At 43.9% G+C, this 545296-nt stretch overlaps 5 protein-coding genes across 24 annotated transcripts; 2 read left to right on the forward strand and 3 right to left on the reverse strand.

Moving 5' to 3' along the window:
• Positions 1-189984: 189984 nt before the first annotated feature.
• On the reverse strand, positions 189985-390040 carry XYLB (xylulokinase). Of its 16 annotated transcripts, none has more exons than XM_030550019.1 (20): positions 347137-347210; positions 345450-345724; positions 343294-343376; positions 340196-340265; positions 338710-338790; positions 337139-337225; positions 334235-334363; positions 332344-332409; positions 330053-330125; positions 321885-322003; positions 320451-320532; positions 318696-318736; positions 318148-318263; positions 316575-316690; positions 313227-313300; positions 283490-283586; positions 216359-216417; positions 209363-209450; positions 206989-207083; positions 189985-191074 (listed from the first exon to the last, which is right to left on the reverse strand). In XM_030550019.1, exons 2-20 carry the CDS (start codon positions 345480-345482, stop codon positions 190991-190993), a joined length of 1593 nt encoding a protein of 530 aa, XP_030405879.1. In that variant the 5' UTR covers positions 345483-345724; positions 347137-347210; the 3' UTR covers positions 189985-190990. The 16 variants fall into 16 exon arrangements, with proteins under 16 accessions (XP_030405879.1, XP_030405878.1, XP_030405887.1 ...); XM_030550018.1 differs by having other exon boundaries at positions 345450-345763; positions 347137-347185; XM_030550027.1 differs by lacking the exons at positions 345450-345724; positions 347137-347210 and adding an exon at positions 389914-390040.
• On the forward strand, positions 374292-381927 carry C2H9orf152 (chromosome 2 C9orf152 homolog). The gene is made up of 2 exons (XM_030550033.1): positions 374292-374717; positions 381118-381927. Exons 1-2 carry the CDS (start codon positions 374414-374416, stop codon positions 381693-381695), a joined length of 882 nt encoding a protein of 293 aa, XP_030405893.1. The 5' UTR covers positions 374292-374413; the 3' UTR covers positions 381696-381927.
• Positions 390041-390188: 148 nt separating the features above from the next.
• NUB1 (negative regulator of ubiquitin like proteins 1) lies at positions 390189-431438 on the forward strand. Of its 2 annotated transcripts, XM_030550014.1 has the most exons (16): positions 390189-390282; positions 392181-392373; positions 398649-398766; positions 398879-399046; positions 402206-402264; positions 407475-407545; positions 410669-410863; positions 414127-414215; positions 415678-415784; positions 416581-416767; positions 419280-419387; positions 419596-419748; positions 421336-421482; positions 423943-424044; positions 424840-425032; positions 430701-431438. In XM_030550014.1, exons 2-16 carry the CDS (start codon positions 392366-392368, stop codon positions 430862-430864), a joined length of 1869 nt encoding a protein of 622 aa, XP_030405874.1. In that variant the 5' UTR covers positions 390189-390282; positions 392181-392365; the 3' UTR covers positions 430865-431438. The 2 variants fall into 2 exon arrangements, with proteins under 2 accessions (XP_030405874.1, XP_030405875.1); XM_030550015.1 differs by lacking the exon at positions 392181-392373 and having other exon boundaries at positions 390190-390282.
• A 3786-nt stretch (positions 431439-435224) lies between these two features.
• WDR86 (WD repeat domain 86) lies at positions 435225-485781 on the reverse strand. 4 transcript variants are annotated; one of them, XM_030550035.1, is made up of 8 exons: positions 485416-485781; positions 485154-485264; positions 483164-483493; positions 475737-475878; positions 472564-472987; positions 455022-455157; positions 439964-440067; positions 435225-439701 (listed from the first exon to the last, which is right to left on the reverse strand). In XM_030550035.1, exons 3-8 carry the CDS (start codon positions 483324-483326, stop codon positions 439483-439485), a joined length of 1188 nt encoding a protein of 395 aa, XP_030405895.1. In that variant the 5' UTR covers positions 483327-483493; positions 485154-485264; positions 485416-485781; the 3' UTR covers positions 435225-439482. The 4 variants fall into 4 exon arrangements, with proteins under 4 accessions (XP_030405895.1, XP_030405896.1, XP_030405894.1 ...); XM_030550036.1 differs by having other exon boundaries at positions 483164-483401; positions 485154-485781; XM_030550034.1 differs by having other exon boundaries at positions 485154-485781.
• A 25997-nt stretch (positions 485782-511778) lies between these two features.
• CRYGN (crystallin gamma N) lies at positions 511779-527836 on the reverse strand. The gene is given in 4 exon segments (XM_030549293.1): positions 511779-512306; positions 523188-523333; positions 527096-527344; positions 527795-527836. Coding segments are annotated over 4 exon segments (552 nt in total). The 5' UTR covers positions 527816-527836; the 3' UTR covers positions 511779-512170.
• Between the last annotated feature and the right edge of the window lie 17460 nt (positions 527837-545296).

Below are 545296 nucleotides of genomic sequence, written 5' to 3' on the forward strand. Positions count from 1 at the left end.
CACCCACTTTTCACAGCAAAAGATAAACCTTGGGTTTGTCTCCTGACCTTGCTTTTTCTACAACTGGTCATCATACTATTGTGCTCACAAAGTGTAAAATTCTTGATCTCCTTGCTCAATCCCAGTATTGGCCATGCCTGATCAGAACAGGCATGCAAATTCCAACTGGTTTCCAGAAACCTTGGAGGAATTTGTAGAAGTCAAGGTGGGATCTGTTCCAATCCAAGTTGGATACTCTTATGGACATAGATTCAGAATCAGACAGACATTCAGAACAACATCAGTGCCATCTACCAAGTTTTCTGCAATAAAAGTTCTGGCCACTAAAAAGATATCCAGGCCTCAGGGATTTTGTCAACAATTCGTTCCTGGATGGTCATTTGATGCAACCAGACTATATCAGGAATTTAAAATCTGCCAAGAATGAACAGAAGGTTTTTGACAAAAATAGAGACCTTATTGACTTTCTAAGTCACACTAGGCCAGAACGATGGAAAGAAACAGGTTCCAAATTGAACTTAATGCATTCCAGTTGCAAAACCTGGCAAGCTATGAAGAGGGTGAGGAAAGATTCTAGCCTTGGCAAGAGGGAATACCCAGTCACAGCAAACTCCATTGCATCCCAGCTTGTGGCCAATAGCAGCACTCCACATCAAGATAAAGTTATCAGCTGTGCAGTTAAATTGTTAAAATGCAGTTAAAATGATGGTTGCTGAGAGATGACAGGCTCCAAGTGTGGACACAAACCTGAAGGTGCCTTCTACTTCTTGATGAAGAGCTCAATCTGGTTATACATCAATTGCAGTTTAACAAGGCTCCTGATCTAGATAACATCCACAAGTTTGTCTCTCACTTTGGGCCAATCACCAAAAGCGGGCTGCTTCACTATCTGAATTGTTATACCCAAGACTGCTGCATCCCAAAGCCTGATGCAGAGCAAAGGTCACAGCTGCTCCCAAGCCAGGGAAACCACTGACAGACCCAAAGAGTTAGTGACTGATCTCTCTGCTATTTGTTACCTACAAGCTGATGGAGAGACTAATCCTAATGCAGATAAATGAGGTAGTCGATGCTCAGCTGCCTTCCATTCATGCTGGATTCAGGATGGGCAATGCACCTGTCATAAACAGATAGTTAAGGGTTAATAGAACAGGAGTACTTCAGGTCTCTTTTGCCTGTAAAGGGTTAACAAGTTCAGTGAGCCTGGCTGTCACCTGACTAGAGGACCAATCAGGGGACAGGATACTTTCAAATCTTGAGGGAGGGAAGTTTTTGTGTGTGCTGTTAGTTTTTGGTTGTTGTTCTCTCTGAGTTCTGAGAGTGACCAGATGTGCAACCAGGTTTCTCTCCAATCTCTCTGATACAGTCTCTTATGTACTCAGAATAGTAAGTACTAGGTAGATAAGGCGAGTTAGGTTTATGTTTGTTTTCTTATTTGCAAATGTGTATTTGGCTGGAAGGAGTTCAAATTTGTATTTTGCTGAAAGGATTTTACTTTGTACTTGTATACTTAGGCTGGGAGGGTGTTCCCAATCTCTATAGCTGAAAGACCCTGTAACATATTCCGTCTTAAATTTACAAAGATAATTTTTACTGTTTTTTCTTTCTTTAATTAAAAGCTTTTCTTATTTAAGAACCTGATTGTTTTTTTTATTCTGGTGAGACCCTAGGGGACTGGGTCTGGATTCACCAGGGAATTGGTGGGGAGAAAGGAGGGAAGGGGGGGAGAGAGGTTAATTTTCTCTCTGTGTTAGGATTACTTTCTCTCTCAGGGAGAGTCTGGGAGGGGGAGAGAGAAGGAGGGGGAAAGGTGGATTTTCCTCTCTGTTTTAAGATTCAAGGAGTTTGAATCACAGTAATCTTCCAGGGTAACCCAGGGTGGGGAAGCCTGGGAGAGGCAACGGTGAGGGAAAGGGTTTACTTTCCTTGTGTTAAGATCCAGAGGGTCTGGGTCTTGGGGGTCCCCGGGCAACGTTTTGGAGGGACCAGAGTGTACCAGGCACTGGAATTCCTGGTTGGTGGCAGCGCTACAGGTTCTAAGATGGTAATTGAGCTTAGAGGAATTCATGCTGGTACCCCATCTTTTGGACGCTAAGGTTCAGAGTGGGGAATTATACCATGATAGCACCCAAGATCAGGTGCTTTGTCTGGCTCAAGACATAACAAATGCATTTGAGTCAGGACAGACAGTTGGTGCAGTCCTTATTGATCTGATGGCAGCCTATTGCACTGTGTGACATTTCGGACTGATTGATATGCTGCTGCAATTTATTCCTTGTAGTCCGATGGTGCGGTTCATCCAAGAAATGATTAGTAACCAAAGCTTCATCCTGCAATTTGGGGAGACAGTCCTTAATTGTTTCTGCGATGACCTTCCACAAGGATCAGTTCTGGCTCCCCTTTTGTTCAAGATATACACATATGAGCTTCCTGAAACACTGGCCAAGAAATATGTATATGCTGATGACATCTGTATTGCTGACACTGGAAACAATTTCCATAGGGCTGAAGGGACTCTCAGTCAACACATGGACATTTTGACTCCTTAGTTGCAGCAGCGAAGACTAATACTTAGTGAAATCAAGATAGTGGCAACTATTTTACATCTAAACAATCATCTTGTCAATCAACCCATCTCGATCCACATATAAGGACAGTTACTGCCATTCCAGCATAGGCGGGAGTAAAATTCAACCATAGCCTGACAATTGGCCATACCTGGAACACCTGAAAATGAAGATCTCTTCCTGTACCACCTTGATAGGAAAACTATTGGGATCCTCCTGGGAGTAGAGCCTTTGGTCCTTCATACATCTGTATTGGCCCTCATGTTGGCTCCAGCTGAATGCAGCTCTGTGGTCTGGAGGTGCAATTGCCACACTCATCTGATCAATTTGGAGCTGAATTTTCCACTCCTATTATTAGTGGCTGCTTGAACAATAAACCAAACTCCAATCTATATGTGCTAGTGCACACAGCTCTCCAGAATCTTCGACAAGATGCCATTACTTTTAAGCATGCCTGGAGAGCTGTGACTGATGAAATTAACTTATTTCAGTTGACTAATGCCCTGTTTTCAGACAGGAAACTACAGGCAGCACCGACCTGAAGGTCTGCGTCTATTCAGGGGAGAAATCCCACAACTGCAGACTGTGTGCGACACTCACAACTGGTTTGTCCACACTCCTTTGCAAGGGCAGCTGACATACTCCTGGACAAGAGCACAACTGGTCCTTTACCATGCACAGATGATCAGTGCCATCAGAAAGCTACGTTCTTATAGCGTCGATGGGAAGGAGAGTCAAAGGGTAAGTTTACATTGTTTTAAAACCTGCAGCAATGATCCTCAGAGCCCAGGTCCACAAACTCTGGCTCACAAGGCTTGTGCTATGGTGCTACAAACAGCTGAGAAGACATTTGGGTTTGGGCTGGAGCTGGGCTCTGAAGCCTGTGAAGGGGAGTGGATTTCAGAGCCCAAGCCCAAAAGTCTACACAGCTGTTTTTAGTACCATAGCGCAGTGGTTTTCAAACTGTGGGTCGTGACCCAGTACTGGGTTGCAGAATGTAAGGCACTGGGTCCCAGCGGCTCTGGTCAGTACTGACCAGGCCGTTAAAACTCTCGTCGACGGGGCTGCCCAGCTAAGGCAGGCTAGTCCCTACCTGTTCTGACACCACACTGCACCCCAGAAGCGGCCAGCAGCAGGTCTGGCTCCTACGTGTGTGTGTGGTGCGGGGGCATGAGGCTCCGTGCATCACCCCCATCCTGAGCACTGGCTCCGCACTCCCATTGGCCGGTTCCTGGCCAATGGGATCCGGGGGAGGGGGACACTGCCTGCAGGTGAGAGCCGCACAGAGCCACTTATACACCTCCACCTAGGAGCCAGACCTGCTGCTGGCCGCTTCCGGGGCGCAGTGCGGTTCATGGCGCCAGGACAGGCAGGAAGCCTGCCTCTGCACCCCGGCTGCACCACTGACCGGGAGCTGCCGCAAGTAAGCCTGCACCCCACACCAGTGCCCCAATGTCCTGTCCCAGCCCTGAGCCCCCCCCCAAACCAAGAGCTCACTCCTGCATCCCAAACCTCACCCTGACTCCACCCCAAAGCCTGCACCCCCAGCCCAGAGCCCCTCCCACACCCCAAACCCCTCATCCTCAGCTCCATTGGGTCGTGCGCATCAACAATTTTCTTCAATTGGATTGCCAGAAAAAAAGTTTGAAAACCACTGCCATAGCGCAAGCCCATGTCTGCAGACTCAGGCTCTGAGACTTTCTGCTGCAGATATTAACATTCAGTAGGGCAGACATATCCTAACACGCTACCTATATACAGGAGTCCATCACTGCACCTGCTTGTCTACTTGATCTTAGATCCTGAACCAGGTTCAACAGGCGACTCAGACTCAGAGCTGTCACAACTATGCACCAGCTTGGCCTGGTTTCCTCTCCATGCTGTGACAGTGGGGCAGCATTGCAGACAACAACTCGTGATGGAATAATGCCCCCCTTGACATCTCAACGACGATTTGCAATGCCTGGTCCCCTTTCATATAGAGGCTATCCTCTGTTTATGCACCCTCAACACTGAAAGCTGGCATCTGAACGAGAAGAGGTGCTGGCTGCTGGTGGGGAGCTGGAAGCTATTCTAGGATTCTCAACTTTTGCAAGATCTGTGCCTACAGGTACATCTAAACTTATGGCGGCATGTAGAATACTGACACTGCACGCCCAGCTAGCCCAAGTATATATAGCAGTGTAGACGGTGAGTAGAGTAACTACCCTACATGGCTTTCTATGCACTTAAGCAATGCCTCCCACACTGCTAAAAGTAGTATAGTGTCCCTCTGCTTCTCCACTGCTGGAGTCTTTCCCCACTGCAGGGAAAGGCTCCAACAGGGAAGAACCAGCAGGGGAAGGCTCTGGCAGCAAGAAAAGGCTCTGACAGGGAGAAGGCAGCGAAGAAATGCTCTGGCGGCAGGAAGGAGGCAGCGAGGAAAGACTGTAGTGAGGGTGATGTAGCGAGGAAAGGCTTTGACAGTGGGGAAAGGCTCCGACAAGGAGGAGGCGTTGGGGAAGGGCTGTAGCAGCTCCCAGCCTCCCCACTTCTGGAGCCTTTTCCTGCTGCATATAGCTACACGCTTCAGTGACAAGTGTGGACGCAGCTGCCTTTCACTGCGGCGTGTAGCTACACGTGTACGGCCTGCACTCAATGCACTGCCGTACGTGTAGACAGGGCCTTCAACCATCAGCTTTTTGGAGCAGGGACTATCTCGCCCTGTGTTTGTATCGTGACCAGCACAATCGGGTCTCTAGGTGCTACTGTAATAAAAAATTGATAGTAACAATAACAGAGGAAACTGCAACGTTGTTTCACACACTTCCAGTTTGGGCCTCTCTATTATTATTATTAGAGTAGCACCCTGAGGCCTGACCAACACCCCCTGAGGCTGTGTGTCGTACACTCACAAAGTGATGGACTGTCCCTGCCCCCAAAGAATTTACAGTCTAAATAGAGAATACAGACAAAGAGCATGAGGAGAAACACACAGAGAGGGGAAGTGACTTGCCCAAGGTCATACAGCTGGCAGAGGTAGGACTGGAACCCACGCCTCCTGAGTCTCACTTGTGTGCCTTATCCAGTAGATCAAACTCTCTCTCTAATAATATTTCTTATTTTTAGCTGTAATGAGATGCCCGCTGACCACAGCTCTTCCGGATATTGTATAGGCTGCAGTTAGCTGGAAATAACTTACTTTCCACAGGATATCCAAGAACTATATTCACTGCAATTTCAGTCAGCAGCATGGAAGCAATAGCCACACTTCTCTGAACTATTGCAACACTGGCAGCCAAACCACGCTAAGTTAATCACTGGTATATCTGTAGACTGCCAAGTATATAATAGCGTGATAATGAATTTGTATAACCAGGCCTATAAAAACTTTGCTTTTTGTACTCAGGCATTTTAATTGACACAGAAATACATTTTAAAAGAGAAAGCAGGCTTGATGAGGTCAGCTTAAATTCCTTGGTATAATTACCAAGTCCATTGAACACAAATCTGAAATCATTTATGTTAAGTTAATAACTTATGCCTTTAGTTTATAAGTGCTGCATTACATTTCAGATAGCTCAGAACTTGGCTTTGCTAAAATGGCCCAGCCTTTAATAAATACCTCCCCACATTTTTTCTGTTTATAGTTCTTTTACAATTGTTGTTTCGAAAAGGTGATGCAGGTATGATATGTTTAAATCACCATAAATTAGAATAATTTTTTTTCTGGCTGTTGCATCCTTGCCATAAGTCACCTGGTTTTCTTTCTCCAAAGAAATGTATTGCATGTAGGGTTCAGAAATGAAAAATACTCCATATGCCATCTCTGAAGAACCCATGCTAGATTCCTCCTGGATCAAGGGCTCTTTCGGAGTCTCCCAAGGCAGGTAATTGAGTTGAATTTTTTTTTTAAGTAATACTTTGTGGGCTTGATCCTCCAAGGTGCTGATTTACAATCTTTGGATTTACAATCTAACTAGATGGACCGACACACTATCTCTAGATATATTATATGGCTCCCATTACACTGGTATCTAAGTGTGACACTTTGGGGTTCACCCAGGCCAGTAAGGGGTTCAGTCAACATCTGCCTTGCAACTCTTGCTGGCTTAAATGCTATGTTGCCATGGTTCACAGCCAGAACACCAACAGCCAGTTTACAAGCCAGAAGGTTTCACCCTTCTTGCCCAGTTACTCTTTGCAGAGGGACCTTAACAACCCTTTCAGTCAACCCAAAAATCTTTCTCTGGAGTGTTCAGCCCTCTCACGGTAGCACACACAAAAACTTCAATTTCACTGCTCCTTTAGAGACTCATAGACTTTAAGGTCAGAAGACACCATTATGATCATCTAGTCTGACCTCCTGCACAACACAGGCCACAGAATCTCACCCATCCACTCCTGTAACAAACCCCTAACCTATGTCTGAGTTACTGAATTCCTCAAATCATGGTTTAAAGACCTCAAGATGCAGAGAATCCTCCAGCAAGTGACCCGTGCCCCATGCTGCAGAGGAAGGAGAATAACCTCCAGGGCCTCTACCAATCTGCCCTGGAGGAAAATTCCTTCCTGACCCCAAATATGGCGATCAGTTAAACCCTGAGCATGTGGGCAAGACTCACCAGCCAGCACGCAGGAAAGAATTTTCTGGGCTTGGCTACACTCGAAACTCCAAAGCGCTGCTGTGGGAGCGCTCCTGTGGCAATGCTTTGAAGTGCGAGTGTGGTCATGTCTCCAGCACTGGAAGAGAGCTCCCCCAGAGCTGCAGGTACTCCACCCAGGGCCAGCTTTCAGCCGATTCGCCCGATTCCCAGGAATCGGGCCCCGCGCCTTAGACACTTTTTTTTTTTTTAAACTTACCCCGGGTCCCTGGCTGCAATCTGCTCAGGGGACTTCCGTGGTCCCGCTCCCTTGAGCGAAGCGCAGGAGGGAGCGCGGCAAGCCCTGCTCTCCTGGCTGGAGCCCTGGCCGGAGCGTGGCAAGCCCCGTGGCACAGCTGGAGCGTGGCAAGCCCTGCGGCCCCGCTCTCCCGGCTGGAGTCCTGGCTGGAGGGCGGCAAGTCCCACTCTCTCGGCTGGAGCTCTGGCTGGAGCGTGGCAAGCCCCGCTCTCCCGGCTGGAGCTCTGGCTGGAACGCGGCAAGCCCCATGGCCCTGCTCTCCCAGCTGGAGCTCCGGGCCTTTAAATAGCCTCCAGAGCCTTGGGGTAGTGAGGTGCTCCAGGGGCTATTTAAAGGGTCAGGGCTCCAGCTGCCTCTGCCACCTCGGTCCTTTAAATAGCCGCCAGAGCCCGGCCACCCCCATGCATTCCCCAGGGCTCCCATGGCTATTTAAAAGGTCCAGGGTGGGGTAGAAGCTGGGGAGCCCCGGGCCCTTTAAATAGCCCCAAAGCCCTGGGATAGCAGGGAGCTTGGGGGCTATTTAAAGGGCTGGGGCTCCAGCTGCCTCTGCTGCACCCCCTGCCCTGCCCACACCAGCCCCGCTCCCTCTGCCTGCAGCCAGCTCTGCACCCCGTGCCCACAGCCAGCCCCTGCCAACCCCCCTGCCCTGTCTCCAGTCAACCCCTGACACAAACCCCTGTGGCCCTGCCCAAAGCCAGCCAGCCCCACACACACTGCTGCCAGCACCAGCCCTGCACACCCCGCCCTGTCTACAGCTAACCCCTGCTGCACCCCCCTGCCTGAAGCCAGCCAGTCTCACGTTCCTCTGCCTCCAGTCTGCTGCATCCCCCCACGGCCCTGCCTGAAGCCAGCCTGCCCCACACACCCCCAATCTCCAACCAGCCCCGCACCCCTTGCCCTGCCTGCAGCCAGACCCTACCTCCAGTCAGCCCCTGCCCTGCCTCCAGCCAGCGCCATGTCCACTTGTGCCCTGCAGTTCCCAGGGCAGTAACCCTGCACAACTGCTTCAATGAGGGGGGCAGGGAGCAGCTGGGACCCACACATGTGAAATGGCGGTCATTAATAACCAGTCAACAGCATATATGATGCAATGTACATAATATATAATTTTATTATTTATATAGTTATGGAAAGTAAATAATATATGAAAGAAATGAAAGGCTTTTTTTTCCACTTTTTTTTTAAGTCATCCCTGCCAGGGCCCTGCCGAAAATGTTCGAATTGGGCCCCGCCACTTCCTAAAGCCGGCCCTGACTCCACCTCCCCGAGGGGATTAGCTTACAGCACTGGGAGCCGCACTCCCAGCGCTGGGGCACTGTTTACACTGGCGCTTTACAGCGCTGGGAGCTGGGGTACTGTTTACACTGGCGCTTTACAGCGCTGAAATTTGCTGCGCTCAGGGGGGTGTTTTTTCACACCCCTGAGTGAGAAAGTTGCAGTGCTGTAAAGCGCCAGTGTACCAAGGCCTCTGTAGTAACTCAGATCCCACCCCATCTAACACTCCATCACAGACCATTGGGCATATTTACCTACTAATTATCAAAGATCAATTGCCAAATTAATTGCCAAAATTAGGCTATCCCATCATATCATCCCCTCCATAAACTTATCAAGCTTAGTCTTGAAGCCAGATATATCTTTTGCCCCCACTACTCTCCTTGGAAGGCTGTTCCATAACTTCACACCTTCGTCTAATTTCAAGTCTAAATTTCCTAGCGTCCAGTTTATATCCATTTGTTCTTGTGTCCACATTGCTACTAAGCTTAAATAATTCCTCTCCCTCCCTAATATTAATCCCTCTGATATATTTATAAAGAGCCATCAAATCCCCCCTCAACCTTCTTTTGGCTAGGCTAAACAAGCCAAGCTCTTCGAGTCTCCTTTCATAAGCCAAATTTTCCATTCCTTGAATCATTCTAATAGCCCGTTTCTGAACCTGTTCCAGTTTGAATTCATCCTTCTTAAACATGGGAGACCAGAACTGCACACAGTATTCCAGATGAGGTCTTACCAGTGCCTTGTATAACAGTACTAACACCTCCTTATCTTTGCTGGAAATACCTCGCCTGATGCATCCCAAAACCCCATTCGCGTTTTTAATGGCCATATCACATTGGCGGCTCATAGTCATCCTGTGATCAACCAATACTCCAAGGTCCTTCTCCTCCTCTGTTACTTCCAACTGATGCGTCCCCAATTTTTAACCAAAATTCTTGTTATTAATCCTTAAATGCATGACCTTGCACTTTTCACTATTAAATTTCATCCTATTACTATTACTCCAGTTTACAAGATCATCCAGATCTTCCTGTATGATATCCCGGTCCTTCTCTGTGTTAGCAATATCTCCCAGCTTTGTGTCATCTGCAAACTTTATTAGCACATTCCCGCTTTTTGTGCCAAGATCAGTACTAAAAAGATTAAATAAGATTGGTCCCAAAACCAATCCTTGAGGAACTCCACTAGTAACCTCCTTCCAGCCTGACAGTTCACCTTTCAGTATGACCCGTTGTAGTCTCCCCTTTAACCAGTTCCTTATCCACCTTTCAATTTTCATATTGATCCCCATCTTTTCCAATTTAACTAATAATTCCCCATGTGGAACCGTATCAAATGCCTTACTGGAATCGAGGTAAATTAGATCCACTGTATTTCCTTTGTCTAAAAAATCTGTTACCTTCTCAAAGAAGATCAGCTTGGTTTGGCACGATCTACCTTTTGTAAAACCATGTTGTATTTTGTTCCAATTACCATTGACCTCAATGTCCTTAACTACTTTCTCCTTCAAAATTTTTTCCAAGACCTTGCATACTACAAATGTCAAACTAACAGGCCTATAGTTACTTGGATCACTTTTTTTTCCTTTCTTAAAAATAGGAACTATGTTAGCAATTCTCCAGTCGTACAGTACAACCTCTGAGTTTACTGATTCATTAAAAATTCTTGCTAATAGGCTTGCAATTTCATGTGCCAGTTCCTTTAATATTCTTGGATGAAGAATATCTGGGCCCTCCAATTTTGTCCCATTAAGCTGTTCGAGTTTGGCTTCTACATAGCAGCCTGCTAGCTTAATTGGGGTTAACACACCCTCCACTTCAATACATACCACTGGGTGGGTTTCTAGTTCAACAAAAGTTATTAACAAAAGAACACAAATTTACGTGATACCAAGTAGAGGGGACAGGCATAGAAATGGTTACAAACCAACAAAAGTAAAAATACGCTTCTAAAACTAACTCAACAAACTAGAGTCTTTTGTTCAAAGGTGTTTTCTCACCACAGTCATTCGCCCAGCATGGCTGGCCAGTCTTTAGCGAGGATCCAACACAGAGCCCAAAGCACTTGCTTTCTTTGTGGTGAAGAATGATAAAATGGCCTTTTGCCATCACTTATATCATCCCAAAGTTCATTGGCCCTGTTTCAGGAGGCAGGAGGCAGGGTTCCTGGGGGTGCAGTCTCCATCCTGCATCTAGATTGTTCTGTGGTCATCTTCCCCCACTTGCCTGCCTGCCTGCCAGCTTTGTTTACCTTACATGTAAATGTGTTTTTCATTGTCTTAGGTCACACCTGGCTTCACTTACACTGGAGACGATGGAGTCAAGCCAGTGAAAAAGCATTCCTTTGTCTAGGATAGGCTGGGCTTAGGCACGGATTGCCAAACACATATGACACATATTTCTAGCATATCTGTTTAGCTTTTTGCATGTTAGCCATACACACATCACACAAGAATATTTCTGATCACTGAGTTACTAGTTTTACAGTTATATAGCACAAGACACCTTTTAAACAAATATAATGACAACAGTGTGTGGGATGCCCTGAGCTGGTCAGGCCAGCTGAGACTCACTGCTACATACCAGGGAGTCCCTTGCCCTCGGGCACCGTGGTGCTCTTAGGGTCACACTACACAATCTTCAGTGTATTTATCCTCACAACACCCCGCGGAGGAAGGGAAGTGCTATTTTCCAGATGGGGAACAGAGGAAGAGGGAAAGTAAGGGTCAGATTTTTAAAAGTATTTAGGCTTCTAGCAGGATTTTCAAAGCATCTGGGTGCTTGGCTGCCATTGACTTCAATGGGTATTAGGTGTCTAAGGGACTATCGAAAATTCCCACTAGGCACACATACCTTTAAATATCTGTCCCTATCCAACTGGTCCAAAGATTACACAGGAAAGTTTGTAGCAGAACAGGGAACTCGGGTCTCCCAAATCCCAGGCTAGCACCATCCTTCCTCTGCAAGACCCGAAGTATCCTTTCCTTCTATACACACCTCTTAACATCTGGCTGGAGGACATCTTTCTAGTACCACACTGCAAGCGCTTTCCCAGCAATCTCTCTTACAAGCTTGTACAAGTGCCTTTGAATTTGTTAATATGAAAACATTCATTCATCAAACAGAATATTTTGGATACTATCCCACCTGGAAAGAGGTCACTGAGAGTGTCCGTGTGCTTCCCATTCAGAGCTGAGGAACAGAAAAGAAATTCCTTTCAGTGTCAAGAGACCAGCCTACTTCTGCTCTGCAGCCTCTTCCCTTCTCCCCTCCCCCAGCCTTTCAACTCTGCTCTCATCTCACACAAATCAATCTTTCCCAAGGATGTCACCAGATCCCCGGGCAGCGTATTAAGATGAGCAGAGAATATTGCCGGGAGGAATGTGCTGAACCAGCTGGTCCTTTGCACCCAGTAGGATGCACAGACCAAAGAGGCATCTGCCACACATGTCACACAGATGAAGCCAACTTTACATTCAACAACGGCATTAGACAAAAGATAAAAGCAGCTTCAACATAATCTATCACTCCACGGGCTCTGGATCCACACACACACCCCCAGCCTCTGTCTCCAGGTTGTTTACCCAAAGCTGACTCTTGTTTCCAATTAAAGGATTTCTAAACAACGTTTTATTATTACTTATCATTATTGCCTAACAACTTTGATTATCACACTGGCTCATTCTCATTCATTAATCCAATCTAAAACTGTAGCACAAACAGTTTCATCCTGTGATATGTTCCTATGATTTCTTTAAACATGTTGCATTTTGACATTATGCGGAGCTATGCTTAGCTTTTGGGGGTATTTTTAAATGACTCCAGATTTGTACCTTAGTTGCTGTCAACCCTCTAGGCAAAATAAGGGAGGAAAATAAATGAAAAAATCACTCCAGTCATGTTTCCTGGAATCTGCTATTGTCAGAGCACTACTAGCATCACAGAAAGAGTCCAGGGAGTACGGTCATGTTTAATATGCACAGTAATACAGTAGCTTCATGTGCTGAGAAACAGAAGTACAGTAATTGCAGCCTCTTGTGGTGGTGGTTAGAAAACTGGCACTTTCCAGGCTGCCAGCCATAATGAATTTCTCTAGAGGATGTACCGTAGAACCCACTTACAATGAAGCCAGATAGAGAGACAGTTTGTTTACAGTGAAACAGGAAAAAAAAGTAGAAAATTGTTTCTATGTAGTACAATGTGAAAATTGAAATTCTATTTTGCTGCGTTCGTACTATTTAGCCAAGATATTTATATAGCATCAGCCACTGTAGTATCTAGCTATTATACACATAGGGGGAGATTTTCAAAACTAACTGCCTACATGCCATTTGTGCCTTTGAAAATCTCAGTCATACTGTATCATATATGTTAAATACACACAAATGCATTTTGCATGTATACAGCCTTTCATGAGAGGATCTCAGATCAGTATACAAACATCAGCTAACAAAGTCTCACAATAGTCCTAGCAGGTTGGGAAAGTATTATTAATAACCAGTTTGGATTACAATAGTTGCCTAAGGGGCCCAATCATGGACCAGGACATGCGAGGGGCCACGGAAATAGAGAGCAAAAGATTCGGGGGAGGGATAGCTCAGTGGTTTGAGCATTGGCCTGCTAAACCACAGAGTTGTGAGTTCAATCTGTCTGGGGACTAGTCCTGCTTTGAGCAGGGGATTGGACTAGATGACCTCCTGTGGTACCTTCCACCCCTGACGTTCTATGTTACCTGGCAAAATAGGTAGAGACAGACAGACATCACAAGACTAACAATGGACAATACTGGTCAACTTGAGGCATTGGTCCCAGTACACCAGCAGTCTCATTTCACGGACTGATAAACTGAGTTGCAGAGATTTTTTAGTGACTTTCACAAGGCTATCCAGCAGAGTCAGTGACAGAGTCAGGAATAGAACCTACTGGTCCTGGCACCAGTCCTGTGCTCTAGCCACTATACGATGCTGCTCCCTGATACAGACATCCAAAGGTTAACAACTCACATGGTGAAGTTTTCACAAGCACCCAAGTGAGTTATGAGCATAAGTCCCATTGAAAATCCCACCAGCAGTCTAAGGGAAGAAACAAACTTACATTGTTCCACCACTGTAAATTGGCCTCATCATCCAAAGCACTTTCCAAATTAGGGGAAGAGGAACTTACACTTGCAATTTTCAAATGCAACATTTTACCTGTGACAGGTTGGATCACAGAAACCCCCTTGGGAGCTGCCAACCGATGTGCTAAGACTACTTCTATCCCTGTTTTCCCTGCCAGCTCAGGACTTCAGCACCCTGTCTTGCTGAGCCAGACACTCTTGTCTACTTCAACAAAGACCCAGAGTCTGAATTACCTGCCCCAAAGCTGCAGGTTTACCTGAAAACAGCTCACAGAAGAGTTCTTGTCTTTAGCACCCAGATGCCCAACTCCCAATGGGGTCTAAACCCAAGTAAATCCATTTTGCCCCACATAAAGCTTATACAGGGCAAACTAATAAATTGTTCACCCTCTATACCACTGATAGAGAGATACACACAGTTGTCTGCTCCCCCAGGTATTAATACATACTCTGAGTTAATTAATAAGTAAAAAGTGATTTTATTAAATACAGAAAGTAGGATTTAAGTGGTTCCAAGTAGTAACAGACAGAACAAAGTAAGTTATCAAGCAAACTAAAACAAAATGCGCAAATCTATGTCTAATCAAACTAAAAACAGATAAGATCCTCACCAGTTCCAGAATGCTCCCTTTTACAGGCTAATCTCCTTTTAGCCTGGGTCCAGCAATCACTCACACCCCCTGTAGTTACTGTCCTTTGTTTCAGTTTCCTTTAAGTATCCTGGAGGAGTGGAGAGGCTCCTTCTTTAGCCAGCTGAAGACAACATGGAGCGGTCTCTCATGGGTTTAAATAGACTTTCTCTTGTGGGTGGAGACCCCCTTCCTCACTCCTATGCAAAGTCCAGCTCCAAGGTGGAGTTCTGGAGTCACCTGGGCAAGTCACATGTGAAGCCAATTTCCAGATGGTATCTTGTATGTCTCCAGGACGACTTCTTATGTGGATTGGAGCCTTCCAAGCTCTTTTGTCTGTTAAGTGCTTCTGGACTGAGCACTTAATTTGCACATTCCTTTCCCAAGAAGTGACCAAATGTTTTAACTAAGGCTACTTAGAAATCAAGCAATTATACAGCCAATGTTCATAACTTTGAACACACAAATGGTACCTGCATACAATTAGGATGAACATAACCAGTAGATCATAACCTTTACATAGATATGTTACATGGCATATGTAGCAAAACCCTATTCCAGTTACATCATACATACATTTATGAGCACCCCCACCCATAAAGCCTTATGGGATACACTGTCACATTACCAACCTCACAATTTTTTCACTCAGGGTATGGCTACACTTGCAGTTGTACAGCGCTGCCGCGGGAGCACTCCCACAGCAGCGCTTTGAAGGGCGAGTGTGGTTGCGGCACCAGCGCTGGGAAAGAGCTCTCCCAGCGCTGCAGGTACTCCACCTCATGTGGGGATTGGCTTACAGCTCTGGGAGCTGGGGCACTGTTTACACTGGCTCTTTACAGCGCTGTAACTTGCTGCGCTCAGGGGGGTGTTTTTTCACACCCCTGAGTGAGAAAGTTGCAGAGCTGTAAAACGCCAGTGTAGCCAAGGCCTCAGATGGGGAATGTCTTGCAGCTTCTAATGATCTATGGTAGATTTGATGAGATATTGAACAATACAAAAAGACTGCCATACTGTTACTAATACTGTTTAAGAATCAGCACAACCACCTCCATTTTGGTGAGTCTTTCCTAAATCAATGTGCTGTGCTCCCTCTGCTGGTTCTGTGGCAGCAGCTAACACCATTCCTAGGGCTGACCTGACTGATAATTCCAGTGCACCGGTAAAAATGCTGTTGAACCCCAGAGAGGCCTTTTCAAAGGCACGCGATAAATTGAGGCTGTGTGTGCTACACAAGCACCAATGTCATTTTCATCTCAGTTCAAAACAATCGGGGGGCGGGGGGATCAATGTTTGTCAAGTGAAAAAAAAGATTATTTCAATAGGAAAAATATTTTCTTGCTTCTAAGAGTGTGAAAAATATTACAAAACTGGAAACGAGATCTTGGAATTCTTCTTTTAAACAAGCGTTCCATTGTGCACAGAAAATTCTATAACTGATGTTAAAACATTTTATCAGGATGGAAACTGCTTTAATCATCACCGAACTATGTCATGTATAGTTTCCTACATGGGGGTCTTGGGTAAAAATATTTTAAAACTCCTAAGTCCCATCTTCAAAGGTGACAGGCACTGATGGCCAGATTTTAAAGGTATTTAGGTGGCTAATGATGCAGATAGGTATCTAGTGGGATTTTCAAAAGTATCTGGGCACCAAATTCCTATGGGCATATAGGCACTTTTAGAAATTCCACATCTGCATCTTTAGGCACCTAAATACCTGGTTCCTAGGGGCCTAAGTCCCAGTGATAGTCAAATAGGCTTCTAAGTACCAGGGATTTAGGCTTCTAAATGCTTATGTCTCTCATGAAAATAGAACTTAGATACCTTTGAAAACTTGGCCTTAGTCACAGACAAAGCCACTTTTCTGAAAGCTGACTATTAGGTAAACAGAAATGGGAACCACCCTAAACCTTAATTTGTCCCTAATTGAAAATGAAGGTGATCCAAACCTTTTCTGTGTTTGAAAAAGGCTGGTAACCTTTGGAAACAATTAGGTTTCATTTCCACATTGCTCTTCTGCGTTCTATCAGAGAGAAGCAGAGAATGGGACTTTTCATTTTGATTTTTTATAAATTTAGTAAAAAAATTTTAAAGTCACAATCAGAATGAAATGTTTTGTGTTTACTGAAATGGAACAGAAAATTTTGAATTGGGAGGGCGGGAGGACGGGGTTATTTTCCCTGATGAGGAATGAAAACAAATGTCAAAATCTCAAGATTTCTGGTGAAACACAAATTCTGATTTCCAAACAGCTCAAGTAACAATATAGCACAAGGTTTTAAAATATCGTGAGCCAGATTCTCAGCATAGCTCCATAAGTCAATGGAGCCACATTGATTTACACCATCCGAGGTCCTAGCCCCTGTTCTAAAACTTTTCCACATGTAAATGTTTAGGGAGGTTATTTGTCAATCTTTTCTACACTGAGGAAGTGTAACATATAGCATTAAAGACAGGTTTCAGAGTAGCAGCCGTGTTAGTCTGTATCTGCAAAGAAAACAGGAGTACTTGTGGCACCTTAGAGACTAACTAATTTATTTCAGCATGAGCTTTCATGAGCTACAGCTCACTTCTTCGGATGCATAGAATGGAACACACAGACAGGAGATATTTATACATACAGAGAACATGAAAAGGTGGAAGTACGTATACCAACAGAAAGAGTCTAATCTAATGCTACCAACGTGATATATGCCATCATGTGCCAGCAATGCCCCTCTGCCACCTTCTATGGGTCATCTTAATTATCACTTCAAAAGTTTTTTTTCTCCTGTTGACGATAGCTCATCTCAATTGATTAGACTCTTCCTGTTGGTATGCATACTTCCACCGTTTCATGTTCTCTGTATGTATAAAAATCTCCTGTCTGTGTGTTCCATTCTGTGCATCCGAAGAAGTGAGCTGTAGCTCACGAAAGCTTATGCTGAAATAAATTTGTTAGTCTCTAAGGTGCCACAAGTACTCCTGTTTTTTTATAGCACTAAAGCACACTTAACAAGGAATTCCCCTGACTGGTGGTTGCTCTCAATCTGTACTGTACATCTATCCTTTGCATTATCATGACCGAGACGCAAACTGGGAACAGTTCATCTAGCTAATGACCTAGGGATTGATCCAAAGCTCACTGAAGTCAATAGATGCCTTTCCATTGACCACAGTGGGCTTTGTTTCAGGGCCTTAGACAGCAGAAGAAGGTATGCTAAGCTTGTCTTAGCTAGAAGCTGCTCTTTGCTTATCTAACGTGGTCTAGCAATGGGGATGTGCAGAAAATTCTGCACGGAATGCAAAAAATTTAAGACACTGAGATTTTTCTCATCATCTCAGATTTCTGAAAAGGCATCAGTTTTATTAACTCTGCCATTTGTCACTGGAAAAATGGATTGGAAAGTGGACTTGTATTCCCTTTGGAAATCATTATTAAGCCAATGACTAAATAAAACCTACACCATTTTTGATGTGTTACATTTCAGAATTCTAAATGCCTTTGGTCTGAAAATTCCTTCACATCAAATACATAAAAAACTTCATATCACATTTGTTTGCGACATGAGCCATTTCCAGGACATCCGGTGGCAAAGGATAGTTGGGAGCTGTATAAAATAGGGAGAAAGAAAATGATCAGAAAAGCAGCTCTTGGAAATTATGGTCACTCTTGAACAGACTTCTTAGCAAGTCTGCCATGGGATTCAGAGCCTGCACCACTCTGAATCAGGAATAACTTCCCTGAAGTCAATGGAGATTCGCCAGCAGAAAGCCAGTAAGTAAAGGAGACCTAAGCAGTCCTTTTTCTGTCAATTCACTGCTGTATTCTGTCCCCAGTGATTAGTATCCCAGGAGATGCACCAGTCTGGAATGTGGCAAACAATAAAGAGAGTAAAGCATGCTGATATTTTCTCAGCTATTAGGTGTAAGTAAACAAACAAAAATACAAAGGACGGAAAATAATCTTGGCACAGATGGGCTTTTTTGCACATTGCTTTCCGCACAGAGCAATTTAATCTTGAGTCAGCATAACAATGACAGGTTGTTACAATTACAAGCTGCTTTGGAAGTATTCCTATTAGTGCCGCTGCTGTTTATGTTTGGTGTTGTTATTGATGCTATTAATACTACTTGGACAAGTGTTTAATGTTACCGTACTGATGTAAATAACATCTGGATTAACAGTTGAGGTAACAACATAATGTGAAACAGTTTGATGGCTGAAGGAGTAGCATTAACTGGGGTCACATTTCAACACTATTGTCCTGTGGGCATTATGGATTCAGACTGGGAGCCAAGAGGAGGTTTTGTGTAAGTAAGGACCCCCAGAATTCCCCTTTAAGAGAGGACACAGATGACATGACTGGAGAGGAAGCAGAAGTCTCCGTTTCCTTTTTTGATGAACAAATTTGCAGAAGATCCCCCAGAAAGTCAGTGGCAGAACCAGGAATATAACCCAGGAGCTCTAAATCGTAGTCCCCTGCACTAATCACTAAGAAACACTATCCAGGAATTCAAAGCAGCCTTCACTCGATGATTATAATGTTATTTAATCCATGGTACTGAGCTGCTTACAGTCTCTGATTTAACATTATACCCTCAAGCCATCTTTTACTCCACTTTGAGGTTATTGTTTGTATCACAGTGGCACCTTGAGGATCCAGCTGCGATCAGGGCCTCATTGTGCTAGGCACATATACAAAGTAATAGTCAGTATCTGCCCCAAAAAACTCACACTCCAAACAGACATAAGCAGCATAATTATTCCTAATTTGTAGATGCAAAGCTGAGGCCCAGCGCAATGAAGTGATTTGCCCAAAGTCATATGTGAAATCTTTGGTAGAGCTAGGAGCTGAACCCAGCTTTTCAGAGTCCACGTCCAATACCTGTGTCAGACCCTGGGTTAACTCTGGGTGCAGTGAAGACAGACCCTTAATGGGAACAAAGCAACTAGTGAAACAGACCAAGAAAGTATCCAGTCAAGTATGTGGTCTCCAACAGCAGCCAGGATCAAGAGATCAGAGAAAAGCACAAACTCTTGAAGTGACCTAAGTCTGCAAGATGTCCTAACTGCACAATATTAAAGCAAGCTGCTGTGCATAGGCAGATCCATCTGTCCAGACTGAACCTCACCAAGTTCTTTAAAATTGGGCATTCTCTTAATATTTAAAAAGACCCTATTAGTTCCCTATAGGATTCCCCATGTTTTCCCAGTTTTCAGATGCTACCTTCTCACTCTGTAAGCTGTTAATTCAGATGAGGCATTCAGATACTATGGGGAAGTTAGTACAGATTTCCACAGGAAAAGGGGTTTGTCGACGTGGAGCAGTTTGCAGGGACAGAACCATAATTTGTTCCTGACCACCAACCAGCAGATACCCTGGAGCCTGAGAACTGATAGCTTTGTAATTTGATCCTGCTGTAACTGCAGATACAACTCCTGTTTATATACATGTAATCCTTTTGCCAAGTGGAGTTGGTGGTAACAAGGCCCAGGTTTGATATCTATGGATTCCTCTTAACAATACAACACAGAACTTGAGCAAGCCCCCACTCAGTAATCTGGGAAAATGTAACACCATCCCTAGACACCTCTAAGAGGCAATACTTCCCCTCTCACAAGCACTGAGCCTGTGTATAACAAATGAGAACTTTTATTAAAAGGGAACTAAGCATTAGTTTGGTAAAATACCCTATCCCACAATCTCCACTGGGATTTGGCATCCTTACCCCCTGCTTAGCTAGTGAGCTTCAGTTTAGGATGACCCCCTCAATCAGGGCAGGCTAAGTACACTTCTGTTGCCCTTTACTCATAGAATAAGGATAACAATATTTCATTACCCTGGCATTCAATACTAACGTGATTTGTAACCTAACACAAGCCAAAAGTGATCATTTTGCCAAAGAAGCTCCCCCATGCTGTGCACCAAGGCAGAGTAGGCATGTCTATGCAAACATAGTCTGCTTCTAAAGTCTTTTCCCCTAGCTCATCACCAGATGTCAAGGGAGAGCTCATTCAGACCCTGCTTACACATATATGCAACTATTTCAGGTACTTCTCAGTCCAGAGAAATAGCATATGATCCCTGTCCTAAAAAGTTTGCAATCAAATTTCACACTCCAGCATAACAAAGGGGCCAATAAAATGGAAGGGAGCAGGAAATCCAGGGTTTAGAGTAACAGGAGTAGGTGGATACACAGCAATGGCCAGTGCATACCAAGGTTGAACCAATTTTACATTATGTACATTAAATATACATACACAAATAAAATAGTCTTTGAGAACTCCCTTCTTGTAGGCATTGGCTGAGCTTTTTTGGGAATTTTTTTGATAATTTTTTTTGTCAAAAATGCCAATTTGTCAAAACCAAAACTTTTCATTGGAAAGGGTCAATTTCAACAAATTTTTTAACTTGAAAAATTTTTTTAGAAAAAAAGTTTAAAAATTGTCAAAACATTCCACATTTTCTAAACAAAAAAGTATTTCACCTTCCCCTGCAGCGTGGGGCATGGGTCACTTGCTGGTGGATTCTCTGCAGCTTGAGGTCTTCAAACCACAATTTGAAGACTTCTATAACTCAGGCATAGGTTAGGGGTTTGTTATAGAAGTGGATGGGTAGGGTTCTGTGGCCTGCTTTGTGCAGGGGGTCGGACTAGATGATCACATTGGTCCCTTCTGACCCTAGAATCTATGAATCTATGAAAATTTTCCATTTTTTCCCAATTCAAAACAACTTTTCATTTCAATATTTAAACTAATTATAGTTCAAAAAAGTTGAATCATAAGATCAAAATCTCAGGGAAATATTTTGATTGATCTGAAATTTTTTTTTTTTTCAGATTTTTGGTTCAGAAATTTTTTTGAGATTGACATTTTGTCCTAATTGGGGAAGGAAAAATGTTTTGATTTTTCAAAAAATGTTGTGGGACAGGAAAACTGTTTCCCACCTTGTTCTAGGTTTTGCGCTAGGAGTGGACTAAAGAGTTGGAAGAGGAGAGGGCACAAACCTTGGAACCTAGTTCAGTTCCATGCTAAGGGGCAGCCTAGATGAAGGCTCTAAAATGATGGTGGAAGAAGCAGCTGAACAGGGCACTGATGTTGCGATTGGGGTGTTAGCACAAGAGATTAGATTGGATAAATTAGTGGGGGCAGAGTTATATATAAGCTCACACCCCTTGCAACCACTTGATCATCAGCAGGGTCAAACTCAGGACCTACAGTGCTAGGAGCACGAACCATCACTGCTTGAGCGATAGGAGTAAACTCCATTACCTTCCACCTGCAGTATAGTCAGCTTCTAATGTAAACTAACGGCTGTAGGAAGGACAACGACTCTCCCTTTGCTCAGATGGTTTGCATATGCAGAACTTTGAAGGTGAGGACAAGTTTGAACTTGGTGTTGTGAAGAAGAGGAACAAAGGAAGGAGTTCAAAGAGAAGGGAGATGTAGTCAGCTTGTTGAGTCAGGAGGACAATTTGAGCAAATAGATTGTGTAAGGAGAAAGCCAGAGAGGAGGAGGATGCAACAGTAGTTAACCTAGGAGGTGGAAACGGCCTAGCAAAGGACTTTTCTAGCAGCTCTGTGAGCTGTTTGCCTTAATAAGATTCTGCTGCAGCGAGATCCACAGCTTAATTATGTGATACGCAAAATACTCTTTTGCAAGTCCACAAGTAACTCTCCCCAGTCTGATGCAACTAAACCGGGTATCTTGGAGCCTGATTTTGATCTCACTTACCCTGGTGTAACTCCACTGACTCCATTAGAGTTACACCTGATTTAAACAGATGTGAGATCAGGGTTTGTACCTTATTTTACAAGTAACTTTCCCACTGGGAGAATTTGGTCAGATGGATAACTATGCTGAGTTATGCATTTCAGGCTGAATGCTTCCCTTGTGCAAGTTTATCTTGAAAACACCAGACACAGGGCAGGAAATCCAAGTAGAAGTAAACCAGGCCTTACTGTTTGGAACAGGACACATTCTTGTTCCAGATGATACACATGCGACTACTCAAAAGACATCATCAATGGATGTCAATTGTTTCCACTTCTTTCTTTATTATAACCACCTGCAGGACAAGGACAAAGGAGGAAGTATGAAAAGGACTACTCCAAATCCTTTATTCCACCTGATTTCCAGCAATAAAGATCTCCCTACATAGCACATTCCATACATAGCACCTCATTTGTTTAACTCCCCTGCCCTACAAAGATTAGAGCACAAAACCTTTGTTTTCTGGTGCTTTGTAGGTAAACCTACAGGTTACGCTTTGATAAATATCCAGCCAGTCAAGGGAACATTAAGGTGTTTTCTCAAGCTGTGAAGTTGATATTTTGTTCAGCATGTCCTATGCTTGTTAGCCATTACTGTGTGTTATAGAGGGGCTTATGTGCTTCCAAGCTTAATTTTGCTATCAGTTTTGGCAGGCTAGGTTAACTAATGTTGATATTTTTGTCAGTTTTAGCCATTCACAACATCATCAAGTCCTTTATAGTTCACAGTTCTGACTCTTCCATATCTTATGGGTGGAGGCAGCAGGGTTTCACACTTATCAGAACAATTGTATCCTTGGGGTTTGACACAAACACACTTTAAAGCAAACAGAAACTCACCAGGAATGGATTTCAGTGCTCTGGAAGAAAGCATTGACTAGATCCCAGTATAACATAAGCAAGTACAGGGCAAATTTCCTAACAGAGCCATGCATATGATACCTGACCTGCTGTAAAACGTACATACTCTTTTAATCCTGAGCACAGGCTAACACTCTTAAGAAGTTCCACCATTGTGCATTGGATTGAGGTTGTGAACCAGCATCCATCATCCAGGCAAATTCCAAAGAAATGTAGCATACTTGCAGATCAAGCACCACCTGGATCAATCTCTAACAACTTAAAGTTGAAAGCCATTATCCACTATGGCCTAAAGTAAGACAATCTTGATGTATGTTTCTTATACTGCCACCAAGTGATCAGGGTGCATAAGGCATAAAATAAACTAATTAGCAAGACGCTACTGTGTCAGTATTGTAGACATTGAAAATGACATAAAATCTATCATTACTGGTAAGGAATGAAAGGGCTGGCACGCTAGGTTTGGTTTGGACAAATTTGAACAAGACACATGAGATGATGGTGAGTAAAGCTAAACCATACGGAGGAATCTGTGGGGGATGTGGCTGTTCTCTCAGTTGAGGGCGTGTCAATAGGTGGGGATTGGGGTCAAAGCCTGGCAGTACCACCCAGTGGCAAGAGTCTGTGGTCATATTGCCTAGTGGGGAGAATCAACAGCCAAGGGTATGGGAACCTGGGCTTTCCCTGCTCCACCAGGTTCCAGTCCAGGGTCCAAGGAAACAATAATTCAAAATGTGCAGCCTAGAGATGGACACCTCTACACCTGCTCCCTGGGCTATTTCCTACTCTGGCTTTGGTTCCTCTATCTGTGTCACTGGTTCGCCTCTGGGTCCATCTTGGAGTCCTCTCTGTCCATGCTCCCAAGGGGTGTCCTCTTGCAGTCACATCTTGGATGGACCTTTGCAATAGAAAGGTCTGGGATGGCTTGGCAGAAGCCTGCAACTCAAAACTGCTCCCCTTCTCCATCCACGCAGACTGAGCTGAGCTGCTCCCTTTTGAGCTCAGCCTCCACTGTGGCCTGGTCTACACTATGTGTTTAAACCGATTTTAGCAGCATTAAGCCGATTTAACACTGTACCCATCCACACTACGAGGCCCTTTATATCGATATAAAAGGATCTTTATATTGGTTTCTGTACTCCTCCCCAACAAGAGGAGTAGCGCTAAAATCGGTATTACCATATCGGATTAGGGTTAGTGTGGCCGCAAATCGACGGTATTGGCCTCCAGGCGGTATCCCACAGTGCACCACTGTGACCGCTCTGGACAGCAATCTCAGCTCGGATGCAGTGGCCAGGTAAACAGGAAAAGCCCCGTGAAATTTTGATTTTCATTTCCTGTTTGCCCAGCCTGGAGCTCTGATCAGCACGGGTGGCAATGCAGTCCCAAATCCAAGAAGAGCTCCAGCATGGACCGTATGGGAGATACTGAATCTGATCGCTGTATGGGGAAACAAATCTGTTCTATCAGAGCTCCATTACAGAAGACGAAATGCCAAAGCATTTGAAAAAAAAATCTACAGGCTATACAGTGCTGCGTGACAAGCGTAACAGGAAGCCAGAGACTCAAACGGACGCTCATGGAGGGAGGGAGGGGGTACTGAGGACTCCAGCTATCCCACAGTCCACAGCAGTCTTCGAAAAGTATTTGCATTTTTGGCTGAGCTCCCAATGCCTGTAGGGTCAAACACATTGTCTGGCTTGGTTCAGGGAATAGCTCAACAATTTACTCCCGCCCCCCCCCCCACGTGAAAGAAAAGGGAAAGAAATCGTTTCTTGACTTTTTTCAATGTCACCCTATGTCTACCTAATGCTGCTGGTAGATGCGATGCTGCAGCAGTGTAGAGCAGTATCTGCTCCTCTCCCCTCCCTGGTGGCAGACAGTACATGCTTGATAACTGCTGAATACCCCTGGCTGGCCTCAGGGGTGCCTGGGTAAAAATAGGAATGATTTCTGGTCATTCCCAGTAGATGGTACAGAACACCTGGTAACCATCTTCATCATAACCACGGGGGGCTGAGCTCCATCAGCCCCCTCCCTTTCTGGTGTAAAGAAAAGATTCTGTACTGTCTGGACTATCATAGCAGCGGGATGCTGGGCTCCTCTCCCCCACACTGCTTAATGTCCTGCCTGGACTGTCATAGCAGCTGGAGGCTGCCTCCCCCTCATTTTATCTCACTAACAAGTCACTGTTTCTTATTCCTGCATTCTTTATAACATCATGACACAAATGGAGGGGACACTGCCACGGTAGCCCAGGAAGGTTGGGGGAGGAGGCAAGCAACGGGTGGGGTTGTTGCAGAGGCACCCCCCATGAATGGCATGTAGCTCATCATTTCTGCAGGATATGACACAGAGCAGCTGTGCTCTCTGATACACTGCTTCTCTAGTACACTTGCCCCAAATTCTAGGCAGGACTGACTCTATTTTTAGAAACCATAAAGAAGGGATTGACTCAGGGAGTCATTCCCAGTTTTGCTTTTGCGCCCCCGGCCGACCTCAGCCAGGGGCACCCATAATAGCAGCAGACAGCACAGAAGGACAGATAACTGTCATCTCATTGCCAAATTACCCTGGCAGCAGGGTACAGAACAACTGGTAACCATCTCTGCTATCATGCAAAAGCAAATGAATGCTGCTGTGTAGCACTGGAGTATCGCCTCTGTCCACGGCATCCAGTACACATATGGTGACTGTAAAAAAAAAAAAGCTAAACGGGCTCCATGGTTGCCATGCTATGGCGTCTGCCAGGACAATCCAGGGAAAGGGTGCAAAATGATTGTCTGCCGTTGCTTTCCTGGAGGAAGGAATGACTGACGACATTTACCCAGAACCACCCGCGACAATGATTTTTGCCCCATCAGCCTCTGGGCTCTGAACCCAGAATTCTAAGGGGCGGGGGAGACTGCGGGAACTATGGGATAGCTAAGGAATAGCTACCCACAGTGCAACGCTCCGGAAGTCGATGCTAGCTCGGACCATGGACACACACCACCGAATTAATGTGCTTAGTGTGGCCACGTGCACTCGACTTTATACAATCTGTTTTATAAAACCGGTTTATGTAAAATCAGAATTATCCCGTAGTGTAGACGTACCCTTTGAGCGTGCCCGGCAGGGTCACTCGGTGGGGCTTTCTGGGTCCAGAGCTGCTCCTTAACTCTTTCCTCAGCAGTGTGGGGCTGATACATGACACCCCATCACAGGGTGTCTGACCTAGGATCTGGCTATTTTTGAAAGCACCTCTCACTCTCTGGGTTTGCATCGAAGAGTCCTGTAGCACCTTATAGACTAACAGACCTGTTGGAGTATGAGCTTCTGTGGGTGAATACCCATTTCGTCAGATGCATTCACCCACGAAAGCTCATGCTCCAATACATCTGTTAGTCTATAAGGTGCCACAGGACTCTTTGCTGCTTTTACAGATCCAGACTAACATGGCTACCCCTCTGATACTCTCTTTGGATTTGTCATTCTTTACTTGTGCCCTAGTTGTCCGAAGATGAAACCCATACCATCTTGTGCTGTTAGCCTGTCAGATTTCACACATGCAGAACTGGCTTGGGGCAATATGTGGATAGAGTGAGAAACACCCAAGGGACAAAGGAAGTGGTGATTCAATAGGTGGTGCTATTCCCTGAAATCACCTATGCTACCTGCCCAGTTTTAAAGGACATTGTGCTGTTATAGGTGCTATATGAGATGTAAAAACAGAGGTCCCGACTACTTGTGGTCATTAAAGGCTCAACGTCAATTGACATAATAGAAATTGTTGTGACCAAATTCCAACCCAGGTCATTACACTTTACCTACCTAATTTGTAATTTCAGTTGGATACAGGATTTTATTTAACTTCCTGTGCAAAAGTTCCTCACTATAAATAGCTGCACTTCAATGGCGGATAACATGATTCTTATCCACCACTAATCTCACTGCGATGTCATGAGGTGTAATTATCATTTGGAAAGCACTTTGAGATCCTCGCTTGATAGCTGGAATGGAAGTGCAAGGGTTTATTCGTATTAACCCAGGGTTCAGGCTACCTCCCTGCTATACAAATGTAACCCTTCTGCCAGATGACACTGGCAGCAACAAGGGCTTGGTTCAATATCTGGGGGTTCCTCTTAACATTAGAAAACAAAACTGGCTCAAGCCCTCACCCAGTAATCTGGGAAAACTAAACACCACCCGTGGGTTCCCCTAAGAGGCAATACTTCCCTTCCCACTTGCAAGCACTGACTCTGTGTATAACAAAAAAAACCCAAACTTTTATGAAGATCTTAAGGAAATATGATATTAATTTGGGAAAACACCACAATAACTCAACAGTAAGTAAACAATAGTAAAATAAGAATAAGTTAAACATCAGAGGGGTAGCCACGTTAGTCTGTATCCACAAAAACAATGAGGAGCCCGGTGGCACCTTAAAGAATAATAGATTTATTTGGGCATAAGCTTTCGTGGGTAAAAAAAACACATTTTTTTTTTGTTGCTGTCCAACATCAGCAATGTCCCAGAGTTAGGGCCGGCTCTAGGCACCAGCAAAGGAAGCAGGTGCTTGAGGCGGCCAATAGAAAGGGGCGGCACGTCCAGGCCTTTGGCAGAAATTTGGCAGCAGGTCACTCAGTCCCTCTCTTCCTCTTTGAGCTGCTGCCAAAGTTCCGCTGCAGAGGAAAAGAGGGAGCGAAGGACCCACCGCCAAATTGCTGCAGCGGTGCAATTGAGCTGCTTCCAAAGTGCCGCCGATCAGCTTTATCTTTTTCTTTTTTTGCTTTGCAGCTTGGGGTGGCAAAGAAGCTGGATCCGGCCCTGCCCAGAGTCAAGGAGTGTGTTTGGGTGAATCCACCTTATGCATCTGGGGGAGAAGAGGTGGTCAAGTAATACCACTGCCTCTCCTAATTCATGGCTGAAAATTTCATTCATGTGGCTTGGACCTCACTCTACAGAAATTGTTTTCTTACTGCAAAAAAAAAAAAAAAAAAAAAAAGCCAAAACATGCCAGTAGATTGTGGTTTCCCTGATCAGTGTTAATCTTTGGGCTATGGGAATCCTATCTCACTTTTCAAAAGCCATTTCCTATTGCTGCTTATGTGCTTGACCCTCGCTTCTGCTGATCAATGGGGCATTTGGTTTCAGGCTCTGATTGAAAATGACTTCTTTGGATTGCCTTTGTTTTCAACGCCAGGAAAGAATTGTGCAGATTTCTGAGGGCCACGTGGCTGTAGGTAAGGTCCTGAGCAGCTCATAGGAGCACTAATTGGATCCAATATCCTGATTGACCTGCCTTGACACTAAGGGTATGTTTTTACTACAAAGTTCACTCTGGTGATCAGCACTCAGGTGTAAGCAATAGGCTGGCCTAGCCTGGATGTGAGGAACCACACTGCAAAGCCCTACCTGAATTTCCATCTCCTCACTGGTGCTGAATGCCCCCATGTATGTCACTAGGGCTTCTGGAGACTTATCCCATGGCACTTAGCCCTGCAGGAAGCTGAGCTGCTCCATGATTCTTTCCCAGTGAATTGTGGGAGAACTTATCTGTCCTCTGGACATGCAGGGAAACTGGGAAGGCACTGGAGGACTATCAATACTAAAGTGGTTCAGCTGGTGTTCAGAGAACAATGTGAGTGGGTTACCAGCCTGCGCGTAAGCAGCACTTGAGCTTTAGTCTACAACCAAGGATGGACCAGCAAGCCTGGGCATAAAGCACCACCACACCTATATGAATAGGAGCGGGGTTAGGGGCAACATCAAGTAAGTACCTGAGTTAACTCTTCAATGAAGACAAGCCCTAGTTGCACAGAACACATTCTGTCATTGCAAGGTGCCAACTGTGCTTCAGATCACAGTTTTCATTGGGTCTGAGAGAAAGACTGACTCTGTAGCCTGGTGGTTCAGCCACTTACCTGGAGCAGGGCAGATGCAAGATCTTTCACCTGGTTTTCCCACATCCCCTTATTACTATTCTCAGGTTTTGCTCTCAGTTTCAAAAGATCTTGGACAACCTGTTTGTAAAACACCAGGAAAGATACCTCAGTCAGTGCATTAAAATTTACCCAGGGCATGGACCACAGAGAGGGCTATTCACTTTAATATTAATACAGAAATCTGGTGAATTGATCTATCTTTTATGAGCATCTCTTACAGCTACAATGAGCTCTATGGTGCAGAGTTCTTGCCAGTTTCTGTCTCCACAAATCAGCTATAAAATGCTCATACTTGTGATTTCACCCAGAGATGGCAAGATACTTAAGAGCTGGCTTTAACTTCTAAGCAAATAAGACTGTGCAGTGAGAGGCCTGTACTGGCTTAGGAGAAAGCCCTTCCCACTTTCTACAGCCACCATGTGGCTCCGCCTCCCCAGTTGCTAATAATGTGAGAAGGGAGAAAAAAAATTAGGAGGAGGAATTGACTTGGGCACTGGAGCATGTTATTAAATTACTGCTTCAGACCTCAAATGACGACCCAGGATAGAATAGTGTATAATATTATCAGTAAACTAAGCTGTACTAAGCCCATGCAATATCTTGTAAGTAATTGTATAATAACAATATCCATAAATCAATCAGCACATGCAACTAGTGCAAAGATTTCTTTTAAAATCATAAACATTCAAATGGTATAAAAGAAACCCAAGGCCCAACTTACAAACTGAGTGTCTAGCAGGCCGGCTCCAGGCACCAGCCCAGCAAGCAGCTGCTTGGGGCAGCCAACAGTGAAGGGCGGCAAGTCTGGGTCTTCGGCGGCAGTTCGGTGGCGGATCCCTCACTGCCTCTGGGAGCGAAGGACCAGCCACTGAATTGCCGCTGAAGACTGAAGTGGCGGCAGTAGAGCTGCAGATCGCGGCTTCTTTTCTTTTTTCTTTTTGCTGCTTGGGGCGGCAAAAACCCTGGAGCCGACCCTGGTGTCTAGTCCCACGTCCAGCCTCCAACAGTGACCACTGCCACTTGCTTCAGAGGAAGGAAGCCTGAATCCAGTTCTGGGACCTCTTGCCCCCAGGGTAAGCTTCCTCTTCTCCCTCAATAGTTGGATGTTGGTTGCAGCTAGGGTAACCAGATGTCCCAATTTTATAGGGACAGTTCCGATTTTTGGGTCTTTTTCTAATATAGGCTCCTATTACCCCCTACTCCTTGTCCTGATTTTTCACATTTGCTGTCTGGTCACCCTAGTTGCAGCCCCAAAGCTGGTGGGTTTACATCCCTTCCCAAATGCTTCTTTGTACACTCTTGATTTGTTATTCTAACAGTTACGCACTGTGATGGGGCAAGGCCAGATGGCTATAGTAAAGTAATGAGGAACAGCTATGTTAGCCCCAGGTTACACAAATCCCTGGTCCCATGGTAACCAAGTGGCAGTTGCTCCAGGTTAATCAAGACACCCGGGGCCAATTAAGATCTTTCTAGAAGGCAGTGGAGATCGCTACATTGATTGGGACACCTGAAGCCAATCAAGAGCTGGTTGGAACTAGTTAAAAGCCTCCCAGTTAGTGAGAGTTGTGTGTGAGGAGCTGGGAGCAAGAGGTGCAAGGAGCTGAGAGTATACTGCTGGAGGATTGAGGAGTACAAGTATTATCAGACACCAGAAGGAAGGTCCTGTGGTGAGGATAAAGAAGGTGTTTGGAGGAGGCCATGGGGAAGTAGCCCAGGGAGTTGTAGCTGTCATGCAGCTGTTACAGGAAGCACTATAGACAGCTGCAATCCACAGGGCCCTGGGATGGAACCCGGAGTAGAAGGTGGGCCTGGGTTCCCTCCAAACCTCCCAACTCCTGATCAGACACAGGAGGAGTTGACCCAGATTGTGGGTTCCACCAGAGGGGAAGATCACTGAGGTGAGCAAATCTGCCAATAAGCGCAGGACCCACCACAGTAGAGGAGGAACTTTGTCTCAGCACCTACATCAAAGGGGCTGATTTTCAGCAGGGTGGAACATGCTGAACCCCAGTTGAGGTCAATGGAACTTGCTGGGATCCCAGTCCTTCTCAAAATCAGCCCTCTTACTTAGATGCCTGACATAGGGTGCCCAGGTGTACAGATTTACTGCCCCTCCCACAAACTGCCTGCATTTTGCCCAACCTAGGATATATGCAGGGTATCAGGCAAACCAGCCATTAAGGTGCAGACTCAGCAAAGTATGTAAAGCTCATCTTGAAGAGCTTTCATGGATTGAGGGCTCAGGATTTACAATTTTCCAAACTTGAAGTATTCATTATTTCCAGATGCAACTGAGACTTCAACCTGGTGGTATTCCTTGAACTGCAGAGACAATCTACCTGCAGAATGTCAGTATTTCATAAAAGATAGAGAACCAGATTGTGGCCAGACCTGTACCGGTGTGCCAGGTTGGGGGAAGAGTCTGAGGAGCATTCTCTGCCCTCGCACTCCTATGAATCAGAGATACAGGTTTACAGAACCCTTATGTACCCAAAACACCGCATCAGGCATGGTCAATCATCGCAGTCTTCCTTTGGCATCAGGTCAGCTGAACCTATGATTTTGTTTACATTGTGTTTCTATAGGGCCAGATCTGGACTCCTCACTAAGCTCGAGTAACCTGAGGAGGAAGGTTTGGTACATACTGTCACTGGTCATATTCTCATCCTCTCAAGGCTCTTCCTCCAAGCAGTGTTCTGTATATGCAGGGAGAGTGGAATCCACTTGGACAACCTTTCCTTGGCCTCACCCTATGTAGCTGATCGATATGGGACCAACAGCCTTCAGGTCTTCCCCAGGATTTGGCTCTTACATTCCATAAAGCTGATGGTCATCATCAAAGTCACTTGCTTTGCAGCGTAAATTGCCAAGTTGGGTTTCAGACTGAAAGGATAACTCTAAAGATATTCCAGTTTATTTTTAGTTTACCTATGCTATGTGAACAGATAGGAGAAAGCTCCATTGGCCAGATTCTGATCTCAGCCATGCCAGTGTAAATCCACTGAAGTCAACTGAGTTCTTCTGCATTTACACCAACCCTAGTCCCAGTCAGACTGGTGGCACAATGGAGTAACTGATATTGGTGCCACATTCCTGATCAAGAACACTCACTCTCTTGCTGATCCCTCTGAGTTAAGTTCGAAGGGGTAAAATGCCCAAGTGATAACCACAGGATACGTGTGCAGCGAATATTCAAATGAACAAAAAGCCATGAGAGAGTATAAATCTGAACTGCAATGCAATCAGAACTCACTTAAAAAAAATAAACCAAGCCAACCTTCCTCATTAAATAGATGCTGAAAGAAGAAACTGAGGAACAATGCAGCTTGGCACCCTTTTAAATAATTAGATCTACCTACTTGGCCCTAATGTTTTTTACCATTAGGAACATCAAGGAGGGTGTCAGCAAGGCTCCTTCTCGTTTCTGCATTGAGGGATTTACAGTCTATTGAGAGGAGTCTGGAATTCTTTAAATTCACCGAAGCCAAAGTAATTCTTTCTGAATGCAGCCCCTGAAGGTGATTGTGCAGCTTAGAATAAGGATGTCAACATGCTGCTTTCATCATTTGATTGCGGAGCTGGTACTGCACACGGAGTTTCTCTTGACCATTTAATTAATGAAGGGACTCACACAGCTGGAATTAACGGGAACTTTCAAAGCATCAAAATGTCCGGCTAAGGAAAAAGCTGATATTTTCATTTATATATTAGCTTATTCTGGGTCATTGTTATGTATTTAATTCACTGGATATAGCAGCCTCTTGTTCACTCCCTTTTACTTGAATATTCCCTTTTATTTCACCTCTCTAGTGCTTCTGCATGAAGGATGCTATCACCAATTAACAGGAACAATGGGAGTTGGAAGGGAATTTTAGCAAGCTCCGCAGGGATTCTTTTCTCCCAAAATCTTTGAGGAAGAGGATTATCCAAAAATGGACGGGATCCATACCAAAGTTTTGCTCTTTCTGATTTCTACTTGCTTTAGCCCTAACTTAAAAAAAAAATCAGAGAATATCAAAGACGCTTTTTCAAAAATATCTGTGTGCTTATTGAACTGATTTGATTCACTCCTAGTAGATCATAAACCCACTATGTTTCCCAGAATTCCATTATATCCTAAAAATTAGATCATGAGTTTAATACTTATTATTACCTTATGCTAGTGGAAATACTACTTTCACTTTTGTTTTTATGCCAAATACTAATGGTTTCAAGAAATGTAATAAAAGAACATTTGATAGTGCATGAGACTATTTATAGATTCAATACTCGCAGCTTAATTCCTACAGCAATCGGTCAAGTTGTGGCTTCTGGATAATGCAATGGACAAGCGCATTGGCTAGATGCTACAGATCAAGACTGGATGCCTTTCTGAAAGATACGCTTTAGCCAAACACCCATAACCCAGACTCAATAAAAGGGGTCATTGGGTAAAAAGTGTTGGCCACTGTTATGCAGGAGGTCAGACTACATGATCTAATGGTCCCTGCTGGCCTTAAAAACTACTACTCTAAATGTAGCAAATACAATAAAATAATTACACATAATTACTTTTAAGAATCATAATTAGGCTTCATAGTGAACACCTCAATACAATGAACTCGGGAAGGTCAAATGTCTTTTGGAGCTACCATTTGAGATTGTGTGATTGCAAACTCAAAAGGACAATAGTACACCTACTTCTAGAGTCAAGGAACCTGACTCAGGCGGCAAAGCTAGTAGAAATATCCTTTAAATATCTGGGGAACACAGCAAAATGTGGAAGAAAATCCTGAGTCCTTAAAATTATTTTATTTTCCTCTGAGCAACTGTGATGACGTGTGTACCCCACACTGGCACTGATAGACACCTTGCACAGGGTGCCCAAATCAGTCCCATTGTTACAGAGCACTGCTCGAGCACAAGAGCTGCTGTCTTGGACACAGCTACTGCCGGAGTGAGAGTGTGAGCTGAAGCAGTGATGTGACCTATACACCATGTGTAGTAGTACCCTGTTTATAAGCAATGGTTTAGGAGACATCATAAGAATTAGGATAAACAGAGGGTTAGAGAAGAGATGTGCATTAATGGGCAAATAATTCAAACCAGGGGACCTAACTCAGTGTCAGTTAAGAGGGAGTTTGGGGCAAGCAGTGTTCTTCTAATGTGTGCTCGCATGAATATGTATCTAAATAAAACACGGGCAGCTATGTGATATCATTAGAAGGAGCACAGGATTGAGAGCCAAGAATTTCAGCTCTGCAATCCCGGCTCTTCCACTGACTTGCTGAGAACCTTGTGGCAAGTTATTTAACCTCTATGTATCTACGAAATGGGGACAATAATAGAAACTCCCCCACACTGTTGTCAGGATTAATTAACAGCTGTAATTAAAATGCTCTGCAACTGCTCAGTTATCACAGTCAAAGTGCATATACTTAAGTGGGTTAAGTGCTTTGGGATCTTTCTGGACAAAAAGCACTTAACATGTTTCCATTCTACAGCTCCATCCTATACCTGGAGCTCAATGCTCATTGCAAGTCTAGATTAAGTATTATGGTAACGGCACTAGTTGCTCCTGAATACAGCTTGACAGATATTCCATATTGGTTGCATGCTTTATGGTTGGAAGAAATCTCAGCCTTGTTGACACTAACTTCACTCAGCTTCAGAGGCTCTCTTAACTCTGCTTTTGGGCTTGTCAACACTCAGCGGATTGAGACACCCTGTCAGTGTGTGGTTCCTTATAGAAAACATGCCTAGAAGCCAAGGAGTCTCCAGGGCATTTCTTTTTAACGTCCTATTGTGTGAGTTACATGCTGGTTAGAAAGGAAAATCTGGGTTATTCCTTCACTGTTTATGTTCAAAGACTTTCCATCCCCACAATGACTACCCCTAATAAAACAACAATAGCATGTCCTCCTACTGCAATTGGTTTCCATTCCATAACATATATCCAAGCCTAAAATTGATGCTGCTGCATAATGAATATACCTGAGGCTTGCTTTACGTGCTAGCTATTTTAGACTGGATAGTTAGGTAAATAACTCTGTAGGGGCATTTTTTAAATGTATGTTACACTGACTGATGAGTGCTGTTTCTGGATTTTGTGATATAGAAAGCTCACAGGTCTCCCCTACCCTGCTGTACACAGAAGCAAAGCACCACCTGTACTTTTACATGGATATCAATATTTAGCTCTGTTTAATCAATACACTGCTGGGGTTTTCAGCTTAGATCACTTTAAAAATACTCCATCACTTTCCAAATAACACAGTCCCTAGGAAACCGCCACCGCACAAATTCCAGATAATTTTTCCCCTTTATTCAAAGGGGAAAAAATAGCTTCAAAGAATGAGTGAACTTTGTTTAATGATTCTTTTGTCAGTACTTGTCAGACCAGAGCCTATTTCTAATATAAGCCTGTTTCATCATAACAGGTTTATGAAGTTCTGACAGAACACACTGCATTAAAGGACTTATTATTTATTTGTATTACATTAGTACCTAGAGACCTCAGTGAAGGTTAGGGCTCCTTTGTGTTAGTCATTATACAAACACAAAGTGAAAGACAGTCCCTGTCCCTAAAGAGTTTTCAGTCAAAATAGACCAGACGGATGAAGAGTAGAAGTGGAAACCACAGTCATAAAGAGGTAAAGTGACTTGCCCAAAGTCACACAGCAAGTTCAGGAATAGAACTCGCATCTCTGGACTCTCATCCAGTGCTTTACCCACTGGACCACACTGTCCTTTAAACAGTGCATTGAAGGCACTCTGACTGCACAGTGCAGGTTGGTTGAAGTTTATGCTGGACATGTGGGATCCTTGCCCTTGTGGTTTTTGTTCACTGGTCTGGATTTATACTCGGTTAGATAACTGGCCCCCTTTGCTTGTGAAAACATAATCAGGAGGTCATGGCTGGGGCGCTGGCATGGGGACACATCACTTCCTGTCAACATTATGGAGTTGAAAAGCAAATTGCGTCCTTCAGCCAGATCAGCTCTGTCTCACCCACGTCTCCCCTTTTGGATTCAATTTAAGGGCTCTGCTCGGACAAGGTGGCTGTCATGTGGGAAAAGACAAATCACCCTTAGGAAGTGGGAATTGAAAAGCTATTTAAAATAAATGACATTGATTAGTATGCCTATCTCAGGTGCAATGGCAAGGGACAAAAGCCTTTTGCACCTACTCACACTTAAAGGGACAGTGACCTCTTTTGTAACTGAAAGGGTAAATCATATTCGCTTCTGTTGCAGAAGGCTATAGAGTTTCATGTCAGTCTGTGCCTAATTTGGACAAATCTGCATCATCCCTGTCAATGCTGGCTGGAAAATGTAAACAATTCTTCAAAACATCTTAAATTTTTGAAGTTATTTTTTCTTTTCACGATTTAAAATGAGTCCATTAAATTTTTCCACTAATTTTTTATATTTATTTTGCCTTTTCCTTTTCTAAGGTCCTCTCTTTTTTTCTCCTCATTAAAATTGGTTTGGAAAATGAGTGCGAGTTTGAAGGAAAGAAAAAGAAAAAGTGAAAAATGAAAACATGCAGAAAAAAGAATTTTGCCCCAAAATTTTAATGGGCAGGTTTTTTTGCAAAAATTTTCTATTTTGAAAAAGGTCATTTTTGACGCTCAGAGTGTTCATCTGAAAAATTTCAATCATCTGTAGTCACTACTGTCATTTCATCTAGTCCTCCTTGTAGTGTATAAATTCTTCCATGGTCCCTCTTAACTACAGTCAGCTGTACTCAGAACTCCTGACTGAGGCAATGACTCACAATCGTCTTGCTTTGACTGTGAGTTTAGGCCATGGCCTTTCTTCTATTTTAGCCCCCAAGGTCAGAAACAGATTTCTTTCTCAGGAGGTGCCAGCAATGGTTGACCTTCACAATCTTAATTCCAGATACCATGGTGATGGGCACAATATAAGTACCTCCACAGATAAGGTTGGCTTAATTAAAATTAATTTGTTAATGGAAAAACCAGAGATAATAAAATAAATGGTAAGTAAATGCTTCCATCTTCTATTGCTAACAATGTTTCTATAGTTATAAGGAAAGAAGGCTTTAAGTTAGAATAGTGATACAATATGATTGCAAAGACATGCAGGGCCAAGAATTTAAACAACGACTAGTGACTAAATTGTCTCAAGTTTGGCATCCAAAAACAGACATGCAAAAATAGTCAATAGTTCCTGTCCCTCGCCTTTAGGTTGGAAAAGGGTCTTGTCCAGGTCCAAGCAAGTTGGATCTTTGCCCTTTGTAAATCCTGGCCACACCTCTCTATCTGATTGGTTAGCATTCAGATGGAGATTCCAGTTAGCAAATGGGGGGTTGCATCAAACCTACCACAGAGACTGATCCTCCAAGGTGTAGAATGTCCTCAATTCCCATTGGCTACAGGAGAAGTGGAGGGAACTCTCTACCTTGTGAGGTTGAGGTGTTAGTGAATAATTGTCTCAGTGAAGACAGTCTCTCCTGCTTGTGAAATACCCAGACACAGACTCAAGTACATTTATTACACAAATTCACTCCATTAATTTTTTCATGATCTTCTTTACTTCTATGGACCTGGCCATTATAGTTCACTGTGAGTCTTCAATATTCAAGCTGTGCAGGTTAGATGCTATTCATCACATGGCATTCTGTCTCCTGATTTGACAATTAACTTTTATGATCAGGGGAAGGGCCTGAAGAGGTCGGTGGAGGTTAGGGAGCAGAAAGAGGCTTAGACAATTGGTGGACTGAAGGTTTAGGGAATGCTGGGCCACACAGGTCTTGCCTGAGGCCTTGTTCTTAGAAAAGTTAAGCTATGGTAGTCTAATTGTACTATATTCTCCATCTTCTTCAGACTAAATTTGCAGGGACAATGATCCATCTAATTTTTAAAAACCATCTGCAACTGAGAAGTACCTAGTTTAAAAACTAGAGTTGTATGAAATAGCATTTATAAATAAGAATTTTTCCAGAGTAAGAAACATAATTGATTATTAATAGTCATAATAATACTTTGCAATTCTATCCAAAGAGATATTATGGCTAGGCAAACAAATACAGGCTAAATCAAATTCGTGCTGTTATTTATTTATTTATTATTTGTACGATAGCATCCAGGAGCCCTAGTCATCGACTGGGATCCCATTGTGCTCAGCACTGTACAAACACATAATAAAAAGATGGCCCCTGCCCCAAAGTGATCAGAGAAGAGGCCTGGGAGTCAAGACTTCCAGCTATGTCACTGATTCATTGTGTCACATTCAACAATTCACTTATGGCCCTGCTTTTCAGAGATGTCAACTACTTGGAGTTACATTTACTTCAGCTGGAGGTGTCGGTGCTCAGAACCTCCAAAATTCAGAGTCTTAACTTCTCTGGGTCTCAGATTAGCCATTTTACCTCCTTGATAGAGGTGTTGAGATTCTATTTGCAAAGCATTTTGAGATCCCTGAATCAGATGCTATAGAAGTGCAAAGTATTGTCATGATCTACCTGGAATCCTAGACCAATCCTTTTAAGGTTATTATGCAAAGAGTATGGTTAGCCAGAAAGCTGAAAGAGTAAATGTGCCCATAGATATGGCGTCAGGCAGCCTAGCAGGTTAGTTTTTAACACAATCAGAAATGTTTTCTTCAGCATTGTTCTACCCAAAAATCAATAAAGGAACCCTTTTAAAATTACACTTAAAGAAATGCAATTGTTTTGTTCTTTCTCTGTGTACCCTCTGCACTATATGCCAGCAGAAGAACAGAGCGTTCTCTCTAAATAGATGACAAACTCAAGCTTCAGAAGATCGATTTGATTTGGGCCACAAAATATCAGCTTTAATGAGTTCTAAAACCAACAGCAAAAAGATCCCAGTGCATTCTGTAGGGCACATTTGGAAAGTATTAGCAATCCAAATGCAAGAATACAGATATCAGAAACTACGTAGAAGGCAGGCCCAATAATTGTGTGAGTCCAGTAGGGAAAAGGGGTTTAAACAAAAGTTTTAGATGATTGCCTTTTATTGGCCTAACAATAAAAATAGAAATAAATTGGGCAAACTCCTGAAAATTCCACTTGTTTAATCAATCTTGGAAAACAGAGTGAGGCAGAGGCACTGAGCTAGTAGCAGGGTGTTAATTCAGGATGCATATTGAACAGCACAGGACAAATAGTTCCTAACAAATCATTTCCTGGGAAAGACTCCTCTTTGCAAATTGACTCCCAACAGCTTACTATTGTCTCAAACTTATTTGCTATTGGATATTATGTAACAGTTCATTTCTGTTGGTCACTCGTGCTCTCTAGCTTGTGGGCAAAGCAGTTCTTTGATAGGAATGGTTGAAATTTGTAATTTTCATTGCAAATTTTAATGAAATTTCAACAAAAATCAAACCTTGTCCAAAAATGTTGTGAGTTGTTTTTTTAACCTGCTCTATTTATTATGAGTATTTGATTTTCAAAATATGAGCTGCGTTGGTTTTGACTGAACACAGATGATAGGCTGTGTGGGATGGATAAATGGTATGACCTAGTGGATACAGCATTAAGTTCTGTTCCCAGTTCTGCCACTGACTTCCTGTGTGACTTTGGGCAAGTCACTTCACCGCTCTGTGCTGTTTATTTAGCTCTGGTCTTCCCACAGTTTTTGTATTGTTATAACTGTGTTGGTTAGAGGTGTGATTTTTTTAAAACTAATATGGTTAAAGTAGGTTTCAGAGTGGTAGCCGTGTTCGTCTGTATCAGCAAAAAGAATGAGGAGTACTTGTGGCACCTTAAATTTGTTACTCTCTATGGTGCCACAAGTACTTCTCGTTCTTTTTATGGTTAAAGTAGTACAACTCTCCGTAGTGTGGACACAGGTATACTAGTATAAAGGTGCTTTATACAGGTATAGCTTATTCCAATCCAGTACAGGAATAGTTATACCAGTATAAAGCACCTTTATAACAATAGAACTGCATCCACACTAGGGGAATTATACCCCATACTAGCTTAGTTAAAGCAATATAACTTTCTATTGCAGACAAGGCCTTAGACTACAAGACAACTCTCACTATGTATTTCTGAAATCAATAGGATGAAATTCAATAAGGACAAATGCAAAGTGCTCTACTTCAGAAGGAACAATCAGTTGCACACATACAAAATGGGAAATAACTGCTTAGGAAGAAGTATCACAGAAAGGGATTGGGGGTCATAGTGGGTCACAAGCTAAATATGAGTCAACAGTGTAACACTGTTGCAAAAAAAGCAAACCTCATTCTGGGAAAAAGAAGAGGAGTACTTGTGGCACTTTAGAGACTAACAAATTTATTTGAGCATAAGCTTTCATGGGCTACAGCCCACTTCATCGGATGCATGGAATGGAACATATATTGAGGAGATATATATACACATAAGGAGAGAAAAGCTTATGCTCAATAAATTTGTTAGTCTCTAAGGTGCCACAAGTACTCCTGTTCTTTTTGTGGATACAGACTAACATGGCTGCCTCTCTGAAACCTGTCATTCTGGGATGTATTAGCGGGAGTATTGTAAGTAAGACATGAGAATTCTTCCACTTTACTCCTTGCTTACTAGGCCTCACTTGGAGTATTGTGTCCAGCTCTGGGCTCAACATTTCAGGAAAGATGTGGACAAATTAGAGAAAGTCCAGAGAATGGCAACAAAAATTATTAAAGGTCTAATAAACATGACCTATGAGAGAAGATTGAAAAAATTGGGTTTGTTTCATCTAGAAAGGAGAAGACTGAGGGGGGACATTATAACAGTTTTCAAGTACATAAAAGGTTGTTACAAGGAGGAGGGGGAAAATTGTTCTCCTTACCCTCTGAAGATAGAAGAAACAATGGGCTTAAATTGCTATGGAATCTCCATTGTTGGAGATTTTTAAGAGCAGGTGAGGCATGCCATGTGTGCAGGAGACTGAACTAGATGATCTCTTGAGGTCTCTTCTAGTCTTATGATTCTATGATTTGTACAGCACCTAGCACAAGGGGGCCCTGATCTTGGCTATAGCTACTGTGATACAAATTAATAATAATAATGCTTCTGTTCCCTGACTGGAAAAGTGTAACTCTTAAAATTAGGTTTCTGCTGGTAATAAAAAAATCACATACTAAATATTCTTCAATATTGGCTTGTTTCACTTCTTTCACCAGTATTCCTGCCCTTTAATTTGTTTGCTAGAATATTCAGAGGAAGCTAAGGGTATGTCTGCATGTAACAGTGTGAGACTCACCGCCATGGTGCCTCCTGATGGTCATCCAGGGAATTAACTTTCCATCCTCCACAGCGCCCTCTGTCAGCCAGTGCCTCGCCTTTTGCTGGCCCCTGTGTGTCCTCCCAGTCCCCAGTGCCCCTTTCTTTTGGGGGCTGCCCCCGGCAGTACTCCCATGGTTTCTGGGTCTTTCCCCCCAGGGGAACTCCCATCCACTATCCTCACCTCACCTCACCTCAGTATAAGGCTATTGCCAGTCACCACCTAGCCCCCATTCACTGGGGCAGACTGCAGTGTACAGCCACTCATCACAGGCAAGGGAGGGTTGGACCTGCTGCCTCTGCCTACTCTTGGGCCGCTCCCTGCAATCCTAGTACCTATTTGGCCTTGCACAAGGCCAGCAGCCTGGGGAGTTGCCAGGCAGGATCTCCTCTCACCTTTCCCCAGCCCTGCTCCACCTCAGCTACCCTGGTATGCTCTCCAGCAGCCGGGTCCGTCTCCCTCCACAGCTAGAGGAGACTCTCTATGAGCCTCTGGCTCACAGCCCTTTTATAAGGGCTAGCGGAGGTCTATTTGGGGCCTGGCCCCCAGCTGTGCCTGCTTCCCCAATCAGCCTGGGAGCTGCTTGCCCCAGCCACAACCCTCTCCAAGGCTGTTTTAAATCCCTCAGGGCAAGAGTGAGGTGACTACCCCGCTACACTCCACTACCCACCGGATCAGCGAGCAGTGATCGATACAGCGGGGATCGATTTATTGCGTCTAGTCTAGACGCAAGAAATTGACCCCCAAGCCCTCTCCCGTCAACTCCTGTACTCCAGTGCTGCAAGAGGTGCAAGCAGAGTTGATGGTGGAGCGGCAGCAGTCGACTTACCGTGGTGAAGACACCATGGTAAGTCGATATAAGTATGTCGACTTCTGCTAAGTTATTAATGTAACTGAAGTTGTGTAACTTAGATCAATCCCCCCACAGTGTAGACCAGGGCTCAGACACAAGGGGCACAGAGACAGGCAAAGCTAAATCATTTAAAAAGTCAACCAAAAATTCACATACAGGTTTTGCACTATTTGCCCAGCTCACTCTTTATAGTTTGAGATACAATAGAGCCAATGAGGAAGTTTGTTTAAACAAAGTCAGATGCACGTATAGCCTGCACTTCCTTTCCTTAATAGTTCTGCTTAGATCAAAAGGGCAAGAAGTTTCTACAATCTGAATCAAAGTGAAAAGTGAAGATATTTCCGTTTCAATGGGTCATATTCAGCCCTGGTGTAAGTGAGCTTAATTCATTGACTTTGATAGGAGTTGCACTTGGGAGACCTGGGTTCATGCTCCTGCTCTGCCAAAGACTTCCTGTGTGGCCTTGAGCAAGTCACTTAGGATATATTTATACAACCCGTGGCCATGAGCACCCTAGCGTGGGCCAATAGACTTGGGCTCCTGCTCTTGCCCCAAAAATTGCTGTGTAGATGTTGTGGCTTGGGCTGGAGCTTGGGCTCTAAAGCCTAAGGAGGGGACGGGATTCAGAACTCAGGATAGGACTTCAGAGTGCTCTCCACATATCTATTTTAACAGTGCTAGCATGAGCCTCACAAGCCCCAGTGTGTCGACCCAGGCTGGGCGGCTCATGCTATGTAGATGTACCCTTTGTCTTTTTGTGCCTCAGCTCCCCATCTGTCAAATGGGGATAACGGCACTTCCCCACCTCTCAGGGGTGTTTTGAGGACAAATAGATAAAGGATGCTAAGCACTTTGCGATCTACTGCATTATGTAAGAGCTAGGTTTTATCATCTGCTTATACCACAGCTGTAGCTGACCCCATAGCTTTACTAGTCTGTACGTGTTACCAAATTGAAATGAAAGCCCAGGTTTTCAAAAGTGACTAATGACTTTGGGTGCCTAACTTGAGACACCTTAATGGGGTCCAACTTTCAGAAGGCAGGTGCTAGGCACTCCCCTCTATAGTTTCAAACTGGGCACCCAAAAACTTAAGTACCCCCAAATCACCAGTCACTGCTGAAAGCCTTAGCTTAAACACCTCCTTACAGGACAGGTTTTAACAGAGGCAAAAGCAAGATGGCTTTATGCAATAACATTAATAAACAGTCCAGACAAAATAGATTAAAATAACTTATTGCACACGGGTTTAGTTTTCGGTGGGTTGCTGGTAGTGCTAAAAGAAACAATGCAGGCATTGTGTGACATTTCTTTATATCGAATAAATAAATAGAACAGATTGAGTTTGACCAACATGGCTACAACAACACTGCAAACAAAAATCCAGGGCAAGTCAGTTATTAAATTACCTATTGGAATTTCAAGGAACAAATGAGAAATGGAAGAATCTCAGTGTGAGGGATGTGAACATATGTTGACAAAAAATGTGTTTTCTGTACAGCCTCAATTAAGTGTGTACATAAATACAAGAAACTAAGCTGGTCTCAACTTATATGTATGTACACACACACACACACACACAAGTTACTCAGAAAGGGCACCCTATTGTGAATATTAACTGGTGTGGCTAGGAAGGCCTGGGGTCTATTATTAGAGTTTAAAACTTGGATGACTAAGAAGCCCTACATAAAACTGTGCAGTGCAACTTAACAGACCCTCTCTTATGCCTAACTAGAAAATCTATTTCAAAGGGGCTCCATGAATTGTAGGGTACAGTCAATTAACTTGAATATTAATTATCTCTAATGAATATACCCTTCTTGAGGGTTTGAGAAGAAGCAAATTATTTGAAGAGGGACTAATTAAGATGATGTAATCTTGACCATGAAGAATAATTCCTTCCTAGTGATAGAAATGATCTAATTGAAGTATCTCGTTAATTAATGTCTCCAGAAACTGACTGATAAAATGCCTCTATGAATGCCATCTGAACTCTGGGCCAGCACAGCACTGGGCCACATACACTCCTGCTCCAGACTTTATTGGTGACAATATAATTAGGCCGTAGAAGCGTGCTGTGTTCAGAAGGATTTATAACTCTGCAATGTGTATAACCTACAAATGCAACATTAAGACAATGCAGTTTTCAAACATCATAAGACCTTTGAGGTCAGTGAAAGAAAATATAACTCATGCAAAAATGCATTGGACTGGAGTGAATCCATTCTCCCCCCACCCCAACCCACATCAAGTCAGTCTGCACTGAGGGACTAATCCTGGGAGGTGCTGACTGTTCCCACCTTTTACTGGTTTCCCAGCTCCAACTCACCTAGTCCACCGCGCTCTGGCCTAGATCCCCACTGGACACAGAGTCAGATGCCAGGGACCTCGTTTTCAGCTTACACCAGGTTAATACTAGCAAATGTCCATACACTTAAATGGAATTGCTCTTTATTTACCTCAGTGTAAATGAGAGGAGAGTCAGGCCACTTCCTATGCCTCTTGTGTTGCCTTTTATGCCCTGGCAAAGAGGGCTGAACTGCCATTCAGACTTTGTAATGTTACACACCTTATCACAGGGTGAGCTGGCCATCTAAAGGAGTTGGCCTGTGTCTAGTTAGGTGCTTCTCACATGATGGGTTTGAAGTCAGGAGTCAGGTGATATTCCTGCAGATCATCTGATCTCCAGATAAAGCTAGGCAAGCAACTCAGTCAGAGGGAGACCTGCATGAGATCCAGGGTCAGGTAAAAGGATTGGGGATGGGGGTTTCACCACAGCAGCTAGGTGGAAGGCTTGGCTGGAGATACCTGCTGTGTGGACAGTGGCTTAAACCTTATCAGGAAAATTTTGAGGCAGGTCAGGCAGCAGGACCTGGCTTGTCTGTTTTGACGGCTGCAGGGCTGGACAGAAAGAGATAGAGATCCCTAATGGGTTTATTTTCAGATTAGTCAAGTGCTAAAATACCAAGGTGATGAGTGTTGTATAAATGCGTAGACAGACAGATGAGGTGGGTCATATAGGAGGCACTCTGCACCTCTTTGATCAGTCCCTAAAACGATCATTTTGAAAATTAGACCCTTAACCCAACTGTGCTTCATATTAATTATCTATAACACAAGGATAACAACACTAACCTATGGCGTAGGCTTGTTGGGATTTTGTTTGCAAAGCATGTTGAGACCCTTAAATAAGGGTCAATATCCTGATCAAAGTTTCTAGATTCCACTGTAATATAATCAATAATCCATAGGATAGTGAAACCTGAATTAGGTCTTGTCTACACAGAGACTGGGTGTGCAGAAAGCCAGGGCGTAAATCTACAGCATACCAGCTTGCCATCCTCTAAGTCTCCATATGGACATGCCCTTAGAATCCCAGAGCTAACAGTGATCAATTACAATGTAGTGCAAACATTCCAGCACTTAACATCACATAAGGAAATCTTGGAAACAGTAAGTAAATTAACAGGAGGAATATGGGCCAGTCCAAGGACACAATTGCAACATTACACCTCATATTCTTCATAGAAATGTTTGATATGAATATGGCATAACTATGATATACTTTGTGCACGGTGGCTCATGTAAAATATAATTGGAAAGCTTATGATTTACTGAATGTGATTATCCAATGTGTATGCCTGTACCATTTCTGTATCTTACGTTAGGAATATTGACTATGTAACAGTTACAACTGTGTGTGTACTTGGGGAAACGCCCACCAGACAGTAAGCAATCAGCCTTAATGGGCCATTAGAAAAAGACAATGAGTCTTTTGTATCAGAGGGATAGCCATGTTAGTCTGTATCCACAAAAACAAAGAGGAGTCTGGTGGCACCTTAAAGACTAACAGATTTATTTGGGCATAAACTTTCGTGGGGTAAAATCCCACTTCTTCATATGCATGGAGTGAAAATTATAGATACAGGCATAAATATATATTGGCACATGATGAGAAGGGAGTTACCTCACAAGTGGAGAACCAATGTTGAAGGCCAATTTAGTCTGGTCCACTCCCAATAATTGATGATGAGTTGTCAATACCAAGAGAGGGAAAATTGCTTTTGCAGTGAGCCAGCCACTCCCAGTCCCTATTCAAGCCCAAACTGATGGTGTTAAGTTTGCAAATGAATTGTAGTTCAGCAGTTTCTCTTCAAAGTCTGTTTTAAAAGTTTTTTTGTTGAAGAATGGCTACTTTTAAATCTGCTATAGAATGTCCAGGGAGATTGAAGTGTTCTCCTACTGGCTTTTGTATGTCTCCATTCCTGTGTCTGATTTGTGTCCACTTATCTTTTTACATAGAGACTGTCCAGTTTGGCCAATGCACATGGCAGAGGGGCATTGCTGGCACATGATGGCATGTATCACATTAGTAGATGTGCTAGTGAATGAGCCTCTGATGGTGTGGCTGGTGTGGTTGGATCCTATGATGGTGTCTCTAGAGTAGATATGGGGACAGAGTAGGCAACGGGGTTTGTTACGAGGATTGGTTCCTGGGTTAGTGTTTCTGTGGTGTGGTGTGTAGTTGCTGGTGAGTATTTCCTTCAGGTTTGGGGGCTGTCTGTAAGCAAGAATTGGCCTGCTTCCCAAGGTCTGTGAGAGTGAAGGGTCATTTTCCAGGATCAAACAGAGGTTTCCCGCTTTAGGTAAATCTTTTTAAAGTTGGGGAGGGGATTAATCTGGACTCTCCTCCATTGCTTACACAAGAAGAAAGACTGCTGAGAGTACCTAACAAGACAAAGGAAGTAACCTGAGGGGAAAGGCAGGGGTGAGTCCAGACTGAGATAGGGGTCCAGTCTGTAAGACGAAATAACCAGAACTCTAAGCTACAGAAATTCTACACCTTGCCTAAAATAACATTTAGGGTCAGAAACTACTTCTTGAAACCAATCTCTTTAAGATCTTAAGCTTAGCATGCATGTTTTGTTTAACTTACTCAATAATCTGCTTTTTTTTGTTTACTATCCCTTATAATCACTTAAAAACTGCCTTTTATAGTTAACAAATTTGTTTTGTTTATTATTAAACCCAGTTTGTGCAATTTCTAACTGGGGGGCAAGAAGCTGTGCATCTCTCTCTTCACATTGAGGGAGAAGGCAAATTTTTATGAACTTGTGCTGTGCAGATCTTTCTATACAGCGCAAGACAGTATTATTTTGGGTTTATTCCCCAAAGGGGGTGTTCACGTGAGTGCTGGGTGAATCCTCTCACAGAGCTGACTTCAGTCTGTATCTGTATCTGTGTGTGTGTGTGTGCATGCGCGCGCGCACTGCAAGAGGATGGAGAGCCTAATTCAGCAAAGCTGGGAGAGAGAATCCAGGCTGGTGGAGCAGTAGGGGCTCAATGAAACCCCAGTACATCAACTGGCATCCCAGAAAGGGGGGGGTCTAACCCAGCACAACAATATCATTATTTGTTTTTGTTTCTTTGTTAACATGACAAATGTCTACAGCTGATAAAAGGTTCTTCTCCAGAACGCCTGGGTATCACATACCATTCCAGCACTAATTACATTTCATAAAGCTACCAGATATACCATAACTAACATTTATTGACCCATGAAATGTTGCTCAGAGTTAATAATTACAGATTTGTGTAGACCATAAAAAGTGGAGCATCAGCCTGAAAGCACGATGGGAGATTTAATGCTTCAGTTGTTAGCGAGAATGGTTCAGTCGCTAAATTTATAAGCTGGGGGCATGTTGCCCCAGAAAATCCCAGAGGAGGAGAAGAAATACACCTTTGGGGAGTTCCCCCCCCCACATCTTTATGTCAGGAGAGCAGCATGCATGTGCTGTAAGTCTGGCCCTGAGCACGCACAGACCCTCCATATCCTTTATGGAGACCCCATTATCCCTCCTTCCCACTCCTGGGCAGAGATTTTCCCTAACCAAAGCTGACTCAGGTTACATCTACACTACAGAGCCTATGCCAGCATAGCCCCTAGCGTAGAGGCAGCCTACACCAAACAGGAGTTCTTCTGTCAGTGTAGGAACACACCTCCCTTCTGTCAACACAGCTGCCCCTACACTGGGGGCTTTGTCGCCATAGTGACATCAGTCAGAGCTGTGTGTTTTTTCATACCCCTGGCTGACACAGCTGTGCCAGCATAAGTTTTAAGCACAGACCAAGCCTCTGGGAGTGTTTCCGCTTCTGCTGTGAATTCAGTGCAGTGGGGGCACCCAACAGGCAGAGAGCCAGCTCTGCCCCGGTCCTATTACATGGGGTAATGCAGGTTAGGTGGCACATCAGGAGCAGGCTGGAGGGGGGTCAGAGTCTATCCGGAGCACATTTGCAATGCTCCCTATGAGCTATCGCTAGAGCACAACAGAGATGCATAGTAGAGCAGATCTCAGGCCTGCCTTAGACTTTTGCAATAGGTTGAACTGGCCCCTAGCAGCTCCATATGGGAATGGGAACTGGAAGCTTCCTTCCTGCTGGTGCTGCACTGGTGCCAGGATGAATGTGTCCCTCAGTCCTTACTCCCAATGGAGTCAATGGTTTATTATTATTCCTGCCCCCCATTAAAATGAGCAGTTAAATCGAGAGGTGAAGAGGGAGAAATCAATCTCCTTTTATGTCATTTGGTTGCCAGTTCATATCTTCTCTCAGGTTGATTCCTATATAGCCAGTTCTAGGTACTGGATTTTTCATCCTATAGCACTTAGAGCTTTATTTGAGCTGGCCGCTCGGGTGCAGATTCCCCCTCGAAGGGTATGTCCAAACTGCAAGAAAACACACAGCTGGCCCACGTCAGCAGACTCAGGCTCATGGGGCTTGGGCTGTGGGCTATAAAACTGCAGTGTAGATGTTTAGCTTTGAGCTGGCATCCAGGCTGAGACCCCTAAGTGACACAGTTATTCCAACCTAACCCTTGCTGTAAAGATGACCCTGCTACCCTCTCTCACAGAGATAGATTAGGGTACTTCAGTCTTCGCTGAAGTGCTACAGCAGTGCAATGTTTTAAGTGTAGGCCTGTCCTTAGTGACCTCCTCAGCAGCACTGTGAGCTCTAAGAATCACCAACCAGAAACAAGAACTCTCAATACATCTAATTAGCTCTGTCTTTAAACCCAGGAAATAAAAAGGTCAACCGGGGGATCTAGAACTCTTCAGGCAGATTCCCCACCAGCAAACAGGAATACTTGCCCCCCACCCACTCTCATCTTCATTGGTATTTGGCACCCTTACCCCCTGCTTTGCAAGTGAGGTTAAGTTTAGGGCATATTAAGCACAGTTCTTCTGCCCTTTACTCGTACAATAAGAATAACAACATTTCATTACCCCGCTAACCCCAAACCACCCAAACTTGATCATTTTGGCAAAGCAGCTCCATCTGCTGCTTACCTAGGCACAGTAGGCACGTCTATGCAAATATGGTCTGATCCTGAAGTCGTTTCTCCTTGCTCATCACCAGATGTCAGGGGAGAGCTCATTCGGACCTTGCTTACAGGTATAAAACCATCACAGAACCTAGAAGCCTCATTCATAGATAGGATCCCATTGTGCTAGGCATTGTACAAACACAAGAAAATGATCTCTGCAAGGATAAAGTGGCATGATGCTCTGCATGGGACTACCTTAAACACTGGATATAGACAAACACTCAAGGTCCAGTCCTGTAGGCCTTACTCAGGCAAAATTCCCACTTCAGTTAATGAGAGTTTTGCCTAAGCAAAGCTAGTGGGATTAAGCCCATGCTGTGAATTCTGAACCACGTGGTTACATTTGATCCAGACAAGCATGCCTTCACGAAAACATTTACAAAAGGAAAGAAATCAAGTTCTATAAATGGTGAGAGAACAGCAGTGGGCATATGTGAAATATACCTTAATTCCACCCACCGATTTTTCTCCACTGTCAACACACTAGGCTATTCTGAGGCAGATTCTTTTAGGCTTGTGCTGATAATATTAAAAGGGGGCTTGAAGTGGGGCTAGGTATAAATAATGGATATAAAATAAAACCACTGCAACGTTATAATTAAAGCTGTGACTGTACCTTTAAACAGTACACGTCAAGGCTGTTATACCACATGTTTACAGAGGGCTCACAGAGACCAAATTTTCTTACCAATTACTACAAATTCTATCACACACAGTGAGGGTTGTCCTCTACGTTAGGGGTCAGCAACCTTTGCCAAGTAGCCCATCAGGGTAATCCACTGGCAGGCTGTGAGACATTTTGTTTGCATTGACCGTCTGCAGGCACTCCCCCCCCCACCCCACTGCAGCTGCCAGTGGTTGTGGTTTGCCGTTCCCAGCCAATGGGAGCTGTGGGGGGCCATGCCTGCGGACTGTCAACACAAACAAAATGTCTCGTGGCCCGCCAGTGGATTACCCTGATGGGCCATGTGCCCAAGGTTGCCAACCCCTGCTCTAGATAGAACAGGGTCCTGGGAGTCAGAACTCCCATATTCACTTCCCAGTTTTGTCCCTTGCTGTATGACCTTGGGCAAGTCATTTAGAGCCCAATTTTCAGAGGTGCTCTGCATCCACAAATCCAATTGAAGTTGATGGGAGCAGCAGCTGCTCTGCACCTTCAAAAAAATAATCAGGCCCTTAAGCTCTGTAACATTCATGTCACCCATCTGTAAAATAAGGATATTTATACCCACTTCAGAGGGCTGTTGTGGGGCTCAGTTAACGATACCCCATATCTCACTCGCCTGGTCTGAAAGAAGAGAATACAGCATTCTATAAGAGCCCAGCCCTAGGACCTGGTACAAAAGTCCTGCCTCTGTAGCATCATTCCTCACTTCTCCCAGCCCACCAAAAGTCTCTCCATGGGGTTCCAGACCCATATGCAAGGAAGGGTCTGGTCTCATTTTAAATGCTAAGTGATGACATTTCTACCACTCCCTTTAGACTATTCTACAGCCTAATATAGCTCACTGTCTAGAAATTTTACCTAATATTCAACCTAAATTTCCCTCTCAGTTTCATCTCTTTTCTCCTAGTTATACCACCTTGTACCAATTGTTGTTCTTCCGTAGAATTTATACCTCATAATGTTTGCAGACCATCACCACATGGCTGATTCTCCTCTCATTTACTATGGTGTAAATCGGGAGTTAGTACATTACACACGAGCATAAGCACAGTTGGGAGCTTAAGATTAGACTTATTTCAATACAACAGCAAAAGTTTAGTAAATACATTGCAAAAATCTTTTAGTTTCCCCATTTGCACTCATATCACAGAGATAATGTGAGCCCAGTTCTTCACTCCAATAACACTAGGGAAGAGAATTAGCTCCTATACGTAACCATGGCACCCAAAATGGCTTATTGGTGTTCGCTTCTTTCAGATCAGCTGCAGCACATTGACCCCCACTGTTTGCAGGTTATTCAGTATCATAGCTGATGAAATGAGATGTCAGACATAGGGGCATATTCTCCTGTGAATGCAAGCACATAACTCCCATGAGAGTTAATGGGAATTATGCACATGCATCGAGTGAAGAACGTATGCCCTGGTCCAGACAGCACACTCAGCATACTTTAGTAATCTGTGGTTGATTTTATTTTTCTCCCCAGAGTTTGAAATGAATGTATGGGGAAACTGGAGTAGAAGGCATTAACATTGAGAAATGGGCAAAAGAGCGCTTGGCGGCCATTATTAGTGCTCATGTTGTGTGAGTTATGGGTGGAGTCCTACGTGAGTTATGGGTGGAGTCCTACGGGGATACTTTGCTCTTAAAGGGCCTGATCCTGATCTCTCTCTCTGCAGTGTAAAACAGGAGTAGGGATTAAGGGGAAGGGAAGCAAAGCTAAAAGCAGAGGAAGAGCTCCCACTTTTCCCCTTACTGCGGTGGTCTGGGGGAGTGCCACTTCCCCCTTGCCCCATTCTCTTATGGTCTGAAGAGAGTCCCTCATGCTGCCCTTCCCCCAACTCATTTTTATTAATGGTTCCCTTGTTCTTTGATTGCTAGCCTCCATTCTGTGCACTGTCAGGAGCTGGGCTCCCTCCCCAGCCCCAGGCCTGGCCTTGCTCTTTGTCAGGGACCTGAAGGGAAGAGCAGGCCCTGGGAGCAGAGATAGCAGAGTATGAGATAATCAAGTAGAGGGAGCTCCAGCCTGAGCAGGAGCAGCAGCAGCTTAAGAGTGGTTAATCCACTCACAGGTGCTTAGATACTAGGCCAAAAGGGGCCATATACGCACCTAGACAACCCATGCTCCTGAGGAGCAGCCGCCACAGGGAGCCCCAGTAGAGGAGCAGTCTCTGCATGAGGGATGTGAAAACCAGGCTGCAGAACTGCCGTCAAGGCAATGGTGGTGGTGGAGGAGAAAGTAGAACCACCACTGAGGAGAGCCCAGGGCACAGCAGGAACAGTGGCCATGTGGCTGGGTGGAAGAGCGAGACCCCTTACCCAAGCAGGAGCCAGGAGGTTGGGAAAGGCTGAAGAGTTCCCACTTCTTATTCAACCTACAGTCGGCTCTGATCATCCGTGAGCTCTGGCCGTAGCAGAGGTGACCAAGAGCCCTCTCTTCCAGCAAAGGTTGTGAGGTGGGGGCCGAAAGTGCTCAATTGTCCAATCAGGCCCTAGGGAACTAGAGTAAAGAGGAGTTTCCACTAACAATTGTGATTTAAAAAAAAAAAAGCTGCAAGAGACAGTAGGCCAGAGAGGAATAACTGACCTCACTGGCCCTTGGTTCTCTCTAGCTTCTTCTGTTTGCTTTAAAGGGAGCTCTCCTAACTGTGAAAATGGCACTGTTTTACTTGACAGTTCTGCTATCTATCTAAGGCATGCATATAGGCCCCATCACTTTAGCACGAGAGTGCCTCACAATCTTACGTATTTATCCGCACACAACACCCCCCTCGAACAGCACTTTTTTGTCATCCCCATTATATCGGCTGGGACCTGAGGCACAGAAAGGTGCCATGCCCTAAGTCTATAGTGGAGCAGGGAATTTAACCCAAGTCCCAGCTAAAGCCTTAACCACTCGACCATCCTTCCTCTCCTACTCCCTGTACATAGTCAGGGTCTTATCCATGTACTGCTATAACCAGTCTATAGTTTTACTGGTTTATCTTACAGAGGCAGCACAGTCCAGCAGATAGGGCCCTAGACAGGGAGTCAAGGGTCTGGGGATCTGTTCCCAGTTCTACCACTAACATTATGTGTGACGCTGAGTAAATCACTTCACCTTCCAGTGCCTCTGGTTTCCCCCTCTGTAAACATGGACATAAAGATACTTGCCATACTTAAAAAAAATACCTATATTAAAATAATGCTCCCAGCAACTTGGGCTGTGTGCAGATCTACTGTGACTGATGGTGAGTATTCAACATGGGATTATCGCTCTGGTGCAGGCAGGAATAGGGCAGACTAGGATTCTCTCCCCCTGCAATTTATACATTCTTAACAGTAATCAAGGTTCTGCAGGCTGAACTGCTGTCCTGGTGCCTAACTCATTTCTGGGGTTAGCTTTAAAAGTGAACTCAACTGAAAAACCCCGAGTTGCCATAAAATGAACCCTCCCCTTCTGTAGGGCATGTGGAACGTTAAGGCTCTAGGATTGTATAGGGGTGATCAAGAGTAGGAATTGTTTTAATTGTGAACTTGATTGCTTCTCTACTTACCAACACAAAGCGGGTGCACAAACTCGAGGGGAGGACGACAGTTTAGATCCTATCTCCATACTAGAAACCCTGGCTGATTTTGCTTATCACCCATTAAGGGAAACAGTTAGAGGTTGTCCCTGTGATCAGCTAACACCCAGGGGGAGCAATAAAATACAGTGAGAGGGTCACAGGCTGGAGCAAAAAGTAGAACAAGCCCAGCTCTCATTTTTGTTTTTCATGTTACTTGAGTTAACACAGTGCACCGTTAATGTTAACTTGCGGCCATATATCACCATATCGATAGGCAATCGATACCACCACTGAAAAATGGTTTTGTTAAAATGTCTAGAGGGCTGCACACAGTTAGCTCTCACACTATTTTCAGAAAATGAACATCAATATAAAAAATAATGACCCTATAAAAATAAAGCCTAGTTCATGCAGCTGAGCTGGCTTTTAAGAAATGGGACAGAGATTTATATTAAAGAACCTCAAAGGACACAGGCTAGAAGAACAACATTTAGCATCTCTTTCAAACCCAAATGAAGGATGTTCAAGGCTAAGACTGAAACTCAGTTTGCTATTGCTGAAAACACTTGGATATAACAGTGTTGAGGAACCACAAAAACATCTCAAGCAGACAAGTTTATACGGTTTTTATACATCTAAGACAAATAAATAGGCTACTATAGCTGATATGACAAAGGATCACCTCATATTCACAGGCATTGTAATGTCACGACATGCTTCTGTAACACCACACCTCCTGGGTGTGGTCTGTCCCATCTGGTGGCACCGAGATCGCTTAGAGAGAGAGATTAATGAGTTTGCTCTACAGTTGGCTTTTAGCTCATGCGGTAGAGGCTTACGCACTAAGCTCCAGAGGCCCTAGGTTCAATCCTGCCCACCGATGACCAGGGTCTGTCGGCATTACACATCCATTCATAGTCATATCTCGTCAGGCTAGAATATCATGAGAATTCAGATGTTAGGCACCATCAGGCCTAATTAGTTCATGGATGGCAGACAATGATGAAAATGATTCTAGGATACTACAGGAATTGGTACTGGTGATGCAGTGAGAGGCACCCCTCCCTTCTAATCCAAAGTAAGCTAATGTGCCAGTATGGTGTTAGGAAGCTGTTGGACACGATACTTGGTCATTTGCTACTTTTGTTTAATTTTCTTTAGGGTTGCCAACTTTCTAATTGCACAACAGTGAATATTCTTGCCCTGCCCCTTCTCTGAGGCCCCACCCCACTCACTCCATCCCCCTTCCCGCCGTTGCACGCTGTCTCCGACCCTCACTCCCTCATTTTTACTGGGCTGGGGAGGGTCCCTTTTCGACTGGGTGTTCCGGTTGAAAACCGGACACCTGGCAAAGGATGTTTCCAAGGAGCAGATAGAAGCAGGTTGTCACTTGACTATCTGTATGACGGAACACAGTCACACATTGCACATAAAAAACAAGGATTGCAACGGTGGCACAAACAGGTCCAAGTGTGACATGCCAACATACGGTGTTCGGAAAACACCATGCTAAGGGAGGAACAGCAGCAGCAAAGTCAGAAAGAACCAAGACAAGTATTTTCAGACACCCTTGTCACCCACCCTGGTCCAAGACCCTTCTATTTGTCCGGTCTTCTCCTCCCATCCATCCTAGACCTTTTATGCATTTTTCATTTAATGAACAGAAGCCAATGTCCAATAAAGTACTGTTGAAATGAAAGCATGTAAAATATCTAAGCGTCAGCAAGCTGAATTCAAGGAGACAGAGAACAATGCCTTTTAGAACGACACCCCCACTAATGCATTTTCAGGGGCTCTTCTGCCCGCTCTAAAACTCTTCAATGAGGAATGTCCCTCCACAAATAAAAGTTTACAACCTTAGCATCAATCCAGTGGCTAACATAAAAGCTCTCTGGGATATCCCCTGCTCAGGGTCCCCCAGCCCCACACTAGTTATAGAGAAAATGATCATCTATGGGTTCATGATCTTTCCCAAGCAAAGATTAGATAGAATGGACTTTGACTGTGAGTTACTAGTTAAGACCCCAATCCTGCAACAGACTCCATCCATGGAGAGTGGTATTGGCTTCAGTGGGAAGGAGGGACGCATCCACAGGGAGCTCAGGATCAGGACCTAAATTGAGACATATATGAACCTATCAGCATTTGCTTTTCCACCAGACAATGGATACTGGCTCAGAATCTGTCTCTGAACATCCTCCAAATACAGGAGGAATTGGATCTGAAATTCCTTTTTACGCCCATCTCTACCACCAACTAGCCACCCAAAAATATAGCAAAGAGGAAAGAAAGGGCCTTCTAAGCCTGAAGGAGTTGATGTAAATTCAGTTGTATTTCATAGGCTGTGGGAGCTCACACTTCATTGTATATAAATGGGCTTCTGGTTTTTTTTCATGCTATTGGATATTTGGGGTTCTTAGAATTTTTGTTTAGCTTCATTTCACTTCAAACTCAGCATCATGTACAGTGGTTTAAAAAATTCACATTGAGAGTTTTCAATAACAGCTGTGCATAGACTGAACAATGTACCACCCTGGAGGAGCAGCAGTAGAGAATAAAAACGTTCCCCCCTTGCAGGTACTATACAGTACCAGTCTGTTTCTGCTTGCCTCAGGGAAAATTCTTTCATCTATCACATGTTCCTCTATGTCTGGATTATGTCACATCAAATCCAATTACCTCATGTCATGTCAGTTTCTGACATAATGCAACAGAACATACTGGAGCAACACAACCCAGTGCAACAAGATGTGTCTGAAATATTTAAAACATGCATTCTTCCATGCAGTAGTAGAAGTGCACTGGCTGCGAAAATGCCTTTGAGCGGCTATATTATTCACATGCCTTGTACGAGCAAAATCTGACCTATCTTCCAGCACTGAATAAACTCTATTGCACAGATTCACAAGGCTCCCAAGTCCTTCTGTGCTTGAATTCTTCAACATCATTTTGCATTTCCCAGGTGTGCAGCTTAAACAGCAGGTAACCTTATATCAAGTAGTCACAGCTCCAAAGAGCACCTCTTTAGATATATATACACACGCACCACACACACAAAAAGTATGTTTTAAAAACCATGTGTATTGTGTTCAGTACAAGAGGCAGGATGGAAAGACCTGGACTGTGCAAGAGTCTCCCAAAGAAGTGACTTGGGGGTCACTCAGAAGCGGGCTGGATGGAGTACAAGCCTTGAGAAGTAAGGGCTCTAAATAATCACACGGATCTAATCTTTTTAAAGTGAAACGTCAGACAGCAAAAGCCCCACATCCACTCCAGACGTTTTGAGTCTGCTTGCATAACTAACTTAATATGGACCACAGAGCTGGTTCAAGGAGATTGAGCTGCTGAGAACTCACATCAAGAGGAGAGTGATAGAGGCATAAATAAAGGCAAAATGAGGCTTTGCAAAAGGTAGACAGCCAGAAATAAGTAGAGACCTACATACATGACTCTCCCAAGAGCTCAACATGCAAGCAACAATCCAGTCAGGTGGCCTGTCTATTTAAGAAGATTTGTTTACCTCTTTCCCTTCCTTTTTTATTCATTTAGGAAAAGACAGCTCCGAGGGAATGAAATCACCTGCCACCCCTTCTTTCTTGTTTAAGGATACCCCCAAAAGGACTTAACGAGGGGACAATGGCTTTTCCTTCCCTTCTCCAAAACTATGGGGGCTTTGTTCCTTTAACAAACAGCTCTCATGCTGCCCCGAGTAGTCTTTTTCATAGGGGTGCATGGATATGAATGAACATGATTCCAACAGGGTGCGAAAAGGCATTACCATTCTTTTCCTTTGCAAACATCTACAATGTTCTATTTTACCTTTCCCTCAAATCAGAAAGAAAGCCATAGTCTCTTTCCCTGTACAAAGAGGGAATTGAGTGGAGCAGTGTAGACAAAGCTCACCTGAAACCAACAGGAAAGATTAGGGCCTCCCAATAATTACAAAGCTCTGAAAGAGTTTGTATTTTTATTTATCCCCTTACATAAAGTTATAGCTGTGCCTAGGGAGGGAATAAATCCACTAGTTATTTCCTGGCTGGTAGCAACCACTAGAACCTAAGTAATCCAGCTGTGGCTAATTGAAATCCACAGGTGCAGCAGTTCCCAATTAGTGGATCCTAAGGCATCATTGGGGTTTCTGGGATATTTGAAATCTTGAGGCAAATGCCTCAGGCACTTATTGTCTGTGCAGGCAGGATTTGGGAGGAGGGAGAATTCCAAAATGGAATACGTGGAGGAGGAGGTGGCTCTAGAAACATCTGTACTGTTCTTGATTAATCTAGGGAAACTTTATCCCAGGTTTCTTTTGATATTTTCTTCTGGGGGGAATGATAAATGTTATTAAATCATTTTGTTTTGCTCTTCAGCACAAAGCTGCTCTGTCTGCTTTGCTTGTGGTACCTGTGAAAGGTATCATGCCCCCCCGCCCCCCATCTGGTATGCCACCTGATGTACTGGAGTTTCAGCAAGCCTGCCTGCTTCACTAGCCTGGGCTGCTTCTCCCTGTTTTGCTGAATAAGGCTCCCTGGCCTCTGGCAGAGTGTGCACGTGCACACACACACACACACACACACACACACACACACACACACACACAGAGCAAGCAGCTCTCTATGGGAAGATTCAGCTAGGAAATAGCCCAGCGCTCAAGCGCACACCTCCCTTCATGGAGTAAACCCAAAATAATAATGTCATGCACTGTACAGAAAAGTCTGCACAGCGCACGCTCAAAAATTCACCCTCTCCTTCAACGTGGAGAGAGACATACACAACTTCTCCCCTCCCCCCGCGCCCTCAGATATGAACTGCACAAACTGGGTTATGTTATAAACAAGAAATAATTTTAACTATCAAAAGGTACATTTTAAGTGATTATGAGGAATAGCAAACAGAACAAAGCAGATTACTAAGCAAATACAAAAAAACATGCACACTGAGCTTAAGATCTTAAAGAGACTGGTTACAAGTAGTCATTTCTCACCCTAAATGTTGATTTTGGGCATGTTGCAGAAATTCTTGAAGGTTAGCTACCCTCCTTGCAGCTTAAATCTTCAGGTATCGTATTCACAGGCCAGATCCCTTTTCCAGCCTGGGTTCAGCACTCCTTCCCCTTTCCTTTGTCCTTGTTCCTTAGGTGTTTCCAGGGTGGGGATTCAGCGAAGAGTGAACCAAGATCAACTTACTCCCCAACCTTAAATAAGATTTACATCAGGCAGGAATCTTTTGTTTCCCGTCTTGACTTCCCACTCCTTTTAGTGGAAAACTACTAGAAGTCCAAGATGGTGTTTAGTACCAGGTGACATGACCTAGTAGTGTCACAGCAATGTCCCAGGATGCCTCTCAGGAAGGAGAGAGATTAGTATCTTCAAAGTTTTATTGCTTCTTCCTAATGGCCCATCAAAGCTGATGGCCTGTTGTCTGGTGGGTGTTTCCCAAGTACACACCCAGTTGTAATTGGTACATAGTCAATACTCCTAACTTTAGATACAGAAATGATACATGCATACAAATTGGATAATCACATTCAGTAAATTATAGCCTTTCCAATGACACCTTAGAAGACCCATCTTGCATAAAATATATCTCAGTAATTCTATATCCGTATCATAAGCATATTTCCTTAAAGAATAAGGGGTGTAACATCACAGCACCATCTCACCATGTTGCCTGCATAGAGGTTTGCCAGAAAAGGTTACATTGAAGAATCTGCTCAAACTTTCTTTAACTTGGTAAATTAATTTAGGAAACCTATGATATAGGTCCTGGGAAGAAGAATGCCTTAGATCTATCATGAAAACTGTCTCTTCAAAGCTAGCAATGTCTGCCACGCTTTCTGGCTTGCTAATGCTGTGGGGCAGCAGCTGCAACTTTATATGTGTTTGTACAGCACTTGGCACAACAAGGCCTTGATACTGGAGGGGGGGCCCTCTGGTTGCTCCATAATACAAATATTGCATAATACTATCAATCCTGAATCAGTAGGGCTGTAGATCCTTCCAGTCACATGTCATTAGCCATGTGGCATAGAGATGGACAGTGTCTAGCCATGTTTCAGGAGGCCTCTGCTACATATATGATATTGCAGCATCTTGTGAAATGGCCAGTGGCAGAATTCTAGCAACATCAAACAGGAGGTCCCTGTTGGACCAAGCATGGTACGGCAGGCATTCTCTGCCTTCATCCATAAGTTTTGGCCGCCTGCTTGGAGCAGGATAGCTCATGCCATAAGCTCAGCATCAGTTTCTCCACAGTTAAATAACAAAATAACCCAGGACTTGGCTCTCTGTGCCTTTAAACAAAGAAAGAAAAAACTCAAATGCCAGCATTAAACACAAAGTCCTGACCTGGTTCTGCATTAGTGCAGAGAAGGAGGAGGTGCATCCCGGTCTCCCTAGCTTTGCCACTAAGAAGATGCAGGCATCTTAATTGGCCTGCTAGTTCTTGATTGGACAATATTTTTCCAGGCCCTTCTAGGGCTCTAGAGGGTTGTCTTGTTGGTAGCCTGGACTGAGTGGATTTTCCTTGAGCAGGGATGCCAATGCCTCCAGAAGGGGACAGAGAAGGCCTGATTGACCCCATCAGATCCCCCAACAAGGGCATCAAAAATCTGCTTTCAATACAGTGGCCATTTTGGCACATATTGACAATATTATAGCCAGCATTAGTGCAATGCCAAGGTGTCATGTCAGAAAAATCAGAGAAGTAAGAGATAGAAAAGACCTTTCTGATTGTCTAATCCATCCTCTACGCAGTGCTATTGAATGAGACTAGACTAGGTAGATGGTGATTTGTGATTACTGCTCCTGAGTGATTAATTACACACATTCTACTTTTGTTACTGTTTTCTCCCTTTGTCCTGACCCATCCTGATGTATTTGTTTGTCATCAACCTGTTGCATTTTGTCTTCTAAATTATAAGCTCTCTGGGGAAGGGATTGTCACTGACTAAAAGAGAGGCAGTTTGGCTGAGAGCATAGAGCATGGGCTGGAACCTAGGTTCTATTCCTGGCTCTTTCATGAGCCTACTGAGTTATCTTGGGCAAGTCACTTGACATTTATCTGCCTCAGTTTCCCCATATTCAAAATGAGAATAATGACACTTCTTACCTTTGTAAAGCACTGACGGGTGGTCTATGGACAAAGAGTGCGGTATAAGCACTAAAGATTATTATTATTATGTTTGTAGAGAATACAGCACAATAGGACGCCAACACAGTTGGCCTCTAGGTGCTATCAGAATATAAATATTACAACACACAGAGTTGTTCCTCAGAGACAGGGCAAAGAAGTCTGTAGAGATCCTGAGTGCATCTGTCAGGTGCTATGGATTCTGCTTGTTTGGGCTTTTTTATTTTTTATTTTATTTATTCTTCATGAATAAATTCTCTTTGCTCCTGTGCATCAATTTGCTCAGAAAGCCAGAGGAAGTTGGATTTCATTATTCAATGAAGTCCAACTGCAACATTAGTTTAATGCAAGGGTTCTCAACCTTTTTCTTTCTGAGGCTCTCTCCTCCAACATGCTATAAAAACTCCATGTCTCACCTGTACCACAACAACTGTTTTTCTGCATATAAAAGCCAGGGCCAGCGTTAGAGAGTAGCAAGCAGGCTAATTGCCCAGTGCCCCATGCCAGAGGGGGCTCCGCAAAGCTAAGCTGCTCAGGCTTCGGCTTCAGCCCCAGATGGTAGGACTTGGAGCCCCGGGCTTCAGCTTTCTGCCCTGGGCCCCAGCAGGTCTAATGCCAGCCCTGCTTGGTGGACCCCCTGAAACCTGCTTGCAGATCTTCAGTGGGCCCTGGACCTCTGGTTGAGAAAACCACTGGTTTAATGCACATCTTGTTTCCAATGCCATAAAGTTGAGATGGCCTCCAGTTGTGTCCCTCTATGGGTGTTCCAGTTCCACATCCAATGAACATTCCTGTCCTCAACAGCTCAGAACTGTGCATAAGGCAATTTCCAATCAATTTACCTGAAATCCTGCTCTTGAAAAGGTGATGATGGCTCCAGCTTTATAATGGGCTTTCTGATCTCTTGAAGGCACAGGATGGAAGACAACTGTGCATAAGGCATGAGGAAGGGGTTGTTAATGAACTGATCCACCATAAGGGGAAAAAACAAAAGAGACAAATTCAACAAAATACAATAGATATGGAGTAATTCCAGTGACTGCCTCCACCTACCCTGTCTGCTGAGTACTCACCAAATTCGGCAGTATCTAGAGGTCGTTCATGCGAGTCACATTCTCATTTAAATGGCTAATTCATGCACTGCCTGCCTGCTCATAAGACAGCAAGTTCACCTGAAAATATAGGAGCCAGATCGGCAGCTGCAGCTTAGCATAGGGCAGGGAGGACTGCAAGACTGATTTTAAGCCACCGTCATGCTCCCCATATCCTGGGACAAACTGTGTGCAAATCCAGTCCCTGGAATAAATTAGAGAAGCCTGAAGCCTGCTCTAATTTATGCCAGTTACAAATACCCCTAAGGAGATTACCAGTGTGGACAGATGCCCCAAATGCTGCTGCTTGACCTAGTCACACCCTTTCTACTAGCTGCTGGGAGGGATGGTGGCAAAGGAGTCATTACATCAACTCTGGACCACCCAAGGTCTCCACCACCCAGAGGGAATCCTACAGTGGCCAGTTAATCCACCTTTATGCAACCCTGATTCTAACCCTCTGCTCTTACAGAAATAGTTCTCCTAGGTCAGGCATCTTCTTGACTCAAGTTATACACCAGCTAGATGGCTAAGGGCCTCTGCCTCAGCTTTCTTTCTAATTCTTAGGACCCAACTTTGATCTTTGGATGGCTTTCTCCTCATTGGCCCTGTAATTTGGAACTGCCTTCCATAACCTCTTTGGAAGGCTCAGTTATGAAGGGAAAGGATGGACTTCCTCACTCACTGAGCTCACAGTGTAGGATCATCTAATACTTCTTGATTAAGAGAGACAGACAAATCAGCTCTGAGTAAGAAATATTCAGCTAGTTATTTCTCTCTTGCTCCTTTGCTGTCCAAAGGATCCAATCCCAGACACTTCCTCCTAGATGGCACTATTAATCCCTCTAATGACAATCAGCCCAACCTCACAACTGATACCCCTGCACTGGTTCCCTCTCTCCCAGAGATACATGGGTCACTCTGAGGCTGGAGTAACAGGAAAACCCTAGAATCTACAAATTCAGGGAAGTTTGAAAGTTGTGGTGACCAGAAATCCCAACCAATAGAGTTTGTAAGACCTGCCATCCAAATGGCCCAGATGCTCGAGGCTGTGACCTCAGTGAAGACATAGCCATGTACATCAGCTATGGGTCTAATGCAAGGACTTGAATGGCAGAAGAAAGGGGACAAGACTTGAATGTATTAGGAAGGGAGATATTCAGCACTGGATCTGGGCTGGGACAGAGCAAGGGATGAGTATGAATGTGGGGTACAGTCAGGAGAGTTAGATTCCGTCTGATATCGACACTTATCTGACTCTTTTAATCTTCTAAGTTGCCACTATCACTAACAGTGAAGGGTTCCCTGTATTAGGTCAGATAGGATTGTTTTAAAATACATTTCAGCAAGAAAAGGTACTATTATTTACAAAGTCCTTTCTTACCATTGGAACAGTCAGTGCTGAGACTATGGGGTTTTGACAGGATCCATATGACATTAAAGCAAACAGTAAGATAATAGAATTCACATTTAACTGCCAATGAAGAGAGAAAACCAGGAGTTTTTATCTAAGCTTTATCGGTCCCTGGGCAGTGCTGTTAGCTTTTACTGTTGTTGATGCACCCAACATCCATTCCTATAATTTGTGCAGCATTAGTCTTTGCCTGGATGGGAACGTGAGATGAATAGTTAAGACAGACGAGCAGGACATTAGAGCAATTGGAGAGGAAGCATCTCGACTTCTGAGTTCTTGTGACGGGTAAGAATTTGTGACAATCTAGTGGCATACTTTCATGCAAGTCAAGGTCCCCTTCAATTGACTTTGTGTAAATCTAATCTCTATTCATATTTTCCTCCCAACTAAACTAAACCTCCTCATTGTAAACTCCATAGTGGTCCCTCGAATGCATGGCTGGTGCTACTGAGGTGGCCTGTGGAAAGCAGATATTAATGGATATAATTTTTATGAAGAATCTATAATTAGCTGTGGGGGAGAGGAAGGGTTCTGTCCTGTTTTCTGATGAAAGAGGTAAGAATATAGGTGTGTCTGGGTATACTATTACTAGTCAGTAAACTAATTCCTGCTCTACTGAAAAAAATCATAGGGTTAAATTCTCTCACCTTTACTCACAGGAGTAGTACTTAGTCTGCCAGTATTCCCATTGATTTCATTAAGGGTTTTCCTAGAATAAGGTGCTACTGAATGTGAATGAGGCTGGCAGAACCTAGCCCACAGAAATTTGCCATTTCAGGGCTTGGCTCTAGTTTTTTGGCTCAGCTCCTTGATGGGGGTCTCTGATGGGGTCAAACCTCCACAGCCCTGAGCTCTGTGCATCCAGGGGAAATATGCACATTGCTGCTTCCCTTACAGAGATGAACCTGAGCCAGAGGTGCAAACAGCATCAAGGTGTCACCCCTCTCCCCACTCCTTTTGGGGCAGCTAGGAGCAGTAGCCAAGATTATTCTTTGTACACAGGGGAACACAAGGACTCCAGTTGTTTCACATTCCCCATATGACTTTGCACTCATGGCTCCTTATACCCATGTTTGGGGCCTGGCTTTGTCTGGCATTTTCTAGACAAGTGTGTGTTTATACAAGACCCAGAGAGAATGAGTGAGAGTGGCCCATGTCATATACATGTCAATGAAGTAGGACAGAAGTACCACTTCTCCATGTCAGAGTGTGCAGTACTCACAGATATAAACTTTTAGGCTTGTCCTCAGCTTGTTATGATCTACCTGACTCTGTCCTATGATGATTCTTGGGGATCTACCCACTTGACTTCACCTAGCAGGATTCCAGTGAGCTTTAGTCCTTTGCCTGACTACAAAAATGGATCAGATAGACATCAAAAGGATGGCGATGGAGTGAAGAATGAGGCAATACAGACATTTGTGCCACGTACATCTGAGACAGCAGAGAAGAACTATGAGTGCTTTGTTGGTTGCAGGGTCACAAATAGTGCACTGTGTACTTATCACACACAATCATTTTTCAGTTCTCCTATAAAAAAAAGTATCTAATGCTGAAGCAGCAGGGTACTGAGAGTAGAGATTACACTGCTCAGTTAAGAGAGGTCAAATATTTCTCAACAGGGTCCCTTTTAACCTTTATAGCAACAGGCTTACTTCAAACAATAAGTTTGCAGATGGTCTCCTAAAGAGAGCTAGCTGATGGATTAGTTTTCATTTAGATATATTGCTACAGCAGCATGCCGGCCATGAACTTTATGATCTTGATCATTCTCAGTTAGTTCAGGGAGCTGGAGACATTTGGGTTTCCTTTCCACTAGGAAAACCACTTAAAAAAAACAACAACAAAATCATACCACTTGGTACTTTAAACATGCAATTAATGTGCTGGCAGCTGTCACGGTTCAGATGTGATCTCCAGGTTTCTAGAAATGATCAGCTCAAAGACAGCAGTTTCATTTAAGGCTAAATTGAATCTGTAAAGCTTTGAACAAAGTAGCTTTTAAATCTGTACAAAAGCTACAGCCGAGGGAAGCCCTGGAAAGTCAAAGTCACTGAAACCATTATTATAGCCGATGGTCCCCAAGCCCCCCTTGCAGTCTCCTTCTTGTCTATTGCAGCAACCCCAGAGGCCCCATTGTTCTAGGTGCTGCACACACATACAGTAAGAGACAGTCCTGCTGGGAATAGTCCAGTCTCTATGCACAAGGCAGACAAAAGCAGCAGCAGTATCTCTAATTTGCATACAGAGACACGTAGAGATTGAGTCACTTGCCCTGAAGTCATGTGGCAAAGCCAGGATTGGAAACTGTATCTCGAGTCCCAAACTAGTGCCTTAAGCATGAGATCATCCTTCCTGCCAAGCAAGATCATCTGGCATCTCCGCACACCGTGGAACCATACCACTTCCACTGCCTTTTGAGCCTGGCATGCCCACAAGGAAGGAGCAGCATTCAACTCCAAGCATTCACGCTTGCCCCAGCTGCCCAGGGGCCTGGAGCATTCCACCATACACCTCTGACAATGCACACTGATTGACAGAAGTGATGTGTTATCTATGGGTTTTCACTTGCCCCACGTCACAGAGGAGGTAAATCTATATAAGCACATAAGCTTCAGTTACCTAAACTTGGGAGCTTAGAGTTAAGCATATAAATTCCTATTTTAGCCATTGTAATAAGTGGCCTCGTCTGCTGAGGTGCTGAGCACCCACAGCTCCCCATTTGCCCTCACAGGGTGGTGGGGACACTCAACCCCTCTTAAAATCAAGTGCAAGTTATGCATTTAAATCCCCCTCTCGGCAGCTAACTTTAGGTTCACAAGTTTAACGATTCTGGCCCTATTGTGCTAACAGTTAAGGTGCAGTTAGTATATTAATACATGCAACTTTAAAAGAGCCAGGCATCTATTTTATTATTATAGTTGACTCATTGTACAACATATTTATCCCTATGCATAGCCATTCTGAACAGTGACCTTCAGGTTAGCATGAGTGCATCAGCTCTGTATTGCTCTATTGTCAAATATCATGAACATGGATCTGAAGCTGGTTAAGAAGTGTTTCCTCTTAAAGTCAATAGTTATTCATTAACAACCTTTTAGCTAGTTAATTGAAAGTAACAGGATGCATTTTGCCTAATAGATTGCATTTTACAGAGTAATTTCTGATTTACAGTAAATTTGATTGAAGATAAAAGTCCATTTCTGCTATCAGTTTAAAAATGGTTTGCGCATCTAGCAATTTTCCCTTTGGGAAATGCTGTGCTCTGATTTACTTGGATGTGTGTTTCCAGGCTTGCAACAACACCTTAGCCAAGTTTTTCCTCTAAGTTCTAGGTATCATAGCAAAGAGACCGTGTGATGAGCACGACAGCAAATTGTGTTAAAGAGCCATTATTCTGCTATTTCTCCTTCTGGGCGGTTTTTAAACTGGATTCCCCACCCCCCCCCCCCGCCCGCCATCTCTTCTACATTTAAAACTCAAGCACCTGGGGGTAATATGCTCCAGATAGTAGGATCAAGTACATTTGAAAAACAAGTCAGATGCAGAATGAATCAACATTACTTGCATTGTGGAAATGGATAGAAGCGGACAGAAACATTAAGAGATTTTATTCCACCCATAACAGGAGCATTCAGCTATTTAGCATTCTAAACTTCTGGCTTTCCCTCGATCCCTCTTACTTTTAAAGGTGAAGAATGATTCTGCTTTTCCAGGAAGTGTATATTAAAGAGCAGGTGACACAGGGTCAGGATTGTTGGATTCTGTTCTCTTTAGATGTATGGTACTGCTCTGAAAGCTGACTTTGTAAAGACAGCCATGTGTATTGTCTCGAGGCTACATCTACACTACAGTTAGGACTGAAGTTCTGAGATCGATCCACCGGTGGTCGATTTAGCGGGTCTAGTGAAGACCTGCCAAATAGACAGCAGATCGCTCTGCAGTTGACTACTGTACTACCACCGACAAGAAGAGTAAGGTAAGTCGACAGGAGAGTTTCTCCCATCGACCCCCTGCGGTGTAGACCCTGTGGTAAATCTATCTAAGATACATAAAAAGAACAGGCATACTTGTGGCACCTTAGAGACTAACAAATTTATTTAAGCATAAGCTTTTGTGGTCTACAGCCCAATTCATCAGATGCATAGAATGGAACATATAGTAAGAAATATATATACATAGAGAGAACATGAAAAGGTGGAAGTAGCCATGCCAATTGTAAAAGGCTAATTAATTAAGATGAGGTATTATCAGCAGGAGAAAAAAAACTTTTGTAGTGATAATCAAGATGGCCTATTTTAGAGAGTTGACAAGAAGGTGTGAGAATACTTAACATGGGGAAATAGATTCAATATGTGTAATGACCCAGCAACTCCCAGTCTCTATTCAAACCCAAGTTAATGGTATCTAGTTTGCATATTAATTCAAGTTCAGCAGTTTCTCGTTGGAGTCTGTTTTTGAAGCTTTTCTGTTGCAAAATTGCCACCTTTAAGTCTGTTCCTGAGTGACCAGAGAGGCTGAAGTGTTCTCCTACCAGTTTTTGAATGTTATGATTCCTGATGTCAGATTTGTGTCCATTTATTCTTTTGCGTAGAGACTGTCCAGTTTGGCCAATGTACATGGCAGAGAGGCATTGCTGGCACATGATGGCATATATCACATTGGTAGATGTGCAGGTGAACGAGCCCTGATGGTGTGGCTGATGTGATTAGGTCCTATGAGGGTGTCCCTTCAATAGATATGTGGACAGAGTTGGCATCAGGCTTTGTTGCAAGGATAGGTTCCTGGGTTAGTGTTTTTGTTCAGTGGTGTGTGCTTGCTGGTGAGTATTTGCTTCAAGTTGAGGGTCTGTCTATAAGTGAGGACTGGTCTGTCTCCCAAAATCTGTGAGAGTGAGGGATCATCTTTCAGGATAGGTTATAGATCTTTGACGATGCGCTGAGAGGTTTTAGTTGGGGGCTGAAAGTGACGACTAGTGGTGTTCTGTTATTTTCTTTGTTGGGCCTGTCCTGTAGTAGGTGACTTCTGGGTACTCTTCTGGCTCTATCAATCTGTTTTTTCTCTTCAGCAGGTGGGTATTGTAGTTTTAAGAATGCTTGATAGAGATTTTGCAGGTGTTCGTCTCTGTCTGAGGGATTGGAGCAAATGCAGTTGTATCTTAGAGCAAATTCCAAAACAGAGTAGCTTGTGAAAGGCCTCAGATCTCCATAACAAACCAGGGCTAAGTTACACCCTCTGCATTCAGGCTATTCCGTAACTCGGAGTTTCAGCCCCATTAAAAATTTTTAGAAATGCTTGTGTCATTGTCATTGTCATTGTCATACATAAATAAGCCAACATCAGACACAGAAGCACCCTTAGGAGGGTAAAAGAGCTGGTTGGGGTTATGGGAAGAAAAGTCCAATGAGGAAAGGCTTCAAAAAGGAAACAAGTTCATTGTAGATAGTATCAGAGGGGTAGCCATGTTAGTCTGGATCTGTAAAAGCAGCAAAGAATCCTGTGGCACCTTATAGACTAACAAACGTTTTGGAGCATGAGCTTTCGTGGGTGCATGCATCTGAGGAAGTGGGTATTCACCCACGAAAGCTCATGCTCCAAAACGTCTGTTAGTCTATAAGGTGCCACAGGATTCTTTGCTGCTCATTGTAGATAGATTGCTTTACAGAGGCGTTAGGTTTACAAATGCCTGACTCAAGACACCATAAGAAAGAACATAAATGCTACACAATGAGCTTGAATAAAGAGTTACTTAGGTTTGATATCAGAAAGAGATTTTCTCTAGTCAGTCATTAACCCTTCAAGAGGCACTAATCCTTTGGAGCTCCCCTCATTCATTTTTCTAACTGCTGGTATTTGTGTCTCCAGTTTAGACCTCTTCTAGGCAACCTAAAGTACATGATTTCAGCCATGTCCCAAGAAGTATGGGGAATAAACAGAAAGAACTGGAAGTCTTAGTATACAAGCTAAATTATGACTTAACCGGCACCAGAGATTTGGTAGGAAAAATCTCATGACTGGAATATTGGTATAGCTCATTCAGGAAGGGCAGGCAGGGGAAAAAGGGAGGAGATGTTGCATAATACATCAAGAATGCATACACTTTTTCTAAAGTGGGGAAGGACGTGAGTGGCAGACCAGTTGAAAGTCCCAGGGTAAAGATAAAAGGGGGGAAAGAAACAGGGGTGACATTTAGGGCTTTACTATTGTTCACAAAATCAAGAGAAGGAGGCATTTCTAGATTAACAAATACTCAAAACACAAGCCCTTGTAAAGGGGGAATTTAACTATCCAGCTTGTGACACTGCACCCCCTATTCTTCACAGTGATATGATTATATGATTATGGCATAATTATGTAAAAGCAGCAAAGAGTCCTGTGGCACCTTATAGACTAACAGACGTTTTGGAGCATGAGCTTTCATGGGTGAATACCCACTTCATCAGAAAGCTCATGCTCCAAAACGTCTGTTAGTCTATAAGGTGCCACAGGACTCTTTGCTGCTTTTACAGATCCAGACTAACACGGCTACCCCTCTGATACTTGGCATAATCATGATGCATTTTGTACAAGGCAGGTCATGTGAGGTGTCATTGGAAAAGTTATGATTTGCTGAATATGATTATCCTATTTGTATGCATGTTTCATTTTTGTATCTAAAGTTAGGAATATTGTATTTCAATCATGCTTAATCTGGGTAACACCCACAACTAGCTTTTCTGGTACAACAATGAAGAAGTCATACAGTGCTGATGGCCCATCAGCAAAGATAATGGACCCTGAAAGAACATAACCTTCCTGTGAATGTTTTGGCCAGCTTGTAAACAATGGCTGCTATAACTCTACAAGGACATGTGACCAGGCCACATGATTCTGGACTCCATCTTGGGATGTAAGTATTTTTCCACAAACTGATCTGGGAACCAAGTTTTGAAACAAAGAGTTCCTGCCATATGCTAAAGCTATGTCAGGCAGGGAGTTACATCATCTGTTGTTCTTCACTCCCAACACAAGAAGACTCCTGGAAATACATGAGGAACAAGGACTGGACTGGGGGAAGTGCTGGACCCGGACTAAAGGGATTTCTAGACAGTGTATGAAGACTTGAGAAACCCAAGCTGTAAAACCACTGCAGCTTGTGCCTAAAGAATCTATGAGTCTGCCTGTACCATCCGTTAGGGTGAGAATCTGCTATCAATATCCAAACTAGTATATTACACTTAAGTTGCATTTCTGTTCATTTGCTAGGTAATCTGCTTTGATCTATTTTGCTGTCACTTATAATCACTTAAAATCTATTTTTGTAGTTAATAAACTTATTTTATGTTTTAAACCAATGAGCTGGAGTGAAGTGTGTGGGAATCTTAGCTTAGAGAGGCTGTTGCATATTCTTCTCCACATTGAGGAGGAGGTGAATTGGATAATAAATTCAGACTGGTGAGAGGTTTGGACTGGAGCAGGATGGTACTGCTCTGGGGTCCTAAGCTAGAAAGCTGCAGGTTATTTTGGCTGTAGCCTCTCCACTCTTGGTTCACATGGAGTGGCTGGTCAGAAAGCCTGCATGTAACCGCAGCTGGGTGTGTCCCTACCTGTGTGGATGCTGGTGGAAGTACAAGACTGGGAGCGTGTCTGCAGCTTGTCACACCAGCACAGTGTGAGAGGGAGCCCGGGCTGGTGGGTCAGAGGGTTCAGTAGTACCCTCGTTCCAGGTGGCATCCCGGGGGGAACCTGTCACACAGATATTTGTTGGAAAAATCACAAAAACAAAACACAAAGTGTCCAATAAGTTCTTGGAACGCATTGGGGGCAACTTCTTGTTTCAGAAGCTGGAGGAAGTAATCAGGGAGACAGCCATTTTAGACCTGATTCTGAGTAACAGAGAGAAGAAACTGGGGGCAAATCTGAAGGTGGAAGGGAACTTGGATGAAAGTGCCTATGAAATAATGATTTCTTTATTTTAAGGAAAGAAAAGAGTGAGCAGAGCAGAATAAGGAAAGTGGTCTTCAGAAAGCAGACTAAAACTCAGAGAGCTAGTAGGAGAGGTCCCATGGGAATGGGGGGAACTAAGGAAAAAGGAGTCCAGAAGAGTTGGCAGTTTCTTAAAAACACAATAATAAAGACACAGCAACAACTATTCTGATACGAAGGAAATATAGGAAGAATAGTAAGGGATCAATATGGTTGCATCAGGAGTTCTTTAATGACCTGAAAATCAAAAGGTATCCTGCAAAAACATGAAACATGGGTAAAGTGTTAAGGAGTACAAAAGAATAGCACAAGTATATAGGGATAAAATCAGAAAAGCTAAGACAAAGTGAATTACATAAAAGGCAACTAGAAGAGGTTCTTTAAATAGATTAGGAGCAAGAGAAAGACAAAAGAAAGTGTAGATCCACTACTTAGCGAGCAAGGAGAGTTAATAGATGATACCAAGAGAGTTGAGGTGTATAAGGCCTATTATGCTTTAGTCTTCACTAAAAAGGTCATAAGATCATAGGAACGGCCATTCTACATCAGACCAAAGGCCCATCTAGCCCAGTATCCTGTCTTCCGACAGTGGCCAATGCCTGGTGCCTCAGAGAGAATGAACAGAACAGGTAATCATCAAGTGATATTTTCCCTGTTGCTCATTCCCAGCTTCTGGCAAACAGAGGCTAGGGTTACCATCCCTGCCCATTCTGGCTAATAGCCATTGATGGACCTATCCTCCATGAATTTATCTAGTTCTTTTTTGAACTCTGTTATAGTCTTGGCCTTCACAACATCCTCTGGCAAAGAGTTCCACAGGTTGACTGTGTGTTGTGTGAAAAAATACTTCCTTTTGTTTGTTTTAAACCTGCTGCCTATTAATTTCATTTGATGACCCCTAGTTCTTGTGTTATGAGAAGGAGTAAATAACACTTCCTTATTTACTTTCTCCACACCAGTCATGATTTTATAGACCTCTATCATATCCCTCCTTATTTGTCTCTTTTCTAAGCTAAAAAGTCCCAGTCTTATTAATCTCTTTTCATATGGAAGTCGTTTCATATCCCTAATCATTTTTGTTGCCCTTTTCCAATTCCAATATATATTTTGGGAGATGGGGCAACCACATCTGCATGCAGTGTTCAAGATGTGGGGATACCATGGATTTATATAGCGGCAATATGTTTTTTTCTGTCTTATTATCTATCCCTTTCTTAATGATTCCCAACATTCTGTTCACTTTTTTAACTACAGCTGCACAGAGTAGATGTTTTCAGAGAACTATCCACAATGACTCCAAGATCGCTTTCTTGAGTGGTAACAGCTAATTTAGACCCCATCATTTTATATGTATAGTTGGCATTTGTTTTCCAAAGTGCATTACTTTTCATTTATCAACATGTATTTCAGCTGCCATTTTGTTGCCCAGTCACTTAGTTCTGAGAGACCCTTTTGTAGTTCTTTGCAATCTGCTTGGGACTTAACTATCTTGAGTAGTTTTTTTTTATCATAAGCAAATATTGCCACCTCACTGTTTACACCCCTTTTCAGATCATTTATGAGAATAGAACTGGTCCCAGTACAGACCCCTAAGAGACACCACTGTTTACCTCTCTCCATTCTGAAAACTGACCATTTATTTCTACTCTTTGTTTCCTATCTTTTAACCAGTTACTAATTCCTTCTTATCCCATGACAGCTTACTTTGCTTAAGAGCATTTAGTGAGGGACCTTGTCAAACGCTCTCTGAAAATCTAAGTACACCATATCCATTGGATCCCCCTTGTCCACATGCTTGTTGACCCCCTCAAGGTATTCTAGTAGATTAGTGAGGCATGATTTCCCTTTACAAAAAACATGTGGACTCTTCCTCAACAAATTATGTTCATCTATGTGTCTGACAATTATGTTCTTTACTATAGTTTCAACCAGTTTGCCTGGTACTGAAGTCAGGTTTACCTGCCTGTAATTGCCAGGATTACCTCAGGAGCCCTGGTTAAAAATTCACATCACATTAGCTATCCTCCAATTATTTGGCACAGAAGCTGATTTAAATTATAGGTTACATAGCACAGTTAATAGTTCTTCAATTTCACATTTGAGTTTCTTCAGAACTTTTGGGTGATTATCATCTGGTGACTTATTACTATTTAGTTTATCAATTTGTTCCAAAACCTTCTCTAATGACACCACAATCTGGGACAGTTGCTCAGATTTGTCATCACCTAAAAAGAATGGCACAGCTTTGGGAATCTCCCTCACATCCTCAGCCATGAAGACCGATGCAAATAATTCATTTAGCTTCTCCGCAATGGACTTATAATCCTTAAGTGGTCCTTTGGCATCTTGATCGTCCAGTGGCCCCACTGGTTGTTTAGCAGGCTTCCTACTTCTGACGTACTTAGCAAAAAAAAATTATTACTTTGAGTCTTTAGCTAGCTGTTCTTCAGATTCTTTTTTGGCCTTCCTAATTATATTTTTACACTTCATTTGCCAGAGTTTATGCTCCTTTCTATTTTCCTCACTAGGATTTAACTTCTACTTTTTAAAGGATGCCTTTTTACCTCTCACTGCTTCTTTTACTTTGCTGTTTAGCCACGGTGGCACTTTTTTGGTTCTCTTATTATGTTTTTTAATTTGGGGTATACATTTTAAAGATGCCATAATAGTGGCTTAACTTAAAAGTTTCGATGATGCTTGCTGGGATTTCACTGTTTGTGTTGTACCTTTTGAATTCTGTTTAACTAATTTCCTAATTTTTGTGTAGTCCCCTTTCTGAAATTAAATGCTACAATGCTGGGCTGCTGTGGTGTTTTCCCCACCACAGGGATGTTAAATTTAATTATATTATGGTCAATATTGCCAAGCGGTCCAGCTATATTCACCTCTTGGATCAGATGCTGGTCAACTGTGATCAGATGCTTAACCCAACTAATATTAACAACAAAGGAGAAGGAAACAAGCCAGAATGGGGAAAGAACAGGTTAAAGAATATTTAGAAAAAGGAGATGTATTCAAAGTCATCTGGGCCTGATGAAAATCACCTTAAAGATACTTAAACTAGCTGAAGCAATCTTTGAACTATTAGCAATTATCTTTGATAACGCATGGAGGTCCCAAAGGGCTAGAGGTGGGCAAACATAGTATCTATCTTTTAAAAGGGGGAACAAAAAGAACCTGGTGAATTATAGACCAGTCAGCCAAACTTTACACATGGAAAGATATTGGAACAAATTATTAAACAGGTTGCTAAATAAGCTTGGCAGGATACGTTTTTTTTTTAAATCAGCAAATGTTGGTAAACATCAATTTCACTGTATGCACACAAACTGATGGGAAAATATTTCCATCAATAATTATAAAAATGTATAGATATGCAGAGTAAGAAAAGTATTGCTTGAGAACTTAACAGAGCTTGATTTAAGGATCTTTACTTTGAATATTTTGACCTGTGAGGTTCACAATTTGTTTCTAATAGTTATAAAACTTTAACTCTTTGAAGCTCAATGTCTACTGTCATTAAATAAATGTTTAACCCCTCAAAAATATTCCACAATTGTGAAAATATAAAAAAGTGCTTAAAACAGATATCTATCAACATTAAAAATAAAAATTGATTTCTGACAAGCTGAATAATAATTAACAAATCCTGCCAAACCAACTTAATTTCCTTTTTTGATAGGGCTACTGGTCTAGTGGATGGGGGGAATCAGTAAACGTGATCTCTTGACATTAGTAAAGACCTTGAGACAGAGTCCCACATGAAAGTCTCACAAGCAAACTAAGGAAATGTGGTATAGAGATGAAATTACTATAAGGTGGGTACATAGCTGGTTGAAAACCCATACTCAGAAAGTAGTTATCAATGGTTCACTGTCAAACTGGGTTGATGTATCTAATGATGTCCCACAAAGTTCTGACTTGGATCTGGTACTATTCAATATTTTCATGAATAATTTGGATAATGTAGTGGAGAGTATGCTTGTACAGTTTGTGGAAGATCCCAAATTGGGAGGGATTGCCAATGCTTTGGAGGACAGGACTAGAATTCAAACCACCTTGACAAATTGGAGAATTAGTCTGAAATCTATAAGATTAAATTCAATAAAGACAAGTGCAAAGTACTACACTGAGTAACAGGGGTGCCAGAACAATTTGTGTCAGGGTGGTGGTGGGAGGGGTTGAGAGCAATTGAACAAAACTGTAAACCCTGTATATGATGGAAACCACTTCAAGCCAAGGGGTGGGGCAACACCCCCAGCCTTCTTGGCAACAAGAGCACACTGTTGACTCATATCCAGCTTCTCGTCCACTGTAGCCCCTAGGTCCTTTTCTGCAGAACTGCTGCCTAGCCATTCAGTCCTAGTCTGTAGCAGTGCATGGGATTCTTCCCTCCTAAGTGCAGGACTCTGCACTTGTCCTTGTTGAACCTCATCAGATTTCTTTGACCCAATGCTGCAGTCTCTGACAGACCTTCAGGCTCAATAGATCCATGCTCACCTCCCGCTACAGCCCACAGAGAACAGCTTTCCACAGTTTGTCCCTGCATGCCTCGGCCCCATTCCACATGGCATCCAGAGCCACAGCAGTACCCCTACCACTCCACCCCAGGGGAGAGGACAGACAATCACAGCCAGACACACACTGACCTGTGAGAGACATGGTTGGTGTATGTGTTAGTGAAATGGAAATGATTGTTCTTTCCCCTTCAAAGATTCCTTTTCCTATTGTGATCAGGGGTGTGGTGCAGGGGGCTCCTGCCTAGCAGTTTCAGTTCAAAGTGGCAGCAGCCCCACCCAGTGGCTATAGTGCAGGCAAGGTAGGGAAACCTGGGCCTACCTTACTCCACTGGGTTCTGACCCCTGGGCCCTGTGGAACTGGTTCAGCTGCTCACTTATCTCTGTATGGTGTCAGCCTCCATCAAACTGCCTGGGCCACTTCCTATTCCAGTCCATATCCCATCCTGCTACCACTGGTTTCTGGTGAACTTTGCCTTCTGGGCTTCCAGCCCTTGCCCCAGTCTCTGGATCCTGTGGTTCCCCTGCCCACTGGCTTGCTGTAGGTTCAGCTCTGGTCCTCCGTGGGCGCTCCCAGGGCACATCCTCTTCCTTGGCTTCCCAGCCCTTGTCTGAACTGTGTGGCTGGCTTTTAAACCCCACCTCCAGCCCAAGCATGCTCCTCCAGGGCATAGGGGCGCAGCCTCCTTAGCCCACAACTGTTCTTTATTCCCCCCACCCCGGGCAGTGAGGGGTTCATACACCTGATCACACCTGTATATATAAAGGATTGTTCAGTTTTAAATATGTCTGTGTGTGTTCAGAATAAAAAAGTCTATGAAAACTAAATTCATCTTTATTAGTTCACAAGATATATTGACTGGGGCTGACATTCACAGATAACAGCAATAGATGCATTTGCAATGTTATATTACCACACACACAGCACTCATTATAATGTTAATAAGAGAGTGCAAAAGAAAAATGCCAGGCACAGCACACTGCAGCAACACACATTACTGTGGCTCATTGTTAAAATGGTTCATCAAAGCCTCCCTGAGCCATATAGAGCCCCTGTTAAGCTCTTCTTACAGCCCTGGTATCTGGCTGTGCAAAATCAGCAGACAGCCATTCTATCTCCACCCCTGGGGAAACTTCTCCCCCTTTGCTTCAAAGATATTATAAAGCACACAACAAGCAGCTATGACCATGGGGATTTTTTTTCATTGAGGTCTAATCTTGTGAGTAGACAGCACCAGCACCCTTTCAAACAGCCAAAGGCACATTCAATTGTCATTCTGCACCTACCAAGCCTGTTGTTGAAGCACTCCTTGCCGCTGTTGAGGTGGCCAGTGTAAGGCTTCATGAGCCGTGGGAGAAAGGGGTAGGCTAGGTCTCCCAGGATCACTATGGGCATTTCCACATCCCCAATAGTAATCCTCTGGTGTGGAAAGAAAGTCCCTGCTTGCAGTTTTCTGTACAGGCCTGTGTTCTTAAAGATGTGTGTGTCAGGGAAGATGCATGATCAGCCCACACTGATGATGGTGAAACGACCCCAGTGATCCACCAGCATCTAGGGGGGCCAAAGCAGGATGTATGCACCATCGATCACCCCACTGCAATTAGAGAACCCCATTGCTTCAAAACCATCCACTATTTCCCACACACTGCCCAGAGCCATAGTCCTTCATAGCAGGACAAGATTATTGGCCCTGCATACTTGCATCACAGCAACCCCAACGGTGGATTTTCCAACTTCAAACTGATTCCCGACTGATTGATAACAATCTGGCATTGCCAGCTTCCACACTGCGATCGCCACTCACTTCTCCACTGGGAGCGCAGTTCTCGATTTGGTGTCACAGCGCTGGAGGGTAACTTGGGGCGAGCTCTGCACACAGTTCCAGGAGTATGGTCTTCTGCATTTGAAAGTGCAGGAGGCCATCCCATACCTGCATAACGATGCAATCACACCACTCAGTGCTTGTTTCTCAGGCCCAGAACCAACAGTGCACCATGTGCAGCTGCTCTGTGAATGCCAACAACAAGCTTGAATTGTTTCTTTCCATGGCACCGCAAGGAATCATCATATTCCATTTCGTGGCTCCGGAAAAACTGCAAGGATCAGGCACGCTGTGTTCATAATGCTCAACACACTTCTGAATAGCAGTGCAGGATCCATGCTTCTCACAGAAATGGCTAACACAGGTTTGTGGGAGTTTTAAAAAGAGGCACAAAACATAACAGGATGCCCATGGGATTATGTGATGGAGAAAACGGCATCATGGAATGTTGAACCCATGTTTAAATCCTACGCTTCTTGTTTGCCCTCATGAGGTCCCTCCCCAAACACCCTGTGCTACATAGTGGCAAGTTGGATAGCTACCCACAGTGCATTGCTCTCTGCATCAACACAAGTGCAGATAGTAAGGACGCACACTGCCGACACAAGCAGCATTGTGTGGACATGCAAAATTGACTTAATTACTGCAGTGGCTGTATGTCGATGTAACTTAGGTCGACTTAATTTTGTATTGTAGACATGGCCGGGGTCTGTAAACCCCATACTGATCTTAGGCAGGAGTCGGAGGGCAGCCTCTCCTATCTGCAGGGAAGCAATTTGACTACACCTACGTGCAGCTGCCAGAACTGCAAATTATGGAGGCAAGCAATCACAGAGGAAACAAGGTCTACTATAAAAGACGGAGTGAAGAGAAGGAGGGGATGGGAGGCAGAAAGGCCTAGGACAGCAAAGGGGAAATACCCCTGCTCTAGGCTGCCTCCCCAAGCACAGCTAAGAGCCAGAGGCATATTTCTAGCCTCAGTCAAAGTATCGCCCTGACAGAGGCAAAAGTAAGCCAGTATGATACAGTGTACCAGTAAGAACATCTGACTGTACTGGCAGGGCCACTGATGAGGGGAGCCAAAAGGGGCAGCTTCCCCAGGCCCCAGCAATTTTAAAAAGCCCAGGGCTCCCAGCAGTGACTGGAGCCCCATGTCCTTTAAATCTCTGCCAGAGCCCTGAGGTTCCCGGACACCACTACCACTACTATGGGGCTCCAGCGGTGATTTAAAGAGCCCTGGGCCCTTTAAGTCATCGGCGGAGTCCCAGGGTAGGGGTAGCAGTAGCCGGGAGCCCTGGGCCCTCTAAATCACTGCCGGGCCATGCTGAAGGGCTGGCTGGGGATGTCTAACCCCAGCCCCGCTCCTTCTGCCCAAGGCCCCGCCCCTTCCATTTGAGCTACCCTCCCCACCTTGCTCAGGACCCCGGCTGCCCTGCGTACCAGTAAGTCCCTTAAGTTACTTTCACCCCTGTGCCCTGATCAGGGGCAAACTAAGGGGGTCCCAACAGGGGCAGCAGTGACCCTGCCAAGAACCACACCACGAGTCAGTGACACCCCTTTTCAGAAATGATCTGGCCAAGAGCCATTTGGATGTGATAAAAACTAGATTAAGAAGCTCCCCATTGCTTTAGGGCCTTTTCCCCTATTTCAGGATTATGCCAAACATTTCCTGGAGGCTCTCAGGTAACTTGTTGAATTCATTTCTGGTGTCTTTATGCTCCCAGGTCCTACCAGTGCTGGAAAGCTTGAGGCAGAGTCTTCAGCCCACTTGTGCAAACGCCCAAGGTTTGATAGGCATCAGAGAAGTAGCTGAGCCTTTTGGACTCACCCCAAACTCCAACCAGGTGGAGATGTCCCTCCATCACCAATCAAAACGTTCAAAATGACATTTGTGTGCCTGCACAATTCAGGGTTAAGGCTGAACAATTATCCTCAACTCCTCCCCATTGTGGCTGGCATTTGCCGTACTTATTGGGTCTGATTCTCTCCTGTTGCACCATGTGTCATTGTTTATACCTATGGAGAGCAAGTGCAAAATAGGTATGACAGGCTGCCATTTTGATTGGGTACCATTTCTGATGCTCACGTTGCACAGGTATAAGTGACTCCATGAAGTGCTGTGCAGCAGAGAACAATGCCCACTGTCCGTATTACAGGGCATTTAGTGACCTCTGCAATACAGGGCTTGATAATAGAACTCCTAGCCAACTCCTCCCTGCACCGCTACCGTATGGTATAAAGTTGTTCAGATGGCAAGAATACTGTACATTAAAGGAATGGCTTGCATGAACATAATTGAAAAGATTCTCTATGCACTGTTGTAATATGGAAAAAATGAGCACTTCCAAATCTACAGACCTTGCTATCTATGTATCGATTTTGTTATTGCTCAAGGATTACAGCTGCTCTTCCTTACAAGCAGGCCTTTCTTTCACAAAAGGTGCCCAAAGGGATGGAACCTTGCTAAAGAACAGTCATTTATACAGTCATGTGACTAAACCCCATGATCATGGCTGAAAGCTACAGCATCCTCCTGAAATACAAGTGGGCATCACACGTGTCCTGTTGTGGATTTGAGAAATTATTGTTTCAGACCCCTGGAATGACACGGGGTGTCACAAGAGGAAGGACTAGCAAAAAGAGTAGCTATCGTAGCTGGGAGCACACGCAGGACAAAGGAACGGGGACTGAGAGCATTCGTGCTCACCTGAAAAGAGAACAGTGCAGGATTCTGCTCGTCGCTGTTAGTAATGAGGATAGGGTTAAAACTGAGAGATTACAAGAGATGGCAACCAGAACAATATGATTAATATGTTGCACTTAAAGAGTCTGCACAAAGAACACAAATCAATTCATAAATATTAAATATAAATAAGCCCCACAGTACTCATGTGAGCTGCTTAAGTGCTGTGATTAGGGATGTGATGAGTCCACATTTTTACGGCTTCACTGGATACCAAATATCGGGCCCTAAATTTCCGAAGATGTCAAATGCAATGTGGCTGATAGGACATATCCTCTCATTTGCTGAAAATAAATGTAGTATTTACATAGCAGCCACAAACTACTCTGCTGTAGGTACAGTCTCCATCAAAGGCACTAGCATTAACCTGCATGAATCTTCGATAGACTGCATAGGATGCAGAAGGAAGGGGTTGAGGGATGGGGGAAGAAAGCTTCTTCTAGATGCACAACCTCGTACACAGAGGGATGCTGCTGAGCCCATCTTGGTTCTGTGAGGTAAGTAATTTAGGGCCTGGTCATCTCCCCTAGCTCTGCACACAGCTCTATCCTTTTAAATATCAAAGGAGAATCAGCTGCCTTTGAAGTAAAGGAGTACTTGTGGCACCTTAGAGACTAACAAATTTATTTGAGCATAAGCTTTCATGGGCTACAGCCCACTTCACCGGACACATAGAATGGAACATATAGTCCTCACCCACAACTATTTCACATTTGGGGATAATATATACCTTCAAGTCAGCAGGACTGCTATGGATATCCACATGGCCCCACAATATGCCAACATTTTTATGGCTGACTTAGAACAATGCTTCCTTAGCTCTCGTCCCCTAACGTCCCTACTGTACTTGCGCTATATTGATGACATCTTCATCATCTGGACCCATGGAAAAGAAGCCCTTGAGGAATTTCACCATGGATTTCAACTATTTCTATCCCACCATCAACCTCAGCCTAGACCAATCCACACAAGCGGTCCATTTCCAGGACACTACTGTGCTAATAAGCGATGGTGACATATATACCACCCTATACCAGAAACCTACTGACCGCTGTACTTACCTACATGCCTCCAGCTTCCATGCAGGACATACCACACAATCAGTTGTCTACAGCCAAGCTCTAAGATACAACCGCATTTGCTCCAATCCCTCAGACAGAGACAAGCACATACAAGATCTCTATGAAGCATTCTTAAAACTACAATACCCACCTGCTGAAGTGAAAAAAACAGATTGAAAGAGCCAGAAGAGTACCCAGAAGTCACCTACTACAAGACAGGCCCAACAAAGAAAGTAATAGAATGCCACTAGCCGTCACCTTCAGCCCCCAACTAAAACCCGTCCAGCGCATCATCAAAGATCTACAACTTATCCTGAAAGATGATCCCTCACTCTCACAGATCTTGAGAGACAGACCTGTCCTCACTTACAGACAGCTCCCCAACCTGAAGCAAATACTCACCAGCAACCACGCACCATTGAACAACAACACTAACCTAGCAACCTATCTTTGCAACAAAGCCCGATGCCAACTTGTCCACATATCAATTGAAGGGACACCATCATAGGACCTAATCACATCAGCCACACCATCAGGGGCTCTGTCATAACTGTCCTACTCAGATCTGAACCTTAGAGTTCAGAACATGAGAAGCTAGCATGAGACCGCCAAAGCTTAATTACCAGTTTAGATCTGACAGCACTGCCACCAATCAGGAATTTTAGGGCCTGATACCCTCTGGTCCCCCCAAACCTTCCCAGGGGACCCCAAGACCCAGATTCCTTGAGTCTCACCACAAAGGGAAATAACCCACTTCCCTTCTCCCTCTTCCCCTCCAGGTGTTCCTTTCCTGGGTTCCTGGAGAGATATACAGATTCAAGCTCCGTGAATCTAAACAAATGGATTCCACCCTCCCTGCTTCAAGTCCTTGAAACACAGGTACCAAGAGATCTAACCTCTCTCCCCCCTCACCCAGAGGGTATGCAAAGTCAGGCTTAGTAAATGTAACACAAAGAGATTTTCCCCCTCACTTCGTTTCTTAGCCTTAACCAGTGAAAAACACTCAAACAGGTCTTAAAAAGAAAGCTTTATATAAAAAGAAAGAAAAAGGACATAAAATGGTCTCTATATTAAGGTGACAATATACAGGGTCAATTGCTTAAAGGAAAAAAATGAATAAACAGCCTTATCCAAAAAGAATACAATTTAACACATTCCAGCAACTACACACATGTAAATACAAAAAAACAATATAAACCTATTGTCTTACTATCCTTGTACTTACAACTTGGAAACAGAAGATTAGAAAGCCTGGAGATAGAAAAATCACTCTCAGAGCCGAGAGGGTCACCGAACCAAGACAAAGAACAACGAACTCACACCCAAAACTTCCCTCCACCCAGATTTGAAAAAGTCTTGTTTCCTGATTGGTCCTCTGGTCAGGTATTTGGTCCCCTATGTTAACCCTTTACAGGTAAAAGAACATTAACCCTTAGCTATCTGTTTATGACAGGCTCATTCACCTGCACATCTACCAATGTGATATATGCTGTCATGTGCCAGCAATGCCTCTCTGCCATGTACATTGGCCAAACCGGACAGTCTCTATGCAAAAGAATAAATGGACACAAATCTGACATCAGGAATCATAACATTCAAAAACCAGTAGGAGAACACTTCAACCTCTCTGGCCACTCAGTAACAGACCTAAAGCAGTAGCGTAGCTAGTGGGGTGCAGAGGAAACAGCTGCTTCCCCTCAGCACATTTTCAAAAAAGCTGCACTTTAGGCAGGGCTACCATAGCGCCAGGGGCAGGGCCCACGCTCCGCTCTGAAGCTGGGCCTGCCCGGTTTCCCCCAGCTTGCTGCATACCCCGCAGCCAATCAACTGTGTCTCGCAGCAGGAGGGAGACAGCTGATCCCATGGCAGGGAGGGGAGGGGAAGAACTGAGTTCCAGCAAGCTGGGCTCCTGCAGGCAGGCTTTGCTGGCTTCCCCTACTGTACTGCATAAACCCTGCCCCCTTCCTGCCTCGCCGATTAGCTGTCTCCTTGCAGCCTGGGGCTTTTCTAGGCTGGAGCTCCCCAGCTCCCTCTGCCCTTCTCCAGCACTGCTCCACCCTAGGTACCCTCCTCAGCTTCCCATACAGCCAAGTCCTTCTCTCTCTAGGGAGTTAGAGATAGTGTGCCTGAGCTCCTGACTCACAGCCCTTTTACAGGGCCAACTATGGCCTGACTGAGGCGTGGCCCCAGCTGTGGCTGTTTCCCCAGTCAGCCTAGGTTTTTCTCTCAGCCATTCCAAGAGCTGGCTTTTAATCCCTTCTGAGCCGGAGCAGGGTGACCGCCCAGCTACAAGGAGACATACAATTCTCCTCCAAGCAGTTCAGTCACAAATTTTATTAACACTTTTTTTTAAAAATGAGTATCATCAGCATGGAAGCATGTCCTCTGGAACAGTGGCCGAAGCATGAAGGGGCATATGAATGTTTAGCATATCTGGAATGTAAATACCTTGCAATGCCGGCTACAAAAGTGCCATGCGAACACCTGTTCTCACTTTCAGGTGACATTGTAAATAAGAAGCAGGCAGCAGTATCTCCCGTAAATGTAAACAAATTTGTTTGTCTTAACGATTGGCTGAACAAAAAGTAGGACTGAGTGGACTTGTAGGCTCTGAAGTTTTACATTGTTTTGTTTTTGAGTGCAGTTATGTAACAAAAAAAATCTACCTTTGTAAGTTGCACTTTCATGATAAAGAGATTGCAGTACAGTACTTTATGAGCTGAATTGAAAAATACTATTTCTTTTGTTTATCATTTTTACAGTGCAAATATTTGTCATTAAAAAAAATAATATAAAGTGACCACTGTACACTTTGTATTCTGTGTTGTAATAGAAATCAATATATTTGAAAATGTAGAAAAACATCCAAAAATATTTAATACATTTCAATTGGTATTCTATTCAATTGTTAACAGTATGATTAATTTTTTTAATTACAATTATTTTTTTTGAGTTAATCGCATGCGTTTACTGCGATTAATCTACAGCCCTACTCAGGAGATTTTCCTCTTCATAAATTTAACACTCAGCTAGGCTCACAACTGAGAATTTTTGGCTCGTAGAATCATCCTGATTATAAAGCCTGATCAGAGCTCTGTGTAAACTCGAAAGCCTTGTCTCTCTCATCAACAGAAGTTGATCCAGTAAAAGATATTACCTAACCCACCTTGTCTCTCTACTTGAAAATGAGTTTGTAAAATAAAGCCTTTATTTGTAGGGCCAGATTGTGAGCCCCTTACTCACACAATCAGTTCCAGTGAAGTAAATGGGACTATTCATATCAGGACCAGCTCTAGGCACCAGCAAACCAAGCATGTGCTTGGGGCAGCACAATTCCAGGGGCAGCATTCTGGGAGTTTTGTTGTTGAGGTTTTTTTGTTGTTATTGTTTAGGGCAGCAAAAAACCTAGAGCCAGCCCTGATTCATATGAGTAACTGCTCACTAGTGTGAGGCACTGATAATCTGGCCCTTACAGAGCCAGTGGGTTGGCACTGAAGTTGCATGTGCATTTGCATCTGCAAAGTGCGTTACTGCATGCATAAGAACCCCATTTGCCCAGAACCAATGTACATTTCACACACCCAGCAAGCCTCCAGCCACAAATGTTATCCTCAGAACGTATGTACCCATCTTGAAAGTTTGTCCTCACGTTTTATTCATTCATGAGCCAAAGCACCTTCTGTATTTGCACTTCTCATGAGTTACCTACTTTGAAGAGATGAGGCAGAACCAGTCTTTTCTTTTGCTTTCTCTTTTGCTGGAATTTGGAGGACTTAGAGTTAAAAATGTTGGTCACCTGGGAGCTCCCTGCAGCCCTAACATCCAGAACAAATGCTTCTGTAATATACACACCAATGACATTTGAGTCACTTTAAGAACACAACTTAAAACCTCAACCACTAGCCTCAGGATCTCTCCTTAACTCATGGTACCCAAGTATTCTGAGGAGACTTGCAAAAATGCAGGATATCACACAGCACATGTACTGCAGAGCCTCGGGGCAACAGATCAAGTTATGGTCCTAGTGAAAGCTTTCTCCTAGGCTCATTTTAAAAAAATCTGTTCCTCCCTGTGTTTCCCAGGAATACACAGTCATCGTGTTGGGCATGATTGTATGGTGCCACAGCTGTGGCACAAAGTCCCCAAAGACCAGTACATGAAATCCATGTCCGGGGCAGCAGAGGGGGGTTGCGTTCTAGGTTAAACCTACATGACATGTTCATGAAATCTTTACTGTTACCCTATATAGCCTACAGACCTCATATCACCATCACTGTCCTACAACCCACTGGGTGGAACGGAGATGCCTTCAGACTGCTGTTAACTCTACCCCGACTGAATATTCCAGCTTTCCTTTTGTCCTTACTCCCACTTGCTCGAGGAGAGAGAAAGACCAAAGACTCCAAGTCAGGTTTCCAACTTTGTAGCATATAGAATATATTGTAATCCTAAACTGCTGAAGCCATGTCCTGGACTCACTGATGTCCAACCTTGGGGCTAACCTCTGCTCTCAGTTATACCGATGCAACCTCATTGATGCCAATGCATGTATGTAACTGTGAAGAGAATGTGGCGTCTAATAGAACATGGAATACAGAGTGGTGTATATTCTGTGTTGTTAACAAACAAGTAAAGAAGGCGATGTCAAATTTCAGCACAGATGTGTATGGATTGTGGGTTACTGACATGAAGGTCTATTGGTCCACATTATTTGGGATACTCAAGCTACAAATAATTAGCAGAAGAGGCCACAATAGTTCTTTCTGAATTGATACAGTCTATCCAGTCAATGCTAACTTAAAGCCAGATTCAATAAAGCCTCTGTCTTAAACACCATAAAAACTCATGTCAGGCTATGCACTAAACTCTGAAAAATAAAATGTCCAAAGCATGCAGGGTAGAGAAGATAGATAAATCTGACCCTTACTGAATGTTTAAATCAAGGAAGATTGAGTGTGCTGCTTTTGATTTGTTAGGACTTTAATCCCTCTTGTAGAGGCAGTACAATTTAGTGGACCGAGAAGGAGACTAAAATCCTAACAGCTGGAGTGAAATCATGGCTGCACTGAAGTGAATGGGAGTCTTGTCATCGACGTCATTAGGGCAAGGATTTCTACCCTGGTCCTCAGATAGGGTCATGCAAAATATTCACCGCAGCATTTGAAAATCTTGACATGGAGGCTTAAATTTTCAAAGGCAACTAGTGATTGGGGGGTGCCTCCATTTTTCAGTGCCCACACTGGGACACCTTGAATGGGCTGGATTTTCAGCACTAAGCAGCCACCCTCTGAAAATCAGAGCCCCTTAAGGTGTCTCAAAATGGGCACCTAAAACCTGAGGCACCCAAAATCACTCGTCATGTCTGCTGTCTATTCAAATTTGCAAAAAAAAGGGCCAATTTTGTAAGAAACATGCAATATTTTTCCACTTGAAAACTCATACCCATTTCAAACATTGACCTCTCTAACACTGCTGCTTATGGGAATCTGTGTGATTAGTATACACACTTGGGTTGCATGCTATATGTGTAGTCTACCCACTAAAATAATGTATTAAAATTCCTTATTTGTGGATGAGTAGCTTTTCCAGCTGAATAGTTCCCGTCTTTCTAAGCGAGCTCACTAATGTAGCAGCACTACTAGGTAACCTAAATAAACCTACACCCGCTACAGGAGAATGATAGGTTTCTGTGCTGATTCTGTACATGGGGGTGGTCCTGCCATATTTATTCATACATAGCTCCCTTTGAGTGGTCAGAGGAAGGAGAATCAAGCACTTGATGTGCCCTATTGCAATCTTAATGCCCTTCTTTCTAATTGCTGTCTTCCACAAGGTTTGCTAGCATGCATATTATTCAGCCTGTTAGTTTATGATAAGCACTGATGCAGCTAAATGCTGAAAAACTCAGCGATACTGGAACTACAGTGATGTACTTTTATTGCTGCCTTTGTACAGTGGCTCATTTACAATGCTGTACCAGAAATTAAAAAAAAATTAGTCCGGGGTTCTGTTCTTCTCACTCTGCATTTTCCATTAACGAGTCCCGCAAGGAAAAATAGATGCCCCCTCGACAGTTATTATTTTCACCTTGGCTGCATATCAGTCACCCCTCCCCAATCTGCATTTCTCAATCCAGCCTGTGGATTAGCGTTGTTATTTCAAAACAGCCTTGCTTCATTCTGTGCTGTGAATGTGAGTCTCCAGTCTGTCATTTTCCCACGCGCTTTGGTTGTCTATTTGGGACTGAAATCCCTCATTATGACCTGTATTCAAACAGCAGTGATCTGACATGAAATCTCTGATATACATAATGGGCAAGCAGCCCATCCATCTCCTTCCAAGTGTATGGCCTTGAATTGCTCAATTTTGTCACCTGTATTTGAGGACTAAGGGAGAAAGTGAATGGAAGGAAAACTGCATCTCTAATAGTATATACAGCGGGCCTAGGGTAGCCAATTTTCTACTTGCACAAAAACAAATACGCTTGCCCCACCCCTCCTCCAAGGCCCCGCCTCTTCTCCCTCTGTTGCTCATTCTTCCCACTCTCACTCACTGGCTCACAGGGGTGCAGGAGGGAACTCTGGGCTGGGAGGTGGAGCTGAAGGGTTTGGAGTATGGGAGGGGGCTCTGGACTGAGGCATAGGCATGGGGTTGGAAGGGGTACAGATTCTGGGTGTGGGTTCCTGGGCGGGGGGACCAGAAGTGAGGAGTTCAGCATGCAGAAGGGGGCTCCAGGCTGGGGCATGCGGGGGATAAGGGCTCTGGCTGGGAGCTGGGAATGAGGGGTTTGGTGTGCAGGAGAGGGCTCCGGGCTGGGAGGGGGATCAGGGTTGGGCAGGGGGGCAGGCTCTGGGCAGCTCTTACCTCAAGCAGCTCCCAGAAGCAGCGGCATGATCCCCTCCAGCTCCTACACAGAGGTGCAGCCAGGCAGCTCTGTGCACTGCCCTGTCCACAGGCACCCGTCCCCAGCACCCATTGGCCACGGTTCCCAGCCAATGGGAGCTGCGGAGCTGGCGCTTGGGGAGGAGACATCACATGGAACTTTCTGGCTGCCACGTACATGTAGGAGCTGGAGGGAGGACATGTTGCTGCTTCTGGGAGCCATGTGGAGCCACGGCAGGCAGGCAGGGAGCCTGCCTTAGCGCCACTGTGACGCCAACCAGACTTTTAATGGCCCAGTCAGCAGTGCTGACTAGAACCACCAGGGTCCCTGTTCGATCAGGGTTCTGGTCGAAAACCGGACACTTGTCAACCCAAAGCAGGTCTGATTCTCTCCTCATTTTTAGCTGATTTACACAAGCGCACAGGGATGCAATTCCAGTGTGTGGGCCAGATCCCTGCGTTTCGATGTGCTGTGCTCAGAGTACGACATAGAGTGGGAAAATAAGGAGGGTCTAAGCCACCTTTCTACTCCTCTGATCCTTGGAACAAAGCAGCCCTTTGTGAAACACCACTCTCCACTAACCATGGATCCTTGGAATGCAGTGTGCTCTGGCTTCCCCCTCCCATTCAGCTATACCTGCTCACCCAGCCTACACGTGGAAGGTGGAGTGGTGGCTATGTCATCTGGGGATTCACCCTGTGTCAAAGGAATCTCCAGCTGCAAGACTGGAGCATCACTCATCCCTTTAGGGCTGCTGGAGCAGTGCAAAAAGGACAGAGCTAGGCGGGGGATAGGCTCTGGCCCATTATTTTCAATGGAGCTGTGTCCATCTGCCCCCGTGATGCATTCAACTCCTTTACATTATGTTGACAAAGGGATAGAGTTTCTACAGGTTTGGAAACTGCACAAATGTACCACAATCTAAGCTCCATCTGCTTCCCAAGGCCCCAAAGTGAAACCTGCTTCCCATCTTATGTTTTTATGCTTATTGCCGTCATGCTGTTTATACACTCAAATGCTGCACATTCTAATTTTGTTTAACATAAACAATAACTATGTACCAGCTGCTGAAATGTTGTTGATTGCCTCTTCCTTCTGTCCACACAGTGAAAAGACACAACACTAAAAATGCATCTTGTTCTATTTGCTTTCAATGTAATGGATTGAGTATGAACACAGGAGAAGCTCTATGAAACAAGCATGACATGTATTTGGTCCAAATGTACCAGACCCGCAGCTGGTATAACTCAGAGTAGCTCCGTTTGTGTCAATGGGACTAAACCAAGTTGGAGCAGTTGAGGACCTGGACATTTGTGTCTACATTTATCCCAGTTACTTGTTGTTTTCCTGAGTCGGGGTGATCCATCCTGTGGTTTATTTGGCCATAATAATATTTGCTTTAAGAGATCAGGATGACACCTACAGTAGAAGCTCAGAGTTATGGACATCTCAGGAATGGAGGTTGTTCATAACTCTGAGGTTCTACTGTATGCAGGGAAGAAGGGGGGGCAGAGTATCCCACAATATGCAGATACACCTTCCTCTGAAGCATCTGGCACTAGTCACTGTCAAAGGCAGGATACTGGCTAGATGGACCTTGGGTCTGCTCTGGTATGGGAATTCCTACGTTCTGGTGTATATTCTAGTTATGGTATTTTTTAAGATTTGACTTCACTGAGTTATTTTCCCGCTGTGTGACTTCCAGACAACATGATGTCAATGGCTCACATGTTTAGGCTCTTTGATGATGATGTTCCTCTTAGTAGAGGTACAGTCAGATCTGAATATGCTGTGCAAGGATTAGGCATGCATGCAGTTCCTATTAAAATTAAGTTACCCACTATAATTCTGTTCTGAACATGCACTCCCTTGGAAATGACCACAATATATATATTACCAAATAACTCCTGGCCATGAAAGTCATTACAGTGGTGATCAAAGCCAAGACTGAAACTGATCTGCAACAGGAAAGCCACTGCACAGCCATTTCCTTCTGGAAACCCAAAAATACAAACCAGTTTTACTCCACGCACAAAGACAGCAAAACCAGTAAAGTGCCATCTGCTTCTTCAAGGAGGCAGGAGGCAGAAATTATATTGGATCTTCTCCATTGTTCCTAGAGACAGAAAAAGAAGGAGAGACACTGAGAAGTTTATTTTAAATGCACAATGTGGACTGCTGTTAGAAAACAGATAGATTACCACCAGCTTCTGCCATGCAAAAAATATACCAAATTAGGAAAGCATTAAACTGAAATAACCCAACATTCCATCCAAGAACACAGAACCTGAAAATATTCCCCCCACCTCCCGTGTAAATCTTTGTAAACTAGCCACTTCCCTGGCTTCCTGGCACTAGAGCTCATGAACACCCCACCTGGGAGCAATTGAACCAAAAATGATGGCTTGGCATTTTGAAACCAGTTCTATCGTGCATTGCTAGGTTCTCCACTGGGATTTTGAGATATACCAATAGGGCTGAGAAGGGGAATCTAGGCACAGAAGCATGTACTGTACAAACTCCAAACCAGAGAGGGAGGGAGGACCATGAGGGAGGAAGGATGGCCTACCAGATAAGGACCTAGCCTAGGACTCAGGAGACCTGCTTTCAGTTCCTGATTCATCCACAGACATCCTCTGTGACTTTAGACAAGTCACTTAATCCACCATGTGTCTCAGTGCCCCAACTCTAAAACTGGGGTAATGCTCCTCTTCTCTTCCCTGCGCCCCCCCCCCCTCATATGGTGTCATGAGGATAAAATGAGTGAGGTGCTCACTGTGCTCTGATACAATGGTGATAAAGCTGAACAGACCATGTGTCAGTGTCCTGGCTATAAGATGACCAACAAAAGCAGTGACTTTCTCAGGGCAAATTTGGAAGGGGTCACCACCAGTTTACACATTTCTTTCATGCTGTATTCTCCACATATCTGTTGGAACCCCAAGAATCTTACTGTGCCCTATTGTTGCCAACTACCATCCTTTCTGATTTGGAGACTCCCTTTTAGAGCCAATCAGTGATACTCTGTAATTCTTCTGACACTGTCTTTATATCACTGTGCATATAATCAGCCATGGAAGTCACTAGAAACAGGATACTTTCTTTCTACCATCTGAATGCACGTCAAGGGAACAGCTCCAAGGAAGTGGTGCAACTTATTATAGCAGCTCTGAATGGGTACATTGCTTCCATAGCATTCACAGTTCCTGCCAGCCTCTATGGAGTGAGAAACTGGTAGTAAGAACTGAATGCATGCTCATGGCATTGCAGTGCAGAGCACCACCACCGCCTTTGGCTTTGTATGGGCTGCACGCAGATGGTACCAGAACAGTACAAGACTCAGCACAATCAAGTTTCAAATCAAATTCACTGGTCTTGTTGGCACAAAAATGAAATCTCAAAATCTGGAAAATGGAATGAACAGTAACTCAAAATGGGATAAGAAATAGAGTAACAAAAGTCAGGAGTGACAGGCAAACCATGTCTTAAGTAAAAATTATATTAAATAAAATAACAATAATAAAATTCTACTACTACTAAAAGGTTTTGACCACTTCCTCTACATGTTTGAATAAAGAAAACCACATCTCAGTACTTTGACTTCTGGCCAAACCAAGAGATGGGGAAGGCTGCCACACAAATAGAAGTAACACAGAGACCAAATTAAAAAAAAAAAGTCAAACCAACAACATTTCTTAAATCTAAAAAACAAAATATTCCTTAATTTGAGTTTGTGGTGGAGCCATACAGCAGGACTGGGATCCCTGCAGGAGCTGCTGCCATAATAGCAGGAGCAGGATAACAATTCAAAAAACAGTGCGGGGGTGGGTGGGAGTGGGTATTGCACAGAGAGAGTGGAATAAAAAAATAGTCTTCTCACAGCACAAATGCCCCAGTCAGCAGCTTCCGCTTTCCAGCTGCCCAGGTTTGTAGGCAGCGCTGCCGCCAGCAGCAACGCAGAAGTAAGGGTGGTGATGGGAACTCTTTCTGCCTGTGCCTGGGAACGGCAGGACATGGGAGCTTCCCCTCCTCTTTGCAGGACAATGCAGAAGCTCTCCAGCCATTTGCAAGGTGGATTAGAGATTTCTAAGCCCTTTGCATGGGGAAGGGGAGACTCGGGTTGCTGATCCCTTGTAGCAGTGCATGAGGACTTCTATCCCTCTGCATGGGTGAACTAGGAGAGTCGGGAGTTCCCATCCCATTGCATGGAGGTCCAGGGAGTGGGTGGGTGAGGAGACATCTGCTGAGAGCAGCATGTTCAGCCATTGCTGGGACAATGTTAGAGCCCTGCAGTGGGAAGGATTCCGCAGTTCCCGGAGCCACAATAGCAGGAGCAGATAAAAATTCAAGAAACAATGCAGAAGCATGTGGGAGTGGGAACTGTGGGATGGGATGGGAGCAGGAATAAAAAATAATACCGTACAGGGCTCTAGTGTGAGGCAAGAGTTCCTGATGGGTCTTAATTTGTCCAAACTATTAGATATGGAAAATGCTTAGATCATCAGCAGGGAAGCTCAGGTTACCAAAGTCTTTTCACTTAGACTCTCTGACATCCACGGATTTCATACAATCACAGTTAACGTGTGGAACTCATTGCCACAATATATATTACTGAAGCCAAGGATTCAATAAAGGATTGGATGTTTATACGGATAACAAGAATATCCAGAGTTACACTAGTGAGGATTAAAAACAAAATCAAGAGTTTTGGAAGGGATATAAACCCTCATGCTTCAGGGCACAAGCTAGCCTCTACACGGAATTAGATGCACTCAGGCTCCCCTTGCCAGTGGCCAAAGATTGTTGTTATGGGAATCCAGCCTTTAGATCCCCATGTGTTTTAAGAACCTGAACAGAACCCGGCACTGTCCCAGCCTTGGGGTCTGGAGGCACTCCCTCAGAGCACAGATCCTCTGCCTGGTGCGCCCACCTGAGAGCTGTGACCGTGTGGTCCAGCTGTCCAGCCCCTGGATCCAGTGCTGATTCCTCACACTGTCCCCATACCTTAAACACTCTCTCTCTCAGCATCCCATCAAAGCAGTGAGCCTTCTGGGTTACAATTTAACTCTCTTGGCAGCATGTACAATATTACAAACAGACACTTTACACAGAATACTGCCCCCTTGTTGCTCTTAGCTTAGTCACACAAGAAATACACAGAGCTATACAAAAATAATAAACCCTACATACGTCCTCTCACTAGCTTCCCCTTCTCTCGAGAGTCTTTGCGGGACCATCTGTAGTCAGGGTGTCTTGCCTCTTGCCTGATCTGGCTCCTGCAACAGCTTCCTTCATCTTACGCTGGTGAAAAATAGAAAGAGCAAATACAGCAGCTTCTGCCCTTTCATAACCTTCCAGCTCCTCTATCAGGTGACTCCCAGGTGACCAGAGCCCTACCAGGTGATTTAGTTCTAGGCAACCTCTCCCTTGGTAAACCAGCTCTCCTGGCAGGGGCCAGCCTTTTATCTAGGGTGCTTCCATCTTGAATAAAGGACCACTCACATTTAGTGACCCCCCCTGTCGTTAGGCCTTTGCCACTGCTCCTGTCGGGATTACTGTTCGACATGGAAGTTAAAGGACACCAGAGGAGACAAAAGGCTTCATAATGGAAGCTTGGTAAAGTCACATACAGAGAGTTCATAACTGCACAAAGAATTTGGCCTGATCTACATTTAAAACTTATGCTACCATAGCTCTTGTTAGTCAAACACTTCCCCCTCCCCAACCAACATAACTCAGCTGACAAAACCTCCCGTGTTGTAGTCGCAGCTATAGCAACAGAAAAGGCCCTCTGTGGGCAGGGCTAATGTCGTCCATGGAGGTGGTGTTCCTACACTGGCAGAAAAATTCCTTCTCTTGGGGTACATTGCATCTAGACTAGGGGGATATGCCAACACAGGTGTAGCATAGACATAGCCTTTGTGAACTGTACAGGCAGACCCCCAAATCATCACTGAATCTAAAAGAAACTTTCCCTGGGGGCAAATTATCCCGTAACTGTCCCTACAGAGTTTCTTGCACCTGCCTCTGAAGCAGCTAATCCTGACCACTGCTGGAGACAGGACAAGAGGCTATGTGGACCATTGGTCTGACTCGGTATTTCTGCGTTCCCTTACAAACTAGCATTCATTTAAATAGAGAGAAGAAATGAAACTGGAAGGCACAAGGAGCCTGGTCTACTGATTTCCAGTACTTCTCTGGCCCTCGGTCTGTATGACAGTGCTACAGCAAGAATTAGAACCTTATTTTGTTCCTTTTAAAACCAGTCTGCTGAGAGCACCAAGCAACTGAGAAACCTCAATGGTTCTTGACACAGTATATTGATTTAGATATTCTGGGCAGGTTTCTGGAAGATTTCATGGGAGATGCGCTCACAAAGCCTGTTAAGGTTTTATAATAACAGGTGTTGTGTGCATACATGCCCTGTGCTCCAAGTTTCTAGCTCAAAAATAGCAAAAAATGAGGTCAGTTCCTGAGACCGATGTTGTCGGGCTGGAAAAGAAGTGACAAGAAAGGAGTTGGAAAGACATTGTATTATCATGAAAGCTCCTCTCTGGGATTGCATTTGCTGGCAGCAGTGTTGTAAGCCTTGCTCATATCAGAATGTGTCAACATTGACAAGATCCATTGGAACAAAAAGCATGATTGGGTCAACCTGAAAAAAAATGAGAGGGCTTTATAGGTCCTGAGTCTGCAATTGGATCTATGCAGGTAGATTGTGCCTGTGCACAGGGTCCACCCATATGGATCCAACTGCAGGATCAGGGTAGGAATCCAGCAGAGAGAACCACACAGCTGGATTCCTGTTCTCTCACAGAACCCCAATGAAGTCGATGGCTCTCCTGGCAGGTTCGAGGTCTTAGTTTGTAAGGAACAGAAGTCTGATCAAAAGGAGTTAGCAAGAAATCATACAGTAAATGCAAAAGAGGGTAATAATTTCTGGTAGCTCTTCTTGAGAAGGGTGCTTTATTTGGGGGGGGGGGATTACTGACAATTCCCTTGTATTTGTGATATTTTGTGATTGTTAAAATTTATTTAGCACCAAGTGTTCCTGGCACTTTACCAAGTAAGATAGAACAGGGTCTGTAATTACATGGGGTCTGCCTCTGTGGCATCCAACAGCGTGTATGACGATAAGGGCTCTCCTCCAAAGACCTCACAAACTCAGGCTAAAATTTCAAAACTCGGTCACCTAAAGTTAGACAACTAAACCCATATTAAGCACCTGATTATATGATCTAGGTTTCAGAGCTGCTGGGAACCCAAAATTCCTATTAGCAACAATGGGAGCTTTGGGACCTCAGCACTTTGGTGCCACAACAGGGATTTAGGGGCATGATTCAGGGATTGAAAATACAACAAAACAGACACAGAAACACAGTTAGTATTTCTTGAGCTACAAGGAAATACTCACCGGGTTTAATCACACCAAAGAAGACAGGATCTTTAGTGAAAGCAAAACTACTATTGCTTTCCAGAACTAGACAACTTCACTGGGGATAACAGAAGTGGAATCTTCAATATGTCTACCACTCAGAATCTGAATCTGGGCACAGGACATGGACCAGTTTCTAACTTTCTAGCTTTACTCTAATCTGTCTTTTCAAATTTACCAGTACACACCACCATTTTCAAACCAGCAGTTACCCTGTCCTTTTGCCGTAACCTGTAACGTACTCATCACCGCCATTTAATGGGACACATTCCCTGCTGGTGTAGGTAGATATGATGACTTTGCAGACAGCTGAATTGCATCTGCTTTCACCAGCAGGGCAAAACCTTGCCTTCGGCAGAGGGCTAGTCCAAGGCCTAGGTACTACTATTCTGAAGGCTTCACTCAGAATGGAGTGGTGCCTAGACCTCGTGGGAATTTCAGCCATAATGAATTTGGCAGCATGCAACAGATATTGCTAGCCTGATTCCAGCCAATCTTTCCTAGCATTAGGGACCACCATTTTCAACCCATCACCCACAGAAGTGAAATTTATGCTCCTCCTTCCCTCTTTCTGCCTAGTATTAGACATGATGAAAGGCCTCTTGCTTTCCTAGACGAAAAAAAATCAGGTCACTGTTTGTCAGAGACACACATCTCATACCACAAGCACATAGACCGCTGTCATTCTGATATTTCAATTGATTCGAATTAAAAGCCAAATTAAAAGCTAATCATTGCCAGCTTTGGCTCCCCCTCACCCATCACCAGTTCTGCTCAAGGAGTTTAAGGGAAGCATCTGAATAGTGGAGTCATTATCTGGACTATAGGAAATCTCTTAACCTCTTGAGATACCACCATCAGTAGAACGTGTTCCTAAATCACCAGAACATGTTCCTGCCAAGCTTGTCTTCTAAAAGGGCTGTTGCCTCCTAAAAGGGTTATAGCTGGGGTGCGGTTAGGGACAAGCTACCAACTCCTATAAAATGGCTGATGAAAGCAACTGCCTCAGACAGCCAAATTCCCCATCATTTGCCTTCGTGCAGTGAAGGTATTTCTACTAAAAGTGGGGGTGCAAAAGGGGAATGTCTGCTGCCTTTAAAAGAAACCAGATTGCTCAGGCAAGGTGTGGATCATCAGCCTTGATAAACAGCCTGCCTAGGGGAAGGAACTCCGATTTCACTAGTCCTCATCCTGTTCTGTAACAGCATCAGGAGGGCCTACACCTGAGCCTGGGGATTAGCTCGTTCAGCGTTCAGGCAGACTAATGAGCCCAGATCAACTACAACAGAATCACCTAATTGGCTGAAGGGAGCCAGCGGCTGTGCTCTTAAGCCTAGCAGTACCAGCAGGTGGCCAGCTGCTCAACACTTAATGCCTACAGCTGCAATTGCTCTGGTGCCTGCTTTGTTCCCAGACTTACTCTGGTTCTGCTCCTTCTGGGTCCCTAACCCTTGGCTTTGACTCCTGGTTCTAGCTCTGACCCTCGGTGGTGTTCCTGGTCTCTGACTCCAGCTCTGGCCAGTAGGCAAAACTGCCAGCTGCTCCAACCAGTAGGCCTGCCTATCCATGTCCCAGTCCTGATAAATAGCTAGAGACTGGCTTAAGTCATAAAGCATGAAGTCTGTTATCTCCTCCTAATTTTATCATTAATTATGACAACTCTGGATAGTCTTGATCTCCATATAAATGTCAAATTCCTTTTTGAATCTTGCTGCAGTCTTAAAAGAACAGGAGCTGCTAACAGGGAGTTTTGCAAGGGAGTTCTCCAGGTGAAGGAGGAGCACAGACAGCATCTGTGGGGTAAGTGACTGTCTGCAGTGTTTGGGTTTGTGTGTGTGTTTGGGGGTTACTTGCTGTGTGCTGAGCTTGTGTTTGTCAGTCTGTTTGGTTTGTTTGTTTGAAGGACCGTGTGCTGTAGCTGGCAGTTGGAGGTGGAGCTACTAGGAAGGTTTGAAAGCTAGAAGCCTCTGGTAATTGGCTGAACCTTAACCAGTGGGCGGGGCATTCACTCAGGCCAGGGCTTTATAAAGCTGCGCACAAGCGACCAGGGAACTTAGCGAACAGGAGCTGCTAACAGGGAGTTTTGCAAGGGAGTTTGGAAGGGGAGTAGGAAGGGGGGGTCCCTTGTCGGTCTCATCTGTGACCCATTGGTCCTCTGAACCCATAACCTGATCACATTGAAAACCTTTCTGTTTACAGCAGAGAGGACTTTGAGAGAGTTTGACAGAGGGAGGCTTACAATGGTGAGGAGGACCCGCAACACCTGTGCTAGCACTACTTCTGTCTCCTCCACCTGCGCCTGTAGCCAGACAGAGCACCAAAGCATGGATGCTTTTACCCAGATTCTGGTGTGGGCTTGCAAAGACTGTAATTTGCAATTTCCACTTACTGATATCCAGGCTGGGGGTGGCATCCAATGTGAAAGGTGCCTGCTGGTGGAATCTCTCAGGCAGCAGGTGGGAGAGCTACAGGAGGAGGTGGCCAGGCTGAGGAACATCCATGCCCATGAGCAATTCCTGGACAGTATCCATGTGGAGACAGCTGATGGTGCTGTCCCTGTTGACAGGACTACTGACACTCCAGTGGAGGAGATGCTTCACACTCCAGTGGAGGAGGAGGCTCAGGGCGGACACAGCCAGCTGGTTACTTCTAGCAGCAGGCAGTGCTCCACCGCTGCTGCGAACCCTCCTGTTGTGGTAAAAGATAACCATTATGCTCTTCTTGATACAGGAGAGAAGAAATCACCCCCAGTAGTTAAGGGGGTGAAGCCTCGTACCCCTAAGGCTGGGAGGACTGCTGCCACCACTGCTAAGAAACGTAGGGTAGTGGTGGTTGGAGACTCTCTGCTGAGGGGGACGGAGACACCAATCTGTCGCCCTGACCGTTCATCCCGGGAGGTATGCTGTCTGCCAGGGGCCCGTATCCGAGATGTTACAGAGGCTTTGTCGAGGATTATCCGGCCTTCTGACTACTATCCCATGCTACTCATCCATGTAGGCACAAATGATACTGCGAGGTGTGATGCTGAGCAGATCAAGAGTGACTACAGGGCTCTGGGAGTACGGGTTAAGGAGTTTGGAGCGCAGGTGGTATTCTCTTCGATTCTTCCTGTTGAAGGTAGGGGTCCGGGCAGAAACAGATGCATCGTGGAGGTGAATGCCTGGCTGCGAAGATGGTGTCGCCAGGAGGGCTTTGGCTTCCTCGACCACGGGATGCTATTTGAGGAAGGACTGCTAGGAACAGATGGCGTTCACCTTTCGAAGCGGGGAAAGGCCTTATTTGCGCACAGACTGGCTAACCTAGTAAGGAGGGCTTTAAACTAGGTTCGACGGGGACAGGTGAGCAAAGCCCACAGGTAAGTGGGGAACAAGACCTGGGAGATGGGTTGGTAACAGGAGGGAGCACGGGCTATAATGGCAGAGAGGAAGGAGGGTCAGGGCAAAGCTGGGAGGCGAGATCAACCAGTATCTTAGATGCCTTTATACAAATGCAAGAAGTATGGGTAATAAGCAGGAAGAACTGGAAGTGCTAATAAATAAATACAACTATGACATTATTGGCATTACTGAAACTTGGTGGGATAATACACACGACTGGAATGTTGGTGTGGATGGGTATAGTTTGCTCAGGAAGGATAGACAGGGGAAAAAGGGAGGAGGTGTTGCCTTATATATTAAAAATGTACACACTTGGTCTGAGGTGGAGATGGACATAGGAGACAGAAGGGTGGAGAGTCTCTGGGTTAGGCTAAAAGGGGTAAAAAACACAGGTGATGTCGTGCTGGGAGTCTACTACAGGCCACCTAATCAGGCGGAAGAGGTGGATGAGGCTTTTTTCAAACAATTAACAAAATCATCCAAAGCCCAAGATTTGGTGGTGATGGGGGACTTCAACTACCCAGATATATGTTGGGAAAATAACACCGCGGGGCACAGACTATCCAATAAGTTCCTGGACTGCATTGCAGACAACTTTTATTTCAGAAAGTTGAAAAAGCTACTAGGGGGGAAGCTGTTCTAGACTTGATCTTAACTAATAGGGAGGAACTTGTTGAGAATTTGAAAGTAGAAGGAAGCTTGGGTGAAAGTGATCATGAACTCATAGAATTTGCAATTCTAAGGAAAGGTAGAAGGGAGTACAGCAGAATAGAGACCATGGATTTCAGGAAGGCGGTTTTTGGTAAGCTCAGAGAGCTGATAGGCAAGGTCCCATGGGAATTAAGACTGAGGGGAAAAACAACTGAGGAAAGTTGGCAGTTTTTCAAAGGGACGCTATTAAGGGCCCAAAAGCAAGTTATTCCCATGGTTAGGAAAGATAGAAAATGTGGCAAAAGACCACCTTGGCTTACCCTTGAGATCTTGCGGGACCTACAAAATAAAAAGGCATCATATAAAAAATGGAAACTAGGTCAGATCACGAAGGATGAATATAGGCAAATAACCCAGGAATGCAGAGGCAAGATTAGACAAGCAAAGGCACAAAATGAGCTCAAACTAGCTATGGGAATAAAGGGAAACAAGAAGACTTTTTATCAATACATTAGAAGCAAGAGGAAGACTAAGGACAGGGTAGGCCCACTGCTCAATGAGGAGGGGGGAACAGTAACGGGAGACTTGGAAATGGCAGAGATGCTTAATGACTTCTTTGTTTCGGTCTTCACTGAGAAGTCTGAAGGAATGTCTAGTATAGTGAATGCTTACGAGAAGAGGGTAGGTTTAGAAGAGAAAATAACGAAAGAGCAAGTAAAAAATCACTTAGAAAAGTTAGATGCCTGCAAGTCACCAGGGCCTGATGAAATGCATCCTAGAATACTCAAGGAGTTAATAGAAGAGGTATCTGAGCCTCTAGCTATTATCTTTGGGAAATCATGGGAGACGGGGGAGATTCCAGAAGACTGGAAGGGGGCAAATATAGTGCCCATCTATAAAAAGGGAAATAAAAACAACCCAGGAAATTACAGACCTGTTAGTTTAACTTCTGTGCCAGGGAAGATAATGGAGCAGGTAATCAAAGCATCATCTGCAAACACTTGGAAGGTGGTAAGGTAATAGGGAATAGCCAGCATGGATTTGTAAAGAACAAATCGTGTCAAACTAATCTGATAGCGTTCTTTGATAGGATAACGAGCCTTGTGGATAAGGGAGAAGCGGTGGATGTGATATACCTAGACTTTAGTAAGGCATTTGATACGGTCTCGCATGATATTCTTATAGATAAGCTAGGAAAGTACAATTAGATGGGGCTACTATAAGGTGGGTGCATAACTGGCTGGATAACCGTACTCAGAGAGTAGTTGTTAATGGCTCCCAATCCTGCTGGAAAGGTATAACAAGTGGGGTTCCGCAGGGGTCTGTTTTGGGGCCGGTTCTGTTCAATATCTTCATCAACGATTTAGATGTTGGCATAGAAAGTACGCTTATTAAGTTTGCGGATGATACCAAACTGGGAGGGATTGCAACTGCTTTGGAGGACAGGGTCAAAATTCAAAATGATCTGGACAAGTTGGAGAAATGGTCTGAGGTAAACAGGATGAAGTTCAATAAAGATAAATGCAAAGTGCTCCACTTAGGAAGGAACAATCAGTTTCACACATACAGAATGGGAAGAGACTGTCTAGGAAGAAGTATGGCAGAAAGAGATCTAGGGGTCATAGTGGACCACAAGCTTAATATGAGTCAACAGTGTGATACTGTTGCAAAAAAAGCAAACGTGATTCTGGGATGCATAAACAGGTGTGTTGTAAACAAGACACGAGAAGTCATTCTTCCGCTTTACTCTGCGCTGGTTAGGCCTCAACTGGAGTATTGTGTCCAGTTCTGGGCACCGCATTTCAAGAAAGATGTGGAGAAATTGGAGAGGGTCCAGAGAAGAGCAACAAGAATGATTAAAGGTCTTGAGAACATGACCTATGAAGGAAGGCTGAAGGAATTGGGTTTGTTTAGTTTGGAAAAGAGAAGACTGAGAGGGGACCTGATAGCAGTTTTCAGGTATCTAAAAGGGTGTCATCAGGAGGAGGGAGAAAACTTGTTCACCTTAGCCTCTAATGATAGAACAAGAAACAATGGGCTTAAACTGCAGCAAGGGAGATTTAGGTTGGACATTAGGAAAAAGTTCCTAACTGTCAGGGTAGTTAAACACTGGAATAGATTGCCTAGGGAAGTTGTGGAATCTCCATCGCTGGAGATATTTAAGAGTAGGTTAGATAAATGTCTATCAGGGATGGTCTAGACAGTATTTGGTCCTGCCATGAGGGCAGGGGACTGGACTCGATGACCTCTCGAGGTCCCTTCCAGTCCTAGAGTCTATGAGTCTATGAGTCTATGAGTCTATACTGTCTTGAAAAATTGAAAGTTAGTGCCTTTTTCTCCATATGGCTAGAAGGAATTTGTGGTTTCTTTCCCTCTTTAGATTTGACACTACTCATTGGAACTCAGAGGTAAATGCTAGACCTGTGGTCAAGGCACTGGACTAGGAGTTCTCTTGCCTTTTTCTAGGATACCTATTGATCACAGCCTCTCTCTATGATATCTTGGGGGCAAGTCACTTATCTCTCATGAGAAGTGGGCATAACAACACTCTTTATTCCACCCTTTTGCCTAGTTGACCATAAGTTGTTTGGGAGCAGGAATTGTTTCTTACCAGATTTCTACAGCATGTAGCCTAATGGGGTCTCTGACCTGCTTGGGATGCTATAATACAGATTATACTAAACTGTTACTGGCCTGAGGGAGCTGTCGTCTGAAAAGTAAAATACTTAGATGGACGAGAAAGGTTGTCAAACTTGAATCTTTGGATCTTAAGACTGGCTTCCTTGGCAAAGAGATCTTTGTCACCACCCAAGCAGATAGCTAATGACCCTGGTCTGAAATCAGACCTGTGCTGCATTGACATGAAAGAGAGCCATGCGGCTAAATGGACTTGTGGACTAAGAAACCGTATTGAGATCATGATGAAGTCAAACAGGTGGTGTTCTGAGTGATGGGAAGTTGATCCTTCAAGAAGGTCAACATAGGAACCAATCAAAACTCAGTTATAGCCAACATAACCTTCAAACGGCAAAGCAAGAAATGACCTGCAAGTACCTTCAGAGTCCGTTATAAGGCCCACACTCTTAAAGCCTGTGAAACACAAGTGAAATTCAAGGAGGCAATTGAACAAAAGCTGCAGATCTTTGTACAGCAAGCATAGATCAGATATAGGACAACATCTCCTGCACCATTACAGAGACCACCAATGAACTCCTGCAGAAACAGATCCTAAAGAAGAAACCTTGGATTGCAGAGAAGATCATCAAGTTGTGTGACCAAGGAAGGAAGCTAAGAGCACAAAGGAAGGTGAATGAAGTAGTTGGTTTGACTTGAGGACAGATGTCAAAAAAGGCCACTTGCTATCACCTACCCTCTTCAGCTTTTATCTTGAAGAAATCTTAAGACCTATTATTGGCAACCTAGAGGGTCGTGTACCCATTGGTGGATGAAAATTTAGTTATTGGTACTCCACCAATGAAATTGACCTGATTGGATCATCACAAGAAGAGGTGCAAAAATTACTAGAAAGGTGGAGGCAGAGAAGTTAGGTTTCAAGGTATCGTATGAAAAGACAAAGACAATGATAACATCTAAGTCTGTTGAAAAGGCAAAGATATTCCCAGAGGTGAAAGTAAGCTACAGCCTGGTATGAAGTACCGGCAAGAGCCGGTACACCATGCCGGACCGCACTGGCTTCCGCAGCAGGGATTTAAAGGGCTCTGGGCTGCCTGTGGCTGCAGGCAGCCCAGAGCCCTTTAAATCCCACCCGCAGCTCGGGCGTCCAGGCTGGGGCCAGGATTTAAAGGGCTCAGAGCTTCCGCGGCTGCAGGCAGCTCAGACCCCTTTAAATACTGCCCGCGGCTCCAGCGGCCAGGCTGGGGCTGGGATTTAAAAGGCTCAGAGCTCCCCTGGCTGCGGGCAGCCTAGAGACGTTTAAATCCTGCTTGCAGCTCCAGGGCCCTTTAAATCCTGGCCCCAGCCTGGCAAAGCTCGGAGTTCCCTGCAGCAGCTGGAGCGCTGGGCCCTTTAATTTGCCCCTGAGCCCCGGGGGGCTCTCAGCCACCTCTGCAGCTGGGAGCCCCTGGTTGATTTAAAGGCCCTGGGGCTCCCAGCCACAGCCGATGCCCCAGGGCCTTTAAATCTTGAGGCCACGCCTCTTCCGGATAAGGCCATGCCCCGCTCAGGACTCCAGCAGTACCGGTAAGTCCTGTAAGTTACTTTCACCCCTGGATATTCCTACCCAAATCTGAGGAGGCATTGGAGTGCAATAACTACAAGAGACACTAAACACCACGTAGATATCTGACCTAGAACTGGACTTGTGACTATTGCTCCAGCAACATTCAGCTACATTTGGAGAAGTAAAAGTATTACTATGAATTGTAAAGTTAAATTGCTGTAATCTCTTGTCTTCAGCATCTTGCTGTATACAGATAAGCCATGGACATTAAGGAAACAGGACATTAAGAGGCATTGAAATGCATCACGTGATTGCTGGGCATTAGTTATACCTCGCTCCCGAATAACAAGAAGGTAATCACTCAGATTTATAGCATTACTAGAATAATACCTGATATGAAGATGATCGGATGAAGAAAACTTGAGTTTGTGGGCCATGTGGGTTTACTTCTGAGGGAATTCTGTAACATTGCACATGCACCAAATTCATGTCCCCTGCAGATTTCTTTGCTTTCCTGCAGAAAATGACAGGGAGCAAAGGGAAGCTGCAAGAGCGAGCGTGTACCCCTCCCCAGTAATATGGACACATGATTTCCAGCACCTGGAGCAGCTGGCGGAGAGGCAAATCACTCTGGGGAGGAGAGGGGAGGGGGGTTGTGGACACCCATGGGCATAGTTTGAGGGGACAGGGGGCATTGCTCCCTAAACAGAGGCAAAGTGTGAGGGGGCTAATGGCATATTCCACTGCTCCCTCCCATTTCTGTGAGTGCAGAGCTAACTGGGTGAGGGAGGGTGCTGTTCCAGCTAACTGACTACAGCTGGATGCCACCTCCTGGGTCCTAGTGCCGGTCATGTCCCCTTCTGTGTATTCTGAGAACCATCCTGTTTTTTATACAAAGGTGAGTGCCCACGGAGAGGCAGGAGGGGGATGGAATAAGGCAAGGGGAAGGAGAGGGGGAGGGGAACAGAAGGGATAGGGTACAGAAGGTATGTGTATGTATATATGTATCAGGCCTAACGTGAGGCAGCTTCTCTCAGATCTGCCTATGCTTTGAAGCGTCTGATACCAGCAACTGGCAATTCCTATACTTCTTTGAGCTCTCTGGGGCATGGACCACCTTTTCACACACACACCAAGAGAGAGAGAGAGAGTGTGTGTGTGTGTGTGTGTGTGTGTGTGTAAATATAACGTAGCACAATGGGCCATGATCCTCCTTTTTGCTGTTAGGTGCTACCAAAATACAAATAAAACATCCACTGCTTTGCCTTCAAACCAGCAATCTCAAAGCATTTTACAATATCCTACCACTGCTGCAGATGGAGGCCAAGTGGCTTGCCCAAAGTCACACGGGAAGAGCAGTGGAAGAGCAAGTAATGGAAACCATCACATCTCCTGCCTCCCAACCCTGTGCATTAACTACACAGCCATGCTTCCTCTCTAAGCTTTGATTTATCCTCTAAATGCTGGAAGCGGTTTAGTGGGTCCTTTTTTCCCCTGTTCAAATATTTTACTACCTGCACTAGAAAAAGTCCCCGCTGCTCTTTGTATCTTTCTCATGGCTAGAATACAATGAATTGCATAAGTGTGAGGGACTGCCCCTGACACTGTTCAAATGAAAGATAAACATGAAAGGAACTACATCCTTACAGCATAAAACATAGCAAGCACTGTTCCTGGGGGAATAGTAATGCCTTTAACGAATAAGACAGCAACCCAGAGGTCAATGCATTGTAGTTAGCTTATTTGCCATCTGGTAACTCAAAGCCCTGAAATTTGCTGGCAAACAACTCTTGGGAATAATAACCATACGTTGGATTCACTGCATATATGTCCCTTCAGCCAAAGACTTCAAAGCACTTTCCAGTTATTAATGAAGCAAGTCTCATAACACTCCTGCCAGGTGGCAGAGTATCATTACACCCATTCTGTAATGACACTAAGGCTGAGGTGCTCCATTGCAAAAATTAGAACCTGATTTTGGGTTCCCAGTTGAGAGATCCTACAGGGACCTGATTTTCAGAAAATGCTGAGCTCCTGCCCTATGGAAATCAGCCCCCTTTAATGTCTCAAATAGGGCTCCCAAAAAACAGAGGGGCCCCAATCACTGGTTACTTCTGAAAATATTGGCCATTGCGGCAAATTCATCATTGTAAATCAGTGCATAGATGGCAAACATAAGTCTCCCCCACCTTTCACCCCAGTGAATAGCACCGTCACAGAGAGCCTTTCCACCAACCATGGAGCCAGCTCTGCATCACCTCAGCAGAAGCCCCCAGCCCAGGGTGCATTTGGGTTGAGTGGCAGATGGGCAGAGTCTTGTTTCCCAGTGATTCCCCACTGGTGCAAACCCATAAGGACTATGGCAAATTAGGATGGCTTTGGAGCTGACCTAACCTGTTCTGGAGGCTAAAGCAGCTCCCCCACTCAGGAACCAAGGAAGCACAAGCCACTTGGGAATAGGCAACAGGAAATAAATCACTTGATGATTACCTGTTCGTTCCCTCTGGGGCACCTGGCATTTGCCACTCTCAGAGGACAGGATACTGGGCTCGATGGGCCATTCGTCTGACCCAGTATGGTGTTCTTATCTCGGCACTAGGAGACTTTTGCCTCTGAGATACTGATTTTTAGAGGTGCTGAGAAACCATAACTACTATTGAGGTCCGTGAGAACTGCTGAAGGCCCATTCCTCCTCTCCCTTAACCCAGGTTTACACTGATATCAAGGTGAGGGAACTAGGGGTGTGGGGGGGCTGCAGCACCCCCAAATTTTATTCAGAGCTCTGCTTCTGGTCCCATGCCCAGGGTCCTGGCTGCCAGCCCCAGCCTTGTTCCCCTTACCCCCGTCCAGGTGTCCTCCTCCTAGAGACACAGCCCTGCTCCTGGCCCCAGCTGGGCGGGAGGGCATGGCCAAGGGCAAGGGGGCTGGCTTTCAGCTCCTTCACTATTAAAAGTGTTCCACCGTCACTGACTGATATGGCTCCATCAACTTCATTGGAGTTGCTCTGATTGACACCAGTGTCAATGAGAGACGAATCAGGCTATCAGAATGGAGATACATTGGTGTAAGTGAAAGGAGGATGAGGCCCGAGGTACCTAAAACCAGACACCCCAACAACAAGGCACCCAGAATTAGTGGATGCATTTGAAAAAATGTGACCTGACTTTGGCTGCTGAAGAACCTTCCTAAGAGTAGGAGCATTTCTTTGCCAGACTCCTGAGGGTTAAATTCTTGCAGACCGGCTAAGAGGGAGTGGTACCACGCACAGAACAGAACACAGTACAATGAGCTGAAAGCATGAGGGCATTCCTGGAACACCCGGCATTTGTTGCCCATGACCATGGCCTCTCAGCATGAAGCGTTGCCCTAGGAAAGATGGAGGGCTGATGAATATTTATCACAGATCCAGAAATTCTGCCTATAATTGACTGGTCCAGCACAAGTCTATGTCAAGGCTCTGCATAGGGCTACACATACACTACAGTATTGCTTTGCAACTGCCCTGCAGCAGGGCTCCTGCTTGCGGGCTCTGGTGCTGGTACCAGTAATTATGTTCAAGACCAAGATTCAGTTTTAGAAGGGAGCAGCGGGGAAAAGGTCCGTCTTATATAGGAGCAACAGCACGCTTGGCTAGAGGCAGAATATTAGCAGTACCAGCTGTTTGTAGGGGTGAATGATCAGAAAAGTAAAGAAAAGACCAGGGAGAAAACAAGTGACTCAAATAAACTGTAAAAGCCTTAACTGGAGTTGAGTTACTTTATTTGGAGTTCAGGCATCACGTATAGGTATCTAAAGGGGGGAATCATTTTTCATTCAAGTGTTTAACCTTCTGAGGTTTAAAAGAGAAGGGAGTTTAAATTCCTAACAGGAATATACGATGCTGACAATATGCTAAGTCAGAACCACACAATGCAAGTCACTGTATTGTTATTTGATTTGAAGAAAATGTTTTGGCTCGCTTAAAAAGAAAAACCAAGGAAGTGCTGATGATATTTTTAAAGTTGTAGGGACACTCTCCTTGGGCCTCCTGGAATCAATGGAAAGGCTGCCATTGACTTCAGTGGGTTTTGGCTTGGACTCACTATGGATATCTGGGGATTTCTGGTCTAAAAAGAGGTTCAAGGTTTACATAACACTATGAAGAAGACTGCATAGAAATGTGGCAGCTGTAGACCGGGAACAGGATGGTCACTGGTTCAAGACATCAGTACTAGGACAGAGAGCATTTTGACTTAGGTCACTGGACTGATTAAAGCCCAGTTGGATAGCAATGATCGGACATTGTTAACTGTCATCTGGTCATTGCTCAGCTGGTCTTTGGGCAGCAGTGTGGTCGGTGTTTCATCCATTTCCCAGTGCACAGGGGCTGAATCATCAGCTTCTTTCATGGGGTGACAAACCTCTCACCCCTGAGACAGAAGGATAAAGAGAAAATGACACATTTAAACTTGCTATGTTTCCCGAATATCCAGCCAAAGAGTGCATGGGCCCATTGTTACTTCTATAGTAGCCCAAGTGTGCTAAACACTGAGCCCTCTTAGTGTGCTTACTAAAGCATCGTTAACCATGGCTAAAATACAGAGCTACAGTATATACAACCAGCTATTCTGCATGTCCTAGAACTAGCTTTTTCTTAAGGAGCTTTACTGTATGTTTGGTGCCGTGGAGCTGAAACATGCGTATGTGCTGTACTCCTCTTAACACTCCATGCAGGGAGTGATGGGAATGTGCAATTGGTTCTTAGGCATGAAACTCAGCTGTATCTAAAAGCAGCCATTTCAAAAGCAGCCTGGGACACCAAAGCATGTACTCTGAAACAAAGCATGTAAGGGACACATTACTAGTAATGTTGCCGTTGTTTTTAAAAGCGCACCAAGGAAACAAAGCTACAAAAAGAAAATTAATTCACACGTCAAAGGGACCGGACGTCAAAGCATGAAAGCAAAGCAGCTCCAGAAGGCGACAAACTCCATTGCTGGAGGCCACCCACCCATGCTGCTAACAGACTGCCAGGCTCCCAAATAAGTGCAGGGATTGGAAAGAAGAAAAGATTTTCCATGGTTCATGTGTCAGACACGGCCTGATGAGGCCAATCAATTTTGCAGCAGGGGCCAAAGGAGAGAAATTCAGCTGTTTAGAAGGGGAGAGGGAAGAGGATCTGTAGATACTTTCCGCTCTCAAAAGTTTTATAAACTGATTTGGCCGCAATGCAATACCTAACCTAGGTGAAGGAGCAAAGCTCTTCATCTCTCACCCATTTAAATCAGAAGCAATTCCACTGAGATCAATGGAGCTACGCTAGGGGTAAGTGAGAGGAGAATCAGGCCCTTTATGTTTAACATGATATGCTGAGTTCTGAAATGTGAGCTAGAGTCAGATTCTCTGCTCACCTACCCCAGTGTAAATCAGGAGTAGCTCCATTAAAGTCAATAGAGCTCTACTAGTGTTAAAGGAGGAGAATCTGGCCCAGAAACTATATTGCTCCCTGCCTGCATTTCTAAATACACTACACATCCATAGGCCAGCTTACTCCCTGTCAGGTGTTGCAAGATCTAGGTATAAAGGGTGATGGGGAGGGAGGCAGGTTAGGGATGTTGTTTAACCTTTAACTTGGAACTGCCTTGGTTAATTTCTTGTGGCACTGCTCAGGCCCATTACTGGTATCTCTAATGTACTTCTCGCACTGTGTGGATGGTATTAATTTTCTGTCATGGTGGAAAAGAAAGGACAATTTTTCCAAAAGGAGATGAGCAGTGCCAAAGGATACACAGCTTGCTGACAACATACTTAGCCACACACCACTTTTACCCCCTTTTACAAGAAATAGTAGCTGGAGGGGGCATTGCTTTTCCCACTCGCCTGCCAACCTCTTATTGTTCACTCTACCCTCGCTGTCCAGGAGCTCTTGTTAATGCACTGTGACTGAGTACCTCAGAGAGGGTGGGGTTTGGGGGGTTAGCTCACGGTTCCCTTTGAAGAGCTGTTTACTCTTTAGTGATGCCTACGGCCCATTGAAGACAGTGCTGCCTCACCCCTGCTGGGCCCATCTGCTTTGTCTGCCTGCTTTCCTGCTGCCGGGGGCAGGCAGCTGGCCTGCGCATTTCAGCCAACATTTGTAAACCCCTGGAGGAAAAAAAATTAACCCCATAAAGAAAGGTGGGAAGGGGCAAGAATAAAACAGAATGTTCTTGCCTTCTAACCCCAGCCCCTCCTCCCTCAGGCCCTGCCCCCATCTGGTTTATTTGCTGTTTAGCAAGGAAATGTGTGTGTGTGTTCCTACAGTTAGACGTCCACACTGAGACAGATCCCCAGCTGGGGTCAAAGGGTGCTGCCAGCAGAGCTACAACCATTTGTAGCAGCCAGGAAGCTGGCCTAGTATTTGTTGTTGTGGAACACGGTGGCCTGCGAGCCCTGTGCATGCTGTAAAGGCTTAACGAGTGTTGCTATCTGCTGGGTGCCACCGGCCCTCAGACTCTGCTGCCTTAATTTTATTTGGTTACCTTGTGAAACCTTCCGTGGCCTGTGACGCCTACTCGAACATGCTCCTGATGAGGATGCTGGCTTTAGCAATTTGGTCCTAATCACTGGCCCATCCTTCCTTTCGGTTGTTGTGCAGTTTTCACCAGCACTAAATTTTCTCTCTCTCTTTCTCTCACACACAATGCAGTCCGGGGTCAGTTACATGGAATTAGCTTTAAATGCACATTGGACTTCTCCCCCCAAAGTCTAACTGGTAAACAAGAAACCAGAGTTATTAGGGATAACTTAGAACAGGTGACATTGTATAGAGCCTTTTCTATTTTTGCTTTGTTCTCCTTTGAAGCTGTATGCAGCAAATGCGATGCTGCTTTTCACACACAGCACTGCCAGCTAGTAACAAGGGTAAAGTGGAACCAAAAGCTAGTTATAGTTGTCAAGCTGCTGTTGTATGGTAGGGAAATCTGCAAGAAGCACTAATCCTATTGCTAAATGGGTGGATGGGAACTGGCATACTTCTCAGACCCTGTCCAATGAGCCCGCTCTGTGGCTGGAGAGCATCTCTCCCTCTTCTCCCTGCCACCCTCATAATACTGTTGAGCACCCAGGGCTTTATTCTCCATTGCTTTGCATCCTGCACCATCATTTACTCCTGTGCAAAGGAGTAAAAGGCTGCCAGATTGGAAGAGTAGCACCCTGTAAAAGAAGCTGCCAGCCAGGCACGAGGCAGTGGGGACTCAGGCTCTACATGGTCTCACATGTTCACTGCTCTTTACTGAAACATAAATCAAATAGAGTAAAAAATACCCTTCCCCACACTCCCCCCAACCTGCGCACAGAATCCCATCAGAGAAGATGCTTCTCTGCTGTGGCAGCTGGGAGAGGTGGCTGTGTTGCCTACATTACACACTTAGGGTTATGTTTGCCTCTCCAAGCATGTATATAGCTCATTAATAGAAGGCAGGCACACACACACACACACACACTCTCTCTCTCTCAGGAGACTATATACCCCTCGGTGTTTGAGACTTGATACAGGGCATATTTATAGCAGTCAGGGTCTCCGTTAGCTGCAGTTATGTTGATGTTCTGCCACAGGTCTGGATCCATTACAGATACTTTTTTCTTACTCTCATTTCCTCTTTTCTCTCAAGTAATAGGCTTTTCTGGTAGCTTCTATACCGCCGTCGATTGGAAATAATTGACAACATGAGAAGCTGATTAACTCTATCCCCTTATGGCTTATACTATAGAGCAAGAGGAGAGAATGGCACCTGCTACCTGATGGTGACTAATTTCCTACTAGAAAATCTGGTTGCTAAACATCTGGCTGACAGGATAGTGAGATGATTTCCAGCAGAGGTAGGAGAAGGCCTAGGAAAATGTTTATGCCAGACTGAGAATGTTAGAGACCAAATCCAGCAATATCAACTACACATCAAGGTAGTAAAAACCTCCTGGATCTCCACAGAATATTTCCTCCAAAAGGATCCCAAAACACTTTGCAAACTATAGGCAGAGCACAAATGAAATGCAACTACCCCATGGGGAGGTGCCTAATAACCAACTTGCAGCATAAAAGTGTGAGCAGAGGAATTCTGGCAAATATACAAAAGAGAAAGCCATTTCCCTTATCAGAAAGTACTATGATATCTTTAATGTTTTATGCAAGTCAGATAGGACCTGCTCAATTTCGCCCACAATGGAAGCATAATGGTAAACTGACTTCTAGGATTTGAATTTGCAATTCATAGAATCATAGAAAATTAGGGTTGGAAGAGACTTCAGTCCAACCTTAAAGCAGGGACCAACCCCAACTAAATCATCCCAGCCAGGGCTTCATCAAGCCGGGCCTAAAACTTCTATTCCAGAGAGTTTAGCAATTTCAACCAGATGCATACAACACGCACACGCTCTTCTAACCCTCTTTTGGTTAGTGTCTTAATGATCATTTGCATTCTTAATATATACTAATAAAAACTGATTTGTGTGCATGTGTGTTATGCATGCCGTGTGTGTGAGCACTACTGTCCTCTACTTAATAAAAATCAGATCTGCTCAACTGCGCATCCTAGGCCCTGCAGTGCTAACAGCTAATGGGGATCTCCTTACACTGAAGAGGGTAGAGGCCTGCTTTTTCAGCAAGTGGATCCTAGTTCTAGCCCTGCTGTTGCCAAAAAGTTCAGAGTTGCCATGCTGTGCAGCATGTGACATCCATGAGCTTCCTAAATAGCCAAGGAAATGTTACTACATATCTGAGGCAGTGAAACAGACTAGGAAATAAATAGAGAGCCCTGTGGGCACCTTATAGACTAACAGACATATTGGAGCATGAGCTTTCATGGTGATACCCACTTCGGCAGATGCATGTGGTGGAAATTTCCAGAGGCAGGTATAAATATGCCAGGTAGAATCAGTTCTAGAGATAACAAGGTTAGTTCAATCAGGGAGATGAGGCCCTCTTCTAGCAGTTGAGGTGTGAACACCAAGGGAGGAGAAACTGCTTTTGTCGTTGACAAGCCATTCACAGTCTCTGTTTAATTCTGAGCTGTTGGTGTCAAATTTGCAAATGAACTGAAGCTCAGCAGTTTCTCTTCAGAGTCTGGTCCTGAAGTTTTTTTTGCTGCAGGATGGCTAGTTTTAAATCTGCTGTTGTGTGTCCAGGGAGGCTGAAGTGTTCTCCTACAGGTTTTTGTATATTGCCATTCCTACGGCTACCCCTGATACTTGATCCAGACTAATACGGCTACCCCTCTGATACTTGATCCAGACTAATACGGCTACCCCTCTGATACTAGGAAATAAATGAACCTTTTGTCACACACCAAGGTGTAGGCAGTATGACCTTGTGGTCAGCGCTCGAGTCTGACCTAGCGGTCATTGAGAACCGTATGGCAGAATGGGAGGTATGGTCAGGAGACAAGCCAATGGTCAGAGCTGGGAGGTCAGAGGTAGAAGGGGACTAGGGCTGGAGCTTCACAGGCAAAGGCTGGAGCAAGGGCTGGACAGGAAGCAGACTGGGCACAGCTGTGGAACATACTAAGCAGCCCCTGTGCTGCTGTTGCCTCAGGGCTATGTAACTATAGCATCCTCCTGGCCAAGATGGAGTCTGCACTGCAGGAATCTCTGGCCAAGAAACAGCAAGTGCAGAAACGCAGCAGGGAAACTCCCTTTCACCCCAGGGGCACCTGTCCCAAACCTCTGGAGTAAAAACACCCACACACTGAAATAGTGCAATGAATATAGGAAAGGGAAATATTCATTCAGAGAGGGATAAATGGAGAAAAACAGCAGGGGGAGAAGATGGGAGGAGCAGTAAAACAGGGTTACTGCCCACACCAAGCTCCACAGGCCCACAATATGAAAAGGCAGATGCTGAGCACTGTGTCTAGCCTCAGAGTTCATGAATCCTGGGCAGATTAGCTACCTACAGCCTCCCTTCTTATTCCCAATGCAAAGTCACAAGCCCCAGTACTCACAGCCCCTACAGCTCTGGTCAAAAGTGATAATGGGTACGGCTCCTGTTTGTCCTCATGTTGCCCTTCCCAGCTCTTGTCCTTAGACGTCCTCAGTCAGCTGCTCTGTCCTTCCTGGGCTTGAGACTGGTTCTTGGCTGCTTCACTACATTAGGGCTGCTCAGGTAGGTCTTTGTCCCAAGCTACAGACACATCTCTCTCATTCTCCCTCTCTCCCCTCTGCCCTGGAACAACCAGCACTTCCTTTTCCTCAGGACTAGGTTTTAAACAGGCGTGTGCTCTAATTCCCAAGAGAGTTACACTTAAATGGTGATCTGTTGGTAGGGATGCCAACTTCCTAATCACACAAAACCAAACACCCGCCCCTATTCATTCTATCAGCTAGGACTACTCTCCGCAGTTCAATCATGCTCCTACAGTCTTTCAAGTAATCTTGCTGCCATGAGTACAGATGGGAGAAGAGGTAATGTGTAGGCCTGTATCTCTTATTTTATATGTTCCTTGTCTCTAAGGATTATGCCCTGCAACCCACCGGGGTGCAGACAATTAGTCAGTGGTGTACGTGAATTCCAAACTGTCCTTTAGGTTAAATGTAAATTTCTTGTTTACCCCTTCTGTGTATGTGAAGTTTGAGCTGTCTGGGAGGTGACATGTAAAAGTTTTTGTTCACACTGTTCCCTTCTTCAGCAATTAATAGTATTCTAACACCTGTGGTCCGTTCTTTGCTGTCTCTGACGAGCTAGTCTGTGGGCATTCCCCACAACTGCAACATATTTCAGTAACAAATATATAGTAAAATGTCATAGCTTTACACAGATTGTTGTCAATCATTTTAAGATGATAATGATGTTCAACAGATTATGCATTTTCAAATGATACCTCACAGGATATACTTTGTACAAAATAGGTCCTACGAGTGGTGCATATGGGGCACAGGGTGTCACACTCGTATAGTGAGTTTTTAAATTATGGAGAAGGAGAATAGCACACACAGCAAAATCCTATACATAGAGGAACGGCAGAGTGTCATTGTTATGGAGAATACATGGAGCACATTAGCTTGTATGCAACTCACCTTTTATGAAAAAACTCTCCTTGTAAGTAGCAGAATTTGAGAACTCTGACAAGAAGTAGGAAGTGACAACAGTATCAAGTTATATCAAGAATACAGCTTCCTCATTTGTCGTGGAGGCACAATAACACAAGGAACTTCCTCCTAACAGCTCTGAGCATATTGTCCCTCCATCACTTTCTCCCTGGTGAGCCAGTGGAGCAAAAGACAAGAAGAAGAAATTACATTTACACCTCACACGTGGGAGTGAAAGACACCAGTACGAGGCAACCAGTCTGACTTCAGTTTCATCTCATTTAGATTTATTTTAGCCCTAAACATGTAAGGTCTTGTTTTTGAATCTGATGGTAGGTGCTTAGTATTGTCATCCCAAAGCATTCAAAAAAATCACAGTCAGGCCCCAAAAATCACAAGATGGGCTTTGCAATCATGAGATTTTAAAAATAATTTTGGGTTCTGTTTATTTGACTTCTGGTTTTGAACATTTAGGATTCAAATTTCTCTTTGCAACCATAAGGAATAAAAACATACTTCCCCCCCCCACATGAAAGCAGAGGCAGTCACTTAATCACATGACTCCAGGAGCTCAGGCTTTATAGAAAATACACCAAATATCACGAGAATCACTATAAAATCATGATAACTGGCAATAGAGTTGTCCTGGGGTTCACTCACTTCTATCAGCACCTCCTGCTGGCCATCCTGGGAATTAGCTCTGCCAGGCATTGTGCTCCCCCTCCGGCATTGTCCTCCTGTGTGCTGTCTCACCATGTGGCCCCTCTCACTCTGGGGACTGCAGTCTCCTCTTCATGGCTTGGCCCTATGGCCGAGTCACTAAGGTCCTCCCCTTCTAGTACTTCCAGACCTGAGAGCTGGCTGGTAGGGGAACCCAGGTGCACCCTCTACACTGGGTTCCAGCCAAAGTCTCTACCCCTTTCCAGGGCTGAATTTATACCTTACACACTCCTGGACACAGCATCTTCAGTGGCGGCCCCCTGCAGCCCTGCCTGGAGCCCCACTCCCGCATCCCCATGCAGACCTGTGACCCTCCCCCAGCAGCCCTGTGTGGCCCACTGTGCCCCTAACCTGGCTCCAAGAAGGCTGCTGCGACTTTTCACTTGAGGAAAAATACACCCACCTGCAGGCTATTTGCTGCCACCCGCCAGACCAGTCAGCTCAGACTGTTCTGGCACCACAGCGGCCTCTGTTGCAGGAAATTTTTTTTGCCTCACTCAAACAAGAAGGCCTGGTCTACACTAGGGGTGGGGATTGATCTGAGATACGCAGCTTCAGCTGCAAGAATAGCGTAGCTGAAGTCGACGTATCTTAGATCAACTTAGAATCACTCACGGCACGGGATTGTCGGCTGCTGCCTCCCCCATTGACTTTGCTTCTGCCTCTCACTGAGCTGGAGTTAAGCAGTTGACAGGAGAGTGATCAGGGATCAATTTATCACATCTACACTACACACAATAAATCAAACCCCCATAGATAGATCGCTAGCCGCTGATCCAGTGGGTAGTGTAGACGTACCCCAATTCTGTGCATGCTGCAAATGTCATTAAAGGGGAGGGGGCACAATGTGAGACAAGTGGCATGTGGGGCATCTCAGCAGGGGGCAGGGCAGATGAGGAGGCTCCCTCCCAAGAACTCCAGAGCAGGGCAGCCAGCAGCAGCAGGGCAGCAAAATAGCCCAAAATACCACAGCTCACAACTGCTAAATAATCCCAGCAACTGACAGCTAAAAATAGCCCAGTTGGGCTAGAAAAAATCATATACTTGGGAAACTTTGCACCCCTAGAGTGCTGGTGCCCCAAGGCATGTGTTTACTGTGCCTAATTAGAAATCCAGCCCTGCCCCTTCCTGCTGTTTCCATGGCCTTCTTCCTAGTTGTCTAGCTTCCCCTCTCTCTGGGTTTGCCAGCCCCTCAACACCGCCCAGTGAGGAAACAGCTGCAGCCTACTTCTCTTCCTTGGGCCAGCCACAGGCAATCTTGAGCCAGCTTCCTGGCTTTATATGCTCCCCTGTTCCTGCCCAGGTGAGCCTGCATGCATTCAATTAGTTCCTGCTCCCTGGCCTCTCTTCCAGGTGCAGCCTGGGGAGTTAATGGGCCTTCTTAACCCCCTTCTAATCAGGGGCGGCTCTATGTATTTTGCCACCCCAATCACGGCAGGCAGGCTGCATTCGGCGGCTTGCCTGCGGGAGGTCCACTGGTAACACAGATTCGGCAGCATGCCTGCGGGAGGTCTGCCGATCCCGTGCTTTCAGCATATGTGTTGGTGTCACTAGGCATAAATCTAGGCCTCAGTGAACCAAAGCTCCTCCATGTTGAACTCTACTTGATCTAGAAAGCTAGCAGCTGTGAAATTAAATGTGTAACAGTAAGTTATCAGTTGCAGCACAGCTAAAACCGGTCTAAAGCAGTGATGATAAGGCCTGTGCACCGTTAGCAGAAGGATAAGATAACTTGCAGAAGGAAAACTTACTAACGAGCTGCCGTGGCCAAGATTACTTAATGCACCTGCGCTTACATAACTGCTACAGGAGGAGGGAGGAGGAGGAGGAGGAGTGGGAGTGGGGGGGAAGAAAGAGAAAAAAACTTATAAAAGGGAATAGCCGCTTGTGTAGGTGTGCATGATTTGAGGCGTTCATCTCCTTGCACCACTTTGAGATCTCAAATAAACTTTGCTTGCTTCTCCACCCAGGTGTGTTTATTGGCGCTATGCACTCTGGGCAACGAACCACTGTTGCTTGCCTCGGGCACCCTCTGTGCCTGCAACAGTTTTGGTGTCCCTGGGTGGGCTCAAGGCTAAAATTAGCCTTACCCGGATCCCTCCTGGTGGTCAACGGATCGCGGTGACGCCCGACGCCCAGTGCACACCGGTGACTTCACCGGGGGTCTCGGCGGAGATGCAGTTCGACCGACCTCGGAGGGCACAATGGTGCAACGCGCTCGAGTAGTGGAGAAGCAGTAGTGGGCGATGGTGAGGAACCGGTCCCTTGGATAAGGTAGGAACAGTCCAGTTGTCTGGACTTTGTCTGTTAGGACCTGGGGATGCCCAGTGTCTTCCTGCGGCATGGGGCAGAGACAGAGTAAAGTGTGGAGGGCATGGTGCACACCCCTAGAAGGCATTCTAGTGAATTGGAAGGTGTTTGGTTCGGATCCGATGACTAAGCATAAACTGAACAAGTTCTGTATAGTAGACTGGCCTCAATATCAACTAGAGGACCAGAAAAGGTGGCCACCGGAAGGATCACTTAATTATAACACGATCCTCCAATTACTCCTGTTTTGTCAGCGAACGGGTAGCTTCTGAAGCTGTTTGTATAGAGAGCACTTGTGAAAAAAAAAATCTCCCACCGTAGCTCCTGTTCTACCCCCTGTCTGGTGGAGTGCAAGGATTCAAAAGCAGGTTAGGGATAGTTCAGGGACAAAGGAGGGACCTGTTTAGAAAAGGGAGACTCTATGTCCTAATGCACTCTCTCCCTACTGTAGCTAAAAAGCAAGATCAGAAGCAGAATGGTACTGGGGGCCAGCGTGAGTGACTGTTACCGGAAGACGCCCAGAGTACCCTGCGAAGCAAAAGCTCATGACCAGGACTACTCTAACGCAAGCCCGGTAACTAGTGGATCTTTAGGAGGTCCGACCCATGGTGGGCTGACTTGGCCTGGCATCGTCCGGTGAGGAAGCTACCTGGGTCTAGGAGTGTGTGTACCCATCTTCCCTCCCCCTTTCCTTTCCGTGTGGGCTACTGACAGTCTGATCATCTCACTGGATGCAATCAGAGTATGCGGCGCCGTCTCCCAGAGACTAGCCGACGCTCTTTGCTGAAGGGAGGTGTAGGAGGGTCGTGGCCATCCTCGTTAGCCTTTCCTGTGTGAGTACCCTGTAGGGAAAAATCCTTAGTTTATCAGCCACTAGCGCGGACAGGGCACCCTCCCTGTGTGTGTAAGTGGAAAATGGGTGGAGGGCAGTCTAAACATTCCACCTCACCCCAAGGGTACCCCCGTATATTACATGTACGTACATTATGGTTCAACAACCTGCAGGTAATTAGAGAATTGGAATATTTACACATGTGAAAATCCATCTAAACAATGCCCACTAGAAGGTACTTCAATCTAGATAAGATCATACATCTAAGAGGAGCGTTTAATCACCAAAAAGCCCTGACACAGCGTGAGCAAATTTGTCTATTGAGGAAAGGAACGGGTTAATTTGAAATTCAGCTTGGCCCAGGGATAAAAAGAAAGTTGCTCTGCGTTCAAGGTCAGGAATCAACGCAGACTATGCTAAGTACAAAGAAAAACTGCTTTCGGCCCCAGCTGGCTGTGGAAAAAGGAAAATTGACAGAGGCGAACCAAAGGCAATACAAGTTACAGAACTGAGATTACATTTGCAAAGCTTAACTGTCCAGTAAGATCCAACAGTGTGCCTTTGTGACCCCGGAGCCGGTGTGGCTTGGTGACACCAAAGAAGCCACAGGCAGCCGACCTGGACTGAAATCTCTGAAAGAGATGCCACAGGAGATTCCAGGGTGTAAGAGAACAGCCCTCCCAAGAGCGGAAGCATGTTGGAAAATCTGGACAAGCTTTATACAGGATAATCTCCCGTCCACCTCTCCCCCTTCTCTGAACATTATATACAGAAGTGGCCAGTCTGGACGTACGTGTGTGAGTATGAAAGGGGCTTAGGGCTTGGGGCATTAATGTTTTCCTGAGTGATGTGAGAGCGTTCCCAACACTCTCCATTGTTGTTTTATTATTTTATTAATGGAGCTTTAAAAATTCAGTTATATGGTGTGTTTTCTTTATCTTCCCCCAATGATCCTGTAGTAGCAGCCTGATCACCTGACACGAGAGATAGATTGGTAACAGAAATTTGTCACAGTTTGGTGAGCAATTAAGAAGGGAGAGCCCTGCAGAATTTACACCATCTATTTGTTTTACCCTTGTTATTTTATGTTTGCTTTGCTTGGTACTGTTGGTGTTATATGTTGAGAACTGCATGATTAAAAGTGAGCCCTAATAGGATAAGGAAACGCTATCTGGTTCTGGTTCTGTTCTGTTTAACCGCTTACTGTTGTTTTTCTGCTCTGTTCATTTGGGCGTTAGGAGTGTGGGCGGAACTGAACCTCTCGTTCGTAATTCCTCGGAGTGGAAGCCATGTGTGCGAGGAAGCTCTGAGGTCGAATTGAGATCCTTCTGTCCTGTCCCCTGTTGCGGTCAGTGTATAGGAGTGGGAAAGCCTGGCTTAGACTGTAAGTTCCTCTGCTCTGTGTAATTCTCTTTTCTGTTTAAGTGTCAGCAGACGGATGAGTGTCTGGGTAAACCCTCTAAAGGGGGTTGGATTATATGTTAAGTAAATGGCCTTTGCCCAATGGGCCATGTGTTTTTGTCCAGGTGACAAGCCTCACGAGGGAGGACTCGGATAGTCTTGTGAGTAAGAATGTTTAAGGGAAGAGACCAGGAGGGGTGGGGGCTAGTTGAGAAGCCCATCCTCCTAGCTAAACTGGTAGTGGAACAAGTTGGTGCCCATGGAAGGGACGGTTCAGCAAGAAAAGCAGGATCGGGCCCAGGTGGGCAGGCAACAGACAGAGAGATTGGAAAAGAGATTGGAAAACTTTAAGGGTGTACTGGAAGGAAGGAGTCAGTAAATGTAAGCATGGGGATTTCAAATACCCAGGACTTACTTGGAATGGTGATTTGAGTTAATAAAAGTAGCTGTTGGGAGACAAGCAAGCGATTTAAGGGAGAGTGACAAGTTAACTCTGTAGTTGCTGGAGGGAACAGCAGTTGAACTTTGTAAATTGCTAAAGAAGAAAGTTCTTGGTGTCTGTGAAATGTTTGTAAATACATTCAGGCAAAGAAATTATTGGATTGCAATCATTTGGTTTGGCTATGAACAATTTAGTTAAATTAGCTGAAGAATGTACACAGTGTCATGTAATTGAAAACCTGGGCTGCCTATGAAACAAATACAAGAAAATATGGGGTAATTCCTCTGTTTTGCCTGAAGTCAACAAGGGTATTTGTATATTTTAAGTGATGATTGTCTGCCCAGAAGGGGTAGACCTCTGTTTTTTTGTCTTTCAGATAACCAGAGAAAACTGATGCCAGCTGAACAGCATTCAACATACCATGCATTTACTGGCACAATAGGAATTATGTTTTGTGTTCTATGTTCTGTCTTGTGGTGTTTGTCTTGTGGCCAGAATTGTTGTGTTTAATATTTTTTTAAAATATTCTAGTTTAAAATCAACCAAAAAGGTTAAAATAAAATGCAGATACTTGTCTTGTTCAACTTGGAATACAAAGTGTTTGGATAAACCAGGAGAATGTGATATACTAAAGTCTAATGCATTTCCTTAAGTAAGAAAAATCTTCATTGGCCAAATCCTTTGATTGAAAATTGTTAATTGCAAAAATTGTTGTTAAAATTTGCATACCAACAGTCTTTGGAAGCAAAGACATGAAAAGTTAACCCACTCCCCATATTGTATATGGGATCTTTCTGGCTACCTCAGATTTCTAGCCAGGGGGCTGGGGATGGTGGAAAGCTATTGGACTAGAGGTTGAATTGAATGAACTCCTCAAAGTGGGTGTGCTTGTCCTGGCTTGTTGCTCCAAAGTTCTGTAATAAGGTTATTTTAGTAAAAGGGTATGTGTGGCATATATTGAATAATAAGACTAATGTACTGTATAATGACAATGTTTGTGTGTTCATTGTTGGGAAAAAGGTGTATAAGTGAAAAGTGGAAGTTTCCTTTGCAGGTTAAAAGAAGCCAAGAAGGGAAAAAGGACAAAGAACAGAATGAGTTAACGGAAAAAAAAATAATTAGCTAGCAAGCTCAGGCTATAGATAAGACACTGACTCCATTCAAGGACACTGCTCACAGTTAAGACTTGGCTAACAACCAGGAAAAGGAGGACTTGAATTTGCCCATGCAGCTATAAGGTTTGCAAAACACTGCCAGGCACTAATGAAATGTGTTAGGTTTCTTTTCTCACAGGTAAGGAAGCGCTACCCAAAGACCCTAGCAGCCCTGCCACTCCTTGGAACCAGGAAACTGGATTGATGTAAAGGTCCACCAACGAAAGACTGCTTTGGCTCCATGCTGAAAAGGACCTTATTAAGCCCTGCTGACTACCAACACCGCTGTGAGGTGCCAAAGGCTGACTGCTTGGACCCATGATTCTCACTGCAAAAAGACTCCTCCATCTCGGGAGAATTCTCCTACTGATGATTAGCCTATTTCTCCTTCTAGCTCCACTGTGCCTTCTGGACAGCAGGGAAAAAGTACAAGGTGAAGTGCTAGTAACCTCTCCCTTGTCCACTGACAGATCTACTATGCCTTTGAATTTTTCTAGAAGAATCAAAACCATTACAGGGTGATGTGCTGGTAACCTCTCTCCTGTAGGATGCTGAACCATGATTGTTTTGGGAAAGAAGAAGAAACACTCAGAAATTGCCAAAGTCCAGGAATTCCTGACTAGAAAGGACATTAAGAACTGACCCTGGTGAAGAAACAGAGAATTATACACTGGTGGGAGGACATTTGTGGGACCCGTGCTTGGGAATGTGGTATTGATTGGAGCTTGGGGTTTATTCTACAGGCTGCGCCCTGTGTCCTGGAGAGTGACTAATAATGTAACCCCCCCTCCTATGCTATTAATGTCGATGCCTTTTGAAAGTACCTAAGAATAGTTAAATAACAGGTGTATTATAGTACTACACCAAGGAAAGATGGTATTGAATATAACTCAGGCTGGGAAGGCATTGCAGTGGGATCTAGTATGTTTAGGAATTCGGGATTTCCTGAATGACCAGCTGATGGCCATTCAGAGTGATCTTGATTACTAGACTTGGCCCACTGCCCTTACAGACGCATCAGGAATACCATCTGATCTGTGATCATGGAGACATACGTGGACACTTCCTGGGTGGAAGGGTGGCTTCACAGGGCGGGGTGTGCGCTCTTATAGGGGATGAATGCTGTACTTATGTCTCAGAAAACACACAGGTTATTAACAAGCACATCCTGTCAGCCGAACAGGCTTTTGAACAGTGGAAGGCCCAGGAAAGGGAACCCACTACTTCTGATTCCCTCTGGGGCTGGTTACCCAACCTGGGGAACTAGGGGAAGGCATTGTTCGCCTCCTGCACACTGGTGTGGTGTTGTGTATTGTTACTTTCCTCTTGCTTGCTTGCTGTAAAGTACTCCAGCTCCCTAGAGCTTAATCGCTTTTTGTCCTCAAAGTATGAGAAAACTCAGCCAAAAGTTTGTTGAGTATTCTCAAAGGAGGGAGTTGTTGGTGTCACTAGGCATAAATCTAGGCCTCAGCGAACCAAAGCTCCTCCATGTTGAACTCTACTTGATCTAGAAAGCTAGCAGCTGTGAAATTAAATGTGTAACAGTAAGTTATCAGTTGCAGCACAGCTAAAACCGGTCTAAAGCAGTGGTGATAAGGCCTGTGCACCTTTAGCAGAAGAACAAGATAACTTGCAGAAGGAAAACTTACTAACGAGCTGCCGCAGGCAAGATTACTTAATGCACCTGCACTTACATAACTGCTACAGGGGGAGAAAGGAGGAGGAGGAGGAGGGGGGAAGAAAGAGAAAAAAGAACTTATAAAAAGGGAAAAGCCGCTTGTGTAGGTGTGCATGATTTGAGGCGTTCATCTCCTTGCACTGCTTTGAGATCTCAAATAAACTTTGCTTGCTTCTCCACCCAGGTGTGTTTATTGGTGCTACGCACTCTGGGCAACGAACCACTGTTGCTTGCCTCGGGCACCCTCTGTGCCTGCAACATACCTGCCACCGAATTGCCACCGAAGTCGTGGGACCGGTGGACCTCCCGCAGGCATGCCGCCTAAGGAGGCCTGAATGCCACCCTCATGGCGACCAGAAGCCCACCCCCCACAGCTTGCCGCCCCAGGCACGCATTTGGTGCGCTGGTGCCTGGAGCCACCCCTGCTTCTAATTCTGTGTGGGGTGGACACCCCATCACAACAGTAGATCATTTGCATGCATGTAAATACACATCTATTTTGCATATGTACCACAGTATGTTTGCACACACGTACGCATAGTGCTCACGTGGCTATATTTCCATATGCCACAACTATGCATGCATATAAACTGAGGATTTGAATGTGCATATTCAACTACATAAGTCAGTAAATGTGCCTGAAAATCAGGCCCTTGCTTTTTATTTGCATAAACTGAGGATGTTCCCCTGCCTTAAAACATTTGCAAATGCATAAACAAATCTGGATCCCTGGCTCCAGATTCCTGGCCAGAAAAATACAAAGCCCGTGCAGACAGCCTGTACCCCTGGTGGGGTTTATGTTTGTTTCTGCAAGGAAGACTATCCCCAGAATTACTGCACTGCTCCAAACACTATGATGAAGAAGCACTTTGACTTGTGGTTGCTTCACTGTGGGCCCTGTGAGTGACAGTCCTTCACAATGCGATGCAGCCACGGGCGGGGAATCAAACAAAACACTTTTTGCGCAGACTTCAGGCCTACTTCTGATCTCACTTGCACTGGTGTAAATCAGGAGCATGCCTACTGATGTCAGCAGGGAGCTTACAGCAGAGCACAACTAGGGAAAACCGATTCCAAATCAGGCCCTTTATTAAAGAAAGTGAGCAATTTCCCCCATTTATGAAGGGTAAAAATGGCCAGCAGTTTCCATTAAAACAAATGTAACTTGCACGAAGGATTCAGCCATGGAAATATACTTAAATGGTTCCCAGGATCTCTTTTTTAAAAAGTCAGCATTCACATAAAAAGCCTTTTTGCTGCTTTCCTTGTCAGCTTTAACTATTCCAAGAGGATTGGCATCAAAGGAGAATATATTTACTACCGACAAAGGCTTCTGCAGCATCCACCCTCCCCCAACCCTTCATTTACCACTCTAGCACTCCCCATCATTGACAAATACCATTGAATTTCATCCCAAAAATCAGCTGCACAGTGAGCAAAGACATCAATATGTTATGGATTCCTGAAGTTGTGGAAGGAAACGTGAGCAAGGTGCTGGTGAAGCTGGTGAAGTGAACCACCGTTGCTAGTTTCTGTGCATATACCAAAACAGAAGCTGAAGTGCAAGCAAGGCTGTCACATGCAATGTGGCCAAAAACCTAAAAATTTTTCCAACCACTCAGAGCGGTGGTCCTGCCTCTAATTATCTATCACCATAGCCTTCTATTGGTATCTAGATTACAGAGCTAATTGCATTGTAAAAGTAATAGCCTATGAAATTTTTAATGGAGCAAATTGCACTTATAATTTTTCACCTCTACTGTTAGCTGCACTCCAACATCTTTCCCTTCTTATGTCATTTCTTTATGGTTTACAGTAGATTTACAAAATAGCTGTCCCTTCTCAACCTTACAAAGGATGCCCAATGGAACATCTCAGGCCCAGTTTCCAACAGCCAAATACTGCCTATGCATGCTCACAACACCACTCACCATTACACTGCTCTACAGCCAAAATGCTTCTGAAATAAATGTAGTCCAACTTTACTAATTCTGGGTCACTGAGAACGAAAATGATGCTTAAAATTGTTGATTGGCTCTAGTTTTCAAGATATGCTATTGGGTCAATATATACAACCCTTGACTTGGGAATGGCGGAGGATAAGTGAGTTATAAAGGGACGGGGTCTCAATTTAAACCAGAAATGACTAAAATACATCTTTAACTGGATCTATGAATAAATCTATGACTGGGTTTGGACAGTACTTGCTTTTTAGACAAAACAATGAATGATGCATCTGAAGCTGATATTGCGTCATACATGATATGAATTGCATCATGTTATTCCTAGAAGTCACGGATGATGCAATCATAATGAAGCTTACATCACTCTGCTGAACAAATTGCCCTATATCAGCTCTAGAAATCATACAGTGTGGTGCTCTCTTATTTGTCAGTGTTTGATTTTGCAAAGGGACACATTTCTGTTTAGCCAAAGTGAGCAGAGATGCCTCGTACTTGTGTGAACAGTGCAGATAACTTCTGCTATGTTTGTGGTGAAGTGACTTTTGCATCACAAAAGCGCAGTATAACCACTATGGTTAAGAAAGCCTGTCACCTTTATTTTGGCCGCAAAATTGGAGATCAGGACAAGAGGTGGGCCCCACACATATGCTGCAACACTTGTGCAACAAATCTTCACCAGTGGTTGAACAGGAAAAGGAAATCTATGCCTTTTGCAGTGCCAATGATTTGGAGAGAGCCAACAGATCATACCAGCAATTGTTACTTCTGCATGGTGTCTCCAGTTGGGAAAGGTGTGTCAAAGAAGAAAAAGTGGACTGTGTATTATCCAAACATTCCATCAGCTATACGCCCAGTACCCCACGGAGAAGGACTGCTGGTTCCTGATGCACCAGAATCATTCTCACTTGAGTCAGACAAGGAAGAGGAAGAGGATGAAACTTCTGGTCCTGAACCTTCAATGTCACAGGACCCACATTTTCTCCCATCCTCCTCCTCTGAACCACACCTCATAACACAAGGGGAAACTGAATGACCTTGTCAGGGATTTGGAATTACCCAAGAGTAAGGCAGAGCTGTTGGGCTCCAGACTACAGCAGTGGAATCTCCTGGCAGGCTATCAGGGCAAATGGAGCCCATCAATGCTTGCAGACTATTGCTGGACAGTGACAAGAGATGCTCCATTTAATGAATACAAGAGACAAGCCAAGAAGCGCCGAGTAGACACTGAATAGGACTAAACTATGTACATAATAGTTTTTTGCCTTTTCTTTCATAATAAATTTTATATGTATAACCCTTTTGCTGATTCTTAAAGTGTTACATAAACAGGACAGGTGAAATATTATCATGTAAAGCAACCATAAACACATAAAAAGACCTAGGTTTACAATTTATTATTAAAGCTCTACTCTCTACACAATATACATAGACATAAAATGTAAAAACTTAAATATCTTAGAAACAGTAGCCAATCAGTTGTTTTAATTGTCATATTTGAATTCAGCACATCAAAATACATAATAAATATCACATTTTATCTCTGAAGCAGAGGACTTCTCAAAAATTGTAGACCAGTGTTATTAATCACGTTTATTACAGTAGTGCCTGGGGACCAACCAGGACCAGACTCCATAGTGCTAGGTACTGTACAAACACAGAGCAATACAGTCTCTGCCCCACAGAGCTTTCAATCGAAGTAACTTAGAGGTGGAATCCACACCTGCACAGAGGGCCACCAGAGCTTTATGCACCATTTAAGGATGAAGTGGGATTTAAGTGATGCATAAGCCTCATGCAAGCCCTCTGCACAGGGGTGAATTTCACTCATATATGCACAAATCTGTCATTGAAGCACCTAAATGCTGAGCTGAATATCCAAATGCAGAGTTTGGATGTCCTACTAAGAAGGTGCCCATATTTGGAAATTAGGCTTCCCATATGACTGGGATGTGTCTGTGTTGAGTTATTCTTACATAAAGGAAAATTGATTCTTGCTGAGGTTCTTCAATACAAGCAGTATCCAAGCACCTAGACTCCAAGGGGAAAGGTACCTTAGCACTGCCCAAGACAGTCTGGGCCAAATCCACAGTCTGCAGGCTCATCAGTCACAAGGCTGGTTATGCTGACATTCTAAGAGGCGGAGAGCAGCTATTCAGCCTCCTTTCCCCAGTACCTGTGTCTACCTAAACATTCATTTACCAGTGTCAATAGAGCTAAAGCTTGAGAGAGGCCAGAAACAACTCCAGTGTTAAGTATCAGAGGCGCAGCAGTGTTAGTCTGGATCTGTAAAAGCAGTAAAGAGTCCTGTGGCACCTTATAGACTAACAGACATGTTGGAGCATGAGCTTTCGTGGCTGAATACTCACTTCTTCAGATGCATGTGGTGGAAATTTCCAGAGGCAGGTATAAATATGCAAGCAAGAATCAGCCATAATAAAACCTTTTCACCTGCATGCTGAACAGACTACCATCAATGGAAGATCTGATCAATGTGCGGTGGATTATGCTACCCTGAATAGTTCTACAAGCAAAGGACTACTTTTAATGGCAGTACAGTAAAGTTGCATTTCCTAATTCATATAAACACATACACACATTCCTCCAGATCCAAGTTACAATAAAAGGCAGGAATGTGCCATGCAGCCGTGGTTAGTTTCTTGGCCAGGCTCAGTGCTAAGGAAGCCTGCAGTTAATCAGCTTGCTTTCTCCACTAACTTTCACTACAAACAAAGGAATTAGCAGTGAGGTCTGCAGGGAACACTGAGATAATTTGGCTCAAGAGTGGGTTGGGGGAAGAAAGCAAAACAAAATTACCAAAAAATTTACTCACACTGACCGCTCCATAAATATTTAGATATCATCATTATCTTAGAGTAAATTAAGTTATAAACAGGCTTACATGACCAATGCCTGTCAGCACAGGAAAGCACTTTATTGCAAGTTAATGTGGAAATGGAGCCCTTCAATCAATCAGGAGGCAGAAGTGCTGTCTGATGATATCAGCCCACAGAAACCTATTCCTACTGGACAGCATATGCTCAGACTCACCCTGTACTTATTATATTGAACAGTGATAGATAGTAACAGATATGGATGTGTATGAAACTGAAATAATGAATCAACTACTTACACCCCCGTAGGAGTTATTATTGTGTATTACGCTAGCACCCACAGGCCCTGAGATCGGGGCCCATTGTGCTAGGTGCTGTACAGACACACAGTCAGAAACAGTCACTCACCTAAAGGACTTACAGTCTAAATAGAGACCAACGAATGGTGGTAGTAAGGAATAAGTGTCATTCACCCCTGTTTTATAGATGGGGAACCCTTCCGGCATGCCCAGAAGTCACCAAATTTGGGTTACTTCACATTGGGGGAAGGTGAAATTCTACAGCTCGTGCAATACAGCACGTCAGATTGAAGGATCCGATGATCCATTTTGACCTTAAAATAGATGAAAGCGTTGCGGTAGAATCAGCTCTCATTTAGTTCACCATGCTTATAGGCCCCAATTCAACAAGCTCCTTAAGCATATGCGAAGTCCCACTGGAGTCATTAGAATCACTGACAAACTTTAGTGCCTTGCTGAATCGGGACCTTCATAAAGAGCTGAAAATGCCCCTTGTCAGAAGTATTTTCTGTTGTCATTGCTATTAGCCTCAAAATAAGACAAACTCCCCTTGGTTTCAAGACAAGCCTTTGTTTGCCTTTGAGTATTTTGTGGGTTGTGCCATAGTAGGTCTGTTCTGTTGTTGCAGTAGCTGCTGTTACTTTCTCTGATTTGTGGGTGGGAGGGAAGGGAAGTTTATACTTTGCGACCGAAATTATTTAGCCAACTCCTAATGTCTGTCCTTATGCAGGCCACAGTGCTGTGGAGTTCACGGTTTAACCCATTCTGCCAGGTCCAGCAGCAGGGTTTGAAGTGGCACCTGAGGAGCTGAAAGTTTGAGTCTCCTGAGGCTGGGATAAAGGAGTAATTCTATTAGTTTGCAGCTGTAGCAGACTCCTATTATTAGTAACTATTGCCTCAGGGACCCTGGTAGAAGTGGGGCTGGGGCTACTGTTCAGTGGCTTTGTTCTTTTCAATCAGAGATCTTAATGGGTAGTAGTGGGACTTGGCTTTTCTTCCCAAAGAGCTCCCCCGGGTGGGGTGCCGCAGGTTGCCATGGTGTCATCCCCTCTGTTCAACATCTATGTGGGCCCTTGTGAGGATTAATAAGGAGCCAAGAGGTTTGGTGTTTCCACCAATGACACCCAGCTGTGTGTCTGATTTGGCTGATGAGGTTCCATGCCTTACCCAGGGTCTGGTTGATATTGGGGCATGGATGAGAGCGAAGTGGCTGAAGCTCATCCCAGACAAGACTGAGGTGGTGATGATGGCTCTTCACATGGGACCACATCTTAAAATCATGCAGAGACTAAAGCTGGAGCACAATAAAAGCAATAGCCCCCTTACTGATCACATGACTCCAGGATCTGCATTGGCTGCCTATTGGAAGGTGTTGATTTTGACTTATAAAGCCCTAAATAGCCTGGGACCGGCCTCCCTGAGGGATTGTCTCTCTCCCCACGCCATACTGCCACAGCTGAGGTCAGTGGGACACATGAGCTGAATCCCTCTCAACATAATGGAGAGAGGGGCTGGCAGAGCATTCTCTGTGAGGGGTCCAAGACTCTGGCCCTTGCTCTGCCTCCTTCCCCTCCCTCAGTGTGAAATAGCCCTTATTTATTTTGGTTTTCCCCTGTTTTGAATCCACTAACTTGTGCTTGGCTAAATAATTTTTTCTAGAAAGGCACCTAGTCTTCATCTGAATATTCAAGAGATGGAGAATCCACCACTTCCCTCAGTGGTTTGTTCCAATGCTTGATCACCCTCACTGTGAAAAATTTGTGCCTTAGTTCTAATTTGAATTTGTCTGGTTTTAACTTCCAGCCATTGCTTCTTGTTATGTTTTTCTCTGCTAATTTAAAGAGCCTTTTAGTACCTGGTATTTTTTCCCCAGGAAGGGGAGAATTTCCATCCCCCAGGGACCACTGCAGTGTTTGCTCAGTCGCCCAAGATGGTAGATCTCCTAGCTGCCCATGAACATTAGTTCTGCTGCTAGATCTTCAATCCATTCTTCCATTTGGATGAATATGGGCTGGTCTACACTAGGGGGGGAAATCAATCTAAGATACAAAACTTCAGCTACATGAATAGCATAACAGAAGTCGAAGTATCTTAGATCGAGTTACCTACCGTCCTCACAGCGTGGGATCGATGTCCATGGCTCCCCCTGTCGACTCCGCTACCGCCGTTCGCGTTGGTGGAGTTCCGGAGTCGACAGGAACTCCACCAACGTTTGGGAATCAATATATCGCATCTAGATCAGACACAATATCGATCTCCGAGAAATCGATTACTACCCGCCTATATGGCCAGGAGTGAAGACATACCCTAAGATTCTTCTCAGAAGCGTATATTTATATAGAGAGGTAGAACCTAGACTACACAGTGCTGTCTGCCCTTTGCCCCACTACGAAGTGAAAACTGAACACTCCTGCTCTTCTTTCTCCCCATGAGATGTCCTGCAAGTGGCCTACTAATCACTAGCTGAAGCAATGGAACTTTCTAAAAAGCAAGAGACATCTTTGGATGTTTTTTCATTTCTAAAATGTTCCACATGCCACATGAACCAGACAGTTTCTTTTAACAAAATGCTATTTCTCCCCTTACCCCTATCCTTAGAGCGATAATGTACCCCGCACCACACTAATCCAGCCCACTAAATTACTGCAATTAAACTTCAATTCTTGTCACACACCAAGGACAGAATCCCAACAGGCAGGGTTTGTAATGCATTCATGCAAATGGGCAAGCAGAAGGCCAAGGTACATTTTGTTAAATGGTGTCTCATTCCCACTGAGCTTGTGTGTGTCTGGGAGAGGAGCAGGGAGGAATAAATCACTAAATCTTTTGACTCCAGGTAAAGATTTCCATAGATACCAAAAACAGAGAGCTTTGTAATCAAGTGAACAACGTTTACTAGGAAAACTGCTGACTTCTTCTAAATCCTGCAAGACCAAGAGGGTTTCAGATTTCAGGTATTTAAGTAAAATCCAGTCCTCAAAGTACCCCATCCTAAGCAGCAAATATTCTAGCAGTTCATTTGGGGTTATTCGACTGACGGGGCCAATCAGCTGGCTTTGTGGAAATCAGGCATTGCTCCTCTTTCTTTTAGGGAAATCCTAGGGGAATTATAAGTGGCTTTTTTTATTTTAAAGGTATGGAAGGGTAAAAAAAGAACAAGGTGTTTCTAGAAAATAAAAAGATCAAAGAAAGAGCATTTGGATGGATAAAAGGTTGTAGAGATTATTACATTTTAACATATAAATTACTCAAATCGCCCCCATATGTCTGCACTTCTCTGCCACATGAAAAAAGGAGACTGATGGCTTAGTTCCCAATACATTAAATCCTAATAAATCCGCCTCTGTTTTAAGTTATAATACATGAAACACTTTTCTCTGAAAATTTGTCTGTGGTGCCATGGAAGTAGAGGCTGGAGCTGTAAAATGTGTTTGTTATGGAATCAGAAAACAAGGGATAACACTGCAAGGTGAAGGAACATATCAACGGTGAGAGATTGCTACAAAGGCAAAAACTAAAAAAGTAATAATGGTGTGATATGAAGACAGGAGGAAGCAGCTTACCTAAGGGAGCAGTCTTGCTGAGGAAAATACAGCACAGACTACAGTCAAGAAGTTTATTAGATGAGTAAATTGGTGGCATTTTCTGGGGGGGAGGGGAAAGGAGTTTGAGTCTTGTAACTCTTTTGAGCCAGATCCTCGGATGTCATAAATTGTCACAGTCAATGGGAGTTATTGAAATCAATGGAGCTGCACTGATTTTCACCTGCTGAAGATCTGACCTTTATTTGTAATGTTCACTGATGTTTTCCCATTGGAAGATGCTAAATCTTTTCTGAAATGTTGATCACATTTCTCTCATGCCACGCTGCATCCTACTACCCGAATAGTCACTGAGCATCGGTTGAGACCCCCTTCAGCAGTGTTCCAGTCAGCCTCAGGTTTCATCGGTCCAACTCTCACTGATGTTAATGGGAACATTTTCACTGACTTTTGTGAGAGCTGGGTGAGGCCTGAGATGAGCCAGGAGAAGCTCCCCAACAATTCGTAGAAATGTAGGACTGAAAGGGCCCTCAATAGGTCGTCTAGTCCAGTCCCCTGCACTGAGGCAGGACTAAGTATTATCTAGACCATCCCTGACAGGTGTTTCTTGAAGCTGTTCTTAAAGCCCACCAATGACAGAGATTCTAGAACCTCCGTAGGTAATTTGTTCCAATGCTGAACTACCTTGACATTTAGGAAGTTTTTCCTAATGTCTGACCTAAATCTCCTTTGCTGCAATTTAAGCCCATTATTTCTTGTCCTGTCCTCTGTGGTGGTTAAGGAGAACAATTTATCACCCTTCTCATTATAACAACCTTTTATATACTTGAACACTGTTATCATGTCTCTCCTCAGTCTTCTCTTCTCCAAACTAAACAAAACCAGTTTTTTCAATCTTTCCTCATAGGTCATGTTTTCTAGACATTTAATAATTTTTGTTGCTCTTCTCTGAACTTTCTCCATTCTGTCCACATCTTTCCTGAAGTGTGATGCCCAGAACTGGACACAATACTCCAAGTGATGCCTTGCAAGTGCTGAGTAGAGTGGAAGAATTACATCTCGTATCTTGCTTACAATACTCCTGCTAATACATACTAGAATGACGATGGGGTTTTTTTGTTGTTTTTTGCCACAGTATTACATTGTCGACGCATATTTGGTTTGTGATCCACTATGACCCCCAGACCCTTTTCTGCAGTACTCCTTCCTAGGAAATCATTTCTCATTTTGTATTTGTGTATTGGTTATTCCTTTCTGAGTGTAGTACTTTGCATTTGTCCTTATTGAATTTCATCTCATTTAATTCAGACCATTTTTTCAGTTTGTCCAGATCATTTTGAGTTCTAATTCTGTCTTCCAAAGTGCTTTCAACCTCCTCCCCCACCCCAGCTTGGTATTCTCCACATATTTTATGAGTGTACTTTCTATGTCATTATCCAAATCATTTATGAAGATATTGAACAGAACTGGACCCAGGACAGATCCCTGCTGGACCCCACTTGATATGCCCTTCTAGCTCAATTGTGAACCATTGGTAACTACTCTCTGGCAATGGTTTTCCAGCATATAATTGTACGCTATAGGTACATTTATCTAGAACCTTTCATCCAAAGAATGCAAACTGTGGTCTGAATCATGGCTGTCCATGTGGGGGTGCACTAGTAGGGAGAAAAAGCGCAGTCTCCTTCCTCACAGTTCACTACTCAGGAGGCAGCTGTAATTTGGCTCTCAAGGATCAGGTATGCAAAGAGGGAGTTGGCCTGTAGCTCTGGTAACATAAGCAGTCCAGAGAAATTGTGTGTCTGGATGGAGGCACAATTACACACACACACAGATCATTGCTCTGGGAGGAACATTAGCTATACCTTTATGTAGGTTACTAAACACATATAGACTGAGAAGGAAAAATAAAGCCTCACTCACCATTGCTAGGCAGCCACCTCTAGGGTGCAACCAATATGGCATCTAATTAACAGCACTCAGAGCAACTCTAAGTAACAGTTAAGGATGGGAGGGGAAGGAGCGACACAGGTAGGCAGAATGACCTCCACCAGAATCTGGCCAGGATTAACATGCCTGCTACCGTGAGAGATGGCTTAGTATTTCTAATTACTTCCCACCTTCAGTGCACCCACAGGACGACACATTATAGCAGCACAGCACCCCCAATGGCACATAGGGGAATTGATTTGGTGCAGTCACCAAGCATGCACTCCACCAACTGATCAACTAATACAGTAATACAAGCGTAACACAAAGGTGGAGTAGAGCACTGGTAAGAAAATCAGCTTTATTTCCTGGCACTGGTACAAAAGCTAATCCCCCTATCCTCGGGGATCAATATTCACTAACTCCAGTGGCCACTGTCACAAACACCACAGTGATAAGTGCCTTAGATGTACTTCTTGTAGCACTTGGAAAAGTCCCATCCAAGCACTAACCAGATCCCATATATCAACTCTCACAAACTGTGTAAAGCTCACAGCCTGAGGTGGCATGGCTGCATGCCATGGAAGCACAGAGCCTGCTTTGTGTTATTCCTGACCATAACAAGAGAAAGCATTTATTCAGGGTCATCTGAATGTGACATACCAAAAGATCCTTGCTAGGCAATTCAGCATAATATAGAGTTAAAAAACGCAAGGGCAGCATTCCCTACACTGGCTCTCGGCCTTGAATCTGACCTTACATCTTGAATGGTATATGAGACATCTGCACAGCATGCTGGGAGAACAAATCCACAAGTCAAATGACCACCCGGGGGTAAATCCATCCCTGTTATAACAGCAGTGGAGTTACACTAAGGGATAATTTTGGCCCATCGCTTCTCAGAGGGAGAAAGTGGAGTCAAATAGGATTCAAAGCAAGTAAGTCTTGATCGGCTACCAGGGAGACAAATGAATGACTAAACCAGTATAGTTGTTGTAACTGCATGGTTTCGTCTCTCTCACCAATAGAATTATGGCCAATAAAAAAATCTTACCTCACCCACCTCATCTCTAAAATAGCATAAGTAGAAACAGAAGCGCCTATTCAGTATGCTAAGTTGCATTGGCCAGACCATGGCTGTGGTAGTCACACTGTGTTTGGATTCAAATTACCACTGATCAGTTATGTCCTATACAAATCCTTCCCCCATAAAAAAAAATCTTAAAACCTATCTTGTGTTATGCCTTCTGGGCAAATTTGCTTTTATGAGTATGAATAATTCATACATGTTCATTTATTATTAATTAATATGCTATGAATATGCATGGTTTATTCACCCAGACAAAAACAGCACACCCTTCACACACTCAGGCAGCCTTCGATTAACCACTAGTCGCCAGGCTGACCAAAGCACAAGAATCTATTTCATTTTTCACCCCTTTCTCTCTGTGAGTAAGTGAAACTGTTCTCACTCCTTCTCACCTGGCAATAGCTTTCTCCATTCCAGAGTGATTACTGGAGTGGGGCCATTCAACTTATCTGAGCTTAAGCCTTTAGGACAATTTGAAAATAATACATTGCTCTTGCTACAAGGAGGGGAGAATGGTAATTATTAATTTGCAATATATTGTACATTTAAATACCATGTTATGTACAATTTCACATGCAAGAATGATGAAGACAACTCTGGAAACAGCTGATTTGGCTACCTCATTAGTAGTCTTACTGTTCAGTAGTATTGCTGAGAGGGATTTATGCCTGTAAAAAAGCCACTATCACTTATGGCAGCATTTTCCAGATGAAAATATCTCCCAGCACTATTGAAATGCCCCCGAAAGCTTCTGCAAATCAGTCTTACACTTATTATTATTACAATAACCGATTGATATCAGGACCCCATTGTGCTAGGCACTGTACAGACAGCCCCTGTCCTGAGCAGCTTACAATCAAAACGGACAGGGAAGTGTTATTTCCTCCTTTTATAGATAATGACTAGAGACAAGGAGAGATTCTGATTTACACTAAACCCCTTAACACTGCAGTAAAGTGACCCTAGTTTCCAAGCCAAAGCAACTTGCTTAAGATGACACAGGAAGTCTGTGGCCAAGCCAAGACTTAAACCCAGACCTCCTGACTCACAGTACAGGGCCTTACCTGCAAGACCATCCTTCCTCCATTGCCAGATACCAGTGTCAGTCCATGCCATTGACAAGATGTAGTAGTCTTCTCTTATCAGTATTGCCCAAGAAGTACAAGCTGTCAGCTGATTTGTTTTCATCCTACGTCTGTGGCTCTAGTACAACAAAATGGCATCGCAGTTTAGGAAATTATAAACTAATTCCAATTCAATAAAGCCTCCTGGTTTGACACCAGCGATCTCGAACGTATAGTACTAACTATCCTAATTTAAGGGATAGCTCAGCAGCAAAGCTCCAGTCATTATATGCTTAACTTGAATCCGTACAGGAAAGGCAAAGTCTGCCAATCAGGTACTCTATACCAGCGATTCTCAACCTGTAGGTTGCATGCAGCCCAATTAGCACACAGCTGGGCCCAGCTGTGTGCTAAAGGCCTTGCGGCAGGGTCCAGGCTCGCCACCGCCTGGCCCAGCATGGTGGGGTCGGGGTCCCTGGCCAGCCCCGCATGGCGGGGGTCCAGGGCTGCTGGCCAACCCCACAAGGTTGAGATCCAAGGTTGGCATCAGGGCTGCCAGCTGGCCCCACGGGTCAGAGTCCAGGCTGCTGCCTGGCTGCCCTGCCACCCAGCCCCACATGACCAGGTCCAGGGTCCTGCTGCCGCCCAGCACCCCTGCTCAGGGCTCCACTCCTGCCCCATTCTGTGGAAGGGTCTCTGAGTGGAAGACACTGGGCATAGGGGTCTGTGGGGGGGAGGGCACTGTGGTTCTCACCCTGCAGCTCCGTACATTAATAGGCAGACACACATGCACACTCACAGGGTAACTGTCTTTGGTCATTCCCATTGCCAAGGGCCAGACAGATACAGGCCCACGCTGAATCCCTGAATGAACCAACTCTGCTAGACTTTGGGGAAGTCTGGTTCCAGACTGGTGCCCTGATATGATATGCACCAGCCTCTCTTGGCACTAGTGTCCATGCAAAACCCCATGCAAAACAGTGGTCAGGGTGGGATGGCGGCCTTAGACACTAAATCTGCAGCCTGGTCCATCTTCAGCCTGAGGAAATAAGCAGCTGGTGAAGTACAAAAGTGGTGAAACAAACTCATTTGGTTCAGTATTTTAAATGTCCCCAGCAATTTGACTGGCATTTTAAATACTCCTTCCACTGTATAAACAGCCCCTCGTTTTAGATAGAGCTTTGATCTTCACTTGTTGGGGTGACCTGTCGCAAGACACTCAGGTCTGTGCCACTCATGTACAGCATGATGCTTTCCCTAACTCACAGAGACAATCTCATATAAGACTGTAAGACACAATGCAGAGATGAGGAGAGTCCGATATACTCTAAGGTCATACTCCCATATACAATCCCTTATTTCAAGCATGAGGACAACAAAAAAAGGATCATACAAAAATTCCAGTGACAAATACACTCTAGCTGCAAATCAGGCTTCAGTAAAAGCAATCAGAGGAGGTGCAGAGCTGGCCACTGACCAAGGCCATGTCTATACAGCGTTAGGTCACAGCAAGCTGGAGCGTACGCCTACAGTGCTCCAGCATACCGTGCTCCAGCATACCATGCAGATCTTGCTTTTGCACATTAAAAGTTCTTTAGTGTGCTTTGACCTACTGCTATTTTACAAACGTTTCAAATAGCAGTAAGTCAAACCCCATTATAGAACGTTTAATGTACAGCAGCAGGGTCCGCACGGCCAGCTAGTGCATGGCAGGCTAAAGCACTGTAGATTTACACTCCAGCTTGCCCCATACTAATTCTCCGTGTATACAAGCCCTGCGAATGGACACATAAGGCTTTGGGGGGCGGGGGGGGGAGAGAGAGAGAGAGAGAGTGCAAGCAGGCACTGTCATTTAGGATATTTTTACAGCACCTAGCCCCGCATGGCCCCAGAAACCCCTGGACTCGGTTGAGGCTCTAGATGTTACCTACAGCAATATTAATGGAGACGGGTGAATGGAGAGGAAGAGGGAGACTAAAAAGTAACACAAGAACTAAACTGTTCAGTCCTATTAAATAGTGATGGCTCCAAAGCACAACTCAGTATCCAAACCTCCTCTGTTGAAGAGGGAGGGCAGGAGGAAGGGAATGATTTTGAACCCTACCCAGATCCAGGCACAGATTGTATGATTTCATATGTAATGATCCAAAACAAGACCCCAAATCCATACTCCCCAGCTGTTGGTGTATTCCAAATCCAGATCCAAAACTGAATGGTGCGTCTCTCGCACTAAATGCTTCAAACCCACTCCCATTAGGTCAGATTGCTTTACAAACAGAGAGATGTTCTGGAACACTAACACTTGGAGAGTTACAGCCAATTTAACACACAGAGACTGCTCTGGGAAAACTTAACGCTCTCATAATTCATCCTTCCCCTCCCCACAAGTCCAGAGATGAAAGATTAAACCTCAGAAGATTTATTAAACTGTCACTTTAATAGAATTTTTAGGCTCTCTCTGTTAATAGTTTAAATTTAATTGAATTCCATCAAATGCAGGGGAGGGGAGAAGGTTGGCGTTTCCCCCTCGACCAAAGAACGTTCTGAAACAGGCAGAGCTCCAATGCATCATTTAGGCTTATTTGCAAGTCATAGAACTGGATTGGACAAACAACACAATTCTCACTAACAGTGACAGAAATGTCTTCACAACCAAACTTCAGCACAGGCTCAGCTACCATGCGGCAAACTGCCCCAAGTTCCACACACGAGACAGATAACACAAAGGCGAAATAAAACATGTCGCCCCTCGCTTCTCAAGGAGAGGGAAAGAAAGAGAAACAGAAGGAATAGGATGAATAACTCTAGCACTTGACACCGCAACAATTAACTTGCTGAGGGCGGAATAATTCTTACGGTATGTCTCCGGCCGTGGCGAGTTCCCAACTTGGGTAAGCAACAGATGTAATGAGGACAACGGACAGTCAAACAGTTTTCATAAATCCCAGCTGAAGTCAGTTTTGATTTATGAGATTTGTGTGAAAAAATGGAAAATCCAGGTTTCTCCAAATGCATTTGTAATCAGCCACCACAGCCCTGCTGGTCTCCAGAGGTAACTCATCACACAGACAGCAGTAATCTAGTGCTTCATAATCACCCCAAGCTTCTGTACTGCATTCTTATAGGTTATACATTCATTCCTAATCAATACCCAAAGTAGCAGACCCCGCTCCCAGCCAAGTGCATTGTCTTACATTATTTACAGCTCATCAGCTTTGTCCAGTAATTACTTTCCATCCCAGCCTTTCCATCACTTGGGGACACACGAAGCAGACTCTCTTCAGACATTGAAAAGAAGCGGGCATGCGGCTGGCACAACCAGTCACTTTGTCCTTCACCTAAGAAACAGTCACAAGCCAGGCTGCAATATTCGGAGATTCAAATGTATCTTATTTTCCCATTCAGAAAGGTGCTATAAAGGGATTTAAAACCCAAGTTCCCACCACAGTGAGCTCTATTTGGGAACGTGAAGGAACAGGCATTAGGAACACAGAGGCGATCTGTAAGCTGCACTGAAGGCTGAGTTAAGAGCTTTATGTCAATGTGAATTGGTGCAGTTTAATATCACAGTAGCAGGAGGACATTCTAGTACTGAGCTTTCACTCTCCCTCGTGTTCTGATGCACACAAGGTGACCAGATGTTCCTATTTAATAAGGACAATCCTTCTATTCGGGACTTTTTCTTATATAGGCACCTATTACTCTCCACCCCCATCCTGACTTTTCACACTTGCTATCTGGTCACCCTAAATGCACACCATGCTCAAAGGGGAAGCAGCAGCAGCAGCTGGTATTGCCCTGTTTAAGATTTTACCACCACTGCTGCCATACAGAACATGCAAGAGTCTACCCCTGGAACACACCACTACAAACAAATGCACCCTCCACTTCCATGCACAATGGCACCATGGGTAACCCATGCCTGCTTGATATGGCCTTCTATCCCCTTCAGTGTGGCACCTAGACCAGAGTGCTGAGTCTACTCAGGGGTGGCTCCAGGCACCAGCACAGCAAGTGCGTGCCTGGGGCGCAAGCCGGGGGGTAGGTGTGGGGGTGCCGGTCATCGTGAGGGCGGTAGTCAGGGAGCCTTTGGTGGCTGTTCTGCGGGACATCCACCAGTGCCATGGCTTTGGTGGTAATTCAGTGGTGGGTACGCCGAAGGCGTGGGACTGGCAGATCATCCGCAGAGCCGCTGCCAAATCTGTGTGACCGGCGGACCTCCCGCAGAAATGCTGCCGAAGGCTCCCTGACTGCCATGCTTGGGGTGGCAAAAAACAGTCAAGGAGTTGACTAATATTTCAGACAATCAAGAGCTATCGTTTCTGGGATCTATCACATGCGATGACACCAAGTCTCCCTGGACAGCAAAACTGAATATTCATGAAAGGACTATTGACTTTAAAATTGACTCAGGAGCAGATGTCACAGTCATCTCAGAAAGGTCTTACAATCACCTTCAACTCCTCCCACAGCTGAAGTCAGCTCTGACTAGCCCTGTAGGTACTCGGAACTATGTGGGCCAATTCACTACAGAAAACGATGTACAAAGACAAAAGCTATGCATTCAGCAGGCATGTGATCAAAGGATCAAAGACTGCTAACCTTCTTAGCTATAGCAAGGCAACCATGATGAGCCTAGTGAGAAAGGAGGGAAAACTCAGAGGATTTAATGATATTGGACTTTTGAAAGGAGATCCAGTACAAATAACCTTATGAGACAATGCTGAACCATGCGGAACAACAACATCTCTACCAGACAGACCTCGGAAGAGTCTAGTTGCAGATTTATGCAAATTCAAAGGACATCATTACCTGGTCATAGTGGACCATTTTCCAGGTATATAGAAATAATGTACTCAAAAGACATAACAAGATGTCACAGAGTTATCGAGAAACTGAAGTATACTTTTGCTCTCTTTGGTAGTCCAGAACAAATAGTGACTGACAAAAGATCACAGTTCACTGCAGCAGAATTTAAGTCATTCAGAACAAAATATGATTTTGATCATATTCCTAGCAGCCCACTTTACCCACAAGCAAATAGAGAGGCTGAGAGAGCTGTACAGACAACCAAGAAAATCCTACCACAGGAAGATCCATTCCTCGCTGGTCTGAGTTACAGATAGACACCACCAGCAATTTCTGGATATAGTCCAAGACAATTCCTGATGGGAAGACAACTCAGAACTACTGTTCTGACTTTGGAAAAGAATCTATCTCCAAAGAGGCCAGATGTGAACAGAGTAGCCAAATCAGATAAAAGGCAAAAAAAAAAAGCTTACAACACTTGTATAACAGACATCACTGAGTTAGAGAACTGTCAGATCGAGAACCTGCTGACCGTGTTTGTGTCAAACTGAATGGAGAAATAGGATGGACAACTTCAGGTCTCATAATGAAAAAGAATTCAGTGCCCAGATCATATATGACAGAGACTGACAATGGAGAGTTTAACAGAAACAGTCAACATGTACAGTTTGTTCTTCAGAAAGAAAAATCAACAGAGCAAATTCTATAGGTGGCAGATGCAGATCAAGAAGAAGACTCAAAGATTGCAGACTGGCCACAGCCATGTGTTGCAACTAATGGACAGCTGGATACCCAAGCTGTTTAATTAGGAAATCAGTATGATTAAAACACACTTAACAGACTGATAAGTACGGAACTTCAAATATAGCATAATAGTGTAAATTTTTTAAATAGTAGGAATGTAAAAATCTTAAAAGGGGAGATGTAATGCAATACTAAACTTCATTATACTGTTCAGCAATTAGGTGGCAATGTGTGCAACCTACCTTATCTAAGCTATATCTGGCAGCACATTAAAGGATCTTACAGTGAATACATCTGATGTATCTCTCTGGGAAGGATGCTCTGTAGCCAGTTCATATCTAATATGCTAGTAGCTGTGCTGCAACCTACCATGTACAAGCTGTACATGACAGACTGTGCATCGAGCCACTGGCTCTCTAGAATCAGAAATGTAGTGGGTATATGGTACTTGACAATCCACAGAGAGACGTATAAATGCTTATAGTATTGTTATCTTCCCAGTTTCCACTTGTGAAGGTTCTGTGCTACGGTCCTGCTTGCTCCTCATTGGATGGAACTTTGGCACCAACTCTCCAATGACTGTTTGTTATAGGCATTTTAAGCTTTTAAGGCCATTTTCTAAAGCGCCTTTGTATTGGAATGCTTCAGTTTTGGAGTCCTCAGCTTTAGAGACACAGCATGTTCAGAGATGCTGAGCTCTCTGTGTTCCCCCTGACTTGGAGTTATAGGTACTCCAGACTGCTGGTAATCAGTCCCTACGGATCCAGTTGGGTGCCCAAAATTGAAAAATTGTCATCCAAAATCAGGTGCCACTTTTGAAAAATCTATTTTTCTCCTCCCTGTGAATGCAACATACCCTGAGCTCAGCCTACTATGCTGGGTCCTCTGTGCATTGACATTCCAGATTTCATTGATCTACAAGTCAGGATTCTTCAACCCTTAGAGTAAAGTTGTACACCCCAAGAATAAAATCCTCCTCATCCAGCTAACCAATCCATTCAGGGATCCACTTTACCAGAGGATTCTCCAAAGGCTCCTCCAGAGACATGAAGTAACTTGCTTCTCCAGGCCCCACCACTGGTAAAGCAAGACTTACACGTCTTTGTGGTGTCATACCAATTCATTAGCAAAGGGAAGTTGATGAATATCCACTTCTGCTGGGTTAGAGAGTCCCTTGACGTTTATAGAGCATGAATAACATTTTATGCAAATAAGTAGCTGAGAAGGGAATTGCGGACCTCAACTAAAGTGGAATATGAAAGAGGTCATTACTATATTTATATAGAGCAAGCATATCCCCCCGCAGCCAAAAGAAGGCTGCGGGGGGATATGCTTGCTCTATATAAATATATCAGGGGGGTTAACGTTAGGGAGGGAGAGGAATTATTTAAGTTTAGTACTAATGTAGGCACGAGGACGAATGGGTACAAACTGGATATTAGGAAGTTTAGACTTGAAATTAGACGAAGGTTTCTAACCATTAGGAGTGAAGTTCTGGAACAGCCTTCCGAGGGAAGTAGTGGGGGCAAAAGACTTATCTGGCTTTAAGACTAAGCTTGATAAGTATATGGAGGGGATGTTATGATAGGATAGTTTAATTTGGGCAATTGATCTTGGATTATCACCAGATAAGTCTGCTCAATGGTCTGCAGGGAGATGTTGGATGGGATGGGAACTGAGTTACGGCAGAGAATTCCTTCCTGGGTGCTGGCTGGTGAGTCTTGCCCACATGCTCAGGGTTTAGCTGATCGCCATATTTGGGTTCGGGAAGGAATTTTCCTCCAGGGCGGATTGGCAGGGGCCCTGGAGGTTTTTCGCCTTCCCCTGCAGCGTGGGGCATGGGTCACTTGCTGGTGGATTCTCTGCAGCTTGAGGTCTTCAAACCAATTTTGAGGATTTCAATAACTCAGTCCTGGGTTAGGGGTTGTTATAAAAGTGGATGGGTAGGGTTCTGTGGCCTGCCTTGTGCAGGAGGTCAGACTAGATGATCATATTGGTCCCTTCTGACCTATGAGTCTATGAGCCTATGAGTCTATGGCACATTTGAAACATCTGTTGATTGTCTCTAGTTTAATGCTGATGGTAGGGGGGAGGGGAGAAATAGCTGTGTCAAAGCCCAGTGAGCTCATCAGTCAGCATAGTGCGAGGCTGTGGCTCATGTGTCACTGTTCCCATCTCCATTCTGATCTTGGTGTGATAAAAGGGAACGGGGGTGGGAGGGCGGAAATAGATGTGTCTCTGCATCCCAAGGACCACATACTCTTAGGGAAAGCAGAAAAGTAGACACCAGTTAAAAGAAGGGCAGAAACAAATAGGAAACATTTATACGGGGCAACTGATTTCACTGTAAGCAGCAGGAGAAGCAGGTCTTTAAGAGGACTTAAATGCAGGCCAGATTAGGGCCTTATATATATATGCTTTGTCTGCTGTGTGCCTTATTCTACTTGTGCATTTCTTATGCCACTGGGTGTTTCTTTACAGCTACCAACAAGGAGTGAAATGTTCTAGTGGTTAGAGTAGCAGACTGGGACCCTGAAACTCATGGCTCTGGTGCTTATGGATCTTGGCCACATCTTGTGACCTCTCTACCTCAATTTCCCCATCTGTCAAAAGCGGAGGGCTAGCAGTCAGTTTCCAGTCTCCCAATAGTGGGGGTGAGGACTAGTTAACTAATGGTTTTTAAAGGGCTTTGTGAAGGGAAGTTATTGTTGTTTGAGAAAGTTATGGTTACAGTGTAACATGGGCTGCCAGGGTAAGCAGGACCAGGGTCATATGAGAAACGAGCAATACTCAGATACACAGAACTACTCTCTCACCTCAGAAGTCATCCCACCAGGCCAGGGCTGAGACACATTGCAGGTCAGCATGTGGGAGCATTTGCCCAACTGTAGTCCATCCCATGTCTGTTCTTTAGATAAATAGAAGGCATCAGTCCCCAGCAAGATTGCACAGACAATCCTTCAGTCACTTTTAACAATTATAAAAAAAACAAAGCAAAGCAAGCGCCTTGGCAACAGGTCACGTCAGATAGTACAAATGCCATGCCAAGAGAGTGATGCTGGTTCTGTGCTCATTGTCTAGCTAGCACTGGGTGTAGCTGTGCATCTTTTGTTACCAAGGTTTGTTACAAATGCACCAGTGACAAAGCACAATCTTCTGTCTGACCATGCAAGAAAAACAAAAGACAAATTTGTCACTCTAGATGCCGCTCATTTCAAGTTAAGGAAAATAAAGAGGGGAGAAACAGGGACTCAATCTGCAACCTTCTTCATCGGAACTGAAACAAAATGTCAGCTGCCTCACAGCATGCAGGAAGCCTCTCTCACATTTAAAGGTGCCGTCAGAAGGAAACAGAATTGCCTCTCATTTCAGTTACATGGCTACATACACCACAACCAGGATCTTTAGCTGGTGTTTTCATTTTCCTCTAAAATATCACAGCATAGCCTCTCTGTCAGATGTAGGATTCCAGACTCAGTGGGCTGGGCACAAGACTGATCCAGAGTGCCTTGTATCCTGTATTCTTAAATTGACATAGATGACAAAACATACCACCTACCAAAGCATGCCATGAGTATGACGGGGGTACAAATGGGAAGGGGTGGGGAAACAAGACTCAGGGAAATGCTATAATAATGGAGATTGGCCCTGACAGTGGAGTTCAAAAATGAACTTCCCAGAATTTAGGGTCGTGGTTTCGGAACCAATGTTCCATTTTAGATCTGTCTCAATAAAGGGACAAGAAGAGACGGTGAAGGGAGGGTTCCCAGTTAATCCCTGGGTAGCGTAAATGCTCTGGAGCTAAACTCAGTGCTGGCATGAGTGGCTGCAAATCCATCAGTGTGGCCCTGTACCTTTTATTCTTTCAATGTTCGTAAATGTTTGGAGAGACAAGGTGGGTGAGGTCACCCACCTCGTCCCTCCAGTATCCTGGGACCAATACAGCTACAACACTGTAAGCTTTGGGGCTGTCCCATAGTCCGGTGAATTGACTTTGGCTGACTTCTCTCAGCAGCCTTACTCTGATCAGCCAGACACTGATCTGGGCTACTGTATGTTTATTTTCCCACAACAATTAAACATCTCTGATCAGCTCAACTAATAAACTGCACACCAGTAGTTACTCACTGAGAGGTACCTCCGGCACCTTTACCAGCTGTTACCAGACAATCAGACAAAACAACTGAGAAAACAAATTAAACTTTCTGTGAAAGATACAAAGAACTAAGAAATCCCACAACAATTACACCCACCTTGAGGGCTAATGCAACATGCAGACCAGCTAAGTAGCACCCTGGTTACTTTTCAAAGCACGTGCAGAAGCCTCCCCTCCACCCTATTTTCCTGAAAAATGTCATGATTTGGGTTGCTTTGATGATATGATATCCCACTAATGATTCCCCAGTCACAGGGTCTTGAATTCTGTGGAGCAAAGATACCACAGTGATGGGCAGCTCATAAATGCATATAAACAACAAAAAATTGGACAGCCCACCTGGTTTCCTTTGCCCCAGTCTATTCTACTAAGACTTAGCTAGAATCCTGCTGTCAGTAGGACATTGCCTGGTGTGCTATTGGGGAGCTCTGGATTTTGAAGAGAGAGGAATTTAAAATAAATTTAAATAACAGAAGGATGAGTCTGGATAAAACACCTGGAGGCAAACATCCTGGTTTAGCTAGAGAATAGTATAATTCAGACTCCAGATTCAAACATAGCTACACATGGGATGAACTCAAGCCCTTGACCTCATCCATCTCCTCCCACCCCCACCATACACAAACCAGCAAGCTCCAGCACACCTAGGTTTAGGGCAAGTGTGGTTCAATATCTCAACTTTTGGGCTCAGGCCCATTTCTAGAAAAAAAGGAGACAGAGGTGTGTAAAGCCAGACAGGTGCATAATAGCAAGCATGGGCACTAAGACTCGGAAGAGCCATGTCTCCTTTCCCGGCAATCCCTGCAAAGGGGCCCAGGACTGAACGAGATCCATGGACACCGAACTGTGTTCTCAGCATTCCAGGCCCACTTTCACTCCTGTCAGCAACGCAATGACAGGAAGCTCGCTCCCCGGCTTCTCATGCTGTACCAACCCTCTGGATAAGGAAAGTGCTGCATTCTCCAGGGCACTCAATCCAGGAACATCATGGCCAAGACTTTCAGAAGTGCCAATTGGTTTGGGAGCCTCCATTCATGAGGGCTCATACAACTTCAAGGCCCATCTGTCAGAAAATGCTATGCACTCACTCTCTGAAATCAGCTCCTCTCATGGTGTCTCGCATTGGGCATCCAAAGTCAATAACCACTTTGGAAAATCTCAGCCTAAACATACACACACAAAAAGCCAAACACTGCAGAGGACATAAATTGCAGGTCACATACAAATCAACTAGCCAAACCAAAAATACCCCCAGATATACAGGATGGAAGAAGTGATGGTATTAATTCCTCTGAAAACAGGCTGAACAAAGAGGAGCTCCCAGTATGTGTGGGAAAGCCCTGAAGTGCTGATGTAAAGTATCATGCAGGTTCATTCATTTTTGCAAGAAAAGAAAAAAACATAAATTGTACCATAAAAACCTTGTGTTACAAAGGACTGTTTAACATTTGACTCTGCTATAGAACCTGAACAATGGCCAAGGCTGTGAAGTGGCTGCCCAAAAAGGCTAAGTGAAACAACACAATAATACAAAGAGCCCTCGTGCACGGCAGGAAGCTTGATATACTATCTGCCCGCCTGGTAACTGATCGTGCTTTAGTGTTCATCTTGACTAACCAAGCCAAAAGAGTTCCTATGCTAGATATTTTGTTAAGAAAATCTCTAGGTAAAGAGGGTGCACAACAAAGTCGTAGCGCACATCCTAAGTATCTAGGTGTTTCCTTGAACTTGGGTTACAGCAGACAGTTAGCACTGTGAAACCGAACTGTTCCTATGTTCCTTCTTTCCCTCTTCAAAGAACTTCACATCCATCAACTAATCCTCGCAACGTTTCATGTAGTAGAAGCACTAATACTATTATCCCCATGTTATTGGGAAACGGAGGCAGAGAAAAGGTAAGATGGACTCAGAAGGAACACAATTTGAACTCATGAGTCTTTGGTCCGTAGTCACTTTCTATGGTTAACAAAATGTTAGACAATTAGACCCAAATTCTCAACTGATCTAAATCAGCATCGCCTCACTGACTTCGATAGAGATGTGCCAATTTACACTAGATGAGAATCTGGCCCTTGATCTGTCTCCTAGGGACTAATCTTGGATTTCACCAAACTGAACTTTTACTAATAGCACCTTTTGCCCCCATTTATGCAGGTCTGCTTAAAATACTTCAAGCCATCTACATTAGAGGGTGATTTTTACTTTGGTGTAGGCAGACCCAAGGAGGAGATGATCCTGTGAACTGGATGCGGTGAGATTTAGTTTTAACTCACATTCTTTTGTAAATAAATTCAAGGCTGAAATCCATCTGAGTACAAAGTAGTTGCATGTGATTTACTCCATCATCTGTATGTCCATCAAAAGCAAATTGTATATATACACATTTTTGGAGGGAGGTGTCTTCAAGCCTCATCACCATCTTCTCTTTCATCTGCTTCTTTTGAATATCAGAAATATCAGCTCCCCACTCCCCCCTTGGTTTGCTGGAGGACTTTGACAAGATTTTAGAACACCTCAAGAGGGATGTCACATGAGACTGTAACCTCGGATGCCCATCCCCTTCCCCTCCAGCTGAGCTCTTTGGGAGAGGTGGCAGAGTTGTAGGCTACCTCTGGCAGCTGGGGTGGAAAAAGAAAGCTGCAGTTTAGGATGCAGCCTTGTGAACCATCACTGTTCTAATCCTCCAAAAATATGGGTTAGGCCAAAGTGGAGCAAATTGCAATAATCAGTCTCAAGGCAGCAAAGTTCCAACTTCAAGGAGCAGCCCTAGGCCCACATCTGACGGCAAGAAGAGTAGACTCTTGGCCAGATGAAGGTGGAAGAAGGTATTCTGGTAACTGCTTCTGCTTGAAAATCCACGTGTAGCAAAGAGTCTGGCATAGTTTCAGGCCACCGTGACAATCAGAGGGTAAATACTGCTGATACCTAGGGAGGTTTTCTTTGTCCATTAGGGTAATTTGTCTTACCTGGATTAATTAAACATCTCTTTTGAATAGCTGGTCCAGTACCATCCTCCGCAATCAGTCAGCTAGGAGGTAGTGAAATCAGTTTAATGCATCCAGCATTAAACTGCAGCCTGCCACATTCGGTCCCACAAATGAAGCAGCAGCAACCTGTAATCCACTGCTTTGACAGATCAAAGCAGCACTGGCCTGGACGTCCTTCATCATGGCTGGAGCAGATTGGAAGAGCTAGTAAACAGGAAAGGCTAATAAGAGTTTTGCGAGGGAGTTTAGAGGGAGAGTGTGAGGGCGGGCTAGATACACTTAACATTCTTCAAACGTAAAGCCCAAAACTCCCCCTGATAAAACAAAACATCAACAGAGGAATAAGCTGCAGGAGACAATGCAAGCAGAAGCTCAGCAACAGAGCGGGGGCTGTCCAGTTTATTGCACACAGTGCAGCATGTATGATTACCTGCCCTATGGGCACGTGTCATATCTGTGCATTCAGTACAAGGAGCTCCTGGCCCTCAGAGACCGTGTATGGACTTTGGAGATCAGAGTGGCTGAACTGGAGGAACTACAGGAGACAGAGGTACATAGATGAGACTTTCCGGGACACAGTAGAATGGTCCCACCCTCGGTCTGACAGCCTCTGTGCTGTTGAGGAGGATGAAAGTCTCAGGGAAGGAGAACATCCAACTGGAGCAAAGAGAGACAATCCCATAGTTGGGACCCTCCTTCAAGATGATGTTGTGGTATCCTCTTGCACTGAGGATACCTCTCCGGGGGGTGAGGAGGTCTAGTTATTAGGAAGAGACAGGTCATAGTTATAGGGAATTTGTTCATTAGAAACATAGATAGCTGGGTTTGCGAAGACCAGGAGAACCGCATGGTGACTTGTGAGAAGGTTGCAGATCTCTCAAGACATCTAGATATATGTATGTGTAGTGCTGGGGAGGAGCCAGTGGTTGTGGTACATGCAGGTACCAGTGACATAGGGAAGGACAGGAGAGAGGTCCTGGAGGCCAAATTTAGGCTGCTAGGTAAGAGATTGAAGTCTAGGACCTCCATGGTAGCATTCTCTGAAACGCTTCCAGTTCCACACGCAGGGCCAGTTAGGCAGAACTGCAAGGTCTCAATGTGTGGATGAGGAGGGGGTTAGATTTATTAGGAACTGGGGAAACTTTTGGGAAAGGGGGAACCAATACAGGAAGGATGACTCCACCTGAACCAAAATGGAACCAGATTGCTGGCATTTAAAATTAAAAAGGTCCTAGAGCAGTTTTTAAACTAAGGGCTGGGAGAAAACCAACATGTGCGGAGGAACATGTGGTTTGGACAGACATCCCTTAGGGGAGGATCTATTAATGGAGATTCTCTATGTCCTAGTAAAGAGGAGAGGATGGAACATGATAAAATATGGCTAGGACCTGATGAGTAACAGTCAAATGAAAAAGAGTCCCATTCAGTTACATCATGTAATGGCAGAAAGCTAAAAAGTGACAAGTTTTTGAAGTGCTTATATACAAATGCTAGAAGTCTAAATAATAAGATGGGTGAACTAGAGTGCCTCCTATTAAATGAAGATATAGATATAATAGGCATCATAGAAACTTGGTGGCATGAGGATAATCAATGGGGCACAGTAATACTGGGATACAAAATATATTGGAAGGACAGGACAGGTCATCCTTGTAGGGGAGTGGCACTTTATGTGAAAGAAAGCATAGAATCAAATGAAGTAAAAATCTTAAATGAACCAAAACTATACCATAGTATCTCTATGGATAGTAATTCCATGCTTGAATAATAAGAATATAGCAGTAGGGCTATATTACTGACCAGGACAGCGATAGTGACAGTGAAATGCTTATGGATATTCGAGAGGCTATAAACTAAAAATCTCAGTGATAATGGGGGATTTCAACTATCCCCATATTGACTGGGTACATGTCACCGAGGGATGGGATGCAGAGATAGTTTCTTGACACCTTAAATGACTGCTTCTTGGAGCAGCTAGTCCTGGAACCCATAAGAGGAGAGGGAGGCAATTCTTGATTTAGTCCTCAGTGGAGCACAGGATCTGGTCCAACAGATGAATATAGCTGGACCGCTTGGTAATAGTGACCATAATATAATTAATTTTAACATCCCTGTAGCAGGGAAAACATCACAGCAGCCCATCACCGCAGCATTTAATTTCAGAAAGGGGGACTACATACAAATTAGTTACTTACACAGAAATTAAAAGGTACAGTGCCAGAAGTGAAATCCCTGCAAGCTGCATGGAAACTTTATAAAGACACCATAATAGAGGCTCAACTTAAATGTATACTCCAAATTAAAAAACATAGTAAGAGAACCAAAAAAATGCCATTGTTGCTAAACAACAAAGTAAAAGAGGCAGTGAGAGGCAAAAAGGCATCCTTTAAAAAGTGGAAGTTAAATCCTAGTGAGGAAAATAGAAAGGAGCATAAAGGGGTCCACAAGGATTTGGACAAGGGGAATCCAGTGGATATAGTGTATTTAGATTTTCAGAAAGCCCTTGACAAGGTTCCTCACCAAAGGCTCTGAAGCAAAGTAAGCTGTCATGGGATAAGAGGGAAGGACCTCTCATGAACTTGTAACTGGATAAAAGATAGGAAACAAAGGGTAAATAAATGGTAAATTTTCAGAACAGAGAGAGGTAAATAGTGGTGTCCCCTAGGGGTCTGTACTGGGACCAGTCCTATTTAACATATTCACAAATGATCTGGAAAAAGAGGTAAGCAATGAGGTGGCAAAATTTGCAGAGGATACAAAACTACTCAAGATAGTTAAGTCCCAAGCAGACTGTGAAGGGCTATAAAAAGATCTCACAAAACAGGATAACTGGGCAACAAAATGGCAGCTGAAATTCAATGTTGATAAATGCAAAGTAATGCTCACTGGAGAACATAATCCCAACTATACATATAAAATGATGGGGTCTAAATTAGCTGTTATCATTCAAGAAAGAGATCCTGGAGTCATTGTGGATAGTTCTCTGAAAACATCCACTCAATGTGCAGCAGCAGTCAAAAAAAGCAAACAGAATGTTGGGAATCATTAAGAAAGGAATAGATAAGACAGAAAATATCGTACTGTCATCATATAAATCTATGGTATGCCGACATCTTGAATACTGCATGCAGATGTGGTCGCCCCATCTCAAAAAAGATATATTGGAATTGAAAAAGGTTCGGAAAAGAGCAACAAAAAAAATCAGGGGTACGGAATGGCTGCCATATGAGGAGAGATTAATAAGACTGGGATGTTTCATCTTGGAAAAGAGGTGACTGAGGGGGGATATGAAAGAGGTCTATAAAATCAGGACTGGTGTGGAGAACATAAATATAGAAGTGTTATTTATTCCTTCCCATAACACAGGAACTAGGGGTCACCAAATGACATTAATAGGCAGCAGGTTTAAAATAAACAAAAAGGAAGTATTTTTTCACACAACACACAGTCAATCTGTGGAACTCCTTGCCAGAGGATGTTGTGAAGGCCAAGACTATAATAGGGTTCAAACAAGATCTAGATAAGTTCATGGAGGATAGGTCCATCAAGGGCTATTAGCCAGGATGGGCAGAGATGGTGTCTCTAGCCTCTGTTTGCCAGAAGCTGGGAATGGGTGACAAGGGATGATTGACTTGATGGTTACCTGTTCTGTTCATTCCCTCTGGGGCACCTGGTATTGGCCACTGTTGGAAGATAGATACTGGGCTAGATGGACCTTTGGTCTGACCCAATATGGCCGTTCTTATGTTCTTATGAGAATGTTGTAGTAGGGGAGGTGCTGCCTCCTGCCAGTGATCATATTCAGGAAGGAGAACTTGGAGACTGGGCAGAAGCTGGTGAGACTGTTTCCAGGAAGCATAGATTGAACCACGGTGTATTCAAGGGCTGCTGGGCGTGTGCCTTGTCTGAGTTACACACTGACAATCTCTTCCAACAGCAGGCCTTGGAATTTTGTGTTGTCTTCCACTAGCCACAAGCAACATGTATCTGCTAGGAGAGTGATGTGAGCTCAGACAGGGACGTGGTAACACAAAGAAGGGAATGGAACAGACGTTAGCATACTTATTTTTCTGCATCGAGCTGAAATGGAGTTGAGGCCACTGGCTTTTGTGACTTCCATGCCCCAGATCATAGCATGGGATGAAAATGTAATACACTGTTTTGTCTCTATGTGCGATATTTGGCTTTTCACTTCCTGAGTGTGTCTCCTGTGCAGTGTTTTTCTTTTGCTGATAAATATTTATGTTGTATGATTTTGATTTATATTTTGGGGCTTAAATACTGTAGAGCTGGAAACATCCGAAGTAAAACAACATAAAACAGAAAGAGAATAAAAGGGAATGACTCTCTGCCAAGGGTTCTGCTTCCTCCTACGGCTGAATTTTTCCACAGAAATGACCCCCAAAAGAGGTACAAAGCTCACCCCCACCCCCACCCCGGTCTGTGCTTTACGATCGTGACTCCAAAAATGTGTGCAGCAAATAGGAAAAGTGTTTGCAGCATCACCAAGGTTACTAGAGTGAAAATATCGCAAGCAGCATTTGCATGATTTTACTTCCAAATCTCAACTTGTAGCAACAGTGCATTTTAAATGAAGGTGATTTATAACTCCAACCAGCATGCTAATCATATTCTGGATAATAGGATTTATGAGATAAAAACCAACCACCTATCTTTGGAGACAATGAGCTGTGTCTGTAGAAAGGGAGGCAGCTGAGCTTCAACCCCACTCCTGCAAACATTTTGGACAGATTCAGAAATATACAGGAAGGTTATCCATTTTCAGTATGCTTCACAGTCTAGCAGGCATTAGCCCCTTCCCTGCTGAGGGACAAAGGATATGTCTTTTCTGCAGTCATGGGGCACGATGGCAGCTTGAGTAGACATCCTGAGCTAGCTTTAATGGAGCTTTAATGGAGCGGGGCTCAGAGCGGTGAAGCCACAGGAGCATGCATTTAAGCATGAGCTAGCCCCTCAAGTAAATTACCCAGGGCTCTGGCAGGCTTGTACAGCCTGCGCTGAAGGGAGCGCTGCCACAACTTCACAGCTCTGGGACTGAGTTAGATTGCAGCTAGCTCGAGTATGCCTACTTCAGCTAAAACAACAAGGAGTCCTTGCGCCACCTTAGAGACTAACAAATGTATTTGGGCATAAACTTTCATGGGCTAGAGCCCACTTCAGCTGTTACCACACTGTTACTGTTGGTAGGGTTGCCAGGCATCCAGTTTTCAACCGGAACGCTCAGTCAAAAAGGGACCCTGGTGGCTTGGGTCAGCACTCCTGACCAGGCCACTAAAAGTCCGGTTGGCAGCACGGTAGGGTTAAGGCAGGCTCCCTGCCTGCCCTGGCTCTACGCAGCTCCCAGAAGCAGCTGGCATGTCTAGCTCCAAGGCGCAGGGGCGGCCACAGGGGCTCCACGCGCTGCCCCAGCCCTGAGCACTGGCTCCACAGCTCCCACTGCCTGCTAACCGCAGCCAATGTGGGCTGTGGGGGTGTCACCTCATAGAATCATAGACTTTAGTGGGAGTAGGCAACACACAGAACCCCCTGGCCCCTCCACCTAGGAGCCGAACATGCCAGCTGCTTCCAGGAGCCACCTGAGGTAATCACCGCCCAGCTGGAGCCTGCACCTCACACCCTCTCCTGCAAATCAACCCCCTGTCCCTGCCCTGAGCTCCCTCCTGCACCCAAAACCCCTCAGCCTAGGTTCCACCCCAGAGTCTGCACCCCTAGCTGGAGCCTGAGCCCTCTCCTGTACCCCAACCCTCTGCACCTTCCCAGTGAAAGTGAGTGAGGGTGGGGGAGAGTGAGCGACAGAGGATGGGGGATGGAGTGAGCAGGCACAGAGCCTCGGGGCAGGGGCGGGGCATTCAGTTTTGTGCAGTTAGAAAGCTGACAACTCTACCCATGATTGCAGTACAGACAATCCCTGAATCGAACACCCCAGCCGACTGAGCAACTTCAAACAACTGTAATTTTTTAAAAATTAACCTGCCACAAAAAAAGTCAATCGTAGATCACTACAACCTGCCCTCTTTACAACAGCTGTAGAATTCCCAGCCCCAAATACGCTGCATGAGGTGTGAGACAGGCAATGTTCATTCTTGCACCAACGGTAGGTTTTAAGGTCCAATATCTTGCACCGAAGCAGAACTGGAAATGAGAGATTTATGCCATTTGAAAACAGGTGCCCATGTTTCCAATGAGTTCAATAGTCCTAGATGCTCCTAAGATAGCTAACTTTACAGCCATGACACATCTAAATGGAGAAAAGCTCATTGAGATCACAATGAGAAAAGCTCATTGAGATTTTGAAGGTGTATTGGGCCAAATCCTCAACAGGTATAACTTCAAATATGATGATTTACATCAGCTGAAGATCTTGACCCTCAGTTTTAATTTCTCTCTGTATGAGCCTCCTACAATTGGACTCATAATAACTAATCACCAGGCTTGATAAGTGGAAGGATACAAGAAATTGTTCTGAGAACCATTTCAAAATAGATTTTCTGTACAAGAGGCGTTTTACAGGGAGCACACAATGGTATGGAGTGGTAGATATGTCCTAATCAACACTTGTATGGACGGTCAGGCTGATACACTCAGGGATGTGCCCAAACTCATCTCAGCAAAATTAAGTCACACCACCTTACATATATACACAAACACACACACACACACACACACATATATATATAAACACATCCACACACAATAAACATTCATATAAAATATGTCACCCTGTAATCTGTCAAATAAATCTGACATAATAAATATGTCACTTTATTTAACAACTGGCTCTGAAGAGAAATAGGCAGAGTGAAAGAAATCAAGACAGGGCTTAGTAAAAACACCGAGGAGGGCAGAAATTAAAGCAATCAATCAAATCCTCATGGAATGCCTACATCACTTGAAATAATATTTTATTGTCAGCTATTGATTGGATCCCACTGAACAAAATTGCAAACAATGAATCTGGGGTTATAAACAAGAGTCACAATAAGAATAACTTATTTCAAGATCTTGGTCGCACATCAATTTGTGCTTTGCAGAACGAGATGTGAAAAGAGAGTCACCGGTAGCCCCTGGGCATTTGAGTGCCGTACCATTTTAACCTTGGAAGCCATCACCGTTCAGTAACAAAGGAAATGTTTTTATGAAACACCAGTAATAATAAAAAAAACCCTCTCCCAGGTTTAAACCTCAATTTGTCAAGTGTCCAAAGGTCTCTAGGATTAGCACTAAGACACGGGATGAAAAAGAAAAGCAGCATTTGTTTCAGCTGGTAAGATTTCCTTTGGGGGGGTGGGGAGGGAAAGATCTTGACAGTCAGTCTCATGGCACCACCAGTGGAATTGACAGCTTGCCCAAAGCAAACTAAAATAAACCAGAGGTGCAAAGAGCGCTTTAGGAGAGATCTGAGCCGCTGGCGCACATTCCAGGCACAGGGATCTTTGTACAGAAAGGAGAAATAGTTTCCATTGCCCCTTGACTAGCTCATTGGCCCCAACTCTCCTTTCACTTTCAGCATTCTTATCCTGGTGTAACTCCCTGACTCCTGGTTTACACCAGTGGAAGAGAGAGGAAAATCAGGCCCTGGATTTTCCCTTCCCTGCTAGAAAATGATGCTAAACTCTTTCTGACCTGGATTCTGTTACCCTTAGTCATTCCTTCCTTTCCAAGTCGCCAGGGCCAGCTCTGGCTTTTTTGCTGCTCCAAAAAAAAAAAAAAAAACACCTGTGGGCCGGCTGGAGCAGAGAAGGGGAAGGACAAACAAATCTGCAGGCTGGACGGAGGAGCGAAGTGGGGGACAAACAAACCTGCTGGCCAGCCGGAGCAGTGAAGTGGAGGGGAGGACAAACAAACCTGCAGGCCGGCCAGAGCAGCGAAGGGGCGGGGAGGGACAAACAAACCTGCAGGCCGGACCAAGCAGCAAAGAGGGGCGGGGGCAAAGAAACCTGCAGGCCGGCCGGAGCAGTGAAGTGGTGGGGGGACAAACGAACCTGCAGGGTGGATGGAGTGCAGGTGCATGGGGACTCCCAGCCCTGCAGATGTGCCCCGGGCAGTGGTGGGGGAGAGAGAGAAGAGGGGCAGCCAGCGCTTCCTTCAGCGGGGCGCTTGCCACGTCGCCTGCCAGGAGGGCTCCGGTCACTCCAGTTGGCGGGCAGGGAAGGACGCGAGCTGCCCTGCCGCGCTTGCTACAGACCTGGCACCGCTCCCAGCAGGGAGCTCCTCTCCTCTGCACTGCTGCCCCCTACAGGGTGGCCGGAGCAGTAAACCAAAAACAAAAAAGAAAAAATCTGCGGGGGCGTCGGAAGCAGCCAATGCCGCCCCTTGGAATCTGCCGCCCCAAGCATGAGCTTGCTTGGCTGGTGCCTGGAGCCGGCCCTGCAAGTCGCCCCACTGAAACAAATCAGACTGCTGGAGTCGTGGGGTCTTGTGAAGGAGCAGAGAGACTGCAGCTAGGCATAGCAAGGGTTAAAGAAAAACCTATGGGCTCAGCTAGCACCCCCCATTGTACCTGCAGCCAATGCCAGGCCTGGAGGGGGTAGAAAAGAAAGGAGCCTGGCTCAGTCAGGTTGTCTGGCGAAAAGGCAGGAGCTCTCTGTATTCATGCCTGCAGACACAGACCAGCAACCTGCCTGCCAAGGCAGCCACTGGAGGCAAGTAAGTCTCCCTCTGGCAAGGGGAAACTGCAGACAAGCCCCATCTGTGGGGAAACTGGGCTAGTGGGGCCTTGCCCCAAACGAAAGGGACTGGCATAGGGAGTAGCCCAAGAAAACCGGTCCTGAACCCCTCCTAATGGCTGGGAGAAGGGTTCATCTCCCCTGTTTAGGGGTGAGCAACAGGACCCTGGGCCTGGACCTGAGGGAAAAGGAGAGGTCATGTCCCACTTCAGCCCCCCCAACCAACGATCTAGCCATGAGGCTGCCCAGCCACTGAAGGCCCTATCACAGGTCTATTCAGAATGAATGAGGGTAACAGAATCCTGCCCCATTAGATTGAACTGAAAAGAGGAGCATTAACTAATTAATTAACTAACAGTATTGCAGTAGCACTTACAGGCCATAACCACATCAGGGATCTACTGGGCTAGACAGTGAATGGCTGTTTTAAGAAGACAGACATTTTTGGAAGGCTTTGGGAGAAAAAAATCCACTTCTCTCGTTCCCCTTTGGCTTGCTGACTAGGAAGATTTGACTCCAAAGGTGTTTATCAAGTTAAAATTAAAGGATTTAGAACCAAGCACACTGGGTCCCTTTTCTAGCTCTCCCTCACACTTACTCATACTCTCCACCTTCAAGGAGTGCTCTAGGCATAGGCGATGACTCCAGGGATGCTCCAAAAATGGTGGGTGCTTAGCACCCACCAGCAGCCTCCTATCAGCACCTCCCTCTCCTCCCAGTGCTGATCAGCATCTCCCCTTTCCCTTCCCGTGCTTCCCGCCTGCCGCAAACAGCTGTTTTGTGGCCTTGGGAGGCACTGGGAGGGAGGGGGGAGGGTGCAGCACGCTTGGGGGAGGGGGTGGAACTTGGCAGGTAAGAGGCGAGGGGGGCAGGAAGAGGCCTGGCAGGTGTAGTAGGAGAAGGGAAGAAGCCGGGCAGGGGTGAGGCATTGGGGGAAGGGCCTGGATGGAGCCGGGGGAAGCACCCCCTGGCAGATTAGAAACTTGGCACCTATGGCTCCAGGAACCAGCATGCATACCTTGGAGATGAGCTGTGGAGGGGCCTACTTCTTTTCCTGCATAAAATGATTACTAACCTCTCATAACTGTCAGTCTTCGAGATGTGTTGAACGTATCCATCCCATTCTTGGTGTGCGCATGCCCCACGCACAATCACCAAGAATTTTTCCCTCAGTAGTATCGGTCAGCGTGGTTCAAACACCTTCTGCTGCCATGCGCCTGCTATCACCGGTGTACTGGACACAGGGTAGGCTTGTCTGTGTTGATTAGAAGGCCTAGGGCCTCAAGTCAAATGCCGGTCACCACCTGAGCTCTGGTCCAGCCATTGATTACCCAGTCATCCAGATAAAGATAAACCCCAATGTCCTTAGGAAAGCTGCCACTATGACCCCAGACATTCTGTGAACATCTGAGCAGCTGCAGACAGGCCTAACAGGAGCACTGTGAATTAATAGCATGAATGATTCACTCCAAATCTGAGGCACCTTCTGTGCCCTTGGTATATTGATACATGGAAGTAAATGTCTCTTAAGTCGAGGGCAGCGTACCAGTCTCCGGGGTCCAGAGGGGGAATAATGGATGTCAGGGTGACCATGCGTAACTTTATCTTTTTGAGATAGTTGTTGAGTTGGCGGAGGTCTAAAATAGGACTGGGATCTCCCTTGGCCTTCAGAATTAGGAAATAACGGGAGTGGAAACCCTTTCCCCTTGTCCGCAGAACCTCTTCTATGGTTCCCAGCTGAAGGAGCGATTGAACCTCCTGGTGCAGAAGTTTTACATGAGGGGTCCCTGAAGAGGGAAGGGGAGGGAGGGAGGGAAGGTGGGTGGGTGGAAAGCAGGGGTAGAAATGAACCGAAGGGTGTCTCCCACTTCTACAGTGCTCAACATCCAATGGTCTGTGGTGATACAAGACCAAGCACTGAGGAAATGGGAAAGGCGGTTTGCAAATAAAGGAAAAACAGGGTCTGGCATCATGGGAACTGGTACAGCCATCAAAATGCCTGTTTAGAACCCCCTGGATGTCTGGGTGGGGCAGGCATTCATCCGTAGGTAGCAGGAAGTGGTCGCAGGTGCTGATTGGCAGTCAGGGCAGAGTACCGGAGGAGTAGCTGCGGTCTGTAGTGTTTCCTGGAAAGGGCTGTGGTGTGCAATTCAAGGGACTTCAGTGATGCCCTTGAGTCCTTTAGGCCAGTGGTTCCCAAACTTGTTCCACCGCTTGTGCAGGGAAAGCCCGAGGGCCAGGTCGGTTTGTTTATCTGCCGCATCTGCAGGTTCAGCCGATCGCAGCTCCCAGTGGCCATGGTTCACTGCTCCAGGCCAATGGGAGCTGCTGGAAGCGGTGGCCAGCACGTTCCCTGCACAAGCAATGGAACAAGTTTGGGAACCGCTGCTTTAGGCCATGGAGTTTTGCGTTCCTCTGCTCTGAAAAGAGCAAGGATCCCTCAAAGGGCAGGTCCTGAACAGTCTGTTGGAGCTCCTGCAGGAGCCTCGAGACTGTAACCAGCAACTCCTACACATAATTGCTGCAACACCCATGGACCTGGCAGCGGAGTCAGCCGCACCCACAGCAGTCTGTAAAAAGGCTCTCGCCACCAATTTTCCCTTGTCCCGTAGTGAGGAGAACTCCTGCCTAGCCTCTTGTGGCAGCAAGTCTGAATTTTTGCATGGAGTCCCATAAACTGAAATCTTACCTGCCTAGTAGCGCCTGCTGGTTTGCGATCCTGAGTTGTAACCCCGCAATAGAATAAACTTTCCTACCAAACAGGTGTTGCTTTTCTGAGTCCTCTGATTTCAGGTCTGTGCCCTGTTGTTCTTGCCTTTCTCTCTCATGTGCAGCAAACACTACATGAGAGGCCGGGGGATTGGTGTAGAGGAACTCATAACCTTGGGCAGGTACATAGTATTTTCATCCAGCCCTTTTTGAAGTGGAAGGAAGGGAAATGGGGGGTCTACCACAGACTCTTAACTGGGTCCATAATGGCCTCATTGAGAGGCCAGGCCTCTCTGTAAGGACCTACAGTAGCTAGAATGTCTACCAGGCTGTGGGAGATCTCTTTTACTATCTCCATCTGATCTTCCAGATTGAAGGCTACCCTCTTTAACAATTCGTGCTGAGCCTTATATTCATCTGAGGAGGGAGACATGCCCCCGATGCTTCCTGTCTGGGAAGGAGGAAGAGGATGCCCCTTCTGGCTCTGAATTTGACGGTACCTGTGTGGTTGCCGGAGTAAACAGTGCCAGCTTCTGCAGTACCACGGCAGAGGAGTGCTTGGATTTAAACCGCACTCTGCTTTGTTCTCCATGGCTGGAAACCTTCGGTCCCGGGATTGCCCCCTTTTGCCAGCCTGTTTCTCATGCCTCATGTGTAGCTAGGAATGCAAATGCAAACTGGCTTTCGAGTGGATGGGCAATGACAGATTGTGCTATCCACGTGGGCTGTGCAGCCTGGCTGGGGCTGGGAGTGCCGATCCCCTCAGCTGCGCCCTGACTCTGCAGTAAGGGAAGAGAGGGAGCCATTGCTTTGTTGCGGGGCATGGCTGCTGCTCTTCAGACAGGGGCTTGAGTCTCCTGCAGGCCATATGGCCCCTGTTTGGGGTCGGCTCTGGCTGCACTGCAGGGACATTAACAGGGCCTTGCCTGTGCGTGCTACTAGCCCAGACGCTGTACTGGGTTGTCCAGCAAAGTGCTCCCAGGAGAGGATGCACTGCAAAGAGATCTCCTCAAATGTTCAGGCGATGAGCTGCGAGGAGAGTGGCTGCTGGCCATTGGGCAGCCCCTCAGCACCTGCTAGCGCAGTTTCTCCCCCAACGCCACACCCTCTTTCTAGCCCTGGTGCCCCCAGACACAGGGCTTCACCTGCCAAGCCGGGCACGTGGATGGGGAGGCTCATAAAATGGCAAGGCAGAGCTGCCAGAGTGTAGCTTTCTAAAGGGCACATAGCTCCATCCTGCATTTCAGGTGCCCGAAGGATGCTCTGGGCCACTTTGGCAGCACTATAACCTGGCTCAGATTTGGGTGAGCCTGGATGCTAAGTGGGTGGGCCACATCCCAACAAGGTGCAGACATGGCTACGTCTCTGCCTTCCGGAACATAATCTGTCCACAGCCCACTGAGAGCTGGAGCCAGGACTGGAGCTGCAGCTGGGGCCACAGCCCGGAGCACAGCCACAGCAGAGTGGGTGTGTTGCTAATGGGGTCCCGCAAAGATCAGTTCTTGACCCTATGCTATTTTATTAATGACTTGGATGGAAAACATAAAATCATCACTGATAAAGTTTGCAGATGACACAAAAATTGGAGGACTGGTAAATAATGAAGAGGACAGGTCACTGATAAAGAGCAAACTGGATTGTTTGGTAAGTTGAGTTCAAGCAAACGTGTTTGAATATGGCTAAATGAAAATGTTTACACTTAGGAACAAAGAATGTAGGCCATTTCTATGGGATGGGAGAACTCTACCCTGGGAAGCAGTGACTCTGAAAAAGATTTGGGGTCAAAGTGAATAATCGCTCCCAATGCGATGCTGTGGCCAAAAGAGCTTATGTGAAACTTGGATGCATAAACAGCATAATCTCAAGTAGGAGCAGAAAGGATATTTTACCCTTGTATTTGGCACTGATGTGATTGCAATTGGAATACTGTGTCCAGTTCTGGGGTCTGCAATTCAACAAGGATGTTGAAAAAATGGAGAGGGTTCAAAGAAGAGCCATGAGAATGATTAACAATTAGAAGACACACCTTATAATAATAGACTGAGTCTATTTAGCCTAAGAAAGGGAAGGTTAAAGCCTGACTTAATTACAGTCTATAAGTACCTGCACGGGTAACAAATGTTTGACAATGGGCTCTTCAATCTAGCAGAGAAAGGTATGACATGATCCATGGGCTGGGAGTTGAAACTAGACAAATTCAGACTGGAAATAAGCTGTAAATTTTTAACACAGAGTAACCAATCATTGTAACCATGTACCAAGGGTCATACTGGATTCTTCATCACTGGAATTTTTAAAATCAGGATTGGATGTTGTTGTAAAAGATCTACACTAGGAATTATTTTGGGGAAGTTCTCTGGCCTGTGTTATACAGGAGATAAGACTAGATGATCACAATGGTCCCCCCTGACCTGGGAATCTATGAATTAATAGACAGGATGGAATAGGAGGATAAGGGTCTCTTCCCATTGGTTTGTCACGTTGGCCAAGGAAAATGCCCACTTAGTTACCCCGGTAGGCAAATAACTTGAAAATACTGGGCCAAATGTATCCATAGTGTAAATTCATTGACTTCCAATGGAGCAGCATTAGGGGCTTATGTAGCTTTAACAAAGTTCTATTTACATTTTTGACTGTGCTTAGCATTGCTCCTACGCTATCTAGAATTTACCTTGCAAAGGGAGAAAGATAATATACACACTAAGGTCTGGTGCAAGGACAATAACAGTAACATATTGCCCAAACATAAAAATAGTTCCTGCGCCTGTAGAATATAGTTGCTATAGCCTGAAGCAAAGCTTCAAGCAATATTCCCCCCATCAAGGACGTTTTTCCCCTCCTATTGCTCTTGGAGTCAGTTAGTATTTGTTTTACCATCATGTAGATCTCTCTCTTTGTCTTAGCATTTTATATTGTTGTGTGTCATCATAGTATCTGAGTACCTTCCCCATAAAACCAATAGCATAGTCCCTAGTCAGCTGCATGTAGTCTCTGGCACTTCTCCCTCTATGGGGTAAAATCCCTGCTTCAGGAAGGCGGAGTTGGGTTTGATTTTTTAGATCTTTATTCACTAGTTAAATGATCCCCTCTCCTATATTCCCTCATCTCCAAGCTCCCTCACATGTTGTAAGCTCTCCTTCCCCCACTAGGCTAGCAGTCATCAACCTTCAGGTCCTCTATTCAGCAAAATACAAGCAATTTTCGGTGTGGTCATCAGCCCCCAGAATCCAACCAACGCTGGTCTCTAACCAGGATGTTTTGCACTACCTGCTGTACCTGCAATCGTTGGGGCTTGTGTTTAGTTAATCAAAAGTGCATCTGGCAGCAATATCAACATTACAACCACCCATTCAGGGAAGATCAGTTTTCTACAATGCCATGGTAGCAAGATTCTTAGAAAGGCTCCTTCATCTGCACCCTGTGATCCAAGAGCTGGTTTCTCTGTAGGACCTTAACTCAATCCTAGAAGCCTCAATGGGACCTCTGTTCAAGCCCTTGGCATCATGTCCCTTTCTGCTTTAGTGTCACAAAAAATTGCATTCCTTGTAGCGATACCATGCACAAGGAGAGTGAGAGAGTTGCAAGCTCCGATGGCAGAGCCTCCTTAAACACCGTTCTCCAAAGACAGCGTGATTTTATGACTGCATTCAAAATATGACTGCATTCTAAAGCGGTTTCTCAGGTTCATTTGAAACAGGCGGTATATTTACCTGTGTGCTTTCCCGAGCCACATTCATCTCCGGAGAAACAGCATCTCCATATATTCGGTGTCAGGCAATGTCCAGCCTTTTAATCTGGGCAGGACTAAATCATTTTGTGCTTCTCTTCATTTGTCTGTGTCATATGCCGATCACAGAAAAGGTTAAGCGGTCTCTTCGCAGCCGATTGCCAACTGGATAACATCCTGCATCAAGACTGCACATGAAACAGCTTCTGCTACACCTTGTCAGAGAGCACAAGCTCATTCTACAAGAGCGCAAGCTATGGCCACAGCATTCTTTAGTGACGTTTCCATACTGGACATTTGCAGGGCTGCTACGTGGTCATTGATATGTACGTTCACAAACCATGACACCATAACCACACCTTCCAAGGTGGATGCAAACTTTGGTAGAATGGTCCTGCAGTCCTTGTTTAGGTAGACTGTGAGCCCCGCTTCCTGGGGTGGGTCCTGCTAATGAGTCACCTAAGTGGAATACACAGCTGCATCTACGCAAAGAAAAAGAAACAGTGATTTACTATAACTGTGGTTCTTTGAGACATGACTGAGACGTGTATTCCACGACCCACCCTCCATCCCCTCTGCACTGAAGTCTCATTTCCATGTGTTTGGGGTGAAGGTTGGGGCAGTGCCACCTCAGATAGCCAGGGGAAGGGCTAAGACCACAAGGCCTGAATGCTGCCACTCTACGGGTACTGCTAGTCAAATTGCTCTGGCTTCAGTGCACTGGGCACACGCACACCTAAGTGGAATACCCAACTGCATCTACTCGAAGAACTAACCAATCACAGGGCTCAAAACAGTTAAAAGTTACTTATTCTTGGGGAAGCAGGATGATCAAAAGGACCAAGCGGCTTTTAAAGGGGACTATCCCTAAAGCAGGGGCAGAGAACTGGTTTGGGAGTTGAGGGAACAGACTCCGCCAGCCAGACCTTAGAGGTCTCATGGAGGGATGGGGGCTCTATGAAGGTTAGCGCTCCCAGGCTCACCATGTAGAAGATGTCTAGACACCTAGGAAGCCAGACATGCGTACAGACTGGTTTATTGTTTTAAGACCTGTTTTTGTTCTAACAAATAATACTTCGCTTTAAAAGGGCTGTTTGGTTACTGGGTACCACTGCCATTGCTCCAAGAGGGAACAGACTGGCAGGTGCTGGATTAAAGTCAGCCCTGCTGAGTTAATCAAAGCTGATACATGGGAGACTTCAGCCATGGCCCAGTCGGAGTGGGAGAATCATACAATTCCCCCAAAAGCCAGATGACTGCTAGGGGCCTGATCCCAGAGGGCGGTGCAGTTATCTCAGTAACTCACAGCATCCTCCAGCATTTCTTCCCCTTCCACCACACACACGTCAAGGCCCCTCACATCACCAGCCCATCCCTGCTTCCAGCCAGGCAGCCACTCTATTTGGAGTCCATCAACGCTTCTCCGAGAGCAAAGTCTGGGCTGGAGGAGCACTTTCCTAAACGTAGAATTTTCCTACTGATTTCTGCTTTGGCTAAGAAAACAAAGCACATCTCTGCTGCAAGGAGGAGTTCTTAGGAGAGATGTGTCATGGACTTCTGGGCATTCACTGCCCTGCCGAAGACCAATTAGCAGTGGGTGATTAAACAGTAATGCAGCACACATAATGAACTATTCAGAGGAGAACAGAATGAGTGATCAAGATGTACAGAGCAGATCCCTACAAACACGGATGTGAGCCCTGCAGAGAAAGGGGACCAGCACTGCTGCATGCTGAAGGGAAGAAAAGAATCCTTGGAGCAAAGCAATTGGGCACCCTCTAGTGGCACATGCTGGGAAGCATCCTGCTGTCCTGTCCCCTTCATTGTATCTCATCTGATTATATTTTACTATACAGCTACAAGCTCGTAGGCTTTACATGCCCCCAGGTTCTCTCTCTCTTTAACCACCACCTCCTCTATCAACACATCAGATCCATTAGTGTGAGCGGTAACAAGTCATCCTGAGCTTGTCAGATGTTTTTATCATGAGATCATACCACATGCCAGGCCCAGAGTTTAGCAGACACACAGGGAGGCATGGAAGGACCATGAGCACCTTGAAAAAAGCACAGTAACTTTGGGGATCATACACAGTGAGGACTAAACAAATCCCAGCGCTCCTGGTGCTGCTGCCTAGAAGCAGCAGGTTATTCTCTGTCACATGCAGTGATATTTATATTCAGGAAAAAAGAAACCAGAGGTGGTTAGGTGCTGGTGCAAGGTGAGGAATGGCAGGGCTGAGGCTAGTTTCAATATGAGCTTTGGGGATATTGCTGTCCGCTCTTACAGTGAGTAATCTGACATTATTAGCTGAGTTAGAATGCACGATGGCCACCATCTTGGTGGGCACACTAGGGACTGAACTGGGGACTTCCAGAGTTAAAAGCTACAGCTTGAGTTAAAGAGCCAAGCTGCCTTTGAACTCGAAGCCTCCACAGATGAGGCCCAGCGGGCTCTTATAACACACTCATCAGCAGGTTACGTAGGCATCCTTTATTAATTTTTGAATTATAGCAGGGCCTTCATGCCCCTACAAAGTTGAGGCCTCGCTATAAGAGGCTGTGTACAAACAGTGAAATCCCTGCTCTGAAGAGCTTACAGTGTAAATGCAGAAGACCAACAAAAGGCTGGAGAAAAGCAGCATCAGCTTCTCTATTTGACAGACGGGGAGCTGGAGGAAGGAAAAAAAGAGTGAAAATTTAATCAAAACTCTACTCCTTACTTTTTCCTCCATCTAAAAATAGAAATTTAAAGCTCTAGCTTTAAAACTGGTCTGGGTGAGATGGAGACTGGGTTCTCTTTGACAATTTTAATATACATCATCTTATTTTCAAAAGTAAATCATTCAGAGCCCAGTATTGTGTTGGACTCTTGGTTTGAGAACAGAGGGTCACATCCCCTGGTTGTTTGTGCCCCTTCAGTATTTGTGTTCCCCTCTTTCAGGGATCTTGCTCCCTGGCAAATACACTGCATATAGCAAATGACAGAGATCCCAGCAGCAATAGGAGGAGAAAAAAACAACACAGGGCCAAAATTCTCTGCTGATCTTGCCCAAGCCCCTGTGGGAAATTTACTATCGTGCTTTTTTCATCAGAGCTGGATGAAGACTGCCCTTCAGAGAAATCAGAATCACAGCTGTAAAAGAATCTCTCTCCTTTTATTACTTGGCTCTCAATCTGTTAAAAGAAAAACAACTTTTTTTCCTTCTTAATCACTTTCATCGAACTCCACTGAACTTTGGGATAATGTATGCTGTGTCATCGGTGCAGCTCCGCTCAGAGAATGGTAAATAGGCTCCCATGGATTTCTCAGGATGACAGTTCACATTATCATTGAGAGCAAGGAAGCACTGTGCCGCACTGAACAAAAGGAAATCAGAACACCTGCAGTCAGAGTGTGCCTTTCCCTCCGAGCCTCACAACATGGCTGTGGGCTAAGGAAAGAAGATTATGTCCCTGTTTCAAATAGGGGTAAACCGAGGCACAGAGACTTACTCAAGGTCAGACTGTGGTAGAGGCAGAAATAAAATCTTGGAGACCTGACTACCAGTCCCCTGCTCTCATGACTAGCCCCTTCTCCCAGCCTCTTACTTGCTGCTCTAGTGCAGTTAAGGTGCTCACATGGTATGTGCCTCTGGCCTTTATAAGGAACAACAAAGAATAGGCTTTAGCCCAAGAAAGCAAAGAATACAAATTCTCTTTGGAAGTCATGTTTTTACCAATACAGGGGAAGTTAACAAAGCCACCAATGGGAGTTAGACACCTAAGGAAATTAGGCATCTAGCTGTCATTTGATTTTGAAAATCTCCCCTCTAATGATTATTCCTTTGTTTCCCAAATCTTTAAATCCCTGAGGACTCTGCTGTTTCCAGAGTGAGGCAGCCATTTTGTGTTCAGTTAAAAGCAGACTGTCACACAAAGACATGCGCTCTTTCATGATGATTTCAATTGTGGTCTTTCTTGTCATCTTAGTCTAAAATAAAAGGTCATTGTGTGTGACTTCTTTAGGGAATCTACTTTTAATTTATCTCTTCATCCTTTCTTGTGTCCCCAATTAGCTTCCTTCTGAAGGTGTTGCTGCAGCTTTCTTCATCTGACAGAAACTTTCGGTTAAAAGAAAAGGTGTCAGTAATGTAAACCACTACTTGTGTCCATTTCCCAGTTCTGGTTAGATCTTCATTCTCTTTATAAAACCCATCTAGCAAGTAAGTTCACCATCCTGAAATAAATGACATTTGCCAGGTGTATGAAATGAGATGCACTTAGTTACACAGATTCACTTGTTGCCTCAAGTTAGTGCTGATGAAAGAGAGGAGCACAGAGGACTAGCTAGACCCACAATGATGTAAGCAGGTGCTATGCAAGCTTCCCCCTCCCCGCACAGATCAGCCAATGGAACCCATTTGTGACCTTTAAGCAGAGACTGCCTGTCGTAGTAAATTGTGTGGTCATTTTGTGATGTATATACATGTCCACAAGGGACTAGGACGACACCATCGAAGTGACAGATTACTCTTCACAAAAATAGCTCACAAATCCTAGAGACTTGAAGTTCAATATGACATGCAATTTATACTTTCAAATACAGAAAACAGATAAACTGAATTTCTTGGGCTAACATTTTTGGAAATGGCCAATCAATTTGTGCCTTGAATACTGTGTTTACAAATAAACACCCCAGCTATGCCAGTTAGGGGAAACGGCTCATGTCCTTTGGGGAGTGAACGTCTAAACACTTGAATTGCAGACAGCGTTTTCTGCATGCAGCTTCCAGCATTCCTTGTGGGTGCAAAATTGGAGTTTTTCTGAGTGAGCACATAATTGCAGTAATCTTTTACTTACCACTCAGATCATCACATAAGCAGCTCTTGTCAGGACACTGCTGAAAAAGGGTCTGCGCACTTTATTGGCACCTAAGTTAAGGACCAGGACCCCCCGTGCGAGGCTCTGTACAAACTCAGAACAGAGTCCCTGAAGCCCTTTCCTGTTCTCCCTCCACTCCTTCTTCACTTTTCTCTATAACAAATGTGCAGCTAAAATTATCACCCCAAACTGTCCAGAACCCCAGAGCTGAAACTCTTATGTTGCTCATTGCCCAAGCTTTTCAGCAGGAAAAAATAAAAAGCAACCAAACATCAGCCAGGGCCAGATTTCCAATTAGGCAACATAGGCACGTGCCTAGCACCCCCGGCGTTCTAGGGGCACCGGACCTCTCTCAAACTGTGTGCAACACGAAGGTCAGCTGTAGGCAGGGGGAGCGCTGAAGATGCTGGGCCTAGGAGCACGTGAGGTGTAACTCTGGCCCAGGTAGCATAAAAGTAATAAAAAGTAAACTTTAAAATTAAATCATTTATTTTAAAATTTTATTGGTAACAGGCAAAGTTTTAAAAAAATTTATATTTAGGATGTGCTTTTAGTAATTTGTTATTTAATCATCAATTAATTCAGGCTCTGATCCAGAAAAGCACAGAAGCCCATGCTTAGTTTTAAACATATGCTTAAGCCCATCTCTCTTCAGCAAAGCAATTAAGCACAGGCTTAACTTTAAGCCTATGCTTAAATCCCATTTAATGGGAACCAGCAGCTTCAGTGTTTTGCTGAATAGAGGCCCTCAATCATTTTGAATGTCATAGCTCTTTTCAGTATAAGAAAACTGCAACAGCATAATTGAGTGACTATGGTACATCAGTGGGTCTGTCACTCAGCGACCAGAAAGGAAAAAACCAACAGATGTTCAAAAAAGCATTCTTCCCCCAACCGTGCCCCCTTCCGTTCAAAATAGCCAACAGGAAAAAGATGTATAATTTAGTGGAATGGTTTTATTTGTGCATTGGATTATTTTAAACGTCAGCTGAAGTTATGTTCTCATCTTCAGAGCTGCTGGGTGTTGCTTCAAAGTCATTCTGAGTCACTGCTCTCAGTCTTCATCTGCTGATGGGCCCCTAGGTAGTGATGGAAATATAACTTCCCTTGACACAGATAACCTCCAATAATGAGCAAGTTCCCTTTTGACATGGTGATTATAATAAATGGTGGGAGGGAGGGAAGAATATCACTCAGCTCTTTAAAAGGAAAGAAAATGGGCCAAATTCTGTGTCTCAGCTTCCACACAGTCATACGGGTGTAACTCAAAGAAGGATTTACTCCAACATGTCTGCAAAGCAGCAGGAATCTCATTAGTCTGTTGCTAGGACTACTGATGGAAAAGCAGTTTTTTACCTGCAATTGCTTATTCTGCAGCAAATGGATAATACATTGGTACATGTCAATGAACTGTAGACCTTAGGGATCCTTACCTGTGTATCGAGGAGTCTGACTGACTGAGGTACCTGGTCTTTCTCAGAGCCCAGTCAAAAGTCAGAACTACTGATAGTCAGGAGATTAAATATTGGTCCCAATTCTGATCTCAAAATGTTTTACTCTAGTATGAGTCCACTGACTTTAGTGGAGATACTACAGGTCTGCAGTGGTGAGGGATCAGAATCTAGCCCTAAGTTCACAAGATATCCTTCAACATGCTCTCTAAGTGAGATCATTTGTAAAAAGGCTTTTTGCACCCAAAAGTTGAAATGAGTATACAGCGCCTGATCCAAAACCCGCTGAAGTAAGTGGAAAGATTTACTTACTTCAGTGAGTCAGAATGCAGCCTGGACTTCCAGGAAGTGTTGTCTTTGCTTTCCAAAGGGTTCTTAATGCCAGCCAACCCCTACACTCAGGGCACTGCCCTCTTATACCATTCTGGGGTGACTTGATTTACCGCAGGTCACCCTGTCCTGCTACACTGATGGTGCCTCTACTTAGGGCACGTGGCCCTGGTCTTTCCTTTCCCAGGAGAGAGCACTGATTAACCCTCTCTCTGCTAGCCCCTACATGAAGTCTGCGCATCTCATAATGTGTATTTTTCAGATAGCACCAAACACTGTCATTAACACACACAAAAAGCTGAATTCAGCACTCTTTCTGTAAAATGGATGGTGAATCCTTAACAATGCTAGTCTTTCCTGGGAATAATAAATTATGAGGACAAATGGCAGAATCATTATCAGTTTCAATATCCAGTCATAAATAGTCTTATAAGAACACTGAAATGATGGGGTTTTATTGCACTAGGTATCACTTGCCATTAATTATAGCAAGAAACTTTTGTACTTGGATAAAAGACATTTTAGCCAGCTGAGTTATAAATTCAAAATAATCTTAAAACAAAAAAGTCACCTCAAATATTTCTCCTTCCCCCCCAAACCTGAATGCAAAATGGCATTTTAAGCCCATAATGACACAAAAAGTCTTATAAGAGCTTTCTTATTGCCCTCTGCTTCAGCGCTTACAAGAGACATTGTGTACAGATGGCTGGGTTTTTTTTCTATTTTCAGTGTTTTGTAGTTCTGCTTCAAGTATTTTATCTTTTGGCTTGGTCATTTATGCTACAATAGCCCATAGCGTCTAGAACAGGAAAACCTGCAGCACTAATTTGAAGTCATAGAATCATAGAATATCAGGGTTGGAAGGGACCTCAGGAGGTCATCTACTCCAACCCCCTGCTCAAAGCAGGACCAATTCCCAACTAAATCATTCCAGCCAAGGCTTTGTCAAGCCTGACCTTAAAAACCTCCAAGGATGGAGATTCCACCCCCCCCTCCCCAGATAACCCATTCCAGTGCTTCACCACCCTCCTAGTGAAAAAGTTTTTTTTCCAAATATCCAAGCTAAACCTCCCCCAATTTTGACGTGACCAAAGGAACCATAACCGATTTAATGAGCCATTCACAGTTTCACTGTACCGACCGTGTGTACTTAGACATGCATGGATTGATCTCTCAGACAAGCATATGCTACTGGCACGATCAACCAAGTCAGTGGGAGCTGTTGGGGCTCAGCACCTGTGAAAGGTAAGGACAGGACACTAATTGGGCCGCACTCCTGCAACCCCTTACACATGTGCTCTTAACCTGAGTCCAGCTGACTTCAATGGGAATGGACCATATGAGCATGTGTGTGTCTGTAAGCAAATAGGTGTTTGCAGGATCAGGGTTTTGGATACCAAAGGTTCTGATCCTTCACACACTTCTGTACCTGAGTGGCTTTATGTCTGGGAAGCATTACTGAGTCCAATGGGATTACTTGGATACGTGTTGGCAGGACAGGGGCTGAATAGTTAACTTCCGGCACCCAGGTTTGAAGATGTTGACCTTTGTCTTTATATTTGACAGCAAAACTCACCTATTATTCTCATCATCGATATTTCTGTATATTATAGAGCCTAGGAACCCCACTTATGTGTGCTACAGGCTCAGTCCTGCAAGATGCTGAGTGCTCTCGGCTCCTGTTAAAGTCAGTGAAAGCTGAGAGCAAGTGACACATCACAGGATGGCTCAACACCTTGCAAGATCAAGCCCCAGATAAGCAATAGAAGAATGGTCCTGTGGCATTACCATTTGCTTCTTGTTGCCTTAAATGACCAGTTAATATTTTTCCTTGTGCAAGCATCATGTTTTTTTCCTACTGCCTATCCAGTTAAGACCTTATTTGGCAATCTGAGAGTTTAGCTCCCCAGTGCTCTTGCTTAAATTTTAACAGATGGCCTCTAATAAGTAAATTGAAAAGTGCAAATAAGGTTAAAACAATTTTTATTTATTGAATATCATTAACTTCACGGCTGCCCACTCCAAAATGCTAATTAAACTTCACTTCCTTTTGTAGTGTCCTAGTGAAGAAAAATTGCTGTGGGGTAAATTAATCTTGGTTGCAGACGACTGGACCAGAAGGTCTGATGCACAGATGTTTGTATTGCATAACCTTGCAGAGACTATTGAAAACTTTCCACTGATCATACTGTGTCAGACTAGATCCTTTCCCAAAATAATATAATCAAGAAGGGAGTCCTGGAGGGTCCGATAAGAAACTTTGGTCCTTTACACAGTATAGTAAGAAACTGGACAAAACAGTGTCTATAAACAATGGTGCTGCTACTTTGTCTCTAACACAGTTTGTTTGACTAGTATGGATGAGGATTTCTAAGAACCATGTTATAACCCTGTTGTAAAAATCATGCTGCATACCAAAGGTACTTGGCCACAGTTTCTAGAACCACATACAGCTCATCACAAGAAGAAAGCCTTAACCACAAGAGCAGTAGACTCATGAGTTGTAGGTTCAGTTCTCTCTCTCAGTACTTACACGGTTCTCATAACCACAGCATCTCAGCACCTCACAATCATTAAAGGATTGTATCCTCACAACGCCCCCATCCCAAGATGGCAGTAGGTCTTACCCCATTTTACAGATGGGGACCTGACACACAAGGTAGGTTAAGAGACTTGCCTAAGGTCACAGGAAATCGAGCCGCAGTCTTCTGACCCTCACTCCCTATTCACTTAGGCCAAACTTCCTATGCTCCTTGTCACAGACTGATTCCTTGAGAATCCTCTTAGGCCTTAATCACAGACCACAACCACTCCACGTCTCCTTCACCACCACGTTTTATTGTATCCTTCCAGCAGGCCACAGCCTGTAGTGTTGTTTACATGTATTTACAGTCCCTAGCCAGCGTCCCCACTTGCGTCTGGAGACAGGAACAGTACTAGCAGCATTTAGTCCTGCCGACTTCAGCCTTCATTCAGGTTCCCAACTCTTCCAGCACTTCCTTCCTATCAATTTATATACTCCCACATGCTGGGGTTGCTTCTCCATCAAGCTGTAGCTCTACTCAGTTAATTGAAACCCTCCCTCAACTACCTATTTTCCAGTTAGGTCCCAATTACTATATGCTGGTGGGTATTAGAGTGAGTGGGTGCTGAATTAGCTCCGATCCAGCACACCCTGTCACACTCCCTGAGCAAGTCACTTAATCTCAGAAACTGAGGCACGGTATGACATTCTCAGTCTATCGTATCTATTTAAAGCTGTTTAGGGCAGGGATTTCTCTCATTATATTTGTGTAGCATCCAGTACATTGGGACTCTGATCCTGAGTGAGACCCACAGGTGCAACTGTAATGCGAGAATGATAATAGTGGTATATAAGAACCTGAATCAAGTTCCACACACACTGCTTAGTTTCCAACAGGGTGAGCTGAGTGCTGCTCATAGGCGCACTGACAGATTGACATACATGAATCAATGAGGGCAGAGCTAAAGCAACGAACACGAGTTACCAAGATCCCATCCCACTGCTGAGTGCAAAGCGTGGAGAAGAAAGAATCTCTTGCTCTCAGCAGCCAGGAAAGTGGGATTGTGATGAGGGAGATAGAAAAATATCATCTGCACTACAGCAAGCCAATGGGAGTCAAGGCAGGGCATTCTCGGGAGTACTAAGGCTAGCAGAATGGCACTTCAATACCACAGAGAATGGTGCATATACTTAAAACGGTTAGAAGCAATTGCAGCCAGAGTTAGTTGGAGACTGAACCAAAGAATGGAGTGGACTAGTTGCAGTTTATAACAAGAATCTCTTTCACTGTTGCTGTCATTTTCATCCACTCAAAGTCATTGTGGTTCAAAGGCAGAAGTGGTTTATTTGGCTCTGAAGCCATAACAGTATGGTGTTAACTATAACAGGAACAGAGCCTCAAACTTTCTATATTGCAAAGGTATTGCAGAGAAGCTCTCTTCTCCTTTAAATACGCGATTCCCACTAGTCTGAAAAGTTTGATTTGCTTCTACACTTAAAGATTCGGAGTATAAATTGTAAACTTTAAAACAGGGAATTTGACATCAATTATCTGGCCAGTCTCATCAAAATCATTTCTAGCCTAGACAACCAGACTGAATATCAACATATTGGCATCTGCCTCTCAGCCCAGGACATTCATTGCAGGGAGCACCCACTATCTAACACGCCAATTGTAAAATCATTCTAACTCATAGCAACGCTCCCAGACCAGCCATTGCATCCAGAATGGTTAGAGAGAGTGGAAGCAGTGTTGTGACCTTCATTCCAGTCTTTAGATGAAGTAATCGGAACACTAGCAAATTTCTGTCTTTTACTATGGAAGCTACCGAATCAACTTCCCACACCAGTGTGTAGTCATCTCCATCCCCACCCCTGTTGGCTTCAATCTGGCTGGGGAAGTTGTTAGAAATAGTTGTTTTAAGTATAACTGGTCCACTCCTAAAGTGCTCACAAAGCAGATCAAAGTCAGACTCCATATGCATGGGACAAATGGATCTATTCAGAACACAATTCTGTTTAAGACTCAAGTGTGCTGTTAAGTCAGGGGGATGGAATCAAGAGAAACAGTGCACCATGTTTCCTGAGTCAGCAGCCATTCCCAGAAGAAACTGGTTTAACATCAAAGAGGGGTCTTGAAATGCATTATATTTTCTCATTTGTTTGGCTGAACTGTCTGACTAAATTGCATATTGGATTAAGTACATTCAATATATTTTTTCTCTGCTTGAGTTGGAGTTTCTTCAAAGTAACACTGATGGCAGGAACTATAATAATTAGGCCAAGAAATGGAAATTGGGAAAACATATTGTCATCTTTCAACAATATCTTTCTTTATCAAAGGGGCATTTCTGATATATGCAACTATCCTCAAACTGAGTCAGTTAGGACAGGAATCTAATGAAAGGAATGAAACCATGAGTGACATGGGGAATGTCTCACTGTGACCTAATAAGCTACAGCAGCAGTATCAAGAGATGCTCTCAGGAAACATAAGCAGTGACATCAAAGTTTTGTGATAAGTCTTTGCTTATTTGTTTTCTATAACTTATATTTCATTCTAAGATAAAAGCCTAAGGTAGGAAATCATCTTGCAGTGACTGCATAAGCCCTTTCATAGCATGGTTTATATTTTTAAGTGTATTCCCAGGGCTGGTACAGCCCATTAGGCGATCTACGTGGTCGCCTAGGGTGCTAACATTTGTGAGGGGGCATTTTGGGTCCTTCGGCAGTGACCGCGGTGGCCGGATCTTCAGCCGCCCTGGTCATCGTTGGCATTTAGATGGAGGGACCTGGGGCAGGGGGGCACAGGGAGGGCTGCCTGCAGCAAGTGGGGAGGGGGCGTGACACGCAAGGGAACCACTCCCTGCCCCAGCTCACCTCTGCTCCGCCTCCTCCCCTGAGCATGCTGCTCCGCTCTGCTTCTCTCCCTCCCAGGCTTGCGCTGCCAAATAGCTGATTGGCGCTGCAAGCCTGGAGGCGGGAGAAGTGGAACTGCGACGGCCTGCTCAGGGAGGAGGCAGAGCAGAGGTGAGCTGGGGCGGGGAGCTGCTGCAAGGCTCCCCAGGCTGGGGGGAGCTGCCACAGGGGGGCGCCTCAGGGCGGAGGGCGGAAGCTGCCATGAGGGGGAGCTTAGGGCAGAGGGAGGAGAGAGCTGCCACAGGGCTCGGGACGGGGAGCTCAAGGTGGAAGTTTCGCCTAGGGTGCAAAACATCCTTGCACACGCCCTGTGTATTCCATCTGCAATAAAGCATCATTTATCAGCTATAGAATGGCTGGAGCTTCCGACTGACTCACACTCCCTGTCCATATGAGGAAGTGTACAAGAGTCCCTCAACAGCTGGCGAAGCAGTGCACATTGTTTTATGCAAAATCTCAAGGGAGTCTTGTTTTACCTAACCCCAGGAACTGGGCTTGCAGACATAATATGAATGTCTGGAAGAGTACAGCTGAGCTGCAGTGGTAAGCACAGACAAGGGCACACAGCAGAGAGACAGAGGGCAAGATGATGTAAGTAGCAAAGTAACCTATCCGTATCTGCAGGATATCCCTGTATGAATGGATTAAGAGGATTTTCTGACGGGAGTTTGTGACATACCAGGTGAGCCTGAGGCAGGTGGGGAGCAAATCCCACCTAGTTAGGAGAAAAAATAAAGGCATATTGGACCAACCAGGTTTTATGGTTGTACAGAATTAATGGAGGAAGGAAATATTTTGCCTTCTCATTTGAGACAGGAATTAAGTAAAGCCTTCCGGAGCTTCTGTAAAGCTAGCTACAGAAGAAAATCCAAGTATCTCACAAGTGGCTTTCTTCAGCCCAAGGCCCTCCTCTCCCTGAAACACATGAACAGACTTGTCTGATCAAACATAAACCAGGCAAGAGGCAGGGCCGGCTCCAGGCACCAGCATTCCAAGCAGGGGCTTGGGGCAGCAATCTGCAAGGGGTGACAGTCCCTGTGGTTTTGCCCCCAAGCAGCGCGCTGAACTGCCACCACGGACAGCGGAGGCTGTCCGTGTGCCATTAGGGCAGCACATGCATTTCCACGGCAGCAGCAATTCGGCGGCAGCTTCTTTGTTCAGCTGTCTGTGGAGGCAATTCAGCGGCTTCTGTCTTCCAGCTGAAGACAGAAGCTGCCGCCGAACTGCCACTGCCACGGAAATGCACTTGCTGCCCTATGGCACACGGACTGCCCCTGCCATCAGCGGCGGCAATTCGGCGTGCTGCTTGGGGTGGCAAAAACAGTAGAGCCGGCCCTGGCAGGTGGTTTCTGCTAGCCAGGGCATTGGTATTTGCCAGTTATTATTATTAACAACATTACAGAATTGCCTAGAGGCCCCAACCAAGATCAGAGCCCTTTGAACAGCACCTAGCACCAACCACAGTAAAACAGACCCTGCCCCATGGAGTTTGCAATCTAAACAGATAAGATAGACAAGGGAAGTATTGTCATCTCCATTTCACATGGAGAAGCAAAGCACAGAGAGATTAAGTAACTTGCCCAAGGTCACTCAGGGAGTTTATTGCTGACCTGAGAAGTAAACCCATAGTTCCTGAATCCTGGTCCAACATCTAAGCCACAAGACTTTTCTTTCCCTCTAGAGAGATGCTCTGACTTCTAGGACAACCTCACATGCTCGGGTCTAACGGACTGCCATATTTGGTGTCAGGAAGGAATTTCCCTCAAAGTCAGAATGGCAATAACCCGGGTGGGGAGACTTATATCTTCATGTAGGTGCGGGTCACTTGCCAGGATTATCTAGGTGTATCTCATGTCATCATTTCCCTGCCATTGCAGGGGTCTCACACACTGGGGTACCTGGGTGTCTCCTATTCTCTTGCCCAGGGCACTGGTCTCCTAGGGGCTGTAATTCTTTGGTCTAAGTTTATTTGTTGGGCTTAGTGTGCAGGTGCTGGGTGGTCCCAGTAGCCTCTGGTAGATGGGAGGTCAGACGAGATGATCTAGTGGTCCCTTTTGGCCTCGAGCTCTGACTCTCAAGTTACAGCCAATTCCCCAGATCATACAGCTCCTGTGGTTTTCTGGAGGATTTTGTAATTCAACCCCAGTTGGGCCCAGCTAGACTCTTCTCATGACCCAGAAGCCTGTGTTAACCTATTCACCCTGTAATAGGGCTGTATGCAGGAATAAGGTGGTCAAGCCAGTTACAAACATTTTACCCAGAGTTAAAGTGAATTCAGCTGGAATTTTCTACTTGCCCCCAATAAACAAGAGGGAGATGTGCTGCAAGGGAAAGGCAACAGTGATAAAGCTTTAAGAAACTCCATCAAAAAATAGTTGATAATAATGACTTAATAATAAGGTACTTCAACCTTCAACCAAGAATCTAAAAGCGATATGCAAATATTAAACAAGCTTCATAATTGGTAGGTAATTGGCATTATCTCCATTGTACTAATGTGTAACTGAGGCACATTGACCCTTGACCAAGTTCCTTACCCTCTAACAACAAACCAATAGCAGAAAACAAGCAGAATCAAGACATAATGACACTTACTCCCCTGTCCTAACCTCTGAGCCACATGCATCACAAGCACTGAACAAAATGAACTGGCATACACGATGGCCAAGAAAGAGCCAGCATAAAATAAAGAACAATTGCAAAAGTTTTATTATGTTTGTCAGGGACTTGTTTAAGATACTACAGAACAGCAGAAAGACAAGTCAAATAAAAGTAATATCATGAATGTATCTTAACAGGAGGGAGGTTCAAGCAATGAAATATCAAACAAAAAGAGGAGTCTTCATTCCTATGAAGAAGTGGAGGCAGCAGCCCATTTCCAGCAAAACCCATAGGTGAAATACAACAGAAGAACACAGTTAAGACCCAGGCAGACCGTGAAGAGCTACTAAAGGATCTCTCAAAACAACGTGACTGGGCTGATTAGGGGTAGGGGCTTCCGTATAAGGAGAGATTATTAAGACTGAGACTTTTCAGCTTGGAATAGAGACAGCTAAGGGGGATATGATGGATATCTATAAAGTCAGGACTGGTATGGAGAAAATAAATAAGGAAGTGTTATTTACTCCTTCTCATAACACAAGAACTAGGGGTCACCAAATGACATTAATAGGCAGCGGGTTTAAAATAAACAATAAGTAGTATTTTCTTCACACAACACACAATAAACCTTTGGAACTCCTTGCCAGAAGATGTTGTGAAGGCCAAGACTATAACAGGGTTCAAAAAAGAACTAGATAAATTCATGGAGGATAGGTCCATCAATGGCTATTAGCCAGGATGGGCAGGGATTGTGTCTCTAGCCTTTGTTTGCCAGAAGCTGGGATTGAACGAGAGGGAATGGATCACTTGATGATTACCTGTTCTATTCATTCCCTCTGGGGCACCTGGCATTGGCCACGGTCCGAAGACAGGATATCGGGCTAGGTAGACTGGTCTGACCCAGTATGGACATTCTTATGTAACATATTTGCTCTCAGAGTCAAAAGTTGTGGAACTCTTGCTGGACAAAATAGATCAAGTCTCTGGAAAGAAATCTTAAATTCTGATAGGATCACTGTGGACTACATGGGTCAAAGAGCCCTGACTTAAGGAGTGTTGAAAGCATGCAGAGTGGATAGAGGCTGTAATTATTACTATCCTAAGCCAAGAGAGGCGTGTTACATAGATGCTTCAGATAAGATGAGTTTAGCTATAAGCTTGCTACAGAAATACTTGGCCTAATTCTCCACTGCCTTGAACATTGTGTTGTCATTTACGCTTATGCAATACAAAGCAATAGGGACTACCATTTGGATCTGGTAGCATTTTATGCCCACTTTACACAGGTGTAAATCACTATGCTAGGGGCTAGGCTGTGCATAATCAGGCCCGTTGTCTATGGGTCTCTTTGTTTATATGGTATCATTATTCTGAGACTTTACTGACTTGCTTCTTTATTTGTATTTTGAATCTTTAAAATGTTATACATTGCTTCCATTCCCCCGCCATCTGGTGCACAAATGGAAATAAGGCAAAGCATGTGCATGAAGCGCTCTTTTGGCTTTTCTGCTGCTTTAGAAGCATATCCTGCAGTGTGTTACTGCTGAATTTGTCACAACTAAATATGAAATATAAGAAGGATTCCACAGAGATCAAAAGAGGAGGTATTTGGGTCAACTACTACTTAAACCATGGACAGAAAGTAGATGTTTTCAGTGTGTTATTCGTTCAGTCAGAGCTCTACTGCTTTGAAACTGATCCTTTCAGAAAAACCAGACATCTTTTCTTGTTCTTTTCCACTTCTAACACAAAGTGCTTTTTTCATCCGATCAGTTTATTGGAGAGTCACACCTTTCACAGGTGGATTGAGACTACAGTTATGGGCCACTCCATTAAAGGGTATAGCTGCAGCCTGGTTTTTTTCTTGTACTCCATGACCCATAAGGCTCCAACCTAGAATGTCTTTGGCGTGGGAGTGAGAAGTAATGCAAGTCAAACAGCAGCAAACCAGTTCCCCACAGCTAGCAAGCTTCACTGCTGTTCCGATGGCTGGAATCAGTCTTCCGTGCAGTCTCATTGGGTTTGTCTAGATTAATAAAAAGGTTGTGGATTGGTTGGGGTTAGTTAATATAATAGCTAACCCTGAACGTTTCTCAGTTCAGATGAAGGTTAACATTTTGCCTTTATTTAGCTAGTCAAGATTACTGTAGTGAGGGAGCTTAGGGTCAACCTCAACCGAATAAATCCAGGTAAAATGTGTCAACCTGCAGCTAAACTAAGGGAAAGATTGTGGGTCGGCTGGGATTAGCTAGTGTGTTAACTAACTCTGACCTCTTTCCTAATCTGGACAAATCCACTGTGATAAACAAGGAGCCTGAACAATGTGAAATAGGAAATCTGGTTGGAAATTCAAATGCAAGACACATTACATTTGGAGGAAAAGGGTCCCACATTCCTGCATTCCTGGGTTTTTGGGAACGGATGTCTACATATTAGACCTGCGAGTCCTTGCCAGACTAGCCCGTATGCCTGGGAAAGAGAAAACAAAAGGGCGGACTGAGTCTTACAACAGCATTTCTTTAAAGGACTTCCTTGATTTACGGAGTCTTATTCTATCTGGCACTAGTCAGTGAATAGTTGTGACTTTGGTGAGTTGGAAAAACAGAGCTTGTCTATAAATTCATATACACCAGACACCAACCCTTAGAGGTCACCCCTAATAAACCCATCACCACAGCAATACTGTTATTCAGTGGTGCTCAACCTGCAGGCCTTCATAGCCTTACATGTTCCTCTTTCTTCTCAGGGTTGTGTAAGGCCTCCTGCAGCAACCTGACAATGCAACAGTCACCTTGGGGAAAATGACTATTTGTAACAAACACAGAATGGCAGTCATACACACGCATGCTGGAGCCAGGATTGGTACAACCAGGCTTTTTATCCCAGGTGACATACATCAAACGCCAGGTTTCTCACTCACTCAAAGGGATAATGCACAAAATGTTCCCTTTCATTACCGACTTTGAGTTATTAACATAAGAAATTTTCTACATACACTTCTGAATTCCAAACATACTAATACTTTGCAGTTCCACCGCTCTTTCCGTGACAGAACCTTAAAGCACCATCTTGTAAATGGTATATCAGCATGAGATAAAGCAAGTACACCCCCCACACACAGAAAAGGAGGCACAGGGTGGTTGAGTGACTTGCCCCATATGACACAGTATGTCTGAGGTAAAGCTGGGAACAAAAACAAGGATTCCTGATTCTAAATTATGTGTTTTAACTACAAGGCATTGCTTCCTCTCATGTACAATTAATAGTTTTAATTCTTCTGCCATTCTGTTAGACAACAAAATGGCTGTTAAAGGTGGAGGGCTTTTGCTATGATAAGTGGTACATGTTATAGCATTGTACTTGGGGACACAGTGTAATGAGCACATAAAAAGAGAGGAAGCATTGCACAAAGATAAACGTGTATTTATGATGCCACTTTTTAAAGCAATTGCTAAAAAAAACCCTCTTTTAGAAACAAGAACATGTAATCCTGAGCTTGTTAATATCAAGAACAGTTCTAATGGTTCAATCATGAACAAAAACGGCAGTGTTCAGTTCCACAGATAAAGTATTTAAACACAAAAATGATAGTAGAGTCCTCACTCAGCAGCAGCCCATTCAAATAAATAAAACAAACATTCCATTGTAATGCACAGTGGACAACATTTCATGGAAGCTGCTCTTTACACAAAAGTCAGTCGCTTGTGTCATCTTCTAGTAATGTTCTTGTATTGAAATTTACCTAATATGGGGCTCAAGTCAGGAAAACATCCTGAATTCATTTAGGCTGAACAAAATGTGCTGAACAAAATGGGATGTAAATACATGCTCAAAGATAAATACATGCTAAAGAAATGTCATAATATGGATGGTATCATGGGGTTGCTGGACCTTCTAAGGGGAGTCGAAGCCAATGACACTTTAAGGAGCCATCTGGGCAGTTCATTGGATAACTAGCACCAGGGCCTAAAAGGCTTCCAGGGCTCACTTTCTGGGGGTGCTCATGTAGAGAGAAACTCTCCCAAGGGAGAGCAGCTCCCAAGATTGAGACCCATAGGCCCCAAGGATGAGGGATGTGCAACCTCTGAACCAGAGGGAGAGTTAGTTCAAGTATATTTTGAATTTAATAGAGTAGAGCCCCAGCAAAGATATTATGTCTTGCATCGGTTTGGACAGAATGGAGTTCTTAAAGGGCCCTGAGAAAAGGGAAACAGAGGCAGGAAGTGCCTGCAGCACCATACCAGCTCAGCAGGGGGCACTACAGGCAGGCATACCCTATGACAGATGGATTTAAGCATGTGCATAAGTGCTTTCCTGAATCACACATGGCCTTAGATATTAGAAATGGCTTTGAAGCACAATGTTTGGAAAAGTTCCAGTTCTGGGTCCAAAGTACAGTGTGTTCAATTTAACTGTTTGGTCCATTGCAAGGATCTGGATCACAATTATTTAATTATAGGTGCAATTGGTAACACCACCTTTTATTAAACTTGCCTGACACTTCCCTTTTTAAGTTAGGACCTATATAAATCTCAGAGTGTTTTAAAAAACAAAAACAAAACAAAAAACAAAACCCCACCACATCATAGCCAGAGCCCAGGCATTGGAATTTCACAGGATAGACACAGCCACAAAAGACCCCACCCCCGCCCCCTAATTACTCAATTTTTTTCCAATAGCTGAGAGGTGAAACCAGGCATCTCAGCTCGTGCCTCCCTGCTAAGGCCATGGCTGCTTGTGGGGGGTTAGTTGGCTGCTCGCATCTCACAGGGGACTAGGTATGTAGCAGGCCGGTCCTGTCCCAGGGAGAGGGCAGGGCAAGCAGACAAGAGGGATGCATCTCACTGTCAGCCAGGCTGCTGCTGCTTCCTGTGGGGAGAGGGGTTTGCTGCTGACAACACGCAGCAATTAGGAGCCAAGGCCTGGACTGCCCCACAGTGGCCCCCCGATGGCCCTGCAGGAAAATTGGGGTTTTCTGGGCTCCATCCCCCCACCCTAATCCCTTCACACACACACCCCAATTCCCCCTCCAAGGCAGGCCCCTCTCACACATGCTCATGCTCCAAGCCACAGATCCTCATCTCAGTTCCTGCGATGTCTCCTCTGGGCCTGCTGTAGGGGGGGCTGGGCCTCCTAACTACAGCACATTGTTAGCACTGCCCCCCTTTCCCTGCCAGTTGGCTGGACAGGAAGCCGCAGTGGCAGCAGCCCGGGCCAGATGGTTAGTGCCATGAGGTGAGACATCCTCACCCCCAAAAGCAGTAGAATTAGCCCAATACTGTGATTTTTTTCCCCCAACAGTGAGGAAGCAGAAGCAGACATTCCTACTTCCAGCTCCCCACTATTGCAAATGTTACTGAAATATTGGGTTTGCCTAGCTGAGAGCTAATAACAGCCTGACAGGGATAAGGAAAAGATATTTTATTTTGCAGAAAAAAGGAGAGCCTTGTACTTTAGTACAAAGACCCTATTTTATATAAATTTTATAAGCTTCATCGCACGCAATGGTTTCCACCCTCAGGAATTACGAACGAGAGGTTCAGTTCCGCCCACACACCTAACACCCAAATGTATACAGAGCAGAAAAACAACAGTAACCAGTTAAACAGAACAGAACCAGAACGTGAACCAGAAAGCGTTTCCTTATCCTATTAGGACTCACCTTATCGGAGCACGAACCCCAGGGGCCGCAGGGAAGCGAGGAAAAGGGGCTAAACGCCCTGGTGGCGCTGCTCCAAGTTCGCCACAGCCATCCGGAGTCCGATGTCCAAGCTAGGAGAGTCCCATTTGGGGTCGCCAGAAACTGTTACCGAAATATTGGGTCTGCCTAACTGAGAGCCAATAACAGAATGACAGGGATAAGGAAAAGATCTTTTTTCTGCAGAAAAAAGGAGAGCCTTGTACTTTAGTACAAAAACCCTATTTTATACAAATTTTACAAGCCTTTTATACACTTTTAGACAAAGACCCTTGCATGTAAACACTTGATTGGTAGGTGTCAAACCTCGCGGTTTTGTTATTTGTTTAGTAAAAACTGGTTTGAAGCAAGTTTTTTCTGCTTTGAGGCAGAAGAAAAGAGATAGTTTTAAAGTTCAGGTTACTGTATACGTGAGGCTTCTGCTTTCCCCTAGAGGCTGCTTGTAAGCTATTAAGGGGAGCTACCAGTAACTTTTACACAAACATCACAGTATTGGACTAATTTCACAACTCCTGTGCAGTGTGTGAAATCATGATTTGCACAGGCCTTATTTATAACATCCTGTTTTCAGTTGCTGCTAACCTTGCTAAACTTTAACCACTCGGGCTGAAATTTTCCATGTCGGTGTCTGCCTCAGTGTAACACGGTTCACTCACCATTCTGATGCCTTCTGCTGGCTGTCTTGGGGATTAGCCCTGCGTGTTGTGGCACTCACTTCAGGTGGTGCCTCACCGCCGTCACTCCTGCTCTAGGACCCACATCTCTCCAAGGACCACAGCATCCTCTTCAGCAACACAGCCCTTTGGCCGGGCCAAACACTGTGCTCCCCTCTTGTGAGGGACCTGCAGTTCACAACTCAGCCACTTCTCTTAGTGCCAACTGCAGCGAATTGTCTGGCCATTTCCTTGTGGCCCCAGCATTCTCCTTACCCTTGCCTCAGGGCCTCAGCCAGCAAATCCCAGCAGCCAGCCAGGATTGTCTCTGGCTCCCCGGTCCCTGCTCACAGCACTGCTCTGTCCAGGGTGCTGGCAGTTCTCTTAGCCTTCCAGCGACACAGTCCTTCCTCCCTGGGCTCCCAGCAAAGAACTGCCCTCCTCTGCCCTGCAGTTCCCTTTTTATATGGGCCTGATTGGCTGTCTCCTGCACAGCCTCCCTAGGGCTCTATTAACCCCTTAGAGCAGGCACCCCATCACACTCAGGCTGCATGTTTTTGGAAAATGTCACCTAGATGCTTTGGCCATTTCCAAGGAAAAGGCTAGGGAAAAATGTTTTTCCCCCCATTAAAAAATTCTTCTCACCTTTTCTTTGAAGAGTGCTAGTGACCCCATGCTTTGGAGCAGGGACTTTAAATTTGGGAGGAAGATGGGCCTTTGGGTTGGGGATGTGTCTCTTGCCTCACAAGTCGCAATAAAAACCCATCCAAATTTGGCCAAGTTATAAGTCTTTGAAAAATTACAGTTGCACATGCTGAGCAGAAACAGCTTATATTCTAGCAGCTACATTCCCAGAAGATTCTGTCCACACTGGGCATGCTCCAGTCTGGGATTGAACAGGACTTTCACTGCAGTTGCATCTCTGGGCTTCTGTGGGCCATGCTGGACCCAGGTCCAGGAACCTGAACACAGTGCAGAAAGACTCTCTAGAATACTTTCAGTGATAACCCTGCTGGGCCCAGGCAGTGTGGAGGAAGCTGACTAAGTCAAATGCAGAATTGGACTTGCAAGGGGTAGAAGAGTAGATTAGGACAAGAAGTCTGTGGGGAGGGAAAATATTGAGACTGCCTGGACAAGGAGACTGGGTCTGCGAGCCAGGGGCAGAGACTGGAACTGAGACGGTAAGATCGGGCCTAGGAGACAGAGGACGATGTGACAGTCTGGGCAAGGAGACTGGGACATAGTGAGGGAGAGAAACGGGGGATTGGAAGCCAGTCAGAGCCGGCACTAGGTATAAGCAGACTAAATAATTGCTTTTAAGGGGGCCCCCTATTATTATTGTGTTTTGTGGGGGGGGATATTTTTGCTTAGGGCCCGCAATGGGCCAGTAGCTGGGGGAGAGATTAAGATTGGATAAGGGGACAGGAACTGGCTGGGTAAAGAGATTGTGACTGAGAAACAGTGGGATGTGGGGAAGATGAGGGCGGGAGGGGACATCAATCTAATGAGGAGCTGGGTCATGAGGAGGAGAACCGGCACAGGCTAGGTAAAGAGCCAGGAGGTGGGGACTGATTGGATGAGGGGACCAGAGAGAGCAATTGGGACTGAGAGCCAGTAGGGCTAGGGAGTGAGGGGAAGATGACTGGAGGCCAGGGGTGGGGAAGGGAAAGAAAGAGATCAGATGAGGAGCTGGGACTGGCAGTGCAAAGAGACAGGGTGGGGAGACAGGGAGCCCTGAGGGATGAGACTAGGACTTCCAGTGACTGGAAGGAGAAGCCTGAAGAGTGGAGACTGAACTAGGTGAAGAAAATAGGACTGGGAGGGGCAGGGTGGGAAAGACACAGGACTGGGCCGAAGGGATCACGCTTGGGGAAAGTAGCCAGAAGAATCTACGCACAAGACCACCAACCCCACCACAGCCTGGAATGGAACACAAAATTCCTGAGTCCTACCCTTCCTTTGCTACCAGCAAATGTCAGTTAATATACCAGACAAGTGTCTCATTCCCCTCTAGCACTGGTCCACATAGAGGATGACAACCTACTGCTGTTAACAGCTACTCCATTAGTTCAAGAACAGAGGTCTGTGCAGTGGAGCTAAAGGCTCCAACTCTGATGGCCCATAGGGTGTCAATATAATGTCACATAATGGAGCCTGGTTTAAGTGGCATGCCTAGCATCACACAGGGACACAGTGGCATAAGCAGGGAGAGAAACCAATTCAACTGCCCTAACCTTTCTCTTCCTTCAGTCTCCTATTTCATTCCCTACACTTCTGCAACAAAAGAAGCAGGGATCCTACAGATTACAGTTTCTTTCCTATACAACCTTGATTCATCCCCAGATCAAGTCCCTCCCATGCACTGAATGAGGCAGGGATCCTGTGGAAAAAATAGTATGTGATGATGTAACTGCAGACTGTTTATAACACATATGCACAAATGGGGATGAATGAAGGTTGCACAGGGAGCCTAAGTTCGGGCATTTCCCAACTCTGGAGTGCTTGATTTTGCAACCTTTATGCTCTTTTAATAGTTGTTTGTTTGTAATATGTACAATTTACAGTTGCTGCGCACTGTACAAACACATGACCTCAAAAGGATACAGAGGTTCAGATCCAATGCTCTGACTTGTGCTTTTCTCTGATAGGAAGATCTACCAGTTTATGTTTATTTGAGAAGATTATCTCAGCTAAGTTTATTGGGTTTGATATAAAAATATTGCGGGTGGAAGTGCCATAGTTCAGATAAGGTAGTGCTGGAGCAATGTGACCCAGAAATTTTACTGGGTGTCATCAAAATGGGAAATGCTGGTTGAATCAAGTATGTGGGAGATAGGAACTGGGAGGGTAGGGTCGAGGTTGAGCTGCACTGTTGATCCTCACTCTCTGACTAGGAGTCTTGAGCAATCCCTCCAACTCCTGCTCAAACACTCATAACGGTGAGCAGAGCTGAGTGCAGCCAGAACAGCCAGTGCAGTGGGCACAAGGGAAACAATAATCCCCAAAGCCAGTGAGCAAGGGGAACTCTCCCTCCGCTTTTAGCAAAGGTTCCACTTGGAAACTCTACTGTCAAACACAACACAGTACAGAGGTGATAAATGTACCTCATAGGTCAAGTTCAGCCTAGGGAACTACAAGGCAGCCTGCACCTACCCTGCTCTATACTATACAGCAGGCTCAGCTGACATAGGGAGGCCCAAGTTAAGATAAAACATGCCTGAACAAGTAACTGCTGAACAAGCCTGTCATGGAGTCCACTTACCGCTGGGAGCACGTCCTCCTGGCAGTTCTGGGGATTAGCTCAGGCAGGCTGAAATTCCTTCCAGTGGGTTATACTCTCTGTTTCTCCTCTGCAGCCCCTCTCTTGCTCCTGGAACCACAGAATTCCCTTCATGACTTGCTGCTCTTCCCTAAGCCACCTCCATATCTCCTAGCTCTCACCACTCCTCTGGGTTTGCCAGTCTCTTCACTCATCTCAGCAACACCCCCCTTCCATGGAATGACTCCAAACTTCTCCCCACCCCCTGCCCCACTGCTGCTTCCAATTTCTCCAGTCTTTTTGTCACCTGTCCCTCACAGGTGAGTGTCTCTCTCTAATTAGGTTCATCAGCCTAAAGCTCCCGTCCCACTCCCCTATTTGCAGCCAAATTTAGCTGACTGGGTCCAGCTGGTCCAATTCAGTTCTTGCAGGGCTAATGTGGGGAGCACTCCCTATCACAAAGTCTGAACAAGTAACTGGTGAAACAATTAACTGTTGTGACAATGCTTATATACAATAAGGAGAAAGAAATTAACTAAACTAATTATTGTGGGTATGTTTATAGTAAACTAAATAGGCAGAAACACTCTGAACTGATAAGCTTGCCTTACACAATCTCCAAAGCAATTGGTCTGTACGCAATTTGCAAAGCAATTGGTTTTTACATGCAAAAAGTAGAGAGATTAGTAGCTAGGCAAGATGTATATAAACTGTATGGTGCATGACATTAATTGGAATTGTTGTATCACCCTGTACCTAAACCCCCTGTGTCTGGGCCTAGTCAGCATGGGCAAAGAGCTGTTGCATCCCTAATAAGTAACCTGAGTGACAAGCTGGAGTTAAACTGAGTTTTTTGGACCTCATGGAACTCGAAGTGTTCTGCCCAAACTGGACAAGGTGTTCTGGAGGATAGGCCCATCAATGACTATTAGACAAGATGGTCAGCGATGCAACCCTATACTATGAGCGTCCCTAGCTTATGACTGCCAGAAGTTGGGAGTGGATGACAGGGGATAGATCACTTGATGATTGCCCAGTTCTGTTCATTCCCTCTGAAGTATGTGGCATTGGTCACTTTTGGAAGACAAGATACTGGGCTAGATGGACCCTTGGTCTGACACAGTATAGAAGTTCTTAGGTTCTTATGATAAGCTGAGTGGTAAAGGTCTCAAAGGGAATCCTAACAGATACATAGGTGCTGTCCCAAGAGTCTGCAGGTACCATTACATGATGCTCCAATTGGATACAAATGGACTTCCAGTAATAGCGCCTAATAAGAATGTGCTTCTTCCAAGGATCTCAAAGAGCTTCTACAAACATTAATCAGCTTTTATAAATATCTACTGGAATTAGACCCATTTTAAAGATAGGTATGATGAGGTACAGAAAGGTGAAATGATTCCGATCAAGACCTGTATTCCTTACTCATAGGATGCATCCCCATATCAAAGATATGAGAAGCTCCAATTTGCCCCATTTTCTGTAAATTAGATCTGGCTTTCAGATCTTTAATAAGCAGACTATATAGCACTCAGCTAGACATAGTTTGGGCACCCCCGGATGGAACACACTGTAAGCACATATAGGCACTTTCTACAAGAAGGCTCATTTCCAACAGATTCTTTATTTATTTTAACACTCTTTATTGTCTGTAGCACATTTAGCCAAGTCTCCTGTCTTTCAGAGGCCACAGCTGTTACTTTACAGATAAACTGTAAAAGCATTGAGTTCACATTTCAGACACTGGGCCAAACTGCCCTCTTAGTCACACCCAGGCAACCCTTCAGTGTGCTTGCATGACATAAGTTATGGCAGGATCTGATCCAATGCAGCCAACACAGTACTTTGTAATAGCAGATAATACTCACTAAGGCATTTCCACAAGTGGAAACAGAACATCACTGGGAATGAAGAGAGGAAAATTAAAAAGTACTGTCTTGAATATTAATACCTGCTTTCAGAGGAATATATTTCCCTGGATATTCATACACCACCTTCTGTTTTAGATTAATCTAGCAGCTTCATAAAATACCTATATGTTAAGGAACGAGGAGAGAGAATCCAAAATCAATGGTGCTTAGATTTTTGTGGACTTTATGAAATTTCTGTAAGGCAGCACCATAATAAACATGGTATAACATGGCATAAAAATGTAGACAGATTAGAGACATATCGAAAGATAGTTGTGACAGAGAAATGGATATGACAGATAAAATAGATACGATACAGACAGACAGATATGGTAGACATATAGATAGAGACAGATATGTAGACAGAGAAAAAGACATGGGTAGACGGACAGATAGAATTAACCTGACTATTGTTACCCTGCGATTACAAAATACCAATTACCAAGCTGAAAAAGATCTGAGAAAAAAATGATGCTCTGGACACAAAAAACACTTCAGTGATTTAAGTAAGATTTCAATCTTTCAGCAACATTTCCAGTAACACTTTAAAAAAAAAACATTTTAATTTGTATTAGACCTTGTTTTCGGCACAAAACACAAAGAATGCCTTAAACAACTGCAGTAAATTCTGACAACTTTCTTCTGAGCTTCACCTTAGCAGTCAGTTCCTTGGGCTAGTGTTAGATTTTTTCTTTTTCTTGCTATTTAGCCCGATGAGATGAGATTGGACTGCAGAGAACCTTTTGTTCAAGCTCTGCATATCTTTTCAGAAGGGGCTGGTAGATCTAAAAGGAAGAGAAAGTTACAAGTGTATGTTTAAAATGTGGATTTTAGAATTTTTTGCATTTCAAACCACCACCAGAACCAACCAAAGTGTTAGGAGTCTTTTAGAAATTTCCTCAAGAACATGCACTGCTATTCTTCGTTCCGTTTTTAAAAGCCTTTACTAACAGTTCTTTTACAGCTCTATTTTTATGACAATCTCAGACAGTTTCTATTGCAGTGGTGTGATAAGATGTGTACATGTTAGTTCAGTATTCTTGTGATGAGCATAACTCATTATTCAAGGGTAAGTAAGCAGTCATCTCTATTAAAATCACTGTTTACTCACAATTTGACACATCCTTCTCTGTAACATTTCTAAAACCCAGTCTGGTCTTCCTAGCCACGCAGCCAAAACTCTTGTCCCGGCCTTCCTCATCTCCCTCAGTATTAATAATATCTGCAACATCCTCAACCTCTCTGGCCTAGATGCTCTCTAAGGGGCCATAAAGCCATAATAAATCAGGCCCAATAACTAGAAACCCTTATCCGTAGTAACCAATAAGTAAGACCCAGTGTTTAAGTGAATTTCACTGTTTCCCAAATAAGGACTCCTGCCTGCAATCCTTACTCAAACAAACCTCTAAATGGCTTCACCCTGAGTTCTTCATGAGTAGAAGTACAGGCTTTGTGAGAGTACACCTCTACTCCGATATAACGCTGTCCTCGGGAGCCAAAAAGTCTTACTGCATTATAAGTGAAACCGCGTTATATTGAACTTGCTTTGATCTGCCGGAGTATGCAGTCCCGCCCTCCCCCCCACACCCCAGAGCACTGCTTTACCATGTTATGTCCAAATTCATGTTATATCAGGTTGTGTTATGTCGGGGTAGAGGTGTATATAAAAGCAGAACTGCCATTTAATCAGTTAAAAGTACAGTACTTCATGGGATTAGTGTTTAATACACACTCAACTGGAATAAAATCAAATCTCCCAACATGATCACATCTTCTTATAAGAGAACACATTTACAGTTTTTGTAGGATTTTATCACCCGAGGAAAAAAAGTGATGGTGTTTTGACCTTGTGTTTCCATTCATTTCAAAATCTTCAATTTCTGAGTCCCCTTCCCCCTGAATATTTTTTTCAAATTGAGATTCTCTCTTTGTTCTTGGAATTTAGTCAAGAATTGTCGACTAAAAATTGAATTGTTGGACTAATTCAGCAACAGAGGAGTATGCTTTGATTAAGTCTACCCATCACTAATAAGCTGTTAACAGCAGTTCAAGCAAATTTCTATACTAAATTAAAAATATCAGGTGGAAGTCTCTAAGGAATATACAAGGTAAGTATACATTATATCCATGGTATGTGAGAATATACATTGCACACTTCACTGAAGCCCTGTCAAGTACAGGAAAGTAGGTGTTTTAAAACATGGTAGCTAATAAGTTTTTTAACATATTTTTAAACACTCTCTTCCAGTGATAGAGCATCAGACTAGGAGACAGGAGACTTAAGTTATACTCCTACCTCTACTGCTGACTGACTGTATGACCTTGGGCAACTTCTTTAATCTTTGTGCCTCAATTTCTCCTGTCTGTAAAATGGAGATAAAGAGATCTATGGACAAAAAGGACATGAAACTGCAGAGTACTATTATGATGAGAGTCATTCAGAAAGTGTATAGCCTGACCTATTTAATTATACAGCAGGGCCCAATATATTTCACAGAGCAAAGTACTGATATTTTGTGTTTCTTTGTTAGCAGCCATTTTTTCCTCATGCTGAACTTTTACAAGGATGTGTTGAAGTGAGTAAGCACCAAAGATTTGAAAAATGGAGAAGAATGAAATCACATAGGTGATCAAGTACCTCCACAAGAAAGGTTTGACTCCAAAGAAAATCCATGAGGACATGGTTGCAACACTGGGGAACGATGGCCATATGCCACAGTAAAAAAGCTGGGCTGATGAAATGCTGAATTTAAGCAAGAGAGAATCAGCACTGAGGGTGAGCCAAGGTCAGGATGCCCTAGATAGGCCAGAACACCAGAAAAAGTTGATGATGTCCACAGGATGATGATGAATGGCAGAAGATCAACAGTCAGGCACACAGCTGAGACACTGGGCAGCTGCAGTGGGTCAGTGCATGCCAGCCACCGTGAAGACTTGGGTATGAGAAAGGTTTCAGTAAGATCAGTGCCCAGAATGTTCAGCGCTGATCAGAAGAGAGTGTGATGATGTTTCCAGGAAACTTTTTGCTTCTTCAGGACAGTGCATCACCACACACATCCCAGACTGTAGTGACCACAGCAGCCAAATGTGGCTTTCAGCTGCTTCCCCATCCAGCCTAGTCAATATATTTGGCTCCCTCAGATTTCTGCCTGTTCCCTAAGTTGAAGGAAGACCTTTGGGAAAAGAGTTGCAATGATAATAATGAGGTGATCACAGAAATTGAGGAGTTTCTGGACATGCAGGACAAGGACTTCTATTAGAAAAGCACAGCCAAACTGCAGATGTCTATGGACCAAGTGCATTGATGTAATGGGGGGACTATACTGAAAAATAAACAAATTAATGTAAATTATGACTCTCTCTTTGCCAGGCTAGAAACTTTCTGAACATCCCTCATAGCACATCACAGAGCATATAATTTTAACTAACTACATGAATGCCTTACGTGTGTTGTGAGTCAAAATGCTCTCAGTACCTGTGCAATACCGGAATTACCATTACACATTCTGAAAAAAGCTATTGCTCCTATTTTTCTTAAATATATATAGAGGAGTAAACAAAATATCAAGCAAACACTCCTGGGTTGTATTAGGAGCATCGATGTCAGACAAAAATAGATCCTTTATTTACTGAAACATCTATAGTCAAGCCTCACTAATTCTTGCTTTGCTAACCTGTAAACTTGATAAACCCTGGATGCTTTCCCAGACTTTTCAGCAAAGATTTAATAGCAGAGCGCTATATTGCTAAGAGTGCTGTATTTCCAAGTTAGCGTTCTCATATTACTTACATGACATTATTTTCATAATATATACTACTGCACATTTACTAGCACAATATGAAGTATTATTGTGAATACATCACTCTAAATTAAAAAGTGTCAAAATAAATGAACAGCCACATTAACCGATACAGTGTCCTTGACTATTTTATTGGCCTTGAATGCTTAACTTGCTAATTTGCAAAATTCAGGCATCTGCAGTGAGTCTCCCAGCCATCAGTGTGAATGAGTGCTGTAATATATACTGCAGGCACGTGGGAAAAATCAAGACCATACCTCCTACTTTATTTCTGCACAACTTGGGTGAAATTCACCCCCTGTGCAGAGGCCCAGCACAAAGTCTATGAACTATATATATCCTTCTTACCCCCTTTTTTTACTTCATTGGGAGTTCTCTTTAAATGCTAGTGGCACAGCATGTCCCTCTATTACTGCAGGCTGTAGTGACTGGTACACACACACAGTGAGTCAGAACTTGAGACAGTGTAAGAAATAGTTACTTTTTGTAAGTGTGGTTCTTCGAGATGTGATGCAGACATGTATTCCACTTAGGTGTGTGTGTGCCCAGTGCACCAGAGCCAGAGAATTTTGCCTAGCAGTACCCATTGGAGGCGGAAAAGGCACTTTATTCTCATAGCCCCTGTCATAAACAGACAGTTAAGGGTTAATGCCTCTTTTACCTCTAAAGGGTTAAAAAGCTCATATAACCTAGCTGACACCTGACCAGAAGGACCAATAAAAAGATAAGATACTTTCAAAGAGGGAGGAGAGAAAAAAGTCTTTTGTCTGTTGTGTGTGTGCTTTTGCTAGAGTCAGAGATCCAGAAAACAACCATCTAACCCTTGTTTAAATTAGTGAGAATTTAGATAAGAATGTGGTAGAGTTCTTTATTTTTCTCTTCCTCATTTCTTTTGCAAACAAAGAGGAAGAATCAAACTGGGTTTCTGTGTACTTTAAGGTTTTGCCCAGAGGGAAATCCTCTGTGTTTTGAATCAGCTGTCTGTGAGATCATCCTGCTTTCTAATCTTGCACAGGTATTCCTTTCACCCTTTTTCTTTAATTCAAAGTCTTCTTTTAAGAACCTAATTGATTTTTGCTTGTTTTAAGATCCGAGGATTTTGGATCTGGGCTCACCAGGATTTGGTGGAGGGAATTTTCTTGAGTCTACCCAGGAAAAAGAGTATAGAGACTTGGGAGAGGGAAATTAGTCAAATCCTGCCAGGAAAGGGGGGATAAGGACTGAAGAAATATTTGGGGGAAGGCAGAGTTCCCAAATGGCTCTCCCTCAAATGTTTTTTTTTTTTAACATTTGGTGGTGACAGTGACTGTTTTGCCTAAGCTGGTAAAAATAAGCTTAGAGGTTATTCATGCAGGTCCCCACATCTGTACCCTAAAGTTCAGAGTGGGGGGACACCTTGACAGCCCCTCTCCATCTTTACAAGGCAGCACTACCTCAACGCCCCTCACAGTTCCTTCACACAGAACACCTGGAAATGAGACTTCAATGCAGAGGGGATGGAGCGTGAGTTGTGGAATACACAGCTGCATCTTGAAGAACCACAGTGACAATAAGTAACTATTTCTACTTCTTCAAGTAGCCGCAGCCATGTATTCCACTTAGGTGACTCACAAGCAGTATCCACCCCAGGAACTGAGGCTTGAAGTCTATATAAACAAAGATTGCAGGACTACACTACCAATGTTTGCATTCGCTCTGGAAGATGCAGAAATGGCATCATGGTTTGTAAACATATGTATTAACAATCAGGTGGCAGCCCTGCAAATGCCCAATATTGAGATGTCACTGATGAACCCTATTGACATAGCTTGCACTCTCGTAGAATGAGTTTGCACCCTCTGAGGAGGCATGGTTGAAGCTATTTCATATGCAATCTTGATACAGGATGGTATCCACCCAGAGAACAGACTACTTATCCCTTCATACATCTGCATATGACACAAACAGACAAGGCGACGCAGGAAACAGTTTAGTCCTGTCCAGGTAGAAGGCTACACAATGTCTCGCATCTAAAATATGGAGACGCTGCTCCTCCAGAGATTAATGTGATTTAGGAAAGAACACAGGTAAATGGTTCAAATGAAAACTGAGAAACCACTATAGACAAAAAAATTGGGTGCGGCCATAAAATCACTTTGTCTTTGGAGATTATGAATAAGGAGGGTCTGCCATCAAAACCTGCAACTCACTGACTCTCCTTGTGGATGTTATTGCCACCAGGAACACAGTTTTCTGTTACAAAAGTGAAAGGTACAAGATGCCAGAGGCTCAAACGGAGGTCCCATTCTGACGGTCAGCATCATGTTCATGTCCCACAAAGGAAGCAGCTCTCAGACCAGAGGATGGAGGCAAAGAAGCCCTTTAAAGAATCTTGCTATCATGGCACTGGAAAATACTGATCTTCCATGAATGGGGGGATGAAACACTGAGATTACCGCCAATGGACCTTCAAAGAGCTAAGTGCAAGGCCTGACTGAAGATGCAGCAAATACGCCAAGATGTCCTGGATAGAAATCAGCATCGGTTGAACTCCACAGGTCAATAAGCACAGCAAGAACTGCTTCCATTTCATCCAATCAGTCATTCTGGTAGAGGGCTTTCTATTATTGAGTAGAACCTGCTAAACAGCCACCGAACAACATTCTTCCTTCTCTTTCAATCAGAAAGCAGCCATGCAGTGAGATGCAGGAGTTAAGTTCAGATGCCAGGTGCGTCCATCGTTCTGTGTGAGTAGATCAGGATGGAGAGGAAGGGCTATGGTAGGCCAAATTGACAGTGCAAGAAGGTTGGAGAATCACCACTAACTCGGCCATGCCGGGGCAATGAGGATGAGCTTGGCCTCAGACACTTTAAGTTGAAGATGACCTGTGGAATGATCAGGATCAGAGGAAAAGCATACAGGAGAACTGACTGCCAGCTGAGATGGAAGGCATCAGTCAGGGAGCCTGAACTCAGGCCACCTCAACGCAGAATAGACAGCATTTCCTATTGTCTCTTGTAGCAAATAAGGCAACTGTTGGACTGTCCCAAGCTGCAAAGATGATACACAGGACATCTTGTCTTCAGGGACCTTGTGACTCAGGGGAAAATTCCTGCTAAGATGGTCCGTGAAATGATTCTGGACCCTAGGCAAGTGATCGGCTATTGGAATGATACCCTCCTCAATGCAGAACCACCACAACGTGATTGCCTCTTGGCAGAGAACCTCGGACTGTGCTCCCCCATGCCTGTTCACATAATATATCTCAGTGGTATTGTTGGTAAGTATGTGAACGATTGAGCCCCTGACACATTGGGAGCAATGCCCAAATTCTGCAGCCAGGATGCCCTTCTAATAGTCACATCTGAGGCCATCTCTCTGGCTTAAGTGCTGTGATGTCCATTGCAGACTGCAATGATGTCTTAGCTACCAAGCAGCCTTCAGCAACCAAGACCCAAAATTCCTCCATAGAGGTTTCAGGCAACTGGTCTGCAAGTCAGACAGTCATCCAATTCACAAAGTCATGTTTAGACACCATGCCTGCTGGTTAGCAATCTGCATTTGCAGGAAAGAGGAGTATAGATCTTTCTACCCATTAATAAGGCTAAGATTTAGTCACTGGTATTTTTAGTAAACATCAAGGACAGGTCACGGGAAATAAACAAAAATTAACAACCCGTGACCTGTCTATGACTTTTACTATAAATACCCCTGATTAAATCTTACATTTTTCTAGGGTGCCACTGCTCTGGGGGCCCTGGGGCATCACTGCTCTGGAGAGCCCCTTGGGCTAGTAGTTGGCCCTTGCTCTGACAGCCACCAAGGCCGGCCACCTGCTGCTGCTCCTGGGGTCCCCGGGGCTGCCCCTGGGACTGCTGCTCAGGCAGTCCCTGAGGCCAGGTGCCTGGGGCCACCTGAGCAGTGGCCGGTGTGGCTGGGCCCAGGGCCACCTAGGGAGCTGGCCCTGGGGCCAGCTGCTCGGCCAGCACTTGGGTCAGCCGCACTGGCCACTGCAGCTGTGGAAGTCACAGAGGTTGCACAAAGTCGCAGAATATGTGACTTCCGCAACCTCCGTGACAGATTCGCAGCCTTACTTATTAAGTCCATCCTTTTAGAGTCCTTGTCCTTAGGAGTGGACTTATAGCTAACAAGCCAGGCTCTATCATTCACCATAGTTATGACTAGGGAATCTGGGGCCAGATAGGAGTAAAAGCCCTCAAATTCTTGATCCACGATAAAGCAGTATTTCTTCATATGCTTCGCAGTAGGTGATATCAAAGTTGCAAGATATTCAACAACATATTGGTATTCTCCTGCAAGAACTCTGCCTGAACAGCCCAGAGAAGCAGCCCTGTACTGCAAAAGGTTCTGGTAGTCCTTAAAGTGGTTGGGCACTGAAGAAGAGGAAGAGCTGGGCACCACCAAATTATATGGGGATGAAGAAGAGACCGTTAATTGTGTCTGGGCCAAATCCCACTGCTCGCTGATGATGGACCTGGATGGGACAATTTTGGAGGTTGTGCAAGAGGAAGGCTCACTGGTGACTGGACCTGCAGTGGATTGATGGTCCTTACCACCAACCTGCACAGTGATCTCACCTTAGAGCAAGACAAAGACTGCAACCTCCATGACTGAGAAGCTTCCCACAGATTCCACAGAGGCCACTGGGGATAAAGATAAGGCACTGGTGGCCAGTAGGCACCAGGACTCATAGACTCATAGACTCTAGGACCGGAAGGGACCTCGAGAGGTCATTGAGTCCAGTCCCCTGCCCTCATGGCAGGACCAAATACTGTCTAGACCATCCCTGATAGACATTTATCTAACCTACTCTTAAATATCTCCAGAGATGGAGATTCCACAACTTCCCTAGGCAATCTATTCCAGTGTTTAACTACCCTGACAGTTAGGAACTTTTTCCTAATGTACAACCTAAATCTCCCTTGCTGCAGTTTAAGCCCATTGCTTCTTGTTCTATCATTAGAGGCTAAGGTGAACAAGTTTTCTCCCTCCTCCTGATGATACCCTTTTAGATACCTGAAAACTGCTATCATGTCCCCTCTCAGTCTTCTCTTTTCCAAACTAAACAAACCCAATTCCTTCAGCCTTCCTTCATAGGTCATGTTCTCAAGACCTTTAATCATTCTTGTTGCTCTTCTCTGGACCCTCTCCAATTTCTCCACATCTTTCTTGAAATGCGGTGCCCAGAACTGGACACAATACTCCAGTTGAGGCCTAACCAGCGCAGAGTAAAGCGGAAGAATGACTTCTCGTGTCTTGTTTACAACACACCTGTTAATGCATCCCAGAATCACGTTTGCTTTTTTTGCAACAGTATCACACTGTTGACTCATATCAAGCTTGTGGTCCACTATGACCCCTAGATCTCTTTCTGTCATACTCCTTCCTAGACAGTCTCTTCCCATTCTGTATGTGTGAAACTGATTGTTCCTTCCTAAGTGGAGCACTTTGCATTTATCTTTATTGAACTTCATCCTGTTTACCTCAGATCATTTCTCCAACTTGTCCAGATCATTTTGAATTTTGACCCTGTCCTCCAAAGCAGTTGCAATCCCTCCCAGTTTGGTATCGTCCGCAAACTTAATAAGCGTACTTTCTATGCCAACATCTAAATCGTTGATGAAGATATTGAACAGAACCGGTCCCAAAACAGACCCCTGCGGAACCCCACTTGTTATACCTTTCCAGCAGGATTGGGAGCCATTAACAACTACTCTCTGAGTACGGTTATCCAGCCAGTTATGCACCCACCTTATAGTAGCCTCATCTAAATTGTACTTTCCTAGCTTATCTATAAGAATATCATGCGAGACCGTATCAAATGCCTTACTAAAGTCTAGGTATATCACATCCACCGCTTCTCCCTTATCCACAAGGCTCGTTATCCTATCAAAGAACGCTATCAGATTAGTTTGACACGATTTGTTCTTTACAAATCCATGCTGGCTATTCCCTATCACCTTACCACCTTCCAAGTGTTTGCAGATGATTTCTTTGATTACCTGCTCCATTATCTTCCTTGGCACAGAAGTTAAACTAATTGGTCTGTAGTTTCCTGGGCTGAAAACTGGGCAGGTCCCTCATCCTGACCACAAGAGGAGTGCTGATCCTGGTACCCATGGTGCTCCACGAACAGCCCCGATATGGGCCAGGCAATGGACTGCAGGAAGAGGAACATCACAGCCTTGATACCAGTGAGTCTTGGGTTTTCGGGGAGAAGGGTGGAGCTAGCCCCAAGGGTGCTAATAACTGGTCTGACTCACCCCTCATCCAGAATGAGCGAGTGACTAACATCAAATGTTGGAAACAGTAGCACCATCACTGAACATGCCTCCACTGTTTCCAGTGCAAGGGGTGGTGTTGACACTGAAGTCACCAGCGGTACGGACATAGCTGATAGTGCGGAGGGCAGTGAGTGCTGCCACAGTAACATCAGTGGCACTAAGTGCAGTGGTTCTGAGGAGTTTCCCAGTGCCAAGGAGTCCTTGCACTAAGTCAATCCTTGCACCACACCCGGCACTAGCCTCACTTCCACAGACTGTGGAAGGGAACCATCAGGACATGGTGCTGACATACCCAAAGGTTCAGCAGCCCACCCAGCCAACAGGGCTATAAACGACATAGCTCTGGCAAAATCCTGGACCAAGCAAGAGGTTGGCATGAAAAGGCAAAGGAGGTCAGTTGCCACCTCATGCACCACTGATATGATACAGCTGGTGCCAGCATCACTCTTGTCGGGGACTCAACTCAGTGCCCCAAGGCTGGAACCAAAGTCCACAAGGCCTGGAGTGTCTTGATTGGTCTTATGTCACCTTTTCTTTCAAGCATTCAACAGAGAATGGCTTCTCCATCTCCAACTCCAGTGCACAAAACAGGAGCACTCTCAGAACCCACGGCGACCTCCATTCTGACATAGTGCCACATGGCCTATTCGAACAGGTGCCGCTTAAAGCAAAAATTCCCTAGCCACCTGAGTCCATTTTGTGAATGATTTACAAATCAAACACCGCTCTTTTACATGGGCCTCAGCACAGCAAGTGCTGCATGTGAGGCCGTTGTTGGGGATCATTCCCACATGCTACAGACAATGTTTAAACTTAGCTAAAGCTGCCTAATGCTAAATCTTAACTAACATTAATACTAAGGATACTAACTACCTATACACATCTAGAAAAAATCATTAAGAGATGGAGAGAGATTGTGAGGTTAGGAACCACATAGAGCTCTGACTCCAGTCACAAGCAGTAAGAAGGAACTGAGGGGGTTGGGGGTAACGCTTCCTCCTACAGCCAGGAGAGGGGCTATGAGCCCGAGGCGCAAGCTCTGCCTCCTGAGGGTACTGCTAGGCAAAATTCTCCAGCTCCAGTGCGCTGGGTGTGCACACACCTAAATGAAATACACAGCTGCATCTACTAAAAGAAGAACTGGTGCAGCTTATTTAAATTCACTGAAGCCAGCTGAGGATCTGCCCTAGAATATACATATGGTTGTATATACAGAAGATTACTCTAAAGTTTCTAGTAGATGGTTCCCATTGACATTACCTTGGATAAGTCTTCCTAAGTGATTTCAGGACTATTTTTCCAGAGGCAATTATATGGATTTATTTTTATAATTGATGTCCACAGGGAATAAAGAACACTCAGTGATGAACAAAAGCTCAGGAATATAAATTCCCTCTTTGTAATGCCCTCAGAAGTAACATATCAAAGAGTGATATTTTAAAAAAGTAATTATGTGTATTATAATATGAAGCTTGTACTTGCCTATAATGTAACTGTCATCACTATATTACTGACCAGTCTCACACATTAAGGACTCAGCACATAAATAAGAAAACAAAAGATAACAAATTATTATAACAAAATACAATATAACCTAGACTGAGACTACTACCTTCCATGCAAGAAATGCTCACATCAGTATTATCTTGTCCTCCGTTCCCATCCGTTTGTTGCATCTTGTTACAAACCTAGATTGTGAACTCTCTAGGGCAGGAACTGTCCTCTTATCAATTGTTTGTACAGTGGAACCCTGCCCTAGTCCCTGGGTACTATTGTAAATATACTACTACTAACATTAATAAAGTCACAATACAAACAGCCCCCTTGTCACACATCTAGCATGTATTATATAAGCCAATGCTGACTATATCAATGCAAAATTTATGAATTAAATAGATGATGTAATTAAAACCTATGCACTTAAATGAAGTGAAAGCAGCAAAGAATCCTGTGGCACCTTATAGACTAACCGTTAGTCTATAAGGTGCCACAGGATTCTTTGCTGCTTTTACAGATCCAGACTAACACGGCTACCCCTCTGATACTTGATTAAATGAAGTGGACTGCCCTGCACCTTCTACATAATAGCATTAAACCAAATCTTATACCACTGCATAGGTACATGACTTGTAAAAACACGAGAGATGTGATTATCTCCAGATAACCATATTCTTTCTCATGCCTTTTTGCTTAATTAGCCAATAAGCCAAGCATCTCCATTTTTAATAGACTTTAAAATTGAGCTGCATTTTAATGCTGTAATAATGGTTTCTTACTGTCAGTTGGCATATACATATTGTTATAAGGTCTCCCAATTATTTCTGTCATGCCTAGTGGTTCTGACAGGCTGCAACTGGAGAAACTTCAGTGTCCGGAGCTCTATTGTGCTCCTCCTGCACAATCCCAGTTCCTTGCCCCAACAGGAACAATGGAACACATCATGTTCCCCAGTGTGAAAGGGGGCACAGCTATTACTCCCAGTATTGCTGCAAGCCATTGCTAAGAGATAGGCAAGTTGAGGGCCCATGCTCATCCCTGCCCCTCCCCTTCTTTGGGACAGCTGGCAGTGCTAGCATCACACAGCCCTTCTGCTCAAGTGAGTGCAAGGACTGGTGATGGTCCTCAGCCCCTGCATGGGAAGCACAAAAGAAAAGTGGCTCCATGCACCCTCCCCACATCCTTCACATCCACACGGGGCACTGGGCCAAATCTGATCCTACAATAATAAAGAACACATTAGGATAAAAATTATACTTTTGATTCTTGAAATTTTATTGTGCATATAGACCTTCACATTCAGGATTCAAATACAGCAAGCTGTAATGTTTTACTGCAGGCAGAAGCAGGCTTTTCTCCCTCCAGTGATCTGGACCTTGTTGTTTCCAACTGCTACTGGCAAAAGAAGGAAACCAGATTCCTAGATTCCTGAGCTATGACCAGCTTTCCCTACACTGCCAAGATTTGGCTCTAGCAGTCCAAAAATGATATGGGCAACTCACATTGGTTAGCAAAGCTGCTCTACAAGAACTCCTCAGCAAGACAGAGCTTCACCTCAGAATGACTTTGAAGTTTATAAAAAGAACTGTCATTTAAGTGAAAGCCAGTAAACTCAACAGAATGAAATTGTATGAACAGGGAGATGCAGCCCCGTAAAAAACAGAACCAAACTGACTCATCACATTATGAATTTTCACTGCACTGTTCATGCTAACCCACTGTATTACTGACAGGCCCTCTGGCTTTCTGTGGTTTCACAGCCATGAAACAAGCCAAGGAATCTACTATCAACTGTAAAATTATAGAACAGGAAATAAAAAATTTGAGTGGAATTTACAATTGAAAGAAACTTCTTTTAATAGAATGCAGCTGGCATGCTACATAGGGGTGCAGAAATGGTCATTCCTCAGTTTATTGTTTAGCTGCTACCATCTCTTTAATAACTCAGTATCAAATGGAGCAATAATTCACTGCCTCAATATCATTTAAAACCAATAAAACGATGTGCAATGATAACCAGGTCTAACAGAGTAAGAAAGGAGGAGAAAAGTACTGAGATAGAGACAATTATTCTTTTAGTTGTCAGGACACTGTATGCCAGTAAAATGTAAAAAAGAGAAAAGAATTCACTATTGATACCCCTGCATGGAACCCAGGATCCCACTCTCCCTTGCACAGCTTTGCAAGCGGCATCTAGAAGAGCACTAGACAGACCAAAAGAAGTGAACCTGTGGTTCACCATTCCACAGAAGCCAGCAGAGACAAACTTTGCACAGGGAGCCCATATCATACACTTTCAAAAAGTGTCGCATCTCCCACTGGTATCGTGTCCCTCGCTCCTTCCAGAGACATTGCGGCTGAGACAGATGTCACTGTGGACTGCTACTGGGGAGGCATGTTTCTTCACCCCTCCCATATCTCCCGGCAGCTCTGATTATAAAAACCAGAACACAGCTCTTTATCATTATATATCTTTTAAAACAAGGGGAAAACAGGTATCTCAAAGTTGAGCAAATGAGATCAGATCAACTGATTTTAAATTGACTGGCTTAATATTTCTGATCAGGACTTATTTGATCACTAAGATTTTCCAGTTCTGTTAATAATTAAATAATATGCTAGTATGTAATATGCCACTATGTAGCATAATCATTTCCATTATTAATGTTGCTGATGTCTGGTGCTCCAATAGCCTTTTAGCTGGAAGCTAGTAATTTTGGTAGTTTCCAAGAGTTTAAATAAAAGCTTTAAAGCCTTGATGTCTGCAGTTATGGTGTGTGATGCTGTATGACTGAAGTATGACCATTCGTATCCTTGATATCTCCACTGCAACAAATCTTGTACAAAGTATATCATCTAAAGTGTCAATGGAAAAGCTATGATTTGCTAAGTATTATCCAATTATATGTATGTATCCTTTTTTTATCTGAAGTTATAAATATTGACTATGTACTGGCATCATACATATATGCTGTACTCCTGGGTAAAACGCACCAGGTAAAATCTAAAATGAAGCCAGACAGCTTTGCGTTGATGACCCATTAAAGACACTTAACTCTCACAATGGGACACAGAAAAAACTCATTCCACCAAGATGTTTCTTCCTACAGATGCCTCAGCCTCAGGCCTGGTCTACACTGGGGGAGAGGGGGGCGTCTATGTAAGATATGCAACTTCAGCTACGGGAATACTGTAGCTGAAGTTGACATATCTTATTCTGACTCACATTCCATCCTCACATTGCAGGATGGCCGCGGCTCCCCCGTTGACTCCGCTACTGCTGCTCGCTCCGGTGGATTTCTGGAGTCGACGGGGAGCATGTTCGGGGATCAATATATAGCATCTTGATGAGACGCGATATATCGATCCCTGATAAATCGATCGCTACCCGCCAATATGGCGGGTAGTCTGGACGTACCCTCAGCTACCACCTGTAAATCAGGAAGCCACGTAAGGACATGAGGTATGCTCATGTGAACCTGGACTCCATCTTGTGCCAGTAATTTTCCACAAACTGGGCTATGAGCTTTGTTTGAAATCAAAAATTTCCAGGCCCATGGCCAAGAGTATAAAAGACCCATTTTGCCTCTTTCCTGCTCTGATTCTCTGGACTGTGCATTTACAACTAAAAGGAGCATATTGAACTGTGGATTGAGGACCTTCCAATACTTTGGAAGTTACCTGAGAAACTTTACAAGCCAGCAGTCTGTAATATCAGTGCTACAAACCAGATATAAGAATATTGCCACTATTGTATGTATATGACCTATTTACCATTTTAACTCTTTTTTTTTTAATTAATAAACCTTTAGATTTTAGTTACTAGAGGACTGGCAGCAGCATGATGATTATTGGGTAAGATTTCAGTTATATATTGACCTCCCTAAGTGGCTGATCTCTTGAGATTAGAAGGACCTAATATGTGATTAAATTGGTTTTCAATAACACTCCTCAGAGAGTCCAGTGTCTGGGAGGTGAGATAAGGGCTGGAATGCCAAAGGAGACTGCATTTCTGACTTCTTTGTAGCCAGTGTGGTGAGACAGAAGTTTACTTTTGTTACTGGCTTGGTATAATCTAATGACAGAATAACCACCAGTCTGGTGTGAGTCTGCCCTATTTCTCAACAGCTTGTCCTGAATATGGCATTCTCAGTTGTGACCCACTCAGGCACAGTGACATGGTCAATCCAACTTATTATGCAACACGCCAACAGACTAAATTAATGCAGAAGAAATCTGTACATAGTTGAAGTTAGTGGAGGTAGAAGGTATTTAGATCCTAGACAGCTACAACTAAGTTACAATTGTACAAGATTCTTGCTGCATTATACTGTTCATTTATTACATGATATGAAGTTATATGTAAAAAGCTGTAATAGAGCTCCAGTTTTATGGAATTCCAGATGGGAACAAATTGCCTTTAATGGAAAATTAGAAGTCCCTAAGACAAGTTCTTTCCTTGATTTACATGAACTATGTGGCTTTGTTGCCCAACTGGTTGCTTAGCCATGTGACCCCACAAAACACAAGTTTCCTGTTTTGAGGGAATTGTAGAACTTCAGACAATGTGTGTGTGGTGAAAACTGGTTCTAGTAAGCATTATTTCTAATTAGGACCCTTTGGCTGTTCACACTGGAAGTTATCAGTAAAGATGTGTGTGCCTTTCATAAACGATTGCTGATCAATATTAAAAATCAGGCAGGAACGGATTTTTCTGCTGTTTTCCAAACAGAGAAAATAACTTCATTCACATTTTTCCAAATAGCACATTGTTGGAAGTAAGGACTATTTTGTCAATATTACCAGTCAGAACCCAAATGACCAACACTGGCATTAAACCCAAGTTATAACACTTTCTATGGATGAAAGGTGACAGTTTTTCCTCTCTGCATGTATGTGATTGGGGAAATTTACTCTTCTGTGGGTCTGAATATAGTGATCACTCAGATATTGTATCATTACAGAAACAGAGATCTCCCCAAATCAATCCTAGTGCCTCCCAAGTTACAAGTACATCCATTTTGCTGGCAAAAATATAATAATAATAACCATTTTTAAAACATACAGAAAACAAAATGAAATGAAATTGAAAATGATGAAATTCCAAAGCTACTCACCTGGTTTGCCCCAGCAGTTGGTGTAACAACTAATCTAGGCTCTGGTGCTAATTTCACTACCTCTACCAAGGACATACTTGTTTCTGCCACAAGCCCTGCAGAGAGAATCACAATACTGATCAATTCTCAAAAATAAGATGAGGGATGTGCCTCGACTCACTGGCAAATTAATACTTTATATTGATCCTCCCTCGCTGGGTCAGCATTCAAAAGTGAAGGATAAATGGCAAAGGTCTTACATTCCAATGCACTAATCTGGAAAGTGGAGACTCTGAGATTGAGTTTTTGGTCAGTCATTCAATTTGTACCTTATGGTGGGACAGCCGCAGAGATGCAGTTTCAACAATATCAGTAATCATTTATGGACACCAATAATACAGTAAGCAGCACTGAAAATATGCAGAAGGAAAGGATCAAGGACAAAGTGTAACCAAAATAAAAAGCACAGCTAGAAAGATAGGAATGAGATGTGAAAATTGTATCAAGAAAATGTGTATTACAAATACTCATTAAACTATGATGATATATGAGGCAGTTGAACAGTCACAGGGAATCCCACTACTACAGCATTCTCCCTTACAGAGTAAGCTACAGCATTTCAGGTATTGTTTGTTATTCCTGCCAAACAACCTAGACTAACCACGGAATACTGTATTTGTAGATATAAATTATAAAGTTGTTAAGGGGCCCTTGTCATCAATATTTCATTTATATTAGCAAGTCTTCATTTTTACACATTTCCTCTGCTCAGCCAGAGGAGTGAGCCAGCTGAACGGCATCAATCAAAAATGCCACTGAAAAAACACACAACATGCCTCGGGGGGGGGAGGGGGGGAGGTAGAGGCGGTGTTGGGCAGCAGCATACCTGAGCAAAGCTTTCAAATACTATACTGACAGAGGGAATCCCCATCTTCTGGCCATATGAAATAGCTGCATAAATCTGAAAGGAAGCTGTGAACCTCAAGCTGTAGTCAAGGGCAAAGAATCCAGCATGTAATGGAAAAGTTCAGGATAATTTTGAAGTATAGGACACATTCTGAGTAAAACAGAGGAAAGATTTGGGGATTTGGTCCCTAAAGCGTAAAAATGTCCTCAGCATGCTTCACTCCTACTGATAGTCTGGTGCTGCTATTTCCACTCTCCTAAATGCTTTGTTGATGGCATCATTGCATCTTCTTTGGAAACAAAGTGGTGGAAGCATATTTTGCGTGTTAAAATGACTGACTCCGGTTCTCTGCTGCACAGAGTTTCTGCTTTGTCTTCAGACCTGTGAGTGCAGTCAATGTGGGTGTACCAGGTAGCTGAAGGCAGAATTTGCTTCTGAAAATGAAACCTGGATGCTTTTGTGGTGATCTGTACTGTCTTCACCATGCTTCTGTTTCAATGTAATGACCCTGCATGACCCTGGACACAGGCTGTCCACTGCTAACATGTCTAATTGAGGCCTATGGGAATTTTGCCTGAGTAAGGACTTGGCCCACAGCTTTGAACTTGTTTAACAGTAAAATAGCCAGGAAATGATGCTATTAAAGCATTCCAAAATACCTGAAGAAGAAAGCCCTTCCTGGGATTCAATATCATTAAACCTCTGAGAACCTGTTATTAACATACAAGTTTTTGCATCAATACACAAATTAATTGACACCTTTACTTTCAGGACTTTGGCTGTTGCATTACAACTGGTGATGTACTGCAGTAAATGAAATGACTGAACAAGAGATTTATGCATTCACAACATGAAGCGTACACAGCTTGAATGTGGAGCACAGCACAGCTTGTATATGCTGATAGATGGTTTGTCATTTAAAAATGCCAAGATTTAAACAGAAGATTTATTTTAATGTCATCCGTTTGGGCAGTATTTATTACTAGGCTGGTTTTCTCTAACTCCTTTCCCCTTCCTTTGTGGGTTCAATCAGGAGAGGGGAACTTTAATTAACAACTAGGTATCTGTTGGTGGAGGATCAGCGCATCAAGGCTGCACATCCTTCCCAGCAAACCTCATCCACTTCCAGAGATGTACCTGCCATCTGTTCAGGTCACACTCCTGTCTGAGAGGAGGTTGCTGCAGTTTGTGCTGCTGTATCCTACATTCCCCTCTAGGCAGATGATCTGCCACTGGGAGCCCCAGCCTAAATTCTGCTGCAAGAAGTGAGAGTGAGTGAAATCCTAAAAATTCACTTTTATTCTTACTGGGCATGATCCAAAACCCACTGATGTCAATGGAAATACTCCCTTTGACATCACTGTGCTATGGATCTGGTCCTATGCTTTATATACCCCTCACTTTTTTTCAGAAACTTTAACCATGGATATTGGGTGCATGAAAATTAAATGTTCAGGTTGCTCAGAGGACTTTTCTTTACAGCCTTACCATGAATTGCTCTGTAAGCACATCCTAAACAAGCAGAGTTGGCGGTGTCAATAGTATACACTGGTGCGCTAAACACATCAGACAGGACCTGGGAAATATAAAAGCATTTGTTACACATGACTGTGAAACATAGGGCAGTAAATAATTCCTTATAATTGCTGAGGCAAGCAAATTGTTCCTGCACATGATAGCCAAATGTCTGTGCAGGTAACAGTTACCTCTGGGGTCAATGTATACTGACCCTTTTCATGTGACATACTAACCTTTGGCAAACCTTACCCAGGTCAGGTGACTGGGGCCAGGAAATAAAGATACATTTCTTACAGTGTTGTCATTTCTTTATTACAAAGCTTTAATATGTGGTCATTATATCTCCAGCAAGTTCACAGAGTCAGCCCCCAAGACTTTTAAGGGGCAGATATGTTCATTCCTGAACCTAGAAATGCAGGGCCAGATTCTCTGCTTCACCAAGTTTATGCTCAGCAAAGTAGAAGGAAGGAGAGGAGAAGTGAGGGCGTTGACTGTAACTCCCCAATTCTCTGCTCAGACATGACCAAGGCTAGAGCAGCCTGGTGGCCCAGAGCATTTCAGCTACTCCTCCTCTCTCTCCCCAACACAGCCCTTGTGTTGGGGTCTACAGGGAGGGGTGTATAGGAGTCATGTGACCCTAACAGTATCCCAGTGCAAGAGGACAGGGGGCTAAGTGATATCCCATAGTGAGTTTCAGCTGGCCAGACCAGTTCAGTGTACACCAACTCACTAATGTTATAACCTGTATTTAAATAGGTATAATGTAAGACATCAATAGTAAGCTAATAACATGCTGATCATTAATATTATTGCGTGATGTATGCACAGATGACAAATTCAAAATTACACACATATTGTGAATTATGTTCTTAAAGCATGTCTGCTGGGCAGGGCTGAAATTACGCCACTCTAGACAAAGTAATGTGGTTTGCCACCTCGAAGGTACTTCCAAGGTGCATTAAGAGATAATGGAAATGCAATTTACATAAAAGATAAACAGAACTATCAAGGCAACAAGAGAAGGAGATAATCACTCAGCATCATGGTGCAGGGAGGAGATTGCAGAAAACAGATTAATTGGCATTTTAGCAAACACCAGCAGAGGAAACCAGCACGAAACTTCCTTCCCCACAAGACCCTACATAGCCTTCCTTATAGCTTGACTGGACTTTGCTTTAGGATAACCTTCAGAAGAATCCATTGTAAAGGTTCACTGCACTATAAAAGAGGGGGCAAAAAGCCCCAAGTTATCTTCCACCTAACGAGATAAAGGAACCAAGCACTTTGGACTTTGTGGAAGATCCTGACCTGAATGATGGTCAGCCATCTTGCTCGAAGGTAGATTGGTAAGGAAACTACCTTGAATAAAGGCTGTAGCTTGTGTTAAGCCTTAGCCACTAGAAAGTGTTTTCACTTTTATTTGCTTGTACCCATATCTAACTCTATCCTTTACTTGAACTCACTTAAAATCCTATCTTCTGTTGTTAATAAACTCGTTTTACTTTTAATCTAAACCAAGCCAGTGCTGTGGTTCCTTCAGGTAGCATTGTAAAGTAAGCATTTCTAAGTATCTATCTATATCAAGCATCACATGAAACTCTATTTTAGGGGACAAATGGAAAATTAATCAAGACATCCTTTCCATGGCTTGGTGATTGAATTTAAGCTTATTCATAAATTCATATATATAACAAATCATTTAGAATGTGTGATTTCTTCCTCGTGAGTGACTTCAAAAGTAACAGATAGAACTTTTCAATGTAAAAAATAAAGAACAAATATTTCACCACGTTTCATGCAGTCATTCATCAAGAGTCAAAGATGTAAAAGGAAAAACTCCCTAGTGTAGACATTAAGGACTATATTCTAAAACAAGAAAATAGAAAGGAGCATAAACTCTGGCAAATCAAGTGTCAAAGTATAATTAGGCAGGCCTAAGTCACCAGATGGTATTCACCCAAGAGTTCTGATGGAACTCAAATATGAAATTTCAGAACTACTAACTGTGGTGTGTAACCTATCACTTAAATCAGCTTCTGTACCAGATGACTGGAGGACAGCTAATGTGACACCAATTTTTAAAAAAGGTGCCAGAGATGATCGTGGCAACTACAGGCTAGGAAGTCTAACTTCAGTGCTAGGCAAATTGGTTGAAACTATAGTAATGACCAGAATTATTAGACACATAGATGAACGTGATTTGTCAGGGAAGAGTCAACACAGCATCTATAAAGGGAAACCACGCCCCACCAATCTATTAGATTTCTTCAAGGTGGTCAAAACATGTGGACAAGAGTAATCTAGTGGATACAGTGTACTTGGACTTTAAAAAAGCCTTTGACAAGGTCTCTCACCAATGGCTCTTATGCAAAATAAGCAGTCATAGGAAAGGCAGAAGGGCCTCTCATGGATCGGTAACTGGTTAAAAGACAGGAAACAATGGCCAGGAATAAATGGTCCATTTTTCGAAATAGCAGTGTCCCCCACGGATCTGTACTGGGACCACTGCTGTTCAACATATTCATAAATGATCTGCAAAAAAGGAATAGACAGCTAGAAGGCAAATTTTGCAGCTGATACTAAATTACTCAAGATCGTTTAAGTCCAAAGCAGACTGTGAAGAGCTAGAAAATCTAAGGGGAAAAACAACTGAAGACAGTTGGCAGTTTTTCAAAGAGACCTTATTAAGGGCAGAAGAGTAAACTATCCCACTGTGTAGGAAATATAGGAAGTATGGAAAGAGACCAGCCTGGCTTAACCAGAAGATCTCCAATGATCTAAAAAAAAAAAAAAAAAAGAGTCCTACAAAAAGTGGAAACTAAGTCAAATTACAAAGGATGAATATAAACAAATAACACAAGTATGAAGGGACAAAATTAGAAAGGTTAAGGCACAAAACAAGATCAAAGAATCATAGACTATCAGGGTTGGAAGGGACTTCAGGAGGTCATCTAGTCCAACCCCCTGCTCAAAGCAGGACCAATTCCCAGACAGATTTTTGCCCCAGATCAAACTAGCTAGAGATATAAAAGGTAACAGGAAAAAAATCTACAAATACATTAGAAGCAAGAGGAAGACCAAGAACAAGGTAGGCCTGTTACTTAGTGAGGAGGGAAAAACAATAACAGAAAATCTGGAAATGGCAGAGGTGCTTAATGACTTCTTTATTTCAGTTTTCACCAAGAAGATTGGTGGTTATTGGACGTCTAACATAGTGAATGCCAGTGAAAATGAGGTAGGATCAGAGGCTAAAATAGGGAAAGAACAAGTTAAAAATTACTTAGACAAGTTAGATGTCTTCAAGTCACCAGAGCCTGATGAAATGCATCCTAGAATACTTAAGGAGCTGACTGAGGAGATATCTGAGCCATTCACGATTATCTTTGAAAAGTCATGGAAGACAGGAGAGATTCCAGAAAACTGGAAAAGGGCAAATATAGTGACAATCTATAAAAAGGGAAATAAGGACAACCCAGGGAATTACAGATCAATCAGCTTAACTTCTGTACCCGGAAAGATAATGGAACAAATAATTAAGAAATCAATTTGCAAACATCTAGAAGATAAAGTGATAAGTAACAGTCAGCATGGATTTGTCAAGACCAAATTGTGTCATACTAACCAGATACCTTTCTTTGACCAGGTAACAAGCTGTGTGGATGGGGGGAAGTGGCAGATGTGGTGAATCTTGATTTTAGTAAGGCTTTTGATACTGTCTCACATGACCTTCTCATAAACAAACTACGAAAATGCAACCTAGATGGAGCTACTATAAGGTGGGTGCATAACTGGTTGTAAAATTGTTCTCAGAGAGTAGTTATCTGTGGTTCCCAGTCATGCTAGAAGGGCATAATGAATGGGGTCCCTCAACAAGGGCAAATGCAAAGTACTCCACTTATGAAGGAACAGTCAGTTGCACACATAAATAACAGGAAATGACTGCCTAGGAAGGAGTACGGCAGAAAGTGATCTGAGGGTCATAATGGATCACAAGCTAAATATAAGTTACAGAAAAGGGCCACAGAAATAATTAGGCATATGGAACAACTTCCATATGAAGACAGACTATAAAACTGGGACTGTTCAGTTTGTAAAAGAGACAACAAAGGGGGAATATGATAAAGGTCTATAAAACCATGAATGGAGTGCAGAAAATGAATAAGGAAATCTTATTTATTCTTCCACATAACACAGGAACCAGGGGTCACCCAATGAAATTAATAGGCAGCAGGCTTAAACAAACAAACAGTCAACCCGTGGAAGATGACCAGATGTCCCTATTTGGGGTCGCTATTTGGGGCTTTTTCTTATATAGGTGCCTATTACCCCCACCCCATCCCGACTTTTCACACTTGCTGTCTAGTCACCCTACGTGGAACTCATTGCCAGGGGATGCTGTGAAGCCCAAATTTGTAACTAAATTCAAAAAAGAATTAGCTAAATTCATGGAGGATAGGTCCATCAATGGCTATTAGCCAAGATGGTCAGGGATGCAATCTCATACTCTGTCCGTAGGCCTCTAACTTCCAGATGGTGGGACTGGATGACAAGGGATGGATCACTTGATGATTGCCCGGTTCTGTTCATTCTCTTTGGAGCATCTGGCATTGGCCACCGTCAGAAGACAGGATATTGGGATAAATGAACACCTTGTCTGACCCAGTATGGTCATTCTTATGTTCTTAACAGATATTCCTGACTGTTATCTTTGGTATGTACAAAATGAGGGATTGTGAATACAGGTTATTAAGTGACAGCTTTCTATAGCCCCAGAATGAATTATCCAAAAGCGATAACAATAACTTGAAAATACACTGTTTCCTGAGGTTTTGATTACATTTTAAAGGCTCTAATTAACCAGTGATTAAATTAAAGGAATGGCATTATTCTGATCATATTATTTTAAGGCACTTCTAACAAGCTTTAATAGCAGCTTTATTATACTTAAACTGCAAGTTCTGTAACTTTATTTCCCCCTTTCTAAGTTTGTTTCACTGTGTACAAATGTATTGTGAAAAACATCTAGCTTCTTGCCTAGATATAACAGTGAGGAGGCTCTACAAATGGCTCCTGGGTGTAGATATAGGTTTAGAAATTAAGGTTTCACTCCCACTAAATGTATTGGCCCAAGTTCAACCCTGGTGTTGCCTTAGTGGAATTACATGAGCACGGATCCATCTGGCCCATAGTTTTTAATCTTCCTTATGTCAAGTTATTGACTAGAATAACCAGAGCAGATACAACAGACAAAGAGAAATAACAGCAACAAGCAACATGTGTCAATTTTTTTCTCTTGTCCCAATCCACTTTAAACCCTATTGTCATACAAAACTGAGAAAAGGGATTCTCGATGACTCGGGAAATATGGAGTCTTTCACTTCTGAGTCATGAGCTCAAATCTGGATCAATTCCGTAATGACCAAGACTGTGATGGGCTGTACAAACCCCGCATCACGCAAAACTGCCTATACAACAACTTTAGGCTCAGGCAGCCTTGACTCGCCACCCCTGGGAGGCACGCTAGTCTTGCAGGAGCCTAGTTCAGAAGGTCCCAGCCCTGGGAAGTGGACAGGCCTCTCTTCACTGGCTCCCAGGAAGGGAGGATGAAGCTAGCAGAGGCTTCCTAAAAACACTGTGCAATAGCTCTGAGGACACTGTAAAGAGGGAGGCCAGGGACACATTTGGACTATTTCTGTGTTGTGCTTTTCCTTTGTTACTCTTCCTCTGAGGCCTGAAAGTGGTTGGGGAAGAAGGCCTAGAGGCAGACTGCAGTAGGTAGAAGCCCAGGGAAGAAGCAAGAGGTCTGAAGAAGCAGATCTTAATAGCCTGCTACAGGGGCCCTAGGCTGAAACCCAGGATAGAAGGATGGACTTGGTTGTCCTATAGGCCACCAGCGAAAGGACTGGTGAAAGCCCCAGACAAGGGCCATAAGGTCTAGTGGGCCTACAGTCAGGCTGGAGCCCTGGCACAAGGCCGCCAGATTATATTTAGACAGGACTCTCACCTCGAAAGTGGTGAGAGTAAACCATGGGCTGGCCAGAGAGTTGAGTCACAAGACAAAGGTGACACCCAGCAGACCCCAATGGTGTGTCACCGAGATGACAGCGAGGAAAACCCTAATGCTGCCGCACCAAGCCACAAAGTGGCACATTGGCTGGTGAGTCATTCTGTCACAAAGATCTTTGTAGTCTCAAAACTGTTCTGTGGTAGGTATGAAATAAATGAGCAAGACCAGTCCAGTTCCTACTGGACAACTGTCCCTGTCACAAATACTACTACCACAACTAGCTCTAATTATCAATCTCAGGAGAGAGACTGATGACTAAATGGGCCAGGGAGACTAAACTATTTTCTCATCACCTAGAAGTGGTCCCTTCACAATAGCACTGAGGTGCATTGGTGAGGCAGTATGCAATAATTTGGACTGATACTGCCTATGCTGTATGTGTCCTGTGGATGAATAGAGGACTTCAGCCTCCAGCACTCCCATAGACATTATGACTGAGATTTTCAAAGGTGTTCAGCATTGGCCTAACTCTGCTCTCATTGAAATTAATGGCCCAATGTTGAACATTTTTAAAAATCTCACCTTAAATGCACTCTTACTAACAACTCTTTGGTTTGGTTGCTGAAATTATGTGACTTAAGTTATGAGACTTGGAGGTCATCAGCATTTCAGATACTTTCACAAAACTAGTCAATTGTAAATACTCTTCAGAGAACTCAATTTGAAATTAGCATTGGATTAACCTGTAAAATATGGGGAGAAAATTATTATAATTTTGTTAACACGTTCCACGCAATATCTCAAAATTTGAAAAATAGCTCTTAAAATCTCAAATACTCTCAATCTTATGTGCAGCTATAGAGGCGGCACTCAGTACACCAATATAAAACTCTACTGCCAAAGCTGTTAATATCCAGTGCAATGGAATTTTCTTAACAAACTCAGCAGTCTACACTTACCTGTAAGATTTCTTTATTATATGATGCTCCACCAGTGGCCAAAATCCTTGTTCTTGGCACTACAAGGCAATAGAAAGGTCAGTTAAATAAGTATAATCAAGATATATGCTATTTAATTTGGCAATTAGAGCACGCAAGAGGGAATAAGATGACATGGTTTCTATCACTGACTTTACCAGTGGCTTACTGTGTGACTCTGGACAAATCCATAACCTCCCTCGGCCTCAATTTTGCCAGCAGTAAAACTGAGGATAGCGCTGCTTAGCCACTGTTATAAAGCATGTTACAATCCATAGATAAAAAAGACAATATAAATAATGTAACTCTAATATCATTGTGGTACCAAAATCAGTAAGTTCTACTGAAAAGGGATACAGTAACAAAGGAAAGATGCTATTATGCTACAGTTTTGATCTGAGGTCAGCCTTAGTTTGGATCTCAGTTATGTATGTGCAAACTGACAAACAACTTACAAAATCAGCAAAATTCTCAAAACACATCTCTTTGTTATGTTCATAATCACTAATCAGCGAAATCGTGGCAAACGCCATCTGCTTGAATGATAAGAATGTGTTCCAAAGAATAATAATTAGGGAGGTACTAACACATTCTGATAAAATTGTCTTTCACACAAAACAGGAAAGAATGGTTACTTACCTTGTAATAATTGTGACTCTCCACACATATGTCACTTTTGGTGCATACGTGCCACATGCATGCAACACAGCAGTTTCCATGCAGGCCATGCCTGCAGTGAGTTCCCTCTCATTTCCCATAGATGAGAGCATAAAGGGCAGGACTCAGGTCCTTTGCTAATAAGAATCCCTCACCAGCAGGACACTGATCAGTGGGGATGAAAGGCAAGATTCAGAATCTGAGTGGACAACCCATCTGGAAGAATCACAGTTACTGCAAAGTAAATAATTGTTCTTTCTTCTTCCAGTGATTGTCCACACAGTTTCTACTCTTGGTGACTACCAAGCTGTAACCCAGTGCTAGGAGTGCTAGGAGGCAAAGGTCCATTTCAAGAGTGACTGTAGGATACCTAACTGAACTAGCAACTACACTGAAAGCTTGTACCAAAGAATAATGAGTACTAATGGTCTGGATAAAACTTCACATGCTGATCTACATATCTCTGCTGTGGGGATGCTACCCAAGCAGGCTGTGGAGGCCAGTCACCTGAACTCTGGTGGAATGAATTCTAATCTGTCAAGGTGGCTCTCTTAGCCAAACCAGAGCAACTCCTGACACAGTCAAAGACCCTCTTCATCTCTGTGAAGACACAGCCTGCCCCTTACCCCTTTCAGCAAACGTAGAGAAGAGTCCAGACTGGTCCCATTCAAGTAAAAGGATAACGCTCTCACAACATCCAACATGTGAAGTCTCATTTCATTTGCTGTGGAATGTGGTTAAGAGCTACAGGGCTCTACCTTGCAGCCATGGGAGAGAAGAAGGAACTGAGTGAAAACTATGGCTGCCCTGTCCTTTATGTACATTGCTATGCAGAGCAAGAGGACACTGTGAGCGCAGGCATAGCCCCCAACAGACACGGCTGTTGAAAATAATCCAATCTTATGCTCATGTGCACCAAGAGCAGAATCTGTGTGGACAATCTCTTGAAGAACTGAGCCCATACCTTTTGGGATATTAAAAATAGCATCCTATTCATCTTTGAATCAACGTTTCAAGAAATGCCTCCTTCTCTTCATTAATAATTCACTTACTGTCCTGAGTCTTGTCATTTGTTTTTATGCTTGTCAGAGCACAGAATCTGTCTTTATGTCCATAACCCCAATTCAGCAAAGTACTTAAGCATATTAAGTAGTAGAGCTGGTTGAAAATTTCACAATTAAATAGTTTTTCATTGAAAAATGCCAATTTCTCTAAACCAAAACTTTTTTTGTCAGTTTCAACAAAAGTATTGTTGGAAAGCTCTCTCAGGCTTAGGATGCGATTTCTGGTCAAAATGAGAACAAGGGACTAGCCCACCTCAGACAGCCTGCTGGTCAGGACACTCACCTGGAATGGGGGAGACCTAGATTTAAGTCCCTTGCCCTCAACAGGCAGAGCAGGGACTCAACTCCAGGTGAGTGCCCTGCCCATGCGGCTATTCTGGATATGCTCTATGGCTTTTCACATACAATTTCAGAAGGTCTTAGTTTCATCCCAATGCAGAATGGGAACATTTTTGAAACCTTAAAAATTTTCAATGGATAGGAAAACCATTTCCTGCCCAGATGTTGTGGATAGTCCCATTGACTTCAAAAAGACTATTCATATGCTTGAAGCTAGGCAAATATTTAAATATCATTGCTGCAGTAGCACCCATATTTGTAATGCGCAGTGTGAATTTATGGAAGTATATGTTTTGTAATAATCAATAGTAACTACTATAGTGTTCGGTACTGTTAAATGCTATAATGCTGAAGACCCCTCCCAAAGAGATATTTCACTGATTACATCTATATTATATCAGCCTCAATTTGGCTTGAGCTGAAGACAAAACACAATGGAAAAGGTGATCAAACAGCTCTGGAGGCTACAAACAACTATTTATATTCTACCTTTTAGAGAATCTGTAGTCAAATCCCTGACCATAAAAAACAACAACAAAGTGAAGATGTAGATTGCATAGGGTTCTCATGCAATTTCTGAACCTACAGTGACTTGCTCAGATAGAGACTTTATGACACTGCCAAGGCACTGCAAAGAGAACCTCACTTTACCAACATATTAATCTTATTTTCCTTTTTGGTGCATATTCAGTGATGCACAAATTGTGTTTTAAAAGCCATTAAGATCTCTGTCAATGTCAGTAAACAAATCAACCAAATGGCAGAGCGATTCCGCAGGGGAAACAAGTTTCAATTATACCTACATAGAGTGACAGATCCCTGCCAAGATTATCAAAACAACGTAATGCAGAAACAAGTGAAAAATAACCAATAAACCACTGTGCCTGAAACAAATCTGAACTCTTTATGGTTTGCCTATTAGTTGAATTTCTCTTTTGCTACACTTTGTTTTGGGCATGATATTCTCAAAAAGGCATCACATCCAAGATGAAAGCACCGCATTTGAAAGTCATCCTGCAAAACAGATAGAAGTGAAAAACAAAAATACGTTTACCTCACTTTGCCACACAACAGTGACCAATTCAAAGAATGAGACGGGCTTCTGCCTCCAGCCACATGGGGAATGCATCACACGGTGCCACTATACCAAGGTCAGGGAAGAACAATGTAGAACATAAAGGTGCTAAGGGCAAATAGTAGGAGTCCAAATGAAAATTACAACCACTTCTTGGGTAAATTGCTTCTTTCAACTACTTCTACCCATGCACACTCCAGCCCTTTGTCCTTTTATATGTTTTTGTTATGCATGCATCCAGCTTTGGATCACTGTAATAATATAGGAATATGGTGCTGTATATTTTAAATTAGCCAAGGTAAACATTGGGCTACAACTTGCTTGTTTTGTGCATTCTCCAGATTTGTATTAAGTGACTTCAGTGTCCATACAGAAGACAATTCTTCTGTGTTGGCTCAGGGTCTCGTGGCCATCATGACTCATCACTGAGTTACCTTTGCAACTGAGCCTGCTCAAATGCAATGAGTCATCAATTACCCACAGGGTTCAGCCAATCCACAGGTGGGGTTCCATTCTTTTGATCCCAAAGCAGGTATATAGGCTCCTCAGAGAAACGGTTTCTCCAGTCTGCTCATCACTAACTGGCCAGGAACATTCTCCCTGCCAGTAGTTTCAACAGACTACCTTTGCTCCTGCTCCAGTCCATGCCTGTTCCCATGCCAGCCAGACCCTATTCCAGCTTTCATCTGCTTCTGCCTCACCTGGCAACTCTGATCATTTCAGCAGATTGCCGTTTTCATGCTTGGTCACGCAACTGAGATGGAAACCTTTGTCACGTCTGCTACTGAGACGTTGGGAGTTAATTCAGTGCCTCCAGAACCAACATGTCCAGCTCCAATTGGAGAACATCCTCTCTGCTCACAGATCCCGACAACTCCAGTACTCCCAGTGCGGCCAGATGCAATACCTTTAGAACAAGGCCTGAAGGCCCTGCTGCCAGGGAAGTTGGATGGGAACTACCTGAAGTTCTGCAGGTTCCTCAACCAATGCCATCTGTTTTTCCTGATGTGAACTGAGATGTAACCCACTAATCAGGCCAAAGTGGGACTCGTTATCAGTTTATTGACTGGTGAAGCTCTAGACTGCACCTTTCCTCTCCTAGAACAGTCAAGCCAGGTCCGCGGCAATTTTGACAAGTTCCTCCATGCCGTCTCACTCATATTTGATGGTCCAAACCGTGCTAATACCACCATTTGTGTTTGGGGGTTATTTGCTGTGTGCTGAGCTTGTGTTTGTCAGTCTGTTTGGTTGGTTGGTTGTTTGAAAGACTGTGTGCTGTGGCTGGCAGTTGGAGGCTGTGAGCTTCAAAGGAAGGTTTGAAAGCTAGAAGTCTCTGGTAATTGGCTGAGCCTTAATCAGTGGGTGGGGCATTCACACAGGCCAGGGCTTTATAAAGCCACACACAAGCGACCAGGGAGCTTTGTGAACAGAGGTTTCTAGCTTTCAAACCTTCCTTGGACTTCTCTATTTCAAAGAGTTCTCTCAGGTCTCCTTGGTCTATAGTTGATCTATAGACTCTAAACCAATGTAATGTATGGAGTGAAGTTTAGAGAGCATGTGGCACTCATCAGAATGTTTCTAGTAATTGACAGCCTGGTAAATTCTAGGTATCTCCAACAAAGTCTGATCTACTTGTCTATCTATATCACAGCAAGATGGATCAAAGTAAAATCTGCTTGCCTGCTTTTGTGGAGGCAGATCTGTATATGGACAGTGCGGAGGCAAAGACTACCCTTCTTGGGTTTCGGCAACTTACGCTCATTGAGGAGTTGGGGGTTTCAAGATAATAGGTCTGAAAAAGCCTGAGTTTGATAACTTTTAGGTTATGGTTCATCTCTTCTCTCAGCCTCTCTTCTAAAGGTGGGGTGTCTGGGTTGGTATTCATTTTAAGGATTGTTCTTTTTTTAATTTGTAGAAACTGCATATTTTAGTGAATGACATACATGTAATTAGGTACATGTTATAAATAACCACCCACCCAATCATTTATGTACAAAGAGGCACAAAGACATCATTCATCCATCTTTATCAACTGTTTTCAGCTGACTGGTTGAACTTCTCAAGGGCTGCCATCTATCCCTTATGGCAGTGCACAAAAGGTACTTAAATGCAGTGCTGCTGAAATAACCTAACAACTGTAACAAACATAATGCATGGATTAAATCTTTTGACCGTTCATGGAATTGGTTTAAACATCTTTTTAATTAAAGCCCCATCTACAGTACACAAACTAAACTGATGTGCAGAATTGTAGCTTTTTAGAGGGTTGATACACAATGTTTTCTCCTACTATGTGTGTGCTAGCACTGCTAGGTGTAATGTGAGATCTATGAAAAGAAGGGGACACATCTGCTACACATATCTTATCTGCTGTAAGAAACGTATTGGCTTTGTTTTAATATTGGTTAAAACAGTAATGCCTGTAGAAAATAGGAAGAAAGAAGCAAAGATAACATCAGTTTACTGATGCAATAGGTAGAAGTGACACACACTTTCCTATACAAGTTCTGTCTGAATCTATCTACTTTGAATGGAATCCTACTCTGCCTAAGGAATGCCCTCGCAGATCTCAAACCTCTAGCTGTCATCTCAAAGGGCAGGGACCTATGTCCCTTCTCTCTGCAGACTGGGGTTTTAGGCCACAGTCCCCTTACACTCACTGTTAGTCTTTAAGGTACCACCAGACTCCTTGTTGTTTTTGTGGATACAGACTAACACGGCTACCTCCTGATACTTTACACTCACTGTGATTCTCTCCAAACAGGTCTGACTGAGCATCTAGCCTCTACACTTTGCTTTGTGTCCAAGGGCTATGATCAATGACTATAAGTAACCCAAATCACTTTTTCAAAGCAGAGTACAATTATTTAAGGACAAAAGCATACAGAGAAAAAATATAGAACAAAATAAATGTCAAAACACATACTAAATGTGCCAGAAGTGACCCATTTTCCACACAGGGGAGTCTGGCAGGCTGAAGTTCTTCTAGCCCTCCAGCAGATTTGGGACCAAAGAGCAGGTCCTTTTATTGAAACAAATAGAAGGCTTCTCTGTCAGGATAAATTCAGCCTTTTAAAACAGAACTCTTGCTTTGTCTCCCAGCTTCCTAAAAACAGGTAAACCCACCCAGTCACAGCCCTTTCTTCCCCAAAAGGCTGGGTATCTGCATAACCAGCTTTGGGATTTTGCATTAATTATCTTCTAGTGATTCCAGATTCCACAGGAAATCCATCAGTGAGCCAGATACATATAAATACATACAACATGTATGGATACAGAAGGCAGTGAATATTCTAAAGGCTCACATTTTCTGGCCCATTTGAATACAATGGTCTGTGAAGAGCTCATGCTTTCAAAGCTGGTTTAAACATTCAGATAACATTCATAATATTAAATACAATAGTCTCAAGACAGGCCTGTGTTCATTATATCTGTCACAGTGAGCAGATCATTGAATTAACTATCACAAATATGTACAGTGGGCCTAATCCAAAGGCCATGGAAGTCTATGGAAATATTCCTGTTGACTTCAGTAGTCTTTGGATATCAGGTCCTATTTTAATCGTGGCATAATAATGTGTCCAAATCTGTCCTAAATTATGCTCATGAGATCTTAATGAAGTCAGAGGGCAGAATATGATCCAACATTTTTAAGTTTAAAACCAATTTCAATTCCTGAATATAAATTTCAGTTAGGCTTAGATTCAGTTTGCACCCCAAATTCCACACCCACAGTGTCATTTGAAACTCTGGAGAAGACAGTTTCCTTTCTTTGGACCAAGTAGCTCAGCATATCTACACATTCTAAAGGTTTTATGGAGTTGGAACTTTCTTCTCATTCATGGCTGGGCCCCTAAATAAAATAGCATGATGAAACTAGCATTCAAGGTGCAATACCACCTCATTCCAGCAACAAATGTGATTGCAAATAACTGCAATTTATGATTTACAAGTAAAGGGGAAAATCAATCCATCCTTTATTTCCCTAATTAAACCTCAAAATCTGCAATTTAAAGAAAACAAACAAAAACCATGAGTTTATATTTGTATTATTTTGTCTGATTTACAAAACAAACCCTTGAGAATTGTTCCTACTTATAAATCCACATACACCACCTCCAAAAATCATGTTTGTCTTTCTTATTATTACATAGTTGGCAAAATTAATCTCACACTCTTTAGTGAATAGTTCATGGCTTCCCCTTGCCACGTACGTTAAAGCTTGATCACACGCAAGGTACCAAGTGCCCCTTTGTGCCCCGCCAGAAGGTACTCAGCAGCTTATAGAGTCAGATCCTTAGTCACAAGCATTTCTGCCAGACTGTGGTATAGCACAGCTTCATACATTCCATCAGTTGTGAATGCTTTAACTCACAATAAAGAGAAAATACTGCTGCAAAACAGGTTTTACTGCAGTTTAGCTCTAACTGAATTCATCTAGCACCAAGCAGGAGCAGAGGGGGCACAGCCCCACTATACGGTGCCAGAACACAGATTCATCTCTGTGAGCTGCAGAGGGAGGAGATCAACCCAGATGTCCAAAATTGTGGGTGATGCCACTAGCAGAAAGGAAATTATCAGTAAGAAATTTTCCATTCTCTGTGATCTTTCTCTGTTTGAGGCACAAATTTGACAGAATATTTTGATGAAGCCAGGGCTGCATTCCAATGCTAAAGATAAAAAATATGGATCTCAGCTGGCCAGAAGGGAATATTAGTACCTTCTAGCATTCTAGTCCAACTTCCTGAACAACAAGTGTTTCAGAATTTCATCCAGTGATTTCTACATTTAGCCCAATAATTTGAGGATGAACTACAGTATACATTTTAGAAAGAGATTTAGTGTTGATTTAAAGACACAAAGTGATGGAGAACTTATCAGATACTTTGATAATCTGTGCTAGTGGTTAATAACACCTGCTGTTAAAGAATTGCACCTTCTTTCCAGTTTGAGTGCTGTGACTTCAACTTCCAGCCACTGGATCTTGCCATTGCTTTATCTCTGTTAGATTAATTAGCATTCTAATACCAAGTATCTTCTCCCTGCATAAATACATCTAGACCATGACTAATTTGCTTCTTAGCCTTCTTTTTGATAAGCTAAATAGATTGAGCTCCTTTTGTCATTGTAAGGCATGTTTTCCAGACCACGAATCATTGGTGGTGTCCTACCTATTTCTAGTAGACATATGTCTGTGCCATAAACAGTGTCATGCCCCAATCTGTGCATGTCCTATTGAAATCTATGGAAGTTGATCACGCACTGTACTTCCAGTTAAGAAGTCAATGATCAAATTGACATGGAACTACAAATTTCTCATTAATGGCATTGGAGTGTAGCCCTGTCTTCATAAAGATATTCTATCAAAATGAGAAACGTATGCTTCAGTCTGAGTGAGAAAAGTCATGTTGAATGTACAGATCATTATAATTCTTGTATATATACACAAGGGACACAAAATATTCCAGAAGTCTTGTTGCCTACTTGCCAATATACAATTATTGTTTTTGAAACTGCTGATTTGCTTCTTTAAAAAAACATTATAACATTTAACATTGCATTATTTTAAAAAGATCTATTTTATTTTTCCCATATAGAGGCGAAATGGGAAAAAACAGACCCAGCTTCAGTTTCCTAAAACTATAAATCTAACTGAAAAGATTCACAATGGAAATGGCCTGAGCTTGAACACCAGATCTAGAGGGTGAAGGTAGAGAACATATATCAGAGAAATTTAGATTCAGATCTAATTCCAGTGCAAAACATTGTGGTTCTCCACTAGAGGTGAAACTGGAACAACAAATCCAGGAACAATTCCAAACTTTGGGAAAAGTTCAAATTGGGATCCAATTTGGTATCTAAACTTCATTACTTGAGTCTATATCAAATTTGCACAAACATCTGCAAACCAAAGCCTCTGTGTTTCTCCCATTTCAAGTCTTTGATTGTTGTGATGGGCATACTTATCAATATACCAAGGACTAAAGAAAAGACAAAAAAGGGTCTGATCCAGGTGCTCAGACTTTTATTTGATCGGGGTGGTCAAGATTCAGTCCAATGTGTGGACAAGATGCAAAATACAATGCTTCAGAATGAGCAGCTTAGAATGTTACAGGACTCAATTATTTTCCATTAGTTATCTGTAAACCTCAATTTCCTAATTCAATATTTCTGATGTAAGCAATTTGAAAGAATATAAAAAAGATAACCTCCTCGGCCTAATCCCGATGAGCTCACCAAGGCAAACTGCCACTGACTGAAAGAGAAACAGTTGCTTGCAGAAAGCAAGGTTAAGTAAAAAAGGGAATCTATTCATTTGTTTTCCTATTTAAACAAAAAAGTTCCATATGAAGCACCAAAGATGGAGGCAGCACCACTGGGCAAGCAAACGTATTAAGCTGGAAACATTCTTTCTCTGCTTTTGGACAATGTGATTGCAGAGCCATTGGCCATTATCTTTGAAAACTCATGGTGATCGAGGGAGGGCCCGGATGACTGGAAAAAGGCTAATGTAGTGCCCATCTTTAAAAAAGGGAAGGAGGAGGATCGGGGGAACTAGAGGCCAGTCAGCCTCACTTCAGTCCCTGGAAAAATCATGAAGCAGGTCCCCAAGGAATCAATTCTGAAGCACTTAGAGGAGAGGAAATGATCAGGAACAGTCAGAATGGATTCACCAAGGCCAAGTTATGCCTGGCTAACCTAATTGCCTTCTGTGATGAGATAACTGGCTCTGTGGATGAGGGGAAAGCAGTGGACGTGTTATTCTTTGACTTTAGCAAAGCTTTTGATACGGTCTCCCACAGTATTCTTGCAAGAAAGTTAAAGAAGTATGGGCAGGATAAATGGACTATAAGGTGGGTAGAAAGCTGGCTAGATCATCAGGCTCAACAGGTAGTGATCAATGGTTCCATGTCTAGTGGCAGTCAGTATGAAGTGGAGTGCCCCAAGGGTCAGTTCTGGGGCTGGTTTTGTTCAATATCTTCATTAATGATCTGGAGGATGGCGTGGACTGCACTCTCAGCAAGTTTGCAGATAACACTAAACTGGGAGGAGTGGTAAATACGCTGGAGGGTAGGGATAGGATACAGAGGAACCTAGACAAATGAGAGGACTGGGCCAAAAGAAATCTGATGAGGTTCAACAAGGACAAGTGCAGAGTCGTGCACTTAAGACGGAAGAATCCCATGCACCGCTACAGATTAGGGACCAAATGGCTAGGGAAGCAGTTCTGCAGAAAAGGACCTGGGGTGTAGCAGGGTGAGCACCCGCTCCAGCCCTGAAGGGGTTGGAAAAGCCCAGGAGAGGGCTGGGGAAGGGAGCAAAGGCCTGGCTCATTGGGGGAAGTGGTTGCAACTGGGGCCACGTCCCAAACAGACTAACCAGGCCTTATAAGAAGGCCAGGGCAGCCAGAAGCTCAGGACTCTCTCTCTCTGCTTGTAGAGAGAGAAGGGCCTGGCTGCTAGAGAGCTCAGTAGGGTTCTGGGAGTAGAGCAGGGCTGGGGGGAGGCTAGAGGAGCTGGGGAGCTCTGGCCTAGGAAAGCCCCAGGCTGTGGGCCTAACTGAGGGCCTAAGACCAGTTCCGGGGCTGCAGAGGGGCAGCCCAGCTATGGAGAGAGGCAGCAGGTCCAACCCAACCAGTCTGCCCCAGGGAGTGCGGCTAGACGGTGACTGGCAATATCCTTACATTGAGGCAAGGTGGGGTTAATGGGTGGGGAGACCCAGAGTGTGGGGGTACTGCCAGGGGGGCAGCAACCCAGAGAAAGGGGCACCAGGGTCCTGGGAGGAACATGGAGGCAAGCAGTAAGGCGGATCATCAGCCTGCAGGGGGTGCTCCAGGACGCTGGAAGAGCTAATTCCCATGGACAACCAGCAGGAGGCACCACAGGGGTGAGTCCACTCCCTTACAAGAGGTTACAGTGGACGAGAAGCTAGATATGAGTCAACAGTGTGCCCTTCTTGCCAAGAAGGCTAATAGCATTTTGGGCTGTATAAGTAGGGGTATTGCCAAATCAAGGGATGTGATCGTTCCCCTCTGTTCAACTTTGGTGAGGCCTCATCGGGAGTACTGTCAAGTTTTGGGCCCCACACTACAAGAAGGATGTGGAAAAACTGGAAACAGTCCAGTGGAGGGAAACAAAAATAATTAGGGGGCTAGAGCACATGATTTATGAGGAGAGGCTGAGGGAATTGGGATTGTTTAGTCTGCAGAAGAGAAGAATGAGGAGGGATTTGATAGCTTCTTTCAACTACCTGAAAGGGGGTTCCAAAGAGGATGGATCTAGACTGTTCTCAGTGGTGGCAAATGATAGAACAAGGAGTAATAGTCTCAAGTTGCAGTGGGGGAGGTTTAGGTTGAATATTAGGAAAAACCTTTTTCACTAGGAGGGTGGTGAAGCACTGGAATGGGTTACTTAGGGAGATGGTGGAATCTCCATCCTGAGAGATTTTTAAGGCCCGGCTTGACAAAGCCCTGGCTGGGATGATTTAGTTGGAGATTGGTCCTGCTCTGAGCAGGGGGTTAGACTAGATGACCTCCTGAGGTCCCTTCCAACCCTGTGATTCTATGAATGCAGGGAATATATTGATAGCATAGCACAGTTTTCAACTCTTCACTAACCTGCTATGTGACCATGTGCAAGTCACTTCACTTCTCTGTGCCTCTATGTGTATCAGCACCTAGTATAGGAGAGTTCTGATCTTGGTTGGACCAATGAGAAACTGCTGTTCTACACACACACACACACACACACACACCCCTTCTCTTTGAAAGTGAATTTTTAACAAGGATCTCTTGTGGTCCCCAGGTACTTGCTCCAACCCATTACATATAAAATTAAGACCCGTTGATGGGTATGATGTTTTTAATTTAACTGAAAAATAAATAATCACAGACTAATAGGTAGAATTTTTTTTTTTTTAAAGAATAGCTCTATGTCAGGATTAAACTGTTCTCGCTCTCAGTGTATCTTAACAGGAAAGTTTTAGGTAGCTAGCCACTCACTGGGCTGGGCTCTTGTAAATTCGATGCTGTTGCCAAGCAACAGTAGGTGCTAAGGAATGAAATACAGTCTGTAGAAACCTAATAGCCTGAAGAAAAACAGAATCACAATCTAAGATTTATGGCATATTTAAAAAGGAGAGAATGTCACAAACACACATACACACTATTAATTTATTGTAAATATAATTAGTATGTTTTCATAATGCATAATTAACTAGCAAAACAAAAGAAAACTGATAGGTGAATTGCTTTATATTTTTCTTCATTAAGCTTAAGTAGACAGTCTAAAGATTCTTAAGAAATTAATCCATTAAGACCGAGCCCTGACATCTACCATGAAAAGATTTCAGAAAAAGAATGCTGTGTTGATAAAGAACACTGCAATTCCCAATGGTCTATCCTTGCTATCTACCTATCTGTGTTTTTCTGCCATGCTCATTGACATGGCATCTGATCATCAGAAAATTCTGTGTAAGCCTATTAAGATTTAAAAACATTTTTAGCAAGTAAATTAGAATACATTAACACAACTCATCTGTGTTCACCCATCATGCATATTTTATACTACTCAGGCAAACTGCCTTTAAATGATATACCAGAGCTATGCGGGATACACTGTAGTGCAGTGAACAATGTAATCCTGTGATAAAGGCTGCTGTTTCCATAGATTTAATAGTTTATTGGGGGATCCTGATGGACTATGTATTTTAATCTGCAAATACAAGAGGAAGATTAGTCCAAAAGTTTTGACTGTAACCAAGAGAAGGGACTAACTGAAAGCTTAACAAGATCAAGTTGACCCAACAGAAACAGATGCAGCTACAGCAGCAGCAGGATTGCAACCTTGTTGTGACCTCCTTTCAAGTCTCAATTCCAGGGGCCAAAATCTTCCCAGAGTTAAGACCACTTTGGTCCCTTCCACTTTTGCAGAGTGGCCTTAAATGCTGCATAGTTATATCTGTCTGAGGATAGAGGGATCTCTGGTGGCACAGAACTGTCTTAGTGGCTGTTACACCACCATCTGTCTCTGCAGCTATACTGGGGGTGAAGGAAAGTGGGCATGACTGAACCTCAGTGACCTCTGAAATACCATAATGGCACCTTGGAGTCACTGGCAGTCAGAGCATTCTAATGAACTGCCATAAATTATACTAAGTTAAGACAGGGGACCAAACTAGTGCACAGCTAGACATGAATAACTGTGACTTAAAGACACCTTCCTCTGTCTGCACCTCTGGTACAGATATAATACAACAGCTTTTCAGTTTTAATGATCCTGGATCTAAGTTGTCTTATATTGACATAGTCTCTAATAACATCTTTCCATGTTATGAAACCACTCCAATTAGCAATCTCTTTTCAACAGAAGCTCAGGACTGACATAACAACAAGGGTTTATTTCAGGTGTGGATTCAGGTACATTAGACAGAACTAAGTAGAAAAGCATACATGGAACAAGCCTGAAATAACCTTGGCTTTAACTAGGGTTATAAATTGCTTGTTTTAATGTGCAATAAATGTCACGAAATTCAACCACACAGAATTAAACAAGGGTTTATGGGGAAAAGGGAGACAGTGAAGCTGACTTTGTATATCTTGGGTCCATACTGTATCATTTATAGAACAGTCACAAAAGGGCTCAACTCTAGTAAGACTAAGTCTGTCATGAGGCACTGGTAATTGATGGCAATAAACAAAAGAACCCACAGAATTGGAAGGGACCTCAGGATGTCATCTAGTCCAACCCCCTGCTCAAAGCAGGACCAATCCCCAGACATTTTTACCCCAGTTCCCTAAATGGCCCCCTGAAGGATTGAATTCACAAACCTGGGTTTAGGAGGCCAATGCTCAAAGCACTGAGCTATCCCTGGCCCAGAGTTCTTTGGAACCCTGCCATTCATTCACTGAGTCCAAACAAATCCTTTATGTTGTATTTAAAACTGTTTCAGCCTCCTTTTGAGCCCATCCAGTTTTCCTATCAAAGGAATATTGGAGATTCACATTAAGTTTATCAACAGACCTTCATGTTAAGCAATGTTAGTTTTAAAGATTTTCATAATTTTTTTTTAAAAAAAGACAAGAAATCTGCACTCTTCCTGGTTGAAACAAATTTTGCAATCTATAACAAGCTGCCCCACCTCATTCCACTCTAATGAACCTGTTACAGGTTGCAGAGCTGATGTATTTGATTTACACAGTAACAAAAAAACAAAACAAAACTTTACAAAATCAGGTTTTATTCTTAAAAACCTATAATTTAGATTTTATGGCCAAAGTGCATCAAAACATAGGTGTTGCACATTTCAGTCATCTGTCATACATTTTGATGACGTGTGTCATATGCATTAGCGTGTTTGAAGGCTGAGAGGTATGCTCACTCATTGTTATAAATCCTTCTACAATGCTAAATAATTCCTATCAATCCTTGGTAGTTACACCTTTCCAATATTAGTCACTATTAACCCATGTTCTAGATATTCGTTCTTGTAATCTCTTCTCAGGTGTCAATCTCTTCAGAGCCTTAATCATTTTTGCTACTCCGCTATGAATTCCTTCCATTTTTGCTACATCATTCTCATGTTGAGATGCCCAGAACTTAATGTATTTAGCTTCACTGTACCTGGCACAGTAAAAGATTAACATAGCTGGACAATTCACAGGTGATTCCAAATGCCAAAATAAAAGAGAACTGCTGAAACAGTCGAAAAATGCACATAAAGAGGTAGAACTCCAAACCTTCTCGGAGAAAAATCCACATAAACTGCAACAAAAGTATAAACATCAGTCTGAGCTTTAACCCAAAGCCTGACTGTTCCTACTGTTTCCCTGCACAGACCTCTTTGTTTCTTCCCAAAGAGAGGATTCCATCTCCTTATATCCAGGACTGAGTTAACATGCTACCTCTGACACAAAGTGTAAGTCAGCATCTTCCTACAGTGTTCCAACTCATGCTAACAGGATAAGTCAGCTAAGGAGACCTGACACTCTGTTATATGCTATTAAAGAAGAGAAGATGTATTAGTTTATTTTGTTACATTTAGACAGAAATGTGACTTATTATGACAGAAAGCTATCTAGCTAACTCTGGTAAGCAAACGTCTTGATTAATGTGAAAATCAGAAACCACCTTAGTCAGAAGCTTTGGATGATGTCACAGGAAAACCTGGTCCTTGAAAAATATTGTATAGGAAGGTTCTGACACTAAAGCTCATATTTCTCCTGCTCTCCCAGCTGAGGTAAGAGCAACCAAGAAAGCCGCTCTCATATATAGGTGTAGTAGGAAGCAAGTCATTAGTAGCTCAAAGGGGGAAACCATCAACATTGCTAGAACTAAATTCAAGCTCCACTTTGAAATTGGGCTGTGTATCTGCGGGTATAACCTGTCCAAATCCTTCAGAAATCTGATAGACACCGGGTTTGAAAAGGTCAATCAGTTATCCACCGGAAGGTAGAAAGCTGAGATAGCTACCAGGTGGACTCTGATGGAACTAAGGTCTAGTACTTGTTGTTTCAGTAACAGATGATAGACCAAGATATGGGGAATTAAAGCTTGCAAAGAGGCATCCACCCAGCCTATAGATCAAATTGAGAATCTCTTCCATCTAGCAAGGTAAGTAGACCTATTTGAAGGCTTCCTACTGTTTCGGAGAATTTCTTGTATTCCTTTAGAGCAATCTCATTCCAAGTATGTCAGCCAAGAAGCATCCACACTGTCAGGTGGAGGACCTGTAAGTTGGGAGGGAGGAGACAGCCATTGTCCAGAAAGATCACGTCCACATCTCTCAGGAGTGACAGAGAAGGTCTGACTGATAGGGCTAATAAAGTTGAATACCAATGTTGATGGGGCTTTGCTGGGACTATTAGCACAATGTGAACACAATCTTGCTTCACTCTGGACAAGAGAAGAACTGGAGGGAAGGCATTCATCAGGCCTCTTAACCAGATCAGGAAGAAAGCATCAGTTAGAGATCCCGGGCTAGAAGGGAAGCCACTTTCAGGTTGATGGACCTGGCTATGCAGAAGTTCCAAAGCAAAATTGCCTCTTAGCATAACTTCATTTACTAGGCTCCCCCATGTTTGTTTAGAAAACATGGTGGTTGTGTTGTCTTTGAGCACTAATGAATTCCGCAACGCAATATGCACAAAGAATGACATCCAAGCCAAAAAAGGTAGCCTACAAATTCCTTATATTTACATGATGCAAATTTAGATCTTGACAAGATGAAAGCCCCTAAGTCTGAAGGGAACCTAAAAGTTTCCCAACTTCAATTCAATGCATGTGTAACTAAGGGGAGTGTCTGGTGAGGAGGAGCAAAGGGGACTCCTGTGCAAACATCTGATGGGTCTATCCACCAGTCCAGGGAATACAAGACTCAAGCAGATACCTGAACCACCCTGTCCGTTTGATGCAGGCCACAGAATACACTGAGGTAAGCCAACCCTGTAGCTCTCTGAAGTGCAGTCTGGCATGTTGGATCACATCAGTGCATGCCGACATTTGCCCTAGAAGTTTTAGGCAGTTTCTAAACGTAGTGAGAGTGATCTTTAGATCTAGTGCAATAACTTGCATTGCTTGGAAGCTCTGCTGCAGCAGGAATGCCTTGGCCTGTATATAGTCAAGGACCACCTCAATCAGTTCCATTCTTTGAACCAGAATCAGGATATATTTCTCTGTATTTATTAGGAGCCCTAATGCCTGAAAGGCTGACTGGATAGCAGCTATGCTGGAGAGTATTTGAGACCTGGATCAGCCTTTCACTAATCAGTCACCCAAGTAAGAAACACATGGATTCCCAACCTTCCCAGGAATGCCACTACTACCACCATGCATTTTGTGAACATATGAGGGACTGCTGAGAGGACAAAAGGCAGCACTGTGAATTGGTAGTGGGATTCATTGACCACAATTCTAAGAAATTTTCTGTGACTCTTATAAATTGCCACATTAAAGGAGAGACTGGACCTCCTGCAGAAGCCTGTTCTGATGAAAGTGGTCCCTGATGAGAGATGGGGAAGGGGAGAGAGAAAGGGAACAGAAAGTGAAGGGTGCATCCCAGTTCCAACATGCTTAGAACCCACAGGTCTGTGATGATGTAGGACCAAGCATTTAGGAAGTGGAATAGGCGGTTGGCAAAAACAGGGGAAGGGAAAGATGCTATTCTGGGAAGTGGTAAGCTACTCTCAACCAACAAGTCAATATGTTTGCTTTGAAGATCCAATTTGCCAAGATGAACCAGTAGCTCTAAAGGACAGGGGAAGTGGAGGGCATCTCTTAAAACTTCTACCCTTCTGTAGTAAGGCTGAATGGCCTACCTCTGAACCAGAGTGTGAGGGACCACTACACTTCCCTGGGTGTGGGGAGCCAAACCTGCTCTGCCCACCTCACCAGAAGTACCAGGGCGGGACAGGAAGTAGAAAAGGAGAGCTCTGGAATTCAGTTGCTGCTGAGCCACAGGAGAGCCTTCCAAGGGGAGTATTGGGGGCAAAAGACATATCTGGCTTTAAGACTAAGCTTGATAAGTTTATGGAGGGGATGGTGTGATGGGATAACCTAATTTTGGCAATTAATTTGGCAATTGATCTTTGATTATCAGCAGGTAAGTATGCCCAGTGGTCTGTGATGGGATGTTAGATGGGCTGGGATCTGAGTTACTACAGAGAATTCTTTCCTGGGTGCTGGCTGGTGAGTCTTGCCCACATGCTCAGGGCTTAACTGATCACCATATTTGGGGTCGGGAAGGAATTTTCCTCCAGGGCAGATTGGCAGAGGCCTTGGAATTTTTTCGCCTTCCTCTGCAGCATGGGGCACGGGTCACTTGCTGGAGGATTCTCTGCAGCTTGAGGTCTTCAAACCACAATTTGAGGACTTGAATAACTCAGACATAGGTTAGGGGGTTGTTATAGAAGTGGATGGGTGAGATTGTGTGGCCTGCATTGTGCAGGAGGTCAGACTAGATGATCATAATGGTCCCTTCTGATCTTAAAGTCTATGAGTCTATGAGAGTGCGGACATCTCTTCTATGGAGCAGACACCTCTGAAAGAGCCTTGCCCAGCCCCAGAATGGACCGATGACTTGCTGTCAGGGGAGGGAAATGAGGACTCCGGGGAGCTGCTGGAGCTACAAATGGCTGAATACAGGGGATCTTTGGACCACAGTACCTTACACCCAGACTGTGATAGGAAGTAATCCAGGGGGACTAGACTCTAATCCGGTTCTGCTGCAGGAGTGTGAGTCAATGTATTGCAGCTGGAATCCCCACTGACCCAGTGGCAGATTGCGCTGTCACTGTTAGGGCCCTGGGCTGGGATGCGGTGGAGTCGGGTGGGCCCATGTCCCCCTATTACCATACCCCTGGGGTGGCAGTCTCCCTTTCATAGGCCAAGACTGCTTTGGTGCTCATCCCTACAAGCCTCCTAACTGTTTCCTGCCCTGTCCAGAGCCCCTGTACAGACTGTAGCTGTCTGCTCCAACCGGGTGGCTGTGGGCTAAAGACTGTTTGCAGCTCTGCCTCGCCCACAGGGCCAGAGCTCCCTGATAGACTATTACTGTCTGCTGGTGCTAAAAACTGTTGTGCCTGATCCTGCTCAGAGGACTGGAGCTCTCTCCCGCTTAAGACTGTTACTTGCGGTCTGCCAGTAGTGACGGACCGCTACACCCTCCTTCTCAACATTACGAGGCATGAAAGGGTGGAACTACTGGGACTTCTGCAGGTGGTTTTCTCTTTGTCACCAGTGCATAAATTTCCAATGAATTGCTCTTGAATCCTTAAGGCTATGAATCCTCTTGTCCATCTTTTAAGAGAAGAGTGAGTGGCCTTTGAATAGGCGGTCTTGTATGGTTTATTGCACCTTCAGGGGAAGACCCAATGACTGCAGACAAAATGAATGCCGCATAGTAACCGTAGAAGTCATAGCTCAAGCCTCAGACTGTCACATCTAGGCTTACTTGTAAAGCTGATTTGGCAATTAATTTGCCCTCATCCATCAGAGCAGTGAACTCCTGCTTAGCTTCATCCAGAAGCCTGTCCTTAAACTGTAGGACATTATCCTACAGGCTAAAATTGTACCAACCCAGCATAGCCTCAGTTGTAAACCTCCTGTGGAATATGTCTGCCAGCTGAAGAGGTCCATAAATAACTTCCCTTGCACAGTCCCAGTCCCAGTCCACGGAGAGTGGTGAGCCTGGTAAACCTGTTCCCAATACCTACTCAATATGGGAGGGCTGGAATGGAGCGGGGATGTCTGAGAGCAGGGGGGAAGGTAAGAAACACTGATACAGAGGTGGGACCCAACTATAGGCCAGCCATTGGTCTTTGGGTAGAGATCTAAACCATAGTGGGTAGGAATCCCACTCGGGCTGCTCAAGTCTGGAAGCATAGGATCCAACCTCAGAGTCTAACGAGGATCATTAATGATCTGGAGGATGGCGTGGACTGCACTCTCAGCAAGTTTGCAGATGACACTAAACTGGGAGGAGTGGTAGATACGCTGGAGGGTAGGGATAGGATACAGAGGGACCTAGACAAATTAGAGGATTGGGCCAAAAAACACCTGATGAGGTTCAACAAGGACAAGTGCAGAGTCCTGCACTTAGGACAGAGGAATCCCATTCACTGTTACAGACTACGGACCGAATGGCTAGGAAGCAGTTCTACAGAAAAGGACCTAGGGGTTACAGTGGACGAGAAGCTGGATATGAGTCAACAGTGTGCCCTTCTTGCCAAGAAGGCTAATGGCATTTTGGGCTGTATAAGTAGGGGCATTGCCAGCAGATCGAGGGATGTGATCATTCCCCTCTATTCGACACTGGTGAAGCCTCATCTGGAGTACTGTGTCCAGTTTTGGGCCCCACACTACAAGAAGGATGTGGAAATATTGGAAAGAGTCCAGTGGAGGGCAACAAAAATTATTAAGGGGCTGGAGCACATGACTTATGAGAAGAGGCTGAGGGAATTGGGATTGTTTAGTCTGAAGAAGAGAAAAATGAGGGGGGATTTGATAGCTGCTTTCAACTACCTGAAAGGGGGTTCCAAAGAGGATGGAACTAGACTGTTCTCAGCGGCACCTGATAATAGAACAAGGAGTAATGGTCTCAAGTTGCAGTGGGGAAAGTTTAGGTTGAATATTAGGAAAACCTTTTTCACTCAGAGAGTGGTGAAGCACTGGAATGGGTTACCTAGGAAGGTGGTGGAATCTCCTTCCTTAGAGGTTTTTAAGGTCAGGCTTGACAAAGCCCTGGCTGGGATGATTCAGTTGGGAATTGGTCCTGCTTTGAGCAAGGGGTTGTACTAGATGACCACCTGACGTCCCTTCTGTCAAACCTTAGTCCCAGATTTGGACCTTAGCGTCCAAAATATGGGGGTTAGCATGAAAACCTCCAAGCTTAGTTACCAGCTTGGACCTGGTACTTGCTGCCACCACCCAAAAAATTAGAGTGTTTTGGGGCACTCTGGTCCCCCTGAAAAACCTTCCCTGGGGACCCCAAGACCCAAATCCCTTGAGTCTCACAACAAAGGGAAATAATCCTTTTTCCCTTCCCCCCTCCAGGTGCTCCTGGAGAGATACACAGACACAAGCTCTGTGAATCCAAACAGAGTGACTCCCCCTCTCCGTTCCTAGTCCTGGAAACAAAAGCACTTTCCTCTTCACCCAGAGGGAATGCAAAATCAGGCTAGCAAATCCAACACACACAGATCTCCCCCTGATTTCTTCCTCCCACCAATTCCCTGGTGAGTACAGACTCAATTTCCCTGAAATTTCCCAGAAAAGAAAACTCCAACAGGTCTTAAAAGAAGGCTTTATATAAAAAAGAAAGAAAAAATACATACAAATGGTCTCTCTGTATTAAGGTGACAAAATACAGGGTCAATTGCTTAAAAGAATATTGAATAAACAGCCTTATTCAAAAAGAATACAAATCAAAGCACTCCAGCACTTATATTCATGCAAATACCAAAAAAAGAAACCATATAACTTACTATCTGATCTCTCTGTCCTTACACTTAGAAACAGAAGATTAGAAAGCAGAAACTACTTCTCCAAAGCTCAGAGAAAGCAGGCAGACAGAAAACAAAGACCCAGACACAAACTTCCCTCCCACCCAGAGTTGAAAAAATCCGGTTTCCTGATTGGTCCTCTGGTCAGGTGCTTCAGGTGAAAGAGACATTAACCCTTAGCTATCTGTTTATGACACGCCCCCCAAATTGCAGACAGTGGGGAAGCTCACTGGCGGCGATTTCCATCTAGAACTTGAAAATAAACAGATTACTACAACACATGTACCTTTACATATACCACTAAGTATATAACTAACAGACTTGTACATTTTAAGAACACTGTTTAACTACTGAATTCTGGGAAACTCTCACGGGAGAGTGCATCAGCTACTTTGTTAGAAGCTCCTGTGATGTGCTGAATTTCAAAATCAAAATCTTGGAGAGCTAAACTCCAACGAAGAAGTTTCTTGTTGTTCCCCTTGGCAGTATGAAGCCACTTTAGTGCAGCATGGTCAGTTTGTAGTTGGAACCGCCGTCCCCAAACATATGGGCGTAGCTTTTCAAGGGCGTACACAATGGCATAGCATTCCTTTTCACTGACTGACCAGTGACTTTCCCTCTCAGACAGTTTCTTGCTGAGAAACACGACAGGATGGAAGTTGTGATCTGTTGCTTCCTGCATGAGCACTGCTCGTATACCACGCTCAGATGCATCTGTGGTTACTAGGAATGGCTTGTCAAAGTTCGGGGCCCTGAGCACAGGGTCAGACGTGAGCATCGCCTTCAGCTGGGTAAAGGCCTTTTGACACTCATCAGTCCACTTAACTGCATTTGGCTGGGTCTTTTTGGTCAGGTCGGTCAGTGGGGCAGCGATTTGGCTGTAGTGTGGTACAAATCGCCTGTAGTATCCGGCCAAGCCTAAGAAGGATTGGACCTGTTTCTTTGACCTTGGGACAGGCCACTTTTGGATAGCATCCACTTTGGCCTGTAAGGGGTTTATGGTTCCTCGACCCACCTGGTGCCCCAGGTAAGTCACTCTGTTATGGCCTATTTGACACTTTTTGGCCTTAACAGTTAGTCAGGCCTGCCTGATGCGCTCAAAGACCTTTTCCAGGTGTAGTAGGTGTTCGGGCCAGGAGTCTGAAAAAATGGCCACATCATCGAGGTAGGCAACTGCAAATTCTCCCAGTCCAGCTAGTAGACCATCTACCAGCCTCTGGAAGGTGGCGGGTGCATTTCGAAGGCCGAAAGGAAGGACATTGAATTCATACACCCCCGCATGGGTGACGAATGCTGACCTCTCTTTGGCAGGTTCATCTAGCGGTACTTGCCAGTACCCCTTGGTTAAGTCTATTGTAGAGATGAACTGGGCACGTCCCAACTTCTCCAATAGCTCATCGGTGCGTGGCATTGGACAGTTGTCCGGACGAGTTACCGCATTTAGCTTATGGTAGCCCACGCAAAAGAGTATTTCCCCATCTGGTTTGGGTACCAGAACCACTGGAGATGCCCATGCACTGGTAGATGAGCGGATTATACCCATCTGTAGCATGTTCTGGATCTCCCGTTCTATAGCAGCTTGGGCATGAGGAGACACCCGGTAGGGCGGGGTTCTGATTGGGTGAGCATTACCTGTATCAATGGAGTGGTATGCCCGTTCAGTCCGTCCTGGGGTGGCTGAGAACAATGGGGCGAAGCTAGTGCACAGCTCCTTGATTTGTCGCCGCTGCAGACGTTCCAGGGTGGTTGAGAGGTTCACCTCTTCCACGCCACCGTCTTTTTTCCCGTCGTAGTAGATACCGTCAGGCCACTCAGCCTCATCTCCCTGGACTGTAAACTGACAAACCTGTAAGTCTCTGGAATAGAAAGGCTTGAGAGAATTAACATGGTACACTTTAGGCTTTAGTGAGGAATTGGGAAATGCTATGAGGTAGTTTACAGTTCCCAGGCGCTCTTGGACCGTGAATGGCCCTTCCCATGATGCTTCCATCTTATGGGCCTGTTGCGCCTTCAAGACCATAACCTGGTCTCCTACCTTGAAGGAACGTTCTCTGGCATGTCTGTCATACCAGGCCTTTTGCTCTTCTTGAGCATCCTTTAGGTTCTCTCTAGCAAGGGCTAAAGAGTGTCGGAGGGTGCTTTGTAGGTTGCTTACAAAGTCCAGAATGTTAGTTCCTGGAGAAGGCGTAAACCCCTCCCATTGCTGCTTCACCAACTGTAATGGTCCCTTAACCTCGTGACCATACACAAGTTCAAATGGTGAAAACCCTAAACTGGGATGTGATACAGCCCTGTAGGCAAACAGCAACTGCTGCAACACTAGGTCCCAATTACTGGAGAATTCGTTGATGAATTTTCGTATCATGGCCCCCAAAGTTCCATTGAACCTTTCCACCAGGCCATTGGTTTGATGGTGGTACGGGGTGGCAACCAAGTGATTCACCCCATGAGTTTCCCACAGTTTTTCCATGGTCCCTGCCAGGAAATTAGACCCTGAATCTGTAAGGATGTCGGAGGGCCAACCTACCCTGGCAAAGATGTCTGTTAGGGCCAGGCACACAGTGTTAGCCCTGGTGTTGCCTAGAGCTACTGCTTCCGGCCATCGGGTAGCAAAGTCCACTAAAGTCAGTACGTACTGCTTTCCTCTGGGTGTCTTTTTTGGGAAAGGACCCAGAATATCCACAGCTACTCGCTGAAATGGGACCTTAATTATGGGGAGTGGCTGGAGAGGGGCCTTGACCTGGTCTTGAGGCTTTCCCACTCTTTGGCATACCTCACAAGACCGGACATACTTGGCAACGTCCTTGCCCATCCCCTCCCAGTGGAAGGACTTTCCCAACCGGTCCTTGGTTTTGTTCACCCCAGCAAGGCCACTGGGATGATCATGGGCTAAGCTTAAGAGCTTCCCCCAGTACTTAGTTGGAACCACCAACTGTTTTTGCGGCTGCCATTCTTCCCGGTGTCCACCAGAAAGAATTTCCTTGTATAAAAGTCCTTGGTCTATAACAAACCGGGATCGATTCGAAGAGCTGAGAGGTGGTGGGGTGCTCCGTGCCGCCGCCCACGCTTTCTGAAGGCTGTCATCTGCTTCCTGCTCAGTCTGGAACTGTTCCCTTGAGGCTGGGGTCACCAGTTCTTCCTCAGTCTGTGGACTTGGGCTTGGTCCCCCTGGAAGCGATGTAGATGAGGGGTTTGTTTCCGTTGCTGGTGAACCGCTCTCCGCTGGTGCACCTGAGGGTATTTCAGGCTCTGGCTGAACCTTTTGGGTATGGCTGTCTTTTGCTTCTGCCAGTTCTGGCTCGCTGGCGCCCACTGGCGTTGAGTTTGAAGATGGGGTTGCAATTGCTGGTGCTGGTTGCTGTTCCAATTCCGGGCCTGGGACTGGAGGTGCTGTGGCTGTTTCAGTGGTTGGCCTGGAATCCGGGTCCACTACCTCTGTCTGGGTCTCTGGTAACCCAGACAGGGCGTCTGTGGACGGTTCAGGAACAGGAATGGGTCTAGAAGCTTGCCTGGTTTGGCTACGTGTAACCATTCCCACTCTCTTGGCCCGCCTCACCTGGTTGGCCAAGTCTTCCCCCAGTAGCATGGGGATAGGATAATTGTCATAGACTGCAAAAGTCCACATTCCTGACCAGCCTTTGTACTGGACAGGCAGTTGAGCTGTAGGCAAGTCTACAGCTTGTGACATGAAGGGGTAAATTGTAACTTTGGCCTTTGGGTTGATGAATTTGGGGTCAACGAAGGATTGGTGGATAGCTGACACTTGTGCCCCCGTGTCTCTCCACGCAGTAACCTTCTTTCCACCCACTCTCAAATTTTCCCTTCGCTCCAAGGGTATTTGAGAGGCATCCGGGCCTGGGGATCTTTGGTGTGATGGTGGGGTAATGAATTGCACTCGCATGGTGTTCTTTGGACAGTTGGCCTTGATATGTCCCAGTTCATTACACTTAAAGCATCTTCCATCTGATGGGTCACTGGGCCGAGGTGAGTTACTGGAGACTGGTGAGGTGGAAGAGTAGGGTGTCTGTGGCTTTACTTGGGTGGTATGTGGGGTCTTTGGCTGTCCTCGGTTGTAGGGTTTATGGTCTGTGTGCCCCCTGGGGTAATCGTTCCCCTTGACAGTAGCTTTCTTGCTTTCTGCCACTTCCATCCATTTGGCTCCAATCTCCCCCGCCTCAGCGAGATCTTTGGGTTTTCCATCTTGTATGTACCGTGTGATGTCTTCAGGAACACTATCCAAGAACTGCTCCATTTGTATGAGGAGGTGCAGTTCTTCAAAGGTTTGAACGTTGTGTCCTGTTATCCAGGCCTCATAATTTTTTGCAACGTAGTAGGCGTGTTTGGGAAATGACACATCTGGTTTCCACTTTTGGGTTCTGAAGCACCGACGGGCATGATCTGGGGTTATCCCCATTCTGTATCTGGCCTTGGTTTGAAAAAGTTTATAGTCATTCATTTGCTGCTTAGGCATTTCAGCTGCCACCTCTGCTAAAGGTCCACTGAGCTGTGACCTTAATTCTACCATGTACTGGTCTTCGGGGATGCTGTACCCAAGACAGGCTCTTTCAAAATTTTCCAAGAAGGCCTCGGTGTCATCCCCTGCCTTGTAGGTGGGAAATTTCCTGTGCTGTGGAGCAATAATTGGCGCCGGGTTGTTAGGGTTGGCTGGCACATGCAGCCCAGCTTTTGCCAAGTCCAGTTCATGTTTTCTCTGTTTTTCCTTCTCTTCATTTTCTTTTTGTTGTTTTTCCATTTCTTTTTGTTGTTTTTCCATGTCTCGGCGCTGGGCCAACTCTTCTTCTGCTTGTTTCCTTCGGTGGGCCACCTCTTCTTCTTCTAGTTTTCTTTTGTGTGCTGCCTCTTTGGCTGCCTGTTCTCTTTGGTAGGCTGCCAGTTTGATGCTTTCTTCCTTTTCTTTCAGCTCCATCTCTTTTTGTTTTATTTCTAGTTCCTGTTTGTGTTTTTCCATCTATCGCCTGTGTTCAGCTTCTTTGATTTGTGCTTTGGCCTCAATTTTTGCCTTAGAAGTCATGGTTCCTGTTTTCTTGTGTTGGGGTGCCCTCCGGTGTTTATCTTCTGAACTGCAGGCTCTGTTGCCTCCTGGGGTCTGCCTAGCAACAATCTTTTTTTTTTCCCTTTCTCCCTCTAGCGTAAAGTAGAAAAACCACTTTATTTGCATGTATATAGTGCTGGTATTTGCCTCCTAATGAGAGTGCTATTGCATAACAAAAGACCTGTAACAGCTCCTTAATGGCTTCTTGCTTAATATGCAAGCCACAACTGCCAGAGAGAGCAGAAAAAAAAATTTCTCTCTGGTTCCCTTTTAAAACCAAACTGTTTCTCTCTGCTAAAAAGCCCTTAGCAGAGAAAAGAAAAAATATAATATTCCTACTGGCTTCTGGATTCTGTCTATCCCGTAACCGCTGCCACTCATGTCAAACCTTAGTCCCAGATTTGGACCTTAGCGTCCAAAACATGGGGGTTAGCATGAAAACCTCCAAGCTTAGTTACCAGCTTGGACCTGGTACTTGCTGCCACCACCCAAAAAATTAGAGTGTTTTGGGGCACTCTGGTCCCCCTGAAAAACCTTCCCTGGGGACCCCAAGACCCAAATCCCTTGAGTCTCACAACAAAGGGAAATAATCCTTTTTCCCTTCCCCCCTCCAGGTGCTCCTGGAGAGATACACAGACACAAGCTCTGTGAATCCAAACAGAGTGACTCCCCCTCTCCGTTCCTAGTCCTGGAAACAAAAGCACTTTCCTCTTCACCCAGAGGGAATGCAAAATCAGGCTAGCAAATCCAACACACACAGATCTCCCCGATTTCTTCCTCCCACCAATTCCCTGGTGAGTACAGACTCAATTTCCCTGAAATTTCCCAGAAAAGAAAACTCCAACAGGTCTTAAAAGAAGGCTTTATATAAAAAAGAAAAAAAAATACATACAAATGGTCTCTTTGTATTAAGGTGACAAAATACAGGGTCAATTGCTTAAAAGAATATTGAATAAACAGCCTTATTCAAAAAGAATACAAATCAAAGCACTCCAGCACTTATATTCATGCAAATACCAAAGAAAAGAAACCATATAACTTACTATCTGATCTCTTTGTTCTTACACTTAGAAACAGAAGATTAGAAAGCAGAAACTACTTCTCCAAAGCTCAGAGAAAGCAGGCAGACAGAAAACAAAGACCCAGACACAAACTTCCCTCCACCCAGAGTTGAAAAAATCCGGTTTCCTGATTGGTCCTCTGGTCAGGTGCTTCAGGTGAAAGAGACATTAACCCTTAGCTATCTGTTTATGACACCTTCCAACCCTGATATTCTATGATTCTAAGATGAGTCTGCTTTCTCTGACCAGGGTGAAATGACCCCATTGGTACTGGGGAGACTGACTGCAAGTCTAGTGATGGAGGCACTGGTGAGACCATCACAGGCTTCCCCCTTGATGGAAGCCACCAAGATGCAGCAGCGGTGTCAGCCAGCAGTACTGAACAGTGCACTGGGGATTGAGCTGGCAGGAAGGATCTAACACAGCCGATCCTGGTACAGGGAGGGAATCTTGCACTGCAGGTGAAACCGGTACCAAGAAGATCAATAGCTCCCAAACCGTCTTGAATGCTTCAGCTGTAGATAGCACCATCAAAGGCTGCTGACCCTGAGGTACAATGAGCTGCTCCAGTCCTGAGACTGGTCTCAGCAGGTCCTTCCTGAGCTCCAAAGTCATTAGCCCCTCTTTGCATGCAGGCTGTACAGGGGGATACCTCTTCTCTGACTGCCCCTCAGTGTCCTTGCCTCCACTCGGTGCCTTACCTGCAGATTTTGAAGGCATCAAGGACATATGAAGTCTCTTCTTCAGTATGGAAAGGAAGGTCTGCCTATAGTCAGCTAGAATGGGCAGAGCACTCCTGACAAACTCAGACATGCTCAGTACCCATTCCAAGTGTGAAGGTGCTGATGAAGGATGACAAGCAAACTCCATGAGTAAGTATTTGAGCCTGCAAGTCCTCTCCTTTTTTGGAACAACAACTGAACCCTCTACAACTGTGACATATGTCACCTACACATGCTTCCCCCAGACATTTAAGGCAGCTGGGATGAGGATTACTCACTGGCATTGGTTTGCCACAAGGCCTTGAAGCTGAGAGAATGTGGATGAGTCCAGTACTGGACCTGGTGCCCAAACAGGCACTGGAGACCAAGATTCACTAAGAATAAAACTAAACTTACACTAGTCAGTAACTATGTACAAAATACACTACTCTACACTAAAATAACATGACAGGTACTATATACACATGAAGGGAGGAAAGACTTGCAAATACAAAGATCATGGTTCCAACAACTGACAGTAGCAGTGGGAAGGAACTTGGTGGGGGAGCAGGGATAGCATGGCCCTTTATACCTGCATGCAGTGGCACAAGACATCAGAGGGCACTTACGCTGCCCCAATGAGTATTCCTGAGGGGAAAATCGACAACCATGTACAACACATGCACAAACCTACAGTGGAATGGATATGTGCAATCACTCAAAGAAGAATTTTATGTTTTTCTGGAGAGGCCAACATCTTCAGTCAACTGGCCTGCTTCCCGCATTTGGTGTCTTTGGAAAGTTGCTGGTAAGCCACTGACTCCACCAATCCATGGTTAACATCTTTACAAAAAAGGAAACTGCTTACTTGCCCTCTCATGCAGCAGCAGGAGGACTAGGAAATGCTTTCTCTGTCCTGTTTCTGCCTCTTTAACATGACTTCTCCTTTTTCTTGGGTCTGGTGCACCCTAGAGTACACAGCGTGTTATATTCCAGGTTTTCTACTCTGCAGTATATCTAATTGTGTATAAGTGAAATAAATGCAGATCTTTTCTAATTCCTCACAGTTAACATATTTAGCAGTAATAAAAGACACAATGACTTTCCAAGGGCATGTACCTGCTTAATTATTAAAAAATAAAATGACTCAGGCACTGTGGTATGAAACACTAAGATATGCAAACAAGGTAAATTATGGGGGAAAGCAGCAAAAGGAAAAATACAGTTCATGGTGGAAAGAACACACAGGACCATATCCTGATCACCTTACCCATTCATGCAGCTCCATTTATTTCAATATAAGGTGAAACAGATGTGCCACTTCAGGTGAATTATTTTGTATAGCACTCAGCAACTAGCCAGTGTCATAAAATAATCTGACCAACAAAGGGCCACCTCTAGAGCATCTGCAGTATTGTGACTTAATGAAGAAGGCTGTTTAAGAAAGGACAACAGGGAACTGTACTTCATTTAATGGGGTCAAATCCCAATGCAGGCAAAACACCCTGACTTCAATGGAAGCTTTGCATGAATAAGGACTCAATGAGACAGGAATTCAGGATTTCACCCTTGTGTAACTCTGGGCTATCCCAAATGAAGGCTCTGAACTGATGGAAAATAATAATGAAAAAAAGAAAGATTAGTATAGAGACCTTGCAACATTGAATTTTAGCTACTTCTCATAACACAGATATGCTCAAACAATGAGCATCTGATTTTAGCTTGGACCAAATGAATCGTCTTTCCAATCAAGACATCTATTAAACTGAATGTCTCTTGTAAGCAGGCACTGTGTTATATTTTCATCAAAACTGCTGAGAATAAGCAAGAGGAAAATGACTAAGTGAACTGAACAAGTGTCTGATCTTGATGAATAATTCAAGGATGAAATGCAACAAATGCTGATTTGTTTTTAAAGGCAGAAGGCAGGATACAACTGTCCTTGGGTTAGAAAAATGACCTTTTCTGTGTAATGATGCTCTTGTCTTTAGGCATTGAATCACAAGCTCAGCATTTGTAACTCCAGTTCACAGTTCTGTTGTTTATCTCAAAGTTTATCACTTGGGTTCAGAATAATTGCAATGTAGTACTCTGAAAAAGACAGGAATGGTTCTACAGGAATGCTGTAGTCTGGATGAGGCATTACACTGAGGTTCCTTTTGCCCACCTCTGATGGCAGAGAACATGGAAGTTAAAGATATCATGGCATTTCTATCACAAGGAATAGGGAATAATTACAGTATATTAGCCAACATTCCCCTTCTTAGACACAGGTCTTCATGACCAGGCTGTGTGCATGTGATTGCTAGATGTGTTGTGTCTACTATATTTGTCCACAGTCTTCCCTTCCAATGTATAACTTCTTATTCTTCAAAGCATTTTGGAAGTACATGAAGTCCAACGAAAAGCACATTTTATCTACTTTCTATTTGGTATATTTTAAACATAGTGTGATCTAATAGTTACGTCAGGAAAGTATGGGTACAGCACTCTTGGATTCTACTCATGGATTTGCCATTGACTTGTATGGCCCTGGATTTCTGGTCTCTGCGGTAGACTGCAAGAAATTATCTAAACTGACTCATATTGTTTTTTATTTAAAAAAAAAGATGAAACAAAATAGGGAGAACTGTAGCAAAACAAAACTATTTTCAGACCATACCTACCTTTCAACTTCTCATATGATAAGAGGGAAAATATGTTAACCGACTTTCCCCTATGACCCTCTTGGTAAAATAACATGAGAAACAATTTTCTTTGTGTCCCCCAATGACCTCACCTCCTTCTTTGACCCCAGAACCTTGTCAGGGATTGGATTAATCTCAAAAGTTAAGAGTTCATTGTCATATCAGGGTGAGGTTATATCAGCATTTCCACTAAGTACTATTTGGGGGAATACCATCTGTTTTCCACACAATGATTATTATCCCTTCTCTCTGCTAACATCCCCTCAGCTAGCTCATCCATAGGCAATTTTCCTGATTCCAAATTAATTATTGTATTTCAAAAGCCACTTTGATCTTCAAAAGTCAAGGTGACTGAATTCTGACTTGCACGTCCACGTCTGTATTATTCTGTATGTTGGTCCCTCAACAATGCAAAATGTATTTTCCTCATTATAAATACATTTAAATTATAAATTTTGCTTGCTATGGAGCATCATGAAAGATACCAAATTTTGTCACATCTTGGCTGGCAGGTTTCCTGTGGAGCCCCAAGAGGAAATTCAGCTGCCATCACACAGGGAAATATTTAAAAAAGGGTAGTAGATATGATTCCCTTTATCATTGCAAGAGGCCAGGCTGGCGTAAGGAGGCACAGTTTCAAGCTCCCTGCAACAACTGACAACCAGGGTGAATCTGGCTCGGTATTCCTTATATTTTTAGCACAATACTTCACACACTATATCCAGGACTCTGTGTGACTCATGCCTGATATACCAATATTGGTGGAGGGGAAAATAAATGTTTATTTTACTATGAAGTCAAGATTTTGAAATTGCTCAGTTTTCCCATTCTTGACTTCTCCATAAATTGTGTTATATGCCCTTTTCCTGGACTGATAGCTTGATACTATCAAAATTGTGCTGGAATGAATCCACTTGAGAGTAGATGATCACTCAAGACAAAAAAAAATGGGAAGAAATAAACAGCCTGCCCAGCTCTGATACTGGGCAAACAAACAGTAAGACTGGCTTAAGTACAGATAGAGACCAAACACTAAGATGTATACTTTCTGTCACCTGCAAATCCACCAGCACCCCTTGCTTATGAATATTCAGATTGCATTTGGCTAGTTGGTAGCATATTTAGCAACCTAAAAAAAAGTGTTTTTCTCTGTGGTAGACAAATCTTTCCACCTTCATGCCCACCTTGTTACCTAAAAAATTTACAATTTATTCAAGTATTTTATTTGTAGTATAATTAACCTTTTCAATATCTGAAACCTTCCGTGCCTTTTAAAGTATTAATGAACAGAGAATACTTTTCTGAGACAATGTTTAATACTATTTCTGGGAATACAGAGGAAGATACTAAAAGAGAAATAAATATACTATACATAATACAGGATGTGGCTAGAAAGAGATTTCTCTACTGAAGGTTTTTAATTTCATAGCATGATGATTGGTTTGCATGGAATTGCATTTTGGGCACACTCTGATCTCTGTATACCAGGGCAAATACACTCAAGTTAATGGTTACTTTAGATTTACACTGATAAACAAGAGATTAGAATCTGGCCCAGACAATCATGAGAAAAGGCAAGTCCCACTTGCCTTGGTCCCTTGGAGACCCTGGGATAGCTCACAAGAGTAGGGGAAGCAGGATTTGGTCTCATGAATTCCAGATAAAAATGCAAAAAAAACTTCAAGTTTATATGTAAAAGCAAGTTGTGGGAGTGATTCGGATTTCACTCATACTAGTGCAACTCCATGGATGTCAATGGAGTTACTTTCTGTCTTACACTGGTGTAAGATCAGAATCAGACCCTCTGGGTCTGATTTACCATTGCCAGGCACTTTCTGTCATCATTTACAGCAATGCAAAGTGAATACAAAATGCTACCAAATCAGAACAGTAGCATTTTACATCCACTGTGCCCTGCACCTTGTGTAGTGATTTATACCAGCACAAAAGGCAGAGTGGACCCTATATGTTTAAGTCCAGTTTAAGTGAAAGAATACATCCAATTCCTCAAGAATACGACGGTTGATGAGTCTCTTGAAAGGTAACTGAAGTCTTGTACGTCAGATATTTAGTCTTAGTTATACCAAAAACTATCTTCAGGGAGTACAAACATTTCCCCTCTGGCAACCTGTCAGTCACAGCAAATCTGTAAATAAACTGTCAAACTCTATTGCAATCATTCTTGAATCTGCAAGGGAAAAAGTAGTAAAATTGGTGCAGCTGGCTGTAGTCCCTGTAGAACTGGATTGATTTCACAGCTTTAACATGGTTCACTTCTTCACAGTAAGTCGAATGAGTGACACCTTTGCTAATCATTTTCTTTAACTTATCATATTTGAAGGTAATAAAGGATGCAATGACTTTTCAAAGACATGGACTGGTTAATTTTCATAAGTAAATTGACTGCAGCTCCACAAATTTACAAAAATCCACTAAAAAATACTGTAAAGTCATCTAAAGTATGAAGACACACACGCAAAAGGGAAAACAAAGGTACTGGTATTGGGAGAGATGATGTTAGAATGTGTGACGGACTCAGGCCAGAAAGATATAAGAGGGTAGTCCTGTTAGTATCCAGGAAGTGGGCGGGCTTTGACCTCTATAAGAGGGTAGTGGAAGACAGGTAGATCAGCCTCAGAATGAGCAGGTCCCTGGATACCCAAACAAGGACTACTCCAGGCCAGTCAAGACACCTGACACCAATTTAACCAGTTAAGGTCGTTAGGCTAATAGTGGTACCTGACCTCAATTAACTGAGAAAGAGTTAAGGCTGATAGACTAATGGAGACAGCTGGAACCAATTAACGTCCCACTTAAGCTGCTTTAAAAGCTCTCTTTGCCAGTTCTCTGGAGAGGAGTCCAGGTGAAAGGAGCTGGAGGAGAGAAAGCATTACTGAACCCTGAGCCAAGGGTGAAGCTTGGAAAAGGGGAGCACAGGGAAGTGGCCCAGGGAATCAAAGCAGTGTTAGTGAAGGAGGGAAGCCAGTAACAGCGGCTATGTCATAGTATAATTCCCAAATCTGGACCTTAGCGTCCAAAATATGGGTACTAGCATGAATTCCCCTAAGCTTAATTACCAGCTTAGATCTGATAGGCTGCCACCAATCAGGATTCTGAGTACCTGATAAACTCTGGTCTCCCCAAACCTTCCCTGGGGTCCCCAAAATCCAAATTCCTTGAGTCTCACAACAAAGGGAAATAAACCATTCCCACCATCCTCTTTACCTCCTCCCAGATCTTTCCCGCCTTGGGTACACTAGGAGATCACCGTGATTCAATTCCTTGAATCACCACACAGAGAGGAATGATACCTTCCCCCAGAGGCAATCCAGATTCAAGCTCTGTGAATCTAAAACAAAGATATTCCACCCTTCCCCCCTCTTCTCCTTCCCAGTTAAGTACAGACTCAATTCCCTTGAGCCTCAACAAGGGGGAAAAAATCAGGCAGGTCTTAAAAGCAAAACTTTTAATAAAAAAGAAAGAAAAAATAAAAGGTCTATCTTTGCAATTTAGATGGTAAAAAGTTACAGGGTTTTTCAGCTTATAGACAATAGAAAGAAAGCTTTCTCCAGCAGAAATACAATTTAAAGTACTTTCACCCAAATACACATTAAAACTCTACCAGCCAGATACACAGTTGCAAATACAGAAAAACAATTAAAAAGACTAAACTGTCTTTCTACTTTTGTACTTACAAAATTGGAACAGAAGATTAGAGAGCCTGTAGGTATGTGTGGTCACTCTCAGAGCCTAGAGAGAACAAAGCAAAACCCAAAAACTACAAACAAAGGCTTCCCTCCACCGGGATTTGAAAGTATCTCGTCTCCTGATTGGTCCTCTGGTCAGTGTTTGGGTCCCTGTTTGTTAACCCTTTACAGGTAAGAGAGACATTAACCCTTAACTATCTGTTTATGACAGGCTACCATTAGGGTCCCTGGGCTGGAACCCGGAGTAGAGGGCGGGCCTGGGTTCCTCCCTCCTCCCCCCCTCCATGGTCTACAGAGATCCCTTTGAAAGGGGAAACAGACTTTGGTCCAGGCAGGAGACCAAACAGTACCTACAGAGCAACAAAGACTGTGGGTATTCCACCTTCCCGCCTCCCATACTGGCCTGTGATGAAAATAGCTCAGTAAGTAGTAACCTCTGCTACATACCGGGAGAGGGAGGTCATCTTGAGGACCTTAGTGAGCTTCTGAGGCCACTGTATCCACCAGGAAGTGCGGGACCCACCAATACAGGCTCAGAGCTTTGTCACAAATGTTTCCTTATACAACCCAAGGAGCTAGCCAGGGATGCTGACAGTAAGACTAATTAGATATAAGTGCAAACTGGACAAACTGTTAAACAGAAAGAACTAGCATCTTTGGTTTTATAATTTAATGGTGCAGATTAAGGCTTGGGATTCACCTCCCTCCCTTACTTCATGTACTTAATAGAAAGCCAGCTAATCAGGTGAGCAGGGTCTGAGGATGCAACCTTATTGGATAGGCATTAACCAAATATCTGGACCTATAAAAGTGGGGATATGAGTTAGGCCTATCTGAAAAGGATAGTGAGTTTCATAACAGTTTTGGCAATCTTTAAAAAAAAAAAAAAAAAAAAAAAATCTTTAACTGAGGGCTCTGCACAGTGCACTGGAGTCACTCCAGGAGGCTGTGCTGAGGAAGTAGTGTCCAGGAGATAAGTCTTGGTGGTGCTATAGCTGGAATAGTGAAAACGAAACCGAGAAGAAGAGCAGAAACTGGAAATGAGGGCTGCCCCCAAAATGCTGCCTGTAGAAAGTAAAGCCTCCATCCTGGTGGCCCTGAAGAGGAAGAAGAGAACAGGTGAAGGAGGATCACCTGGATCTTTCTTGCTCCTCCAGAGTGGGCAAAGCATAGGAGATAAAAGGACATACTAATAGCTTATGCCCTGAGCTTCATCAAGATAGCCTTGGAGGGCTATAATGAAGTGGGACTTCCACACTGTTCCCTGGTCAGGTCTTCACCAGTGGCAACCTGGTTTCCTTGAAATCCATGCTTCCATGGTCTCCCTGCTGGCAGCTCTACAAACCCACCTGGGAATGGTTGAATATACATCAAGGAAGCAATTTTAATAAAGCTGAGGTCAGCATGATCATACTCTTGAGTATCCCAATGGACTTGAAGGGGGAGAAATGATGCCATCCCTGACACTTCCCCTTCCCAGCCCATGGAGCTCTAACCCCAGCTGCAGAAACGGTTTTGTAGGAGAGATGGTTGCAAGTCTTTCCACTGACTTCAACGGGTTTGGTCAGGCTCCTGTGGAAGAGGGATATAGGGTCCTTAGCTAGGAGAACCCTCATCAGAATATTAACCACTTGATAAATTGAGTTATTTGTTCAGCCATTTTGAGTACTGGTGTATGTGTGTGGTGGGGGAACCCCCAAACAGATCTGAATCTGATCTCTCTCACATTGGTGGTGTGTGTTTATAGGTCTCTTTATGGCCCCAAACAATTAATTTATTCTGAACACTCTTATGAGATACAGAACTATTATTGTCCCTATTTCACAGATGAGGAATTGAGGCACAATAGAGATAAATGTTCATCCAGGAAGCCTGTATTTATTAGAATCAGGAACAGAAACCAAATCTCCAGAGTCCCAGGGCAACGTATTATCATACAACCATCCTACCTCACTGATGTGATTCAGAAATTAGTGCATTTACACTGGAATAAAACCATTGTGAAATCAAAATGAAGCCTGTGCATTTCTTTTCATTTGAAAAAATGATTTTTTTCCCAATCTCCCCATAACACAGAAGTAGCTAATGGGATTTTCCTCCCACTATAAAGAAAACAATATCACCTCTGGGTTGAAAGTGTCAGCCTCACAAGTGATATTTTTTTTTTTTTAAGTTGTGGGTACATGAAGGCAAAAGATTACAACAGAAGTCTGAAAGTGAAATCAGTCTCCTCCGGCATGCAATACAACAGAGCAACACACATTAGGACAGGATATGAAGATTAAGACTATGTCCAATTGAAAGTATTGGGGGATTTTAGGTAGAGGAAGTAATTACCCCAACTAGAGTTGCTACAGGTCACCAGTGTTAACTCCCTGACTCTTGCCAAAAGTGCTGTGAGCTCTTTAAAAGCTACAAGTAGTCAGGTCAGCAGGCTAAAATCTGCACAGTAAAGTATTCTTCCAGAAAGCGTTTAGGATGTAAGATAAGGAGAGATACAAGAACAATTAACAACTGAAGAAAAATGTGTACTACTACCTTTGTTTTCATCCAGGCTGAATTTCCCCTGAAACTGAATTGTTGGGTGGGGAGGAGGAGTGGAGGGTAAGATTTGCTAACATCCTGAACCACAGGAAGAGCCTGCCTGGGAAAACTGAACAGAATTCACAACCATTTTTTTTCAGTGAAAAAACACACATGTACAATAAAGCTCATTACATATACCACGAAATAGCATATTCCTAAAATAATTACAATCTAACCCAGATCAGAAAGGGCAAGTGTGTTTAAACAATGACAAAAAATCTTAAAAGATCACATCCCTGTTTGCTGAACCAGTCTATACAGTATGAAGATTTCCCCTACCCCTTTCTCCCATCTCCAGGCACCTGGGTTCTGTACAGTCACATAAATAATTGAATCAGAATACACAATATACAAAACGCCAACAAAACATCCAAACCAAACAGTTATGAAGTGGACAGTCACACACAGAGGGTCGCAAAAACACTGTACTCAAGTGGCCACAATGCTGATTGTGGATATGATAGTAGAACCCCTAACAACAAGCAGCTATCCACTGGATTAGACTCAGTACTTTGTGGAAATGCTGATATCGTCTGACTCTGATATGACAATGAACTCTTAACCTTTGAGATTAATCTAATCCCTGACTAGGTTCTTGGGTCAAAAAAGGAGATGAGATCATTGGGGGATATAAAGGAAAGTTTGTCTCATGCTATTTGACAAGAGGGTCATGGGGAAAAGTTGGATAACGATTTTCCTTTATTATACAAATACAGCCATTTGTTCACTAAGACTAATTCAACTCCGGCTAAAGTCAATGGAAAGACTCTCACTGACTTCAGTGGGCACTGGGCTGGGCCCTATGAAAGTGCAATTTTACAACCAGCCTTGAGTAAGAGGTTGCATGTAGCAGCGCTGCCCCAGGAGTGGAACAGAGACCTAATTGTGACTCAGTCCCTCCCCTGCTCTTGTCTTACAGTGGCGGAGTAATTTACTTCGCCTCTTCCCCTGGGGCAGCTTACTTCCCAGAGCCAGCAAGAAGGAAAGAGTATAGCTATGGCTCCTTTCACACTCAGCCCTTCTATAACCACTTCCTTGCAAGAAGAGTATCTAGTAAGTAGCTCCTGCTCTCCCAATCCTGGCCAGAGTAACTATCTGCACAGAGAAGTAAATGGGTATTATTCCTTCTTACTCCCTCTATAGGCAAGTAAGGGACATGACAATCTAGCCCTAAGGCCTTTAGCTCAACCAACAGGACCCAAAGGTAATTTAGCCTTAAGCAGATATGGTTGAGATCAATTCTCTCTCTATCCTCACTATAACCACAAGAGATTTTTCAACCTTTAATAATTTCTCCCAAAACATTAACACAGCTTAATTGCACATCTTACAATGTATTATGATATAGATTAATATCAGAAAAACTATATGTTCAACAAGGAAAAAGAGGAATAAAATACATATGTGCAATATAGTCAAGTTAACTTTTGGAACCTCCTGACTTTTGAGTGTCTGACACTGAATGTTATACTAATACTAGGGGAGGGTGTGGGCATCATATTTAATAGCCCTTATTATTTCACAGGGGAACAAGAGGAGGAAACATTCAAATGCTAGAGAGAGAGAGAAATCCAGAGAGTTATTTGATGTGCACACCTTACAAGCTCTGCAGGTTTCATCAATGATGCTTGTAAATTCTTTGAAGTGTAGCTATTACACAGCTTGTAAGTTTCCTTGCTCTGGAGCTAATGGGCTTGTGGAAGTATAAGCTCCTTAAGCTCCTTAGTCTAGATCTAAGCGAACAGCTTACTACAGTTACAAAGCTTCACTACCCCTTGCTCTAAACTTGTTAAGCTTCTTAGTTTACACTCTTCTCCTGTGTCATCTTGTAAATTCCTGTAATCTGTACTGAACTGTACTATACAACTAAACTACCATCCCATACACATGCATTGAATCTACCTTTAGGTCCCCGAACCTACAGGGTGCTAACAGCCCTCAATTTCTAATTAGGTCAAAGGGAGAACAGAGTTGTCAGCACCTCGCAAGAGGTGCTCAGCACCTCACAAAATCAGGCCCAAGTCAGCAGCTACAAGTTAAATGGAAATTGCTTGGCTCATGAGCCACCTACATTTTCCCATGTCATAATTTTATTGTAAACCCAAGTTTTTTCTATCCTAGCAAATCTCTGACTTCACAATAAAACCTATTTCATACCTCCTCTGACGTTTCAGGGCCGGATTTTCAAAAATGTTCAGCATCAGCCTAACATTGCTACTACTAAAGCCAAAGGGACTTTTACTATTGACTTCTGTAGCAACAATGTTCAGCCAATACTGAACGCTCTTGAAAATCTCACCCTCAAAGTTCAATCATTTCTGAGTTACACCCATGAAAATAATGTTGGCCAGAATTTCCCCCCTTCTTTCCTATTCCAAAGTAAGTAAAGAAAAAAATTTATTCACACAGTGAACAAGGGCCAATTCTGGACCTCATGCAATGGGCAAAGCCAGTGACATTATACCCACTTACACCAAATTTGGTTTCAACTATGGAAATTTTCATCCCTGAGTACAACTATTCTGAGAAGCTATGATTCGACAATGGAAACTGTCTTGGCAACTTTAATTATAATTATCACGACTCTAATGTTACAAAAACATTGTACCTTTTTCATGTGCAAATGCTGTCTCAAATTAATCTTTACTTTTTACTATCTACTAATTGCATCATTGTTGTTTTTTGGCATGCAAGTTACTTGCTTGACTGCTGAGAAAACAACTCTTTCCAGAAGAGCACTTAAGCATGTCCTTAACTCCCATTGACTTCAGTAAGACCTAAGCACATGCTTAAGTGCTTCCCTGAATAAGGGCCTTAATCCTGCCTTCACTCACCATCCATCAATGTGAGTTGCATCCCTGCATTTGAGAGCTGTACCTGAAACCCAAGACCTCATAACACAGCATCCTAATCAAAGGGCTGCTGGCCAGGCCACTACTCTACACTTCTGCTATCATGAAAAGGCATAATGTAATACAGCTAAAAAACTAATTACTTTTGACAAATGAAGAATGCTTTAAACATATTACTGACTTTCTGCACAACTCCAGAGCCAGCTGGGAAACGAGAAGTATGTCTCCAGATCCATTTGAGTGACAAGGTCACATCATCCCTCTCTCCCTTAGTTACATCTCCATCACTGAGTGTGTGCATCATGCTATAAATTAATCAGTAAAACTCTGGATAGACTATCTAATGTAATTAGGTCTAGCTGTCCAAACAAGGCAAAATAAAGTGGGATGGCACCTGAAGGTTCAGATTGGCTTGTAGCCACCAACTGACAGAAATAGGTTAATATACAAATGTTATTCAAGAGAACATAAAAGTAGGCTTCTGTATAGTTACACTTTAAGAGAGAAAAGATTGGAGAAAAGGTTTCAAGACCTTCAAATTGCAGGTTGAAGAAATGCTGCATGCACTCATTAAGAGCATGATGTGGAAATGACATATCTGCTTAAGGCTAGGTTGCTGTTTTTTTCTCCTGTGACATAAAAAGCTCATAAAATGTAATTTTCCCCATGTAGCTTACAATAAATTGCTATTCAGTTCATCAACACAAGCTACTCATCACAAGGGGACACTCAGATGATTGTGAAAAGAATTAAGCAAGTAAAAATGAGGACTAATTGGCTGGAACAGAATTTAGTAATGGGATACAGAGCCTATCGCCTCTAGTTGTTTTCACTCTCCCTGCTTCCTCCTTTGTCTGTCATGGCTATTTATATTGTAAGCTCTTCAGGGCAGAGCCCTTCTCTGACTACACACACACACAGCATCTAGGCACAATGGAGCCCCAATTTTGGCAATACACTAATAGATCACTGGTATGAAGAACTTAGCTCAGGACAGTAGTGGCCAAAATTTGTTAGTATCCAATAATAGCTGTCCAGTGAGGTGTCTGAAAAAAATTGGTAGACATTGTCTATGTCACCAGTTCAGCATTTTTGCTGACTCTCAGCAGAAAGGCCAACAACTAAGATTGCAAATTCAGAAAAGTTCTTAACTTGAAGTACACCGCTACCTTGATATAAAGCCACCCGATATAACACGAATTTAGATATAACGCAGTAACGCAGTGCTCCGGGGGGGGGCTGTGCACTCTGGTGGATCAAAGCAAGTTCAATATAACATGGTTTCACCTACAATACAGTAAGATTTTTTGGCTCCCAAGGACAGCGTTATATTGAGGTAGAGGTGTATATGAATAATCCCACTGACATTAGTGAGTCAAGGGGACTACTCATGTCCTTAAAGTTAAGCATGTTCTTAAAAGCTTTGCTGAAATGGAGTCTAAACTGGCAGAGAGAATGAACCATGTTCATTTCTACAGGAGGTTAGTCAAGATCAGGATTGAGACATACTGGTAAGGCAGCTTTCACTGCTGTTGCCTATGCAATACCTCTTCTCCAGATAAGCAGAGTATTTCAGTTTCTGTTGCCATCGATCCTGCAATAAATGTGCTTTGTCTTACTTTTGTTTCTTTTCTAACCTTCTGTGAGCTCTTGAAGATGCACAAAAACCATTCCCACCACTGGTTGAATCAAATGGCAATGCTATATTAAGCAATAAAGCAAGCCCGTTTTTAAAATTAAAAAAGCCCAAAAGAATGACAGTGAGAGAGGAGGGAAGTAGAGACTGATCTGGTGTGAAAGGACGTGAGAGAAATTCATAAATTTATTTTTTATTAAACTGGATATGTAAGTCAAATATCTCCCAAGATAAAATAAGTTTTACTTCTAAGACCAGTTCTCCAAGGCACCAATGGCCTCAGAAGCTTTAAGGGTAATGTTTTTATTTCAGAAAACTGAAACAACTTCTTCAATGTACTACACTAGGCACACATACTCCACAACATCAGACATAAGTTTCTCCCTCTATCTTCAGTCTTTTTTAAAACATTTTTATTATAGCTATGTCAAAGGTAACCCCATTTTAAAAGTTCTGTTTGAATTCCACTTGTTTTCTTTGAAAGATTCCAAACTATTTATTGAGTAGTTAAAGATATTCTTCCATAAACATGCATTTCTTTTTTATTTGCTTTCAAGACCACAGTGGTACAGCACCTGAACTGAGACCTAGAAATGCCCATGGGTTTTTCATACCTGGGATGCATTGGGAAGCATTACAAAAAGTAAGCAAGGGGCTAAGGAACATAGATATTGTAAAAATATCGTAAGTAAAATATCTTAAGCAAAAATCTTAAATGAACTAAATTGTACTACAGAATCTTCATGAATAGTAATTCCATGCTTGAAAAATAAGAATATAGCAGTAGGGATACATTACAGACCACCTGACCAGGATGGTGTTAGTGACTCTGAAATGTTCAAGGAGATTAGAGAGGTTATTAAAATAAAAAACTCAATAACAATAATGGGGGATTTCAATATCCCGATATTGACTGGGTACAGGAAGGGATGCTGAGATAAAGTTTCTTGACACCTTAAATGACTGCTTCTTGGAGCAGCTAGTCCTGGAACCCACAAGAGGAAAGGGAGGCAATTCTTGATTTAGTCATAAGTGGAGCACAGGATCAGGTTCAAGAGGTGAATATAGCTGGATCACTTGGTAATAGCGACTATAATATAATTAAATTTAACATCCCTGTGGCGGGGAAAACTCCACAGCGGTCCAACACCATAGCATGTAATTTCAGAAAGGGGATCTATACCAAAATGAAGAGGTTAGTGAAACAGAAATTAAATGGTACAGTACCAAAAGTAAAATCCCTCCAAGCTGCATGGAAACTTTTTTAAGACACTGTAGCAGTGTGGTCACCCACTCCTGCCCTGAAAGGGCTTGAAGCCAGCACTGGGAGAGGGCTGGGACTGTGAGCTAAAGGCTCACTGATTGGGAAGCCGCTGCAGCTGGGCCTATAAAAGCTAGTGAAGCCAGGAGCTGAGAGGACTCTCTCTCTAGCTTTTGAGGAAGAAGGGCCTGGCTGCTGGGGAGCTGAACAGAGTACCTTAAGTGGAGCAGGGCTGGGGAAAGGCTAGAGGATCGTGGGGAGCTCCAGCCTGGAAACCCCGCAGGCTGCAGGCCTTATTAAAGGCTGGAAATGGTACTGGGGTTGCAGAGGGGCAGCCCAAGGGTAGGCAGAGGCACTGGGTCCAAACCCCCCTTGCCAGTGACGAGTGGAATTTACACTGCAGTCTGCCCCAGTGAACAGGGGCAAGATCAAGACTGGTAGTAGCCATAGTCTGAGGTAAGGTGGGGATAGTGGGTGGGGGTTCCCTGGGGAGAGGAGACCCAGATCTGTGGGAGTATTGCCAGGGGGCAGCACCCCAGCCTGAAAAGGGCACCGGGGTCCAGGAGGGACTCGGGCCCAGCGGCAAGTGGGACACTGGCCTGCAGAAGGCACTCCGGAGCTGGAGATGCTAATTCCCTGCACAACCAGCAGGAGGTGCTGAAGGGGTGAGTCCGCCCCATGACAGACACCATAATAGAGGCTCAACTTAAATGTATACCCCAATTTAAAAAACATAGTAAGAGAACAAAAAAAGAGCCACCATGGTTAAACAACAAAGTAAAAGAAACAGTGAGAGGCAAAAAGGCATCCTTTAAAAAGTGGAAGATAAATCCTAATAAGGAAAATAGAAAAGAGCATAAACTCTGGCAAATGAAGTGTAAAAATATCATTAGAAAGACCAAAAAAGAATTTGAAGAACAGCTAGCCAAAGACTCCAAAAGTAATAGCAACATTTTTCTTAAATACATCAGAACCAGAAAGCCTGCTAAACAACCAGTTAGGCCACTGGACAATCGAGATGCTAAAGGAGCACTCAAAGACAATAAGGCCTCTGCTGAGAAACTAAATTAATTCTTTGCATCGGTCTTCACGGTTGAGGATGTGAGGGAGATTCCCAAACCTGAGCCATTCTTTTTGGGTGGGAGATCTGAAGAGCTGTCCCCAATTGAGGTGTCATTGGAGGAGGTTTTGGAACAAATTGATAAACTAAACAGTAATATGTTTCCAGAACCTGATGGTATTAACCCAATAGTTCCAAAGGAACTCAGATGTGAAATTTCAGGACTACTAACTGTAGTTAGTAACCTAGCATTTAAATCAGCTTCTGTACCAGATGACTGGAGGATAGCTAATGTGACTTCAATTTTTAAAAAGGGCTCCAGATGTGATCCCAGCAATTACAGACCAGTAAGCCTCACTTCAGTACCAGGCAAACTGGTTGAAACTGTCGTAAAGAACAAAATTGTCAGACATATAGATGAACATAATTTGTTGGGAAATAGTCAACATGGTTTTTGTAAAGGGAAATCATGCCTTACCAATCTACTAGAATTCTTTGAGAGGTCAACAAGCACGCTGACAAAGGAGATCCAGTGGATATAGTGTATTTAGATTTTCAGAAAGCCTTTGACAAGGTCCCTCACCAAAGGCTCTTAAGCAAAATAAGCAGTCATGGGATAAGAGGAAAGGTTCTCTCATGGATTGGTAACTGGTTAAGATAGGAAACAAAAGGTAGGAATAAATGGTCAGCTTTCAGAATGGAGAGAGGTAAACAGTGGTGTCCCCCAGGGATCTATCCTTGGCCCAGTCCTATTTAATGTATTCATAAATGATCTGGAAAAGGAGGTAAACAGTGAGGTGGCAAAATTTGCAGATGATACAAAACTACTCAGGATAGTTAAGTCCCAGGCAGACTGTGAAGAGCTACAAAAGGATCTCACAAAACTAGGTGACTGGGCAACAAAACAACAGATGAAATTTAATGTTGATAAATGCAATGTAATGCACATTGGAAAACATCATCATTGTATACGTATAGCTAGGATTGAGTCTAAACTAGCTGTTACCACTCAAGAAAGAGATCTTGGCATCATTATGGATAGTTCTCTGAAATCATCCACTCAATATGCAGCAGTAGTCAAAAAAGCGAACAAAATGTTGGAAATCATCAAGAAAGGGATAGATAATAACATAGAAAATATCATATTGCCTCTATATAAATCCAAGCTATGCCCACACCTTGAATACTGCATGCAGATGTGATTGCCCCATCTCAAAATAGATATATTGGAATTGGAAAAGGTTCAGAAAGGGGCAACAAAAATGATTAGGGGTATAGAACGGCTTCCATGTGAGGACAGATTAATAAGACTGGGTCTTTTCAGGTTGGAAAAGAGGTGATTAAGGGGGGATATGACAGAGGTCTATAAAATCATAAGTGGTATAGAGAAAGTAAATAAGGAAGTGTTGTTTACTCCTTCTCATAATATAAGAACAAGGTGCCACCAAATGAAATGAATAGGTAGCACTGTGACTCTCAAACTCCTTGCCAGAGGGTGTTGTGAAGGCCAATACTATAATAGGGTTCAAAAGCGAGCTACATAGATTCATGGAAGATAGGTCCATCAATGGTGATTAGCCAGGATGGGCAGGAACAGTGTCCCTAGCCTCTGTTTGCGAGAAGCTGGGATTGGGTGACAGGGTATGGATCACTTGATGATAACCTGTCTGTTCATTCCCTTTGGGGCATCTGCCATTGGCCACTTTCAGAGAACAGGATACTGGGCTTGATAGATCTTTGGTCTGCCCCAGCATGGCCATTCTTATGTTCTTATGTCTGATGGATAAGGTATTCTGGAATGTGACGGTGCGCAAGAGACTCGCTACTTTCTACATATGGCCAGGAAAGTAGATTACTGCATGTTCCCTATCTTAGAAAATTGACTTAATTTTATGATCTTCAAATGTGAGGAACCCTAAGAGGGAGCAATTCTCAGTGTGTGGGTTTGTAGAGGATGTGTGTCTTCAAAAGATCTGAAAAAGCCCTTCTTATGCTTCAAGAAATGCAGCAAAACAGTTTCAAACATGGTAATAAGGGAATATTTATCCCAAGCCTGCCCTGAAGCTTATTGCTATCCTGCCCTCAAGCTTATTCCTGTGTTAATCAAGATCTGAGATGTAAATTTACCTTTCAAGCATCTTTCATCCAAATTTACCTCCCTCACACTTAATGTTGATGTCATCTCACTGTTTATTACTGAAAATTTTTGACACTTGAAGTGCTGAATTGTGAAATTGGGGTTGTACACTAGTTTGTTGACCTTAAAGCAATTGATCCCACATCATTTCAAGATTCCTCTTCTTCTGTTTTTCATTGTGCTCTTTATCCTGTCCCTTTGTCACACTGTGGCAGGGATGTGCTCTGCTCCTGCCTCTTTCCAGACGAACTATTTGGAGACCTTCTTCAGGGAAAACACGCTGTGATTTATTTACATTTTTCATTCCCACCACCTTTACAGGTTGTGCAGCAGCTTTAGCGGTATGCTGGGGCTCTAAGGCTCCCAAGCCAGGCAGAGGGGATACTTCCTGTGGCCTTGGCTTAGAGTGATCATATTTCTCAAAGAGAAAATGAGACACAGCACAGGACTTGCCCGACCCTGCCTCTCCCTCCCCCTACATGGGGTCCGCTCAAACTACCTGGCATCACTGCTCACCTGAGCTCCTCCTATGCAGGGCTGACCCAAGCCCTCTACCCCCAGTACAGGGCTGGACCAATTCACCTGGCATCAGCACTCACCCAAGCTGCCCAGGGGCTGACTGCCTGCGCCCCACCGCCAAGCACCACCACTCCCCCCCCACTGTGTTCCTCTGTGCCCACCTAGGGGGGCATGCCCCACTTTTTTGGCAAAACTGGGCATTTGCCAACTGCAAGAGCAAGTGGGACAAATGCCCAGATTTGCCCCCAAAATTGGGACATCCAGGACAAGGCTTAAAAAAGGGGCTGTCCTGGCCAAAACAGGATGAAGGGTCCCTCTACCTTGGCTCTACTGGCCTATAGCTTTTCACCTTTTCGCTTCCCCTTGTGCACTTCCTTCTTGTGCCTTTGTGCCTTCTGAGTTAATGAGATAATTAGCTTTTAACTCTCTCCAGCATATCCTCAATCTATCCATCTGGCACAGTTCTCATATTCAGGTATACATGAGGCAACTAATTGAGGTTGCAGTGATCAGAGTGCTGGATCAGCTGCTGTTGCCCAGCACTCTGTCAAACACACACTTAGATGGGTTGAGAGCTATCAATGAATCCTAACAACATACAGCCAAATCCTGCACACCTCTCTCAAAATGTTCTCAGGCAACTGGATCTGATTTCAATGGGAATTTTATCTGAGTACAGTACATAAGATTTGCCCCAAAGTGATATTATGAAAAGTAGATACAAATACTAACAGACTGAGTGACATGTGGGTTATCTGTAAGATTCTGGAATCTGATATCTAATCTGTCCCTATTTTCACAGACTATGAGCCACATTCTTCTCTTAGTTACACTGTTCCTCTCCATTAAAATAAACAGAATATTCCCTGTGTAACTAATAGCCGTTTGGTCCTAACTGTTTTCTATCACATTCTGGTAGTATTTTAAGAAAATACATTAGCTTCCGAAAGAAACAGGGACTTCTGTACAAATGAGTCCCCTAACCATTCTGTTCAAGGTACAAAATGGTATCACCCCTGATTGGCACATTTATTATTTTCTTCTTAGGGCCCAGATCCTCTAAGTTTTTGTGTTTTCAACCCCTGTTTATTTCAGACAGAGTTTAGAACACATGGCACCCTGCAGGAGGTGCTCAGCACCTCACAGGACTGAGTCTTAAAAATATAAACTAAGGCATTACTATCAATTTGGTAAAAAAATCCACTTCTGATACTAGAGTGCAGGCTTTATTTATAGTTTTGATCAACTATAGGTTTATATCACTTCAAACTAGCATTTCTTTTTATTACCAATTAGTATTTAAAGTTGGCATAACAGACCACATTGGACATCTATTTAGGTAAACTGATATAAATAATAGAGTTGCCTCTGGCAATTCTCCTGACCTCACAAAGTCTACTGTGATTGTTCCCCTTACAGTTCAAATTTATCTTCCTTTGATGATCCCAGCTAGGTAAATTTCCAAACCTAAAGTCTCAAAGGCTGCATAATTACATAGTGCTAATAATCCAAACTTTTATTATGACTGAAAAACAGAAGAGGCAAGAGACTTCTAGTAGTGGTATTTTCTCTAATTCTCTCACTGAGCAAAGCATTTATGCTAATGTATTACATTTAATGAGGAGTCAGGAACTTGTACTGCAAACAACAGATCAGATATAATTGGAATTTGTTCCACTCCACTAACCTACAGAATATCAATAAAAACAATATCCACACTGGATTTTGGGTTCACTTCATTTGCATTTCTTAATTTAGAGTTTAACTCATTGAACAATAGTAACGACTTAATTCAAATTAAAATCTAGGGCAAAAATAAAACAATTTTAAAAAGCCATTAAAGATTTTTTTTACAGTCCATCTAAATTAATATTAGCCTTCTTAATATTTTCAATAAATGCTTTTTTATCCTCTCTCCACTGAAACAAACATGAAGTTTTCGCTGTGCAGCCAAGCTTTAGACAAACCTTGTTAGATCTATTGGCATTATTTCAGGCAATTAATTAATATACATTAGAGTTTTTCAGGAAAAAGTGCAAAGAGTGGCAGTAAAATGGATGAAGCTGTTTTTTAAAACACTGCATTCAATTGAGATAATTGCTCTTATTCAGATACATTCAAGAATGTGAGCTAGCTAGAGATATCCTATCCATTAGTTCACGTTTCCTAGGCATTCTTGGTACTGCTCTTAAGTACCAGAAACTCAAATTGCACAAACTGCAACAAGCAAGACATATCTTCCTATATCTCAAACTGTAGTGGTAGATTGATAATTAACATATGTTCCCATAAAAATAACTTAATTAAGGTTGTAAATATGTATATATTAATTTAGAATAGTATTATCAAAACACTATTAAAATGTTTGAAAGCCACAATATTTGGAGTTAAGGTTCTGCAAACTACCTCAACTCTGACCTTGTTTCCACTCCCGTTAGTTGACAATCTAGTGAGGGCCAAATTTCAGACCTAGTATAAGTAGGCACAACTCTATTGCCTCAGTAGAGTTAAACCCACTTACTCCACATCTCAGTTTAGTGCATCGTATTTTCTAGTCCGTTTATATGAAGTGAATAAAGTTCCCTGAGGAGAAGATGTCTAGTACATTTTTCAAGAGCACTCAAGGGTTTGGAAATTAAGGACACAATCCTACTGTGACGCATGACCCGAAAGGGTTAAGCATCCTGCAGGATAAATGTCTCAAATTCAACCCTTAAGAACATATGGGGAGATAATATTGGTGTTTCTGTGTATTTGTGTATATACAGGTAGAGGTCAACGATGTAATCAAACAGTCCTTGTCTATGCTACAGTCTGTTAATTCAGAGATCAGAATAACATCTTAACATTTAAATGAACTGTAAACATAGGATATCGCTGTATTCATCTCTCTTTGAAATGTATAGCAAATCATCGGCGAATTGGTGGAAAAACAGGCAATTGCCTTATGTTAATTCATGTAGCTCAGTACCAGTGATGCTTTGGAAATAGACCTACTTCAAAGTCGCCTTGATTGCATATTGTTCTGCTAAGGATTCTGACCTGTCAAAGAAGGCCTGGAGTTGTATAAAAGACCCTTGGGTCCTGATCCTGTCATCTCAGAGCTGCTTGAGGTTTCATGCAGGGCAAGCCTAAGCCATAAGGACTGAGATCCCAGTTCTAACTGGACCGCCTTGAATATAAACACTGGACTATAACCTATGGACTATTTCTGAACGAACTCTTTGCATCTACAAAGCTCTCCATCTCTGCTATGAAACGGAATCTCAAGGCTGACTCATGCCTATATGTATACTGTTCTTTTAACCAATTCTCTCTCTCTTTCAATAAATTTTAGTTTAGTTAATAAGAATTGGCTGTAAGCATGTATTTGGGAAAGGTCTGGATTATCCATTAAACTGGGAGATAACGTGTCCAATTCTTTGGGACTGGTAGAATCCTTTTGTATACAATGAATAAGATTTTCAGAAATCCTCATCAGACCTGACTTGGGTGTCTAGGTGGAGGCCTGAGGCTGGGTTACTTTAAGGGAACTCTGTTGTTGACTTCTCAGTAATCAGTGAGGTATAATAGAAGCTACTTGGTAAGTACTGGAATATCCACCAGCTTTGGGGATTGCCTGTCCCATTCACCCTAATTGAGTTACCTCAGATGGCTCCCCTGGGATTTCCAGTCATACCTACACACTGGCATTCAGATAAGAAAGTGGTCAAATCAGTGGGAAAGCTCTTGTAATAATAATTACTCTTGTGAGTAATAGTTTGGCAGAAGTTTGTAATTTATAGTGTGAGTTTGCATCAGAACTTGTAGCTGAAGGAACTTCAAAATCCTTAATTATGAATCAAAGAGGTCTAAAAGAGAAAAACCAGACAAAAACCCACTATGTTCTGAGAAAAGAAGATTACTTACATATAACTGGAGTTCTTTGAGATAAGCCTCTGCATAAGCCCGCCACCTGGGGGACGAGCTTCCAGAATCTTCTGGAAAATAATGTCCATCAGATCCACTCAACCTTCCCTTCCCCGGATCCGAGAGGATTCAGAAGGTATAAAGTGGGGGTGGCCTCAACAGCCCCTTAGTTCTTTCCACTAATTTGGACATTCATAACCTACTAGTTTAAGGAAGTGGGGAAGGTGGGCAGGAAGCATGAATATGCAGAGACTTATGCCAAAGAACTCATGTTACAGAAAAGTAACCTTCATTTCTTCTTCAAGCAGGCTCTGCATATTTCCACTTGTGCAAGTTTAGTGAGCAGTACAATCCCCAGGAAGATGGGCTGAAGGGTTCTCAGTAAACATGGACAGCAGAACTGCCAAAAGAATCATCAACTCTGGAAGCCACACCAGAGTGAATAGAGGCGATTCAACTTCTTGCACTCCAAAAATAAAAAGATATTAATAAGGGTAATTTTTTTGCAAATGCTTGCATACAGCTTCAGTATCAGATATGCAACATGCTGTGATGAAGACGGCATGAGGGTATGCCATGGATGCTGCTTTTGTCATAGACTCAGACTCTAGGACTGGAAGGGACCTCGAGAGGTCATCGAATCCAGTCCCCTGCCCTCATGGCAGCACCAAATACTGTCTAGACCATCCCTGATAGACATTTATCTAACCTACTCTTAAATATCTCCAGAGATGGAGATTCCACAACTTCCCTAGGCAATCTATCCCAGTGTTTAACTACCCTGACAGTTAGGAACTTTTTCCTAATGTCCAACCTAAATCTCCCTTGCTGCAGTTTAAGCCCATTGCTTCTTGTTCTATCATTGGAGGCTAAGGTAAACAAGTTTTCTCCCTCCTCCTGATGACACCTTTCAGATACCTGAAAACTGCTATCATGTCCCCTCTCAGTCTTCTCTTTTCCAAACTAAACAAACCCAATTCCTTCAGCCTTCCTTCATAGGTCATGTTCTCAAGACCTTTAATCATTCTCGTTGCTCTTCTCTGGACCCTCTCCAGTTTCTCCACATCTTTCTTGAAATGCGGTGCCCAGAAACTGGACACTATACTCCAGTTGAGGCCTAACCAGCGCAGAGTAGAGCGGAAGAATGACTTCTCGTGTCTTGTTTACAACACACCTGTTAATGCATCCCAGAATCACGTTTGCTTTTTTTGCAACAGTATCACACTGTTGACTCATATTAAGCTTGTGGTCCACTATGACCCCTAGATCTCTTTCTGCCATACTCCTTCCTAGACAGTCTCCTCCCATTCTGTATGTGTGAAACTGATTGTTCCTTCCTAAGTGGAGCACTTTGCATTTATCTTTATTGAACTTCATCCTGTTTACCTCAGACCATTTCTCCAATTTGTCCAGATCGTTTTGAATTTTGACCCTGTCCTCCAAAGCAGTTGCAATCCCAGTTTGGTATCGTCCGCAAACTTAATAAGCGTACTTTCTATGCCAACATCTAAATCGTCATGGATAAGGACCAACAATTCCAGGAGGTTGAAGTCCTGTCAGATGGTAATAATTGTGAAACAGTGCATTTTACATGATAGACTGACTCCTCTATTGTCAGCTCCATCTCTCCATGGGTTTTTGGAACTTGTAGATAAGTTTGGGCCCCACATCAATATGAACATTCTCTTCATATGCCAAGTATGATACCTGCCTCCCTGAATGTAAGTGAGACTCAGGGACAGACAGACATTCCACCTTTTTCTGACTACTACTAGAAAGCCCAAGCATCTTAGACAGTTAGGATGGAGCTGTAGGAAGGACCACCTGTTCCGTAAGAATGCAACTTAAAGAGGATAGTCATTAGGCTTGTAGCTCAGTAACCATAAGCTAAAAAAAAATGGCATCTTCACAGTGATATAGTACAGAGAATAATATGACCAATGCTTAAATTGGAGCCTATGAGCTTTATGAAGATACACAGTACACAATCCTAGACACTGTATATGTCATGTACACAGTAGGTTGCAGAGCTGCTGTTAGCAGGCCAGGCTTCTGTACCAGATATGGATGGGCTACAGAGCTTCCTTCTCAAAGAGATACACCAGATGTGTCTTTCATTATATCCTTCAATGACTACCAGATATATCTGTTGTACGCTCAGATAAGGTATGGTTACACACATTAGCAACTAGTGGCTGAACAGTGTAATACAGTTTAGCATTCTTTTACAGTGTACTCCACGGTACAGGTGGAACTGGACCTGAAAAGTCTCCTTCCTGGCTTAGAACCAAAAGTTAGTTATAATTAGATATAGGTAGCCAAGAGCCCAGTAATGTTATAATAAAATTTCCTCCCACGAGAGGAATCCATCAGCATATTTAGGGAATATCAGAGTAGTTATCATAGCCCCTCATACAGCTCTAACTCTAAATAGGACCTACAGTACTCTGTATCTTCTCTGCAGAACCTTAGCAATGTGCCTTTTAATTTCCTGAAGATGAAGAAAAAGGATTCCATGCATCTCTTTTTTTGCCTTTGTATATGCAGGCTACAAAGAGGGTCTGAAGTCAATAGGCAGTCCTTTCTGAAGTATCAGATGTATCCTGTAACACCATAATCTGTTTCTCTTACAGAGGTTGCATAGCAGAGAAATCTTGAGATCAGTGACATCTTAGAATCAATAGAACTGAGGTAGATACAGTAGCCTTACATTGTAAGGGAGCTTCTAATCCAAGCATCAGTTCTTGGCCTGTCAAATCTTCATATATATTCTCATAAATTTGGTCCTGAGCAGCTGAATTTCTGTTAGAGCAGTGCTTCACAGCCTGTGAACCATGGCTCCCTGGGGGGAGCCACAAAGGTTCATGAAGGAGCCTCAAGTATCTGGCAAAAATATTTAATCAATATGCCCTTTTTTTTCTAATTAAGAGACTATTAAACAATTCTTTAAAATCACCTGTGTCTTATATTATTCTGTTGCTGCTGCCAGGGCTGGGTGCCTCTCGGTGCCCTCTGCTCCAGCAAGGGGCCTCCACCAGAGAGACTTCGTGCTCGGGGAGGCATTCAGCAGGAAATCTCGCAGCTGAAAGCTTCCCGGCGTACAGGGCAGAGAGAAGTTCCCAATACTGGTAGCAGCAGCAGTACCAGCAGACAGGAGCAGAGGACTGAGGGAGAGACAGATGCATCTTATCTTTATAATGAAATGATTTTTATGAAGTGCTAAGCCTACATGTAGAAAACGTTAGGCTGAAAATGATTGGTTAAATAAAGTCAAACAGAAAAGGAAGAAAATTAGACTATATGATAATTACATTTTGTCTGGATTTTCCTATTTTGCTATTACTAGAGAAAGTCCAGAGCCCACATTGTGTCCTTTGTTTGCAAGTATTAGTAAATTAAAGTATGAGGCCAGGGAAACTACTGAGACATTTAGAAACCCAACAAATTGAATGTACTGAACCTAACGCTTCTAGGTAGGAATACAAATATACTAGATATGAAAGAAAAAAATCAGGTAATTCATGAAGTAACCTTACCTTGTCTTTGGAGATGCCACACTGAAAGGGGAGTTACCAAGATATTTCCAATGTTATCAGACTTTTTAAAACAACAGCGTGAAAAAGATCAAACTGCTATTAAAGACCTACTACTAAATTCATGTATCTGTATTGCATTCCCATTTTGACTAACATTTTCCTGGAGTTGAACATGAATCTCCATGAACATAAGTCTCTGACTGGTTTCAAAACCTGTTCCCAGGAATAGTTGACTCCGTTCCAATTTTGAGTATCTCTGCTTAAGAAAATCTCGAGAATTGTCAAATAATTATATGCTAAGGACCAAGTTTTAAAATCTAACAAAGAATTCAAGTGTCCAACTTGAGTCTAGTGTCCTGAACTGAGTCGAGTGTCTTGAGTCGAGTGTCTTGAATCATTTAAAAAAAATGGTACTTGGTTGTGGGGAGCCACCAAGTTTTAAAATATTTGTAAGGGAGCCGTAGAACTAAAAAGTTTGGGAACCACAGTCTTAGACAACTTAGTCCTTACAGAAACCTCCAACAGTACCTACTCAGAACCAGGGGAAATGACAGTTCCAGAACCAAGTAAATTGGATTCTAAGACTTCTGACAGTAGACGAGTCTGAGAATGGACTGTCCTCTCCCCACGTAAAGGGCAAGGGTCTCATAGATGGAGTCATGGAAAAGGGGAAACTCTCTCAGACTAGCAGGGCACTGAGTGTGTGAAAATGCCAAACAGGAAGCACAACATAAAAATACTATCCACCATCCAGATCTGATCTGATCAGAAACTTGTAATGCATTTCCCACTTCAAGTGTTGTAAGAACCTCCACACTGGCCCTCCTTGCTCACACTACTATACTGAGCACAGAATCAATAAGGCAAGCAGTTCTGCAAAGATTATGGTGTTGGAACTGCAGTACCAGATTCCACTGACCTGGGCAGATCAGATCAGTGGTGTTAAAGGGAAAGGACTGGAAGACAAAGGAGGCATGTGTGTGTAATAAGACAAGAGACCCTTATGCTTTCTGTCTCCCTTGGTTCGGCCTCCCTGTCCAGCGCCTGCCATCTGGAAGGATCCCTTCTCCTGCAAAGAGGATCCCTCCCACCCTAATTAATGAAGATTCAATTGGTAAAGGTAAAATCATATAAAGTGTATTGAAGGGTTTATAATAAAGGGTGGGACAAATAAGAAGAGGAATAAACAGCAAAATTGCGCAATACAGTGATTACCCCCAAACTCAACTCTATAAAACAGATATAAAAACCTTCTTCACAGATCAAAGCGATGGCAGGTGCTTGGGACCTCAATCCTCTGGCTAATGGCAAGCCTTTGGAGAGGAGCTCCAAGGAGTCCCTTGATGTTCCTTTGGGACCATGGAAAGCAGAACAGGAGACCAGCAACAGATGATGACTAAGTTAAGTGTTGTTTCTTCTCCTTCTCTCTTTCTCTTTACAGGCGAGGAAGCTATTGGATGAAAATTCCTAACCCTTCTAATCATTAGGATGGATAGATGTCTGCAGGTAAGACCTGTGACCATCCCTGGATGCCACTCAGATGGCTAGCCCTGAGGCCATGTTCAGGTCAGCCTTTTATACACTTGCCCGGGAAACCCCTTAGAAAAGGCGGGAAGCCTCTTCTGGGAACCTCTTAGGAAAACCAGTTCTGACTGGAAATTGTTTACAACTCCAGGAAAGATTAAAGAGCAGGAAAATGGACCTATAGCTCATGTGGGTACAAAACTATTTTGGAACCAACATGGATTCCTGTAGATACAAAACATGAAAATGAACCCCATCTAACAGGTAACAGAACCACTAGAAAAGTGACTGACAACAATCGAAGGTGTCAGATCCTCACGTTTGTTAGATCTTAGGCAACTTGATCCCTTTTTTACAACCATGCTTGACTGCCAAATCTGAATCCAGGTTCTCTCCCTGGATCCATGGGTGGCTGTCGCTAGATCCAGACTGGTTAAAGGATTTGGATCTACACTTGTCAACAACAGATGTATACTAAGTTTAAAAAAAAAAAAAAAAAAGCTCTTGATCCTTGCTCTGTTGCGGATTCAGGTTCTAATTATTTAGAATCTTTAATTATGTTTAATATTAATTTATACAAAGAAAGACACCACCAAATATCCATGTGTAACAAACACAGGTTTTCTGATAGACTTCAATACACTATGAGATCCCCATGCAATTGTTCCTCTTTTAGTTTATCCTGAATGCAATACTGACGCCCCCTGGGTTACGCAAACCTGACTTACATAAATCCGCACCTATGGAAAAAATTCCATAAGCTAGAAACAGGAGGGGTTTTTTTGTTTTGGGTTTTTTTGTGTAATGGTCAGGCATACATTTCTGACTTGTGCAAAATTTGAGTTACACAAGGTGTTCCGGAACGGAACACTTCTGTAAGTCGGGGAGCGTCTGTAAAGTAAATAAGTAAAACTATATATAGTTATATCTTGTGGAAAAGCTAGTTGATTTGCACAGCGAGGCTCTATTTAGAAGCTGATCCAACATAATAAGGCACCTTCCAAATACAGTTTTCATTTTACAAGAACCAACACAATTGATGAGCCTATATCGAGATGGAATGGGAAGAAGAGCTAAAGCACGATGTAGTGACATACTCAGCTAAAGACTGACAAATGCATTTATCAGTTTATTTGCACCATATGTATCCTCTAAAAACTGATTTATCCCGGACAAACTATTAACTATAAAATAATTAGAAATATTTCCCTTGCGTGTGCGTGCACACATACACACACTCTTCTCTTCTTCAACTTAATTGCAGCCTTCCAAATTTCTTGAAATGATTTTATTAAGCACAATGTTTTTTACATGGATGCCAAATTTTTTACATGGATGCACTAACTGCTTGGACAGGACCAGATGTATGAAGTTCAGTAAGGGCTCCCAAGTTTCCTAGAATTAGATATTCTTTTACACCTCTTTTTGGGTCCCTGGGCTGGAACCCAAAGTAGTATGTGGGCACAGGTACCCCTATTAGCCATTGGGGAGATGGCACAGACCAGCCAATGGAGCAGAAGACTGCCTAGGACAGTTATCCAATAGGACTTTGGTACCCCTGTAAGGGGAGGACTATGGTGACCTGGATGAAGGATCAAGACACAAAGATGGAGTGTGCTGAGTCCCAGAGAGCAAGAGGACAGAACAGGGTACCAGACCTGGTGACAGCTGATCCCTACAGGAGCCACAAGGAGACGCCACTTGCCGTGAGTGGACCCTATTAACAAATGCAAAATACTTACACTTAGAAACTAAAAATTAAATTCACAACTAGGAAATGAGGAATAATTGGCTAGGCAGGGGTATTGGTGAAAAGGATCTGAGGGTTATGGTGGATCACAAGTTAAATATGAATCAACAGTGTGATGCAGTTGTGAAAATGGCTAATATCATTCTGTGTTGGATTTACAGGAGTATCAAATGTAAGACATGGGAGGTAATTGTCCTATTATACATGGCATTGGTGAGGCATCAGCTGGAGTACTGTGTCTAGTTCTGGACAACACACTTTAAGACAGATGTGGACAAAGTCAATGGAATCCATAGGAAAGCCACAAAAACAACAAAAGGCTTAGAAAACTTGATCTACGAGGAAAAGTTAAAAAGAACTGGGCAAAGCTAGTCTTGAGAAAAAAGACTGGGGCAGGGGGATACCTGATAATAGTCTTTCATATATGTTAAGGGTTGTTACAAAAAGGATGTGATCAGTTGTTCTCAGTGTCCACCGAAAGTAGGACAAGTAGTAATGAGCTTAATCTGCAGCAAGGGAGATTTAGGTTAGATATTAGGAAAAACTTTCTAAGTGTAACAGTTAAGTATTAGAACAGGTTCTCAGAAAAGGTTGTGTAGTACCCATTACTGGAGGTTATTAAGAACAGGTTAGACTAATGCCTGTCAGGGATGGTCTAGGTTTACTTGGTCCTATGTCAGCACAGGTGGCTGGACTAGATGCCTTTCCAGCCCCACAATTCTACGATTCTATAAACTGCATCCCAATTTCAGGGAACAAAACCGCAAATTCATCTAAATTCCAGTTTATACGTAAGGAAATACAGCACATGGAGGGAGGGGTAGGATTCCCTGTCATTATAGAAAGACATTCTATTGGGCCAAACCTGGGCTGATGCAGTTGGAAAGCACTTTGAGATCCATAAATGAAAAGTGACATATAATGACAAGTGTATAAGAAAAGCCACGACACCTGAGACAAGTAAATGGAGAATTAACTGTGACCTGTTTGTGACAATTAGAAGAACAGGAGAATCGCTTGGGGAGCTGACTGGAGTCCAATCTTTTCCTTCACACTGTGAACAACCAAAATAGAAAAATGGAGGGACATAGGAGGAAAGTTTAAAGTAGAAAATATGTACAGTTTAGCCAAGTAACAACTATAATAACTGTAGTATTTTATGAATGCTACAAGCACCAAAAAAGGGGAGGTATTTACAGTGATATGAGGTTTAACTAGAAATAACGGATTTAAACCAGACAAGAAAATACAAGGATATTAGGAAAAGCTTCCTAACAGTGAAATATTTTATGCTGTGGAATGGCTTTGCAAAACAAGGAATAGGAGCCACCTCACCAGCGTCAGTTAAAACTTGACTGGAAAAAGCACTAGAAAATATATTGGAGGAAACAGTCCCTAACTGATAGAGGATGCATTAGATAACCTAATAAATTTTTAATATTTTTTATTTCTATGATTCCATGCAGCTTCCTAGCAGACATAGTACACTGATAGCCTCCTAAAAAATGGTCAGGCTATGTGAATAGTATCTTCACCAAAACAGAATAAAAAATCATCTGAACACAAGAATCACATCATTTAAATACTTGGCATTATGCTGACTAAACATTAAAGCAATTATTCAGACAATGACAGCATCTTATCTATTGTCAAAAGAAAGGCAGATAATGCAATTTCCAATCTCTTTAAGTGTCCAGGTTTTCTGTCTTAGCTGTGTTTCCTTTCTGATGATAACAAGAGAATAACAACAACAAAATTCCAAGCAAGACAATGCATGCAAAAAATTCTAGTGCACGTAGGCTGCTTCCTTATAACACATTAGGTCACTTCCTTTGGAGGCATTTTATCTGTAAGTGCTTTAAAAAAAAATTAAACTGATTCTGTTACTTCCCTCTGCCAGATGAAAAAGCAGCTCTTTGGGTGGACTAGATGGCTCAGCTAACAAACCTTTCACGTCCAGGTCACTGGTTCAAATCCAAGCCCCGGTCAATCATGACTAGAAGTCATTGCTATCTGTGCTTGTGATATAAGATGAGGAATGCTGAAAAGCTGATCCCCACATCACAACTAGGACTCTTGTGGGCAGTTTCATCAGTAAGGATTTGGGACCCTGTGGAGTTTTGACACTGACTTCAGTGGGAACAGGATCATGCCTTTAATTAATATGAAGGTAAAACTAATCTCTCTCACCTCTAGAGCTAATAATCCTCTCCCCACAGAGAAAGGTTGAGGTGTATTGGCAAGGGGCATTGTAGGAAGCTTGCACTGCACATGTGGTAGTTAAACAGAGGTTTTTGTTGCTGTTAAGAGCACTGCATTATTTTAAGCTGTTGTCATTTGCTTCATGAAGCAGCGGGCCTCAGACACAGGAGCCTCCCGCACTCAAGCTGCTGAAACAACATCAGAACTCTGAGAAACAGCAAGAAACAAGCAAGCAGCCAACACAACATTTTAGTACTGATTTTCTTTAAGAAATTTAAATCCTTCAAGGCAAAAACATCAATTTAATCTGTATGCAGCTACAAAATGGCTCCTTCACAAGTTTCCTTTTTTCAGGTAGGAAGGAAGATGTAACGTAATTACAGTTCAAGTGGCGAGATTCTTCAGAAATGAATGTAAAGTAGTTGATAGAATAAGCTTTCAATATAGTACCTTTAGGCATTAAGGTTTCCCAAAAGCTTGTGATAATTTATCAAGTAGAAGTTAGATACTGGTTACTATAAGCAAAACAAATGATGGTAACTATAGGTAAACACAGAAGCCACTGAAAGTTATCAATAACTCACACTGAAGTGGGTTTTAGCCCACAAAAGCTTATGCCCAAATACATTTTTTAGTTTCTAAGATGCCATGAGGATTCCTCGTTTTTGCTGATACAGACTAACACGGCTACCACTCTGAAACATGATATGCTGAACCATTAGGAAGAAATTCTGTTTTATGGGCTGAGGGAAAAATTGTGAGATGAATGCCCCTAGGACTAGTGGTCTCTAGCTTTGCAGAGCTAAGGAGTCACCTCATCATCAAATGGACTGACATTACATCATAATGTCTGCACCAAAATGTCACACTGTTGGGACTTAATGACACAGCAACATGACACAAACAATTATAAGCCCAAATGTCAAATCTCCACCAGGAATATTTTGTGAACCTCTCTAACTCCAGTATAGTATCTTTTCCCCCAGTTTCCCTGCTAACTGCTGGGAGGGAAGATGGATCCATTTGGTCCGTTTGGTGTGCCAAGTCTTTGTTTATTGACTGTAATTTAAGGTTTTGCGTGCCAGTACAGGTCCGCGCATCTTATGCTGGGGTTACGTTCCACAGTCAGTGCGTAAAGTGAAAATCGCGTATAGTCAAAATTACATTGAACGTAATGGCGGGTGGAAACGCCCGCACTACAGGTACACTATTAAAATTATTTTTCTTTCTTTTTTTTTTGTTTTTGCTGACAACATAAAGCTGAAATTGCGCATTTTAAATGCGCGTAAGATGCGACAGACCTGTAATACATTTTAATCTTTTTAGAAGGGCTCTTGCTGTGTCTGTCATATATAACTAAGCTATTGTTGTATGTAATTTAAGAAGCTTCATTTAAAATTAAATTAAAATGCAGAGCCCCCCTGGACCGGTGTCCAGGACCTAGTTAGTGTGAGTGCCACTGACAATCAGCTTGTGTGCCGCAGGTTGCCTACCCATGTTTGAGGGTTTAACCTCGCCATTGTTGTCACAGCAATGAAGCATTTGGCAGGTGTCTGCCAAAAGAAACCAGGCTTGACCCACCTCGTCAAGCCACCAAGCCTGCCTGCCTGCCTTGAAGGGGGGGAGAAAGGGCACAACAAAAAATTGTTTAACCTCGCCATTGTTGTCACAGCAATGAGAGCAAAAAAGAGAAAAAAAGTGGGCATGCCTGGTGCCACAGCCATCAATATTTAAGCATGCAAGTGTACTGTTCACACAGTTAGTAGGGTAACATAAGCAATGGATTCCCACATTCAGGGGACAATGTAATATATAATAAATACAGATAAAGGGCAATGTAATATATAATAAATACAGATATAAATGTTTTAGCATATAAAGCTCAGAACATTATATCCATCTCCATTATTCTTTGGATGACAGATGGTGAAAATCAGACTCCTAAAAACCTAAACTAATAATCACACTAGCGCAATGTCAGAAAGCTACACTATTATATAGTCACTGATGGGCACTTCTGAATACATAGAAGTTATTATACTGATTGGGTCTGTCAACTTCACAGTAACTCCCCAACCCTCCCCGCCACATATACAGTTTTCCTTCAATGTCCAAAACACACTTGACTCAGCTGGGGGCACATATAGGGTTCACTGCCTAGATTACTTATTTTGTAGCTAGTGACACTGCCACTAACACTGGATTCCCCCAAACCAGGATAAAAACCCTGATTGGGGCTCCCTAACATGTAAGATCCCCAGCCAAAGTAAAAGTCTTATCCTGCTTCTATTGATGTTAATGTAAGTTTTATAATTGACTTCCATGGGAACAGGATAAGCTTCTAAGAGGGTAATCAAGTACAGTACAGATTGCCTGATCAGTTTGAACCTACTGACACTTTTAAAGCAGCTGTGATTATCTGTGTCAGGAGGCTACATATACATATTTTTCACTATAAAGGTGCCATGGGTTTTGGTTTCAGAGGACATATAAGAGGTGCAGGGCTTTATCACAACAGGTCCACAATCTATACATCAGACAGGTCTAGGATCTGATCTCTGAACTGCTAATTGTTGAGCAGAAATTAAATTTCAGAGGGTATGGCCATAAAAATAGAGAAGTGACAAAACAGAAGCCTTTTCTAGTTAGAGTGACCAGATGTCCCGATTTTTGAGTCTTTTTCTTATACAGGCTCCTATTGCCCCCCACCCCCTGTCCTGATTTTTCACATTTGCTGTCTTGTCACTCTATTTCTAGTACAATCAAAACACAAAGAAAAAAAGGAACACAAAGCCTTCTCCTTATCTCTGCAGATCACTGAATTAGAGGATATAAAGAACAGGAGCAGGGCAAGCTTCATTTGTTTGTTCCGGGTTGGCAACACTCTACCAACCTATCAAGTAAATAATCATAACAGGATATAGGGTGTTTCTCAATCATTTCCCTTGAAATCTGATTGAAAACAATTGAAACAACTGTAACACAATGACAAACACATTAAAGCCTTTAAATCATGATTTATACAAGGTCTAACTTTTCTCACAAGTATCATCTGGTGACTTTATCAGTTTTAAAAACAGGGTTGAGACAAAAAATATGTATCTTGGTTTCAGTTAAAAAAAAATCATGAGATGGAATCTACCGCCCTCTCCTGGTACATAAACAAATTGTATACAAAAATCTGTACATGTGCACACATGAACATATACACATGGCAAGTACAAGGTTGTTTTAAGATTGTTGCAATTAGACTTTTGCTAAAGCTTTTTTTTTTTAAGTATGAAATGCACCTAGAGTTTTAGATAGGTGCAACTGGAAACACAACTAAATAAACAAACTATGATTTCTCAGTGTCACTTCTACTACAGAACCAGTTTCTAGAAAGAAAAGAAATTTTCAGTTTTCCTATAAAGTTGCTAAATTAATTCATAAAATGAAATAAAGTTATAATAGATTATCCAACGTTTATATTGTTTATGTTACTCATCCATGAACTCTAGCAGACAGGAAATATCCTTAAAGTTTCCTTCAAACTCCAAGGTTTTCAGGTTTATCCTTTCTGGTTTATCCATCTTCCATTACATTTAAGATTACGGCCCAGATTCTTGGGTCTAACCAAGCTGCACCTGAGACAGGACTGAGAGGCAGAGAAGGTTGGAATACAAAAATAGTTTTACATACTCTTTGTGACTCCCATATTCTGGGGCTGGATGGAGAAATTCTCAGGTAGCCAGCAAAGCCAGACTTCTGGTTCATTTGTACCACCGAGAATTGGTCCCTATACATTTCAAAACACCATACAGAGGTGTATATTGTGGTAGATCATGTCAACCCTATCTCCTCCTAAGGCCTTGTTTAAATTGAGGAATTTGTCCCAATTCTGGGAATTAGCAGGAATTACCATTGTAGCTGCACCTGTGCAAAAGTGTAGATTAAGGAAAGCTGCAGTTTGCACTGATGCAACTACAGCAGTGGATGTAAATCAACTCAATTCCTGGAAGCTGGGCAAATCCCCCAGGTACACAAGGCCTAAATGTGCTATGGGATGCTATATTTAAGGAACCCAAGTGACTCTAGTTATATACCTCTTCCAAAAGATAAACAGACTTTTAAATACCTCATCAAGAATCACTACAAGAATAAAAACTGACAGCTACCAAAACAAACAAGATAAAGAGTATCTTGTGTGCAGGGGAACTAAACATATTTATAGTACTATGATCATATCTGTACCATAAAACACACTGTATTTTTTCCCATTTCAGAACTGTTCTACAAAAAAAAAAAAAAAAAAAGTTGAGAGAATGCCATCACTACAGAAATAGGCAGCAAAGAATGCTGTGGCACCTTACAGACTAACAGACGTTTTGGAGCATGAGCTTTCGTGGGTGAATACCCACTTCCTCAGATGCATCTGAGGAAGTGGGTATTCACCCACGAAAGCTCATGCACCAAAACGTCTGTTAGTCTGTAAGGTGCCACAGCATTCTTTGCTGCCTTTACAGATCCAGACTAACACGGCTACCCCTCTGATACAGAAATAGAGCATCACATTTAAATAAATAACAGCACTGGGGAAAAAAGCAGGAAATGCGTAAAATTAGCAATAAGGGCAAGTAGTTCTTTTTAAACTCATCGTTTAGATATTACATAGATGAAAGTTTATCTTGATGCAACAAAACAATCAAAATGTTCCATAACATCTGTTGGGAAGATACAATTCAAGGGACAGTGTCACACTCAGATATTATAAATAGTCATCTCAAGAATGAGGTATACATGGACATTTAAAATACAATGTATTTTAATGTTTCCACAAATAAGCAGGTGTGTTGTCTCCACTACACAGCATCTTTTTTATTGTATTTACAAAGCAGTATTGTCAAATTTTGTGATTTTTTTCATGAGTCTCATGATAGTTGATGTTTTTCTTGAAGTCCCAGTTCCTAGAGTCACATGCTAACATAAAAATCTCAGCTTTCATTTTTCGAAAAAGGTTTTAGTCTTCATGGCTGTGGAGAACAGCTTGAAAACATGCCCCAAGTGGACCCCACAGGTATATAAAAGAGAAGCATATATCTTATTATTTTTAAGCCAATCTCATTACTTTTGGGGACCTGATTTATAATTTTGGAATGTTTGGGTTGACACAGACACAGTGCCTAGCATAATGGAGTCCTGATCCCTCACTGAGGCATATAGGTGCTGCCTCAGCACAAGTGATAACAACACAGTATAACATGTATGTTGGACTACATTCATCTGGAGGGAGTTATGTTGTAATAAGCTAAAGTATTGCTTTAAAACAGAAGTTATAGGATGTTAAATCATCAAAAAAAGGCCAGACTAATGGAGGAGCAGTACTGCAGTGCAGGAGACTCAGGGTTTTTTTTTTCCAGATTCAGCTTTTCAGTTCAGTGTTGCCAAAGGGGATGCTTTCTGTAGCTCAGCAGCTACTCCTCTAGTTAACTGAAGAGCAACATTTGTAGGGTCTGGCCAGGGGCCAATCCAGTCTGCCTCAGCAGGAGGACTGTGATTGCAATCCAAGGTTCAAGGGCAAGGGTGGGGCAGACCTAAATTCATAACAGCTGATATCAACTGAGACAAGGTGGGTGAGGTAATATCTTTTATTGGACCAACTTCTGTTGGTGAGAGAGAGACAAGACAACCAACAGAAGGTGGTCCAATAAAAGATATTACCTCACCCACCTTGTCTCTATAACATCCTGGGACCAACACAGCTACAACTGCACTGAATACAACAATGGAAGATATCAGCTGAGATGTTTTTGTGAAAAGTTCTTAGATTTGAATGTCAGATCTGGTGGGAAGGGCTTGGAGGCAGGTGTTCTTGGTACATCATGTTTCCTCAACATGTGTAAAATAGCCCAAAGTCTACTGACCATTGGAGAATGGTAAAGGCCCATTTTTGCCTGACAGGGGTGATGATGACTTATGTTTACACCTTAATTTAGGGAGAGAGTCTGTTATGTTAATATTGAAACTGGTGGCATCAGACATGCCTCCCCATCCCCATCACCTACTGCAGTGTCCCCCTTTTAAATGTGGATCTACCACTAGCTTCTTCACCTATCTCAAATGTGACCTTTATTTTTATATAAATCTTTAACTGTACCCTGCCAAGCAAAAACACAGGCCATCCTGAGCCACTCTATTCTCAACTGTACTGATACCAAGGGATAACTGAGGGGCGGACTTTAATTATTTAGTTTTAAATTAATACAGTACTGTTGAAAGAAGCATGCGTCTCCAAGACAAACATGGCAGAAAACAACAGGCAAAAACTTAAGCCTACAATTTTTTAATGTATTTACCTTTTCCTAAAATTTACCATTTATTATTTACATTACAATACTTGCCAAGATTGGTGCTTCATTGTGCTAAATGCTGTACAAACATAAAGTAAGAGAATGTTCCTGTCCCAAAGAGTTTACAGTTTAAATAGACAAGACTGACAAAGGGTGAAAGAAAGGAAATATCATTATCTCTAGTTTGCAGATGGGGAACCGAGGCACGGATAGACTAAGTAACTTGCTCAAAGTCACAAAAGGAATTCTTATGGCAAAACCAGGAACTGAACACAGATGTATTAATCTCAAGTCCAGTGTCTTAACCACAAGACCATCCTTCCTCTCATTTAACAAAAATTCTAGTTTAAAAGTTATTAGTGAAGCCTAATACATTGAAATATCCAGGATACCTCAAGAAATAATCTACAGCCTGATTCTGAGAGACTCTCATCACCCCCAATTAAATCAGCATCTGCTAGAATCAGGCTCCTTTCTGCATAGTCAAGAATGGCATTTAACAAGAGCCTAAGTCAAAACTCACATCAGTTTCAATACCTGTCAGGCAAGATAACAATCTTATCATCTGCATTACAGTCAGAACCACTCTTTTAGTGCTTCGTCTTGGGCCATGGTTACATTTACAGTTCTGCAGTGCTGGTAGTTACAGCTGTGTTCGTACAGCTGTGTAGGGCCAGCGCTGCAGTGTGGCCACAATGACAGCTACCAGCGCTGCAGTGTGGCCACATTTGCAGTATTTGCAGCACTGTTGGGAGTGGTGCATTGTGGGCAGCTATCCTAGCATTCAAGTGGCTGCAACGTGCTTTTCAAAAGAGGGGGGTGGGGTGGAATGTGACAGGGAGCATGGGGAAGACAGAGAGAGTGGATTTTTGGAGCTGACACTGTTCTCAGCTCCCTGCCTTGCAAGTTCTAAGGACTGGAAGATACACAGTGCCTACCTTCAATCATTTTAAAAGTTTTGACCTTTCCCCCACCTGTCTCTTATTCACTAAATGCTAATTATGCACTCCTAAATAGCCATCAGACCACATAAACAGTTGCTCAACATTACCCCTCCCCCCTCTCTCCTCAAGCAAACAGCTTTGAACATTCCAAAGCAATTCTCCTGCCTTCACTGGCTCGCTCGCTGGAGCACAGAGCAGCTGTTTGTTTTTTAGCAAGTAGCTACGGGGAGATCAGAGTTCAGCCATTCTTCTGGTTTGTTGTGGACAGGAATTCTGAGATACCTCCTTATACCCCGGAGGCCAATAAAAGCGCTGGTGGTGTCCACACTTGCTGACCAGCGCTGGAATCACTACACCCGAGGGAGTTGCAGTGCTGGCTGTGCTTTGCAAGTGTGGCCACATCCTGAGTTGCAGCGCTGTAACCCCCTCACCAGCGCTGCAACTCTCCAGTGTAGCCAAGCCCTGAGATTCCATTGCCTCTGCTGTTTCTTTGTTTGTTTGTTTGTTTGTTTCTAATCACACTTACTAATTTTATATCCCAGCTTTTCAGCATGAATCCTCTTGGCCATGAACTGTCCTTCCATCAATGCTCGTATCTCCACCTCCTTTGGAAAGTCTGGAACCTGTATCAGAGGAATACATTAAATTAATATGCATCTTATGTAGTAAACAACACAAGGTTGGGGTCTGGTTTTTTAAAAAACAGATTTATAGTTAATTATCTTTGTCTTCACCCTGACGCCTGCACCCAGAACTCTGCTCCTATTCTTCAATCACATATATAGCACTTCTGGAAGCTCATGACAGACAAAATATAGCCCATAACCTTGGCAAATCCTTCAATCCTGAAATCAGTGCATGACGGGGAGTGTTTCTCATGTCAGTTGTAAATTCTTCTACATTTATACTTCAACACCAACAGCTGTTTATGAAATTCGCCTCAAGTACATTATCTTCTCTGGGGAACATTAGACAAATCAGATGTACTAAGTAATGTCATACACAGAAGAGTTTAAATTTGTCCTTTTGTCTACAAAAAAAGGAAACAAAAACTAATCCTTTTCACTGATTCATTCACTGTGGTAAAGAGAGATTACTCCCTTGTAAAAACCGGTTATTTACCTTACAGTAAAAGACGGTTACTCACCTTTGTAACTGTTGTTCTTCGAGATGTGTTGCTCATATCCATTCCAGTTAGGTGTGCGCGCCGCGCGTGCACGTTCGTCGGAAAATTTTTACCCTAGCAACTCTGGTGGGTCGGCAGGTCGCCCCCTAAAGTGGTGCCAGCATGGCACCTGATATATACCCCTGCCGGACCGCCCACTCCTCAGTTCCTTCTTGCCGGCTACTCCGACAGTGGGGAAGGAGGGCGGGTGTGGAATGGATCTGAGCAACACATCTCGAAGAACAACAATTACAAAAGTGAGTAACTGTCTTTTCTCCTTCGAGTGATTGCTCATATCCATTCCAGTAAGGTGATTCCCAAGCCTTACCTAGGCGGTGGGGTCGGAGTGAGAGGTTGCGGCATGGAGCACTGCAGAGCCGAAGGCCGCGTCATCTCTGGACTGCTGGACCAGGGCATAATGGGAAGCGAAGGTATGAACGGAGGACCAGGTCACTGCCCTACAGATCTCCTGGATGGGTATGTGGGCAAGGAAAGCTGTCGATGACGCTTGAGCCCTGGTAGAGTGCGCAGTCACGTGACCCGGAGGAGTATGAGCCGCGTCATAGCAGGCTCGGATACAGGCCGTTACCCACGAGGAGATTCTTTGAGAAAAAACAGGTAACCCTTTGGCCCGTTCCGCTACCGCCACAAAGAGTTGGGGGGTTTTGCGGAATGGGTTGGTCCTGTCTATATAAAACGCAAGCGCTCGACGGACGTCCAGCGAGTGGAGCTGCTGTTCCCTGCGGGAGGAGTGGGGTTTTGGGAAAAATACAGGGAGAAAGATGTCCTGGTTGACATGAAGGGCTGAGACCACCTTGGGGAGAAAGGCTGGGTGTGGTCTCAGCTGGACCTTGTCCCTGTGGAACACCGTATAGGGGGGATCTACGGTGAGAGCCCGGAGCTCCAACACCCTCCTGGCTGAGGTGATGGTCACCAGGAAGGCAGTCTTCCAGGAGAGATAGAGCAGGGAGCAAGTCGCTAATGGCTCAAACGGAGGGGACATGAGCTGGGTGAGAACTAGGTTCAGGTCCCAGGTAGGGGTAGGGCGTCGAACCTGGGGGTATAGATGCTCCAATCCCTTAAGGAATCTCGTCACCATAGGGTGAGAGAACACCAATCGGCCATCCTCCTCCGGGTGAAAAGTGGAGATGGCCGCCAGATGAACCCGAAGAGATGATATCACCAGGCCCTGTTCCTTAAGGGACCAGATGTAGTCCAAGATAATGGCAATAGAGACATGAGCGGGGAGGAGACTGCGTTCTGCACACCAGCAGGTGAAGCGCTTCCATTTCACTGAATAAGTCGCTCTGGTAGAAGGCTTCCTGCTGCCCAGGAGCACCTGCCGCACTGGGGTTGAGCAACGGAGCTCGGACCGGGTCAGCCACTCAAGAGCCACGCCGTGAGGTGCAGGGACTGCAGGTCTGGGTGACGTAGCCTGCCGTGGTCCTGAGTGATCAGGTCCAGGTGAAGGGGCAGGGGGACAGGATCGGCCAGAGACAGGTCCAGCAACATGGAGTACCAATGCTGCCTGGGCCATGCTGGAGCTATCATGATCAAGCGGGCCCTGTCCCTGCGCACCTTCAGAAGGACCTTGTGGACGAGCGGGAAAGGAGGGAATGTGTAGAACAGATGCGTCGTCCAGGGCATAAGGAAGGCATCTGCTATAGAACCTGGTTCCCGGTCTTGGAAGGAGCAGAACATCTGGCACTTCCTGTTCCCTCGGGACGCGAAGAGGCCCATCCGGGGACATCCCCACCTCTGGAAGAGCGAAAGGGTAACGTCCGGGTGAAGGGACCACTCGTGGGAAAGAAAGGATCTGCTCAGATGATCCGCCAGCGTGTTCTGAACCCCGGGAAGGTAGGACGTGATGAGGTGAATGGAGTGGGCTATGCAGAAGTCCCAGAGCCTCACGGTCTCCTGACACAGGGCAGAGGACCTCGAACTGCCCTGCTTGTTGATGTAATACATGGTCGTTGTGTTGTCGGTGAATACCGAGACACAGCGACCTTGAAGTTGAAGATGGAATGTTTGGCAAGCAAGGCGGACTGCCCTCAGTTCTCGTACGTTGATGTGGAGGGCTAATTCGTGAGGTGACCGCCGACCTTGTGTCCGTAGGTTTCCGAGATGGGCCCCCCAACCTAGATCTGAGGTGTCTGTTGTCAGGGACACCGAAGGCTGGGGCAGATGGAACGGCAACCCCACACATACCATGGACTGGTCCAGCCACCACCTCAGGGAACCTAATACGTCCTGGGGAACGGTAACAATCGCGTCCAGAAAGCGTCGGGCTGGACGGTACTGACTGATGAGCCAGGACTGGAGGGGCCTCATGCACAGCCACGCATACCGCGTGACAAATGTGCAAGCTGCCATGTGGCCCAATAGAGTTAGGCACATACTTATGGATGTCAAGAGTGCTGTCTGCAGTCATCGTATAATGGCCGTCAAGGTCTGGAACCTTGATAGAGAAAGAACGGCTCTGGCCAGAGTCGAGTCCAGAAGGCGTCCGATAAACTCTATCCTCTGAGTGGGGATTAGCGTTGACTTTTCTATATTGAGGATGAGGATCAAGTTCCCAAAGAGACTGCTGACCATGCGGACATGGCTGAGGACCTGCGCCTCTGATGACCCCCGAATCAGCCAGTCGTCGAGGTATGGAAATACATGTATGCGGCTGCGACGGAGGTGGGCGACGACTACAGCCATACATTTGGTGAACACCCTCGGGGCCGTGGAGAGGCCGAACGGGAGGACCGCGAACTGACAGTGGCAGCGGTTGATCACGAACCGAAGGAACCGTCTGTGCGGTGGGAAGATGGCTATATGAAAATATGCGTCTTGCATGTCGAGGGCGACATACCAGTCTCCAGGATGGGATAATGGTCCCCAAGGATACCATACGGAACTTCAACTTCACGACGTATCTGTTGAGTTCACGCAGGTCAAGGATAGGCCTGAGGCCTCCCTTGGCTTTGGGGATCAGAAAGTAACGGGAGTAAAACCCCTTGCCCCGCTGGGCCTCTGGAACCTCCTCTATGGCTCCTTTGGCGAGGAGCGTCCGCACCTCCTGAATAAGGAGTTGCTCGTGAGAGGGGTCCCTGAAGAGCGACGGAGGAGGGGGGCGGGAGGAGGGGGGCGAAACAAACTGCAGATGGTATCCAGCTTGTAATGTGCGTAAGACCCAATGGTCTGATGTCAGTCGGGATCACGCCGGGAGGAAAAACGAAAGACGGTTGGAGAATGGCGGGGATGGATCTGGGAGGGAAACTGGTGCATCGCCCTCGGGCGCACCTTCAAAATGAAGGCTTTGGGCCAGAGGGAGCCTTGGAGGAGCTCTGGTTTTGCCCCCCTTGGCTGCCCGACTGTCTACGCCGGCCGTTCCTACTTCGGCATCTGGCAAAGTCCTGCCTCTGGTGAGGTTGAGGGTAGGGCCGGCGCTGCTGTTGAGGCCGGAAGGATCTGCGCTAGGTGACTGGTGTATGCATCCCCAAAGAGCGCATAATGACTCTATTGTCTTTAAGGCTTTGCAGCCTGGGGTTGGTCTTGTCCGAAAACAGGCCCTGGCCTTCAAACGGGAGGTCCTGAATGGTGTATTGGAGCTCCGGAGGAAGACCAGAGACCTGAAGCCAGGAAAGCCTGCGCATGGTCACACCAGAAGCCAGAGTCCTGGCGGCCGAATCTGCGGCGTCGAGGGATGCTTGCAGAGAAGTACGTGCCACCTTCTTGCCCTCGTCAAGGATTGCCGCAAATTCCTGACATGCATCTTGTGGAAACAACTCCTTAAATTTGTCCGCTGCCGCCCAGGTGTTGTAAGTGTAGCGGCTAAGGAAAGCTTGTTGGTTGGACACCCGAAGCTGGAGAGCGCCCGCAGAATAGACCTTTCGGCCAAGCAGGTCCATGCGCCTCGCTTCTTTAGACTTCGGTGCCGGGGCCTGTTGGCCGTGACGCTCCCTCTAGTTCACAGATTGTACGACAAGGGAGCACGGGGGTGGGTGGACATAGAGATACTCGTACCCTTTCGAGGGCACCATGTATTTGCGTTCCACGCCGCGTGCCACGGGGGGAACTGATGCCGGCAACTGCCAGATGGTAGTGGCATTGGCCTGAATGGTCCGTATAAAGGGGAGGGCAACATGAGTGGGAGCATCTGCAGACAATATGCTCGCCACCGGATCCTCAATTTCTGAGACCTCCTCAGCCTGCAAAGTCATGTTTTGCGCCATGTGCCGGAGGAGGTCTTGATGTGCTCTGAGGTCGAGCGGAGGATGGCTGGTGGATGTTGTTCCAGCCACTGCCTCATCCGGGGAGGATGACAAGGAGACCCCCAGCAGGAGTGGATCTGCAGGATACTCCGTCTGGAGCAATGCTTCCGGCTCTGGAGAGAGGTCAGGGGCCCGCTGGTGAGACAATCCCTCCTGTGCAGGGGATTGGGGAGGACGAAACAGTGTGGCCTCCGGAGCCCTGTGCTCTGACATTGCTGGAGGTGGGGGAACCTGTTGCTGCCCTTGGGCTTGATGGTATGCCCAGGGGGTCCAGAAGCCCCACTGCTGTGGTCCATGCTCCTGCAGAGGGGGCTCCTGGAAGAGAGCAGCAGGTCTGTCCGCATCCATAGCGTACGCGCTGTCTGTGTGAGAGGAGACAGACAGCTGTCGGGATGGCCAAGGTGGAGCCGAACGGGACTGATACGGGTCCCTCCGTCTAGACGACGTCGACCTACTCGGTGCCGGGAGTCATACCGGTGCCGGGATTGAGACCAGGACTTACTACCAGCGTGGTGCTGTGAGGTCGACCGGGATGCCGAACGCCGACGACGGGAGCGGCTTCTGGAATCTCTGTCCCGGTAGCGGTGGCAAGAGCCAGAACGGTGCCGGGAGTACCGTGACCTCCATGAAGTGGATCGGCGCCGCGAGTATGACTAGTACCGCCGCGGGGAGCGGTGCCGGGACTGCGAGCGGCGTCCCAACCGAGATCGTCCACAGTGCAGGGATCTTGATGGGGATCGGTGCCGGCTCGGTGAACCTGGAGATGGAGCTCACAAGGCCGTAGGCTTGCCCTTTGACTGCAGAACCCGCACCGGAGGCACCGGGGGTTGAGGTAGCATAGGTTCAGTCAAAGCAATCAGGTCCCGAGCCGAAGCAAATGTCTCCGGCGCCGAGGGAACCACTAGCTCGACCCCGGATCTTATGGGGGAGCTGTGAGGGACCGGACTCGATGGACCTCCCGGGCCTGGAGTCGATGGAATCCCTATCATCGGTGCCGCGGCAGTAGACGGTGCCGGGCGCTCCATCCGCATCTGCTTGGTTGGAGTGGCAGACGTCGAAGGCCTTGCTTCTGGGCCCGGTGCCAGGGAAGGCCGGTGCCGCGACATCTTCCCGGTGCCAGAGCGGTCCAGTGCCGGAGTGGAGCCAGCGCTCGGCGTCGAGGCTGGAGGGTTAAGTGATGCTTCCATTAAGAGGATCTTTAAGCGCTGATCCCTCTCCTTCTTTGTTCTTGGCTTAAATACCTTACAATTACTGCACTTTTCAGAGATATGCGATTCCCCAAGGCACTTCAGGCAAGCGTTGTGGGGATCGCTCGTTGGCATCGGCTTCTTGCAGGCCGAGCACTGTTTAAACCCTGGCAAGCCGGGCATGGGCCCGGCGCCGGGCGCAGGGGAGGGCTAGCGCCCAAGCCCGCTAACTATTTACAACAAGTACTACAACTAACAACTAATACTAAAAAGTCTAATTACAACTATAACTATATACAACTATTAGAACACGAGACAATGGAGAGCTAGGGACGTGGAGGACAGCTATGCCATGCTCCACCGTTCCGACGACCGACATGGCGGTAAGAAGGAACTGTGGAGCGGGCGGGTCGGCAGGGGTATATATCAGGCGCCATGCCGGCGCCACTCTAGGGGGCGACCTGCCGGCCCACCGGAGTTGCTAGGGTAAAAATCTTCTGACGAACGTGCACACGCGGCATGCACACCTAACTGGAATGGATATGAGCAATCACTCGAAGAAGAACCATTGTTCTTTGAGATGTTCTGTCAATGTGGATCTCACTCATAGTGTGTATGTGCCCTCTGCACAGGACTTTGGCAGTTTTATCAGTTCTGTCCACTATGGATCACATACGCGTTATTCACACCCTTGGACTCTGTCCCCAGGGTATAAAGGATAGATTCTACCATAAATTCCTTCACCACCCAGAATACAGATTAAGAGTCTCTAAGTGGCAGGGATGGAGGGAGCTGTGAGGAGAATGGCGAGTCATGGGATCCACATGCAGAGAACATCTCAAAGAATGACAGTTACTATAAGGTAAGTAATTGTGTTTTTTGTCTTTGAGTCTCTGTGTATGAGGATCTCGGTCACGGTGTTTAGCTAACAATTTGGTTCCAAGCGGTGGGAGCTAGGAACTCATCTGAATAAAAATTGCAGAACTGCTTTCCCAACTTGTGCATTAGCTCCTGATGCTGACACCAGAGAGTAATGACTGGTAAATATATGCATTGAGAACCATGTGACTGCTCTAGAGTTCCACAATTGGTTTTCTATTGAAACATGCCACCAACATAGCCTAGGCTCTCATGGAATGAACGGTAACATGAACTAGAAATAGTTGGTTTTTTAATATCATATGATATTCTAATACTGTCCACAATCCATTTAAACAGGTTGTGAGCAGAGATCAGACTGGTCTACCTCTAGATGTACTGCCACATGTGATGAATAGTCTAAGAGATCTTCTGAATGGTCTTATAATACAACAGCCTCCTCTTAATGTCCAATGTACGAAGTTTAGATTCACAGGAAGATGAGTGACATGTTGGAAAAAATATAGATAAACTGAATATATCAATTAACATGAAAGTCTGAATCCATTGTTGGAATAAATGTAGGGTGAGGGCTCAGTCACTATGTCTGCATGTAAAACCACGAGGGGTGTGGGGGTGACATAAGTGCCTGAATTTCACTTACTCTTTACGCAGAAGTATAGCCACCAAAAATACAGCTTTAATACATAAATGATGAAGGGAACAAGAGGACAACCTCAAATGGAGGTTCCACTAGAAAGGTAAGAATTAGGTTCAAATCCCATGAAGTTAGTATCTTTCTTACTGGCAGAAACATCTGCAACAGATTCTTATGGAAGAGATCTGACAGGGCAAATGACAGGCCCAAAATCACTGCCAAGTAAATTATAATGATGCTGAAAGATAAACCAGATAGTCCAGAATTACTGGAATGGATGATTGAAGAGTGTCACATTGTCTTGCCCTCTTCCCTATGGAAAAACACTTTCACCCAATATGATTTTCTAGTTGAGGGTTTTCTGCTTTCTGAAAGGATTCTCTGCGTCTCTGCTGAACACTTCATACCTGCTGACATTAACCAGAGACTCTCCATGCCATCAGATGGAGAGATGTTTAATCTGGATAAAGCATGAGTGATGGTCTATACTATTACGTTCACCACTTTTACAAGACTATGATAAATTTTGTACAAAGTATGCCTTGTGAAGTATCATTTGAAAACTCATGATCTGCTGAACATTATTGTCCGGTACAATATGTGTTATCAGCACTGTATGTGAACTTAGAAGATTCTATTATGTACAGCCTTGCTGTAACATGCTTAAAGTTTAACAAAAGAAGGCCTAAACCAGTTTTTCAGAACAAAGAACAGACTAACACCCAGCCAGGTGTTAAAGAGCTATCACTTACTTAAGCAGTCATTCTCCAGTAATGGGAAGGTGTGAACAAGAAATCTACATTTCCTCTCAATGACAATTCAACCTTCACCTCCACCCAGTTGGGGATAAAACTCAAAGAGTGGTATAAGAATGAGACACACTGGCCTCAACTTCATCTCTCTCCTCCTTCATCCCTGCTCATGTCATGAACAACTCTCAAACAACTGAACTGGGGGGAGGGATCCCAGGATGAAAAGGAGACCCACCCAGTGAAATTTACTGCAGTGTATGGTGAGACAACAACTTTTGTTTTTAAGTTCATTTAGCTTGTTAAGTTAGCTTGTGTTTTACCCTTTTATTTTCTTTTGTAACCAATCCTGAATTTTTTGCATCATCACTTGTAATCACTTAAATTCTATCTGTCTGTAGTTAGTAAACTTATCTTTTGTTTTATCTTAACCAATGTGTTTTGATTACTGTGTGTGGGAAACACCATTTCGGATAACAAGGCTGGTTCATTATCATTTTTCTTTGATGAAATGATGGACTTTCTGCGAGCTTGCATTGTTCTGTAGATAACTGGACAGTACAAGACTCACATTTGTGGGAGACAAGGTTGGAACTAAGAATGTGCGGGCATTGCCCTGTATGTAACTGAAGAATGACTGGTCAGAACGCTCATGTATTTAGCTGGAAATGAATTTGCATACTGAAGGATGTCTGAGTAGGCCAGGAAGAGGAGGCTACTCAGTTTGTGCAGAAACTGAGGTTCTTCTAGATGTGTGTCCTTGTGGGTGCTCCACTTCAGGTGCTGGTGCCATCAATCAGAGATTTATGGTAGTAGTGTCTGCATGGGTCACGCATGCACAGTAGGTGTCCTGCGGTGCTGTTGGCACCGCATCTTGCGCACGCACGACCCAAGCCCTCCAGTTCCCTCTCTACCATAGAGTCCTAGCAGCAATCTCCAAAGTGAGAGGAGAAGGATGGACAGTGGAGCACCCAGAGGGACACACATCTTGAAGAACCTCAGTTAGTGCACAAGGCGAGTAACCTTCTCTTTTTCTTTGAGTGCTGTCCCTGTGGATGCTCCACTTCAGGTGACTGTACAGCAATGCTCCTCAGAAGGCAGGAGGGCCTTCGAGTTCATTTGAGTCATAGAGGTAAGTACGGTTAGGCCAACTATGGTGTCACCTCTGGAGTCTTGAGTGAGTGCACAGTGCTCAGCGAATGTGTGGACAGAGGCCCAAGTGGCTGCCCTACAAATCTCTATTATTGAAAAACTGTTGAGGAACACAATCGAGGTAGAAACAGATCATGTCGAATGCACTCTGAGGTGTGTAGGAGGATCCTTGTTCCGAATATGACAGCACTGTTGAATGCATATGGAGATCCATTCAGAAAATCACTGAGTGGATATTGCGCAGTTTTTTGAATGCATGATAATAGAAACAAAAAGTCTAGGAGATTTTCAGAACGGTTTGGTCCTTTCCAGGTAAAACATTAACGACCGTCTAACGTCCAATGTATGCAAAATGGCCTCCATTGGAGTGCCATGAGGCCTGGGATAGAATGTGGGAAAATGGACTGGTTGGTTGATATGGAATGCTTATATTACTTTCAATAGGAATTTTGGGTGCAGACGTAGCGTGACCGGTAGCATGAAGAATATTATGTAAGAAGGTTTGGCCATGCATGCCATGATCTCATTCACCCCTCTGGCAGAAGTAATGGCAACCTGAAAGGACACTTTCATGGATAAATGCAGCAGGGAACGGGTGGCTAAGGGTTCAAATGGTGGTCCGGGGAGGCATTTCAACACCAGATTGAGGTCCCAGGTTCGCAGACTTCTGCGTAAATGTTCTGGAGACCTGCAAGAAAGTGTTAAGTAATTGGGAGCACAAAGATCAAGTTCCTGTCAATCTCAATATGGAATGCAGTAATGGCCGCAAGATGGACTTTGGTTGAGCTCGTTGCTAAACTGATAGTTTCTGCTCCAGTAGATATTCCAACACTAATGGTAGTGGTGCTGTGGAGGCCATCACGTGTTTTTCTTGACACCAGGAGGAGAATCTCTTCCATTTTTGAAGGTAAGTATTATCTTTTGGTCACTTTTCTGCTGTTTAGTAACACATGTTTAACTTGTTGCAAGCAGGCTAGTTCATAGAATCATGCAGAAGCCACGCTTGTAGGTGGAGTTTCTCTGGATGTAAGTGAAGAGTGTGACTGTTGTTCTGAGACAGCTAGTCTGGACAACGAGGAAGAGTTCAAGGGGCATATATCGCCATGCACGTCAGGTAAGGGTACCATGCTTGTCTGGGCCACGTCAGGACTATGAGGATAACCTTGGCCTTGTCTGTTTGTATCTTGTATATCATGTGTGATATCACTGGAATTGGTAGGAAAGCGTACATGAGTTGTGCATCTCGTGATGAGAAAGGCATCCCCCAGTGACAATGATCCCACCCCCACTCCAGCAGAACACTGCACATTTGATGTTCATTGGGGATGCAAACATGTCAATGAGGGGAATGCCCCACCACCAGAAAATGGAAAGCAAGAGTCTCCATTCGTTTCCCATTTGTGGTCTCGAGAGAAGTACCCGCTTAGCGTGTCCGCCATCACATTCTGACAGCCAGCAAGGTAGGAGGTCGAAATGTTTATGTTGTGGTGTATATACCAATCTGTGGTTTCATGGCTTCGGTGCACAGTGAGTGAGATTGCATGCCCCCTTGTCTATTGATGTAAAACATGCAGGCAATGTTGTCGGTCATGATGCGAATAGATTAGTTCTTTATGTGCAGTAGGAAGTGTCAGCAGGCATTGTGGAACATGCGTAGTTCTAGTAGATTGATGTGTAGCTGAGTCTCTGCAAGAAACAGTTTCCCTGAACCATGAGCAGGTGCATATGGGCACCCCAGTGAGGCGTCTGTCATGATTATTACTGATGGGGGTTCCTATTGGAACGGTATGCCCTTGCATACATTTTCTGGTCTTATCCACCAGTGTAGAGAGTTCAGGACATGGGGTGGTACTGTAAATTGTTTGTGCAAGCTGTACTTGCTGGGTATGCATACCGAGCTCAGCCAGCCCTGTAGTTAGTGCATATGTAGTCCTGTGCGTCATACCATGAATGTCGTGGCTGCCATGGGTCCCAGCCGTTACAGGAGAGGACGAGCCAGTATTTGGGGGCTTACTTTTAGCTCTGAGATAAGGTTGGTCAGAGTTGTGAATCTGTTCAGGAGCAGGGATGCCTTGGTTTCTATGGCATTGAGATGTGCCCTAATTAAATCCAGTTGTTGGATAGGGATTAGAGTGGATTTTCATTCATTTATCTGCAGCCCTGGATCCCTGAATTGTGTGATCGTTGTCTGGACCGAGTCCAGTGCTTTTTGTTGAGTTGGGTCTTTGAGAAGGCAATAATCCAGGTAAGGGAAAATCATTATTCCCCGTTTGTGTAGATGTGCCGCTACTACACTACGGTTTGAAGAAAACTCTTGGTGTAGTGGATAGGCCGAAAGGTAGTACTCTGTATTGGAAGTGTTCATGTCCTACTGTGAAATGCAGGAATTTCCTGTGAGTAGGGTGCATAGTAATATGAAAATAAGCATCTTGGAGGTCACATGCTGAAAACTAGTCCCCCTTTTGCAGCGCTGGAAGTATTGTGCCCAGGGTCACCATTTTGAACTTTTTACTGCATACGAACTTATTGAGTTTCCTGAGATTCAAAAAAATATACATATATGGAGATGTACCTATCTCACAGAACTGGAAGGGACCCCAAAAGGTCATTGAGTCCAGCCCCTTACCTCCACTAGTAGGACCAAGTACTGATTTTGCCCCAGATCCCTAAGTGGCCCCCTCAAGGATTGAACTCACAACCCTGGGTTTAGCAGGCCAATGCTCAAACCACTGAGCTCTCTCTCCCCCCTAAGATAAGTCTCCATCCCCACTTCTTCTTCTGGGTCAAGAAGCAGTGGGAGTAGAACCTCTTCCCCATATATTATGAAGGTATTCATTCCATGGCACCTAGTTGTAGAAGATGATCGACTTATTGTCATAGCAGGTGTTTGTAAAAAGGGTCCCTGAAGAGGGATGGGGAGGGGAGCCGTGTAGGCGATCGGGATATAAAGGGGTACGATCTCTAACACCCATTGGTCCATTATTATTGACATCCAGATATGGTAGAATGAGTGAAGGCAGTGGCCAAAGCATGGGGACGGATCAGGTGAAAGCGTTGCTTGGTGATGGAGCTCGTCCAGACCCTCGACCAAAACTTCAAAATTGTGGCTTGGGCAGAGCCGATTGAGAAGTCAACGGTTGAGCTTGAGGTGTCAACCTCAATGGTGATGTCTTTGGTTCTAGTATTGTCATTGTTGTTGCTGTCTGTTGGAAGAGGAATCCATGTTCGTCTAATAAGGTTGGTATCATCTTCTCTTCGCAGGTGGAGTGTAGATCCCTGAAGTGTGAAGGGTGGCTTGGAAATCCTTCACTGAGTGGAGCACCATGTCTCTCTTGTTCAAAAAGAGCTTCTCTCAGTCAAAAGGTAGTCCTTGACCCTGTTTTGGAGTTCTTTAGGTATGCTAGAAGATTGCAACCAGGATGCCCGGTATATGACTATGGCCATGGCCATGGTTCTGGCTGCCATGTCCGCAACGTCCAAAGATGTTTGGAGGGCTGTTTTAGCTAAGAGTTGACCCTCATTTACAATGGCCTGGAATTGTGATTGTTTCTCCTCAGGGAGCTCTGCTGTGAATGAGCTGAGTTTCCCATAATTATCATAATCGTATCTGGCCAGCAAGGCCAAATAGTTGGCAACTCAGAATTGTAATGTCATCGAGGAGCAAATTTTTCATCCAAAGAGGTCAAGCCTCCTGTGTTCTTTATCATATGGGGTCGATTGAAACTGTAGTTGTTTGCCACAGTTAGCAGCGTTGACCACCAAGGAGTTGGGAGGTGGATGTGAGAAGAGTAAGTTTATCCCTTTGCTAAGGACATAATACTTTCTATCTGCCCTTTTGCATGTTGGCAGAATTGAGGCTGGTGTCTGCCCGACTGTCTCTGCTGGTTCTAAGATTGCATCATTGATGGGCAGAGCAATTTTGGAAGTGAATGAAGATTGTAAGATTTGTACCAGCTTGTGTTGGTTTGTCTGCACTTCCTCCACTGGGATGTCCTGGCTTTGGGAAACCCACTTAAACAGTTCCTGGGACTGTTTTGAAGTCATCCACCGAGGTATGTGGCATTGGCATGATTGCCTCATCCAGGGAGGAGGAAGAATTGTGAGCAGGAGATGTCGCTTCCTGATCAGTGGCTGTTTCTGTGTTGTCCCCAACATCCTGACCGTCTGTTGGTTGCAGGGTGGGAGATGTGGGACTAGACCTCAGCTCACCTCTGAGCCATGGGTGGCCTGGACTGGGGGCCCTGGTAAGTTGCCCAGAGTTCCCAATGTGCCCATTGCACTGGGAAGGCCATCTGTGTATACAGCTATGGTGGTCCATTACCATGGTTGGGCCAGCTGGTAATAAGGGTATTTAGGATCCATCTGGCTCCAGGTTAGTCGTTGGTCTTTTGGTGATGAGAGATGCAGCAAGTGCATGGCTCCTGCACATCATCATCATCACTGGACAAGTGTACCGCACCATGAGAAGTATGAGGATCTTTTCTATAACTTAAGGGAGAGCCCTCAGTACCAAGTAGTGGAGACTGCGGTGCTGATGACATAGCCAAGTCTCTCTGTTGCAATAATTTCTGTGGCAGTTCTGATGTCAGTGCCGTCAGCACCGATGGGGGCGCTCTCATTGGTGCTGTCAGATGTGGTGTTGATTTAGTTGGCATGGTCAGTGACAACTTGGTTTTCTCAGCCAGTGCCGACTGCAATGTCAGTGCCGGGGGGCGGAGGCATGATGCCTGAGGAGATGCTCGGCACCAGGTCCCTAACCCTAACCCTAAGCTGCTGCTACTACTGACAAGTATTTTGTGAATACTCAAGGTACAGCTAAAAGGCCAAATGGAAGGACTCTGAACTGATGGTGACTGAGTGATATCACAAAGTGAAGAAACTTCCTATGCAATGAATATAACAGCATAAGAAAGTATGTGTCCTGCAAGTTGAGGGTACTGCACCAGTCCATGGGATCTAGAAGGGGTATGATAGATGCAAGACTCACTATGGAAAAGCTGGCACACATTACGTAAGTATTCAGAAGTCTCAGTTCTAGTATGGGCCACCAACCCTCTTTCTTTTTTGAAATAAGCGGAATAAAATCCTTTTCTGTTGAAAGCTAATAGCACTGGCCCTATTGAGCTCAACTCCAGCAGAGAATATTTCTTGCCACATTTGACTCATATGAGATTGGTCCCTGAATAGGGACATGGAGCATGGGGTGCCACAGGAAGGTGTGGAATGAAGTTGGAGGGTATACCCCTCTTGGATGACCTAATTTTGATGTAACTGCAGTTTAGGCTTCCTTGGGGAAAAAAAGGTAGGAACAAAAAGGAGGGAGGAAGGTGTAACTCTGAAAATTCTAGTCTCATTTCCTCAGCTGAAACATCAAAATTGCTGTTTCTGAAACTAAGAGAGTTGGCTTCCAGATAGTGAGGGTGGGCTCTCTCTTTGGAACCTCAACCTCTTTCTCATCTGATCCTACTGTTTCTGATGATAAAAATACAAAAAAGTGATCGGCTCAGATGTCCATCTAGAATAAAACTGAAGATTAGAATGCTTCCTCCTAAAATCTGGGAACTAAGAACTAAGTACAGATTGAGTGTCTTTCAAGGAGTGCAATGTTTCATCCATTTTTTTTAATTAAAGAGATCCTTCGCATCAAATGGTAAGCTCTGCACAGTTGTTTAGGCCTCCTCAGGGAGTCCCAAATGAGATATCCATGAACCTCTTCTCCTTGTAAACCCTACAGCCATTGATCTAGCTCATGTCAGCAGAATCCAGGGCTGTTTGTAAAAAGGTCTTAGCAATGAGTTTTCCCTGTGAACAAATTGATTTAGATTCCTCTTTCAGATCTGCAAGTACACCTCTACCCCGAGGTACAATGCTGTCCGCGGGAGCCAAAAAATCTTACCGCGTTATAAGTGAAACCGCGTTATATCAATCTTGCTTTGATCTGCCGGAGTGAGCAGCGCCTCCCCAGCCCCCTAGTGCTGCTTTACGTTATATCTGAATTTGTGTTATATCTGGTCACGTTATATGGGGGTAGAGATGTAGTTTATCTAATAATTTTGTTGCTCTATCCCATTAGATATAATTATACTTCACCAGCTTAGTTGGGGGAGATGGTTGGGAGATGTTCGGGAGATCTCCACGCCGGAATGTAACCTGGAGAGGAAAGTAAACAAAGTGAGAGGGGATACCCTTGTGGTCCCAAGATTTGATCCAAGGAGGAATAGTGGAGAAACCAGAGTAGCGGGTGATGCTGGTGGTAAAAGGTCTCTGCACGACGGGGGAAAGAATGTCACTGATGCCAAACGCCAAAAATTAAAAGGCCTGTACACTAATGCAAGGAGTCTAGGTAACAAGATGGAGGAACTGGAGTTACTAGTGCAGGAAGTGAAACCGGATATTATAGGGATAACTGAAACCTGGTGGAATAGTACTCATGACTGGAGCACGGGTATTGAAGGCTATGTGCTGTTTAGGAAAGACAGAAAGAAAGGCAAAGGTGGTGGAGTAGCCTTGTACATCAATGATGACATTAACTGTAGCGAAATAAGAAGCGATGGAATGGATAAGACAGAGTCTGTCTGGGCGAAAATCACATTGGGTAAAAAAGCAACTAGAGCTTCCCCTGAGATAGTGCTTGGCGTGTGCTACAGACCGCCGGGATCTGATTGGGATATGGATAGAGACCTCTTTAATGTCTTTAATGAAGTAAACACAAAGGGGAAATGTGTGATTATGGGGGACTTCAACTTCCCGGATATAGACTGGAGGACGAGTACTTGCAAGAATAATAGGGGTCAGATTTTTCTGGATGTGATAGCGGATGGATTTCTTCATCAAGTAGTTGAAGTACCTACGAGAGGAGATGCCATTTTAGATTTGGTGTTGGTGAGCAGTGAGGACCTCGTAGAAGAAATGGTGGTAGGGGACAACCTTGGTTCGAGTGATCATGAGCTGATTCAGTTCAAACTAGACGGAAGGATAAACAAATGTAGATCTGGGATTAGGGTTTTTGACTTCTCGAGGGCTAATTTTAAAGAGTTAAGGAAATTAGTTAGGGAAGTGGATTGGACGGAGGAATTAGTGGATTTGAATGCAGAGGAGGCCTGGAATTACTTTAAGTCGCAGCTGCGGAGACTGTCGGAAGCCTGCATCCCAAGAAAGGGGAAAAAAACCATGGGCAGGAGTCGTAGGCCAAACTGGATGAGCAAACAACTCAGAGAGGGGATTAGACAAAAGCAGACAGCTTACAGGGAGTGGAAGAAAGGCGGGATCAGTAAGGAAAGCTACCTTGGTGAGGTCAGAACATGTAGGGATAAAGTGAGGAAGGCTAAAAGCCGCATTGAACTGGACCTTGCAAAGGGAATCAAAACCAATAGTAAAAGGTTCTACAGCCACATAAATAAGAAGAAAACAAAGAAAGAAGAAGTGGGGCCGCTATACACTGAGGATGGAATGGAGATCAAGGATAACCTAGGCATGGCCCAACATCTAAACAAGTACTTTGCTTCAGTTTTTAATAAGACTAGTGAACCTTGGGATGATGGACGGATGATAAACGGGAATGTGGATATGGAAGTGGATATTACCGCAACTGAGGTAGAGGCCATACTTGAACAGCTCGATGGGACGAAGTCGGAGGGCCCGGACAATCTCCATCCGAGGATATTAAAGGAACTGGCGCGTGAAATTGCGAGCCCGTTAGCGAAAATTTTTAAGCAATCGGTAAACTCGGGGGTTGTGCCGTATGATTGGAGGATTGCTAATGTAGTTCCTATTTTTAAGAAAGGGAATAAAAGTGATCCGGGTAATTATAGGCCTGTTAGCTTGACGTCTGTAGTATGCAAGGTCTTGGAAAAAATTTTAAGGGAGAAAGTAATCAAGGACATAGAGGTCAATGGTAATTGGGACGAATTGCAACACGGATTTAGTAAAGGTAGATCGTGCCAAACCAATCTGATCGCCTTCTTTGAGAAGGTGACGGATTACTTAGATAAAGGAAATGCGGTAGATATAATTTACCTCGATTTCAGTAAGGCGTTCGACACGGTTCCGCACGGGGAACTGTTAGTCAAATTGGAAAAGATGGGCATGAATATGAAAGTTGTAAGTTGGATAAGGAACTGGTTAAAGGGGAGACTCCAGAGGGTCGTATTGAAAGGTGAATTGTCAGGCTGGAAGGAGGTCACTAGTGGAGTCCCTCAAGGATCGGTTTTGGGACCGATCTTATTTAACCTTTTTATTACTGACCTTGGCACAAAGAGCGGGAATGTGCTAATAAAGTTTGCAGATGACACGAAGCTGGGGGGTATTGCTAACACGGAGAAGGACAGGGATACTATTCAGGAAGATCTGAACCACCTTGTAAACTGGAGTAATAGAAATAGGATGAAATACAATAGTGAAAAGTGCAAGGTTATGCATTTAGGAACTAATAATAACAATTTTGGATATACGTTGGGGGCGCATCAGTTGGAAGCGACGGAGGAGGAGAAGGACCTTGGGGTGCTGGTTGATAGCAGGATGACTATGAGTCGCCAATGTGATATGGCTGTTAAAAAAGCAAATGCGATTTTGGGATGCATCAGGCGGGGTATTTCCTGCAAGGATAAGGAGGTGTTAGTACCGTTATACAAGGCGTTGGTGAGACCCCATCTGGAATACTGTGTGCAGTTCTGGTGTCCCATGTTCAAGAAGGATGAATTCAAACTGGAACAGGTTCAGAGACGGGCTACAAGGATGATCCGAGGAATGGAAAAAGTGCCTTATGAAAGGAGACTCAAAGAGCTTGGCTTGTTTAGCCTGGCCAAAAGAAGGCTGCGGGGGGATATGCTTGCTCTATATAAATATATCAGGGGGGTTAACGTTAGGGAGGGAGAGGAATTATTTAAGTTTAGTACTAATGTAGGCACGAGGACGAATGGGTATAAACTGGATATTAGGAAGTTTAGACTTGAAATTAGACGAAGGTTTCTAACCATTAGGGGAGTGAAGTTCTGGAACAGCCTTCCGAGGGAAGTAGTGGGGGCAAAAGACTTTCCTGGCTTTAAGACAAAGCTTGATAAGTATATGGAGGGGATGTTATGATAGGATTGTTAATTTGGGCAATTGATCTTGGATTACCACCAGATAGGTCTGCTCAATGATCTGCGGGGAGATGTTGGATGGCATGGGAACTGAGTTACTGCAGAGAATTCCTTCTTGGGTGCTGGCTGGTGAGTCTTGCCCACATGCTCAGGGTTTAGCTGATCGCCATATTTGGGGTCGGGAAGGAATTTTCCTCCAGGGCGGATTGGCAGGGGCCCTGGAGGTTTTTCGCCTTCCCCTGCAGCGTGGGGCACGGGTCGCTTGCTGGTGGTTTCTCTGCAGCTTGAGGTCTTCAAACCAGTTTTGAAGATTTCAATAACTCGATCCTGGGATAGGGGTTGTTATAAAATTGGATTGGTGGGGTTCTGTGGCCTGCCTTGTGCAGGAGGTCAGACTAGATGATCAGATTGGTCCCTTCTGACCTATGAGTCTATGAGTCTATGAGATAATTTGTAATTATAACCTGAAGAGAGGCAGAAGAATAAACATTTTGACCAAAAAGATCAAATTTTGGAGAGTCTCTTTCTCTTAGAAGGGACTGCAATACCTCCCACTTAGATCTTTCATTAACTGCAGTAACCACAAGAGTTTATGCAAATAGAAATATTCAAATCCTTTTGGTGGGACTTGATATTTGCATTCAGCCCTCTGAGGTTGCTATGATGGATGCTGGAGTAGCCCGTAAATTGAAGGATTCCCTCAATAATTGGAAGAGATATTCTACTTTGTGCATCTGATTGAAGATTATCAAATAGCTTGTATGTTTTCTTTTGAACAAACTCCAAGGGAAATGATCACTGCCATTCTGTCAGGAGTAATGACTTGCAGCTAGCCTAGTTATGTACTAGCTTAACCTCTAGGCAACCTAACGAGCACAGCTGACCTGTAGTAGACTGCCCCATCTGATTGGCTGGAAGAGTCATCTTAAGCCCAGCAGCAGCAGTAGTACAATGGCTGCTCAAAGCATTCATCTGTGGCTTCATTAGCTTCTGCTCTTGCCTTGTACAAGTTCCACTCCTGTCCTATGCCAGACCTGCTCCAGCTCTGCTCCTGCCTCAGACCCAGCCCTGCCCCTGCCTTCCCTGACTCCAGATAACCCAGCTCCTATTCCTGGCTCTGACTCTGGTCTGAGGCTTGGCTCTGGCATTCAGCCTTTGACTCCAGTTCTGACCTCTGGTTTTGACTCCTGACTCTGGCTCTGGCTTGACTCTGGGATCAAGCATTCAGTCTCTGACTCTGGTTCCGACCCTTGGTTCCAATTCCCAGCTCTCAACTCCTGCTTCAACCGCTATGTCTGACTTGCCACATTCCAGTCCTTAACACATTCTCTTTAACAGCTCCTGATAAGTTTTAAAATCATCTACAATTGTGGGAACACACTTGCTGGGTTAATTAAGTCCTCAAATCATGATTTAAAGACTTCAAGTTACAGAAAATCCACCATCTAAACTACTTTAAAACTGCAAGTGACCTGTGCTCTATGCTGCAGAGGAAGGTGAAAACCTCCGGCATCTCTGCCAATCTGACCCAGGGGAAAATTCCTTCCTCACCCCAAATATGGCAATCAGTTAGATCCTAAGCATGTGGGCAAGACCCACTGGCCAGACACCTGGGAAAGAATTCTCTGTAGTAACTCAGAGACCTCCTCATCTAGTATCCCATCACTGGGCATTGGAGATATTTGCTGCTAGCAGTTGCAGCATAGCTACATGCCATTATAGACATCTTATCATACCACCCCCTCCATAAATTTATTAAGCTTAGTATGGAAGCCAGTTAGGGTTTTTTTGCACTCACTGCTCCCCATGGAAGGCTGTTCCAGAACTTCACTCTTCTGATGGTTAGAAAACTTCATCTAATTTCAAGCCTAAACTTATTGCTGGCCAGTTTATATCCATATGTTCTTGTGTCCACACTGGTGGTTAATTCAAATAACTTCTCTCCCTCCCTGGTATTTATCCCTCTGATGTATTTGTAGAGAGCAATCATATCTCCCCTCAGCCTTCTTTTGGTTAGGCTAAACAAGCCAAGCCCTTTGAGTGTCCTCTCATAAAGTAGGTTTTTCCATTCCTTAGATCATCCCAGTAGCCCTCCTCTGCACCTGTTCCAGTTTGAATTCATCTTAAACATTGGAAACCAGAGCTGCACACAGTATTCCAGATGAGATCTCACCAGTGCCTTGTATAATGGACACTTCCCTATCTCAACTGGAAATACCTCACCTAAGACTGCATTAGCCTTTTTCACAGAGGCATCACATTGGTGGCTCATAGTAAGAGTAATATAATTAACGCTGGTCTTTCTCCTCTTCTGTCACTTCCGACCGATAAATCCTGAGCTTAGAGCAAAAATTCTTGTTGTTAGTCCCTACATGCATGACCTTGCACTTTGCACTATTAAATTTCATCCCATTTCTATTACTCCAGTTTTTAAGGTCTTCCAGATTTTGTATGGATATTCCAGTCCTCCTCCATGTGTCATCCACAAATTTTATTAGCACAACTTTTTGTGCCAAGATCAATAATAAAAATGTTAAATAAAATTGGTCCTAAGACCAATCTCTGAGGAATTCCACTAGTAACCTCCCTCCAGCCTGACGGTTCACCTTTCAGTGTGAGCCGTTGTAGTCTCCCCTTTAACCAGTTCCTTATCGACCTTTCAATTCTCATATTAATCCCAATCTTCTCTAATAATTTCCCATGTAGAACTGTATCAAATTACTTACTGAAATACAGATAGATTAGATCTACTGCATTACCTTTGTCTAAAAAAAAAAAAAAATCAGTTATCTTCTCAAAGAAGGCGATCAGGTTGGTCTGGCACGATTTCCCTTTTGTAACACCATGTTGTATTTTATCCCAATTACCATTTGCCTCTATGTCCTGAACTACTTTCTCTTTCAAAATTTGTTCCATGACCTTGCATTCAATTGAGGTCAAACTAACTGTAGTTTCCCAGATCATTTTTCCCCTTTTCTTAAAAATAGAAACTATATTAGCAATTCTCCAGCAGATAATGCTGCACTTCTGATGAGCAAGACATCTCTAAATCAGTTAGAATCCTATAGTCCATGTCTGACATATTGGGGCACAGTTCAGACCAGTGGGGGCTGTGTCAACCCTGCCCTGTAAATTTGGGTGCCTTACAATGCCATGCTGGTAGTGGCTCCCATTTGGGCTGCTCACAAACAGCCTTCCAGCATGCAAGCCACACCCTGAGCGTCTGTATGTAATTGCAACCTGCCAGTCACACCCTGGCCCCTCACCAGCCTTGGTTACATTACAGGATGACCACAACATCCCCTCAGTCCCAGATCTTCCCCCAGAAATATAGGTCCTGTACTGTCCAGCCTTCTCATGGACAGTACAAATAAATTAAATCCATTATTCCTTTAAGGGAATAATATGCCAGCTTATTACCTTAATAGTCACAGACACTTCGATTTAAATATACTGGATTAGATAAAAGAGTAAAACAAGTTTATGAACTACAAAGAGAGAGATTTTAAGTGAGTATAAATAATGTATTAGCAGGACTATTGTGAGTAAGACATGAGAAGTAATTCTTCCACTCTACTCCGCGCTGATTAGGCCTCAACTGGAGTACTGTGTCTAGTTCTTGGCGTTGCATTTCAGGAAAGATGTGGTCAAATTGGAGAAAGTCCAGTGAAGAGCAACAAACATGATTAAAAGTCTAGAAAACATGACCTATAAGGGAAGATTGAAAAAAATGGGTTTGTTTAGTCTGGAGAAGAGAAGACATGATAACAGGACATGAAAACAGCTTTCAAGTACATAAAAGGTTGTTACAAGGAGGAGGGAGAAAAATTGTTGTTCTTAACCTCTGAGGATAGGACAAGAAGCAATGGGCTTAAATTGCAGCAAAGGAGGTTTCGGTTGAACATTAGGAAAAACTTCCTGTCAGGGTGGTTCAGCACTGGAATAAATTGCCTAGAGAGGTTGTGAAATCTCCATCATTGGAGATTTTTGAGAGCAGGTTAGACAAACAACTGTCAGGAATGGTCTAGATAATACTTAGTCCTGCCATGAGTGCAGGTGACTGGACTTGATGACCTCCTGAGGTCCCTTCCACTCCTATGATCTATGAGGCATAAAAGAAATGATTACAAGAAAAATAAAGATAAAACACTTACTAGTATCTACTTAAGAAATTATCTTAGTTGCAAGGAAAACTCTCTTACCACATGCTCCAGCAGATTACTGACCAAACTCATCAGATCAGGACCCCTCTCCCCAAGTCCAACTGCTGCTTTCTTTTGTCTTTTCAGGTGCAGAGAATGCCATGGGCATGGAGAGCGAGGGGAGCCTTGAGGTGTTTGTCTCCCTCCTTTTTTTTTTTTTTTAATAGTTTCAGTCCCCCTCTTGAAAAACATTTCTAGTTGAGACCCAGAAGAAAAAGAGCATATGACCATGTCTACACTGCTAAATTATATTGACCAAATGTACATCACAATTACATCACAATTATTCAATTGCTTGTGTGTGTGCACTCTTGGCTCCTTGTGTCGGTAGTGTACATCTTCACTAGAAGCACTTGTATTGCCAGTGCGGGGCATTGTGAGACAGCTCCTGAAAGCCAGTAACAGTCAATATAAGCAACACAGTGTCTACACTGACACTTCGTCGACCTAATTACACCAACTGTGACTCTATGCTACTCATGGAGGTGGTGGTACTAAATCAGAGTAGAGAGGCTCTTATGTTGCCAGGAGCCAAATTTAAATGAAAACATTTCCACAGCTAGTTCAACACAAGGCAGCTTACGTCAACCTAACCCTATAGTGTAGAGCAGGCTTCTGTGAAAAGATATCCCTGCTGCTTTTTTTCACCAGTTTGAACTTCCTTTGTTTTCCTTCCCTGCTTGATGACTATTTACTGTTTAAATGAAAATTAAGGCAAGCATACATTCCTTCTTTTGTTTAGGACAGATCTGACTTCTGCCTGGGCTCGGCTGTGAGGTCTGGAACATATGTTAATAACATCATACAAGGGAATCTTGTAACTTCACAAACAGTGTTGCCACACATATTTTACCAGGACAATACTGACCAACAAATTAATGAGTTTTCAAAGGATACCTTACAAGTGATACTTTCTACAAAGATCATTACAATAGTGTGTAGGGTGTGAACACAAGGATGTATTCTGTCACACCATGCCATCAAGTGTATGGACTGAGGGGTCTGGAAGCAAGATTTGGCCATCCTGCTGAGATATCAGATCTGTGGTCACAGGAAGAGATCAGTACACTCCTCTGAAGAGGTGAAGGAAGTCTGGAAATCAGAATTATCCTCATGATATCTTGCCTTCTCTTCTGTACTACCCTCTTGAGTAGAATGAGGGAAAGGTGTAGAAGAGACCTGTTTCCCAATTGAAAAGGAATGCATCTGATACAGACAAGAGAACTACTCCCGGTGTCGATCAGATTCTCAGGCATTTGGCATTGTCTTCCCTTGAGATCAGATGTATCTCTTTGTGACCCCATGGAACAAATATTTTCTTCAGACAAGAACATTTTCAGAGACTATTTGTGTAACTCCTCCCTGTTTTTGCTCAGTTGATCTGCTAGGTTGTTGTCTTTTCCTGCTAAGTGTAATGCTATTGAGTAAATGTTGTGAAGGACACATCGGTCCCATAGTGTTATAGCTTTCTTACACAGCTGGGAGGAACAAGCTCCTCACCATTGGTTCACATAAAACAGACAGCCTCTAGGAATCTTGCTTCTGGGAGGAAGGCTCTTCCAGATTAGGAATCTAAGATTGCCCCAAAGAAAGGGATCTTCTGTGGGGGAAGATAATGTGGTTTTTTTCCAATTTATTCTGAGTCCCAGCTTTTTTAAAAGGCTACACATGTGGTCCATATTTATGGTCAAGAACTCTTGAGATAAAGCCTTTATTAGCCAATTGTCCAAATAGGGATCTACGTGAATACCTGTCACCTTAACTGTATTGCTCTGACTGTGTAGTGGAAGAAAAGCCAAATGGAAGAACCTTGTTCTGATAGCAATCTTCCCCAACCATGAAAAGGAAATATTTGAGATGCGAAGGTCTGTGATACATATGTATGGAAGTACGCATCTCTGAGACAGAGTTCTGAACCAATCTTGGGTGGGTAAAGAGGGAATTGTGAAAGCATAGGTCATCATATGGAATCTGAACTTCCAGATAGAAGAATTAAATTTTCTGAAGTCAAAGATGAGCTTCGGTCTGCGATCATATTTTGGGATCTGGAAGTACCTTAAATAAAACCCCTCCACCTCTAAAGTCTGTCGGCACCTCCCTTGCTTCTAGAAGGGAGAGAACATCTGCCCTTACTAGGTTCTCATGAGAAGAGTCCCTTAATAGGGAGGGAAGGAGTCAAATTGCATCAAATAGCATTTTGGCACTATCTCTGGGATCCATTTTTCAAGGAGATGGTGCTCTATTGATGGAAATAGTGGGAATATCTATCTCCAGAGGAAGAGTCAGAGGTTGATTGGAAATTGGATTGTAGCTCTCACTCCCCCTGTCAAACCTGAGATCTAAGGCATGATGCAAAAGAGGATGAGGCTGTCTGCCTTCTCTGGAGACAAAGCTTGTGGTTCCTTTCTCCTTTCTCGTTGCTGAGGAACAGGCAGCTGTTGTTGATAAGGGTACCTCTGGGTAAAACATGAGAAGAAAAGTGAAGAAGGATACTTCTGTCTGCGATACGGATTCTAAGGCCAGAAGGGATCACTATGGTCATCGAGTCTGACCTCCTGCATAACAGAAGCCATATCTGAAGACAGGAACTCCAAACCTTCTTGTTGGGGGTTGACAGACACCAAGAGATCTGGCCATTGATCTAGGGCATCATGAATCTTCTACACATGCACTAGTTTCAGGTGGTAGACCAGAAGACCTGAACTATGCAGGTCTCTTTATGGTAATGGCAGATGCCACTGCCCCTGAAACAGAGTCTGAAATATCATATGCAGCTCTTAATGACTGTTTGGCAACAAAATGTCTCTCTGTAATTAACAGCTTCACTAATTTTCTTTTCTATTGAGGAAGGTCCTTAGCAAAAACAGCCATCTTTTCCCAATGACAGAACTGATATTGACACATCAGAGCTTGGTAGTTTAAGACTCTGACACAAAAAGTTGATGAGAAGATGATGTTCCTCCCTAAAGTGTCTAATTTTCCACCTTCCCTATCAGACAGAGCAGAATGCACCGGGCCATCTTTTTGCTTGTTGAACAGCTGCAGCCACCACCAGTGAGCTGGGAGCAAGGTGAGTGTGAAACAGCCAAGAACCCTTCATAGAGCAGCTGCTCTTTTCAACATGACCAGACTCATAGCTGGATTAAATCAAATTATTTTAGGTGGCTTCAGAAATATTTCCAATACTGGTAGAGTGATCTTTGAATTAAAAGGAGCCCCCAAGTTATAAAAAATTAGATGAGAGATCTCTTTTACAGAGACTAAAGGTATATTCAAACTGGAAGCTATGCTATTCTTGCATTATCACCTGGAGACATTTGGTCTCCAGTCTCTAAATCAGTGTCCAGGGACTCTATGTTGGTTGTTCTTCTGAAAGAATATCTGGCACCACCACTGGAGATTGCTGTCTATACATGCTGATGCAGATAGATTTGGGGCCACCCACAGGTCTCAGAGGGGATGACTCCCTTTATGAATACTGTGACAAAGTTCTTCTTTTACCTTGGTGAGTCCTGAGCTTATTGGCAGATTTTCACACCTCAGTGATCTTCCCCTCTGGTGGAACCCACAGTGTGGGTCAACTCCTCCTGTGTTTGATCAGGAGTTATGAGGTTTGGGGAGAACCCGGGTCTGCCCTCTACTCCTAGTTCCAGCCCAGGGCCCTGTGGATTGCAGCTGTCTATAGTGCCTCCTGTAACAGCTACAACTCCCTGGGCTACTTCCCCATGGCTTCCTCCAAACACCTTTATCCTCACCACAGGACCTTCCTCCTGGTCTCTGATAATGCTTGATTGTCATAACTCCTCAATCCTCCAGTAGCACACCCTCTCAGTCTCAGCTGCTTGCACCTCTTGCTCCCAGCTCCTCACATGCGCTTCCTCTCCTCTGGCTCCTCCCCGCCTGACTGGAGTGAACTTTTTAAACCCAGGTGCCCTGATTAGCCTGCCTTGATTGGCTGCAGGTGTTCTAATCAATGTAGCTATGTAGCTATCTCCACTCCTTCGAGAAAGATCTTAATTGGCCCCAGGTGCCTTGATTAACCTGGAGCAACTGCCATTTGGTTACCATGGTACTAGGGATTTGTTTAGCCTGGAGCTAACATACCTGTTCCTCAGTACTTTACTGTAGCCATCTGGCCTTGTCCCATCACAATACATATGTTCAGCTCTCTCATAATACCTAGGAGATGGCCAATAGGACCATCCAGCTCAAGGAGGACACTGCCAGTCTTGGCAGTACTCAGAATCAGCTTCCGTATCATGGAACCCACCTGGATGTGAGTGTGTTCTGTGTGGGTATGGGTCATTGAGAATATATGTTTTGTAAACAAAACAGAACTAAGTGGAAAGTAACTTGTCTATCTGACGCCACACTGGCATGTGCATCCAACCTCAGATCTGAGGTAGTTGGAGACAGTGACACTAGAGGTCTATGCAAACTTAAAAACTGAAAAAAGGGAAGAAGATTTTCCCAGCGAGCCTGTAGGAGAGGGAAAAGACAGTTCAGGGAAGATCTGGATATGCTCCATAACCTCTTGTCTTTTCCCACAGGGGAAAGCAGAGCAGGTGCCTCTATTGCTTCCCTTTTATCTAGTAATTTGTGGTGTCTTCTGGATCTGAGGCTATTTGAGGATCTGAGCCATGTATTGGGCTATAATTGTTAACTTTGGCACAGGTGGCTCCTCAGCACCGGAGATGATTTTTGGATTGGTAACACTCATATCACCTGCCTTATGGGATATACTAGGAGCCTCCAATTTAGACTTCGTTTTAGGATTTGAGAATGACATTGGAATTAATCCCAAAGAACCTGAAAGGGATTCCGGATGGTGATTGGACATAAAAATGGAGGCAGCATCATGCAATACCATTCTGCTCCGAACCAGGAGAGTCTGGGTTCTTTTGACAGGGCTGGTTCTGCTAACAGAGGCCAACACCTGTATCATTCTACTACTCTTGGTGATAACTTAGGATCTCTCAATATCAAGAGTTTTACTCTTTTCCCTGCATTGGAGGATAATTCATTTTGCAGAACTTTAGGCTGCTGATTCTTAGTTCTCAAAGGATGCACATCTAACTTTACTCACAGAACCAAACTGATTAGCACCGGAGGGTCTGGCCACTAGGTCCTCCTGAAACAGAAGACCTGGTAGCCAGTTTTGCTGCTCCTTATGGGCTCTTGAAGTAGATGTGCTATATACTCTGCACTAAGAAAGAATCTGTCCTTCTCCTAAGAATGGTAGACATCTCATATGGGTGCTGGAGGCAAGGAAAACAGCAGGAAAAAAGGATTTCACTTAAAACCTGGCAGATTACCCTTTGGATCCACCACAGAATCCATGAGACTGCACTGAGGCACAGAACCTAAAGGGAGTCTCAACATATTAATAAATAAAATACTTTTATAAAATAAAATACTGTACTCTTAACTAACTATGGCACTATTTGATTAAATAAGTGGATCCAAGTCCGATCTGGAAGGTTCCAATCCATCAGCAACTGCACATGGAAGGAATTGAGGTGGCCAGTGCACCACACCCCGTTATAGCCTCACCTTCAGAATACTCAGAAACTGTGGGTGGGGAAGGGCAGCAGACGACATGAGAGCACTCCAACAGGACCTGCTATGAAACATTCTATTATCAGAGCTGCAATGGCAACATATCCCAAGAATGGAAATGCGTAAAGGCCACTCAAAGAAATTTTTTTTTCCTCCTTTAGTTATATGCAACATGAGAGAGGCAACTAAAATAAGAAAACAGCCAGATACAAACCTGAGACAAGCTACATTTCACAAATAATTATCTATCAACTGTAGCGTTTTCCCATGCAATATAATAACTGCCTATGATTTGGATAACAGTAAGAGAGAACCACTTAATCAGTAAGAGTTTAAGAGATTGGTGAGGTTATAAAGATGGACTGTACCAACTTCTATTCACTCAACAATGATTAATCACAATTTCCAGTCATATTGTTAGAGCCTCATTAGCATCTTTACTGATAGACCTGATAAGCCAGTTAACATCCACTGCCCAAAAAAATGTATTCTATTTTCACTACAATTTGATTTGGTCCAGTATTTCATTATCGCCCACCACATGGCTCTCAGATCATTTGGATCGAGACAGAGAGGCGGGGAAAGTTCTTTACTTTGTCTATTTAGGGGGAGCTGGCCAAAAAAAGTAACTTTTTAAAGGCCAAAATTTCAGTTCATCCTTAACCAAGCAATTATTTGTGTCCATAGTTTGTGCCACTAAGATGTGTGCACTTCTGCCTATGTATGCAAATCAGGGACTCTGGCCTGGTCTACACCTAAAATTTAGGTCAACATAGCTATGGCACTTAGGGTTGTGAAAATCTAACCCCCAGTGTAATCATAGCTAGCTCAACAGCAGATAGCTTCTGTCAGCCTAGCTAACTTTGCTCAGGGATGTGGTGTTCTTACAGTGACAGAAAAACTTGTTCCGTTGCTGTAGGCTGTGTCTGCACTACAAGGTTATGCCGGCATAGTTACAGCACCATAGCTGTTGCATAACAGTCCCCGTAGTGTAGATACTGCCCTAGACAAGTGATTTATTTGTGCCCACAGAAAATGGATGCCAGTGTACAAAAATCAAACCTTTAGTCTCAGTTGTGGCAACAGCCTATGTTATCTAGCACTATTTGGTTTGCACTTCACTTTTCAGAGCATATCAAGTCCCCTAACTCAGGAGCACAATAAATAGGCATTATAATGAGCTAGCTGGGTTCAGAGTCAGTACTGTGGAAACAGGCCAGAAAATGCCTTCAGAAAATCACTCTAAGGATCACATCAGTATATGAAATCCAGAAGGAATAATCACAGATGCAGAAGAGAGCAAAGTTCTCAGGCCTTGATGGGATAAGCCTCCTTTAAGTCATGAACACAACATGGATTTATTACAAATGTGTTAAATAGGTTATTACTACCTTATTGTTGTCTCTGTTGAATCTGTGAATCCCAACAGCTTCAGGAGTAATCTCTATCACATCAAAATAGAAACCTTAAATCAAAGCAAATTAAAAATAGTCATGTTTTCTTCTGGCACAAAAAAGTATTAGTTTCAGCAAATGGATAGAAAAATAACAAGTATATATAATGCCCATGAGAGTACAGAATGGTAACAGAGTGAAGCAAGACAAACTTTGATTTATGACATAATAAATTTAAATTTTGTATAGCAATTTCCATACACAAAATAAAATCACAGAATGTTTCCTGACCAATTCCAGTCCACACATTTATTTAATTTATTCTGTTTTCATTGATTTATAAGGAAGTGTTTTTTAAAAGCATCTCTGACTCCAGGCACCTTGAATACTTCAATAGAAACACAAACCATATAATAAAAAAAGACAAATCCAGCAACTCAGCCTCACTACGTAACAGAAATTACCAATCAAATACATACGTATACAAATAGTGTATGTAGGTTACAGTAAATCTTAGAGGTAGCATCAGTAGATACAGGGCAAGTGGGAAAGGGAGAGACAAAAGGAACAAGTAATAGGAAACTAGGAGAAAGAGCACAGGCAAACTGGAAGGCTCCTGGTGTCAGATTTGATGGCTTTATTAGACAGCATTAGAAGCTATAGATCAGGGATAAGAGGCAGAGAGGGTTTTCTAGACAGCGAGGAACAATTTGAGAGAAAGGTCTGTTGCCCCTTGTCTATGAATGGAGATAAGGAAAAGAAGATGAGGATGGGGAAAGAAGAGCTGAGACAGTCCAAGGAGTATCTTAGATGGTCAGCTGACTGGAACAAGGCCCTGTCTCATTTATTAGAATGCATACAAACACAGCTTTCATCAGCTTCACTAGGAGCTACTCAGTACACTTGTATGTGGGACAGTAAAGTTCAAAAGGGAGAAAAAAATATCCTCAAAATATAAATCTTTTACAAAGTATAACTAGACAAACTATTTCAACTATTACTTTGATTCTCTGCATAACAGAAAATAGTTTTAATTCACTTAAATAGAACACTGAGTACTGAAACACTGACTCACACTGGGAAAAGGTCTGATGTCTTGTCTACCCTAGAAAGAGTCTGCCAGTAGAGCTATACCCATATAGCCATACCAGCACACCCTCCAAGCACAGACACAGTTTACACAAGCAAAAGAGTTCTGTTGCCAGTATAACTTATGCGATTTCCCCAAACAAAATAAACTATACCTGCAAAAAAACTTTTTTTGCCAAAATAAGTACAAGCTGCAGTAAGCTACATGAGGGCTTTGGCCAGCATAGGTACGTTGATTACAGGTATGGTTTTTTTCACACTCCTGGCAAATATTTTAGGTGTAGACTAGGCATTACTATCATGTAACATTGATACTAGTGCTTTGTTCACTTGCTCTGATTTGCTTACCAGGTAACATTTCAATATTAAAAATGTCTGTGACACATGGCTAGAAAGGGTTAAACATTCTGCAAAATAAATAACCCTCAAAAGACATGTGGGGAGATAATGTCTTTGTGTACTTACATATGTATGAGCAGGGTCGACAATGTAATCAACAGTCCCTGTCTATGCTGTATACTGATCATTCAGAGATCAAAAGAACATCCTAGCATTTAAATGAATTGTAAAACGGCTCTCTCTATATTCATCTCTCTTTGAGCTGTACAGCAAATAATCTGTGAATGGTGGAGGAACAAATTGCCTTATGTTAATTATATAGCTAAGTACTGGTGATGGACCTCCTTCAAAATCATCCTAATTACCTTTTGAACTCCAACTTGTCAAAAAGGACATGAAATTGGATAAAAGATCCTTTGGTCCTGATTCTGTTATCTCAGATCTGCTTAGGCTTCATCAGGGGAAGTTTGAGTTGCAAGAATGAGATCCCAATTATGCCAATATGCCCTCACTATGATATTTGGACATTGGACTATAATCTATTAACTATACAAAGAACTCTTTGCAACTACAAAACTCATCATCTCTGCTATGAATCTTCACCTAAATGAATTGAACTCATATCTGTATGTATATTGATCTTTTAATCATTCTCTCTCTCTCTCTTTTGTTTTTTAATAAAGTTTAGTTTGGTTAATAAGAATTGGCTGTAGCATGTATTTGGGTAAGACTGAATATTCAATAACCTGATAGGTAATGTATCCGATACTTTGGGATTGGTAGAATCTTTTCTTTTATATGATGAAATAAGATTTGCAGAAATTTTCATCATCTTTGATGTGGATGCCTGGATGGACGCCTGAGGCTTGATCACTTTAAGGGAACTGTGTTGTTTGGACTTCTGAGTAACCAGTAAGGTAATAGAGAATCTGTTTTATGCTAGCTTGGTAAATCTAAATATGGCATATCCACTAGCTTTATGGGGATTGTCTGCCCCATTCTTTGCAGTTCACCTTAATTGAGTGATTATAGCTGGCCCCCACTAGAACCCCGGTCACAACATCATACTATGGTTATTAGTTATTTCACTGCTCGGACACCCATTGACTTTAATAAACTTTAGCTATGACCCTTGGCGAACAGTGAAAAATTTTATGAAAGCCTTTTTCATTCCCTAGACATTTTATTGCCCTCCATCTTCCTCATTATTTCAGCTCTAGTTTTAAACAACATAAAGACACACCCTAGTAGAGATGGTTGAAATGTGGAATTTCTATTTTGTGGGAAATTTCAACATTTCAAAATTTGTTTTCATGCTGAATCTGGATGAAAAGAAATATTTTCAGAATTTCCTGCTAAAGGGAATTCTGAAAGGTTTTCATTTTGGAATTTCAAAATTTCAGTTTATTTTATGGTTTTCTCATCTTTATATTTTCATCATTTTACACCATTTCATGACTACTACTGTGATGACATAGTTTATTCTATTTTTTATTTCTTTTAAATCATTATGGGCAACTGCTACTTAGTGCTGATTGAAATCTCTCATCTTTTCTTTATCAAAGTGTCTCTGCTTGTGTGATAATGAAACAGTTTGACACAAAATACAATGTACACAAAGTACACTAAGTGCTTAACTTATTTTCTAGATCAAACTATGTCCTCTGTGTGCGGTAATGAAACAGTACTATCCCATTTTCAGTTGCCAAGACAACTTCCAGAATAAGATGCTGGTAGTGGCCACTCAAGACGAAGGCCAAAATGAAAACTGGTCTTCCAACAAAGTAGAATATATCTGGGTACATTTTGGGACTTTTTTGGTCTTTATTATCACCCAAATTTTCACTTCTACTACCTTTGAAATAATGATCGCATCCAAGCAAACTCTAGAGTTCCCAACTTTGTTAAGGTTCATACCTAGGTTTCCATCGTTTCCAATAACAGTACATTTTAGGGCTTTGGAGAATTCGTCCCAGGAGCCTGAAGCACAGTCATCTCTGATCCTCTCTCTTATTAGAGAGCCATTCTTAAAACTAAAAACAAACAACAATACAAACTATATATTAAAAAACTGCATTTTCCAGGTCATTTGGACACACACACCCCAGATTATTAAAGAGGATTTTAACACACTAGAGGATTTATACACACAACTTTCACTAAAAGCAGCAAAGAATCCTGTGGCACCTTATAGACTAACAGACGTTTTGGAGCATGAGCTTTCGTGGGTGAATACCCACTTCTTCAGATGCATGTGGTGGAAATTTCCAGGGTCAGGTATATATATGCTAGCAAGCAAGCTAGAGATAACGAGGTCAGTTCAATCAGGGAAGATGAGGCCCTGTTCTAGCAGTTGAGGTGTGAAAACCAAGAGAGGAGAAACTGGTTCTGTAGTTGGCAAGCCATTCACAGTCTTTGTTCAATCCTGAGCTGATGGTGTCAAATTTGCAGATGAACTGAAGCTCAGCAGTTTCTCTTTGAAGTCTGGTCCTGAAGTTTTTTTGATGCAGGATGGCCACCTTAAGGTCTGCTATAGTGTGGCCAGGGAGGTTGAAGTGCTCTCCTACAGGTTTTTGTATATTGCCATTCCTAATGTCTGATTTGTGTCCATTTATCCTTTTCCGTAGAGATTGTCCAGTTTGGCCGATGTACATAGCAGAGGGGCATTGCTGGCATATGATGGCGTATATTACATTGGTGGATGTGTAGGTGAATGAACCAGTGATGGTGTGGCTGATCTGGTTAGGTCCTGTGATGGTGTCGCTGGTGTAGATATGTGGGCAGAGTTGGCATCGAGGTTTGTTGCATGGATTGGTTCCTGAGCTAGAGTTATTATGGTGCGGTGTGCAGTAACTGGTGAGAATATGTTTCAGGTTGGCAGGTTGTCTGTGGGCAAGGACTGGCCTGCCACCCAAGGCCTGTGAAAGTGTGGGTGCTGCCTATGGGACAAACTATCTCCTTGGGCAAATTAGAGCAGCCACAGGGCTATCCTAGAGACCATTCCATCAGCTGAATATCATAGGATGATGTGTTCCAGCTACGCACCCAGCATGTCTCAGAACAACAGCAGTTCTTCCCCTCTATGAAAGAAGAATCTCCAGATGCCTCTTTAAGGTACCTTTAAATCCCTTTTCTACTACTAGTGCAAAGGTTACATATTTTGGGTCAAGGATCTAGCCCCCAAACCATTACCATTCATGTGATTTCTAGTCCTCTAAATTTAATACACTGCCTTAGATTCATGCTCACCAGCCTCAAATTATACAAAAATGAACCACATCCCTACTATTGACACCAGAGCTTATTCCTCACAATTCTGCAGCTCCTGATCCCCAAATTAAATAATGGAGATGTCATAATGTTGATGCAAATGTTGTCATATACTGTACATAATATTGAATTTTTTATTCATTATCATTTTGCAAAGAAAACGAGAAAAATATCTTCTTGACTCCAAATGTAAGAGAAAAATAAAATAAAAGGATGTTACCATAGAAGTGCCATATAGGCTTGAGAGTCAACAGGATTGCAGAAAATATGACCTTCTAATGCAGGCGTTGGTTCTTTAATCCAAAGAAACAATGTGTCGCTTGTGCCAAGACTAATCTGGAGAAGAAAATAATTGCAGTGTTATCACATGAAAGACAATATAGAAATTAAATTAAACCCATTTATTATTACTGCTAATTGTTTTTAAATCACACATTAAGTGAATTGGATTCTTATTATAGCAAGCACTGATTCAGATTGTCACCCTAATGAAATATGTTCCAGAGACAGAAAGAGATCCAGCAATTTAGAAATTTGGGACATTATCTTAAAAACATTCCGCGAGTTTGCTTAAAATCCTATAGTCAGCTCCAGGAAGAACTGAAATGAGAATCAGTCTGACTCCAGTACATAGAAAATCAACAGATTCTCTATTTTGGTTTAGTTGAGGACCTAAGATTATTGTCCAGGTTACTATTTTACACTCTGTAGTAGCTCTAATTTTACCACAGTGATGTGAACATTTTTCATGAATGTGTATTGACTTACCGCAATGTCCCCTTCTTCAAGTTTCATTCCTGCAAGCGATGCTGAAAACATACGTAAGATAGTTCAATTAATAAGTATGCATGCAAGGTAATTATGCTGCACTAGAGATGACATTCTATTCTGTACAGAAAGCCAGCGTAAGGCCCAAGCATAAACTCAAAGTAGACTTAAGTGGTGACTACGCCTTGTTCACTTTGGAGATGTTCACCCTAAATACTGAAGTTAGTCATTATAGGGCATCCTAGAATCAAAGGAGTTGGAGATTAAAAGTTCTATCATGTCACCTGTTAGTCCACACACTCCCACTTTTCCCCAGTGCGGAATTGTTCTCTATGGTATATTTTCTAGTGTTTTGTTCTCTCAAGTTTTAAGTATCTTAGGCCCTGTTTTGGTAAAGTACTTAAACAGACAAGGTGTCCTACTGACATCAGTGGGACTATCCACGTGCCTAAGTCCTTTGCAGGATTAGAACCTTAGAGAAGGATAGTCTTGAAGCTGAAGTACCCATCTGCAATTCATGCAGTCTTGGTTCAATTCCTGGCTCTGCAACAGACTTCCTGTGTTACTCTTGGCAAGTCACTTAATCTCCCTCTGTTCCACATCTATAAAGTGGGGCCAATGACCATCCCTCTTGCCTGACTTGTCCATTTTGACTATAACTCTGTCTTTTACTATACATATGTACAGTGCCTAGCATAATGAAGCCTCTACTGTGGTTCAGACATGTAAGCACTACTGTTATACAGATGAATAATCATTTAAAAATCTCAAGAAATGGCGCTTCCACACTCTAGTCCATATGACTGTTAAGAACTTCCACAAACATCCCTAAATCTAGCACATTCTGGACACCAGGGAATTTTGAAGCCCCTGCAATTACCTCTTAATTAGAATTTTAGTAAACGGCATCATTAAAATTTCTGCACCCACAAGATTAATGAGGTTGGGAGATTAAAAGAATAAAAACAAACTTTCAAGCACTCTGATGCCTGACCTCCCACTGTCTCTTTCAAGTAAGGCTTACACTGTATCTTGTAGTGACAAAGTTTGTCTTCTTTCACTATGTTATTCCTTTTTAAAAAACTATGGTATTTATTCTGCACAAGTTACCATCTAAAGCACTGCAGTATCATTAATGCAAGTACTAGTGTTATGGACTATTAATGTGAAACAGCACACTACTTTTAAAGCGTTTGTTTCCTGTTTATAGAATTTTACTTTTAAACCTTTCTTCAGGTTTTAACAGGTGATTTCTTTTTAAAGGTTTGGGAATTGGTTTATCTTAATTTAAATATATGTTTATTTGAACTAGGTTTTATCTTCTTCATACTCAGGACTAACTGACTGATTGAAGAAAAGTTCTAGTAGTTAGTGTGACTCTCTGATCTCAGTTTCCACCTTCAGACTTGGAGGAGAAAATGCAAGTTGTTTAAAGAACAGATTTTTCTCAAGCTAAAATGGAAGTGTTCATTGGCAAAGGAAGTTTCTCAGGTGTGGACAAACCAAAACCTAAATTTTCAAGGTGCAATTTAGGTGCACTGTGATTATGAGATGCATTTGGAGTCCATATGCAGTATATATCTCATACAAACCATGTACCTCAGAAGAATCAGTGACAAAGGCTATTGGAAAAAGGTGCCTATGTGTGATATTCTTTCACCATATATAGATCACCTAAGAATTAATGAGTTTATTCAGTGAATATGATAATACACAAACACACAATTATGGAAGCATATTTGTTTACTATCTCACCTGGATTGTCCCCAGTAAATGCTACTACTTTACAGTCTGGACTAAACCCGTAGCGCTGAATATAGTATGGAGAAACTGAGCCCTAGGGAGTAAACAAAACATGAAGAAAGCTGAAAAGTGCAAATTAAACCCCGAGTGTCAAAATACATCTATAACACAGATATCCAGAAGATTCTATAGTACTTCTACAGTAGCTGCAATAATTATTTACATTTGTTTTGCAGCGCAGTGCTTTAGAAATTTTTGAGCTAACATTTTTGTCAGATACAAACAAGAAAACCTCCTGAAAACATCCCTCAGATCAGATTCTGAAATGGTGAAGACAACAGCAGCATTCTGACTTCAGAGCTCCCTCCAGTTATTCACAAAATATACATATACTTATGTTCCACACCCACATACATATATATTAATATTCAAAAATAGATAGGAATACAGATTGATATGCAATCAAAACCACATACACAGGTAGTATGCATCACTACGTCAAACGTGATATGAATGCTCATCATCGATTACCTTTTATTTCAAGGGTCGAGGATTCCATTCTTTTACATCTCACCAATAACAAATAGTAGCAAGAGGAGACTATTCTTAAAAGTAAGAGGACACTTACAATGACTTCTAAAACACTGCTCCAGTTTTCACTGCCAATACCAGAAGACCAACACTTGGCACTGGAATCACAGCACACTCTCATATGGGTCAACCATGTTCACTAGTGCTTATATAGTGGTTGGATGCCTGCTATCCCCACTCCCATACATGCACATCTCTTCTTTTTGTGGTGCTGATCAGACCAAATTGATCTATTTCAAAAGGTACTCAACCTGCTTCGTTTTGGCAATATAACAAAGATATGCTAGGTGAACTGAGGGGCTTTTAATAAACCTGATAATTGATCGAAGTTATTGCATGAGCCCTACAAACTTTATAACTACCATACAGTACTGAACTTGAGAAGCTTGAATGTCAGGCTCTATTTCTTCAGTGTTACTGATTGATGACAAAAGGAATACAGTAAATATTGTTCACTCTTCTAAAGGCAAATAAGTGTTTGTGGGTGTGCAAGGAGAGAAAAGAGACTTCTATCATTTGAGCACTGCCAACAGAGTCACTGCAATCTTAGTCTTTGTATCCCCAGCATGCAAAGACCAGAAGAATCTAGTGATGAAAGTAGTGACAGCTAGCAGCCACAAAAGTAGAGCTTGTGCAATCTTTCAAAGATGTCAGCGCTGCTGTTCTGGAATGCACTTCCACAGCACTCCTGGACATAGCAGTCAGTCAGCCAGAACAGCTCTGGGGACTACCCCTAGAGCACAGCATCTCTGTGCAAACATACACGATGAGGGACCGCAGCTGTTATACACAGAGCATAGCCCCAAAATCTTCCAATGACATGTTCATCAGCAGTTATCCTTCACTTCCACATACCAATACTGAGCTGGATGGCACAACAGGTCCCAGCTTTTCTTCTAATCCAGGCGCACAAGCATTGAGGCAGGCGGTGGACCATATTTTATCACAAATCTGCAGTAAATTCATTCCAGAACCTACGAGACAACAGTATTCAAACAAGAAATGCAGATCTTGGAACATAAAATAGATTATAAAAAGAAAACAAAAAAGATACTGCATTAAGGGAATTTCACCTGCCTAAAGGCAGAAAAAAAAAACTATAAATAAAAGTGGACACTTAATACTGAAATGGAATGGTCTCAGCTCAGCAGAGCACAGGGATGCTGTACAGTTACTGACTCACAGCTCTGCGGTAGCGTTCATTTTGGAAACGGAGAGGGGCAAGGAATCTTCCCCAGTGCATAGGAACTGGATATAATCAAAGTCCTTGCACTCCAACCAGTGATGCTAGACTCCCAAAATAGTGGGGGGCATGGACATAGACCTTGCAACCCCTCAACATTGGCCAGCAGAAAATTAAGCATATGCTGCACTCAATCCAAGGGTGATGCAGCAACTGCATTCCCTCCGCAGTCGAGGGAATTGTGCCAGAGGCACAATATTGCAGGAATTCCTACTATAGTGGTATGCACCTTTGCACTGCACCCTAGCTGGCTGCGGTTTTAGGCCATCATCTGGCTGTAACTAATCCTCCTAAGATGACTGTGAAGTTATATTTGTATTATCACCTTCCTTTACAAATGCGGAAATTGATCCAGAGAGGTCATGGTCCAAATTTTAAAAAGTAACCTCTAATTTTGGGTGATACAAGTTTTGGGTCTCCTATATTTAAGACATGATTTTCAGACTTTTTGAATATCTTCAAGTCCAGCTGAAGTCAACGAGAGATGTGAGTACTCAGCACCTCTAAAAATCAGGTTCAGTGTGTGCATTACTGGACACATTTTAAAATTTGGTCCTAATGATTGGCCAAAGCCACATAAATGAGTCAGTGTCAGAGCCAGGATTAGAGTTGAGGTGACACTAAATCCGAGCCCGCAGTTAGCACACTAGATTAATCAGGCCTTCTGAATGGACAGGGTTGCCTCAATAGCTCATTGCATTCCCCTCTCTGTTTATACTGCTCCAGCTTCTCCTCTAGTTAAAAAGGAACAAACATTTTTAAAACCCATGATCGACTGAGCACTAACTGTGGAGATGTTGAATACCATCAACTCTCATTCCCTGCACTGTTCTAAGATATATTTAATTAGACATTTCACTGTACTTTTAATAACCAGAGGTGAATTCTCTAAACTTAGTAATAATGTTATCCTGGGCTAAGAACACTTTTATATCTAATTAGCCCAGGACCTGTTTATCTCACCGACAAAAATTCAGTCATTGTCCAAACTGACTGGGAAATTGGAAACCAATGGAATTTTGTTCAGCGCTACTGACCTTTAGACACTTCAACACAAGTAGCGAGAGTGAAACTCACCCTCAGCACAGAGACTGTGAGATCAGACTGTCCATGGAGTTTTGTGGGGGGCGGGAAATGTAGTCCATCCCTCAACCAACTGGTAGACAAGGCTGCAACATGGCCCCTAATCTAAACAATGGGGTAGCCCCCTCTGCACCCCTGTACAAGTATTTGAGACCATTGGATATGCAAGCACTGAGCTAGATGTCACACCCTAGGTTAATTCCTAATAGCCTCTTTAGCTCCAAGCTATTTCAGGCTACTGAAGAGCCCCCATTCACTCCACAGTGCTCAAAGGGCGCAAAAATAACCACATCCCCACTGCAGCTCCTCTTCTAAAAGCACTCTCTCTCTCTCACACACACACGCACACTCACTCACAGAGGGATTAAGTGCCACAGTGGGACTTGTGCTAGATAAACAGTTTAGTGGCTTAACGTTATATAGAGACAGGGCCGGTGCAACCATTTAGGAGGGGAGCAGCATTTTCTTCGGCAGCAACCACAGTGGCCAGATCTTCGGCTGCCCCGGTCGCCGCCAGCATTTAAGCAGAGGGAGCTAGGGCAGGGGAGCACTGGGAGGGCTGCCTGCAGCAAGTAAGGGCGATGGGGGCAGCACACAAGCCTGGGAGGCGAAAGAAGTGAAGTAGCCACAGCATGCTTGCGGAGGAGGTGGAGCAGGGGTGAACTGCTTCACCTCTCTCACCTCCCAGGCTTGCGGCGCCAATCAGCATAGGTGCCGCAAGCCTGAGAGGCAGGAGAAGTGAAGCAACGATGGCGTGCTCGGGGTGGAAACGGAGCAGGGGTGAGCTGGGGCAGGGGAGGTGCCTCAGGGCAGAGGGTGGGGAGCTGCCGCAGGGGAGGCGCCTCAGGGCAGAGGGGGGGAGCTGCTGCGGTGGGGGGGTGCCTGAGGGCGGAGGATCAGGGCAGAGGCTCAGGGACAGGGGAGGGCACAAGGTGGAAGTTTCACCTAGGGGGCGAAACATCCTTGCACCAGCCCTGTATAGAGAGGTCCAACAATGAGTATGTATGGGATATTTACACCAAATAAAACACGGTCCAGTGTTAAAACATAACAGTGCCAGGGCTTCAAGAGTGAATGTAGCTTTACAGACAGAGCGTATTATACACTTTTGGGACACTAACTCAGGCCACATAGTAGGAAATTTAGATTACATCTTATCCAAGTTAACGATGTATAAATGAAATTAAATGGATTAAATTCAATCAATCAGTCTCATTTCATGCAAATTAAATACACTTAATAAATTATATGCTGGTTAATTTGCCCTACGATTCAGCAGCAGGAATTTGACATAGCACAGCACACTTCCCATGGACAAGAAATGTACTTCTCTTTCCTGCTGTCAATCACACCCACAACCACCAAATGCAATAAATACAACAGGATTTAAACAGACACATGGATATTCCATCTTTTTCACGTTCTCTTAAAGGGACCATTTCCCACCACTTAAGGTCCCTGTACATGGTCTAGGCCAGGGGGTCTGCAAGTGGTGTGCTGAGTCTTCATTTATTCACCCTAATTTAAGGTTTTGCATGCCAGTAATAATTTTAACGTTTTTAGAAGGTCTCTTTCTATACGGCTATAATATATAAATAAACTATTGTTGTATGTAAAGTAAATACGTTTTTTAAAATGCTTAAGAAGCTTCATTTAAAATTAAATTAAAATGCAGAGCCCCCGCAGACTGGTGGCCAGGACCTGGGCAATGTGAGTGCCACTGAAAATCAGCTCGGAGCCACCTTTGGCACATGTGCCATACGTTGCCTACCCCTGGTCTAGGCATATTGGGAGTCCTTGCACAAGGACTCTGCAGGGATAGCACAGTGTCTGGACAAATCTAAAAGGGCCAAAGAGGGATGTTTTGTGGAAAAGCTCTATCACACATCTAGCTTCCTAGAGTAAAATGCCAAGCGTCTAAAGATTTAATTATTCAGTGAGCAATAAAAGTTTTTAAAGAAACATATGGTGATTTTGTGGGTAAATTCCTTATCTGAACCTAGAGACACATTTAATCAGACTTCTCTTATGCCGTTTTGTAAAAGGGCATGACAGTTCCAGTGTTTAAACTCTATATCACCATTTGTTTGTATGCAGTTTTCTAGTCCCTTCTATGCAAAATGCGACTGGCAGAGCATCAAAACCTCCCACTTCAATCCTGTTCTATGGACACAGGGAGCATAAAATTGATTTTTAAAATACACAAATTGTAAGATTTATTTAAATCAAATGTCTTTGATTTAAATCATATATATGTTTCTTTTTAAAAGTAAACCTTTTTAAAATTAAATTTGAAAATTGACAACCCAGGTTAAGGCCTAAAATTACTATAATCTATTAAAATAATTTAAATTAGATACAAAAAGTAGTATTAATCAGTACAGGTCTGCTGCCAAGTTTCAAAGAAAGTCAAACCACAGAACTGGTGGAACCACAGTTTGTTGAAGTGCTAAACCAGCTTTTGACAGCTGAAGCCTCTTCTGCAGGTGCAGAGAGAATATCTTCTTCGTATCAATTTATTCAACTAGTTCAGTGCAATGACTAGTTTGTTCAAAGTTAAGAAACCAATTGCAAGTTGACAAAAGCAGGAAAGTTTGTTTTCCCCTTCCAGTCTACAAATAAAAACTAGGTGTGAAAGGATTAAATCTACTGGTTCTAAAATCTTGAAGGACATGGTGACTAGAAACAATCAGTTCAGTTAATTCATTACAGATAATACTTCCTTTGTATAATAAATTAGATACTTTTGAATATAAAACATATTATGATAAAATTTTTGATCATTTTTTTACTTTGCATCCAGCACATTTAAGGTACTTGTATTTAATAATAAAAAATTTAAATGCTGCTTTTGAGCATTTTAATTTAATTGCATTTCCATCCAAATGAAAGGTTGATACAAATCACAAATAAAAAAATTAATCGACTAGTAAATAAGAAATGCATCATTCACCATTTTCTACCATAACAAAAAGAAACTAAGAATCTGAATAAATGTGTTAACTTATATAGTTTAAATAATTTTGTATAGATACAGTGTATCCTCGTTAGCTAAAAGAAGCAACAGATTTATTATAAAGGCTATATATAGCTGCAAATGAACACACTAAAAATCAACATGCTTTAATAAAAATCACACTTTCTTTAGATAAATAACTAAAGTATAAATGCAAAACAATTAAAATTGAGTATTTATAATAAGGTTTTCTGCTTGCTGATTTAAATCAAAGTGGGTGATTTAAAGTGTTTTGATTTAAATCAATCCACTCTGTATGGACATAACATTATTTATTGAATGTCAAATAGCTTTCATATATATATTATATGCTCTCACAGTGTTCACAACATCACAAAGCCAGTTAGATGGGCAAAACACCAACCTTTGCAATTCACTCTGAGCTCCTACAATGAAAAGATGATAATTCAATTCCCTCGGGCCATCAATTGCTAATAAATGTTCAGATATTTCTATACTACTCAAGGGTGAAAGGATCATTTAATTTACCTTCCCACCCAGAACCTGGCTGAAAAAAATGTAAAAAATATTTTAAATTAACTCTTAATCTATTGGAGCCTATAGGGAGAAATTAATATTTTACTTATATCTATCTTTACATATAAAAGACAAGTAGAATACACATACCTTCCTACATATTCATCTAGATGGCAGTCTAAAGACTGCCAGTACCACAAGCATTAAAATCAAGGTGAGTCAAGCCATACAAAGCAAAGCCAGATCTTTGACCTATCACTTCATATGGACACACACTCAACCATAAATGGATTCAATATCGGAGGTCATGGTTCAACGGTGATTGAGAAGAGGATCCGTATGTGGATGAAAGGGATTCAGTATCTCATTGCAAGCATCAAGTGGTAGTTCAAGATGACCAAGTGCAGTCAGGATCAGCAAATGTTAATTACTGATACAAAAAAAGCCTAAATGATTCAAAACTGGGGGAAAAAAACAAAGTTCTATTACAAAGGGCCAAAAGACATTGCCTAATTGGATTTATTAATGGACTAAAAGTGAAAAAAATATACAGTGATCAATACTGTAAAACATATATATAACATCTAGTGTATTTGTGTAAAAGCTCTCTTCTTGGCGAGTCAAATTTGTAGCTGGTATATCGCTATTGGCACCAACAGAGCTACACCAGGATGGATTTAGGCCAATATGCTTCCTCTTCATGCAATCATAGATTATTAGAATCATAGATTATTAGGGTTGGAAGGGACCTGAGAGGTCATCTAGTCCAACCCCCTACTCAAAGCAGGACCAATCCCCAGACAGACTTTTGCCCCAGAACCCTAAATGGCCCCCTCAGGGATTAAGTTTACAACCCTGGATTCAGCAGGTTAATGCTCAAACCACTGAGCTACCCTCCAAATCTTGACAAAGGCCTTAATTTAGTATGTTGTTCTTTGGTAGAACATAAACAAGTATGCTAATCTATGGCGTACCTCAGGTACTTAGAAAACATTTCAAAACATAAAAGCCTCTCCATATCAAGAGCTGAGTAGCTATTCTTTAAGGTGTTTAAAAAAAAAAAAAAAAGTAACAATGCCTCAAGGTGACACACTGAAGTATTTTAGGTCCCAAATGTATCTTACTTTTAATAGCTGCAAAACATACATTTAAATCGTTCCTCATTTCCCACAGTGTAGTTAATTTTTTTTAATCAACCAAGCGAGGGTGTTCTCCTGCTTATTGATAGCGAGTCATGTCTTATGAGACTGGGTCTTAAAAAAGAAAAATTTTAAATTGGAATAAGTAACATTTCCTAGTGTAATCTACAACTTCAAAAATATAAGTTGTTTAGTCCTCCAGTGTAACTTGACAGGGTCTTTAAAAGCCTACATGACCTGAAGTTAAATCTACAGAAATGAAGAATAGAGGTCTATTATATTAACATTATTTTGAGAGATGTATTTCCAAATGCAATATACAAGATCCATGGAAAGAGATCAAGTGAACTGCAGGAAATTGTACAAGACGAGAAAATAACAAGCCTTTCTAATCAGCAGCAAAATAACTACTGCATAATAATTATTTTTATTATTGGAATTAGAACGATCTCCCATTATGTTAATGGAAGACAAGGAAATGGAAGACAAAATGTAACTTAAATAATACATGATCTTCATTCTAGTAAAGACTGGCACTGTAATGTCTTACTTCATTCTCTCATCCTTTTCACACAAAAATTTAATAAATTTTATATCCTCAGGACTGAATATTTACTCTAGGTACTTAAATGTCCAGAGGAGCAACAAAATTAGAAGGGCACCATATGTGTAAGTTAGAGCTGGTTAGAATGCTATATGTTATCTGTGAAAAAATTCAAATGAAACAAAATATTTCCAATTTTGTTCAAAGTTTTTCACAACTTTTTTTGGTTTTTTGACTAAACCAAAAAATTTCCATTTCAAAAACTGAAAAAGTTGTTTTTCCTACCTATCTTCTCTCTCTGAAAATAGTTTTCAAAAATCAAATTATTTTAAATTTTTCCTTGAAATACAAATGGAAAATTTCAACCAAAATGAAAATTTTCTTTTCATTTGAAAAGTCATTTTTTACACACACACAAAAAATGCCAAAGAGTTTTGACCAGCTTTAGTTTAAGTACAGCATTTCAGGGTTGATTCTCCAAAGTGCTGAGGTGCTTTGTGAGGGACTAAGCTCCCTCAACTCCCAATAAAGTCAATGGGTTGCACTTCCTGACTATCCATAACCTGCACTAAAGATCACGGGAGTGACAGGTGCTCAGAATCTTTCAGGATTTGGCCCATTGGGAAAGATGATGTAGACCTGCAAAAATTATTACTGAAGCTTACTGAAACTTAAAGGTAACCTGCAAAGAAAAAAGTAATTGGGCTAGTCACCTTTTTGCCAGTGTTATGATGCAAAAGGCCTGTTTTGTTCATATTTATTTATTTTTGTTGGTTTTTCCTCTTTAAATTAGCAGTTAAGACCCTGTCTTGGCTCACTTTGATGACTGAAAAAATACCAAGACAATATCATCACAAGAAAGTGATGACATCAAGCAATTGAAAAGGGAAGGGATTTTTTACTTAGATTGTTTAAAACCCTTTTATTTGTTTGCTTTAGTTAACACCAATTTAACAACATCAGCTAATAAAACATTTGAGAGAAAGGATGTTTTTGTTATAAATTTGTCCACCAATTAAGATGAGAAAGCTCATATACACGTTATGAGACCCAGTCCAAACGACGGAAGAATAGAAATATCAGGAATGTCAAGTCTAAGGCAACAAAAAGCAAAATTATAACTTTGACAGACATTTCAGACATCCTTTATACATCATAAAGCAGAAAAATAAAGTGCACAAATCCATTTTTGCAAAAACCTTTGAGGGATTCTGTAAGAAAGTGGAGGTTAGAAAGAGAGAGTGAGTGTGAGAGTGAGAGTTTTTGTGTGTGTGTGTGTGTGCGCATGCATGCACATGCATGTATGCACGTGTGGACAAAGGGCTGACAGAATTAAGATGAACTCTAAAATGGGAATAATTAATTCAGGGCAGAGCCACAAGTTCAAATATGCTCATCATCAGAGCAGTAAGACTTGAACATGTGGGAAACATCTTGCCTCTCTTCTACTCATGATGGGGAGACAAAGGGAACTCCCATGCTAGACTGTCCCCACTAAAAAAGAAGAGACACAACACTTACCATCACAATAATCGATGGGTGCATAAGCACTAAGAAAAAGGGATGCTGCAAAGCTACTAACCACAGAGATTCTCTGAAACAAAAAGATAACATGAGATAGTAACTCCCGTCAACATTCATGCCAAAGCAACTGCAGTTTGAGAAAATGAAAGAAACAAAATATTAATAAAATCTCAACAATGGGTACTGTCTGCCAGAAAAAGAAGTACTACAAGAATTATCCAGTAAAAATTTCCTGCCTGGGCTTATAGAAGACATTCATATAAAAAGGAACCTTATAATAAAAGCTTTTAATAGCTTTTAGCTCTGAAACATATAAAATATACACAATATATTAGCGTATTCTGCCTTAGCATGAATTACTGCACATTATGCATGAAATCTGCATACAAAAAACAGAGAGGCAGAAAAATCAAAGCATGGACGACAGCACAGAAACCATACCGACACCATCCATCAGTGAATCCAAAGGGAAACCAAAGTTAAACAAGGAATAGATCTTACAAACTTCTGCTGCCTCTTCCAATAAATTCTTCCATCACCCCAACATGGGCTCTTGTCTTCCTGAGTTCATCAATTTCTTCTTAAGTCAGGCAACATAGACCATCCCTGCAGTTAGCCCTCTGACAGCCATCAGCTATGCATGGCAACGCTACCTGCTACTATGCCACAAAATAACTGCTCAGAGATAGACTGTAGATGGAATCATAAGGATGGTAGGCTTTCATGACCCGCTCTCTCTTTTTGAGGCTCTACCCAAGGACATATCTAACATGGCTGAGGAACACAGGCCCTGCCCTTCCTAGTGCTCCAATGGATGCTAACTGCCTGAAAGAGAATGAGGAGTGTTGGGTTAAAGGTTGGTTCTGGCTCAACTCTCTAAATCAGCCAGCAAAACAGGCTGGCACAGTGGAGGGAACGCACTGCATCCTCTATAAAGTGGTGAGCTGCCAAGCTAGTGTGTGCTGCCTGAGGATCCTCAAGAAGAATTCTTGCCAAGACAGAATTCCTCCTGGGGGGTCCAGTTGTAATATGGCACTACCACATTCCTTTCAGCACAACTGAGGAAGCCAAAGTCACAATCTAGTCCTCAGCCTCTAGACCCACTCTGATCAAGGGCTCAGATTGCAAGGATCCAAGTTTAATTCACTTCTGTATTTGGTCTTAAATTTGTGACCAGAATATATAGTCTGTCTTCCATCCATTCCACACTAGAATAAGGGGTGTCACAATGACATTCATGCAAATACACACAGAACAATATCAAAAAAAATATTTCTTTATAAAGCATATAGTGAACCTGTGAAACTTACTGCTGAAGGAAGTCAACTGGTCCATATTGGTAATGGATTTTAAAAACCCTGGAAATTTTATCAAGTGCAGTAATAAATGCCAAACCAGGAGTCTCAGACAGATCTCATGCTTCAGAGTGTATGACCTTCCCTCACGTACAACACCTCCTACATGATTACAGGGGTTTATCACCTAGCTCTGAAGCATGGAATATCAATCACTGCTTGAGGCAGAACATCAGATTTTCACCCTTGAGCAGTTAAAATAATATTGTGATTGTTGAGTTCTGAAATGTCAACAAAAAGGGAAACTTTTGTTTGAAATGCATAATTTATTTTCAGAGGGGTAGCTGTGTTAGTCTGGATCTGTAAAAGCATCCAACAAAGTGGGTATTCACCCACTAAAGCTCATGCTCCAATATGTCTGTTAGTCTATAAGGTGCCACAGGACTCTTTGCTGTAATTTATTTTATAATTCTAGAGATCAAAATAACTTTCAAAGGCCAATTTGTTAAAAAGGGCTCAACTCAACCTCCAGTTTTTCCTGGGTAACACTGCCTGGCATCTGTTTTGCATCAGCAAACATTGCACTGATGCATGCAAATAGCTGTTCTGCAGATATATCAACTGTGCATAATCACTTGTTTGTGTGAACGAATGTGGGAATACCCACACAAACTGGTGCAAATGCAAATTTTGTGCAGGCAGAATTAAGGCCTACTTTTTAAAAACTTCAATTCAAAATGTTGTGATCCAGAAGTATTCACAATGTTAAATGCATCATTCTAAAAGGATCTGATATTTAATTTTCATCTGCCAAATAACTGACAATTAAAAAAACCAGACACTTTATAAAAGCATTAGCTATTTTGCATTATGAAAACTAATTCAATAAACAAAATGTACTTCTTTTTAGCAAAAACTTTTTTATATTTCCTTAAAAAAATTACAAAGATTTTCAACTGTGATTTCCAGTAAGTGGATTGAAGTTAAGCCAACCTCAGTTTGTGCGTAGACCTCAGGATTCTGGCTGTAAATCTTTGCTATCTGGTTTCCTGTAAAACGCTGAGAAAGAAATGCAAATGCTTAGGAATGCAAACACTAAATGGAGTCAATAATCATTAACTCTGTGTAATGAGTTCAGTACATTCCACTTTGGATATTTAATTTGCCTGATGCATGATGAAAGTCAGTGCACCGCAGGCAATCTGCACTAAACAAGCTATAATGCATAGTCTCATTATGAGAATTTTGCTCACCTTTTGGAAAAAGGCTGTGAAAAAGCATTACTATCCATAATTTATGTTTCAGAAATGACAATTCAATGGAATGAATCATACTGATTACATACAGAGGAACCCAATAAAATGCAAACATTGGCCTCCAAAGCCTTAAAAAGTTCCCAACTTATACAACTCTGTATGGGTGGGGTAAATGGGGGACAGGGTGTTTCAAGCCAGAAATAAGTAACGGCTAAGGAATAATTATTTCTCATATATGTATTAAATCATATAAAAGAAAAATGCTTAAGATATTGAACTTGTTTTAAGTTAATTCATTGCCTGTTATAAGTTAAAAAGAAACATTTTTGCACTGTTTAAAGTTTCATTTCAACTCGAATGAGCATACACTCTGCACAACAATGAATCAAATAGGAGCATATTTTGATAAACTTACCATCACTAACAAACTGACAACTAGGTGCTATTTACATATGACACTTGTCTAAAACAGTGGTGCGCAAACTGGGGGGGCACGCAAGAGGTTCTCTGGGGGGGGCGCGAAGAACCTGGAATCCTGCAGGTCCCAGAGGACCCACTGCCATATTAGCAGGAGTGGGATAAAAACAGAGTGGGTATTGGGGGCAGGACAGGACCGGGAATAAAAAAAGATAGTCCTCCCACACCACAAACAACATGAATGCCCCAGCCAGCAGCCACAACTCTCCAGCCGCCCAGCTCTAAACGCAGCGACGCTGCCAGCAGCAGTGCAGAAGTAAGGGATTACTTCGGATTACAAGTGATGAATGGGGGAGACATAAATTCCGTGAATAGTAATGGGGAGCACGACTGGAAAAGTTTGCGCACCACTGGTCTAAAAGACTCCTCTCACTCCATGACATATTGTCACAACTGTGGTAGGAGGAGATGCCTGATCTGAAGCCCCACTGCAATAAAAAGGGTGGGGTGATGGGGCATTCTCTGTTATAGTCGTGGACCTTTGGAACTCACTTATGCCCCAGGTCCACAAAAAGTCTGTTAGCCTCCATGGATCGCTGAAAGGTCCATTTTTATTCCCTTACCTATGAAAGATGGGTGTTGGACTGGATAGTGGTGTTGCTGGGCTCTGGATGTCTTGTTTGGAGACGTTTATTAATTTAACTAAAATTAAATTTAGAAATACTCTGTAATATATTTTATTACCGTGGGCATCTGCATGAAAGCAAAAATTGAAATTAATCTGCTCCAGCATCTTTTTCCTCATTTAAACTCAGAGACAGGTCCTCAGCTTGTGAAAATTAGCATAGCTCCACCAGTTGAGGATCTGACCCACAGAATTACAGAAGTAACTTACAGTAATAATTCATCCACTCTTTCTGCCAATGCAAGTTTGCTTCATACAATGCACTTTGTAGTGCTCTGACTAGTCTAATTTTACAACTCCCAAGCAATAGAAAATCACCCATTCCTTTGTGAGGCTATTCCAAAGCCCCATACATTTCACTGCCAGACAGTTTTTGTCAATATTCAGACTAAACTTACCTTTTCATAAATTTCAGCCCCATACTGATATCACACTTAGTGGCTTTGAACAGAATTATTTTCTAAGTTTGCAATGAGGTACCAGTGACCCTATAAGAACTTTCATTCTTTCCTCCTTCAGTTCTCACCTCGCACGCTCGTGAACCAGTGATATTAGCTAGGTGCTGTGCCCCTCCAACAGCTTTCTCAAGAGATAAGCACTGGGTAGTAGTACTGGAATCCATCCAAACAGGGCTATCACTGACAGAAAAACAAGCCTGGGGAAAAATATAAATCATCATAAAGATTATCACTCCAGGAAGGACTTTCACACTAAAGACCAAATCCTGAAAACGTATTTCTGCCTGTATTAGGCCCAAATACAATAGAACATAAGAACGGACTTAGTGGGTTACACCAAGTGTAATTCTACGCCTTTTTCATGATTTGTCCAGATTATACGCCTTTTTCATGACAGCATGACAGGCGAAGTATTGTCTGATGGAGCCACATCTGCCCCCTTCAACATCACAAACGGCATGAAACAAGGATGTGTTCTCGCTCGTCTTATTTAACCTGTTCTTTGCATGCGTCCTCAACCATGCAATGAAAGATCTGGATCAAGGTATATATTTGAAGTATATATTTGAAATACCGGCACGATGGTTCACTTTTTGACCTCCATCGCCTGAATGCAAAGACTAAGACAGTGCAGAAACTCCTTCTTGAGGCACTCTTTGCCGACGACTGTGCCCTCATGGCTCACACTGAAAATGATCTTCAGTACATTGTCAACAAGTTTGACGAGGCCTCGCAACTCTTCGGACTAACTATCAGCCTCGGAAAGACAGAAGTTCTCCATCAACCTGTACCTGGATCAAATGCTTCTGTCCGAAATAGCTCCATTGATGGCACTCAGCTTAAAGTAGTGGAGAACTTTACATACCTGGGTAGTGTCATATCCAGTGATCCATCACTGGATAATGAGATCAACATACAAATATCCAAAGCAAGCCAGGCACTTAGCTATCTGCGTGTCAAAGTTTTAAACCACCACAACATCTGGATGTCAACAAAACTGCTTGTGTACACAGCTGCTGTTCTTTCATCTCTTTTGTACAGGTGTGAAACATGGACACTATATAGGTATCACATCAAGCAGCTCAATGCATTCCACATGCGTTGCCTCTGCAACACCATGAAGATCTGCTGGCAAGACAAAGTGCCCAATCTTGAGGTCCTCGAGAGAGCCCAGATGACAAGCATCAAAATGATGATCATGAAGTCACAGCTACGTTGGACCGGTCATGCCAGCTGCATGGATGCCAAAAGAATCCTCCGCCAGCTTCTCTATGGTGGGCTCTCCCAGGGCATCCGGCATATAGGTTGTCCATGAAAACATTACAAGGACACCATCAAAGCCAATCTGCAGTATAGCAGCATCAAACCCAGGGACCCTGAGGACACCGCCAGCGACAGAACACAGTGGCGTGCAACAGTCAGAAATACCTGCATTGCCTTTGAGGAAGACCGCTGCTGGCGTCTACAAGAGGCACGCGAACGACACCACAGAGCACCAGCAGCGCACAACCCACTGACTGCGAACTTCCCATACACCTTCTGCAGCCAAATGTGCACCTCTAGAATTGGCTTGTACGGAGAGCACACCATGAGACCAACAATAGATGATTTGCTCAGATTTGTCATCATCGGATCGATGGACTACCAAGAATTCTAGCCCAGTATCCTGTCTTCTGACAGTGGCCAATGCCAGATGCTTCAAAGGGAATGTACAGATCAGGGCAATTATCAAATGATCCATCCCGAGGCTGTCATCCAGTACTAGCATTTGGCAGTTAGAGGCTCAGAGCATGTTAGAGGACACTAAGAACATGCACATGGAAATAACACATTGTTGCACTGGAGATCCCTCACGTCAGACTCTACACTCATGTACAATCCATATAAGTCAGCATGCTGGAGAGACAGCCAGTGGATTTGCAAACAGTGTGAAAACCCCAGGCCAAACCTCACGTTGGAGAGAAGAAGCATGCTGTAGCTACCACTCTTTTATGTATCTTGCAGTAGCTAGCCATGGGCCAGCTATGCAGGTTACCAGGCCCTGAAGCAGATGCTGGGGCTAAGGATTCCATTCCTGAGCTCTGCTTTACTTCAGCACAGTTCTCTCATAGCATAGTCCTTTTGTTCCAGTTTTCAGGATTTATCCCTATGGATAACTACTGTTGTTCTTATTGGGGCTGTACTGACATTGTTGCCTCCAATGACTAGGTATGGTCTTCTGGGAATTCTTCATGTGACACTCAGAACACCACTATGCAGTATTTTAACCCAGTCCCCAGAAGTTCTTCACAAGTTCATTGCAGACAATATTTTCATTTGGGAATCCGGATATACAGATTTAAGATTTGAATAGACCAGCTGTACAGATGTCTTTTTCAAATGTTTAAAAGTTCTTTCTGATCTCAAGGTGAGAAAGGCTGGTTTCAGGATGTAATTTGAATGTAGAGGACTTCAATAGACAAACAGAACTCTACTTTGCTTATATCTTTAAAGGAGAAGGCTTTTCAAATCTATGTCCACAAACCACAAAACAACCCCAAGCAGTCACCCTGTGCACAGGAACTCCTAGGACCATAGTTTGAACTTTCAGAGATAAGTCTATCCTGTTTCACATAAGTTTTCTTGCTAATAAAATTTTGTGAGTTGACTGGGAAATCAGATCTAAACATATTATCCATAATGGCAAAGATGTTTAAAAAATATTAAGCTTTATAAAACAACAAACAGACCACTTGTCGCACATTCTGGTGCTCACTGGGCCCTGCATGTTTTAACAAAATCACATGCTGTCATGCCAGGGGAAGATGAAATACTGAACTCCCTGGGATAAAGAGAAAAAAATGTATACTGCAGTGGCTTCTAACAGAGACAGGTAAAGGGAATATTTTGGAAGGAAAAAGAAACTATTCAGTGTCAGAAAAACGAGCGTGTGTGCTCACTCTCCATTCAAAGCTCTTCATTGCATATATTACCTTTAGTAATTGATGTAAAGGAAGATCAGGTGATAAATTATTTAAAATTTGGCTGGCTCCTTCTTTCCAATACACGCTTCCATGTTGCTGTAGAGGATATAAATTTTTAAATTAAAGATGGCCCCCAGGATGTCAAATACATATTCCGATCTAGATTTCAAACATTAAATGGAGGAGAACCATGTCCAAAGTGGGACACAGATTTATTGATTAATTAATTCATTAAACAGTTCACCTTTTCTGGAGACATCCAGGCCAGTAAGATCATTTAATTACAGTTCAAGAATTAGCAATGTATGTACCCAATCATCAGATACGGGAGTTTATCTGGCAAATAATGTAGACTATTAACTAAAGCAGCATCGAGCGGGCACTACTATAATATTGCTCATTGCAGCTATTGCCTTACCCAAGAATTCTACCATAGAACGGCATCTGTATAGTGCAGTCAGGGCTCCACTGAGTGACTTTCTGTCAGTTGGGCTCGACACACAGGGTTAAACTCTTTGTCTACTGATTAAAGCAGGGAAGTGGGAATCAGAATGCCTGGGTTCTTTAATCATATTCAAGGTACTTTGTCTACCACTAATTCACTGTGTAACCCAGAGTAAGTCCCTTGGGCACCACTAATTTGGGGTATTCAACTTGAAACATACAGTCCCTGATTCTCTGAGCCTCCAAAACTTTAACTGAAGTCAATGAAATGGCAAGAGCTCAGCACCTCTGATTAACCAGTCCTAGGAGTTTGAAGCTGAGCAACTGAAAACGGAGACATCAAAAATTAGTGGACACTTTTAATAATGCCTGCCTTAATCTCTCTGCACTTCACTTTACACAACTGCAAAATGGGTCTAAGACTTGCCTACCTCACAGGCATGGTGTGAGGCTTAACTGTTGAATGAATGTCTAAGTGCTTTGACATCTTCAGAAGAAAGGCACTATGCAATATAGACTAAATTAGAGAAGCCCTACACAAGTGCCTAAGCGAGAGGCAACATTTACACACAAGGCAGCCATCATTTGGTTTCCATTATTCCTGAGGATGCTTGGCGCACCAACCAGCAAAAGAAGAGCTCTGATGAGAGGGATGCTTGCTACACTTTGAATAGATTTTGCATGTTCAGCTCTTCACTATGTACATTCCCCTCTCTTTACGTGCCTGCGAAACAATCTTGCAGACACAGCTGCTCAAACTCTGCCTCCATCTCCAAGCATGGCTCAAGTTTGCAAAACCTTAATAGAGCCCCATAAGTGTGAGGAATTTAAACATGAAACCATCGAGTTATACACACAGCTAGTCTATGTAACCATACTGTTATCTTTGTCCTCTCTGTCCTATTCTCTTCTTCCAGTTGTATACTGGTTGCATCTTGTATTAAATTAGCTTTTAAGTTCTTCAGGCAGAATCTGTCTCTTATTATGTATTTGTACGGTGTCTGGTACAATGAAACTTTGATCTTAATTGAGGCTTTTAGATGCTATTGTAATACTACTAAATAATAAGTATCATTATTCGTTAATACTCTGTTGAGGACATACAATATGACTGATTTTTCCCTTTAAAAACTAACCTGTCCAGCCCCAGAAAAAGCTCTCACATGAGAGAAGTTAAATCCAGAAGACTTCATCTTCTCCAAGATCATATCCAGAGCCTACAAGAAGAAACAGAATCAAGACTGATTGTAATGAGCTACCAAATTATGCACACTCACAGTCCTCAGAATTGTAAGTATCTGTCATCACTGATAAGGGTTCAGTAATAGATAATGAAAAATTAGCTAATGACTAGGGATTTGTTGAGAAATTGAATAAATTACTTTATTAAGCAGGAGCCCATTTTAAAAAAGGGGACTACAGAAAAAAATTCTTCAAACAGGTTGAATCACAAAGGACAAATCATTAGATCTTGGCTCTTTTTTTGGTCTTCCTCAGGTTCCAATATATTAAAGAGACATTGTTGAGGTTGACAGGTGCAAAATGGAACAATTTATTTTGTTCTTACATTTGGAAAACCCATGGAATTCTTTGTGGGGCAAGGTACAATCTTGGAAGATGCTGAGCATCCTCAACTCCCACTGATTTCAATGGGAGCTATGGACATTCAGCACCTCTGAAATTCAGATGATTTATTCAGATGGCTAAATATGGATTTAAATGCATAACCTTTAGACACTCAAGTCTGAAATTTTTGCTCTTGCCATGAGATTTTTCAAAGGACACTCTGAAGTAATTTAGGACCAAAAATTAATCTACCTTTACACAATCATTGCTATGACCTAGATTTTGCCACCCTTACTCACGACTTTACTAGACAAGATGCCTTACTAGGACTACTTACATAGTAAGATTCTACTCAATGTGAATACACGGTACAGAATCTGGACCTACATGAGTAATTTTCTCTGGATCGTGAATATATGTTTTTAGAGTACAAAAGGAAATCATCAGTATTTTAAGCTAAATATTTTCTACCATTATCATAAAGGGCCTGCACTACAAAGTTTTATGATCAGCTGCTGCAGAACCAGCCAGCCAGCAGAGGGAAATAAAAACTGGCTAATAAATCTTATTCTCAAGGATGAAATTAACTCTGATGTTGCACAAAAAAAAAAGTAAACAAAGCAAAGTCAAACTGGCTCCTTTTCCATATGAAACAAAGACAGCAAACAAAGAATGTTTTCCTAATTAAAAAAGAAAGAACATGGGCCAAATTCTATCCAGCAGATGCAATATTCTGCAATATTCAGCTGGGCTGAAATGGGTTCAAAATCAGTTATGAAAGAACTATTTTTCATGCATCTAGTATTAAAAACAATGGAGAGTGAAGAAAAAAAGCATAACCATTTAAGAACTCCAGCTTCACTTGTTCATGATGTGAAAATTTCCATTTCAAAGAGATAGATCTGCGTGCAAAAGAAATAGAAAACAAGCAAACGAAACACCTTAGCTTGAATGGAAATCTTAATTGCTGCTCACAATTATAATCCCGAGTTAAGAAGATGAATCATATAATAACACAAATATACTCAGGCAACCAAAATTAAAACATGTTCTTACCTTGACCCACATTAACACAGGTGAAGTCACTGTCAGCTTATCACTGTGGACATGGATGCCGCAATGAGTCCTGCAGAAAGACAATATTCTTGAGGTGGGAGGATGACCTGTCTTTTTTTCACATTTGGTCATTTTAACCCCTCCAAGCAGTTTTTTCACATAATAATTTATGATCAAAGAGCACACAGTACTATTTAGTACACAGCACGGATAAAAACAAAGTTAGAAAACTCAGCCTGCTCTCTGGAACTAACATTTTGATATTTTGACTAGTCACAGGGAAAAAAAATAAAAAAGTCCCTGATCCTGCAGTGAGATCTCTCTGTACTCTGAAGTCACTGAGGCTCTGCATTGGTGGAAGGGTCCACCTGCACAGATCTCATGCAGCAGTAAACTCTTGGTGTTTTATATTCATGCTGGTGTCCTACAAGGCAATTTGACACTAAAAGCCAAATACCCACACAAAGACTATCCAAAGTGAGCCCTTGCCTATACTACAAATTACTTCAATACATCTTACATTGCTCAGCAGTGTGAATAATCCACGCCCCGGAGTGACAAAAGTTATACTGACCTAAGTGCCAGTGTAGACAGTGCTATATTGGTAGGAGAGCTTCTCCCACTGACATAGCTACCGCCTCTTGTGGAGCAGGAGTTATTAAACCGACAGGAGAGCTCTCTCCTGTAGGCTTAGAGCATTTTCACTGAAGCACTACAGTGGCATAGCTGCATCGGTGCAGCTGCACCACCATAAAGGATGTAGTGTAGATAAAGCCTTAGTGTGCAAAATGTGCATGTGCATGATACTTTATGTCAGAGTTCAGGGCAACTGCACCTGTATCTCCCCTTGGTGGTTCAGTGAAGGCACCAACTCTCAGACTTCCAGCTCCCCAGTTGTTGCCTCTCTTGGATGGAGACATCCATCTCTCTCCCTTCTGACCTACAGTTCCCTGCCTTCACTGCATATTTCCCAGCCTAAATATTCTGCCTAAACAAACCTGCTTGCTTTCTCTTTAGAGACTGGTAAGAGTGATTGCTACAGATATAAGTGCCACACACAGTTTTCTAAGCAGGCCTACTTTATTCTTAAGGTACAAAGCATTATAGAGAAAACATATTAAAAACAATAAAAGATTTGGGAGGAGGGATAGCTCAGTGGTTTGAGCATTGGCCTGCTAAACCCAAGTTTGTGAGTTCAACCCTTGAAGGGGCCACTTAAGGATCTGGGGCAAAAATCAGCACTTGGTCCTGCTAGTGAAGGCAGGGGGCTGGATTCAATGACCTTTAAAGGTCCCTTCCAGCTCTAGTAGATAGAACTATCTCCTATTATTATTATTTATCTACACACACGCTAATTAGCCTACCAGAGTACATCCCAACTCTAACATGGGTTCTGGCAGGATAAGTCCTTCAACACCCACTCCCACCCTAAGGGAGTCCTTTTGGTTACAAGTTCATCATAGCTTCAGCTGAGAACAAGAACACTCATACAATGTTTAGCTCCCTTTTAGTTCAGGGGTCTCTGAACTGGAGTTTCCAGAAGCGGGTAATTAGTACACAATGGGTCTCTCCTTCCAGGGCATATCTTCAAAACGATGGCTTCAGAGGGTGAATTTGCATTCCCGTCACCCCAAGCAATTTCCTAGGGAATCCACGTTTTGTTCCAAAAAGACTTTCTGAAGTTCCTAATATCTTTCAGATATAGCATTGCATTAATCTTGTCTTCCTGATAAAGAAGTCCCATACAATCTCACAATAGTACATAAAAATTTGCATTCTAATACAATGTACCCCAAAGCTATTAACATTAATTCAATAAGGTTTAACTTAATTCAATAGAATTCATTCAAGATATTATAGGATATTGTCAGTCTGCCACACTGTACACCTACTGCAGCTGCTTGTGATTATTAAGCTTACTCATATAAATTGATTAAGTGCATATGCAAACAGCTAATCCAGCACCTAAATCCTGTTCTTAAATAAAGGACATGGAGTTTTTGATGCACCAATTAAACCTAGTCTGTCAGTCATAACACCTTCTAAACTTCCTAATGTTTACTATCAATGGTTTCACATCACAGCATGGGTGAAATCCACTTCTTGCCATATAAAATTTGCTCAAGCAGGTTTTGTGCAAAAAGTCTGCAACTTGCAGGATGGAATGTATAAACTCCAGCCCACAGACTGGAGTAACACGCACTGCCCTCCTACATCCCCTGAGAACAATTTTGATCAATGGATCTGCTCCAGCATATTCCCAAAGGTCCCTTCCAAACCTTATTTGGTGTTGGCATAGCATCCCCTTTCCTAACACAAAGGCAATATTTCCAACTCTCAGTTTTCAAAAATCATGAGCCATCCCCAAAAAACTCATGAGATTGACTTAAAAATCAGGAGCTTTTTAAAAAATGATAAATTAGGGGGTACTTGGTATTTGCTTTTTGGTTTCTGGTCTTTTAGAATGCACTCACTACATGTTTTCAAGTTTTTTGCCACAACCATGAAAGCTAAAATCTTTCTTTCTTAAATGAAAGCTGAGATTCTCCTGCAATCAGAGGATTCCAGGAGCTGAGGCTTTAAGAAAAGCATTAAACATCACAAGAGTTTACATCATCTTTGCAGTGTTGCCAAATATCACACATTGAGACAAGCTAGAAATTCTGTTCATGACTCTACACTCAGTAGATCCATGGAGTGTAACTGGGGTGAAGGCCCTTCAAAGGTACACCTCATTGGACTGAACATCACACTAACTCAGGGGTAGGCAACCAATGGCACATGTGCCAAAGGCGGCATGCGAGCTGATTTTCATTGGCACTCACACTGCCTGGGTTCTGGCCACCGGTCCAGGGGGCTCTGCATTTTAATTTAATTTTAAATTAAGCTTCTTAAACATTTAAAAAACCTTATTTACTTTACATACAATGATAGTTTATTTATATACTATAGACTTATAGAAAAAGAGCTTCTAAAAATTTTAAAATGTATTACTGGCACGCAAAACCTTAAATTGGAGTGAATAAATGAAGACTCGGCACACCACTTCCGAAAGATTGCCGACCCCTCCACTAACTGAATAAAAATCAAAAACATACCCAAATTCCGGAAGGTCTTTGTCAAAATGAATGTTATCTTCATAGATAACTCTCAGCTGCTCATCAATGGCAATAACTTTAAGCTGAAAGAAATCAAAAGTGCACAAAAATGTAGGCCTACATTTTCAAAAGGAGGATGATTTGTAAAGACTGGGTTCTCAGCAATTTCTGAAAACCAAGCCCTTCGGGGTGTCTCAAGTTGGGCACACAAAATTACTATAAGCACTAGCGAGGCACAGCAGCTGGATAGTCTAAGAATCAGGAAGGCACTGCTGCATCAGTAATATCTGGTTCACATTTAGAAGTTTATCTTAGCAACTGTATAAATGAGAAACTTTTTTAAAATGACAGCTTAAATTATGCAGAAGTGAACAGCTTAGGCCCCACATGCATAAGAAAGGGCTCTCCGCTCACTGATGAGAAGAATTTTTTTTCTGGACAATTGTCATTTGTATAATACCAGCAAGGTTCAGAAACGGCCAGTGTGCGTCCATGCACCATATCAGCACTCTTCTGAAGTGCTATCTTGCTCTCCAGAATCTCAGATTTCACTTAAAAACAAAAATGTAAGGCCTTGTCTGCACTACAAAGTTAAGTCAATGTAAGGCACCCCAGCAAGAGGCACAGCATTTAGGTTAACATAGTTAGGGTCATGCATTGTCAGTGCAGACACTGTGTTGCTTATATCAACTTAAGTCAGTGGTCCCCAACCTTTTTGTGGCCAGTAGCACATTTATATTTTCAGAAGAGTGTGGCGGGCGCCAACAATTTTTCCAGGCTTATTTTGTATTTGTACATTAAATATTACATAATATATGAATCCAGAGAGAAGACGCAAGGACAGAGAACACCAGAGCCCGAAGCCCCGGAGTTCTCTGTCCCTAGCAGGCACGGGGCTGCAGCTTCTCTCCCCTGCTGGGCACTAGGTGGGTTATGCGCCTGCCTGGGACCAAGAACACCGGCCCCTGCAGCCTACAGCCCCAGAGTTCTCTGTCCCAGGCAGGCACGGGGCTGCGGCTTCTCTTCGGCTTAAGCGGTGGCCCCGCACCTGCCTGGGACCAAGAACACTGGCACCCGCAGCCTGCAGCCCTGGAGTTCTCTGTCCCCAGAAGGCGCAGGGCCGCAGCTTCTTTCCAGCTTCTCTCCTGCAGCCCCGGAGTTCTCTGTCCCTGGCAGACATGGGGCCACAGCTTCTCTCCTCGCTGGACACTAGGCAGGCCCTGCACCTGCTGGGAACAGAGAACACTGCAACCGCAGCCTGAGTTCTCTGTTCCTGGCAGGCGCGGGGCCATGGCTTCTCCTCCCTGCTAGGCACTAGGCGGGCACACATAAATGCCCCGGTGGGCACCATGGCACCCGCGGGCACCGCGTTGGGGACCACTGACTTAAGTGGCCTCCAGGAGGTGTCCCACCGTGACCACTCAGGTCACTGTTTTCAACTCTGCTGCCCTGCAGCCAGGTACACAACTACGCACCCCTCCTCTTTTAAAGACCTGGGAAGTTTTGAAATTGCTCTTCCTGTTTACTCAGGGTGAAGAGCTAACATAGCTACTGCCCAGTGGACTGTGCTGACTCCATGCAGCAAACATGCTTCTGCCTGGAGTATGCTGGAGGTGGTGGATCTCCAGGGTCTGTGAGGAGAGGAGGCTGTGCAGTTACAGCTCTGCTCCAACTACAGGAGCTTTGACATCTATGCCAGATCGCTCGAGGCATGAAGGAGAAGAACTACAATAAGGATATGCAGCAGTGCCAAAGAGCTGAAGCATGCATACCAGAAGGCAAGGGAGGCAAACAGTCATTCTGGTGTGGAGCTGCAGACATGCCACTTCTACAAGGAACTGAATGTCATCCTCAGTGGCAAACCCTCCTCCACAACCAAGCTCCACAAGGCAGCCCTCCCAAGGTACCGTTGCCAAAGGATTGCAGATTACCTCCAGGAAAGTTTCCTAGAGATCTTTGTGGAGGATTCATGGGACATCCCAATGTGCATAAACAAACAGTTCTGCAGGGCCCGCTCTGCCTAGCTGTACAGAGGAATGAGAAGCAGATAGCAACTGTACTTGTATTGATTATTTCACTACCTCTTCCAGCTTGACTAAAAAAGTAGTACATGAAGATATGTGTCCATGCAATATTGAAGCAAAATGAGTACTTACCAGAGGTTCCCTCTCCTGCATCAGACTCACCATAGCTGGAGTGCTGAGAGTGGCTAGACTGCTCAGGAGTCAAAAAGAAGTCCTGGCTTGCCATGCTATTGGATCTGTCACCTGTCCCCCATCCTTCTCCTCCTCCATTTCCTCCTCCAGCACATCATCCTTGGGGTTCACTCTGGTGGCCTCTGACTCCAGCCCCCAAAGTATCCACGGGAGCTTGGTTGTGGAGGAGGGTTTGCCACTGAGGATGGCATGCAGGCTCCCCAGACTGCTTAGTGCTAAGGAAGAGAAAGTTCTCTGCCATCACCTACTGCTGCCTACACATATCAAAGGCAGAAGCTTAATTTTCTGCATGGGGAAACTATCTGTAGCCTGGATTCTAACAGAAATAAGAGAAACAAATAATGGGGGGAACACAAGGAACCACTACCATGGTGGAGGGGTACCTGAGGGGGACACAACCTCTGTCACGAGGGAGGAAGTGGTGGGAGTAATAGAAGGGCATAGAAAGGTGACACACGGAGAGTTTGGGGGACAGAGAGAATGGAGGAATAGAAGGAGCCTCTAGTGTATGCAATGAGCTCAGCCTACAGAAGCGGAAGTGCACAACTTTCAAGTGTGTATGCATGTTGCTGTACATATTAAATAAAGCACAGGAGACATAAAACACCTGTGACCAGACAGAAATTTAACTAGTAGTTTCTACCTCATCTTCCCTTTATTTCCCTCTCTTCAGTTTGAAGGGGGACAGAATAATATAGAATCAGTGGGCCAAATTTGGACATTAGTACTATTGACCTTTGATTTGTAATTCCAGGAACTCAGTGAGCCAAGAACTCAGTCAGGATTTCTACTGTCGTGCAGTAGAGATCAGTAGTTTCTATTTAGTTACTGTTACTACATATTGGTGACAATATTTTGCTTATTATCAAAAATATATTGCTAACAACAAAGCAAGAAAAATACAGATGAGAAAACCACTGAAGCACCGGGTTTCATAGGCGCCTAGCCTGGAAGCATTGGATACAAGAGCCAAAGTCATCTACCAAAAGCATTGCAAAAAAGGTGGACATCAAGCCAAACTTTGTGCCTGCCCCACGCCCAGCCCCCATGGCCCAAATCAAAATCCTGTCTCCAAACCCCCCCAAACCTTGCAGCAGTTCAGCTATGAACTCTGCACTTTGCCCAAGCACGTGGTCTGTGTCACCCCCTCCTCACCTGCCTCCACCCACATCTCTTATCCTACTACTATTACAGCAGCGGGGGCTTTTTCCACTCGCCAGCAGGGCCCACCTCCTAGCCCAGTGGGCGACCACGTTAGTCAGACTGTTGAGGCTGAAGCCCCATGCGATGCCAAAGACCCCACCCCCACCGGCTCATAGATGGGCCCCATCTACAGCATGGCCCCTGCTCCTGGACTAACCCCCCTCCCCACACGCAGAGGGCCGGGGAGAGGGGGTATTACACTGACTGGGGACTCCCCCAGGCTCTGCCAGCCGCCCCGGCGCCCTCCCGAGCGGCTGCTCCGTGCGGTGACTGGGAATGGGGCGGAAACCGGGGGCTGGGCTCAGCCTCTTCCTCTCACTACCGAAGTGGGTTGTGCACACCCGCAGCTCCTCCCTGTTCAGCCGCCGGGGCTCGGGCCTGGTTGCTCCCCGCGGGGGAGCGGAGCCGCCAACCGCCCGTGTACCTGCTGCGTGCTGAAGTCCCATCCCAAGTAGCAGGGCGCTGCGGAGGCGGCCATGGTGCAGCAGCACCGGGCTGCGCGCTGGAGGGCGGCCCCTAGCTGCGCGCGGGCTGCCCCGCCGCCAGGCGAAGAGGCCGCGCTAATCGGCAGCCAACCTCCCTCGGCCCGGCCCGGCCCGGCCCGGCCCGGCCCCTCAGCTGGGGAACTGCCCGAACCCCCCAGGCAGAGCCCGGCCCCTCACAGGCGCGGGGCGGAACCGTCCTAACGGCCGCTTAGCGTGTGACACTGAGCGGGGGAGGGACCTGCCCTAACGACCCCTCCACATTTGGACCTGCCTCAATGACCCCTCAGCCTGTGACACTGCGGGAGGGGGGGGAGAACCTGCCTCAATGACCCCTCAGTGTGTGTCACTGCGGGCGGGAGGGACCTGCCCTAACGACCCCTCAGCATTTGGCACTGACGGGGGGGGGGGGGAGAACCTGCCTCAATGACCCCCTCAGTGTGTGTCACGGGGGGGGGGGGCCGGGAGGGACCTGCCCTAACGACCCCTCAGCATTTGGCACTGACGGGTGGGGGGGGGGAGAACCTGCCTCAATGACCCCTCAGTGTGTGTCACGGAGGGGGGCGGGAGGGACCTGCCCTAACGACCCCTCAGCATTTGGCACTGACGGGGGGGGGGGAGAACCTGCCTCAATGACCCCTCAGTGTGTGTCACTGGGGGGGGGGGCCGGGAGGGACCTGCCCTAAGGACCCCTCAGCATTTGGCACTGACGGGGGGGAGAACCTGCCTCAATGACCCCTCAGTGTGTTTCACTGCGGGGGGGGGGCCGGGAGGGACCTGCCCTAACGACCCCTCAGCATTTGGCACTGACGGGGGGGAGAACCTGCCTCAATGACCCCTCAGTGTGTGACACTGGGGGGCGGGGGGAACTGCCCTCATGGATGGTCAGCATGTGTGACACTGACGGGGGGAACTGCCCTAACAGCCCCTCAGCATGTGACATTGACGGGGGAGACTTGCCTCAATGACCCCTCAGTGTGTGACGGGGCGGGGGCTGCACTAATGCACCCTCAGCGTGTGACACTGATGGGGGGGGCTGCCTTAGGTGTCTAGTGGGCTTTACAAAGCACCTAACCTTTGAGGCACTTTTGAAAATCCTACTACGTGCCTAAATACTTTTGAAAATCTGGCCTTTAGTCCGTCTCAGTGCCCCATCTTTACAAACGGGGATAACAGCCCTGCTTTACTTCAGAGGGGCTGTGAAGAAAAATAGGTTAGACCCTGTGAGATGCTCAGAATTAAAATTTTATTAGAAAATGTTTAAAAATAAATGATACAGAGCATTGAAAATTCAATTAATAGTCATCGGGGGTACCATACAGAGTATAGGGGGATGTTAGGATTTTGACATTGGATAGCGCATAACACATACAGCCTGCAGCATCCCCAATGCGGGGGTTTAAGGTGGATGAATCAAGGTACAGTCAGCAAGCAGTGAGGGTACATCGTTCATACAGGAATTACAGGTAATCATAGGTATAAATAAGTGGGCTGAGTAATGAGGATAGGATGACCCTCATATGGTGGAGTTCAGTTCGGTTCAGTGGGTTCAGGGGATAAGGTCCAACAGAGGAAGTCTTCAGGTCTCTTCCTCATTGTGGGTGCGCAAAGTCACGCCGGCTCACTCTCGGTATCGGCGGTGGCCAGTGATGTGCTCTGTATAAATGTCCTGTGTCCAAGACTATTAGACGTTGCATGAGCCACGCGTAGTGATGGCCTACCCCGCAGGTCCTCAGTACATGCTCGTCACAGGGGTCCCAGGCGCCCAGGGCCCCGACGATCAGAGCATCAGTGTATAACTCATGGAAGTCCGGGGTCCTATTCTCGAATGGGATTGTCATGTCGACAAGGATGATCTTTTTCCGATACTCGTCCGTGACGATGATGTCTGGGCGCAGCGGGCTGTCGGTGCCGGGGACAGTGCGGTTGACGGCGATCTCTCCCAGATGTGGGTTGATGGCCTTCGCTAGGCGGTCCCGGACGGCGTTGTGGCGGAGCTGCCTACTACAGCCTGGTAAGTACCACAGGTAGAGAGTGGGAACGTTTCTGTACCACTGCTATCCCTTCCTTTGGTTTTGGCCCCTTCTTTTCACCTACACCCCCAAGTCTCCCCCTCTTCTGAATGTAACCTTGGCTCTGAGGGCTTGGCTGTATTTTTTCCTAAGTCCCCTGTGTTATCTCTAAAACAATGCCTCCTGCTAAACTCCGCCCGAGGAATTCCACATGGCACGTGGGAGCTCGCACTTCTCCTGTATGAAATTCAGGGGGGACTCCAGTCCCCTGCAAATGGCACCCCTGCCCTCTCTCCGTCTACATCACCCCACTCATAATTGTTGTCCTTGGTCAATGAAGACAAAGAGTTCAGAGGTAGAGTCATGTGAGTTCACCTGGGGGGGTGGGCAGGATGTTGTAAGGCATCTTGCTGCTCCTCTATTTGGCTGCTCGCTCCACCAGCCATTTGGCAGCTTGCTTTGTTTGCTCCGTTTGCTGCCCTGCCTGTTACCTCTAAAATCAGACTCAAGGTTCCCCCCACAACAGCCTGCCTATATCAGTAATTTGTCTGGTTTTGGTAGATGAAAGGGGGTGGCTCGCCCTAGAGGAATTGGCAGGATTTCACAAAGGAGTTTCCCTCCAACCTATGGAAAACTCCCCAGAACAGATTAATTATGTTTACCCCGGGAGGACATGGATACAACCCTCCGCTCAAAGGACTGACAGGCAGAAATTCTTTGAAAACAAAAATAACTTTTATTTAACACATGTCCTAATACAGTAAATCTATTCTAAAGTATATATTTAGAACAAAAAATAAGTTCTTACAGTTTATAAGACACATATAAGATAACAAACTACTGGCAGATACATGTTAAAGTATTTAACATTATGATATTATTTTCAGTGGTTACATATATATTTTCAGTGGTTACATTCTATATGCAGTGGCCAGTCAGACATAGAATGCTGGCAACAAGTTACTTATTTGAAATATTTAAAAACATAATAACAAACATACACAGACATCCAACTTTATTATCTCAAACACACCCATTCATTCAATTCATTATCAAAATCACTGTGCTTACTTTTCCCATAGTCTTCTTTTCCTCTGAAAAGGTCGTTCTGTTTTGTTTATATTCTGCTGCCCATTGTTCTGTTCCTTTCTTCTTTAGTGATTTTGCTCTTTTAGATGTTTTCTTCTCTCCTGCTTCCGCTCCCTCTCACTCCAGCATTTTTCACTCGCACCAGGACTGACTAAAGTGGTAGTGGGCAACCTGTGTCTGCCAATCCACTGGCAGGCCACGAGACAGTGTTTACACTGACAGTCCACAAGCACTACCACCCACAGCTCCTAGTGGCCACAATTCACTGTTCCCAGCCAATGGGAGCTGCAGGAAACAGTGGCCAGCACCTCTGCAGCCCGCACCGCTTCCCTCAGCTACCATTGGCCAGGAATGGTGAACCATGGCCACTGGGAGCTGCGGGCAGCTGTGCCTGCAGATGGTCAATGTAAACACTATCTTGCAGACCACCAGTGGATTACCTTGATGGGCTGCATGCAGCCCATAGTCTGCAGGCTGCCCACCACTGGACTAAAGCCAGTCAGCTCTCTGCCTTATATACAGATTTTGGCATATTCTGATTATTTTTATAATCCTGAGCATTCCCACCAATCAGGTTTAAGCCCTCTGTCGATCAAAGTTGGATCTGATTGAAGACCTGTGCCTTAGGAGTAGGGTGACCAGATGTTCTGATTTTATAGAGACAGTCCTGATTTTTGGGTCTTTTTGGGTCTTATAGGCTCCTGTTACCCCCGACTCCCATCCCGGTTTTTCACATTTGCTTATGGTCACCCTACTTAGGAGCCTGACTGAACACCTAAATAAAAATAAATTAATTAATGGAGATATCCTATCTCCTAGAACTGGAAGGGACCTTGAAGGGTCATGGAGTCTAGCCCCCTGTCTTCATTAGCAGGACCAAGTACTAATTTTTGCCCCTTTAAGGACTGAACTTACAACCCTGGGTTTAGCAGAGGCATGCTCAAACCACTGAGCTATCCCTCCCCCCTTAACCTGTGTTATGCTTCACTGACACCTCCCTTCAGGGTTTTGGAATGACCTCATTTCACCTCAGCCTGCTTACTATTGGCCAAATCTCTCCCAGACCTCCATTTTGGATTTCTCTGACTCCATTTGCCACCACCATCTTGTTATTGGTAGCCATAAGCATCTAAAATCATCTATATTAATAATTAACCCCTATAATTATATACTATCAATATCTAAGTATACCCTCACACTATGATTCACTGTCACCACTCTATTTTTTTATTATTTTAAACAAGTTTAATTTCAATCTCTCCCTGGTTCAGCTAGTGGTGGCAGTGAAGCACTCTTATTCCTTGCACAGACCAGAGCAGTTGAAAAATCTCTTGTACTATGCCATCCACTCACCACTCCACTGCTGTCTGCTCAAGGATGTCTTGAGGTCCCACCACTTAACACAGCTGTTAGTGGAGGAGCCTAACAGCTAGCACAGGCTGAGAAGTCTCTTTAATTAGAGATACTGTCCCATGGCAGGTCTAATGCTTAGACTTAATTGTCAGTGATTTTAGCTCTATTGATCTGCACCAAACCACTCTCAATTGAGTCTTAATAAGCTCTTTCATTGCACGCTGGAGAGAGGGAGGATCAAATGATGTTTAGGACCCTTAGGCAGAGCCCACATCACCAGGTAAAAACATCTATCCCAACCCTCTCTCATCTCCCTTGGCCTTTGGCACGCCTGCCCTCAGCCTAGGGAGTGCAATTCAGTTGAGAGTGAGTCCCTCATGACCAGGCATGACAAACACCATTCTGCTGCCCATTATTCACACAAGGGTAACACTTTATTACCCCTGCCCCCCAATAACAGTGACTTGCAATCCAACACCAGTCAAAAGTGATCATTTGGGCAAAGCAGCTCCATCATGTTGTGCAACTAGACATGTCTTATGCATATGGGGTCGGTTCCTGAAGTCTTCTCCTCCAGCTCATCACTAGATGTCAGGGGAGAGTTCATTCAGACCCTGCTTACATTCTTTTGACAACAAGGTCAGGATAAAAGGTAATGGAATGAAGCTGCTGTAGGGAGTATTAACGGTTATATGGACCAGATTCACCAGTACTGAAACAGGAGATTCATGCAGCCTTGTTCTACCAAGCCCTGTTGAGTGAGAGGGGAATTTGCCCTAAAGGACAGTTCACAATGTTACTGCTGCTGCTCTGGGGTGGTGAAGCCTTTAGTTTATATCTAGGGCTCCACTGAAGCTTCACCAGAGAAGGCTACCAAAGGTCAAGGGCTTTGCTGAATTAGGGCATCTCCTAGCTACCGTGAACACAAATGCTTTCCAGAAAGCAATGCCCCATTGTTGGAGTACACGAGCTGTCAGTGCATTCCCTTGGCAAAGTCTTCTTTTTGTATCAGGGGTAACCATGTTAGTCTGGATCTGTAAAAGCAGGAAAGAGTCCAGTGGCACCTTATAGACTAACAGACGTATTGGAGCATGAGCTTTCGTGGGTGAATGCATGCATCCGACGAAGTGGGTATTCACCCACGAAAGCTCATGCTCCAATACGTCTGTTAGTCTATAAGGTGCCACAGGATTCTTTGCTGCTTTTCTTTTTGCGGGCCTTTTGCTAGGGCTTATGCTGGCAACCTCATAAACCATGCAATCCCTGAATTTGATCCTATAAAGGTAGTTAAGTAATGGAGCAAGCAAGCATGGAAAGTGGTGGAGTTGTCATCAGTGAAAATATTCACAGTTACACTTGACTTCCATCTGTTAGGGATAATTTAGAAATGATAAATTAATTATTTTCCCCATCAGTAAACATCCTTCTTTTAAAGGACTTTGAGATCTACTAATGAAAAGATTCATCCACTATTTGAGTGCAAACTAGTCAGCCTAAACATGCTGAACTCAGATTATATTGCACATTTCCTACTTGCAATCTCCAATATCACAGAAATAGGATTGGCTCTTATTTGGTTCTCTGCCTCACTTCAGACTCTGAAGATCCAATTCTGATTTCACACCAGTTTTACCCCAAAGCAGTAACTTCACTGACTTTGTAAAAGTTACTTCTGACTTATATGGGTCAAGTGAAAAGGGAATCAGACAAATTCCGTTTTAAAAAAGAAGTATCAGTGGTCCAAGCTCAAATGCTGTACTTCTATATTAGAGAGACAAAGTGGGTGAGGTAATATCTTTTATTGGACCAGCTTCTGTTGGTGAAAGAGAAGCTTTCAAGCTTACACAGAGCTTGTCTCTTTCACTTACAGAGGTTGGTCCTACATGGTTACAACAACACTGCAAATATACTTCTGTATCATCAGAGCATCCTAAACCTGCCAAAAAATGAATGCAGTTGCTTTTTTCCCCACAGATATAATCATGATTTGTTTTTAAGATCCATACTTAACAACTTCACCTCTCCATGGAAAAGTGAGTTGCATCATGGCTCTATTTTCTGTAACACTTTTGCATGTATTTTTGTCATCTTCTATTTCAGTAATGCTTCCCTATACCAGATAATCTGTCCTGCTTTGAAGATAACACCAATGCCACTCACAATTAATTAGCCAAGATATGGTGCTGCTTGTGTGCTGTCACCTCTGCCTTTTTGACCATATAGTAAGCATTATATACTGCCATTAATGGGCATACATTTTTCACTATTTTAGGGCCTAATCCTGCAGGGTGTTTGCTGTCTCCTGTGATGTGCTGAACACACCCACCATCCACTGGAGAATAAATGGGTTAGAATGATCCTCCACTGGTGTAAATCAGTGTAGCTACATTGACTTCAGCCTTGCTGTGTCAGTGTAAATCAGTGTAGCTACATTGACTTCAGTTTTTACACTAACTGAGGATTTGGCTTAATGGCAGATGAGGGCATTCAGAACCTCACAGAATTGAGCCCTAATTGAGAGTCTGAAAGTTAGTATAGTTGTCCATTTCCAAAGAAAAAATGTAATGGGTCTTTTACTTGTTCTCTGCAAAAAGGTACTAAATGTACTTGGCTGGATCAGATAAATTCTTTGCTACTTGCCAAATGGCCAGCAGTCATGTGCAGCGCTGCTAATTAAGTAGGAGATGTTTACAATGTTATGCTCTGAGTAACACAATACTAATATTATGTCACTTAAAAATCTCAATTTAAGCAGAAGATCTACCTACTGGAAATTTTTTCAAAGAATGAGTCTATGAAGGTTATTCACTTTCTGTCTAGTGTATGTAACAGTTAATGTTTAACCAAACACTGATATGTGAAGCATTGTCCAAAGTACCATAGTAACATATATTAAGGAAGAGCTGCAGAATTGCCTTTAAAAAAAATAAAAATAAATAAAAATGGGACTACATTTAAATATATGTGCACCTTTCCTCAATCATCATTATAATCATCATGGCAAATCCCAAAAAGACATATCATCCTTGCAGACTGAGCATCACCATGATCAATGTCTAGCTAGGTCATTAAGGTAGTCTGGCCAGATATTCAGTGTGTGTCAATCATTGATGATACTTTTACACCACAAAAGCTTTTTGTGACACTGTAATTGCTGGCCTTGTAATAGCAGTCCGTGGTAAATATACTTCATAGACTATTGGTTTTTCATCCTCATAATATGTCCGTATCAAAAAGCTGCCAAAACCAAACTAGTGCTGATGACCACACTGTTGTTGAGTAACCCAGCTGAAGTCAATAGAACAAAAAGAGTGGAAAGTTAGCTTATGCAAACACAGAAACAATCCCAGAGGGTCTCACCCAACTCCCATTTAAGTCAATGAGAAATTTTCTATTGACTTCAGTGGAAGTTGAATTGGGACCCTAGTGTGTTATATTCCCTATCTTTTTTATTACAAAAAAATAGGGGTTTAACGATTAACACATTGAAATACACACAGATGGCTATATAATTAAGAGCATGCAACTAAGTAGCCATTTAGCTTTTTGTCAAAACATTTTTTTCTCATTTTAACCATATTAGTTTAATCCATGGGCAAAAGGGTCAATGGTAGCAGAAATGATACAAGAACTGCTGTTGATGTTTTTTATAAATTATTATTTATTATTATAATGTGTATTACTGTAGCACTTAAGAGGCCTAGACATAGACTAGGACTCCATTAAATTCTTTTTTTAACCCTTGATTTTATAAATTCCAACACTTTTATATGAAGTCCTGTGCAAATTCCTCATGAGGTTTCTGTGCAAAAGGGAAAGGAAGGATAGGTATTTGAGACTGGTGAATTTTTCCAACCCTTTTAAGAGTTTTTTTTGAAACACCTCCACAGGCACTTTCTCTCTCCGTATTGACTTTACCCATTATCGACACCTTAGCATTTAACAAGATCTTGGGAGAAGGGTGCCCTAACTGGTTTCAGACAATAACTTTTTTTAAGGCTGACACCTTTGTCCTTGTAGTGAAAACTGACATAATTTGTGTCCTTATGCTCAGAGGAAAATAGCTCAGCAACATAATGCTATGACCTAGATAAAAATAGACTCTTAACTATTGTTAACAACAGATTAACCAGATCTCTCACGCTACACTTGAATTTTATCAAACTCCACTTGAAGATAAATGTATTTGTATTGATTAAAAGCTATCAAAGACAAACTCATTCTTATTCAAACAACCATCTGATGTGGATAATAGCACAACTTTGCACTTCCATAACACATTTCATGCAAGGATCTCAAAGCATTTTACAAACAATACATTAAACTCAGCATCTCTGAGCAGTATGTGTTATCTTTGCTATTTTGCAGATGGGGAAACTGAGGCAGATAATTTACATGGCTTGCCCAGATTCATATGGACTTTCCCTACACTGGAATTTTTTGCATAAGATTCCTGTGACAGGTGATAAAAATGGTGGAAGTGCTAGTGAACACAGACTGCTATTGACTGGAAGAATTTTAACCCTTATGTCATCTAGGTCTGAGCATTAGACCTGCTCTGCACTGGCATTCCTATCACTGTTTCCATTGGTAGGTTGGAAAATGTTTATGGAAAATATCTAGTGTAGCATGATGGGTGAGTAGCAGTAACAGGCATAGAAATGAAAACTACTTGCCAGTAACTGGAGTTCACGATGAACCTCTGCATATTCATACTTTTGGGACTAAGGCTCCCATGAACGGCAGGTTTCCAGAATCTTCTCGTGAGTCATGTCAAGTGGAGCCATTTACTCCTCTCTGCCCCCTCCTCTCATGGAAGATGTAAGCATATAAAATGGAGAACGGCCCAACCCCCTTTCAGTTCCTTTCACTAGCTTAGGAATTCCTAAACTAAGGGAATGTCTACACTACGAAATTAGGTTGATTTAATAGAAGATGATTTTTTAGAAATCAATTTGATACAGTCGATTGTGTGTGTCCCCACTAAGCGCACTAAGTCGGTGGAGTGCATCTACAGTACCGAGGCTAGTGTCAACTTTTGGAGTGTTGCACTGTGGTAGCTATCCCACAGTTCCCGCAGTCTCTGCCACCCACTGGAATTCTGGGTTGAGCTCCCAATGCCTTATGGGGCAAAAACATTGTCACGGGTGGTTCTGGATACATGTCGTCAGGCCCCCCTCCCACAGTGAGAGCAATGGCTGAGAATCGTTTTGCGCCTTTTTTCCGCAGACGCCATACCACGGCAAGCATGGAGCTTCCTCAGATCACCACGGTAGTTGTGAGCACTGCAAACACCACACACATTATCCTGCAGTGTATGCAGCACCAGAACCTGCAAAAGCAGGCGAGGAGGCAACGGCTGCGTGGTGATGAGAGTGATGAGGACATGGACACAGACTTCTCTCAAAGCACAGGCTCTGGCAATTTGGACATTATGGTGGTAGTGGGGCAGGTTCATGCCATGGAATGCCGATTCTGGGCCCGGGAAACAAGCACAGACTGGTGGGATTGCATAGTGTTGCCCGTCTGGGATGATTCCCAGTGGCTGCAAAACTTCTGCATGCATAAGGGCACTTTCTTGGAACTTTGTGACTTGCTTTCCTCTGCCCTGAAGCGCAAGAATACCAAGATGAGAGCACCCCTCAGAGTTCACAAGCAAGTGGCGATAGCCTTCTGGAAACGTGCAGTGCCAGACAGCTAACAGTCAGCTGGGCATCAATTTGGAGTGAGCAAATCTACTGTGGGGACTGCTGTGATCCAAGTAGCCAACGCAATCACTGAGCTGCTGCTATCAAAGGTCGTGACTCTGGGAAATGTGCATGTCATAGTGAATGGCTTTGCTGCAACGGGATTCCCTAACTGTGGTGGGGTGATAGATGGAACATATATCCCTATTTTGGGACCAGAGCATCAAGGCAGCCAGTACATAAACACAAGGGGTACTTTCAATGGTGCTGCAAGCACTGGCGGATCACGAGGGATGTTTCACCAACATCAATGTGGGATAGTCGGGAGAGGTACATGACACTCGCATCTTTAGAAACTCTGGTCTGTGTGAACGGCTGCAGCAAGGGACTTACTTTCCAGACCAGAAAATAACCATTGGGGATGTTGAAATGCCTATAGTGATCCTTGGGGACCCAGCCTACCCCTTAATGCCATGGCTTATGAAGCCATACACAGGCAGCCTGGACAGTAGTCAGGAGCTATTCAACTATAGGCTGAGCAAGTGCAAAATGGTGGTAGAATGTGCCTTTGGACGTTTAAAAGCACGCTGGCACAGTTTACTGACTCAGTTAGACCTCAGCAAAACAAATGTTCCCATTGTTATTATTCCTTGCTGTGTGCTCCCCAATATCTGTGAGAGTAAGGGGGAGATGTTTATGGCGGGGTGGGAGGTCGAGGCAAATCGTCTGGCCACTGATTACGCGCAGCCAGACACCAGGGCAGTTAGAAGAGTACACCAGGGCGTTTTGTGCATCAGAGAAGCTTTGAAAAACAGTTTCATGACTGGCCAGGCTACCCCAAATTTGACTCAGCAAGGTCAATTTCAGCGCTAATCCCCTTGTCGGGGAGGAGTACCAAAATCAATTTTAAGAGCCCTTTTAGTTGACAAAAATGGCTTTGTCATGTGGACGGGTGCAGGGTTAAATCAAACTAACACTGCTAAATTCGACCTAAACTCATAGTGTAGACCAGGGCTAAGATTCCAAAGATGTGGGGTAGGTGGGTGAAGAGTATGGACACTGTGGCATGCTGTACTTCAAAGCAGCACCCTGGACACACACCCTAATATTTACCCCGTCATATACTTATGATATATTTCATACAAAACATGCCATGTAAGATATCATATGAAAAGTCATGATCTGCTGAAACCCACTGTTCTGTCCAAATATGTATATCATAAGTGTGTATGAAGCAGAGGTGAAAGTAAGCCAGTACAGGCCAGTACAGTGTACCGATAAGAAAGTGGCCACCAGTACAGGCAGGTACCCAGCCGACCTTAAAATGCTGCTGCAGCAGCACTTTAAGGACCGTACCAGCTGACGGAGGGGGAAAAAAGGGGCAGCTGCCCCGGGGCCCGGCAATTTAAAAGGGCCCGGGGCTCAGAGCCCATCAGAGCCCCGGACAATGTGGTTCAGGCAACACTGAAGGGGGCTGGGGGAGTCTGGCCCCAGCCCTGCCCCTTCTGCCTGAGAGCCTGCTCCTTCGGGGGGCCCAGAGCTTCCCTCTCACCTTACCCAGGATCCCAGCTGCCCTGCGTACCGGTAAGTCCTTTAAATTACTTTCATCCCTGGTATAAATTTATGAGATTTTGTCACTAAAATATGTTGTAAGTTTGATAGTCTCTACTGCTAGTTCACCAGGGTCAACAAAGGAGGTAATCCACTCCCTGGACCCAGGAAAGTATTAAGCAACTATTAATCAGTAGAGGACTTGTAAACAAGGGATTTACAATGCTGTAAGAGGGATGTACAAGCAACACAAGGGAGGATTGCTCAACTATTTGACAAACCAAAGTCCACCAGGACACATCTGGGTTAGTGTTTTCCAGACACATGGACTACGGATATAAAATAGGGGACAGTGGCATCGTGCTTTTACCTTTCTCCTTCCCTCACCTGCACTGGAAGCAACAATAACACTGGGAAGAGAAAGACTTGAACTGAGGAAACTGGTCCCAAGCTTAAAGGGAAAGCCAGTGTTTGGGGAACTCCATTTGGAATAACAAAATTTGTGCATATTTTCTAGTAATAAAATAACAGACTTTATATGAACTTGCATTGTCCAAGAGAGAGCTGGGCAGTACAAGATGTACATTTCTGAAGGACAGGGCCATCCTTATCTATGCACAAAGTACGCAGCTGTGTAGGGCACCCGGAAATTTGGGGCACCAAATTTCCGGGTGCCCTACACAGCTGTGTGCTGCTCAAGCCCCTACTCTGCCTCTTCCTCAGGGCTCCCACCCTTGCTCAGCCCAAGCCCCACCCCGGCCCCACCCCCATTCCCTTGAGGAGTGCAGCAGGGCCAGGCCTGCACTCACCGGCGCTGGAAGTGTAGAGATCTGGCCCCAGCCACGCCACTGGTGAGTGCTGGGGGGTGGTCCCCTCCCATTCCCCAAGCCATCCCTGCCCCCCTTGCGGAGGCCTGGGGCTAGCTCCCCTCCCCCTCATGGAGGTGTGGGGCCCCCCACGTCCCTCACAGGGAGGGGCTGCTTAGGGCTCCAGAATAGCTAGGGACGGCCCTGCTAAGGGAGTCTATGACTAGAAAGTTGCTGGTGTCAGTGTAGTTCAAGGTGGCTGGCTATAGCATTCTTGCAGTATAACTGGGAATAATTTACATGCTGGAAGCTGTGTGTGAGCAGACCTAGAGTGGTAGCTCCCACAGCAAAGCAGTATAAAGGCATCCCAGGTTGGAGAACTGAGGGGACCCAACTGTTCATCGGTTCAGATTGTACCCTGGCTAATGTCACAGTGCCACTTATGCCACTATGATGAGATAGTCTACACTGTTGATGCTGGACTGATAGGTGGCCAGAATTACTGGACTGGGACTGAAAAGCCTCCCCTATCAGCAGGGGTGTATGAAGTAGTGTTCCTGCATGTTGAGCTCCAGAGTTGACACTGCCATTCTTAATGAATCAGGCCCTGAAGAGCCTCTCCCATCAATTGGGGTGTGAAGCAGCCCCCATCTTTGCAGGTTCAGATGATGCCTGTGTTGTATGGGCCTCCCTCTCTTCTCTTAATTAAGAAAAGCTGCCTGGTTAACTGTTTTTTTTGGTTGGTTTGTTTGTTTATTTTGTTGTTTTTTTAAGACGAAGCCCCCAGCGAGCAGGGCAGAGAAAAAGAAAAACCAATGAGAGAAGTATTGAGGGCACTGCGTGATTGGAGCCCACTGTTACCTTCTGTGGCACTCTGTACCTCAAAGTAGCACCCTGGAATCCCCATATTCACCGCTGTCATATGATTGATATGTTTTGTATAATGCATGCCTTTTAAAAAGCCTTGATTTGCTGAACGTTAATATCCTGTTAGATCATATGTACTATGTGTTGTGCGGTTGGGAGATGCCCACAGCTGGCCTTTTAGTAGGGACAAAGGAGTAGCCATCACTGGGCAGAGAGGCACTGATGGCCCATCAAGAAGAATCCACTCTCCCAGAGGCTCCTTAGAGAGGGCATATATGCAGGGGCGGCTCCAGGCACCAGCGCAGCAAGCAGGCACTTGGGGCGGCTAACGGAAAGGGGCAGCACATCTGGGTCTTCGGCAGCAATTCAGTGGCGGGTCCCTCAATCCATCTCGGAGGGAAGGACCTGCCGCCAAATTGCCGCCGAAGAAGCAGCGGTGGTAAAGCTGCCGCCCAAGTGCCGCCGATCGCGGGTTTTTTGGTTTGTTTTTTTCGCCACTTAGGGTGGCAAAAATGCTGGAGCTGGCCCTGCATATATGTAATGGGGATTGCCTAACACGCCCTCCCTGCCCCATCACAGCAAGGATCTTTCTAGCAGCTGGACAAAAGTATAAAAGACGAAAAGTGATATTCTCACTTGGCCTCTCCCCACACTCCCCAACACCTGGAAGACACAAACTTTGAACTAGAGAGATTGGTCCTAGGCTGGAAGGAAGTGCAATCTGAATACTGAGAACTCCGAACTGCCTGCAACATCTATTAAGGTGAGACTGCTTGATTCAAAACTTGTTTAGTGTGTTACAGTTAGAATTCAGACTGTTTCTATTTTTAGTTCTTAGAGATCAAAGTTGGTTACCTATGCTTGCTACCCATAATCACTTAAAATCTTTCTATAGCTAATAAAATGTTTTATTTACACTAACTCCTCACGTAACATTGTAGTTACGTTCCTTAAAAATGCTACTTTAAGCAAAACGATGTTAAGCGAATCCAACTTCCCCATAAGATTTAATGTAAATGTGAGGAGGGGTTATATACATCTCAGTATAAGTTTTAAACAAACTATTAATACTGTACACAGCAATGATGATTGTGGAGTAAGAGGATGGGATATTTCCCAGGGAGTGCCTATTGCTAAATGATGAACTAGCACTCAGCTGAGCCCTCAAGGGTTGACACGTTGTTAATGTAGCCTCACACTCTACAAGGCAGCAGGAATGGAGGGAGGAGACACAGCATGGCAGAGAGAGAGGGAGACACAGACACACACCGTGTGTGTGAGGGACAGACAGAGACACATGGGGTGTGGGTGTGAGTGTGTGATGCACATTACCCCTTTAAGAATGCTGAACCCACTCTAAGTACATTGCCTTTTTAAGTAGATCAGCAAGTTGAGACAGCAGCTGCTGCCAGCAAGTTCCATCTGTCCTGATCCCTGTCCTGTCCCCCTTACTGCTCTGTGGAGATGGAGGGACAGGAGCAAGGGGGAAGGGGGAGACCCTGACATCAGCACCTACTTCTCCTCCCAACTCTGCATAGCAAGCAGGAGGCTTCCAGGAGCAGCTCCAAGGCAGAGGGCAGCAGCAGCACACAGCAATGGGGGGAGGCACAGCTGAACTGCCTGGCAATTGATATCCTGCTGGGCGGCTGCCGCACAGGGAACTTAAGGGGACTGCCAGTCCACGCTGGTTCCAAGCCCCCGCCAGGTAGCTCCAACAGGCTGCTCTTCCTGCAAGCAGTGGACAAAGCAGGGGGCCAACAAACAACATTGTAAGGGAGCATTGTGCAACTTTAAACGAGCATGTTCTCTAATTGATTAGCAGTGTAATAACATTAAGCAGGACGATGTTAAGGGAGGAGTTACTGTACCTAAAACAGTGTAGTTTTGGTTGAAGTGCTTGTGGGATCTCAGCTCAGATTACAAAAGCTGGTGTTTGTTCACTTTCCTTTGAAGAAGTGGCAAACTAATTAATAAGCTTGCACTGTCCAAGGGAGTCTTGAGCAGTGTAAGATGGTATATTTCTGGGATGAAAGGCTGAGGCCTAGGATGATTGCCTGGTGCCTCTCTGTGCCTGATAAATGAGAGGCTTGGGGAGCATTCATGCAATTTAGCTGGGTGTGGGGCTCCACATGCTGATGGCTGAGTGATCAAGGCACCCAGTGGGGTTTTGCTGCTTGTCATTGGCACCGTATTGTGCGAGACAACCCAGGCTGAAGAGTTAAGGGAGCACAGTGGTCCTACAGTTCCAGTTCCATGTTGTACCCCGGGAATCCCGTCACACCTTCACAGTTAGAAGGAACTGAAGGATGGTTGGGGTCACTTCCCCTTACATATCCTCAAAATCCTTCATGAGAAGAGGTGAGGGAAGGGATGAGTGGCCCCACTGGAAGATTCTGGAAACTTGCAGCACAGGTACGGTGAGCCCCTAAGTGGGGCCAGCTGAAATAGAATCAGGAGTCCTGAAGGCCAGCCTTGTGTTCTAACCATTGCTAAATCCCTAGTAACGTGCATGCCTTAACTAGGACTCAGAGTTAAAGATGTATTTGTAAGCCACAGAAATCTGCATTCTCTTATCAAATATCTCATGAAAAAGGAAGTAAGCAATTACTATTGACTGTGCCAATATTTTCTGGAACCCAAAATGTGTACAATTAATCAGACCATAGTAGAGATCCTGTTTCTTTCTTCTCTTTGTTTGTTTTACCTTTAAGTTCGCTACCATGTGTTTATCTTTTGATGTAATAGTCTGCTTTTAACCTTTCAAGGTTGTATAAAAAGGAAAATCATAGGAAGGCAGAGAATTATGATAATAACCTTGATTTTGCATCATAATGCTAATTAAAAAATTGCAAGATATTTAGATCCTGTCTCTGTACCCCAATCAGACTATGTGGAAGTAGCATAGCTAGCAGGGTTCAGGGGAAGCAGCTGCTTCCCCTCAGCACGTTTTCAAAAAGCAGCGCCTGCTGGGTCGGCGCTGACGACAGCACAGCCAGAGGAGCCATGGGAGGGCGGCAGGCGCAGCTGGAGCGAGGGGGCCGGCTCCTCGGCCATCACGCCCCATGCTCAGCGCGGCCCCAACATCGTCGCAGCCACCTTCTGCGGCGGCAGCTCAGGGCTCAGTGGCCAAGCACTTCCCGCCCCTTGCTAATGCGGTGGGGGGAGGCAAAAGGGCCCCTGCGCCTTTAAGGTTGCCTGGCTGGCGAGCCCCACATGGAGCACACCTAACGCCGGGAGCAGGCCAGGGACAAGGGGCAGCGCAGGATGGAAGATGAGCAGCAGGGGTCCAGTGCCTTGCACTGGGGGGTCCGGGCAAGGGGCTCCCCGGGGCCGAGCTGGGCCGGACCCGCAGGGCAGGGGCGCAGGCCATGCTGTCTGGATGGGGGGCCCTGGCACAGTGCAGGAGCCTGGAGTCTGGGGTTGGGGGAACAGGACCCCATGGGAGGGGCCAGGCGGCACAGCCTGGCAGGGGACACCTGCAGAGCGCGCTGGGCAGGAGAGACTCTCCCGGGGGTGGAGGGGTATCCGCACCCCCGGGAAGCCCGCAGGAGTCCTGAGCTGGCCACTGGGTTAATCTGGGGGGGGGGAACAGGAGGAGTCGGGGGCGTGGCCAGAGGAGGAGCCAAGGGAGGGCGCCTTTTTTATGTTTGCTCCCCCTACACTTAAAGCCTGGCTACCCCACTGCTATGTGGGGTATACTTCCAACACTACCCATATAAACAATGCAAATAACCACGTACACCACTGTACAATCACCCATATCATTGAGTCTAAACATCATTTTGTGCCAGATCTATAGACAAACATAATGATACAGGTGACACACACAGTTATAATTAACCATTAGGAATGCTGTTGTTTTTCCCCTTCTGTTAAATCAACAATAATTATTGCCCAGAGATTTCCAGAAAAAATAATTTAATCAATTAATGGATTTTTAGACAGCAAATTATTTTTACTAGATAAAATTACATAGATCCTCCTGATGAGAGGCTTTGCAAACAAGGTCAAGGAAAGTAAATGTCTAACTCTGGCAAAAGCCATTGCCATTGGATTTTGAAGCACCCCACAATTTTTTTTACCTCCAGGAAATGAAAAATTGCTTCCGCCGTGTGATGTAAAACAGACTTTAAACAGAATATCACATTTCAGATTTCGATCTACAATCGAATAGTCACTCAGATCAGACCCTTTGACAGTTTGTTAATTGAGACAAGCTTGCACACAGATACTCTACTAAGCAATAATGTCTCAGAACTTACAGTATGTGCAAAGATATGTATACCAGTGCAAAGAAATGGTTTTTGTGCTTGTTATTAATATTATTTATTACTTGTATTACCACACCATCTTGGACCAGAACTCCATTATGCTAGGTCGGGGTGGGCAAACTACAGCCCAGGGCCATATCCGACCCTTCAGGTATTTTAATCCGGCCCTCGAGCTACTGCCAGGGGGCAGGGGCAGGGGCTTGCCCTACTCTGCACGGCTTCCGGAAACAGTGGCATGTCCCCCCTCTGGCTCCTATGCATGGGGCAGCCAGGGAGCTCCGCACGCTGCCCCCACCCCAAGCGCCACCCCTGCAGCTCTCATTGGCCAGAACCACAGCCAATGGGAGCTGCAGGGGTGGCGCCTGCAGACAGGGCAGCACACAGAGCCATCTGGCTGTGCCTTTGTGTAGGAGCCGGAGGGGGGACATGCTGCTGCTTCTGGGAGCTGCTTGAGGTAAACACCACCCAGAGCCTGCACCCCTGCCCCAGCCCTGATCCCCTTCCTGCCCTTCGAACCCCTCGGTCCCAGCCCGAAGCACCCTCAACCCCTCATCCCCAGCTCCATCCCAGAGCCCGCACCCCCAGCCAGAGCCCTCACACCCCACCCGCACCCCAACCCCCAATTTTGTGAGCATTCATGGCCCACCATGCAATTTCCATACCCAGATGTGGCCCTTGAACCAAAAAGTTTGCCCATCCCTGTGCTAGGTGCTGTACAAACACAGAACAAAAAGATGGTTCTTGCAATATATGGGCTAAACCCTGGACCTGTAAGTTTCTAGCATTAAGATGAAAAAAAAAAAAATAAACCAGCCACATCACTCCCATAGTACCACCTCCTGCATGTTTCAGGGAGCACACAATGATGGGAATCTGGAGTGGATCTAAAGAAATTATCTGAATTAGACCTACAAGGAGGGTATTAGCTGCTCTCCTCTCAGAAGTGTCACCTGCTACTGATTTATAAAGCAGAAATGGTGACAATGCCAGAAAGGAGCATGTATCCTGCCTTTCTGACCAAAGATAAGCAATTCCAGTAGTGTCTATATGTCAGTGAGAAAACAGAATATATATTTTTTTACCATTAATACAGAAGTAAGGCATGAGTACAAAACAGATCCTTCTATTGTTACTCGCTCATATTGAACTTTGGTGGGAACAGAAGCTACAGGTGTTCCATTTCAAAGGATTAATTGTATCAGTTTACTGAACATCAAAAGCAATTAAATCAATTTACTGTATTAACTTCTCTAGGTTAGACCTGTAACTTGTTTCATGGATCACACACTAGTTGCATATTAGTGTTTCCAAAAATAATCTCTATTCCTACCTCTGGAGTTCTAATCATACCCCCTAGTCATTAGTTTACTTTAGAGAGGCATGTTCCAGTGGATAGCACACAAGACTGGAAGTCAGGAAAGTTGAGTTCTATTCCCTGTTCAGCTATGGACCTGTCTGACTTTGAGCAAGTCACTGTGCCTCTGTTTCTCTTCCTTATTTATGTTTTTCTATTTAGACTGTAAAGTTATTGCTACCAGAATTTATTGCCTCATATAGACTATAATATACTTTAAATGCCTTTTTATTTAATAGGTAGATGCACATCTGTTAGAGTAGAGCCTAAATCTAACTTTCAAGGGACGCTGACAAGGCAATTATTTATGCGATACACGTTCACAGGTGGTCAGAGTCAAATACTGGTGTTTGGATTTAAGAAAGGGTTGGTTAACTTTTATGACCATTAATAAAGTTTGTATCTAATGCCAGCTAAAACTATATGGTCAATCACATCTCATGCTTCATTGTATAAACAGAGAGCCTGAGGGTGTGGAGAAGGACACTGGTTCCCCCCACAACTCAGAGCAGCATTCCAAAATTGGCCAAGTGCATTATGGGAGGAGGAGCTCACTTTCCTCCAAAGCATCAACTACCAGTCATTCTTGGAGGTAAATTACCAAATTAGTGTACCAAAGGTGGGATCCATGTGATAACTCTTATGAATCATATGCTCTCTTCCAGTGTCCGTAGTGGGGAGCTTACCTATAGGAAGGATCCACAGCTCCTGAGCAGCAGCTGTTTTGTCTTTTTATTCTCTTGGTAATGTAAGATAGACAGTGTGGCAGATTAGGCAGGGAGCATGGCCTGCAAGTCACAAGAGTGCTGAGGATCCCTAGAGAATGATGAGGCTTGACAGAATTTGATTTTTTTTATATAATTTTTGAGAGATAATATTGATGTTTATTTTTAAGCATTTTTTCTATTTTTATTTATTTTAATTTTCCCAGTTGAGCAAAATTATGGGTTCTAAACATTTTTTATATTTATCAATTTAAATTTTCACAAATGTGGGAAATTATGGGGGAAACTGACAATAGGGGGTCAGACAGTTATTTAATCACAGTATACACTGAGATTCAAAAAATTAAAGCTGGATAACAGCTGGAACACAAATTGTCAACATCGCGTGTGTGAAGTGGTATACAAACCCCACACTGGTGAAGAAAGGGTTAAGAAGCAACTCTCTGTCCAGAAAGCCCCACCCAGACACCCCTGCTTGTCATGCTCGCAGAACAGATTGAGATCAAACAGGAGCAGCTCAGCTCAGTCTGGTTGGACGGAGCAGGAAAGCAGTTTTGTGTTGCAGGCTCCTGCCGAGAAAGCCGCTGAAGGCACCAAGCTGCTCCAGGCCTTTTTGTCACAGAGGTTGACAAGACGCGACTGCAAGAGGACAACCCTTGGGAACTTGTACACAGAGGACTCCAGTAGGGACCCAGAGGCGAACCAGTGACACCAACAGAGGAACAGAAGCCAGGGTAGGAAGTGGCCCAGAGAGCAGGTGTAGGGGCACATGCCTCCTAGGCCACACATTTTGAATTATTGTTTCACTGGGCTCTGGGTTAGGACCTGGTAGAGCAGGGAGAGCCTAGGTTCCCCTACTCCTGGCCATTGACTCTCGCTAATGGGTGAAGTGGCCATCAACTCTCACCATTAGGGTTATATAGCCATTTAGCCACTAGGCAAGGAAGCCATTGACTCTCAGCACTGGGTGATACAACCACTGAACAACACAACTATTGACTTTAGCCACCAGGCGAGCCAGCCATTGACTGTTGCCATTGGACAATATGGCCATCTGACTCTAGCCATTAGGTAACATAACAGAGAACGACCACCAGGCAGTGCTGCTGGGACTAGACCTGGACCTCTCCTGACACATGGTGGAGAATGTAGGCATCACCCAAGTCCTGTTAAAAGGACCATCAGACAACCGATTGAACGACCCTAAAGAGGCCATGGATTCAGAGCTGCTGGAATGGATGATGGAGAACCAGCAACAGCAGGTGGCCCAGCAAGAGCAGCAACAAGGGCAAATACTGCAACAGACTGTGGCCCAGCAACAACAGCAAATGGCCTAAAAACAACAGCTAATTTGGGAGCTGGTGGCACAGGGCCAGGCACAACAAAAACGCCTGATCCAGAAGGTGGTAAAACTATTACAGCCCCAGGGGACATCCAACATCACAGCACCCAGATCCATAGGAGACACCTTCCCAAGTGGGCTGCCCATTTGGCTCACGAAAATGGGCCCCCGAGATGACCCCAAAGCCTTCCTGCTCACCGTTGAATGGGTGACCACCACTGCATGTTGGCCACCAGAACACTGGGCCACCCTGATACCCCCATTCTTGACTGGCCCTGCATAAGCAGCCTATTGGAGCTTGGATCCCCTGAAGCACTAGACTACACCAAGGTAAAAACAGCCATATTCGACTACCTAGATATCAACTCCCAAGATGTTCTGCCAGAGGTTTTGCAAAGAAAGTACCTGCCTGGAACCCAGCCCCAGGTGGTGGCTCAACAATTGAAGAACCAGTGTTGGCACTGGTTAGACCGAGAAAAACAGACGTGACACAGATGGAGGAAATGATCATGTTAGAACAATTCACCCAGAGTCTCCCAACCAAGGTGAAGGGATGGGTAAAGCACCATTGGCCGTCAGCACTGGCAGAGGGCATCCTAAAGGAGAATTATGTGTTCACTGAGGGCCCATCCTCACTAATGCCAAGGGCAGGGACTCCTGGAAGCAAGACTCTGACCCAAGGCTGCCCAGAGGATTCAGGGAGCCTGAGGCAAAGCAATTTCGGGGACCCCTTCCATAAAAAAATGGCAATACTATACAATAGCTATATTCTCGGGTGGGCCCCTCTGGGCCCAGCGCAAAGTTGCCCCACTTGCTCCCCCCCCCCCCGGCAGCCCTGGGAAAATAAACCTCTGCATCTCGGCACAAACCCAGTTTTGAGAAAACTTCCTTACATGGTATCACTGGTTCTCAGCATCAGCTAGTGCTAAAAGGCACTAAAGCTCATTAAAAGGGTTGGACAAATATTTTCCATCAAAACTTTTTCTAGATCGAAAACTAGGAGTTTTAAAAAGCAGAAAAAAATCACGGACAATGTCTGCTTTCCTTTAAAATTTGTTGTGGATTTTTTAATTGAAAAGCTGAAATTAGTCTGCCAAAACCTGAATATGGTTTGGGGTTTCAGAAGTGTGTGGCCAAATATTTGCTGCTTGCTGTGTTTGATTGTTTATAGAAACAATAAAAAAATTCTGCTTAAAAAAAATCCAAAACTTTTGAACCACCTCAGCTTGTGACCAAACACTTGAGCCCATCCAGTCAGAGATTTTTCCAGGTTTCTGATACTCTGCTGGCTTCCTTGACTCATATCTCTCTCCATAACTTTGGGTTCATTTAGGTTAGAACATAAGAACAGCCATACTGGGTCGAACCAAAGGTCCATCCAGCCCAGTATCCTGTCTACCGACAATGGCCAATGCCAAGTGCCCCAGAGGGAGTAAACCTAACAGGTAATGATCAAGTGATCTCCTACCATCCATCTCCCCCTCTGGACAAACAGGCTAGGGACACCATTCCTTACCCATCTTGGCTAATTGCCCATAATGGACTTACCTTGCATGCATTTATCTGTTTCCTAGACTGGCTCCATGGTGTCCCTCACAAACTGAAGCGGGTTACTGTGGGTTTGTCTTTAGTATAGCTATGTACATACTCCACGAACTGAGCATTTGACTTGTTCCAGAATCTGGGATGAGCCTATGTTGTGAAAACTGAAATGCTCAAAATAGCACATGCATGTGAATGACACAGGGTGGTAAAATTAAATTAACCCAGGGGTTCTCAAACTGGGGGGTCGGGACCCCTCGGGGTCATGACGTTTTACTGGGGGTCACGAGCTGTCAGCATCCACCTCAAACCCCATTTTGCCTCCAGCATTTATAATAGTGTTAAATATATAAAAAAGTGTTTTTAATTTATAAGGGGTGGGGGTCGCACTCAGAAGGGTTTGCTATGTGAGGGGGTCACCAGTAATAAAAGTTTGAGAACCACTGAATTAAACCCCTCTGGAGCCTCAGGGAATGGGGGGGGGGTGTTTCCCTTGGTAGGGTTGGGAAGGATTGCTCTTCTCTTGTGATTCCCTCCCCAGTGGCTAATTTTAAATGAAGCTACCCTCCCCTGACATGAATCTCCCTATGGCACTGAAATTAAATATAGACTATAATTTGGCATTTGAGAAGTGAAAGAGATGATAGCCCTAATGGAAAAGCTAACAGCTTAGCTCTTCGGCAAGCCTCAAACTGCTGAATGAGCTTTAGGGTAGGGAAGGCTGTGCCTCCCAAACAGCCTGGCCCTGACTCCATCTGACCCCCACCCACTTCCTGCCCCCCAACTGCCCACCCCCCTCAGAATCCCCGACTCATCCTGCTCCTTGTCCCCTCACCGTCCCCCAGAGACCCCACCCTCAAACACCACCCCGGGGACCCCACTCCTGACCCCTGACCCCTATCCACCCCACCGCAGAGTCCTGACAGACCTCCAGAATGCCCACAATCCAACCCCCCCATTCCCTGTCCCCTGGCTGCCCCCCCCAACCTCTGCCCCCTCCCTGTCCCCTGACTGTCCCTGGGATTCCCTGCCCCTTAGCCAACCCCTCTGGCCCCAACCCCTTAACCCCGGCTCCCCCCTCACCCGGAGCCTCAGCCCATCCAGGACCGTTCCTGGACAGCTGCAGCGTGGCTCGAGCGGGGCCCCTGAGCTCCGTCCTGCTCAGAGCCGCATGGTAAGGGGGTGGGGCTGCGAGCTCCAGGCTGAGTGTGGACAGGAGGGGCATTTCAGGCAGGAGTGCTCCTTTATGAACCGCAATTATGGGCAGGCATGGATGGCAGACACCCAAGCCAGGTCCAACTAATATGCTGCTGCCAGGACATGTCAATGGCATCACAGTGACAGGGCCTGGTGGACTCTGGATGCAGCCAGACCATCGTCTAGACAAGCCTGGCGGAGTTCCCTGACGGAGCCAGCAGCCCCTATCTAATTCTAACACATCCACAGGGATATGCAGTTCTACCTCATGACAAAACTGCAACTTAAAGTAGAAGGCCTCACTGAGATTTGCTGAGTCAGCTTAGTGACAATGCTGCCCTACCCAACAATATTGGGATGAGATTGGAGATACTTTGGAGAACTCCTGCGGCAGCAGAACAAAGAACCCCTGGCAGAGGTCGACCCAAACCCCAAAACACAGGGGCTTATGGGACAGGACAAGGTGAAAGGTCCTGGCGGGGTCCCTCAGGCCAGCCAAGAACATTGACCCAACAGCCCACTATCCCAAGCATATCCAAGGAAGCAACCCTTGACTGGCTACCATTAGAGGAAGACTTCATGCAGGAACAAAGGGAGGAAATGATTCTGAGCTGAGCTTGGGGGCAGGTAGCTGTCCTGGAGGGGGAAGAGGGTGAAACCCAGTAGGCAAAGCAGTGGCCCCACTTCGAGCTCTGCAATGAATGGCTATACTGAGTGATGAGAGACACCCAAACCCAGGAAAAATGGCACCAACTGCGGGTACCAAAAAAGTTCTGCGACAGCCTACTACACCTAGCCCATTCGGTCCTGTGTGCCAAGCACTTGGGGAGAGAAAAGATGATGGAGAGGGTGGCCCGTAAGTTCTTCTGACTGGGCATCTACCAAAAAGTGCACAATTTCTATGCCTCGCGTCCCGAATGCCACTTGGCAGGACCCAAAGAGATGTCTAAGGCCCCTGATTCCACTCCCGGTGGTGGGTGTACCCTTCGAATGGGTAAGGGTGAATTTATTGGGACTCTTGAAAAGACTGCATTGGGATTCTGTTATATACTGGTGATAGTAGACTAAGCCACATGGTATCCCGAAGTCATCCCATTGTGCACCATGAACGCACCTACAGTAGTACATGAGCTCAAGAATGTCTTTGCAAGGGCTTGGATACCAAAGGAAATAACTTCTATAAGACTCATAAGAACAGAAAACATAGAATCATAGAAATGTAGTGCTGAAAAGGACCTTGAGAAATGATCAAGTCCAGACCCCTGTGCTCAGATAGGACCAAGTAAACCTAGACCATCCCTGACAGGTGTTTCTCCAATCCATTCTTTAAAACCTCCAATGATGCATATTCCACAACTTCCCTTGGAAGCCTTTCCCAGAGCTTAAGTCAGAAAGTTTTTCTTAATATCTAACCTAAATCTACATTCCTGCAGATTAAGCCCATTGCTTCTTAACCTCTCTTCAGTGGACATGGAGAACAATTGATCACTGTCCTCTTTATATCAGCCCTTAACATATTTGAGAACTGTTATCATGTCCCCAATCAGTCATCTTTTCTTAAGACTAGATATGCCCAGTTTTTTTAACCTTTGCTCATAGGTCAGGTTTTCTAAACCTTTTATTATTTTTATTGCTCTTCTCTTGACTCTGCAATTTCTCCACATCTTTCCTAAAGTATGTTGCCCAGTACTGGACACATTACCCCAGCTGAGGCCTCACCAGTGCTGAGTAGAGTGGGGCAGTTACCTCCTGTGTTTTACGTACAACACTCCTGTTAATATACACTAAAATATTAGTTTTTTTGCAACTGCATCACGTTACTGGCTCATATTCAATTTGCGATCCACTATAAACCCTACACCCTTTTCAGCAGTACTACCACTTAGCCAATTATTCCCCGTTTTGTATTTGTGCTTCCTGAGTGAACTACTTTGCACTTATCTTTATTGAATTTCATGTGTTGAATTCAGATCAAATCTCTAATGTTTTGAAGGACCCTAGGAATAGTGTCAGCCTAAGGAAGGACCAGTGAGGGACCCCACTAGATAGGTCCTCCCTGTTTGACAGTGAACCTTTGATAATTACTCTTTCAGTATAGTCTTTCAATCAATTGTGCACCCACCTTATAGTAATTTCATCTAGATAACATTTTCCTAGTTTGCTTATAAGAATGTCATGTGGGAACTGTGCAAAAGCCTTACTAATACTTCACACTTCTAGCACATTTCATTGATAGACTCATAAACTTTAAGGTCAGAAGGGACCATCATGATCATCTAGTGACTAGACTCTAATCTGACCTCCTGCACATTGCAGGCCACAGAACTTCACCCACCCACTCCTGTAACAGATCCACAACCTCTGGCTGAGTTACTGAAGTCCTCAAATCATGATTTAAGGACTTCAAGTTACAGCGAATCCACCATTTACACTAGTTTAAACCAGCAAGTGAGCCAGGCCCCATGCTGCAGAGGAAAGTGAAAAAAAACCGGTGTCTCTCTCTGACCCAAAGGAAAATTCCTTCCTGACTCCAAATATGGCAATCAGTTAGACCTTGAGCATGTGGGCAAGACCCACTAGCCAGATACCGGGAAAAGAATTCTCTGTAGTAACTCACAGCCCTTCCCATCTAGTGTCCCATTACCAGATATTTGCTGCTAGCAGTCACACATCAGCTACATTCTCCTGTAGGCAGTCTCATCATACCATCCCCTCCATAAACTTCTCAAGCTCAGTCCTGAAACCAGTTAGGTGTTTTGCCCCCATCGCTCCCTTGGGAAGGCAGTTCCGTAGGTCTCAAAATGTTTTACAAAGGAGAGCAGGTAAAATTTCCCCCCATTTTACACATAGAATAACTGAAAGGCAGGAAAATTAAATGAGGTATTGTCAGGACCAGATTCGAGAATTTCCAACTCCTGACTCCCAAGCTTATGCCTTATCTACTGAGGCATGCAGCCCCGATGGTTCACAGTTTACAGTCCCAAATGCACACACACTGAAAGGAGACTGATATGCACGTTTCTTCACTGTGAATTTTACCTACTTTTTAAAGATATTTGGCAAAGCAGCAACAATTAGATTGGGAGGGCTGAGTGGAAAATGCATAGAATAATCCTGAATGTAAAGTCTGAACGGAACCACTCTCATGACGGAACATAAGGGTGTTTCTTTAACAATTAAGATTACTACATAAACCAATATAATCCAATCCTTTGGTCACCTGTTTTGTTCAATGGTGTTTTGTACTTCACTGTGTTTTTTGGCAAAGATTCATATGCTCAACCTTAAGTAAACATTAAATTCAATTGAACGGATCTTGTCGTTAAATGTTTTCTGAAGTTCAGTACACACTGAATGTATCTGAAAACAAGCTGATTGAAATCTACAACTCTGAATGCACCAGGCAGTGAAAGGGGCTGCTATATGTACCAAAAAGTTATTGCTTCATTTAGGAACATTTTAAATGTTGCAAACTTGATTTTCTTCTTTGCAAACATAATGAAGGACGTCTCTTGCTTCTGCTTAACTTTGTCTTCCTTGTGGAAACAGATGGTGCAAGCTTACAAATGTATCTGTGGTATTTTCTTAGTGACTCATACACCAGAGCAACAGGCTTCAGACTGTGACACGCAGCCAACCAAGATGGACGTAAGCTTACTTGAGGAGCAGTATGACTGTATAAAACAGAAGCAAAAGCTGCAAACACACATTATTGTGTTTAAAACAGGTATGCTTCAGATTCATAGACCAAACCTGAGAAATGTAGAGGGTTCAAGCGAACTCCTTTAAGTCTTCATTAACTTAAGATACTTTTGAATGCTTATGCACAGCTTACAAGGAAAGTACAAAGTGGACTGTTTACATGTGGCTGATGTCTTTGTTTCTTTGTTCATTCCACTGAAATGTAGTCTAATGCAGTGGTTCTCAAATTTTTGTACTAGTGACCCCTCTCACATAGCAAGTCACTGAGTGACCCCCCCCTTATATTATTAAAAAAGTGTTTTTAATTTATTTAAAACTATTATAAATGCTGGAGGCAAAGTGGGATTTGGGGTGGAGGCTGACAGCTCACGACCCCTCCAAGTAATAACCTCACAACCCCCAGGTTGAGAACCCCTGGTCTAATAGTTAACAAATAAATTAGAAAAGGAAGCAGTGAAACACTTTTTAATGTTTGTTGGAGATGATTTTATGTATTTTAAGATATTGTTATGTAAGTTACATGCAATTCTTGATACTGCAAATGTTAATTTTCATAGGTACCAATTACTTAGCGTTAATTGACAATAGTGTTTGCAGCATATAGCTCTTGTCAGATTTCTGCTTTCCTTAATGCTTCCAAATGGTTAACCTAACAATACTGTCTAGCACCTTTTGTTCTTCCTGTTTTAACCTGTTCCATGAAGCCTGTCCTAAAAGACTAACCACGGCAGCAGCAAAAGTCAAGCAGAATATAGGCTTTAGTTTAAAATGAGCTAAATTATTCTCGGAACAACGGGTGTAACTTTAACGTGCTAGCTTCAGAGGGGTGCCTGATGGAAGTGGTTTCACTGTATATTATTTTGAATATGTGCCCACAGGGAAAGAAATGACATGTGACACTTAGCTGCCACATCAGACAGGTTTTGGTATAACCAATATTAGCAAATTTTTTAAAGTTTATTACAATATTGTTTACAGGTATTATATTGCTTTGCTTCTCTTTTCTTTCTAAGCTGATCTGAAGAGCCATGAAAGTAAAGAAAGGAATTTAAACTTTAGTTTAATAGTTGCAGCATGAATAAAATTAATGTGATTTAACAGAGTTTGGTGTTTATTTCAGAGGAGAATGAAATAAATCTGATAAGCTAAGAACCCCCAAACCTGTGTCCAAACCAAATTTGGTGTGTGTTAAAATAATTTAGCCTATTTCTTACGTTACATTTTCCTGCGCATTTTTCGGCAGTTCTGGATTCTGGCTGGATGTAGAAGTGCAGAAAAAGTAAATAATGTAATTAAATAATAATATGTAATAGATGCAGTTCTATATCTCCTTTAATTCAAGGGCATTGAAACATAAATATTAATTAACCCCATGAAGAGGGAAAGTATATACATACAGAAGAACCAGTTTATCCAACACTGAAATGCAGCTACATCTGGGATGAAACACCTCAAGTATTTAACAGAACATAGCAACAATACAAAACAGTTTAGGAGAGGAAGTGAAATGCACTGTATCCAAATGAAATTCCAGAAAGACTGCAAATAAATTGAATGTAATTATCTGAGTTGAAATTTGGCCAGCACACTAAAACACAATCATTCAGACACATGAAACTGTTGATGGAATAACTTTGGGAGGGCAGCACATTTATATTACAGAGGATGGCTACAAAGATGGCTATGTTCCTTTTTCTCTGAGAGATCCCTGACGGTAGCACCCGCTAACTGTTCTTCTGTCTAAGAGCACTGTCCAGCAGGGTACTACACTTTTATTTAATATTTATGTTACAGTAGTTTCCAGATGCACCAGTCAGGTACGAGACACTGTACAGAGGCACATGCCCTCACTAAGTAAGGATTTTGGCAGGGCTGACAATCTAGTTCCATGTTTTTAAGGTTAACAAACTGGGGAGCTTATTAATACCCAACTACTTATGAGTACTCAGGTAGCAGTAATTTCCATCAGTGCGTGGAAAGATGGCTGCATTCTTTTTCAAATGTCGACCTTTTCACAATTAAGGGTGGGATTTTCAAAGGAGCACACAGGAGTTAGGTTCCCAACTCCCACTCTGATGCAGTGGAAGTTGGGCACTTAACTCCCTTATGACACTTTGAAAATCCCAGCCTAGGGTCTTCGTGTTGACCAATAAATCCCTAAATTCTATGGATCCTGCCTATTTGTTCCATGACACACACATAAGAAAATTAGGGAAATGTCTAGCTGAGATTACTATCACGTAGGTGCACAACTGGTTGAAAAACCACACTCAGAGAATAGTTATCAATGGTATTCTGTCAAAGCAGGAGGGCATATCTAGAGGGGTCCACAGGGGTTTGCCCAGGATCCAATACTATTCAATATTTTCATTAATGACTTTGATAATGGAGCAGAGAGTATGCTTATGAAATTTGCGGATGACACCAAGTTGTGAGAAGTTACTAGTCTTTTGAAGGGCAGGATTAACATTCAAAAGGACTTTGAATAATTGGAAAATTGATCCGAAATCAACAAGATAAAATTCAGTACCGATAAGTGTGAAGTACTTCACTTAAAATGGAAGGACAAATCAAATGAAGAACCACAAAATGGAGAATAACTGGCTTGGCAGTACGACTGCTCAAAAGGATCTGGGGGCTATAGTGGATCACAAATTGAATATGAATCAATGACGTATTGCTGTTGCAAAAAGCTTAATATCATTCTGTAGTGTATTAACAAGAGTCCTGTATGTAAGACATGAGAGGTAATTGTCTCACAGACCTTAAGGCCAGAAGAGACCATTGTGATCATCTAGCCTAAGCTCTGCAAATCACAGGCCACAGAACCTCATCCACCCACTCCTGTAACAGACCCAACAGTCCCACTCTACTCAGCGCTGGAAAGGTCTCAGCTGGACTACTGTGTCCAGTTTTGGGCGACACACTTTAGGAAAGATGTGAGCAAACTGCAGAAAGTCCAGAGAAGAGCAACAAAAAGAATAAAAGGTTTAGAAAACCTGATCAATGAGGAAAGGTCCAAAAAAACTAAGCATGTTTAATCTTTGGAAAAGACGACTATGGGGAGACCTGATAATAGTCTTCAAATATGTTAAGGGCTGTTATAAAGAGGACTGTGATCAATTGTTCTCCATGTCCACTGAAGAGAGGGCAAGAAGCAATGCAGGAAAGTAGATTTAGGTAGATATTCAGAAAAACTTTCTAGCTATAAGGGCAATTAAGTACTGGAATAGGTTACCAAGGGAGGTTGTGAAATCCCCATCGTTTGAGGTTTTTAAGAACAAGTTGAACAAACACCTGTCAGGGATTATCTTGGTGTACGTGGTCCTGCCTCAGCATGGGGTATGGACTAGATGACCTCTCAAGGTCTCTTCCAGCATTTTATTTCTACGATTATATTTGAGACCGCCTCTCCTCCCCTGATAACAAAGTAGTCGTGATCATCCAAAACTTGTGTCCTGATTTAATCGGGAGGGGACTGGCAGCAAGACATTCTCCAACGAGTCCTGGCTTTGGATGGTCACTTCCCATCTCTGTCTGCCCGAGCCCTGATTTGGTGACTTTTAGAACACTTTCTAGATTTATCAGTTCTCTCAGATTTTCAATTGGTAAGTGGGGGAGTCATTTGATTTCCTTCTGTCCCTTCCCGTGACACACACGGTGACACTTCAGTCTCCTTCTGATATTCAGGAACAGGAGGTGGAAGGCTTTGAAAATCTTCACTCAGGGGAAAAATAGGCCAATGAACTCATTATTTATCATAGACTAGGAAATGAAAAAGTATTGCTTACCCTGGGAATTAGACTAGGGGGACACCCAAAGTATAAAATAGGAGACAGTCACATACAATAACACATGCCTATAGAAAGCTTCTTCAGAGAGTTTCTAAAGCTCCTGTGAAATTTGATTAACTTGTGTCACTCAAAAACCTTGAAAAATGTAAAGACCCTGTAATCATAGTTCCTTTATTATGAAAGTGCAAGTGAAAAGGCCTAAACAATAAATACACTTGGAATAAAACCATTATATACACTTATTAAATAGAAAAAAGTTCCATTCAGTGCAAGAAGATTTAAATAAAGACCTTACCTTGGAATGTTGGAGAGTATGTAATAAACTGCTAATATAACTTACTGCATAACCTCCACAGTTCTGTTAAAAGGTCATTACTGAGTTCGATGGATTACTGCAGATCCTGAATGTGGGAAAGTGGGATGGCATGTCTATCTTCAAAGCAAAAAACTTTATATCTTCTCTCTGAACATAAACAGAGAGAAGAACTTTTAAGAGAAGTATCTTGAAAAAAATAGTGTTTTGTTGTTGTTTTGAGAATTACCAGTGAAACAGGTGGATCTGGCACACCTTCAAGTATTTCACTGTAAAGGCCGTTGCACCAAAGGAAAACCAATTACAATATTTGTAAAAACACAATCTTATTTTCTTTCAACACCACTTTGATTTCAAATCCAAGGCTGAAAGGTCTCATTGCACTATCTAGTGCTTGTGATCTCATTAACTTTAAATGACTGTTCAGATGCTTTTTTGTCAAAATATAATCTACACTCTTCTGTCCCCAAAATTTCCATTTTAATAACTTTCAGACTCCTTACTTCAGCAGACACACCTACTGCTAATCATTACAGTAACATAAGACAAGCACACTGCACAACTCCTATGTTAAACAACATATACACCAACTGAAAATACATTTAATGAGAACTTGTAGAAATGTCAGTAGGAGCCATACATTTTTAAGGGATCAACTTCTAGTCATTTTAAATGTATAGCAGACCATTGGTTTTTAGTAGTTTGATTGCTGTATGCTAATACTGCCTTTGCTTTTGCAGCAATTCTGTTTCTTATATCTTGTATGTTATTAACAATAATACTTACATAATGCTTTACAAATATTTATTAATGGATCCTCACAACATCTCTCCATGAGGATTAGCTAATAAATATTATTCTCTATTTTATAAATGTGAAAACTGAAGCACTGATGTTCAACAACTGGCCCATTACCTCAGTCAGCGACAGACATGGGAGGAGAACTGGTTCAGAAGCTATACCACATTATTTTGCTTTAAATAAACGCTGTCAGATTCTACCCTGACTTTGTCCCCTCTGCAATCTCATTAAATTTGATGGTGTGCAGGAGTAAAGTTGGGGCAGAAAATGGCACTGTCTCATGAACTTGAGGCGCAATACAGGTAATGCTGCTGTCTTGCCACCTTCCTGATTTAAAACAATGTTTCTTTATTAGATGACTGTGGAAGACATTTATTTTCAGCTCCCCTTCTTTGGGTCAGGGAACAGCAAAAAAGGAAATCCACAGATGAGAGGAAAAAAAACCAAGATGGCAGATTCTTTCCATTTCAGCCATTTTGTGCCACTCAGATGACACAAAGTGGCCAGAATTTGGCCCTAAATTGACAGATAGGAATTCCCCTGGCATGGATAAACGATTTATCTTGACATGTTAAAACTACAACTGCCTTGTCTACACTAGAAGTTTGCCATGTGATAGTTATGACCTGTCAGCTAACACATAGTCAAAATAGATTTTTTCTTAATGTAGATAAATGCACTGTTGGTAATATAAAGCCTATGACACACTTGTGCAGTTCCAATTCAATCCGGTACAGGGCAGCAAAGCACATACCACAACAAATGGACTAGTGTATATTTTTAATTTGTATGAATAGTTACATCATAATCATCAAACAGATAGAGCTTTTGCATCTTTGTGACTACGGAGCTATCTTCAACTGAAGAGATCCCATGTTCATCATAGGAATTCTTTCTAAAAGATCATTTAGTTCAGGGGTAGGCAACCTATGGTACGGGTGCCGAAGGCGGCATGCGAGCTGATTTTCAGTGGCACTCACGCTGCCTGGGTGCTGGCCACGAGTCCGGGGAGCTCTGCATTTTAATTTAATTTTAAATGAAGCTTCTTAAACATTTTAAAAGCCTTATTTACTTTATATACAACAATAATTTAGTTATATATTATAGACTTATAGAAAGAGACCTTCTAAAAACGCTAAAATGTATTATTGGCACGCTAAACCTTAAATTAGAGTGAATAAATGAAGATTCGGTACACCACTTCTGAAAGGTTGCCGATCCCTGATCTAGTTTATTATTGGGTTTTATGCTAATGTCAGTATTTCCTTTATAAAAGTCTCCATTATTATTTGATTGACTGATGGAGCACAACCTGGGTACTCAGGACTTTGTAGCTAAGAAACAACATTTCCCCTCCCACACCCATATACTAAAGGAACTTGCATTCTAATTAGACACAGAGAAAAAGTGCAGACACATGGACTCCTTAGAGACCCTAAGGTTGAGTTTACACCATGGAAGTTGGATCTTTAATTTTTGCCAATGTAGTGATGCAGAAATATGCATTTTCTTCACAGGTGAGAATCAGTCTGTTCCTGGGGAATCAATGGTCAATGCCGTTTTAATTAATAAAGAAACAAGGAAACCAAAAGAATTTAAAGAACACATTCCTGTCAGAAAGGTCACCCTGGAGTTAACTTCCAATGGCAATGTACAAGACAGTTCACCATGGCGTACACACTTGGGTATCCACCGTCTACTACAAGCTGATTATCAGAAGGCTCTATGTGATCTTGCCCACTGCAAGAACGAACAGATTAGCTTTGACAATGAGAGATTGACTATGAAGGAAAATGTCATGCTGCCATATGAAAAAACACTAACTGCAAGTAAACAATCCACAGTATCACTCAATGAGCTGGGAAATTCAAGTATGTTAAACAGTCCTACTGAAGAGAATAGCAATTCCATTTCAGGCATCTGCCAGAAGTATCCTTTGAAGTCAGTCTCTTCAGCAATTTGGACACACCAACAGATTTCATCCACAAAATGTATACCCATATCCAGGAAGCTAAACTACTATCCATTCCCTCAGAAAAAAACACCCAGGATCTCAGAAGCTGCAAAAAGACTTGGATTATATGTCTCACCATAAAGAAATTTCAGTAATGTATAAAGTTTAGTTAAAATTTAAAATAAAATTTCAGTAAACTAATTTTTCAAAGTAATTTTGATTTACTAGCTAAAGGTTTAGTACTTTATTTTGTAAGAATTTGCACGGGCCAATCAATATGTTTTAGAAGTTCATAGAGGGAGAAGTCTGTTAAATGAGTTACAATGTCATAAAGGGTATTGGTCAATAAAGAATGTTTATACCTAGAGCGTCATCAGGATTATCCATACTCATTTTTGTACCTTCAGATATAGGAACTAATGTTAACTCATTTTGCATTGATTTCTTTTTTTTTTTCTAAATCCAAACTACTGGTTTTTGAGGGACAAGAATCCTATCATAGTGAGATTACAAATCATTTGAAAAAGCCGTAGCAAAGATTAGCATTTACAAAAATTGCTGATTAAGCCAACAGGATTAGATTTCAGTACTGCAAAATTCGATTAGCTGTATTAACAAGCAACAAATGAAGCAGGTTTTAGAACAACAGTAGCAAGGGTGATTAATACATTCTAGTTAACATGTAGTTTATTATTCATTTACTTTCACAAGTTATTTATGATTGATTTTCCTGCGTATATCCTAAAACAGTGAATAAAACCATCAGATCCTATTTCTGTTGCTGTCCTTAACAACATTAAATATAGCAAATATCCAAATACTTTTCCTTATTATAAATCCCACGTTGTTAATTGTTTCTTCCAGCTGTGAATTAGAAACACACCTGTGCCTTGTGGTGGTGTTGTTGCCGCCATAGTAAGATGAATTAGTCAAGTTGTGATGTGGTTTTCAATCAAAGAATTGGTGCCAGCTAACATAAAAATACAAGATAAATCAGATGTACAGTATGTACTTCCAAGAGTCATGGTGGAGAAACAATTTTTTGGGTCATTCCAAGATGGAATGAGCAAAGCCCCAGGAAATACTGAACACTATGGAGAATTATTTTACAGTGGTCAAGGGATGGACTAGAAAACCTAGAATCTCTTTTCCATGTATCACTTCTCATTCTTTGATATTCTGTAGTAGTAAAAACATTCTTCACCTTCCAAAATTAGCTTCAATATTAGATTTGGTCCTGAGATGTAAACTTTCCATTTGACGTGTTACACAGCCAAAGTTACTAAAGGACTTATCTGTATAGGGAAATTGATTGGCACTTATTTAGCAAAATATTAATGTCATATATCTTAGAGCTTTTATAGCTATGGCAGTATAAATCCCACATGTGAACCCCTATTCTGGAACCGCTATACACTGAGGATGGAATGGAGGTTAAGGACAACCTAGGCATGGCCCAATATCTAAATAAGTACTTTGCCTCAGTTTTTAATAAGACTAGTGAGGAATTTAGCAATGATGGAGGGATGATAAGCGGGAATGTGGATATGGAGGTGGATATTACCACAACTGAGGTAGAGGCCAAACTTGAACAGCTTGATGGGACAAAATCAGAGGGCCCGGACAATCTCCATCCGAGGATATTAAAGGAACTGGCGCGTGAAATTGCGAGCCCGTTAGCGAGAATTTTTAAGCAATCGATAAACTCAGGGGTTGTGCCGTACGACTGGAGGATTGCTAAAGTAGTCCCTATTTTTAAGGAAGGGAATAAAAGTGATCCGGGTAATTATAGGCCTGTTAGCTTGACGTCTGTAGTATGTAAGGTCTTGGAAAAAATTTTAAGGGAGAAAGTAGTCAAGGACATAGAGGTCAATGGTAATTGGGACGAATTGCAACATGGATTTACTAAATGTAGATCGTGCCAAACCAATCTGATCTCCTTCTTTGAGAAGGTGACGGATTACTTAGATAAAGGAAATGCGGTAGATCTAATTTACCTCGATTTCAGTAAGGCGTTTGACACGGTTCCGCATGGGGAACTGTTAGTTAAATTGGAAAGGATGGGGATGAATATGAAAGTTGTAAGGTGGATAAGGAACTGGTTAAAGGGGAGACTCCAGCGGGTCGTACTGAAGGGTGAACTGTCAGGCAGAAAGGAGGTTACTAGTGGAGTCCCTCAAGGATCGGTTTTGGGACCGATCTTATTTAACCTTTTTATTACTGACCTTGGCACAAAAAGTGGGAATGTGCTAATAAAGTTTGCGGATGACACAAAGTTGGGGGGTATTGCTAACACGGAGAAGGACAGGGATACTATTCAGGAAGATCTGGACCATCTTTTAAACTGGAGTAAGAGTAATAGGATGAAATACAATAGTGAAAAGTGCAAGGTCATGCACTTAGGGATTAATAATAAGAATTTTAGATATACGTTGGGGACGCATCAGTTGGAAGCGACGGAGGAGGAGAAGGACCTTGGGGTATTGGTCGATAGCAGGATGACTACGAGCCGCCAATGTGATACGGCTGTTAAAAAAGCAAATGCGATTTTAGGATGCATTAGGCGAGGTATTTCCAGCAAGGATAAAGAGGTGTTAGTACCGTTATATAAGGCGCTGGTGAGACCCCATCTGGAATATTGTGTGCAGTTCTGGTGTCCCATGTTCAAGAAGGATGAATTCAAACTGGAACAGGTCCAGAGACGGGCTACTAGGATGATCCGAGGAATGGAAACACCTGCACTTATGAAAGGAGACTCAAGAGCTTGGCTGTTTAGCCTGGCCAAAAGAAGGCTGCGGGGGGATATGCTTGCTCTATATAACATATATCAGGGGGGTTAACGTTAGGGAGGGAGAGGAATTATTTAAGTTTAGTAACAATGTAGGCCACGAGGACGAATGGGTACAAACTGGATATTAGGAAGTTTAGACTTGAAATTAGACGAAGGTTTCTAACCATTAGGGGAGTGAAGTTTTGGAACAGCCTTCCGAGGGAAGTAGTGGGGGCAAAAGACTTATCTGGCTTCAAGACTAAGCTTGATAAGTATATGGAGGGGATGTTATGATAGGATAGTTTAATTTGGGCAACTGATCTTGGATTATCACCAGATAAGTCTGCTCAATGGTCTGCGGGGAGATGTTGGATGGGATGGGAACTGAGTTACTGCAGAGAATTCCTTCTTGGGTGCTGGCTGGTGAGTCTTGCCCACATGCTCAGGGTTTAGCTGATCGCCATATTTGGGGTCGGGAAGGAATTTTCCTCCAGGGCGGATTGGCAGGTGCCCTGGAGGTTTTTCGCCCTTCCTCTGCAGCGTGGGGCATGGGTCGCTTGCTGGTGGATTCTCTGCAGTTTGAGGTCTTCAAACCAGTTTTGAGGATTTCAGTAACTCAGTCCTGGATTAGGGGTTGTATAAAAGTCGACGGGTAGGGTTCTGTGGCCTGCCTTGTGCAGGAGGTCAGACTAGATGATCATATTGGTCCCTTCTGACCTATGAGTCTATGAAAATAAAAGTGACTTTATTCCATAATTATTCTAAAGTCACACTGATTCTGGAATAGAGTGTCCACACAGGGACTGGCATAGCTATAGGGGAATACCAGTTGCCAGTCAACTTCCCCTGTAGACAAGTCTTAAAATAAGCTCTGAGTAAGTGGGGCACCTGCTTTATGAGACAAACTTCAAGGAAATATAGTTTCCTAATAACCATAATAATATGAGACAACTTTTATATTAAAAATGGTCTACAAATATTAATGAACACTACGCAGAATTAGTTGCTCCGAACTTTTAACAGGATCATCTTAACTGCGCAATATGCTTTGGGGTGATTTTTGGCCGAGTTCTCCAGTCAGTTTACAGTTAGGGATGGTAAACACAGATGTTAAACGCTGATAACTGTGTGAAGTTTTTGCCCTCAGCTTTAAGAGCCTGATCCAGCTTCCATTAAATTCAAAGATGGGATACCCAATTACTTTAATGGTAGTTGGACTGGGCACTAAATTAACCAGCCTCACACAAAGGAACCCAGGAAATCACCAGTAATTTATTATTTTTTAATGTTTTGATTTTTTAATCAATCAATGATCAATAGAAGACAATCTATTTTTATTAGGCAATAATTAAAAGGCACAGAAAATATAGACACAGCATACTCTGAGAGGAGGACATAGCAATGTCAGCCTACATTTTAAATGTAGAGCAAGACTTACTTTTTAAATGTAAATCTTTGCAGACTTCCTTGCAATTTAGGGGGGGCAAATTACAACTAGAGACTTTAATATTGTACTTAATATTCTTTTGAACTGAATGGACAGTTCATATATCTTAGAGCTTTTATATTAATTGTATTCATCTCAATAAGGTATTCTCTTTGAGTGGCAAACACTCTATTGAGATAAACTGGTGGCTCATACCTCAGAGCTATTGAATCAGGCTGTTGGCAGAGATCATGGGTTAATTTCTAAGTGTACGTCTACACTACAGGATAAATTCGAATTAGCTAAAACCGATTTTATAAAACGGATAGTATAAAGTCGATTGTGCACGTCCACACTAGGCACATTAATTCGGTGGTGTGCGTCCGTGGTCCGAGGCTAGCGTCGATTTCTGGAGCGGTGCATTGTGGGTAGCTACTGTAAAAGAATGAGGCCAATAACGTCGATCTGCATCCACACTAACCCTAAATCGATATAGTAATATCGATTTTAGCGTTACTCCTCGTTTTGTAGGAGTACAGAAATCGATTTAAAGAGCCCTTTAAATCGATATAAAGAGAAGTGTAGTGTGGACGGGTGCAGCGTTAAATCGATTTAATGCTGTTAAAATCGGTTTAACAGCGTAGTGTGGACCAGGCCTAAGGCTTGGTCTACACTTAAAACTTAGGTTGACACAACTACTGCTCTCAGAGAGTTGAAAAATCCACACATCTGTCTGATACAGTTTTGCCAACCGACCTACAGTGATCCTGGAGTTCCTACAGCGATGGAAAAACCTCTTCCATTGTTGTAGCCTGTATCTACACCACTATGGCACCATATGAACAGAACCACATAGGTATGCTGTCATAACCCCAGAGCATAGATGCAGCCTACACCAACAGAAGATGCGTCTAGTGTACCTTCATCCTTTACCTTGGGTTGACTGTGCAGTGGACCTGGAACAAGACTTTACATCGTGGGAAGTAATGACCAGATTTACAAAAGAACAAATACGCAGCCCCAGGAAAAGATAGTATTTGCTATAGCTTCATGAAAAAACAAGACCCCAGTTGCCTGGTATTAATTGCCATTTTCAACAAATGCAAACACTTCTGCCGTACTTCCAGCTTCTGGAAGAAGTCCATGATGGTGTTTCTCTACAAGAAAGGCAAGCCAAACAATCCCAGCAACTGGAGACCCATCTCTCTCTATTCCACCATATACAAACTGTATGCCAGCTGCCTTGTGGCTAGGATCACAGACTGGTCGGTGAATGGAGAAGCCATCAGCTCCATCCAGAAGGGCTTTAAGTCTTGCAAAGGCTGCTATGAACACAACATTGTCCTTCAGACTGCCAAACACCTGTCAGGGATGGTTCAAGTATAGTTGGTCCTGCCTCAGCACAGGGGCTGGGATTTGATCACCTCACAATGTCCCTTCCAAGCCTACATTTCTATGATACAATATACTTTAATTATATCTTTATACTGATATAACTGTGTCCACACTCAGGTTTTACCAGCATAGCTAAAGGCATACAACTTGATGTGTAGACAAGGCCTAAGGTTTTCCTACAGTGCACATATGTAGCTGCAAACCAGCTGAGGTCTCTCTGAAAGGGGAAGATATTCTGATGCCTGGTCCACACTTGAAAATTAGATCAACCTAACTACATCACTCAGGACTGTGAAAAATGTCATGCCCTGAGCACCACAGGTAGCTTGACCTAAATCCTGGTGTAGACATGGCTAGGAAACAGGAGGATTCTTCTGTTGACCTAGCAAGCTCCTCTTGAAGAGATGAATTACCACCACCAGAAAAAACCCTCCCAAGGATGTAGGAAGCATCTACATTATGATGCTACAGCAGCAGAGCACAGCTGCTATATCATAGACATACCCTGAGCCTATACTATCATAGCTATAATGACATAGTGCCCTAGTGCAGATGCAGCAGATACCAACAGGAGTTTTTTAGTATAGGAACACCACCTCCCCAAAGGACATTATCTATGTCGACAGAAGGACACGTCTGTTAACATAGTTGTGCCTACACTGTCTCTGAATGACATAGTCATGCCGGTCTAAGTTTTAAGTAGCAAAGAGTCCTGTGGCACCTTATAGACTAACAGACATTTTGGAGCATGAGCTTACCTGTTCTCCTACAGGTTTTTGTATATTGCCATTCCTAATAATATACAATATACAAAAACCTGTAGGAGAGCACTTCAACCTCCCTGGCCACACTATAGCAGACCTTAAGGTGGCCATCCTGCACCAAAAAGACTTCAGGACCAGACTTCAAAGAGAAACTGCTGAGCTTCAGTTCATCTGCAAGTTTGACACCATCAGCTCAGGATTAAACAAGGACTGTGAAGGGCTTGCCAACTACAAAACCAGTTTCTCCTCCCTTGGTTTTCACACCTCAGCTGCTAGAAGAGGGCCTCATCCTCCCTGATTGAACTAATCTTGTTATCTCTAGCCTGATTCTTGCTTGCATATATATAAACCTGCCCCTGGAAATTTCCACTACATGCATCCTACGAAGTGGGTATTCACCCACGAAAGCTCATGCTCCAAAATGTCTGTTAGTCTATAAGGTGCCACGGGACTCTCTGCTGCATTTACAGATCCAGACTAACACGGCTACCCCTCTGATACTTGAGTTTTAAATGTAGACTAGGTCTCAGCCTCTCCTTTCTCCCTGCAGCTGCAGCGTCTGTGGGGGTAGGGGAGACCCATGCCACTTCCTCCTCCATTTCTCTGCAATCAGGGAAGGGGCTCTGGGATTCTCTACCAACCACTCCTGGACACAAGGCATCTGCAGAGCCCCACTGGGACTAATGTGGGTTAAGGACTCAACACGGCTTCCAGATAGTAGTTGTGTTCCTCACAGCCCTTGACTTCCCCATGGCCACTCCAACCCTACAAGAGACATAAAGGGAGAAGTGAAGGGTGTGCAGTGAAGTGCATGAAACTCCCTCATTCCCTCCATAGGTGATCCCCATTCCTCCCTCACTACTGCCACTATCTCAAAGTCAGAGAAAATTCACATGCAAAAAATGGAAGAGAGGTTAAGTTTGCTTAGCAGCAACACAGCCACACTGCCCTCTTTAGGGCAGGAAAAGCATATAAAAAACCTTCCATTTTCTCTGTGGCCACCACAACTTCAAATCACTACTAATTCATAAACTTCCCCTGAGCCTTCCTATGCTTGGTGGAGCAGTGTTGAGTCTGGGAACATTTGCATCTGGTTGTCAGAGCTTATGCTGCTACCTCAGGAGACTCATAGCTGCAGCTGTGCACCACAGGCTGCTCACATGCTCATGAAGATAACAAAAACAGCTGGGAACATAATAGTATTTTAGCCCACCCTAACAACTCCTGCCATTTTCTCTGTGCCCCTCCACAATCCCAAATCTGCACTTATAACTACATACTACCATGACCATCACTGTCCTCTGTACCATACCATTGACCTGGGCAGGACTTGTAGTGGGCTGGCAGTACAGCTGTGTCCACACTAGGAATGCTTTGCTAGGATAGTATACCAGTATTCCTATAACAGTGAAGCATTCCTAGTATATTCATAGCCTTAGCTCTTGCATAGCACTTTTCAGCCACAGACCTATTTCTTGAAAAACAGGTAAACATCACTATCCTACAGGTCAGGAGACTGAGGCAATTTGCCCAAGGTCACAGGGGAGGTCAGTGGAAGAGCCAGAGCTCCTGAACCACACAGTTCAGTGCCCTATTCACCGGACTGTGCTTTCTGTGGGATTGACATTTAAAAGGTTGCAACATCAGCTATCCTGGTTACAGTCACAGTGCTGCCTAAACAGGGTTTGTCTACACAGGGAAATTGACCAGCACAGCTATTCTGGAGTAGCTCAGTTACACCATAATAAGGATCCTGGAATAGCTAATGCTGGTGTCAACTTCCCCCATGCAGACAAGGCCAGAGAGAGGCTCCCCCAGGATACCTGGGCGCCTACACGTGCAGATGGGCCCTGTGAGAAGAGGGAAGGGAGGAGACGCGAGCAGCGGGGGGAAACCTTGGCAAAGCAGGGCACGTAAGAGAACGAGGAATGCTTCTTTCCCAGACTCTCTCTTTCCTGGTAGCAGTTTCCCTCGCTGCTACCCTGTCCCACGCCAAGTCCTTACCTCGACGTGTAAAACAGAGGAGCTACAGCTAGATGTTCAAATCCATCCCCATTTACAGTGACCGCGGGCTGGGGAGGTGTCTCCCGTTCCCGCCCCGCCTCTTTTTTACCACGGCGAGGCCCAAGCTCGGGCCCCGGCCGGTCACCTCACTGGACCCCTCCCCGCGGGGCCCGGGCGGATGGCGCCCCCTCGGGGCGCGGAGGGATCTGAGGCTAAGATGGCGGCGGCGCCGGCGCCAGCCTTCACGTTCCCTGCACCCTTCGCCGCTTTCGGGCTTCCGTAGGGAGCCGGCTGCCCCGCCTCCCGCTGACCCTGCGAACGCGACGTAAACAAACGGCCGGGAGCTCGCTGAGCCGCTGCAGGTACAAGGTGAGCGATCCCCCGGAGGGTGGGGGCGGGGCCTTCCCGCCCCTGGGAGAGACTCAGCCACGCGCTGGCGCAGCCGGGCCCCGCCCCCTCCCCTTCCTCAACTGTCCCCGCCCCCAACTGCCGCCTGCTGTGTCGGGGGGACGCAGGCGCTGGGTTGCCTGGTGCCCCCCCCCCCCCGACACACTCACTCGGCACGCAGATCCCCCCCTCCTCCGGGAGGAGCTCGCCCCGTGACCTGCCGACCTTGCGTGGGTATCGCGGCACCGGCCACTGACCAGCAGCCACCGCTGGGGCCAAAGACGGCAGCTGGGCTGGGGGCTCGGCTCGTCTGCACTGCCAGGGGCCGGGCCCGTTGCTCGCCACGCCCCCCGAGTGGACACCCAGTGTTAGGCGGACAGGCCTGGTTAGATCAGAGGTGGGGAGAGGCTAGATAACACGTGTTTAATCCTCCCCCCCCCCTTGTAGTGCAGCTCTTAAGCTGCATGGGGAGTGAGCTGCAAACCTGAGGTCTAGATGGATGCTTAAAAATTAGATTGACTTATGTGGCTCAGGGCTGTGAAAAATGGCTTGCTTTGAGCACGGTAGTTAGGCTGACCTAGCGCCCAGTGAATTCTTCCATTGATGTAGGAATTGCCTCTTCACCCAGGTCTACACTACCTGTAACTACATCACTCAGGGGTGTGAAATGTTCACACCCCTAAGCGACACCATTATACTGACCTAATTCCCACTGTGGGCAGCCCTGTGTGTATGGGAGAGCGCCTCCCATCTACATAGCTACAACCTCTCGAGGTGGAGGACCTGTGCTGATGGGAGAAGCTCTCCTGTTGGCCTAGATAGCATCTTTACTACGCGCTACAACAGCATTACTGGAGCAATGTAAGCGTAGGCAAGCTCTTGGAGAGATGGAATAACCACATCAATGGAAACATGCTTCGCATCACTATAGGAAACGTCTGCACTATGTCACTACAGCTGCAGCACTGTAGTGGTGCCCCTGTGGTGGCTATAGTGTAGACATAGCCATAGCGTTTTACTAGTGTGTACAGGTCTTTATAGAGCATAGCATACCACCCTACTCTTATTATATTTGGATACTTTATATTTAAAAATACACCCAAGTTCTGGAACTGGTCGTACTTTTTATCACCATAGCCACATATCCTAAAGATAATGACATTTCCCCCCCAGAATAACTAATCTCTCATTTCCATTAAGCTTGATTTTTTGACATGGTTAAGTTGAACAGTGCCACAAAGACCAAGCTGGATTTGATTACCTGCAAACGGTTAAGGGCAGAAATAGCCACTGCCACAGAAAAGGAAAATGTAGACCTATAATTATTTTAGTACTTATATACCAGTCTGCACTTATGAAATACCCCATCATTGCTGCATCATTCTTTCACTGAAGCAGGGATGCTGGTTTTGTAGGACTAGTGGCTGTACAGGCCAGATTAATCTCTGGGAAAGTCCAGGTCTGCATGCCTGGTAGAGAATCTGCAGTGTATGGGTCAAGTATCAGAGGGTAGCTGTGTTAGTCTGGATCTGTAAAAGCAGCAAAGAATCCTGTGGCACCTTATAGACTAACAGACGTTTTGGAGCATGAGCTTTCGTGGGTGAATACCCACTTCCTCAGATGCATGGTTAGTGTATGGGTCTAAGTCCTTCCATGGAACTTCTAACATTAATCACCATGACACTACTGTGGTCTTTAGGGCCCTTTCCAGGAGACCATGCCACATCAGCTTCCCCCTTGAGCTGGCCATGCCACCTCACTTCGAGCAAAGCCCACATTATTTTGCTCAGCGAGCTTTCACTACATAGCCCCTGACCCTCTCCTTCTGTATGGCTACCAAATCTTATTTCTTTACCCATTTTCTCTTGTGTGTCATATAGAATAGGGGAGCAACTGATTCTGTGACTGCTTTTTATTCATAAACATCTGATGTTACATTCAAAACATCCATTGGGAAATACCCCTAATCTTTTATTGAAAACAACTTTGGGAAATACCCCATAGCTTTTAGTGACGCATCACGAAAGTGAAAGTTGAATCGTTCGAGAAACATTAATGTCGGACAATGGAGAGGTATGTCTAAATGTTTTATTAAAAATTCTGTTTTGAATACTGCAGTTTACTTGTCATAAATGACTATTAATAGTAGATCAGAAAATGGCTCTAAACTTTGTTTAATAAACAGATGATTTTTATAGGTGAAAAGATGGCTTGCATCTTTGCCTTTACAAAAGTGAAACTACTTTGTTTTTTGTATAAATATTCTTAAGATAGTTTGTTAGAACAGGAGTAAAATACATTTAACTTATGATTTTTCAGTCCCTATTTTCTGCTTTAATAGTTTAATAACAATCACAACTAAGCTTGATTTACAAAACTATACCAAAAAATGTTGATAGTAAAGCCACTGTATATATGATCAGTTTTCAGATTCAGGTTGAATTTAAAATTCTGCACATTGCTGTTAGTATATTTTCCAATGTGACAAATATATTTTGAAGACTTAGGGAAGTGGAAGCTGTTACAAAAAGAACAGATTTGGAGTTTTAGTAAAACATGTAAAGAGGGTTCGCATGTAGATATGGTGTAACAATTTGAGATTTTTTTAATCTGATCTCAGCAAATATCAAAGTCTCTGTTACTTGGCATTTAAGGCAATATATGTTAAGTAAAATATCTGTTAAGTAAAATATCTGTTATGAAATGATTTCCAGAATTAAAAAAAAAGATAAAAGTAGTAAATAATAATGGGTAAATGAATAAAAAGTTGCCTAAAAAATAAATAATAGTGTGTGGATGAAAACATAGGGGGAAGACTGCATTAGTAATACCCCCTTTATTCCTATTTTTTGGAGTTCAATATGTTTATTCTGTTTCCACTTCTTTTGGAAGATGATATTCTGCCACTGCCTAAAAAAAGTCCCTTCAAGTAGAAGATTACACTGCTCACTCTGTGCTGTGGCACCGGCAACTTCCAGGGACTAATAATCAAGAGTGTGTGTGTGTGTGTGTGTTAGCCCTTTACTCTTAAGCCTGGAGAAGGGCTACTACAAAATAATAGAAACAAAATGGACAGGGCGGCTTACATCAATTTCTACACTATTTACTTTTCTTTTTAAAAACAAAACAGTTTCTTGTCTTTGTGGTTGCAAAGAAGCTTCCAAATGTCATCCAAGTGTAAATTGATCTAGTGTCGATCAGATTACAGGGAGACTGTCACCTGGTAAGGGTAGCCGTTGCCTACAAGTTAGGTTTTTGTTTTTAGGAAGGGAGGACCTTTTCAAAATCAAACATTAATAGAAATGTTTCTAATTTTTTTTCCCATTTCCCATGAACTGTCTGTAGCGCTGTCCTAATATAAAAGATCAGAAAGTGAAACTATTTACAAGCAAAAGAGAAACTGATGAATCTTTTTTAACCACGCAGTTTTAGAGGAATGAATGTGTAAATGCCAACATTTAAAAAACATTTCCATGTAAGCTGAGGAATACTTTCTAAATAAGCTTGGGTGTCTAGGGGCCAAAAGTCCTCCACGAGAAGCCTTCCTGTGCATTCACATTTTTTCACTTGTATCTCCTTCATCTCTACCTCCTTCCTCTTCCCACTACCTTGGTTTCCTAATTTACCAGGATGTGACTCCTCTAACTTGGTAGGCCAATATTAGCTGTTCAAGAGTCTTACCTCCCCTCACTCTGAGCCCTGCTTTCACTTTTCCTATTCTGGCAGAGGCAGAGATGGAGTGTTAGAGTCACAAAGCAATTTATTAACACAAAGTAAAGGTTGCCTGGTAGTATCTCATGCCTTTTCATAACATCAGGTTCAGTAAAACATAACTTTATTTGCTGGTATTCAGAGGCTAAGGTACACACTAGTGCAACCTTAACTCTGCCCCTCCTGAGGTTGACAGTAGCCACTGCGGAATTATCTGCATGCACTTCAGCTGTGTTTGCTTTTTTAAGTGTGGCTGTGTTGAATAGTGGAGGGATTCGTTGGATAAATTTGTAAGAGCTGTGATTGTGATAGGTGATCTGCAGGGCCCTGGCCTTAGGAAGCAGAGCCTCTGACTGCCTTTGCCTGCCCCTCGTTTTGAGTGTGTACCTGCGGGATGCAGTTTGCCTCATTTCAGGACAGAGTTATGTAGAGTGTCAGTAGCTGAGCCCAAGGTCGTCTTCCCATGAGGATTGTCAATAGTGAAGTAGGATGCATGAGTGGTATGTGAGTGTTATGGTGGGTAAATGAAAGTATAGTAGTGGTACATAGAATCCTGTCTGTAAGGGTGAACGGGGTGTGTAAAATGGATTAGGCATTTGAGTAGCGACATGCCTAGCAATCATTCTCATGTATCAGCATAGAGCATGTGTAATTCATTATCTTTCAGAAAATACTTAGAGCCCTTTCTAAATTATCTGTACAAATTAGCAGGACACATTTCCCAAAAGTAGAAGAATCCTTAACAGAGGCGGTAGCTGCATGCCTAAAGGTCATTCTCAGGCTTCTGCCAAGGGTAGGGTTTGAATTTATAGTGTATGTGTGCAGCTCAGCTTCAATTATATCTGCGCTATGTCCCGTGGAGCCACTAAATTACTGTGACAATGGATTGCCGACACACCCTCATGCATAGGCTTGCTGCACATGCGCCTTTCAATCTCTGGCTTGGGAGTTTTAGCACATACTGTTCTAGACAGCTAAACTCTTCCATATTAACTTTGTCAGTATTAAGTTTCAGAGGGGTAGCCATGTTAGTCTGGATCTGTAAAAAGCGACAGAATCCTGTGGACCCTTATAGACCAGGGGTCGGCAACCTGTGGCACACGTGCCAAAGATGGCACGCGAGCTGTTTTTTAATGGCACTTGACTGCCTGCTGGGACTCCGTGTGCCATTAAAAATCCTGCCGAGCGGCAAGCAGCGGAGTCCGCGGTCCCGGGCCGGAGCGTCCGTCCGAGTGCTGCAAGCCGCCGGCCCCTCCCCCGCCTTCCCCCAGAGCCCTGCCACCGCGCTTGCGCTCCCGCGGGGCAGCATTTGGCTCTGTGGAGGGGTAAAGACGCTCCCCGTTCATCCAGAGCCCTGCTGTTGCATGCACATTGCTCTGAGGGGTGGGGCTGGGCTGAGCTGCGCGTGTGGCGGTGGCAGGGGTCCAGATGAGCAGGGAGCCTCATGGTAAGGGGTGGGGGAAGTCAAGGGACAGGGAACAGGGTGGGTTGGATGTGGGAGGTGGGATCCCAGGGGAGTGGTTAGGGGCAGGGGTCTCTGGAGGGGGGCAGTCAGGGAGCGGGGAGGGTTGGATGGGGCATGGGAGTCCTGGGGTCTGTTTGGGAGGTGGATAGGGGTCAGGGCAGTCAGGGGACAGAGATCAAGGGGCGCCCTGGGGGAGCAGTTAGGGTAGGGGGGGTCTCTGGAGGGGGTGGTCAGGAGACAAGGAGCTGGGGAGATTGGATGAGTCGGGAGTTCTGGGGGTCCTGTCAGGAGGCAGGGGTATGGACAGGGGTTGGGGCAGGCAGAGAGCTGGGGGGGGGGGGTTGGATGGGTCCAGAGTTCTGGGGGTCCTGTCAGGGGGCGGGGAGCAGTTAGATAGGCATGGGAGTCCAGGGGGTCTGTCTGGGTGTGGGGGTGTGGATAAAGGTTGGGGCAGTCAGGGGACAGATAGGGGGTAAGGTTCTAGGGGGTCAGTCAGGGGACAAAGGGCAGGGAGGCTTAGATAGGGGGTGGAGTCCCAGGAGGGGGTAGTCGGGACAAGGAGCGGTGGGGGATTGAGGGTTCGGGGGGGGCAGTCACCCAGCCCTCTGCCCTGAGCTCTGACCCCCCCACACACACACCCAGTCCTCTGCCCTGAGCCCTGCATCCCCATGCCACCCCCCAGTCCCTGCCCTGAGCCATGTATCACTCAGCCATCTGTTGACTCCTTCACCCCCCCATAACCCCAGCCCTGACTCTGGCACCCCCACACATACCCAGCCCCCCTACCCTGACACCTGCACCCCCTCACATGCCCCCAGCCCTCTGCCCTGACTCTTGCACCCTCCACATCCCCAGCCCCCTCACATCCCATGCATCCCGCACATCCCCACCCTGAGCACCAAATGGGAGTCGCATTCCCACCTGCACCCCTCACACCAAATGGGAGCTGTCAAGATAAGTGTCCCCACACCCAAACCTCCTGCCCCAGCCCTGAGCCCCCTCCCTCATTCTAGCTCCTGGCCAGACTCTTCACCCCCAGCCCTGTGCTCAGTGCACTCCCACCATCAGATCAGTGCAGAGAGAGGAAGAGAATGGGCCAGAACCAGGGAGAAGGTAGGTACACACTGTATGTGGGCAGGGCCGGGACCGCAGACCGGCAGCGGGCTGAGCGGTTCCGGCAGCCGGGATCCCGGCTGGCAGGAGCTGGAGGATGGAACCCCTGAGCGGCAGTGGGCTGAGCCGCTCAGCCCATAGCCGATCTGGGGTCCCTGCTGCCGGCCCTGCACAGCCCATTGCCGGTCTGGGGTTCTGGCTGCCAGACCCTTCCCAGCCCACTCAGCCCACTGCTGGCCTAGGTGAACAGAACCCCAGACCAGCAGTAGGCTGAGCAGGCCGGTGGCATAAGATCAACATTTTAATTTAATTTTAAATGAAGCTTCTTAAACATTTTGAAACCTTGTTTATTTTACAATACAACACTAGTTTGTTATATTATATATAGACTTGTAGAGAGAGACCTTCTAAAAACCATTAAAATGTATTACCGGCACGGGAAACTTTAAATTAGAGTGAATAAACGAAGACCCGGCACACCACTTCTGAAAGGTTGCCGACCCCTGTTATAGACTGACAGACGTATTGGAGCATAAGCTTTTGTGGGTGAATACCCACTTCGTCGGATGCCGCTACATGCATCTGATGAAGTGGATATTCACCCATAGAAGCTTATGCTCCAATATGTCTGATAGTCTATAAGGTGCTACAGGACTCTTTGTCGCTTTTGTCAGTATTGCTTTTCTAAAGGGGCAGTGGGTGCCATGGACCAGCTGAGATAAAATGTCAAGTGAATGAGATCAGTGGGGGGACAAGTAGAGCCATGGTATGTGGAAAAAAGAAATTAAAAGAACCTGTTGATTTTGTAAAATGCTGACTTTTTTGAAGGGCTGTAACTCAGGAACCCCTTGCTGAAATGACCCCAAATTTGGACCACTAACACTACCCAGCACCCCCATGAGGCACAGAAATTTTCAAGACAAGCTGAGTAAGCATGCCGATTTTAGAGTTGATCTTCAAACAGAAAATGATGCCAGACCTTCAGTATAGCAGAGTTGACACTTTGATATAATGAGTGTTCTGATTTGATTCAATGGGGGCCAGAAGTTTAGCTGAGCTAATAGCCTCCTGCTTATCTAACCAGTGAGAGTAAACTCCAGCAGACAGCAGGAGCTGAAACTATTCCTTGGCTTCCCGCTGTTGCCACAAGCTGCCAACGTTCCCAGAATGGTAGCTAGGTAGGTTACTAAAGACAGAGCAGTCGTGGCCAAAACCAGAACTGCTGGCAGTTAAGAAAATGTAGAAAAAATAGAGCATATATGGTTTAAAAAGTGATTTAAAAATTCTTTTAGTTTTTATAATCCAAGATGTCACTGGTACCCTAAAAAACATTGAGCCCGGATTCTCCGGCTAGCTCTGTGCAGACCCAGTGGTTAACCTGGATGGAGCCAGCTGCAGGAGCAGGGTCTTTGTTTTTTTTTAATATATTATTTTTAACCTATGAATTTTCCTTATACACAGTGAAATTACAATAAAGAGAAGTATATAAAAGCAAACTAAAGAAAATACTGTAGAATTGTCAGCAAATTTCCATCTCCAAGTTTAAATGAAATCTGAAGAGTTCATTTATTGGTTTCACATTGTACTTCACTTGTTTGGTTATTTATATTTAAAAACTGCATTACTGATGTTTTGCTGGCAGCCATTATCTTGCTGAAATCAACACTGGCCAACACATTTCCATCCTCCTGTGCAACTGGTGTAATAAAATGAAAAAATGTTAATGTTTAAATAGAAAAGTTATCCCAATTATTACATAATTATCAGATCACAATAAAAATTGAATTAGAATCTTTGTAAATTTGCTTTTAGTGTATTTTTAAAATCCTATATTAAATGCAGTCTGCCTACAGAACTCTGAACAATACAGTTCATGTTCCCTGAGGCCCAGATCCTCAAAGATATTAGGTGATCTAAGTAAACGCCGTGGGAGGTAGATGTCTAAATACCTTTGAGGATCTGGGCCTGAGTTAAGCAAGGTCTTTTGATTCATCAGAGAAACAACCATACAAAAAGATTAGTTAGTTTTTTCATTTTTCCTGTTTGTTTTGTATTAAAGAATGGCACAAAAGAAATATCTTGCAGCAAAACTTAAAAATTGTTTAAGAGAAGACAAAATTCAGCTTTGGAAACCTCCATACACAAATGAAAATAAAGAAGCTGGTCTAGAGTTGAAGGTACGTATTTTGCCTCATTCTTCTGCAGTCATTTTTTTCACTTTTATTTCATACACGACACATTTTACTATTTTATGTTTTACTAATGTATGTTCTTTTATTTTTGTGTTAGGAGCTTGCGCAGAAATATTCAGCCAAGGTGAAGCTCAGTGAAAATGAAACGGAGTGCATTCTTGAAGAAATACGGTGTGAAGCAATTGAGCGTGGAACAGGAAATGAAGCTTATAAGACAACAGGGGTTGCAAAACTTGAAGTGGTTTTACCTCTTAAGATGAGAAAGGTAAGTCTGTATACGCTAAAGTTATGAAAAGAAGCATAACTAAAATCTACAGTAAAGGCCATACAACTTCCATAAATTCTGTATCTGATGCAAAACATTTCATTTGTGCAGAAAAGCTAAATTGATTGGAGGAGGAGGGAATTCAGTTCAGTCATAAAACTATCTAGGAAAAAATAAAACACATTGCAGCTTTTCCCTCTTTAGAGTCATTCAGAAACAAATTCTGAGTGGAGATGGATAGCTCAGTGGTTTGAGCATTGGCCTGCTAAACCCAGGGTTGTGAGTTTAATCCTTCAGAGGGGCATTTAGGAAGCTGGGGTAAAAATCTGTCTGGGAATTGGTCCTGCTTTGAGCAGGAGGTTGGACTAGATGACCTCCTGAGGTCCCTTCCAACCCTAATAATCTATGAAAAATGAACCAAATTTAACTTGATCTTTTCTGATCTCACCAGCCAAGTTAAAAGTTTATGTATAGTGCTCATTCAGTTTCACTACTTCTATAAAACATCTTAAGTTGTCAGTATATGGATATTGTTCTTTTTATATATTCTTTGTTTAATCACAGTTTTAATTAAAATACTTGGTTAGGCACAGTAAGTAAGCCCAAAACAATACTATATTTTGTCATGTAAAGGATACTTATGTGACAACTGTATTCACTGAGGCTGTCAATGAATGGCAGTTAACTCAAACGATTAATGCAAAACAAATCAACTAAATTAAAAAAAAATTCATGATTAATCACACTTTTAAACAATAATAAAATACCAATTTAAATGTATTATAAATATTTTGGATGTTTTCTACATTTTCCAAATATATTTATTTCAGTTACAATACAGAATACAAGGTGTACAATGCGGGGGTTTTATTTTTGTTTACAAATATTTGCACTGTAAAAAGATAAACAAAAGAAATAGTATTTTTCAGTTCCTCATACAAGTACTGTAGTGCAATCTCTTTATCATAAAAGTGAACCTTACAAATGTTTACATCGTTATCTGAAAGGGAGAACAGGCGTTCTCATGGCACTGTTGTAGCTAGCGTTGTAAGGTATTTACATGCCAGATATGCTGAACGTTCATATGTCCCTTTGTGCTTCGACTGCCATTCCGGAGGTCATGCTTCCATGCTAAATTTAAATTGGTATTCTCTTATTGTTTAACAGTGTGATTAATCACAACTATTGTTTTTTAATCTGGCAATTAATTGAGATTTTTTAAAATTGTTTGCCAGTGCTAATATTTACTTTAACTATGATATACCTATATACTTGGGTAATACTGTAAATTGTAAACTTAGCTACTTTAATTGGTAGATGTCTGACTTTTCATGATGCAACCTGCAGATATGCTTGCATTGGTTAATCTATGGGTCAGGTAACTACTTTCCCAAACTAGCCATCTGAGGCAAATTAGCTTGAACTGACTAAGTCCATTGCTTGAACTTGATACAGAGTGGAAAAATAGTTTGTCTAGTGTGTCTTGTACACTTGGCCATGTTACAAAACCACCAGATAGAGGACTCAGCATATTTGAGAACTTTTCTTCAAGAAATATCAGGTTAGAACTCTAATACTGTATATGACTATATAGCTGGATAGATGAGTTAATCTGTGGACACTATGCACATGTACCTGCCTCAAGTCAGCACCGTTAGTCCCTGGTTTTCACGGTTTCTGACAAAAATGACTAAATTTTCCTCAAAATTTAAAAAAATATATTATCTCATTTTATAGACACACCAGTTGAAGCTCCATTTTTAATGCTGACTTCTGCACTTTAAAGCAGGGATTCAACCTCTTATTTTATGTACAAAGAACAATTGCACCCTCTGTTTAAAAGAGAGAACATTTACTCAGTTTTCTGAATGAAGTTACTTTTGCAAGTAAATCTGTTGATACTTACTAAAAAGGAGTCTTAAAAAAAAAATTTAGCACCCTTCTATCAGACTCTTTATTTATTTATTTATTTATTTATTTATTTTTGTTGTTGTTGTTGTTCCAAATGATCTCAACTCAGGTATTATCTACACAAAAATTGTTTCTTGAATAGATCTAGTATAATGGGTAGATTTTTTTTTTGTTTGTTTTTATTAAAGAAATTAGAATTAGTCTTCATGACTGAAAGTTTATCGTTCAGCAGAGGCTGGACAATAATCTCCATAGAAATTAACAATAAACTGTTTGAAAATGGCTGCAGTTTCCTATTTTTAATGTGATTGAGGCCCCGGGTTGCTCTTAGGGAGGCTTGCCTGCATGGGGAAATTAACCGGTATAATTATGCTGCTATAAAATTATACCACTGTCATTATATTGGCATAATTCCTTTTATTAGTCCCTAAACACTTTTATTCTGGAATACATAGTGATATAAATTTCCCTGATGGACAGACCCTTAGCAGAGATGACCACCACCTCCATTCAGCAACTTTCTGTTTCCTGACTGTGTCGTGGAGTAGGTCAAGATCACTTCACTCCCACTGATAACAATAGAAGGTAGTTTCCATCACTGCTGAGGGCAATCTGTGCTCTTATTCGTATTGACAACAATGGTGTTCATTTTGAAAGATGCAATACTTAGTGTTTCTGAAGGAGATTTTATGTGCCAGCCTCTGCTGAAAGATAAAGTTTTATGAAAAATATTGGGGGGGAAAAAACCTTAATGGTAAAACTTTATTTGAAAAAAACTGTGCATTGGAATAGCTCTACTCAATGGGGAATGCGTTATGGGTTCAGGGTATGCACCCTAAACAACCTTAACTCAGCTCTGTAGCATCGCTATGAGGAAAAACAACTTAATATGTCTCTATCTGATCTGGGATCAGAAACATTAATAGGCTTTAATTTATAATCTGACTATTCTGTGGCAAGACAAAAAAAGCAGAGTTAAGGTTGAGTGCCTTAATTGTGCATTTCTATAACTTGTTTGGATTTGAGTTAACCATAACTCTGAATTTTCTGGCTTTATAATGATTATTTTGGGATAATTATTACAGCATCCCTGTAAATCGTTACTATGTGTATTCTAAACCTTAATGCTATTTTAACATAGTTTTTGTCTTAAAATAAAGAGAGAAATTGTGGCTGCTCAAAAGTAGTTTAATTACGAAAATGCCCAAAGTACCTGGATACCATAACTTTTAAAAATATTTACACTAGACCAGAAAAAGCTTGCTGGAGACTAAATTGATCATCACTGGCGAGGAACTAAGATCCCAGTAAGTATAATAATCTTTGTTTTATTTCCCCTTTAAATGGTTAGTGTCCTCTTTTGGTTTCGTGTCACGCTTTTACATAGTGCTTTATTACAGTATGTTCTAGATCAGGGGATCTCAAACTTTCATAGGGTGGAGCACATCTTGATAGAGTAACAAAGAGTCCTGTGGCACTTTATAGACTAACAGATGTATTGGAGCTTAAGCTTTCGTGGGTGAATATTCACTTCGTCAGATGCATGTAATGGAAATTTCCAGAGGCAGGTATAAATATTCAGGCAAAAATCAGATTTCCTGAGAAAAGTACAATGCATTGGTGATCTTCCAGAAAGCACCGTCCTAGCCACCATGGATGTGGAGGGTCTCTACACAAATATCCCACACACAGCTGGAATACAAGCTGTCAGAAACAGCATCCCTGATGATTCATAGATTCATAGACTCTAGGACTGGAAGGGACCTCGAGAGATCATCGAGTCCAGTCCCCTGCCCTCATGGCAGGACCAAATACTGTCTAGACCATCCCTGATAGACATTTATCTAACCTACTCTTAAATATCTCCAGAGATGGAGATTCCACAACTTCCCCAAGCAATTTATTCCAGTGTTTAACTACCCAGACAGTTAGGAACTTTTTCCTAATGTCCAACCTAAATCTCCCTTGCTGCAGTTTAAGCCCATTGCTTCTCGTTCTATCATTAGAGGCTAAGGTGAACAAGTTTTCTCCCTCCTCCTGACGACACCCTTTTAGATACCTGAAAACTGCTATCATGTCCCCTCTCAGTCTTCTCTTTTCCAAACTAAATAAACCCAATTCTTTCAGCCTTCCTTCATAGGTCATGTTCTCAAGACCTTTAATCATTCTTGTTGCTCTTCTCTGGACCCTCTCCAGTTTCTCCATATCTTTCTTGAAATGTGGTGCCCAGAACTGGACACAATACTCCAGTTGAGGCCTAACCAGCGCAGAGTAGAGCAGAAGAATGACTTCTCGTGTCTTGTTTACAACACACCTGTTAATGTGTCCCAGAATCACGTTCGCTTTTTTTGCAACAGTGTCACACTGTTGACTCATATTTAGCTTGTGGTCCACTATGACCCCTAGATCTCTTTCTGCCATACTCCTTCCTAGACAGTCTTTTCCCATTCTGTATGTGTGAAACTGATTGTTCCTTCCTAAGTGGAGCACTTTGCATTTGTCTTTATTGAACTTCATCCGGTTTACCTCAGACCATTTCTCCAATTTGTCCAGATCATTTTGAATTTTGACCCTGTCCTCCAAAGCAGTTGCAATCCCTCCCAGTTTTGTATCGTCCGCAAACTTAATAAGCGTACTTTCTATGCCAACATCTAAGTTGTTGATGAGGATATTGAACAGAGCCAGTCCCAAAACAGACCCCTGCGGAACCCCACTTATTATACCTTTCCAGCAGGATTGGGAGCCATTAATAACTACTCTCTGAGTATCCAGCCAGTTATGCGCCTACCTTATAGTAGCCCCATCTAAATTGTATTTGCCTAGTTTATCGATAAGGATATTATGCAAGACCGTATCAAATGTCTTACTAAAGTCTAGGTATACCACATCCACTGCTTCTCCCTTATCCACAAGGCTCGTTATCCTTTCAAAGAAAGCTATCAGATTGGTTTGACACGATTTGTTCTTTACAAATCCATGCCAGCTATTCCCTATCACCTTACCACCTTCCAAGTGTTTGCAGATGATTTCTTTAATTACTTGCTCCATTATCTTCCCTGGCACAGAAGTTAAACTAACTGGTCTGTAGTTTCCTGGGTTGTTTTTATTTCCCTTTTTATAGATGGGCACTATATTTGCCCTTTTCCAGTCTTCAGGAATCTCTCCCATCTCCCAAGACTTTCCAAAGATAATAGCTAGAGGCTCAGATACCTCCTCTATTAACTTCTTGAGTATTCTAGGATGCATTTCATCAGGCCCTAGTGACTTGCAGGCATCTAACTTTTCTAAGTGATTTTTAACTTGCTCTTTTTTATTTTATCTTCTAAACCTACCCCCTTCCCGTAAGCATTCACTATGTTAGACATTACTTCAGACTTCTCAGTGAAGACTGAAACAAAGAAGTCATTGAGCATCTCTACCATTTCCAAGTTTCCTGTTACTGATTCTCCCTCCTCACTGAGCAGTGGACCGACCCTGTCCTTGGTCTTCCTCTTGCTTCTAATGTATTGATAAAAAGTCGTCTTGTTTCCCTTTATTCCCAAAGCTAGTTTGAGCTCATTTTGTGCCTTTGCCTGTCTAATCTTGCCCCTGCATTCCTGTGTTATTTGCCTATATTCACCCTTTGTAATCTGACCTAGTTTCCATTTTTTATATGACTCCTTTTTATTTTGTAGGTCATGCAAGATCTCGTGGTTAAGCCAAGGTGGTCTTTTGCCACATTTTCTATCTTTCCTACCCATCGGAATAGCTTGCTTTTGGGCCCTTAATAGTGTCCCTTTGAAAAACTGCCAACTCTCCTCAGTTGTTTTTCCCCTCAGTCTTGATTCCCATGGGACCTTACCTATCAGCTCTCTGAGCTTACCAAAATCCGCCTTCCTGAAATCCATTGTCTCTGTTTTGCTGTACTCCCTTCTACCCTTCCTTAGAATTGCAAACTCTATGATTTCATGATCACTTTCACCCAAGCTTCCTTCTACTTTCAAATTCTCAACGAGTTCCTCCCTATTTGTTAAAATCAGGTCTAGAACAGCTTCCCCCCGGTAGCTTTTTCAACCTTCTGATGACATAGCACAACTGGTTGCTGAGCTCTGTGGCCCCACAATATGCCAACATTTTTATGGCTGACCTGGAACGCTTCCTCAGCTCTCATCCACTCACACCCCTTCTCTGCCTACACTACATTGATGACATCTTCATCATCTGGACCCATGGGAAGGAGACTCTGGAAAAATTTCACCACAATTTCAATAGCTTCCACCCCACTATCATCCTCAACCTGGACCAATCTACACGGGAGGTCCACTTCCTAGACACCATGGTACAAATAAGTGATGGTCACATTAACACCACCCTATACCGAAAACCCACCGACTGCTATGCCTACCTTCATGCCTCCATCTTAGATCCCAGACACACCACACGATCCATCATCTACAGCCAAGTGCTGAGGTACAATCGCGTTTGCTCCAACCCCTCAGACAGAGACCAACACCTACAAAATCTTCACCAAGCATTCTCAAAACTACGATACCCGCACAAGGAAATAAGGAAACAAATCAACAGAGCCAGACATGTACCCAGAAGCCTCCTACTGCAAGATAACCCCAAGAAAGAAACCAACAGAACTCCACTGGCCCTCACCTACAGTCCTCAGCTTAAACCTCTCCAGCGCATCATCAGTGATCTATAACCCAACCTGGACAATGTTCCCTCGCTTTCACAGACCTTGGGAGGCAGGCCAGTCCTTGCCCACAGAAAACCCGCCAACCTTAAGCATATTCTCACCAGCAACCACACACCACACCATAGTAACTCTAACTCAGGAACCAATCCATGCAACAAACCTTGATGCCAACTCTGCCCACACATCTACACCAGCAGCTGCAACATCAGCAGTTCATTCACCTGCACATCCACCAGTGTTTTGTACACCATCATGTGCCAGCAATTCCTCTCTGCTATGTACATCGGCCAAACTTCACAGTCCCTACGTAAAAGGATAAATGGACACAAGTCAGATATTAGGAATGGCAATGTACAAAAACCTGTAGGAGAGCACTTCAGCCTCCCTGGACACACGATAGCAGATGTAAAGGTAGCCATCCTACAGCAAAAAAACTGCAGGACTAGACTTCAAAGAGAAACTGTTGATCTTCAGTTCATTTGCAAATTGAACTGCAATTTGCAAATCAGCTCAGAATTAAACAAAGACTGTGAATGGCTAGCCAACTACAAAAGCAGTTTCTCCTCCCTTGGTGTGTTCACACCTCTACTGCTAGAAGAGGGCCTCATCCTCTCTGATTGAATTAACCTCATTATCTCTAGACTGATTCTGGCCTGCATATTTGTACCACCTCTGGAAATTTCCATTACATGCATCTGACAAAGTGGGTATTCACCTACAAAAGCTTATGCTCCAATACATTTGTTAGTCTATAAGGTGCCACAGGACTCTTTGTTGTTTTTTACAGATCCAGACTAACATGGCTACCCCTCTGATACTTGACAGCTTGATAGAGTGTGTCTTATGGACACATCTTGTTTATGACTACACAACATCTCTGTAGTTACTCTGCCAATTGCTTACATGGAAAAGTCATGTGTTTTAACTTGTAGAATCAAGGTGTAGGGTTAGCACCACATGACTTTTAAGCTAGTTCTCCATGAACCGCCATCATGTGTTTAACAGGCCATTAATGACCCATGGACACAGTATGAGAATTGCCACTCTAAATCAATAACCAGCTAGAGCTTCTGAGAGTACAAAGTGTTTTCCTTTACAACATATACCATTTATGGATGCCTTCCAACTACTTGGTCTATCCTGGCTGCTCTGCTTTCCCCTTCTCAATACCTTAGGCTTCTGTTTTTCTGGGTTTATTGATTTCATTTTTTAGGGTTTATTTTTAGCAATTTTTTGAGTTTCTAGTAGAAGCCCCAAAATCAGTTTTTTTGGGGGAATCTCTCATATATACTGTAATGAGTAATGTATATTGTATACATTACAGTATATATTATGTAATGAGTAGTAAATACTCTTTGCAATGTTCCCTATTGCAGTTTAACACGGTACTGTTTAAAGCACACTATGGAACCTTTAGTGCTCACCAGCAGGGTCTGTGTGGACCAATTAATGAGCAACATATTAGTGCCATGTAGTTTGCATTACTATTTCATGTAGATAAGCCCTTAGATACAAGGACTGATTTCTAGTGTTTTTCCATAGTTTATTGGATAAATACTTTTTTTTTCTTTTTACTGGGGGTGTTTTATTGCTATTTATTGATTAAAATCAGAAACCATATCAATGTTCTATCCTCTCCTCACCTGATATGGTGAATTTGTATCCAGTTACTAATAATGTTATTTTATTTTCAAGCAGACTTGTATAAAAGTTTGAAGCCAGTTACAAATATATAACATTTTAATTTTTATTGCAATATGTTGCCAAAATATTTCATATCAAAGTGCAACAAGAAGGTATTTATACTTTGGAATTAACTACTTTATTTCACAGGATTGCACAGATGTATGGATTTCAAGAAAAATATATCAAAATAATTATAAATAAGAAGCAGCTTGACCTTGGTATGTATCACCAATTGAATATATGTTATATTTATTTTGTAATTATGTCTTTCTTAGAAATCATCTTCCTTGTAATTTTGTCAGTCACAGAAACAATATTAATAGCAGGGAAATAAGAGCTAGATCGGTTCTCAAACTGTGGGTCGGGACCCCATTTTAATGGGGTAACCAGGGCTGGTGTAGACTTGTTGGGCCCCATGGCCGAAACCTGAGCCCCATCACCCGGGACTGAGCGAGACTCAGGCTTCGGCCTCAACCCTAGGTGCGGGGCCAGGTTACAGGGCTTCGACTTTGGCATCCCCCACGCCAGGTCAGTGGGGCTCAGACTTTGATTCACCCCCGCCCGTGGCAGCGAGGCTTGGGCAGGCTCAGGCTTTGGTCCCCACCTCCTATGGTCATGTAGTAATTTTTATTGTCAGAAGGAGGTTGCAGCACAATGAAGTTTGAGAACCCTGAGCTAGACAGTAACAGCAGTCGGATTTGTTAGATTCTACTCTAAAGGAAGTCTGAGTTATTGTAATGGTCAAAATCAAAGGAGAGAATTATGGAAGAGGATAACTTTATGTATTTTAAAAGCTCAGTGTACCACATTCTCAGATTTAAATCACATAATTTACCAAAACCTCATGTTGTAAAGTGACATGTTCTAAACTTTTCTTTATCTTTACCATCTTTTTGATTTGTGAGACATTTGTATGAACAGAGGGTTTGTCTTTACAAATTAAGTTTCTTCTGTTCTTTATTAATTCATTCATTGATGTCCTAAATTCAGTGTCTAAGACACATTTAGCTACCTTGGAAGAAATCATGATGTAAATGGAGAGAAAGGATGGACCAATGGTTAGGGCGCTAGCTTGGGCCATCAAGAACCTGGGTTCAGTTTCCTTCCTCCTTCTATCACAGACTTCCTATGTGACCCTGGGCCTTAGTCTCTCTGTGCCTCAGTTCCCCATCTGTGAAACAGGGATAAAAGCACTTTCGTACCTCACAGGGGTGTTGTGAGGGTAAATACATTTATGTCTTCATGTCTGACGAAGTGGGTATTCACCTATGAAAGCTTATGCTTCAATACGTCTGTTAGTCTATAAGGTGCCAGAGGGCTCTGTCGCTTTTTACAGTTACACACTAACATGGCTACCCCGTGCTATTTTAAAAAAGATTGTCAGATGTCTGACGGGTTTTCCCCTGGGGTGCCACTTGGAACTGGGGTGCCACTGAGTATGCTTGACCCATCAGCCTGGGCTCCCTTTACACAGTACTGATGAGGCAAGACAGCCAACCTGTCCCCGCCCCCCATAGGCTTCAGACTGCACTTAACCAGCATACATACAAGTGGGGACACACCCAGCTGCAGCTTTACACACAGACGCTGAGATCAGCTCTGCATGGGAAGGCTCAGCTAAAGAACTGCCCAATACTCAAGTGCCTCCTCTGGAGTGAAAACCCAACATTATTCTGTCTTGCGCTGCACAGAGAACTGTGCAGCATAAGCGCATGAAATTTGCTCCCTCCCTCAAGGTGGAGAGAGAGAGATGCAACAGCTTTTTTGTCCCCTAGTTATGAATTCCACACACTGGGTTTTAGACTAAACAAAAACAAGTTTATTAACTACAAAAGATAGATTTTGAGTAATTATAAGGTATAGCAAACAGATTACCTAGCAAATAACACCAACACACAATCTAAGCTTAATATACTATAGAAACTGGTTGTAAAGAGCAAGTTCTCACTCTAAATATTGTTCTAGGCAGATTGCAGATTCCCACTCCTGGTTAGTGGAAAAATACTAGTATTATGGGGTCCAGTACCAAGTGACCTGGTCACATGACCCTGCAGCCATAACTCAGAGGCTGTTTGTAGCATCCCCAGGAAGACTTTTCAGTGGGTGATTATCATCTTCGAAGACCTATTGTTTTCCCTAATGGCCCTTCCCAGTGGGTCATCCAGATTGATTGCATTCTGTCCAGTGGGCATTCCTCAGGTGTAAACACATTTGTAATAGATGCATAGATAATATTCCTAGCTTCAGATACAAAAATAATACATGCATAAAATAGGATAATCATATTCAGTAAATCATAACTTTTTCAATGATACCTCACATGACCTATCTGGTATAAAATATCAAAGTTATGCCATATTCATATCATATATATAACAATATCTCTATGAAGAATATGGGGGTGTAGTGTGACAAGATGTTCAGATGCTACAGTAATGGGAGCCGTTTGAGTATCTTAGATACATAGACAGATCGACAAACACAGAACTGTCTCATCACTTTGGTACCAGTTTTTCCTCTGGTTGAAATTATTAACTTCATTGAGAGAAGGAATTAGCCCTGCATGTTTTGAGTAAAAGGACTAGGGCATTTTAAAATATGGAAGCTTTGGGGGATACAGACCTGATCCTGAAAGATTCTAAACGCCTTTAATTCACACTGAAGATTTTGGTAATTAAGGGTACTTAGTTGCACATTACATTAGTCAGTACTTGAGACTTTCAGTTTAATATTTGAAACAGTGCAGCATGAATATAAGACACTTCTGTGAATAATAAACATATCCACACTTAGGCTAGCTAGAATAAATGTATAAGGGGTATCACCCATCACATTAGAGGACGTAAGCCAACCACTAAATGTTGGCTTAGGAAAAAGTACCAGATCATGCAAGTATTAATATGGAGGAGCTGTATTTAGAGGATGAGTTACCCCTGTATGCTTCTGAGGAGAAGAAAACCATTTTGAAGTGCTCGTACATTGGCAAATAGTTCTACAGTAATGGAGGGTAGAGGGAGTTGAGGAAAATGCGTTGTCTTAGGGCTTGTCTACACTGGCAATTAACAGTGCTGTAACTTTCTCGCTCAGGGGTGTGGAAAAAACACCCCCCTGAGCACAGTGCTGGGAGCTACACCTCTTGTGGAGGCGACCACACAAGGCACATTAAAGCGCTGCCGTGACAGTGCTGTAGCTTTGCCAGTGTAGACTAGCCCTTAGGTGGTTGCTCCTGTTGAAATCTTCCTAGCAGGAATAGCTGTTTTATAATGTTATCTGGTAGTACAACATGAAATGTACTGTCTTTGTAACTGTAATTTGCCTATTAATCATGCTCTGTTTTTCAGGAAAAACACTTGAAGAGCAAGGTGTAACACACAATGTAAAGGTCATGGTGCTTGAGCTAAGACAAAGTGAGGAGGATACCAAAAAAAAAGTTCAGGAAGAAGAAATGCAGCATGAAAAAGAGACCATGAGGGAAAATGAGAGAAAGGAAAGGATGAAAAGAACTAAAAAGGGTTTAGAAATACTGGCAACGAGAGGTACGGGGTTTTTATCCTTACATGCAGTAGAAGACAGCAGTATGAGTTAAAAAAAAACAACACTTCTATTTTAAAGAAAACAAGGCAAAGTGGAAAAATTAGTATAACTTTGGATTGTGATCTAATCGCATCTACACAAGGTCAGGCCTTGTCAGTACTTGGATGGGAAACCTCCAAGCAAAACCCAAGTGCTGCAGGAAGTGGACTAGGTGATTCATTCATTCCTAAATTGATGCTGAACAAAGCCATTGTCATGATCCTAGGAGGCACCATGCTACTTTTAGTTGATCTTATGAATCTAAGGGTATTAAAGCCAATAAATTGGCCAGATTCCAGTTTGTGCTATTACTTTCTGCCCACTTGAAAATTGGTTTCTCCAGCTGGTTATAGTATTCTTCTTCATTTCCTGTCTTAAAAGACCTTATTTGCATAATGCTCGTGTTTCCATAAGAGAGACAATGTGGGTGAGGTAATATCTTTTATTGGATTAACTTCTGTTGGTGAGAGAGACGAGCTTCTTTGCTTACACCAAAATTTTCTTCAGTCTGGGAAATGTCCTGTGAGTCATAGCTGAATATAAGGTGGAACAGATTGTTTAGCCTAGGTTGTTAACACATATTTCAAGGGGACCATGCAAGATGAAGTGATTCTATAGAACATTTTGAGTTTTGAGGAAGGTACTGTATGAATCTGTTGTTAAATGAGGGACTTGAGAGTTAAGATACTGACAACTCTGGAAACGTGTTTTGTATTTATTGCAGAAATAGCTAGGCCAGAATGATAAATTATAAGTTGTTATACCCTTCTCTGTTAGTTACCTCTGTTATGATCATAGGTGGCCATGATTTCACTATGCAAGGTAGTTCACTTGTCATTTTAGTCCACAGTTGAGGCCATTCTCTTCTCCATGAGTTTTGATGGAGACTGCTGGCAACTGTGGACCAAGTTAAAGAAACAGTCAGTTTGAAAGTAGTCATTTTCAAAACGTGAGTTAAGAGTAGTTTTAGGCACTACGCCTGCCCAGGATGCCCTTTGTTAGTTTGAAGTTTTAAAAATGTATTTTTCCCTAGTTTCTGCTTGAAAGACCCACAAATAGAAAACTTAACAGGACTATTCACTAAAGTCCTGTCAAATGTAAAAGTATGCAAACGAGTTTCCTCTAATCTTCTCTTACAATGGGTTGCTTGCAGTAATATTAGGTTGTAACAAAAAATGTAAGTAGTTGGAAATGCCGCTCTGTTTTGGGCCTGTTAGGCAACTTAGATTTCAGTTCTTCAGTAAGCTCTTTGCAGGTAGATCTCTGCACCTGCATAGACCTCCATAAGTTTAGTTCCAGAAATACTGAGCAAGTATTGTAGAAACAATACACACAGTCATTGTAAAGTTACTCCTGGGGAATTCTGTGCCTGAATTTCCCCCCTCCGCCCCCCAAATGGGCTGCACTGCTGTCTAGGGCCACTGAACTCGGCAGAGCCAGTTTGCACATAGAAGACACTGCTGGGGGGAGGGAGAGAAAGCTCAAGGATTCCTGTCAGCTGCAGTTCCCAACATGCCCTGAGGGAAGGAGAGGGTGGCATACAGTAGTGGTTCTCAACCAGGGTGTGAGGCTCCATGGAGGGCCGCAAGCAGGTTTCAGGGGGTCCGCCAAGCATGGCTGGCATCAGACTTTCTAGGGGCCAGGGCAGAAAGCCAAATCCCCGCCACATGGGACTGCAGCCGGAACCACCAGTTCCACCACCAGGGGCTAAAGCTGAAGCCTGAGCAAACTTAGCTTTGTGGTGCCCGCAGTGGCATGCTGCCCCAAGCAGTTGTGCTCCTTGCTACCCTCTAACATCGGCCCTGGCTTTTATATGCAGAAAACAGTTGTTGTGGCACAGGTGGGCTGTGGAGTTTTTATAGCATGTTGGGGGAATCTCAGAAAGAAAAAGGTTGAGAACCCCTGGCATGCAGTAAACTGCAAGTCTAGGACCAAGCATCAGGCTGTTTCTCCCTCTAGATCCCTGGTCTCTGCGGGGGGAGGGAGACAGGTGTCTGGGCAAGGGGGGCCACGCAGCTGGGTTGTGGGAGGGAAGGGGGACAGGTATCTGGGCTTGGGAAGCCCAGCGGCTGGGCTCTGGCGGGGGACAGAGTGTGAGTATCTGGGATGTGGGGGCCGTTGTTGGGCTCTGGGAAGGAGGGGATTCAGGTGTATTGGCTGTGGGGGCCCGCAAGTGGGCAATGGGGGGAGCGGTTGTGGGTGTCTGGCCCCCTAGCTGGGCTGGGGTGGAGGGATGGGGACAGAGAAATAGGAACCGGGTTGTCATAGGGGTTTCTTTAACTCTCTACTCCTGGGGGAATTTTTGTTTGTGTCTGTATTGTTACAGACATACTTGCTGACAGGTATTTTCAAATAAATTACCAAAATAATTTAAATTGGCATGATTATGTAGTGTTATTTTGACAGATAAAATTCACAGAATTTTAAAATATTGTGCACAGAATTAATTTTTTGGTGCAGAACGCCCCCAGGAGTATACAGTGCAGCACTAGAGTATCGAGGATCTATGGGAAGACTTCACTGGCTCCATTGGCAGGGCTCAAGGATCAAGCCACACAGCTCATAGCTGGATTGGGGCAAGTCAATGAACATGAGAGAATAGGAGGGAGTTGAGAACCCAGTTGCCTGGGTTGAAGAAAGTTACAGGACAGAAGCTTTGCATATCCGGAGATCACAGAGCTTTCCCTGGATGGCATTGGTAAATTGGCAAAACATCTTTTCATGTTAAGTCAAACCAAAGCAAATAAGAAACAGATCATTGGGTTGCAAGCACCAAAGGGAAACTGAGGGAAGCAAATATATTTAGTTTTAGTTGAATAAACCATAGAGAATAAAGCTAGTTATTTTGTATTTCGCTGTAATCAGTCTATTAAGTGAAATGCATTATGCACCATTGGAAATACAGATGTTTTCCTCTCCTGAATAAGTTCTTTACAGCACACACAATTTAGAATTTCATTCAAAAACTTAGGCTTGAACTAAGGAGAAGCCCAGATCCTGCAAACAATTCCATGAAGGCTATTCATGGATCAGATTTCTCATTGCACAATAGATGCCATAATAGAGAACTCTCTCTGGAAGCCACATACATTATTCTACTTCATTTTATTTACAGTTTTTTTTAACAACATACATATTGATTTAGTTTTAAGACCACAATCATACTTTGTTGTTACTGTTGAAGGCATTGATAATGAATCAATGGACACTCTTTTTTTTGTTGCAGAGGATTATTTAGATCCAGATACCACTCCATATCTGGATATAGCTAACCAAACTGGAAGATCTATCAAGATTCCTCAGCAAGCCAAAAAAGTAAGTATAACATTCAAGGAAGATATTATTTAGTGACCTTTTAAATAATCTTCACATGTGGTACTTTTAAGTAGTATATTGAAATGGTCAAAACTGTTTCTTAAACAACCTCTCTAGGTGCCAGCAAAAACTGATTGCTTAATAGAAGTGGTCTTCTGATAAAAGTGAAGCAGAACTGTGTTCCAGCACATTTGAGAATACTTTGATGGTCTCAGGACAGTTATCTAATGTCTGTGATTTCTTGTAGAGTCTCTTGTAAAATGTGTTTGCATTTTGTCTTCATGCCTGGAGCTGTACATTAATTTATGTATTTTACACAGCACCTATTGTTGTAGCTTCTGGGTGTCTTAGTTAGAACAATATAAAATAATTTCTTCATAAGATCTCAGTCAGTTTAAATCACAAGCTACAGGAAATGTGCTAATAGTGAACTCAAATCTAATTAAACAAATACGTCTTCTCGTTTTGTGCCTGGAAAGTCACCAAGCCTAGGTTCTGGTAGACCATTAGAATGAGAGAATTTCACATCTGGGAGACTTCAACTGAGAATGCCTTGCTACTGGTCCTGGACAGTGAAACTCCAGGAACCGACAGCAAGAGCAACTCATTAGATCTTGACCACTATGGCAGAAAAACAGAGGAAGAGACAATCTCTTAGATAACTAGATCATTCAGCGATTTAAAAATCATAACAAGCACCCAGAAGCAAAGAAGTAGCCAGCATGCAGCACCAGTGCAATGTGTTAATTGTGACCTGATTTCCTCACATGGTGCATAATGTTACTCTGCCCCAGGTGATATTTCAGTATACTTTACAAAGGTAACCCCAAATAGCATATATACTGCATGTTCTGATGCAACATTGCAAGAAATGAAAAATCACCTTAAGGATTTTATTCAGTGCTGAACACAAGACGTTAAAGGTACAAGAAGAAATCTTGTAGAATGTTTAGATAAAGTAATGTTGCTATTTATGATGCCGTTCATTGTCATAGTGCAAGAACCAGAAAGTTCTCAGCAACATTCACTGTCATTTAGTTTAGTAGAATTGAAAAATTAAGATTAGATTTTTGGCAGGTGACTCATGGGATTTTATCACCTATTTGGAAATAGTAGGGTTAGTTGGTTATTTGTGAACACTGGCCCGATGCTGTTCTGTACTGTTATGCTCAGTAAGAGACTTATCCTGTTTATGAGTAAATTCTTGAAAACATATTTAGGGTTGCACTTTAAAAGTGAATGCACAGTAAGGCAGGTGAAGTATGTCATGTATCAGTAGCAATCATTGTTTTCAATAAATTGGACAACAGATGGGTAGATAGGTGGGAAGAAGCATTAAATGATGGGAGATAAAATGACTTGATGGAATGTTTTTTCCATAGACAACAAATAATGTAAGTTATATTTCTTTTTAATTGTGAACATAATAAGGTTTTAATATCTTCTTCATCCATTTTCATAGTCCCTTCTATTAGCTATGGGTTATCATGAAAAAGGCAGAGCATTCATGAAGAAAAAAGAATATGCTGTAGCACTGCCATTCTTGCTGGACGCTGATAAACGCTTCTGGTAAGAACCTTTCTGAATTGTCATGTGGCTTTTTAAGAGTACCAACCAGTTATGGGAACAGCATAAGTCATACTGCACAGCGTACATTTTACATCAGTGGTTTTCAACGTTCTGTCATTTGCGGACCCCTAAAAAATATCAAATGAAGGTGCGTCCCGTTAGGAAATCTCAGATAGTCTGCAGAGGCCATGTTGAAAACCACCGTTTTATAGTAACGACAGCCACTATTTTACATGGTATTCTTCCACAAGCATGCCACTAGTGGGCAATGGTTGATAAAATTGCTTTACTCTAGTCTAATGCAGCCTCCTTTGGTGTCCAAAAAAGTGGTGGTCTCCCGATATGTTTCTGATATGCCAACACGTTCTGAGGGAATTTCCAAGGAGCACAATTTGGATCTTTACATGCCTCGAATGAGGATGATTGGTTTCTATACCCTCCCAAAAGGTTAGGGTGTTGTAACTCCACTATACTTTTAAAACTGCAGTATCATATGTAGAAACAAGATAAAGTAAAGATAGTGTAGATTTAAGTCAAATGTAATATACCATAATTTGATATACCAGGGACTCTCATGACATGAGAGAAGAGCATATTATTTTGATAAATTAAAAAGTAATTTTGTATGTTACATTTATATCAGTGTGATGGTCAAACTGTAAAAATGTTCGGAATGCACATGATATGTGCGTACACACTCACACACGTTTTCCTTTTCACATTGTCCTGTCCCAGTTCTTCAACACTGTAGGGAATGAAGAAGCAACTTAGTTAATATTTTATTGCTGTTTTACAGTGATTGTGGCAATGAACTTCTGAATACAGTTGATAATTATGCAGTGTTGCAGTTGGATATAGTATGGTGCTACTTCCGCCTGGGACAGCTGGAATGCCTTGATGATGCAGAGAAAAAGCTCGCCACAGCCTACAAATGCTTCAAGAGGTGTTATGGGGAAAATCACGAAAGACTTCTCACAATAAAAGTATGCTGGCATGATTTTACTGAAGATGGTTTTGTTTTAGCAAATATTCATTTATTGTTCCAGTATTTCATAACTTTTTTAGGAATGTAAAGTACTCATATGTCCCCTTTAACCTTTACTTTTCACTCTTTCCAGATGTGTAATTGTCAACACTGTAAAAGCATTAGACATGCATTGTGAGAATTCAACATAGCTGCTTTCCCCACCTCACTATATTGTTAATGACATTTTCTTCAAACTGCATCACATTTCTGTCTGATGGGGAAATAATGTTACCTGGCTAATTCAGTATATATATCACCTATGTTGGAATTCTTTAATAGGTATTACATATTTAGGGTGACCAGATGTCCCAATATTATCAAGATCATCCTGCTGTTAGGGGCTTTGTCTTATATAGACAACTATCCCCCATCCACCCCCATCCCGATTTTTCACAGTTGCTATATATATTTTCACTGAGTTACATTTTGAACATGCACACTGACAGCTGTCTAGTGGATAAGTCATTGGACTGGGACTCAGGAGAACTAGGTTCTGTTTCTGGTTCTGCCACTTTCCTGCTGGGTGACTTTGGACCAGTCATTTCATCTCTTTGTACCGAAGTTTCCCTGTTGGAAAATGGGGGAAATTATACTTCCCTCTTTTGTAATGAGCCTTGATATCTATTGACATAAAAGAAAGGTGGTGGTGGTGGTGGTAGTAACGTGTTGCCCTACTTCTTGATCAGAATTTGAAGATAGTGTTCATATAAATTGGTTAGAGGCTTCTGAAAGTACTGCTTGAAGTAGTATTAAACAAAGGAAAATATTTTAAAAATGTAATTGTTACCCTAAAATTGGTCTCACATTTTGTAGCTTTCTTCTTCTACTCCAGTCTTGAATTATTTGAGGCCTTGCATCATGAGTTCAAGAATAAAGGAGTACTTTCACTGCAGCACCACGGTTAGTCACACAGTTTTCATTAACAAAGGAAACAAGGCTGAATTTTCTCTCAAAAACACTAACCCCAATACACAAGCATTTAGCAACAGGAGACTGATTCTGCAGGCTTCAAAGGGGTTTATGTAGGCATGAGGCAGGGATGACCAGATGAACCAACAGACATTAAAGATCATAGAATCATAGAAGATTAGGGTTGGAAGAAACCTCAGGAGGTCATCTAGTTCAACCGCCTGCTCAAAGCAGGACCAGTTCCCAACTAAATCATCCCAGCCAGGGCTTTGTCAAGCTAGGTCTTAAAAACCTCTAAGGATGGAGATTCCACCACCTCTCTAGGTAACCCATTCCAGTGCTTCACCACCCTCCTAGTGAAATAGTTTTTCCAATATCCAACCTAGACCTCCCCCACTGCAATTTGAGACCATTGCTTCTTGTTCTGTTGTCTGCTACCATTGAGAACAGCTTAGCTCCATCCTCTTTGGAACCCCCCTTCAGGCAGTTGAAGGCTGCTATCAAATCTCCTGTCACTCTTCTCTTTTGCAGACTAAATAACCCTAGTTCCCTCAGCTTCTCCTCATAAGTCATGTGCCCCAGCCCCCTAATTATTTTCATTACCCTCCGCTGGACTCTCTCCAATTTGTCCACATACCTTCTGTAGTGGGAGGATCAAAACTGGACACAATACTCCAGGTATTGGTGGCCTCCAGGTATTGGTGGCCTCACCAGTGCCAAATAGAGGGGAATAATCACTTCCCTCAATCTCCTGACAATGCTCCTTCTAATACACCAAATATTCCGTTGGCCTTGGCAATGAGGGCATGCTGCTGACTCATATCCAACTTCTCATCCACTGTAATCCCGAGGTCCTTTCTTGCAGAACTGCTGCTTAGCCAGTCAGTCCCCAGTCTGTAGCAGTGCATGGGATTCTTCCTTCCTAAGTGCAGGACTCTGCACTTGTCCTTGCTGAACCTCATCAGATTTCTTTTGGATCTGTTTAAAGTGAACAAAAGTGTTCTTTTGGATCTTTGGCTCTGTTAAAGTGAACTCTTCCAGCAAGAGGATAGATCAGGAGAATCTTTCACATAATATTGCGATGGGAGAAGATACTCATATTTATAAATAAATATATTTAAAAAACCAAGAGTATCGTGTGTGTGTCTTTGTGTGTATGTGCGTATGAAATGGATCCAAAAGAGAATAAAATTTGAAACTTTTTAAAAAGTTTCTTCAGTTTTTATTTTAATTTTATGTAAAATGGTTTTCTTTGCTTCTCAGTCTGTTTTCCATAGCATAGTGCACTATGTAACAGGATTTAAATAGCTTTTCAGACCTCCATCCTGTTGTTGGATCCCTGCACCTGTGTGGAATCCCACTGACTTCAGTGGGGCTCTGCCCACATGGATTTGACTGCAAGAGCAGGTCTAGTGTCTGTAACTTTCACATGCACAAATCTGTAATCCTTTTAGAATGTAAAGTTTTTCACCTGCTTGTTGAGTGCCATGACAATTAGCATCGAATGGACTGATGGTCTGTTATATGCTAACTTTTTTCTTTATTGAAAATTTCTTTAGGGAAGTTCTGGAAGTGAGAAAGTTTTATTTCTAAGGCTTTACCTCCTTCAGGGGATAGGAAACTATCATAATGGCAAAGGAAAAGAGGCTCTTGAACTTCTTCAGAAGGTAAGGCATTGCACCGTGCAACACATCACATTATAGGAACTCATTTGGAAACAGAGCTCGCATGTTTTGCCTGATCTTGCAGTCCTCCTCTTCTCTATCCCCTCTCCTTCCCACCCCCTCCCTCACCCACAGGGAATTTGGGAAGGGACCTTTAATATATATGCCAGTGGTGGAGTCTATTTGATTGTTCTATTCTTTCTACATATAGGCAAATGGTTTGTATCAAGAGCTCTCCATAGATCCTGAAAAAATCAATAATTTGTTACTCCTGGGATTCTCTGCTCAGGAAGCTCGCCTTGGTCTACGAGCTTCTTATGGGAACCTGGAGGAGGCTGCCAGTCTTATTACCAGCAGAAGAGAGGTACGGTACTGGGAAAGTATTAAACAGGCCCTTGAACAGGTCTGAGTACTTATGTTCCAGAATGTATATCTTACGTATATATTGAGACATGAGACAAAGCCAAGGGCTTTCATCAATTCTGCATTGGTATTCTGGTGGTGAAACTGAACAGTTTGCCATATGTTGTTGCAAGTACAAAATAGAAATTGAAAATTCTAAGGGGAAAATTCTCTCCTACCTGGCACAAGTGTGCAAGGCCTAAAGAAGTAGAACTGCCATGATATTGAAGAGGTACACGAGGATACTTTGCATCAGTTTTTACCACTTAAGTGTGCTCTTTGGGAGCACAGATGGGGAATCCAAATTACATATATTTACCAGCCAAAACTCCCATTTCAGGGTTAGCTGGTATGGCACCGCAGAGGCTGCAGTTGTGGCCACAGAGTAGCTACTCACACTGCTGCACATTTTGGCTTTGGATTGGGAATGTGGCGCAGTATCTTTCTAATTTTAGATAGTTATTTAAACATTGGTACAGGAGTAGTTGAGTGGAAAGGGACTGAGCTGAACTCCTTGGTTAATTTTCTGGCTCTGATACTGATTGTCCAACCATGGCAAGTCACTTGACCTACCTATGTACCCATCTGTAAAACTAATAAAATATCTACCTCACAGGGATTTTAATATACTTCATAAACTCAGGCCTGATCCTGAGAGAATCCAAAGCATAAAAAAAGCAAACATTCTGGGATGTATTGGCAGGAGTGTTGTTAGCAAAACACAAGAAGTAATTCTTCCACTCTACTCAGCGCTAATTAGACCTCAACTGGAGTATTATTTCCAGTTCTGGGCACCATATTTCCTTAAAGATGTGGACAAATTGGAGAAAGTCCAGAGAAGAGCAACAAAAATGATTAAAGGTCAAGAACACACGACCTATGAGGGACGATTGAAAAAACTGGGTTTGTTTAGTCTGGATAAGAGACAACTGAGAGGTGACATAACAGTTTTAAAGTACATAAAAGGTTGTTACAAGGAGGATGGAGATAAATTGTCCTCTTTAACCTCTGAGGATAGGATAAAAAGCAAAGGACTTAAACTGAAGCAAGGGCAGTTTAGGCTGGCCATTAGGAAAAACTTACTATCAGGGTTGTTAAGCACTGGAATAAAATGCCTAGGTCGGTTCTGGAATCTCTGTTATTGGAGATTTTTAAAAGCAGTTTAAACAAACACTAATCAGGAATGGTCTAGATAATACTTAGTCCTGCCAGAGGACTGGACTAGATAACACCTTGAGATCCCTTCCAGTCCTACCATTCTTTGATTCTATGGGCACAGTATGGCTACAAAATGGTGAATTAGGATTACAGAGTTTGCTAGTGTATATACAACCTTATACTGGAGGAGGGAATGTCTCTAAAGATCATTGAGCAGCACAAATTTGTTTAAAAAAAGTTTCCTTTCTCCCTGGAAGATTTGTAAAGAGGAGAAAAATGTACAGAAGAAACCTTGTATGCATCTATCAAAGAAGTAGTGGAGCCATCTTCTAGTCAAAAGCTGACAGTATTCATATACAAACTTGGCACTTTAATGACCCTGCTTTTATAGGAAAAGGCACAAATAAGGAGAGAGGAGAGAGCCAAGAGGAGGAGGAGATTGGATGATATAACTACCTTGAAAACTATGGGCTATTCAGAGCGAGCTGCTAAAAAAGCACTTCACCGGGCACAAGGAAACTTGGACCAAGCCATTAAGGTAAATCACTCTCATACGGTAGACCTTTTCCACTGGATGCCATAGAAATACAGCTGCCAAAAATGCGTTTTCTAGACATTTTCTTTTTCTCTTATTGACTCACTCTCTAAACTGGTGAATCAGACTGTCATGCTATGTGGAGTGTCCCATGAGCAAGAATGCCACCCTTTGAGCAGTGTGATAAGAAGCAGGGCACAAACCTCAAACTGGTTTTGAGTTCTATATTTAGATTTCACCAACAAGTAACAAGTATAGACTCCTCAGGCACTGTACAGCCTTAACACGGAGTCACAGACAGTCCCCTTGGCCATGCTGATTTATTTTGCCCCCCAGGCAAGCTTGACTTTGTGATAGATGGTCACTTTACGCAAAAGATCACAAAATATTCAGATTACTCCTAGTCCCAAAGGACCAGTCACTTACCCCAAATCAATTTGCACCTTAGATCTCGCACCAAAGAGCACGCTTGTAGCCAGCCCTGTAACAAACTAACTAAAGGTTTATTAACTGGGGAAAAGAAATAAGAGTTATTAACAAGGTTAAAGCAGGTAAGCATACACACACAAATAAGATACAATCTTAAGTTCAAAAGGTGATAGAAGCTTCTATAATAAAGAAGCTTTAATTCCATTGGGGGTAACCGAAGCCAAGCAGCTTGAGGATCTCTTGTTTATGTTTAGAAATCTTTACCCCTCAGAGTCCATAAAAAGACCTAATTCCTTATGCTCACGAATTTTTATCCTCACCTCCCTAGCATCCAAGCTGATGAGACAAACGCTTCTGCGTGTAACCTCTTCATGAGTGGGTTGGGGGAGCAATCGACAAAATCTTTGTTCTACAGTGGCCCATTTGGATTCAGTAGTCCTTCCTGGTGGGCAGTAGATAACACGTGTAGGAATCCAGCGTTTTGCATTAGTTGAAGTTTTTTTTCCTGTTTGGTGAGTTACGTAGTTTCAGAACAGATATTTTACCGTTACAGAGGAAACACTGAAGTAGCACTTTATAGCGTGGAATACAGATAGTATAAGTAGGATTAATACATGCAGCAATCCATGAAGTCTAAACATATCCTATAATAAATATATCTGTTTAACTGTAGTAACCCACATTGGTCAGTGTTCAGTGGGGCTTGGGGCCTGGGCTTGGGCTCTTGGCATGAGCTGGCACATGGTCTGCCAGCATCACATAGGCTAATCCTTTTTTTAAACACAAATGTTTCTTTATGTATTTACCAAGATAAACACCTGTCCCAACTTCTAGACACTTACAAAACTTCTAGAACACAAGGGATACAAAAAATAAATTCAGCAGGCTAGTCTCATTCACATATCAAAGATTAACTTGCTAAAAGACTAAAATGCACTCCTTCCCTCAACATACCAGCCCTCATCCAGTTCCTCTTCCAAGAAAGCCCTGAAAGCCAACAAATTATGGCTACTCTGGACCAAGGGGAAAATGAAAAACAAAGTCAAAGTCAGATGGGTTCCAGTTTGAGTGTTACTGCGGTAGTGTACTAGGAGAGGAAGTCCCAGCTAGGTAAGTCACAGCCAACATCTTAAACAACATAAAAACTAATAGGCAGCCAATGCCGATTCATAGAGCTTAGGACCAGAAGAGGCCAGTTTGATCATCTAATCTAATCACACTAATGTCATGTTCTCTCTCTAAAGAAAGGCTGACTAGTAGCATTTTATTTAGACAAAGGCTAATACATGTGGGTATCCTGTTTTCTACATGTACTTTACTATAGGACACTAACTTTCAGTTTATGGATGTTTTCGTATCAGAAAGAGTAGACAAACTTGGACAGAGGTCAGACAAAATCAATTAAAAAAAAAGATTTTGGGGCAGGTCAGATTGATTTATGTGGAAAGAACACAAAATATTGAAACTTAGGCCTTATCTACACTGGGGGGGAGGGGGACGGGGCAGGGGCGAGTTAAGTTGGCCTAAGTTACTCAACCTCAGCTACGAAAATAGCGTAGCTGAAGTTGATGTACTTAGAGCTACTTACCACCACTTACCTTCACTGCAGTAGGTCGACTGCTGCCACTCCCGTCAATTCCATCTACGCCTCTCCAATGGAGTGTCGGAGTCAATGGGAGAGCACTCGGCAGTCGATTTATCGTATCTTCACTAGTCTTCAATTGTCTTTTAGTATGTGAAGGGTATAAACTAGATTCCTCTCTCATTGAGAGTAGTACAAGTGGGCAGGTACTAGGAATTCAGGCTGATGATGTAAACACTGAAACAGTCTTACAAGGCAAGGAGTGAAAGACCCGAGATACAACATGAGGTATCACAAGTTATGTAAGATAAATTTACTCTAGGGAACAGTATGGTGAGATATTGACTACATGAGCTAATGAGTCTTTTCCAGGTTCTGTAATCGTGTGTACATCTCTTTTGAGGAATACTACAACCTTCTAACTTACACTGATCGCTGTCTTTCTGCTCTAGATTCTTCTCGATGAACCTCAGTTACTCTTGCTAAATGATGATGATGATGATGATCCTATGACCCCACACCAGTTTCAAGTTCCTAAGGAAAGTGTTGACCAAGTAAGTTACGTTTTTTTTCTTAAAGATGGAGTGTAGGGTAGGTTTTTGGGGCGTTTTTTGAAAAATTAAACCAGTTTAATTCTGAAGGTTCATTTCATCCCATTAGCTGTTTAAACATACCATGTTAGATCTTCCTTTGCAAAGCCACAATCATGTTCTACCCCCCCGCCACCTCCTGGACTCATCAAATCCCCACTGATCTTCACCTACCGCTTGGTGCAAAGTCATGCATTCTACTAAGTAATCCTGGTTGTGAATGCAGATTCTAGAGGCCTTGAGTTCTTCTCCTCTGATATAGCGGAAGTAAAATTCTCTTTTAATGTTCTGGCTCAGAGATTAGAAATGAGACTTAAAAAAAACAAACCCTAAACATCTTGCAATATTTGGAGGGGTCAGGGAGAAAACACTTTGAAGGCAGCTGCCCTGCTCTAGTGCTGTTCAGTAGTCAGTGTGATGTCACCAACTGAGCACATGCTGGGGTATCTAAGTAAAGCTGGATGACTTAGAATATCAGAGTTGGAAGGACTAATCCCCAGACAGATTTTTGCTCCAGGTCCCTAAGTGGCCCCCTCAAGGATTGAACTCACATCCTTGGATTTAGCAGGCCAATGCTCAAACCACTGAGCTATCCCTCCCCCTCTTTGTCAGTACATGCCAAAGAGGATGACAGCACTTCAAAGAATCCGTGATAGAAAAAATAAACAGGCACATTCAGATGGCTGGTGTAGAATACTCTAGACTATACAAACAAGTCAGTCTCTCAGACTAAGGGTGTTTTGTTGTTTTTTTGTCTAGTTGATATACATGGGTTTTAATCGTGAGTCAGTGGAGGAAGCTCTGAAAGTCTTTCAGGGCAACATCCAGTTAGCTGCACAAACACTTGCTCATTATGGAGGAGTTCTCCCTGCTGAGTTGCAGCTGTCACCCGAACAGAGCACTCCATCAGAAGAATCCATTTCGTCAAAAGATTCTCCTACAGAGTCTGCAGGTAAGACTTGCAGCATGTAACAAATATGGAGGGGAAAATGATTGCTGAATATTGAATATATTGGATGATTACCTTGAATATCTCAAGAATCACTGAAGCTTTTCATAGCTATCTAGTAGATAGCTGTTATTAGGAGCAGGCTTTGGGCTGTGACAGTGTGCTGTCTGCCCAGCAACAATAAGGAAAAACAGAACACTTACTAACCAGCTGAGTGAGAGACAGAAATGCAGTCCATAGCTGCTAGGAATGAAATGACTGCTTTAAAACTGCAGCTCTTTAGCTCTGACATATTTAAGGGGCAGCATTCAGAAAGGTGGGCTGGGAAAAGTTTTCCTGTAAAAGGGTCAGCCTGCCCTGGAGGGGAGTTAATAAGGACTGGGAAGATGCAGTTTGGTGTTGTGCCTTCCATGACTTGAGCACAGAGTGTTTGTGTTAGCTTGTTAGATGCAAAACATCTGAAAACAAGCCACAGATGTGCTTGTGTGTTTGAATCTCAGTGCTGAAGAATCTCTTGCCCCCTACACTCCACCAATAACACCAGCTTCCACCATCCATTTTACAATGATCCTTTCCTCCCTCAAATCCTTCCGTGAGACCTTTTGTTAATGGCTACATGGATGGCCCATGGGACTTGCTGAGGTCTAGTTACCAAGCTTTTATTTTTTGTAAAAAGTCTCAGAACAATCAGTCTGAGCCTACAGCTGGCCATTTTAAACCTCTGGTACAACTGTAGGCTTTGTCCTCCTTCCCCCTTCCATTGGAGTGTTTGTTACACTCACCTGATGTGACTTGTCCTAAATTAGATCGTAAGCTCTTCAGGGCAGAAACCATGTCATCTTATGTGTTTGTACAGCGCCTAGCACTAGGGGAGCCCCAATCCTGAATGTGGCATTTGGGTACTACCATCATGGAAGCAATAGAACGCTATGTACTTAATTTGAGTTAGGGACAGAACAGTGATGAAAATGGCACATCCTAATTAAGAGTACACCTCTACCCTAATATAACGCTGTCCTCAGGAGCCAAAAAATCTTACCACATTATAGGTGAAACCGCGTTATATCGAACTTGCTTTGATCCACCGGAGCGTGCAGCCCCTTTCCCCCTCCCCACCCCTGTAGCACTGCTTTACTGCATTCTAACCAAATTCGTGTTATATCGGGTCGTGTTATATCGGGGTCGAGGTGTATGTCTATGCTGAAAATACTATAGCGGCACAGTTGCGGTGCTGCAGCTGCACCACTGTAACACATCAACGTAGACACTTGCTACAGTGATGGGAAAGGTTCTTCGGTTGCTGTAGGTAATCCATCTCCCCAAAGAGCGATAGTTAGGTCAATGGAAGAATTCTTCCATGCACTGTCTACAGTGGGGGTTAGGTCAGCCTAGCTACATGTCTAGGGATGTTAAAAATCCACACCCCTCAGAGATGTAGCTCTGCAGATGTAAGTTTTCAGTGTAGAACAGCCCTAAGAGCTGCTCCTTGCTGAGGCCTATCTCAGGGAGTACAAGGACTAGAAATGTTACTACGCCCTGTGCAAAGGAGGGGTGAGAGCTTATGTAAGCAGGGGAATGGTCCCGCTATTGTGGGGAACTTTCCTGGCTTCTGCACTACCCCGGTGAAGTGGGCTAGCAAAAGGATCTGAGTCCTCGCTCCCACTTCCTTTACCCAGAGGCCTCCCTGCCCTTGAGGACACCCTTTCCACTCTCCTGTCTGGCAGAGTCCTCGTAACCCCAACAAGGCTGGGCCCAGGATTCCTGGGTGGCTCAATCCCCAACCCTGCTGTGGTCACCCAGGACAGGGGCTAGGGTATCCCCACTCCGGGGTACTCTCTTTGCACTGCGCACCTCCCTGACCCACTGATTACATCATACAATTTAAAGCAAATACAAGTTATTTAATTAACAATTAATTTTTTAAAAGAATAAGGAAAAATGGGAAAGGTTAAAGGAAAACACATCACCCCCCTCTGTGGCAGGGACCATCACAAACAGTGTCTTTGGACATCAGGGCACTTCACAGTCTGTTCCTTGTAGGTCCCAGGCCTCCTTCTCAGGCCCTGGCTGTGCTGCACGGACGCTGCGGGTCAGACAGTTGCTCTGATGGTGGCCACACACTCTCAGGCTCTGGGTGGCAGGACCCTTCTCCCCAGTGTCACTCCCGCTCTGTCAGGGTTATGATCCCCCTCCAAGTCTGGCCTGCAGAGCCTCTTGGCTGAGGCGTCTCCCTGTGCTGGGCCTACTGCCCAGGGTCCCCTTCACCCTCCCCAGCTGCTCACCGCACCCAGCTCCGGACTGCTCCAGCCCCAGCTCTACACTGCCTCAGCACGGCTGCTGCTGCTGCTCTGCCTTCAGCTCTCTGGGCTGCTTCTCTGGCCTCCCTGGCTCCAGTTGCTACAGCTCTGCTCCCAGGGCAGGTCTGCTTTGCAGGCTGCTTCTGTGTCTCTCTCAGCTCTCACCTACTTCTTGGGCTGCTTGTCTGGCCCCTATGGCTCTGGTTACTGCAGCTCTCTTCCCAGGGCAGGTCTCTCTCTGGGCTGTGCTCTGGCTTTTTGGGTTGCAGCTCTGCTCCCAGCAGCTTAGCTTGGGCCCCTACTCTCACCTTAGCTCGACCCCACTCTGTCTGACCCAGGCAATTCCAGCTCACACGGAGGACGGGACCCACCCTGGCCTTCTGTCTCTTTGATTAGCCTGCCCGCCAGGGCCATCCTTAAGATTTATGGTGCCCTAGGTGGGATTATTAAGCTGGTGCCCCTGTGCCTGTCTTGCTCTTAGCAACACAAACATAAGCTTACACTATTGGAAAATTTGCCACATGCATGTTATTAAAATCAGTTTAACTTAATTAAGCACACTGTAATGCTGATGAACTAGCACTAAAGAAGCAGCACTATAGAAAATATTCTGATTTGACAGAATGATGCAAATAATATAATTTTTTTAAATTGTCAACATTTTATTGAAAATTTATATGAAGAGGTATTGAAACAAGGATTTGTTTTTAATTAAAAGCAATCTTTCTGGCTTGTTTGGCTGCAAAATGAGTAGTAATGTCATTGTATGACAAAGACAAAGTGATGTCTTGTTTGATTGCAAGAATAGCAAGACCAATCAAGTGTTCCTGACTCCTTGTAGAGTGGAGACAGTTTTTAATGACCTTTAGTTTTGAGAAACTCCGTTCTCCTGATGCTACTGTTACAGGAATTGTCAGTAGAATACGAGTGGCAATGTAAATATTAGGATATATGTCAACAAGTTTGCTGGTATGAGTAAACTGTAAAATGTCTGTCATTGATTTTGCATGTGGCACCATTGATGACAGTGTACTCAATTCTTCATACAGTTCAAGTCCATTTAAATCAAAACGATCGCCATGCTTCAGGAGGCTCTCTAGGTCAGGGGTCCCCAACGCGGTGCCCAAGGGTGCCGTGGCGCCCGCTGGGGCCTCTCAGTGCACCCACATACTGGCCGGCGGACAAGCATCTGCCGAAATGCCACCAAAATTCGGCATTTCGGCAGCAACGCCTCTGGATGACTCCGCTTGCCACCAACAAGCAGCGTCATCCAGAGGCGTCGCTGCTGAAATGCCACTGAATTTTGGTGGCATTTCGGCAGATGCTCGTCCACCCCCACAGTCCTTCATCTGGCGCCCGCCAGACGGAAAAAGTTGGGGACCACTGTTCTAGGTTCTTGCACTTTGTCATTAGTTGCTCTTGTTTTCCTATTTCATTGAATTTAGTTCTGCTCAGCCCACGTACTAGCTGAGTGAATGGAACCCCAAGCCAATAGCGGGTTGAGTGGCTCAGCCAGGGTATCAGGTGCCGGCCTGTTCAGCCTGCTGCCAGCCTGGGGTTCCTTGGGGGTCCCCAGGCCAGCAGTGGCTGCTGAATGGGGCCGGTGGCTGGGACCCCGGGTGGCAATAGGGCAGCAGCTGGAACCCCAGAGCAGTGGCGGGCTGAGCCGCTCAGCCCGCCGCTGCATGCCACCAAAAATCAGCTCGCATGCTACCTTTGGCACATATGCTGTAGATTGCTGACCCCTGCTCTGTACATTAGTAAGGAGATGAGCATATTACAGTTGTTGGAGGGCTCTATTTAGCAGTAACAGGGCTATAGGAAAGTCAGTCAACATTTTTTGTTTCTCTGATGAAAACTGGCCCACTCCCTTCCCCATACCAAGCTTGTCACAAATAATTGTCAACAACTTAATTTTCTGATTTTGGCTAAGATATTGATTTTTTTTAACAAAAAATATTGAAATTGAATTCAGGATTGTTAGCAAGCATTTTTGGCAAACAAATTTGTTAAATGGCAACGCAGTACTGCTTTCATGCTTGGCTCACCCCCCAGCCTGCAGGTCCAACAGCTGCAATAGAGGAGGCGATAGGTGGAAAACTGCAGGACCCCAAAATCCACCTCTTTGGGTGCAGAGTGGCAACAGCAGCAGCAAACCCTCAAGTCCGATCACATGCCAGTGGGCACCACCGCCAGCCCAACAGACCATGGTGAAGTTAGCACAGCATCTGATCTCAGGGATGGGGCACCCATGGAGCCACAGCAGCTCATCCTGCCCTGTGCAGCTCCCCCCTGGATGAATGGATCGCTGCCAGCCCAGGGGAGAGACGCACTCCCTAGCTAGGGTGACCAGATCCAGATGTCCTGATTTTATAGGGCCAGTCCTGATATTTGGGGCTTTGTCTCATATAGGTACCATTTACCCCCACCTAGGGTGACGAGACAGCAAGTGTGAAAAATCGGGATGGGGGTGGGGGGAATAGGAGCCTATATAAGAAAAAAACTCAAAAATCGGGACTGTCCCTATAAAATCGGGACATCTGGTCTCCCTGCAGGTGAGTTCCTTTCCCCACCTCTTCCCAGAGACCACAGCAGCCAATCCCCTCCCTCAGACTGTGCTGCATTCGGCTCTCTCTAGGACCCAGCAGCCCTGCTCTTACATGCTCCACTGTTTCCCGTCTGTCCAGGCTCCCAGCAGAGCGGTGCCCCCAAACCTAGTGGTGCCCTAGGTGGCTGCCTATTCTGCCTATGGCTAAGGACGGCCCTGCTGCCCGCCCTGTCAATCAGGCTGACCTGGAGCACTGGCCTTTTGCCATTGTTCCTGGGGACTGTCAGTCTCAGGGTCCTGATTTGTCATCGATCCCTCCCCTTTTAGTGCTGGGAGCTAGCAACCAAAACACCCCCACTGAATGTTAGTAAGGGGATAACAGTCCCCTTACACTTATATATCATCTCTTCTTTTCCTTCCCTCCACTATCTCTCTACGGTAGTTACAGTTTAACCCCAACTTATTACTCATAGACTCATAGACTTTAAGGTCAGAAGGGACCATTATGATCATCTAGTCTGACCTCCTGCACAATGCAGGCCACAGACTGTAAACCATCCACTTCAATAACAAACCGCTAACCTATGTCTGAGTTACTGAAGTCCTCAAATTACAATGCCACCTAATGTACAATTAAGGCTTTTCTTACTGCTTAAAAAAATTGGTGCATCTCACCCCGGACATCCTTTGATGCAATAATTTTAAACTAATTCTCCAGTGAAAGGTTTATAAAATTAGCGCGATTGGCAAAAGAGAGTTTCGTGGGAAGCTGATTTTCAGAGAAGAGATTATTTGTTTTTTTCTTTTTTTTTCTTTTTTTTTGTAGGTACTTCTAGTTCATCAACGGATGAAGACATGGAAACAGATGTAGTCAATGAAATCTTAGAGGATATTCCAGAACACGAAGAAGATTATCTGGATTTAACTCTGGAAGAGGAAGAACAGGTTATTAAAGAATACTTAACCTATATGCATGAGGAACAACCCTGAAATCTCATTACTCACCGCTCAGTTACACGAAATTACTTTGGCTACGTATCACATTTTGGACTCTTGAGTTTGAATTTAGATACCTATATCCTCAAGCTTATCTTTTGTCAAATGCCTTACATTCAGTTCAATTATAGATGAATTATTTAATTATCAGTTAATTACAACAATGCTCAAAATCTGCTTTTTTTTGGTTTATTATAATTTGTCATAATCAGATTAATGATGAAGCAGAAACAAATATTTTTCTGAAAAACATTGTTTAGTAGAGAGTTGAATATATATTTATATGGGTGTGAAATTAGCCCATTTAATTAATATAGCAAATAAAAGCATTTTACAGCATTTTGCATCATCTGTTTTAAAACAAAATCTACATTTGTAAATCAGAAACCTAGTTAATACATTTATAGAGCTGTCGGTTTACAAAACCAATTTCTTTCTCTTTGAAGTACTGTTTTCCAAAAATCACTTACCCGATCAGTTGTGTATGAACTGATGATGTCTCTTCTTCTCTGTTCATGTCAGATGTTGCAACAGCAACTAATACAAATAAAACATATGGCGCATCTTGCTTTTATTGAGATTTTTTTCCATACTTTATACATAAAAATATTCTTTTTTAAAAAAGGGCAGTTGGAAGCAGCTGGGGAGATCATGCCCCCATCTTTGCCTCAGGGTGATGGGGCTGATTTAAACATTTTTCTGTAAAAATTGGTGGGCATGATGTAGGGATGCATTTTACAATTTATAATCACACAAATTCTCAACAAAATCACCCTTGAGAGCCAAACGTGACCCGTGGACCATAGATTTGACACTGCTGTCTCTATCTCAATTTTTAGATAATTTAAACATGAGGACGAAACAAAACACAGGCCAGCTAATAAAGACAGAAATTGGGCCAGGCTCATTTCACCTGTCACTTTGTTGCCTTCAGAAATTTAGCCCAATGTTCCTTCCTAATGCTCTTTATCTTCCTTTTGATTCTGACACTTAGCCCTCTTCTTTCTGGTGCCCCTCCAAATGCAACTGCTGAATGGAGATGTTCCGTTTTTGAGATCTGTGGTGGTGCTGTAGTCCTGCTGGTCCCATGAGACTAGAGAGACCACATGCAGGAGGCAATATCTTTTCCTGGCCCAGTTTCTGTTGGTGAGAGAGACAAGCTTTCAGGCTTAAACAGACCTCTTCTTAAAGTCTGGGAAACTGAAGAAGAGCTCTGTGTAAACCGAAAAGCTTGTTGGGCCAGTAAAAGATATTACCTCCTCCACCTTGTTCTCCATTTTTGAGAGGCTATTTTGGAACAGAGAATGTGGTGTCATATTTTCATTAACTTCATTCAATCAGTAGAGTCCCATCCATTGTGTCAGTCCATTTAAATGGCCCTGCTTCACTGAGGAAAACAATGATTGGGAAAGAAGGGAATATGACAGCAACATGTGGTGGTCATAATCATCTGTATCTAAACCCAGATGAAGCCCTTTCAAAGATTAGTTTACTGCCCAAGCTGTACACACAAGTTATTCAGGGGTCTGTTAATTGATATGTGCTGGAATTCTAATGAATTAGCCTTCTCTGGAAAACACAAGGACAGTGGCACCCTGTGGTCCTGTTAGAAGGAGGAGGAAACATGGAGCTATAGTTCGGTCCACCAGTATAACAATCTTCAAATTCCAGTATGAAGCATATTTATTTGATTTAGTACAAAGATTTCTTTTTGTTATGGCAAATATGGATCAGCTATTACAGCTCACAGCAATGGTAGACAGTAGTATTATTTGTATGGCTTTAATATTTGATCTTATTTACAGCTTTTGTACACCAATACAATGGACAGTACAAAAGTTGTTATGCATAGTTATGCATTTATGAGAATGCTGGTAGCATACCAACACCCAATAAACCGTGGCTGGAATTAAACAAACGTGAAAAAGATCAGCCCCGGGACTACCCTAGAAACAAACGGAAGAAATATGATATCCTCCAGGACAGCTGTACAAAGGAAGGATAAGGAAGTCATTTAGCTCTGAGGGATTTGGACTTGAGCCTGTGATGGGCTGAGAACCCTCAGCTCTTATTGAAACCAGTGGGAGTTGAGGAGGCTCAGTGCCTGGCAGGATTTGAGCCCTTATTAAATTGATACTATGTTACCAGACAGCGCTTCCCACCAAATGATGTAGGTGGGGGTAGATGGACTCTATAGCTTGATAGAGTGCAGAGTGAATAGCAGGAATGTGCATTCAGTTTGGATGGAACTGTGCACGTCTCCTGCTTTGTGCTTTCCTTAAGTATTGAAGCTTTGCTTACGCAGGACAGTACACTTTACAATGAAATGCTTGCCATAGGGAAATTTAAAATGTACTATTGAACGTGTAAGGTCATTCCAACAGAAACAGTTCCACCAGTCATGTAACTAATCCAAATGGCCCATGTGCAAATAGTAACTATCTGCTACTGGCAAGTGACCTGCTGAGTAAGAATTACGAGTTGAAGTCTAAGTAATTTCAAACATATGTTTGATACTGTGATGTGCTTACAAGCAAGAGGAAAAACTCAAGTGACTCATTCACCCAACTCTGATCCAAGGGATCATCATCATCACCACTTATCGTTATTTCCCAGCACCATGTGCTGCTGCAGGGCAGCCTGTTAAGTTCATATAAACATGTACAGTATTGTTTTGTTGCAAATTTCTATAAGGGTGTAGGTGCACTTTACCCATCAGAGAAAAAAATAAGCCTTTACTGGTCCTCCAGCCAGAACTCCTGTTTATTCATCTGAACTGCTAACACACATCGGGGAGCTCACAGACAGCCCATGAATAAAGTGAGCCTCCTGGCTGTTGAGGAGGGAACCGATGAAGTGAGGCTGTAGCCCGCGAAAGCTTATGCTCAGATAAATTTGTTAGTCTCTAAGGTGCCACAAGTACTCCTGTCCTTTTTACAGACTATTACGGCTGCTACTCTGAAACCCATCTTATAAATATGTCCCCTCCACCCCCAGCGACCAATGGTTAGTACAGAACTGCATAGCAAGATGGAGTAGTGGCTGACAGTGGTAGAATACAGGGCCAGTCCTGCTTCCGGGTAGGTACCTAACCCAGCAGTTCTAGATGTGTTCACACGTTAAGCTGGAAGTATAATTTCAAACTGGTGGAGACAGCCCCAGGCTAGCTCTGGACAAGGAAGCTCAGGTCATTCACCTGGAACTAGAAGGTACTCCTCTAGCTTGAAGTGCAGACATACACTTAGTCTGAGTTAAACACACAAACTTCTGTCCCAGCCAACAAAGTGGTGGTGGCACCTGCTGGACATAGGCAACAACTGGTTTAAAAAAACCATCTGCATAGAAAAGCAGGATGGTGCTTGTTTAGTCAAGCAAAAGGAGGCGGAGAGGGGCAATGATTGCGCTCTATAAATACACTACATGGATTGGGTGTTGCTAATAGCACGGTAGGTTACAAGCTAGTTAAGCTAATAGACCAGGGGTTGGCAACCTTTCAGAAGTGATGTGCTGAGTCTCCATTTATTCACTCCAATTTAAGGTTCCACGTGCCAGTAATACATTTTTACATGGTCTCTATAAGTCTATAATATATAATTAAACTACTGTTGTATGTAAAGTAAATAAGGTTTTTAAAATGTTTAAGAAGCTTAATTTAAAATTAAATTAAAATGCAGAGCCCCCCAGACCGGTGGCCAGGACCCAGGTGGCGTGAGTGCCACTGAAAATCAGCTCGTGTGCTGCCTTCGGCACCTGTGCCATAGGTTGCCTACCGCTGTAATAGACAATGTTGGTTCAAGGGCAAATGGGGGTCAACTGGCCGTGAATAAATTCAGGCTGGACATTTGAAGGTCTCTAAGCAGTAGAAGGATCGGTTAGTAAATTAGTTTATTTCAAGAACAAGCTGGACAAAGTTATGGGTGTAATTGTATGAAGGGGTTACTTGTGATGGGGAGGGGGTAGGGCTCATGTCCATGTTACGCTCATGGAAGCACATGCTTCAGGGTTTCAGCCAGCCAGCTGGAGGGGGCTCAGGAAGGGATTTTTCCCCCACCCTCAAAGTAGTCAGGGAGAGGTTTTTTGGGTGTTTTTTTTGTTTGTTTTTTATATTAAATCTTCCTCCAATGCATCTGGGATGACCCTCCCTCCCTCCCTCCCGCTTCCTGCACCTGTCGCTCCTCAGCCTTGGGGATGGTGGGGGGGTCACTGTACAGGGCACTGCGCCCTCACACCCCATGCCCAGACACACACCCCAGCTGAGCCTCACTCCCCCCCCCGCCAAGTGCCCCCCCCACACACTTGAACCCCCCACCCCTCCTGCACCTGGATCATGTCAACAAGTGCCCCTGCACTGACCCTCCCCCCCACTGAGCCCCCAACTTGCTGCACCCAGACCTCCACCTCCACCAAGCCTCACTCCCTCAGCACCTGGATTCCCCCCCCCCCCCCGCTGAACTCCCATCCTACCCACATTGAGCCCCCAAAGCTCCAGACCCTGCCCTTGGCTGAGTCCCAACCACCTTCACCTGGACACCCCACCCCCTGCAGAGTCCCATCCCCCCCCTGCACCCAGAACCCCTGCCACCGCAAGAAACCCCTGTGCATCCAGATCTTCCACTGCTGACCTGCCTGTCTCCAGCTTGCCCCACACAGAACCCTCACCCCAGACCTGGATCCCCCACATTAAGCCCCTCTACACTTGGATCCTGCAGGGCAGAGCTACTTGCCCCACACCTGGATCAGTGGCCAGGGCTGGGCATGCAAGTGAGACTCTGTTCTTCTCACTTACTGTCTTGGCACTTTGCATGGAGGGGCAGGGCCCTGGAGTGCGCGGCCGGCATGGCCCTTGTGAGGGTTAGGTGCAGCCCCACTGCCAAATCTGGAGGGGGTACAGGGTGATCTCCTACCTTTGTGCAGCCAGGGCCCTGTGTCCCTGTTCCCCACCACCTCCCACCATGCTGCAGCCTCTACCTTTATTTATTGACAAAATATGCAGCATTTTAAAATGTTACACACAGAATTTTTTATTTTTTTGGTGTAGAATGTTTAATGTTTTTGGCACAGAAGTCCCTCAGAAGTAGTAGGTGCTTGGCTGGTTCTTGTTCAGGGTCTAACTGATCACTATATATGGTGGTGGAAAGGGGCTTTTCCTCCAGGTCAGGTTGGCAGTGACCGTGAGGGTGTTTGCTTTCCACTGTAGTAGATGGCTACCCAGAATTATCTGGGTCTATCTCAATCATTTCTCTGCCACTGCAGCACCTCGGGCACTTGTACACCTCAGTCCCTCCTATTCTCTGCCTGCAGCACATAACAGTCTCCTGTGGGTTGTAATACTTCACTCTAATGTGGGGTGTTAGGGAGCTGGTCCTGGATGGTGGTGTGGGCCTGTGATATACACAGGGTCAGACTAAGTGCTCTGGCAGTCCCTTGAAATCTGAGTATAGGTGTGTTGAGCCCGTCATTGGGCAAGGATAGAATTTCACCACTTCATTTATGAGAGAGAAAAAAAGATAGGCCTGTGGCTGCTTGTTTAAACACTTCTAGGACAACCCTTACCATACGCGCACCTGCTACTTTTCCCCACAGGGTGCGACAGCAGGCTTTGACCCATGACCATCTGATCCCCAGTAGCCATCTCACTGCTTGCACTACAGGAACAACCAATGGCGATGTGGGGTGTTATCCTTGTGGCCTAAGCACTATGTGAGGGGTTCAGTATGGCACAGGCTTTGCCCCAGTTTTCACACCTAGCTGCTAGAAAGGATTAGAACTGTAGGAGTAAGGCTGCCTTGGTTGCATATGGTGCATTGGGAGGAGAGCGTGGTAACTGTTAGGCTGAGCCAAGCTCTTACAGACAGTGTGACTGAGAGGTGGCAGGTACTGCGCTACCAAAGAGCTAGGTTCTGCTGATTTGTAAAACGGAGGACGTACCATTCTCCTGTCTCAGGGGGTGGGGGAGGGATGAGATCCCTCGCTCACTAATAAGGGTCGTGAAGAGCAACAGCTAGTGAGAGCCAAGAGGTGAAAACAGGGTGTCCCGGCTCCCAGCACAGCACGCTTGTCCCAAGGCTGCAGTGTATTTTGTGGCTTTGTCAGTCAAACGCAGCCGTTTAAAGAGTTGAGATGTTGGCAGTCATACAACTGCAGCAGGCAGGACATAAAAATTTAGAGACCGTCCTGCTTCACCAATAACAGACTTGACTCCAGCCCATCTAAGAGGGGAAAGTGAGGGCATGTTTGTAAAGTTCACATGATTTTTTTCCCTCTGCTTTTCCCCTTCCCCTCCCTTTCTGACTGCCATTTGTCTGCAGCCAATCCTATGCATGCAGCAAGCAATTACAAATAAAGGCTTCAGTTTCATCTATAGATGCCATGTGTTTATTACCCATTCACAAAGAGTATTACAGCATTTATCTGCCACAATACAGAATAAATAAAGCCACAAAAATAAAAACACATGGTTAAGTATCTGTTTCATTGATTCTACAAAGTGTGCTATATCTACAAAAAAAATAAGGACACTTGAATATTTATGGCTCAGTGATTATCAAGGCACAGTGAACCTGGTAGAGATGAGTGCGACACTCCCAAATTTAGATCAGCATTTCTCAACCTGCAGCCCACAGCTGCAGCCCAACTACGTGCTAAAAAAAATTCAAACTTTGTCATTCTGGTCTGGCGGGGCAGGGCTGACTGAGAGGCAGACTGCATCATGCAGACTGCTGGAGCGCTCCTGCCAGCAGGGGCAGGTGAGTGCCTCAGGGAGACAAGGGATGGAAGAGTGGGTCTGTGAGTAGGTTTCTGGAGCGGGCTCTGGGCAGTGAGGGGGGCAAGGGAACTAGGGATTTGCCAGAGTGCTATAGCACCCCCAGGTTTCGGGGAGGGGGGGGCCTCTTGGTTCCCCTTCTTGGGTCCTGGCTGCCAGCCGGCACCAGGCGCTCAGCTCCTGGCCCAGAGCCAGGGCTCCCAGCTGCCTGGCCCCACGCAGCAGCGCTCGAGTCCCAGCTGCTATCCAGCCCCACATGGCGGGGTCTAGGTCCAGCTGCTGACCAGCACACACCCAGGGATCGGCTCCTGGCCCCTCCCTGGCATAGGGGACTGTGGGTGGTTGGCGGGTGCACTGTGGTTCTCAACTTGCAGCCCATGTAACACAATGTGGGCCACAGAAACAGATTGATTCAGATGCTTATCCAAACCTACTGCATCCCTTTCCTTCAGGCACACCTAGGTGATCTTTAACAATTTCACTCTAGATCTTTACACACCACCACCTTCCTTCCATCAGGTCCCCACCTTCTTCCATGGTAACATGCTCTTCATTTCAAAGCCCATATGGTCTCCAGGCACTCTCTAGATTTTGTCTGGCTCCTATGTCACCTGTCATGGAATTTGCAGCACCGCTGACAGGTTCATGAGATGTGAAAGGAGCTCAGGCCCAGCAGTGAACAGGGCCTCTGGGGGTCGGAGGGGGTGGGGTAAGTGGGACAATTTGCCCCAGGCCCAGCAGGGCCCCAGTGAGTCCTGGCCCAGCAGCGGTCCGGGTCTTTGGCAGCATTTCGGCGGCGGGGGGCCCTTTAGTGCTTCCGAAGATGCAGAGCGACTGAAAGGCCCCCTGCCACCAAAGACCCAGACTGCCGCCAGGTGAGTACAAGCACTGCAGCTCCCCCACTTTGCCCCAGGCCCCCTGAATCCTCTGGGCACATTGGCAGTGAAGCCAGAGAGATATTGGGTGGCTGCATTCACTCAACTCCCCTCGATCACATCCTTCAGAACCAGCATCCTTACATGAAGCCTGTTGTCCCACAACAAAGAAACAAAGCCCTCGCCCCCACCTCCCGACCTCCCCAGGGGAACTCACTGCCATCCTGCTCTCCCACTCGCGCTGTATGGGGAGGAACAGGCCTAAAGTTCAGGTTGGTCATTTGTTGGGGTTTTTTCAAAGCCCATTTAAATCTCTGCTCTGGTGTTCTAAACTCAAGCACCAGAGAGACTTCAGGCATCTGTGTGCCTCAGCCAAACTCTCCTACATTAAAGTCATTCAGATCAGTGAGAGGCAAGGACATTATAACTCCAAAGGGAGCTGAGAAAATTCAATTCAGAGTCATCCTGCAAGGCAGCTTTCGCTTGCACATTCTGCTCCGTCACAGTGTGTTGTAAGAGGCAATAAAAAGGGGAGGGAGCCTATTGGTTCATTACTTATTCCTGCCTCTCCTCCTGTCAGGGACCAGCGTGAGGCAGCAGTGGGGTCAAATACCACTGTACAGGAAGGAACTAGGAAGAGGAATCTTAAATACAAATGACAATTACAAACAAAAATATAGGGGAAGGCGTATTTCATGGACTGCTCTCTACAATGGTGCCTGACCCCATATTGCCCTGGTCTGTAAGTCATCCACACAAGTTTCCTTTGCATTACAATGTACTATGAGATGCTGTGAGACATCAGTAATATTCTGAAGAGAGGCAGTTTCATGAGTCACATGACTGGGAACTCTGGATTGAACACTTTGAGCAATGTAATTTCCCACCTCTTCCCAAGGTTTGGCTTATCTGCACCCAAGGGCACAGAAGATGGCTCAGTTTTTCCTCCTTGACAGACAGTTTGTCCCAGGCAATCACATTAGTTCAACAGCCTCAAGTTCCCCATTCTCCTCTTGCATTGTGCAGCCAACTCTGTTATTGAAAAGACGAGACAGACTTCCCTTCTGAGAGCTCTTGCCCGGGACAGAAGGCTCCTTCTTCAGGCGATGCTTGTTTCGCTTGCAGATTCCTTGTACGTCCCAGATCCTTAGCGTGCCATCGTGGGAAGCTGTGTACAATAATTCATTGTGAATCTGGAACAACAGGGTTAGACTTAATCCCATACTGCACATTTCAGAGTCACCACAATCCAAATGCAGCTCGGAAGTAAACAGGAGGCTTAGTCCTGTACATTTAAGGCCCAATTCCCCATTGCATGTCAGAGCATCTGGCAATCCAAGTGTTCTAATGCCCAGGTAACTGGCCATGTCAGTTTCTACCGAACATATGGAGAAATCTATACTAAAATGTGCTGAGCTGGATGTTGAGTTTTTCAAAGTTAAATCCCCTCCTCACCTGAATGCAGTTGATGATGAACTTGTGTCCTCGGAAGATCCTCTGCAGGACGCCTGTCTTTGAATTGAAAGCTCGAGCGCAGGCATCACCACTTCCTGTAAACACTAACACAAAGGAGCAATGAGGCCTTTTGAGGATAGCCCTGTGACCAATCATAAAGAATCAGTTATTCAAGGAAAAACACTTTCTGGGCCTGATTCTCCACTTGCTCATACCAGTTTAGCTTCATAGACACCAGTAAGATTGCTCCCAATTTAGTCCTGTGTAAATGAGAGAACGGTCATTCTGGGATGTATTAGCAGGAGGGTTATAAGCAAGACACAAGAAGTAATTCTTCCACTCTACTCAGCGCTGATAAGGCCTCAACTGGAGTATTGTTTCCAGTTCTGGGCACCACTCTTCATGAAAGATGTGGCCAAATTGGAGAAAGTTCAGAGAAGAGCAACAAAAATGATTAAAGGGCTAGAAAACATGACCTGTGAGGAAAGATTAAACAAACCCATTTTTTTCTAGTCTGGAGCACAGAAGACTGAGGAGGGACATAACAGTCTTCAAGTATGTAAAAGATTGTTATAAAGAGAAGGATGGTAAATTGTGCTCCTTAACCATTGAGGACAGAACAAGAAGTCATGGGCTTAAATTGCAACAAGAGAGATTTAGGTCAGAAATTAGGAAAAGCTTCCTAACTTTAAGGGTAGTTAAGCACTGGAAAAAATTACCTAGAATCTCCATTACTGGCGGTTTTTAAGAACAGTTTAGATAAACACTTGTCAGGGATGGCTTAGATAATACCTTGTCCAGCTTCTATGCATGGTCCCTTCCAGTCCTACATTTCTATGATTCTGTGGTCTTTCCCACCATTGCTAAGAACTCTGGAGATCCAAAAGCAGAGTAGTGTAGACAATGCACCAGTAGCCACTGATGTTTTAATCGCCATGAAATATAGGCTTGCTCTGAGCAGGGTTAGATGATGTGGGGCCAGACTCTCAGCTGATGAGAGTCAGCAGAGCTCCATTGGACTTCAATGGTGCTACCTTGATTCACTGTAGCTGAGGATCTGGTCCAGAATTCCAATGTACATAATCCACTGGGAGGAAGAAGTTACTGTACACAACATGAAACAAAGGATCCTGTTTTATTAACATGAGTATCTTTCTCCAAGAGAGGCTGCCAGGCAGCCCACTCAGGTTCATCCAACCAGCTACTGGCTTTACCCCTGAAACATACATACCCCACTCAAAAACATTTGTTCTATTTGTAAAGCAATCAGTTGCTGCTTCTGTGGCTATATTTGCTGTTCCATGCTACATACTCCTTACACTCAGCCTAAATTCCTTCTAGACTTTGTTTCCCCTCACCACAACACTCATTTTTCAAAGTACTGAACTCCTCCTCACGTCTACGGTTCCTTCTCATGTTAAGTCTTCCTGACCACGTTCATTGCACACATTTAGGTTTCCCTTCCTCCTCTCTGTATGTTTCCCTGTCTATACATATGCTTTGACAGTCTCTAGAGCAGACAAGATATCCTTGGTTTCAAAGATTTTCCCGAAGCTTTCAATATCTTTGAACACCATATAGTCCCAGGGGCCCATTCATTGCTGTAGTATCGTCCCTAGTTTCTTCTGTTGCATCAAGCAGCGAAGGTAAGTACCCTTCTGATTTTGAAAGATAAACCGCAAACCCCAGTAATTAAGTACGAGTCTAACACTTTCTCTCATAATATATGAAGCACGGCTTTACCACTGTTAGAATAAAGCCTGGACTTTTCAACCAAAAAAGCTTACTATTAGCAGGTAGGATTTCTCTGTGCAGAGATATCACACAATCCTTTTTCTTCAGCAGTGAAAATGCATTTTCAAGCAACTCTACAAATTTCCTTTCATAAGAGCAGATTTTTTCAATTAACACCTGTAGCTTAGGATCCTTGCAAGCAATACATCCTTTGAGTGATTTAAGGCACAGGTTAGAGTTGGAATTCCATTACAGTATAGGAGTTTATAATGATTGAACATGTCCTGTCATGTCTATATTGTATACCACATACTATATGAACTATGGGAGGTTATTTTAAATTCAAGCATGACTAGTGATTTTGGGTGCCCAACTTGAAATACTTTACAGGGGCCTGATTTTCAGAGGGTATATGCTCAGCACCTTTAAGGAGTTCAGGTTGGACACACAAAAATCACAAGACATTTTTTAACATTTCAGACTATGAACGACTAGCTATTAATACACAGAGTAAGGACCATACCAACCGGCTTTAATGGTTGGAGAACATTCTCTTCTAATGGCACTTTTCTTAACTATTCCCAGCTCGTTGACTTTTCCTATAGATTCATAGATTCTAGGGTCAGAAGGGACCAATGTGATCATCTAGTCCAACCCCCTGCACAAAGCAGGCCACAGAACCCTACCCATCCACTTCTATAACAAACCCCTAACCTATGCCTGAGTTACTGAAGTCTTCAAATTGTGCTTTGAAGACCTCAAGCTGCAGAGAATCCACCAGCAAGTGACCCATGCTCCACGCTGCAGGGGAAGGCGAAAAACCTCCAGGGCCTCTGCCAATCTGCCCTGGAGGAAAATTCCCTCCCGACCACAAATATGGCGATCAGCTAAACCCTGAGCATGTGGGCAAGACTCACCAGCCAGCACTCAGAAAAGAATTCTCTGCAGTAACTCAGATCCCATCCCATCCAACATCCCATCACCAACCACTGGGCATACTTATCTGGCGATAATCAAAGATCAATTGCCAAAATTAGGCTCTCCCATCATACCATCCCTTCCATAAACTTATCAAGCTTAATCTTAAAGCCAGATATGTCTTTTGCCCCCACTACTCCCCTTGGAAGGCTGTTCCAGAACTTCACTACTCTAACGGTTAGAAACCTTCGTCTAATTTCAAGTCTAAGCTTCCTAGTGTCCAGTTTATACCCATTCGTTCTTGTATCTACATTGGTACTAAGCTTAAATAATTCCTCTCCCTCCCTAATATTAATCCCTCTGATATATTTATAAAGAGCAAGCATATCCCCCCTCAGCCTTCTTTTGGCTAGACTAAACAAGCCAAGCTCTTTGAGTCTCCTTTCATATGACAGGCTTTCCATTCCTCAGATCATCCTAGTAGCCCGTCTCTGAACCTGTTCCAGTTTGAATTCATCCTTCTTAAACACGGGAGACCAGAACTGCACATAGTATTCCAGGTGGGGTCTCACCAGCGCCTTATATAACGGTACAAACACTTCCTTATCTTTGCTGGAAATACCTCGCTTGATGCATCCTAAAACCGCATTAGCTTTTTTCACGGCCATATCACATCACATCGCTTAGCGAACAGGAGCTGCTAACAGGGAGTTTTGCAAGGGAGTTCTCCAGGTGAAGGAGAAGCACCTACAGCATCTGTGGGGTAAGTGACTGTCTGCAGTGTTTGGGTTTGTGTGTGTGTTTGGGGGTTACTTGCTGTGTGCTGAGCTTGTGTTTGTCAGTCTGTTTGGTTTGTTTGTTTGAAGGACCGTGTGCTGTAGCTGGCAGTTGGAGGTGGAGCTACTAGGAAGGTTTGAAAGCTAGAAGCCTCTGGTAATTGGCTGAACCTTAACCAGTGGGCGGGGCATTCACTCAGGCCAGGGCTTTATAAAGCTGCGCACAAGCGACCAGGGAGCTTAGCGAACAGGAGCTGCTAACAGGGAGTTTTGCAAGGGAGTTCTCCAGGTGAAGGAGAAGCACCTACAGCATCTGTGGGGTGAGTGACTGTCTGCAGTGTTTGGGTTTGTGTGTGTGTTTGGGGGTTACTTGCTGTGTGCTGAGCTTGTGTTTGTCAGTCTGTTTGGTTTGTTTGTTTGAAGGACCGTGTGCTGTAGCTGGCAGTTGGAGGTGGAGCTACTAGGAAGGTTTGAAAGCTAGAAGCCTCTGGTAATTGGCTGAACCTTAACCAGTGGGCGGGGCATTCACTCAGGCCAGGGCTTTATAAAGCTGCGCACAAGCGACCAGGGAGCTTAGCGAACAGGAGCTGCTAACAGGGAGTTTTGCAAGGGAGTTTGCAAGGGGAGTAGGAAGGGAGGGGGTGTCCCTTGTCGGTCTCATCTGTGACCCACTGGTCCCCTGAACCCATAACCTGACCATATTGAAAACCTTTCTGTTTACAGCAGAGAGGACTTTGAGAGAGTTTGACAGAGGGAGGCTTACAATGGTGAGGAGGACCCGCAACACCTGTGCTAGCACTACTTCTGTCTCCTCCACCTGCGCCTGTAGCCAGACAGAGCACCAAAGCATGGATGCTTTTACCCAGATTCTGGTGTGGGCTTGCAAAGACTGTAATTTGCAATTTCCACTTACTGATATCCAGGCTGGGGGTGGCATCCAATGTGAAAGGTGCCTGCTGGTGGAATCTCTCAGGCAGCAGGTGGGAGAGCTACAGGAGGAGGTGGCCAGGCTGAGGAACATCCATGCCCATGAGCAATTCCTGGACAGTATCCATGTGGAGACAGCTGATGGTGCTGTCCCTGTTGACAGGACTACTGACACTCCAGTGGAGGAGATGCTTCACACTCCAGTGGAGGAGGAGGCTCAGGGCGGACACAGCCAGCTGGTTACTTCTAGCAGCAGGCAGTGCTCCACCGCTGCTGCGAACCCTCCTGTTGTGGTAAAAGATAACCATTATGCTCTTCTTGATACACGAGAGAAGAAATCACCCCCAGTAGTTAAGGGGGTGAAGCCTCGTACCCCTAAGGCTGGGAGGACTGCTGCCACCACTGATAAGAAACGTAGGGTAGTGGTGGTTGGAGACTCTCTGCTGAGGGGGACGGAGACACCAATCTGTCGCCCTGACCGTTCGTCCCGGGAGGTATGCTGTCTGCCAGGGGCCCGTATCCAAGATGTTACAGAGGCTTTGTCGAGGATTATCCGGCCTTCTGACTACTATCCCATGCTACTCATCCATGTAGGCACAAATGATACTGCGAGGTGTGATGCTGAGCAGATCAAGAGTGACTACAGGGCTCTGGGAGTACGGGTTAAGGAGTTTGGAGCGCAGGTGGTATTCTCTTCGATTCTTCCTGTTGAAGGTAGGGGTCCGGGCAGAAACAGATGCATCGTGGAGGTGAATGCCTGGCTGCGAAGATGGTGTCGCCAGGAGGGCTTTGGCTTCCTCGACCACGGGATGCTATTTGAGGAAGGACTGCTAGGAACAGATGGCGTTCACCTTTCGAAGCGGGGAAAGGCCTTATTTGCGCACAGACTGGCTAACCTAGTAAGGAGGGCTTTAAACTAGGTTTGACGGGGACAGGTGAGCAAAGCCCACAGGTAAGTGGGGAACAAGACCTGGGAGATGGGTTGGTAACAGGAGGGAGCACGGGCTATAATGGCAGAGAGGAAGGAGGGTCAGGGCAAAGCTGGGAGGCGAGATCAAACCAGTATCTTAGATGCCTTTATACAAATGCAAGAAGTATGGGTAATAAGCAGGAAGAACTGGAAGTGCTAATAAATAAATACAACTATGACATTATTGGCATTACTGAAACTTGGTGGGATAATACACACGACTGGAATGTTGGTGTAGATGGGTATAATTTGCTCAGGAAGGATAGACAGGGGAAAAAGGGAGGAGGTGTTGCCTTATATATTAAAAATGTACACACTTGGACTGAGGTGGAGATGGACATAGGAGACAGAAGGGTGGAGAGTCTCTGGGTTAGGCTAACAGGGGTAAAAAACACAGGTGATGTCGTGCTGGGAGTCTACTACAGGCCACCTAATCAGGCGGAAGAGGTGGATGAGGCTTTTTTCAAACAATTAACAAAATCATCCAAAGCCCAAGATTTGGTGGTGATGGGGGACTTCAACTACCCAGATATATGTTGGGAAAATAACACCGCGGGGCACAGACTATCCAATAAGTTCCTGGACTGCATTGCAGACAACTTTTTATTTCAGAAAGTTGAAAAAGCTACTAGGGGGGAAGCTGTTCTAGACTTGATCTTAACTAATAGGGAGGAACTTGTTGAGAATTTGAAAGTAGAAGGAAGCTTGGGTGAAAGTGATCATGAACTCATAGAATTTGCAATTCTAAGGAAAGGTAGAAGGGAGTACAGCAGAATAGAGACCATGGATTTCAGGAAGGCGGATTTTGGTAAGCTCAGAGAGCTGATAGGCAAGGTCCCATGGGAATTAAGACTGAGGGGAAAAACAACTGAGGAAAGTTGGCAGTTTTTCAAAGGGACGCTATTAAGGGCCCAAAAGCAAGTTATTCCAATGGTTAGGAAAGATAGAAAATGTGGCAAAAGACCACCTTGGCTTACCCTTGAGATCTTGCGGGACCTACAAAATAAAAAGGCATCATATAAAAAATGGAAACTAGGTCAGATCACGAAGGATGAATATAGGCAAATAACCCAGGAATGCAGAGGCAAGATTAGACAAGCAAAGGCACAAAATGAGCTCAAACTAGCTATGGGAATAAAGGGAAACAAGAAGACTTTTTATCAATACATTAGAAGCAAGAGGAAGACTAAGGACAGGGTAGGCCCACTGCTCAATGAGGAGGGGGGAACAGTAACGGGAGACTTGGAAATGGCAGAGATGCTTAATGACTTCTTTGTTTCGGTCTTCACTGAGAAGTCTGAAGGAATGTCTAGTATAGTGAATGCTTACGAGAAGAGGGTAGGTTTAGAAGAGAAAATAACGAAAGAGCAAGTAAAAAATCACTTAGAAAAGTTAGATGCCTGCAAGTCACCAGGGCCTGATGAAATGCATCCTAGAATACTCAAGGAGTTAATAGAAGAGGTATCTGAGCCTCTAGCTATTATCTTTGGGAAATCATGGGAGACGGGGGAGATTCCAGAAGACTGGAAGGGGGCAAATATAGTGCCCATCTATAAAAAGGGAAATAAAAACAACCCAGGAAACTACAGACCTGTTAGTTTAACTTCTGTGCCAGGGAAGATAATGGAGCAGGTAATCAAAGGCATCCTCTGCAAACACTTGGAAGGTGGTAAGGTAATAGGGAATAGCCAGCATGGATTTGTAAAGAACAAATCGTGTCAAACCAATCTGATAGCGTTCTTTGATAGGATAACGAGCCTTGTGGATAAGGGAGAAGCGGTGGATGTGATATACCTAGACTTTAGTAAGGCATTTGATACGGTCTCGCATGATATTCTTATAGATAAGCTAGGAAAGTATAACTTAGATGGGGCTACTATAAGGTGGGTGCATAACTGGCTGGATAACCGTACTCAGAGAGTAGTTGTTAATGGCTCCCAATCCTGCTGGAAAGGTATAACAAGTGGGGTTCCGCAGGGGTCTGTTTTGGGGCCGGTTCTGTTCAATATCTTCATCAACGATTTAGATGTTGGCATAGAAAGTACGCTTATTAAGTTTGCGGATGATACCAAACTGGGAGGGATTGCAACTGCTTTGGAGGACAGGGTCAAAATTCAAAATGATCTGGACAAGTTGGAGAAATGGTCTGAGGTAAACAGGATGAAGTTCAATAAAGATAAATGCAAAGTGCTCCACTTAGGAAGGAACAATCAGTTTCACACATACAGAATGGGAAGAGACTGTCTAGGAAGAAGTATGGCAGAAAGAGATCTAGGGGTCATAGTGGACCACAAGCTTAATATGAGTCAACAGTGTGATACTGTTGCAAAAAAAGCAAACGTGATTCTGGGATGCATAAACAGGTGTGTTGTAAACAAGACACGAGAAGTCATTCTTCCGCTTTACTCTGCGCTGGTTAGGCCTCAACTGGAGTATTGTGTCCAGTTCTGGGCACCGCATTTCAAGAAAGATGTGGAGAAATTGGAGAGGGTCCAGAGAAGAGCAACAAGAATGATTAAAGGTCTTGAGAACATGACCTATGAAGGAAGGCTGAAGGAATTGGGTTTGTTTAGTTTGGAAAAGAGAAGACTGAGAGGGGACCTGATAGCAGTTTTCAGGTATCTAAAAGGGTGTCATCAGGAGGAGGGAGAAAACTTGTTCACGTTAGCCTCTAATGATAGAACAAGAAACAATGGGCTTAAACTGCAGCAAGGGAGATTTAGGTTGGACATTAGGAAAAAGTTCCTAAATGTCAGGGTAGTTAAACACTGGAATAGATTGCCTAGGGAAGTTGTGGAATCTCCATCGCTGGAGATATTTAAGAGTAGGTTAGATAAATGTCTATCAGGGATGGTCTAGACAGTATTTGGTCCTGCCGTGAGGGCAGGGGACTGGACTCGATGACCTCTCGAGGTCCCTTCCAGTCCTAGAGTCTATGAATCTATGAATCTATGAACATTAGCAGCTCATAGTCATCCTGTGATCTACCAATACCCCAAGGTCCTTCTCCTCTTCTGTTGCTTCCAACTGATGCATCCCCAATCTATACCTAAAGTTCTTATTATTAATCCCTAAGTGCATGACCTTGCACTTTTCACTATTAAATTTCATCCTGTTACTATTACTCCAGTTTACAAGGTCGTCCAGATCTTCCTGTATGATATCCCGGTCCTTCTCCATGTTAGCAATACCTCCCAACTTTGTGTCATCCGTGAACTTTATTAGCACATTCCCGCTTTTTGTGCCAAGGCTGATAATAAAAAGGTTAAATAAGATTGGTCCCAGAACCGATCCTTGAGGAACTCCACTAGTAACCTCCTTCCAGCCTGACAGTTCACCCTTCAGTACGACCCGTTGTAGTCTCCCCTTTAACCAGTTCCTTATCCACCTTTCAATTCTCATATTGATCCCCATCTTTTCCAATTTGACTAATAATTCCGCATGTGGAACCGTGTCAAATGCCTTACTGAAATCGAGGTAAATTAGGTCTACCGCATTTCCTTTGTCTAAATAGTCTGTCATCTTCTCAAAGAAGGAGATCAGGTTGGTTTGGCACGATCTACCTTTAGTAAAACCATGTTGTACTTTGTCCCAATTACCATTGACCTGAATGTCCTTAACTACTTTCTCCTTCAAAATTTTTTCCAAGACCTTACATACTACAGATGTCAAACTAACAGACCTATAGTTACTCGGATCACTCTTTCTCCCTTTCTTAAAGATAGGAACTACGTTAGCAATTCTCCAGTCGTAAACCCCTGAGTTTACTGATGCATTAAAAATTCTCGCTAACGGGCTTGCAATTTCATGCTCCAGTTCCTTTAATATTCTCGGATGAAGATTGTCCGGGCCCTCCGATTTTGTCTCATTAAGCTGTTCAAGTTTGGCTTCTACCTCAGATGTGGTAATATCCACCTCCATATTCTCATTCCCGTTTGTCATTCTTCCATTACCCCTAAGCTCCCCATTAGCCTTATTAAAGACTGAGGCAAAGTACTTATTTAGATATTGGGCCATGCCTAGGTTATCCTTAACCTCCTTTCCATCCTCAGTGTGTAGCGGTCCCACTTCTTCTTTCTTTGTTTTCTTCTTATTTATATGGCTATAGAACCTTTTACTATTGGTTACAATTCCCTTTGCAAGGTTCAACTCTACTTGGCTTTTAGCCTCTCTCACTTTATCCCTACATGTTCTGACCTCACTAAGATAGCTTTCCTTGCTAATCCCACCCTTCTTCCACTCCTGCTTTTTCTTAATCACCTCTCTGAGATGCTTGCTCATCCAGCTTGGTCTACAACTCGTGCCTATGTTTTTTTTCCCCTTTCTTGGGATGCAGGCTTCCGATAGTTTCTGCAGCTGCCACTTAAAGTAATTCCAGGCCTCTTCCGCATTTAGATCCACAAGTTCTTCAGTCCAATCCACTTCCCTAACTAATTTCCTTAATTCTTTAAAGTTAGCCCTTTTGAAATAAAAAACCCTAGTCCCAGATCTATTTTTGTTTATCCTTCCATCTAGTTTGAACTGACTTAGCTCATGATCACTCGAACCAAGGTTGTCCCCTACAACCATTTCTTCTATGAGGTCCTCACTGCTCACCAAAACCAAATCTAAAATGGCATCCCCTCTTGTCGGTTCCTCAACTACTTGGTGAAGGAATCCATCAGCTATCACATCCAGAAAAATCTGATCCCTACTATTCTTGCTAGCACTTGTACTCCAGTCTATATCTGCGAAGTTAAAGTCTCCCATGATCACACATTTCCCATTAGTGTTTACTTCCTTAAAAACATTAAAGAGGTCTCTATCCATATCCAAATCAGATCCCAGTGGTCTGTAGCACACCCCAAGCACTATCTCAGGGGAGGCTCTAGTAGCTTTCTTTCCCAGTGTGATTTTTGCCCAGACAGACTCTGTCTTGTCCATTCCATCACTTCTTATTTCTTTACAGTTAACCTCCTCATTAACGTACAATGCTACTCCACCACCTTTGCCTTTATTTCTATCTTTCCTAAACAGCACACAGCCTTCAATACCTGTACTCCAGTCATGACTACTATTCCACCACGTTTCTGTTATCCCTATAATATCTGGTTTCACTTCCTGCACCAGTAGCTCTAGTTCCTCCATTTTGTTACCTAGGCTCCTCACATTAGTGTACAGACATCTTAATTTTTGCAGTTTGGCTTCACTCACATTCTGTACCCTGTTAGGCACAGACATTCTACCACCAACATCATCTGTTAGTCTGTTATCTACACTGCCCTTCCTCCTTATGCCAATTCTTCTGTCCATGGCTGTATCCCCTCTTACTTTGTTTACTTCCCTCTCAAGGTTAAATTCCGGCGTGGAGATCTCACGAACATCTCCCAACCATCTCCCCCAAATTTCTAGTTTAAAGCTCTCTTAATCAGGTCGGCGAGCCTCCATCCTAGAAGTCTATTTCCCTCCTTGCTCAGGTGAAGTCCATCCCGAGAGAACAGTCTTCTGTCCGTAAATGCTTCCCAGTGGCCGTACATCCCAAAGCCCTCCTTATAGCACCACTGCCTGAGCCATCTGTTGATAGCCAAAATCTTGTCACACCTTTGTCGCCCTTCTCTAGGAACTGGCAGAATCCCATTGAAGATCACCTGAGCCTCGATTTCCTTAAGCGTCTTCCCCAGTCTGGCATAGTCTCCCTTGATACATTCCAGAGAGTATCTAGCCGTATCATTCGTTCCCACATGAAGGACAATCAACGGATTCTTCCCTGCTCCCGCTAGTATCCTTTTCAGCCGCAGGTCCACATCCTGTATCTTAGCACCTGGCATACAGCACACCCTTCTGTTCTCCCAATCAGCTCTAGTCACAGGCCTGTCTATTCTTCTCAGTAAGGAGTCTCCAATCACGTAGACCTGCCTTTTCCTGGTGACAGTGCGCTTCTCTGGTCTATCTCCCGCACCCACCGGCTGCAAGTCCTCTCGATTCCTATTCCCCCTTGAAATCCTCCTGGGGCTTATATTTGGTGTTGCCTCCATTGACTCCTCCCCTCCTCTTGCAGGACTATCAGCTCTTCTCTTTTTCCTTGCCCTCTCTCCTTCAGCGACCACCTGCTGTGTCCCTTCTTCATTTTCCAACTCTGCAAACCTGTTCCTGAGTTCTATTTCTCCTTCACTGGCCCGTCTTTTCCTCTGCCTGGTTCTCTTAGTCACATGCTTCCACCGTCCACTTTCCTCCCCCAGCAGTCTCTCCTCTGAATTCTTTGGTCCTTCTTCCATCTGCACATCTGAGCTTATCCCTTCAGCCTCCTTGTGTCTGTGCTCCATCGTCTGCTCAACCCCCCTTCTGAACTCAATCAGAGTTTGCACCTGCATCTCCAGTCCTCGGATCTTCTCTTCCATCAGCTCTATCAGGCGGCACTTCATGCAGACAAAGCTCTTTTCAGGCGCCCTCTCCAGGATCATGTACATGCCGCAGTTTCCACATCCAGTCATCCTCATTGTGTCTTTCACTGCTGCCTCTGTATGGTCATAGCCTTCCCACCTGACGCCTAGTAGTCAACGCAACACAAGTCTCCAGCAGGCACCAGACCACCACCCTATCCCTTGACTTGCTTGCCGGTTCCTCTGTCTTAGTCTCCCCTGCAACCTCCTCCAACAGAACTCCAACTGAAACTCCCTTGTTTACAGCTCTGTTTGCTGGCTCCTGTGCTGCTGCAGCTGTCTGTGCTACTGCCTGACTGGCTGGCTACTTATATAGGACCCGTAATCAGGTAAGCCCTGCCCCCTAATCAGGGCTCCACTGCTCTCCCAGCACACTGCCCCTAGCAGCCTCCACACACACACACACACACACTTTACAATCCACAAACTACAAACTACAAAAACCTGCTCCTCCAACAGAACTCCCACTGAAACTCCCCTATTTACAGCTCTGTTTGCTGGCTCCTGTGCTCCTGGCTCCTGTGCTGCTGGACTGCTACTATTTCAGAACTAAGATAAAAAATAGGTGAAATCAATGATCCTTGTATTTCATGCCTCATCATAAACTGCCAGTGTGTAAAGTTGTGTGAAACAGAAGGGCATCCAAGGATTCACATTGTCTCCAGCGCCTCACCCCTCAAAACAAATGACAAGGCATTGATTGACTACTGAAAGAGAGGAAATGACAAACGTGGTAGTTCAGTATTATTTACGGGGATACCAAGCAACCTGTCACTATACATCTAGTGGCACAAGCTTTGCAGATCTCAAATTAAGCAAGGGAAGGCTGGATCAGCAACTGGATTGCTCTTAGCGTACATTTTAGTTCTCCCTTTCTTTCAGGATTTGCTTTTTGACAGATATCCTTTATTTTCCTGTGAACTGTCCATTTGCATTTAAAGAGGTTACTTGTACATCAGAGCTTCAAAGGGGCAATGTCAAATCAAGTTCAGGCCAACATTTAGACTGTATATAAATAAATTTGTATCCAAACCTACCTGCAAACCCAATAGAAAACCCTTTTTTTGGAGGGGTGGAGAAGAAGGGGTTAAAATTCAATGGAAGGAGCAGTTCTTAAACAAGATTCCCTGGCACTCTTTGCAACACAAAAACTGCAGCACAGACATCTGAATTGACTAAATTCACTTTCATTGTCCAAGTCCAGAAATGTAAGAGAGAAACAAGCACAATCAGTGAAAGGTAAGTTGCACTGAAAAGAATCTCATTTTAATAAATCTGTGGTGTTATTAGTTACAGAGCAAAGAGAAGATGCCTGGTTGTGTGGTTAGGATGCTAGTCTGGCCTTCAGGAGACGTGGGTTTAATTCTGTTCTGCTGTGGACTTCCTGTGTGACCTTGGGCTAATTCTGACTATGTATGTGTACAGTGCTGAGCGCAGTGAGGCTCTTATCTCCACTGGGGCCTCTAGGTGCTACTGTAATAAAATCATATTGTAAACAAATGACTGGTTGTAAGGGGGAAGTTTCTCTTTTACAAGGTTAAACTGGTGTGTTTATTCTTCCCAAACAGGTCCCTAATGTTCTTCATTGCCCACTTGATGTTCTATTTCCCAAATGGGACAAGTCAGCTGTCTCTCTCCAACACCTTTTAGCTTTTATCATTATATTAAAGGCTAATAATACCCTTGTGAACACCTCTGTCGCACTAACACCATGTTTTTCCCAGGTCTGACTAAATATATCAATGCTGACTGCTCAGTCCCACAGCATGGAGTGCTATGGAAAGAGAAGGGGATGAAAGGAAAGATGGCAGAGGGTGCAAAATCTGGCAATACTGGAGTAGCAGCTTGGAAAGTTTGATTTGAACTTAGTGTGTAATCTTTCAAGTGAGCCAATGTCCATCGATTTCCCAGCTTAGCTACAGAGCGAGAATTGTTTTGAGACTTTTGTCTTTCTCATACTCTCATTAAACAAAGAAAGACCTCCCAACCCTTCACCTCTCCTGTCCTCCTCCCTAATAGGAAGTAGGAGTTACAGCAGTGGATCAGACCAGCAGTGTATATAGTTCAGTATCATGCCTCTGGGCTTGTCTACATGAACACTTCTTAAATGCCCAAGTACAACAATGAAATCAAGTTAACTTACTTGATTCTGATCATGACCAACCAGTCAGTGTGGACCAAGGAAAACCATATTCAGTATCATGTCAGCTAATCATTGTTTACCCATGATCTGTATGTCTGAGTAGTTCATATTATTCTTTCCAATGTGCATTACTTTGTATTTGTCAACAGTGAATTTCACCTACCATTGTACTGTCCTTTCACCTATAGGGATGGACAGTTACTTCCAATACCCCACAAAAATGCAGTTAGAGTTATTTGCAGGTGCCCTAGTTGAGGCAGATGTGGAAGAGGGAGCTGAAGAGGAGAGAGCAGTGGTCTTGTGGATTGGCTCAGGAAGGGCATTTCTTCCATGTTGCCTGTATGCAAGAAGGCATGGAGACATTTATTGGGCAAATAGCACACCACGGCTATATCATTCGCAGATCAGGCCAGAAGATGATACATAAAAAGGCTCAGGATGATGACTATCTAGGATCAGCATTATACATGATCCTGAAGCCAAGAACAAGAAGCATAAATGAGACATGCTAGAAGAGGTAGCCAACAAAGGAATTCGGAGAGGGGAGAGGATATGGCCAGAGGTCTAAACTGTAAACTCTCTGAGGCAGGAACTATCTTCATTGTTAGTAGTGCCTAGTACAATGAGGCCTTGATGGGGTTTGTAGGCAAAAGACGTTAGTTATTTGCAGGAATCAGGGTGGGAGATTATGGGGGTCTGAAGAGGAGTTTCAGCTTTCAGGACAAAGTAGACAGAATGTTTTGGAAGGAGAAGGAGCCAAGTTTCACAGATATATATTTTAGTTTGAGAACAATAAATTGTGCATTTCACAAACCCAATACCTTGCTATACCTGCATGCTCTAGTGCTAACTGGTGAACATGATAGAGCCTAGCCACATCTTCAACCCATCCAGAGATACTTTGAGATGTGCAGAAATAGAAGGATCCCACTGCAGCTAGGGAGTAGAAGCAGCTGCATGCACCTGCAGTGATGTTCTGCTTGGGACAAGTGAAGGCATACTTTGGTGCTCAATCTAGTAGCACTAGGGCAGGAGGAAGAGTCAGTGAAGATTTCACAAGATCTCACTCCTCACAACTATAATGTTACTTTTATTATTCACTTTTAATCAAAGGAAAAACATCCATAAATAGCAGGGAAAATGAGACAACATTTGTGGAAAGGCAACTTACAGATTCCTGCATGGTATTTCAAAGTGCTAACGCTGTGTTTGTGAGTCTTGTATGTTTGGACTTGCTCCCCAGTGTCTGCTAACCAGCACTTCACCGTCTTGTCTGCACTTCCTGAATACAAGTATCGATTCACCAGCTGAGGGGGAAAGAGAAAAGAACATTGGCAATAGCCTCCAGGGAAAATTCAGGGAATTGCACTCAAGTGATTCATCCTCAGTCACATCTTCCAACTGAAAAAAAAAAAAAGGCAATTAGCTTTTAGAGGGAGGTTTCAGCTAAACAGTCCTCTCTGAGCTGAAACATAATTGCCTGATCCTGTATTCTTTGCACAACCACGTCCCTCATGGGACTTCTGGGCCCTAAAAATGGTTTCCAAATTTCAAACAAGGGAGAGATTAAGAGCCAGATTCTCTTTTGGTGAAAGTGGGCACATCTCTCTTGAAGTTTATGGAGCTGCACTAGTAGAGAGTTTGGACTAGTTTGTCAGTTTATAAAAGTATTAGACTAACAACAATTGGTAAATACGTTGTGAGATCACAAATTTCAAATAAAAATAAACCCTCAAAGAACAAATCCTAAGGGACAAAAAGGCAAATTAAATAAACCAAGTCAGAGGCTAATGGGATAACAACAGACAAGGTCAGTGTTTTGAAATACTGTGTTTTCTTTGTAACTGTTTTGGATGTGTGTTTCCAGTATTGTTCAATGATGCAATAACATTTTTTAAAATGCTGTTTTCAGACAGGATCCTAGAAGTGTTTCATAAATGATCTTAGCGATGTAGCAATTAAAACGGTTTCCAATATTATTTGTATTACAGCAAAACTTCCTAGACTAGAGGCTTCAGCTGAGATCAGGACTTCATTGTGCTAGTCACTGTAAATACACATAGTAGGAGACAATCCCTTACAGTCTAAACCGACAAGACAGGAAGGGCAGGATTACCTCCACCAGACAGATGGGAAACAGAAGCAAAGGGAGATTAAGTGGCTAGTGCAAGATCATGTTGTAGCAAGGCTGTGGCACAGCTGTGAATTAAACCCAGTCTTCCTGAGTCATAGTCCAGTGCCTTAGCCACAAGGCCATCCTTCCTCTCATCAGCCTTCCCTACTATGGGAAAGATCTCACTGAGTTCTTCAAACATATCGATAAGGAAAATAAACCAAGACAAAACAGGCATCATTAAAATACTAAGATTGTAACCTCTTCAGAGCAAGGACTCTGGTTGGACACTTGTCTGTAAAGCGTCTAGCATGCAGCTGGTGCTACACTAACAAAAAAAAGAAATTTCTCATACCAAAAGTTCCAGTTCAGGTGCCAGGGTAATCACAGTTTCACATATCAGGTTTTTAAGGGCTGGTAGGAACCCCCTTGGGACTGATTTAAACACGTAAAGAAGAGGGAGAAACAGGTGGCAATTGGAAGAGAACTTGCACAAGGAATAATGGCTTATTTTCCCATATGAGCACACAGGTTAAAGGCTGCCACATCCAGAAGCAGGGCTTAAATTCAGCTAGAGCTGACTGGAGCAGAGCACCAGTAAATATTTTAAAAACTTGACTCCTGTCTGATGGTGTTACAGTTCCCCACTAGGGGTCCAGGGCCCTCTGGGGGGGCTGCGAGCTGGTTTCAGGGAGCCCCCAAGCCCCCAGGCACCTCCCATGAGGAATGGGGGTGGGGGCCCTGGGAAATACTCTGTGAATATAAGCCCTGTCCAGAAGATAACCCCTTGCTTGATCAAACGCTCTCTGATGTCAAGGGGAGTCCTGCATAGAGGCTGACTGGGCATCACACCAATCTAATGATGCTAGAGACCTGCAATACCCATATGATATAGAAAAGTATTACCAGCCTCATTTTACAGACTGGGAAACTGAAGTATCAACATGTTAAATATTTGCCAAGGGTCACTCAGGAAGTCTGTGGCCGAATCAGGAACAAATCTCTCAAGTCCCAGTCCTTAACCATAACATAATCCTTCCACTCCTTTTACTGCTGTTTTTGCAATAGGAACTGAACTGAAGCCACCATCTCATTGCACCTAGGGCACCTGTCAGCCATCAGTTGGTGACAGCTTTCACAAACTCCCACTGGATTTGAAGCTGTAACCTATATGGCACTCTGCACCCCGAAGCACCTCATATTTACCATGGTGATGTAATAACAAGATGTTCTGTACAAAGTATTCCTTGTGAGGTATCATTCTAAAAGTCTTGATCTGCGAAAGCTAAACATTAACATCTTGTTGGATTGTATGTGCTATCATTGTATGTAAAGTTATGAAATCTTGCTATGTGTGAGTTACTAAAGTATGATGTGAAGCACCCCAAACCAGCCTTTCAGGTACAACAGTGGAGTAGCCAGACATTCATCAAGGGAAGAACCCACTGACACAGGAGCTCTGCATAAGGGGGGAGGGATAGCTCAATGGTTTGAGCATTGGCCTGCTCAAACCCAGGGTTGTGAGTTCAATCCTTGAGGGGACCATTTGGGGAACTGGGACAAAAAATCTATCTTGGGATTGGTCCTGCTTTGAGCAGGGGTTTGGACTAGAAGATCTCCTGAGGTCCCTTCCGACCCTATGATAAGGAAGCCTCCTCCCAGGGAGCACTGAGACAATGGAGAATGTTTGGCCAACAGAGGTGGACTCCTCCCTTCCACATTTATAGACTTTCCAGCAAACTGGAAGAAACTATAAAAGACAGGGAGCGACATCTTGATTTCTCTTCACTGCCCCACAACTCAACACTTGAAAGAACCTATGGAAGACAAAGGACTTTGAAAGGGGGAGGGGAACTCAGGCTGAAAAGCAGATGCAGCCTGCACATCAAGACTCTGCAATCCAGGGTGAGATATTGTTGATTCAAATCCAATCCAGTTTCCATGAGACTTAGAGTGTGATTGTTTGATTTCCTAGGTAACCTGCTTTGATCTGTTTGCTATCACTTATAAGCATTTAAAATCTATCTTTCTATAGTTAATAAACCTGTTTTATGTTTTATCTTAACTGGAGTATTTTTGAGTGAAGCATTTGGAAATCTTAGCTCTGTTAGCAAAGGCTGGGCATATCTTCCCCACAGCGAGAGGGGAACAGACTAATTAATGAGTTTGCACTGTACAGATACAGATCCCTGTACAGTGCAAGATGGTCTAATTCTGTGTTTATGCTCCAACAGGAGTGCAGTGATGGAGATCTGTGAAATTGGCTGGTGCCTCCATTGTTGGTCCATAAGTGGCTAAGTTAAAGTACTCAGGTGACTTAGTGGGGTGTGTGTTGCCACCTGCTGTCATTTTGAGTGATAACAGGGCCCAGAAGGACTGGCTGTGTCTCGCCAGCAGAGCAGGGGGAGAGGCCAACCCAGCTGAATAGTTAGGGGAGCACAGCGGTTCCAACAACTTCCAGGCTTCACCCTGGGGATACATCCCATTATAACCTAGATCCACCTCTTGTACTTGTGTGGCGCCCATCCCTTTACTATCTGAGTGTCTCTCAATAGTCCTGCGAGGCAAGGAATTAATAATACACCCATTTTACAGATGGGGAATTAGGGAAGAAAAATTAGATATGCCCAAGATCATACAGGAAGTTTATGGTGAAGCAGGGAATTGAACGTGGGTCTCAAGTCTCAGGCTAGTGCCCTAACCACTAGACAATTCTTCCTAGATGTGAAATATTCCATATATCATTACCAACTCTTGACTTATCCAATCCTGTTCCTTTATTAAAGCAAAATCTATTTACATACAAAAACAAACTATACAGACCAAAGAGAGTGAACATTAGGGTGACCAGATGTCCCTAGTTTATAGGGACAGTCTTGATATTAGGGGCTTTTTCTTATATAGGCACCTATTACCTCCCACCCCCGTCCCAACTTTTCACACTTGCTGTCCGGTCACGCTAATGAACTTTCTAGTTTAGTAAGGCCTCACCCATTTGTTTTATTAGTTCACAGAATATAAAATATGAAATAAAATACTTTAGGCAATCCCCTAAAAAATTAATTTGGCTAATGAAATAGAAAAATGACTGCAATCTCAGGTATGAGATATGCATTGTATGATATAGATTATCAAGTACGCAAAATCCTAAATTAGGTCCTCACTACAAAATGTCAAATATTATAATTTTTAATTTTATTTGTTTCATTACAAAGATACAGATGCCTTATGCTGACAAGAGTGCAAATTAATTTTCCGTGATTTAGGTGAGGGAGGGGAAAAAACCAAAAACTTTACCCAACAGCTTTTTTAAATATACCCAGGTCTGTCAACTCCTGATTTATAAGTGATCAGAAGATACAGTTACAAATTCTAATCTGCCACTGGCCTGGAGAAGCAGTGATATCCTCAGAGCAGTACTTTCCTTGGCTGACTTTGGAGAAGCCTTGATCGCTTTGGCCGATTTCCCAATTTTGGCCGGGGAAAAGCATGGCAAACCACGGAAACGTCTAATAAATAGAGAGCACCAGCTGAGATTTGCAGATCCAATATCAATGAGAAAAGTAGATCCTGAAGTGCCTAATTCAAAGGGGTCTAAACATCTGAAAGCTAATTAGCTAAAAAAAGGAGATGGCAACCAGCTGCCTGGTTTTAAAGCCTTATTTAGAAATGAATTATATGGAGTGGTGTCATAAACAGATAGCTAAGGGTTAATGTCTCTTTCACCTGAAACACCTGACCAGAGAACCAATCAGGAAACCGGATTTTTTCAACCTTGGGTGGAGGGAAGTGTGTCTCTGAGTCTTTTGTCTGTCTTCCTGCTGTCTCTGAGCTTTGGAGAAGTACTTTCTACTTTCTAGTCTTCTGTTTCTAAGTGTAAGGACAAAGAGATCAGATAGTAAGTTATATGGTTTCTTTTCTTTGGTATTTACATGCATATAAGTGCTGGTACTTGCCACCTAATGGGAGGGCTATTGCATGACAAAAGACCCTTAACAGTTTGGTAATGGCTTCTCGCTTAACATGCAAACCACAAACTGCTAGAGAGCAGAAAAAAAAATTCTCTCTGGTTCCCTTTTAAAACCAAACTGTTTCTCTCTGCTAAAAAGCCCCTAGCAGAGAAAAGAAAAATATAATATTCCTACTGGCTTCTGGATTGTATCTTTCCCACAACGCTGCACACCATATCATAACCTTATTCCCAGATTCTGGACCTTAGCGTCCACAATTTGGGGGTTAGCATGAAAACCTCCAAGCTTAGTTACCAGCTTGGACCTGGTACTGCTGCCACCACCCAAAAAATTAGAGTGTTTTGGGGCACTCTGGTCCCCCTGAAAAACCTTCCCTGGGGACCACAAGACCCAAATCCCTTGAGTCTCACAACAAAGGGAAATAATCCTGATTCCCTTCCCCCCTCCAGATGCTCCTGGAGGGATACACAGACACAAGCTCTGTGAAACTACGCAGAGTGATTCCCCCTCTCCGTTCCCAATCCTGGAACAAAAGCACTTTCCTCTTCACCCAGAGGAAATGCAAAATCAGGCTAGCAATCCAACACACAGCTCTCCCCTTGATTTCTTCCTCCCACCAATTCCCTGGTGAGTACAGACTTAATTTCCCTGAAGTAAAGAAAAACTCCAACAGGTCTTAAAAGAAAACTTTATATAAAAAAGAAAGAAAAAATACAAATGTTCTCTCTGCATTAAGATGATACAACACAGGGTCAATTGCTTAAAAGAATATTGAATAAACAGCCTTATTCAAAAAGAATACAAATCAAAGCACGCCAGCACTGATATTCATGCAAATACCAAAGAAAAGAAACCATAGAACTTACTATCTGACCTCTTTGTCCTTACACTTAGAAACAGAAGACTAGAAAATCGAACTACTTCTCCAAAGCTCAGAGGAAACAGGCAGACAGACAAAAGACTCAGAGACACACTTCCCTCCACCCAAGGTTGAAAAAATCCGGTTTCCTGATTGGTTCTCTGGTCAGGTGTTTCAGGTGAAAGAGACATTAACCCTTAGCTATCTGTTTATGACAAGTGGCTATCACTGTATAGCTGCCCAGAACGCCGACCTGTTCACTAGCCCAGTTGCTGAGAGAGGCTTCTCCTCTGCACTCTGTGCCAGCTGAAACATTAGCTCTCACCTACCACGGAAGAATAGAACAAATCTGATCATTCAGGCCACACCATTTGAGATATGCTATTGCATGAGAAATTTCAGGCAGACCAGTTTAGCACTAGCAAAATTAGGGCAGGAGCAAAACAGATCATAATGGTAAAATTGTTACCGCTTTAGCTATGGTGAGGTCATCTTCTGAGTGGCTCTGCTCTTGGTTGGGCCTCTAAAACACTACTTTAATAGCAATGTTCCCATCCAGGCAGCTCTCAAGACTGAAGTGGCCAGTAATGGCTTAATGCTCAGCAGTTTGGTGGATCTGAACATGCAAAGCAGCTCAAAATTTCCCTTCTCTTTGTATGACGGCCAAAAATATCTGCAATACAACTGCCTGGCTGGTACTTATGCCAAGGCGCATAGACATGCCCTTTCCTCTCACAGGTACATCTCTGCCAGATATCAGAGGGGTAGCCATGTTCGTCTGGATCTGTAAAAAGCAACAGAGTCCCGTGGCACCTTACAGACCAACAGACGTATTGGAGCATGAGCTTTCGTGAGTGAATACCCACTTTGTTAGACGGTTGTAATGGAAATTTCCAGAGGCAGGTATAAATATGCAGGCCAGAATCAGTCTGGAGATAATGAGGTTAGTTCAATCAGGGAGGATGAGGCCCTCTTCTAGCAGTTAAGGTGTAAACACCAAGGAAGGAGAAACTGGTTTTGTAGTTGGCAAGCCATTCACAGTCTATGGGTATGGCTACGCTTTGAAGTGCGAGTGTGGTCGCAGCGCTGCACGTACTCCACATCCTGATGGGGTTTAGCTTGCAGCGCTGGGAGCCGCGCTCCCAGCGCTGTGGCACTGTTTACACTGGCGCTTTACAGCACTGTACCTTGCAGCGCTCAGGGGGGTGTTTTTTTTCACACTCCTGAGCGAGAAAGTTGCAGCGCTGTAAAGCGCCAGTGTAGCCCAGGCCTTTGTTTAATCCTGAGCGGATGGTGTCAAATTTGCAAATGAACTGACGCTCAGCAGTTTCTTTTCAGCCAAGGAGAACAAGTTCACTTCTCAGCCCTTCAATCAGATCTGGACAAACATTATTGGTGTCAGTGCATCCATGCACATTCCCAGCCACTCCTGTGTCTCTTCGCGTATCAAATTCCCAATTATCTACTTACTCACCACATCACTGGGCTGCATTCCCACAACTTTTCAGCAGGAGACTCATTTAAACTGAGCTTGCTAAATACAGAATCACTAATGGGACCAGTTCCTGAGGACCAACTATACGAGCTTTCAGCTGAGCTGGCCGTTCAAGATCCTATTCCAACCACATTCATTTTAATGAGCAAAAAAAAATCTGCAGACAAGAGGTTGTTTTCTGACAATAAGACCATAGTTGTTATGCTGGCTGGATTCTCAGAAAACAAACAAACAGACCAACTCCTCCACTGCAGCTTGATCTGTTGGATTGGTGCTGAAACTACGCTTCTCTAGTACCCCTCAGGTACTGTACAAAAATACACTACACAGATTTATATGTGCATCACCTGACTAGTTATAAAATAAATACTGAGGCAAATTACGAGATTTAAGAACATTTCAAATCCAGTTAACAACTGGAACAACAGGACAAGTTGTTCCTCCTCTTGTGATCACACTGCATCAGGAAATGGAGTGCAAGTGACAATTTAGTAGGTGGCACTGCTCCATCCCGAGTACTAAAATTCAATACATCTTTAGGGCGACTTGTCCTACTAAAGGTGCCGTATTTTGGGAGACCCAGAGCTAAGCCCCTGCCTGTTTTTGGTCATGTTGCACTTTACACCACAGTAGGAATGTTTCCTTTGGCTTCCAAACTAAATCCCAAACTGGATAACTTCATTCTACTAACCTATGTTCCTCATAAGAACATAGGAGATGCCATACTGGTCAGACCCAATGGTCTATCTAGCCCAGTATCCCATCTCCAACAGTAGCCAGCATCAAAGCTTCAGGGAGAGTGTACACAATAGGGCAATTTTGAACTGATCCACCCATCTTTCAGTTCTGGCTTCTGTCAGCCAGAAGTTTAGGGTCACCTCAAGCATGGGGCTGAATCCCTGACCATCTTGGCTAATAGCCATTAATAGACCTATCAGCAATGAACTTGTCTAGTTGTTTTTCTAACCCAGCTATACTTTTGGCCATCACAACATCCATGGATATGAGTTCCACCAGCTAATTGTGTGAAAAAATATTTCCTCTTGTTTGTATTAAAGCTGCTGCCTATTAATTTCATTGGGTGACCCTTGGTTTGCATATTATGAGAAAGGGTAAATAATACTTCTCTGTTCACTTTCTCCACACCATTCATGATTTTATAGACTCCTCCTCCCCCCCCAACCCCTGCCCCAGTTAACTATTTTCTAAGCTGAACAAACCTAATCTTTTTAGTCTCTCCTCAGACAAAAGCCATTCCATATCCTTGATCGTTTTTGTGGCCCTTCTCTCAACCTTTTCCAGTTCTACTATATCCCTTTTGAGATGGGGCAATCAGAATTGGACACAGCATTGCAGGTGTGGGCTCACCATGGATTTTTATAGCAGTATTATGATATTTTCCATCTTGTTATCTATCCCTTTCCTAATAGTTCCTGCCCTACTGTTAGCCCTTTTGGCCCCCGCTGCACATTGAGCTGAAGGTTTCAAAGAACTATCCACAGTGACTCCAAGATCTTTCTCGCATGGTAAAAGCTAACCCATCATTTTTATGTTATATATTACTGTAGTTGGAATTATTTTTTCTCCATTGTGCATTACTTTGTCCTTATCAACATTGAATTTTATCTGCCATTTTCTTGCCCAGTCACCCAGTTTTGAGATCCACCTGTAACTCTTCACAGTCTGCTTTGGACTTAACTATCTTGACTGGTTCTGTATCATCTGCAAACTTTGCCACCTCACTGTTCACCCCCTTTTCCCGATCATTAGAGAATATACTGAACAGCACAAGTCCCAGTACAGATCCTTGGGAAACACCACTGTTTACTCCTCTGCATTGTGAAAATTGACCATTTATTCCTACCCTTAGTTTATCATCTTTCAGACAGTTACTGATCCATGAAAAGACCTTCTCTGTTGGCCCGCAACGACTTAGTTTCCTTATGAGACTTTGGTGAAGAACTTTGTCACACACTTTCTGAAAATCCAAGTACAGTATATCAACTGGATCACCCTTGTTCACATGCTTGTTGACCCCCTCAAAGAATTCTAGGAGATTGGTGAGGCATGATTTCCCTTTATAAAAGCCAGGTGGCATTCTTTTGCTCCTCTTACTGTCTTTTCTGATTTGTGGTATACATTTAATCTGAGCCTCTATTACGGTTTTTTAAGTAGTCCAGCACGCTGCCTGCAGGCATTTAAACCTTGTGGCAACACCTTTTATTTTCCATATAACAAGCATATTCGTTTTTGTGTAGTTTCCCTTTTTTAAATTAAATGTTACCATGACAGGTTTTTTTGTATTATCACCTCTCCAAAGATATTAAATTTAATTACATTACGGTCACTATTACCGAGCAGTTCAGCTATACAGATCAGATCCTGTGCTCCATTTAGGTGTAAATCAAGAATTGCCTCTCCCTTTGTGGGTTCTAGAACTAGCTGCACCAAGAAACACTCATTTATGGTGTCTAGAAATCTTATCTGCATCATGTCCTGAGGCGAGGATAGTTGAAGTCACCCATTATTATTGTAATTTCTGCTTTTGTAGCCTCTCTAACCTCCCTCGGCATGTCACAGTCATGGATACCATCCTGGTCAGGCACGCAGTAGTATATTCCTACTGCTATACTGTTTCTAGTCAAGTATGGAATTTTTCTATCTATAGATATCCTATGGCACAGTTTGTTTCATTTAAGATTTTTATCTGGGCTGTCAATTAATCACAATTAACTCACGTGATTAACTTAAAAAAATTAATCACAATTAAAAAAATAATTACAATTAACTACAGTTTTAATCACATGGTTAAACAATAGAATACAATTGAAATTTATGAAATATTTTGGATTTTTTCCTACATTTTCCATATACACTGTATTCTGTGTTGTAATTGAAATCAAAGTGTATATTATTTTAATTACAAATATTTGCACTGTAAAAATGATAAACAAAAGAAACAGTATTTTTAATTCACCTCATACAAGTATTGTAGTGCAATCCCTTTGTCATGAAAGTGCAACTTACAAAGGCAGATTTTTTTTGTTACATAACTGCACTCAAAAATAAAAAACAGCATAAAACTTTAGAGCCTACAAGTCCACACAGTCCTATTTCTTGTTTAGCCAATTGCTCAGAAAAACAAGTTTGTTTACATTTACAGGAGATAGTGCTGCCTTCTTCTTATTTACAATGTCACCAGAAAGTGAGAACAGGCATTTGCATGGTACTTTTGTAGCCAACACTACAAGATATTTACGTGCCAGATATGCTAAATATTCATATGCCCCTTCATGCTTCGGCTACCATTCCAGAGGACATGCTTCCATGCTGATGATGCTTGTTAAAAAAAATAACGCATTAAGTAAGTTTGTGACTAGACATCTTGGGGGAGAACTGCATGTCTCCTGCTCTGTTTTACTTGCATTCTGCCATATATTTCATGTTATCGCAGTCTCAGATGATGACCCAGCACATGTTGTTCATTTTAAGAACATTTTCACTGCAGATTTGACAAAACACAAATAAGGTACCTATGTAAGATTTCTAAAGATAGCTAGAGCACTAGATCCAAGGTTTAAGAACCTGAAGTGCCTTTCAAATCCGGGAGGGATGAGTTGTGGAGCATGCTTTCTGAAGTCTTAAAAGAGCAACATTCTGATGCAGAAACTTGAAATCAAATATAAATATAAAGTGAGCACTGCACACTTTGTATTCTGTGTTAATTAAAATCAATATACTTGAAAATGTAGAAAACATCCAAAAATATTTAAATAAATGGTATTCTATTATTGTTTAACGGTGCAATTTTTTTAATCACTGGACACCTCTAATTTTTACTTTATTTAACTCTATGCTTTCTTTCACATTAATGCCACTCCCCCACCAGAGCAACCTCCTCTTGCAGCGTCATTTTGACAAATACCCCCAGAGGCTGTACATCAGTAGTAGATGAAGCAAAATCTGGGGACAGTTGGTAGAACACCTTGGAAATTCTCAGGTTAAGAGGTACTGTATATATTTAGGGAAGGTTGTCCAAACGGTTGTGGTAAGGAAAGCATGTATTTGGTTATGAATGGATAATGTTCCCTTAGCCATGCCCTGACATTTTTAAACGCATAGGTCTGAATCAACTGCATCGCTACATCCTCCCCAGCGGTCTCCAAGCAGCTGCTGTACCTTCCCTGATGCAGCCGCCAGGCTGGTTGTTTGTTGCATTGCAGGGAGAGGAAAGAGTGAGTAGCTCTAGCTGCTCCACAACCTGGTTAGGTAACAGGCAATGGAAGTCTCAGAGGGAGCAGGTTGGAAGCTTGACTGGCTCTGCCTAATCCAATGGGAGCACCTAGCAAAGGACAGCCCAAGAAAAGGGGGGAGCGGGAGACAGGGAGAAAACCTAAGAACCAACCACCACTCACGGCTTCCTGATTCTACCCCCAGAACAGCCTGGAGGCTACTTTAGCTTGTGCCAGCTGGCAGGGATACTCAAGAGACCACATGCCAACTGAGGAAATCCAGAACACAGCCCAATCCTGCCACTTCACTGTCCCCACTCCTCCCAATATGTCTTTTGAACCTGGAGCCACAGGAAATGAAGTATAAAACCATGGTATCCCAGCTGTATTCCCACCAGACACTGTCCCCCATACACCAGGGGAATCTTGCAGGTGGTTTCTGCTCCCTTTTCACCACCAGAAAAATGCAAAGGGAACAAGACAGAAAAATCAGCCCCGAACTACTCACTGTGACCCCTTTGCTCTTTCTGAAACAATATGTCTGGCCCTCAGATTGAAGAGGTCTGACTCCATTGATTTACGGTATTCTAAGGCAGGGCTTATGCATGTAGCGCTGCCTATAGTTAAAACTACCTAACACTTTTCATTACAGTCCATTTTCATTTGCTTACAACCTTGCCGAACTTTAACCATTTGGACTGATATTTTCCAGGCTTGGTTTCTGCCTCAGGCCACAGATTTTTGCAAAGTTTCAGCAAAAGCAGTTTAGTTACTTTTGAGAACAAGACTCAGGAAAAGTAGGTTTCTTGAAGAGCGGTAGGGTGAAAACCTGGCTCCACTGAAGTCAATGGCCTAAATCCCATTGACAGAAACAGGGCCAGAAATTTACCCTACTTCTTATGGGGTCTGAAGCAGGAATTAAGCATATGTTACATTTTAGAATCATTTTATTTTCTCTGCTTATTTTTGCCTTCTGATGATACCTTTAAGAGCAGTAACTGGCTACTAGAGCATCCTCAAAACATGCTACTATAATAGCAGCACAGAGGGAGCAGAGAAACAACCCAAAAAATGTATCCAAACAAAACAGAGGTTATTTGGTGGTTGCATAATTCAGCTTTAAATTTTCCCTCTAAGACAGAGGGACACTAAAATTCCCATATTACAGTAGGCTTTTTGGCCTGTAGAAACTAGCAGCAACTATTTTCTTTACAAAACAATGGCAACACTTATTAAACTGATACTAATATATTTTTCCCCTGCAAAGGAGCAGCAATCATTTTACACACCAGTAAACAAGAAGAGCGTTGACTGCATGTGTTTTCCCCTGGAAGCTAACACAATACATCTATTTAAAACCATTTGGGCTTGAAATCCCTGAAGTTACGGCCACCAGAGCATGGAATTTCTAAAAATATCCTCTTAAAAATGACCTGTTATCTCAACTACACACTCGGAAGAGAGGAGCAATTTTATCCAAGTCTCCTCATGCCAGATGTCCCCCAGCTCTGCCATTTCGCAGCCGGGGTGGGGGTGAGGGGGTGGAATTTGCCATAGAAACAGTGAAATATAGACAGCAAGAGGTACAAATGAAACAGGATTTTGCTAAAAACTACATCATGTCTTTTCTCCTTTACCATTTCCTGGTTTTCATCTATCAGTGTGATCAAGTCCTTGGACCGCTATCCCTTCCTACTTCTCCACGTGCACACCAATGATACTGCCAAGAATGACCTTGAGCAGGTCATTGCAGACTACGTAGCTCTGGAAAGAAGGATAAAGGAGTTTGAGGCACAAGTCATGTTCTCATCCATCCTCCCTGTTGAAGGATAAGGCCCAGGTAGGGACCATCGAATTGTGGAGGTAAATGCATAGCTAAGCAGGTGGTGCCAGAGAGAGGGCTTTGGATTCTTCTTCCTGGAACAACATTCCATGGTCGAAGGATTGCTAGGAAGAGATGGGATCCACCTAACGAAGAGAGGAAAGAGCATCTTCGCAGGCAGGCTTGCTAACCTAATAAGGAGGGCTTTAAACTAGGTTCAATGGAGTGTGGTAACCTAAGCCTTGAGGTAAGTGGGGAAGTGGGATACCGGGAGGAAACAAGAAGAAGGGTGGACCAGGGGAGGCCTCCTGATTCATACTGAGAAAGTAGGGCAATTGGCTAGTTATTTTAGGGACCTGTACACGAACGCAAGAAGCCTGGGAAACAAGCAGGAAGAATTGGAAGTCCTGGCAGTCAAGGAGCTATGATGTGATTGGAATAACAGAGACTTGGTGGGGTAACTCACATGACTGGAGTACTGTCATGGATGGGTATAAACTGTTCAGGAAGGACAGGTACGGGAGAAAAGGTGGAGGAGTTGCAGTGTATGTAAGAGGGCAGTGTTATTGCTCAGAGCTCCAGGATGAAACTGGAGAAAAGCCTGTTATCTTTGGGTTAAGTTTAGAGGCGAGAGCAACAAGGGTGATATTGTGGTGGGTGTGTGCTATAGACCACCAGACCAGGAGGTGGAGGTAGACGAGGCTGTCTTCAGATAACTAACAGAAGTTTCCGGATCACAGGCCCTGGTTCTCATGGGGACTTCAATCACCCTGACATCTGCTGGAAGAGCAATACAGCAGTTTACAGACAAGCTAAAAGTTTTTGGAGCGTGCTGGGGACAACTTCCGGGTGCAAGTGCTGGAGGAACCAACTAGGGGCCATGCTCCTATTGACCTGATGCTCACAAACAGGGAAGAATTGGTAGCAGAAGTAGAAGTGGATGGCAAACTGGGCAGCAGTGACCATGAGATGGTCGAGTTCAGGATCCTGACAAAAGGAAGAAAGGAGAGCAGCAGAATATGGACCCTGGACTTGAGAAAAGCAGACTTTGACTCCCTCAGGAAACTGATGGGCAGGATCCCCTGGGAGGCTAATATGAGGGGGAAAGGAGACCAAGAGAGTTGGCTGTATTTTAAAGAAGCCTTATTGAGGGCAAACCATTCCGACATGCAGAAAGAATAGCAAATATGGCAAGCGACCAGGCTGGCTTAACAGAGAAATCTTCGGTGAGCTTAAAACACAAAAAGGAAGCTTACAAGAAGTGGAAACTTGGACAGATGACTAAGGAGGAGTATAAGGATATTGCTCTAGTGTGCAGGGGTGTAATCAGGAAGACCAAAGCACACAATTGGAGTTGCAGCTAGCAAGGAATGTGAAGGGTAACATGGGTTTCTACAGGTATGTTAACAACAAGAAGGTGGTCATGGAAAGTTTGGGACCCTTAATGAATGGGGGAGGCAACCTAGTGACAAATGACGTGGAAAAAGCTGAAGTACTCAATGCTTTTTTTATCTCGGTCTTCACAGACAAGGTCAGCTCCCAGACTGCTGCACTGGGCAGCATAGTATGAGGTGGAGGTGAGCAGCCCTCAGAGGTGAAAGAACAGGTTAAGGACTATTTAGAAAAGCTGGACGTGCACAAGTCCATGGGTCCGGATCTAAAGCATCCGAGGGTGCAGAAGGAGTTGGCTGATGTGATTGCAGAGCCATTGGCCATTATCATTGAAACCTCATGGTGATCAGAGGAGGTCCTGGGCGATTAGAAAAAAATGCAAATATAGTGCCCATCTTTAAAAAAGGAAAGGAGAATCCAGGGAACTACAGACTGGTCAGCCTCACCTCAGTCCCTGGAAAGATCATGGATTAGGTCCTCAAGGAATCCACTTTGAAGCACTTGGAGGAGAGGAAGGTGATCAGGAACAGTCAGCATGGATTCAGCAAGGGCAAGTCATGCCTGACCAACCTCATTGCCTTCTATGCTGAGATAACAGGCTCTGTGGATTATGGGGAAAGCGGTGGACATGACATACTTTGGCTTTAGCAAAGCTTTTGATACGGTCTCCCACAGTATTCTTGCCAGCAAGTTAAAGAAGTATGGATTGGATGAATGGACTACAAGGTTGACAGAAAGCTGGCTAGATCATTGGGCTCAACAGGTAGTGATCAATGGCTCAATGTCTAGTTGGCAGCTGGTATCAAGCGGAGTGCCCCAGGGGTCAATCCTGGGGCCGGTTTTGTTCAATATCTTCATTAATGATCTGAATTAGGGGATGGATTGCACCCTCAGCAAGTTTGTGGATGACATTAAGCTGGGGGGAAGGTAGATACGCTGGAGGGTAGGGTCCAGAGTTGCTCAGGGAGGGGACAGAAGCCTGGAAGACGCTGGGGCAGGGGCTCGGTGGAAGGGGTGGAATGGGGGCGGGGTGGAGCAGTGGCAGGAAGAGGTGGGGCTGGTGCCAGGTCGCATGCTGCTACCAGCGCCAGGCCCTCCAGTAACCCCGCAGGCCACCCTGGACCCTGCGCCCCCCTGAAGCACGGGCCTCCCCAAAGCATGGGCCTGGGGCAGTTGCCCCAGTCCTTTCTATGAACGAGACAGCTCTGAAAATATAAGCCCAAACGTTGGTGGAGCATGGGCACCATAGGCCGACATAACTCACTGCCTATGACTACAGAAAGGATGTGGACAAATTGGAGGGAGTCCAGCAGAGAGCAACAAAAATGATCAGGGGGCTGGAGCACATGACCTACGAGGAGAGGCTGAGGGAACTGGGATTATTTAGTCTGCAAAAGAGAAGAGTGAGGGTGGATTTGATAGCAGCCTTCAGCTACCTGAAGGGGGGTTTCAAAGAGGAAGGAGCTAGGCTGTTCTCAGTGGTGGCAGATGACAGAACAAGAAGCAATGGTCTCAAGTTGCAGTGGGGGAGGTCTAGGTTGGATATTACAAAAAACTATTTCAGTAGGAGGGTGGTGAAGCACTGGAATGGGTTACCTAGGGAGGTGGTGGGATCTCCATCCTTAGAGGTTTTTAAGGCCCAACTTGAGAAAGCCCTGGCTGGGATGATTTAGTTGGGGATTGGTCCTGCTCTGAGCAGGGGGTTGGACTAGATGACCTCCTGAGGTCTCTTCCAACTCTGATTCTATGATTCTATGATTCTAACTCACATGAATTCCAGGCTCAGAAAGGATCTAAGTAACAGATCCAGGAAAATTAGACCTGCTTCGCCTTTAGCCATACAGAAGCTACTGGAAAGCCACAGGAAAGACAGAACAGCTTCTGTGGAAGAGGAGTTGTTTCAAGGTTACAGAATGCCATTGTTTCCTTTACTATTTATATTTTAAAGCCTGGCCAGAGACAGACCCATCTCCCCCAAGTTAAAATTTGCTCTCACCCCATTTGCTAAACAAAAATATTACATTAAAAGTTAAAAATGGATCTGATAAAAAGCTCCCTGTTCTCTTTCATAGAAACCTAAGATTGGAGGGGACTTCCTGGGTCATCAAATCCAGCTGCCTGCTACTGGAGCCAACCCTGTCATATAATCCCATTCATAAATTTATCAACCAGTTAGGCTGATTGCCACTGTTACTCGTATTGAAGGCTGTTCCAGAACCTCACTCCTCTGATGTTTACAAACCTTCTTCTAATTTCTAGCCTAAATTTATTCATGGCCAGTTTATACCCATTTGTTCTTGTGCTAACTTTGTCCTTTAGCTTAAATAGCTCTTCATCCTCCCTTGTATTTATCCCTCTGAGGTATCTAGAAAGCAATCATATCCCCTCTGAGCCTTCATTTTGTAGAGCTAAACAAGCCAAGCTCTTTTAGTCTCCTCTCATAAGATAGGTTCCCCATTCCCTTGATCATCCGACTAGCCCTTCTCTGCAGCTGTTCCAGCTGGAATGCCTGCCTTGCTTCTACCTGGCTTTCTATCCCAAACACCAGTTTCTGGCTACTTTGTGGTCTGAGACTAAAGCTTGTGCTTCTTAGTCGTGCTCACTGAAACATCTTGTTTTATAGCTTGTCAGTATTGAAGCTTTTTAGCTATGGATGAGGCAACAACTGGGCAGGTTTCCTGCATGTCATTTCTGTACACTGTCTCAGAGAAACCTCTTCTGAGTAGAAAAAGGTGGCTCAGTCCCCTTGGCCTATTCAGTTCTTGGCCAAGAATGGTATGATGTGGATACCCACCTCCAGGTGGCAGTATGAAACATACTGGTTCTTACCTCTAGACAGATAACCGATCCTTGATGCTCTTTGAACACTTTTAACTGCTCGCCGGTCACAATATTCCATGTTCGGATGGTATAATCTGTGCTGCCAGAAAATAACTCCCTGTTTGGAGCATCAAGTATAAGGCATAAAACAGCCCCCGTGTGCCCTAGCAGAGTCTGGTAGCAACGCCCACTTGACACCCACCAGACCTTAACAGTGCAGTCTGTGCTTCCTGTCACCAGGAAGTCTCTGTTCAGTTTCTGCTGCTCCTCCTCTGACTCATCAAGAACATCCCGGGAGGAGTAGTGAGCCAAAGTCAGAACACAGTTCCGATGGCCCCGGAATTCCTGGATTTGTTTCTCCTTCTCCACACTCCAGCACCGAGCTGTCCTGTCATAGGAGCCGCTAAATAGATAGTCTTTGGCAACCAGGATCCTGTTAAAAATAAACAACTAGTATACACACTGTTGCTTTGTGCTTTAACTTCCGCCCCCCTCGCCACCAGTGACTGCATAAAGGGTTCTGTACCAAGAGTGCAATGAAGTACTAGAAGCAACTGTCCCTCAAATAATTGTTCAACCATCAGATATATTTAATATATCAGTGTGAGCACCTCATTGCCACACGCAAGGACATGACACAGTCCTTTAGAGCCTTACCCAGTTACAAATGAAAACAGGCACATTGCAAGGCAGAAGACTACTCCATTCAGGGTTCATCGAGGTTTTGGCCTTTGGCATTTGATTCTCTTCTTCTTAATATTTCCCTTCCAGTTTAGCACACCATGTTGCTAGCAAGCAACTCCAATTCCCCACTGAACCTGCAGGAAGTATCTAGATTTCTGATAATCTTCCATTATCAGTGTCCCAGGATCATAAGACTTGCCAAACCAGATCAGAGGTCCATCTAATCTGCTATCCTATCTTCAACAGTGGCTAACACCAGATGTTTCAGAGGAAGATACAAAAAATCCCATAGTGGACAATTACATATGGAATAACTTGCCCATAAAAGAAGTTTCTTCCTAATCCCAGCTAGTTAGGGAATATTTATACCCTGAAGAATGAGAGTTTAATCCTTTAGCAATTTTTATCCTCATTTAATTGCTGATGTTTTCATTAACTATATGAATTACGTGTAAAAAAAACTACATAAAAAGAATGTTAAAGTTGCAAACATAAACACTCAGAAGTTAGGAAATGCCAGAATTAAGGTTGCTTGTGCAAAATAATTTGGCCCTGATGCATATGCATTATACATAATCACATGCTATCCTTCCTTTCCCTCTCCTCCATCCCCCCCCTAAAACCCAAGCCAAAACAAAGCCTGCTTCAGCATTTTGAAGTCATGTAACTTATTTAGGCACCTAAAATTGATTAATTTTGGGCACCCTCTAAAAAATAACCTTGACCAGCAGCGCTACCATGTGTTATTCATTAGTTATGAGTTGCTTTTTTAAACTTGTTATTTAGCAGCTCATTTTTCATTATGGCTATTTAGTTGTCCAAATGCTGGCCTAAGACAATAGCCAACAATAACAGCAATTAAACTAATCAGACATTTAGTTTCCAAGAAGTTGAACCATAAATGATGGTTCCTAAAACCAATTATCACGCAATGGTCTGACAAACAGGCAGGTTAAAAATGACATTTAAATAAATACCTAGCCAAGGATCTCACAAAGAGAGGATAATCATCATTATCCCAATTTTACAGACAGAGGCTACGGCAACACTAGAGAGCCGTGCACTACAGCTGCGCTGCTGTAAGCTTTCTAATGTAGCTGCTCTAAGCAGACGGGAGAGAGTTCTCTCAACGGCTTAACTACTTCAGCCCCAGCGAGTGGCTGCTACCTATACTGGCAGGAGAAGCTCTGCCATTGACACAGTGCTGTCCACACCAGCGCTTATGTTGGTGTAATTTATGTCACTGGGGAGGGTGGTTTATTCACACCCCTGAGCAACATAAATTATGCTGACAAAAGCTGTAGTGTAGACATAGCCAGAGAAACTGAAGCAGAGAGAGGTTAAGTGACTTCCTTAAACTCTCAAAGGGAGTCGGTGACAGACGTAAGATCAGACACCCAGTCCAGCACTCCATCCACTGGACTACAGAAGATCTGATCAAAGAGCAGCATGCAGCCCATAAAGTTCTACACAGCACTTAACAGCACCTTCACCTTAATGAGAAAGAGCAGCTGGTCCACTTAGATCCAGAAGCCAAACATCCAAATTAGAGACAGGGCAGGGTGGGGAGGATCATAGAATCATAGAATATTAGGGTTGGAAGGGACCTCAGGAGATCATCTAGTCCAACCCCCTGCTCAAAGCAGGACCAATCCTCAAATCCCTAAATGGTCCCCTCAAGGATTGAACTCACAACCCAGACATGGCCTTTTGGCACCTTTCAGGCTGTGAAGGCAGCCATCTAAAATGGGCAATGTTTTGGTGTTCCTTTAATTGAAGATGTCATGAAAACTGGCTGACCCAGTATTTGAGCTCTCTCCTCCTATCTGTTTACAGATTCTGTTACATGTGTGTATTTGGTTTTCTTTATGCAAGATCAGTAAGAAGTCACAGTGTAGTTTTAAACTTAGTTTTAACAATAAGGAATAAATCATTCAAACAGGACTATGTCCTTTTTGCTAACAAGAATGGCTGACGTGCTGCTTTTAAAATCTATTTATCACAGGCATCTGCCTTCAGCTGAACAATTTCTTCTAGAATTCCATTCCCAGTGGCAGATTCACCATGCTGTGAGCCTTTTGCTGTTCTCCCATCTCCAGTCTATAGCTGTGTCAGCACTGTTGCTAGGATAACTCATCATTACAGCAAAGAACATGAGTAGCAGAGAGTCAAAGATTTACACAACCCATTTAGTTGCATAATGGAGCTTACTGGTAAAAAGACAATTTATTTGTAGAGAGACAAGGTGGGTCAGGTAATATCTTTTGTTGGACCAACATCAGTTGGAGAGAGAGAGACAGAGAGAGAGAGAGAGAGAAGCTTTCGAGCTACACATAGCTCGTCCTCAGGTCCCACGAAAGATATTACCTCACCCGCTTTGTCTCTCCAACATCCTGGGACCCACAGGGCTATAACAGCACTGCAGACCATTTATCTGTGGTCAAGTTACAGAAGCACAATGGAATGATCCTCTTAAATGAAGAATCTGTATTACCAACCTGTTGACAATTGATGTGTGCCCTCGGTAAATGGCCAGACACTGGCCTGTCATCACGTCCCACTTTCTAATTGTGTGATCTGCACTACATGTGAATGCAACCTCATTTTCTAAGTGGCAAAAGGTGATGTAGCTTTCATGTCCTAGGAACAAATGATGGAGATAAAAAATATTCAGTATGTTGCAAACATAACAGATCTGGAAAGCTGTGACATGCTCTCTTTAGTTTAGTTAAAAAAAAAAAACAACCTAGTTTGAAATTGGCCTGATCCAAAACCCCAGACCGTAATACTTTTGAGGCTGTAGTTTTAAAATCCACAACTGAGTTCATCACAAGCAGGAGCTCGTGGAAAACACAGCACTTTTAATTTTAAAAGCATGAACTGCATCTTTGTTTTACTGCTTCACTGATATGAGGAATAAATTAAACAGAGGCAAAGGTGCGGGAACTAGAGGTGCTGAGAGTGCTGCCACACCTCCAGGCTTGAAGTAGTAACAACCCAAATAAATGGTTTCCGCATTCCCCCACTACAAAAATTGTTCCAGGACCACTGAACAGAGGTATGGTGGGCCATTTCAAGGGATTACTGTCAACCAGATTAAGGCCCATGACTGAGCTTCTTGTTGTTTTAAAGGGTATTATGGAAACAATGAGCCAAATTCATCCTTGGTGTAACTCAACTGAAATCAATTGAGTTCAAAGGAGTAAGGAATTTGGTTCACTATATAAATACGTGTCTTTTCTCTGCTCTATTTTAATTTGGTGAAAAAAGTGTATTTCAACATTACCCTCTGTGCTTTTAGACAAACAGCAGCACTGGGCTAGTGCAGGAAATCCTGAAATACAAAAGACTAATTGGAAAGTTTAGTTACCAATCTAATTTAAATAGTCCAATATGAGTGAAATGCAAGCAACTAAAAGAACATGAGTGATGTAAAGTAAATCAGCCGTATGCCCCCCATTATATCTAACAACAAGGAGAAATACTAAATATGCTTTTAATGGCAGGAGTACCTCTTTAAGCAAATAAAGTAGAGAGAAAGAATAAAGGCATTGTCATTACTATTTATAAAGTGATCAGAGAGTACTAGGCTTTACAGTCAGATTAAAAATAGACATGGTCCCTGCCCTAAAGAGTTTACACTCAGACAGAAGTGTGGGAATAGAGGCAAGGAGGACAAGGGTTACAACATTTAGGTTGAGTTGTTACTTGATTGTACCATTAAGTGTATTTTACTGTAACTCATGAGTTCAAAGTTCAGTTCCCACCAGCTCCGCCATAAGCCTTCCAATTTGGCCTTGTCACATCTTCTCTCTGGGCCTTGGTTCCCCATCTGTAAAATAGGGGGATAATACTTTATCCCACCTCCCACCCCCGCTTCATTTCATCTGTTTATATTGCTTACTCTTGGGGTAACATCTCTTACTATGCGGCTGTACAGTGCCTAGCACAATGGAACTCCAATCTCAGCAGGGGCTTCTAGGAGCTGTTATAATACAACTGATGAATATTATTATTCCAGGTAGCTCTGGGGTTTGTTTGAGGTGTTTTGCCCCGCTCGGGGGGGGCAGGGCGGAGAACAGGGCTGGCTTTAGGAAGTGCGGGGCCCAATTCGAACATTTTCAGTGGGGCCCTGGCAGGGATAACTTAAAAAAAAAAAGTGGAAAAAAAAGCCTTTTGTTTCTTTCATGTATTATTTACTTTTCATAACTATATAAATAATAAAATTATATATTATGTACATTGCATCATATATGCTGTTGATTGGTTATTAATGACTGCCGTTTCACATGTGTGGGTCCCCACCACTCCCTGGGGGTGTGCACATGTGTGGGTCCCAGCTGCTCCCTGCCCCCGTCATTGAAGCAGGTGTGCAGGGTTACTGCCCTGGAACTGCAGGGCAGCAGTGGACATGGGGCTGGTTGGAGGCTGGGCAGGGGCTGACTGGAGGTAGGGTCTGGCTGCAGGCAGGGCAAGGGGTGCGGGGCTGGTTGGAGATAGGGGGTGCGTGGGGCGGGCTGGCTTCAGGCAGGGTTGCAGGGGGGTGCAGCAGGGGTTGGCAGGGTTGGAGACAGAGGAGTGTGAGACTGGCTGGCTAGCTTCAGGCAGGGGGGTGCAGCAGGGGTTGGCTGGAGACAGGGCAGGGTGTGCAGGGCTGGTGCAGGCAGCAGTATGTGTGGGGCTGGCTGGCTTTGGGCAAGGCCGCAGGGGTGTGTGTCAGGGGTTGACTGGAGACAGGGCAGGGGGGTTGGCAGGGGCTGGCTGTGGGCATGGGGTGCAGACCTGGCTGCAGGCACTGAAAGCAGGGCTGGTGTGGGCAGGGCAGAGGGTGCAACAGAGGCAGCTGGAGCCCCAGCCCTTTAAATAGCCCCCAAGTCCCCTGCTATCCCAGGGCTTTGGGGACAATTTAAAGGGCCCAGGGCTCCCCAGCTTCTACCCCGCCCTGGACCTTTTAAATAGCCGCAGGAGCCCTGAGGAATGCATGGGGATGGCGGGGCTCCGGCGGCTATTTAAAGGACCGAGGTGGCAGAGGCAGCTGGAGCCCCTTCCGTTTAAATAGCCCCCGGAGCCCCTCGCTATCCCAGGGCTCTGGAGGCTATTTAAAGGGCCCAGAGCTCCAACCAGGAGAGCGGAGCTCCAGCCAGGGCCGCGGGGCTTACCACGCTCCATCCAGAGCTCCAGCCGGGGCCGCGGGGCTTGCCGAGCTCTGGCCAGAGCTCCAGCTGGGAGAGCAGGGCCCCGGGGCTTGCCGCACTCCCACCTGCGCTTTGGTCAAGGGAGCGGGACCACGGAAGACCCCAGAGCAGACCGCAGCCAGGGACCCGGGGTAAGTAAAAAAAAAAAGAAAAATTAAAAAGGTGCCTATGGCGCGGGGCCCTCTTAGGCACAGGGCCCGATTCCCGGGAATTGGGTGAATCGGCCTAAAGCCGGCCTTGAGGGAGAAGAGGTAGAACATGACAAGTAGAAGAAGTTAGAGGGAAAGAGGAAGGAACAAAGATATAGAGGAAGGAGCAGTAGAGTAGGGAGAGTTATGCAGAAGAGGGAAATGGGAAAGGGTAGAGGTAAGGATCAGGAGGAGAGCAGATGGTAAAATGAGGCAAGCAGACATAGTTAACTGTCAGCATCAAAAACATGTGACTTAAAACAAGTGACTAAAGATGGTCAATTAGATGTCACTGCAGTCCAGAGTCCTGAGGTGCTAGTCTGATATAGGATTCTTTGACTAATGAAGGGTTCCACTCTGACTTGTGCTGTTACATTTGTCATTCTTTAATTTTAATCCATTTTTGCTCAGTCTTACTGCAATCCTCTCAAGCCTTTCAAAAATATAGCAAAACTGATTCACATTAACAGCAGTAGCACCTGGACATCCTACTTTCTGGAATCCAACAAATGCTGTAGCTAATCTAGGCTCTTAGTCAAATACTTATCTAGAAGAGGGACACACGCAATATACTGTCAGACTAACTGTAGACCATGCCGTGCACAAGAATTTGTTTATTGTTAATCTGACAGCATATTACACATCTTGTCAACTACAGCATAAATTCTTTGCAAAAAAATGAATACATGGCTGACTTCCAGAAAGTAAGAGACCTTCCAGATGGTATCACTAGCAAAGGTAAACTAAGATGCATTTTGAGTAAATAAAAGATGGCTCTGGAGATTAGTAATATGATACAGCACTCTTCCAGCTGCTGGGTCAAGTCCAACCTAGGTCATGTGACCAAAAGTTGTTATCAACAGCCAATGAAAAGCGAGCTTGAAGGCCTCAGTTCAATTACCCAGGGACTGTAATGTGCAACCAAAAAAAAAAAAAACCAGCAAAATTTGTCCCCCTTATAAGCAGACTCAACACACTGGTCAAGAATCAGGCCATCTGATCTATACTATGAACCCTTGTACCTATGCTTAGGTTTTGTGAAAACCTTCCACCATTGCTAGCAAATTTGGGAGTGTTAGTGTAGACATCCACCAGCATCTTTATCACCAATCTATATAATTCTGCTCTGAGCAGATCTAGACCAGTGGTTTTCAAACTTCAGGTCAAGACCCAATACTGGCTCGTGGAATGCAAGGCACTGGGTCGCCTTCCTCAGCACCCAGGGACTCTGGTACCTGGCCAGTAAAAACTAGTGGTTCCTGGCCTATGGGGAGCTGGGGGGAAGGGAGGTGGAGGCAGTGCCTGCGGGCGACAGCCATGCGGAGCCGTTTGCGCACCTCCGCCTAGGAGGCAGACCTGCTGCTGGCTGCTTCCGGGGCACAGCGCAGTCAGCAGTGCCAGGACAGATAGGAAGCCTGCCTCTGTACCCCAGCTGTGCCACTGACCAGGAGCCACCAGAGGTAAGCCTGCGCCCCAACCCCACACCCCTACCCCATATCTCTGAGCCCCCCCAAACCCAAAGCCCCCTCCTTCACCCCAAACCCCTCATCCCAGCCCAACCCCAGAGACTGCACGCAGAGCCCTGACCCCTGCACCCTAACCCCCTGCCCCAACCCAGAGCCCCCTCCCACACCCTGAACCCCTCATTCCTGGCCCCACACCCCAACCCTCTGCCCCAGCCCTGAGCCCTCTCCCACACCCCAAACCCCTCATTCCCAAATTCCATTGGGTCATAGACATCAACAATTTTCTTCAACTGGGTCACCAGAAAAAAAGTTTGAAAACCACTGATCTAGACAACCCGGTGACTGAATCACTTCATCGCTATCTACAACAGTTACTCCTGGAGGAATTCTGCACCACTGTACACATGCAAAATTCATGTCCCCTGCAGATTCCCCCCCACCTCACCTTGCAGAAAATAGATTCTGCAGGGGAGGCGCTGCAATTACACTTTTCACCCATCAGGGGCTACTGTGGTACCAGAAGAGGACAGCTGACTCATGGGCAGAAGAGGCTGCTTTCCTCACAGCGCTCTGCCTGTGGGGACACATGAGGAGACACCGGGCATGTGAGGGATGGACAGAGCAGGGCACATGTGGCTTCTGTGGGGGGGAGGGTCACATACACTAGGGTTCACAAGGGCTAGTGGGGGGGACAGGCTGGGGTGGGAGCACAGGAGCTAGTGGGTGATAGCATTGAGTCACAGGCTGAATGGGAGTGGGAGTGCAGGGCCACATGGGGATGGCAGAGAACAGGTGGCTGAGTGGAGGTGCAGGAATACGTGGGGACAGAGGCAGATGTGCCTGACTGAATGGGAGAGGCTAGGGGTTAGCCAGGGACTACATGGGGGAGGCTCCCCAACTCCCTAACAACCTCTCCCAAAAAACAACTGTTCCACACTTCTCCCACCCACACCCAACAACCCTCCAGGTTTACTCCCAGGCTGCTTCCCAACAATTACTTCCCTCTCCCTCAGCTCCTCTGTTATCCCGACTCCCAAAAGCTTTTGCACCGTTTCTGAGAGGTGCAGAAAATAAATAGATCCCTGCAAATCCACTGGTATCCGCTTTATATCCGTGGACCATTTTGCAGATAGCCACTCGGATGCAGATACAAATTTTGTATCCGAGCAGGACTCTGATGGGAAGAGCCAGGCAGGCAGCTGTGAGGAACCGTGGTACGGACTCTCCACCTGCCCTGGGCGGGGCGCCTGCTCAGGCCCCTTGCCCAGGGCAGATGGAGGGTCCACCGTGATTCCCAACAGCTGGCTCTTATCATAGCCAAGCTGTGGCTCCGAGAGCTACCCCCTACTGGCCAGACCCGGGTCAGGGAGAGCCACGCTGGCAGCTGTGGGGAGTCGCGGCGGACCCTCCACCTGCCGTGGGTGGGGGACCCAAGCAGCCCCTGGCCTGTTTCCCTGGCCCCCAGATCCTCTGGCCAGGGCAAGTGGAGGGACCCAGACACCCCACAGCTGCCAGAGCAGCTCTCCCCAACCCAGCCGGGGAGCCGTAGGGAGCCACAGCAGAATCTCCACCTGCCTGCAGTGCAGAGGAGAGACTGAGAGCAGCCCCCAGCCAGTCCCCATCCCCCAGCTCCCTGCCTGGCCAAGGGCAGGTGGAGGGTCCATGACGGCTCCCCACAGCTGCCCACGTGGCTCTCCATGACCCGGCTCCGGAGGCAGGGTGCCTCAGAGCCTCATCCCGACCACAGCAAGGAGAGCCATGCAAATCTGCTGATATCAGCAGGTATCCTCAGACAACATTTGCGGATTACAGATCAGATGCAGATACACATTTTTGTATCCAAGCAGGGCTCCAGAAATATGTTTCTTTATTGTAGTTTAAATGAATTATTACTCAAAGTTCTGTATTAATATGCCTATTAAGGAATCTGTCAAAAACATTTCCTGAATCTTTTTTGTTGTCTATATTGTTACAGATATACTTGCTGACAGGTATTTTGAAATAAATTAACAAAATAATTGAAACTGGAGTGATTATATAGTGTTATTTTGACTAAGAAGATATGCAGAATTTTGAAATATTTTGCACAGAATTTTTAATGTTTTGGTGCAGAATTCCCTCAGGAGTAAATAGTGCTTTGACCATCATGTATTAGAGTAACAGTAAATAATTCACAAAAACCTCATTGCAGATGAGGCTTCACTGATGGGTGAGGTTGAGGCATCTTGGTTATGTCGTGGGAGAAGCTTGCAGTGGTGTTTGTTCTGTTGGCAGAGGGCTGTCAATATGGTGACTTTCACAACACTAAATCCATATGATTTTTTTCATTAAATATGATAAACTGTTTCACGTAGAATGGAAACCAACCAACATACTTAAGGGAGATTATGTGTGGGTAGAGCCACAAACCCTAGCAGTAAGTAGACCTGGTTGTGAATATACCCAACAGTTACTGAGTGAATTAAAAAATTATAATCCTAAAGGGGTATGCAGGAAGTTATCTAAAGGGCAGCTTTAGCACTGGAAATTCAAGATTTCAATTCACAATCCCCTCCTGCAGGGTTTCTGCATTCTTCAATCATTTTGAGGTAAGTCTAGGGATTGTGTAGGAAGATGTAAATCTCATTAAACAGGTAAAAACAATTTCAGAAGAAAAAAGCCTAGAAGTTTTCATTAGACACATGGGGATGTTTTGTTCTACTGAAAAAAAATCCCATTGTTCACTGAGGCCTGTTTCTCAACTGTAAGGTCAAGAAGTTCTGAATAAAAGTGAAAAACTAAAAAAACGACAATTACACTTGGGTTAGATGCGGAGGACTGCAGTAAGGAAGCAGAAGTTAAATTGCTGTGTTCTACTTGAGAGGCAAAGGGATTCCTCTGTGCGCGAACGTTTGAAACTTGCTTTGGGATGAAAGAGCTTCTAGTTAATATTACTCTTATTGATTCTTAAGCATATTTGGCCACTCAACCTGCTCCAGAGACTGGAGGATAGATCATGCTGTGTCAAGTTTGTACCATACCTTAGAATAAACTGTACTTGGACTCAGAGCCTGGAGAAAAGGGACACATACTGTACCTTGGAAATGGCCATGGCACTGGCTATCTGAAGTGCTCCAGAGACGTGCAGTGCCATCTTCACTGCCCGTCAGCAGGTGCTGCCCGTCTGGGCTCAGACTGAGCCAGTTGATGCCTCCTCGGTGATCTGTACAGACCTTCAGTGCCGAGCCACTGCTCCCCATCCTGCTGGCCTCAGCACAGGCCCCAGCAAAGGCAGAGGACCCAGACAGGGGTTGACTCACTGGCTCCACATCACTCTAGGAAGGGAGTATGAGCCTGCAGCGGGCTCCCAGAGACCAACTTCAGCCATCACTATGGCCCTGAGAAACCATCAGGCTAGCCTAGTCCCCTGCAAAAGTGCACAGGTCACAGAACAGGCCACACAACACTAACTGATCCTTAGCATGGATAGTTACCCTTTTCCCCTCCCCTGGCCAGGACATATGAAACTAACCAATCCCTGTCCTTTTATGAGTAAATACGGGAAATGCAGCAATTCTCACTGCTATAGGGCACGGGGCTGAATCTACGTTGCCACCTTGCCACACGCACTTTATTCTGGTTCTAAGAAAGGGCTTGATTTTCTGCAGTGAAGAGCACTGGCAGCTCCCACTGCTCCCTCTGGCTGGCTATACTGCCAATAATCTGGTGTCCTGACCATCCCAGAGGTAATGTATCCTTGAAAGGGCTAAAACCAGCTCTGACTAGACACAGGCGATTAACACCTTAAAGCAGCATAAAGCCCAGTCCTGACAGAGGTCAAGTCTTTTTTACAGTTTGCAAAACATGCCTAGCTTGTCATGCCAATGCAGTATTATCAAACTGAACTGACTGGACATGATGTCAGCCCAGTGACCCCTCACCCTGGCCCCACAAAACCTGTCCTTTCTAAGCACCGCTCTCTCGCACCCCTAACTCTGCCTTTAGCACCTATTCACACCTTTGTGCCAAGACCTGAATAGACACATTAGAAAAGAGGTCATATGCCAAAGAGAGCGGTGAGAATGCCCACACCACCTCCTCTCCCGGCCCAGGAGCAGGGGCTAGGGCAGGGTTTCTCCCTGGTGGTACAGTTCCTACTATTGTTATTCGGTGACCCTCCTCTGCGGTACAAGCACACAGGTTTCTGCCTGCCCTTCCCACCGAGGGGGGGCGAGAAACCAGGCAAGGGCTCTCCCCTCTTTCCCTGGGTTATTGCCTTACCTTCCCCACCCCCCAAAATATCTCAACCTCTGTGTAAAATCAAAACAGGATGATAAACCCCGACTGGCTCCTCCCATCAGAGAGGAGACCCCCCTCATGCCCATCTCTGTGCTCAGACCCCCAGGCCGCCTTCTGCCCCCAGGAGAGAGAAAAAACCCACCCATCTCTGCGCTCATCCTCCCACCCCTATGGCTGTGCTGCTCTCCTTCTGCTCTCCCCCACCTCCCAGGAGAAGCCCCCTCTCAGCCCCCCCATGGCTGCTGATCCCCTCCTGCCCTTCCCCACTCTCAAGAGAGGAGCCCCAATCTGACTGTTCCCCACCACTGCCAGCCTCCCCTCCCTTCCTGAGCAGACACCCCCCAGGACAGCAGCGTCCCCCTCCCCCACGTCTGTGCTCCTTCCCTCTGTGCCCTCCCCCCACATCTGTGCTGCTTCCTTAACACTCGCACTCCCCTTTGTCTCTGCTGCTCCCTCACATAGGTGCTCCGCCCACGGGCTAACCCCCAGCTTCTGCCCCCCCCAGGGCTGTTTTGCTCCTAATGCCCCCAAGCACACACCCCTCCTCAAATTGTGCAGCCCGACTCCCCCACAGACGACCCCCCCATGTTGTTTCCTTTGACACTCCCCAGGAAAGGAGACACCCCCCCATTGCTGTACTGCCCCCCTGTCTTACCAGGCCATCCAGTCTTCCCTTCTCTGTGCTTCTACCCCAGCCCCATACCGGACACCTCCCCCCACGTCTGTGTTGCCTCGCCACCATCCCCAGGGGAACCCCCCCATGCTCACCCCCAATCCCTGTTTCTTACCCCATTGTAACCCGCCAGGGTGGGCGAGGAAGATCCTGTTTCCCAGAGTCTGTGGGGCAGAGGCACCCACTTGCTGGAGAAGACCAGAAAACAAAGCGTCCCCGGGCTCGTCTGCAGGGGCAGGGACACGTCCCTGCAGCAGCAGCAGCAGCAGCAAGGTTTGTCCTTTGAAACAAGGAACTTTCTCCCCGCACAAAGGGAGCGGGGCAGGGAAAGTCCGGGGGGCACCCAGAAAACAACCAAATCACCGACTAAAATTCACCTTCAGGCAGATCCATTGCCCTGCCTGGGGGGGGCGGGGGGGCAGCCTAGCGAGCCCTTAAAGCCTAAACTTTCCCAAGCGTGGGTCCTGCTGGGAAGATGCTCCTGGGGATGATCGTAGCCCCGGGCATTGTGGGCGCTGCTGCAGTGCAGGGAACAGAGCTGCAGAGAGGTCGGATTAAAGAGGTTTCGTGTTCAGCCCACGCTGCCTTTTGTCCGGGTCCTGGCCCCCCTTCAGCTGCGCCTGTCTGAAGAGCTTCATCTGAACTGCCGGCCGGCCGAGGTCCCTACGGGCATCCCCAGCCCATTCCCTCTGCATCCCCTGCCAGCGCCTTCTCCCTGCTTCTCATTAACGTGCTGGGTCACAGCTCAGCTTGTCCGTCAATCAGCTGCGCAGGGGACCAAAGCGCCACCCCTCCGGCGTCCGCCAGGTCCTAGAGGAAGTTGGCTTCATCACAGGACTTTTTTCTTCTTTTTTTTTTTACTTCTCTAAGGGCTGGTCCACACTACGGGGGGGAAATCGATCTTAGATACGCAACTTCAGCTACACGAATAACGTAGCTGAAGTCGAATATCTAAGATCGGATTACTCACCCATCCACACCATGCAGGATCGATGTTCGCGGCTCTCCCTGTCGATTCCGGAACTCCATTGGGGTTGATGGAGTTCCGGAATCAATATAAGCGCACTCGGGGATCGATATATCGTGTCTAGATCCCTGAGCAATCGATTTTAACCCGCCGATAGGGCGGGTAGTCTGGACGTGGCCTAACACTTTCCATCCTAGGAATCGGAAGGGTTTTTACATGCACTAGTTGTCTCAACACCCCTGTGACATAAGGAAGCATTCTTTTTTCACCCTGCCCAAAGGCCCCAACTAAGATCAGGGCCCATTGTGTAGGGTACTGTATAAATATGTAGAAAGAGCCCGTTGCAGCACCAAAGAGCTAGTCTTAGGCCATGTCTACACAAGCGCTTATGCCGGAAAAACTTTTGTTGCTCAGGGGTGTGCAAAACACACCCCTGAGTGACATATATTTTGCTGGCATAAGCATGCTTGTGCACAGCACTATGTCATGGGACTGTGTCCCTAGTCTCTGTGTGCCAGAAGCTGGGACTGGGTGACAGGCATAGGGTGTGCTCAGCACACACCAGCCATGATTGTTTGGCCGGGCCGCCCATCAGTTGTTTCGCTGCTGATGGAAGGCGCTAGGGGGAGGGCAGAGAGCAGTGATCGGTGGATATGGGGCTCGAGGGAGGGAGTGGAGCAGGGGCAGAAAGAGGCGGAGTGAGGGTGGGGCCTCAGGGGAAAGGGCAGATTGAGGGCATGGCCTTGGGGTGAGTGCGGGGGGAGCACCCACCAGGAAAAATAAGTCAGCACCTGTGGTGAAAGCAGATGGATCACTTGATGATGACCTGTTCTGTTTATTCCTTCTGAAGCACCTGGCATTGGGCACTGTCGGAAGACAGGATATTGGGCTAAATAGACCTTTGGTCTGACCCGGTATGGCAGTTCTTATGTTCTTATATCAACGGCAGTCACTCTCCTGCCAACATAGCTACCGCTGCTCGTTGAGCTGGTTTTATTATGTCAGTGGGCGAGCTCTCTCCCATCGGCATAACACGGCTACACAAGCCACCTTACAGCAACATCGGTACAGCTGTGCCACTGTAAGCTTTTAAGTGTAAGCATGGCCTAATTATACAAAGAAGAGGAGAAGAAATAGAGATACAGAAAGGTGAAGTGATTTGATCCAACAAATCATACACCAGGTCTGTGGCTTAATCAGGAACAGAACCCAGGTTTTTAGGTAACAAATGGGCAACTGAGATGCAGAGGACAAATGACTGCCCAAGTTCACTGAAGAAGTCTGTGGCAGAGGTGGGAACAGAATGCATTTCTCCTGGTTCCCAGTCTTTTTTAGCCACAAAACCATTCTTTTTTGCATTAGGCAAGATCTGCAAGATACTGTCAGAGGACAACCCACCTTATTATTGTCGTATTTAGTAACAAAAATACACTAGCCATTTTACAGAGACATAAGAAGATAAGTTCCCTGCCCCAAAGGGTTGCTATCTATGTAAATTATTCCAGTGTTAAGAAATACACAAATTAAACGTACTTCAGAAGGAATCATATTCAGTGCAGCGCATTATGGCTTACATAAGACAGACCTAATATATCACGCCCACAAAGAAGAGCATACAGTTAACTTCTGCTTCTTCTTCTCTCAGGCCACGTCCAGACTAGGTATTAAAATCGATTTTAGATACGCAACTTCAGCTACGGGAATAACGTAGCTGAAGTCGAATTTCTAAAATCAAGGTACTCACCAGTCCAGACGGCGCGGCATCGATGTCCGCGGCTCTCCGTGTCGATTCCGGAACTCCGTTCGGGTTGATGGAGTTCCGGAATCGATGTAAGCGCGCTCGGGGATCGATACATCGCGTCCAGACTAGACGCGATATATCGATCCCCGAGCAATCGATTTTAACCCGCCGATGCCGCGGGTTAGTCTGGACGTGGGCTCAGTTATACCACGGAGAAGTTACAACAATGTAAGCCTGATGTGAAAGCAGAATCAAGCCTAATGGCTTACCTGTAAAGGCCGTTCTCTGATGACACACATTTCAAAACATTTGCCAGGACCACAACTGGGACCCGATTTTTTTTAAATGACCAGTGATTCTGGATGCCCAACTTGAGTGTTGATCACTTGCCCTCAGAAAAATCAGGCCTTTTTAACATGTCTCAATTTGAGAATCCAAAATTCGAGACACCCCAAATCACTAGTTACTTTTGAAAATTTAGACCTGATAATCTTTTGGGCTAGGTATAGTTGCAGAAGGTACCCCAGGTTATGGGAAAGATGCACAAACACTACTTTACTATACTGCTGCAGGGTGGATGCAAGGATAAATTCAAGTGCCAGGCATATACACACATTTTCATTACACAGGTATAAAACTCCTGCTTAGACTGGGCCATAGGGGATCACTCTGTTATATCTCAGGAGGCCATGTTTTGGCTTTTGGTGAGCCCTTGAGTGTAGAAATTGTTCTGTCACTTCCTATTTTGAAGACATATTTCAAAGTTCTATTTCAAAGGTGGTTTTCCCTTGTGATCATTATTAGTCGTGATGGATAAAATGTTCAAAACTGTCCAAGCTTTCGAACATTTTGCCCTATTTTTATTACCTTCCCCCAGCCCCTTTCATCTTTTTCTATTGCTTTTATCTGTTCGAATTTTAGGATTTATTATATTTGATTGTGTTTTGTTTGTATACCACACTGCAAGGAAGGAGCCAGAAAAATATCTGTTTGGTTTTGCTATTTAAGGCCCTGATCCTGTAATGAGCTCTATGTAGGCAGATTCCCTCCCTCTTGCTCAGAGCCCCATTGAAGTCAGCAGGGATCTTCAAGCAAAGAACTCACTGCACGCTCAGGGGCCAAGCCGGTAAGTTTTTTTCATGCAGATCAGATATGCCTACACCCTTTAGACATGGGTTTCTTAATGGGTTTTTTTCCTGGAAATCTAATTACATGAATACAATTCTTATTAATATTTATTATTTCAGTAGAATATTTTTAGGCATGCTAAGAGTGGCTATCAAGAGCTGCTATAAGAAGCTATTTGCAGGCCACAAGAAATTTTTTTGGTCTTACAAAACCCAGTGACAATTCTATGTATTCCTGAGCAGCATCTACTGGCACCTGATCTGTTAAGTAACGATTTACATATAGAGAGGTGCAGAGCATTCTTGGGGTGATGGGTTGGGAAATATAAATCCTTGAGAAGAGTTTTAATTTCTAAACTTTCATTTTATGAAATGTTTTCCCCCCGACAGCTAGCAACAGCTGACAAGAAAGTGGGGAAAGGGGGGAACAATTGTACCAGGGCCCCAAGTTCAGGGTGCCCCCCTGGACATCTGTAACTGGGGTGGAATGGAGGTGAAATAGAAAGAAGTGGGGCAGGCCCCAAATTTCTCTCAAGGGTCTGTGACTGGTTTACTTCCCCACTCCTAACCAGAGACAGCAAGACCTAGGGGGACACTGTAATTGGCTGGGCTCCTCCTCTCCCCCAGACACAACAGGATTGTAGGGGTAGGGAGGCCTCTGGTTGCATTTCCTTCTGACTTGTGTGAAAGCCTGATCTTGCCTGCCTGAGTTTGCTTCTAACACACAGGATAGGCTTCCAGCCCCGACGGTAAGCTTCATTTGGAGCAGCACTGAGATAGACGCAGAAGAATAGCATTTTACCTCCTTTGCTATACTCAGTAGCAGCTCCAGGCACCAGCGCTCCAAGCATGTGCCTGGGGTGGCAAGCCGAGAGAGGGTGCCCTGCTGGTCCCTGTGAGGGCATCAGTCAGGTAGCCTTCGGCAGCTTGCCTGCGGGAGGTCCACCAGTCCTGCGGATTCAGCGGCAATTCGGCGGCAGGTATACCGAAGGCGCAGGACCGGCAGACCTCCTGCAGGCAAGCCGCCAAATCTGCGGGACCAGGGACCTCCCACAGGCAAGCCACCGAATCCGCGGGACTGGGGACCTCCCATAGGCAAGCCACCGAAGGCAGCCTGTCTGCCGTGCTTGGGGTGGCAAAAAACCTAGAGCAACCCCTGGCTGTACTCTGTCCAGGATTTGAATAATGTTGGACAAACTGCTACTTTTTGTTGACATTATTCACTTTTATTCTGAGCGAGAGAAGGAGGAGGAGATTATTCCCCCCTCCCCTTATTTATATGTGCCAAATCCAAACCTGGTGTAAGCAGATGGAATGACCACAGACAACAGAGGCTCTTTTGTTGCATCAAAGAAGCAGAGGCAATAATGCTCTAAAGTAGTCAGCACTCAAGGCTCCTCTCACTCAACTAAAAACAAAAGAATAAAGTGTCCAGCAATACAAATTAACTTCCCTAGAAGATTAACCACCACAGCAATCCAGCTCTCTCTCCGCACATTCCAGCAGAGAGGCTTGTCTGGCTACCAGCTAAAAACGTCTTTCTACTGCAGTTTATCACTCTGCTTCCTAATTCAAGCTATCAAGCCTAATCAATGTCAAAACTGCTAACAATTGAATATTACCTCCTTTCTTCCCCAACCCAAAAGATTTCACAAGCCAAGCAAATCTCAATGCTTTGAGCATTAGCCTGCTAAACCCAGGGTTGTGAGTGCAATCCTTGAGGGGGCCATTTAGGGAACTGGGGTGAAAATCGGTCTGGGGATTGGTCCTGCTTTGAGCAGGGGGTTAGACTAGATGACCTCCTGAGGCCCCTTCCAACCTTGATAGTCTAGGATTCTATGAAATCTCTCATGGAACAGCTGCCAGGGGCCCAGGAGATTGGTAATGGCATATGACACTTCCCACACTTAGGTCACTCTCTTGAGAGCATCCACATCATGTTAGTGAATGAAAATTGTTACCTTCTGAAGTGTGTTAGGTGGAGTCTCCTCTGACATAGCCCTTCGGCAGCTAGGCCTGGTCTGGGCTAGAAAAGTTGCACCATCGTAATGACTTTAATTTAAAATAACTCTAGCTACACTGGTTCAAACCCCTAATGTAGATGCACTTAAACCAGTTTCTATATTGCTAAAATTGGCTTAAACCTTGCTTGAATTGGTTTTGCTTAATGCAGTATGTTAGCAAGGAGTAAATTGGTTTAAGTGCATTAGGAATTTGCATTGGTGAAACTGGTGAAATTTCTCATGGACCAGACCTTAGAGATGGTTCTTATAGATAAGAAAAGAGGCATATTGGTTGGGCAATAAGAAAAACCCAGCTCTGTATATGCTTTATAAATGCCAATTCCTTCATTTCCTGCACCATCAATTCAGATCCTTTTGCCAGCATCAAATTCACTAAAAGCTAAGGAAAGAAATGGTAACACTCTCTGTTGGCCCTCCAACCACATCAAAACTCTGACAGAAACTGCTCTTCCTTCAAGCCCCATGAGCTCAGAAAATAACTGTAGGTCAGGAGTCTGGACTCACCTCAACTAATATGTGGAGCAAAGGTTCACATTATTATGCAATGGTGTAGGGACTGTAGATCAGGAACTTCTAATCTCCCTGTCCACAAAAATAAGGAGACATTCAATGAAAATCAGCAAATTAAAAATGATAAAAGGGAATACTTTGTAGACAATGCATAATCAGTGGAAGTCATTGCCACAGGATGTTGTTGAGGTCAAGAACTTAGCAAGAGTCAAAGAGGGAGATATGTTTATGGATAATAGGAATATCTATAGTTATTTTACAAGATACAAAAAAAAGTACTAGAAAGAATATAAAACCACATGTTTTGGGGCGCAAACCAGCCTCTAACTATTAGGGCTTGTCTTCACTACTGTGAAAAGAATGCTGCTGCAATTGATGCAGCAGGGATTGATTTAGTGGGTCTAGTGAAGACCCATTAAATCAATGGCAGAGCGCCCTCTGGTCAACCCCAGTACTCCAGCTCCCCGAGAACTAAGATAAGTCGACCAGAAAGTGTCTCCCATCGACGCAACTCAGTGGAGACACTGGGGTAAGTCGACCTAAGCTACATTGATTCCAGTTACATTATTCATGTAGCTGGACTAGCGTAACTTATGTCAATTTACCCTGGTCGTGAAGACAATCCCTTAGAGGGGTTAGGTGGAGATTCTCCCTCTGCTGGGCAGACTATCCCATATTTGCCTGCTACAGGGTTTCCTGTATTTACCTCCGAAGCATCTGGTGAGAGACAGGACACTGGAGTAGGTGGACCACAGGTCTGATCAAGTACAACAATTTTAGGCTTCTGTCCAGTCACTCTGTCCAGATTGTTTGCAGGTAGGCATGCCCCAGCTTCCTGACAAGCCTTGCTTGAGTAGAATGGTTTTGCAAATTCCATGCACAGTCTAGCAGGGTAAACCCTGTTGGGGACAATTTCAAAGACTTGGATTTCCTATCAATATTCACAAAGGCTCTTCACTTTATTTGATGAGCTCTAAAGCAGTAGTTCCCAACTAGTGGTAGTTTTTATCACTGGTATTCTAGGTTCCCTCTCCCTACTTTAATGATTTAAGCTATCTGCTAAACTCGAGCACTCCACTCCTACACATGGCACACACTAAAGGGATTTAAAGCTAGCTAAGTGATAGGTCTCAAAATGGAACTGTAAATCAGGAATTATCATAGAGCAGGTTGTTTCCAGTGGAGTCATGCAGGGATCAGTTTCTGACCCTAAACGGGTTAATACTTTTATCAATGACCTGAAAGAAAACATAAACGTCATATCACTGATAAAGTTTGCAGATGACACAAAGATTGGGGGAGTGGTAAATAACAAAGAGGACAGGTCACTGATTCAGCACAGTCTGGATCACTTGGTAAACTGGGCACAAGCAAACAATATGTGTTTTAATATGGCTAACTGTAAATGTATGTATCTAGGAACAAAGAATGTAGGTCATACTTACAGGATGGGGGAGTCTATCCTTGGAAGCAGACTCCGAAAGAGATGTGGGGTCTGTGGTGGATACTCAGCTGAATATGAGCTGCCAGTGAGACATGTGGCTAAAAGAACTAATGCAATTCTGGGGTGCATAAACAGAGGGACCTCAAGTAGGGGTAGGGAGGTATTTTACCTCTGTATTTGGCACTATGACCACTGCTGCAATAGTGTGTCTAGTTATGGTGCCCACGATTCAAAAAGGGTGTTGATAAATTGGAAGGGGTTCAGAGAAGAGCCACTAGAATGATTAGAAAACATGCCTTATAGATACTGAGCTCCTTGTGTCTATCTATTTAGCTAAACAAAAATAAAGTTAAGGAGTGTCTTGATTACAGTCTATAAGAACCTACATGGAGAACAAATATTTAATGAGGGGCTCTTCAGTCAAGCAGAGAAAGGTATAACACGATCCAATAGCTGGAAGTTGAAACTGAACAAATTCAGACTGAAAATAACTTAAGTCGTACATTTTTAACTGTGAAGGTAATTAATCACTGGGACAATTTACCAAGGATATTGCTGGATTCTCTATCACTAACCATTTTTAAATCAAGTTGCATGTTTTTCTAGAAAATCTGCTCTAGGAATTATTTTTTGGAAAGTTCTATGTCCCTTGTTATACAGGAGGGCAGATTAAATGATCACAGTGCTCTCTTCTGACTTTGGAATCTGTAAATCTACTTAGCCATGTGAGCACTAACTCTTGCTGTTTGGTCTGCTCCAAACTCCAGTCTAGTAACTCTAAGAGCAGAGTCTGGAGAAACACAGATTCCCAGGCAGATGAGAGCTGACCTGAACAAGAGAAAGTGGGTTTACTGGCTGCTACAAATGAGGTCTTTTAGGATCTGGCACAAAGCTCACTGAAACCAATGAGAATATTGCTATCAAGATCTATGGGTTCAGAGCCGTAGCATGTTGAATGGATAGAGTTGCCTCAATAGTTTAGGAACTTCTTCTGTATAGTAGTCTTCTCTCTTTGCTAACAAACCAACTATAATTTCCAAGAAACTTTCAAGATTAATTTTCCTGACCTATAGCCAGTTGTGATCACAGCTGTTCCAGGAAGGGTTATTGCAATCAGCTTCTTCCATCCTGTTCTCTGCTAGGACAGGCAGCAGACTTCCCTGCAATAATGTTGTATTTCTGGAATGTTACAAAATAACTCAAAATTACAAAACTTTACAAAATTTCCTGGAAAAAAAAACCCTCATTCAACCCTGTTGTACTTTGATAGGAGTCCTCGCTTTCCTTCCAGACAGTAAACTGGTCTCTTGCCCAAACCATATATCTCTTATGATGGATTCCTAAGGGCCAACTCTAAATAAAGGCCAAAAGAAATGTTTCAAAATGTGACATGAGGGTAATGCTATAGGCCTCATTCTGACCTCACAGTGGTTTTGAAACACTGCAACTCCTTTGATTTTGGTTGAGCCACTCCTAATTTACAACTGTGTCAGAGAAGAAATGGGCCTTATGGCTTTGAAACAGGTCATAAAACACATTTTAAAAATAAATAAATAGAACCCAAGTTGGCTATTCTCACTGCAAATGCCGGTCTATACAGTATTTTAATTAATGCATTCAAAACATGGAAGTGGTGAACTCTGAAAGCTGCCACATTACTTTTTTCCCTTACTTAGTAAGTAATGTGTCCGCCAAGAGACCTTACCTCATAGGTAGAGGGTGCACAATGAGCAGCCCCCAGAGCCCAAAATGTAACCCACCATTACCTTCTCTTTCTGACTGATCATTACTGACCTATCAATTTTCACTGCTGGGAAAGTCAGACAAGGAGCTGGTCCAAAACCCATTGATGACAATGGAAAGACTCCCATTGACTTCAGTGAACTTTGGATCAGATCCTTAAGGCTGGATTGCAGCCACCTTACACAGCTGTAACTTTCCCCCAGTAGACCTTCTGCCACCCAGAGCCGTTCTCTAGTAGCTGGCACATAACCTAGGTGAATGTGACTCCCTCAATCCTAAATCTCCATCTGTCTCTTACCACCAGAGTCACAAATCCTTCTAACATGTCTCAATGGCTTGGCCATATGTTCTGCTGAGCTGAGTGTGTCTAGAATATGCCACATATCCATTAGAGGTTCCATCATACCATTCTCAAGCAAAACCTCATTGAATTCAATATCTTAATGTAAGTGGGAGAAAGAACATAGGGACTAACATTCTGCATCTGAATGGAAAACAAAATGGTAGATACCTCACAGCTCCCTTTGCTTTAGCAGGGAAATCCCTCTATATTTAAAGGCACTGTTCACAGATAACAGAACGACAGATAGACATTCTCCTCCCAGTTATTGTATATACATTACATCCCCCTTCGTCTATAAATCCTTTCGCTTCCTCCCCCAATTTTCAAAGGCTTTCACCATTTTATTTTTTAAAAAAGCAACCCAGCTCCTCCCTCTCATGTGAGGACAACGTGTAATTCAGCCAATCCATAAGCATCTGTTTCTTCATCCATAGGTTTTCCAGCTGCCCACTAAAATGATGCACTGACAGATTCCAGGTGGACTTGAACTGCGTCCAATGCAGGGTGGGCCTTGGGGAGTGTTATGTATACAGGATCACAGAGCAGATACCAAGATGACATGGTCTGAATGATGATGGTCAGGGAGCAATGCATTGACTGCATCAGCCCGCCAAGGATGGAGCAGCAGTAGCAACAGGGCAGGATCCGACATATTGCTCCCCAATGATCAAATGACACAATTCCCACACCCAAATGTCCAAACATCAGAGGGAAAACCAAGATAACCCTCCTGCAGCCTAATCTGATTGCACTTTCACTGCTACAAATCATGAGGAGTACTGGACCTTGACTGAAGTCAATGGAGTTGCACTGGCTTAATAGCCAGATTTGTTCCTTTCTTGTTTGTTTACTTTTATCAAATTCACTCTCCTTTTATCTTCCTTATCTTTTTATGAGGAAGAAAAAAAATAGTAAAAAAAAAAAAAAGGGTGATTGCACAACTTCTTGATTTATACCTTTGCTGCATCTCAACCTATCATAACCTAGTCCCAGATTTGGACCTTAGCGTCCAAAATATGGGGGTTAGCATGAAAACCTCCAAGCTTAGTTACCAGCTTGGACCTGGTAAAGCTGCCACCACCCAAAAAATTAGCGTGTTTTGGGGCACTCTGGTCCCCCCAAACCTTCCCTGGGGACCCCAGGACCCAAATCCCTTGAGTCTCACCACAAAGGGAAATAAACCTTTTCCCTTCCCCCCTCCAGGTGTTCCTGGAGAGATACACAGAAACAAGCTCCGTGAATCTAAACAGAGGGATTCCACCCTCCCCATTTCCAGCCTTGGAAAACAGAAGTACTGAGAGCTAATTTCTCTTCCCCCCTCACCCAGAGGGAATGCAAAGTCAGGCTAGTAAATCTAACACACACAGATTTCCCCCTGACTTCTTCCTCCCACCAATTCCCTGGTGAGCACAGACTTAATTCCCTGGAGTTCCCCACTAAAGAAAAACTCCAACAGGTCTTAAAAAGAAAGCTTTATGTAAAAAGAAAGAAAAATACATAAAAATGGTCTCTCTGTATCAAGGTGACAAATACAGGGTCAAAAGCTTAAAAGAAATATGAATAAACAGCCTTATTCAAAAAGAATACAATTCAAAGCATTCCAGCAACTATACCATGTAAATACAAAAGAAAAAACAATAACCCCTATTGTATTATGATCTCTGTACTCACAACTTGGAAACAGAAGATTAGAAAGTAGGAAATAGAGAAATCCTTCCCATAGCCGAGAGGGAGATAGGCACAAGACAAAGAACTCAGACACAACCTTCCCTCCACCCAGACCTGAAAAGTCTTGTTTCCTGATTGGTCCTCTGGTCAGGTGTTTCAGATTACTTTTTTCCAGGTGAAAGAGACGTTAACCCTTAGCTATCTGTTTATGACACAGCCGAACTCCCCCAATGATTGCAAGGGAACATTATGCTAAAAACTGATGATCTAGTGGTAGAATGAACACCACCTAACCCTAAATTCAGCCATGATGTGAATTGTGGTGTAAAATTACCCCATGTGTAAGTTGACCAGAAAATTGGTGTAAATGGCAAAGTCATGCGATTTATGCCAGTTTGACACATAAGAGAAGATGCATAAAAGGACTGGAACTCGCACCAATTTGGTATTTTCTCTAGACAAAATTTATCCCCCATTGTAAGTCGCTGCAGCTCCCATGGAAGTCCATGGGAATTGTTGTGCCTGCTTATACCAAGGTCAGAGTTTGACTCCCAAGAGTTCTAGAGTATAATAAGGTCTAAGTTAAAGCTGGTTGGGGGCCTATTTTATCTTACACTTCTTTTGTGTTAGTTCCTTTCCCAACTACCCCGCTACACAGTATTGCCAAGCCCAGCATTCTGTGAGGCCTCCCCAGAATTATGAGATGGACTTAAAAATCATGAGATTAAAAAATAAAAAACAATAATAAATTCGGAGCTCTTTTTATTGGCCTTTTGGTTTTCTCAGCCATAAGTGTGCACTCAGACCATATTTTCAAGCTTTTCTTTGCAACAACGAAGTCTAGAAACATATAGTCTTTTTAAAAATGAAAGCTGAGATTTCCACATAATCACAGGACTCCAGGAGCCAGGGCATTTTAAAAGCCAAACAAATATTGTGTGACACATGATAAAATCTCAAGCATTGGCAACATGCTCTACAGGCCCTTTGTCAGCTAAGTTTTGCACAATCCCTCAATGCCCAATCAGTGAAAAATTACACTGCTTTGCCAGGTTTCAGAGTAGCAGCCGTGTTAGTCTGTATCCGCAAAAAGAACAGGAGTACTTGTGGCACTTTAGAGACTAACAAATTTTAGCAGTTATATCCATTTACACCTGATTGCTAATCAGTTTACACCCAATGGGCCTGATTTTCCCCTCACTCAGATGGATGTAAATCAGGAATGTCTCAGCTGACATCACAAAACTTTCACCAGTACAAAGCAAGTATGGCAGGAAAGTCAGGCCCAGTGTTTAGCATCATACTACCTACTGCCAAGTGAGCTGCAAGCAGCAGCTTACTTCAAGATGCATTTGCCTGAATTTATCTCCTGGCATGTGGCTCAGCCAAAGTCGTACTTTTGAGGTTTTGGGGACTGATCGTTTAATAAAAACAAAGTGTAAAAAAATCCCTCTGAGAGCCTATGTGATTAGTAATCAGCATGCTCAAGCTCATCAGCATCTCAGAAATGCTGTGGAAGGCACTAGGACCTGGAAAATAACCACTCCACGCACTTGGAAGACAGCTGCAGGCTCTTCCTGTTCTGCCCTGTAAGTGATCCATTTCATCTCACAGATCTATTCATTTTGGATGCAAGTGCTCAAAATATGCATTACTGACAGTGACACAGACAAACAAAAAGGAGATTTGCAGTTGTACTATTAACCCCTTGGCTCCCAGTTTAGCTTTGCCAGTCACTGGAAAAGCAGAACATTTCAGGCCTGATGCCGCATCACATGGATTTGGAGCTATGCCAGTCTAGGCTAGCTGAGGAGCTGAACCTTAGGGAATATATTTTCCTTCTTCTCTGTATATGTGTCTGTGATTTATATTATCATTTGCTAAGTGGTAAGGGGCTGAGCCTCGTAATTTACATGCCTGTGAGTGAGAGAAGAAACTTCACTCAAGCAATTAGGTCTGAGTCACCAGGGTTATGCAGCTTGTACAGCCATTTACATCAGATTGGCAGCATTTTGTACTCACTTTGCATGGGTGAAAATGACTATGCAAGGTGCAAAGCAGTGGAGAATGAGAATGGATGTGCTATGGTGTAAAAATGGTGTAAGTGTGAGGAGATTCAGGCCCTATGAGATGCTATTTACCATTGAGACCTTTTTCTGGTTCTCTCTCCAACATAAATTTCACAACTAAACCACTGAAATAATGAGAACAATAATTGTTATTAGGCTGGGGCACTTATTAAATAGGTACCAAGTGGAGACCATAAGTGAGGGTTGAAGATACAGAGAATGATCAGGATTGTGCACAGTGTATGGACCAGATCCCCAGCTGATGGAAAGCAGTGTAGCTCTATTTAAGTCAGTCGAGCTAGCCTGGCTTACACCGGTTGAGGAGCTGTTCCTATGTGGTTATGAACCAGTTTTTATATCAGAATTTCTTAAGCCTGGCCTGTGGCTGCCCCTTGTGGATTACCGAAGCCAGGGCACAGCCCTGAAGCTAATCTAAACTACACTGGGGGCCAAATTCCACATTTTGTGCTTTTAGCATTGGACATTCGCAACCAGTTTCCCCACAATTGCTGCACCCAATGGAGACTGAAAGCAGCACAGAATTAAGCCCTCACGCTCACGAGACAGTTTCAGACATCTATTTCCTTGTTTCCATGCAAAGCTAGGGCAAAAGTCAGCTCTAGTTACACCAGTGAAAGCCTGTTGACTTCAGCGGAGTTTAGGATGACCAGACAGCAAATGTGAAAAATTGGGACAGGGGTGGAGCCTTTTTTATATAGGAGCCTATATAAAAAAAAGACCCAAAAATTGGGACTGTCCCTATAAAATTGGGACATCTGGTCACCCTAGTAGGGTTGCACCTCTGGAACAGAGAGAAGGATTTGGTCTAAATTGCAAGGTATCAATGGCCACCTAGATATCTGAGTGAGCAAAGCAGATGATGGCAAATGTAGGAGGAGCAGAGTGCAGAGGATCTCAAATCACTGCCTTTGTAGCAAGCTACCCACACTGGTAAAAGCTGAGTTTGCAAGTCCAGAAACAGAACTGGATTCTAGAAAGAACCAAACCTTAGCCCTCCTTTGGGAGCCATGCCAAACAGTCTGACATTTTCCATTCTGCTCTATAATTATTCATTTTTTTAAATTATGAAAACACAGATGAAGCCTTTAGCTAGAACAGAAAAGGCAAGAGTGAGAAAGGCTAGTCTTGGGGTCAAAGCCCATCATTGGGCATCGCGAGATTGGGATTCAGTCCAAGCTCTGCCACAGACTTCCTGGGTGACTCTGGGCAAGCCATTTAATCTCTCTGTGCCTCAGCTCCCCATCTGTAAAATGGGGGTCATGCTTCCCTTTCCATGCAGGGGTGTGTGAGGATAGAGCCATTAATACTCTAAGGGTGCTCATAAATTATGGTGACAGATATCAGTACCTAGAGAGAAGGTGCTGAAAATATTAAAGCCATGCTCAAGGGTCAATATCCATTTTTATCCAATGAAAACTCCCAGGCCAGGATAGAAGTCTTGATTTCAGCAATAACTGGATGGCATATAAATTAAGTTAAAAAGATCAACACAGGAATCCAAAAGAAACACGATTCATCAATCCCGTTAGACTAAAGCTTTGTGCATCTTCTTTTAAAGAGAGGATTTTGACCCAAGGGAAAATTGCTGATTTACTGTAATATTTTTTATTCTGTCCAGATGAAGGCCCCACTCATTATCTGTTGATTAGATCTGGAAATGGTAGAAAAAGTGTGATCAGCTTGTGGAAGGAATAAGCAGAACCTTGGACTATCTTGTAACCTAATTCCCCTAACCCCTTCCCTAATCTCCCTTCATTTTGACAGAGAGCCGGCGCTAAATGCTCAACACTACATTTGAAAAAATAAATAAAACAAGAACTGGAACAAAAGGGAGCTCTGTCTGGTACCTCATTCCAACCAAAAAACTCTTTAACAACATTAGACTAATCCCTTGCCTGGGGAGTGGGGGGGTGTTTTTTGGATTCCTACCAGGATTTTTTGTCTCCAAACCCATATTGTCTGAATACAACTGAAAAGAAGGGCCACTCGGTGCGAAAGCTTTTTCAGCATCAAGGAGTTTCGTGTCTGCAGTATGATGGGGATCGCTGATTGTCTGGGGAGTTGCCTGTTGGAAAAGAACCTTCAGCAAAGCCAATGCCATACTCATTAATACATTTAGGGCAGAACACTTTGAAGCACAGGTTATTAACTCCTATATTCACAAGCAAAATGGGGTTATGAGCTCCAAAAATCAAAGCTGTGTTTGCCCTTTGTGTGTATGTGAGTGGATAATGACTATCCCCCACAATGAAGAGGGAGATTGGCATTCCCTTTCTGAAATTGAGACTATGGTCACAGCAGGATACACATAAAACAAAACACTTGGAGTCCTATTATTATTATTATTACAGGTTCAGATGACTCAAGTGTTATTGCTTCCTTCTTGCATTACCAGCAAAAAACCGCTGTTGACCACATAGAGCGCTGCAAGTCTCAGCAATTTTGCTTCCCAGCTACATGAAGGAACAGCCTTTGTGTTTACATAATTTAACAGTTCTGCTTTGCAGTGAAGACAGGCCAGACCATGTCTTCACTGTGTTCCTCAAGGCTATAGCAGGAGTCACAAATGGGGTTCACTCCTGTCTGCCCTGAAAGACTGAAATGTGTCTTTACCATGCCACAAGCATCCCTGGTGAAACTGGGCTCAGCATGGGACATGATTTCATAGCATAGGCTGGACCTTACTTCACACAGTGAGGGAACTATATTATTTTAGGCATAGAAGAAGAGGATGGGCTCAGTTAGCGTCTGCCAAATTTTCCTTTGTGTTTCAGGCTCAAACAAAGCAAAAAGTGCAAAGGGAAATTTAGCTGAAACCACAGAAGGCTGCATATCTGTCAGTCAGAATCAGGAATCCCTCCCAGTTGCTTACAGGGTGGTTAGAGCAAAGGCTGGCTCAAGTTCTCCCAAAATATTCATAAACCTTAGTTCGGGGCTTTGTCTTGCCTAACTTTGGGGTTTTTAATGAAAGGGTCCCACTACTCTGTTACCACATCATAGACTTTGAGCCCAATTCCTTTGGATCAGGGTCCATCAGGAGTAACTCCAGGGAAGTCAGAGGAGCTAACCTATTGTTAAACCAAGGTAAATGAGAGGAGAATCAGGTCTCCAGAGGTAGTGTGGGTCCTATCTTCTATAACGACTAAAAAACAGTCATGAGTGTCTATTCTAAACTAAACTCTCTACTTTCAATTACAGGGCTTGGTTCTCCACAAGCCTGCACCTTGCGTTGCAATTTGCTCTAGATCAAAATGCTTTTATTCTAGTGCAGTAACTGTTTTACTGCAGAGAATCAGGCTCATTGAGTTACATTTATGATGGGGAAGACAAAACTGGAATACTTAGTATCTCAACCACAGACCCTTTAAAAGACACACAAGTATCATTTTCAATAGGGTTTTAGGGCTGGTCTACACACAGTGTGTGCAGCAATTTAACTCTAAACCAATTGAGTTAAAGTGGCGCAATCCCCCTTCGTGTGGACAGTCCTAAATCAGTTCAGCTTATACCAGCTACAAACTCACTTACGCTAAACTGATTAAAGGGTGTTCACACTACAGGGGGATGGCACAAACTGCCTGTAGAGCAGCCCTCACTTCCTTTTTTTCTATCCAGTGTTTCTGATGCCCTCTTAGAACCTTGAAAATCATAGAACTGGAAGGAACCTCGAAAGGCCATCTAGCCCAGTCTGCTGCACTCATGGCAGGACTAAATATTATCTAGACCATCCCAGACAGGTGTTTGTCTAACACCTGTCTGGGATAGTCTAGATAATCAATGGTGTCTCTGTGGCAAAGTGACTCACCACCTGGTGTGTTGCCTTGTGAGTCAGTGCAGTGTAGTCCTGCTGACCAGGTCAGTTGGTGGTTCCCTTTTGCCCTGTGTCTTGGCCCTCTGGCCCTCTGGCCTTTGGTCTCACCCTTTTGGAGGTAAACCAGAGTTTTCACCCAAAACAGTCATATGGCCCCACACCAGGCCAATGACCCTGGTCCAAGCCCAAGAATTCTTCTGGCCTCTTGTGTTTTGCACCTTCTCACTAGTCTTTCTAAAGAGGCTATAGGAGAACCCATTCCCTTTCTCTACCCTGGGTTCCAAGCCAGAGGCCCTTGTAGTAAGTGGTCTGGTCAGACTTATTGCTTCTTCCCTGGATTACTTCCTACCCATCCTCTCTTCGGGGGGCTCATGCACTCAACAGGGATTTGCATTGGGCTCAAGTCCGCAGTGCCAGTTCTCAAGGCACCAAAGGAAAGGAAACTAAAACTAAGAGAAATGGAAAGTGGCACCAGCTTCTCTGTCCTACCAGGCTCCTTCAGCCATCTGTCCTTCTGCTCTGTGGCTTGGCTCTCTGCTGTGTTCCTTTCTGGGAGTTGAGGATGAGAGGTCTGTCAGCCTCCCCAGGATGGGGCCTTCTGCACCAAACTTCTCCTTTTACAAGGCTCCTCATCTAAGACTGGCATGCTTTGCAGGAGTGACCAGGTGGAGCTGTCTGAGCCCAAGGCTGATCTTTAACCACTTCCTGTCTGGTGTGGAGTTTATACACCCCATCACACTTTCCCTTCAGATGTTGTCCTTTTCCATATTATCCACCATGGCTCTGTTTGGCTCACTTCTTTGGGATTAGTATTGCCGGTGAATATCTACGCAGCTCTGTGAAGATGACTTGTCATTCGCTTTGTGCTTCTGCTGCTGATTAAATGGCTAGTTCTGGAGCAGTAGAGCACAAAACATGATAGATCTGACATAAACAGTAACTAGTGGTGGTTTATTTAATTTCTCTCCAAGATAATGGTGGATTTAAAAAAAACCCGAAGAACTGATATTTCATTGGCCAGTGGCATTCTATTCAATATTAAAGCAAGCTACAAGTCCATAGTTATGATGTTATTCTTTAGTCAGACAGAAGTTATTGGGCTCGATACAGGGGTAATTGGGAGAAATTGGATGGCCTGTGATATAGAGGAGATCAGACTAGTTGATCTAATGGTCCCTCTGGGCTTAAAAAATGAATCTATGAACAAGAATATAACATTTCATGCTGAAACATCTCAGCAGTGTCAGGGTTACTCTAGGACAAGAGTCTGAGCCCATTTTGCTGTCACAAAGGAGCTAAATCTCACAGCCAATCACTCTTGATACTCATCAAGTTTCATTTCATGAGACCATGACTGGAAATAGAATAAACTAATTAAGGACGAGAATTAGGATGCTGATTGATCTTCCCTGTCTGATATCAGGATCTCTTTCTCCATCCTGCTTACACCCAGCCATTCTTCATGCTTCACATTGTGCCCACTAAATTCCATACGGTCAAGGAGACTAGAACACCCTATGAAACATTTCATTGCTGCCCCTCAGTTGGCCAAAGAGGTCACCGCTAAACACTCTGTCCTCTACTCATTGACTGAAAGTGCTGCCTACAGCCCTTGCGGCACACCTAGGACTGAGCTGGTTTTCACTGGGCCTAGGCTGAGGTCTTTGACAGAAAGGGATAGTGGCAACACAGTGCAGCCTTCCAGAACAGTACAATGTCATTGTCAGGATGGTTCCCTTTTAAATTCCAACTGCATCCCCAGACCCTTAGTGAGCCTACAACATAGATTAACCTGAAACTACAATGATTAGCCATGTTTCAAGAACCCCAGCATTCGAATATCCAAGCGACAGTTCTTCAGTACTCATCTTAGCTCCAACCAGATAAATAAATGTACTGGGGAATGTATAACTGAAAAACAGTGAGGTTGCATAGTGCTTCCCATTTGTTCATGCCAAGTGAATATTGCAGCATGTACACCCATTACCCAGATCTGCATAATAGAGTGCATCCACATACACAGTTATTCTAACAGCAGCTTGCTCTGAAGTCAGATTCTGTACAGATTCAGTCTGTATTCCAGCAGTCCGGCCAAGCCCAATATTACTTAGTGCATGGTCTTCCAGATGGAGTTTTTATTTAATTTAGCCTTATTCCTTGTAATTAACAATACTTCACATTTATTCATTTTGGAATTTCTGGCGATTTCTAAGAGTTGTGTAGACTAGTTTCCATTTTACTTTGTCCACTGTGCACCTTACCAAGACTTCCTTATCAGTGCACCTTACCAAGACTCATTCAGGCCTACAGCTGAATGAAATAGAGCTCTCGTCTGCACTGCAAAGCCATATATTAGTTTTACATCATGTTTGATCAGTCACGTTGTTTAGCAAATAATATTTGATTGCTTGAGCAATGTCATCATGCCCCCCTCACACACACACACAAAAGACAAAAGAAAAAACCTCACACATTAGAGTATGTAAAGGACCAAGGATTCTGACATAGGTGTGTTTTCCATTTAGGGATCAGGGGAAAAAAACAAAAACGTCATAGTACAGTGTCAAGTCAAGAAGAACGTATGGGGCTGAATTTACTTCTGACAGCGACTAGTGTCAGAGGAAAATGTAAGGAGAATTTTTTTTAACTGTGTCTGTGCATGTACATCGCCACACCTTATATTAAGGGTCACAATTCATAAATAGTACATTAAAGTGTTATTAAATGATGAATAAATGTTATAAGCATGCTACAGACATGTGTAGTGTGTGTTATAGATGATCATAGACAATCATTACACTCTATAACTGATTAACCAGTCTTTTTGTTGTGTGTGTGTGTACAGTGTCTAGCTCAGAGGTGGGCAAACTACAGCCCGCGGGCAAGTCCTGCCTGGCCCCCAATCTCCTGACCAGGGAGACTAGACCCCAGCTCCTCCTCTGATGTTCCCCCTCCCTCGCAGCCTCAGCTCGCCCCTCCACCAGCGCAATGCTCTGGGGAGCGGGGCTGTGAGCTCCTAGGGCAGCGCAGCTGCAGAGCCAGGGCGTGACCTGGTGAGCTGTGCTGTGTGGTGGTGACAGCGGCGGCATGGCCCGGCTCCAGCTGGGCAGCACGACTGTACGGCTGTCGGCCACCTGTGCTCCAGGTAGCGCAGTAAGGGGGCAGGGAGCAGTAGGGGGGGTTGGATAAAGGGCAGGGGAATTCAGGGTGGTGGTCAAGGGGCGGGGGTGTGGATGAGGTCAGGGTGGTTGGGGGGGAACAGAGAGTTGAATGGGGGCAAGGATCCTGGGGTGGCAGTCAGGAAGGAGGGGGGTTGGATGGGCTGCCGGGGGGCAGTCAGGGCAGGGGTTTCAGGGGTAGTCAGGGGACATGGATAACGGGTGGTTGGATGGGGCAGGAGTCTCGGGGGGCAGATAGGAGGTGGGGGGCCACAACCACCTCCCTTAATCGGCCCTCCATCCAGTTTATGAAACCCGATGCAGCCCGCAGGCCAAAAAGTTTGCGCGACCCTGGTTAAGGTCATGGAAAGTGAATACCAAAAGGGACAATCATACAGCTTCAAGGACTGAGGACAAACATTCAAACTAGTCATCTTAGAAGACATGTTGTGCTAGTAGTTAATACAAAATGCGGGGGGGGGGTTGTCAGGAATGAGAGAAGGGGTTGGACGGGGTGGCTGGAGTCCGGGAGTGGTCAGAGAATAGGGACCGGGGGGTGTGGATAGGGCAGAGGTCCCAGGGGGGCCATCAGGGAATGAGGGGGATTGGATGGGGTGGTGGGAGTCCGAGGGCAGTCAGGGAACAGGGAGAAGGGATGGTTGGATGGGGCAGGAGTCCCAGGGGGGCTGTCAGGAAGAAGGGGGGGTTGCATGGGGCAGTGGGGGGCAATCAGGGTGGGGGCCCAGGGGTGGCCAGGGGACAAGGAGAAGGGGTGGTTGGATGGGGCAGGGGTCCCCAGGGGGCTGTCAGGAATGAGAGGAGGGGTTGGATGGGGTGGCAGGAGTCCAGGGGCGGTCAGGGGATAGGGAGCGGGGGAGTGTGGATGGGGCAGGAGTCCTGGGAAGGCCATCAGGGAACAGGGGGGGTTGGATGGGGCAGAAGTCCCAGGGGGGGCAGATAGGTGGGGGTCAGGCCATGATGCCCTCCCCTAACCAGACCTCCATACAATTTACGATACTCGATGGGGCCCTCAGGCCAAAAAGTTTGCCCACCCCTGGTCTAGCTCAATAAGATCCTAGTCCTAGTGTGCTACCACAAAATAATACATAATACTGTGAGGGTGGGGTGAGTGAGCATATACTGTACAACACATGCTAGGATAATGTAGGTCTGTCTCCCTCTAGTGGCTAGTCTACCTAAGAGGTTTTGAGCGTGCTTCAGGATTTGTTTCAGAGTGTTAGCCGTGTTACTCTGCATCAGCAAAAAGAATGAGGAGTACTTTAATTGATTAGTCTCATTATAGTTGGTATGGCAACACCCATTTTTTCATGTTCTCTGTTATATATATCTTCCTGCTGTATTTTCCACTGCATGCATCCGATGAAGTGGGTTTTCGCCCACAAAAGCTTATGCTCAAATAAATGTGTTAGTCTTTAAGGTGCCACAAGTACTCCTTGTTCTTTTTTCTTCAGGACTTGGTCGTTCAGCTCAGTTCATGGTTTTAGTGTGAGCCCCGGTGGAACAGTTATACATGCATGCAGGTTGGTGAAATGCCACGTATTACACACCACCCCTACAGCACCCGAGTGTGCAGTTTGGGTTGATTTTAATGTCTTTGCTTCTTTATCCTCTTGTACTGTGCCCTGACAATTCTGACTCAAAAACAGGTCACAACTCAATTGAAATCATGTCTATCTTTCTGCAAGACCAAATTTTGCCTTACTAACAGATTAGAGGTGGTTGCAATAGAGCACAATGCATATTACTGAATATTAACATTTAATAGAGTGCATTGAGTTCAGGAGCTGATTAGCGCCCCGATGAAACAACAACAATCTCACTCCTGAAAGGACTCCAAAAAACTCTGTAAGCCATATTTAATTAAAAGAAAATGAAATACACAGAAGCCGAGGCATGAAACGTGCATTTCTGCATCCCACTCAGTAAATGAATCATTTCCCTATTTTCCTTTCTGAAATGAAAAACCTTGTAGTTCATAAAGATTCATAGATTTTAGGGCCAGAACAGACCATTTTAATTACAGTATCTTGTGTGACCTCCTGAATAACACAGGAAATGCCCATTACAATAGAGGGCTATTCTGGCATTACTATAAAGATAATTTGATATCTTGACTAGATGACAACATTCCAGAACATATGAACACGGAGCTGAGCACAAGACAAGACAGGATGGCCCAGCTTGCCTTTGAGACAAACACAATCCAAATATTATTAAGTTCACAATATATGTTATCTATCTCTATATCACTGTAATAGGCAGACACGCACGTTATCTGGCTATATATAATGGGCTAAGTTTCTCAGCTGGTATAAATCAACATAGCTCCATTGATTTCAAGGATTTAGCCCAGGACACTGAGAGTACACATAGGGTCACATCTCTTACAGAGTATATACTCAGAGCCAGATTGTCCTCTCATATCAGTTTTACTCTGATGTACTTCATGTAAGTGAGATCAGAATCAGCCTTTGAATCCTTACTAAGGCAAAACTCATTAAGCCCACTCATGACAGATGCTGGAATTGGCAACTCCCACTGGCCCTGATCCTGCAAAATGTCAAGTAGCCTCAACTTCTACTGAAGTCAGGAATCATTGAAGTCAGCTTGAGCACAGGATGAAGCCCAGTGATTTCAATGAGAGTTGCGAGTGTTGATCATCTCTCAGTCTCTGACTTTAAAGGGAGTTTTACCTGAGTAAGGGCTGCAGAATTTTGCCGAGGTACAATACCTGACGTTATGGGGGAATATGCAGACTTTAATCAGCACGAGGCTAGGAGGGCTACGTTATTCAGGAGTTGCTAAGCCAAGAATGAGTTATGCATAAGACTCCAAACAAATGCTAACCAAAGCTTTCTACAGCCTCTGCAGCTATATTCTTTATGTCACAGTTTAGAAAATAAACATTTTAGCAAGTTTCTGAACATTTTGTTGGTCCTGTTATTCAATTATGTTCTGCACGTACAGTTGAGCGGGCAAACACATGAATCCACAACCACCAGGGACTTCATGGTTGTCATTATGCTACACAGGAAGGCCACCAAGATCTTCTTGGCAAGAGTGAGACTTCAATTCAGATCTTCCAGTGTTAAAAGCACAGGCCCCTCCCACTGGAGCTAAAGCAAAGGCTACGTTAGCTATAGCAATACAAGACCTATGGCATAGCTGAGACACTCTGATTCCAACCAGCAGAGCATATTTTATATGTACTCCCATACAGAAAAACCTTTGTTCCCTAGAGCTAAGGTCGCTGGACTGCACATACCATCAACACAAATCCTAAAAAAACAGGGAAACAAACACTTGTCATTCTTCACCCCACCTACAATCCACTCATTTCTTTTCCTCAGTCTTATCTACCCGCCTTCCAACACCCACAGCCCACATATCTCCACCCCAAGGGGGAGCTTTAACACTGACCATGTTTATTACCCAGGGGCCTTGTTTTCAGAAGTGCAAGCACCCACAGCTCTAGCTGGAATCAATGGAACCTGCAGGTCATCTGTAGCTGTGAAAACAAAGCCATATATGTTGCAGTGATTCACACAGGGTTAGTGTGGATTCCAGAAAGTAAGTGTGTGTGGTGTGAGACACAGCCTGTAATTTTTAGGAAGCTTTCTGTCAGCAATTGATTTGTGTTAATGGTTGTTCTAAATGTGGTGGGTGTTGTTTGAAATGACAGACAGGAAATCTGCAGGAGTGCACATTGGGGCATCCTATTTATGGTTGATGTTAAGGCTGCTTTAGTGCTTGTTGCTCTCTCCCAGAGCCCACCTCCATATTCTTGATGACCAGCCCTACCAGCTCGACAGAGGCTTGATTCAGAGTCCACCGGATGCAGGGCCATGTGCAGTGTGCACTAGTGGAGTAGGAATCAGGAAACCGAGGTTTGATTACCAGCTCTGCCACTGACCTGCTGTGTGACTTTGGGCAAACCACCACATCTCTCTGTGCTGCTGTTTCTCTTCCTGTCCTGTGCAGATTTTAAGCTGTTCAGGGCAAAGACCATCTCTTACTATGGGGTTGTACAGGGTTTACCAAGCTGGCTCACAGTCCTGTTTGTGGCCTCTTAGCATTACTGCAATTCAAACACCAACAGCTGCAGGGGAGTTGGAGAGACAAGCTCCCAACATCTGAAAATGAAAGCAGCTGATGGATATGAGCAGTTGTGTTAGCTTGTCTTGGTGAAAACTAATACGTTAATTGTGTTATTCTGAATTATACTATTCATGGGCCAAATCCTCAGCTGGTGTAAACGATGAGAGTACCATCAAACTCAATGGAGCTGTGCTGATTTATAGCAGTTGAGAATCTGGCCCCTTTTTATCTAGTTTTAAAGTTTAAAAAGTGGCATATATCAGAGACACGTTGTAGGTGTGTGTTATTGTGTGAGTGTGTGAGAAAGAATATTCCAGTGTGAGAGGACAGTGATGATTCAGATAGAAGACCCTGAAGAAATTTGAGGGAAAAGGGTAACATTTCAAAAAGGGACCATAAGTGTGTCTTCTGTAAAAGTTAGTAAATACCTCTGTAAACAAATGTTACAGAAAACCAAACCGTCCCATGTCCTACTATGCCAAAACTGGACACTAAAAGTGCCATTACTAAGGTGTGGAACAAAGGGATTTTAATCCTGCTTTAACTGTAAATCTCAGTGCAATCTTAACTATGGCATCACTACTGATGGCTTCATACATATTCATACAACTACAGGCCCATCTATTACAGCATCATTCCAATAAAATGCTCTAATTTTGTTATTTGTACAGGACAATATACCTCTACCTCGATATAACGTAACCCAATATAACATGAAAGCAGCGCTCCGGTGGGGGGTGGGGCTGCACACTCCAGTGGATCAAAGCAAGTTCGATATAACGCGGTTTCACCTATAAGGCGGTAAGATTTTTTGGCTCCCAAGGACAGCATTATATCGAGGTAGAGGTGTACTAAGCAAATACTCTTGACTCAAAAGGTGAACAAAAAAGTTACAAAGTACATTTAAAATATATATGTTTGGAAAATAAGCCACAAAAATAAAGGCAATTAATGGGAACACTGATGCTGTGAGCAGCTCGTAAAATTCCACCTTAGAAACTCATTCTTGGCATTCCAAGGTCCAGCTGATTCTTTTTCAAAAACAAAACCCAGTGGATGTAACGAGATTTGTTTAAGAAAAAACACCACCCATCAGCAACATGTCTGTGGCCCTATATTGACTCAGGCCTGCGTGCAGTTGCAATCCAGATTGCCATTCTTCCAAAGTGTATCCTTGTGCTCCATTATAAATGTGCAATTAATAGAGACTTCTGCTTTTTTCTGGACTCTTAAAATTGCAGAATTCTTGTATATTTCACTCCACTGCAGGCCACTCCACAAGGGCAGAACAGAGATGCACTGCTGAATGTAGCATCCCTTTGTAAGTGCACTCTTGCATCACATCCAGATGCACTCTGGGCCTGCCATCCTTTCCAGTGTCCCTTTGAAGAGACAGCTAAAGTGCTTAGGTCTGCATTAGTCCACTGAAAAGTCTGCTAAGACTTGCAGTGAGGAAGCAATGGTTCAGCATTATAGGAATTGTTCCAGTTCCTGTCAGTAACCATCAGACAAATGAGCCTGAACAGCCAATATAATAAACCAATATATACCACAGAGGGAGTGAAAAGGAGAATAAAATTATCCCTTTAAAAACTGGCCAGAAACACTGTAGCTAATATCAAATGCAGTTTATACTCCTATGGGAAAAGAGTCACCTGACCTTTCGGGGCGATGTGTTGCTGACAGCACAAAAGCAATCGCATTACGTATTTTGTAAATAATTTAAAAGACAGAGATTTTGGTCTTTCAGCCCAACCCCACCTATATCTCCCTGGCAACTCATGTGAAGCTGCAACAGAGAAAATACCCAAGAAATACAAGGGCTACATGTATCCATTTAAGAAGAAGAAAAGGAAAGGTGCTATGTGAACTATGTGAGAAAAACATCTGTATTCTTATATTGCTTTTCGAAGGCACACAGAAAATCCCAGCGGATTGTGGCCACATGAGTTTACATGTCACCCTTCTGGAAATAAACAGAACAATGTTCGGAGATGTTATACTTGTGGGATGGTGGCTTTTAAAAAAATAATAATAATAATGGGCCTGATCCAAAGCCCGCTGAAGTCAGTGGAAAAAATGCCCAATTGTTTCAGTGGGCTTTGGAGCAGGTGCACCAGACTGCACGTGAATAATGTGCTGGTTTAGCATTGCCATTACTGGTACCTCATCTGGAAAGCAGCAAAACAAGCCCATGTGCTCTGCTCATGAATCAAAGTACAGTCAGGCCATATAAACAAGCAAAGCATACTTTGTCTCACGTAATGGGGGGAAAATACCTGCAGCCAACAGTAGCTCTTAAGAATTTATTCCACACTTGGAGTGAGCAGAGGGGAAGATTAAACTCTAGATTGCACCGGGACATTGTTTGTACAAGAATAATTCAGTTAAAAGTAGTTGACGACTCTTCTGAGGGACTGGATATTTGCACTGTGAGCTTGCCACGTGTTAAAGCTGTTGTACTCTCCCCTCTCCACAACGTACATACGGCCACGATAGTTGGGTTCCTCATACAGCACCCATCTAAAACAGAGAATGAGCGGATTACTCAGGAAAGCATTTATACAGTACAGTAGTAAAAAACATCTTTGGTCCCTTGCCGAATCCCTTTGTCAGATTGCACCCTGGAAGTTAGGGAGCACTGTTTTGCTAAGGGCACAAGACTTTCGCCTCTGGGTCAAATCCCAGTCAATATATTTGTCCAGTTTCAATCTGGACACAGAATGGAAACTGCTGTCCTCTGTGGAGTTAACCTCCTTAGTGCTGCTGGCTCCTTCTCCTTGACTTCTGTGCTCCCTTTTGACTATTCCACAACCATCCTGGACCACTCCATCATATTATTTATTATTTGTGTTACAATAGCACCTACAGGTCCCAACTGAGATCGGAGCCCCATCTCGCTGAGTGCTGTACACACACAGTACGAGACCATTCCTGCCCCCAAACAATCTAAATACACTCCATCTTCCTGAACCACTCCTTTATCTATAAAAGTAAGCTTGGTTCCCCATGCCCACATCTTGCCACACTCTCTCTCTCTCTGACTGGTGATAACTGATCTTCTCAAAGGCCTTTCTTCTATGGAATTCCACAAGGGTCATTTCTTGGCTGGTTTTTTTTCCAATTTGGATTTGAAATGTTGGAAGGTCTCAAACCAACCTCCTGGTTAAGTTAAGGGAGTGCTGCAGGCTGAGTATTTTAATCAAAACAGGGCCCCACAGCTTCTGAACCTCATGTTTTGAGCAATGGTTGAATGAACTTATTTTAAACGCAAATCTGTTTGATCAGCACAGCACACAGTGATCTCCCATTGGAGACAAAACATGTACTGGGCCCCACTATTTGACTTTGCTGTTGAATTTGAAATGCTTTCTAGTCTGAGTGCAAGAAGTACCACAATACTTTGGTCAATTCAAATACTCCGACATAGTCATCGCTGGAATTTTAGTAGTGGCTCTGACGTAAATGTGAATTTAAACAAAATCTTCAACATTATCATCAATTATTAATCGCAAGGCTGTGATCTCAATTTTCACAAATTACTTTTACGCATTGTCCCCCATTTTTAAAAAAACAAAAACAAAAACCCTCCAGCTCTTGAATGCTCTTCTTGCCAAACAAAATCTCTCGCAATCACTGAACCTTACAAAGGAACAAGACACGTGTCATATCAGATTATGTCATTTGTGGTACTGCAAGAGAAATGGCGCATGATACTGTATGAGGAACAGAAAACGTCTATTGAAAGCAAAATACCAGATTTCACCCAAAAACTGTCACATTTTCTGCTGGACAGTATTATTTTAGAAATTGCTATGAAATCAAAATCTCGTCTTCAGATTTCATTTTCAATAATGCCTTACAATTCTATTATTATTATTATTTACATTGAAGTTGTACCTAGAAGCCCCAATAATGGACCCACGTTATATAAGGTAGATGCTATGCTCACTTACATCCAGCTATACCCTTAGATGGACAGACTTTTCATTCAAATTACATGCAGTGCACTCATTTACACATAAGATAGAAATCATTCTGGACACTAACACCTGAAGTGCAGCCACCTCTGTGACAGAATGTGGCAGCTGTTGCAGTACACAGCAACACTAGATAAGAATTTAGGACAGGAAGTGAAGATGTCTGTACCCAATTGACATTGTGCATTGGAAATCAGCAAAGGAACATAATTACCTTCCAAAAGCCACAAGTAGGATACATCATCAAAAGGTCCCTGAGGAGCAAAGAACCTTGCATCCTCCTGATAACCTGTTATGGGAGACAGCTTTGTCTAGTGGATAGGGCACTCAACTAGGAGTTCAGGAGACCTGCATTCTCTTCCTGGCTCTGCCTTTGACCTGTTGTGGGGCCACTTCAAATTTGTGCTTCATTTTCACTATCTGTAAAATAGGGATAATGTGACTTACCCTCCATTGTAAAGAGCTTTAAGAGCTAGGGATAAAAATTGCTATATATAAAACAGGATGTATTATTACAAAAGCCCGACCTGTTCACAGAGTAGTGCAGGATGGGATTGAGTTTGGGAGCTGCCAGATGTATGCAAAAGGGTAGTGTAGAGGAAGAGTTTGCTGTAATCTATTGTTGCACACACAGTAAAATCCTCTAAGTTTCTCATCTTAACTCCTGGCTGGAAGGGGCTGTGCAATGCTCTGGAAAAAGCATGTTCATGCATGATGGTGGGTGTCATCCCTCATGTTGTTCTCTGTATCTTGCACCCTCAGGATGATTCTGGAGTTTTGCTGGCAAGATCTGGAGAGAGTTGGTACAGATCCCTCCTTGCCTGGCATCGTGGCCCAGAGCTGTGTCCAGCGTCCTTTGCAGCTGAAAGGAAACGATTGACCTGACACAGGGACAGGAACTGTGTCTAGAACCGGCCTAATCTGGGGGAGTGGCTTGTCTTGACATGGGGGCTTTGAGGCTGAGATAAGGAGTGGAACGGGACAATCCTAAAAGAATCCCACTCTTAGCTACATGGAAAGGTAAAATATAGAATTTAAAAACCAATTAAATCATTTATTTCCAATATTCTAAGAGCCTATTCCGGCCTTCTGACCCTGAATACTACAGCACAACTGGAGGAGAGCTTTTTAGGGGCCAAGCAACCCTTTTTAAAAAGGGTTTTAACAGAAAACCTACACCCTGAAGCTTTCTTTCCCCGAACCAGCAAGTGATCACATGTATTGTCCCCAGTGAGCATTCGCAGGGGCTCTCTCACCAGGTTTGGAGTCTCAGAAGAACAGATCACTGCAGCACTGGCCAAAGGGGTGATTCGGCAGCATGCCCTGCCAGATTGTGTCAGTCATGCATTGGCATGTGGCATGCCTGCGGCAACCTAAATTGATGAGACACAGGCTAATGCAGCCTTGCCCATACTGCATTTGTAACCCTTTCTTATCTGGTGAAAGGGACAGTTTAGAAAGAATTTCATCTCTGAGATCCTGGGCAAGAGGGTGGAAGTTGTGTATTGGATCACACATGTAACTGGCAATCTGAACCATGACCGAAGGTTGTTCTCTTCAGTCAACAACAGCAGCTTGCCGGTTATGTGTGTGATCAACCCCTGACTGGCTAGATGGGCGACAAAGAATGGATGTGAGTGCATGTGACTGATCAGTTGGCAAGAGCAAGCAGGACAAATGCCCAGGACATATGGTCACCTTAGGCCAGAGGTCCTGAAACTTTTTCAGTCATGCCCCTCCTCAAACCAGGACTGCACCCTCCGGGAGATAGGGCCAGGAGCAGGGCAGATTTGGGGAACATAAGAACAGACATACTGCATCAGACCAAAGGTCTATCCAGCCCAGTATCCTGTCTACCGACAGTGGCCAATGCCAGGTGCCCCAGAGGAGTGAACCTAACAGGTAATGATCAAGTGATATCTCGCCTGCCATCCCTCTCCATCGTCTGACAAACTGAGGCTAGGGACACCATTCCTTACCCATCCTGCCTAATAGCCATTAACGGACTTAACCTCCATGAATTTATCTAGGTCTCTTTTAAACCCTGTTATAGTCCTAGCCTTCACAACCTCCTCAGGCAAGGAGTTCCACAGGTTGACTGTGCGCTGCGTGAAGAAGAACTGCCTTTTATTTGTTTTAAACCTGCTGCCCATTAATTTCATTTGGTGGCCCCTAGTTCTTATATTATAGGAACAAGTAAATAACTCTTCCTTATTCACTTTCTCCACGCCACTCATGATTTTATATACCTCTGTCATATCCCCTTTAGTCTCCTCTTTTCCAAGCTGAAAAGTCCTAGCCTCTTCAATCTCTCCTCATATGGCACCCATTCCAAACCCCTAATTATTTTAGTTGCCCTTTTCTGAACTTTTTTCTAATGCTAGTATATCTTCTAATGCCAGTATTCAAGATGTGGGCATACCATGGATTTATATAAGGGGAATAAGATATTCTCCATCTTATTCTCTATCCCTTTTTTAATGATTCCTAACATGCTGTTTGCTTTTTTGACTGCCGCAGCATACTGTGTGGACATCTTCAGAGAACTATCCACTATGACTCCAAGATCTCTTTCCTGATTAGTTATAGCTAAATTTGCCTCCATCATATTGTGTGTATAGTTGGGGTTATTTTTTCCAATGTGCATTACTTTACATTTTTCCACATTAAATTTCATTTGCCATTCTGTTGCCCAATCACTTAATTTTGTGAGATCTTTTCGAAGTTCTTCACAGTCTGCTTTGGTCTTAACTATCTTGAGCAGTTTAGTATCATCTGCAAACTTTGCCACCTCACTGTTACCCCTTTCTCCAGATCATTTATGAGTAAGTTGAATACGATTGGTCCTAGGACTGACCCTTGGGGAACACCACTACTTACCCCTCTCCATTCTGAAAATTTATCATTTATTTCTACCCTTTGTTCCCTGTCTTTTAACCAGTTCTCGATCCATGAAAGGATCTTCCCTCTTATCCCATGACAACTAAATTTACAGAAGAGCCTTTGGTGAGGGACCTTGTCAAAGGCTTTCTGGAAATCTAAGTACACCATGTCCACTGGATCCCCCTTGTCCACATGTTTGTTGACCCCTTCAAAGAACTCTAATAGATTAGTAAGACAGGATTTCCCTTTACAGAAACCATGTTAACTTTTGCCCAACAAGTTATGTTCTTCTATGTGTCTGACAATTTTATTCTTTACTACTGTTTCAACTAATTTACCTGGTACTGACGTTAGACTTACCGGTCTGTAATTGCCAGGATCACCTCTAGAGCCCTTTTTAAATATTGGTGATACAGTAGCTAGCTTCCAGTCATTGGGTACAGAAGCCAATTTAAAGGACAGGTTACAAACCATAGTTAATAGTTCCGCAATCTCACATTTGAGTTCTTTCAGAACTCTTGGGTGAATGCCATCTGGTCCCAATGACTTGTCACTGTTAAATATATCAATTAATTCCAAAACCTCCTCTAGTGACACTTCAATCTGTGACAGTTCCTCAGATTTGTCACCTACAAGGTCCAGCTCAGGTTTGGGAATCTCCCTAACATCCTCAGCTGTGAAGACTGAAGCAAAGAATTCATTTAGTTTCTCTGCAATTACTTTATCGTCTTTAAGTGCTCCTTTTGTATCTCGATCATCCAGGGGCCCCACTGGTTGTTTAGCAGGCTTCCTTCTTCTGCTGTACTTAAAAAACATTTTGTCATTACCTTTTGAGTTTTTGGCTAGCTGTTCTTCAAACTCCTTTTTGGCTTTTCTTATTACATTTTTATACTTAATTTGGCAGTGTTTATGCTCCTTTCTATTTACCTCACTAGGATTTTTCTTCCACTTTTTAAAAGATGCCTTTTTAACCTCTCACTGCTTCTTTTACAGGGTGGTTAAGCCACAGTGGCTCTTTTTCAGTTCTTTTACTGTGTTTTTTAATTTAGGGAATACATTTAAGTTGGGCCTCTATTATCGTGTCTTTGAAAAGTGTCCATGCCGCTTGCAGGGATTTCACTCTAATCACTGTACCTTTTAATTTCTATTTAACTAACCTCCTCATTTTTGTATACTTCCCCTTTCTGAAATTAAATGCCACAGTGTTGGGCTGTTGAGATGTTCTTTCCACCACAGGAATGTTAAATTATATTATGGTCACTATTTCTAAGCAGTCCTGTTATAGTTACCCCTTGAAGCAGATCCTGCGCTCCACTCACGACTAAATCGAGACTTGCCTCTCCCCTTGTGGGCTCCTGTACCAGCTGCTCCAAGAAGCAGTCATTTAAAGTATCGAGAAATTTTGTCTCTGCATTTCATCCTGAGAGGCCGGGAGTGGGGCCACAGCTGGGAGCAGAACCACAGCTGGGACTGGGTACAGAGCAGGGTCCCACTGCACCCCCACTTTGGGGACCACTGCCCTAGGCTGTGGTCAGAGCCACCCAGGGAGCCCAGGCAGCTGTGGTTGGCCTTGCACCCTGCACCTGCCTTGGATGAGGGGCTGAGAGCAGTCCTTGCCCCCCCAAAATGTGGAGGGTTCAGGGCTCCCCAGGCAGCTCTTACCACAGCCTGGCTTCTGGCCAGGCCAGGGGGCAGGGTCTTGGGGGGGAGAGGATTAGTAGGGGGAAGGGCCCTGTGGCAGGGATGGCATGTTGGGAGCCCAAATGTTCTTTGTGCCCAGGTCCCCAGGAAATCTTAATCTGCCTCCGATGCCCAGCATCAAAACCATTTGTAGGTGTGGGTTGTGCAATAACCCAAGCCAATCCCCTGCAACACGGACCACCAAATCACATGATGGTCATGGGCTCCTTTGTCCAACGTCTTTTAGTAAGAGCTTCCCCTTCTTTTCACCGATCCCGGTCAGTGAAGATGCTTTCTTGGCATGCAAGCATCATGTGTAACCACAGACCTAGCTGTGCCTTGCACAAGCCAAACACTTCCCCCTCTTAGAGAATTCTACAGCTTTCTGCCTCCCCTCCACACTCCCCTGCCCCCAGCACACACTGCCAATAAAATGTGTTTGTTGGTAAAAGGAAATGTGGTACAACGAAAACAGAAAAATAACCGGTAACAGGACATAAAAACAACAAATGTATCCCTGAAAAAAGGAGACAATTTCCCCCCCAATATGTTAATTCCCCTGAAACAGTGACAAAAGGCAAACTCTGCACAACCCTCACTTTGCAAAAAGTTTCAAGGATGTCTGAAAATGTAGGGGGAGACAGAAACTGGGCTGATCATAGCTGGCCCATGCTACAGTGAAGGATCAAAAGGCAACAATGAATGTAGCCTCAGAGGAGTACTGTGATACAGAGAAATCTTATTATTATCCTAATTTTAAACACAAGGAGAATGAAGTTCAGAGAGAACATTGTCAAATATGAGTGACAGAAGTTAGAAATCTACGTTCACTAGGCAATGAACTGGGTACTGATTTTTCAGAGTGCTATTCAATTCGATGGGAGTTGTGGCAGTTCAGTGCCTCTGAAAATCAGGCTTAGTTAGGCACCAAATTGTCAGCACTCGGGTTTGAAAATGTTCACATGAGTGACTTGTCTAAGATCAAACAATGGCTCTGCAGCCAAGATCAGAACCCAGGTTTCATAATTTCAGTCCTGTGTCACAAATCCAGAAGAAGGGGGGGTTAAGCCGGGGAGCAATACCAGGTACACATGGTTGGGGTGTGCAGGGGGGCACTGACTTTCCCCCAAAAGAGAGTTTTGACTCTTTGACTAGTCAGAGTTGAGTAAGTGGAACTACACGGCACTATGGGCAGTGGCCTCAACCAAAAGCAGGGTCCTAACATGTCAGAAGCAAAGATCAGACCCCATCTTCCTCCTCTGGTCTAGCTGCCAGAGAGGGGTGGGACTCTGGCATTGAGCTCCTTCCTCCCCTTCTAGTCCCAGTGCTAGAGAGGGAGACAGGCAGGCCCATGAGATGATCAATTTAGATGGGTTGTAGAGCTCCAAAAACAGTGATCCTAGGGGCTGCCTGCTCCAAGTGTGCGCTTTTGTCTAAATGGTGGTTTGAACTGGAGCCAGGATGGCTCTTTATGATTTACAGGGCCCCAGACTGCCCAGGTTGGGTGTGTGGAAACAGAGCCTTGAGCTGCTCCCTTTTCTGGTCTGTCTGCTATGTCTGCACTGTCCAGTAGGCTTCACCCACAAGCACAGCCAGCCACATGTCCCATTCAAGCTTTGCAGTGCATTGATTGGTCCCATCACTTTTTGGCACCAGTCAAAGAGAGAGGGAAACAATTCACTTCCAGGACCCTGTATTCTTCTAGCAGCAGGAGCAGAGCAAAAAGTCAGTTCCTGGGCTGACTCTTCTTGGGAAGAAGAGAAGAAAGTTTCTATTTGCTCCTCTGACCCTTGGCAATGTGCTCACCTTTCTGGGCAGAGAGTGCTGTTTCCACACAGCTTTGGTGAAGGCAGGGCCTTTGCCTCCTTCACTCATTTGGTTTCATTCCAGTCCATGATATTTTGGTTTTATTTCAGTTTGGTCTTGTGTAATGAGTGTAGTGTTCTGAAAGGTGTCAGACCAGCACACCTTGGACATGGACATCCTCTCCATAGCCACAAAAAGGTACAGAGCAAAGCAAATCTTCCCCCACAATAGCCCACTGACATGGCTCTACCCTGATTTGGAGGACCACCTCTAAGGGGAAGAGGATTGTCCAGTCTCCTTGCCAGCTCACATCTTGGCCTTTCTCTTGAGGCTGGCCCAAAGGACTCCAGTTAGTGCTAGCTAAGGTGTTGGCTTTGTGATGCGGACACCTGACTACTAGTGTCATAAACAAATGGTTAAGGGTTAATGTCTCTTTTACCTGTAAAGGGTTAAGAAGCTCAGTAAACCTGGCTGACACCTGACCAGAGGACCAATAGGGGGACAAGATACTTTCAAATCTTGGTGGAGGGAAGTCTTTGTTTGTGCTTTTTGTTTTATTCGTTGTTCACTCTTGGGACTAAGAGGGACCAGACATACACCCAGACTCTCCAAATCTTTCTGAGTCAGACTTTCATGTTTCAAAATTGTAAGTAATAGCCAGGAAAGGCGGATTAGTCTTATTTTTGTTTTCTCAGCTTGTAAATGTTTCTTTTTGCTGGAAGGATTTTTACCTCTGTTTGCTGTAACTTTGAATCTAAGGCTGGGGGGGGGGGTCCCCTCTGGTCTATATGAATCTGAGTACCTGTAAAGCATTTTCCATCCTGATTTTACAGAGATAATTTTTACTTTTTTCTTTCTTTAATTAAAAGCTTTCTTTTTAAGAATCTCATTGATTTTCCGTGTTTTAAGATCCAAGGGGATTAGGTCTGAATTCACCAGGGATTGGTGGGGGGGAAAGGAGAGGGGGAAGGTTAATTCCTCCTTGTTTTAAGATCCAAGGAGTTTGGATCGGTGTGAAGCCTCTCAAGGCAACCCAGGGAGGGGAAAGTCTGGGGGGAAAGGAGGGGGGATGGTTAATTTCTCCTTGTTTTAAGATCCAAGGGGTTTGAATCTGTCTTCCCCAGGGAAGGTTTTGGGGGAACAGAAAGTGTGCCAGACACTAAATTCTGGCTGGTGGCAGTGTACTAGATCTAAGCTAGTAGTTAAGCTTAGAAGTGTTCATACAGGTCCCCACTTTTTGTACTCCAAAGTTCAAATGGGGGAAAGAAACCTTGACAACTAGGTAATGGACTGAGGCCACCTGCTCATTTCAAATATTCCACCAAATAACCAGCACATGTAGACACTCATTGCTAACCTGGGCTGGAGTCAAACCAGCAAACTCGGGGTCAAAAGGCTCCATGTCCCAATAGCAAATCCCTAAAGTAGCCAATCCTCCCAGTCCGTGCATTTATTCAATACTGTCAGCTCTCTAGCAAATGAAATAGCAAGCCAGATAGCCATTTACTGCACCCAATCCACTACATTTTAACTGGTGGTTACCATTGTCTGTCAGAGAAAAATTATTTTCAAGGTAAAGACTCAAATGATGCCTAAACTCTACCAGGAAGAACGTCACTTCTTATCTGAAGCATAAGCAACCTCTAGTAGATGTCAAGATTACTCAACTTACATTGAACCCCCTCCCCCACAAATAAATGTATAGCTCAAGATAACCAAACTTGCTCCACCAGTGCAAGCCCTTTCGTAGCCAATGGGAGTCTTTGCAGCAATTTTAGTGGGATGGCCATCACTGCACCCCAGCCCCAAGCATGCACTGCCACCCCCAGTTCCAGTCAAGGAGGTTTATTCTTTTGTGATAAAGGTTAAACAAATAACCAGAGTGAAGTCTTAAGTCAGTATCTGGCCCCCAGGCTCCAGGGCCACCCTGGCTATGGGCAGGGCTTAATTTGTAATGAAAGAGATGCCAGGGCTCAAGCAATTTTTTTATAGTCATAACCAGGTCCGGCTTTAGGAAGTGCGGGGCCCAATTCGAACAGTTTCGGAGGGGCCCCGGCAGGGATAATTTAAAAAAAAATGTAAAAAAACAACGTGGGGCTTGTACTCACCGGACAGGTCTTCAGCAGCACTGAAGGACCCGCCACCAAAGTGCCGCCAAAGACCTGGAGCGAGTGAAGGACCTGGCACCCAAATGCCGCTGAAGACTCAGAGCGCCACCAGGTGAGTAAAAATTAAAACACTGCATCTAGCCAGGGAAGGGATTCTCACTTGGCGCAGGGCCCTCTTAGGCGTGGAGCCCAATTTGGAGGAATTGGTGGAACAGGCCTAAAGTCGGCCCTGGTCATAACTGATGCAGCAAGCCCAGAGGCACTGGGGCTACGAACTGCCAAGCCTAGAGGGCCAGGGCTCAGCCCTGGCAAGCCCTGGCACAGATTAAGCACTGCCTACGAGTCTCTGACATTCCAGCTCCTGGCAACTTCCCAGTCTCAACCAGCTCCGCTCCCCCCTTGGAGCGGCAGCCGCAGGATTGCTTCCCTGAACCCACCTCTTGCTCCAGGACTCACCACAGAAGTTAGCTTCACTCCAGTGTGGCCTTTGCTGCCCAGGGCTCAGCCTGCCACAGTCCCCTTTTATGAACGCAGGTGAAGCCCGGCCCTCTTTAATTAGCTGAATTAGGCTCACCTGCTCCAGTCCGGGGAGGTGGGCTCAGTCTATCCACAGAGACCAGCTACCCTGTGACCAGAGACAGCGCGGCTTCGGTGGTATGCCTGCGGGAGCTCCCGTGGCTTCGGCATAACCGCTGCCGAATTGCCACTGAATCCATGGGACCGGCAGACTCCCACAGGCATGCCGCCGAAGGCTGCCTGACTGCCGCCCTTGCAGGGACCTGCAGGCCGCCCCCCGCGGCTTGCCGCCTCAGGCACAAACTTTGAGTGCTGGTGCCAGGAGCCGCTGCTGCCTGTGACAGAGTGGATTGGGCTTGTGTGGAGAGCTAGCTTCATTGTGTTTCAAGACAGAATGACATAGCAGTTGCATTCCTTTTATGTCCTTTCTTGCTCCATCTCCATACACTTTGATGGCATTGACACAGTTCTTGTTCCAGCCCTGCCTTTGCAGGAAAGAGCAATCTTCAGTGAACTCCATGCAGTGACCACTAAAATGGATCCCATCAAATATCTCCATTCTGTAATGCTCACCGTGCTGGGGACAAAGAGATTTCAGTAAACTCAAAAGAAAATGCATCAGATTGTTTCCCCTGATTGTAAAAGATAAACAGCAAGCAAGGATATTTTATCATGGAAATGTTGCAAAAACCCAACAATAACACTGCCCGCCCCTCACAATACCCACCCAAATATCCACATAAACATACAAATGTCTCTCACAAACAACTCGCTCACAAAAACACACACAGAAACTCCTCTCCAAAATATACCTCTGCAAACATCCACATACCTGCATAACCACTATTCACAGACAAGCTTATTGCTCATGTTATGTTTACCGCACATACCCCCCCACAACTTTCACCTCTAAATCCCCTCCCCCACCAAACAAGTACTTAAACACTGATCACACCACACAAACAACACTATAAACATAACTATTTCGCACTCCACATATACACTTAAAAAACCCCAAAAATCACACACACACACACACACACACACACACACACACACACAATTGGAAATTTGCATGAACAAAAGTATAAGAACATAGTGCAAAACAATTTAATAAATCCAAAATACACAGAGATGGTAGACTATTTCCCCAGTTTGTACTTTCCTTCAGTTCCGATCCTATCTGTGGTTATTTACACAAGATGTTGTGCCTTTCTTTTAAAAGAAAAGAAAAATATCTTCCCAGAGTCCTAGCCCTGAAAGCCTTCCAGGATGAGTTGCGGTAAATATCTTTGGGGGACTTTTGCTGTCTTCTCCATAGGTATTTGTCATGGAGTTAGTCGAAAGAATTTTTCATATAAATTGCATTATGCATGAAAAAGCTACATTGTAGTGCCAAAAATCCCATAGCAATCTCCAGCAGTGGAATCTCAGATACCATTCCTGACCAAACATTCTTCAGTGTAACTGTTGCCTGAATTGTTGAAATATTTTAAAACTCTCACTTGTATAAGAGCGATGGAGCACAGGCCTGAGGGGAAGAAATCATTCATGGCTACTGGCCCACAGAGGTTCAATGGTTCTCCATGGATCTGGAAATAAGGTTCTGTGTGGTACCCTTGACAAAAGCTTATATTCCCCTCTCTGGATTCTGTATTAAATATTGGAAACCACCCCCTGCACAATAGACTTATAATTCTGCCATCGGGGGGAGCTGCACTGGGCATGCTGTGGGAGTCTCGCAGAAATGTTAATATAAAGATAACCTTTCCCCTCGCTAAATGAAAAGGCCTGGTTCCAACATCAGCCGAAAGAGAGAGAGAAAGAATCCACTACCCTAAAGATCTACATTTACCTGCCCTCACGCCAGGCTAAGGGAGTGATGCATTTCATCCTGGCTGATGTGAGGTCACTCACCCAGCAAAGTTAGTATATCAGCAACAGGCCGCAGGGTGCACCAGCCAAGAAGAAAAAATCAATTAATACTAAGGAGGGCTGGCAGGGGGTCAACCAGTGGAGCACCAAGCATAGGGCTACAGCCAATTTTTGACTTGTACAACACACATGCTTGAATGGGGGTGACACCACACACCCTCAGGGCCGGTGCAAGGAAGTTTCCTGCCCTAGGCGAAACTTCCACCTTGCACCCCCCACCCAACTAACTCCGCCTCCCCACACGGCAGCTAACTCAGCCCCATACCCGGGGAGCCCCCCCGCAGCAGCTACCCTCCCCCACCGTGATAGCTAACCCTTCTCCCCCAGTTCCCCCACGGCAACTAACCCCGCCCAGGGAGACTCCCCTTGTCCCCCCACAGCAGCTAACCCTACCTGGGGATAATTCCTCCCCTACCCCCCCCACCAGGGCAGCTAACCCTGCCTGGGGAGACCTCCCCCCTCCACCATGGAAGCTAACCCTGCCTGCCCTGCCTGGGGAGACCTCCCCCCTTCACCATGGAAGCTAACCCTGCCTGCCCTGCCTGGGGAGACCTTCCCCCACGGAAGCTAACCCTGCCTGGGGAGACCTCCCCCCGCGGAAGCTAACCCTGCCTGGGTAGCCCGCCCCAGCTCACCTTGGCTCCGCCTCCTCCACTGAGCACGCTGGCGCTGCTCTAATTCTCCTCCCCACCCAGGCTTGTGGCGCTGATTGGAGTAGACTTAGACCTGGGCTGTGTGCTCAGCCGAGGAGGCAGAATGGAGGTAAGCTGGGGCGGGGAGCGGTTCCTCTCTGCGCCCCTTCCCCCGTGACTGCAGGCAGCGATCCCCGTGTGCCCCCCCCCACTCAACTCACCTTCACGCCACCTCCTCACCTGAGGGGACTTTTAAGCACCCCCAACCACTAGGCGCCCTAGGCGGCTGCCTAATTTGCCTAAATGGTTGCACCAGCCCTGTACACCCTTCATTCTTCTCATGTGGTGTATCCATTGCCTCCCGGCCCCAGTCAGCACATCCTTGGCAGATTTCTAAGAGCAACTCTGTGCAGGATCCTCCAACCACATACACCAACCAGAGCTGCATGGGACAGACCGCAGTGTTGGCTTGTACAGCTCCCACTGATCCCTTCTCATGGCAGTTTAAAATGTAAGACAAGGTCCCCTTCAGCAGCTTGGCTCATTGGCTGACAAATCCTTAGGGTTTAGTGAGACAACAGATTTATTTAATGGAGAACAGGGCCCTCAGTAGACCTAGTCTAAAGAGGTGCCTGTTGATGTACAGCCTCATTTCAGTTTGCTGGGTACTGGTCAGCCAGCTTTTGGGACTTCCAATATGAGCTGCTTGTTTAGGAGTAATGAGCAGATTCCTACATTTGAGAGGATGCTCTAGATAAGGTTCTGTGTGGTACCCTTGATATGTGTGGTCTTATGTGCATCTCCTGTGGAGTTTTAGTCCATGTGCAACACACACACACACAGACAGATGCACACGCACACTCTTTTAGGCTAAGTTTTACACAAAACCAAAGAAAGCTACAACCCAATGGGACTTGGAGACGGTATCAACCTGTAAGTGACCATAACCTGTGAGTTATTTTCTTTAATCATTCTCCCATCAGCAGCAGGTGACGCTGGGATCAAATGGAAAGCTCAAACCAGGTTCAATTTTTTTCTCCAGCTGCAAATCCTCCCAATTAAATTTCCTCCACAGAGTGGTAAAGGCTCCCTGCTCTGTTTTTGTTTGTTTGTTTTCTTTGTGTGATCTGGGCCATATTTGCTATTCATTCCAGGGTGCTCAGAGTTTGAAACACAGGAGATAATGTGAGTGACATTGCCAAGGGCCTGAGAGCTGTCCCACAGCAACATTCTCTTCTCTGGTTTGCACAACAGATTGTGATTCCATGGCCTGTCCTCCCTAGATACACACAGTTTGCTAGTAGGCGTCATCAGTTGCTCTGCACACACAGAGAGAGCAGACTATTAGAGTAGAGTCCTGAATTGTGCACAGAACTTTGCTATTCATTTGCATGTAAATATTTCATAACATTACAAGTAAATGCATGTGATGCTGAAGGGGCATTGCCCTCACATATAGAAGCCACAGCAAAATCGTAACCCATTAAAACTGCTGACTTGGAAGACAGGATACAGATTTTCCCCTTGCCCTGAAAACATGGGAAATTGTTACGCTATTTTGTGGCTTGTGCAGACTATTCATAGAGGGGCTACTTTCCCCAGAATGCTGTTTACTTCCTAACTGTGTATTATTTCTATAAAGCTCATTTTCTCTGATATTTATTTAGACTTCAACTAACATGGAAGCTAAAGGCACAAATGCAGCCCCCTCAACCAGATATTTCAGCAACAAAAACAAACCTCTTGGAAACTAACCGAAAGTTGGCACTAACCATTCCGACAGGCCTGCAGGAGCCCATGTGATCATTATAACCATTCCAACGGTAGAAGTCAGGATATTCCCCATGCTCCAGAATGTATTGCTGTCCTCAGAAGTCTGGGTGATCAAAACAGATCCAAGCTCCACTCTGTACACAGATAGAGTTCACTTGGTTCATGAAACCTCTGTCCTGGAAATTATTACAGTTCCCACAGACCTCCAGCTTCCTGCCTGTGAAGTATTTGCCCTCATACAAAGTGATCTGAAATGAGGAGGGAGAGGATGCTGTATTGTGGCACATGCAAACACAGACTGTCTGTCTGTACTATGCATTGTTATTCTGGCAGACATAGTGGTTCTTAAATTCTGGGTCTAACCAGCGGAGAACTGAATTGTCACTGGAGTATTTGTTTCAATGAGAATTGTAATCCAGCTCAAGTATACAACACTGCATGTGGCTTTATATCAGCTCTCTCTTGTTCTTTTGTAAATATAAACGTTTGAACAGCAAGCACAGCTATCAAAGTACACCTCATTCTAGCTGCTCCTTTCCCCTCCTTAACAACTTTGCTTCCACTTCTCCACATTCATTACTAACATGATCATCACATGATCTCCATCCTAACCTAGGAAAATTCCTCCTATCTCTGCTGAGAGAGAACTCTGGCTCTTTGGCCTGAGTTGAAGACCAAGCAGTTGTTTTTTAACTTACTTTTCCCGAATACTGAGACATTTTCTGCTGGATGCAAACCAAAGCCAAAGCAGAAGCCAAACCAAAAGTGTGATCTACAGAAATGTTGGATACTCCACTATATACCAGCGAGGAGAGACGAGGCTGATATCGCGAGCCCTGCTTAACAATACATCAGGAATAGGAGGCTTTAAAAAATCATGCTTAGTAGGCAGAACTTCCACTATCAGGCCCTGCTGAGTCCAGAGTTTTGATTTAGTGCGTATAATTTAACAAAAGATTTGTTTGGCAGGGACTCGACTGATTAGTGTTGCACATTTAGAGTTCCCTTTAGAGGACTTTGTTTTTAGAGTGGGCAATAAGGAAATTATGAAAAGGTGGCTGCTCAGAAGCAGGGGCTTTTTTATTGGCATTGTCGTCATCTTCTTTTTAAATGGGCTGCTGCTTTTCAGCTCACTCTTACCTACTGGGGCTGGAGAGCCTGAAAGTGAGCATCCTTGGAAGACTCCTTAACAATAATGATTTGTACTTCATCCATCAAAGGAACTGCTTCTCGTCCATCCTTAAAACTTTTTAGACAAGAGTTCCTGAAAGCCAAACACCTCGTCTCCTCTAGTGCCTGCAGGAGAGCCAATGATGAGTAGTAAGCGCTGCAACTGTAGCCAGCCTCTGTATGCAGGGCCGGCTCCAGGCACCAGCGGAGCAAGCTCGTGCTTGGGGGGCAGATTCCAGGGGGTGGCATTCCAGCTGCCCTTTATTTTCTTTTTGGTTTGCTGCTCCAGCTGCCCTATAGGGGGCGGCAGTGCGGAGGAGGGGAGCACTCTGCAGCAAACTCTGCAGGTCAGCCTGCATCCTTCCCTCCCAGCCTACCGGAGGGGCACAGAGCCCTCCCAGCAGGCGGTGAGGCGGTCAGGGCCGCATGGCGAGCACCCCGCTGAAGCCTTGGCTGCCCCTCTTCTCTCTCTCCCCCCCTTGCTCCCTTCCCCTCCTCCCTGCTAGACTGGGTGCACACTCTGCTGCACATCTGCAGCACAGGGAGTCCCCCTGAACCCTGGCTGTGGTCGCCCTGCAGGTTGTTGTTGTTTTTTTTTTGCTTGTGGCAGCTGCCCCGCGGGGGTTTTTTTTTTCTTCCTGTTTTGCCGCTCTTCCTGCTTTGTTTGTATATGTGCTTTTCTGCTCCGGCCGCCCCACAGGTGGGTTTTTTTTTTTTTTGCTTCACTGCTCCACCCCCGCCCTCCGCAGTTCTGTTAGGGTTTTTTTTGCTTGGGCTGGCAAAAAAGTCAGAGCTGACCCTGTCTGTGTGGAAGGGTCCAAGGCCAATTGTGTCCTCAACACCCTTTCATACCTACACATATGCCTACCACTATGTGATATTTCATGTTCACTGCATCCTTTAAAGATGAAAAGCACTTGGGCCCTGATTCAGCAAAGTACTTAAACCCATACTTAGATCCCCCTGAAGTTAATACGACTTAACCACATGCTTAACTTCGTGTTTTGCTGAATAGGGATGGACTAAGCATGTGCTTAAAGTTAAGCATGTTTTTAAGTGCTTTGTTGAATGGAGACCCGTATGAATCCTGAGTATTATTAATAAAGAGATGTAGTTGGAATTTAGCTGACAATTTTGTTGGCAATGCAGGAGACAGAATTAAAATCTAACTCACTCTCATATAAAAATCATACATCCTTTTGATAGCACCCTTCATCTATAAGGATTCTAAATTGTAGCCCCTCCTGTGGAGGAGGGGAGGCCATCAGAAAGCACAATAGATTGAAAGGCATTTTGCCGAAGAACACTCCATCAAGCCCCAACTCTTTCTATAAAAAGTGCCACAGGAGCTTCATATTCTTATTTTTTAGGTCTTTTCTGAAGAATACTCCTCATCAAATTCTAAGAAGGATTCAGCTGGCCATGATGTGGCCTGAGTTGAACCTCTGGTGTTCAGTACTCTAGAGCAGTAGTTTTCAAGCAGGGGTCTACAGACTATGTCTAAGATTTCCAAGGCAGTCTGCACCTCAATTCAAACATTTTTAGGGGACTGCAATAGGGTTTCCAACCCCCCAGGATTGGCCTGGAGTCTCTAGGAATTAAAGATTAATCTTTAATTAAAGAATGTGTCATGTGATGAAATCTCCAGGAATATATCCAACAAAAATTGGCAACCCCAGGTCTGCAAATGAAAAAAAGTTTGAAAAACTACTACCCTAGAGATTTCAAAGGTAGATCTCAAACCACTATGCTATCCCTTCTGTGTCAGGAACAAGGACACACCCAAACACAAGTTTTATTGAGTAAGAAAGTGTTGGTGACAGGTAATTTTCCTGACCAGAAACATACTGTTGAGATGACATTTGGGAGGTGAAGAATAAAGCCACTGATTTGAGATAAAGATCAAGGCAATTTAACTTGAGATACAGAGCAAGCAAGCGTGTGAAGGACTGCAGTGGTGAAATCATGAGTCCTCTTCCAAATAAACTTGATGCCAGCACAGAAGATAATGGAGAGGGCGTGTGAACAGATTGTTGAAGAGGGGTGTGAAGGATGACTGCACAGGTTGCAGGGATCTTGTAGTGGATTACATGCCAGCATTCATCATCAAAACAACATGCATTGGTGTTCAATGAGTGGGGAGGGAATGCACAGTGATGAGGGAGAAAAAGCAGACAACAGCCATTTCATTCCCTTCTTACTGCTAATGTGGCTAGGGATAGCTGCCACCTCTCTAGGGCTACAGCAGTGTCCTTCATGCCTGACTAGATCCCAGGGTGATATGGAGACTGAAAAAGAAAATATTAATATGCAAAACAGCTCAAGCATGAATAAATCACTCATAACAGGGGAGGCAGGTCAGAGTGGCATGAGCAGCATGGGGCAGGTAGAACCAGAGAGACCCACAGAACTATTGATCTTTGAACATGTACAGTAGACTGAGGAAGCACGATGGTAAGAGCACAGCTAATGTGAATTTGCCCCATACCACCATCTCTGAGCCAGCCAAGAAATGAGCAATACAAATCCAGTTGGAAACACAGAATCAGTTTATTTTCTATATGAGAGGCTGATGTCATGCAGTGGGGTCAAAGTGAAGCAACATAGTGGCTTGGGCATAGGTCTGACAGGCAGGCACTCCTGAGTTCTGCCTCTGACTCATTTTGTGACCTCGACTGCCCTGCTTCTCAATGTCCCTATCTGTGAAATGGGGCTATTGATACTTGGCTACTTCCCAGGAAAGTTGTGAGGATTAATCAGCCAATGTTTATATTTTTGAAATGCTGTGTAAGTGCCCTTGCTGAGTGTTGTTGTGAATGCAAAAATGACCTGGGAGCAGCCAGCCAGTCTCACTGTACATCTGCTCATTATGGCTAGTCTGAGGAATTAGCCCCGCAGTACTGCAGCGTGTTCCATAAGACTTGACTACATCTGAGGGTGCTCAGATACTACATTGATGAGTGTGGTATAAGAACCCATATAAAAAAGAATAGACTGTTCAAACCAGGGTATCAGAGAGGGAGTGAACAGGATACAGGGTAAACATTTCAAAAGCAACCTAAGTCCCCCTTTTTTTTTTTTTTTTTTTGAAAATCACTTAAGTGACTTTAGAAACCTTAGTCCACTGGTTTTTCAGTGGAATTTAGGCACCCCTGTGACATAGGAGCTGTTGAAAATTTTGCGCAGGCTGAATGTTGGATTCCAACTCTCATGTAAGTTAGGGATGGTTGATAGGCAACAACCCTCATCTGTACACCTGGGGCCATTTTTACACCCATTTCAAATCCAAGCCTCTTTTGATGTTCAAAAATGTTTACTTTTTTCCCCACCACTTCTAGTGTGAAGCTGAAGCAGAGTGCCTATGTATCCTACTCATTCCACTGTATTTACAGCTTGTATCAGGAAAGGAAGGGTACCAGAGCTCAGGGCAGAGCAGTATCTTGTGAAATTATCTTGTAATAGCTATTGATGGACCTATCTTCCATGAATTTATCTAGTTCTTTTTCGAACCCTGTTATAGCCTTGGCAATCACAACTTCCTCTGGCAAAGAGGTCCACAGGTTGACTGTGCATTGTGTGAAGAAATACTTCCTTTTGTTTGTTTTAAACCTGCTGCCTATTAATTTCATTTGGTGACCCCTAGTTCTTGTGTTATGAGGAGGAGTAAGTAACACTTCCTTATTTACTTTCTCCACACCAATCATGATTTTATATACTTCTGTCATATCTCCCCTTAATCGTCTCTTTTCCAAGCTGGAAAGTCCCAATCTTATTACTCTCCTCATACAGAAGCTGTTCCATACCCCTAATCATTTCTGTTGCCCTTTTCTGAACCTTTTACAATTCCAATATATCTTTTTTTTGAAATGGAGCGATCACATCTGCACGCTGAATTTTCCACAAACAAACAGTGTCTCATCATACAGAGATACTTTAAGCAAATCATTTTTACTTTGTTCAGGCTCACTTTCACAAACTTCACTGGCCAGCAATCCATCATCACAAGAAATCTACCCCTACTCTCCTCAAGTTAGGGCTTCAAACTGACCATCAATATTAATTTGCTCCAAATAAAAGTTTTCCTGAGCTTCTTTCTGCGCTTCATCTAATTCCAGATTCACTTCTGTGATATTAGACAGACATTCAGAAATTTCTTCATCATATAAACTTCTTTTCTGACTGGACAAAAAGCTATTTTCCATAATCCCAAGGCTACAGACAGACACTCTCCTTCTTATAGCATAGCTGGTTAAAAACATACAGCTGCTTGGAGTCAAAACACCCTCTTCACAGATCTCCCTGTCAGTTACAGATAATACAGAGGATCCACATTCAGACTTTTTCTGGGATTGGGTTGTGACACTCCCCTGACTAAACATAGTTACCACATCATTATTAAACAACATACCACCATTGTTATATACTGAACACGTTCTGTTGTAGAGAGGAGCTGGACTACCAGGATAACACAGTTCCTGCTGTTTTTTCATTATTCTGATTTGGAGTTTAAGTCTGGCCACCTCGTCTTAGCTTGCAGCAGCTTCATTCGCCTCCTGTGAGATTCTCTGTCTCTCTCCTCCATTTCTTTTTCCATCTGGGACAAGGCTTGCTTCTCTTGCATCTGAAGTTCTGCCATTTCTCTCTCATGCTGAAGATGCTGGCCATCTCTCAAGGCTTGCAGTTTTGATTGTGGATCACTCACTCTGCTTTAACCTTTAACACTCTGTTTTAAATGTTAAATTTGGAATAGCGTGGGGTTCTGATCCAAAACTCAAATGATCTGGTTCTGTGGATCCTGCCATGACTACACCAGTGGAACCCGTGGTGCCTGGGGGCAGGCCTCACTGGAAATGCCAGGGGCAGGGCAGGCTGCCAAAGGGAGAGTAGTTACTCCCCAGACTGGTGCGTAACACTGAAGTTAAACTCCTGAACCAGTCACAAACTGTGCTGCTGATCCCCTACACTGGTTACCAAGAAGCAAAATAAGAAATCACACAGCCTCCGTTATTGCATTCCAGTTCTCTGTTTCCCAATCCGCACCTAGGTCCAGGACAGTGAGAAATTATTTAAAAACTCTGCTCACCTATACAAAATATTGAGACTACAAATGTACCTGAATTGTGAGCTCAGATATAAAAAGCATGTAAAAGTTCATACAATGGTATGATAGCCCGTAAGAACAAATATTGATGGGAAAAAGTAGGCAAAGTAACTGACTTAGTCCAAACAAAAAAGCCAAACTGATATGATTCAAGGACTGTGTTAATATTCTGTCATGGTACAATTCCCCACTCTGAACCTTAGCGTCCAAAAAATGGGGTACCAGCATGAATTTCTCTAAGCTCAATTACCAGCTTAGAACCTGTAGCACTGCCACCAACCAGGAATTCCAGTGCCTGGTACACTCTGGTCCCCACAAAACCTTGCCCGGGGACCCCCAAGACCCAGGCCCTCTGGATCTTAACACAAGGAAAGTAAACCCTTTCCTTCACCGTTGCCTCTCCCAGCCTTCCCCTCCCTGGGTTACCCTGGAAGATCACTGTGATTCAAACTCCTTGAATCTTGAAACAGAAAGGAAAATGCACCTTCCCCCCTCTTTCTCTCTTCCCCTCCCAGATTCTCCCTGAGAGAGAGAGTAATCCTAACACAGAGAGAATTTAGCCTCTCTCTCCCTCTTCCCTCCTTTCTCCTCACCAGTTCACTGGTGAATCCAGACCCCGTCCCCTGGGATCTCACCAGAATAAAAAAACAATTAGGTTCTTAAACAAGAAAAGCTTTTAATTAAAGAAAGAAAAAACAGTAAAAATTATCTTTGTAAATTTTAAAAAAATGGAATATGTTACATGGTCTTCCAGCTATAAACACTGGGAACACCCTCCCAGCCTAAGTATACAAGTACAAATTAAAATCCTTTCAGCAAAATACCAATTTGAACTCCTTTCAGCCAAATACACATTTGAACTTCTTCCAACCAAATACACATTTGCAAATAAAGAAAATAAACCATAAGCCTAGCTCGCCTTATCTACCTAGTACTCACTAGTCTGAACTTATAAGAGCCTGGATTGGAGAGATTGGAGAGAAACCTGGTTGCATGTCTGATCCCTCTGAGCCCCTAGAATGAACAACCAAAACTAACAGCACAGCACAAAAACTTCTCTCCCTCAAGATTTGAAAGTATCCTGTCCCCTGACTGGTCCTCTGGTCAGGTGACAGCCAGACTTACTGAACTTGTTAACCCTTTATAGTCAAAGAGATATAAAGTACTTCTGTGCTATTAACTTTTCTTATCTGTTTATGACAATTACGCTTGTTAAAAACAAGAGATGTGAAGCCAAAGTTAATGAGCCAAAATTGGTTCATTGACTCTTAGCCTAATTGGTAGACAAAATAATGAGGGGATGAGCTATTCCACCCATCATCCTTTTTTTAAGTCCTTAAAAGGAAGAGATTTTTGTGAGGAAGGGAAGAAAGAACTAAAAGAAAAACTGGAAAGAATGGACTGAAGCTACTGAAGCCAGCTTCACCATCCCAGCTGCCACCCCACTGTTTCCTGAGACCCTGGGTCTTCATCATCCTGACCCTGAGAAATGTCCTGACCAGAACAGACCAGAAAGAAAAGGATCCAGATGACATTGCCACCCCAATAGGCTCCAGCTGAATCCAAAACACCATCTGGAATGATAGTTACCATCTTCAATACCATCAAACAAGGGTGCATTCCCATCCGTCACTGGCCTTTAAAACAACATCAACGACACCCCCAGCCCATCTCAACTAACTTCTCTTTTCCCACTAAAAAAGACAGTTACTAGCATCTTTAATACCAACTAAAAGACTGCCAACGAGGGTGGGGATGGGGGAATTCCTTCTAAAAACTGTCTACAGCTAAAGGGAAAGGAACAAGGGAAGTTGTTAAAAGGAAGCCTTCCTAAATATTTTACATTTCAAATGCTTTACTGTTTTTCCTTTTCTGTATCTTTAATAAAAAGTTAAAAGGATTTTAATGGTGTATTTGCTCTGTAGACCAAGCCCTGGTTCTCGTGTATCACTGTTTAACGTTGGACAGTGACTGGGTTATGTTAAGACCTTTAGCCCATGTATTCCATCTAAATTAATACAACAGGATTCCAAAGGTATTCAACCTAATTCAATAAGGTTTAATTTAGGCCTAGTCTACACTGGGAAATTAGGTTGGTATAACTGCTTTGCTGAGGGGTGTGAAAAATCCACAACCTTTAGCAACACAGTTAAAAAGACAGAGCTGCCTCTTGGGAAGGTGGGATACCTACGCTGATGGGAGACTCCCTCCCATTGGTGTAGGTAGTATCTTAAGGGAAGTGCCATAGCGGTGCAGTTGCAATGGTGCTGCTGCAGTATATTAAGTGTACGCAAGACCTATAATCAATAAAGTTCACTCAGAATATTGTAGGAAATTGTCAGTCTTGTTACAGTTACATACGGCAGCTTCTTCTATTTTTCTAAAGTTAAAAAACTCAGTTTTTTCCAGGCTCTCTTTACATCATAAAGAAAGATGCAAAAATAGGTAGATGTCTATATTGTGAGGCAGAGTTGTCTAGTGGTTTGAGCCATAGACTGGGAGCCAGGGGACTTGGGTTCTATTCCAGTCTGCCCCAGGCTTGCTGTGTGAACAGTAACAAGTCAGTTTGTCTCCCTTTCTCCTCCAACTCTTTGTTTGTTATGTTCTATTAAAACTGTACACGCTTTAGGGCAGACACTGTCTTACTATGTGTTTGGGGTTTTTTTTGCTGGTCACCTTTAAGAAACTTGTGGATTATAGAATGTGAAGCTGTATGCCTAGGGAGCCTTTACTTAAAATCCCTGGGAAGCACTTTAATCCCACATTATATATGTATATCTTGGTGTATAGCTGCATCTGTGTTGAAATACCAGAACATAAACAAAAATGACAAATAACGAATACATTGTGTGAGTTTTTAAGCACAGACTCTCTGCACAACAGAGGTTCTGTCCACATGATTCCTGACAGGGATGTCAAGTATCAGAGGGGTAGCCGTGTTAGTCTGGATCTGTAAAAGCAGCAAAGAGTCCTGTGGCACCTTATAGACTAACAGACGTTTTGGAGCATGAGCTTTCGTGGGTGAATACCCACTTCGTCAGATGCATGTAGTGGAAATTTCCAGGGGCAAGTATATATATGACTCTCTAAGGCTCTGTTCATTCTCCCATGCTTCAGCTTCGATATTCTATTTCCTCCCAGTTACTGTAGTTTGGAATGGTGAAATTTGCAGGTGAGATAGCTTCTCTCACAATTGTCTGATGTCAAACATGGCTCTCATCCAAATAAGGCTGAACCCAGTTCTTATTAACAACTGTCAATCAAATGCAGTAAAACATGCACATTTTAACACATTGAAGTCAATTACTCACTAGAAGCAAATGACAGAATCACAGAAGTTGGAGATGGAAAAAATGTTTTTAGATACAGTCCCAGGGTTTCTCAAACTTTTGCAGCTGTCAAAACCTCGTTAAAGTTTTTTTGTGACCTGTCTCTCTCAAGAGCTCCAACTCTAACCATGAGCTGGTGAAATTTTGTAACTATAGTCACACAGAAATAAGTACGTGTTTAAAAAATAAAGACATAAGAGAAGATGTCAATAGAGGAGATTGAATGTAACATTTCTCTCAGTTCAGTCTGGCGGATGTACCTGTCTAGCTGATAGAAGATGATCCACATAATATCTATTGGGGAAATATAGCATCTTAATCCATTTCCTATTGACAGCTGATCATAATAATTTGTTCTCATGGCCACCACCAAAGAGAAAACCAACTCACAGCTTTCAAACCTAAAGGTGAGAACTCCTCCTTCAGAGATGGCCAAAAACTGCTGAGTTCCTGGCTAGAGAGTCAGTTAGTTACATGGTCCTGTGACAAGAGACTTGATAATTTGTTTTGCAGAAGGGACCCAGACTCATAATGGTCCCTTCTGACCTTAAAGTCTATGAGATTCAGTGATGCCAAGCCAACAGCATCCTGGATAAAGGGAAGAGCAAGCCACATCTTTCCTCTCTGTCATTTACTTGAAGACTAATCCCACACCTGGGTATTAAGTGCACGCAGATGTTGATCTGAGATACTGGTGGTCCCAGACCAGATTCTCCGTTCACTCAAAGTCTGAACAAGAGGCAGAATGACATGGGAAGAACCATTGACAAGTTTCCCTGATTATTGCTTCAACTCTGTCACACCAGGGTAAAGCTTTCATCTCCCATCCCAGGGGAGAAAGAGAATTCATCTTGTCCAGGTGCTCAAAAATCTGCAAGGGTAAGGCTAAGTGTACCACCCACAATCAATCACAGAGGGCCCTGGTGAGAGGAGATTGCTTATCACTCCAGAAAAGCGGAATCTCTGAGGAGTTGAGTTAGTACTATACCTAATGAGACCACCTGGCTTGGAGGAGATATGGGTGGAGGGAGCCCATCTCAACACAGAACAAGGCCCAAAGCTGAATTCATTGAGAAGCCATTAGTGAAACTTACTATAACAGCTTCATGAAAGAGCTGGGGCAGATTTTCAAATCTTTCCACAGCAGCAAGCGCTTGATGGCGTATGAAACACTGAAGCCATAAGGCCTCGGGTGCCATGTTTTGGACTGCATGGCCAGTTCTCAACACTCATTGCCTTAGCACCTCAGTGCAGGCTGCAATACTCCATTCCCGCTGAAGGTGGAGGCTGTGGAAACCCCATTATTGGTTAGACAAAGACCTGCCAGGGATGATCTATAGTTACTTGGTTCTGCCTCAGCACAGGGGGCTGGATTTGATGACCCATTCCCTTCCCTTCCAGCCCTATGTTTCTCTGATTCTAAGGTGAGGCTCTGATTGCACTCGGGAAAGCCTAGGATGAACGCTATCCTGCACACAGGTCTTCAAATGAACCAACAGAAACATTCTGCACAAACACGAGAAGCTGGGTAGCACTAGGCACAGCAGTAGATTGGTCAAGTAGTTATTGAGTTGTCTTGAGTGATGAAAGCAGAAGCTCTCATGCAGCCTCAGCTATGCCACTAATAGGGAATGAAACATTGTCAAAGGTGTCTGTGGTGGGATGTGCACCTGGGCATGAGAGGCCAATTATGGTATCTGGCTGCACCTGAAGAGAGAGCCAGACTTAACAGAACACAAAGTCCAGCTGGGCAGGAGCAGGCTGGTTAGTAGAAAGCCAGGAAGCTGAGAGCAGAAGGAGGCTGGACTGGGCGATGGAGGATTCTCTAACCCACATGAAGTCACTCTGGAAACTGAAGAAGCATCTATAAAAAGTGGGAAAACAAAGAAAGAGTAGAAGCATAATCAGGTGATGATATCAGCAAAAAAGCAAAGCCGAGGAAGGAAATAAACTAAAATGTGATAGTTGTAAGATCCCTAGCCAAAGAAATAAGATTAGGAGATGCTAACCCTGTGAAAATAGCTAACTGGATTAAAAAAGCATAGGGGATACTGTAAGCGCTAGTCTGAGAGATGGTGATCTTTTAGTTGAATCTAAAAACAAAGAGCAAGCTGATAAATGCTGAAATGCCAGGGAAAGTTAAACAAAGTATTTGACTGAAATAAAGGGGGGAATATATGCGGTGCCATGAGAGCAGACCAATTATGAGTAAAGCTACATTTTAGTTACGGATATTTTTAGTAAAAATCATGAACAGGTCATGGAAAGTACACAAAAATTTACGGCCTGTCACCTGTCTATGACTTGTACTATATACCCCTAACTATACCTTGGGCAGGAGGCCATAGATGCTACGGGGGGGCAGTCGAGGGTGCTGCAGGTGATGGGGGCAGTGGCCTAGGACCTGCGCTGGTGCTGGGAGGGGAAGCCAGGCAGCAACATGTAGCCTGGGACCCCCACTGGTGCTGGGAGGGGAGGGTTGGTAGGGCTGTGTCATAAACAGATGATTAAGGGTTAATGTCTCTTTTACCTGTAGAGGGTTAAGAAGGTCAGTGAACCTGGCTGACACCTGACCAGAGGACCAATGGGGGGACAAGATACTTTCAAATCTTGGTGGAGGGAAGTCTTTTTTTGTTTTGTTTTGTTCGCTGTTGGGGCTAAGAAGGACCAGACATACACCCAGGTGTTCCCAATCTTTCTGAATCAGTCTTTTGTGTTTCAAAATTGTAAGTATAGCCAGGTAAGGCAGATTAGTCTTATGTTTGTTTTCTTAACTTGTAAATGTGTCTTTTGCTGGAAGGATTTTTACCTCTGTTTGCTGTAACTTTGAATCTCAGGCTAGAAGGAAGGGGGAAGTCCCTTTAGTCTGTATGAATCTGAGTACCCTGTAAAACATTTTCCATCCTGATTTTACAGAGATAATTTTTACCTTTTCTTTAATTAAAAGCTTTCTTTTTAAGAACCTGATTGATTTTTTCCTTGTTTTAGAATTCAAGGTCTTGAGTCTAAACTCACCAGGGATTGGTGGGGGGAAAGGAAGGGGGAGGGTTAATTCCTCTTTGTTTTAAGATCCAAGGAGTTTGGATCTGTGTAGTCTCTCAGGGCAACCCAGGGAGGGGAGAGTCTTGGGGGGGGGGAAAGGAGGAGGGATGGTTAATTTCTCCTTGTTTTAAGATCCAAGGGGTTTGAATCTGTCTTCCCCAGGGAAGGTTTTGGCAGAACAGAAGTGTGCCAGACACAGACTTCTGGCTGGTGGCAGCGTCCCAAATTTAAGCTGGTAATTAAGCTTAAAAGTGATCATGCAGGTCCCCACTTTTTGGACGCTAAAGTTCAGAGGGGGGGAAAAAACCTTGACAGGCTGGCAGGCTCCCTATCTGGCTCTGACCAGCATGTCCCTGCAGCTCTTAGGACGAGGGTCAGCTGGGGAGTTCCATGTGCTGCTCCCGCCACAAGCACCAACTCTGAAGCTCCCATTGGCCAGGAACACAGCCAATGGTAGCTGCAGGGGCAGCGCTTGTGGGTGTGGGCGTGGGCATCTCATGGAGCCCCCTTGCCCCTCTGCCTAGGAGCTGCAGAGACTTGCCGGTGGGAGCCAGGGAGCTCCCTCCCCACCAGTCCCTGCATCCCAACCCCCTGTCCCAGCCCTGAGCCCCCTCCCACACACCCAAATTGCTGCTGCTGCTACTACTAGCTCAAGGGCTGCCTGGCTTGGGCAGACCCTGAGCCAGCACCGGCCACAGCACAAGTCATGGAAAGTCTCAGAATCCGTGACTTCCATGACCTCCATGACAAACATGCAGCCTTAATTATGAGATAACAAAAGCATAGAAGATAAAGTGTTAGTAAGTAAGTGACTAATTAGTAAACAAGGCAAAGAAAGTAAGCCATCAGCAGCTGCACTGATTACATTTAGGAGTTATTGCTACTTGAGAAAGTAACAGTAGCGTTTCAAAAGCACCAAAAAGTCCTGTGCACCTTATAGACTAACAGACGTATTGGAGCATAAGCTTTTGTGGGTGAAAGTTTCAGATATTCTGAACCAAGTCATATATCTCCCCTCTCGTATGGTGTTATAAGTGTCAACAGTATGGGCATGTAGCAGCTGTTTGTAAAGGGAAAACAAGATGTGGTAAACATGGGGAAGAATAATCCTATGAAAATTGTATAGAAGGGACAGAGGTCAAATGTTGTAACCGCGGTGGTAATAACATTCAAGCATATAGAGGGTGTATTGTGGCAAGGCAAACTAAAGAGATACAAAAGGCAAAAACTGTAAACATACCTTATGCAGAAGCTGTAAGGAGACTTTCAAAGCATCAGGTGGAGAAGGAAGACAGTCAGTCAACACAGGAAAAGGGGAACTGCAGTCACAACCTCATTCAGTAAAGAATATGATAAACATTGAAGAAGGAAAAGGTGATGATACACTGATAATAATGAAGAAAGAAAAAAGGGTTTGGTTTTTTTTGCATTTATGATGAAAGTGATAAATTGTACACATCACAAACTGGGGGAAAATCAAACCAAAATTACAGCAAGGGCAATGGAAAAATACTTATGTTAACAGCTTGTCAATGGACCTTATTCATGCAATTTTGAATGAAATTAGTGGTGAAATATGACAAGTATGGGGATCTCAATCTTTTGTTGGAATGCGCAGTCTAAGGTCAGGAACTACAAAAAAATATCCTGGAAATGAAAGCTAAACCATATGTCGTCTGTATCCAGGAAACATGGTTGGTTGAAGAGCTTACATTTAAAATTCCAGAGTATATTGGCTTTACGCAAGGCCAAAAACTAGGAAAAAGGAGGAGGCGTTTGTACTTTCATTAAGGAAAGATTAAACTACACAACAGTAGAGAATGAAGAAGTAAGCCTAGAATATAATGCTATTGAGACCCCAACGCAGAAGATATTTCCTTAAGGATTTATAATGTCTATAATTCATGTGGGAAATTAGAAAGTTTGGAGCTACAAGAAGTAGTGAAGAATACTAAAAGACCATATGCTACATGCTATGATCTAAATAGGTATAATAAATTATGGGGAAGTAAGACAACTGATAAAATGGTGCATGCTTAGAAAAGTTCACTGATGAAAACAATCTAGTGGTTTTAAACATTGACAATTAGATTTAATGCAGCAGATGGTAGTTTTTCCTGCTTAGACATTGGGACTTATAACAGCAGATAAGGCAAGTAAATGTAACTAGAAAAAATTGTAAGGAAGACAGACCTGGACGTGATCATTTCCCCGTACTTATTACTTTTCAAGGGCAAGGTAAGATTGAAGGTAATGGAAAATTACCCACCTGGAATTAAAAAAAAAAAGAAAGCGCTAACTGGGAAGCTATTTACAAGCAAATGTACTGAATTTGTGAATAATCAATGTGTGAGTAATGACAGAAGTTCTGTGATAATGTAACAAAGGGATTAATATTAGCAGTTACTGTAGCCAAACCTAGGACATTGAAGTACCCCAAAACTAAAAACTCACTTCCATGGTGGAATGAGGAATGCAAAATGGCAGTTAAAGAAAGAAACAAAGTCTATACAAAAGCAAAAAATACAATGAATAGTGAAGATCTAATGAAGTCCAGGTAATATGATGGAGAAAATGATGAATGAAAGATTGGTTGCCTGTTTGGAAAACACTGGAATTATAGATAAGGAGCAGAGTGGTGTTAGGAGGGGAAGATACACCATTGATCACATCGCTAAATTAGAAATTGAAATACAAACGTGTATGAAGCACAAGGGTTTCATGATAGCTGTCATTCTAGATACTGAAAACGCATATGGCATACTTTGTACAATAAGCCTTGCCTCCATAGTAAATGCACTAGGGATAAGGGAAAGAATGTCTAGTGGATTAGAGACTTTTTGGAGTAAAAGGACCGTGCAGATCAGAGTTGGAAAAGTTATGTTGAATATATATAATATTAAAAATGGTACACCACAGGGAAGTGTTATCAGCCCAACCCTATTTAATATGATAGATAATCTCTCAAAACAAGTAAGTGCTGAGTACGTCATTCTACTTGCAGATGACTGGGCTCTGCATGTAAGGAGCAGGAATACTGAAGAGGCAGAAAGCAGAATCAAGAAAGAGTAACATGAGACTTCAGACTGGGGAAAGGAATGGGGTTTCAAGTTCTCCATGGCTAAAACCAAAAGATTTATCTTTACAAAACGGAAAGTTACAAAGGAATGTAAACTGTATCTGTATGAAGAACAACTAGATATAGTTAAAAGATTCAAATTCTTAGGAGTAATATATGATACTAAATTACTCTGGAAAAATCATGTTACAGATAAATGTACAGGGGGGATTAATCTGCTTTAAAATCTTGCTGGGACTAACTGAGGGGTTTATGAGAAAAAGCTGCTGGTGCTATCCAGAGACTTATTCAGACTAGTTATTGAATATGGCTGCCTAAACTTCAGGTCAGCAGCAAAATCAGAACTTCAAAAAAATAGATTTAACAAAAGCCCAGGCACTATGAATTACATCTATATGTGTGCTACAGATAGGGTGACCAGATAGAAAGTGTGAAAAATCAGGACAGAGGGTGGGGGGGTAATAGGAGCCCATATAAAAAAAAAAAAGCCCCAAATATCGGGACTGTCCCTATAAAATCAGGACATCTGGTCACCCTAGCTACATATAGCATCTAGAGCTGTGCCGAGTCTTCATTTGTTCATGCTAATTTAAGGTTTCATGTGCCAGTAATACATTTTAAGGTGGTCTCTTTCAATAAGTCTATAATATATAACTAAACTATTGTTATATGTAAAGTAAATAAGGTTTTTTAAATGTTTAAGAAGTTTCATTTAAAACTAAATTAAAATGCAGAGCCCCCTGGACTGGTGACCAGGGCCCGGGCAGTGTGAGTGCCACTGAAAATCAGCTTGTGTGCTGCCTTCGACACCCGTGCCATAGGTTGCCTACTCCTGATCTAGTGAAATGTCAGGTACACTACAAATTAAACTACTGGACCTAACTCTCTGGGCCAACGTTAATGGGAAATGCAGCAATGTAAGTATCAAACAAATTTATGAAGATTGCTGGGAACTCAATAGTCAAACCATAGCACATGGTGTTAGAACGCCACATATGGCTGAAGGTGAAGTGCAGCTGCAGGAGTTGAAAGCCACAGAAAAGCTGAATGAAATCAAAACTTTCAGTCAGGGTAAAATTAGTTACGGATGGAAAGCTGCGTTTCCTAACATTGAGTTAGATTTATTTTTCTAAACTTCAGAGTAAAAAAAAAAAGGCACTAGGTATTAAAAATGAAGTATACCAATCTATAGATGAAAAGTGGAGTTGGTTTTGTCAAGCATATACAGATGGGTCCAGAACAGAAAACACAGGAAGAGTAGGAAGGGCATATTCTATATCCAAATGGTGAATTATTACATCTAAAAGAATACCTCAATATGTAGCTGTCGTGACAGCCAAACTATTAGCCATAATGCTAGCATTAAATTGGATCTGGAATGTATAGCCAGCAACAATGGTCTTTTTTTCAGATTCAATCTTACGGTGATTAAAAACGGGTGTCTCGGTATACAGAAGTGATTTCATCAGTGAAGTTCTATGTCTAAAAAGAGAGTTAGTGCAGATGGGGATACATGTAGCATTCAGTTGGATCCCCAGTGGGATAACAGGGCATGAAATGGTGAAGAAAGCAGCTAAAAATGCTGTAAGAAGTGGAAGGATTGACGTAGAAATACCCTGGAGTAAACAGGAATTCAAAAGCCTAGTACAGAAAAATTTAAACAAGGAATGGCAAAACATTTGGATTAATGAAAAAAGAGGAAGTAAATTTTTTGAATTGTGCCCTAGAGTGGAGGATTTTGCCATATGTCAGGGCCTGGATAGGACTAATGATGTGATTTGTTTGGAGTACTAACTGGCCCTTGTAGCTTAAAATGTTTTTTGAATAAAAAGACACAAAGATGGACTATATGATTTCTGTAAAGTGGAAGAAACAATTGATCATCTTTCATGGGTATGTTAGAGCTTTGATAAAGAAACTTTGAGGCATTCAAATATCTTGTGATTTTTTTAACCTTATTAGTAAAATCATCTGGGAAATGGAGTATTATTAAAAAGGTGCTGTGACATTATCTGAAAGACACAGGGCAGAGTGAGAGGATCTAAACTGCTAAGTACTGAGAAATGAGAGTTGGTGGCAGTTATAGTCTATTCAGTTAAGTCTGCTTTGCCATTAAAATGAGGAAAAGAAGAAGATGACGACCGCTTTAAGAGAATCTGCAGTCACTCACTCGGAGCACAGAAATGGGGAGGAGAATACCCAAGAGGAAGAATAAGACCTGGGATCCTAGCCCTGGAAAAAGGGCCAACCATAGAGGAATTGTGGGGAAAGACAGCCCGAGAGGGCTGAGTAGAAAGCAGCTCAGGCAAACAGAAGGAAGGAGAAAGACTGAACAGACCTTTGTGCTCATTATAGGGTCCCTGGGCTGGAACCCAGTGTAGAAGGCAGATCTGGGTTCCCCTACCAGCCACTGGGCAGTGGCACAGGATTGTTGGAGATACCAACCAGACAGCTGGTTGGGAGGAACTTTGTTACCCCA

This window comes from Gopherus evgoodei, chromosome 2 (genome assembly GCF_007399415.2).
Source record: "Gopherus evgoodei ecotype Sinaloan lineage chromosome 2, rGopEvg1_v1.p, whole genome shotgun sequence".
NCBI classification, from domain to species: Eukaryota; Metazoa; Chordata; order Testudines; family Testudinidae; genus Gopherus; species Gopherus evgoodei.

Excerpts from the sequence above, each read along its gene's own strand:
- XYLB (XM_030550016.1), bottom strand. The coding sequence starts at position 347,190 with ATGGCCGCCTCCGCAGCGCCCTGCTACTTGGGATGGGACTTCAGCACG. Across the intron at positions 207,084-209,362 it reads TGCTTACAGAGCAATTCATG|GGCTTGTGGCAGAAACAAGT; the intron begins GTAAGGCTGTAA and ends TTCTCTCTGCAG. Across the intron at positions 191,075-206,988 it reads CAACTGCTGGGGCAAACCAG|ATCTACCAGCCCCTTCTGAA; the intron begins GTGAGTAGCTTT and ends TCTTCCTTTTAG.
- C2H9orf152 (XM_030550033.1), top strand. The coding sequence starts at position 374,414 with ATGTACCAAAAAGTTATTGCTTCATTTAGGAACATTTTAAATGTTGCA. Across the intron at positions 374,718-381,117 it reads CATTATTGTGTTTAAAACAG|GTGAGAATCAGTCTGTTCCT; the intron begins GTATGCTTCAGA and ends TTTTCTTCACAG.
- NUB1 (XM_030550014.1), top strand. Across the intron at positions 419,388-419,595 it reads CTCTTGAACTTCTTCAGAAG|GCAAATGGTTTGTATCAAGA; the intron begins GTAAGGCATTGC and ends TTCTACATATAG. Across the intron at positions 419,749-421,335 it reads TTATTACCAGCAGAAGAGAG|GAAAAGGCACAAATAAGGAG; the intron begins GTACGGTACTGG and ends CTGCTTTTATAG.
- WDR86 (XM_030550035.1), bottom strand. The coding sequence starts at position 483,326 with ATGGGGAGCAGTGGCTCGGCACTGAAGGTCTGTACAGATCACCGAGGA. Across the intron at positions 475,879-483,163 it reads GTGCCATGGCCATTTCCAAG|GACATGAAAGCTACATCACC; the intron begins GTACAGTATGTG and ends ATTTGTTCCTAG. Across the intron at positions 440,068-455,021 it reads GAAATACCATGCAGGAATCT|TGTTTACAGGAAGTGGTGAT; the intron begins GTAAGTTGCCTT and ends CCTTTGTGTTAG.